At 39.7% G+C, this 576,716-nt stretch overlaps 4 protein-coding genes and 2 non-coding genes across 10 annotated transcripts; 3 read left to right on the top strand and 3 right to left on the bottom strand.

Annotated features, from left to right (window-relative positions):
* Positions 1–53,267: 53,267 nt before the first annotated feature.
* BMP15 (bone morphogenetic protein 15) lies at positions 53,268–62,892 on the bottom strand. 2 transcript variants are annotated; one of them, XM_055562914.1, is made up of 3 exons: positions 62,810–62,892; positions 61,316–61,505; positions 53,268–56,004 (listed from the first exon to the last, which is right to left on the bottom strand). In XM_055562914.1, the coding sequence occupies exons 2-3, from the start codon at positions 61,434–61,436 to the stop codon at positions 55,148–55,150; spliced, it is 978 nt and encodes a 325-aa protein (XP_055418889.1). In that variant the 5' UTR covers positions 61,437–61,505; positions 62,810–62,892; the 3' UTR covers positions 53,268–55,147. The 2 variants fall into 2 exon arrangements, with proteins under 2 accessions (XP_055418889.1, XP_055418888.1); XM_055562913.1 differs by lacking the exon at positions 62,810–62,892 and having other exon boundaries at positions 61,316–62,006.
* A 127,725-nt stretch (positions 62,893–190,617) lies between these two features.
* SHROOM4 (shroom family member 4) lies at positions 190,618–436,080 on the top strand. 4 transcript variants are annotated; one of them, XM_055565530.1, is made up of 11 exons: positions 190,618–190,896; positions 198,608–198,676; positions 308,872–309,023; positions 388,912–389,046; positions 391,355–393,842; positions 400,494–400,555; positions 424,023–424,835; positions 429,102–429,251; positions 430,130–430,310; positions 433,923–434,192; positions 435,079–436,080. In XM_055565530.1, the coding sequence occupies exons 1-11, from the start codon at positions 190,780–190,782 to the stop codon at positions 435,346–435,348; spliced, it is 4,707 nt and encodes a 1,568-aa protein (XP_055421505.1). In that variant the 5' UTR covers positions 190,618–190,779; the 3' UTR covers positions 435,349–436,080. The 4 variants fall into 4 exon arrangements, with proteins under 4 accessions (XP_055421505.1, XP_055421506.1, XP_055421507.1 ...); XM_055565532.1 differs by lacking the exons at positions 190,618–190,896; positions 198,608–198,676 and adding exons at positions 306,593–306,678; positions 307,662–307,712; XM_055565531.1 differs by lacking the exon at positions 198,608–198,676.
* TRNAG-UCC (transfer RNA glycine (anticodon UCC)) lies at positions 353,174–353,246 on the top strand. The gene has a single exon. It is a non-coding gene; the product is annotated as a tRNA-Gly (tRNA).
* On the bottom strand, positions 375,266–375,369 carry LOC129640465 (U6 spliceosomal RNA). Its single transcript, XR_008708834.1, has one exon. It is a non-coding gene; the product is annotated as a U6 spliceosomal RNA (small nuclear RNA).
* Positions 436,081–485,380: 49,300 nt separating the features above from the next.
* LOC129639148 (V-type proton ATPase subunit D-like) lies at positions 485,381–486,160 on the bottom strand. The gene is given in 2 exon segments (XM_055564089.1): positions 485,381–486,009; positions 486,012–486,160. Coding segments are annotated over 2 exon segments (741 nt in total). The 5' UTR covers positions 486,124–486,160.
* A 58,667-nt stretch (positions 486,161–544,827) lies between these two features.
* On the top strand, positions 544,828–545,208 carry LOC129640121 (histone H2B type 1-H-like). The gene has a single exon (XM_055565357.1). It carries the CDS (start codon positions 544,828–544,830, stop codon positions 545,206–545,208), a length of 381 nt encoding a protein of 126 aa, XP_055421332.1.
* The last annotated feature ends 31,508 nt before the right edge of the window (positions 545,209–576,716 follow it).

Raw genomic sequence — 576,716 nt, 5'->3', positions numbered from 1 at the left:
TACGTCATGCTTCAAGAAGGTGTGATGAGCAGGGAAGTCTAGAGGGAATCCCTGACAGGCACCAGTTGAGTTGATCACTGTGCAGAAATAAAATAGTGAGTGATCCATACCTGAATTTCAGTGATCTACTTTGGCCACTCTTAGGTTTCATAAAGGACCTTCATCAAAAGTTGATATATTTCTAATATGTGGCTCAGATATCCCCCTCATTGTCCTTTCTCTAGTTTTTCTTTTTGCTGGGCATCCTAGCCTTGTCCGAAAGTTCCAAACTCAAAGTCATGTTTCAGGTTGTTGAGCAGAACACTAACAACAACAACAAAGCCCCAAATTGAGATGATTTTGGAGGTACTTCCAATATATTTAATTGGGCTAAAGCCTACCATTGTTTCCCAAATATATACTAGCCTATTTGTAAAAGAAAATATACAAAAGCATACATATTACATGGACATGAAATTATTTTTATTGTAAGATATATATACACACATGTTTTTGTATATGTCAAGAAATAGAACATTAGAGTCTCCCAGATGTTTCCTGCATTTCTTTTCCACTCATGAAATATAAGTCTTCATTTTTAAGGATAGCACTAAATATGTATCAGTAAATTGCAGTATATGATATAAAATGTGTGCATTCAAAATAATAATTATAAAGCATACACTTGTGTAACGATAACCTAATTTAAAGACCACTTCATGTAATTTATAAACCGTTAGTGTGCCCCTTCTCAAATACATCCCCACTCAATGTACACCTTTCCTGACCTTTGTAAAAATCTTTACCTTGTATTTATTGATACTTCTACCATATTTGCATACACCCCTTCACACTATAGTTTCCTATTCTTAAACCCTTTAATATGCAGTCATACTCTGTTTACTCCTTTTGACTTATTAATTTTTCTCACTCTAATGAAAGTTGTTTATCTTGATACTAGTAACTATAGTTCCCTTATTTGTTATTGCTATATAAATACCATTCTATGAATTCTAAAATATATGCACCAGTTCTAATAATGAGGAGCATTTGTGTTATTTCCAGTTTGGGAGTATTAGGAATAACGATGCTATGAATAGCATAAAATAACTTTACAGTAAAGGAACCCTCAGAAATATTTGACAGTTTATTTCTCAGAATTTCTAATGTCTTAAATGACAGCCTTAGTATTAATATTTTTAAAAAATTCTTACACATGTATAACCAAAATTAGAGAGTTTTTAACTTTTGACAAAAATGTCTAACATTCACAGAACAATCATAATTTTTCCTATTGATTATTACAATTTCTTTGTTTGCTTTCAGCTTTTATGGTCCTCAACTACCACGCAAAGTAAAGACTGCCTGTACTATTGAACATTTTCCTACATTTTTCTACCTCTTTAGTATTCTTGACCAACTGTATTACTACATGATATTTAAAATTGCCTCACTGTAAAATTACAATTAAAATTGCCTCACTGTAAAATTACAATTGTAATCTAAAATTACGATCACTGTAATATTTAATACAGTGATTGTTGGTATTTTTGTTTGTAATTATATTGAATCTTTAAAATGATCCAGAGAGAACTAATGTCTTTACAATACTGAGTTTCTCAGTCAGTGAACACAGTACATTTCTCTATTTGTTGAATGACTATTATCTGTATTAGTTTTCAGTTTAGATTGCAGTAACAAGATATCACAGACGGAGTTGTTGAAATAGCAGGACTTTATTGTCTCATGATTCTGAAGGCTAGAAGTTCAAGATAAAGGTACCAGCAGGTGCTTCTTTTTGAGGGCTATGAGGGACAATCTGTCCCATGCCTTTCTCCTAGCCTCTGGTATTTCCATATCTTGTGGAAGCATAACTCCATTTTTTACATGGCATCCCCTCTGGGTATGAATTTCTCCATTTTGTAAGGACACCAGTCATATTAGATTAAGGGTCCACCTTACTCTGGTATTATATAATTCCAAAGCTATTCTCACATTTTTAGGCATTTGTTACATCAGCACCCTGCTTCCTGGTACCAAAATCTGTATTACATTAGTAGACTTCTATAACAAAATTGTTATTGCTGTTCAGTAGCTCAGTCGTGTCCTACTCTTTGTGACCCTGTGGAATAAAGCATGCCAGATTCCCCTGTCCTTCACTATCTCCCAGAGCTTGCTCAAACTCATGTCCATTGAGTCGTGATGCCATCCAACCATCTCATCCTCTGTTGCCCACTTCTCCTCCTGCCCTCAGTCTTTACCAGCATCAGGGTGTTTTCCAATGAGTCTGTGCTTCATATCAGGTGGCCAAAGTATTGGAGCTTCAGTCCTTCCAATGAATACTCAGGGTTGGTTTCCTTTAGGATTATCTGGTTTGATCTCTTTGCTGTCCAAAGGACTCTCAAGAGTCCTCTTCAGCACCACAGTTTGAAAGCATCAATTACTTGTCGTTCAGCCACCATTATGGTGCAACTCTCACATCCATACATGACTACTGGAAAAACCATAGCTTTGACTATACAGACCTTTGTTAGCAAAGTTATGTCCTGCTTTTTAATATGTTGTCTAGGTTTGTCGTAGCTTTCCTTCCAAGGAGCAAGTTTCGTTTAATTTCATGGCTCCAGTCACTGTTCACAGTGATTTCGGAGCACAAGAAAATAAAATCTCTCACTGTTTCCTCTTTTTTCCCCTTCTGTTTGCTGAGAAGTGATGGGAGCAGATGCCATGATCATTTTTTGAATGTTGAGTTTCAAGCCAGCTTTTTCACTCTCCTCTTTCACCTTCACCAAGAGGCTCTTTAATTCCTCTTTGCTTTCTGCCATATTATTATTATCTGCATATCTGAGGTTTTTCATATTTCTTCTGGCAATCTTTTTTTTAAGAAAATTTAATTTTTTATTTGAATAGTAGAAGAAATTTTACAATGCATTTCAGTTTATCATATTGCTGATGGTTTTGAATTTATGTTTATATATCTGTGCTAAAATTTTATTTTATTTTTAAAATTTATTTATTTTAATTGGAGGCTAATTACTTTAAAATATTGTAGTGGTTTTGCCATACATTGACATGAATCCGCCACAGGTGTACATGTGTTCCCCATCCTGAACCTCCCTCCCACCTCCCTTCCCATCCCATCCCTCTGGGTCATCCTAGTGCACCAGCCCTGAGCACCCTGTCTCATGCATCGAACCTGGACTAGCGATTCGTTTCTTATATGATATTATACATGTTTTAATGCCATTCTCCCATATCATCACCCCACTCCCTCTCCCACAGAGTCCAAAAGACTGTTCTATACATCTGTGTCTCTTTTGCTGTCTCGCATACAGGGTTATCATTACCATCTTTCTAAATTCCATATATATGCGTTAGTATACTGTATTGGTGTTTTTCTTTCTGGCTTACTTCACTCTGTATTATAGGCTCCAGTTTCATCCACCTCATTAGAACTGATTCAAATGTATTCTTTTTAATGGCTGAGTAATACTCCATTGTGTATATGTACCACAGCTTTCTTATCCATTCATCTGCTGACGGACATCTAGGTTGCTTCCATGTCCTGGCTATTATAAACAGTGCTGCGATGAACATTGGGGTACACGTGTCTCTTTCCCTTCTGGTTTCCTCGATGTGTATGCCCAGCAGTGGGATTGCTGGGTCATATGGCAGTTCTATTTCCAGTTTTTAAAGGAATCTCCACACTGTTCTCCATAGTGGCTGTACTTGTTTGCATTCCCACCAACAGTGTAAGAGGGTTCCCTTTTCTCCACACCCTGTCCAGCATTAATTGTTTGTAGACGTTGGATAGCAGCCATTCTGACTGGTGTGAGATGGTACCTTACTGTGATTTTGATTTGCATTTCTCTGATAATGAGTGATGTTGAGCATCTTTTCATGTGTTTGTTAGCCATCTGTATGTTTTCTTTGGAGAAATGTCTGTTTAGTTCTTTGGCCCATTTTATGATTGGGTCATTTATTTTTCTGGAATTGAGCTACAGGAGTTGCTTGCATATTTTTGAGATTAATTCTTTGTCAGTTGCTTGGTTTGCTATTATTTTTTCCCATTCTGAAGGCTGTCTTTTCACCTTGCTTATAGTTTCCTTTGTTGTGCAAAAGCTTTTAAGTTTAATTAGGTCCCATTTGTTTATTTTTGCTTTTACTTCTGTTACTCTGGAAGGTGGGTCATGGAGGATCCTGCTGTGATTTATGTCTGAGAGTGTTTTGCCTATGTTTTCCTCTAGGAGTTTTATAGTTTCTGGTCTTACATTTAGATCTTTAATCCATTTTGAGTTTATTTTTGTGTATGGTGTTAGAAAGTGTTCTAGTTTCATCCTTTTCCAAGTGGTTGACCAGTTTTCACAGCACCACTTGTTAAAGAGATTGTCTTTTCTCCATTGTATATATTTGCCTCCTTTGTCAAAGATAAGGTATCCATGGGTGTGTGGATTTATCTCTGGGCTTTCTATTTTGTTCCATTGATCTATATTTCTGTCTTTTTGCAAGTACCATACTGTCTTGATGACTGTGGCTTTGTAGTATAGCCTGAAGTCAGGCAGGTTGATTCCTCCAGTTCCATTCTTCTTTCTCAAGATTGCTTTGGCTATTTGAGGTTTTTTGTATCTCCATACAAATTGTGAAAATATTTGTTCTAGTTCTCTGAAAAATACCATTGGTAGCTTGATAGGGATTGCATTGAATCTATAGATTGCTTTGAGAAGTACATGCATTTTCACTACACTGATTCTTCAAGTCCATGAACATGGTATATTTCTCCATCTATTTGTATCCTCTTTGATTTCTTTCACCAGTGTTTTATAGTTTTCTATATATAGGTCTTTAGTTTCTTTAGGTAGATTTATTCCTAAGTATTTTATTCTTTTCGTTGCAATGGTGAATGGAATTACTTTCTTAATTTCTCTTTCTGTTTTCTCATTGTTAGTGTATAGGAATGCAAGGGATTTCTGTGTGTTAATTTTATATCCTGAAACTTTACTATATTCATTGATTGGCTCTAGTAATTTTCTGGTGGAGTCTTTAGGGTTTTCTATGTAGAGGATCATGTCATCTGCAAACAGTGATAGTTTTACTTCTTCTTTTCCAATCTGGATTCCTTTTATTTCTTTTTCTGCTCTGATTGCTATGGCCAAAATTTCCAAAACTATGTTGAATAGTAGTGGTGAGCATGGGTACCCTTGTTTTGTTCCTGACTTCAGGGGAAATGCTTTCAATTTTTCACCATTGAGGATAATGTTTGCTGTGGGTTTGTCATATATAGCTTTTATTATGTTGAGGTATGTTCCTTCTATTCCTGCTTTCTGGAGGGTTTTTATCATAAATGGATGTTGAATTTTGTCAAAGGCTTTCTCTGCGTCTATTGAGATAATCATATGGTTTTTATCTTTCAATTTGTTAATGTGGTGTATTATGTTGATTGATTTGCAGATATTGAAGAATCCTTGCATCCCTGGGATAAAGCCCACTTGGTCATGATGTATGATCTTTTTAATATGTTGTTGGATTCTTTTTGCATCTATGTTTATCAGTGATATTGGCCTGTAGTTTTCTTTCTTTGTGGCATCTTTGTCTGGTTTTTGTGTTAGGGTGATGGTGGCCACATAGAATTAGTTTGGAAGTTTACCTTCCTCTGCAATTTTCTGGAAGAGTTTGAGTAGGACAGGTGTTAGCTCTTCTCTAAATTTTTGGTAGAACTAAGCTGTGAAGCACTCTGGTCCTGGGCTTTTGTTTGATGGAAGATTTCTGATTACAGTTTGAATTTCTGTGCTTGTGATGGTTATGTTAAGATTTTCTATTTCTTCCTGGTTCAGTTTTGGAATGTTGTACTTTTCTAAGTATTTGTCCATTTCTTCCAAGTTGTCTATTTTATTAGCATATAATTGCTGATAGTAGTCTCTTATGATCCTTTGTATTTCCGTATTGTCTGTTGTGATTTCTCCATTTTCATTTCTAATTTTGTTGATTTGATTCTTCTCCCTTTGTTTCTTGATGAGTCTGGCTAAAGGTTTGTCAATTTTATTTATCTTCTCAAAGAACCAGCTTTTAGCTTTGTTGATTTTTGCTATGGTCTCTTTTGTTTCTTCTGCATTTATTTCTGCCCTGATTTTTAAGATTTCTTTCCTTCTACTAACCCTGGGATTCTTCATTTATTCCTTTCCTAGTTGCTTTAGGTGTAGAGTTAGGTTATGTATTTGACTTTTTTCTTGTTTCTTGAGGTATGCCTGTATTGCTATGAACCTTCCCCTTAGCTATGCTTTTAACATGTCCCATAGGTTTTGGGTTGTTGTGTTTTCATTTTCATTCATTTCTATGCATATTTTGATTCCTGTTTTGATTTCTTCTGTAATTTGTTGGTTATTCAGCAGCATGTTGTTCAGCCTCCATATGTTGGAAGTTTTAATAGTTTTTCTCCTGTAATTGACATCTAATCTTATTGCATTGTCATCAGAAAAAGATGCTTAGAATGATTTCAATTTTTTTTAATTTACCAAGGCTAGAATTATGGCCCCGAATGTGAACTACCCTGGAGAAAGTTCCGTGTGCACTTGAGAAAAAGGTGAAATTCATTGTTTTGGGGTGAAATGTCCTATAGATATCAATTAGGTCTAACTGGTCTATTGTATCATTTAAAGTTTGTGTTTCCTTGTTAATTTTCTGTTTAGCTGATTTATCCATAGGTGTGAATGGGTTATTATTAAAGTCTCCCACTATTATTGTGTTATTGTTAATTTCCCCTTTCATACCTGTTAGCATTTGTCTCACACATTGTGGTGCTCCTATGTTGGGTGCATATATATTTATAATTGTTATATCTTCTTCTTGGATTGATCCTTTGATCATTATGTAGTGTCCTTCTTTGTCTCTTTTCACAGCCTTTATTTTAAAGTCTATTGTATCTGATATGACTATTGTTACTCCTGCTTTCTTTTGGTCTCTATTTGCATGGAATACCTTTTTCCAGCCCTTCATTTTCAGTCTGTATGTGTTCCTTATTTTGAGGTGGGTCTCTTGTAGACAACATATGCTGGGGTCTTGTTTTTGTATCCATTCAGGCAGTCTTTGTCTTTTGGTTGGGGCATTCAACCCATTTACATTTAAGGTAATTATTGATATGTATGATCTCATTGCCATCTACTTTATTGTTTTGGATTCGAGTTTATACACGCTTTCTGTGTTTCCTGTCTAGAGAAGATCCTTTAGCATCTGTTGAAGAGCTGGTTTGGTGGTGCTGAATTCTCTGAGTTTTTGCTTGTCTGTAAAGCTTTTGATTTCTCCTTCACATTTGAATGAGTTCCTTGCTGGGTTCAGTAATCTGGCTTGTAGGATTTTCTCTTTCATCACTTTAAGTATGTCCTTCCATTCCCTTCTGGCCTGAAGAGTTTCCATTGAAAGATCAGCTGTTGTCCTTATGTGAATCCCCTTGTGTGTTATTTGTTGTTTTTCCCTTGCTGCTTTTAATATTTGTTCTTTATGTTTGATCTTTGCTAATTTGATTAATATGTGTCTTGGGGTGTTTTGCCTTGGGTTTATCCTGTTTGGGACTCTCTGGGTTTCTTGGACTTGGGTGGCTATTTCTTTCCCCATTTAAGGAAGTTTTCAACTATTATCTCCTCAAGTATCTTCTCATGGTCTTTCTTTTTGTCTTCTTCTTCTGGGCCTCCTATGATTTGAATGTTGGGGTGTTTAACCTTGTCCCAGGGGTCCCTGAGGTTGTCCTCATTTCTTTTCATTCTTTTTTCTTTTTTCCTCTCTGCTTCATTTATTTCTACCATTCTATCTTCTACCTCACTTATCCTATCTTCTGCCTCTGTTAGTCTACTGTTGGTTCCCTCCAGAGTGTTTTTTTATCTCATTTATTGCATTATTCATTATATATTGACTCTTTTATTTTTTCTATTGTTGTTAAACATTTCTTGCATCTAGTCAATCCTTGTGTCCAGGCTGTTTATCTGTAACTCCATTTTTTTTTCAAGATTTAGGATCATCTTCACTATCAATATTTGGAACTCTTTATCAGGTAAATTCCCTATCTCGTCCTCTTTTGTTTGGTTTGGTGGGCATTTATCCTGTTCCTTTACCTGCTGAGTATTTCTCTGACTTTTCGTCTTGTTTATATTGCTGTGTTTCGGGCGGCCTTTCCATATTCTGACAGTTTGTGGTTCCTCTTTATTGTGGAGGTTCTTCACTGTGGGTGGGGTTGGACAGGTGGCGTTTCAAGGTTTCCTTGTTAGGGAAGCTTGTGTCAGTGTTCTGGTGGATGGAGCTGGATTTCTTCTCTCTGGAGTGCAATGAAATGTCCAGTAGTGAGTTTTGAGATGCCAGTGGGTTTGGTGTGACTTTGGGCAGCCTGTATATTGAAGCTCAGGGCTGTGTTCCTGTGTTGGTGGAGAATTTGCATGGTATGTCTTGCTCTGGAACTTGTTGGCTCTTGGGTGGTACTTGGTTTCAGTATAGGTATGGAGGCTTTTGGATGAGCTCTTATCGATTAATGTTCCCTGGAGTCAGGAGTTCTCTGGTGTTCTCAGGTTTTGGGGTTAACCCTCCTGCCTCTGGTTTTCAGTCTTATTCTTTCAGTAGCCTCAAGACTTCTCCATCTATACAGCACCGATGATAAAACATTTAGGTTAATGATGAAAAGTTTCTCCACAGTGAGGGACACCTGGAGAGGTTCACAGAGTTACATGGAGAAGAGAAGAGGGAAGAGGGAGATAGAGGTGACCAGGAGGAGAAGAGGGAATCAAAAGGGGAGAGAGCAATCTAGCTAGTAATCACACTCCCAAGTAAAAAAATCACACTCCCAAGAAGATTGGGTTCTTAAAGGTACAAAATTGGTAACAAATACCAAAAAACAAAGATTAAAAATCTAGAGTAGAGGTTAGACTCGCAAAAATACAATATTAAAAAAACAAAACAAAGTCACAAAAATTATAAAATATATATATGAAGATTGCTTTAAAAATAGAGTCTTTTTTAAAGGTAATAGTAGGTTATAAAAATGAAAATTAAAGGAGTAATAGAAGACTTTAAAATTAAAAAAAATTAAAAATGATAATAGTGAAAATATATCTAGGAATTTCTCTGGAGCTGTTGCGGTCAGTGTGGGGTCAGTTCAGTTTCAGATAATTCCTTGATCTGGCTTATACTTCTCAAGATCTATAGGCCCCTTCCAATGTAGTCAGTGCTAACTACAGGGTTTTAATCTATTGCACCTGTCACTTCCAAAGTGGTTTCCTCTGTTTATTTTAGCTTCTTCTGTTTCCCGGTCTCTTCAGTGTCTAATTTCTGCCCTGATGCAAGGGGGTGATGGTGGTCGCTTATTTAGGCTCACTTGTTCAGTCGTGCTGTGGGGAGGGAGGAACACTGCAAACAAATATCACTGGCGTGTGTGGGGAGTGCTCACAGTGTTTCAAACGCACTGGGTTTGCCCCCGCTCATGGTGTGTGTGCTTTCAAGGTCTACACTTCTCAGGCTCTAGGTTGCTCTGACAGGAACTGTCTGAGGCGGGCTCTGGGTTGCGTGCACTTCCCAGGTCTAAGCAGCTCAGGTTCAGATTCTCGGTTACTTCACAAAGGTGCATACTCTGTTGGGCCTGTGTTTTGTGCCCTTCCCAGGTTCGAGCAGCTCAGGTGATCAGGTGCTTGGTGAGCACAGTCACCGGCAGGTGGGGGGTGCGTCTTATCGCCTCCTCCGTCCCAGCTGCTCGGTTTTCTGGGTGTACAATAGGTGTGCCTTCTCAGGTGTGCCGTGTGTCTCTTCTGGGGAGCTGATCTCTGGCTGCGACCCTCCTGGCGGATGTCAACTATCCAGAATCCCAAGAAGTCTTGGTTAGCAACGAAGCATGCTTGCAGTTTGGTAGAGGGTGCCTCTCTGGGGCCGTGGTTGCCACTTTCTGGCTCTGGCTGCACCCCGCCTGTTTGTCTCCAGCGGGGAATGGGCCGGTCCGCAGCCTGCTAGCTCTCCTCTGGTATTTGCTCAGTCCTTTGTTCTGTGAGTGGGCCTGGTAGTGTCTTAGGTTAGAGATTTTTGCAGAATAGTTCTCTCTCTCTCTCTCTTTTTTTTCCTTCTCTCTCTCTGGCTATCCCACAGTTTGGGTTGCTATCTCCTGTTAGTTTCCTCAGATTGCCCTCAGGGTATTTGGGCCTGGTCATTATTGTAACCAATGCATCCTGCGCCTCCCTGTTCAGCCCCTGCTTGCTGGTGGTGGCTGTGAGTGCTGGGAGTTGCTGTTAGGCACGTAATCTGTGGGTTTTAATTATTTATTTATTTATTTTTCCTCGCAGTTATGTTGCCCTCTGAGATTCCAAGACTCCCCACAGACCCACTGGTGAGAATATTTCCTGGTGTTTGGAAACTTCTCTTTTAAGACTCCCTTCCCGGGACTGATCTCTGTCCCTACCTCTTTTGTCTCTCTTTTTATCTTTTATATTTTGTCCTACCTCCTTTTGAAGACAATGGGCTGCCTTTCTGGGTGCCTGATGTCCTCCAGCAGCATTCAAAAGTTGTTTTGTGGAATTTGCTCAGCGTTCAACTGACCTTTTGGTGAATTTGTGGGGGAGAAAGTGGTCTCCCCATCCTATTCCTCTGTCATCTTAGGACTGCCTCCTTCTACTGGCAGTCTTGATTCCAGTTTTTGATTCATCTACCCCGGCATTTCACATAATGGACTCTGCGTATAAGTTAAATAAGCAAGTGACAATATACAGCACTGATGTTTTCCTTCTCCAATTTTGAATTAGTCAGTTGTTTCATGTCCGGTTGTAACTGTTGCTTCTTGACCTGCATACAAGTTTCTCAGGAGGCAGGTAAAGTGGTCTGGTATTTCATTCTATTTAAGAATGTCCCAGTTTTTTGGGATCCACACAGTCAAAGGCTTTAGTTTAGTCAATGAAGCAGAAGCAAGTGATTTTCTGGAATTCTCTTGCTTTTTCTATGATCCAACAGATGTTGGCAATTTGATCTCTGGTTCCTTTGCCTTTTCTAAATCCAGCTTGTATATGTGGAAGTTCTCAGTTCATGTACTGCTGAAGCCTACCTAAAGGATTTTGAGCATTAGCTTGCCAGCATGTGAAATGAGTGCAATTGTGTGGTAGATTGAACATTCTTTGAATTACCCTTCTTTGGGATTGAAGTGAAAACTGACCTTTTCTATTCCTGTGGCCATTGCTGAGTTCTCCAAATTTGCTGGCATATCGAGTACAGCACTTTGACAGCATCATCTTTCAGGATTTGTAATAGCTCACCTGGAATTCCATCACCTCCACTAGCTTTGTTCGTAGTAATGCTTCCTAAGGCTCACTTGACTTCACACTCCAATATATCTGGTTCTAGGTGACTGACCACACCATCATGTTTATCCATGTTCTTAAGACCTTTTTTGTACCGTTCTTTTGTGTATTGTTGCCACCTCTCCTTAATCTCATCTGCTTCTGTTAGGTCCTTACCATTTTTGTTCTTTATTGTGCCCATCTTTGCATGAAATACTGCCTTGGTATGTCTAGTTTTCTTGAAGAGATCTCTAGTCTTTCCCATTCTATTGTTTTCCTCTATTTCTTTGCATTGTTCACTTAAGAAGGACTTCTTACTCTTTTTGCTATTCTTTGGAACTCTGCATTCAGATGGGTATATCTTTTCCTTTCTCCTTTGCCTTCTGCTTCTCTTCTCAGCTATTTGTAAGCCTCCTCAGACAACCATTTTGCCTTCTTGCATTTCTATTTCTTTGGGATGGTTTTGGTCACCACCTCCTGTACAATGTTATGAACCTCTCTCCATAGTCCTTCAGTCACTCTGTCAGATCTAATCCCTTGAATCTATTTGTCACTTCTACTGTATATTCATAAGGGATTTGATTTAGGTCATACCTGAATGGCCTAGTGGTTTTCCCTAGTTTATTCAATTTAAGTCTGATATTTACAGTAAGGAGCTGATGATCTGAGCCACAGTCAACTCCAGGTCTTATTTTTTCTGACTTTATAGAGCTTCTCCATCTTCAGCTGCAAAGAATATAATCAATATGATTTCAGTATTGACCATCTGGTGATGTCCATGAATAGAGTCATCTCTTGTATTGTTGGAAGAAGGTGTTTGCTAAGAATAGCGTGTTCTCTTGGCAAAACTCTGTTAGCCTTTGCCCTCCTTCATTTTGTAGTCCATGGCCAAACTTGCCTGTTACTCCAAGTATCTCTTGACTTCCTACTTTTGCATTTCAGTCCGCTGTGATGAAAAGGACATTGGTTTAGTAGGGCTGCTATAAGAAAATACCACCAACTTAATGGCTTAAACAGCAAACACAGTATGTATGTGTGTATATATATATATATACACACATACATACATACACACACACACACACATACCACTGTCTAGAAGTTAGAAATCTGAAATGAGGGTATTGGCAAGGTTGACTCTTTCTGAGGGCTGTGAAAGAAAATCTGTCCCATACCTCTCTTTCACTCTTTTGGTTGTCTTCCCCCTATGTGTCTTCTTGTGGTCTTTCCTCCATTTATTTTTCTTTTCCCCAATTTCCCCTTTTTATAAGGACATCGGTCATATTGGGTTAGGGTCCGCTGTAATGACTTTAACTTAACTAATTACTGTTACTTTTACAATTAGTAATTACAATTACTAATTACTTAACTAATTACAACTGCAATGACTATTTACAAATAAGTTCACATTCTGAGGTACTAGGGCTTACAATTCCAACACATGAATTTGGGGTGGTGGTGGGGGACACAGTTTAACCTATAGCAGCATCTCTGAATAAAGTTTTATAGTTTTTCTACATAGGTCTTTACATTCTTTAATTTATTCTGTGGTATTTGTGTCAGTTACCGATTTATTACCTCTCGGCTTGGAATATATCCTTCAATATATGGTCTGAAAATGTACTTCCATTAAGCATGTCTGCTTTTAACTACGGATGATATTAAACTTTCTCAGTAGATGGCAGTAGAGGGACATTGAAAGAGAGGCTTTGCTTCAATTTCCAGCTGTGGCAGGGTGAGTTCATGGTGTAGGTGTGAGTCAGCTTAGTAGGCAGCTGCCTCAGCCACAGGCCTAGAACTCAGGGTCCCTCAATAACCTTGCAGCCCCTGTTTGGCAGTAATCTGTCCACGGAACCTCTCAACACAGAAACCGGAACCCCTAAGATTCTCTACCCCAGAATAATTATTACTAGCATGTTTACTCAAAGTCCTCCCTCCTGTGCCTGTTTCCCTGAAGGCTACTCACCCACACCAGTCCTCTGATTTTTCTGCAGAACCTATCATAAGCCTGTCTGTGGCCTGGAGGGGTCCCATCCTCTCTACTCACCCACTGTACATCCAAGTCACCAGTTTACTGATTACCTTCTCCCTGCCTATGCTCCAGAGGGTTGCATTGCCTTCTACTTGTCCAGAGACTGTAGACCAGAACCAGCCTGGCTAAATCAACCAATTTCTCTTCTGTATAGTGTACTGAACTCTCGGCCCTAGGGTGTCATACAGAGTTTCTTTATATCTTATAGTTATTCTTTTGTCATAGCTAATAAGAATTTGTATCAAATTTACACTCTTTTTCCTGCCATGTGTGATGCCTTTCCTGATTAGATCCATACTGGTACAGTACTTCATGCTTCTGGTGAAATTAATGTTCCTACATTTTAATTTTATTCATTTTCTATCACTCATTCACAGATATATAGGGCTGTAAATTATATATAGTGTGTGTGTGTGTGTGTATATATATATATATATATATATATATATATTCCAGGATCCACAGTTTAGTCTATAGATTATTTTGAGTTTTCTAGTTCATAATCATGTCACCTTTCAATAATGACAGATTTATCTCTTCATTCATAATGCTTATACTTTTTATTATTTTTGCCTTACTGAGAGAATTAAGGTCTCCAATAGCATTCTTAAGTGGAACTACTTCTTTATTTCACTCTTTTAGTAAGATCTTTATTGTAGGGATTTAAAGGTAAATTTTATTTGGTTAAGAAAGTTTCTTTATATTCTTAAATGTCTGAAAAAATACTATGAATGCAGCTTGACATTTGTCAGACACCTTCTACTGCATGTATATGATTTCCATGCTCTATTCTGTTAATATGGTGGATTACAATAATTTATTTCCAACCTTGATCTTGATGTATCACTTTGTTTATACTCGCTGAATTTATTTGATAATATTTTCTTAATAATTTTTCATCTATTTTCATGAATGTGATTCATCACTTATTCTTCTTTATTTATACCTTTGTAATTATTTATTGTAATAATTATATATTGTAATATTTACTATGAAAATCATTACCACATAATATGAATTAGGAAATGTTCCTTCTCACCTATGTTCCTTGGAAGGTTTTATAGAAGACTGGGGTTATTTTTTCCTTTAATATTTGGTAGGCCTAGAGTATTTTATTTTTGCTTTATTATGAAAAGTTTTTTTTAATACTCATTCATTTATTTTATGGTTATAGTCTATTCATGATTTCTGTATCTTCTTGAATCAAGCTTGTTAAGCTATATTTTTCAAATATATATTAATTGATTTAAATATTCACGGAGGTTGTCATAACATTTTGTATATTTTCTCATTATTTTTAAGTTATTGTTTTGATATCATATAGAAAAATGAGAATGAAATATAGATACACATATAAAAATGAATACTTGTGGATTATCACTAAGGTCAAGAAATAAAACATTGCCAACCTTCTTGAAGTCCCCATGTGTCTTTTTCTTGCTGCAGTATCACCCTCACTCCTTGAAGTAGCCACTATTCTTTTTTAGTAATTTCTTCATTGCTTTGTAATTTTTCCTACATATGCATATCTCTGAAACAGTACAGTTTCACTTTCCATGTTTCTTGCTGCTGCTGCTGCTAAGTCGCTTCAGTTGTGTCTGACTCTATGAGACCCCATAGATGGCAGCCCACCAGGCTCCCCCGTCCCTGGGATTCTCCAGGCAAGAATACTGGAGTGGGTTGCCATTTCCTTCTCCAAGTTACTTAGATCTATATAAAAAAATCAGAAGGTATGTGTAATTTGTGTTTGGCTCTACTTACCCAGCATTATATTTGTGAAAGCCATTCATGTTATTGTTGCATAATATTCCATTATATTAACACACCAAAGTGTATTTGTGTAACCCACTGCTAATGGATATTTGGGATTTTCCAATTTTTAGCTATCATGAAAAATGCTGCTATTAATATTTATGTCTATGTATCCATCTGCACAGATGCATACTTTTCTGTTAGGTACATATCTAGAAATGAAATTAGTGAGTCATAGAAGAGTGACAGTGAGTCATAACCTCAACTCTGCTAGAAAATGTTTTTCAAAGTGGTTGTATTCTTTTACACTCCACAATACATAAAAGTTCTTGGTTCTCTACACTGGTGACAATACTTAGTATTGTGAGATATTTTCATTTTAAGCAGATATATTTTTTAAATTGTGTTTTATATTTGCTTTTTCCAGTGGGGTCTGGATCAATATGGAGGAGTGGGAAGGGCTTGAGCTCACCTCCTCCCACAGGCACAACAGTATTATAACTACTTACAGAGCAACTATCTCTGAGAATAACCTGAAGACTAGCAGAGAAGATTCTTCACAATTAAAAATGCAAAGAAGTAACCACAACAAAATGGGTAGGATGGGCACAGATGTGTTCTAGTCAGGAGCCACACCCCCAGTGCAGCAACCCACAGGCAGGAGGAAAATCACAACCATGCAGGTCCTCCCCAAAGCAAGGAATCTGATTCCCACTTCTTGCTCCCAAACCCAAGGGACCCACACCAGGAAGATGAGCCCTCAAAATGTCTGACACTGAAAACCAGCAGGACATGTTCATGAGGGTCTTTGGGTTATAGGAAGCTAAGACTCCACTCCTAAATGGAGTGCACAAAAACTCACTCACTCTGAGTCACAGTGCAGAGATAGCAGTTTCAAAGGTGCCAAAATTAGATCTACTTGCTGATCTTGGAGAGCCTCTAAAAAGAGACAGGGGGCAGTTGGGATTTCCCTTGGGGACATAAATGCTGGCAGCAGCCATTTTTGTGATCTCCTTCTCTGTGCTGACACTGGTGCTGGTGAATTTTGGAATCCTCCTTCTAGCCTGTTAGTCCTGGGGGCATGCCATACACACCAGCATGTCTACAGCAGCTGCACACCATTGGGCCACACAGTCAGCTATGCCCACAGGAGTTGCATGCTGCTGGGCCATGAAGCCAGCTGCACTGGCGTCTGCCACACCAAATAGTGCACTCACAGCAGTTTCACAGTATAGAGTATCACAGCCAGCCACCCAGAGGCCTGCCCAGCATACCACCATGCCAGCAGTAGTAGCATGACACTGGCTTCACAGCCAGCCATGCTGGGGGCCTGCTCTACATACCAGTGTGCCTGGAGCAGTTGCCAAGATTCACAGCCAGTTGCATTGGGGGTCTATCCTGACCACCAGAAAGCTAGCAGCAGTTGCATGCTGGTGGATCTCATGGACAGCGATGCTGGAAGCCTGCCTTGCCCACCAGTGTGCACATAGCAAACAGCCTTGCCACAACAGAAAAGCACACACAACCCATGTAGGGAACAATCTTGAAGTGTTTGGCTCTGGTGGCCAGAGAGGAGCATGTTGCTGGGCCCCATAGGATATCTCCTACAAAAGGTCACTTATCCAAGAAGGAGATTAATGAAACGACCTAACAAAGAAATAAACACAGAAAATTAGGCAAAATGATACAAAATATCAGAAAAAGAACTAAATGAAATGGAGATAAGCAATATACCCAATATAGAGTTCTAGGGTATGATCATAAAGATGCTCACCAAACTTGGGAGAAGAATGGATGGGCATAGTGAGAACTTTAGCAAAGAGGTGGAATATACAAAAAAAAATAAACTAATCAGAGTTGAAGAATACAATAACTGAAATTTAAAATTCACTAGAAGAAATCAACAGTAGATTAGATGATATAGAGATCAATGATCTGGAAGACAAAGAGTATTGAAATTACACAAGCTGGAAAGAAAAAAATAAGAAAAAATGAACATAGTTTGAGGGACTTCTGGGACAACAATAAGAATACTAATATTTGCATTGTAGGGGTCCCAGAAGGAAAAGAGAGAGAAAAGGGCAGAAAACTTAGCTGAAGAACTGATAGCTGGAAATTTCACTAAGCTGCAGAAGGAAACAGATACCTAGGTCCAGGAAGCACAGAAAGTCCTAAACAAGATGAACCCAAAGAGGTCCATAACAAGAAAAATTATAATTAAATTATATAATTAATTTATAATTAAAATTTCAAAAAATTAAAAATGAAGAGAGACTTAAAAGCAGCAAGTGAAAAACAACTAGTTATATATAAGGGAACTCTGAGATCATAAGCTGACTTTTCAGTAAAAACTCTACAGGTCAGAAGGGCATGGCATGATATATTTAAAGTGTTAAAAGAAAAAATCCTACAACCAAGACTATTCTATTTGGCAAGGTTGTCGATCAGAACTGAAGGCAACAAAGAGATTTACAGACAAGCAAAAGCTAAAGGAGTTTATCAACACTAAACCTGTCTTACAAGAAATGTTAAAGGAGCTTGTTTAAGAGGAAGAGAAAAGGCCATAACAAGAAATATGAAAATTATGAAAGGAAAAATCTCATTGGTAAATGCAAATGTATAATAAAGGTAGTAGATCAATCACTTGATTAAAAGATGAAAGTAGGAACATTAAAAGACAAAAAGTAGTAAAAAATCATCTATGTCTACAATAAGTAGTTAAGGAATAAAAAATTGTAAAATATGACATAAAAACATAAAACATGAGGGAATTAAAAATGTAGAACTTTTAGACTGCATTGGACTTAAGAGATCATCAACTTAAAATGCTCAACTACATACGCAGGTTGTTATATATGAGTCTCATATTAACCACACAAAAGTAAAGAAAAAGAAATCCAAATGTAACACTAAAAATAGTCATCAAATTACAAGAAAGAAGAGCAAGAGACAGAGAAGAACTACAAAACAACCAGAAAACAATTAACAAAATGGCAGTAAGTATATACTTATCAATAATTTTTAAAAGTAAATGGATTAAATGTGCCAATCAAGGTACATAGGGTGGCTGAGGGATTAAAAAAATAAGACCTATTTATATGCTGGCTACAAGAGACTCACCTCAGATCTAAAGATATACACATGGACTGAAAATGGAGAGATGGAAAAAGATACTCCATGTAATGGAGTAGCAATTCTTGAACAAAATACACTTTTAAATGGTTATACAAAGATAGTAAGAATGATAAAGAGGTCAATTGAACAAGAGGATATAACATTTATAAATATCTATGCTCCCAGTATAGAAGCATATAAACACATAAAGCAAATATTAACACAGAGGAAGAAATAAACAGTAACAAACACAATAATAGTAAGACATTTTAACACTCCACTTGCACCAATGGTTAGATCATCCAGACAGAAAATCAATAAGGAAGCATTGGTTTTAAATGCTACTTTAGACTTATATCAATAGTTAGACCATCCAGACAGAAAATCAGTGAGGAAACATTGGTCTTAAATTATAATTTAGACCAGATTCACTTAATAGATATATACAGAACATTCCATCCAACAGCATTGTAATACACATTCTTTTTAAGTGCACATGAAACAGTCTCCAAAATACATCATATGCTAGGTCACAAGAAAGTCTCAATAACTTTAAAAAGATTGAAATCATATCAAGTATTCTTTCCAACCACAATTGTATGCAACTAGAAATCAATTACAATAATAAAACTGGAAAAAACACAACATATGGAAGCTAAACAACATGGTGCCAAACAACCAATTGGTCAACAAAGAAATAAAAAAGGAAATCAAAAAATACCTTGACCGTGGCGGATTCATGTTGATATATGGCAAAACCAATACAATATTGTAAAGTAAAAATAAATAAATAAATGAATAAAATAAACCCCTAAAAAATAAAAATTAAAAATAAAATACCTTGAGACAAATTAATGGAAACAAAGTTACTAAAATCTATAGGACACTGCAAGAGCAGTTGTAATAGGGAAATTTATAATGATACAAGCTCACCTCAGTAAAGAAGAAAAACCACAAATAAATAATCTAACATTATACCATTATATGCCATTATAACATTATAAAGTTATAATAATATAACATTATAAAGGAACTAGAAAATGAAGAAAAAATAAAGACCAATGTGACTAGAAGGAAGGAAATAATAAAGATCAGTGTGAAAATAAATGAGAGACTTTAAAATACCAATAGAAAAGATCACTGAAACTAAGAGTTGGTTCTCTGAAAACATAAACATAACTGATAGCTGTTAAGCCAGACACATCAAGAAAAAGAGAGCCAAAATAACTAAAATTGGAAACAAAAAAGAAGTTACAATCAACAAAACAGAAATGTAAAAGGATCACAAGATATTAAACAATTATATGAAAACACATTGGACAACCTAGAATAAATGTATAATTTTATAGAAAATGTACAAACTTATAGACTGAGTCAGGAAGAAATAGAAAATCTGAATAGACTTTATCAGTAGTGGGACTGAATCAATAATAATAATAATAATAAACTCACAACAAACACCCAGGAACAGACAGCTTCATAGGTGAATTCTGCACAACATTTAAAGAAGAGTTAATACCTATCCTCCTGAAACTATTCTAAAAAATTAGAGAGGAAAGCGGAGAAGGCAATGGCAACCCACTCCAGTACTCTTGCCTGGAAAATCCCATGGAAGGGGGAGCCTGGTAGGCTGCAGTCCATGGGGTCGTGAAGAGTCGGACACGACTGAACGACTTCACTTTCACTTTTCACTTTAATGCAGTGGAGAAGGAAATGGCAACCCACTCCAGTGTTCTTGCCTGGAGAATCCCAGGGACAGGGAGCCTGGTGGGCTGCCATCTATGGGGTCACACAGAGTCGGACACGACTGAAGCGACTTAGCAGCAGCAGCAGCAGCAGAGAGGAAAGATCACTCTCTATTTTTTTTATGAGACAAACATTACCCTGATACCAAAACTAGAAAAAGACACTACCACTAAAAAATTTTCAGACTAATATCCCTGATAAATATATATGCAAATCTTCAACAAAATACTAGCAAGCCAAATAAAAATAAAATGATCATACACCATGATCAAATGGGATTCATCCCAGGGATGCAGGAGTAGTTCAATCAATGTGATCCCCAAATCAGTCAACATGATTTTCCATGTTAACAAGACATATATAAAAAAGAAAAAAAATCTCATTATCATCTCAGTCAGTGCATAAAAAGCATTGGAAAAAATCCAACATCCATTTTTTATAAAAACTCAACAAAGTGGATGTGGAGGGAACATACCTCAACATAAAAAGGGCATATATGACAAATCCACACCTAACATATTCAACTGAGAAAAGCTGAAAGAGCAGCAATAATACAAGGATGCTCACTTTTATCACTTTTATCCAAAATAGTATTGGAAACCCTAGCCACAATAATCAAACAAGATGAAGATAGATAAGGAATCCAAACTAGAAGCAGTAGCAGACTTTATTTTCTTGGGCTCCAAAATCACTGTGGACAATGACTGCAGGCATAAAATTTTTAAATGTTTGGTCCTTGGAAGGAAAGCTATGGCAAACTTAGACAGCATATTAAAAAGCAGAGACATCTCTTTGCCAACAAAGTTCCATATAGTCAAAGCTATGGTTTTTCCAGTTATGTACAGCTGTGAGAGTTGGGCCATAAAGAAGTCTGAGCGCCTAAGAATTGATGCTTTCGAATTGTGGTGCTGGAGAAGACTCTTGAGAGTCCCTTGGACTGCAAGGAGATCAAACCAGAAGATAGACACACACACACACACACACGTATGTATACACTGAAGAATATTATTCAGCCATAGAAAAGAATGAAATCTTGCCATTTGTGGCAAAATCAAGGGACTTGCCGGGTATATTGCTAAGTGAAGTAAGTCAGAAGAAAACAAATACCACATGATTTCTCTAATATGTGGAATCTAAAAAACAAAACAAATGAACAAACAAAACAAAACAGACTCATAGATACAGAGACCAAATTGATGTTTGCAAGGGGGAGGGGAGAACAGATAAGAATTGAAGGGGATTAACAGGTGCAAGGAGAAGGCAATGGCACCCCACTCCAGTACTCTTGCCTGGAAAATCCCATGGACGGAGGAGCCTGGAAGGCTGCAGTCCATGGGGTTGCTAAGAGTCGGGCACGACAGAGCGACTTCACTTTCACTTTTCACTTTCATGCATTGGAGAAGGAAATGGCAACCCACTCCAGTGTTCTTGCCTGGAGAATCCCAGGGACAGGGGAGCCTGGTGGGCTGCCGTCTATGGGGTCACACAGAGTCAGACACGACTGAAGCGACTTAGCAGCAGCAGCAACAGGTGCAAACTTCCAGCTATGAGTCACAGTGATATATATAATATACACATAGGAATATTGTTAATAATATTGTAACAAATTTATATGGTGGCATATGATAATTGGATTTATTATAGTGATCATTTTATAATGTATAAAAATATTGAATCAATATATCATACATCTAATATAAAATTGTCAATTAAAACTATTTTTTTAAAGATTAAAAAACACCTTCCTCTTTCTTGATAAGTTTGGTCACCAGGATGTTGAGTTTGGTGTAGAAGTGAACCTCATAATCTGACCCTCTCAGATTGACCTGTCATTTACTGTCTGGGCTTGCCATATGAGGACTGTAATTTCCTTGTCTGGCACTGTCTCCACACACCAGGAGATGGCATGGAGCAGAAGCTTGGGGTGTGGTAGGGCGGATAGATCAAACATGTAAGGGGGGGCAATAATATCCTAAATAAAGGAGTTCTGAGAGAATATCCCGCCTCTCACACATCTTTTTGGAAAGTTATATGACTCAACGACATGGAAAGATTATTTCAGGAGATTATTGGTTATCCAAAATTTTAATAGTGATGTGATTGTCACCAGAAAATATTATTTGCCTTTTGCTCCCCAGGAATGACCAAAGAGCAAAACCCGATTAAACAAAACAAGATACTGTTATCTGAAGTCAACAACAATCTCCCAAATGGAGCTCTCCTAACCTAACCTATGGAGGTTTTACTTGGAAAAGCTTTTATTCTTGAAATTTTATATAAATTACATCTGTTCCTTTGGTTATGCATTCATTCAACATTTATTTAGCTCCTGCTATGTACTAGGCAATATTCTAAGTATATATGCTAAGAAAATTGACTAAAAAGTATTCTTGTCTTTTTTAACTCAGTCCCTTTTAACTCAAATATTTTAGGACTCTAGTTAAAAAACCCCACATTGATCTCTTTTGTATACCATAGCCTCTCTTACTTTATTTGAGAAATCTATATTTTTATATATTTTGCTTAATCATGGGCTACATGAATTCTTTTAGTAAAATTGAAAATATGTGTATACGTGTTTGTGTGGAGTTAGAATAAAATCTCAAGAGGTAGAAAGGACCTTAAAGGTCTTCTGTGCAATCCTACCGAATGAGTATTTTCTTTCAACAAGTCCTTTAGAGTAGGCATTTAACTTTTGCTTGAATATATCTGGTGATGAGAAGCTCATTACCTTGCAGAGCATTTTGTTGCAGAATACTCTTCTCTTTTAAATTATCCTTGCAATTTACAATTAGGATGAAACTACTGATGTGCTTGGTTTTGGTGTGGAAATGAGGAAAGTGAGTATAGCTTATGTGATCCAGAGATGAAAAGGGTACAAGAGAGCTTCAAGAAATGAAAGGGGTACTTGGGAGGAAGACCTTGAAAGTCATAAAAATAACTGGACCCATGGGAAAGCTGCTAGAGCCTAGAGGAGGTTCCCTGGGTTTCAGGAATTCAGTTGGCTGACAGGGATGTCAGTGTGGCTGCAGCAGAAAGAGAAGGGCAGCAGACAGAGGGAGATGACATCAGAAAGGGAGATGGTCAGGATCATACAGCCCTGTTTAGATTTTATTCTTTAAGTTTAGTGGGAAGCATTGGGTGTTTTTAAGCAGGGAAACTATTATTTTTGCCTTTTTTACACATTCCCATGGCATTTATTTTATAACTGGAAGTTTGTACCTTTTGATCCTCCCCCTTGTCTTGCTTTTAAAACACCACAATTCTATTTGTGCAATTCTCTCAGCATACCCCATGCTTTGTCACTTTATACCTCACTCCAGAAAACCTAAACTATTAATAATCCCCTGACTATACCAGATGGAGGAAGCATATCATGTTTCCCTACACTTATATGCATACCCACGTCTCTTTTCCTACAGTTCCTTCCTCTCTGCTCTTGTCCATCTGGCAAATGATTTTCAAACAATTATCTCATTCTTCTGTCTTAGTTTCCTCAAATTTAAAGTAGGTATCATAATAATACCTAGCTCACAGGATTTGTATAAGCCTTAAATAAGGTAATCCACTTAAGTGCTATCCAGGCTGTGGCTAGAGAGACACATAAACTGTCCTACAGAAGCTGAGAGGAGGGAGGAGCTGATTGCTGGGTTGGTTTGGGAAGGCTTTTTAGAGAGGAAACATCTGAGCTGGAGCATGAAATACAGGAATAATTCTGTTCAAGATAGCTTAATCCAAAACTTAGACATTTGTTTCTTCATTTCCAAGGTGGGGGAAAAGCCCATATTAAAAATGGCTTTTCCTGGGTAATCATTCTATTAATTAAATTCCTGGCTTCTCTTTTGTGCATTAGACGAGTGGCCACCAGGAGGCAGCACAAAGTGATAAAATCATGTATCCCAGAGACACTGCATCCCTTTGCTTAGAGTTCTCTCAAAAATCAGGATGTTCTCAAGTAACTTAATACAGAAACCAGGCTGAGCTGTCTAGAATAGTCTCAAAATCCTGCTCACCAAGATTAGGCAAGGTGTAACTACACCCAGGTCTGTAGAAGCCTATGATGGAACTCAAGGCACTGACATCTACCCTGAAGGGCCTGGTCTAGGAGACCCCTCAGAGCCTACTGGCTACAAGTGGTAGCTTGCAGCAGTTGGACTTTATTTTCTTAGGCTCAAAAAGCATTGCAGATAGTGACTGCAGCCATGAAATTAAAGACACTTGCTTCTTAGAAGGAAAGCTATGACAAACCTAGACAGTATATTAAAAAGCAGAGACATCACTTTGCTGACAAAGGTCCATATAGTCAAAGCGATGGTTTTTCCAGTTGTCATGTACGGATGTAAGAGTTTGACCATAAAGAAGACTGAGCATGCAAGAATTGATGCTTTGGTACTGTGATGCTGGTGAAGACTCTTGAGTGTCCCTTGGACCGCAAGATCAAACCAGTCAATCCTAAAGGAAATCAACCCTGAATATTCATTGTAAGGACTGTTGCTGAAGCTGAAGTTCTAATACTTTGGCCACCTGATTCAAAGAGCCAACTCATTGGAAAATACCTGTTGCTGGGAAAGATTGAGGGCAGAAGGAGAAGATAGTAGCAGAGGATGAGATGGTGAGATAACATCACTATGGCCATGAATCTGAGCAAACTCTGGGAGATGGTAAAGGACAGGGAAGCCTGGCATGCTGCAGTCCATGCAGTCCCAAAGAGTTGGGCACGACTTAGTGACTGCACAACAACAACAACAAAGGCATGAGGTCACAGACTGTAACTTCGGACAGGGACTCATATATTAGAGTCCATTTCTTCTGTAGTAGATGCTTTAATGCACTGTCCAAATCCCTTTCAGGACTCAAGTATTTTTAATCTCCTAGATTCTAGAAGCAGTGCCTGAAGATAGCTTTTTGGGAATTGTCATTCGACTCTACACATGGACATCACCAGATGGTCAACACCAAAATCAGATTGATTATATTCTTTGCAGCCAAACATGAAGAAGCTCTATACAGTCAGCAAAAACAAGACTGGGAGCTGACTGTGGCTCAGATCATGAACTCATTGATAAATTCAGACTTAAATTGTAGAAAGTGGGGAAAACCACTAGACCATTCAGGATTTGGAAATCAAATCCCTGATGACTATACACTGGAAGTGAGAAATAGATTTAAGGGACTAGATCTGATAGATTGTTGATGAACTATGGATGGAGGTTCATGACATTGTACAGGAGACAGGAATCAAGAACATCCCCAAGAAAAAGAAATGCAAAAAAGCAAAATGGCTGTCTGGAGAGGCCTCACAAATAGCTGTGAAAAGAAGAGAGGCAAAAAGCAAAGGAGAAAAGGAAAGATATAAGCATCTGAATGCAGAGTGCCAAAGAATAGCAAGGAGAGATAAGAAAGCCTTCCTCAGCAATCAATGCAAAGAAATAGAGGAAAACAATAGAATGGGAAAGACTAGAGATCTCTTCGAGAAAATTACAGAGACCAAGGGAACATTTCATTCAAAGATGGGCTCAATAAAGGACAGAAATAGTATGAACCTAACAGAAGAAGATATTAAGAAGAGGTGCAAGAATACATGGAAGAACTGTACAAAAAAGATCTTCACGACCCAGATAATCACAATGGTGTGATTACTCACATTCACCTAGAGCTAGACATTCTGGAATGTGAAGTCAAGTGGGCCTTAGGAAGCATCACTACGAACAAAGCTAGTGGAGGTGATGGAATTCCGGTTGGGCTATTTCAAATCCTGAAAGATGATGCTGTGAAAGTGCTGCACTCAATATACCAGCAAATTTGGAAAATCCAGCAGTGGCCACAGGACTGGAAAAGGTCAGTTTTCATTCCAATCCTAAAGAAAGGCAACACAAAGGATGCTCAAACTACCACACAATTGCACTCATCTCACACGCTAATAAAGTAATGCTCAAAATTCTCCAAGCCAGGCTTCAGCAATATGTGAACTGTGAACTTCCAGATGTTCAAGCTGGTTTTAGAAAAGGCAGAGGAACCAGAGATCAAATTGCCAACATCCGCTGGATCATGGAAAAAGCAAGAGAGTTCCAGAAAAGCATCTATTTCTGCTTTATTGAGTATGCCAAAGCCTTTGACTGTGTGGATCACAATAATCGGTGGAAAATTCTGAAAGAGATGGGGGTACCAGACCACCTGACCTGCCTCTTGAGAAATCTGTATGCAGGTCAGGAAGCAACAATTAAAACTGGATATGGAACAACAGACTGGTTCCAAATAGGAAAAGGAGTACATCAAGGCTGTATATTGTCACCCTGCTTATTTTTTGTTTTTGTTTAAATATAAATTTACTTATTTTAATTGGAGGCTAATTACTTTACAACATTATATTGGTTTTGCTTATGCAGAGTACATCATGAGAAACGCTGGGCTGGAGGAAGCACAAGCTGGAATCAAAATTGCCGGGAGAAATATCAGTAACCTCAGATATCCAGATGACACCACCCTTATGGCAGAAAGTGAAGAAGAACTAAAGAGCCTCTTGATGAAAGTGAAAGAGGAGAGTGAAAAAGTTGGCTTAAAACTCAACATTCAAAAAACTAAGATCATGGCATCTGGTCCCATCACTTCATGGCAAATAGATGGGGAGACAGTGGAAATAGTGGCAGACTTTATTTTTGGGGGCTCCAAAATCACTGCAGATGGTGATTGTAGCCATGAAATTAAAAGACACTTGCTCTTTGGAAGGAAAGTTATGACCAACCTAGACAGCATATTAAAAAGCAGAGACATTACTTTGCCAACAAAGATCCATCTAGTCAAGGCTATGGTTTTTCCAGTGGTCATGTATGGATGTGAGAGTTGGACTATAAAGAAAGCTGAGCACCGAAGAATTGATGCTTTTGAACTGTGGTGTTGGAGAAGACTCTTGAGAGTCCCTTGAACTGCAAGGAGATCCAACCAGTCCATCCTAAAGGAGTTCAGTCCTGAGTGTTCATTGGAAGGACTGATGTTGAAGCTGAAACTTTGGCTACCTGATGCGAAGAACTGACTCATTGGAAAAGACCCTGATGCTGGGAAAGATTGAAGGCAGGAGGAGAAGGGGACAACAGAGAATGAGATGGTTGGATGGCATCACTGATTCAATGGACATGGATTTGGGTGGACTCCGGGAATTGGTAATGGACAGGGAGGCCTGGCATGCTGCGGTTCATGGGGTCACAAAGAGTTGGGCATGACTGAGTGACTGAACTGAACTGAACTGAAGAAAGCTGTCTTGCCCAAAGCTGCATTCCCAAAGCTGCAAGTATTTATTGCTTTATATGGAGGTTAAAAAGAAAAACCCTGATGGCTGGCTCCATTTCAGGAGGGCCGTCCCAATTTCAGAATTCCTGTGGGATCACCTGGAGTCTTTGTTGAGGCTTTATCATAGTTTGGCATCTGTGTCTGCCTAATCCTGCTTCTTTCCTTCCCCCAACAGCAGTCAATTCTGAAAGCATCTCAATAAACTTTCTGCACACTTAGCTCTGAGTCAGTCAGGTTCCCTGGAGAACTCAGTCCCACCTTTGTTTTACATGTGGGGAGACTCAGGCAATTTTGAGTGTCATATTTTGAGAGATCACTCTCAAAATATGGATCACTCTCAGTGGCCAAAGACCTCAAATCTAAGGAGAGTAGTCCTCAAAGACATACTGAACATTGTGAACACGTCCTCAATAGCAAGGTTTGTCTGTCTTCTTCCCTATATCTCTAGTGCCTCCACATAGTAGGCATTCAATAAATGAATGTTTAATGATTGAATAAATGAACACCAGTTCTTACATTGCAGATATAAGTAGGAGTCCCTCAGACCCTTTTAGTAGGAAGCTATTGAGACTAGGTTATACTTCTTGATGTCTCTAGCCAGGTGTTTTCTTCTTGAAATCCCATAGCTGTCCTCAAAGGAAACATTCTTCTCAGTCCCCATCGAGAATGGCAAGAAGCTTTGGAGTGGCATGCCTAACTGTATGTCAGGCTTTGGCTGCATTGACTGCATGAGACTGTCAAACTGAGAATAGACACCTAAACCATCTTCATGCACCCTAGCTGGAAAATGTAAATATTAAGACAGAGAGTGCCTGTATTTTTGAGGCCCCAGGTCAAAATCAAGAGAAATTAGTTTTAATTATTAATATATTCTAGTCAGTACAGAGAGCATTCCTCTGACATTAACTGAGATTGACTTTACTAACCCACTCTTTACACTGCCTTTAAAAAAAAAAAATTCTGGTACATCTAAGATAATGGCCTAGAAAAAACAAAGCACTGTAGCCCATAGAAGATTAAGAGCATTGTTTATAAAATCAGAGATGCTTTTGTTCAAGTCTTGGTACTTTAGTGGCAGTGTGACCCTAGGTGAGTTACTTAATGTTTCTTTACTTCAGTTTCCTCATCTAAAAAATAGGGATAAAAATATTAATATCTCCTTGGAGGTTTTACTGTGAAAATTAATAATTGTTTTAAAATAAATAATTTTTGATTATTTATTTATTTCTGACTGCACTGGGTCTTTCTGATGCACCAGGGCTCTCTCTAGTTGAGGTGCATAGGCTTCTCACTGTGGTGGCTTCTCATTGGGAAGCTTGGGCTCTAGGTGTGCGGGCTGAGTAGTTGTGGTGCACAGGTTTAGTTGCCCCCTTGGCATGTGGAATCTTCCTAGGCCAGGGATTGAACCCATGTCTCCTGCATTGGCAGGCAGATTCTTAACCACTGGACCACCATGGAAGTCCTGTGAAAATTAAATGAATTAATATATATAACGTGTTCAGAACAGTTGCTCAGCATCTAGGAAGTGTTTTATAAGGCAGGTGGGATCCCATCTTTTCACATTTCTAAAGAGACTCTAGATACTGGAATACGTATTCTAAGGAGCCTGTAGAGTCCTGGATATCCTTTGCTTTAGGTTTGTCTGGCTCTGTGGCTATTGTTTGTTTAACTGTATAACTTATGAGAAGCTAAGGTTTCTGGTTGGAAGATAAAAAAGATGCCTAATTTTAGCCACCCTCAAGTAACTGGTAAGCTGTTTTTTCTTTTATTATTATTATAGCTCTTAAAGGTATAGGGTGTTTGTACTTAAAAACAGTTACCTCCATTCTATAAATACCACTGGAGAGATTTCCAACCCTGGCCCTAGTCAACTTATTCATATCTCTTGGGGCAAAGGGGTAAGGGTAGATGTTGTGGAAATTCCACACAAATTGAATTCCCCCCTTAAGTACTCTGTATGTGAGGAGATGTACAGGATCAAAAAAATAATAATAATAAAGTGACAGTGTAATTATGGGTGCCTTGCAAAGTGTACTCCCATGAAATCTTATTGGGATAGTTCAAGATCACTTGCCTAATAGTTAAGGTGACATCTGCTTTTATGTACTTCCCAAGTTTTTTATAATGATTATCTGATAATTCAGAAAAATGGGGTGTTCCATTGAAAGTCTCTCCTTGGAGAGGAATACTCATGCAATTCCTTCTGTTATTTTGGGATGGGAATTATGGCTTATGGAGTTATGTATTGGTTAAAATTCAGTGTTTCAAGGTCAAGGGTTTGGTGTTAGAGGGAGAAGGGCTTGCTACTGCTAAGGTCTGGCAATCAAAATTAAAGGTAACTGACCATCCCTCCCTTGGCTAAGAACATGAAGGGTGCTTTCCTCTGGACATCCATACAAGGGGTGTCTTATTACAAAGATAAAGATGGTTGAAAGCAAATAAGATTATGGCAAAATAAAAGTTAATAAATGTGACTTAGGAAACTACAGCATGCAAAAGGAGTTCAGTTCAGTTCAGTCGCTCAGTCGTGTCCGACTCTTTGTGACCCCATGAACCAAAGCACGCCAGGCCTCCCTGTCCATCACCAACTCCTGGAGTCCACCCAAACTCATGTCCATTGAGTCAGTGATGCCATCCAACCATCTCCTCCTCTGTCGTCCCCTTCTCCTCCTGCCTTCAATCTTTCCCAGAATCAGGGTCTTTTCTAATGAGTCAGCTCTTCACATCAGGTGACCAAAATATTGGAGTTTCAGCTTCAACATCAGTCCTTCCAATGAACACTCAGGACTGATCTCCTTTAGGATAGACTGGCTGGATCTTCTTGCAGTCCAAGGGACTCTGAAGAGTCTTCTCCAACACCACAGTTCAAAAGCATCAATTCTTTGGCACTCAGCTTTCTTTATAGTCCAACTCTCACATCCATACATGACTACTAGAAAAACCATAGCCTTGACTAGACAGACCTTTTTTGGCAAAGTAATGTCTCTGCTTTTTAATGTGCTATCTAGGTTGGTCATAGCTTTTCTTCCAAGGAGCAAGCGTCTTTTAATTTCATGTCTGCAATACCATCTGCTGTGATTTTGGAGCCCCCCAAAATAAAGTCTACCACTGTTTCCACTGTTTCCCCATCTATTTGCTGTGAAGCATGGGACCAGAAGCCATGAGCTTAGTTTTTTTTAATGTTTAGTTTTAAGCCAACTTTTTCACTCTCCTCCTTCACTTTCATCAAGAGGCTCTTTAGTTCTTCACTTTCTGCCATAAGGGTGGTGTTGTCTGCATATCTGAGGTTATTGATATTTCTCCCGGCAATCTTGATTCCAGCTTGTGCTTCATCCAGCCCAGTGCTTCTCATGATGTACTCTGCATATAAATTAAATAAGCAGGGTGACAATATACAGCCTTGATGTACTTCTTTCCCAATCTGGAACCAGTCTGTTGTTCCATGTCCAGTTCTAACTGTTGCTTCCTGACCTGCATATAAGTTTCTCAAGAGGCAGGTCAGGTGGTCTGGTATTCCCATCTCTTTCAGAATTTTCCACAGTTTATTGTGATCCACACAGTCAAAGGCTTTGGCATAGTCAATAAAGCAGAAATAGATGTTTTTCTGGAACTCTCTTGCTTTTGTGATGATCCAGCGGATGTTGGCAATTTGATCTCTGGTTCCTCTGCCTTTTCTAAAACCAGCTTGGAAGTTCACAGTTCACGTATTGTTGAAGCCTAGGTTGAAGAATTTTGAGCATTGCTTTACTAACATGTGAGATGAGTGCAATTGTGTGGTAGTTTGAGCATTCTTTAGCATTGCCTTTCTTTGGGATCGGAATGAAAACTGACCTTTTCCTGCAAAAGGAAGGTAAGAGTAAGTAAACATTAGCTAAGGTGCATACTCCAAAGATAATGAGATAAATGTGAATAAATTTACGAACCAGGGTAAAGTAAAAATGGATCAACTGAAAAAAAAAAAACAGTAGTTATAAAGTGCAAAGCTTAATTTTTCCCTCTCCTGCCCTCATCTCTGTTTCTGTCTAGGCACTTTATCTGAAGCACCACCGGATGCCCTTGGACTCATCAGAGGGGCTCTGGAGAATTTTCATGCCTAAATAGAGACAACACTAGTGACCCAGGCAGCTGCCCCAGGCAGCTGACATCTTTATTTTTGGATATAAAGTGCAAATACTTAAGTGCCAATAAGCTTGACTCCCCCTGCAGGGTGCCAAATTTGAAATAGAGGATCATAGGAAAAGAGGAAAGTCTTACAGACTGCCTCCAGCTCTGCTGCATGCAGGAAGCAACAGGTTGATAACCTGTTGGAGAAGAAAGAGAGCCAAGTTACTTTGTTAGACTATTCAACTTAAATTTTTGTAAGGTTTTGAAGGAGCCACATTTCAATACTGTATTAAGATTGAGTAGGAGGATATTTTATATGGGAAGACTGGAATGTCTACCTCAAACTGAATTTCCGAAGACGTAAAATCTTTTTTCTCAAAAGGAAGAGAACAGTGTCAGGCAATAACAAGGGCACTGCAGCCTGAAACAAACTCTCCATTTTCAAGCAGAAAATCATTCTTGATCTGCCAACAGAAGGAAAAAAGAACAGGGAAGGAGTAACTGCCTACAATTTGGGAACTCCCATTTGTTTGCCAGAAACTATGCTAGGCTTCTTATGTATGTTATCATCTACTAGATGAGTTGGGTATTATTTTAATCTCCATTTTACAGAGGCTCAGAAAGGTTTAGTTACTTGCCTGTGGTTACACAACAAGTGATTCAACTAGAATTTGGAGTTAGGTCTGATTTCAACACCTATGTATTTTTCCATTAGACCAAAGGAAAGCAGTACCATTATCTTTATTGAAGAGTGAAAGTCCATTGTGGTTATTCCTTAGGCTCTTGATAGGGCAGTAAAATGGCAGTATTTAGACTGTTATAAGGCTTTGACTTTACACTGCCTGGCTTCAATCATTGTACTTGTTACTTGGCTACATTACCATGGGAAAGTTACCCTACCTTGTTGCACCTTAATTTCCTCATTTGTCAAATGCCTCCTAAGGCTGTTGTGATGATTAGGAGGTATAATATCTGCAAGCATATAATAACTCGTACTTGTTATTATTGTTATCATCCTGCAAGGCCAATGAAATCAGAGAAACCAGGGTTACCTGGTTCTGCCATTGACTAGTTCTGTCATTCTGAATATATCTCTTAACCTTCTTGTTCTTCGGTTATTCATCTATAAAATGGAGAAAATAATAGTGTTTACTTTGTTAGGGAGTGTCTGAGGATCAAATGAGTTAATACTTTCAAAACTATTAGAATGGTGCCTGGCACATAGTAAGAATTCAATATTATGAGAATTGTTGTTCAGTCGCTAAGTTGAACATATGATTCTGGGGGCAGTACTTAGGTCTTTAATCTATGGCACTGTGGCCAATAATAGCACCCTAGTTGGGCAAAGTATTCGTATCTTGAAAAGATAAAATTAGAGGAGGGAACAATTATTTCTCTATTTAATATGAGAGTTTAAACTTAAGAGCAGTCTGAGAGCAGATCTAAAATATGTGTTTTGAAAGCCATCTTTGGAAAAGATAGAAATGGATCCAGTGCAAATAACAAGAACCATAAATATTGTTGTTCCAAATTTTTTGTACTGACAACTTCTGTAGATTACAGATTTTTTATGAAGAAGAGGCCCTTAGAACATACTTGGAAACCTCACCTCAGGTCCGTTCTATAGGAAGACAGTGATTAATCCATAGGAAAAAAAGGTACTTCCCCACTCCCGTGCTACCATCCCACTCTAACACTTGCCATGTTGTCTGTCACAAGCAAATACAGGGATTTCATGAGATCTGGAAACTGTCATGATGTGACAGTAAGATTAGAGAATGAGCACTGGATGAACAAAGAAAAAGCACTGACATTACTGAGCAATTACTGTCTGTCACATCTTTTACATCCATTTACTGTTCAGCACAATCCTATGAGATGGGTACTATTCTCCCACACATTTACTAATGAAGAAATTGAGGCATGTGGATGTGAAATAATTTGTCTAAGGTCAAAGGGTAAATGCAAGAATAGGGACTGACTTCAGGTTTGACTGACTTCAAAGTCATACATTTTCTATGGTAGCATTATGACATCATAATTCTACTCATAGGAGTGCCATCCTAATTCCAACTGAGTGGCTTAGAAACCATTAGACATATCTTTCTCTTGGGTCCTCGGGTTCTTCATCTATACAATGAAGAAGTTAGACATAGAGTTTGATTTCTAAGTGCTCTTTTTTTTCCCCCATTTGATTATCACATCATCCTATGAAAGAAACTGAGCAAATATTGTCTCCATTGTATAAATGAAAACTGGAAGTTCAGAGATGTTTTATGTCCTGCATACAGTCATGTAACTAGTTTCTTGGAGTCAGACTGAACCCCATGTTTCTGAATTTCAAGATTAAAGCATCACAGGCCACTGGTCAAAATCATGTGACACTATATTTCTTCTCATTATGGGAAAATTCCCCATTCCTATAGACCAGGGCTCCCATGAATAAAATGTTTGCATATTAAAGTATGATCTGAAATCCTTGCATATTTTCTCTGAATAAGTCATCAGTTAGAGGTTTGTTTTTGTTCTTCCAGAGATAGAATAACCCATTACTCATACCCTTTTCCAAAGGGTTTTGATGGGAACAAGTGATATTTAAAATGCAACAGTCTACCATATATACTAGATCCTGGACATTATTTCTGCAGTTACTAAGCTTGCTTGATAATCATAATCCCTAGAGAATTTGTTAAATACACAGATTCCTCCAAGCCACTGAGAGCTGCTGATTTGGAATAAGACTATGACTTTTTAATAAGCTCCCTCATACAATGGATCTTCACCATAAGCTAGGGCTGTTTTTTTTTTTTTTTTATCAATATGGCTGACTAGTTGGTTTTTGGGCAGTGTACTTTCTGATTGGTCAGAGCACATGCCATACCATTTATTAAATATTCTGAACACAATCAGCAAGGTAGGGGTCAATATGTTCATCTGAGGTACTAAGAGGAACTTAGAGTCCCAGGAGGCTCAGTAGCTTGCAGAGATATTAAGCAGGTTGGGGTGAGGAAGAGGTGAAGGTACAGCATGTTCATTTTTTTTTGACTGCAATAATTTTTTTTGGTCACTGTCAAAGACAGCAGACCATGGAGTATGTATCAGTCAGGGTTCTCCAGAGAAACAAGATCAATAGGAAATGTATAAAGAGATTTATTTTAAGGAATTGGCTCATGTGATTATGGGGGCTGGCAATTTCAAAATATGTAGGCTAATAGGCTAAAAACTCAGGCAGGATTTCTATGTTACCTCTTAGGCAGAATTCCTCCTTTCCTGGGAAACTTCAGTTTTTGCTTGTAGGGCTTGGATCAGCACACTATTAAGGGTAATTTTTAAGGGTAATTTATTTTATTTAAAGTCAACTGATTTACTTGAGAAAGAAGAAAAGGTTTAGACATCTTGCTCCCTGATTTCAAAGTTTATTACAAGTTATAGTAATCAAAACAGTATGGTATCAGCATAAAAATAAACACATAGATCAACTGAACAGAATAGAGGACTCAGAAATAAGCCTATGCATATATGGTCAATTAATTTATGACAAAGGATCCAAGAATATACAGTGGGGAAAGGACAGTCTTTTCAATAAATGGTGTTGGGAAAACTGGATAGCCACATGCAAAAGAATGGAACTATTCCCCTATTTTATATCACACACAAAAATTAACTCAAAGAAGTCTTTAGATTTGAATGTAAGATGTGAAACTACAAAACTCCTAGAAGAAAATAAATGTGGTAAGCTCGTTGACATTAGTCTTGGTGATTATTTGTTTTTTGGATATGACTATAAGAAAAGGCAACTGAAGCAAAAATAAACAAGCTAGTTTGCATCCAAAAGAAAAGCTTATCCACAGCAAAGGAAATCATCAACAAAATTAAGACAACCAACTAAAGGGAAGAAAATACCTGCAAATCATATATTTATATCTGACAAAGTGTTAATATCCAATATATATAAAGAACTCGTACAACTCAATGGCAAAAAAATAAAAACCCTCAATCCAATTAAAAAGTGAGCACAGGACCTGAATAAACATTTTTCCAAAGAAGACATACAGATGGCCAACAGGCACATAAAAAGATGCTCAACATCACTAACCATCAGGGAAATGCAAATCAAAACCACAATGAGATACCACCTCATACCTGTCAGAATTGCTATTATCAAAAAGACAAGAAATAAGTGTTGGCAAGGATGTGGAGAAAAGGGAACACTTGTGCATTGTTAGTGGAAAGATTAAAAAGGGGAGGGAGTTCTGTACTCCCTCTGAGCACTAGGAATTACCTTTCCTGACCTTCGAGACAGTACTAGAGGACTTCTGGAGTTCTTTGTCTATGCCATTGTGCCCACTTCTGTGTTTTAGGCTGTGTTAAGACTAGGGGATACAAAAGGCGGGAAAGGGTTAAAAAAAAGAGTAAACTCGCTGCTAACAGGGTAATTCTACTTTTGGTATTTTTTGTTTCTTTTTCTTGCTGCTGTTTACAGAGAACTTAAATTGCTGTGGTGTATTCTGTCCTGGTTTTATACTTGTTTTCAATGCAACAGACATGGTGAAGCATGCTCACTCCATCTTACTAGAACCAGAACTCCTGCAATAGATTCTTCACTACTCTCTCTGCTTTCACTCTAGCCCTTCTTACATACCATTCTCTACACATCAATTGGAGTGATCCTTAAAACCCTCAATAAGACTACATCACTCTTTTGTTTAAAAACCTGTACACTGTTAGTGGGAAGATTAAAAAGGGGAGACAGTTCTGTACTCCTTCTAAGCAGTAGAAATTACCTTTCCTGATCCTCAAGACAGTACTAGAGGACTTCTGGAGTTTTATGTCTATGCCATTGTGCCCACTTTTGTGTTAAAACTAAAGGGGAAAAACAATTTAAAAAGGTAAACTCACTGCTAAGAGAGTAATTCTACTTCTGGTATTCATTCTTAAAAAAATAAAAATAGAACTACCATATAATCCAGCAGACCCATTCCTGGGCATATACCTGGAGAAAACCATAATTCAAAAAGACACATGTACCCCAATGTTCATGCAGCACTGGTTACAATAGCCAGGACATGGAAGCAACCTAGATGTCCATCAAGAGAGAAATAAATAAAGAAGATGTGGTATATATATACAATGGAATATTCCTCAGCCATAAAAAGGAACAAAACAGTGCCATTTGCGGAGACGTGGATGGACCTAGAGACTGTCATACAAGTATTTATATTAATATATGAGACCTATACTTTTTGTATAAAGGAAAAAATCATTACTTTTTGCTCCTTTCTTCTGCCATTGTTTTCCCCCTTCACCTACCAAAGGTATTGTTATTCCCTAATTTAAAGAAAAAGTACAAAATGTGTGCACCTTATTGTACATAAATTTTATCTCATAAGAAACAAGGAACTACAAAATATTGACCTTTATTTAATTATATGCATTCAATAAAATATTCATATGTAAAATAATCTAATTCGTGTATTTGTAGACTATTTTATTTTCCTTTTTCCACACAAATTTCAGCTCTTAGAGGGCAGAAATTCACTTAGTCTTTCTTGTTCACTTCTGTATCCTCTGTGTATAGAGTAGCACTTTACACATAGTAAATTCTAAAAATTTGATCAGTTGAATGAACATCTTTTGTATTTTACTTTTAAGCATACATTTAAAAAACATAAAGCATTTTTGGTAAAGGCTCTGTTTAGTAGGGCTTAATATTCTGTTTCATTCACTTCAACAACATCACATCAAGAACTGCTTCATTGCACTGGGGGAGCTTTTGCATGAACTGTTGTGAGAGTCTGCATTCAGCAATTTGCCTGGTATCTACTTTGTTTTGTGCTGGAATTATAATCTTGTCTTTGTTCATCTTGTCATTTTCTCATCCTTTTGTTTAAGACTAGATGTCTTTTCATAAAGCATTTCTTCACTGTGATCATATTGTTTATTAGATTACTTGATTATTTTTATGTTTTGTTGTTGATGTTCAGTTGCTAAGTTGTGTCCGACTCTTTGCAACTGCCTGGATTGCAGCACACCAGGCTCCTCTGTCTCCCACTATCTCCCAGAGTTCACTCAAATTCATGTCCGTTGAGTCAGTGATACTATCTAACCATCTCATCCTCTGCTGCCTTCTTCTCCTTTTGCCTTCAATCTTTCCCAGCATCGGGGTCTTTTCCAGTGAGTGGGCTCTTCGCATCAAGTGGTCAACGTATTGGAACTTCAGCAATAGTCCTTCCAATGAATATTCAGGACTGATTTCCTTTAGGACTGACTGGTTTGTTCTCCTTGCAAGGGACTCTCAAGAGTCTTCTCTAGTACCATAATGTCTTTGGTGCTCAGCCTTCTTTATGCTTTATTTATTTTCATGCTTACCACTCAACAATATAAGCTTCAAAACTGCTCTTTTGTTTGATGCTTTATCCCTAATTTCCAGAACAGGCACTCTATTGCTGTTTGTTGAATGAATATATCATATTTAATTTCATCAATTGCCTCATTTGTAAACAGGGATAGTACTCCTATGTCACTGACTCTTAGGAAGAACAGTAGTGCTATATCACAACATGTATGCTAGAGGGCATGTTAGGTGCCATGACTAGCTAAGGGTCAGGATGTTGCATACCAACTTCCACAGCAAGGCTAATTCAGATCTATGCTTTAGCAAAATTGCAGACTTTAATCTGAAGTTGAACATTGGCATTGCACTTATACATAGTTAAAATCACAAGTGAAAATCCCAAAGTGTTAAGTTTCCTCTCCATAGGAAGACAGTGAGTCCTGTAAAGAATTTTATATACTGGGAAATAGGGGTGAAATTGATTATGAAACACTTCATTTCTAAAATCAGGGAATTTCATAACTTGGACTTGATGCAGTGGGCACTGGGAATGATTTTAAATTTCTGAGCTGGGGTGGGGGGCGGTGCAGGGGCAGTGTTATAAAAATGGTGTTTGCTTGAAGACTGCCACCATATCCTGCCTGTCCACCATACCCCACATGCATAGTGGGGTGTCTCTCCAGGACCTTGCTTTAGAAGTGTAAGTTTTCCCATCCACTAAACTGGTGTTTGTGTTTGCATGTGAGTGTGTTTTTCATTGCCAAAGGAGATCCAGTTGTTCCATACTGTTGATTTGGTGGTGCTGTTGGTCAGCAAATGGGAAGAATAGGTAAGTTCTTTGTGGGGCTTTCAATAATTGGCAAAAGCTTCCCAGCAGCTGTCTGTGGGGTGGGGTGGAAGAGAGTAACTATGAGGGACTTTTTTGTAGCTGTGTTTGTTTGCAAATTTAGAATATCTTGCTATGTTTCATGATATGTAAAATGCAAATAATATACAGGTGTATATGTCCTAAATCTCCTCCCTTTCACACATATTCCTTGAGGCTACATTGGCTTGGGTAGCTCTTGGCTTTTCACTCAGTAATTACCCTTCTCAGTATGTTACAGCGAGCTTGGAAAGTATGGATTCAGTGATTCATCCTATTTATTGTCTAATTTAGAAGGACAGTGAAAGCACTCGTAGTTACTTTGTGATTTTCCACACTGACAGCTTAGGTAAGATATGGCAAGTCCCAAAGTAATCCAAAGTTCTTTCAAGTTCTCTGCAGCCTGGCAGAGTGCATGCCTAGAAAGAGAGAACATTACAGGGCTCCGATTTTAACACTAGACTGTCCAACAGTCTCTGCTGTCATTCCTCTCCCAAACTAAGAGCCATAAGGAGACTTCCTTAATCTTCTGCCTCTACCTGAACTGACTTGTCAGGAATATGGCCACCTTAAGTCTAAGGTCTAGACTTTATGCAAAGGTATGCTTTGGTAGCATCTCTAAAAGACCTCCTGCCTCCAGATCTCTCCCCTACTGTCTTGCCACACTGCCTAAACGTTCCAATTGTATAAGTTGATTGCTGTATGACATTACCAAGAACATATGCTAAAATTATTTATAACAAGGATAAAGGTAACTGGTTAATTCTGGAAGGCATCCTTTTTTGTCTATTTAAAAAATCTATGTTCATCATGTTTCTTTCCATAGCACAAAGAAATTACAATTTAATTTTAAAATTCCTTCCTTTAGATTCATGCTTTTTGTGTCTACATGACTCCTGGTTTGGAATGCAAACTCTGTTTAAGCTAGGAGTTAAGCCATTTGAAACCATGGTTATCTTGGGATGCATTAGTGTGGTAGTGTGGACAAAGCCAGGCTTGAGTCCCACATATCTGCATTCAAATCCCTGCTCTACTGGTTAGTAACTGTGTGGTTTTGGGAAAGTCCCTTTAACTCTTTGGGCTTCAGTTTCTTGAGGGTGGTGTTACTTAATTCATAGGGTTTTGATTAAGAGAGGGAAAGAGAAGAGAGGGTCAGTTTATGTGGGTAATATAGAGCTATTGCATAACCAGCTTTAGAGTCTCAAGAATTTCTCTGTAAGAGGTTGATAATGGGGTGAAAAGAACAGAAGAGGTGGGCACAGGCTAGGGGACTTGTTTGTTCTGTTGTAATGTGGTATCAGACTTTTTTACTCATGTGATATATTTATTGGGGGTAGCTTATGGTGATGTGAAGGCTAAAGCCCTCTAAGCTTCCTATAGGTGCTGTCACTGGAGCTTAAGAACAGGCCGATATCAAAAGAGATCCTGAATTTTCTGACCGCACAGTATTACAGAGGGCTATACCTGTGCTGCGCTTAGTTGTTCAGTCATGCCTGACTCTTTGAGACCCCATGGACTGTAGCCCACCAGGCTCCTCTGTCCATGGGATTCTACAGGCAAGAGTACTGGAGTGAGTAGCCTTCCCCTTCTCCAGGGGGTCTTCCCAACCCAGGGATCGTACCCAGGTCTCCCATGTTGCAGGTGGATCTGAGCCACCAGGTAAGCCCAAGCAAGCCACTATGAGGCAGATGCTGCCTCTGCAAATAATAACAATAGCCACAAGCCAATAATAATTAATAGCTGGTTTACATAGTGATTATTAATGTGCAAGGTATTGGTTTAAGCACTTTAATTCAATTTCATCTTTCCAAAACCTCTTAAGAGGTAAACACAATTGTTATCTACATTCTATAGATGAAGAAACTATAGGATGACAGATATATGACAAAGGTAGGAAATCTCTTCTTTTTAAAGACCATTTGGAGGCAGGACTCTGAACTCTCTCTTCTCTTCTAACCTCAGTATTTGCCTTTCCAGGGACAGAGAGAGCGTGGTCCAATATAATAGGTTCTGTGTTTTAAATATGGCTGAGTCACTGAGTCAGGAGGTTCCAACCTTGATAAGCAATTTGATGAGGGGGTAGCAGATTTTGTCTTTGAGGATCAAACCAATGCTATCCCAAAGATGTCCAGTCCCCCAAACACCCTGTAATGGTTAATTTCCTGTGTTAATTTGGTTACACTATGGTGCCCAGTTGTTTTTCAAACACTAGTCTAAATATTGTAAAGGTATTTTGTAGATATTATTAATATTTAAAATTGGTTGACTTTTTCACAATTTAAAATTTATTTTTTTATTGAAATATAATTGACATATAGCACTGTATTAGTTTCAGGTATACAACATGATTCAATATTTGTCTACATTGCAAAATGCTGACCATAATGTCTTTAACACTCATCAGCATACATAGTTACAATTTTTTTTTATTGAGGACTTTTAAGACCTACTCTTAGCAACTTTCAAATATGCAATACAGTATTATTAACTATAGTCACTGTAGGGTAAGGGAGTTAGAGAAGACAAGGTTTGGAAAAAGAATGAGACCGGCACTTTACAGGAACAGATCACCTTTAATGAGGTGAAAAGGGGCAGCAGTCAGATTAGTGAGCTGCTGCACTAACCCAAGAAATGAGCAAGTTTATCTAGGCATATATGTGGAACTCTACTGTATTAAGGGGACCTGTTCTTCTCCAAGGTTGTTCGGAGTAGTTATCTCTCAAATGGCTGGGGCAAGGAACTCTGGAGATGGGCCAGAGGCTGGACCAGCTGGGAGTTGGGCTTAATCAACCTTAAGTGAAGTAAGGTGAAATCGCTCAGTCGTGTCCGACTTTTTGCGACCCCATGGACTGTAGCCTACCAGGCTCTTCCATCCATGGGATTTTCCAGGCAAGAGTACTGGAGTGGGGTGCCATTTCCTTCTCCAGAGGATCTTCCTGACCCAGGGATCAAACCCAGGTCTCCTGCATTGTAGGCAGACGCTTTACCGTATGAGCCACCAGGGAAGTCTAATCAACCTTAATGTCCATTTTTTTTTTCCTTTGGGTGAGAGAGTTCTTTGTCTTGCATAGAATGGTGGGGAGGACCTGGAGGGGTGTTTTAACTCCAGGCTATTTTGAGCCATGTAACTTTCTTTCAGTCACTATGATTTTGACCCTCCTGTTCATTTGTTTTGTGCCTCTCCCCTTGCCACCCAGCAATGACCAATCTGTTTTCTGTGTCTATAAGCTTAAGTTTTGTTGTTGGTTGGTTGGTTTTGTTTTTAGATTCCACACATAAATGAGATCATATGGTAGTTTTCTTTCTCTTTCTTACTTCACTTAGTATAATAATCTCTAGTTGCATCCATGTTGCTACAAATGGCATTATTTCATTCTTTTTTATGGCTGAGTAATGTTCCATTATGTATATGTACCACATCATTTTTATCCATTCATCTGTCATGGACACTTAGCTCTTGCTTGCAGTACTTGGTTTCACATGCTATGGTCTAGCACAGGCAATCCCAACATGTTTGCTATGAAAGATTCTATAGAATGTAGTCATCCTAGCCACTACCTGGAGATGATTGGTAGATACATGCCATTTAAGGGTTTTGCCACAGCCTCACTTTCAGCTTCAAAAACATTATCTTTAGTTGGGTGAGTAAGGGTCTGAAAAAAAAGGAAAAAGTAGAATCAATCGGGTGCTCATCTCCCAAGCCTTAGCACTATGAAGTTCTATTAGACTTATCAGTCGAGTTGCCAGCAGCAGAAGTAGTAGCAAAATATATTAGGATTCCAGTAAGGTATAATATGCATGTAGTGCCAGAAAATAATCCTGGCAGATTTTAGCTAAGGTTTTGTCATTTCTGTGAGAAATGGTACAGTTACACTAAGCTTCCTTATGATCTGTAGCCCATCCCTCCACACCCACTCTTGAGATTGCTCCTCCTACTTAATTGACATTGTACAAGTATCTGACACATTTCTGCTGTGTGAAAATCCCTTTGCTTCTGCCTCTCTGACCCAAACCGCCTCCCACCTTGCTTTCTGTGATATTTTTCTGTTGGCAGTCCCAGGGCAAGATTAAAGCACCAGGTTTAAGGTCTAGCACTAGGTTTAAGCTTGCTGACCATAAAAGCATTAAAATCTACAAAGAGGAGAAAGAGATAAAAGCATTTGATTTCCCTGTGTAGGGACATCATCTTCCTCCACATTACCTCTACTTGCAAATGAATTCTAGCAATGAACTATAGTCACAAATGAGATTGCATATGGAATAGATGGATGGATGGATTTAAATGTATGTATGTGAAGCGTGGGGTATATATGTAGATATGCAGAAAGGCATAAAAGTATATAACACTCTGGTTTCTAAGTCTATTTTTTTTCCTTTTTTAAAAAATTTTATTTTATTTTTTAACTTTACAATATTGTATTGTTTTGCCATATATCAACATGAATCTGCCACAGGTATACACGTGTTCCCCATCCTGAACCCTCCTCCCTCCTCCCTCCCCATACCATCCCTCTGGGTCATCCCAGTGCACCAGCCCCAAGCATCCAGTATCATGCATCGAACCTGGACTGGTGACTCGTTTCATATATAATATTATACATGTTTCAATGCCATCCTTCCAAATCATCCCACCCTCTCCCTCTCCCAGAGTCCATAAGACTGTTCTATATCAGTGTCTCTTTTGCTGTCTCGTATACAGGGTTATTGTTACCATCTTTCTAAATTCCATATATATGTGTTAGTATACTGTATTGGTGTTTTTCTTTCTGGCTTACTTCACTCTGTATAATAGACTCCAGTTTCATCCACCTCATTAGAACTGATTCAAATGTATTCTTTTTAATGGCTGAGTAATACTCCATTGTGTATATGTACCACAGCTTTCTTATCCATTCATCAGCTGATGGACATCTAGGTTGCTTCCATGTCCTGGCTATTATAAACAGTGCTGTGATGAACATTGGGGTACACGTGTCTCTTTCAATTCTGGTTTCCTCAGTGTGTATGCCCAGCAGTGGGATTGCTGGGTCATAAGGCAGTTCTATTTCCAGTTTTTTAAAGAATCTCCACACTGTTCTCCATAGTGGCTGTACTAGTTTGCATTCCCACCAACGTGTCTAAGTCTATTTAAAGCTTTATAGAATGATTAGAAATAGATTATCTGGGGAATTTCATACCTGTTGAACAAATGAATGAGTAGAGAAGATTTGGATCTATGGGGAAAATCACAGTGAAATAGGGCTAATAGAAGAGCACTTCAGCAATGGTTCAGCAAGGACCTTCAAAAATAAAATCAATAAGAACATTGGCAAAAAATTATTAAAAGTCAATTTTGGGGGAATTCCCTGGCAGTCCAGTGGTTAGGACTCCATGCTTTCAGTGCTGAGGGAATGGATTCCATTCCTGGTTGGGGAACTAAGATCCTGTGGCAAGATCCTCTAAAAACTCAACTTTTTCAGAATTCTAGAATTAGCCAAAGGCTTGAAACAATCCAAAGAGCAATTATTCAAGAAAAATGACTGAACCCCCATAAGAATAGTGAGCTGTGTGGCATTTTAACTTATTCTATTCTAATCCCTGTCTCATTGCCTCCACAGTAGTTTTGAAAAATAACAACCTGATAATACCAGTAATTGTGAAAATTTGTAGCCTAGAAGCCACTGGAGGGGGCAGGTTGGGTTTGAGGTCTTCAAAAAGCCCCATTCCCAGAGAAATGTTACAATTTGACCTATCTGAAAGTTCTTGGAAACACCCATGCATATGACTCATCATTATTTGCCCTGGCTCAGAGCTCACTGCACACAAAATCCTTTTTTGTTTGTTTAATAAACTTTCTTTTTTTAAGAGCAGTTTTGGGTTTAGAGAAAAACAGGAGGAAGTACAGACTTTCCATATACTACCCTTCCTTCCTCTCCTAATAATAGCTATTATTATTAATAGCTTATATTATTGTGGCACACTTGTTAACAGCCGACAAACCAATATTGACACATCATTATTAATGAAAGTCCATAGTTTACAGGAAGTTCACTTTTTCAGCTGTATATTACATGGGTATTTTGACAAACACATAGTGCCATGTATCTACCATTACATGCAGAAGCATGCCACTGTCCTAAAAGTCCCCTGTCCTCCATGTATTCATTCCCCACTCCCCTCCTTCTAAACTGGTAGCAAATGCTAAACTTTTTACTGTCTCTATAGTTTTGCCTTTTCCTGAATGTCGTATGAATAGAATCATAGAGTTTGTAGCCTTTTCAGACTGGCTTCCCTTGTGGCTCAGCTGGTAAAGAATCTGCCTGTAATGCAGGAAACCTGGGTTCGATCCCTGGGTTGGGCAGATCCCCTGGAGGAGGGAAAGGCTACCCACTCCAGTATTCTGGCCTGGAGAATTCCATGGACTGTATAGTACATGGGGTCGCAAAGAGTCTGACATGGCTGAGCAACTTTCACTTACTTTCTTTCACTTTACTTATCAATATGCATTTAAGATTCCTCCATGTCTTTTCATGGCTTCATAGCTCATTTATTTTCATTGCTAAATAATATTATATTGTATACATGTACTAATTTGTTTATCCTATTTACATATTAAAGGACATCTTGGTGGCTTCTGTGTTTTGGCAATTAGGAAGGAATAAAGCTGCTATAAAAAGTCACGTGCTTGTTTTTGTGTGGACATAACTTTTCAACTTAAAATCATACACACTAGGTTTCCGCATTATATGAACCAAAAACTTCCAGATGTCCAGGCTGGGTTTAGAAAAGGAAGAGGAATTAGAGTTCAAACTGCCAACATTCGCTGGATTATAGAGAAAGCAAGAGAATTGCAGAAAAACACTTTTTTCTGTTTCATTAACTACACTAAAGCCTTTGACTGTGTGGATCATGACAAACGGTGGAAAGCTCTTAGAGAGATGGGAATACCAGACCATCTTACCTATCCTGCGAGAAACCTGTATGCAGGTCAAGAAGCAACAGTTAGAACCCTGTATGGAACAATTGATTGCTTCAAGATTGAGAAAGGAGTATGACAGGGCAGTCTTCTGTCACCCTGTTTGTTTAACCCATATGCTGAGCACATCATGAGAAATGCTGGGCTGGATGAGTTAAAAGCTAGAATCGAAATACGTGGGAGAAACATCAAAATCCTCAGATATGTGGATAATACCACTTTAATGGCAGAAAGTGAAGAGGAAATAAAGAGCCACTTGAGGGTGAAGAAGGAGAGTGGAAGACTGGCTTAAGACTAAATATTAAAAAAACTAATATCATGGCATCCGACCCCATTACTACATGAAGAGGTGACATTCCTCTTCTTGGGCTCCAAAATCACTGCGGATGGTGACTGCAGCCATGAAATCAGAAGACGATTGTTTCTTGGCAGGAAAGTGATGACGAATCTAGACAGTATGTTGAAAAGCAGAGACATTACTCTGCCGACAAAGGTCTGTATTGTCAAGGCTATGGTCTTTCCAGTGGTCATATACTGTTGTGAGAGATGGAGTGCAAAGAAGGCAGAACGCCAAAGAATTGATGCCTTCGAACTGTATGGTGCTCGGGAAGACATTGGGGTACACGTGTCTCTTTCCCTTCTGGTTTCCTCAGTGTGTATGCCCAGCAGTGGGATTGCTGGATCATAAGGCAGTTCTATTTCCAGTTTTTTAAGGAATCTCCACACTGTTCTCCATAGTGGCTGTACTAGTTTGCATTCCCACCAACAGTGTAAGAGGGTTCCCTTTTCTCCACACCCTCTCCAGCATTTATTATTTGTAGACTTTTGGATCGCAGCCATTCTGACTGGCGTGAAATGGTACCTCATAGTGGTTTTGATTTGCATTTCTCTGATAATGAGTGATGTTGAGCATCTTTTCATGTGTTTGTTAGCCATCTGTATGTCTTCTTTGGAGAAATGTCTATTTAGTTCTTTGGCCCATTTTTTGATTGGGTCATTTATTTTTCTGGAGTTGAGCTGTAGGAGTTGCTTGTATATTCTTGGGATTAGTTGTTTGTCAGTTGCTTCATTTGCTATTATTTTCTCCCATTCTGAAGGCTGTCTTTTCACCTTGCTAATAGTTTCCTTTGATGTGCAGAAGCTTTTAAGGTTAATTAGGTCCCATTTGTTTATTTTTGCTTTTATTTCCAATATTCTGGGAGGTGGGTCATAATGAGAAAACAGAAAGAGAAATTAAGGAAACAATTCCATTCACCATTGCAACGGAAAGAATAAAATACTTAGGAATATATCTACCTAAAGAAACTAAAGACCTATATATAGAAAACTATAAAACACTGGTGAAAGGAATCAAAGAGGACACCAACAGATGGAGAAATATACCATGTTCATGGATTGGAAGAATCAATATAGTGAAAATGAGTATACTACCCAAAGCAATTTATAGATTCAATGCAATCCCTATCAAGCTACCAACAGTATTCTTCACAGAGCTAGAACAAATAATTTCACAATTTGTATGGAAATACAAAAAACCTCGAATAGCCAAAGCGATCTTGAGAAAGAAGAATGGAACTGGAGGAATCAACCTACCTGACTTCAGGCTCTATTACAAAGCCACAGTTATCAAGACAGTATGGTACTGGTACAAAGACAGAAATATAGATCAATGGAACAAAATAGAAAGCCCAGAGATAAATCCACACACATATGGACACCTTATCTTTGACAAAGGAGGCAAGAATATACAATGGATTAAAGACAATCTCTTTAACAAGTGGTGCTGGGAAATCTGGTCAACCACTTGTAAAAGAATGAAACTAGAACACTTTCTAACACCATACACAAAAATAAACTCAAAATGGATTAAAGATCTAAACGTAAGACCAGAAACTATAAAACTCCTAGAGGAGAACATAGGCAAAACACTCTCCGACATACATCACAGCTTTACAACTTTGTGTTAGTTTCCACTGATATTCCCTCTTCTTTAGATTTCTTTCCCATTTGGATCACCAAAGAGCACTGAGTAGAGTTCCCTGTGCCATGTAGTAGGTTCTCACTAGTTATTTTATACATAGTATCTATAGCGTATGTATGTCCCTTCCAGTCTCCCAATTCATCCCACCTCCCCTTTCCCACTTTGGTGTCCATATATTTGTTCTTTATGTCTCTGTCTCTATTTCTGTTTTGCAAATAAGATCATCTATACCATTTTTTTAGGCTCCACATATATGCATTAATATATGATATTTGTTTTTCTATTTTGGACTTACTTTACTCTGTAGAACAGTCTCTAGGTCTATCCATGTCTCTATAAGATGATCCAATTTCATTCCTATGGCTGAGAAATATTCCATTGTATATATATACCACATCTTCCCTATCCATTCCTCTGTTGATGGACATCTAGGTTGCCTCCATGTCCTGTCCACTGCAAACAGTGCCACAACGAACATTGGGGTGCATGGTGCATGTATCTTTTTGAATTATGGTTTTTTATGGGTATGTGCCTAGTAGTGAGATTGCTGAGTCATATGGTATTTTTATTCCTAGTTTTCAAGGAACCTCCATACCATTCTCCATAGTGGCTGTATCAATTTACATGTCCACCAACAGTGCAAAAGGGTTCCCTTTTCTCCACACCTTCTCCAACATTTATTGTTTGTAGAATTTTTAATGATGGATGTGAAGCGACACCTCATTGTAGTTTTGATTTGCATTTCTTTAATAATTAGTGATGTTGAACATCTTTTCCTGTGTTCATTGGCCATCTGTATGTCTTCTTTGGAGAAATGTCTGTTTAGGTCTTCTGCCCATTTTTTTGATTGGGTTGTTTGTTTTTCTGACATTGAGCTGCTATGAGCTGCTTATATATTTTGGAGGTTAATCCCTTGTCTGTTGTTTCGTTTGCAAATATTTGCTCCCATTCTTAGTGTTGTCCTTTCCTTTTGCTTATGGTTTCCTTTGCTGTGCAGAATATTTGAAGTTTAATTAGGTCCCATTTGTTAATTTTTATTGTTTATTTTCATTACTCTAGGATGTGGGTCAAAAAAGATCCTGCTATGACTTATATCAGAGTGTTCTATATGTTTTCCTCTAAGAGTTTTATAGTGTCTGACCTTACATTCAGGTCTTTAATCCATTTTGAGTTTGTTTTGTGTATGGTGTTAGGAAGTATTCTAATTTCATTCTTTTACATGTAGCTGTCCAGTTCTGCCACCACCACTTATTGAAGAGGTTGTCTTTTCTCCATTTTATATTCTCACCTCCTTTGTCATAGATTAGGTGATCAACTCATTATAATAACAAGGAGTGTGGTTGCTGGATTGTATGGTGAGACTCTGTTTAGTATGTAGACTATGTTTAGAACTCTAAGTCTGTGTTTCAAAGCAGCTGTACCATTTTGCATTCCTACCAGCAATCGATGCTGTCAGCGTTTTGGATTTGAACCATTCTAATAGGTGTGTGGTGGCATCTCATTGATTTAATGACCTATGAGGAGGAACATCTCTTTATATGTTTATTTGCCATGTATATGCTTTCCATGATGAGGTTTCTATTCATATATTTTGCCCATGTTATAATTCAGCTGTTTGTCTTCTTATTGTTGAATTTTAAAGGTTCTTTGCATGTTTTGAATGCAAGTCTTTTTTCTGTGTTTTGAAAATATTTCCTTCTAGTCTGTGGCTAACCTTTACATTCTCAGTAGTGTCTTTTGAAGAGCAGAATTTTTAATTTTAATGAAGTCCAACTTATCAGTTTTTTCCTTCTTCAGTTCATTTCAGTTCAGTCACTCATTCGTGTCTGACTCTTTGCGACTGTTATGTCTAAAAAGTTATCATCAGGCCATCAGATGGATTTGGGTTAGGATCCAACTACCCACTCATTTGCTATGCTTTATGACTATGGGCAAGTCTCCAGAAACCTTCATTTCTGTAAATTAAAATGAGATGATATTTATGAAATAAAATGATATAAAGCCCTAAAAGAGCAAAAAGCAAAATATAGGAAAGAAATAAAAGTCATTACTAAATCAAAGTTTACCTAGTTATCTTCTAGAAGTTTTATAGTTTGTGTTTGACATTTTTATCTGTGCTCCATTTCCAATTTTTTTTTCATGTGCAGCTTATTTGATTTTAGTATTCATTGTAAAATTTGTGCTATTTTGTATATGGATAGTGTTTTGTACATATTAGATTTTCTCCCCCATGCTCAATTCAAGTCATTTTTGTAAAAACAGCATTGCTCTTTAACACACTAGTCTTTGTGCTTAATTTGTATTTTATACCTTCTCTTTGTACAGATTCATTTCTTTTTTTTAATTTTATTTTATTTTTAAACTTTACAAAATTGTATTAGTTTTGCCAAATATCAAAATGAATCTGCCACAGATTCATTTCTTTTTGCACATGGTTGTCCAGTTATTCTAGCGCCATTTGTTGAAAAGATTATTCTTTATTCATCTAATTGCCTTTGCAGCTTTGTTAAAGATTAGTTGACTATATGTGTGTGGGTCTATTTTGGGGTTCTCTATTCTATTCCAATAATCTATTTGTTTATTCTTTCACAAATAGCACACTGTGTTGATCACTATAGCTTTAAAGTACTGAAGCTGAGGATCTATGAAAGCCACAACTAATGAACTTAATGGTAAAAGACTGAATGATTTCCCTCTAGGATCAGGAAAAAGAATATCTGTTTTCACTACTTCTATTCAACATTTTATTGAAGGTTCTAGATAGGGTAATTAGGCAGAAATAAAGAAGAAATTCAGATCGAAAGAAGTAAAACTATATATATTCACAGATGACCTTATATATAGAAAATTGTAAGAAATCCACACAAACTATTACAGCTAATAAATGAATTCAGCAAGGTTGCAGAGTACTAGTATAATATAAAAATAAATTATATTTCTATATACTAGCAATTAATGGCCTGAAAATTTAGAAAAAAATCCTTTAATAATAGCATCAACAAGAATAAAAAGCTAAGGAATGAATTTAAAGTGTAAGACATATACTGTAAAATGACAAAACTATAGAAAAAAATAAATAAGTCCTAAATAAATGGAAAGACATTTCATTTTTATATATCAGAAGACAATAATTTTAAGATGCCAATACTCCTCAAACTTATCTACAGATTCATTTCAGTCCATAATCAAAAAAAAAAAAAAAAACTCAGCTGGTATTTTTTTTTTCAGAAATTGAAAAGCTGATTGTAAAATTCATATGGAAATACAAGTGATCCAGAATACCCTAAACAATTTTGGTAAAGAAAACATTTGGAGGAATCACATTTCCTAATTTCAAAACTTACACAAAGCTACAGTTATCAAGACAGTGATGTCTTGGCATAATAGACATATGGATCAATGAAAGAAAATTTAGAGTCTAGAAAGAAACCCTTATGTTCAATTTTTGACAAGAGTGCCAAGATAATTCAATGGGGGAAATATTAGTCATTTCAACAAATGGTGCTGTGACTATTGGACATCAACTTGCAAATCAATGAAGCTAGACCTTTATCTCACATGCTATGTGAAAATTAACTGAAATGGATTAAACACGTAAATGTTACAGCAAGAACTATAAAAAACACTTAGAAAAAGACATTAGTGTAAATTCTCATGATCTTGAATTATTCAGTTTTTTAGATGGTACCACAAGCATAAGAACAAAAGATAAAAATAATTTGGACTTCTTCCAAATTAAAAACTTTTGTGTTCCAGAGGACACAGTCAAGTAAGTCAAAAGACAACTCACAGAATCAGAGGACATATTTGCAAATCATACATCTGATAAGAGACTAACATCCAGAACATATGAAGAACTTACACAGCTTAAAATTATGAGAAAATCCAATTAAAAATTGGGCAGACTTCAATGAACATTTAAGAAGATATGCAAGTTGCAAATAAACTTGTTCAACATAGTTAGTCATCAGGGAAATGTACTCAAAAACACAACAAAATAGCTCTTTACCAGTATGGCTAAAATAAGCAAGGCAGACAATAAGAAGTGTTGGTGAGCATGTAGGGAAATTGAAACCCTCAGACAGTTTTGGATTGTAAGATGGTACAGCTGCTTTGGAGAACAGTTTAACAGTTCCTCAAAATGTTAAACATAGACATACCATATGATTCAGCATTAATACTCCTAAATATTTATGCAAGAGGATTGAATATATATGTCCACACAAAAACTTCCACATGAACATTCAAGTCAGCATTATTCATAATAGCCAGAGTAGAAACAGCTCAAATGCCCATCAACTGATGAATGGATAAATAAAATGTGGCATATTCTAAAATGGAGTTTTATTCAGTAAAAAAAAAAAAAGAATGAATGATATAGATGAACCTAGAAAGTGCAATGCTAATGTGAAGATAGTCACAAAAAGCCAAATATTGCATGATTTGACTTATCTAAATATCCATAATCTACAGAAAAAGAAAATAAATGGATTAATAGTTGCCAGGGGCTGGGGTGAGGGAAATCGAGATTAACTGCTAACAGGCATGGGGTTTCTTTTTGTGGTCAAATCAATTGCAGTGTTTTCTGCACAACTCTGAATATACTAAAAACCACTGAATTGAACACTTAAAATTGTGGCTTCTTTAGTATGCAAATTATGTCTCAGCAAACCAATTTTTCTTTAATGGGGCTTATCCATCCTGCTTTATAGTTCTGTTGGGAGACTTAACTGAAGACATTTGAAAAGTTTTACAGAATTAGGCACCAAATATTTGGTGAAACTGAAGATAAATTTCACCTGCTCCCCAACTTTGTCCAGAATTGGACAAAATATACTACCAAGGTAAATGCAACAGAGCTCCAGGGTCAGAAACAAGCTCAAATACCTGCTCCTTAGGGACTGACACATTGAATAGAGTTCAAGCCTATTCAGTGGGGGAGCTGGGACAAGGTGGACTTTACTCTCTGCTTTCTATTTCTGGACCAAGTAAGTATTTCTCTCCACCCACTTTGGCAGACAGACTGCCATCCATACATCCTCCTTCACTAGCAAGCATATCTCCTTTCTCCCAAAGGTTTGAGGTCTAGATCTCTTACTTTGGACTTGAGAAAAAGTGCTGATTTGAAAGCAATGTTTCAAAAGAAAGGAATCTGTAACATCAATCACAACTGATTCCATCTTGCTAGTATTTTCCTTGTATATTCTGACAGCTCAGGGCTTAATGGATAATAGGGCCAATTAACCCTGCTGCTGCTGCTGCATCGCTTCAGTTGTGTCCAACTCTGAGCGACCCCATAGATGGCAGCCACCAGGCTCCCCCATCCCTGGGATTCTCCAGGCAAGAACACTGGAGTGGGTTGCCATTTCCTTCTCCAATGCATGAAAGTGAAAAGTGCAAGTTAAGTCGTATCTGACTCTTAGCGACCCCATGGATTGCAGCCCACCAGGCTCCTCCATCCATGGGATTTTCCAGGCAAGAGTACTGGAGTGGGGTGCTATTGCCTTCTCCGAATTAACCCTGAGCCCTCCATAAACAGATTAAGTTTCAGACATATTCAGAAATCAAGCTAGGAGATCATGATTTCCTGAAAATTCCAAAGAACACTGAGATGGTGAATTCAGAATCTGGTCCTGGGACCGAGGTCTGCATTCAGGCCTGTTAGGTATTTGTGCCTACCCCAGCTGGGTTGCAGAAATCACTGGCCTGGAAGCCAACATTTACTCTCCCATTTTAACTCACAGACTAACAATCCCAAGAACTGCCTTACTCAAGAACACAGCTGTCACATTCTAATTTGAATCATGATTTTGAAATAATGAGGCACAAAAATTCATCCTGCTTTATATACAAAGTTTATCTTTTATTGCATCTATTCCAGTGGAAAATGAGATATGTGAACATTGAAATATTCCATGTTAGGAAGAATGCATCCCTCACAAAAAAGTGTGACTGTCCGATGCTTGTATCCATCAAGGACCAGTCTCCAATAATAAGGAAATGGGTAAAACACAGTTGAAACTCTCAAAAGAAGCTTCATCTTTTGGCAACAATGACAGTTACACTCGAGTGTCTTCAAGGAAAGCAAACAACGCTGTGAGCACAGATAGTGAGATCCTACCTGAGTCACAGGTATCAGGAGGGGCTTTGAGATGAAGAGAAATACCTGAGCTGATTCCTAAAGATACAGTAAAGAAGGTAGATAGACAAAAGTATGTTAAGGAATAACCCGTCAGGCAGAATAAAATTTATGTATTTATAGACATGTAAGATATTTCATTTAATTGGAACCAATTATTGAGAATGGAGTGGTAAAAATAAGTTAATGTATGATAGGTAAAAAAGAGATAGGGATATATGTTTGGCAAATATTTCAATATATGAAACCACCCTAAATCTGTCCCATTTCATTGACAACAACCATAAGATTAGCCAAGGAACAATTGGGCAGGGGAAGTGCCTTACTGGGCTACCTCAATGGATTCCTTTGGTGAGAGCTGATTGTTAGCAGTGCTGCCTTCAGGGAGAACTCCAACTACACGCTGGGGGATTGGGGTTGAGTTCCTGGCCATAGCCTAGGGAATAAAGGAAATAAATTCCTTCCACCCACTGTCTCCCAAACATTCAAGACTCTCTATAACAACAAAAATGATTTATTTGCAACACAACCCAGTCCCCATCACTTCAATACAGCACAGGAATAGAAAAGAGTCACAGTGCAAGCATTATTTAGTCCAAGGCAGAACTCCATGCCTCCCAATACAGCAAGCCTGTCTCCCCCCGAGACCCATGCTCAGAGCCCAGCTGAACACACAAACAAGCAAGCCCAGTATGAAGTCAGCCCCAGGTCTCAGCACATTTCACCCTTCCCCCACTGCCCTATTAACTTTCCTAACTGCAGCCTTCTATGCCTTCCACTCCCAACCAGGCCAACTCTCAGGCTCTGAGCCACCAGCAAGCTTTCTCTGTAGGCTCATTAACAAGGGTTTAAGGATTACCTAAAATGAGAAAATACCCTGTGAAATCTATTGTTCCAGAGAAAATTTAAAATGACTCCCCCATACATAATTCTAATCAACAATGACAACTCTTCATTTTTTCACTATAGATATAAGAGGTTTTGAAATGATTGTCATCTCTGCTCCATTCACATTTCCCTACTGGCTTTATTAACGGCTGCTCTCTTCACAGCAGGATAATAAAGGGATCATCCCAGGCATTTCTGCCAGGTTCAGAGCCTGAGAGGAAAAACCCTGATGGCTTAGAAAAAGATTCCCTTCTGTTTCCTTCAAAAGATTTCTAGAGAGATTACTGCTTAAAATTTTCCTAGTCCATCTAAGAAACAGTTTTAGATTTAGAGGGAAATCCAAACACAGAAGCAAGCGGTCTCTTCAATTAGGTAATAGTTTCTAGGATTCAGGAGGCAAGGAAGAGGAGTATAAAATCTCAAGTTGCTGTCTTCACCCCAAACCTTCTAGATCCTCAGAAGACGGACTAGTGGCCAAAACATACTGATATTTGGCATCAGAACTGTTTTTATAAAGTGAGACACTCATAAATAGGGGAAGAAGACTTAAAGTACAATGCTGAAGGCAAGGAATAGAATCTACAGAATGGGTAGAGCACTTGGGTTGAGCGCTTTCAGATTTAACAATATTTGCTTATTATAAATCCTTTTCTAATTTCTTGGGCAAACCTGATCTATCTGTACCTTTGCTGTCACCTGCATGTGCAGGACTGGGCAATCATACCCTGATACTCCTTGTACAAGATACTCCCATTTGCCTCAATCAGAAGGATGCTAATGGGAACATACTTATAAGGGACACAGGAAGGCTGAGGGACACTCTGATCCACCAGCTCATTGACAAGGTTCTGGATGATGGCATGATTGGGAGAATTGAGACCATAGTGTAGTACCCGAGGACATACTCCCTTACAGTAGTTTGGGGTATAGAGATGGGGAGCGATGATCCAGTGATCCCAGCCCAGCTGCTGGAAGCTGACTTGAAAAGGGTGGAGGGAACACTGGTTACTTTCAGGCCCGTCATGCTCCCTGGAGGGGCCAGGAACTTCAGATGCAATACTGCCTGCTTGACGAGCCCTCCTCAAGAGAAGAGAAGGGTCTTTTTCTGTAAATTCTTTCAGGCCTTTAGGGAGAGGTTTGGTCTTCTGAACACTCTGAGTGTCATTGAAATACAGTAACAAGAAGACAGTGTCCAATGATGAAGTGTCATGCCACCAGAACTCACGAACCTCACTACCTCTTGGCTGCTGACACACGAAGCGGAGTCGTAGAACCCTGCGCCCCTTGTGATTCCAGAGCTTTTGCCCAACATGTTCCATGATATCCATCTCTGTCCAAGCTTTGGGCGACAGGGAAGGCTTTGTGGAGCCTCTTCCTGAAGAAGGAAAGTGATTGGTTGGGCTTTTCTGGACCCAGGGCTCCACATGGCAGGAGAGGTGGGAATGAGTTAGGTGAAGTTGATGGCGGTAAACCACAGTGGCTCTGACTAGTTGGTATGCTACCCGGTTTGGTCTCAGAGGAAAGTCCAGGGTCTGTATGTGCCAGGAGCCTGTATTAGTAAGAGGGAACAAGAGCAAAGCGTTAGCTTCTTACCTCCTAGCCTTAGTCTCCCTAACAGACCGGCTCAGTACAAACTGACAAGCAGCCCTGAAATGAATTTAAGATCATAATAGCAATCTATTGAGCACTTATATAATGTATTAGATGCTTTACATGCATTAGCTCTTGAATCCACAATAGCCTTATGAGATAGTTGTTATTCCCATTTTGCAGACAAGGAAACAAGCTCAGAGAAGCTATGCCAGAGGACACACAAGCCAGTGTTTGTTAGAATGAAGATTTGAGTCCAAGTCTTTTTCCCTTAAGATGACAAATTGTGGCTCATTTTTAGATCACTCATAGCCCTAGGTGGAGAAAAACACTTCAAATACAGAACTGTCTGTATATATTGTATTATTTAGTTGACTATTAAAAAGGTGACCAGTTAAGAGGGTCATTGAAACATATGAATTAATAATAAATCCTCATGCTGTTATCACTATATAGTGGCAGCTTTAGGGTGACAGTCCAATATTGGGGGGTATGGTCTGCTATCGCTTCAAATCTGGGTTGGAGATGCCACAAAATAATTTTTCTAGTTGGGACAGGTGTTTACTACTTTTGCTTTCTATTTGAATTTCTTCTTGAGCAGCTATTCCATTATTGGGTAGGTTCTCCCTTAATCCTCAATCTCCCCCTTTTCCATTTCTTACTGGAAATAATTCTTCGTTTACCCCATTCATTATAAATACCGTATTCAACAAGGCCCAGTCATATAAATGACCTCAGCTAAGAAGTCTACTTAAAAGCTGCATCTTTTGAAAGTGGAAGTAGCTCAGCCGTGTCCGACTCTTTGCGACCCCGTGGACTATACAGTCCATGGAATTCTCCAGGCCAGAATACTGGAGTGGGTAGCCTTTCCCTTCTCCAGGAATCGAACCCAGGTCTCTCGCATTGCAGGCAGATTCTTTACCAGCTGAACTACAAAGTGATTGTTTAAATCTAAACTGTGATGCTGACACCTAGTGGCCAAAGCGTTGAAAAGCGGGACCTGCAGTGCTCTGACCTTCTGCGCCCTCTCCTGGCAAAGGTCAAGAGCAACGATTACAAAAACCAGGCATAGCAAGAAAAACCCTTCTGTCATCTTCAACTATCACTAACCATCAGTTCAGTTCAGTCGCTCAGTTGTGTCTGACTCTTTGTGACCCCATGAACCAAAACACGCCAGGCCTCTCTGTCCATCACCAGCTCCCGGAGTTCACCCAAACCCATGTCCATTGAGTCGGTGATACTATCCAACCATCTCAGCCTTTGTTGTCCCCTTCTCCTCCTGCCTTCAACCTTTCCCAGCATCAGTGTCATCTCAGATGAGTCAGCTCTTCACATCAGGTGGCCAACGTATTCGAGTTTCAGCTTCAACATCAGTCCCTCCAATGAACACCCAGGACTGATCTCTCCCAGGATGGACTGGTTGGATCTCTCAAGAGTCTTCTCTAACACCACAGTCCAAAAGCATCAATTCTTCGGCGCTCAGCTTTCTTTATAGTCCAACTCTCACATCCATACATGACTACTGGAAAAACCATAGCCTTGACTAGACGGACCTTTGTTGGCAAAATAATGTCTCTGCTTTTTAATATGCTGTCTAGGTTGGTCGTAACTTTCCTTCCAAGGAGCAAGCGACTTTTTTTTTTTTTTTAATTTCATGGCTGCAATCACCATCTGCAGTGATTTTGGAGCCCAGAAAAATAAAGTCTGTCACTGTTTCCCCATCTATTTTCCATGAAGTGATGGGACCAGATGCCATGATCTTAGTTTTCTGAAGGTTGAGCTTTAAGCCAACTTTTTCACTCTCCTCTTTCACTTTCATCAAGAGGCTTTTTAGTTCTTCACTTTCTGCCATAAGGGTAGTGTCATCTGTATATCTGAGGTTATTGATATTTCTCCCAGCAATCTTGATTCCAGCTTGTGCTTCTTCCAGCCCAGCATTTCTCATGATGTAGTCTACACATAATTTAAAAAAGCAGGGTGACAATATACAGCCTTGATGTGCTCCTTTTCCTATTTGGAACCAGTCTGTTTTTCCATGTCCAGTCACTAACCATGGCCATGCTAATTTACATATTATCTACCTAATCTTCCTTCTCTACTGAATCCATTAGCCTGGAATTCAGTAAGCTTGGGATGTTCAACATAGAAGCTCTTGAATGTTTTGATGCATCAGGATTTTAGTTATGTATCCAAGTTTCAGGTGCAAAATTCGTAATCATAATTCATCATAATTCAACATCTGTGTACACTACAGAGTGATCACCACCACAAGCTTCGTTACCATCATCTGTTACCACACAATTAACTCCCTTCACCTATTTTGCTCACTCTACAACCCTTTTACCTGCTGGTAAACACTAATCTGATCTGTTTCTGAGTTTTTAATTTTTGTTTTTCATTTGTTTTGTTTTTATATTCCACATATGAGTGAAACCATACTTCAAGTTTTTTTAAAAGTTCAGGTTCCAACTCATGCTTAATACACCCTCAAGTTTGGGGCACTTGGATATCATTCAGACAAAGCTCAAGCCAGGCTTGTAATTGCTTTCTCAAGTTACTCCATACTCCCATCCTGTAATAATCTTTCCAAGACACCCACCCATACATCTGCCCCACCCTGCCTGAAAAGGAATCTAAACCGAATCTCTAGCAGGCAGTCTGGTGAGGAACTGCCCTTTCCTTTCAGACCCTGACATCACATATTTCCTGAAGCAGGGTGGGGTTGCTAAGGATCAGGGCCAGGAAGGGTCTGCTCAGAACTTTTCAGGGAAATGTCTGACTCACACATCCTGTGCGATTGAACCTGGAATAGCTCTCAAAGCAAGCTTGATTCAGCTGGATCATCTCCTGATGGAATGATCAGACCCAACTCTCTTGTCATCCATTTCTGGATCCTTTCCAGAGTCCCTAGATACCAGTATATCCCACAGTCAGACCAAGATACTGGCCTAATTCTAGACATTCTACTTTCTAGCCTCATATCATCTGTACAGAATTGATTTATGCAGCTTATGAATGAAATCCAGATCCCTTGTAATGACCACTGCATCCCTGAGTCTCATCAGTCTCATATCCCACCACTCTCTACAATCTCACTAGGCTCCAACAGTCCTGATCTTCCTTCTATTCTTCAAGTACTTGTTTCCACCTTAGGCCTTTGTACATGTTGTTCCCTTTGCCTAGATCAGACTTCTCTCTTCTCTTCTCATGCCAAGCTTCTTACCTTACAGACCTCAGCTCAAATGTCACCTCTTCAAACATGCCTTCACTGACAATCCCATGCAAAGGAAAGATTTCTTTGCTATTCTCTATCAGAACCACCTATTTCATTCTTTGGTAGCATTTACCACAATTTACAACTATCCATGTTTACTTACTTGTCTCACCCAGAGAACCATGCCTATCTTGATCACATCCCAACACCTAGAACAATGCCTAGCACTTAGCAGTTGCCAAATAAATACTTGGTGAGTGAATCTCCAACCACATCAAGTTATCTTTTTCCTCAATCAGAATGCACTTCCCTCCCTGTATCCATCGTCTCTTTATTCCTTCTGCAAAGTCTGGCTCAAATGCCACCTCTCCAATGAGGCCTTTCAACTATTTCAGCATTTCCCTCTCCTTGTCCTAAGCAGCAACCCATTTCTTCTTGGAGTCCCAGGAATCCTACTGCTTATCCTTTTCAAAGCATTTGCTGTGCTGTACCACCATTATGTTATTACTTATATATCCATTCTACTATAGTGGGGGCTCCTAGAGCAGTTATTTGCCTTTTCATACCCAACCCAAACACAGTGCTTGGTGCTCAATTAAAGTCTGTTAAGCAGTCAGCACAGCAGGATAATTAAAAGCACAGGCTCTGAAGCCTGAAAGCCTGGGTTAGAAACCCAGCTCTATTAATTACTAGCTGTGTTACACTGAGCTTCATTTTCTTCACCTATATAATGGGTATATTCATAGTATTCCATAGTGGAGCAGTAGTAAAGAATCCTCTTGCCAATGCAGGAAACACAGAAGATGTGGGTTTGATCCCTGGGTTGGGAAGATCCCCTGGAGGAGGAAATGGCAACCCACTCCAGTACTCTTGCCTGGAAAGTTCCATGCACAGAGGAGCCTGGCAGGTATAGTCCATGGGGTCGCAAAGAGTCAGACACAACTGAGCTCGCACACACACCTACTTCATACGATATTGGGGAGGATTAAGGAAGATAATGTTTGTAAAATTACTGTGCCTAATGCCTGGCATATGGTAAGCACACACTAAAGTTTAGCTTAGGGGAATGGTGGTTGTTTTACTTGGAGGAGGGAGGTAAATCATGTCTGTTGTCATCTCTGAGACTAGCAAAGGCTTAAGATTAATTTCACCAGGTTCCCAAGATTTCCTTGAAATTGATGGCTTTCTTCATTCCCTAGAGAACCCTGCACTGCATAAGCCCACTACTGTCCTAGATCAGTGTCTAATGAAGATGTTTAAAGCAGAAGGGAACCATGAGGGAAACAAAGAAAATTCCAAAATACATTTGGTAATTTGGTACCACAAACCCAAACTAACAACATAGTCTAAACAGAAAAACTGCTTCGTATACAAGGATATTGGGGTATGACATTCAAAACACTTAAGTAGTTATGGACAGACTATAAAACAAGACAGACTTGAAGCTCAACTCCTGCCTCTGCCACCCCATCCTTGTGACCTCTGCAAGTTATTTAACTTCGCTCTCTGCTTCCCTTTTCTTTAAAAATTAGGCTAAGCCTTTCAGGACAGCTAAGCAGAGTCCCTATCATTAAGGATTAAATACTATAACAGACTCTCAGGTGTGAGCCTGTTTCTGTCCTTTCTGAGGCCTTGTAAATTTCCCCAACTCAACATCCTGTACCTTTTGTCTTCTAAGAATAAAACAACACAAACAGCCCTCCACAGAACATGAGTATTTCTCAATTATAATTTTCAGTGATATAATAAGCATTAAGACTTTCTTTGAAAGCTAGGAGCTGAGACATCACTCAGTTGCCCTGGGGCCTGGGAGAAAGTCTCAGGTAGGCCCCAAGACAATCTGTTCTTAAATTGGAGCCCTAAAGGGAAGCAAATTTTGAGCCAGGTTCTCCCAAGGGTGCCATCTTTTTAAAATCAAGAAACCAAGCCCAAGAAAACCACCCACCCTGTAGGCAATGTGAAGCCTGACAGAAAACTGACAGATCCACTTTTTTCTACACTTTTCTTCCCCATTTTTCTCCCCCCCGCACCAGAACAATATAGTATGATAACTCACCTCTGAGAGGCCTTGCTACACTAGCCAGTGGCCTCACCAGCCTCACCATGGTGGCCCCAATGGTGCGGTTTTCCCTAGGGTGTCCACTTGCGTCAGCTGAACGGTGGTACAACTCCAGCATATACCGTAAGGGATGCCCTAAGACCCGCGGCTTCCTCTGCAGCTTGCCAGGGGCTTCTTCTAGCAGCTCCTGAATCAGGGGCAAGGTAGGGGCCTCAGGCAGGTGGGCAATAGAGGGCTGCCCTACCTGTGTCATTTGGACCCTATGTTCCATAAAAAGCACCAGTCCCCAAAGAAGAAGGATTCTAAGGATGCTCAGGAGGACCATCTTGAAAAGCTTGGTGTTCAGCAACATGTTCTGGTAAAAGCCCAGAGGATACCACTTTAAACCTTGCCTTTTACATGGGTAACAGCATCCAGGCTCCACTACCACAAAGGATAGGGCAAGGAAAAATGAAAGGCTGGCAGGCAGGTCCTATGTTTCTTCCTCTGGTAGGATCTCCTGAACCAAAAAGAAGTTTTCTAAATTGTCCTCTTTGCATCAAACAAACAGAAACAGCAGGTGGGACAAGGCAGCGTGCCCATCCTGTGCTCCAGGGCTGGGAACAAGATCGTATTTAAAAGGAGAGGCCCATTCCAGGACCTGCTCCCTTACTTTACCCACTAGGATGAAAAGAAGCAGCCCTAGCCTGCTCTGCTTCACAGCTTTAAAGGTAGTCTCTTAATCAGTCCTTAAAGGACCAGAGGCCTCCTGTTTCCACCCCACTTGCATTCAATACTTTTTCTAATGTGGCATTTCCTAAAATGTGGTCTGCTAAGGACTTGCAGTGGAACTATTTGAGGGGATTGTTAAGAATTTAGACTTCTGGGTCCAGACGAAAACATGGACTTTCTGAGCGTAAGTGCCAGAAATCTGAATCTTAAGTCCTCCAAGAAGTTCGTATGAATACTAAAATGTGGGAACCTCTCTGTGAGTATGGCTGCTGGAGCTTGAAGAAGATGCCCCAACAGTGGTTCTCAATCTTGACTCTATACTGGGATCACGTGGGGAGTTTTAACTATTATGGATGCCTGGGTACCATCCCTAGAGATTCTGATGGAGTCAGTCTGGGGTATTACCAGGGCATCAGGATTTCTTAAAGTTCTGCAGGTGATTTTAATGTGCAGCCAAGTTTGAGAACTCTGACTTAGAATTTTCTGGTTTTTCCATGGACGGTGTTGAGATTTTGTGTGGGTTTCATCAGAGAAGCATAGGGCAGTGGGAGCTGAATCTATGGAAGTTGGTTAGGAGCTAACCTAGCTTGACTGGTTACTGGAAGCATCAGGGCTGAACCAGTTAGTTAAGGCTACCCCAGACCAGGATTCTGCAGAAAAATGGTAGGTGTAGTCCTGGCCCTGTCCAAGAAGAAGCAGTTTCCTGGATCTCTAAGAAGGTGGGACATTAGGTCAAGACATGGCTCTGTGGAACAGGTACGGACTTTGTAAGCAACGGACCTGTGTTTGGATTGTTACTGATACTGTTTCTTATTAGCAGTCATTTAAGCTCTCCAAAGCAAATCTCTTCATTTCCCTGAGCCTCAGTCTCCTCACCTGTAAAATAGAGATAACATGTTTTAATCCCACAGCTTGTTGTGAAGATACAAGGAAATAATCTGTATTCATCTCAACAAAACCTAATTAGACATACATGGTTACATGCTGGAAATTATTTGTTCCCTTCTTCTGTTTTTTTCCAACTAGGCCTTGGTCTCTGGCATGTATTGTAAAACAAAAGATATGGGTCCCCTAGGTCTCAACTCAAATCCCAATTCAACAGCCTATTAGCTGGTGACCTCTAACAAGATTACTCCCAGTAATCTGTAATAAGTAATGAGTTTCTTCATTTGTACTGCCAGCTCCTACAGAGAGTTGTTGTGAGTGTTGTATTGTGTACATTTTTATTGTATACAATGATATACAAGTAAGGGATATAAGCAGATGATTCACAATAGGCAAAACCTGAATGGCCAAAACATGAAAAGATGTAACAGTCTTTTGGACTCTGTGGGAGAGGGAGAGGGTGGGATGATTTGGGAGAATGGCATTGAAACATGTATAATAGCATATATGGAACGAGTCGCCAGTCCAGGTTCGATGCACGATACTGGATGCTTGGGGCTGGTGCACTGGGATGACCCAGAGGGATGGTATGGGGAGGGAGGATGGAGGAGGGTTCAGGATGGGAAACACATGTATACCTGTGGTGGATTCATTTCGATATATGGCAAAACCAATACAATATTGTAAAGTTAAAAAATAATAATAAAAAAAGAAATCAGAAAAATGTAATTTAAAGCCACATAAGATACAACTTCACACCTAGGATTGGTAACATATCAGAAGTCTGATGTTATTAAATTCAGGTTAGGATGTAGAATGCAGGTAACTTTCTTACAGCGCTGATGGGAATGTGATTGGGTACAGTTGTTTTAGAGAGCAATCTGGCATTATCTCTAGTGAGTTTGAAAATGTGCAATTCAGGCATTGCTACTATTGCTAGAACAGTAGCTTTTAGACACTTGTCTGATTCACAGGAATAAATACACTTTACATCCAACCCACTATAAACACAAGCACACACGTGCATGCACACACACATATACCTGAAGTAAACATTTCCTTAAACAATTATTATCTTTACATGTTGGGAGGGATACTATATCATGATGAGTAAGAACATGGCTCTAGAGTCAAAATCCTAAATTCAGACTCCAGCTCTACCATTCATTAGCTTGACCTTGGGCAAGTTATTCAACTTCTCTGTGCCTCAGTTTCCTCATGTGTGAAATAGAAACTGTAGCCTCTCTCTGCTTCAGTTTTCTAATATGTATGTAAAATGAGGTTAATCAAAAGACAACTCACAGGACTGTTGTGTTAAATGAGTTAATACATGTAATGGACTTAAAAGAGTGACTGGCACGAAGTAAATACTAGACACAGGTTAATTATTATTACATTTAATGCAAGTTGTGCTCTCCAGAAAGCTGGGCTCACCTTGAAATGACCTGTTATGAGCTGTGGAGAGGCAGCCCAGAAGTTTCTCTGTCTTCCATGTCCACACCACTTCTCCCTTCTTTCTTACCCCTTCTCTGCCTCCTAACATTCTCTTTGGCCCCTGACCTCTGTCTGTTACCAATTAAACTTCCTGTTTTCTATCCAATATAACTCAATAAAAGCACAAGTTGTCAGAAAAACTAGTAAAGTGTTCCTAGCCAGTTTTCTTTGATGTGTCTCTGGTATTTGAGTGGAATTATATTCATCAAGAACATTTTTCTGCCATAATAGTGAGATTTTGATTCAGGATCAAAAGAAGTAAAGAGACAATATATTACCCTGGAGAGAACATGATTTGGGTTAGAATTCCTGGTTCTGCTATTTTTTTCTGTTGCTCAACCTCTCTCAATCTCAGCTTTCTTTTTTTAAAAAAAGATTTATTGATGTATTTATCAGCTGTGGTGGGTCTTCATTGCTGTACTTGAGCTTTCTCTAGTTGTGGCAAGTGGGGGCTACTCTTCATTGTGGTGCCCTGGCTTCTCATCATAGTCGCTTCCTTGTTGTGGAGCACAGGCTCTAGGCACACAGCCCTTGATAGTTGCAGTGCGTGGCCTCGGTAGTTGTGGCTATCGGGCTCAGTTGCTCTGTGGCATGTGGAATCTTGTAGGACCAGGGTTTGAACTGGTGTCCCTTGCATTGTAAGGCAGATTCTTAACCACTGGACCACCAGGGAAGCCCTATCTCAGCTTTCTTAACTGTAAATTGGGGATATTCTTTAGGAGTGTGGTGAGATTTAAATGAGATAATGTGTACAAAGTATTAACATATCAGACAGTCAGTTCAGTCGCTCAGTCGTGTCCGACTCCTTGCGACCCCATGAACTGCAGCACGCCAGGCCTCCCTGTCCATCACCAACTCCCGGAGTCCACCCAAACCCATGTCCATTGTGTTGGTGATGCCATTCAACCATCTCATCCTCTGTCGTCCCCTTCTCCTGCCCTCAATCTTTCCCAGCATCAGGGTCTTTTCAAATGAGTCAGCTCTCTGCATCAGGTGGCCAAAGTATTGGAGTTTCAGCTTCAACATCAGTCCTTCCAATGAACACCCAGGACTGATCTCCTTTAGGATGGACTGGTTGGATCTCCTTGCAGTCCAAGGGACTCTCAAGAGTCTTCTCCAATACCACAGTTCAAAAGCATCAATTCTTTGGCACTCAGCTTTCTTTATAGTCCAACTCTCACATCCATACATGACTACTGGAAAAACCATAGCCTTGACTAGACGGACCTCTGTTGGCAAAGTAATGTCTCTGCTTTTTAATATGCTGTCTAGGTTGGTCATAACTTTCCTTGCAAGGAGCGAGCATCTTTTAATTCCATGGCTGCAATCACCATCTGCAGTGATTTTGGAGCCCAGAAAAATAAAGTCTGTCATTGTTTCTCCATCTATTTCCCATGAAGTGATGGGACCAGATGCCGTGATCTTAGTTTTCTGAATGTTGAGCTTTAAGCCAACTTTTTCACCCTCCTCTTTCACTTTCATCAAGAGGCTCTTTAGTTCTTCTTCACTTTCTGCCATAAGGGTGGTGTTATCTGCATATCTGAGGTTATTGATATTTCTCCCGGCATATAGACACTCTTAAATAAATGGTAAAATTTACCATTAATAGCCTATGATTTTAAACTGTATTTAAAGTGTTCCTGACTGAAGGAAATATCCACTTAGCATCCTCCTAAAGTTCACCTTAATTTTTATTCCATCCCTCTACTCACCAGGGCTTCAGGAGACTTGCCCGATTGAAAGGTCAGCTTTCTTATTTTCAGAACTTCCTATTTCTCATTTCAGAAAAAGATCCCAAAACTAACTCCTTTCCTATGACCAGAATTGAAAGAAGTTGACATGATTATTTCCTGGAAATGTCGCCTGGTGGGCCTGATACATGCTATTGCCCTAATCCCCCAGAAGAGGGCAGGAACTGTCTTTCTAGCCTTTATGGTTGGAGTGTTGAGTTGTAGTGGAGGGACAGGTTATAGGCAACTAGAACAGGATCTACTAAAGGATATTTAGAAGGTCTTTCTGCTTTAGAAAAAGTAATATGTGAAAATATCAATTATGTAAATTGAACAGTTTAGAAGGTGATTATTGACATAACAAAAAGGGTTCTTTGAAACAACAAAATGGGTCACCTGAAGTTGCTCTGAGCAACAAGAAACATTAATGTACAGTATGGGTTAACTTTTCAAACTATAATGTGCTGGACTGGTAAGAGGTGTAAAATTTACAAAAAGTAGCTTTTCATCCTATTTGGGGAAGCATGAGTATTGTTTAAGGTTCACATGTATAATGGAGTCCTTCTTTTTATATGATTATAATTTATATTTTCTTACAATTGTGTTCATTCAACAAATATCTAATAAGTACCTCCTATGCAGTTGGTTTTTCCAGTGGTCATGTATGGATGTGAGAGTTGGACTGTGAAGAAAGCTGAGCACCAAAGAATTGATGCTTTTGAACTGTGGTATTGGAGAAGACTCTTGAGAGTCCCTTGGACTGCAAGGAGATGCAACCAGTCCATTCTAAAGGAGGTCAGCCCTGGGATTTCTTTGGAAGGAATGATGCTAAAGCTGAAACTCCAGTACTTTGGCCACCTCATGCGAAGAGTTGACTCATTGGAAAAGACTCTGATGCTGGGAGGGATTGGAGGCAGGAGGAGAAGGGGACGACAGAGGATGAGATGGCTGGATGGCATCACCGACTCGATGGACGTGAGTCTGAGTGGACTCCGGAAGTTGGTGATGGACAGGGAGGCCTGGCATGCTGCGATTCATGGGGTTGCAAAGAGTCGGACATGACTGAGCAACTGAACTGAACTGAACTGAACTGAACTGATGTGGTTGTATAAGGTTTAAGGGTGCAGGCCAATTGCTAGACTACCTAAGTTCAAATTCCAGCTCAACCATTTAACTAGCTTGCAAGTTTTGCAATTGACTTAACCTTTCTGTGCCTCAGTTTCCTCATCTAATAACAAGGATAATAATAGAAATATTTTAGAGGACTATTGTGAAGATTACACGAATTATGCATGTTACAGGCATATGTTCTAGACACTACTAGACCCCAGTAGTACAGAAATTAAGACAAGTCCTCTGTCTTTCACACTCCCAGTACTATGCTAGGCACTGAGATAGGTTGGGGTACACCAAGATAAAACAGGTAGTTTCTATCTCAAGAAGATAACAACCTTAATAGAGACATAAAAGATAGGATATATTTCCCATAACCATGATATTTCCTCTAAGTACTCTTCTGAGTTCTTAAAAAATTGACCTATTTTCTAGATGTTATGTTAAAAAAATCATTTTCCTTAAAACAAAGAGTATCATATATTTTATAGAAATCTTTATTAATTTGGCATTAGACTATATCCTTTTGCATATTATATCTTATTTTTATCTTCATATCAACTCTGTGAGTTAAGCATTATATTCCCATTTATAGGTAAGGAAGTTTATCAGACAAGAAAACTCGTCCAAGGTTGTACAGTTCTTAAATGGTGGAATACATTGGGATTTGGATCCAACTAAGAGGAGACTTCGGAGAAGGCAATAGCACCCCACTCCAGTACTCATGCCTGGAAAATCCCATGGATGGAGGAGCCTGGTGGGCTGCAGTCCATGGGGTCGCTAAGAGTCGGACACAACTGAGCGACGTCACCTTCACTTTTCACTTTGATGCATTGGAGAAGGAAATGGCAACCCACTCCAGTGTTCTTGCCTGGAGAATCCCAGGGATGGGGGAGCCTGGCCGGCTGCCGTCTATGGGGTCGCACAGAGTCGGACATGACTGAAGCAACTTAGCAGCAGCAGTAGCAGCAGCAGCAAGAGGAGACTTGAGTCCCTCTCTTTGTATCTTATAGGTTGCTATACAAGCTGTCAACTAGTATTTAGCACCTTAAGAAGACTCAGTTTCCCTGTAAGATAATCCCACATGGATTCCTGAGTATAGAATTTTGACTCTTATTGTTGCTTATGAACCATATGACTCCCAGACATCCAGAAGATGATGTTTTCTTTTAGCTAAGCATGACACATTCTGAATGTCTGTTTGGCATCAGAGATACCTGCTATTTTTGGAGTTTTTGGTCATTTTTGGATAATCAAGGCATCAGTAACCAATTGACCACATTCTTATTCTATCAGTTTAGTTCAATTGCTCAGTCATGTCCAGCTCTTTGCAACCACATGGACTGAAGCAGGCCAGGCTTCCCTGTTTATCACCAACTCCTGGAGTTTGCTCAAACTCATGTCCATTGAGTTGGTGATGCCATACAAACATCTCATCCTCTGTTATCCCCTTATCCTTCTGCCTTCAATCTTTCCCAGCATCTGGGTCTTTTCCAATGAGTCGGTTGTTTGCATCAGGTGGCCAAATGATTGGAGCTACAGCTTCAGCATCGGTCCTTCCAAAGAATATTCAGGACTGATTTCCTTTAGGATTGACTAATTTGATCTCTTTACACCCCAAGGGACTCTCAAGAGACTAACACTACAGTTCAAAAGCATCAATTCTTTGGCACTCAGCTCACATCCATACATGACTACTGAAAAAATCATAGCATTGACTAGATGGACCTTTGTTGACAAAGTACTGTCTCTGCCTTTTAATATGCTGTCTAGGTTTGTCATAGCTTTTCTTTGAAGGAGCAAGCATCTTTTAATTTCATGACTGCAGTCATCATCTGCAGTGATTTTGGAGCCCAAGAAAATAAAGTCTTTCACTGTTTCTATTCTTTCCCCATCTATTTGCCATGAAGTAAAGGGACCTGATGCCATGACCTTCATTTCTTGAATATTGAGTTTTAAGCCAGCTTTTTCACTCTCCTCTTTCACTTTCATCAAGAGGCTCTTTAGTTCCTCTTCACTTTCTGCCATAAGGGTAGTGTCATGTGCATATCTGAGGTTATTGATATTTCTCCTGGCAGTCTTGATTCCAGCTTGTGCTTCATCCAGCCTGGAATTTAACATGATGTACTCTGCATATAAATTAAATAAGCACAGTGACAATATACAGCCTTGATGAACTCCTTTCCCAAATTTTTTTACATTTTTTAATTTATTTTTTATTGAAGGATAATTACTTTACAGAATTTTTATTTGTTTTCTCTCATACCTCAACATGAATCAGCCATAGGTATACATATATCCCCTCCCTTTTGAACCTCCCTCCCATCTCCTTCCCAATCCTACCCCTTTAGGTTGATACAGAGCCCCTGTTTGAGTTTCCTGAGCCATATAGCAAATTCCTGTTGGCCATCTATTTCACATATGGTAATGTAAGTTTCCATGTTACTCTTTCCATACATCTCACCCTCTCCTCCCCTCTCTCCATGTCCATAAGTGTATTCTCTCTATGTCTGTTTCTCCATTGCTGCCCAGTAAATAAATTCTTCAGAACCATTTTTCTAGATTCCATACATGTGCATTAGAATATTATATTTATCTTTCATTTTCTGGCTCATTTCACTCTGTATAATAGGTTCTAGGTTCATCCACCTCATCAGAACAGACTCAAATGTGTTCCTTTTTATGGCTGAGTAATACTTTGCCAACAAAGGTCCGTCTAGCCAAGGCTATGGTTTTTCCAGTAGTCATGTATGAATGTGAGAGTTGGACTGTGAAGAAGGCTGAGCACCAAAGAATTGATGCTTTTGAACTGTAGTGTTGGAGAAGACTCATGAGAGTCCCTTGGACTGCAAGGAGATCCAACCAGTCCATCCTAAAGGAGATCAGTCCTGGGTGTTCTTTGGAAGGAATGATACTAAAGCTGAAACTCCAGTACTTTGGCCACCTCATGCGAAGAGTTGACTCATTGGAAAAGACTCTGATGCTGGGAGAGGTTGGGGGCAGGAGGAGAAGGGGACGACAGAGGATGAGATGGCTGGATGGCATCACCGACTCGATGGACATGAGTTTAAGTGAACTCCAGGAGTTGGTGATGGACAGGGAGGCCTGGCGTGCTGCAATTCATGGGGTTGCAAAGAGTCAGACACGACTGAATGACTGAACTGAACTGAACTGAACTGAATATTCCATGGTGTATATGCACCAATATTTCTTTATCCATTCATCTGTTGATGGGCATCTAGGTTGCTTCCATGTTCTACCTATCATAAATAGTGCTACGATGAACAATGGGATACATGTGTCTTTTTCAACCCTGGTTTCCTCAGGGTATATGCCTAGGAGTGGGATTGCTGGGTCATATGGTGGTGTTTTATTCCTAGTTTTTTAAGAATCTCCATACTGTCTTCCATAGTGGCTGTATCAATTTACATTCCCACCAAAAGTGCAAGGGTGTTCCCTTTCCTCCACACCCTCTCCAGCATTTATTGTTTGTAGACATTTTGATGAGGGCCGTTCTGACTGGTGTGAGGTGATATCTCATTGTGGCTTTGATTTGCATATCTCTAATAATAAGCGATGTTGAGCATCTTTTCATGTGTTTGTTAGCCATCTGTATGTCTTTGGACAAATGTCTAGGTCTTTTCTCCACTTTTTGATTGGGTTGTTTGTTTTCCTGGTATTGAATTGTATGAGCTGCTTGTATATTTTGGAAATTAATCCTTTGTCAGTTGTTTCATTTGCTATTATTTTCACCCATTCTTAGGGTTGTCTTTTCACCTTGCTTATAGTTTCCTTTGCTGTGCAAAAGCTTTTAAGTTTAATCAGGACCCACTTATTTACTTTTCTTTTTATTTCCATTACTCTAAGAGGTGGGTCATAGAGGATCTTGCTTTGATTTATGTCACTGAGTGTTTTGCCTGTGTTTTCCTCTAAGAGTTTTATAGTTTCTTGTCTTACATTTAGGTCTTTAATCCATTTTGAGTTTATCTTTGTATATGGTATTAGGAAGTATTCTAATTTCATTCTTTTACATGTAGCCAGTACCATACTGGAGGAGGCAATGGCACCCCACTCCAGTACTCTTGCCTGGAAAATCCCATGGATGGAGGAGCCTGGTAGGCTGCAGTCCATGGGGTCACTACGAATCGGACACGAATGAACAACTTCACTTTCACTTTCAGGCATTGGAGAAGGAAATGGCAATCCACTACAGTGTTCTTGCCTGGAGAATCCCAGGGAAGGGGAAGCCTGGTGGGCTACCGTCTATGGGGTCACACAGAGTTGGACACAACTGAAGTGACTTAGCAGCAGCAGCAACAGCAGTACCATACTGTCTTGATGACAGCAGCTTTGTAGTATAATCTGATGTCAGCAAGGTTGATTCCTCCCTCCCAATTCTTCTTTCTCAAGACTGCTTTGGCTATTTGGGGTCTTTTGTGTTTCCTTATGAATTGTGAAATTTTTTGTTCTAGTTCTGTGAAAAAATGCCATTGGTAATTTGATAGGGATCACATTGAATCTGTAGATTGTGTTTGGTAGTATAGTCCTTTTCACAATATAGATTCTTCCTATCCAGGAACATGGAATATCTCTCCATCTGTTTGTGTCATCTTTGATTTCTTTCATCAATGTCTTATAATTTTCTGTGTACAGTTCTTTTGTCTCCTTAGGTAAGTTTATTCCTAGATATTTAATTCTTTTTGTTGTAATGGTGAATGGGATTGATTCCTTAATTTCTCTTTCTGATATTTCATTTTTAGTATGTAGAAATGCAAATGATTTCTGTGTATTGATTTTGTATCCTGCAACTTTGCTAAATTCACTGATTAGTTCTAGTAATTTTCTGATAATATCTTTAGGGTTTTCTATGTACAGTATCATGTCATCTGCAAACAGTGAGAGCTTTACTTCTTCTTTTCTGATCTGGATTCCTTTTATTTCTTTTTATTCTCTGATTGCTGAAGCTAGGACTTCCAGAACTATGTTGAATAATATTGGTGAAGGTGCACACCCTTGTCTTATTCCTGATCTTATGGGGAATGCTTTCAGTTTCTCACCATTGAGAATAATGTTTGCTGTAAGCTTATCATATACAGCCTTTACTGTGTTGAGGTAGGTTCCTTCTATGTCCATTTTTTAAAGAGGTTTAATCATAAATGGGTACTGAACTTTGTCAAAGGCTTTTTCTGCATCTCTTGAGATTATCATATGGTTTTTATTTTTCAATTTGTTAATATGGTATATCATAGTGATTGATTTGCATATATTGAAGAATCCTTGAATTCCTGGAATAAACCCAACTTGAGCATGGTGTATGAGCTTTTTGATGTGTTGCTGAATTCTGTTTGCTAAAATTTTGTTGAGGATTTTTGCATCTATGTTCATCAGTGATATTGGCCTGAAGTTTTCTTTTTTGTGTGTTGTCTTTGTCTGGTTTTGGTATCAGGGTGATGGTGGCCTCATATAATGAGTTTGGAAGTGTTCCCTCCTCTGCAATTTTTTGAAAGAGTTTTAAGCTTCCCTTGTAGCTCAGTTGGTAAAAAATCTGCCTGCAGTGCGGGAGACCCAGGTTCGATCCCTGGGTTGGGAAGATCCCCTGGAAAAGAAAATGGCAACCCACTCCAGTATCCTTGCCTGGAAAATCTCATAGACAGAGTAGCCTGGTGGGCTGCAGTTCATGGGGTCCCAAAGAGTTGGGCATGACTGAGCAACTAAAACTTACTTAATTACTTACTTAGAAGGATAGGCATTCTCTAAATGTTTGATAGAATTTTCCTGTGAGGCCATCTGGTCCTGGGCTTTTGTTTTGGGGTAGATTTTTTTATCACAGCTTCAATTTCAGTGCTTATAATTGGGTTGTTCATAATTTCTATTTCTTCCTGGTTCAGTCTTGGAAGATTGAACTTTTTTAAGAATCTGTCCATTTCTTCCAGGTTATTCATTTTATTGCCATATAGTTGTTCATAATAGTCTCTTGTAATCCTTTGTATTTCTGCATTGTATGTTGTAACCTCTCCTTTTTCATTTCTAATTTTATTGATTTGATTCTTCTCTCTTTTTTTCTTGATGAGTCTGGCTAAAGGTTTGTCAATTTTATCTTCACAAAGAAACAGCTTTTAGCTTTGTTAATCTTTACTATTGTTTCTTTCATTTCTTTTTCATTTATTTCTGCTTGGATCTTTATGATTTCTTTCCTTCTACTAATTTCGCAGGTTTTCTGTTCTTCTTTTTCAAATTGTTTTGGGTGTAAAGTTAGGCCGTCTATTCAATATTTTTCTTGTTTCTTGAGGTAGGATTGTATTGCTATAAACTTCCCTCTTAGAACTGCTTTTGCTGCATCCCATAGATTTTGAGTTGTCATGTTTTCATTGTCATTTGTTTCTAGGAAATTTTTTATTTCCCTTTTGGTTTCTTCAGTTACCTGTTGGTTATTTAGAAACATGTTGTTTAATCTCCATGTGTTTGTATTTCTTACAGTTATTTTCTTGTAATTGATATTTAGTCTCATAGCGTTGTGGTCAGAGAAGATGCTTGATGTGATTTAAATTTTCTTAAATTTACTGAAGTTTCATTTGTGACCCAAGATGTGGTCTGTCCTGGAGAATGTTCTATGTGCGCTTGAGAAGAAGGTGTATTCTTCTGCATTTGGATGGAATGTCCTGAAGATATCAATGAGATCCATCGCATCTAATGTATCATTTAAAACTTGTGTTTCCTTATTAATTTTCTGTTTTGATGTTCTGTCCATTGGTGTGAGTGGGGTGTTTAAGTCTCCTACTATTATTGTGTTCCTGTCAATTTCTCCTTTTATGTCTGTTAGTGTTTGTCTTATGTATTGAGATTCTCCTATGTTGGGTGCATAGATATTTATAATTGTTGTGTCTTCCTCTTGGATTGATCCCTTGATCATTATGTAATGTCCTTCCTTATCTCTTGTAACCTTTATTTTAAGGTCTATTTTGTCTGATGTAAGGACTGCTACTCCAGGTTTCTTTTGCTTCCCATTTGCATGGAATATATTTTTCCTTTCTCTTACTTTCAGCCTATATGTGTCTTGAGGTCTAAAGTGGGTTTCTTGTAGGCAGCATATATATGGGTCTTCTTTTTGTATCCATGCAGCCAGTCTGTGTCGTTTGGTTGGATTGTTTAATCTATTACATTTAAAGTAATTATTTATATATATGTTCCTATTGCCATTTTCTTAATTGTTTGTGGTTGATTTTGTAGATCTTTTTTCTTCTGTCGTATTTCTTGACTAAGTTGCTTTAACATTTGTTGTAGAGCTGGTTTGGTGGTACTGTATTCTCTTAACTTTTGCTTGTCTGAAAAGCTTTTTATTTCTCCATAAATTTTGAATGAGATCCTTGCCAGGCACAGTAATCTTGGTTGTAGATTTTTCCCTTTCAGTACTTTAAATATATCCTGCCATTCCCTTCTGGCCTGCAGAGTTTCTGCTGAAAGATCAGCTGTAAGCGTGTGGGGTTTCCCTTGTATGTTACCTGTTGCTTCTCCCTTGCTGCTTTTAATATTCTTTCTTTGTGTTTAGTCTTTGTTAGTTTGATTAGTATGTGTCTTGCCATGTTCTCCTTGGCTTTATCCTATATGGGACTCTTTGTGCCTCTTGGATTTGATTAACTATTTCCTTTTCCATGTTGGGGAAATTTTTAACTATAATCTCTTCAAAAATTTTCTCATACCCTTTCTTTTTCTCTTCTTCTTCTGGGACCCCTATTATTCGAATATTGGTGCATTTGATATTGTCCCAGAGGTCTCTGAGACTATGCTCAGTTCTTCTCATTCTTTTTACTTTATTCTCCTCTTCAGAAGTTATTTCCACCATTTTATCTTCCAGCTCACTGATTCGTTCTTCTGCTTCAGATATTCTGCTATTGATTCCTGCTAGAGTTTTTGTTTGTTTGTTTGTTTTAATTTCAGTAGTTGTGTTGTTTATTCTTTATTTGTTTTTTATGTGTTGTCTATTCTTTAATTCTTCTAGGTCTTTGTTAATTGATTCTTTCATTTTCTCCATTTTGTTTTCAAGGTTTTTGATCATCTTTGCTATCATTATTCTGAATTCTTTTTCAGGTAGTTTGCCTATTTCCTCTTCATTTTTTGGACTTCTGTGTTTCTAGTTTGTTCCTTCATTTGTGTAGTATTTCTCTGCCTTTTCATTATTTTTTTTAACTTATTGGTTTGAGGTCTCCTTTTCCCAGGCTTCAAGGTTGAATTCTTTCTTCTTTTTGGTTTCTCCCTCTAAGGTTGGTCCAGTGGTTTGTGTAAGTTTCTTATATGGTGAGATGTGCTGAGTTTTTGTTTGTTTGTTTGTTTTTCTTCTGATAGGCAAGGCTGAGTGAGGTGGTAATCCTGTCTGCTGATGATTTGGTTTGTATTTTTGTTTTATTTGATGTTTAGATGAGGCATCCTGCACAGGGTGCTATTGGTGGTTGGGTAATGCCAGGTTTTGTATTCCAGTGGCTTCCTTTGTGTGAGTTCTCACTATTTGATACCCTCTAGCATTAGTTCTCTGGTAGTCAAGGGTCTTGGAGTCATTGCTCCCACTCCAAAGGCTCAGGGCTTGATCTCACATTTTGCAGGAGTCTATATATTCTTTTCTGCTGGACAGGTACTCCTGTCCACTCTCAGCTGGTGTTCTGCATGTACTTCTGTGTCTGATGGTGTATTCCTGATGTATCCATGGAGAGAGAGATATTCCATGTCCACGTACTCCTCCGCCATCTTGTTCCTCTCCATTCCTAATTTTTAACCAGTTCATTGTTCCATGTCTGGTTCTAACTGTTACTTCTTGACCTGCATACATATTTCTCAGGAGTCAGGTAAGGAGGTCTGGTATTCCTATCTCTTTAAGAATTGTCCATAGTTTGTTGTAATCCACAAAGTCAAAGGCTTTAACATAGTCAGTGAAGCAGAAATAGATGTTTTTCTGGAATTCTCTTGCATTTTCTATGATCCAGCAGATGTTGGCAATTTGATATATGGTTCCTCTGCCTTTTCTAAATCCAGTTTGAACATCTAGAAGTTCTTGGTTCAAGTACTGTTCAAGCCTAGCTTGGAGAATTTTGAGCATTACTTTGCTAGCATGAGAAATTAGTTCAATTGTGTGATAGTTTGAACATTCTTTAGCATTGCCTTCCTTTGGGATTAGAATGAAAACTGACTTTTTCCAGTCCTGTGGCCACTGCTGAGTTTTCCAAATTTGCTAGCATATTGAGTGTAGCACTCTAACAGCATGATCTTTTAGGATTTGAAATAGCTCAGCTGGAATTCCATCACCTCTACTAGCTTTGTTTGTAGTGATGCTTCCAAAGGCCCACTTGATTTTGCATTCCAGGATGTCAGGCTCTAGGTGAGTGATCACACCTTTGTGATCTGGATCATTAAGATCTTTTTTTGTATAGTTCTTCTGTGTATTCTTGCCACCTCTTCTTAATATCTTCTGCTTCTGTTAGGTCCATACCATTTCTGTCCTTTCTTGTTCCCATCTTTGCATGAAAGGTTCCCTTGGTCTCTCTAATTTTCTCGAAGAGATGTCTAGTCTTTCCCATTCTATTGTTTTCCTCTATTTCTTTGCATTGATCCCTTAGGAAGGCTTTGTTATCTCTCCTTGTTATTCTTTGGAACTCTGCATTCTGATGGATATAGCTTTCCTTTTTTCCTTTGCATTTCACTTCTCTTCTTTCCTCAGCTATTTGTAAGACCCCCTCAGACAACCATTTTGCCTTTTTGCATGTTTTTTCTTGGAATGGTTTTGATCACAGCCTCTGGACAATGTTATGAACCTCTGTCCATAGATCTAAGTCCATAGTTCTTCATGCACTCGACCAGATATAATCCCTTGAATCTATTTGTCACTTCCACTGTATAATCATAAGGGATTTGATTTAGGTCATACCTGAATGGTCTAGTGGTTTTCCCTACTTTCTTCAATTTAAGTCTGAATTTTGCAATAAGGAGTTCATGATCTGAGCCACAGTCAGCTCCCGGTCTTGTTTTTGCTGCCTGTATAGAGCTTCTCCATCTTCGGCTGAAAAAAATATAATCAATCTGATTTCAGTATTGACCATCTGATCATGTCCATGTGTAGAGTCATCTCTTGTGTTATGTTGGTGGAAGAGGGCATTTGCTATGACCAGCACATTTTCTTGGCAAAATTCTATTAGCCTGCTTCATTTTTTACACCATGGCCAAACTTGCCTGTTACTGCAGGTTTCTCTTGACTTCCTACTTTTGCATTCCAGTCCCCTATGATGAAAAGTACATCATTTATTTGGTGTTAGTTCTAGAAGGTCTTGTAGGTCTTCATAGAACCATTCATCTTGAGCTTTTTCGGAATTAGTGTTTGGGGCATAGGCTTGGATTACTGTGGTGTTGAATGGTTTGCCTTGGAAGTGAACTGAGATCATTCTGTCATTTTCGAGATTGCACTCAAGTACTGCATTTGAGGCTCTTTTTGACTATGAGCTTTACTCCGAACCATGCTGTGTAGGGCCACCTAAGACATATGGGTCATGGTGGAGAGTTCTGACAAAATGTGGTTCACTGGAGAAGAGAATGGCAAACCACTTTAGTATTCTTGCATCGAGAACCCCATGAACAGTATGAAAAAGCAAGAAGAAGAAGTTTGGCCTTAGAGTACAAAATGAAGCAAGTCAAATGCTCACAGAGTTTTGTCAAGAAGACACACTAGTCATAGCAAATACCATTCTCAAACAACACAAGACATGACTCTACACGTGGACATCACCAGATAGTCAACACTGAAATCAGATTGATTATATTATTTGCAGTCAAAGATGGAGAAGCTCTATACAGTCAGAAAAAAAAAAAGACCTAGAGCTGATGGTGATTCATCAGTTCCTTATTTCAAAATTCAGGCTTAAATTGAAGAAAGTAGGGGAAACCACTGGGATATTCAGGTATGACGTAAGTCAAATCCGTTATGATAATACAGTAGAAGTGATTAATAGATTCAGGGGATTAGATCTGATAGAGTGCCTGAAAAACTGTGGATGGAGGTTCATAACATTGTTCTTGAGGCAGTGACAAAAACCTTCCCAAAGAAAAAGGAATGCAAGAAGGCAAAGTGGTTATCTGAGGAGGCTTTACAAAGCTGAGGAAAGAAGAGAAGTGAAAGGAAAGGGAGAAAGGGAAAGATTTATACAACTGAATGTGGAGTTCCAGAGAATACCAAGGAGAGATAAGAAGGTCTTTAATGAACAATACAAAGAAGTAGAGGAAAACAATAGAATGGGAAAGACTAGAAATCCTTCAAGAAAATTTGAGATACCAAGGGAACATTTCACGCAAGTATGGGCATGATAAAGGACAGAAATGGTAAGGAACTATTAGAAGCAGAAGAGATGAAGAAGAGGTGGCAAGAATACACAAAGGATCTATAAAAGAAAGGTCTTAATGACCCAGATAACCACGATGGTGTGGTCACTCACATAGAGCCAGACATCCTGGAATGCAAAGTCAAGTGGGCCTTAGCAAACATTACTATGGACAAAGCTAGCAGAGGTGAAGGCACTTCCAGCTAAGCTATTTCAAATCCTAAAAGGTGATGCTGTTAAAGTGTTGCATTCAGTATGTCAACAAATTTGGAAATGTCAGCAGTGGCCACAGGACTGGAAAAGGTCAGTTTTCATTCCAAACTCAAGGAAGGGCAATGCCAAAGAATGTTCAAACTACCATACAATTGCACTCATTTCACATGCTAGCAACATTATGCTCAAAATCCTTCAAGCTAGGCTTCAACAGTATGTAAACCAAGAATTTCCAGAAGTACAAGCTGTATTTTGAAGAGGCAGAGGAACCAGAGATCAAATTGCCAACATTAATGGAATCATGGAGAAAGTAAGGGAGTTCCTGAAAAAAATCTACTTCTGCGTCATTGACTATGCTAAAGCCTTTGACTGTGTGGATCACAATAAACTGTGGACAGTTCTTAGAGAGATGGGAATATCAGACCATCTTACCTATCTCCTGAGAAACCTGTATGTGGCTCAAAAAAGCAACAGTTAGAACAGAACATGGAACTATGGACTGGTTCGAAATTGGAAAAGGAGTATAACAAGCCTTTATATCATCACCCTGCTCATTTAACTTATATGCAGAGTATGTCATGTGAAATGCCAGGCTGGATGAATCACAGGCTTGAATCAAGATTGCCAGGAGAAATATCAACAACCTCAGATATGCAGATCATACCAGTCTAATGGCAGAAAGCAAAGAGAACTAAAGAGCCTCTTGATGAGGTTGAAAGAGGAGAGTGAGTAAGCTGGCTTGAAACTCAACATTCAAATAAGATCATGGCATCTTGGTCCCATCACTTCATGGCAAATAGAAGGGAAAAATGTGAAAGCAATGACTGATTTTATTTTCTTGGGCTCAAAAATCACTGCAGATGATAAGTGCAGCCATGAAAATAAAGATGGTTGCTCCTCAGAAGAAAAGCTATGACAAACCTAGACAGCATATTAAAAAGCAGAGATATTACTTGTTAACAAAGTTCTATACAGTCAAAACTATGGTTTTTCCAGTAGTTATATATAGATGTGAAAGTTGGAACATAATGAAGGCTGAGCATCGAAGAGTTGATGTTTTCAAATTGTGGTGCTGGAGAAGACTCTTGAGAGTCTCTTGGATAGCAAGGAGATCAAACCAGTCAGTCCTAAAGGAAATCAACCCTGAATGAATTTGGAAGGACTGATGCTGAAACTGAAGCTTCAAAGTTTTGGTCACCCAATGTGAAGAGCTAACTCATTGGAAAAAACCCTGATGCTGGGAAAGATTGAAGGCAAAAGGAGAAGTGGGCAGCAGAGGATGAGATGGTTAGATAGCATTGCCAACTCAAAGGACATGAATTTGAGCAATCTCCAGGACATAGTGGAGGACAGAAGAGCATATCATTCTGCAATCCATGGGGTTGGACATGAGTTAGCAACTGGAGAACAGCAGCAACAGAAATTCTCCACCAACAAGTATGAGAGCTAATATATAGATTCAGTAAATTGCAGGATACAAGATTAATATACAGAAATCTGTTCCTTTTATATACAGAAATAATGAACCATCAGAAAGAGAAAACAAGAAAACAATCTTACATAAGATCACATCAGAAAGGGTAAAATACCTAGGGATAAATTTTACTATGGAGGTGAAATACCTATATTCTGAAAACTACTTTGATGAAGACATTTAACCATAAAGCTCCTAGAAGAAAACATAGGCAGAACACTATTTGACATAAATTTTAGCAATATTTTCTGGATCAATCTCCTAAGGCAAAATAAAAAAAAAGCAAAAATAGACAAATGGAATCTAATCAGACTTAGCATAGCACAGGAAACCATTGAGAAAATGAAAAGACAACCCATGGAATGGAAGAATATATTTTGCCAATGATATGACCAATAGGGAGTTAATGCCCAAAATATATAACCAGCTCATAAAAATATTAAAATACCAAAATGTCAAAAAAGCCAGAAGTGAAATTGAAAGTGAAAGTTGCTCAGTCGTGACCGACTCTTTGTGACCCCGTGGACTGTAGCCCGCCAGGTTCCTCTCTCCATGGAATCCTCCAGGCAAGAATACTGGAGTGGATAGCCATTCCCTTCTCCAGGGGATCTTCCCAACGCAAGGGAAAAAACCAAACAATGTTATTAAAAGATGGCAAAAGACCTGAAAATGCATTTTTGCAAAGAAAGCATACAAATGACCAGTAGGCACATGGAAAAATACTCAACATCACTAGTTATCAGAGAAATGCAAATCAATACCACTGTAAAATAATCACACCTGTCAAAATGGCTATCATCAAAAAGAACACAAATAATAAATGTTGATGAGGATATGGAGAAAAGGGAACACTGTGGGAATGTAAATTGGTTTAGCCACTGTAGCAAACAGTATGGAGTTTTCCTCAAGAAACTAAAAATAGAACTACAATATGACCCAGAAATTCCACTTCTGGGTATATATCAGAAGAAAACAAAAACACTAATTTAAAAATACATGCACTCCATGTATGTACAATGTTCATAGCAGAAGTATTCCCAATAGCCAGGACATGGAAGCAACCTGAATGTCTATCAGCAGGTGAATGGATAAAGAAGAGTTTATACACACACACACACACACACACACACACACACACACACACACAATGGGCTATTACTCAGCCATATAAAAAGAATGGAATTCTACTATTTCCAAAAATATGGAAGGACCTAGTAGCAGCAGCAGCAGAGAGTATTGCACTTGGTGTAATAAGTCAAAGAAAGACAAATAGCCTGTTATCACTTATGTGTGAAATCTAGAAAATAAAGCAAATGTATATAATAAAACAGAGCAGAGTCTCAGATATAGAGAACTAAGAAGTGGTTACCACTGGGGAAAGGGAAAGAGGGAGGGGCAATATAAGGGTGGCAGATTTAGAGATACAAACCTCTATGTATAAAATAAATAAGCGACAAGGGTATATTGTATGGCACAGGGAAATATAACCATTATTTTGTAAAAACTTTAATGGAATATAATATATAAAATTATTGTATATCTGAAACTAAAATAATATTGTAAATCAAGTATGCTTCAATTAAATAAAAGAAAAAGAAAAGCTGGTATAAATCCCTGGGGAGAGGCCTTGGGCCAAAAAAAAGAATAAAGGAGTATAATATCCAGCTCCAACTTGGGAAATGGTTGTAAAAGTGTTTAGGAACTTTGTTGAGAATTTCACGGAATTGTCAGAAACAGATGTCAATCTTTTAGACTATCCACTCATCAGATACTGAAACATGCCACCCAGTTTCAGATGGCCTTTCTTCTTCATTTTAAAAACATATTTATTTATTTGTTTTATTTGGCTGTGTTGGGTCTTAGTTGAGGTGCATGCGCTTAGCAGTTGCAGTGAATGTCTAGTTGCCCCACAGCATATGGGAGCTTAGTTCCCCCACCAGAGATCAAACACGTGTCCTCTGCATTGGAAGGCAGACTCTTAACCACTGGACCACCAGGGAAGTCCTGGCCTTTCTTCTTTAGTAGGAGAATATATGCTCTATGAGAAAAACCTGTACTTTCACTCATTCATATCTATATTCACTGAATGAATATTTATTAACTACATGCTAAGTCAGTTCTCAGTGTGGAGGACACAGATGAGAACAATACTTGTAGTGTCCCTGTACTCATGGAATTTACAGTCAAGTAGGGGAGATAGATAGTATGTAGACAACCTCAAAAGATAAATATTTCAAATTGTAATGGAGTGCTATGAGAAAAATTATGGACCCCCAGGAAACATAATTCAGGGAGAGAGAAAGGTGTGATTTGTTGTTGTTGTTCAATTGCTAAGTTGTGTCTGACTCTTTGTGACCTCATGGACTGCAGCATACCAAGTTTCCCTGTCCTTCATTATCTCCCAGAATCTGCTCAAATTCATGTCCATTCAGTCAGTGATCCCATCCAACCATCTCATTCTCTGCTGCCCCCTTTTCTTCCTGCCCTCAATCTTCCCCAGCATCAGGGTCTTTTCCAATAAGTCAGCTCTTCACATCAGGTAGCCAAAGTATTGGAGCTTTAGCTTTAGCATCAGTCCTTCCAATGAGTATTCAGGGTTGATTTCCTTTAGGACTGACTGGTTTGATTTCCTTGCTGTCCAAGGGACCCTCAAGAATCTTCTCCAGCACCACAGTTCAAAAGCATCATTTCTTCAACACTCAGCCTTCCTTATGGCCCAACACTCACATCTGTACATGACTACTGGAAAAACCGTAGCTTTGACTTTTTTGGCAAAGTGATGTCTCTGCTTTTTAACAGGCTGTCTAGGTTTGTTATAGCTTTCCTTCTGAGGAGCAAGCATTTTTTAATTTCATGGCTTCAGTCACCATCCACAGTGATTTTGGAGCCCAAGGAAATAAAGTCTCTCACTATTTCCATCGTTTCCCCTTCTATTTGCCATGAAGTAATGGGACAGGATGCCATGATTTCAGTTTTTTGAATGCTGAGTTTTAAGCTAGCTTTTTCACTCTCCTCTTTCACCCTCATCAGAGGTTCTTTAGTTCCTCTTCACTTTCTGCCATTAGGGTGGTGTTATCTGCATATCTAAGGTTGTTTTGTTATTTCTCCTAGCAATGTGATTCCAGCTTGTGAGTCATTCAGCCCAGCATTCCATATGATGTACTCTGCATCTAAGTTAAATAAGCAGGATGACAATATACAGCCTTGATATACTCCTTTCCCAATTTTGAACCAGTTTGTTGTTCCATATCCAATTCTAACTGTTGCTTCTTGACCCATATGCAGGTTTCTCAGGAGACAGGTGAGGTGGTTTTGTACTCTCATCTCTTTAGGAATATACAGTTTTTTGTGACCCACACAGTCAAAGGCTTTAGCATAGTCATTGAAGCAGAAGTGGATGTGATGTGTGTGATGGAAGAGCCAATTTAGTCAGATGGGTTCAGGAAGATTTATGCAAGGAAATGACATTCAAGTTGAGACATAAAGCTTAAGTAGGAATTCTTCAATGGCACCCCACTCCAGTACTCTTGCCTGGAAAATCCCATGGATGGAGGAGCCTGGAAGGCTGCAGTCCACGGGGTTGCTAAGGGTCAGACACGACTGAGCAACTTCACTTTCACTTTTCACTTTCATGCATTGGAGAAGGAAACGGCAACCCACTCCAGTGTTCTTGCCTGGAGAATCCCAGGGATGGCAGAGCCTGTTGGGCTGCTGTCTATGGTGTTGCACAGAGTCAGACACGACTAAAGTGACTTAGCAGCAGCAGCAGCAGGAGTTCATCAGGTAAAAATTCATGGAAAGGATGTTCCAGGAAAGAGGTTTCATAAATATAAAGAGTTTGAGGCAAAAACAAAATAAAACCCACCCAGGTGTCCTGAAAGAATGGAAAGAAGGCAAGTTTGGCATGAACACAGAACATAAAATGAGGCCAGAGAATTCAGCAGGGATCAAACCATACAGCCACCATTTAGACTATAACAATTATTTTGTATTTAGGAAAGGAAGCTCTCAAGAATAGTTGAATTCTGGTATGCATCACTGGAGGAATGGTGGTCTTTTTAGCAAGTTTGAAAAAGAGGGAAGATGAGTTTGGTTTTGGATGAGTTTGATTTCAGATGCACATCAAGTAAGTGATTGGATATATTATTTTGAAGTTTAAAAGTGAAGTCCAGAAATACTGGGAGTTGTTGGCATATACGTTATTACTGATGACATGGGAATGGTTGAGTTCATCTGGAGGAGAAAGCACAGTATGAGAAATGGCAAGGGTCTAGAGTGAAACTTAGATGATTCCAACATTGTGATATAGAGTAGAGGTTAAGAGGGTAAAACATGCAGGAAGAGAGCCAGGGGAAGGCTGGACTCAGAAGCTAAAGAAAAAGTTTCAAGAAGGAAGTGATGAACTATATTGAATTATGCACTGTATTGAATTAAGAAAAGAATATGAGAACAAACAAGTGACCATCAGATTTAGCATTAAAGTTATTGATAACCTTAGTGAGAGATGTATTTGGTCAAGTAATGGTAGCATTAACCTGATTGTATCAGGGTGGGGAGTGAGTAGGAGGTGAGACAATAAACAAGTGAGACTAGAAATACCTTTCAGAGGTGTGGTTGCAAAGGAGGAAAAAGAGATAAAGTGATAGCTAGAGGAATGTGTGGGATCCAGGAAGTTGGTTTTTTTTTTTTTTTTTTTTAATGAGTGATGCTAAGTTTTTTTTAATGGGAGAAACTCGTAACTGCTGATGGGAAAGTATCATGTACCAACTCTATTTTTCAGGCTCCAAGGACCATAAATTAGTCAAGGTCAGGTCATAGATAGAATGCTTGGGCCCACTGCCAACAAAAGCAGAATCCCTTGGGGTGTCCTGAGCAGACACAACTGTACTACTCTCAGCTGCTTTTAAGTAAGCTATAATTTAATTTTTTCTGATGACCCTTATAAAAGGAGAGGGATTTTCCGTTAACTTTTATAGGCTAAGGACCTGTTAATACATTTGGTTGATATCTTGAAGCTGTCTATAGTTTTTATCAACATTATCCACACTGTGACTACTTGGGTAACTTTTCTAAAACATACATCTGATCATCTCACTGTCCTGCTTGATGTCTTTCAACTGTTCTCCACTACCTTCAAGATAAAGTCCTAAACTCCTCAGAATGAAAAGCAAGGCACTTTCTGATCTGACCTGTAACTATTTCTCAAGTCTCATCTATATTCTCATGCACATTTGCATCCTGCATGTCTGCTAAGTCACTTCAGTTGTGTCTGACTCTTTGTGACTCCATGGACTGTAGACCACCAGGCTCCTCTGTCCATGGGATTCTCCAGGCAAGAATACTGGAGTGGGTTGCCATTCCCTCCTCCAGGGGATCTTCCCAGCCCAAGGATTAAACCTGTGTCTCCTGCATTGCAGACAGATTCCTTACTGCTGAGCCACCAGGGAAGACCCACATTTGCATCCTACACTTCATTTAAGTTCAAGAACTTACAGTTCTTAGAATCAGGCAAGCTCTTCCTTAAACCGCCCCCCCACCCCATATTTTCGCATGCTGTTCCCCTTGCCTAGAATGTCTTAAGCTGAGGTGTTTGACCAAAAAAAAAAAAAAAAAAAAGTTAAAGGAATAAGTAAGTGAATGAATGTGTTTGCCTGTTTCCTTGGCCATTTTTGAGAGTGGCTACATCGCTGTACATGGTCATAAGTAGGGTATTTATTAGGGGAAGTCAGAGTATATTTACATGGTAGGATTTCAAGATGTCACTGAGTTCCTCACTGTATTAAACCATCACTCCTGTTAGCTTCCCTAGTGGCTCAGACAGTAAAGAGACTGCCTGCAATGCAGGGGACCCGGGTTCATTCCCTGGGTGGGGAAGACCCCCTGGAGAAGGGAATGGCAACCTACTCCAGTATTCTTGCCTGGAAAATCCCATGGACAGAGGATCCTGGGGGGTCCCAGTCCATGGGGTCGCAAAGAATTGGACATGACCAAGCAACCAGCACTCACTCACTCACCTGTTAGCTTATCACTGGAACTTATCCCATGAGTTTTGTTTCCCTGAGCAAGGGTTTGGTATTACTCGAAGTCTCTGAGGAAAGGAGGAGTGCTAAAAAAGAAAAAGGGGGCCAGAAAGAGAAATTGAAAGTGGAAGGGAGCTGATGGGAAAAGTTAATAGTACCACTTTGCCCAGAACTGATATTGTGATGGCACTGGAGCAGAAACAAGCCAATCTGAAATATAACCAAGGGCAGGGGGAGAAAATGACTTAAAGCCTAAAAAAAACTGAGCAATTTTAATTATCCTGTTGTTGACCTAGAAAAGGCAGATTGAATCATGTATACTCCCAATTCCATATTCCCAGGGTAGAGAACTAAGTGGGATATAGCAGGGAGTTGGGGCCATTTCCAGAGATAGATCATTTTCAGTAGAGCCCTTGGGCTTGAGAAAGACAGACATGGGTGGATTAGGATCTCCTAGCATAAACCAAGTCCATAAGACAAACAGATTTTAAAAAAAAATCTCAGTTTTTTCATAGTACCCATGGAGGGACAAAAGTCTGGCTCACAGATATCATAAAACCTTGTGAAAGATGAAGATACCTCCTCCTCTGGCCATTTTCAGACCTACCCTAAAGGAAATCAAACTCACCCAGTCTACCAGGCTCTCCTTGGATGGCTAGGATTGATGTTTATGGGAGGCCAATATCCCAGGTCAAAAGATGTCTACCCTTTTCCAAGAACCTGGACTAGACTAGGAAGGGAGGAATAAGAAAATCAAATTAAGCTCCATTGTACTTTTCCCCTATACTCTAACTCCCTACCAATTAAGAATAATTTTCTTCCATGGGTGAATTTTGTTAGTTCTTTGAAGAAACAGGAAGTTGGAGAACTGGATAAGAGATAAAGCTTGGGAAACATAGGATACAAATGAGCCTGGTAAATAAAATTCCCATAGAGGTTGTCAAAGGGTAGTGGAAAGAATATGGACCTTGGACTCATTTTGTTCAAATTCCCCTTTGCCAGCTTATTAGGTACATAACCTTAGGAAAGTCCCTCAATGAGCCTCAGCTTCCCACCTGTAAAATGAAACTAATAGTACCAGCTTTGCCCATATGAAGATTGAAGCCCTGGTGTCTAGGTGATAGTCAATCAATGTTAGTTAAATTTCCCCTATTTGTGGAAAATGGTGGAGTGGTGAATCTTGACCTGAGGGACAAGAATTTTGAAATCCTGAGATCTGGGTTGAGCAGATCTTATAGACTGTGTATGTAGAGGAGAGGGTCATTGCATGGATGAAGTACACCTCTAGCTGGCAACTATTGTCTGGATACTTTTATGGATAAGCTGAGTTTGGGGGTAATATGTAAGTGGATGATGTAATAGGCCCTGTGATATCATAAAATCTGGGTTTCTCACTCTGTCTGGCTCAGCTTAGCTTTGTTGAGTTGTCTTGCATAAGCCACTATGTTTTCCCAATTCTAACCACTTTCTCTTCCCTTGTACCCTCACTTCCACCATCATATCAAGATGTTATACAGAGTAATTATTATTTACAAACTATGAATCTCTGAATACTCTGTGGGTAAGGAGAAAAGAGGGTAAAATTGAGAGAGAAAGGAAAAAGAGAAAGCGAGGCAGGGTGTCATCAGAGGAAGAAGGTGGTCTAGACAGGTGCTCTGGAAAGATGTTTTGCATAAGAAGGGATATGGTTTGGCATTTAACATATGAAACTGGAGACCAGAAGTCATAACTATTTCTTCATCGAGTGTAATTTTATTGATTGACTCATTAGGAGGATTTTGCTTTCAGCCATGTAAGATAGAAGTTGAGAATATGAGATTATATTGCTTGACATGGACATTTTTACAGGATTGGTAGGAGTTTGTGGTATGAGTATGAGTTTGTGGGAAGGACTGGAAAATACTATTTGCCATGCAATCAACCGAGTGATTTTTAAAAATTGATCAGTCGCTAATGTAAGGAACTCTATAGTAAATAGCCATATTAAACATGCTTTTCTCTCACCCCTTATACTCCCTAGAGATGTATTTCTGTCTTTCTCCTTCCTTTTGCCATCAAATTTCTGACTTCATAATACATAATTCTAAACTGTTTTCTTTTTAAATTAACTAATTAATTTATTTTTGGCTGTGTCATGTCTTAGTTGTGGCATGTGGGATCTTTTGTTCCAGCACACAGGCTTCTCTCTAGTTGTGGCATGGGGACTCAGTAGTTATGGTGCATGGGCTTAGTTGCTCCACAGCATGAGAGATCTTAGTTCCTGACCAGGGATTGAATCTGTGTCCCGTGCATTGGAAGGTGAATTCTCAATGACTGGGCCACCATGGAAGTCCCTCTATACTGACTTCTAATCCTGTGATTCAAACAATACTATTAATATTATCTCAGATGTTTCAACAACCTTCACATTGTGCAAATCTCTGTTCTCTTTTTTTGTGATCCTCTAATATTGCTGATTTCTTCCTCTTTGAAATTTCCTTTTCTTCCCCCTAGGCATCCATGAGCCAGCACATATCAGGTTCTCTTATTATCTTTCTGAAAGCTCTTTCTCTGCTTCTCAAGGCATCATTTTCACCCCCCCCTCCTTGGCCCACTCAGAGCAAATTTTCCTCATGACTCTCTTCCCAATTATCTTCTCTTTCTGCAGACTCTTTGCCATCACATTTTCACAGCATCAGCTATCTCCTCTAAGTGAGTTTGATCTCCTTATCTCAATCTCAAGCTCCAGTTAGTATTTTTGCCAGCTGGGCATCTCTGCCTGAATTTCCTGATGTCATCTGCTACTCTGGTCCTAACAATACATATCTACTTTCCTGAGCCAGTTCTCCATCATGTATTCCCTTCTTTTATTGCACCAACACTTTTCTCTGCCAAAAAACCCAATCAATTCAGTCATTCTTGACTCCTGTCTCTCCTTTAGCCTTCAAATTTGGTCTCCACATTTCTATTGATTCTATTTCTCAAAAGTATCTTTTTTTTTTCCATAGCACCGTTCTTTATTTTCTATTTCTTATTTTATTTTTAATTTCAGCTTTGTTGAGGGATTGACAAATGAAATCATGAGATAATTAAAGTATATGTGGTAGTGATTATATATATATATATATACATACATACATATATATATATATGTGTGTGTGTGTGTGTATATACACACACACACATTGTAAAAGGATTCCCCCATCTAGTGATGGCACATCCATCACTCTGCAAACTCACATATTTATCTTTTTTGGTGAGAATATTTAAGGTCTACTCTTTTAGTGAATTTTGATTATATAGTATGGTGTTGTCAACTTTTAGTCACCATGCTGTACATTAAATCATCAGACCTTCTTCATCTTGTAGATGAAAGTTTCTACCCTTTCACCAACTTTCCCTATTTCCCCCACCCTCCAGTGCCTAGAAACTACTTTTCTATTCTCTTTTTCTGAGTTTGACTTTTTATTTTAGATTCCATGTATTAACCTCTTTATTACTATATCACGATGTGCTTTTTCTCTTGTTACATTCTTTTTTTTTTTTAATCTGTTTATTTACTTGGCTGTGACAGGCCTTAGTTGCAGCATGTGGGATCTTCATTGAATCGTGTGGAATCTTTCCTTGAAGCACATGGACTCTCTAGTTGTGGCTGAAATAGTGCAAGGGCTCAGTAGTTGCGGTGTGTGGGCTTAGTTGCTTGGTGGCATGTGGGATCTTAGGTATCTTAAACCCATTCCTTCTTTGCCATTCCCATTGCCACAACTCTAAGTCTGAATCTCATACTTTTCCCCCAAATAATTAAAATAACCTCTTTACACATTTCATTACTGTTATATATACTCATTTCTTCGACAAACATATATTGAGTCAGTTAACAACGTGCTGGGTGCTGGGTATACATGTATCTGATCTCAAGAACATGCAGTTTAGTAGAGAAGACAGATATTCAAAAAGGAAATAAATACACAGAGATAAGTGTCAGACTAGATGTAAATACAGGAAACTGTGGGACACAGAAGGACAATTCCTAAACCAGACTACAGGGTTAAGGAAAGCTTCACAGAGAGTTTATCTAGCACAGGAGGATTAATGGGGTATTCTAAGCAGAGGGATAAACATGATCAGAATCATGGGAGTGAGAACACACTTTGGGGAAATTTATGTAACTTATTAGAGATTACTAGTTATGCACCAAGAGAGGTGGGTCAGGATGCTAGATTTATTGGCAGGGATCAGATCATGAAAGGTCTAGTATCCCTGCTGAGGAGTTTAGAGAGTTTGGGAATCTCAAAATATTTTAATCAAGAGAAGAACAGCATCTATTTGCACTTGAAGAAGTTTTCCCTGGCAGTAGCGTGCAGGCTGAATTAGATGAAGGAAATTTCAATGCAAATCCTAGTAATAATAATTAGAATCCAGAAAAATACACTTGGAAAAATAAACAGCAAATAATTAAGAAAGTTGTACAAAGGGCCAATTAATAAGTATCAAGGAGGGTGAGTGTTGGTAAAATAATTCCATGGTTAAACCACTGTGATGGTCAATTTTGTGTCAACTGAATTCCCATACATTTGGTCAAACATTATTCTGGGTGTGTTTGTGAGGGTGTTTATGGGTAAGAATTATGTTTGAATTGGTGAAAGTCATTCTGCTGCTGCTGCTGCTGCTAAGTCGCTTCAGTCATGTCTGACTCTGTGCGACCCCAGAGACGGCAGCCCACCAGGCTCCCCGTCCCTTGGGATTCTCCAGGCAAGCATACTGGAGTGGGTTGCCATTTCCTTCTCCAGTGCATGAAAGTGAAAAGTGAAAGTGAAGTCGCTCAGTCATGTCTGACTCCCTGCGACCCCATGGACTGCAGCCTACCAGGCTCCTCCATCCATGGGATTTTCCAGGCAAGAGTACTGGAGTGGGGTGCCATTGTAAGTCATTCAGTCATATGCAACTCTTTGTGACCCCATGGACTATAGCCTGCCAGGCTCCTCTGTTCATGGAATTCTCCAGGCCAGAATACTGGAGTGGCTAGCTATTCCCTTCTCCAGGGCATCTTCCCAACCCAAGGACTGAACCCAGGTCTCCTGCATTGCAGGCGGATTCTTTACCACTTGAGCCACCAGGGTTGAATTAGTAAGCCAGATTGTTTTCCCTGATATGGATTGGCCTATCTAATCTGTTGAAGGCCTGAATAGAACAAAAAAATGCTGATTCTTCTGTGAATAATAGGGAACTCTTCCTGCCTGAGTACTTGAGATAGGACATAGATATTTTCCTGACTTTGTACTCAAACTAAAAAATCAATATGTGGAGAGGGGGGTGGTGGTCTTGAGCCTGCTGGTTCACAAAGTGGAACTTACACCCTTGGTTATCCTGGTTCTCAGGTCTTTGGCCTAGGATTGAGTCTACATCATCAGCTCTCCTGGGTCTCCAGCTTGCCTATGACAGATCTTGGGATATCTCAGCCTCCATGAGCATTTAATATAATTCCTTACAATAAATTATATATATATATATATATATATATATATATATATATATCCTATTCTCTCTCTTTCTCTGGAGAACATTTTTAATACAGATTTTGGTAACTATAAGTAGAGTGCTGATATAATGAGTGCCTAAAAATGTGGATCAAGGTAAATTGGAAGTGGTCAAACAGGAGATGGAAAGAGTGAACACTGACATTTTAGGAATCAGTGAACTAAAATGAACCGGAAAGGGCAAATTTAATTCAGATGATTATATCTACTACTGTTGGCAAGAATCCATTAGAAGAAATGGAGTAGCCCTCATAGTCAACAAAAGAGTCCAAAAGGCAATACTTGGGTGCAATCTCAAAAATGACAGAATGATCTCAGTTTGCTTCCAAGGCAAACCATTTAATATCACAGTAATCCAAGTCTTTGCCCCAACCACTAATGCTGAAGAAGATGAAGTCGAATGGTGCTATGAAGACCTACAACACCTTCTAGAACTAGTACCAAAAAAAGATATCCTTTTCATCATGGGGACTGGAATGCAAAAGTAGAAAATCAAGAGATACCTGGAGTAACAGGCAATTTTGGCCTTGGAGTACAAAATGAAGCAGGGAAAAGGCTAACAATTTTGCCAAGAGAACACACCAGTCATAGCCAACACCCTCTTCCAACAACACAAGAGACAACTGTACACATTGACATCACCAGATGGTCAATACAAAAACCAGATTGATTGTATTCTTTGCACCTAAAGATGAAGAAGCTCTATACAGTCAGCAAAAACAAGGCTGATAGCTAACTGTGGCTCATAACATAAACTCCTTATTGCAAAATTCAGGCTTAAATTGAAGAAAGTATGGAAAACCACTAAGCCAATCAGCTATTTCAAATCCTAAAAGATGATGTTGTTAAAGTGCTGCACTCAATATGCCAGCAAATATGGAAAACTCAGCAGTGGCCACAGGACTGGAAAAGGTCAGTTTTCATTCCAATCCCAAAGAATGGTAATGCCAAAGAATGTTCAAACTACCACACAATTGCACTCATTTCACATGCCTGTAAAGAAACCCTCAAAATTCTCCAAGCTAAGCTTCAACAGTACATGAACTAAGAACTTCCAGATGTTCAAGCTGAACTTAGAAAAGGCAGAGGAACCAGAGATCTAATTGCCAACATCTGTTGGATCATAGAAAAAGCAAGAGAATTCCAGAAAAGCATCTACTTCTGCTTCATTGACTATGCTAAAGCCTTTGACTGTGTATATCACAACAAACTGTGGAAACAGAAACTTCTTAAAAAGATGGGAATACCAGGCCACCTTGCCTGCCTCCTGAGAAACCTGTATGCAGGTCAAGAAGCAACAGTTAGATCTGGACATGGAACAACAGACTGGTTCCAAATTGGGAAAGGAATACATCAAGACTGTATATTGTCACCCTGCTTATTTAACTTATATGCAGAGAACATCATGAGAATGTGGGGCTGTATGAATCACAAGCTGGAATCAAGATCACTGGGAGAAATATCAATAACCTCAGATATGCAGATGACACCACCGTTACGGCAGAAAGTGAAGAGGAACTAAAGAGCCTCTTGATGAAAGTGAAAGAGGAGAGTGAAAAAACTGGCTTAAAACTCAACATTCAAGAAATGAAGGTCATGGCATCTGGTCCCTTTACTTCATGGCAAATAGATGGGGAAAGAATGGAAACAGTGACAGACTTTATTTTCTTGGGCTCCAAAATCACTGCAGATGGTGATTGAAGCCATGAAATTAAAAGACGCTTGCTCATTGGAAGGAAAGTTATGACCAACCTAGACAGCAGATACATCACTTTGCCAACAAAGGTCTGTCTAGTCAAAGCTATGTTTTTCCCAGTAGTCATGTATGGATATGAAAGTTGGACCATAAAGAAGGCTGAGTACTGGAGAACTGATGCTTTTGAAATTTGGGTGTTGTTGAAGACTCTTCAGAGTCCTTTGGACTGCAAGGAGATCAAACCAGTCAATCCTAAAGGAAATCAATCCTGAATATTCATTGGTGGGACTGATGCTGAGGCTGAAACTCCAGTACTTTGGCCACCTGATGCGAAGGGCTGACTCACTGGAAAAGACTCTAACACTAGGAAAGATTGAAGGCAGGAGGAGAAGGGGATGACAGAGGATGAGATGATTGGATGGCTTCACCTACTCAATGGACATGCGTTTGATCAAGCTCCGGGAGATGGTGAACGACAGGGAATCCTGGCATGCTGCAGTCCATGGGATTGCAAAGAGTCAGACACGAATGAGCAACTGAACAACAACAAAAAGATGTGGAAGTGGCTTCAAAATTTGGTAATGGGCAGAGGCTGGAAGAGTGTTGAGGTACAAGCTGGAAATACAGATGTTAAAGGAGATTTTAATGAGATCTCAGGCAGAAATGAAAAGCAGGCTATTGGGAATTGGGGGAACAGTGATCTGGTTTTAATGTGGCAATGAACTTGGGTGAATTGTGTTCTAATGTTTTGTGGAAGGTAGAAATTGAAAGTGATAAAATCAAATATTTAGCAGAGGAGATTTCTGAGCAAAGTATTGAAGATACAGCTTGGATCCTCTTTTCTTTTTATAGTAAAACGTGAAAGGAGAAAGATGAATTTAAGAAGGAATTGTTAGTCAAAAAGGAAGCTGAACCTTGAGATTTTGAAAACATTTAGTATATGCATATTGCAGAAAATGAGAAAGCTTGTTTTGAAGAGAACAGTAAGGGTGTGGCTGAACAAACATTTGATAAGGAGATCATGGGCACACTCAGAAATGTGATCTGATCTGCTGAGCCATGTGGGCAGAAGCCAGGAAGAGAGATGGGATTACACCAATAGAAACACTGCCAGGTGGACCTAAAGAGGACAGAAAAAGTGAACTGAAGGAAGGCTGTCAGACTTCTTAAGTCCCGCAGGACCAGAACACAGGACTCTTTGGCTTCAAACATGCACTATTCTTCAAGAAAAGAGAAAAATGGCTCTGAATGTGATTCAGAGACCACCAGGGCTACCTCTTTGGTTTCAGAGTGATGTTGTACCCTCAGTGCAAACAAGCCATATGACCTTTGACTAGAGCCACAGGCACAGGGCTGCCTGGAGCCTTGGGGTGGGATTGCCACCTCTGTGCGTCCAGAAGGTGGGGCTTTGAGCCAAAGAGGATCATTTTCTAAACAACATTTAATGGAATTTGCCTTGCTAGGTATTGAACTCACTTGGAACCCTTTACTCCTTTCTTCTTTCCTACTTCTGTCTTTTGGAGTGAGAATGTGTATCCTTTGTTCTTTCCATCACTCTATTTCAGAAACATATAACTTGCCTGGTTTCACAGGTTCACAGCTGGAAAGGAATTTTGCCTCATGATCAATTGTACCTTGAGTCTTACCCATACCATATTTAGATGATTTTTAGATGAGACTTTAGACTTTAGAGTGATACTAGAATGTACTAAGTCTTTGGGGGCTTTCAGGATGGAATGAATATATTATGCATGCAATAAGGATAGGAATTTTGGGGGAAAGCAACAGAATGCTTTGAATTGATTTGTGTCTCCCCCAAATTCATATGTGGAAGCCCTAATCCTCTGTGAGACTTCATTGGAGATAGAATTTTTGTCGTTGTTTTTCACTTGTTCAGTCAAGTCTGATTCTTTGCAACACCATACATACCACAATTCACTGTCCCTTACTATCTCCTGGAGTTTGCTCAAACTCATGTCCACTGAGTTGGTGATGCCATCGAACCATCTTATCCTCTGTTGCCCCCTTCTCCTCCTGCCCTCAATTTTTTGTAGCATCAGGGTCTTTTCCAATGAGTCAGCTCTCTGCATCAGGTGGCCGAGTATTGGAGCTTCAGCATCAGTCTTTCAAATGAATATTCAGGATTGATTTCCTTTAGGATTGACTAGCTTAATCTCATTACAGTCCAAGGGGCTCTCAAGTCTTCTCTAGCACCACAGTTCAAAAGCATCAATTCTCTGGTGCTCAGCCTTCTTAATGGTCAAACTCTAACATCTGTGCATGACTACTGGAAAAACCATGGCTTTAATTATATGGACCATTGTCAGCAAAGTGATGTCTCTGCCTTTTAATATACTGTATAGGTTTGTCATAGCTTTTCTTACAAGGAGCAAGCATCTTTTAATTTCATGGCTGCAGTCACCATCTGCAGTGATTTTGGAGGCCATGAAAATAAAATCTGTCACTGTTTCAACTTTCCTCCTTCCATTTGCCATTGAGTGATGGGACCAGATGCCATGATCTTAGTTTTTTGAATGTTGAGTTTCAAGCCAGCTTTTTCATTCTCCTCTTTCACCCTCATCAGAAAATCTTTAGTTCCTCTTTGCCTTCTACCATTAGAGTGATATTATCTGCATATCTGAAGTTGCTTGTATTTCTCCTGGCAGTCTTGATTCCAGCTTGTGATTCATCCAGCCTGGGATTTCACATAATGTACTTTGCATATAAGTTATATAAGCAGGGTGACAGTATACAGCCTTGACATACTCCTTTCCCAATTCTGAACCAGTCCATTGTTTGCATACAGGTTTCTCAGGAGGCAGGTAAAGTGGTCTGGTATTCCCATCTCTTTAAGAATTTTCCAGTTTGTTGTGATCCACACAGTCAAAGGCTTTAGCATAGTCAATGAAGCAGAAGTAGATGTTGTTCTGTAATTCTATTGCTTTTCCAATGATCCAACAGATGTCAGCAGTTAGATCTCTGGTTCCTCTGCCTTTTCTAAAACCAGCTCGAACATCTGAAACTTCTCAGCTCATGTATTGTTGAAGCCTGTCTTGAAGGATTTTGAACATTACCTTGCTAGCATGTGAAATTAATTGTGTGGTAGTTTGAACATTCTTTGGCACTACCTTTCTTTGGGATTGGAATGAAAACTGACCTTTTCCAGTCCTGTGGCCACTGCTGAGTTTTCCAAATATGCTGGCATATTGAATGCAGCACTTTCACAGCATCATCTTTTAGGATTTGAAATAGCTCAGCTAGAATTCCATCACTTACACCAGTTTTGTTCATAGTAATGCTTCCTAAGGCCCACTTGACTTCACACTCTAGTATATCTGGTTCTAGGTAAGTGACCACACTGTCGTGGTTATCCAGGTCATTAAGACCTTCCTCGCATAGTTCTTCTGTGTATTCTTGCCACCTCTTCTTAATCTCTTGCTTCTGTTTGGTCCTTACCATTTCTGTCCTTTTGTCCTTTATTGTGCCCATATTTGCATGAAATGTTCCTTTGGTATCTCCAACTTTCTTGAAGAGATCTCTAGTCTTCCTCATTCTATTGTTTTCCTCTATTTCTTTTCATTGTTAAGAAGGACTTCTTATCTCTCCATACTGTCCTCTGAAACTCTGTTTTCAGTTTGGTATATCTTTATCTTTTTCCTTTACTTTTTGCTTCTCTTTTTTCACAGCTCTTTGTAAGGCTTCCTCAGACAACCACTTTGCCTTCTTGCATTTCCTTTTCTTTGGGATGGTTTTGGTTACCACCTCCTTAAGAATGTTGCAAACCTCAACGATAGTTCTTAGTTCTTCAGGCACTCTGTCTATCAGACCTAATCCATTGAATCTATTCATCACCTCCACTATATACTCATAAGGGATTTGATTTAGGTCATATCTGAATGGCCTAGTAGTTTTCCCTACTTTCGTCAATTTAAGTCTGAATATTGCCTTCAGGAGTTCATAATCTGAGCCATAGTCAGCTCCTGATCTTGTTTTTGCTGACTGTATAGAACTTCTCTATCTTCATCTCAAAGAATATAATCAATCTGCTTTCAGTATTAAAAAGATAGAATCTTTAAGTAGGTGAGTAAGGCTACATGAGGTTATAAGAGTGGGGCCCTGATCTGATAGAACTGGTGTCCTTAGAAAAGAAGCTGAATCACCAGAGATACAGCTCTCCACTATGTGAGGACACAGGGAGAAGGCTGCTGTCTGCAAATCAGGAGCAGAGCTCTCACTGAAAACTGAATTCTGCCACGACCTTGATCTTTGACTTTTCTATCTCCAGAACTGTGAGAAAATAAATTCCTTTTGTTTAGGCCACCTGTCTGATATATATATATATATATATATATTTTTTTTTATTGTAGAGTGACCAGACTGACCCTGATTGCTGCATTGCTTGACTTCAAGACCCTATTTTACCATTTACTGACTGGGTGAACTGGGAGAACTGACTTGGCTATCCTGGTCCTTTAGTTTCCTCACCTCTCACATACAGTTTCATGTTTCTACACAGGTTTTATAACTATAATTTTAAATTTGAAGAGCCCTTACCATGTTGTTGAGTTTCAGGTATTTTCTGTATTCTTACTATTATAAAGATATTCACACATTTAACTTTTTCTTTCTATTGAATTACCCCCTTAGGATTGACTCTCAGGAGTAAGATTACTAGGTCAAAAAATATAAGTATTTTTATTGATTATCCATATTGCTCAATTGCTTTCCAAAAGGACCAAACCATTATGGACTGATTTAATAGGTATCAAAAACTTCCTATTTATTATTTCACTTTACATTTCCTGTTATTACTGATCTTGAACTTGTCCCCACATGTTTATTCACTTTTTACATTTCTTCTTTTGTGAATTATTTTCATGTTCTTTGTCTACTTTTCTAGTACATTTTTGATACCGCTATACATATAGGTATTAAGCTTTTTCTGTTGTATTTTATGTACATATTTCCTTAACTATTTCCTTACTTTTTAGTTTTGTTCCTTTTCTCTATAAAGAAGATTTTAAATATATAGTAAATTCTATTGAGCTCTACTTCTGTAATTTTTAAAAACTGAATTAAAAAATTGAAATCATTCCAAAGGATATCTAAAAATTATTCCAATTCTTTTTTCAAAGTTTCTTATGATTGAATTTTTAAAAGTATACCTTGAATTTACTTCTGTGTACTTAAGATGTAAATCTAATATTTTCTTTCCTGATTGTTCAATTATTATCCTAATACCAATATTAAATATCCTTTCCACACACCATCAGTATGTATTTTTCACTTCATCATACAGGCAAATACTTTAATAATTATTAATATAATAATAACTAAATATATTTACGGTCTATTGATCTGTATTTGGATAAGCACCACTGCCTTTCCATTATTGTTACTTTATAAGAAGTTTTGAAATCTTGTGGGAAGCCTACCTTTCCCCATTATTGTCCTGCCTTTTCCAGTTTTCTTTGATATTATTTCCTATTTATTTTCTCAGTAATATTTTAGAAGTCATCCAGAGTAATAGATTGGAACGTGGTCCCAGTGCTTTCTTTTACATTCTTTTCCTCTAGGTGCTCAATAAACATTTGTGAAATTAAAAGATAGAATAAATTATATAGCGTGGTGTTTGCTGAAGGATTCCAAGATAAAAACAAGTCTCTATCTGCTTCTCCAAACCCCTTACACTTCGAAAAAGCACTTAGAATCTAGAATGTGTATTTGAGAAACCCTACTCTGCTGTTGGAGATTACTGTTTGCTCATGCACTCAACAAATACTTATGGAGTACCTATTTTATCCTAACATTGTTCTAGGTACAGGGGGTAAAGCAAATGACCACAAGAGACAAATAAATTAATATATTATGGAAGCCATTTATATATTGATCTTCCCTGATAGCTCAGCTGGAAAGAATCCACCTGCAATGCAGGAGTCTCCGGTACCCACTCCAGTATTCTGGCCTGGAGAACTCCATGGACTGCATAGTCCATGGGGTCGCAAAGAGTCAGACACAACTGAGAGACTTTCACTTTCATTTTCTTTCTTTTATTTATATACAGTACATGAATTGACCCAATGGCCAGGCTCCTCTGTCCATTGGATTTCCCAGGCAAGAATCCTGAAAATGAGTATACTACCCAAAGTAATTTATAGATTCAATGCAATCCCTATCAAGCTACCAACAGTATTCTTCACAGAGCTAGAACAAATAATTTCACAATTTGTATGGAAATACAAAAAACCTTGAATAGCCAAAGCGATCTTGAGAAAGAAGAATGGAACTGGAGGAATCAACCTACCTGACTTCAGGCTCTACTACAAAGCCACAGTTATCAAGACAGTATGGTACTGGCACAAAGACAGAAATATAGATCAATGGAACAAAATAGAAAGCCCAGAGATAAATCCACGCACATATGGACACTTTATCTTTGACAAAGGAGGCAAGAATATACAATGGATTAAAGACAATCTCTTTAACAAGTGGTGCTGGGAAATCTGGTCAGCCACTTGTAAAAGAATGAAACTAGAACACTTTCTAACACCATACACAAAAATAAACTCAAAATGGATTAAAGATCAAGACCAGAAACTATAAAACTCCTAGAGGAGAACATAGGCAAAACACTCTCTGACATACACCACAGCAGGATCCTCTATGACCCACCTCCCAGAATATTGGAAATAAAAGCAAAAATAAACAAATGGGACCTAATTAACCTTAAAAGCTTCTGCACATCAAAGGAAACTATTAGCAAGGTGAAAAGACAGCCTTCAGAATGGGAGAAAATAATAGCAAATGAAGCAACTGACAAACAACTAATCTCAAAAATATACAAGCAACTCCTACAGCTCAACTCCAGAAAAATAAATGACCCAATCAAAAAATGGGCCAAAGAACTAAATAGACATTTCTCCAAAGAAGACATACAGATGGCTAACAAACACATGAAAAGATGCTCAACATCACTCATTATCAGAGAAATGCAACTCAAAACCACTATGAGGTACCATTTCACACCAGTCAGAATGGCTGCAATCCAAAAGTCTACAAATAATAAATGCTGGAGAGGGTGTGGAGAAAAGGTCACCCTCTTACACTGTCGGTGGGAATGCAAACTAGTACAGCCACTATGGAGAACAGTGTGGAGATTCCTTAAAAAACTGAAAATAGAACTGCCTTATGATCCAGCAATCCCACTGCTGGGCATACACACTGAGGAAACCAGAAGGGAAAGAGACACGTGTACCCCAATGTTCATCGCAGCACTGTTTATAATAGCCAGGACATGGAAGCAACCTAGATGTCCATCAGCAGATGAATGGATAAGAAAGCTATGGTACATATTCACAATGGAGTATTACTCAGCCATTAAAAAGAATACATTTGAATCAGTTCTAATGAGATGGATGAAACTGGAGCCTATTATACAGAGTGAAGTAAGCCAGAAGGAAAAACACCAATACAGTATACTAACGCATATATATGGAATTTAGAAAGATGGTAACAATAACCCTGTGTACGAGACAGCAAAAGAGACACTGATGTATAGAACAGTCTTATGGACTCTGTGGGAGAGGGAGAGGGTGGGAAGATTTGGGAGAATGGCATTGAAACATGTAAAATATCATGTATGAAACGAGTTGCCAGTCCAGGTTCGATGCACAATACTGGATGCTTGGGGCTGGTGCACTGGGACGACCCAGAGGGATGGTATGGGGAGGGAGGAGGGAGGAGGGTTCAGGATGGGGAGCACATGTATACCTGTGGCGGATTCATTTTGATATTTGGAAAAACTAATACAATTATGTAAAGTTTAAAAATAAAATTTAAAAAAAAACAACATTGAATCACAATGTTGTACACCTGAAACTAAATAATGTTGTAAATCAACTGTACTATAATATAAAAAGTAAGTTATCTGGGAGAATCAATAATTTGGTTGCCCCCAAATTATTTCTATGAGCCTAGATAGAAAAAACAGTGAAACTAGTTGTAACTCTTTTGCTCAGAGTGACTAGTTATCAGCTACACATGGTCTTTGAGAAATCAACTTCAGATCTCAGAGTTGATTCTCTTCCTATGGCTGAGTGACTAAAGAAGAAGAAGAAGAAGAAATGAATAACACACTGTGTAGCATAGAAGTAGCTTGTTGATTTTTCTATCTAGCCTCATTTGTCTCTATCCATCTCCTTATCCTGCCACATTTGTTCTTCGCACCAGCACCCCTACACACACACTTGCTATTCCAGAAATACTACACTGTTTATAGACTCTGAATTCTCTCAGAATCCCCAGGCCTCCATCTTTGCACATCCTGATTTCTCTGCATCAGTTCAGTTCAGTTGCTCAGTTGTGTCCGACTCTTTGCAACCCCATGGACTGCAGCATGCCAGGCTTCCTGTCCATCACCAACTCCCAGAGCTTGCTCAAACTCATGTCCATCAAGTCAGTGATGCCATCCAACCATCTCATCCTCTGTCATCCCCTTTTCCTCCTGCCTTCAATCTTTCCTAGCATCAGAGTCTTTTCCAGTGAGTCGGCTCTTCACATCAGGTGGCCAGAATTTTGAAGTTTCAGCTTCAGCATCAGTCTTTCCAATGAACATTCAGGACCAATTTCCTTTAGGAAGGACTGGTTGGATTTCCCTGCAGTCCAAGGGACTCTCAAGAGTCTTCTCCAACACCACAGTTTAAAAGCATCAGTTCTTCAGTGCTCAGCTTTCTTTATAGTCCAGCTCTCACATCCATACATGGCTACTGGAAAAACCATAGCTTTGACTAGATGGACCTTTGTCAGCTAATTAATGTCTCTCCTTTTTAATGTACTATCTAGATTGGTCATAGCTTTTTTTCCAAGGAGCAAGCGTCTTTTAATTTCATGGCCACAGTCACCATCTGCAGTGATTTTGGAGCCCAAGAAAATAAAGTCTGCCACTGTTTCCATTGTTTCCCCATCTATTTGCTGTGAAGTGATGGCATCGGAAGCCACGAGCTTAGTTTTTTTAATGTTGAGCTTTAAGCCAACTTTTTCACTCTCCTCTTTCACTTTCATCAAGAGGCTTTTTAGTTCCTCTTCCCTTTCTGCCATAAGGGTGGTGTCATCTGCGTATCTGAGGTTACTGATATTTCTCCTGGCAATCTTGATTCCAGCTTGTGTTTCATCCAGCCCGGCATTTCACATGATATACTCTGCATATAAGTTAAATAAGCACAGTGACAATATACAGCCTTGACATACTCCTTTGCCAGTTTGGAACCAGTCTGTTGTTCCATGTCTGGTTCTAACTGTTGCTTCTTGGTCTGCATACATTTTTCTCAGGAGGCAGGTAAGGTGGTCTGGTATTCCCATCTCTTGTAGAATTTTCCACATTTGTTGCATTTCTCTGCATGGCATTCTCTATTGCCACCTTTCAAACCCTTAATAATCTTTTAGCAGAAGCTGAAGACATGGTAAGTTCTGAAACAAGGCTGCCTTAATTTTTCTTAATTAATTTATTTTTTATTGAAGCATAATTGATTTACAAAATTTACAGTTTTCTGTCAAACCTCAACATGATTCAGCCATAGGTATACATATGTCCTCTCCCTTTTGAAACTCTCTCCTGAATTTAAGTTCCAGTTCTGTTTATTAGCTGTGTGGCTTCAGGCAAATTATCTTACATATCTGAGTCTCTGTTCCTCCATCTGTAAAACAGGGCTAATAAAAGTACCTATCTAATAGGCTTTTTATCCAGATTAGATGAGTTAATACATTTAAATTGTTTACAAGCATATTTGGTACACAGTAACCTCTCATTGCCGGGAGAAACATCAATAACCTCAGATATGCAGATGACACCACCCTTATGGCAGAAAGTGAAGAGGAACTAAAAAGCCTCTTGATGAAAGTGAAAGAGGAGAGTGAAAAAGTTGGCTTAAAGCTTAACATTCAGAAAACGAAGATCATGGCATCTGGTCCCATCACTTCTTGGGAAATAGATGGGGAAACAGTGTCAAACTTTATTTTGGGGGGCTCCAAAATCACTGCAGATGGTAATTTCAGCCATGAAATTAACAGACGCTTACTCCTTGGAAGGAAATTTATGACCAATCTAGAAAGCATATTAAAAATCAGAGACATTACTTTGCCAACAAAGGTCCTTCTAGTCAAGGCTATGGTTTTTCCAGTAGTCATGTATGGATGTGAGAGTTGGACTGTGAAGAAAACTGAGCACCGAAGAATTGATGCTTTTGAACTGTGGTGCTGGAGAAGACTCTTGAGAGTCCCTTGGACTGCAAGGAGATCCAACCAGTCCATTCTGAAGGAGATCAGCCCTGGGATTTCTTTGGAAGGAATGATGCTAAAGCTGAAACTCCAGTACTTTGGCCACCTCATGCGAAGAGTTGATTCATTGGAAAAGACTCTGATGCTGGGAGGGATTGGGGGCAGGAGGAGAAGGGGACGACAGAGGATGAGATGGCTGGATGGCATCACTGACTCGATGGACATGAGTCTCAGTGAACTCCGGGAGTTGGTGATGGATAGGGAGGCCTGGCGTGCTGCGATTCATGGGGTCACAAAGAGTCGGACACGACTGAGCAACTGAACTAAACTGAACCTCTCAATGGAAGAGTTTGCTGTTATAATTTAAGTCTTAGCGTCAATACTACCTTATATATATGCTGGGGTCACAAATGGGCAGTTTGCAGGCTATATTTTACTAGGATCACATGGTGTTTACATTTTGTATTACAAAACCCTCTTTGTTGTTGTTTAGTCAATAAGTCATGTCTGATTCTTTTGTGACCCCATGGATTGTAGCCCATCAGGCTCCTCTGTCCATGGGATTTCCCAGGCAAGAAAACTGGAGTTGGTTGCCATTTCCTTCTCCAGAGGATCTTCATGACCCAGGGATCAAACCCCCGTCTCCTGATTTGGCAGCTTCCCTGGTGGCTTAGATGGCAAAGCGTCTGCCCACAATGCAGGAGATCTGGGTTCGATCCCAGGGTTGGAAAGATCCCCTGAAGAAGGAAATGGCAACCCACTCCAGTACTCTTGCCTGGAAAATCCCATGGACGGAGGAGCCTGGTGGGCTACAATCCATGGGGTCGCAGAGAGTCGGACACAACTGAGCAATTTCACTTTCACTTTCTTTACTACTGAGCCATCAGGGAAGCACACTATACCCTCTAGTTTAGTAGAAACTCCGCTACTCCCTGTATCCACCTGTTTTATTAATTTGCCTAGTCTTGGAAGCTTTGGGTTTGAAATCTTTTGTAAGCACACCTCTTTTCTGATGCCCTTGGACAGAATCCCATGGGTTCAGTGCATACCTCCTTTAAAGTAGTTCTACAAATAAGTTCATTTGTATCAATTTTTTTAGATTTCACATATAAGTAACGTCATATGATATTTGTCTTTCTCTGTTTGAGTTACTTCACTTAGTATGATAATCTATAGGCCCATCCATGTTGCTGCAAATGGCATTATTTCATTCTTTTTAATGACTGAGTTATATCACAGTGTATATGTATAGTACATATTCTTTATCCATTCATCTGTCAATGAACATTTAGGTTACATCTGTATCTTAGCCATTTACCAAAGGGGAACATGGGGTGGGGAGGGATAAATTAGGATTTAGGGATTAACATATACATATATAAAATAGATAATCAATAAGGACCTACTGTATAGCACAGGGAACTCAACTCAATATTCTGTAAAAACCTATCTAGGAAAAGAACCTGAAAAAGAATGGATATATGTATATGTATAACTGAATCATGGGCTTCCCAAGTGGCTCGGTGGTAAAGAATCCACCTACCAATGCAGGAAATGCAGGTTCAATCTCTGGGTAGGGAGATCCCCTGGAGAAGGAAATGGCAACCCACTTTAGTATTCTTGCCTAGAAAATCCCATGGACAGAGGAGACTGATGGGCTAGTCCATGGGGTTGCAAAACAGTTGGACATGATCTAGCAACTAAACAAAAACAACAGCAAATAACTGAATCACTTAGCTATACACCTGAAACTAACACATAGTAAGTCAACTATACTTCAATATAAAATAAAAATTAAACTTAAAAAATAAATAAATTACATGTGCTATAAATTAATGTCTGACTTAACCAAGATTATAATAGGGTATACTAATTTTGTGTGGTATGTCTGTATTTAATGATTCTTAATCACAGCAGTTAAGTACATGTATAGTGGGAAAGTTAGACAAGGCTGTGGTCCTAGTGTGATTAGATTGACTAGTTTTCTGTGAGTATGGTTTCAGTGTGTTTGCCCTCTGATGCCCTCTTGCAACACCTACTGTCTTACTTGGGTTTCTCTTACCTTGGGCGTGGGATATCTCTTCACGGCTGCTCCAGCAAAGCGCAGCCATTGCTCCTTACCTTGGATGAGGGGTAACTCCTCACTACCGCCCTTCCTGACCTTCAATGTGGGATAGCTCCTCTAGGCCCTCCTGCGCCCACACAGCCACGGCTCCTTGGACGTGGGGTTGGTCCTCCCGGCCACCGCCCCTGGCCTCGCATCCGGTCCCACCACTTCATGGGAAATAGATGGGGAAACAGTGTCAGACTTTATTTTTCTGGGCTCCAAAATCACTACAGATGGTGACTGCAGCCATGAAATTAAGAGACGCTTACTCCTTGGAAGGAAAGTTATGACCAACCTAGATAGCATATTCAAAAGCAGAGACATTACTTTGCCAACAAAGGTTCGTCTAGTCAAGGCTATGGTTTTTCCTGTGGTCATGTATGGATGTGAGAGTTGGACGGTGAAGAAGACTGAGCGCCGAAGAAATGATGCTTTTGAACTGTGGTGTTGGAGAAGACTCTTGAGAGTCCCTTGGACTGCAAGGAGATCCAATCAGTCCATTCTGAAGGAGATAAGCCCTGGGATTTCTTTGGAAGGAGTGATGCTGAAGCTGAAACTCCAGTACTTTGGCCACCTCATGCGAAGAGTTGACTCATTGGAAAAGACTCTGATGCTGGGAGGGATTGGGGGCAGGAGGAAATGGGGACGACAGAGGATGAGGTGGCTGGATGGCATCACTGACTCGATGGACGTGAGTCTGAGTGAACTCCGGGAGTTGGTGATGGACAGGGAGGCCTGGCATGCTGCGATTCATGGGGTCGCAAAGAGTCGGACACGACTGAGTGACTGATCTGATCTGATCTGATAGTGGGAAAATTGTGAAAGCACAGGTACTAGTCTTCAAATGACTCTGTAGCACTGATTTCCAATTATAAAAATTTATTTTAGATGATCAAATTAGTAGTAGAGGGAAATTTTGCAGTGCTAACCTGGGAATTTCCCCCTACACCTGAGTTTTAATCTCACAAGTTATTAATTACCTAGAATATAGTTTAGATGTGTTTTTCTGTAAGACTGTTTAAAAGAACTGCAGGGCTACTAATAGTATCTCACACAATCATCACTGTGCAATAAGCCAGGTAGTATAATAAACTTACCTTGTTATTCCAAGCAAACACAAAATCTGTTCTACAGCCTTTGATTTTTTTCTTGTTTGAGTCTTCACTGTGGACTTCTTGAGCAAAAGGATCTCAGTATTGCTAGTACCTACATGGCGCTGGTGGTAAAGAACCCGCCTGCCAGTGCAGGAGACATAAGAGATGTGGGTTCAATCCCTGCGTTGGGAAGATCCTCTGGAGAAGGGAATGGCAGGCCACTCCAGTATTCTTTCCTGGAGAATCCCATGGAGAGAAGAGCCTGACGGGCTACAGTCTGTGGGGTCACAAAGAGCTGGACATGACTGAAGTGACTTGGCATGCATGCATGCAAAATAGTGCCTTAAACAAAGAATTGCTCAATAAACATTTATTGTGTGGCTGACTGGGTGAATGAAATGAATAGTTGATGTAGACCCTATTGTCACTTAAGAACAGGCTTCTGGAGAGAGTTATGGGGTTTCTTTGCAGGCAAACCTAAACTTAAGAAGCCATTTACAGAGAGCTTTCTGATCCTGGCTGACTGATTTAAGTTCTCTTTAACTTCTTTCCTCCAAGGCCTCATCTTCTTTGACAGTCATTAATGAAATCAAATATTTACATGGCAAATAGAAGGGGAAACGGTGGAAGTAGTGACAGATTTCCTCTTCTTGGACTCCAGAATCACTGCGGATGGTGACTGCAGCCATGAAATCACAAGATGACTGCTTCTTGGCAGGAAAGCTATGACAAACCTAGACAGTATTGAAAAGCAGAGACATTACTCTGCCAACAAAGGTCTGTATAGTAAAGGCTGTGGTCTTCCCAGTGGTCACATACAGTGGTGAGAACTGGACTGTAAAGAAAGCAGAATGCCAAAGAATTGATGCCTTCAAACTCTGGTGCTGGAGAAGACTCCTGAAAGTCCCTTGGACAGCAAGGAAATTAAACCAGTCAGTCTTAACAGAGATCAACCCTGAACATTCACTGGAGGGCTGATGCTGAAGCTGAAGCTCCAGTATTTTTGGTCATCTGATGTGAACAGATGACTCATTGGAAAAGTCTCTGATGCTGGGAAAGATTGAGGGCAGAAGAAGAGGGCGTCAGAGGATGAGATGGTTGGACAGCATCACCAATGCAATGAACATGAACTTGGAAAAACTCCAGGAGATGGTGAGGGACAGGGAGGCCCGGCGTGCTGCAGTCCGTGGGGTTGCAAAGAGTCAGACACAACTGGGCAACTGAACAACAACAACAGTAATGGTATCAAACTAATGGGACTTAGCCACAAAGGCAAAAGAGGCAAAACACAGCACAACTCCCTATGCCTTTATAAATAACTTGGAATTTGTCAGAATAAGAGACGTCTTCTAAAATGAAAAGGCATGAATCCTTTATTGGAAGACCACAAGCTCAGGTTTTGCACAAAATTGTCCCAAAACAACATTCAATCTTTAAAAGTGATGAATTGTTTTTTCCAAGTAAATAAAGTAGGGATGTGTCCATCCATCAGTTGGTTAGGACCCTAGAACCTAGGTCTCTGTGCTTAGAAAATGGACCTTTAATAGTTGTACATACATTTGGGAGTAGTAGGACTGGATGCCATGCATCCCTAATTGTAACAGTGTGATTCAGTGGAAAGATCACTGGATTTCAGACAAAGCTAGGTTGGAGTCTATGGCAAACAGACATTAAGATGGCAACCATAATCTCAACTTCTGCCACTCACATACCTGTGTAATCATCTCTCTTTGAGTGGAGATGTAACCTATGATTTGCTCCTAACCAACAGAATATGGCAAAGGTGATGGAATATTTGTTCATGATTACATTGCATGATACAATTGTCCCTCAGTATCTATGGAAGAGTGATTCCAGGACTGCCTGCAGATATCAAAATCTGAGGATGCTCAAGTCCCTTACACAAAATGGTATAGTTTTGGTACAAAACCTGTATAATCCTCTTGTATATGTTAAATCATCTGTAGATTACTACTTATAATAAATAAGAAAATATAAATTCTATGTAAATAGTTGTGAATACAATGTCAACATTAATAATTGCCAAGCACAACAAATTCAAGTTTTGCTTTTTGGAAATTTCTGGAACTTTTTTCCTAATAATTTTTGATCCATGGATGTGGAGCCCACAGATACAGAGGGCCAACTGCATATGACACCACCCTGGTAGCTGACTTGTTCTCTTCTTCTTGACTTTGAAGAACAAGCTACCATGATTCCTACAGTCACAAGGAACTGAATGCTGCCAACAACCACACAGGTGGGGAAGCAGATTGTCCCTTAGTTGAGCCTCCAGATAAGAACTCAGCCCTGGCCAGCACTTTGATTGTGACCTTGCAAGACCCTAAGCAGAGAATTAATCTAAGCCCTTCTGAACAGACTTCCAACAAAATTAGTTATGAAATAATAAACATTTGGAATTTTAAGCTGCTAAGTTTGTAGTGTGTGCATGCTAAATTGCTTCAGTAGTGTCCAACTGTTTGGGACCCTATGGATCCAGGCTCCTCTGTCCATGGGATTCTCCAGGCAAGAATACTGGAGTGGATTGCCATGCCCTCCTCAGGGGATCTTCCTGACCCAGGAATCGAACCCACATCTCCTACATCTCCTGCATTGCTAGGCTTGTTTGTTAGCATAGCGCCATCTGGGAAGCCCTACATTTGTAGTGAAAGTGAAAGTATTAACATTCAGTTCTGTCCAACTCTTTGCAACCCCATGGACTATAGCCCATGCATGGAATTCTCCAGGCAAGAATACTTGAGTGGGTTGCCATTCCTTTATCCAGGGTATCTTCCTGACCCAGAGATGGAACCTGGGTCTCCTGTATTGCAGGCAGATTCTTCTTTTTTTTTAAATTTAAATTTATTTATTTTAATTAGAGGCTAATTACTTTACAATATTGTATTGGTTTTGCCATACATCAACATGAATCCGCCACGGGTGTACATGTGTTCCCAATCCTGAACCCCCCTCCCACCTCCCCATACCATCCCTCTGGGTCATCCCAGTGTACCAGCCCCAAGCATCCTGTATCCTGCATTGAACCTGGACTGGAGATTTGTTTCTTATATGATATTATACATGTTTCAATGCCATTCTCCCAAATCATCCCCCTCCTCTCCCACAGAGTCCAAAAGACTGTTCTATACATCTGTGTCTCTTTTGCTGTCTCGCATACAGGGTTATCATTACCATCTTTCTAAATTCCATATATATGCATTAGTATACTGTATTGGTGTTTTTCTTTCTGGCTTACTTCACTCTGTATAATAGGCTCCAGTTTCATCCACCTCATTAGAACTGATTCTTTACCATCTGAGGCACTAGGGAAGCCCAGTTTTGTGGTAACTTGTTACAAAGCATAGCAAACCAATAATGAGTCATAGTTCCACCATTAGCTGCGTAGCTCTGGGTGTGCACCTTCCTCTCTCTTTGCCTCGATTTGCTCATCTATAAAATAAGAAATGATAACCATGCAAATGCTTGCCCCATATCCTTTTGAGGGGGACTTTAGAATCCAATGAATGTGGGAGTTCTTTGTAAATCATAAAGCCCTATACAAATGTGAGGAATGCCTATTGTTTTTCTTCCCAGCCTCTCCAGAGCCTAGCAGCTCAAGTAGGTGACCTTGAAAAATTGGAAACAAATAACCAAAAAACTACAGTGGCCTTAACATTGACACTGGCTTGTCTGACCCATGTTGGAATATATGATTTAATGAAAAACAATCCCTGTGGGTAGATTGAAACATCCTAACTGTTTGGAAGACATCCTAGCTAGATCCTTAAGATGTCTGGCTCCTTTGTCTTCAGACTGTCCAGCAGCCAGGTGGACAGTCCTTTTTCCATCCTTTTTCTCTCTACCCCCTCCCATTCCCAGATTCTCACTTTACAGACATCAGTTCTAAAAGCCATTGTACAATAACCTTATTGCTTCTAGATCACTGCCTGAGGCTGTGGAGGTTATATAGGGATGTGATGACCTGCTGGGTGGAGCAGAAGGCTGCTGACAACTGAGGGAGGGTAGAGTTCCTTTCAAAACAGACCAGTAGTTCATATGTTTGTTTACAGCTATTCAGCCTTGTGAGCCCGAGCTAATGAAAAAGGTTTGCTGCTGAGGGCACTACACCACATGCACAGGTTGATCGCCCAGCCTGCTCTTCCTTGAAATAGCAGAAATGTAGGTGTTAATCAACCACCTCTTCAGATACCCTGCTCCAAATTCATTCTGCCACATAGCTTGCTTGGTATAATGCATGGCATTCAAGACCATGAATGATCTCATTCCTGCCTATTTTTTCTTGGTCCTCCTTCCAAAGCATCTTCTGGCTCTTTCTCAGATACTGGTTTAGAATCTTCTCTTAGCCATTAGGTCTCTACCATAGAACAGAGAAAGCACCACTAACAATAACAACAACAATATGAACATCTAACACAGTATGTGCTGGGAACCTTCCTAACTTTATTGTATATATTAATCCACTCATCACCATGACAAACCTAATAAGGAATGTACTGATATTTTTACCTGTTTTATGGATGAGGATATCAAGGTGCAGGTCCCCACTGCTAATGTGTAGTGGTGTGATTTGAATCCAGATACACTGAGCAAGAAAGCTATGGTCTTAATCACCATGCTATGGTTTGCTTTTTGTTTATTTGTTTGTTTCTCCCATCAGACTGCGTGTTCCTTATGAGCAGCAATCTTGTGCCTAGTGCTTAGTACAATGTCTGTCACATAGTCGTGCTTAAAAGATGTTTATTTGATGAGAGGATGAACAAATACACAGAGAAAAGAACACAGAATTTGGAGTCAGAAAGCCTAGTGTCCAGCTTAGTATCTATCATCTAACAGTTTTGTGGCTTTGAGCAAGTGAGTTAACCTTTCAAACTTCCGAAGTCCACATAGCATTGTGTCTACACATGTGGACTCTGAACCAGGATACCTCTGCTCAAAATGAGGCACTACCACTTACCAGGTTTATGATCTTAAGCAAATCCCTTAGCCTTTCTGGGCCTCAGTTTCCTAAACTTTAAAATTAGAAAATTGTAATAACAATGTCACAGGTTGTTGTGAGGGATATATGAGTTAATACATACAAAGTGCTTAGAACACTGCCTGGGACATAGCAAGTGCTTGATACATGTTGGTCATTAATGTTATCATGCTTTAATATTTTCCCTTATGAAGATGGAGATGAGAATATTTATCTCACAAGGTTGTTTTAAGGATCATATGAGGCAAAAGATGTGGAAATACCCGTCATCTTAATAGCGCAGTGTAGCTACTACAACTAAACTTAGAAGTTCAGGCCCTGAAGCTCAGTTTCTATGTAGCTTAATTTTACACTCACAGGCAAAGTGGCAATCCCCCAAAAGTTGGGTAAATACTCTAGTGTTGATTCTGCCAGTGGTAAGAGGCCTACAACTCCCAGATTATGTGTGAGCATGGTGTTATATAAATAGAGACCTTCCCTCGTGTAAGTTGTAGGCCACAAAGTCTTCCGAATATGTGACATTTACCCCTAAAAGAGGCCAGGAGGTGGTCAGAGTTTGGCAGAAAGAGTGATATGACAAGAATAAAGGACTGTTAAGTCTTAAGAAAAGTTTCCACCCTCTGCACTGTCTCCCCTGAGACAGGAGAGTGACTAAGGCACAGAGCAAATGAGGGGCTTGTGTTAGATGAATGTGTTACAGTCCAGGCTACACACTGTCAACTCTGGACACCATGAATGAGAGAGAAAAGTTGGGAAGAGGATGAGGAGTCAAGCAGTGGTCCAGCAACCCTGGTTCCCAAGAAGAAAGGGAATAGGGAGGAAAATAACCAAACACTGCTCTAAAATATCTTGGGCCCAAGAAGATGATTGCAGTTTACACATACTAAGGTTCCCAGAGACAAGGGTGGCTAGATTTTGCTCAAGCTGTGACCCTCTTTGGCTTGCCTAGGACAAGGGCCTCATCCACTTAGCCTTACTAAGAGAAAGAGGGATATAATAACTTCAAGTGAGAAAAATGCATTTTTTAACAGTGAGGGAAAAGTAGAGTGTCTGAAAAAATCTCCATTTGGGTTGTTGGAGCCCCTTAATGCTGGCAGCTGCTGACTGAGGTTTGAGTGGGAGGGTACAAAGGAAAGGGAAGGGAGGGAGAGATTTATGCCTGGACTGGACTGAGGGGCTGATCTAAGAAGGCTGGGTTAAGTATAAGTACAATGCCTGGACTGGAACCAGAGGGACAACAGTGAGTGCAGGTTGTAGACATTTTTCCCGTGTAGAACCTGGAGCAGATCTTTTAACATTTTCTTTTCACTTTGTAACGCCTACAGTGACTAGAATAGGGATGGCCACACAAACAGCTGACTGAATGTTTAATAGAGGAGGGGCTGCTGAGGGAGGCCTTTAGTAAGGTTTGGAAAGCATAGGAGACCTCAGACTGGATGTGAGGGCTCTGCTATACATATGCAATTTTTTTTTCCTTTTAAAATAAACTTTTATTTATTTTTTTAATATAAATTTATTTATTTTAATTGGACATTAATTACTTTACAGTATTGTATTGGTTTTGCCATACATCAACATGAATCCGCCACAGGTGTACACGTGTTCCCCATCCTGAACCCCCCCCCCCCACCTCCCTCCCCGTACCATCCCTCTGGGTCATCCCAGTGCACCAGTCCCAAGCATCCTGTATCCTGCATCGAACCTGGACTGGTGATTCATTTCATATATGATATTATACATGTTTCAATGTCATTCTCCCAAATCATCCCACCCTCTCCCTCTCTCACAGAGTCCAAAAGACTGTTCTATACATCTGTGTCTCTTTTGCTGTCTCGCATACAGGGTTATCATTACCATCTTTCTAAATTTCATACATATGTGTTAGTATACTGTATTGTGTTTTTCTTTCTGACTTACTTCACTCTGTATAATAGGCTCCAGTTTCATCCACCTCATTTAGAACTGATTCAAATATATTCTTTTTAATGGCAGAGTAATACTCCATTGTGTATATGTACCACAGCTTTCTTATCCACTCATCTGCTGATGGACATCTAGGTTGCTTCCATGTCCTGGCTATTATAAACAGTGCTGTGATGAACACAATGTTCATTGCAGACACGTGTACCCCAAGGGTACACGTGTCTCTTTCAATTCTGGTTTCCTCAGTGTGTATGCCCAGTAGCGGGATTGCTGGGTAATAAGGCAGTTCTATTTCCAGTTTTTTAAGGAATCTCCACACAATTTTAATGTGGTTTCTACAAAAATATACAGCTCCAGCTATGTGGCTAGCTGCTTGACTGCCTTGTACTGCATCCACTGCTCAGTACTGGATTTTAATCAGGATTTCCTAAGCACTTCATTGGGACCTAGTCTCAGGAGAAGGGGATTATAGTAGATAAAAAAGGCTAAGACAGTCTTTGTTCTCTAGCTGGAAAGATAAACTCATGTGTCCCATTATAAAACGTATCAAAGGGCCAAATGAGTGAGCTCAGAGACCCTGGAAGGTGAAAATGACTGAGCTGCTTGACCTTGAAGAATTATTAGATTAGTGAAAGGAGAAAAGGGAAAAGGCAAGAATGGAAGGGAAGAGAAACTCCAGGCAGGGGAGCAACTTGAGTAAAGGTTTGGGGGTAGGAATGAGCATAGTGTCTATTCCAGATACACAATCCTCATGTGATAGAACATATGACCTGTATTCAAGACATTTCTTCTACTCTTTAATCAAACACAGGTTTGGCTATGTAGATAGATGTACAGATGTTAGATAATAGATAGGTGACAGATAGATAATAGATAATAGATAGATAAGTAATCCTGGGCCAATAAACAGAACCATGTTTAATTATTCTAGGTTGGCCATTAATTCACTATATACTAAATCAGTAATCCATTATGACTTTGGACACATCATTTATTCTCTGTGGCCTCTGCTCTCTGCTCTACAACAGAATGGGGGCAGGCATCCAGACTCTTTAATGAAAGAGATTCACCCTCTTACTAGCCTCTCCCTCACCCACACACCCTTTATAATGCTGTATACTCCCAGGAACCCAGAGAATAACTGTGAAGTGAACAATGTTTCCCAGATATAATCAGAAGCAATGACACCAAGAGCCAAAGACCATGACAGCCTGAGTCATTTTTAATCTCCTGCTCCTGGGATTAAACTTTAGATTCAAGGCACTGGGCAGAGGAAGGGGCCCCAGTGTGGACATGGTGCCCTGGCTGTGGCAGAAGAAGCAGCCCTGTGTCTTTGGGAGGCAGAGGTTTCAGTCTCCCACCTTGAACCTCAAAGACTCCCCTTGGCCACCCAGGAAACAGGTGGGGCTGAAGCTGGGCAAGCAAGAAACAGCTGAACCAAGGCACCCATGTGTGAGGTACAGAAGGGTCCACCTATCCCACTTCATCTGTCCTCCTCCCTCCAGGCCCTCATCAGACTTAGGCTAGAACATTTTTTAGCTCACCTGCTCCCACCTCTACCTGGTGGAGGACTCACCTTCTCTGCCTTCCTGCCAAGCATCCTCACCCAGTTTCCAAGTGAACTGGGGCAGACCTGGAAGCTTCTTGTCTCAGCTGGTGCAGGATTCCACTTGACAGAAAGTTCTTCCTGCTGGTGAGCCAATCCTGCTCCCCTGTAACTTCCTTCCACACATCCATGTTCTGCCCTCAGGACAACCAACCAGACAGGACTGCTCCTTGTTCTCAGGAACTGTCCTTCACATATTTGAACACAGCTACAGCTGCCATTCTTGCTCCCTAGCCAGGCTTCTCTTTCCCTCTCTCTCTCACAGAGTTTTAGTGATATATAATTAACATACTTTATGATTTTTTTCATCCATTTAAAGCATACAGCTCAATTGTTTTCATTGTCTAGTTGCTCAGTCGTGTCCAACTCTTTGTGACCATGTGGACTGGAGCCCCCCAGGCCCCTCTGTCCATGGGATTTCCCAGGCAAGAATACTGGAGTGGGTTGCCATTCCCTTCTCCAGGGTATCTTCCTGACCCAGGGATTGAAAACACATCTCCTGTATTAACAGGAGGATTCTTTATCACTGAGCCACCACTCAGCCTGTAGAATGCAATACTTTTAGTTTATTCACAAGGCTGGGCAACCATCACCACAATCAAAAAGAAACCTTGCACCTACTATCAGCCCATTTCTCCCCAGCACCTGAAGCCTAGGCAGCCATTAATCCACTTCATGTCTCTATCAATTTGTCTATTCTGGAAATTTTTTATAAATGAAGTTGGAAACATGGGTTTGATTCATACTCTATGAAATTTTGGGTAACTCACTTGACCTCTCTATGACTCAATTTCTCCAGCATAAAAATAGTAATATTCATTTTAACTTCATAGATTAATAATGAGGCTTAAATGAGCTAATGAATATAAAACACCTAATAGAGAGTATGCTTTTATTACTGCTTTTTACCAAGTGATTTTCCTTATCATTGCTCTCACCTTCAACTGATATGTTCTCACTGGAATGGAGCAGAGCAGGACTTAGAGTGATAATGTAAATATTTAGGTGATATTCAATACATTTAGCAGCCCATTAAAGCATGACCCATCAGAGTGACCTCAGCACTAAAGCAGGTCCTATATATAGGCTTTCTGTTGAACTGTGCACTAACTCACTAATTTCTGAACTATGGAAAGGTCAAGGGTTCAGGGGATTATTAGGGTAACAGAAGAGACACTTGGTGGCTTCTGTGGTACTACAGTTTACCAATCAGGATGGAAGGATTTCAATATTTTAACAACTGCTATGGCTATCCATAGAGGCTTCCCAGGTGGTGCTAGTGGTAAAGAACCTACCTGCCAATGCAGGAGACAAGTGAGGGTTCAATCCCTGGGTCAGGCAGATCCCCTGGAGGAGGGTATGGCAACACACTCCAGTGTTCTCTCCTGGAGAATCCTATGGACAGAGAAGCCTGGCGAGCTATGGTCCATAGTGATACAAAGAACTGGACATGACTGAAGCAACTTAGCACATATGTATGGCTATCTCATTGTGTACTGGCTGGAGGTTGGGCCTGAGCAGGACCATCATCTTCCTTGCTGTGGACACTGTACTTCTCACTACTGTATCCTCACCACTTTTTAATAACCACCTCATGCTGCACTGAGAATTGAGATTGAAGCCCTTAAACCTTTTCTATTCAGGCTGCTGCTAAGCTCTCTCATCCCTTAACAACCTCTACTAGATCATGTTTTGAATCTAAGTTAAGAATCTTAGATTTACAAATGTGATTCACTTTGATCATTAAGCTCCTTGACTTCAACTTCATACCCAACCTTCTAGAGGGGCTTCAAGGCTGCCAGGCAGGCAGGGCTGGCAATGGCAACAATGACCCCTGGCCCCCACATTTTTTCCTTGGCTCCTCAGAAGTGGAAAGGGCTCTGTTAAGCTTTGCTCTTGACCACAAATTTAGAATATACTACACATTGTGAGTAGAGGCGATGGCTTGAAGAAGGAGGAAATGGAAAGACTATACAAAAAAAATAAAAACTCCAGTCTGAATAGAGATGTGGCAACACCAGACCAATTTCAGTCCCAAGCAGGTCTCCAGGTGGAGGATGATCTGGGAGCAGCACCCAGGAAGGAGTCTTCCAAAGTACAGAAAGAAAGAGCCTCAGGCCAAGTACAGACATTCCAGGAAATCTAACTGAGAAGAAGAGGAAGGTAAATAGAAAAATGACCCCCAAATGAGGACAGCAAATAGGCTTCTGGTCCAATGGTAGTGTGTGAAGTAATGAGTGTCAGGGGCAGATAAATGGGGTAGAAGTGGTATCTAGAACTTCTTTCCTGTAACCCAGACTAGCAAGATATTTCCAATTTCATTACTTGTAAGGTTGCTTTTTGCTATCTGTCTGACTGACCTCTTGGTGGTGGTGAAAGTGGGGAGAGAGAGGGCAGCTAGTATAAACAGCTGGGGCATAGCTCTATCTAGGTTGTGGACAGATAATCTAAGGGTCCGATGGGGTGATGAGTGCAGCCTGTCTAATGAGGAAGGCGGAATCTCTTTCCAGCTAGGCAGTCGGTGTGCTGAGAAGTTTAGTTGGCATCTGGGGACTGGAAAAAGAAAATGTATCTCCTCAGAAGTCAGTGTAGCAGCTTGGAAGAGAAGAGGGAGGGTAGAATTTCAGCTTCATTTCTTGCTCAGCTCTGGTGGCTGAGTGTTGCAGGGTTGGGAGCAATTGAAGGGACCATAAGATGCTCTGTATGGGCCTCCAAATGTATGCTCACTGATGCTGACACCTACTCATGAAATGTCTCTTGAATTATGCTAGGAAGACTTGCTAATGAAAACTCTGACCTGTTTAACAAGGCAAAGGTGTCTTTCCAGTGTGAAACCCCCAATTGTAGATTGGATATTTTTCTCCAGAAGACAGGGCTAGGAATCTCCACCCCCAAGGCTAGATCTCTCTTCTATTTTGTTTGCTTTCATAATGTTGTGATTAACAGCAGTCTCACCTGGGTTCAAATTCTAGCCCTGCCACTTACTGTTACCTTCACGTCTCTGTGACTCAGTTTCCTCATCTGTAGAATAGGTATAATGAGAAAATCTATCTCTTAGTGTTATTGAGAGGAATCACATTGTAGATCATACACAATTAGAGCAGAGCTTATCATGTATTAATAATTCAACATATGTTATGATTTGGATTCTGACTCATGATCTGACTTAGTCATAGCCCTTCTTGCTTTACATCTTCTGTAAATATCCCTAACTAAGCCACTTAAAAAACAATGTTGGCACAAAGAGGGATCTCCTTTTTCCTTCTTACCAGCTTCCCACTCAGTTCTCCAGCCAATCTGAATACATGGTATATACCTGTATATATCCTGCAGTTACTGTGGTCTCAACTCTCACCTCTACTGCGTTGTTCTAGGACCACTCCTCTCATCCTCTATTCCCCTATATTACCACAGACTTGTTCCCCTGAGAAGCTGCTCCTTCTATCTTTTCTCCTTTCCTGTCTGCCTTTTTCTTCCCCTACATCCATCCAATCCATCCAGTCATATAAGCCAGATATCTAAGAGAATAACCCTAGATTAAGAGTCAGAAAACTTTTCCTGTAAAGAGTCAGATGGTAAGTATTTTAGGCTGTGAGGGCTAGATATAGTCTCTGTCACAATTACTCAAGTCTGTCATTGTTGTACGAAAGCAGCCTTAGACAATGCATAAACCAATGGGTGTAACTGTATTCCAATAAAACTTTATTTATAAACACAGACAATGGGCCAGATCTGGCCTGTGGGCTATAGCTTGAGGATAAGAATTCTTGCAGCACATTATTTTATGAGTAAAATCCACTCTCTTTTCCAATTCATTAAAAAAATATCTCAAATCTGTTCACTTCTTGCAAACTACCTCCTCCCTGGACCAAGCCACTGTCATTTCTTCCCTAGACCATTCATTGTAGGAGCCTCCTGTTTGGTTTCTCTGATTCCAATCTTGTTCCCCTACAGTTCATTTTTCACTTGACAGCCAGAGTGTTCCCTTAAATTTAATCATGTTACCCTTCTAATTAAAATCATTCAATAATTTCACACTTTTCTTAGGCTGACCCTGCCTATCTTTGTAGATTTTTCACCTACCACCTTCTTCCTATTCACTATGCCTGAGTCACCTTGCCTTCTTTTAGTTCTTCAAACATGCCAAACTCTTTTATATCCTAGGGCCTTTACAAAAGCTGTTCCCTGTACTAAAATTCTGCTTCCTCCTCACCCCTCCACCTCTGTTAATCCACGCTTAATTAATGGCTATTTATCCATCAACCCTCAACCCAAAGGCCATTTTCTTTGGAAAGTCTTCCCTAGTCATTCCCAGACTAGAATAAGCTTGATATTAATACAATTTCATAACTCCCCATAATTTTCCTTCCTATAATACATCCCAGTTTCTAATTAAGCAGTGGTTTGTATGATTGTTTGAGTAAAAGCTATCTTCCTTACTAAGGTATAAGCTTCATGGCAGCAGAGATTGGGCCTGTCTTGTTGATTATACAGATGTAGCCTTTATATTAGCTTGATGAAAAAGTAATTGCAGTTTCGGGTCATGAATTTTATTTTTTTTTAATTTTATTTTATTTTTAAACTTTACATAATTGTATTAGTTTTGCCAAATATCAAAATGAATCATTATAACTAGGTTCAAATACATCTTTATTCATCAAAATAGGAACCATTACAATCAACACTTTTTGCCAACAAGAAATAAGTTTGTTTATTCCTGCAGTGCAAAACTCTGAGTTTCAGGATTCAACAAACTCTTAGAAAGCATTTTCTGCCTTCTGCTGGTTGTTGAAGCATTTTCCCTGTGAAAAGTTGTCGATCTGCTTCAGGAAGTGGTAGTATGTTGGTGAGAGGTCAGGTGAGTATGGCAGATGAGGCAAAACTTCATAGCCCGATTTGTTCAACTTTTGAAGCATTGGTTGTGTGATGTGCAGTCAGGTGTTGTCTGGCAGAAAAATTGGGCCCTTTCTGTTGACCAATGACAGCTGCAAGCACTGAAGTTTTAGTGCACCTCATTGATTTGCTGAGCATACTTCTCAGATGTGATGGTTCTGCTGGGATTCAGGAAGCTATAGTGGATCAGACTGGCAGCAGACCACCCAACAGTGACCATGACCTTTTTTTTTTTTTTTTTTTTTGGTGCCAGTTCAGCCTTGGGAAGTGCTTTGGAGCTTCTTCTCTGTCCAACCAATGAGCCGGTCATTGCTGGTTATTATATAAAGTCAACTTTTCTTCACACGTCACAATACAATCAAGAAATAGTTCGTTGTTGTTGCATAGAATAAGAAAAAACAACACTTCAAAACAATGATGTTTTTGATTTTTGGGTCAGCTCATGAGCGGAGAAGGCAATGGCACCCCACTCCAGTACTCTTGCCTGGAAAATACCATGGGCAGAGGAGCCTGGTAGGCTGCACTCCATGGAGTCGCTAAGAGTTGGACACAACTGAGTGACTTCACTTTCACTTTTCACTTTCATGCATTGGAGAAGGAAATGGCAATCCACTCCAGTGTTCTTGCCTGGAGAATCCCAGGGATGGGGGAGCCTGGTGGGCTGCCGTCTATGGGGTCGCAGAGTCAGACACGACTGAAGTGACTTAGCTGTAGCAGTAGCAGCTCATGAGGCACCCACTTACTGAGCTTTTTTATTTTCCAATTTGCTTCAAATGCCAAATGACCATACAATGGTCAACATTGAGTTCTTTGGCAACTTGTGTAGTTTTAAGAGGATTAGCTTCGATGATTGCTCTCAACTGGCCATTGTCAACTTCTGATGGCTCGCAACTGGACTCCTCATCTTTAAGGCTCTAGTCTTCTTTGCAAAACTTCTTGAACCACCACTGCACTGTTACATTTGTTAGCAGTTCCTGATCCAAATGCGTTGTTGACCTTTCAAGTTGTCTCTGCTGTTTTATGACACATTTTGAACTCAAATAAAATCATTTGAATTTGCTTTTTGTCTAACATCACTTCTATACTATAAAATAAATATAAAATAAACAGCAAGTAATAAGTCATTAGCAAAAAAATTGAGAAATGTGCATTAAAATGTATATAACATAACCACATTTATTTAAGAATGTATTTCAATATCCAACAACAAAGTTCAACAATGCAAAACCGCAATTATTTTTGCACCAATCTAATGAAACTGTTTCCATTTTTTAAAAAAAACTATGTTGTTGAGGTGTAATTGGCATATAATAAACTGCATGTCTTAAAATATACAATTTAATGAATTCTGATGTATGTATATATCATGAAACCATCCCTGCAATCAACATAATGCTTATAACCATCACCCCCCCCAAATTTCCTCTTACTCCTTTGTATCCTGTTCCTTCCCAGGTAATCATTAACCTGACACAATTATTTCTGACACAATAAGTTGGCTTGAATTTTTAAATTTTTATTTTTCGCAACTAGTATATTATTTTTACTGTTGTCATTTTTTTTTCTCATCCAATTCACCACCTCCTCTCCCCACCCTTTTATTGTGGTAAAATATATATAGCATAAAATTTTCCATTTTAACCATTTAAAAATGCACAATTCAGTGGCATTAATTACATTCACAATGTTATGCAACCATCACCAGTGTTGTTGTTGTTATTCAGTCACCCAGTCACTCTTTGCAACCCTGTGGACTGCAGCATTCCAGGCCTCCCTGTCCCTCACCATCTCCTGAAATTTGCCCAAGTTCATGTTCATTGCATTGGTGATGCCTTCCAACCATCTCATCCTCTCCTGCCCTAAATCTTTCCCAGCATCAGGGATTTTTCCAGTGAGTCAGCTGTTTGCATCAGGTGACCAAAATCCTGGATCTTCAGCTTCAACATCAGTCCTTCCAAAGAGTATTCAGGGTTGATTTCCTTTAGGATTGACAGGTTTGATCTTCTTGCTGCTCAAGGGATTCTCAGGACTCTTCTCCAGCACCACAGTTTGAAGGAATCAATTCTTTAGCACTCTGCCTTCTTTATGGTCCAGTTTTCACAACCATAGGTGACCACCAGGAGGACCATAGCCTTAACTATACAGACCTTTGTCAGCAGGCTGATGTCTCTGCTTTTCAACACACTATCTAGGGTTGTCATAGCTTTCCTGCCAAGAAGCAATCGTGTTTTGATTTCATGGCTGCAGTCACCATTCGCAGTGATTTTAGAGCCCAAAAAGAGGAAATCTGTCACTTCTTTCACCTTTTCCCTTTCTATTTTCCATGAAGTAATGGGGCCAGATGCCATGATCTTAGTTGTTTTAATATTTAGTTTTAAGCCGACTTTTTCATTCTTCTCCTTCACCCTCATCAAGAGGTTCTTTAGTTCCTCTTCACTTTGTGCCATTAGAGTGGTATCATCCACAAATCTGAGCTTGTTGATATTTCTCCTGCCTATCTTGACTCCAGCTTGTAACTCATCCAGCCCAGCATTTCTCATGATGTGCTCAATGTAGAGGTTAAATAAATAGGGTGACAACAGACAGCCCTGTCACACTCCTTTCTCAATCCTGAACCAATCAGTTGCTCCATACAGGGTTCTAACTGTTGATTTTGACCTGCATACAGGTTTCTCAGGAGACAGGTAAGATGGTCTGGTATTTCCATCTCTTTAAAGCATCACTACGAACAAAGCTAGTGGAGGTGATGGAATTCCAGTTGAGCTATTTCAAATACTGAAAGATGATGCTGTGAATGTGCTGCACTCAATATGCCAGCAAATTTGGAAAACTCAGCAGTGGCCACAGGACTGGAAAAGGTCAGTTTTCATTCCAATCCCAAAGAAAGGCAATGCCAAAGAATGCTCAAACTACTGCACAATAGCACTCATCTCACACACTAGTAAAGTAATGCTCAAAATTCTCCAAGCCAGGCTTCAGCAATATGTGAACTCTGAAATTCCAGATTTTCAAGCTGGTTTTAGAAAAGGCAGAGGAACCAGAGATCAAATTGCCAACATCCATTGGATCATCAAAAAAGCAAGAGAGTTCCAGAAAAACATCTATTTCTGCTTTATTGACTATGCCAAAGCCTTTGACTGTGTGGACCACAGTAAACTGTGGAAAATTCTGAAAGAGATGGGAATACCAGACCACCGGACCTGCCTCTTGAGAAATCTGTATGCAGGTCAGGAAGCAACGGTTAGAACTGGACATGGAACAACAGATTGGTTCCAAATAGGAAAAAAGTACATCAAGACTGTATATTATCACCCAGCTTATTTAACTTATATGCAGAGTACATCATGAGAAACGCTGGGCTGGAAGAAGCACAAGCTGGAATCAAGATTGCCAGGAGAAATATCAATAACCTCAGATATGCAGATGACACCACCCTTATGGCAGAAAGTGAAGAGGAACTAAAAAGCCTCTTGATGAAAGTGAAAGAGGAGAGTGAAAAAGTTGGCTTAAAGCTCAACATTCAGAAAATGAAGATCATGGCATCTGGTCCCATCACTTCATGGGAAATAGATGGGGAAACAGTGTCAGACTTTATTTTTTGGGGCTCCAAAATCAGTGCAGATGGTGACTGCAGCCATGAAATTAAAAGACGCTTACTCCTTGGAAGGAAAGTTATGACCAACCTAGATAGCATATTCAAAAGCAGAGACATTACTTTGCCAACAAAGGTCCATCTGGTCAAGGCTGTGGTTTTTCCAGTGGTCACATATGGATGTGAGAGTTGGACTGTCTTCACAGCTGAGCGCTGAAGAATTGATGCTTTTGAACTGTGGTGTTGGACTCTTGAGAGTCCCTTGGACTGCAAGGACATCCAACCAGTCCATTCTGAAGGAGATCAGTCCTGGGTGTTCATTGGGAGGACTGATGCTGAAGCTGAAACTCCAATACTTAGGCCACCTCATGGGAAGACTTGACTCGTTGGAAAAGACTCTGATGCTGGGAGGGATTGGGGGCAGGAGGAGAAGGGGATGACAGAGGATGAGATGGCTGGATGGCATCACCAACTCGATGGACGTGAGTCTGAGTGAACTCCGGGAGTTGGTGATGGACAGGGAGGCTTGGCGTGCTGCAATTCATGGGGTCACAAGGAATCGGACATGACTGAGCGACTGAACTGAACTGATGTTCCTATTGCCATTTTCTTATTTCTTTGTGATTGATTTTGTAGCTCTTCTTACTTCTCTTGTATTTCTTGACTGTATGTCCCTTTAACATTTGTTGTAAAGCTGGTTCAGTGGTACTGAATTCTCTTAGCTTTTGCTTTTCTGAAAAGCTTTTTATTTCTCCTTCAATTTTGAATGAGATCATTTCTAGGTACAGTAATCTTGGTTGTAGATTTTTCCCTTTCAGTACTTTAAATATATCCTGCCATTCCATTCTGGCCTGCGTAATTTCTGTTGAAAGATCAGCTGTTAAGCATATGGGCTTTCCTTGTATGTTATTTGTTGCTTCTCCCTTGCTGCTTTTAATATTCTTTCTTTGAGTTTAGTCTTTGTTAGTTTGATTAGTATGTGTCTTGGCCTGTTTCTCCTTGGGTTTATCCTGTATGGGACTCTTTCTGCCTCTTGGACTTGATTGACAATTTCCTTTTCAATGCTGGGGAAGTTTTCAACTATAATCTCTTCAAAAATTTTCTCATACTCTTTGATTTTCTATTCTCCTTCTGGGGCCCCAATAATTCAAATGCTGGTGCATTTGGTATTGTCCCAGATTGCTCTAAGACTATGCTTGGTTCTTTTCATTCTTTTTACTTTATTTTGCTCTACAGCAGTTATTTCCACCATTTTATCTTCCAGTTCACTGATTCAATCATCTGCTTCAGATATGCTGCTACTGATTCCTTCTAGAGTATTTTTAATTTCAGTTATTGTGTTGTTTGTCTCTGTACATTTATTCTTTAATTCTTCTAAGTTTTTTTTCTGTATTTATTTATAAATTTATTTATTTTAATTGGAGGCTAATTACTTTATAATATTGTAGTGGTTTTTGCCATACATTGACATGAATCAGCCATTGGTTTACATGTGTTCCCCATCCTGAACCCCCCTTGCACCTCCCTCCCCATCCCATCCCTCTGGGCCATCCCAGTGCAACAGCCCTGAGCACCCTGTCTCATACATCGAACCTAGACTAGAGATCTGTTTCACAAATGATAAAATACATGTTTCAATGCTATTCTCTCAGATCATCCCACCCTTGCCTTCTCCCACAAAGTCCAAAAGACTGTTCTATATATCTGCGTCTCTTTTGTTGTCTCGCATATAAAGTTATTGTTACCATTTTTCTAGATTCCATATATATGCATCAGTATACTGCATTAGTGTTTTTCTTTCTGGCTTACTTCACTCTGTATAATTGGCTCCAGCTTCATCCACCTCATTAGAACTGATTCAAATGTATTCTTTTTAATGGCTGAGTAATATTCCATTGTGTATATGTACCACAGCTTTCTTATCCATTCATCTTCTGATGGACATCTAGGTTGCTTCCATGTCCTGGCTATTATACACAGTGCTGCGATGAACACTGGGGTACACGTGTCTTTTCAATTCTAGTTTCCTTGGTGTGTATGCCCAGAAGTGGGATTACTGGGTCATATGGCAGTTCTATTTCCAGTTTTTGAAGGAATCTCCACACTGTTCTCCATAGTGGCTGTACTAGTTTGCATTCCCACCAACAGTGTCAGAGGGTTCCCTTTTCTCCAAACCCTCTCTAGCATTTATTGCTTGTAGACTTTTGGATAGTAGCCATTCTGACTGGCATGAGATGGTACCTCATTGTGGCTTTGATTTGCATTTCTCTGATAATGAGTGAGGTTGAGCATCTTTTTGTGTGTTTGTTAGCCAGCTGTATATCTTCTTTGGAGAAATGTCTGTTTAGTTCTTTGGCCCACTTTTTGATTGGGTCGTTTATTTTTCTGGAATTGAGCTGCAGGAGTTGCTTGTATATTTTTGAGATTAGTTCTTTGTTGGTTGCTTCGTTTGCTATTATTTTCTCCCATTCTGAAGGCTGTCTTTTCACCTTGCTTATAGTTTCCTTCGTTGTGCAAAAGCTTTTAATTTTAATTAGGTCCCATTTGTTTATTTTTGCTTTTATTTCCATTACTCTGGGAGGTGGGTCATAGAGGATCCTGCTGTGATTTATGTCGGGGAGTGTTTTGCCTATGTTTTCCTCTAATAGTTTAATAGTTTCTTGTCTTATGTTTATATCTTTAATCCATTTTGAGTTTATTTTTGTGTATTTGATTAGAAAGTGTTCTAGTTTCATTCTTTTACAAGTGGTTGACCAGTTTTCCCAGCACCACTTGTTAAAGAGATTGTATTTTCTCCATTGTATATTCTTGCCTCCTTTGTCAAAGATAAGGTGTCCATAGGTGCGTGGATTTATCTCTGGGCATTCTATTTTATACCATTGATCTATATTTCTGTCTTTGTGCCAGTACCATACTGTCTTGAGGACTGTAGCTTTGTAGTAGAGCCTGAAGTCAGGCAGGTTGATTCCTCCAGTTTCGTTTTTCTTTCTCAAGATTGCTTTGGCTATTTGAGGTTTTTTGTATTTCCATACAAACTGGGAAATTATTTTTTGTAGTTCTGTGAAAAATACCATTGATAGCTTGATAGGGATTGCACTGAATCTATTGATTGCTTTGGGTAGTATACTCAATTTCACTATATTGATTCTTCCAATCCATGAACATGGTATATTTCTCCATCTATATGTGTCATCTTTGATTTCTTTCATCAGTGTTTTATAGTTTTCTATATATCGGTCTTTTGTTTCTATAGGTAGATATATTCCTAAGTATTTTATTCTTTTCATTGCAATGGTGAATGGAATTGTTTCCTTAATTTCTCTTTCTGTTTTCTCATTGTTAGCGTATAGGAATGCAAGGGATTTCTGTGTGTTAATTTGATATCCTGCAATTTTGCTATATTCATTGATTAGCTCTAGTAATTTTCTGGTGGAGTCTTTAGGGTTTTCTATGTAGAGGATCATGTCATCTGCAAACAGTGAGAGTTTTCTTCTTTTCCAATCTGGATTCCTTTTATTTCTTTTTCTGCTCTGATTGCTGTGGCTAAAACTTCCAAAACTATGTTGAATAGTAGTGGTGAGAGTGGGATCCGTTGTGTTTTTCCTGACTTTAGGGGAAATGCTTTCAATTTTTCAACATTGAGAATAATGTTTGCTGTGGGCTTGTCACCTATAGCTTTTATTATGTTGAGGTATATTCCTTCTATTCCAGCTTTCTGGAGAGTTTTTATCACAAATGGATATTGAATGTTGTCAAAGGCTCTCTCCTCACCTATTGAGATAATCATAGGCTTTTCATCTTTCAATTTGTTAATATGGTGTATTACATTGATTGATTTGCAGATATTAAAGACTCCTTTAATATTCTTGGGATACTAAAGGCATTCCTGGGATAAAGCCCACTTGGTCATGATGTATGATCTTTTCAATATGTTGTTGGATTCTGTTTGCTAGAATTTTGTTAAGGATCTTTACATCTATGTTCATCAGTGATATTGGCCTGTAGTTTTCTTTTTTTGCGGCATCTTTGTCTGCTTTTGGTATTAGGGTGATGGTGGCCTCATAGAATGAGTTTGGAAGTTTACCTTCCTCTGCAATTTTCTGGAAGAGTTTGATTAATATAGGTGTTAGCTCTTCTCTATATCTTTGGTAGAATTCATCTGTGAAGCTGTCTGGCCCTGGGCTTTTGTTTGCTGGAAGATTTCTGATTACAGTTTTGATTTCCATGCTGGTGATGGGTCTGTTAAGATTTTCTATTTCTTCCTGGCTCAGTTTTGGAATGTTGTACTTTTCTAAGAATTTGTCCATTTCTTCCAAGTTGTCCATTTTAGTGGCATGTAGTTGCTGATAGTAGTCTCTTATGATCCTTTGTATTTTTGTGTTGTCTGTTGTGATTTCTCCATTTTCATTTCTAATTTTGTTGATTTGATTCTTCTCCCTTTGTTTCTTGATGAGTCTGTCTAATGGTTTGTCAATTTTATTTATCTTCTCAAGGAACCAGCTTATAGGTTTGTTGATATTTCCTACGGTCACTTTTGTTTCTTTTGCATTTATTTCTACCCTAATTTTTAAGATTTCTTTCCTTCTACTAACCCTGGGGTTCTTCATTTCTTCCTTTTCTAGTTGCTTTAGGTGTAGAGTTAGGTTATCTCATTGACTCTTTTCTTGTTTCTTGAAGTAAGCCTGTATTGCTATGAACCTTCCCCTTAGCATGTTTTTACAGTGTCCCATAGGTTTTGAGTTGTTGTGTTTTCATTTTCATCTGTTTCTATGCATATTTTAATTTCTTTTTTGATTTCTTCTGTGATTTGCTGGTTATTCAGCAGCGTGTTGTTTAGCCTCCATATGTTGGAATTTTTAATAGTTTTTCTCCTGTAATTGATATCTAATCTTACTTCATTGTGGTCAGAAAAGACGATTGGAATGATTTCATTTTTTTTTTAATTTACCAAGGCTAGATTTATGGCCCAGGATGTGAACTATCCTGGAGAAGGTTCCATGTGCACTTGAGAAAAAGGTGAAATTCATTGTTTTGGAGTGAAATATCCTATAGATATCAGTTAGGTCTTACTGTGTATTGTGTTATTTAAAGTTTGTGTTTCCTTATTCATTTTCTGTTTAGTTGATCTATCCATAGGTGTGAGTGGTATATTAAAGTCTCCCACTATTATTGTGTTATTGTTAATTTCCCCTTACATACTTGTTAGCATTTTCCTTACATATTGCAGTGCTCCTATGTTGGGTGCATATATATTTATAATTGTAATATCTTCTTGGATTGATCCTTTGATCATTATTTAGTGTCCTTCTTTGTCTCTTTTCATGGCCTTTATTTTAAAGTCTATTTTATCTGATGAGTATTGCTACTCCTGCTTTCTTTTGGTCTCCATTTGTGTGAAATATCTTTTTCCAGCCATTCAGTCTGTATGTGTCCCTTTTTTGAGGTGGGTCTCTTGTAGACAATTTATACAGGGGTCTTGTTTTTGTATCCATTCAGCCAGTCTTTGTCTTTTGGTTGGGACAGTCAACCCACTTACATTTAAGGTAATTATTAATAAGTATGGAGAAGGCAATGGCACCCCACTCCAGTACTCTTGCCTGGAAAATCCCATGGACGGAAGAGCCTGGTAGGCTGCAGTCCATGGGGTCACTGAGGGTCGGACACGACTGAGTGACTTCACTTTCACTTTTCACTTTCATGCACTAGAGAAGGAAATGGCAACCCACTCCAGTGTTCTTGCCTGGAGAATCCCAGGGACGGTGGAGCCTGGTGGGCTGCCATCTCTGCGGTCGCACAGAGTCGGACATGACTGAAGCGACTTAGCAGCAGTAGCAGCAGCATGGTCCCATTGCCATTTACTTTATTGTTTTGGGTTCAATTTTATACACCCTTCCTTTGTTTCATGTGTTTGGAAGATCCTTTAGCATTTGTGAAGAGCTGGTTCAATGGTGCTGAATTCTCTCAGCTTTTGCTTGTCTCTAAAGCTTTTGACTTCTCCTTCATATTTGAATGAGTTCCTTGCTGGGTACAGTAATCTGGGTTGTAGGTTTTTCTCTTTCATGGCTCTAAGTATGTCCTGCCATTCCCTTCTGGCCTGAAGAGTTTTTATTGAAAGATCAGCTGTTATCCTTATGGGAATCCCCTTGTGTGTTATTTGCTGTTTTTCCCTTGCTGCTTTTAATATTTGTTCTCTGTGTTTAATCTTTGTTAACTTGATTAATATGTGTCTTGGGGTGTTTCGCCTTGGGTTTATCCTGTTTTGGACTCTCTGGGTTTCTTGGACTTTGGTGACTATTTCCTTTTCCATTTTAGGGAAGTTTTCAACTATTATCTCCTTGAATAATTTTTTATGGCCTTTCTTTTTGTCTTCTTCTTCTGGGACTCCTATGATTCGAATGTTGGGGTGTTTCACATTGTCCCAGAGGTCCCTGAGGTTGTCCTCATTTCTTTTAATTCTTTTTTCTTTTTTCCTCTCTACCTCATTTATTTCTACCATTCTTCTACCTCACTTATCCTACCTTCTGCCTCCATTATTCTACTGTTGGTTCCCTTCAGAGTGTTTTTGATCTCATTTATTGCATTATTCATTATTGATTGACTCTTTATTTATTCTAGGTCCTTGTTACACATTTCTTGCATCTTCTCAATCCTTGTTTCCAGGATACTCCATTTTGTTTTCAAGATTTTTGATCATTTTTACTATCATTATTCTGAATTCTTATTCTGGTAGACTGCATATCTCTTCCTCTTTTCTTTGGTTTGGTGGGCATTTATCATGTTCCTTTACCTGCTGAGTATTTCTCTGCCTTTTCATCTTGTTTAGACTGCTGTGTTTGGGGTGGCCTTTCTGTACTCTGGCAGTTTGTGGTTCCTCTTTATTGTGGAGGTTCCTCCCTGTGGGTGGGGTTGGACGAGTGGCTTGTCAAGGTTACCTGGTTAGGGAAGCTTGCATCGGTGTTCTGGTGGGTGGAGCTGTATTTCTTCTCTCTGGAGTGCAATGAAGGGTCCAGTAGTGAGTTTTGAGATAGCTATGGGTTTGGTGTGACTTTGGGCAGCCTGTGTATTGAAGCTCAGGGCTATGTTCCCGCGTTGCAGGAGAATTTGCGTGCTATGTATTGCTCTGGAACTTGTTGGCTCTTGGGTGATCCTTGGTTTCAGTGTAGGTATGGAGGCTTTTGGATGATCTCTTATCAATTAATGTTCCCTGAAGTCAGGAGTTCTCTGGTGTTCTCAAGTTTTGGGCTTAATCCTCCTGCCTCTGGTTTTCAGTCTTATTCTTAGCGTAGCCCCAAGACGTCTCCATCCATACAGCACTGATGATAAAACATCTAGGTTAATGGTGAAAAGATTCTCCACAGTGAGGGACACCCAGAGAGGTTCAGAGTTACATGGAGAAAAGAAGAGGGAGGAGGGAGATAGAAGTGACCAGGAGGAGATGAGGGGGAAATCAAAAGGGGAGAGAACAATCTAGACACTAAATAATTCCCTATGTGCTCTCCATAGCTTGGAACCCTCAGAGAGGTTCATGGAGTTACATAGAGAAGAGAAGAGGGAGGAAGGAGATAGAGGTGAGCAGGAGGAGAAAAGGTGGAATCAAAAGGGGACAGATAGATCTAGGCTGTATTCTGTTCCCTAAGTGTTCTCCACAGCCCGGAACACACACAGAGATTCACAGAGTTGGGTTGAGAAGAGAAGGGGAGGGAGGAGATAGAGGTGACCTGAGGGAGAAATAGGAGAGTCAGTAGGGGGAGAGAGTAATCAAGCCAGTAATCACACTCCTAAGTAAAAATGGATACTGAAGATTGGATTCTTAAATGTACAAAATTGATAACAAATATGATAAATCAAAGATGAAAAATCTAGAGTAGATGTTAGACTCTCAAAAATACAATATTAAAAAAAGATCATAAAAAGTATAAGAAATATATGTGAAGTTTGCTTTAAAAATAGGGTCTTTTTTTGCAAGGTAATAATAGGTTATAAAAACGGAAATTAAAGGAGTAATAGAAGACTTACAAAAAGGAAAAAATTTAAAAAATTTTTAAAAATGATAATAAAAATATATATAGGAATCTCTCTGGCGCTGTTGCAGGCAGTGTGGGGTCAGTTCAGTTTCAGATAGTTCCTTGTTCCAGCTTATATTTCTCATGATTTATGCTGCTGCTGCTGCTGCTTCTGCTAAGTCACTTCAGTCGTGTCCAACTCTGTGCAACCCCATAAACGGCAGCCCACCAGCCTCCCCTGTCCCTGGGATTCTCAAGGCAAGAACACTGGAGTGGGTTGCCATTTCCTTCTCCAATGCATGAAAGTGAAAAGTGAAAGTGAAGTCGCTCAGTCGTGTCCAACTCTACACGACCCCATGGACTGCAGCCTACCAGACTCCTCCGTCCATGGGATTTTCCAGGCATTAGTAGTGGAGTAGGGAGCCATCGCCTTCTCTGCTCATGATCTATAGGCCCCTTCCAATGTAGTCAGTGTTAACTCCAGGGAATTTAATCTGTTGCACCTGTCACTTCCTAAGCGGTTCCCTCTGTTTATTTGTCTTCTGTTTGCAGGTCTCTTCAGTGGCTAATTTCTGCCCTGACACAAGGGGGCGAAGGTGGTCTCTTGTTTAGGATCACTTGTTCAGTCATGCTGTGGGGAGGGAGGAACACAGTAAACAAATATCACTGGCACGTGGGGAGTGCTCACAGTGTATGGACCACACTGGGTTTGCCCCTGCTCACGGAGTGTGTGCTTTCCCAGTCTACACTGTTTAGGCTCCAGGTTGCTCTGCAGGGAGCCGGCCCAGGTCTAATCCACTCAGGTTCAGGTTCTCAGGTACTCCACAAAGGCACAGACTCAGGTGGGCCTGTGTTTTTTGCCCTTCTCCAGTCCGAGCAGCTCAGGTGACCAGGTGCCTGGTGAGTGTACTCTCCCTAGGTGAGGCGCATCTTATTGCCTCCCCGGTCCCAGCCACTCAGTTTCCAGGGTGCACCCGTCTCAGGTGTGCTGTGTATCTCTTCTGGGAGCTGATCTCTGGCTGTGACCTTCCCGGTGGATGTCAACCATCCAGAATCTCAGAAAGTCTTGGTTAGAAACTGGAAGCCTGTTTGCAGTTTGGTAGGGGATGCCCTCTCAGGGCTGAGTTTGCCCCTTTCCAGCTCTGGCTGGCACCTGCCTGCCCCCTGCCTCCAGCGGGGGATGGGCCTGTCTGCAGCCTGCTAGCTCTCCTCCCATATTCGCTCAGTCCTTTGTTCTATGAGCGGGCTGGCAGTGCCTTCAGTTCAGTTCAGTTCAGTCGCTCGGTCATGTCCGACTCTGCGACCCAATGAATTGCAGCACGCCAGGCCTCCCCATCCATCACCAACTCCCGGGGTTCACGCAAACTCACGTCCATCGAGTTGGTGATGCCATCCAGCCATCTCATCCTCTGTCATTCCCTTTTCCTCCTGCCCCCAATCCCTCCCAGCATCAGAGGCTTTTCCAATGAGTCAACTCTTCGCATGAGGTGGCCAAAGGATTGGAGTTTCAGCTTTAGCATCAGTCCTTCCAATGAACACCCAGGACTGATCTCCTTTAGAATGGACTGGTTGGATGTCCTTGCAGTCCAAGGGACTCTCAAGAGTCTTCTCCAACACCACAGTTCAAAAGCATCAATTCTTTGGCGCTCAGCTTTCTTCACAGTCCAACTCTCACATCCATACATGACCAATGGAAAAGACATAGCCTTGACTAGACGGACCTTTGTTGGCAAAGTAACGTCTCTGCTTTTTATTGTTTTTATTTTATTTTATTTTTTTACTTTATAATATTGTATTGGTTCTGCCACACATCAACATGAATCCACCATGGGCGTACAGTATATTAATGCATATATATGGAATTTAGAAAGATGGTAATGATAACCCTGTATGCAGGACAGCAAAAGAGACCCAGATGTCTCTGGTTTTTAATATGCTATCTAGGTTGGTCATAACTTTCCTTCCAAGGAGTAAGCGTCTTTTAATTTCATGGCTGCAGTCACCATCTGCAGTGATTTTGGAGCCCCCCAAAATAAAGTCTGATACTGTTTCCACTGTTTCCCCATCACGGGATAGTTCTCTCTCTCTCTCTCTCTCTCTCTCTCTCTCTCTCTCTCTCTCTCTTTCTCTCTCTGACTATCCCAAAGTTTAGGTTGCTATCTCAGGTTAGAGCCCTCAGATTTTCCTTGGGACATTCAGGCCTGGTCCTTACCCTAAGTAATGCAGCCCGCTCCTCCCCATTCAGCCCCTGCTTGCTGGTGGTGGATGCAAGCATCTGGGGTACTTCTATGCTGGGAGTTGCCGTTAGGCACGTAATCTGTGGGTTTTATTTATTTATTTTTCCTCCCGGTTATGTTGCCCTCTGAGATTCCAAAACTCCCCACAGACCCGCTGGTGAGAGGGTTTCCTGGTGTTTGGAAACTTCTCTTTTAAGACTCCCTTCCCGGGATGGATCTCCATCCCTAACTCTTTTGTCTCTTTATCTTTTATATTTTGTCCTATGTCCTTTCGAAAACAATGGGCTGCTTTTCTGGGTGCCTGATGTCCTCTGCCAGTGTTCAGAAGTTGTTTTGTGGAGTTTGCTCAGCGTTCAAATGTTCTTTCAATAAATTTGTGGGGGAGAAAGTGGTCTCCCCTTCCTATTCCTCTGCCATCTTAGCCTCACCCCTCTTCTAGGTCTTTGTTAATTGATTCTTGCATTTTCTAATCTTGTTTCAAGGTTTTTGATCATTTTTACTATCATTATTCTGAATTCTTTTTCAGGTAGTTTGCCTATTTCCTCTTCATTTATTTGGGCTTCTGTGTTTCTAGTTTGTTCCTTCACTTGTGCAGTATTTCTCTGCATTTTTATTATTATTTTTAACTTATTGTGCTTGAGATCTCCTTTTCCCAGGCCTCAGGGCTGAATTTTTTCTATATTTTGGTTTCTGCCCTCCTAAGTTTGGTGCAATGGTTTGTGTAAGCTTGCTATATCAAGCTTTGTGCTAAGTTGTTTTTTTGTTTGTTTCTTTGTTTTTCCTCTGATAGGCAAGGCTGAGTGATGTGGTAATCCTGTCTGCTGATGATTGGGCTTGTGTTTTTTTGTTGGTTGTTTGGATGAGGTGTCCTGCACAGGGTGCAACCGGTGGTTGGGTAATGCCAGGTCTTGTATTCAAGTGGTTTCTTTTATGGGAGTTCTCACTATTTGATATTCCCTAGGGTTAGTTCTCTGGAGAAGGCGATGGCACCCCACTCCAGTACTCTTGCCTGGAAAATCCATGGATGGAGGAGCCTGGTAGGCTGCAGTCCTTGGGGTTGCTAAAAGTCAGACATGACTGAGCAACTTCACTTTCACTTTTCACTTTCATGCATTGGAGAAGGAAATGGCAACCCACTCCATTGTTCTTGCCTGGAGTATCCTAGGGACGGCAGAGCCTGGTGGGCTGCCGTCTATGGGGTCACACAGAGTCGGACATGACTGAAGCGACTTACCAGCAGCAGCAGCAGCAGGGTTAGTTCTTTGGTAGTCTAGGGTTTTGGAATCAGTGCAGCTACTCCAAAGGCTCAGGGTTTGATCTCTGGTCAGGAATGAAGATTCCACAAGAGCTTTGTTATGGCATTAAGTGAGGTTAAAACAAATATGAGACACCCAAGATGAACCCCAGACAAATGGCAGTTACAAAATCAGACAAACAATAAATAAAATAATTGAATATACATATACACCCATAAGCAAAGTCAAAACAGTACAATAGACTGACCCAGTGAGCCGAGGAAACAAAAAATTATATCTACCAGTTAAGAACAAAACTAACTAAAGCACGAACTGGAAAACAAAGCGAAAGCAAATTGTCAAGAGGGGAATAAAGCAATTAAAACAAAACTAACAAATATGTTGAGAGGAAAGGAAAGTAAGAAAAGAAAGAATAGATATGCAAAGTTAAATAGAGGTAGATAAAGAAGATTTATATACATTAAAGATTAACTGCAAGGGGAAAAGAACAGTAGGAAAAGTGAACAAAGGAATAAATATAGAAAAAAATAATAGGTTTTAAAAAGTTAAAAATTAAAATTGAAAAAAGAGAAAAGAAAAAAGGTAGATAAAAGAAAGAAAAAAAAAGAAAAAGAAAAACTCCACAGAACTATCAAAAGCCCAGAAGTTGATAACAATAAAAATATGATTAAAGAAAAGCTCTAAAGCTCAATTAGTTTTCATAGTACCAACAAAATTGGCAACTACAATGGGGGGTGTAGGGAAACAAGGGAAAAAACAAACAAAAAGAAAAAAAAATCCTAAAGAAACTGCAGAACAAGCCAAAACATAAGAATAATAAATGTTTCTCTTGAGTCACTGCTGTCAGGATCCTTTCCCTCGCTGGGAGTCACAGCCCACCTCACCTCCCTAGGATGCCCTCCAACACTGTGCTGGTCTCTGGACCTGCTGTGGGGGCAGCTCAGATTCTAATCTGGTCCTACTCCTGTATGTTCTTCCCTCCAACGTCCACAGCTATCAGAACTAGTGTGTTTTCTTTTGTGGGAGCTCTCAATGGCCTTTTATATATTCCATAGACACAGAGTCTGCCTAGTTGATCGTGCAGATTTAATCTGCAGCTTGTACTGCTGGTGGGAAGGTTTTGGGACTTCTTCCTTTGCCGCACTGCACCTAGGTTTCAATTGTGGTTTTAATTCCACCTCTGCATGTGGGTCGTCCACTGGGATTGCTCTTGAGGCTGCCCTGGAGGATTGGGTCTGCCCTGGTGAGGGCCAGGTGCAGAGGTGGTGCCGCTGCTTGGGTTCCAGAGGTTCTGACAGCACCAGGTACTCAGGGGAGTTGGTGGCTAGGGCAGCAGGAAATATTGTGCTCTAGAAGGGTATGGCAACCAGTATTTGCCAATACACTCCCTATTTTTGCCTGGAGAACTCCCCTGACAGAGAAGCCTGGCCAAACTCAGTCCACAGAGTTGCAAAGAGTTGGACACGATGGAAGCAGCCCTGCATGCATAGACACAAGACTTTTTTTGCCTGTGGCAGCTCTGCCCCAGTGAGGGTTGAGCATGAAGATGGCACAGCTGCTTCAGTCACAGGGACTCTGGCAGTGCCTAGTGTGCAGGGACGTGGACTGCCTCAGCCACAGGAGTTATGGCCCTATCAGAGTCTTTTTTCTAGCCTCTGTTACTTGGCGATCAGAAGTCCTCTTTGGCTAGTCTTTCTCTGTAGCTCTGCCCGTTCAGGCAGAGGTCCTTCTGGGGTCCTTCTTTGTTGTTTGGTGCATCAAGCACATAGAGGGGCCCCCTTGGCTGGAGTCCTACTCTGTATATCAACACATCAGGCACTTAAAGGGGGACCCTGGGTGGGATCCTACTCGGTAGCTCTGTGCATCAGTCACCTAAGGGAGCACCCTGAGTGGGTTCCTACTCTGTATCTTGGTGTGTCAGGTCATTGATGGGCCAGCTTCTCTATTGTTCAGCTGCCAATGTTGATGGGTGGGGAGAAAAAGGCTATGGTGATGGTTCCACCCCCTATATGTGACTCAACAGTATTGCCTTGCTTCCATAGCTGCCTGGCTTTCATCCACACATATTTCCCACCACAGTCTTATCCCTCACATTCCCTCAGTCCATCTCTCTGCAGTAAATAGCAGCCCTAGCCCTGGGATTGCTCCACAATCCCTAAACTCCAGCTCCCAGCTACTGTGCCTTCTAGGGAACCTGAATCCCTGTCCAGGGTACATATGGCTGCAGCAAGGACTATATAATTGTCATTCCATTTAGGCTGCCACAGATCAGCTGTTTCACTCTCAGCCTTAAATGTTTCTCCTCTAACTCAGACAATTGCCCTGATATGGGGATTGGACCCCTGCTTCAGTTCCCCCACCTGCCAAGGATAGGTTGAGTCCTAATAACACTCCTGTTTTTCCCCTTAGTTCCTTCATCCCACCGAGTTTTGTGTGGTTCTATATATTCTTTTCTGTTGGTCAGGGACTCCTCTCTGCTCTCAGCTGGTGTTCTGCCTTGACTCTTTTTGATTATAGGTATTTACAGCTATAAATTTCTCCTAAGCACTGTCTTTGATGAATCCCATAAATTTTGGTATATTGTGTGTGTGTTCACTGAAGTGTCTGTTCTTTAGCTTGTGTTCAGCTAGTATTTTGGCAGAGATTTCCTTGAATGACCACAGATTAAAACAAATACCTCTTTCAAACTTTGCAAACTGGTTCTTAGCTAAGCTTGCACAGAGCCTAGGTATCAGCCCAAGGGGAAAGTTTAGGGTTTTCTCAAGTCTTTTCTGAGCATATGTCTTGCCTTAGGCATGTACATGGCCTTTTAGATTCCCCTGCACGCATGGTGCTTTTGAATGTCTTAATTTCCCAAAGAAACTCTCCTCAGTATATGTTCCCACACTTTAGACCAATCTATTGTCTGTTTTGAAAGTTATCTTTTGCTCCAGGTATCTGTGGGTTCTTACTTGAGCTTGCTGTGTTTTCAAGAAGTTTCCAAGGCTTTTCCAGCCTGAGTTTCAAGTTAGATGAGATAGAGATGAGCATCTTGTGTCAGTCTTTCAGGTAACTCCAGGTTAAAACAGACATGCTCAATAATTTGTAAGCTCTTGTCTTCTTCTACCAGAGAACAGTATCCCACACTGGGAATATGGGCTAAAAATGCTGCTTCTATGGTGAGGAGTTGAGAGAAGGGCAAGTAAAAGTGCCACAAAGATCTCTTACTACTTTGAAGTTGTGTTTTTTTTGATTAAGCATTTGACTGGTTGTTGTAAACCCTTGACTGTTTGCCACAGTTCTCAGAAAGTTGGTTCTGTTTTACTTGCTTTTGGATGTTTCTAAGGGAGCACAGAACTCCTACAAAATCACTCCAGGTGATTCTGATGCAAGATGAATTTTGAGAACTTATGTGGCCCAAAAGATGTGGCTCAGATTCCTGGGGCATAGTAACTGGGGCTTTGGCATCTCTGTGTTAGGATTCTTTGTGAAATTCAGACCAGGAGTCAAGCAGTAAGTTGACTTCCACTCATATCACCCTTTTCTACTCCCAAACAGGACAGTCACAGCCGCTCAACCCTGGCTTTATAGCCCTGATACTAGTACACTTTTTACCTAGGTGAATCAAAGTCTGAGTAAAGCCAGACCATGTATGGATGGACACATGAAAACTAGGACTTGATCTTGGCCTAATCCCACTCTATAGAGTCTCTTCAAGAAAATTAGAGGTACCAAGGGAACTTTTCATGCAAAGATGGGTATAATAAAGGACAAAAGTGGTATGGACCTAACAGAAGCAGAAGATATTAAGAAGAGGTGGCAACAATACACAAAAGAACTCTACAAAAAAGATCTTCATGACCCAGATAATCACGATGGTGTGATCACTGACCTAGAGCCAGACATCCTGGAACGTGAAGTCAAGTGGGCCTCAGGAAGCATTACTACAAGCAAAGCTAGTGGAGACAATGAAATTCCAGTTGTGTTATTTCAAATCCTAAAAGATGATGCTGTGAAAGTGCTGCACTCAGTGTACCAGCAAATTTGGAAAACTCAGCAGTGGCCACAGGACTGGAAAAGGTCAGCTTTCATTCCAATCCCAAAGAAAGGTAATGCCAAAGAATGCTCAAACTACTGCACAATAGCACTCATCTCACACACTAGCAAAGTAATGCTCAAAATTCTCCAAGCCGGGCTTCAACAGTATGTGTACCATGAGCTTCCAGATGTTCAAGCTGGATTTAGAAAATGCAGAGGAATGAGAGATCAAATTGCCAACATCTGCTGGATTATCAAAAAAGCAAGAGAGTTCCAGAAAAATATCTATTTCTGCTTTATTGACTACGCCAAAGCCCTTGACTTGTGGATCACAACAAACTGTGGAAAATTCTGAAAGAGATGGGAATACCAGACCACCTCACCTGCCTCCTGAGAAATCTGTATACAGGTCAGGAAGCACCAGTTAGAACTGGACATGGAACAACAGACTGGTTCCAAATAGGGAAAGGAGTGTGTCAAGGCTGTATATTGTCACCCTGCTTATTTAACTTATATGCAGAGTACATCATGTGAAATGCCAGGCTGGATGAAGCACAAGCTAGAATCAAGATTGCCAGGAGAAATATCAATAACCTTAGATATGCAGATGACACCACCCTTATGGCAGAAAGTGAAGAGGAACTAAATAGCCTCTTGATGAAAGTGAAAGAGGAGAGTGAAAATGTTGGCTTAAAACTCAACATTAAAAAACTTAGCTTATGGCTTCTAGTCCCATCACTTCATGGCAAATAGATGGGGAAAGAATGGAAACAGTGGCTGACTTTATTTTTGGGGTCTCCAAAATCACTGCAGATGGTGACTGCAGCCATGAAATTAGAAGACGCTTGCTCCTTGGAAGAAAAGCTATGACCAACCTAGATAGCATATTAAAAGCAGAGACATTACTTTGCTGACAAAGGTCCATCTAGTCAAAGCTATGGTTTTTTCAGTACTCATGTATAGATGTGAGAGTTGGACTTTAAAGAAAGTTGAGTGCCAAAGAATTGATGTTTTTGAACTGTGGTATTGGAGAATACTCTTGAGAGTCCCTTGGACTGCAAGGAGATCCATCCAGTCCATCCCAAAGGAAATCAGTCCTGAATATTCACTGGAAGGACTGATGCTGAAGCTGAAACTCCAATACTTTGGCCACCTGATGCGAAGAACTGGCTCATTTGAAAAGACCCTGATGCTGGGAAAGATTGAAGGAGGGAGGAGAAGGGGATGACAGAGTGGCATCACCGACTCGATGGACATGAGTTTGAGCAAGCTCTGGGAGTTGGCGATGGACAGGGAAGCCTGGTGTGCTGCAGTCCATGGGGTTGCAAAGAGTCAGACATGATTGAGTGACTGAATTGAACTAAACTGAACAGAGTCAAGGTTACTACTGGGCTTAATAGCCATGCAAAAGGCCATAGACCCAAAATTTGGCTACTGAAGGAAATTCAAATGAATCTGCAATAAAAGATATTCTGGGGGCAGTGGAAGCTCCTGAATTTTCATGTGGGAAAAGCTTGAATAATTGTTCTATTTGTAAATGCTAAGGGTGAACAAAGAAATAGGAACTTTGTTCTGAAACTATGTTTGTGTAGTATAGAGTGTATTTTTTTCCTCTGGGAGCTTTAGGAGTGACTAGAGGAGATTTTGAGTTTAAAGCCAGCCTTACCTCTGTCCTGATGCCAAGCCAGGTGAAGTTTTCTTGGCCAGTAATGAGTAATCATTTGCAGAAATTGACTTGAGAATGTGGTGGAAAAGACCAGTCCTATGAGACAGCAGAAATTTCCAGGTTCACTGTCTAGGGTCAGTGTCCTCATCCTCCATGAGTATAGATTAATAGCCTAAACTGGAGTCACCAGACTCAAAGGCATGCACACCCAGTCCCCTGCACTCACGTGCTCCCCTTAGAGTCTGCATACCGCACCCTGCACACATGCTATGAGCCGAGACACTGCATGAGTCTACTCTAAAACAACAACAGCAAAGCATTTATTTCCAAAAAAGGGACAAGGTCACAAGAAAAAGCCTATAATAATTAACTAAGTCAATGGAAAACTCATTTTAAAAAAATACCCCCCATGGAGGCTTAGTACAAAACAACAGCCTAGTGAATGTTTGGTTACAGTGTATAGCTACTTATTTTGCCCTTGATACACTGCTGTGATTTTTCAGCTTCTTCTGCCAATCTTGCTCAATACAAGTGGTTCAAAGATTAAAGTCCAGGTATGTGAATAGCCCTACTTGTAGCTTTGATGTGTGGGCTCTTCTGAGCCCTGAGGTACCCTGTGTTGATTTTTGTCATTTTTACCCTGGCAAAAGAAATAAAAAGTACACCAGTTAGAATCTAGTCAGGAAAACAAAGCCTGTATCAAGTGTCTAGCAGATGACATTTAAAGAGGGAACAAAGTGGGAGGGCTGAGAGACCAGAGAGGAGAAAGCAAGGCAACCCAGAGGTTAGCCATAGTAGAAACCTGCCTATCATCCCAAGGACTGCAAAAGGACAGGGAGGAAGCAGTGTTACTATTGCCTGGGTGCCAAGTTCATTTTAGAGGCTGCCAATTGAGAGAAGGTTCCTCAGCAGAAACTAGAACTTAGGAAGAGATGTAGCTACAGTCAAGAGGCCACTTGAATTAGAAAACACTGTGCTTTTAAATCTTTTGTTGAACTTCCCTTCTCCCATTTGTTGCAGTTTTGGTGATACAGTCATACATAGTACTCTGCTCAAGTCTATACATGGCATGGATGGGTATGTGATAAATGGCATACCAAACAAATCCTCTCTCAGTAATTGTAATCTTGAGTTCAAGGACAGAAAACAGTTGGAACTGTTTCAGCCATATGGTGGTATCTTGAAAAGGTCACACATCCATTCCTGTCTACCTGGATGCCCAGAAACACTCTAATTTGTATTTTGTTTTATTTTCCCCCAAACCTCTGTCAAATCTTCCATTAAAATCCTTTATGTGTTCACATTTGCTTAAGTTGCTTCCCTGATAGCTCAGTTGGTAAAGAAAACAGACTTGCAATGCAGGAGACCCCAGTTCGATCCCTGAGTTAGGAAGATCTGCTGGAGAAGGGAAAGGCTACCCACTCCAGTATTCTGGCCTGGAGAATTCCATGGACTGTATAGTCCATGGGGTCACAAAGAGTCAGACACAACTGAGTGACTTTCACTTGCTTAAGTCTGGCAATTTTTAACTATGATGCTTGCCTATACATCAAGTCCTTGTTTCCAATATTCAGAATGCCCTTCCATGGTTCCTTAGTCTTAAGAGTGTCTCAGTTCAGTTCAGTAGTTCAGTCATGTCCAACTCTTTGTGACCTCATGGACTGTAGCACAGCAGGCTTCCCTGTCATCACCAACTCCCGGAGCTTGCTCAAACTCATGTCCATCAAGTCGATGATGCCATCCAACCATCTCATCCTCTGTACTCTTCTCCTCCTGTCTTCAAGAGCGTCTGCTGCTGCTGCTGCTGCTAAGTCACTTCAGTTGTGTCCAACTCTGTGTGACCCGATAGACGTCAGCCCACCAGGCTCTCCTGCCCCTGGGATTCTCCAGGCAAGAACACTAGAGTGGGTTTCCATTTCCTTCTCCAATACACAAAAGTGAAAAAGTGAAAGTGAAGTAGCTCAGTCGTGTCCGAATCTTAGTGACCCCATGGACTACAGCCTACCAGGCTCCTCCATCCATGGGATTTTCCAGGCAAGAGTACTGGTCAAGAGTGTCTACTCATCATTTAATACCAACTCACATGTTTTTGGAGAAAGCAATGGCACCCCACTCCAGTACTCTTGCCTGGAAAATCCCATGGATGGAGGAGCCTGGAAGGCTGCAGTCCATGGGGTCGCTGAGGGTCGGACACGACTGAGCGACTTCACTTTTACTTTTCACTTTCATGCATTGGAGAAGGAAATGGCAACCCACTCCAGTGTTCTTGCCTGGAGAATCCCAGGGATGGGGGAGCCTGGTGGGCTACCGTCTATGGGGTCTCACAGAGTCAGACACGACTGAAGTGACTTAGCAGCTTAGCAGCAAATGTTTTTTATTATGTGAAAATGTCCCCAGGCCTCACTCTTCTTAGAAAACTTTAGTTGCTTACCACTCTCATTTTCTGTAGCATTCTATGCTGCTGCTGCTGTGTCGCTTCAGTCGTGGCCGACTCTGTGTGACCCCATAGACAGCAGCTGACCAAGCTCCCCCGTCCCTGGGATTCTCCAGGCAAGAACACTGGAGTGGGTTGCATTCTATACATATTTCCATTTCAGCACTTATCATAGTATCTGATTATTCCATATTTACTTGTCTGTCTCCCTTTCAGACTGTGAAGTTCTTAAGAACAGTCTCAGGATTCTCAATACCTAGCTGCTTGGCCAGAGAAGGCAATGGCACCCTACTCCAGTACTCTTGCCTGGAAAATCCCATGGATGGAGGAGCTATGGGGTCACACAGAGTCAAACACAACTGAAGTGACTCAGCAGCAGCAGCTGCTGCTTGGCACATAGTAAATGCTTGACAAAAGCTTCTTGAATGCATGAATAAGTGAAGAGATAAAGTTGCCAGCCTATCTTCACTGATTACAGTGGAAACCAAGTTTTTTTCCTTCTTTGCTTTTAAAAGGGTATGGAACTCATGGCTTTAAGGGCTTTAAGGGGATAAATTAGTTCAATACATGTTCCTAAGAATAGATATAAAGAGATACTTTTGTGGCTCAGCTGGTAAAGAATCCGCCTGCAATGCGGGAGACCTGGGTTTGATCCCTGGGTTGGGAAGATCCCCTGGAGAAGGGAAAGGTACCCACTCCAGTAATCTGGCCTGGAGAATTCCATGGACTGTATAGTCATGGGGTTGCAAAGAGTCGGACATGACTGAGTGACTTGCACTTTATAAAGATGAGATAGAAGAGAGAAACAGAGCGAGAAAGGGAGGGAGGAAAAGTGAGAGGGAGGGAGAAGAATGAGAATGAGAAGAAAGCAGTGAGGAGTAACAACAAATTACATGGCTGTACAAGGAGATTCTGTTTGGGGTTCAGAGATATTGAGAGAGGTCTTAGTGTGCCACTTGAGATGACGGCCATCAGATTCCCTAGGGATTTAAGGGAGGTAAGTCCAGTGGTATGCTGGTAAATATTTAACAACTAGTTCTCAGGGGTGGGGGGATGGGAGAGGAATACCTTAATTTGTAGCATATGCTGAAGCTCCAATACTTTGGCCACCTGATGAGAAGAGCCAACTCATTAGAAAAGACCCTCATGCTGGGAAAGAATGAAGGCAGGAGGAGAAGGAACAACAGAGGATGAGATGGTTAGATGGCATCACTGACTCAATGCATGTGAATTTGAGCAAATTCTGGGATATGGTGAAGGATAGGGAAGACTGGCATGCTGCAGTCTGTGGGGCTGGAAATAGTCTGAGTAACTGAACTGAACTGAAGTACTCCCACCATGGCCAAATTGAAGCTACCAATGTGGCGTGACTGAATGCAGAGTTGAAAAGAGATGTTCTGTAGTATACCATGATATCGTATTTCCACCATATAGATATAACAGATATAAATAACTTTGAAATCACAGATCATAAAAAAATATAGTAAAATAATTAATGAATAATGAGAATTTATTACCCTTCTTTAAATGTACATGCTTGCTCAGTCACTCAGTCATGTCCAACTCTTTGTGACTCAACCCCATGGACTCTAGCCCGCCAGGCTCCTCTGTACATGGGATTCTCCAGGCAAGAATGCTGGAGTGGGTTGCCCTTTCCTACTCCAGGGGATCTTCCTGACCCAGGGATCAAACCCATGTCTCTTGCATCTCCTGCATTGGCAGGTGGATTCTTTACCACTGTGCCACTTGGGAAGCCCCTTCTCTAAATGTAAATTTATATAATTTTTTTAACTTGTTTAATTGATTGATATAATTTTTAATGATGACTGAGTTTAACCACTTCCTTGCAAAGTTCCTGAAAATTTAACTATGAGCTCTCATGAGCAGATGTGAGGCAGTAGCACAGTACTGTGGGTAACTCTATCCTTGGGCTACCTAGGACTCAGAGAAGCCCAAATAGGCAGAAATATACCAAAGTGAGATAATGGATGTTGGTCAACTGTCATTGTAGTGTGATGGATAGGATCAAGCCTGCTAGGTTGAAAAGTGCTGGATACTGAGGCAGCAAATCTATAAACACTGGTTTCCTGGTACCCAGAGGAAAACTATACTTAGTAGCTCCAAATACTACATAGTTTCAAAATGGAATACCTCCAATTCATTGTATAATCTGCCTTATTGCTGAAATTTATCTTTATCACTGAGATAGAGGCAGTGAGCAAAACAACGTGTTCTGTTGAGACCATCTACTGAATATCCTGGAACTGAGATGGTGCTTATAGAGCTATGTTGAGGGCTATGCTCTCTGAAATTTGTGCAACCAATAGTTTGGCCTTTCTCCTAAAGTATTCAGTTCATAAAGAATCCCCTTTTACTCAAATAAGAAAAATGTATTTGGAATGCCTAAATACTGGTTCAGATTTTATGCATGAAAATAAAAGGTGGTACCATTTAGAATCTGCCAAGAAAGTCTCAGCTTCACAAACTCAGATTGTATCTTTGCAGTGAATTGGGCATATTTGTGGTTCCTCACTTCAATACTGTATTTTCAGTCTTCCTTAAACCTTGGGTTCCACTTTCACAGGACATTTTCAATACCTTTGAAATGAACAAGGAGGAAATATATCTCAACATCTGGTACTGTAATTACAAAAACATCTACTATGATGGCTCAGCGGGTAAAGAATCTCCCTGCAATGCAGGAGACACAGGAAACACACGTTCAATCCTTGGGTTGGGAAGATCCCCTGGAGGAGGGCATGGCAACCTACTCCAGTGTACTTGCCTGGAGAATCCCCAATGACAGAGGAGCCTGGTGGGCTACAGTCCATGGGGTTGCAAAGAGTTAGACAGGACTGAGCAACTAAGCACAAACACATGTGCTTAACATACTATATATATATATATATATATATATATATATATATATATATACATCATCTCATGTAAGTTTCAAAAAAAAAAGCCTGACAAATGGGTATTATTATTTCTTTTTTTACAAATGAAGAAATTACAAATCAGTAAGGCAAAGTACCTTGCCCAAGGTCACATAGCTCATCAGAGCAGTCCTGGGGTCTGAAGCCAGGTGTGTCTCATGGGCTTTCCATTACACCATGCTGTCTGAAGCAGTGTTTCTCCACTAGAGAAGCTACTGGTGGGGTGGGGGGGGGGGAGGGTATGCACAGCGTCAAAGGTAAGTAGAATAGCATATGTCTTTCTGGACAGTCACATGGGGATTCTGAACTCTGGTCCAAAACGTGGAAGCAACCTAGATGTCCATCAGCAGATGAATGGATAAGAAAGCTGTGGTACATATACACAATGGAGTATTACTCAGCCATTAAAAAGAATACATTTGAATCAGTTCTAATGAGGTGGATGAAACTGGAGCCTATTATACAGAGTGAAGTAAGCCAGAAAGAAAAACACCAATACAGTATACTAATGCATATATATGGAATTTAGAAAGATGGTAATGATAACCCTGTATGCGAGATAGCAAAAGAGACACAGATGTATAGAACAGTCTTTTGGACTCTGTGGGAGAGGGAGAGGGTGGGAAGATTTGGGAGAATGGCATTGTAACATGTATAATATCATATAAGAAACGAATCGCCAGTCCAGGTTCGATGCAGCATACAGGAAGCTTGGGGCTGGTGCACTGGGATGAGCCAGAGGGATGGTACAGGGAGGGAGGTGGGAGGGGGGTTCAGGATTGGGAACACGTGTACACCGTGGCAGATTCATGTTGATGTATGGCAAAACCAATACAATATTGTAAAGTAGTTAGCCTCCAATTACAATAAATAAATTTAAAGATTAAAAAAAATAAAATAAAAGCAATTAATTGTCCCGCCTCCTTATATCAAACATATGGCTAATCTTAAAACAACTTAAAACCAATATTTCCTTTTAAAAGTTGGTACTTCAGGGAAGCTTTTAAATAAAGTTATTAAATAAAATAATACATCTTTGTTCTCTTTTTCTTGTTCTTATTTGTTTTCCTTGCCATACTTTGGAAAGCTTTTCCTGGCAGTTTAGCCTGCACCTCTTGTTCGGCATAAAAATCTCTTTAGTCTTCATCTCAGCTGTCAGACCAGCTTGCCTTCCTATTTTATCTCTCCCTCTTTCAGCCTGAAAGAACACCTTACATGAAGGCAAAGAGGTAGGAGAGAAAGACTAACAGTGATGTCCCTCCTCTAACATGTCTCCTTTCCTTCCATGAGTAACATCAAATGCCTCACTACATTTACCTCAGTCATACAGTTTTATAGCCATTTTGCCTGGGCAGTTTTTTCACATGTGTGTGTCTCCTCCTTCCCTATTAGCATTCACTCCACATTCCATCCTTCCCCAAGAGCGTCTCAGCAGAGAGTTGCTTACATACATTGTGGCTACCAACATTTAGCAGTTTAGGTTATTGCTAATTTCTTAGCTGGTTCCCTTTAGAAACCCCTTAATAGTGGGCATATTAACAAAGTGCTCCACAAAACTGACAGAGACCATATCTATTCCATCTTAACTAAAGAATTTGAATAATATTTGAACTGAAAATTAAACCAGTTTTATTACAAGGGCCCATCCTACCTTCCTTTTCATTCCCATTCTTTTCTTCCCAGCATCTCCCCTTTTGCAGCCCTGTCAGGAGCCCAGGATCCACTCCCTCCCCTTAACCACCAATAAAAGAAAACTGACTGGAAGCATGTGGACTAGTGGTTCTCAACCCTGGTTGAATAATGGAATCATCTGTGAACTTTTAGAACTATTATTATTTGATTGTCTAGGATGGAGGTTGGGCATCAGTATTGTTTCATAGCTTCCTAGATGATGATTCTAATCCTATTCTCTGGGCCTGTCTTCTTTGCCCCACCTTTTTCACTATTAAAATTCATTCTCATCTATCAATTGCTTGGGAAAAGGTTTAATAAATTCATCTGAAATAAGGCATTGATAACTTATAAAAGCTTAATGGGCTAGATGCCAGTGAGACTTTTCATTTTGTTTATGAAAAGATAAAAAGAAACAACTCTGGTGGCCTAAATTTAGGCATATGGGAGATATTTGGATTGAAAAAGTTTCCCAGCCCCCAATTCATATTATATAGGTTAGTGTCTTGCATGTTTTCCTCTCTCACACACAAAATATCCATTACAAACCTAACTAAAATGAGAGAACTGAATTTTAAAAATCAATGAATAATGGTAATTAATTTTCAATATTTCACAAAGACACATATCCAGATAAATAATGACTGGAGTTAAACATCCATCTATATCCCTTTGCTTTCTTTGCTTACCTATATTTTGATTAAAAAAAAATCACAAATTAAAGTTGCTAGGAATGGTAGTGAGTATTTGCTGGCTCTGGCAGATAGTTTTGGATATTCATGTTCAGACAGAACACTAACCTAGAAATTATGAAATGATTTCTCACTACAGGCTACATTCAGCACCCCATCAGACAGGGAGATGATAAGCATTTACACTGGAAAGCTGAAAAGGTGGATGTTTCAATTTGGAAGATAGTAGCAAGTTAATCTAATCCTTTATTTGATTGAATTAAGCTCTGAAAGATATTTTTTTCATATTTTATTACAGCATTTTTACATGCCGATTTTAATATACGCCGAATTTCTTTCTCCAATAAGTGAAGCTTATCCAAGTCAAACTCTTAGTGACTGAAACATTTGTATCACATTTAAGTCATCTAAAGAAATCCTGATACCATAAAATGGTAATATTTAAGCTCTGAAGTGAGAAGCTCAGGCTGTTCAAAATGCAAAATATCTTGCTGAGATATACCACTTGAACTATTCTATTGAAATACTACAGATTGTCTTTGGTATTATCACTGTTATGAAGAAATACTTTGTTTCATTCCTCAAAAATCTTGGGAGTTTATCTTTGTTGAAGATAGACTTCTACATACTGCCCATTTCTTCACTTAGCATCGTGAAAAAAGAACACTCAATGGGAGGTTGCTGTTCAGTCGCTCAGTCATGTCTGATTCTTTGCGACCCCATGGACTGCAGCACGCCAGGCTTCCCCATCCTTCACCGTCTCCCGGAGTTTGCTCAAACTCACATCTATTGAGTGGGTGATGCCATCCAACCATCTCATACTCTGTCATCTCCTTCTCCTCCTGCCTTCAATCTTTCCCAGCATCAGGGTCTTTTCTAATGAGTCAGCTCTTCATATCAGATGATTGAAGTATTGGAGCTTCAGTTCCAATGGGAGGTATCTTATCATAATTCCAATATTGACCCTCATTTTCAACACTGAATCAAAAAAAAATCAAGACATATATTATTGACCACTAATTTTATTTGAATACTTGTAAGTATGAATTGACATTCAGGTGCAACTTCTTTTATTCATATGGCTGCAGGATCCTTTCTTGTGGCATGCATACCTGCTGCTTTGTCAATATTGATTTTAGCCTTATTTTTTTTCAGCTATTATCACACATTACAAAATGATCTTTATGTAAATGAATATTAAGACTATACTTTCAGGGATCATTTCTATAGTTCAGATGAATATTATCTTCTCTTGAAGGCTGGTATTTCAGTGATTAATGGAACAAAAATTCAGCAGCCTTTCCTTAAATATGTATATCAAGAACTTGCACTGTGTCATCAAATAATATTATGCAACGTATGATAGTAACAAAAGGATTATGCCAAAAGTTTATTCTCAATGTTTATGAATATAATAGTTGCCACAGACTTTGTGGTTAGTGCTACAAGTATTTTAGAAAAGAATATTGAATGCAGTGCATATGTTCTAAGCAGAGCAATTTTTTTGATGCCATTGTAATTTGGGCCTCTTACCTTGTTAGTAATAATATTCATCAATCTAGTATTAGAAAGTATTATTTTATGCCATTTCTGGAAACATGACTGGTTACCAGAGTGGTCCCTGTGCTTTCAAAGAAACTGTTATGAAGGCTATGGTGGTGTCAGTGGATCAAGTTTAATAACACTATGATCTCCACACAACAAAAGCCAGTGTTCAAATAGCCATTGTTTTAAATTCCTCTTTCCTGATTTCTGCTGCTATATTAGCAGAAATGTTTTTTTTTAATCATAGAAAAGCCACATATTAATTCTATTAATCATGAAAAAGTAGCAATGTAAATTAAAAGCTTTTTTGACTGCTATATAAAATCATCATATTTTCACATTTACTTGTCCTAATGCATTGATTTTCACATTGTATATTTACACCAAAATCAAGTTCATTATTTATGTTTTTAATGTTACCTTGAGAGGTGGCACTAGTGGTAAAGAACCCACCTGCCAATGCAGGACACATAAGAGATGTGGGTTCAATTTCTGGGTCTGGAAGACCCTCTGCAGAAGGAAATGGTAACCCACTCCAGTATTCTTGCCTGGAAAATCCCATGGACAGAGAAGCCTGGCGGACTACAGTCCATGGGGTCGCAAAGAGTCGGACACAACTGAAGCAACTTAGCATGTTGAACTACTGTGGTTTTTCATCACTGATTTTGTACTAGAATGAACCACTTTTGAGCCATTAATAATTTGGAAGATTAGAGAGAAAATGCAAAAAGTGGTAATGTGGAAACATGCAAAATTAAGAATATAACCAATAACATGACAAATGACATGACACAAACATCTTGTTAGCTATATGTTAGCTGACATGAACCAATTACTGAATTCTTTGTAGTATATGGGCAGCTTCACCTATTAACACCACATTGAGATATCTAGGGAAAAAATATGGTTAGTCAGGTTTAACCCTGAATACTCATTGGAAAGACTGATGCTGAAGCTCCAAAACTTTGGCCACCTGATGTGAAGAACTGACTCATTGGAAAAGACCTGGATGCTGGGAAAGACTGAGGGCAAGAGGAGAAGGGGAAGACAGAGGATGAGATGGTTGGATGGATTCACCAACTCAACAGACATGAGCTTGAGCAAACTCTGGGAGATAGTGAAGGATAAGGAAGCCTGGTGTGCTACAGTCCATGGGGTCACAAAGAGTCAGATACACCTGAGTGACTGAACAACAACAACAACCTTGCCATTATGTCCCATGAGCTCTGGCACAGAATGTAAATACATTCCATTACCACGAAGAAAACCAACATACACATGGGGGAAATGAGTCTTAGAGAGGCAAAGTGACTTATTCAAAGTTTCACAAGTATGAATCAAACCCAAGTTGCACAAGTTGGGCAATTAGCTGCCTTATTTAGTCATCAAGATAAGCATCATCTCCTTTGGCATCGATAGGGAGTGGTTGAAAGAAATGGGGGTATTTAGTTTGGGAAGGAGAAGCCTGGCTAGGGAGCAAGAATGGCAGCTGTAGCTGTGTTCAAATATGCGAAGGACAGTTCCTGAGAACAAGGAGCAGTCCTGTCTGGTTGGTTATCCTGAGGGCAGAATATGGGTGTATGGAAGGAAGTTACAGGGGAGCAAGATTGGCTCACCAGCAGGAAGAACTTTCTGTCAAGTGGAATCCTATGACAGCTGAAGCAAGGAACTTCCAGGTCTGCCCCAGTTCACTTGGAAACTGGGTGATGATGCTTGGCAGGAAGGCAGAGAAGGTGAGTCCTCCACCAGGTAGAGGTGGGAGCAGGTGAGCTAAAAAATGTTCTAGCCCAAGTCTGATGAGGGCCTGGAGGGAGGAGGACAGGCGAAGTGGGATAGGTGGACCCTTCTGTACCTCACACATGGGTGCCTTGGTTCAGCTGTTTCTTGCTTGCCCAGCTTCAGCCCCACCTGTTTCCTGGGTGGCCAAGGGAAGTCTTTGAGGTTCAAGGCAGGAGACTGAAACCTCTGCCTCCCAAAGACACAGGGCTGCTTCTCCTGCCACAGCCAGGGCACCATGTCCACACTGGGGCCCCTTCCTCTGCCCAGTGCCTTGAATCTAAAGTTTAATCCCAGGAGCAGGAGATTAGAAGTGACTCAGGGCACTATCTACACTTGGCAGCCAACACTGGAGAAATGTGAACAGCTGAGAGGACTTATCTTAACCCTTGGCCATTCTCAAACTACAAGATACCTTCTACTTGAAAACCTTCTAGCTTACCTCTACCAAATCAGAAAGTTGCAATCCCCATATCCAGTGACTCCACATTAGCTTTAAGTATAAATGAAGCAGCAACAGAACAGCATGACTTAGGATGAGGTGAAGAAGACAGGTATTACTGGATTAAAATTTATTCAAAGCTTCCTTGGTGGCTCAGACAGTAAAGAATCAGCCTGCAATGTAGGAGAACCAGGTTTGATCCCTGGGTTGGGAATATCCCTTGGAGAAGGGAATAGCTACCCACTCCAGTATTCTTGCCTGGAGAATCCCCATTGACAGAGGAGTCTGGCGGGCCACAGGCCATGGGGTCTCAAAGAATCAGACAGGACTGAATGACTTTAGTAGTGCTATCAGCACACTTTTCAAAGGTCAATGGTAGAAGATTTTAGAGACTTATTTAAACCATCTTTTTGCAATACTATTGTACTATCTATGGCTTCCCTGGTGGCTCAGATGGTAAAGAAACCACCTGCAATGCAGGAGAACTGGGTTTGATCCCTAGGTGTGGAAGATCCCCATGGAGAAGGGAATAGCTACTCACTCTAGTATTCTTGCCTGGAGAATTGCCATTGACAGAGGAGCCTGGCAGGCTGCAGTCCATGTGGTCATAAAGAGTTGGACATGACTGAGCAACTAAGCACAGCATAGAGCACACATTGTACTATCTATAGGCAGAAGGAGAAGAGGGTTTCAGAGGATGAGGCTGGATGGCATCACTGATGCGATGGACATGAACTTGGGCAAACTCCGGGAGATGGTGAGGGACAGGGAGGCCTGACGTGCTGCAGTCCATGGGGTCGCAGAGTCAGACACGACTGTGCGACTGAACAACAACATAGTACTATCTGTATGCCTAATTATATTTGACAAGAGGATCTCAAGGAATTCAAGAATTCTCTATGTCAGTGCTAGGGGTGGACACAGAATAGATGGCTAAGAGTGTTCTCCTAGGCCCAGGACTGATATACAGCTGGCATGCACTGTGATTAAAATTCTCTGGGGTTAAAATATTAAAATACTTCTGTACTGGCTTGTAAATAGCACTGCCCCAAGCCTCCCAGATGGCACTAGTGGTAAAGAACCCACCTGCCAATGCAGGAGACATAAGAGATGCCGGTTTGATCCCTGCATTGGGAAGATTCCCCTGGAGAAAGAAATGGCAACTCACTCCAATATTCTTGCCTGGATAACTCCATGGACAGAGGAGCCTGGCAGGCTACAGTCCATAGAGTCACAAAGAGTCAGGCTTGACTGAAGCGGCTTAATACACACAAGCCTCTCAAGTACCCCTTTGGCCCTGGCCACTTGAGCCTCCCCCTCCCTAGGCTCCTGCCATACCTCCCTACAATCTAGGAACTATGGGGAAATGGCTCACATGCAGGGGGCCTTCCAGATTCAGCTCCTGCTGAGACCAAAGATAGTTAGATATTTTAAAATATTACCCCTGATTAAGTCTCAGGCCTTTTGTCTGGGAGAGGGGACATGAGACTTAGGGTCAAACACTCCAATGGTGAGAAGCCAAATTTGGAAAAATTTTAGTGTAATATATATATATATATATATATATATATATATATACATACACACACATACATACACATACACACACACACTATATAGAGAGCAATTTAGGTGCTAAGAAAAAGTCAGTGAAGGGCTGGGTTCTAATTCCCAACACCATGACCCTTAAGCTCTTTGTAATAAAATAGATTCAGTGTTATAAAGCTTAATAATATGTCCTAAGAGCTTCTGATGAAGGACAAGAAAGATTTTCTTTAAATCATAAGTTGGGATTTGTCAATTACTGTTATTGTTCTTCTGATAGTTCTGAGTACCAGTTTTTTTTCATAATGCAGTGATCATCCTTGAAATACCTGTCACATTAGTAATATCAGCTAACATTTACTAAGCACTTACTCACCCAGACACTATTCTACACACTTTATGTGTAGTGTCTAATTTAATACAACTATTCAGGTAGACTGGCTTCCCTGGTGGCTCAGATGATTAAGAATCTGCCTGTAATACAGCAGATTCAAGTTCTATCCCTGGGTCGAGAAGATCCCTTGGATAAGTGGATGGCTACTCACTCCAGTATTCTTGCCTGGAGAATCCCATGGAGAGAGGAGCCTGGTGGGCTACAGTCCATAGGGTCAAAAAGAGTTGGACATGAGTTGGCGACTAAGCACACACACACATTCAGGTAGATTCACTATAGTCACCATCTGATGTTGAAGAAACTGAAATCCAGGGATTATTTAACTTGTCCAGTGGGAGACCTGGGTTCAATCCCTGGGTTGGGAAGATCCCCTGAAGAACCGAAAGGCTACTCACTCCAGTATTCTGGCCTGGAGACTTCCATGAACTGTATAGTTCATGGTGTTGCAGAGTCAGACACAACTGAGTGACTTTCACTTTCACTTTCAAGTCATTCAGCTTGTAAGTGGCTGAGCAAGGTTTTCAACTGAGGGAGTCTGACTTCTGAGCCCACATGCCTACCCACTATGCTATATTGTGTATCAACTGAGCCCACTACACCTAATTTAATCCTGCAACATCTACCTTAAGATAGGCATTATCATCCTCATTCTACAGACAAGGAAACTGAAGCTCAGAGATAAAACCACCTGCCCATGTTCACCCTGTCAATTATCATCAGAACTGCAGCTCCAACTCAAGTCTTTTATGCCAAAGGCTGTGAATTCTTGCCTCATGTGCTTTCCCATCTCCCAAATAATTTCCTTTCCTCTAGCACATTTATTCTTCCCTAGCTTTATGTTCTCACGGTCATCTTCAACTTACTAGATTAGTAATTCCTTTCTTGGTAGCCCTGGTAACTTTCAGCCTTTAATATTGACCATATAACTAGTCTATAACCTGCTGCTGCCAAGTCACTTCAGTCGTGTCCGACTCTGTGCAACCCCATAGACGGCAGCCCATCAGGCTCCACTGTCCCTGGGATTCTCCAGGCAAGAACACTGGAGTGGGTTGCCATTTCCTTCTCCAATGCATGAAAGTGAAAAGTGAAAGTGAAGTCGTTCAGTCGTGTCCAACTCTTCACAACCCCATGGACTGCAGCCTACCAGGCTCCTCCGTCCATGGGATTTTTCCAGGCAAGAATACTGGAGTGTGATGCCATTGCCTTCTCCAAGTCTATAACCTACTCCTCATTAAAATGTCCCCTCAGATTTAATGTCCATTGACCTTCACAGGAAGCAATTTTTACTGTGATGGTTGCAAAATTATTTTCTGACTCTAGCACTCTCATTTTCCAAAACATGCACAGCTGAAATCACAAAGTTAACCCTATAATTACTTCCTGAGCCAGTCAAGCAAACTTTTTTTTTTAATGACCTCTGTTTCAGTGCTTTGGGCTGCAACTACAGATACCTGACTCATTCATACTTAGACAGTAAAGACATTTGATGATCTCACATAGCAAGAAGTATGGAACATAACCAAGTCAATTCCCAGATTGCTTAATTCAGCAATTCAGTGATGTCATCAAAGACCCAGGATCAGAGGTCAGCTGCCCAGAGGAGACACATGACACACCTGAGATTGCACTCTCATGGCGCACCCAGGAAACCAAGTGGCTGGGACCGGGGAGGTGATTAAGACGCATAGCCCACCTGGGACAGTGTGCTTACCAAGCACCTGGTCACCTGAGCTCCTCAGACCTGCTGCTACTGCTACTGCTATGGAGAAGGCAAAGGGCACAAAACACAAGCCCACCCAAGTCTGTGCCTTTGTGGAGTACCCAAGAACCTGAACCTGAGCAGCTTAGACCTGGGAAATGCACAAAACTCAGGGCCCACTTTGGACAGTTCCCCTGCAGAGCAACCTGAAGCCTGAGCAGTGTAGACCAGGAAAGCACACCGGGAAAGTGCCAGTGAGCTGGGGCAAACCCACTGTGGTCTTTACACTGCAAGCACTCCCAACACACACCAGTGATATTTGTTTGCAATGTTCCTCCCTCCCCATAGCACGACTGAACAAGGGAGCCTAAATAAGTGACCACCTTTGCCCCCTTGTGTCAGGGCAGAAATTAGACACTGAAGAGACTTGCAAACAGAGGAAGCCAAAATAAACAAAGAAGAGGGAACCGCTCTGGAAGTGACAGGTGCAATAGATTAAAACCCTGTAGTTAAATTGACTAAACGTTGGAAGGGGCCTATAGACCTTGAGAAGAAGTATAAGCTGGAGCAAGGAACTATCTGAAGCTGAAATGACCCCACACTGCCCTCAACAGCTCCAGAGAAATTCCTAGATGTATTTTTATTATTATCATTTTAAAATTTTTAAGTTCTCTATTATTCCTTTAATTTTCATTTTTATAACCTACTATTACCTTGCAAAAAAAGACCCTACTTTTAAAGCAAACTTCATATATATATATATTTTATAAATTTTGTGACTTTGTTTTGGTTTTTTTTTTTTTTTTTCTTTTTTTTTTTTTTAATTTTATTTTATTTTTAAACTTTACATAACTGTATTAGATTTGCCAAATATCAAAATGAATCCGCCACAGGTATACATGTGTTCCCCATCCTGAACCCCCCTCCCTCCTCCCTCCCCATTCCATCCCTCTGGGTCGTCCCAGTGCACCAGCCCCAAGCATCCAGTATCGTGCATCGAACCTGGACTGGCAACTCATTTCATACATGATATTTACATGTTTCAATGCCATTCTCCCAAATCTTCCCACCCTCTCCCTCTCCCACAGAGTCCATAAGACTGTTCTATACATCAGTGTCTCTTTTGCTGTCTCGTACACAGGGTTATTGTTACCATCTTTCTAAATTCCATATATATGCGTTAGTATACTGTATTGGTGTTTTTCTTTCTGGCTTACTTCACTCTGTATAATAGGCTCCAGTTTCATCCACCTCATTAGAACTGATTCAAATGTATTCTTTTTAATGGCTGAATAATACTCCATTGTGTATATGTACCACAGCTTTCTTATCCATTCATCTGCTGATGGACATCTAGGTTGCTTCCATGTCCTGGCTATTATAAACAGTGCTGCGATGAACATTGGGGTACTCGTGTCTCTTTCCCTTCTGGTTTTCTCAGTGTGTATGCCCAGCAGTGGGATTGCTGGATCATAAGGCATGTCTATTTCCAGTTTTTTAAGGAATCTCCACACTGTTCTCCATAGTGGCTGCACTAGTTTGCATTCCCACCAACAGTGGAAGAGGGTTCCCTTTTCTCCACATCCTCTCCAGCATTTAAGTCTAACCTCTACTCTAGATTTTTAATCTTTGCTTTTTGGTTATCAATTTTATACCTTTAAGAATCTAATCTTCAGTACCCATTTTTATTTAGGGGTGTGATTACTGGCTTGATTGCTCTCTTCCCTTTTGACTGTCCCTTTTCTCCCCAAGGTCACTTCTATCTCCTTCCTCCCCCTTATCTTCTCTACTTAACTCTATGAATCTCTCTGGGTGTTCCAGACTGTGGAGAGCACATAGGTAATTGATTACTGGCTACACAGCTCTTTTCCCTTTTGATTCCCCCTCTTCTCATCTTGGTCACCTCTATCTCCCTCCTCCCTCTTCTATTCTCCATGTAACTCTGTGAACCTCTCCAGGTGTCCCTCACTGTGGAGAATCTTTTCACCATTAACACAGATGTTTTATCATCTGTGCTGTATGGATTGAGAAGTCTTGAGGCTACTGTAAGAATAAGACTTAAAGCCAGAGGCAGGAGGCTTAAATCCAAAACTTGAGGACACCAGAAAACTCCTGATTCCAGGGAACATTGATCGACATGAGCTCATCCAAAAGCCTCCATACCTACACTGAAACCAAGCTCTACCCAAGAGCCAAGAAGTTCCAGAGCAGGACATACCATGCTAATTCTCCAGCAATGCAGAAACATAGCCCTGAGCATTAAAACACAGGCTGCTCAAAGTCACACCAAACCCACAGACACCTCAAAACTCACTACTGGACACTTCATTGCACTCCAGAGAGAAGAGATCCAGATCCACCCACCAGAACAACAATGCAAGCTTCCCTAACCAGGAGACCTTGACAAGACATTAGTCCAATCCCACCCACAGGGAGCAGGCTCCACAATAAAGGGGAACCACAAACTCCCAGTGAACATAAAGGGCACCCCAAATATAGCAATGTAAACAAAATGAAAAGGTAGAGAATGTAAGGAGCATGATAAATGCCCACCAAACCAAACAAAAGAGGAGGAGATAGGGAATCTATGTGAAAAATAATTCAGAATAATGATAGTAAAGATGATCCAAAATCTTGAAAACAAAATAGAGTTACAGATAAATAGACTAGAGACAAGGATTGAGAAGATGCAAGAAATGTTTAACAAGGACCTAGAAGAAATTTTAAAAAGTCAATAAATAATGAATAATGCAATAACTGAGATCAAAAGCACTCTGGAGGGAATCAACAGTAGAATAACTGAGGCAGAAGATAGGATAAGTGAGGTGGAAGATAGAATGGTAGAAATAAATGAAGCAGAGAGGAAAAAAATTAAAAGAAATGACGACAACCTCAGAGACCACTGGGACATGTTAAACAGCCCAACATTCGAATCATAGGAGTCCCATAAGAAGAAGACAAAAAGAAAGGCCTTGAGAAAATGCTTGAGGAGATAATAGTTGAAAACTTCCCTAAAATGGGGAAGGAAATAGCCACCCAAGTCCAAGAAACCCAGAGAGTCCAAAACAGGATAAACCCAAGGTGAAACACCCCAAGACACATATAAAACAAGTTAATGAAGATCAAACACAAAGGGAAAATATTAAAAGCAGCAAGGGAAAAACAACAAATAACACACAAGGGGATTCCCATAAGGACAACATCTGATCTTTCAATGGAAACTCTTCAGGCCAGAAGGGAATGGAAGGACATACTTAAAGTGATGAAAGAGAAAAACCTACAACCCAGATTACTGTACCCAGCAAGGATCTCATTCAAATATGAAGGAGAAATCAAAAGCTTTACAGACAAGCAAAAGCTCAGAGAATTCAGCACCACCAAACAAGTTCTTCAACAAATGCTAAAGGATCTTCTCTAGACAGGAAACACAGGAAAGGTGTATAAAGTCAAACCCAAAACAACAAAGTAAATGGCAACAGGATCATACTTACCAATAATTACCTTAAATGTAAATGGGTTGAATTTCCCAACCAAAAGACAAAGACTGGCTGAATGGATACAAAAACAAGACCCCTATATTCACTGTCTACAAGAGACCCACCGCAAACCAAGGGATACATACAGACTGAAAGTGAAGGGCTGGAAAAAGATATTTCACGCAAATGGAGACCAAAAGAAAGCAGGAGTAGCAAGACTCATATCAGATAAAATAGACTTTGAAATAAAGGCTGTGAAAAGAGACAAAGAAGGACACTACATAATGATCAAGGATCAATCCAAGAAGAAGATATAACAATTATAAATATATATGCACCCAACATAGGAGCACCACAATATGTAAGGCAAATGCTAACAAGTTTGAAAGGGGAAATTAACAATAACACAATAATAGTGGGAGACTTTAATACACCACTCACACCTATGGATAGAGCAACTAAACAGAAAACTAGCAAGGAAACACAAACTTTCAATGATGCAATGGACCAGTTAGATCTAGTTGATATCTATAGGACATTTCACCCCAAAACAATGAATTTCACCTTTTTCTCAAGTGCACAGGGAACATTCTCCAGGATAGATTACATCCTGAGCCATAAATCTAGCCTTGGTAAATTCAAAAAAATAATTATCATTTCAAGCATCTTTTCTGATTACAATGCAGTAAGATTAGATGTCAATACAGAAAAAAAAGATTAAAAATACAAACATATGGAAGCTAAACAACACGCTTCTATATAACCAACAAATCACAGAAGAAATTAAAAAATAAATCAAATTATGCATAGAAATGAATGACAATGAAAACATGACAACCCAAAACCTATGGGATTCAGTAAAAGCAGTGCTAAGGGGAAGGTTCATAGCAATACAAGCTTACCTCAAGAAACAAGAGAAAAATCAAATAAATAACCTAACTCTACACCTAAAGCAACTAGAAACAGAAGAAATGAAGAACCCCAGGGTTAGTAGAAAGAAAGAAATCTTAAAAATTAGGGTAGAAATAAATGCAAAAGAAACAAAAGACACCATAGGAAAAATCAACAAAGCTATAAGCTGGTTCTTTGAGAAGATAAATAAAATAGAGAAACCATTAGCCAGACTCATCAAAAATCAAAGGGAGAGAATCAAATCAACAAAATTAGAAATGAAAATGGAGAAATCACAACAGACAACACAGAAATACAAAGATCATAAGAGACTACTATCAGCAACTATATGCCAATAAAATGGACAACTTGGAAGAAATGGAAAAATTCTTAGAAAAGTATGAACCAGGAAGCAATAAAAAATCTTAACAGACACATCACCAGCATGGAAATCGAAACTGTAATCAGAAATCTTCCAACAAACAAAAGCCCAGGACCAGATGGCTTCACAGGTGAATTCTACCAAAAATTTAGAGAAGAGTTAACACCTATCCTACTCAAACTCTTCCAGAAAATTGCAGAAGAAGGTAAACTTCCAAACTCATTCTATGAGGCCACCATCACCCTAATACCAAAACCAAAGATGCCACAAAAAAATAAAACTACAGGCCAATACCACTAATGAACATAGATGCAAAAATCCTTAAAAAAATTCTAGCAAACAGAATCCAACAATCATTCTAATAAAAGATCATACATCGAGGCCAAGTGGGCTTTATCCCAGGGATGCAAGGATTCTTCAATATTCACAGATCAATCAATGTGATACACCACATTAAGAAATTGAAAGATAAAAACTATATGATTATCTCAATAGATGCAGAGAAAGCCTTTGACAAAATTCAACATCCATTTATGATAAAAAAAAAAAAAAACCCTTCAGAAAGCAAGCATAGAAGGAACATACCTCAACATAATAAAAGCCATTCTGAAGGAGATCGGCCCTGGGATTTCTTTGGAAGGAATGATGTTAAAGCTGAAACTCCAGTACTTTGGCCACCTCATGCGAAGAGTTGACTCATTGGAAAAGACTCTGATGCTGGGAGGGATTGGGGGCAGGAGGAGAAGGGTACAACAGAGGATGAGATGGCTGGATGGCATCACTGACTTGATGGACGTGAGTCTGAGTGAACTCCGGGAGTTGGTGATGGACAGGGAGGCCTGGCGTGCTGCAATTCATGGGCTCACAAAGATTCGGACACAACTGAGTGACTGATCTGATCTGATCTGATCCGATGATAAACCCACAGCAAACATTATCCTCAATGGTGAAAAATTGAAAGCATTTTCCCTAAAGTCAGGAACAAGACAAGGGTGCCCACTCTCACCACTACTATTCAACATAGTTTTTGAAGCTTTAGCCACAGCAATCAGAGAAGAAAAATAAATGAAGGAATCTATATTGGAAAAGAAGTAAAACTCTCACTGTTTGCAGATGACATGATCCTCTATATAGAAAACCCTAAAGACTCCACCAGAAAATTACTAGAGTTAATCAATGAATATAGTAAAGTTGCAGGATATAAAATTAACACACAGAAATCCCTTGCATTCCTATACATGAACAATAAGAAAACAGAAAGAGAAATTAAGGAAACAATTCCATTCACCATTGCAACAAAAAGAATAAAATACTTAGGAATAAATCTACCTAAAGAAAAAAAAGACCTATATATAGAAAACTATAAAACACTGATGAAAGAAATCAAAGATGACACAAATAGATCGAGAAATATACCATGTTCATGGATCAGAAGAATCAATGTAGTGAAAATGAGTATACTACCCAAAACAATCAATAGATTCAATGCAATCCCTATCAAGCTACCAATGGTATTTTTCAGAGAACTAGAACAAATAATTTCCCAATTTGTATGGAAATACAAAACACCTCGAATAGCCAAAGCAATCTTGAGAAAGAAGAATGGAACTGGAGGATCAACCTGCTTAACTTCAGACTATACTACAAAGCTACAGTCATCAAGACAGTATGGTACTGTCATCAGACAGTATGGTACTTGCAAAAAGACAGAAATATAGATCAATGGAACAAAATAGGGAGCCCAGAGATAAATCCACGCACCTATGGACACCTTATCTTTGACAAAGGAGGCAATAATATGCAATGGAGAAAAGACAATCTTTTTAACAAGTGGTGCTGGGAAAACTGGTCAACCACTTGTAAAAGAATGAAATTAGAACACTTTCTAACACCATACACAAAAAATAAACTCAAAAAGGATTAAAGATCTTAATTTAAGACCAGAAACTATAAAACTCCTAGAGGAAAACACAGGCAAAACCTCTCTTACATAGCAGGATCCTCTATGACCCACCCCCCAGAGCAATGGAAATAAAAGCAAAAATAAACAAATGGGACCCAATTAAACTTAAAAGCTTTTGCACAACGAAGGAAACCATAAGTAAGGTGAAAAGACAGCCTTCTGAATGGGAGAAAATAATAGCAAATGAAGCAACTGACAAAGAATTAATCTCAAAAATATACAAGCAGCTCCTACAGCTCAATTCCAGAAAAATAAATGACCCAATCAAAAAATGGGCCAAAGAACTAAACAGACATTTCTCCAAAGAAGACATACAGATGGCTAACAGAGACATGAAAAGATGCTCAACATCACTCATTATCAGAGAAATGCAAATCAAAACCACATTGAAGTACCATCTCGAGCCGGCAGAATGGCTGCTCTCCAAAAGTCTACAAATAAATGCTGGAGAGGGTGCAGAGAAAAAGGAACCCTCTTACACTGTTGGTGGGAATGCAAACTAGTACAGCCACTATGGAGAACAGTGTGGAGATTCCTTAAAAAGCTGGAAATAGAACTGCCATATGACCCAGCAATCCCACTGCTGGGCATACACACTGAGGAAACCAGAATTGAAAGAGACAAGTGTACTCCAATGTTCATTGCAGCACTGTTTACAATAGCTAGGACATGGAAGCAACCTAGATGTCCGTCAGCAGACGAATGGATAAAAAAATTTGGCAAATCTAATACAGTTATGTAAAGTTTAAAAATAAAATAAAATTAAAAAAAAAAAAAAAACTGTGGTACATATACACAATGGAATATTATTCAGCTTTTAAAAGAACACATTTGAATAAGTTCCAATGAAGTAGATGAAACTATTATACAGAGTGAAGTAAGCCAGAAAGAAAAACACCAATACAGTATATTAATGCATATATATGGAATTTAGAAAGATGGTAATTATGACCCTATATGCGAGACAGCAAAACAGACAGAGATGTAAAGAATAGACTTTTGGGCTCTGTGGGAGAAGGCCAGGGTGGGGTGATTTGAGAGAATAGCATTGAAACATGTATATTACCATATGTGAAATAGATCACCAGTCCAGGTTCGAAGCATGAGACAGAGTGCTCTGGGCCAGTGCACTGGGATGACCCTGAGGGATGGGATGGGGGGGGGGGGTTGGAGGGGGGTCCAGAATGGGGAACACATGTACACCCTTGGCTGATTCATGTCAATGTATGGCAAAAACCACTAAATATTGTAAAGTAATTAGACTCCAATTAAAATAAATAAATTTTTTTTAAAAAGACCCTGGCTCTTTCTATCTTTATGTTCTACCATCCTGGGAGTGTAGTAATGTCTCTCCTTTCTTCTACAGCACATATTGTATAAAATTGAAACAGTACAGGGATGACATGGCCCCGTATGAAGATCTTTGAATTCATGAAGCATGCTATTTTTTTTCAAATAACTCTCTTTTAATTGGGGTGTCCTCAATATCCTTTTTTTTTTTCTTTTCCAAGTTGTGTCTAATGGTAATTTGTCTTTTTTTTTAATTGGAGACTAATTACTTTACAATATTGTATTGGTTTTGCCATACATCAACAGGAGAAGGTAATGGCACCCCACTCCAGTACTCTTGCCTGGAAAATCCCATGGATGGAGAAGTCTGGTGGGTTGCAGTCCATGGGGTCGCTAATAGTCGGACACGGCTGAGCAACTTCCGTTTCACTTTTCACTTTCATGCATTGGAGAAGGAAATGGCAACCCACTCCAGTGTTCTTGCCTGGAGAATCCCAGGGATGGTGGAGCCTGGTGGGCTGCTGTCTACGGGGTCGCACAGAGTCAGACACGACTGAAGCGACTTAGCAGCAGCATACATCAACATGAAATATCCTTTTTAAAAATTACAACCCCATCTCTTTATTCCCTCTCTCCCTTCCCTGTTTCACTTTTTCCTTATCACTTATCATCATCCACCATGTAATATATTTTATTTGTTTCTTCTCCCCCACATTAAAATGTAAACACCAAGAAGGCAGAGTCTTTGGTCTGTTTTGCTCACTCTTCCATCCCCAGTAATGAGAACATTCCCAGCACATAGGATGCACTCAATAAGTATTAATTGAGTTAATAAGTGACCACAAGATGATTGCTACAGCATTAACATCATATCCTTAACAACATTCTAAGGGGAAAAAAAAGAGACATGAGACAAAGATGCTGTTTTCTTTCAAGGCTTGTAATTTTATCAGAGAAACCCCACAGCAGACTTTTCTTAAGTTCCCATTAACCAGAACTGGTCATATGCCCATCAGTAGGTCTCACTAGGCAAATAGGAATGGGATTCCCATGATTGGCTTAAACCAATAATGACACATTTCATAGGGCTGGGCAAAGAACAACTCTGGGTTCTTCCTTGAGCATATGAAGTGAGCATGTAAGGTTGTCATTTGAGCAACCTATAATGTTTGGCCTAGTAGCTGCACATACTCAAGAATGTCATCTAATCCCTGTTTTCCTATCTTTCCCCCATATCTAGGAAAGCCCTCTTCTATCAGGTCAGCTCCCATTGGACCTTTCTGTCATTCGATTCAGCACACATAGCATCCAGATCTTGATCTCTAATACCATTTCCCACTAAAAGAAGTCAGAGCTCTTTAGAGAAATGGATGATTCCAGACCTGGAACAGAGTAATTACAAGGTAAGCCTGAAACATCTCATTATGCCAGAAACTAAGGAAGTGCTCAAGAAAACAATTGGAGACATACCACAAGGATACAGGAACTGTATGTTGAAAGGGTTCCCACTGTCTAAACTTGGAACAATTTAGGCACCAAAATAATTAAGAACAGTAATGAATTATAAACCATTGATCAAAAATAGAAATCCATGAGTGGGTTCATGCTTACAGTTGAATACTGAGGATTGACTAGTAAATGTGGAGGGAGTGCTAGAGTTGGAAAAAATCATCATTTTGCAACCATCATGGTAAAGATTGGTTTAGGCAGGGATCAATGGATACAAAATATGGGGACATTTTAATGAGGAGCAGTTTATTTGCAGGTTATTATTGTGTCTTCCTTCAGATGCAAGAGAATAAATAGTAACTATACAATGAAATGATTGGGCAACATCTTAGTGTGGGTGCCTCCATGTACAATTCCCTAAGAAGGACAGAGCATCACCTATGTGATATTCTAGCCTGGAATATATAACCTGAACCTAACTGTGAGGAAACATCAGGCAACTACAATCAGCAATATTATACACTTATAAAAAAGCATAGGATGGAAAAGAGCATATTCTTCAAAAATACTAATATCATAAAATACATACAAAGAAGTGCTGTATAAATGTTCTAAGTCAAAAAAAGAGTAAAATGACTTGATAGCTAAATTCAGTACCTGGTCCTAGACTGGATCCGGTACTGGCAAAAATTTTAAAATAAAAGCTATACATAGTGACCAATTGACACAATTAGAATATGGAATATCTCATATATGAATATGGAAAGTAGATGATATTAAATATGTGATATCAAAATCATATTGATATTAATTATATTGATAACTGTGCTGTGGTTATGTAAGAGAATACTGAAGTGTTTATGAGGAAAAGGGTCATGATATATGCAACATGCTCTCAAATGGTTCAGGAAAAATCAGCTATGACATATAGATAGATAAAGAGCTGATAAATGATAGAGCAAGCAAATGATAAAGCAAATGGGCAAAAATGTAAGCAATAGGTTAATCTGAGTAAAGTATATTTGAGTCTTCTTGGTATAATTCTTATTCTTACAGTTCTTCTATAACTTTGAAAACATATCCAAATAAAACATTAAAAAATACAGTTCATGGTCCATCCCATCCTGTTTAGAAGCCTTTCCTACTTAGTTTTGTGAAGGCTCTCAGGGCTCCAGAATAGCAAAGTTTGTCGCCTGGGGATCTACATGTTTTGGCCAATGTGAACTCGTCACAATTATTCATGGCAGCTCTTCCAGGAGAATAATTACTCAACTAACCTTTACTGTCTTCCAGGCATTGTGTTATGTATACGCTGGGATAAAAGATGACTAAACCAACTTCTTGCCCTCGAGAAGTTCACGAATGGGCACATAATCTATGTGTCAAGTACTATAATTAGAGGAATGCAGAGGTTCTAGGAGACACTAGAAGAAAGAGAGCTTATTCAGCTGGGGGTGGGGATCAGAGGTAGCATAGGCATGTGGAAATGTCAGGGAATGTTTCCCAGAAAAAATTCTTGGGTTAAGCCTTAAAGAGGTTAGCCTGTAGATGATGAGAATGAAGGAAGGATGTTCTTGGCACACAGAAATGAATGAAAGAGGTAGAATAGTATTTAAGAACACAGACTCTAGAACTGGGCTACCTGGGCTGAGATCCTGAATCTGCCACTTATTAACTGCATGACCTTGGGTAAATGAGTTAGCCTTTCTCTGTCTCAGTTTCTTCATCTGTCCCATAAGGATAATGTCACTATCTACTACAAAGTATAGTTACGGATGATTAAATTTTAAGAAGTGATATGCCTGGGCCACAACCTGGCACATACATAGGTGCCAAATAAATATGAGCTCAGTTTATGTCCCTTTCAGACAGCAAGAATTTTCAGTCAGTAGACTGCAGAGTTCATGACAGGAAGGTGGAGAGAAAGGAGGGCGGAGGTAATGCCAAACTAAGAAATTCATACTTTAGCCTAAAGGCAATGGAAAGTTATTGGAAAGTTTTAATAATTTCATCTAACTTGTGATTTATAAAGGTCCTTCTGGCTTGGAGAATGAAGCAGGATAAGAATGGAGGCAAGAAAGCCAGTGAAGAGGTCATTGTATCAGTTCAGATGACAGGAGGTGAAAATCTTGGATAGGGTAGTGAGGCAATGTTATTGATGAGGGAACATTCGAGAGACTCCATGGGAGTAGAAGTCAAGGTTAACTCTCAGATGCCTGACTTGAGCACCAAGATGGATAAAGACTCTGTCCTCTGTGATAGAAAAGAGAGAAAGAACAAGGTTTGGGAGGTAGGGGACAAAGATAATGAGTTCAGTTTTCACCACAGTAGCCTGAAGGGCCAGTGGGACATCCAAGTGGGGAAATCTATTCAAAGATAAGATATAAAGGCTGGGATTTGCCATTGCTTAAAACTCACAAAGCAAATTCTACCCTTTTCTACTTATGTGGCCTTGAACTAAGTATATGTCTTTGCCAAGTCACCCTTTCCTCCATTAGAAAAGTATTGCAATGATTAAAATGCCATAGTATAAGTGAAAAGCACTCTTTATTGAATTACCAAGTATGATACAAATGCCAGATATTTTTCTGTTGGAGGGAGCTAACACAGAGAAAGGGGCTCCTCTGGTGGCTCAGACAGTAAAGAATCCGCCTGCAATGCAGGAGACCCGGGTTCGATCCTTGGGTTGGGAAGATCTCCTGGAGAAGAAAATGACAATCCACTCCAGTATTCTTGCTGGGAAATCCCATGAACAGAGGATCCTGGCAGACTATAGTCCATGGGGTCGCAAAGAGTCAGACACGACTGAAGCAACTGAGCACTTAACTAACACAGAGTAAAAGACTTACATTTTAGATTATCTTTTGGTGAAACTTTTCCTCTCTAGGGCAATAAAAAGTTTCAAGAATATATAGGAACAGACCTGTCCTAAGGATCTCTTAGGACCTCTGTCCTAAGCCTGGGTCTTTCTCCCCTCCTAGTTTATATAGAATAGAAATAGATCAGAAACTTGAAAATAAATCCTCAATGGACTGAAAGAAACCAAAATTGAAATAAGGGACTATAGAGGCCAAAACTTAAGATAGACTTCAAGCATTCTGGTGGCGCTTCATCTGTATTGAGATCTGGCCAGCTTCCAGGCACAATAGCAACAACTCAGACCCTGATTATAGACAGCCTTGCAAGGCCTTTTGCAAAGTGTTTTGTTCTTATCTACCCTAATGGGGAGATAGGTGTGGTTTAGAACTACAGGAGCCATACAACAGGTAATCTAATTCTCTGTACCACAAACTTTCTCTGCAAATCCTTAGGGACTTGTCTGCAAAAACAAACAAACAAACAAACAAAAAAAAAACGTACTCTTGGTCCAATGGCCTTGCTCATAATTTTCCTATGGAAGTCCTCACAAGCCCCCAGATTCTTTTAGAACAGCAGATATGGTATTAGCTATTCAAGCTATAAAACTGTCCTCATTTGTAGAATGTGGGAGTATACAGTCTCTCCCTGGAAAGAGAGTACACAGTCTTTCTATTAAGTTCAGCTTGTCAGAGATTTACTTATTAACAAGTGTTTTATTGGGCTGGCATTCATGTTGCATCCCCAGATCTTGTGGCCCTGATCTTTGAGTCAATCATCTTTGAATCTTAGGCCCAATAAATATACCAATTTCTCAAAATCTCTGTTATTCTCTGTGGGGGATAATGAGGAACTTTACTTTCCTCACTTGTAAAGTAGAAACATTAATACTTACCTTACAGGTTTATTGTGAGGACTAAATGAGATTATACATTGAAAATGCCAGCCCTCCATATTCATTCAAAAATATTTACTGAGAACCTACTATATGATGTGCTTAGTTGCTGAGTCATGTCCAACTCTTTGGAACCCAATGGACTGTAGCCCTGCAGGCTCCTCTGTCCATGGGGATTCTCCAGGCAAGAATACTGGAGTGGGTTGCCATGCCCTCCTCTAGGATCTTCCCAACCCAGGGATCAAACCCAGGTCTCCAGCATTGGGGATGGATTCTTTACTGTCTGAGCCACCAGGGAAGCCCATATGCTAGACACTGCTGTATGCATTGAGGATGAAGCAATGAACAAAGACACTTATTACTACCCTCACAGAGGTTATACTTTAGTGGAAGGAGTCTAATCACAAACAACTAAATAAATAAAATCTATAATATGACAGATGATGATTAAGAGCTATGAAGAAAAATAAAGTAGAATAGGGGGCTAGTGAGTGCCAGTCAGAGGTGAAGATCATCACGCACAGGAGGTCCTTTATAAATGGTAGCTATTTCTAAGTCTCTTTGGTCTTTACACCTCTAGCATTACTTGGATACACAACCTAAGTGCTTGTAACAGTTCAAAGACACATATGAAAACATAACTATGGACAGGGACTCACTAGATTTTAGGAGTGTAAAGAATAACAAGGCATGATCCATAGCCATGTGGATCATTTCAACATGCTATAAGTGACTAGACATGGGATGATGAGGACAGAGTGTAGAGGAGAGTCAATTAGCACAGGAAAGGGTCAGGAAAGGCTTTCTGGAGGTATTGATGTCTAGCTGAGACTTAAAGGTTGAGAGGCAAGAAATTTAAAAGGGTGAGCTTGGCAGAAGAAATGATACTAGCAAAGTCATGAGGACCATAGACTAGTGAGATGAGTAAGAAGGAGCTGTGTGAAGTTCAGGGGATAGAGAGTGAAAGGAGATGAAGCCAGAGAAGTAGGTACAAGTCAGGAGGACATGGAGAGTCAGGTTGTGGACATCACTTAGAAGAAAATTATGGAACAACTATAAGTTCTTTGGTAGAGAAATCATATGGTCAGATTTGCATGTTAGCAAGATTGTTTTATAGAAAAAAAAGTACAAGAAAAGGGATCATGCTGGCTGCAGTTTGTAGGCTAGATTACAAGAAAGTCAAAACTAAAGGCAGAGCATCCAGATAGGACTCTACTAGAATAGTCCACGTTGGAGAGAATGAGAGAATGAATGACAGGAGACAGAGAGGAGTGATAGATTTCAAAAGCATTTAGTAAGGCCTTAGTGGCTGGTTCAGTTAAGAATGAAAAATCAAGGTGACTCCCAAGTTTCTGGCTTGGGTTGATGCTAGTGCTCTGATGAGAAGTACACAATAAAGGATGGATTTCCAAGGGAAAGATGATGAATTCCGTTTTGGATCTTCCAAACCTTATTCAATAGCTTATTCTCAAAAGGTACTCTTTGGAGACTTGGTATAATTTAAGGTTTTGTCATCAGGCATAGCTGGGTCCTGACTATAATGTGGAAGTAATAATAAAAATTTACCTCACAGCATGATAATGAAGTCGTGTCTGACTCTTTGCGACCCCATGGACTGTAGCCCACCAGGCTCCTCCATCCATGGAATTTTCCAGGCAAGAGTACTGGAGTGGATTGCCATTTCCTTCTCCAAAATATTTCTTTGAGCCCCCTTTTTTTGGGGTGGGGTGCAAGAATACTGGAGTGGGTTGCCATTCCCTTCTCCAGGAGATCTTCCTGACCCAGGGATTGAACCTGGGTCTCCTGCACTGTAGGCAGATGCTTTACTGTCTGAGCCCCCGCATGATAAGGAAGACACAATGATATAATAACAAAAGAATTGCTTAGCACAATGCTGACACATAGTATGGATTCAGTACTAGCAATTATTATTAACATCTTTCTTTTGTGGGCTCAGATCCCACCTCCCACTTCTACTCAACTCCTAAGTTTGCTTTAAGGTTTTCTAGCTGACTTGTCTCTGACCTCTTAGCATATTCCTTTGGGGGCTGCCCCATGAATTTCTACAATCTGCATTAATCATCCTGTTTACTTTCTAGTTTCTTTATTGTTTTGAAAAGAGCTTCGTCTTTATTCTGCACATGTTCTCCCTGCTGAGTCACCATCTTGGGCTCCCCTTGACCTTCAGATCACTATGATTCATACTGCTTGCTTAGAAGGAATTTTTAGCAGGTATGCCTCTCCAGGCACCAATCTACTTGGTATCAGCATGAGCATTAAATACCCCCTTTATCATCTAATAATTTTGTTACTAGATGAGACTACCCAGTGCAGCAATTTTGATGACAGCTACCATATATTTAGCACCTATTATGCCAGGAACTTGAAATTTATTCTCCCATTTCATCTCTATGAACCTTATAAGGTAGGTACTAGTACTATCCCAATTTTGTAGCCAGAAATGAACATTTATTTAGCATTTACATGATACCCGGTACTACATTAAGCCCTTTGCATATGCATATTTAATTCTCACACCAAAATGTAAGTACCATTATTAGCCCCAGTATTCAAATGAACAAACCAAGCAAGTTAAAGTAACATGCTTAAAACCACACAGCTGATAGTGACAACTTGGGGATGGAAATATGAGTGTGTTTGCTCCTGTGTCCTGCTGCAAGCCATAATGGGACAAGAAAAGGAAAGGTTTGGGAGTGGGAACCAGACTGAGTATGCATATCTGATAGGATGAATAGGTATGGCTACTGTATATCTTTGTATTGAAAGATAAAATTGTGTGTTTCTCAGTTGGCTTTACTTGTAAGGTGATGATCAGGAAATTGAATTAAGGGGGCTGGCATTTGAAATACTTTCTCTGGCTCCTTTGCATTCCCCACCTTCTACTCAAATACACATTAAAACTTCTGAAGTCAATAATCAAAGACATATGTATACCTATGGCTGGTTCGTGTTGATGTATGGCAGAAACCAACACAATATTGTAAAGCAATTATTCTCCAATTGAGGTAGAGGGGAAGAGACTATTATTCAACCCATTATCCTAATGCAAGAACTTTCATTTTCTATAGTAGTTTCTTTTTTTTTTATATTTTATTTTATTTTTAAATTTTACATAACTGTATTAGTTTTGCCAAATATCAAAATGAGTAGTTTCTAAGTTGTGTCCATATAAAGACAGTTGGACCTGGTTGTATCTATTTTGTATTTTGCTTTATTCATTTAACATTATAGAGTTAATGTTTTATCTTTCCTATGTCATTTACTGATGAGTCCTAATGTACATCAAGTTGTTCAACATTAAGATCATTTCCAGTTTCTCATTAGTAAAAATTATACTGTATTGAAAATCTTTGTGCCTATAGATTTGTGTTTCCCTTTTGCTGAAGTCTGTCCTTAGGATAGAACCCCCAGAGGGACTGCAGTGTCAAAGGCCAGGAACATAATTATGGCTCTTAATGCAAATTACTGAATTGCTTTCTCAAAGAATCAGACCTATTTGCATTGAAGTTGTGAGAGTGCAAGCTCATCACTGGTATATGAGTCTTTTTTCTATTTTTCTTTCTGTGTTTTTAGTTGAGTCTTAACCTTTATTATTTCTTTGATTAGCTATATATTCAAAATAGTGAGAAGGTGGCAAGAAAATAAAAATTACCAATGAGGAATGAAACAATTGGCCACAATTTAAAATCCCTTTCAGGTGTATTTGTGTCCATGAGGATTTGCCAGCAGGCTGGTATTTCAGTCATTTTCAGATCCATTTTTCCATAATGAGATGACAGGTAGAAATATGGCCAACCTGGCAGGAGTCCCAGTTGGCAAGGTTAGATGGAGAGTGGGAGGGACATCAGCCAGTGTTGAGGGACCTGGTGAGTGGCACATGTAACCAGGACACAGAAGACAGAATCACAGTTTAAGGAAGAACTAAAATCATCATCGGCATAAAAATTTCTTCCATTGTGTAGTTAACCTGGTAGTGCCTCCCTTATACAGAAACTCATTTGTGGTCATACTAATTAGCATCAAGATGCCGTGCCGGCAACAAAGTAGGAAAGTCCAGATCTACTGCCCTTAGGAACAATATAGAGACAGAATGATAACAACTCTTAATCAGAGCTCCTGCCTCATGTTCAGTACTGTATGAAATGTTTCCTCCAGCTTATCTCTAATCCTTACAACAACCCTATGAATTGGGTGCAATTAAGCTGATTTTTACTGATGAGGAACCTAAGGCTTGGGGACGTTGAGTTGGCAGGCAGCATGAAAAGGTAGTTAATAGCATGAGTTCTAGGGCAAGAGGGTCTAGGTCAGAAACCTGCATTTCCCATTTACTAGTTACGTGATCTTAGACACATTAGTTCTCTGCCCTTCAGTTTCTTCTATATACTGGTAGAAGATGGTAATAAAAGAAGAGCCTTGTTTGCAAGGATTGAAGGAAACAATATATGAAAAGTGCTTTGAACAGTGATTGCCACAGAATAAGCATCCCCAAAAGTCTGACCTGTGATCATTGCTATTACCCAAGATGCCACAGTTAGTAAGAGGGACGCTTGGATTCTGGCCCAGATTTGCTGGCCTCCAAATCTCATGCTCCCTTCATTAAATCAAAGAACCCACTTAGCACTAGTGTATGATCCCTGGGTTGGGAAGATCCCCTGGAGAAGGGAAAGGCTACTGACTCCAATATTCTGGCCTAGAGAATTCCACGGACTGTATAGTCCATGGGGTTGCAAAGAGTTGGACATGACTGAGCAACTTTCACTTTCATGTTAGTAAACTCTGTTTAGTCACCCAAATTGTTTGCTTGTAGTCTGATTCTCCTAGGAGCCACCCGCAGTGGCAATGTAAAGATTTGAGTCATCTCCTAGCTCTTGTGGAACACCAACTCTTCCCAAAGGGAAAAGGCCACTAAGAGAGTGAAGATCATAGGTTCTATGTCCAAATATAACTCTTCCAGGGCTGAGACAAGCTTCTATTCTATACTTTTTTTTTTGAAAACCTAGAAGTTGTATTCACATTCAATTTTAAATTCCTAACCAAGTGCTTTGCATCAGGCCAAGTATAATGGTTAAAGTGATATTCAAGTAGAGAGGACCTTCTGTGAATGCTAATGATAATAGTTAACACTTATTAAAGACATTAAAGTGTTCTGGGTACTATTATCAGCTCCTCACCATTTCTACATTTAATTGGCACAACAACCCTCTGTGGTAGGTACTATTCTTGCTTAACAGAAGAGGAAAGTAGACACAGTGGTTAAGTAAACTGACAGGTCACTTAACTAGTAAATGTAAGTGCTTAGATTTTAATCCGGGCCCTAGAGCCCACAAATACAATCACTATACACTACCAGTCCCCAACATTTTGGCACCAGGGACCAGTTTTGTGGAAGACAATTTTTCCATAGACCTGGCCTGGGGGGGGCAGGGAGGGTTGGATGGTTTCAGGATGATTCAAGTACATTACATTCATTGTATTTATTTCTGTTATTATCATACCAGCTCCACCTCAGATCATCGGGCATTAGTTCCCCAAGACTGGGGACTGCTGCTATACACTACTCTCTCTCATTAATGGTAAAAGGCTAATAGGGGCTAACCTTAATCTCTAGCATAGTGCCTGACACATAGAAGGCATTTATTACATAATTTTGAATGAACCATTCATTGTTTATGTCCCCTTACCATGCAACCCAGTAATAATTGTGCAATTAATTAAATAAATTAGTCATATTATTAATTTGCCTAATTATCATATTGTGTGCCTGGATTAGCCTTCAGTAGGGCTTCATATAATTTAATCATCTGTTCAAAATGCACTGCAAAGTCATTGGTTCATCCTTCATTGGTTGAGAAAACCTACTAGAAGCAAAGTCCCGATACTATCTTCTGGGATACAGAGATAAATAGACATAGGAACTCACAGTCTAGTGCAGGAGACAGACATATATGCAAATACAAATGATACCATCTGATCAGAGCATTGAAATGGAGAGGAATATGAGAGGACAGAAGAGGAAAACTAAGGATGAACATATAGTGCTTCTGCTGCCCAACATGTTTTCTTCTGATAACAGAGCTCATTCCACCTAAATGAATACATTACCCAAGGCTGGTATGATGATTAATTTTAAATGTCAGCTTCACTGGGATGAGGGATACCAAGACAGGTGATAAAACATTATTTCTGGGAATGTTTATGAGGGTGTCTCCAGACACCTGAATCAGAAGACTGAATAAAGATCACCCTCATGTATGCCAGTGGGCATCATCCAACCTGTTGAGGACCTGAATAGAACAAAAAGAGAGGAAGGACAAATTTGTTCTTTGCTTCATCTGTCCTTGGACATTGGCACTCCTGGTTCTTAGACCATCAGAGTCAGACTGAATCACACTACCAGCTTTCCTGGTTCTCCAGCTTGCAAGTGGCAAATTAGGGAAATTCTCAGCCTCCCTAATTGTATTCCTATAGTAAACAAACAAACAAAAAAAAATGTTCTGTTTCTCTGGAGAGCCCTCACTAATACATCTGGCTGATCAGAGAATTCTGTTTCTCTGGCTGTTATTAGTTCAAGGATAGACTCAATTCAGGAGCTTTTGCTGGGACTATTGAGAAAGTGGGTCTGTGTTTCTACTGGGGTTACTAAATGGTAAGACGCAAATCTCTAGCTCTTGGTGGCTATCTTGGCCACCATGTAGAGAAGGCCTGTGTGAGAACTGAGTCGATATAGAAGAGATCAGAGCCAAGAAATAGAAACATAGCTGATGATGTCATTTGAGCACCTGGATCTAGCTATGCCTAAAATCATCCCTGTGCTTTTCTATTAGTATCAATAACCCTTTTCTTTTGTCTAAAGCTTATTTGTACTGTGTTTCTGTCACTTGCATGCAAAAGAGTTGCGACTGATACAAACATACATCTAGACTCTGTATATATGCCAGAGTATGCACACATATACAGTGGTGTGTTGGTTAGTTAGGAAAGGTTTACTGGAGGAAGTAAGGCCTGAGCTAAATCTTGTGTTGGTAGGAACTACCTAATGGAGAAGGAAATGGCAACTCACTCCTGTATTCTTGCCTGGAGAATCCCATGGACAGAGGAGCCTGGCAGGCCAAGGTCTATGAGAGTTGGACACGACTGAAGTGACTAAGTATGCTGCTGCTGCTGCTGCTAAGTCGCTTCAGTTGTGTCCGACTGTGCGCCCCCATAGACAGCAGCCTACCAGGCTCCTCTGCCCATGGGATTTTCCAGGCAAGAGTACTGGAGTGGGTTGCCATTGTCTTCTCTGACTAAGCATGCAGGAGCTACCTAAAGCTAAGGGAAATGTATTTTAGACAGAAAGAAAGCATGAGTAAAAATATGGAAGTAAGAAACACTGCAAAATGATGGAGGTAGGGATATTGTAAGCAGTTTGGCATGGTTGAATAATTGAGTGAGAGTCAGAAGAGGAAGTGACAAAGCTGGAGAGCAAGGCAGGGGCCAATTTGTGGAGCACCTGGAATACCATGTTAAGAAGATGGTAATCTGTGTTCCTTATATTCCTTTTCTGCAGCTCAGCAGAGTTTTTCATTGTTTCTCTTTGTTATCAGTTCTCCAGTAACATGTACCAACAAAGAGTATCAAAGTAGAAAGCTTTCTAGGCTTGGAGTCTAGTCAATCTCAGGATCCGCTTTGGATTCTGAATCACCAGAGGAGCCTCTTTGTGATGTCCTATTTGTTGAGTGTTCTATGGGAGGCAATCATTATCTTCCATTCCATGATTAAGAGATATATTAAGACACTAACCAGAATGTTCCTTCCTTATGATAAAAGTGCCTTTGGTCTTCCAAGCCCAGGGCTATAATTTCAGTGATGATTGAGCATCAACTATATTCATGCCCTGTGCAAGACACTGGGGAGCATATTGAAGAATCAGGCATGGTTCCTGCCCTCAAAGAATATCCAGCACAAGGGAGGAAACAATTACAATAAAATATCATCAGGGCCACAGTGGAGTAATATAAAGGGAGCAGTGGGAACATCAAGAAAGAATACCTTGATCAAGGAAGATATCTTCTGCCAGTGTGACCTTTGAACTGACTTGAAGTGGTAGTAGAGGTTTGCCAGATGCTCAAGGATAGAGTGGAGGGTATTCCAGGCAGGAAAAAAGTTTGTGAAAAGGCCTAGAGGTACAAGAGAACAGATTGTGCTTAAGATGACTGCCCATAATTTGGTACTTCTATAGGTCTAAGTGTGTGTTGTGCAGGGAGGTTGGCAGAGAGTTTTGGGTGGCAGAGGGGAGAGCAGTATGTAGTCAGGAGCCACAAAAGAAGGATCTTAGTCAAGGGACTTAGATTTTATTCTGTAAACAATGGAGAGTCATTGAAAAAAAATGAACAGAGGTGTTACATACAGTTTGTGTTTTAGAAAGAGTATCCTGGTTACAAAGTCCTGCAAAGCAGAGAATGAATTCAAGGCATCTGGCTAGAACTGCATCAGAGAGCCCAGTTAGGAATCTATTCTAATGGTCTAGGTATAAGATGATAATGGAATGCCAGTGGGCATGGAGAGAAGTAGATGGATATGATATCTATTTTAGGACTATAAATGACAGATCTTGATGGTTGAGTGGATGTCAGTGGTTGGGAAGAAAAAGGGAGAAGTATGCTATCCAGGTTTCTGAAGTTTAATTGAAACCAGTGAAAGAAAACACACTGAAAATTACCCCAGTATTAGAACATCAGGTAATTGTCAGGTTCCTGACAGTTGTTCCAGAATTTAGGAATTCCTTTCTTTATCAATTTGAGTTGCCAGACTCTGAGAGAAAGGAGCCAGGCATTCCCAAATTTGAACACGAGTCCTTATGTGTGGCTTTGTTCATATATCTATATAGGTGAAAGGGTGGATGTATATACATCTAGGCACACATACACATGCCTGGGACTACCTTTCCAAAGAAAATATTTGGATAAAGTCATTTTTTTTCTGAAGTCCATCTGACACTTGTGGACAAAGGCAACTGGTTATTCTTTCCTCTTTGTGCTAGGTCATTCTAGATTTAAGTTAAAGCAAAACAGTTTCCTTTTAGCCAATACTTAATAGATAGCATTCATTTCTACTTACTTTAGAGTAAAAATAATCTATCAAAGAAAAGAAGGATATCTATATCTATATTTTTACTGTTAACTGTATGTATACTTCCCCAGAACTTCATCAAGACCATAGTGGGGGTTTTGTTTTGCCCAAATGCCCATTGCATTGGTATAACTTCTCTGCTACTATAGGAGGGTAAAATGATGGAAACTATTAAAAAGTAAAAAGGCTGGAATTTGTGTATATGTGTATGTGTGACTTTTTTTTCTTTCCAATGGCTGAAGTAATTAAGATAAGAGCTTGATATGCACCAAAATTTTGTTTTATTGATGACTAAGGAGTAACGAATGGCTCACAGAAAACAGCATTTGATAACTAGAAACAAATGGTTAACAAACAGCTCAAAGCATGCCTTGGACCCTGTCCAAGCTGGGTACCAAAAGAGGCCATCTTCAAGCCCACGTTTTAGATCTGAGCATTCATCTGATTTTCATATCCTTGATATGGAGTCAACCCCTGGCTAAAACTTCTGTAGAGCAACAGTAAACATCTATCACAGCTCAGCTGAACCTCTACTAGATGACTGATTTCCCCAAGGGCAAATTGAAGGTTTCCAGTTGGGCTGACATTACTGTGATTTTAGAACACAAACAAACCAACTCCTGCTCCAACAAGCCTTCCCAGAAAACACCAACCACAGCAGATAGCAGCCTGGTATACATACACACACACACACACACACACACACACACACACACACACGCACGCACACAAACTGTCTAGATTTGTCAGCTCAAGAAGGAAGAAATTCTAAATCTATAGTCTCGAACGGAACACGAAGTCAAGATACTGAGATTCCATGACATAATTGGTATGTTTCTAAATGGGTAAAAGCATGGGTTGAACCAAATGGCAATAGAAGGATTTTTTTTTTTTTATAAAGTTACCCAAGGAGAAAGCGAAATATATTTCTCCAGAGGCATGTACTCACCAGCATTTATTTAACAAAAGTAGTGACTAATATTATAATAGCTTAAAACAGGCCTCTATCATGATGTTTTTTCCCTAGCCCTAGGCAAAATTCCCCAGGAATCAAACTCTTTTTGTCCTTTGTTGCAACACTCATGTCCCACTCCTCTCCCCCCGCCCCACATAACATATACACTATTCGATGTATACTGGAGGGAGGATCTTGCCATCATTTTCATGTAATCTGTATATGAATAATACCAGCCACATTAGACTTTTTCCCCTTCTCCAATAATAATTATCATTGCCATAGATCTCTTCTCTGTGTTGTTGTTCAGTTGCTAAGTCAAGTCCAACTCTTTGAAACTCCATAGACTATAGCACTCCAGGCTCCTCTGTCCTCTACCATCTCCCAGAGTTTGCTCAAATTCATGTCTATTGAGTCCATAATGCTATGGACTCATCTCATCCTCTGCAGCCTCTTCTCCTTCTGCCTTCAATCTTTCCCAGCATCAGGGTTTTTCCCAATGAGTCAGTTCTTCACATCAGGCCAAAGTATTGGAGCTTCAGCATCAGTCCTTCCAATGAATATGCAGGCTTGATTTCCTTTAGGATTGACTGGTTTGATCTCCTTGCTGTCCAGGGGACTCTCAAGAGTCTTCTTCAGCACCACAGTTGAAAACATCAATTCTTTGGCCCTCAGCCTTCTTTATGGACCAACTTTCACATCTATACATGACTACTGGGAAAACAATAGCTTTGACTATATAGTCCTTTGTCAGCAAAATGATGTTTTTGCTTTTCAATACACTGTCTAGGTTTGTCATAGCTTTCCTTCCAAGAAGAAAGCATATTTTAATTTCATAGCTGCAGTCACTCTGTCTGCAGTGATTTAGGAGCCCAAGAAAATAAAATTTGTCACTTTTTAAACTTTTTCCCCTTCTATTTGCCATGAAGTGATGGGACAAGATGCCATGATCTTAATTTTTTGAATGCTGAGTTTCAAGCCAACTTTTTCACTTTCCTCTTTAATTGTCAAGAGGCTCTCTAATTCCTCTTCACTTTCGGCCATAAGGGTGGTATCATCTGCATATCTGAGGTTTTTGATATTTCTCCTAGCAAACTTTAAAAAAAAAAAAAACAAAGATGAATGTTTTTAATGATAAAAGGTACAGTTCACAAAGATAGACATCATAAACCATTAGATACCTAACAACAAAAAAACAAAGATATATAAAACAAAAATCAAAAGAAATAAAAGGGAAAAGAAAAATACATAATCATAATGAGACATATTAACATTTCTCTGAGACTATTTTATCAAGTGCAGAAAAAAATAATAGGAGTATCTTGAATGATATGAATAATTTAAATATAATAGATTTCTATTATATTAATTTATATTAATCTTATATCCTACACAAATATATTTAAAATTTTGTATCCCACACATTGTTATTAGATGACCATAGGGCATTTAGAATAACCGGCAAATCTCCTGGCAATCTTGATTCCAGCTCGTGATTCATCCAGCTCAACATTTATATGATGTACTCTGCATATAAGGTAAATAAGCAGGGTGACATTATACAGCCTTACAGACTTCTTTCCCAATTTTGAACCAGTCTACTGTTCCATGTCCAGTTCTAACTGTTGCTTTTTGTCCCACATAGAGGTTTCTCAGGAGACAGGTAAGGTAATCTGGTATTCCAATTTCTTTAAGAATTTTCCATAGTTTGTCATGGTGAAGAGGCTTGTGTAATTCAATGAAGCTATGAACCATGTCATGCAGAGCCACCCAAGACAGACAGGTTATAGTAAAGAGTTCTGATAAAACGTGGTCCAGTAGAGAAGGAAATGGCAACCTACTCCAGTATTCTTGCCTGTAGAACCCCATGGGCAGTATGAAAAGGCAAAGATATGATGCTGGAAGATGAGCCACCACCCTTGTCCCCAGATTGGAAGGTGACCAATATGCTACTTGGGAAGAGCGGAGGGCAATTACTAATAGCTCCAGTAAGAAGGAAGCGACTGGGTCAAAGTGGGAACAATGCTCAGCTGTGGGTGTGTCTGGTGATGAAAGTAAAGTCTGATGCTGTAAAGAACAATATTGCCTAGGAACCTGGAGTGTTGGGTCCATGTGTGTGCTCAGTCACCCAGTCGTGTTTGACTCTAGCCCATCAGGCTCCTCTGCCCATGCAAGAATATTGGAGTGGGGTGCCATTTTCTACTCCAGGGTATCTTTCCAACCCAGGGATCAAACACACATCTCTGCCTTGGCAGGTGGATTCTTTACCACTGATGTCACTCATGAATCAAGGTAAAGTGGATGTGGTCAAAGCAGGAGATTAGAAAGATTGAACATCAACATCTTAGGAATTAGTGAACTAAAATGGACAAGAATGGGCAAATTTAATTTAGATGACCATTATTTCTACTATTGTGGGCAAGAATCCCTTAGAAGAAATGGAGTAGCCCTCATAGTAAACAAGAGTCTGAAATGCAGTGCTTGGGTGCGATCTCAAAAACAACAAAATGTTCTCGATTCGTTTCCAGGGCAAACCATTTAACATCACAGTAATCCAAGTCTATGCCCCAATCTCTGATACTGATGAAGCTGAAGTTGATTGGTTCTATGAAGACCTACAAAATCTTCTAGAATGAACACCAAAAAAAGATGTCTTTTTCTTCACAGGGAATTAGAATACAAAAGTAGGAAGTCAAGAGATACTCAGAATAACAGGCAAGCTTGGCTTTGGAGTACAAAATGAAGTAGGGCAAAGGCTAACAGAGTTTTGTCAAGAGAACACACTGCTCATAACAAACACCCTTTTCCAACAACACTCCTCTGTGAGAAACAGTTAAAAGAGCCAAGGTAATTGTTAGGCAGGGTGGGGATAAATGAAGAGAGGGCTTTATAAATCAAAGTAGAATAGTCCAATAGATACAACTGATGAGATTAAAAATGAACACATTTTGATATCATTTATGAAATAGTCTTGTTTCATTAAAAAATGTCCCAAGTCTCCCTTTGCCTATGAGTCAACTAGCCCAGGAATATTCTGGGCCCACAAATAATTTTTTGTCCAAGGAAGCATGGAGAGATGATTAGTAAAGAAGGAATCTATTCTGCCTTTGGTTTCACCTGTAAAAAAATGTGACTCTAATTTTGACTCTTACCTTATTTTTCCCAATGGAGTGATGAAATTAAAAAGATGATGATAAAATGTGCTGAGTATCTTAGAAATATGTGCCATAGTACACTAGATAACAATCACAAAACACAGGTTAGATTTCTCTAATAGGATCATTTGCCTAGGAGAAATGGGAGCTTTCCTGCTGCTGCTGCTGCTAAGTCGCATCAGTCGTGTCCAACTCTGTGTGACCCCATAGACGGCAGCCAACCAGGCTCCTTCATCCCTGGGATTCTGTAGGCAAGAACACCGGAGTGGGTTGCCATTTCCTTCTCCAATGCATGAAAGTGAAAAGTGAAAGTGAAGTCGCTCAGTCCTGTCTGACTCATCGCGATCCCATGGACTGCAGCCCACCAGGCTCCTCTGTCCATGGGATTTTCCAGGCAAGAGTACTGGAGTGGGGTGCCATGAGCTTCCCTAGTCTTTAAATAATCTTCCAACAGTCTGTGAGCCAGCACAGAAAGGGTTTCTGAAATAGTGACTGCTAGCACACAGATAGGAAGCAGGAAGTCTGTGACTCCAGAACAGAAGGAAATGAGAAAAAATGGAATTAAGTAGTCTTTTGAGGTAGAGCCTGCTTCTATGGGAGAAGGTAGAGCCTACTTCAAGGACCATTATGATCACCATAGGAAGGTGGCCCTCAAAGCCATGTTCAAGGAACTCATCTTCATTCTCTCTCCCTCTCTCTCTTCCCTGCACATACTCAGATATGATCTCCCTTGAGGACTACATGGAACTTGGGCCTAACACTCACATACCTTTCTTGATATATATATATGTGGAGAAGGCAATGGCACCTCACTCCAGTATTCTTCCCCGAGGCACCTAGGCAATCTGAGCTGCATTCAGAAACAGGTCCATATAGACATTCAGAAGAGAACATGGAATAGCTAGCTAACTGACCCAGGACACACAAATTGCATAAAATGAGTTGAGTAGGTATATTTGGGGGGTAGTGGTGAATATTAACATTCTCATCCACACTCAAGCTTAGACCCAATTGAGAGACACAGGAAGCAGAGAGGCAGAGATTTAAAATATCTGTTTACTACTGTTAAAAGCTGATTAGAGAACCTGGGAATATGTAGACATCCATAATAGACTTCTTCACACCCTCTTCACTTAGCTCAACAGAATAGACAACTCACCCAAAGGTGGGGAAAGAGGCCAAGAAAGTTATTCTAACAGAAGCACTTCCAAAGGGAAATATGAAGAGAGCAGAATGGAAGATTCCAAACCATTCCCTCACCTGCAGAAGAGGGGAATATGACAGAGACACTATTAATAAAGTTATTATAGGATACTTCTCCAGCCTCCCTGCCTTGAAATCCTGGTTTTATCACTTCCTGTCTTAGTTTCCTCACTTGGAAAGCAGTTATTAAAGCCTACTTTGCAGGGTCTTTGTAATCTTTGCCAAAAATATATGAAAAACTGTGTTGAATGGTATCTAGCAGTTAGCGATTGTTTTCTGAATGTAAGGTAAATTGGCGGGTAAAGAACCAGTCTGCCAATGTAGGAGATGTAAGAGACTTGGGTTTAATTCCTGGGTCGGGAAGATCCCCTGGAGGAAGGCAAGGCAACCCACATGAGTACTCTTGCCTGGAGAATCCCATGGACAGAGAAGCCTGATGAACTACAGTCTGTGGAGCCACAAAGAGTCGGGCATGACTGAAGAGACTTAGCATGAATGAATACCAAGTTTTCTGTTGAAACATTGTTTTAGTGAATATGTAAGCTCTTTAAAAGAACTGTTATGGTCAGATGACACTATAGACTTAATACAATCCCTACCAAAATTCCAATGGCATTTTTCAAAAAAATAGAAAAGAAAGCCTAAAATTGGTATGGAACCACAAAAGACCCCAGATAGTTAAAGCAATCTTGGGAAAGAAGAACAAATCTAGAAGCACTATAGTTCCTGATTTCAAAATATATTACAAAGCTAGGTGCTGTGTGCTGTACTAAGTCGCTTCAGTCATGTCCAACTCTTTACGACCTTATGGACTGTAGCCCACCAGGCTCCTCTGTACATGGGATTCTCCAGGAAAGAATACTGGAGTGGGTTACCCATGCCCTTCTCCAGGGGATCTTTCCAACCCAGGAATTGAACCTCCTGGAAAGTGCCACCTGGAAAGTCATAGTAATCAAAACAATAGGATACTAGCATAAAAAACAGACACATAAACCAGTGGAAGAAAATAGAGAGCCCATAAATAAACTCCTGCATAGACTTTCAACCAATATTTGACAAGGGAAATGAGAACATCCAATAGGCAAAGGATAATTTCTTCAACAAATGATATTGGGAAGACTGGATATCCACATGCAAAAGAATGAATCCGTACCCCTACCTTATGCCATTCACAAAAATTAACTCAAAATGGATTAAAGACTTAAATATAAGACCTGAAATTGTAAAACTAAGAGAAGAAAACATAGGGAAAATTTTCATGATGTTGGTCTTGGCAACAATTTCTTGGACATGACACCGAAAGCATAGGAAGCAGAAGCAAAAATAAATATATGGGACTACATCAAACTAAAAAACTTCTGTACAGAAAGCAAAACAAACAAACAAAAAAACAACAAAAACTGTAGACAAGGCAACCTATAGAATGGGAGAAAATATTTGAAAAGCATATATCTGATAAGGAGTTAATATTCAAAATCTATAAGGAAATTATACAACTCAGTAGCAAAGAAGAAAAAGAAAAAAGAAAAAGCAAATAACTAGATTAAAAATGGGCAAAGGATTTGAATTTTTCCAAAGAATATATACAAATGTCCAACAGGTTTATGAAAAGCACAGCTCACTAATCATCAGGGAAATGCAATGCCTTTCACATCACACCTGTTAAAATGGCCATTATTTTTTAAAAATCATATTAACCATTGTTGACAAGGGAGTTGAAAAATTGGAATCATTGTACATTGTTGGTGTGAATGTAAAACAGTGCAGCCAGCATGGAATACAGTATAGAAGTTTTTCAAAAACTTAAAAATAGAACAACCATGTGATCTAGAAGTCCTACAACTGGGTATTTATCCAGAAGAATTTAAATCAGGATCTTGAAGAGATGTTTGCACTCCCAAGTTCATTGCATCATTATTCACAAGAGCCAAGAGGTAGAAACACCTAAATGCCCATTGACCAATGAATGGATAAAGAAGATGTGAGATATATGAATATATAGATGAATACATGTGTGTATATGTATATATATATAATGGAATATTATTCAGTCTTTGAAAAGGAAATACTGTCATACTACAACATGAATAAACATTGAGAACTTTGCTAAGTGAAATAGGCTCATCACTAAAGGATAGCTACTTCATGACTCCACTTATATGAAAAATCTAAAACAGTCAAGTTCATAGAATCAGAGTGAAATAGTGGTTGCTGAGGAGAGGTGGGAATGGATGCTACTGTTCAATGGGTCCAAAGTTTCAGTCATGCAAAGTGAAAATATTCTAGAAATTTGCTGTACAACATTGTGCATGTAAATGATACTTTACTGTACACTTAAAATTTTGTTCAGAGGGTAGACTTCATATGTGCTTTTGACACAACAGAAAAAAATCTGATCTTTTACTAGAGCAAGATTTCTGAAGCTAAGGTTTATAAGCCTTGCTGCTGCTGCTAAGATGCTAAGTCACTTCAGTTGTGTCTGACTCTGTGCGACCCCATAGACTGCAGCCCACCAGGCTCCCCCGTCCCTGGGATTCTCCAGGCAAGAACACTGGAGTGGGTTGCCATTTCCTTCTCCAATGCATGAAAGTTAAAAGTGAAAGTGAAGTCGCTCAGCCGTGTCTGACTCTTAGCGACCCCGTGGACTGTAGCTCACCAGGCTCCTCCATCCATGGATTTTCCAGGCAAGAGTACTGGAGTGGGGTGCCATTGCCTTCTCTGCTATAAGCCTTAGCACAAACTATATACAACATGGGATGATCATGTATAGATTTCTAGGAATTTCTAGGGGAGATTGTGCATAGCTTTCCCTAGACTCTCAAAAGAATCTTAATTTAGAAAGGAACTAGAGGCACTGCTTTGAGGAAAATTGTGTTCAAATTGAGCTAAAAAGTAAAAAAGTTCAGAGAATAATTGCTATTTCAATCTCCTTCCTTCCAAAAAGGTAAACTGGTCAATAGATTTCTAAAGAAGAAAAGACTCTTGTGAGGATTTTTTTTAAACTTCTCTTTCTTGTTTCTGCTGAAGGAGTTTTGCCCACCTCCCCTGTCTGCTTCTTTTTAGATCCTTTGTGATCCTTCTTGCCTTTTAAATACTAGAATGATTTTTAAAATACCATAATCCAAGACTTCATCTTAATCTTCCTTTTCCTATCATTCTATCATTCCTACCATATATCCCTGCATGAGATTATCCACTCCAAATGGCTTCAACCATAATCCAAGTGTGTTTTATCAATCATTATTCCTCGCTTGATATGTGGTTTCCTATTTCTACCTGCCTACTGGACTTTCCAGGCTTCCCTGATGGCTCAGCAGTAAAGAATCTACCTACCAATGCAGGAGACATGGGTTCAATCCCTGGGTCGGGAAGATCCCCGAGAGAAGGAAATGGCAACTCACTCCAGTATTCTTGCCTGGGAAATCCCATGGACAAAGGAGCCTGGTTGGCCAGAGTCCATGGGGTCACAAAAGAGTTGGATATGACTTAGCGACTAAACAACCAAAAAAAACAAACTGGACTTTCTATGTTTTTACCCAAAGGCAATTTAATGTATTTTAGAGTGAATTTATTATCTGTCCATTGACCGCATCGCACACAGACACACACAGAGAAATACACCCCTGGTCTCTTCATTGCTTTATTTTCACATGGTTCATCTCCATCATTAAGGCTTCGTTTGCACATATACTATGTTTAACCGCTTGCCAGGAAGTAATCCCAGAATTTTTAAAACTGTAGAGGAACTTAAGAAATCAAGTAGCACAATCTTTTCCATTTATAGAGAGGGGCAGTCATCTGCTTAATATCATACAGCAATTTAATGGCAGAACCAGCTTAAAATCCAGGCATCTCACATTCTACCCAGTATCCTTTCCACTACATAATCATGCTCCCACAAACTGTGGAAAGAATGAGATCCCTGCTACTAGCAGGGATTTTTAAAATATACTCTATTTATTTATTTTTGGTTGCAACGGGTCTTTGTTGCTGTGCACGGGCTTCTCTAGTTGTGGTGAGCAGGGGCTGCTCTTCATTGCAGTGCATGGGCTTCTCATTGTGGTGGCTTCTCTTGTCATGGAGCACAGGCTCTTAGGTAGGTGCGTGGGCTTCAGTAGTTGCAGCATCTGGGCTCAGCAGTTGTGGCTCGAGGGCTTAATTGCTCTACAGCCTCATATGGAATCTTCCCAGACCAGTGATTGAACCAGTGTCTCCTGCATTGGCAGGCAGATTCTTATCCACTGTACCACCAGGGAAGTCCTAGCAGTGATTTTTATCAGTAAAGAAGATTATCTGTCCATCTGATGTTCAAAATGGCTACTTATGTGCTGTTTTTCACCAGGGATTAGATAATTTATGTTCTTTTGCTGTAATAATGGAAAGGATAAACTGAAGAGTGCTGCAAGACAGCGTGGAGTAAGCCTTGCAATGAAGATAGACTGGTTAAAGGCTCGCTCAGTGCTTGCTTTCATAATAATGTGAGGATTTTGACTTTTTCCTTGCCAAAGTGTTTTCATATGTATTATTTCATTTTAGTCTTCAGTAGACCTGGGAGGGATGGAGGTCAGGACTTATTAGTTGATGTTTACAGATGAATAAAATGAGACTGAAAACAGTTCAGTGATTTGCCCAAGATGACCCATTTAGTTAGTGACAAGGCCAGGGCTCAGATGTGTGTCTCCTGCTTCCTAATCTTCTTTCTTTTAGTCTAGACACATAATTCTAGTAGACCTTGAGTGATAACTACAGACCCTGTGAACTGAAATTTATGGATTTTAATATGCTGAAACTGAAACATGCTAAGTTCTAATCAAGTGACAATCATGGAGATAAAAGTCTTAAAAAGAAGGGAAAAAAGCTCAGTTGCAAGGTGGAACAGAGCAAATGAGTGTTCTGTCATAGGCTGACATGTGATCCAGAATCAACAAACCCAGCTGCCATTTTCTCAAATTTTCTGCTTTCTAGTGGGAGAAATGCAAACCAAAGAAAAAAAAATGAACATGATTGAAATGATTTTTGCAGGTCTAAAAATCTTAAAGATTGAAGGTGGTTCCCCATGTGAATCATCTTTAAGGAGTCTTTATTTTTTAAAAAAAATATTGGAGTATTGTTGATTTACAATGTTGTGTTAGTTTCTGCTGTACAGCAAAGTGAATCAGTTATACACATCTAAGGAATTTTCAAAAGCAGGTTATAAACATCAAAAACTGCAGTTTTATTAAAGAAAAGTCAGGTCAGCATCATATAGTGAAGACAGTCCAGGAGACAAAGAAGAAACGATTGGGGGAGGGAGGAGAGCCTGTGAGAGAAATTTCAGTGGCCTGAAGAGGCACACACAGGCTGAAGTGTGTTGAAGAGGGTGTGACAGGTGAGGAAATGCAAGCAAAGAGTGACAACCTTGTCTGCAGAAAGCTGACTGTGGAAGGAAGGGTGTCATGGTGTGTGTTCTTGACGATGAAGAAGAAAGTGCATAAGAAGGCATCAAGAGACTAAACAAGCAAGAACCTTGGAGGGTCCTATGGAGGAGCCACGACTGAGTTGTCAAAACTTTGCTTGCTACTGTGAAGCTCTTCAAAAACTCACTGCCTGAATGTAGCTCCAGAGAAAACGTCTCAGAGAGGGGTGGTAACTGTGTCCAGGCGAAGACTGAGAAATCAGCCCAAGATTTGATAATAAATTCAAATATTGTGGAGACTACTAGCGTGGGTATTTGTTTGGTCAGTTCTAAAAGCTCGGCTCAGACACTACAGCCTCAAGCTTGAACAGATGAGCAGAGATGTTCTGGCCGTTGTCTAAAAGCCAATTCTTCCAAAAGGAACAACATTGTTAATTGACCAGCTTATCAATGGATGCTCTTTCCTGTAGGTTTCTTTAGAAGTGAAAACAATACTGCTAGTCATAAAGTTTTCTGATTCCTGGCTTGGTCATCTCAGTGGGGCAAGTGCAAGGCCGTGCCAGAAACTCCAGATGACTGGAATATACACAAGCACAGTGCTACCCATAAACCATAAACGCCAGCGCTGAGCCAGGGTGCGGCTGAGCCTGGGCAGGGGGCATCCTCAAAGTGCTTCTTTATTTAAACTATGCTCCAGGGCAATGTTTCATAATGACCCCACACACCTAGCTCGCACACACAGAGCAGCCTACTCACACAGCCCCACTGTGTTCCCTGGCGTGCTTGCTTGACTTTCCATCCCTCTAGGCAAGATCCACAAATTAGCAGCTTTGTAACCCTCCCAGGACCCGGTTCTCGGGGCCTTCAGAAGAAAAAGGTAGTCAGAGAAATATGAACGCGCTAATCGGGAAACCAGCATTTCAGCCCACTCAGCCACGCGGGCCATCTACACTAACGACTTTCACCTCCCCTGGCCTTGGCTGGCTGGAGGGGCGGGGAACTCGGCAGTAAGGAGGAGGACCAAAGCGGGGGGGCGGGGGGGAAGCTGCTTGAATGAAACAATGTAACAATTGATGTGAAGCCTCGCCTCACTCCCACTCCCCAGCGCTCTTATAGGCGAGGTCCTACTGACTGACCCTCCCCATTGCTCCGTTTTCTTGTCCATTACGCACTATCCCTCCGCCTCTCCTTTTCTTTTCTTTTTTCCTCCTTCTCCTCCCCCCTCCCCCTCTCTCCAGCTCCGTGTCATTTCCTCCTTGCGCTCGCTCTCTGCCCGAGCGTCTCCAGCCAGGAGAGTAGGCGGAGCAGGGCGGTGAGGGGTGGCGTAGCGCTGGAGGGCGATGGTGGCGGAGCCGCTGGGGGCGGAGGCAACGTAGCCCCCGCAGAAAAGGAGTCCCGCCGCGACTGAGCCGAGCGGAGGATGGAGAACCGGCCTGGGTCCTTCCAGTACGTCCCTGTGCAGCTGCAAGGGGGGGCGCCCTGGGGCTTCACCCTTAAGGGGGGTCTGGAACATTGCGAACCGCTCACGGTGTCTAAGGTAAGAACTGGCTGCTCTGTCTGAGCAGTGCCCAACTTTGAATGGGCGAGCGGGTGTTCAGGCTGCCGCGGGACGCGGCCCTCAGACCAACTTTGAAACTTGGCCGGAGTTGGGGATGAAAGCCCGCTCCCCCCGTCTCCCCCCACCATGGAGCATTAGCTGCACTGGGGGTATGGCCACCAGCCCCAGCGCAGACACTCCTTCGGGGTGGCGGGAGCACGGGATGAGAGTGCGGCCGGTCCGGGGCTAGAGTCCTGCGCGCAGACACCCCCGAGAGGGCTCGGGGGCCGCTTCTGCTCCCCAACGTCTGGCGGCTTGCTCCCCTCCGTTGGAGCTGGAGGAAGTGGTAGCTGTTGGGAGTTGCTCCTTGGAAGTTCCCGCGCCCTTGTGGCACAGCGAGGGGCTGAAGGGACAGGCAAGGCGGCTTGGCAGCTTTCTTTGCGGTGTCTGCTCCTGGATCGACCGCCAGGCCATCCCGCCTGGGCAGATTACTGGGCGAGGGTCCGGTGTGGGAACAGAGATGAGGCGTCGGTGGCTTTCGTCAGCCTCACTTCCCACGGCCGGACGCGCGCACATCCATTCAGCCGGCGGGGCGTTGCGGCTTGGGCTCGGCCTTTCCCTCCCACCAGAGTCCTGCCCCAGCGCCGGCGAGATTTCCTGCACGTTGAGGAGCGTGGAGGAAACTTTTGCGCCATGGAGCGCAGCTGTGTTGGAGCTGCCGCCGCTGCCGCCAGAGTTTGTTTGTTTTAGGAGGCTGTGGTCTGCTGGAAGCCAAGTTGCAGCTGAGGACAGGGGAGAGGTGCTCTCCCGAGCCTTCCAGAACCCCCCTGAGCAAGCCACCCCCGAGTAGGGGTGAGGGTAAGGGGTGGGGGCCGCCGGGGCTGTAACTAGGAAGAGAGATTTGCAGGACGACTCACCTTGAGGCACCAGATGGCCAAGGGAGTGAACTTCACGAACTTTATTCTGATTTTTTTGTTTGTTTTAAGATTGTTTTTGTTTCTCTGAAAAGCCCTTCCCCTTCCAACCCGCTCAAATTGCAGTTGAGGTGGAAAACGTGAATTTGTGCTGGAGACATAAAGATGTGGTTTCTCTGCGGGTAACAAATGTCACTTTATTGTTTTAGCTTCTTAACGTAGGTCACATCTCAGGAGGGGGAGGCGAATGCCCCCTGCCACACCCCTGCAGAAACCTGTGCCCTTTTGCCAGGCACCAAATTGCTGGTTAACTTATTAGTGTAGGGGGTTCTTCAGGCCTTGAGGCCACACTCTTAGCAATCCTGGGCAGTTATCATGGGGTGTGCCTATCACCTTGAGCTGCCTGAGGTATGCTGAGGCAGAACTTTGAGGAGCTGTCAGGGAAAACTGAAATCTTTAGCTTCTCCAAACACCAATAACCAGCCTACATCCTCATCCGGCACCCCTTTTCCTCATACTAGTCATTTATTTCTAACCAGCCTAAGATGACTTTGTCACCTACTGGCATGTCACCCCCCACTCCAGTATTCTCTGGAGGGAGTAATAAGCCTTTTTTTTTTTTTTTTTAATTTGAACAGTCTCAAACAACCCCTTTGAGGAGGGGAATCCTGGCCTTCAGGACTTTCTTCTAATCAAACTCCTCCTCTTCCTCCATTCCACCAAGGTCAGAACAGTCTATGTAGCCCTCCATGGTCTGGCAGTTCCTCCCTTTCTTTTTATCCTGACACCACTTGCAGACTTCCCAGTCTGCCCAGACAACCTGCCTTGGAGAGGTCATTCTCCACCTCTGCCCAGGGCTCACCCATCCTAAGAGGCACCACAGAGAGTGGTTGCTGCTGTGCCCTGGGTTGTTTTGTGAGCCAGCACAAACATGGCAGGGGGTGTTACTAAGCACAGGGCAGCCAACAATTTGTGGTCTACCTGGGGGATTATTTGAGGGTAGATGAGGCTTTCTTTGGCCAAGCTGTTGAGGAAGTGACTCGTGTGTTGAGAGGCAGGGTGCCTTTTACTGATTCCTTTTCTGCTGAAGGTACGCTTGACCCCTGTTATATATGAAGGGTCATTATTACACATATTTGGTTATGCAGGGGGTAAAATCATTTCTCCCATATATTCCAAATGGCTTGAATCCTTACAGTAAAAGCCAGCTATATATATAACCTAGTTTGTTGTTGTTGTTTAGTGGCTAAGTTTTGTCTGACTCTTGCACACCCATGGACTGTGGCCCCCAGGCTCCTCTGTCCATGAGATTTCCCAGGCAAGAATACTGGAATGGGTTGCCATTTCCTTCTCCAGGAGATCTTCCTGACCCAGGGATCAAACCCATGTCTCCTACATTGGCAGGTAGATTCTTTTCACTGAGCCACCTGGGAAGCCCATATAACCTGGTTGTGTGTTAGTCACTCAGTCGTGTCTGATTCTCTGCGACCCTATGGACTGTAGCCTGCCAGGCTTCTCTGTCCATGGGATTCTCCAGGCAAGAATACCGGAGTGGTTTGCCATTTTCTTCTCCAGGGGATCTTCCCAATCCAGGGATCGCATTACAGGCAAATTATTTACCGTGTGAGCCACCAGGGAAGCCCATATAACCTGGTTAGCCCTATATTTAAAGGGGCCATGGCAGTTTTGTAAAGTTCAGTGGTTACCTGTATTTTTTTTTTCTTGCCTAGATAGTATGTGGCATAGTTCATTAATCCCCTTTTAATTTTCCTCCCTTTATGCTTCAGAATGATACAGCTTTCTTCTTGGAAATAGACTCAGTCAGCACACGTTGGTGGGGATGGGATGGAAGGGTATAGAAAGAGAATTGTATTGGCAGATTGAAAACTTGGGTTCTAATCCTTGCTCTGCCATTCACTAGCACCAGGATCCTGGGTACTTCACTTGCCCTCCCTGGGTTTAGATGTCTCCATGTCTACTGTGAGGTTCAAGTCTTTAAGTAAGACTGTGACAGTCTAGTAGCCAGTCTTTTCTGCTATGCTAGCTTTGACCCTTTTCGTCCTAGAAGGGTTTCTGACTGAGGAAGATGACACTTTGTTCTATTTGCACGCCGTGTTACTGTTTTATAGTGTATTTCCACATCTCTTTTTTTCATTAGCCTTCTACAGCCACCAGGTGAGGCAGTCAAGGAAGGTTGTGGAGAAACTGATGGAAAAACTGAGGCTGTGATGCATTGACTGGCATGCATAGGTATGTCATATGGTGAGTCAGTGGTAGGCTCCAAATCTATCATATGTTCTACTACTTGGAGAATTTCTTTGTTAAAAATTATTATTTTTCATTGAAGTACAGTTGATCTGGGGCTTCACAGGTGGTGCTAGTGGTAAAGAATCCTCCTGCAATGCAGGAGACACAACAGATGTGGGTTTGATCCTTGGGTCAGGAAGATTCCCTGGAGTAAGAAATGGCAACCCACTCCAGTATTCTTGCCTGAGAAATCCCATGGTCAGAGGAGCCTGGCAGGCTGCAGTCCATGGGGTCTCAAAGAGTCAGACACGACTGAACACTCTGCAATAGTATAGTATACTTGATTTACAATTTTGTGTTGGTTTCAGGTATACACCATAGTGATTCTTTTGTTTTAGGTTATATTCCATTATAGATTATTACAACATAATGAGCATAATTCCCTGTGCTATATAGTACATCCTTGTAGCTTATCTATTTTATGTATAGTAGCTTGTATCTGTTAATCTCGTACTCCTAATTTGCCCCCACCTCCATATCCACTTTGGTAACCATGAATTTGTTCTCTGTGTCTGTCAGTTTGTTTCTGTTTTGTATATAGATTCATTTATATTATTTTTTAGATTCCACATATATATGATATATAGTATTTGCTTTTGACTATTTCACTAAGCATAATAGTCTCTAGGTCCATGCATGTAGCTGCAAATGGCAATATATCATTCTTTTTTATGGCTGAATAGTATTGCGTGCGCGCGTGCACACACACCCCCCCCCCACATCTTTATCCATTTACCTGTTGATGGAAACTTGGGTTGCTTCCATATCTTGGCTATTGTAAATAGTGGTGCTATGAACACTGGTGTGTGTGTATCTTTTCGAATTAATTTTTGTTTTTTCCAGCTGTATACCCAGGATTGAAATTGCTGGGTTATATGGTAGTTCTATTTTTAGTTTTTAAAGGATCCTCTATGCTGTTTTCTATAGTGGCTACACAGATTTACATTCTCACCAACAGGGTACAAGGGTTCCCTTTTCTCCACACCCTCTACTTGGAGAGTTTCTTGATTTTTCTGGTGGTACTGCAGTTTGTGAAGAGACATGGGGCAATACCACTGAGGAGTGTATTCAGTCTTGGCAGCCTCCTACCCCATTGACCCTTTGCATGCCAGCCTGTGGTTCCACAGTAGGTGAGGACTGGGATGCAGACACTCCCTGGTGGAGTCTAGGCTCGGGAAATAGGAGAGGACTGTTTTGGTCACTCCAAACCACTTATGATGATCTCAGGTCAGGCAGATACAGAGGTAAGGTACCAGAACCATGGTGAGAAATATTGGAGAACCTCCTTTGGTGTCATGGGAAAAAACCCAAAAGAAATTTGGATCTGGTGTGGCATATATGCTTGGAGATGGCTTGTGGAACAGGTGGAGACATCTTGGGAGTGGAGGAGTTTGAGGAAATGTGATTAGTGGGAAAAGAGTGCATAGAGTGTGAAAGTGTATTTCATAATTGTTATGGGGGAACATTTGGATCAGTAAATGATCAAGTTGAGGAAGTCATCATTTCTATATGCTCCAGTGATATCCCTGAAGGAGGGAATCACCTGTAAAAGTTGTGGAGACTGATATAGTCTTAACTTCTCTTCACTTCTTTTAACAGTTAAGTAACAAAGAAGAAACGTTTAAAAAAAGACAAACAGCACCCCTCCCCCGAACAACTATTATCATTGATTATCCTGGACATTAAGGAATGGTTTGTGATTTCCTCATACATTGTGGTGTTTCTAAAGAAACATGACCCACTAGAGAATTGGGCCCATGCCTTTGGTTAGCATCTTATACCTTATTGACCCAGGGAGCCTGTCTGAAAGAAGTGGAGATTCTCTTCTAATCAGATTTGACTATTTGGGCTGTTTGCTACCTAGGGCTCTCCCTTTGCCCCCTCTACAGTGTAGACAGTCATCCATGAACTAGGCTCCCTGCGCTGGAAAAGATCCACTTTGGGGGATGGGTGACCTTTTCAAGGTTCTGGTGCCAGTGATTATGCATCAAATAGGGCTTCTCAGAGGTCTCAGAGATTCAAACAGTATCCTCCTGTGGTGTGTATATGTGAAAGAGAGAGAGAGAGAGAATTACTAAGCTGTATTGTAAGATTCCTATACTCATTTTGAGTTCTTGGAAATGTGCCCTGAGGTTGGCTGAGGGTGGAGACCAGTGGGGGATGTAGGAAAAGGAGGAGGAGAATTGGGGAGGAGGACAAGACATGGCAGAAACAGACTCATCCTATGTATTTGCCATCTTCCTGGTCCATTTTTGTGACAGTCTCTATCTGGCACAGTAATGGAAGTGGCCACTAGTTACTTACTGCTCTGAAACAAAGTAGGGTCAGGTGGGGCAGTAGCCTGGAGGAAAAAGAAGTTTCACCTCCTCCGCTGAGTGTGCACTGATGTATTATTTTATCCTCTTTGGACCCAAGATTTCTATATGCCACATGGGGGTAGCCATACCTGCGCCATCTTTATTAGCACAGATGATGTGAGAATAAATTGGGCAAACCTTAATACTGTGTGGCATCCTTAGCCTAGGAAGAGGGCAGGGCATGCTCTTTAAGTTTTTAGTCTCTCCTTCATCCCCACTGAAGCACACAACGTGGCAGCTGAGATTTCAAGAGGATGCGGATCAAGTCAGATTGAGGCCTGGCTGCGATTTGGCTGCAACTTTGAGTTCTTGTTGGGTGCACAGGTAGTGTTATGTGAGAAGTGATAGTTCTGTGAAACCTTCTTAGTTATGTTGCAGGCCAGGACCACCCCCAGACCAGGACTTGGCATTCACAAAGGGACCTTCACGAGGTCTGCTTCTTTGTGAGCTTAGTACACCCTGGTTACTTAGATGAATCCCTTCCTCATCTCTGCTTCTAGAATCAACAAAGATGTCTACTGCCTCAGCTACCCAACTGCTCCTCTCTCTCAGAAAGTAGGCTTTTGGGTACATGGGGTAGGAATCCATCCAAAGGAAAACAAATCAGGTTGGTGAGAAGTAGTAAAGCAAAGAAAGTGGGTGATATGTCTGCTGAGCTTTGGCTACACACTGCTTTGGGGCCTGCTGGGCTGTTATAATACAACTGGTAACCTATTGTGATCCACACGTGTGCTCCCTGAAGTGAAAAAAAGGCCAAGCCTGTTAGAGGCTTTTCCTTCTCTAAAACCTCAGACAGAGAAAATTCAGCTCCAGCTGGAAGACACTTGAACGTTGCCTTTAAACAGAATTCAAATGATTTTGCCTCATGCCCTCTCCTATCTCCTCCTAAGACTTGTTTTTAAGAGAAAAGAGAAACTCAGATTTGAGGTTGGTGTTTATGGAATGATTATCTAGAGGGAACATCACAGTTTTTATAGTTAGGCTCCTTCAGAACGAGAGGGCAAAAAGATGCTGACCTGTCTAAGAAAAGTTAATGAAGAACAGCAGAGATTAAGTCAAGGGCTACCCTCACTAGCCACACACTCTCCTGTACCCCCACCAAAGGGCAGACTAAACTGAGGCCTACTAACTGAATACTGTTCTTTGAGGTGGCTGGAATCACAGATTCTCAAAGTGAGGAGGGTTTTGTGGAAGTCACCTGGTCTCAATTGATCCATGAGTCTCCTATGCAGTATCCCTGAGCTTGTTCTCCTCTGGTCATGGGGGAGGTCATTTCCTTCTTAGCCAGTCCTGTTCAGTGTTAAAAAAAAAAACAAAAAAAACAAAGGTTTTGACTGTAGACAGCTTTTTCTCTTGTCGGGCTGCAATCATTCTCCATCTGCCTACTCTCTGTGGGTTCTAGTTTTGCCTTCTGAGACCACAAAGAGCAAGTTCTCTGACTTAGGACAACCTTTGGGAGGTCTGAAGACAAAGACTATGTCCCTTTGTCTCAGTTTTCTAGGCTAAAGAGCCTTAGCTCTTTTAGCTGTTCTCTATGGGATCTGAGATCCAGCCTCCTGCTCCCACTCTGGAAACACTCCAGCCTGGCCATATTCCTCTTGAGTGAGGGAGCCCACAGCTGAATGCAATGAGAAGCGTCTGACTGAAGTTGAGTAGGGCCATTCTTTAAAACAACTGAAGACTACTTTGGTTCTTTCTGGCATCCATGCCATATGAAGACTCTGTATCAAGCAAAGTGTTTTAGTGGAAGTATCTATGCTGCTGCTAAGCGACACCTGTCCAAGGCCTCTACATAGGCACCTACATGGGGACAACTACGTAAGAGATTTGGGAGGGGCATATCTCGCACTATGTATTTAGAATTGTCCCTAGCCCTGTCCCTAGCCCAGGTCAGCCTTGGAAAAAGTGTTCTAAGGGAGATGATAGAGAAGGCATAAGCCCTGACTTCCAGTAGCATATATGTTTCTACAAAGAGTTACAGCCAAGGAATTTGTATAATAGAAGAAGGAAGTGATATTTGGTCAAAAATCAGACCTCCAGAACATCAGATTGTTTGATCTTTAACCAGTTGCTGGCTTTGAATTTGTAGGAATAACCTCTATGAACTTAATTTTCCCCTTGTGGAACAAATAGGTGTGTTTGAGATTGAAGATGCTGACCGTACGTGACATACAAGAAGCCTCCAATTTACAGAAACCCTGGGTAAGAATTTAGACACGGCAGTCTCTAACCCTGTTAGGTTTTTATTTCTGTGCACATTGTCATTGGCACTGGTTGCAAATCTGCTATTGTTGCTGCTATTCCTCTGTTCTGAGGTCTTCTGTCTGTACCTGGAATACCCAAGGGAGTCACTCCTGCTGGAGGTCTTGCATCCACAGTCTCGTTGCCACCCCTTCTCCATGTCCTCACATCTACCAGATTGTCACCTGAGTTGAGCAAATGTCTTTTCTTGGTACTAAACTCCTGATGGGGGAGTGTATTGAAATGGAGCTTAATCCTCATTATCACTGAAGGATGAGAGGCTTGGAGAAGAGAGTTAAAGTCTAGGAAACATGTCCCTCTAACACAGTTATTGATAGTTGCCATGTTCAGAACAGTTCTGGAGAGGGCTCTTTGGTCCAGAGTATATCCTTGATGAAATCACAGAACCTAACCACCATTTTATAATATTCTATCTACAGGGAACTGCATTCAAATCTCCAAATAAGCTTGCTTATTTACAATTTTAGTTTGTCTACAGGGAACTGCATTCAGAATTTCAAATAAGCTTGCTTATTTACAAAGGTAATCTTGAAAAACAATGTGGAAGTCAGGGATAACAAGTGCTCTAGGTATTTCTGTTACACACATCTAAGTGGGTTTGGGGTTTCTACTACTCTCACTGCCCAGGTGCTCATAGCCTTGGTGCTGGGGCCAGGATTTGTGTGTACATACAGTGTTTGCATTGTTAAATCTCTCTGAAACTGAACTTCACAGGTTTACCTGAGTTATCTTGTAATCAGCAAGTGACCCTTTTTTATTAGTTATGTGGGTACTTAGATCACTTTCACTGTTTCTGTGGGGGCAGTTCTTTGTTTCCTGATGCTTCCCTGAAATACCTGCTTTAGACAGACTTCAACTAAGTCATTAATGAAAAAGTTGAGGTATTATATTTCCCTGCTAAAGAGTGTGCTCTAAGAACTGGGAATGGGATAGATGTTTGTCTCTTCACACCCCTTCACCCCATCTAGTATAAACAGGCCAAATGGAAAGATTGTCTTAGGCATTAGTTTTCCAAGGGATGATTTGTTCTTCCTCACATCACACTGGCATGTTTGCTTGGGCACATAGCCATCCTGGCTGGGCACCAAAATTGCAAAGATCAAGATGACTTGGTTTCTCAGAGACTAACTGCCCCCACCCCCGCAAGCCCCACTTTGACTTCATCTCTACTCCCTCCTCTTTCAGTGAAAGTCCATGACTGTGCCACGCCACAGAACGAACACTGCTTGGTAGCAACAGAGACACATTTTCCATGCATCTAGGCTACCCTTCTTTCATGTCTGGCCTTTGGTTTGCAGTCTCCACCCTCCAGCACCAAGTTGCTTGAGGCCTACATTTGGGACTGTCTCACTCAAGTGCCACTACTTCTTTGTTCATTCATTGGCTTCCCTGCTCACTGTCCGAAACCCAGCTTGTTTTTTTTTTTTTTTTTTTCTTTTCTTTTTTGGTCACAGTGGGCCCTTCTAGTTTGTTGTACCAGTTCTGTCCGTCTTGGCTCAGCCATGCATCTGGTGTGTGGGGGGGGAGGGGAGAGAAGTTCAGCATTAAGGCTGATAAAGTTTGACAACACTCAGCAAATTGGTAGCTGGGTCAGGGGGAACTTTTCTCACGCTGTGTCTCTATCCTGTTTCAGTGGAGGACCGGACCTCTGTTCCATTCCTGATACTCTCTTATCAACTCGCTGAGTAATCTTGGCATGTTACTTCACCTCTCTGTACTCTCCTGTTTCTTCTCAGCCTCTCTGTGGGGCAAGCTTCTGCCTTATTGAAGGGATGCTATGGGCTCCAGGATCTTCTCTCCGAGTTTAGGCTGTGGAGGTGTAAAGGCTGACTGACATTAGGCAGTTCATCCAGGGCTTTGCTTTCCTCTACGCTCCTACTTCCTATCTTTCCACAAATGGCTGTTTCCTGGTATGTTCTCAGGGACGACATGCCTCATGGTCTGTTAACTTTCACTCAAGTCTTTTAATGTTACATCTGTGAGGAATGCGGGAGGTGGGACTAATTTGACAGGATCAACGGTTAAGCCCAGTGATGGACAGACTCTCTGTGGTGTCTTCTGGCCTCCACTCTAATGCCACTCAGCAGATTCCCAGCTGTATGGTCTTCTCTCTTCCTGAGCCCCTGGCAGGGAAGTTTTGAGTGGTTCTCCTATACTGCCTTTCATGGTCCATCAGAAATTGATTTTTCTTTGGGGGGAGGAGGTTGGGGGTAAGATGAGGTAAAGCTGGGAGGAAAGCTGGTTCAACTAGTTATTCTGGAAAGGTGTTAGAGTCTCATGGCTTCTGCCCCATCTTTGCTTATGAGAGGATGACAAGCTAAAGCCTTGTCTTTGTTGGGCTGCCTTGTTGCTTTCCATTTGTGTGTGTATGTGTGTGTGTTTAATGTAAGTGAAAGCTCCTCCACAGACTTCTGTAGGTAGGCTGTTTTTGATGTCATCTTATCTGACTGAGAGGGTGACTGATGACATTTTGGAGCCTTGGAGGTGACTATCAGGTCTTGACTCACATGTTCTTTGAAGGACTTGACTGAGAGTTTGGAGCTCTGTGTTAATTAGAAATTGTAATCAGGGAGTAGCAAGGCAACAGGTGGAAAGTGGACCAGGCAAGAATCTGGATACACTACTTGTGTGCTTGTGCCCCATTGGATGGAGGTAATGCTATTTGGTTGTGTCTCAGCAACCTCTTGAAACAAAATGGGCAATCCAGGCCTAGATATGGTAGGATAGGAGACGTAGTGGACCTGCTGTGTGGTAAATACTGCTACTTTTAGGAGTTTTACATATATTCTTATCTAATTTTACAGTAACTCTTTGAGATAGATATTGATCTCCCCATTGTGCAGACGAGGGGACTGAGGCTCAGGAGAAATTAAGTGACAGACTCCACATGGAAAAACTGACCTTCAAATTGACTTCTGTCTGACTCCACATCCCAAGCTATTTACATAAGTGAAAGAAAGAGAAGAACTAGGTAAGAGTATGATGGGGGAAGCTGGGAAAAGAGAGAAAGAAAATTAAAGAAATGTAATCTGCTGCAAAAACTGGTAATGTTACCGATATATGCCCCTCAGGGGTCAGGGTCAAAGGAAAGGTATTGTTTTATTTTGTTCTAAATCTCAAATCAGGGTAAGAAGTATCAGCTTAGATTCAGAAGACCCGAAGTTCAGTCTTCTATTTGCCATTCAATATTTGTGCATCACTGGGCATGTCATTTTCCCTTCTGTGTCTCCATTTCTTCACCTGCAAAATAAAATAATAAAATTCACACTTTTTTCCAGTAGGGAGGGAGATTGAGTTTATCCTTTACCTCATATAAATACTAGATGTGTATGCAATTTAAGAAGAAAGGAAAAGCATTCCACAGATGTCCCTTATTAAACAGAAATTTTCTTAAGGGAATTCTGAACTTAAACAATGAAGTGTATGAAGTTACAAAATCTTTGGAAGTTGTATGAAGTGGCAGGACATCTTTAATGCGATGTTTGCTGCTGGCAGACATTGGAATACCAGACATGATTTCTGGCTAATGTTTGAAGAGACAGCAATTTGAAAGGTGATTCTAAGCCTTGTTTGGCTCCTACCTAAGGCTCTCAATTAAGCCTCCAATCAATCAATCAGTCCGCCAGTCAACACATTTGTTGAGTACTTTGTAAAGTGCTAGAGAATATAAGAAATAGTCACCATGGAAGACCTGTTCCATAGAAATGACTGTTTTGTTGAAGAGGGACATAACTGCAAGCCTAGGGAACAAAAACCTTACTTTAAGTGCTGAAACCACGGGCTAGGTTCTAAGAGCAACATTTTCAAAAACTTTATTGAAGTATAGTTGATTTACGATGTGTTAATTTCTACTGTACAGCAAAGTGATTCAGTTGTATGTATACATACATTCTTTTCATATTCTTTTCCATTATGGTTTATCACAGGATATTGATTATAGTTCCCTGTGCTATACAGTAGAAGCTTGTTGTTTATCCATTCTGTATATAATAGCTTGCATCTGTTCCCCACCCACCTCCCCCTTGGCAACCACAAGTCTGTTCTCTATGTCTGTAGGTAAGAGCAACATTTGTTCAGTGAGAAGAGATTTCATTGTAGGCTGATGTGGTTGGGAGCTTTGTGAAAAAAGGAAGAATTGAAGCTAGGTCTTGAGGGCTATATAGGATTTAGGTAGGCTGGGGAGGAAGAAAGGCATTCATTCTAGTTAGTACAAGTGCTGCATGTTCTAAGGACACAGACAAGTGACAGGCCAGTTGGTTCACCCTACAGTGAACTAACAGTATGAGCTCCTCAAGATCTGGGTATGTGTGGTTTGTTCATTTATTCACTTGTTAAAGCATCACTATGAACAAAGCTAGTGGAGGTGATGGAATTCCAGTGGAGCTATTTCAAATCAGGAAAGATGATGCTGTGAAAGTGCTGCACTCAATATGCCAGCAAATTTGGAAGACTCAGCAGTGGCCACAGGACTGCAAAAGGTCAGTTTTCATTCCAATCCCAAAGAAAGGCAATGCCAAAGAATGCTCAAACTACCACACAATTGCACTCATTTCACACGCTAGTAAAGTAATGCTCAAAATTCTCCAAGCCAGGCTTCAGCAGTACGTGAACCGTGAACTTCCAGATGTTCAAGCTGGTTTTAGAAAAGGCAGAGGAACCAGAGATCAAATTGCCAACATCTGCTGGATCATCAAAAAATCAAGAGAGTTCCAGAAAACCATCTATTTCTGCTTTATTGACTATGCCAAAGCCTTTGACTGTGTGGACCACAATAAACTGTGGAAAATCCTGAAAGAGATGGAAATACCAGACCACCTGACCTGCCTCTTGAGAAACCTGTATGCAGGTCAGGAAGCAACAGTTAGACCTGGACATGGAACAACAGACTGGTTCCAAATAGGAAAAGGAGTATGTCAAGGCTGTATATTGTCACCCTGCTTATTTAACTTATATGCAGAGTACATCGTGAGAAACGCTGGGCTGGAGGAAGCACAAGCTGGAATCAAGATTGCCAGGAGAAATATCAATAACCTCAGATATGCAGATGACACCACCCTTATGGCAGAAAGTGAAGAGGAACTAAAAAGCATGTTGATGAAAGTGAAAGAGGAGAGTGAAAAAGTTGGCTTAAAGCTCAACATTCAGAAAACTAAGATCATGGCATCTGGTCCCATCACTTCATGGGAGATAGATGGGGAAACAGTGGAAACAGTGTCAGACTTTATTTTTGGGGGCTCCAAAATCACTGCAGATGGTGACTGCAGCCATGAAATTAAAAGACGCTTGCTCCTTGGAAGGAAACTTATGACCAACCTAGATAGCATATTCAAAAGCAGAGATATTACTTTGCCAACAAAGGTCTGTCTAGTCAAGGCTATGGTTTTTCCAGTGGTCATGTATGGATGTGAGAGCTGGACTGTGAAGAAAGCTGAGCACTGAAAAATTGATGCTTTTGAACTATGGTGTTGGAGAAGACTCTTGAGAGTCCCTTGGACTGCAAGGAGATCCAACCAGTCCACCCGAAAGGAGATCAGTCCTGGGTGTTCATTGGTAGGACTGATGTTGAAGCTGAAACTCCAATACTTTGGCCACCTGATGCAAAGAGCTGACTCATTTGAAAAGACCCTGACGCTGGGAAAGATTGAGGGCAGGAGGAGAAGGGGACAACAGAGGCTGAGATGGTTGGATGGCATCACCGACTCGGTGGACGTGAGTTTGAGTGAACTCCGGGAGTTGGTGATGGACAGGGAGGCCTGGTGTGCTGCGATTCATGGGGTCGCAAAGAGTCGGACACGACTGAGTGAACTGAACTGAATTCATGCATTAAATTTATCGAGTGCCTGTTCTAGGAGCTGAGCTATTCTTCCTATGGCCTGTGAAACCAGCACAGAGCCCCATAAATGCCACTTTTATTTGTTTTCTATTAATATTTTCATAGTACATATCTTGAGCCAGGCACTGGTTTTCTATCTTAATACATATTAGCTCCTTTATCAACCCCGTTTTTACAAATGAGGAAATTGAGGCACAGAGAGGTTAAGTAACTTGCACACTGTCTTACTTCTTGTGTAGCTGGATAAGTGGATCAGTGGAGATATGCTTGATTGTTATCGAGTAATGAGATATAAAGGTGAATGGATTTGAGTCAGTTATTCTGAAGCACCCAGAACATCAGGCTGTGGAGTGGACTCAGGTTGGAAGTACATACCCATTTTGTTGTTTTTTTGGAAGACTACTGTTAATGTGTTAAAAATAAAGCACCTAACACTGTACCACAGCCATATATGTGCTTCCATGAGGAAAGACCTACACTGAACAACTGGAGGGGGCATTTTAAAGGATCAGTCATCTTGGCAACATGTTGGCTGTTGTTAATACATTAGCAAGTTGCCAGAGGTAGTGGTAATATATAACATTGGAATCTGAAGAAATGAGGGAGAGGCAGGAGTTGAGATGAATCCAATATTTCTAATCTAAAAGGCTCTTGGTGGTGATGGAGGTTGGGAGGGCTAACTGGGTGTAGTTCAGTTTTGGATCTTCTGAGACCTTAGGATTATCGAGGTAAGGTGTTCCATAGGCAGTTCAGGAAAAATAAAAGTTTATTTAAGGCCACTGGTCAGTTAAAACAACAAATTATTGTTTCAGGAACATAATGATTAACACAGATGATTTACTAATCTGCTGATTGTTGTGGAAATGAGTGAATTGCCAGACAATCTCATGCCCCAGCAGACATCGGAACAGGCCAGCATTGTTATTTAATGGGCTTTTCTGGTCATAGTTTGGTCTTGCTATCTCCTCCAATCTGCAGGCTGCCTAGTCACCTGAGGTATTACTGGCTGCAGTTCTTTCTGCCTAACCGAGTGTTTTCAAGTGATGGGGAAGTCCAACAATCGAACAAATAAAAAAGAGAAGAAACTCAAAATATGAAAATTCAGACATGAATTTGGAAATGTTAAAAGGTTTGAGGCTGTTAAAAAACATCAGTTGTCTTGCCAACTTGTTTAAGGATTGTTTTCTGTATATGAAAAGTAAAATGTGTGGGCTTGATAAGGCAAACTCCACTGGAGTTTCAAGTCTGGATTGCATTTTTGATGTCAGTAGTTTTATGCTGTCTACATAGTGGAGTATTATTAATCTGTGAATATCATTGTTCATATTTCTACAGTAGCAAGGGATCTTTGAAAAAACATTATTAAATTTGCAAGTATGATTTGTTTTCAGTGGTGTCTTCACTGTACTTTCATCCTGAGTTTTACATTAAAATAAAAAGGAGATAGGGATTTATTTCACAAATTCATTGCTGCAAATCTGGCTAGAAAACATCACTGTATTAAGAGACTTTTGCATATTTGGAATGATTATCTAACCCGATGCCCTGTATACTTACAGAAAATTCTCAGGAAAAGTTAACTTTATGTACAGGTGGGTGTGCCAGTCCCTTGCCTACCTCCATTCTTAGATTTGCTTTCTATAACTGTAATTTTTTTTTTTTTGCTTTTCTGTGTGCTGAAAAACTGAAATTCAGAATGTTGTAAAGATGCTTGTGCCATGGAACTTGGTCTCTTCACTCTCCTTTCCTCCCTCCTTGTACACAAAACTCATTTCATGGTAAAAATCTAATGGGCACATGGGTTCCTTTACCTAACTCTTCTCTCTGGCCAGGTGAAATAGCTTGTAATTTATATTTGAAACTGATTGGAATAGCTAACTGCTGGGGGTATTTTTGTGACTACCCAAGTGCTCTGGCTTTTATAAGAGCCAGCTTGCCAGTTTCTCTCTGCTGTATGAGATCTGGTGGGAGGATGATATTCTCCCTCTCTGGATGTAAAGGGTTAAATATGTAATTTTCATGTTTTCCCGTGCCTTTGGCTGGAGAAATGCACAGTGTTCTGAAACCTACCCAGGCCCTGCACATACTGTATCTGCTTAAAGAAGGCTTTGGCTCTTAGCCCTTCTCAGCTGCATTAGGGTTCAGGTTTCATCTTTCTCCCCTTCCAGCCACTAATAAAAGCCAAAAGAATTAAGGATCAGGGAGAGTTAATTCCCACTGCTAAGACCCAGGTGGGGCCCTTCCACCTCCCATCCCATCTTCTAGGTTAGAGCTCTAATTTAGGGCTGAGCTCTAGTCTAAGCCTGTATGTGACAGCGATCTGGAACAGGCCGCAGAAAAGCACTTGACGATCAGGTTTTGCCTTGTGCTGGCATATCTCTCTCTCCCTCTCTCCCCTCCCTCTCTCTTTCTCTCTCCCCATCTCCTCACTCCCTTTCTCCCTATCTCCCATCTCCCTCTTTCCCCATGCAGCAACTCTATTGGGATCTTAGAAGAGATGAGGGGTCAAGCCAACCAATGCTATTACAGAGATGGAAATGATGTATCATTGTTCTTTTCTTCTAAACTAGGAGTTTGGGATGAAGCTTCTACTTTTTTTTTTTTTTTAAAGTCCCTGACCCAACCTCAGTACAACATTAGGAATCTCATTCAGAATAAGAAATGTCATTGATATTTCACCCAACTTAAAAGAGATGCGTAGTAATGAGCTCTAAAATAGTGAGCTCAGTCAGAGAGGGCAACTTTGAAGGAGGATCTTGTAAGAACTGGGATAGGCAGGAAGAAGCTTCCTTCTGGAACAACTACACTATTGTAGTTGCCTCCTCAATGGTTTCCCTCCCTTTGATCACCCCCTCCCACTTAAAATTATTTACTGTTTCCCTATTACCTCCAAAATAGAGCCCAAACTACTTTAGCCTGATGTAGGGACTATTGTCCACTGGGCTCAAGTTTTACTTTCTAGCATTCCTTCCAGGACACAGATTTTCAGGCAGAGTGATTTCCTTTCCAACCCCCACCCCCAACACAGCCAGGAAGTTCTGGCCTCCAAATTTCCCATCCTGATGTTCCTTGAGTGACTTACTGGCCACTCAGAAGACCTACTCCCCTCCCCTTCCTTTCGGGCCTAACCTTCAAGCCCTACTCAAGGGCATCATTTCAGTCTGCTTTTGGTGAGGAAAGTCTCTCCCTTTTTGAAATCCCGGACCTCTGATTTTCTAGTAGAAATCTTTGACTGCCCTGTGTCCAGTTTGCTAGACCCAAATCTTCTAGAGGACAATGGCTATGTCCCGTGTATCTTTACTGTTCTCAGCACAGAGCAGAGTAGACTGTCCATAATGTTTGCTCAAAGAGTCAAGTAAAACTTTTGTACTAAATAACTGGTTATGTCCCCCTTTCTTCTCCTCATTCCAAATGAGAAAGAGGAAATGACTTGAAGAGCTGGATATACTAGCTGAGTTTTGCAGTCTCTCTGTGACACCTAGTAACTGGGGTGAGCCTTGGATCACACACACACACACATGAACTCAGGACAAAGGGAACAAATAGAAGGAAATAGTGGTACATGTGAACATGGAGAGGGATCCCAGACACAACCCTGGATGAGAAGGGAGAGGGCAGCAGTGGAGGCTAGGGCCATCTAACTGCTTGTCCAAGACCTGCCTGCAGTTGGGTTTGCTATGGTTGGGTTTCTTGCCACTGCAGCTCGTGTGCGTGAACTGTGTTCCTGAGGCTCGCCTGTGGGAGCGGCCTGCTGGCTGATGATTACAGCATTCCCTTGCTGTTGGGAAACGTTGCTGTGAGACTCTTAAAACAGCAGCCACCCCTCTTGTTGCTATGTGTTCAGGGAGGGTCGACTGTGAGTCTTCGGCCTGACTCAAGTGTTTCATTGCTTCAACTGAAAGGAGATAGCTTTATGTGAACCTACTCTGTGTGTGTTTGTGTGTGTGTGTGTGTGTATTTTCACTTTTGCTTAAGCAAGCCCTAACGCGTTCTGTCTGACTAGCCTTGGATATGAGTCACCGTCTGGTATTTATACCCAGTGCCTTTTCTCACTGTTTTATTCAAAGCTAAGAATGCTGAAAAGAGCCAAAAGGAACCTTCTCCATCCTCCTTCCTAATGGGGTCTCATCTCATTGGCAGCTGTTTCTGTGGAAGCCAAATAGGTTATGTTAAGGCACTAAAGGAAACACATTGAAGCTCACACTGGCACTACTGTGACAGTTTAAAATACACTGTGGGGGCTTCTCTTAATTTGGTCCTGCCCAGACTATAGCTGGAGAGTTTGGTCTCTGGAGCAAAGTTTAGGAACAGGCCTCCAAAGGGACCCGCCCCCCCAGGGAAATGTTTGTCCCTATCAGGATCACATAGTAAGTTTGCAAGGAGTACAAGAATCGGAGAAAGTCTTAGAGGAGGTAATTCAGTCTTTGCAGGCATTGGTGGGAGAAACAGAATGTTAGCATGCTCCTCACTGCTGTTCCCATTAAGGTTCTTCCAAAGTTGACAGTTTTGTCTTGGGACCATGCTCCTAGAGTGTGGGAATGGTAACCCCATCAGGGCCACTGTTGTTATCAAAAGGACAGGGCCTCAGAGAGGAAGGACATGACTTCTAGCATGGTTATTTGGAGGCCAGGCAGCCAGTAAATCATTTGAGAATGAATTAAAAGTTCAAAGGGCAGGCGGGAATGCTTTGGGTGACCTCATAGGTGCTTGAAAAATCAAAGGGATAGCTGGTGTGCTTTTATTTTTTGAGGACTGGTTGGAAGGAGCAAGGGAATAGAAGTACACAGTAGGAAATTGGCTTTCTGTTTTCACGTGCTTGGGAGCCTTAACTCTGGGCTAGGGATGATCAAAGCTACCATGATTAAATGCCAATTACGTTCTGGGAATTTTATGTGCACAATCTCTAATCTTCTCATCATTTCTCTAAATTAACTGATAGAACTCCTGTTTTACATATGAAAAAAAAATGAGGCTCAGAGAGGCCAAACAACATTCTCAAAGTAACAAGGCCAGAAAGTGGTAGAGCTGTGGTTTGAACCCAAATTGGCCTGACCACAAATTCTATGCTTATCCCACTGTAGTTTGGAATTTTGTTTCAAATCCTCTTTTTGTGCCTCATGTTCTCTAATACCAATATTAACTATTACTCCACCTATGTCCTGTGTACCATAGCACTGGAGAAGTGGGGGGTCATACAGACCAGTCATTCCCAAGCTTTCCTAGAAAGTTTTTAAATATGTGGATTACACTCCCAGGATTAAATAATACGGTGTATGAGATATACTTAATAGTGTCCCTATTCTGTGCTGTGCTTAGTCGCTCAGTCGTGTCTGACTCTTTGCAACCCCATGGAGTGTAGCCACCCCACCCCCCTAGGCTCCTCTGTCCATGGGAATTCTCCAGGCAAGAATACTGGAGTGGATTGCCATGCCCTCCTCCAGGGGATCTTCCCGACCCAAGGATCACCCAGGTTTCCCGCCTTGCAGGTGGTTTCTTTACTGTCTGAGCCACCAGGGAAGCCCAAGAACACTGGGGTGGGTAGCCTATCCCTTCTCCTGGGGATCTTCCCGACCCAAGAATTGAACCGGGGCCTCCTGCATTGCAGGCGGATTCTTTAGTAGCTGAGCTACCAGGGAAGCTCCCGTCCCTATTCTAAGAGACAGAAATTACAGTTTAGAGAGTTTCCATAATCCACTGGACCAGTAAGTAGCAGAGCTGGTATTCAAATTTCGGATTTTAGAGTGACTATTCTTCGTAATGTCCATGGTGCCTCTCACTCTGGGACAAGGTAAGTGATAAACAGAAAACTCTTCAACTGTCTGATAGTGTCTACTTGAACAATCTTTCTCTTTTTAAATCTCAAACCCCAATATATCTAAAGCGGAACTTGTTATCTTCCCCTTGCCAAACAGGCTCTGTCCTTGGCCTCCTGCCTCCCAGTCAGCTAGCATTGAAATCTTGGAGTCACTGCTTATTCACCCCCTATATCCAATCCATCACCACGTACTGTCAGTCCTTCTTCCTTCAAAATAGCCCTCTTATCTACTCCCTTCCTTTCAATTCCTGCGACTCCCACCCTCTTCCAAGCCCTTATTTATTTCTGGACTTCTGGATTCCTGGCTAGCTTTCCCACCTCTAGGCTCACCCATTTAAATTTTACCCTCTAAGACACTTCCTCTATCTGAGAATTTTAATTTCCCTATCTGTACAGAGAATAAGCTGAACTCACAGGTTGATCTCTGCAGTTCTTTCCAGCTCTGACATTCTAGACGAGCAAATTATCATTGACACTCCTGTACTGCCCTCTCACTTGAATAGTTGCTCTGGCTCCATTCTCCTAGCCTTGCATAAATCTTTCCTCCATATTGTTCCTAGAGTCTTTATGTGAAATCAACTTAGAGTTGAAAGAGGCATTTCAAGTTGGCCAACACTCACCCACTGCCTGACTACCATTTATGACGCCCTTGAATTTGGCTGACCAGGCTGTGCCTGAACCCTTCTGCTAATAGTAAAAACTTTCTCATGAGTCAGCCCTTTGCATTGTTGGGTAGCTACAGTTGTAAAATTCTCCTACCACAAATTGACAACAGTTAATTGGCCTTTGTGACACTCTATTATTCAAAAACTTTCTTCAGTTTTGTTTAAGTACCAACCCTTCAAATTTGGCAACCCAAGTTCTCTATAATATGATTCTACCTTCTCTCCTAGCCTTACATCCTCTATACTCCCTTTGTATTTCTTCCAAATAAAAAAATGGCTAATATTTATTGCACACTTACTGGATGCTAGACACTGTTCTCAGTCATTTTACATGTTTTATCTTATTTAGTCCATATAGCAACTATATAAATTCCTATTGTTCTCCCCCATTTTGCAGAGGAGGAAAATGAGGCATATAGAATTGTAAATGATTTACCCAGAGTCTCACAGCTAGGACTTCCCAGGTGGCACTAGTGGCAAAGAACCCACCTGCCAATGCAAGAGACATAAGAGACGTGGGTTCCATCCCTGGGTTGGGAAGATCCCCTGGAGAAGGGCGTGGCAACCCACTCCAGTATTCTTGCCTGGAGAATCCCATAGACAGAGGACCTTGGCGGGCTACAGTCCATTGGGTCGCAAGGAGTCGGACACACTGAGTGACTTAGCACACACACACGCACAGCTAGTAAATAGTAGAGCTAGGATGTTAATCCAGAAAGGCTGTCGAGAACACATGTCTGTAATCCCTGCCATACACAGTAAGCCCCAAATATGACAACTCACAATTTCCTACACATACTCATTGCTTTGTTCATCATCTTCTTTCAGTGTCTTCCTAGTCCTACCTACCTAAATCTTGCCTATTCTTTGAGGCCCAACAGAAATTATGCTTGCTTTTTGGTGCCATTCTACACTTACATCCCTCCATTTTTCTTCCCACAAAATCTTTACAGTTTTCTTTACCTCTCTGCTAGAGCTCACCATGTTCTTTCTAATTAGCAGTGTGAACCTGTTTTATATTACTCATGGAGATTTTTTTCATATTTTAAGTTTATATGAAGCTTTGCTTTCTGAATCTGATTTCTTTCTTAGGCTCAAAATTTAATTTCTCTCATTGCCCTGTGATTTGTACATTTGTTCCCAAGTACCATTAGTGACTGGGACAAGAAAGCCAAACAGTTCAAGCATTGCCATCTGTAGTAATATTGTATAGTATGTATTGCATAGTTATTTACATATGTATTATTTTATATATACATTTATAAAATGCAATATAAAATTTATATATTTACAATTTCATATTATAATATTAATTAAATATTGTGATATTAAATATTTATTTTAACTAAGAGCTGAATGAAGAACAACCTAAAAATGAAGGAGGAATTTTTTTAGAGCCTCTGTCCCCAAATATGACTGCCTTAATATTTATTACTTCTCATTTTCCCTCTTCCTAGCCCTTAATATTTATTGCTGTGGTATGTACAAACTAATATAAATTTTGCTTTTTTACATCAATGGATAGGTAGATAAAAGGATAGATACTTTACTGCTTGATCTAGAGATTATGAGTGTGTGTGTGTGTGTGTGTGTGTGTGAAATTTAGGGGGAGTAGGTGGTAGTAGTTGTTGGCTGGTTGGACATAGGTGGTTCTTTGGGAATAGAAAGGTTCTTTGCCTTCTGTGCTAAGAAAAAATCCTTAATTTTTCCCCACAGTTTTATTGAGATATGATTGACAAGCAAAGTTGCACATATTTGAAGTGTGCAATGTGATGATTTGATACACTTTGGTGAGAACCCTTAAGATCTACTCTCTCAGCAAATTGTATCTATACAATACAGTATTATTAACTATAGTCACAATGCTGTACATTAGATTCTTAGAACTCATTCATCTTATAACTGAAAGTTTGAACCGCTTGACCAACATCCCATTTCCTGCACCCCGTATCCCCTGTCAATGACCATTCTACTCTCTGTTTCTATGAGTTTGACTTTTATTTTTAGATTCTACATATAAATGATACGAGGCAGAATTTGTCTTTCTTTGTTTGGCTTGTTTCACTTGGTATAATGCCCTCCAAGTTCATCCATGTTCTCATGACACTTTGTTTATCCATTTATGTCAATGAACATTTAGGTTGTTTCCATATCTTAGGTATTGTGGTTAATGCTTCAGTGAACATGGAAGTGCAGATACGCTATGAAATATTGACCGTATTTCTTTCAGATATATTCCCAGAAGTGGAGGCCATCTGGTAGTTCTGTTTTTACTTTTTCTGAGGAACTTCCACAATGTTTCTGTAATGGCTGCACCAATTTGTATTCCCACTAATAGTACCCAAGGGTTCCCGTTTCTCCACATCATTGCCAACATTTGCTATTTCTTGTCATACATTTTCATGTAATCTGCTGGTCCTTTGTATTTCAGGTCCTTTGCCCATTTTTAACTGGGTTGTTTTTTGTTTTTCTATTGAGTTGTTTGAATTCCTTATAAATTTTAGATATTAACCCATTATCAGGTATATGGTTTGCAAATATTTTCTCCTTTGTAGATTGCTTTTTAACTTTGTTGATTATTCTCTTTGCTGTGCAGAAGCTTTTTAGTTTGATATAATCCCACTTGTTTAGTATTGCTTTTGCGGCATGCCTGTCCTTTTGGTGTCATTTCCATGAAATCATTGCCAAAACCAATGTCATGAAGCTTTTCCCCTGTGTTTTATTCCAGGAATTTTATGGTTTCAGGATTTACATTATGTCTTAATGCATTTGGAGTTTATTTTTGTGAGTGGTATAAGATAAGGATTCAGTTTCATTCTTTTGCATGTGAATATTAAGTTTTCCCAATGGCATTTATCAAAGAGTCTATCCATTCCCTGTGGTATGTTCTTGACACCCTGTCAAAGATCAGTTGACCGGATGTGCATGGATTTATTTCTGAGCTCTCTATTCTATTCTGTTGGTCTGTGTTTTTATGTCAGCATCGTACTGTTTGGACTACTGTAGTTCCATAATATAATTTGAAATCAGGAAGTACAATGCCTCTAGTTTTGTTTTTCTTTCTCAAGATTGCTTTTGTTATTTAGGGTCTTTTGTAGTTCCATATGAATTTTAGGAGTTGTTTTTTCTATTTCTGTGAAAAATTCCACTGGAATTTTGATAGAATTGCATTCAGTTTGTAGGTTGCTTTGGATAGTTTAAATGAGTTATCAGTATTAATTCTTATAGTCTAAAAACATGGTATATCTTTCCATTTGTGTTTTTAATTTCTTTTATTTTCTGTTCTTGATATTCAGCTTAGTTACTCCTTTTTTAAAAAATTGAAGCATATTTGATTTATACTATTTTGTTAGTTTGATGTATACAACAAAGTGATATACATATATATGTTTCAGATTATTTTTCATTATAGGTTATTACAAGATATTGAATATAGTTTCCTGTGCTATGTAGTAGGTCCTTGTTGTTTACCTATTTTATATATAGCTGGAGAAGGAAATGGCAACCCACTCTAGTGTTCTTGCCTGGAGAATCCCAGGGACGGCGGAGCCTGGTGGGCTGCTGTGTATAGGGTCGCACAGAGTTGGACATGACTTAAGCGACTTAGCAGCAGCATGTATCTGTTAAACCTGTAATCCTAATTTATCCCTCCCCCCGTTTCCCCTTTGGTAACCATAAGTTTGTTTTCTATGTCTGTGAGTTTCTGTTTTATAAATAAGTTCATCTGTATTATTTTTTAGATTCTGCATATAAGTAATATCACATATTTGTCATTCTCTGACTTATTTCACTTACTGTGATATTCTCTAGGTCCATCTGTGTTGCTGCAGATGGCAATATTTAATTCTTTTTATGGCTGAGTAATAGTTCATTATATATGTATACACACACACACACACACACACACACACACACACACATTTCTGTGTTGAGTAGAAGTCTTGAGAGTGAGGAACCTTGTCATGTTCCTGATCTTAGAGGATAAGCTTTTAGCTTAATATTTATTACTTCTCATCTTCCTTCTTGCTTACCCTTAACATTTATTGCTATGTTATCTTCAAACTAATATGAATTTTGATTTTTCACATCAATGTATGGATAGATACTTCAAGGCACTTGAACTTGTAAAATTTAGTGTGTATAGGAGTGTGTGTAAAAATGGACTTAGAGGGAAAGAAAGGTGGTGGTGGTGAGAGAGTCATTGAGGGGGTGATTCTTTTTGGATTAGAAAATTTCCTTGTCTTCTGTGCTAATAAAGCCCCTTTAAGGCGCTGCTTCCTATGGAACTTTTCCTCCCCCTCCCCTCCTGCTTTCTTTCTTCCCTATGCTCTTCTCTATTTCTGTCCTTCTTTTGCTAGTATTTGTGGTCTCCCATTTGTATTTTGTAAATGACTTCCATCTGAAGAAACTTTAAATTTATCTGCTTGAGTGAGATATGCCTATCTAGCATGTTATACAAGAACATGATTTACTATCCAGAAAGGGCTTCCCTTGTGGCTCAGCTGGTAAAGGATGCACCTGCAATGCGGGAGACCTGGGTTCAATCCCTGGGTTGGGAAGATCCCCTGGAGAAGGGAAAGGTACCTACTCCAGTATTCTGGCCTAAAGAATTCCATGGACTGTATAGTCCATGGGGTTGCAAAGAGTGGGACACAATTGGGTGACTTCACTTTTACTTTCTTTCAAGACAAATTCAGTGGGTGACACATTGTTCTCTAAAGGATCAGGATACTTTTGCTAATTCCCTGTGTGTACCAATTTAATTAGATTTCAGAAGTCAGAAAACTTTATGCAGTTCCAGTTGCAGTGTTCTAGTTCACCGAGCATTAACTAGAAATCACTAGTGGGCACTTTAAAAAAAATCTGTTGATGGATTGGCTGGTATTTTACATGAGTATAAGCAACCCAACCTAAGGGTCTTTTAGTGGGTTTTGCAAAGTAAAAGAATGGGCTCTTGATATCTCTCTCTGGCCACAGTATCTTTGTCAACCCCCACTATATTCCTATATACTTTGCATAAGGCCCCTTTTCTTCTCCCTTCATATATTCCATCAGACTCTTTAAGGGCATCATAGACTGGTTGTGATTATTACTGAACCATATGGGAAACACATGTCTTCTTTTATTCTTCTTCTACTTTCTTGAATTATGGTTATGTCTCCATAAATGAATTTTTAAAAACCCCTAAAACTAGTTTTTAACTATTGAAGAACTTATTAGTAAGTTCAGTTCAGTTCTGTCACTCAGTCATATCCAACTCTTTGCGACACCATGGACTGCAGCATGCCAGGCTTCCCTGTCCATCACCAACTCCTGGCGCTTACTCAAACTCATGTCCATCGGGTCGGTGATGCCATCCAACCATCTCATCCTCTGTCGTCCCCCTCTCCTCCTGCCTTCAATCTTTCCCAGCATCAGGGTCTTTTCAAATGAGTCAGTTCTTTGCATCAGGTGGCCAAATTATTGGAATTTCAGCTTCAGTATCCATCCTTCCAAAGTAGCCCAGTCTTAATTACATCTTTTGTTTCTGTAATATGTTCTGAAGGAGGATGATACTAGTTATTACAGTATGTATTAGTGTGCAGCCTTGATGACCTCTTATTGTTTTGACTAACAATCTTCTGGATTAGAAGAGTCTGGGAGTTATTATTTAGACTCATTTTCCATACTGCGTAAAGCTTGGCTATGAAATAAGTATACTTATTTTTATTTGTTTGGGAAATCAATTCCTATTATACAGGTGTTTTTTTTTTTTAATCTAGTAATTTATTTTTGGCTGTGCCAGGTCTTTTTGCTGTGCACAGCTTTCTGTAGTGGCAGCAAGCAGGGCTACTTTCTAGTTCCATTGTGATGCACAGGCTTCTCATTGCAGTGGCTTCTCTTGTTGCAGAGTATAGGCTCTAGGGAAAGGGCTCCAATAGTTCTGGCTCATGGACTTAGTTGCTCCACAGCATGTGGGATCTTAGTTGCTAGACCAGGGATCAAACCTGTGTCCCCTGCATTGAAAGGCAGATTCTCAACCATTGGGCCACAAGGGAAGTCCCTACAAGTGTTATAACTATTTTGTTGAGGCAATTTTGATTGATTTTATATTTTACATCTTTACTAGAGATACCAAGGGAACTTTTCATGTAAAGATGAGCACAATAAAGGACAAAAATGGTATGGACATAACAGAAGCAGAAGATATTAAGAAAAGGTGGCAACAATACACAGAAGAACTGTACAAAAAAGATCTTCATGAACCAGATAACCACGATGGTATGATCACTTATCTAGAGCCAGACATCGTGGAATGCAAAGTCAAGTGGGCCTTAGGAAGCATCACTATGAACAAAGCTAGTGGAGGTGATGGAATTCCAGTTGAGCTATTTCAAATTCTAAATGATGATGCTGTGAAAGTGCTGCACTCAATATGCCAGCAAATTTGGAAAACTCAGCAGTGGCCACAGGACTGGAAAAGGTCAGTTTTCATCCCAATCCCAAAGAAAGGCAATGCCAAAGAATGCTCAAACTACCGCACAATTGCACTCATCTCACACGCTAGCAAAGTAATGCTCAAAATTCCCCAAGCCAGGCTTCAGCAGTATGTGAACTGTGAACTTCCAGATGTTCAAGCTGGTTTTAGAAAAGGCAGAGGAACCAGAGATCAAATTGCCAACATCTGCTGGATCATCAAAAAAGCATGAGAGTTCCAGGAGAACATCTACTTTTGCTTTATTCACTTTGCTAAAGCCTTTGACTGTGTGGATCACAACAAACTATGGAAAATTCTGAAAGAGATGGGAATACCAGACCACCTGACCTGCCTCCTGAGAAATCTGTATGCAGGTCAAGAAGCAACAGTTAGAACCGTACAGGGAACAACAGGCTGGTTCCAAATTGGGAAAGGAGTATGCTGCTAAGTCACTTCAGTCGTGTCTGACTCTGTGCGACCCCATAGACGGCAGCCCACCAGGCTCCCCCGTCCCTGGGATTCTCTAGGCAAGAACACTGGAGTGAGTTGCCATGAAAATGAAAAGTGAAAGTGAAGTCGCTCAGTCATGTCTGACTCTTCACGACCCCATGGACTGCAGCCCACCAGGCTCCTCCGTCCATGGGATTTTCCAGGCAAGAGTGCTGGAGTGGGGTGCCATTTGGCTGTATATTGTCACCCTGCTTATTTAACTTATATGCAGAGTACATCATGCAAAATGCCAGGCTGGATGAAGCACAAGCTGGAATCAAGATTGCCAGGAGAAATATGAATACACAGATGACACTGTCCTTATGGCAGAAAGCAAAGAAGAAATAAAGAACCTCTTGATGAAAGTAAAAGAGGAGAGTGAAAAAGTTGGCTCAAAACTCAACATTCAGGAAACTAAGATCACGGCATCTGGTCCCATCACTTTATGGCAAATAGATGAGTAAACACTGAAAGCTGTGACAGACTTTATTTTTTTGGGCTCCAAAATCACTGCAGATGGTGATTGCAGCCATGAAATTAAAAGACACTTGCTCCTTGGAAGGAAAGTTACGACCAACCTAGACAGCATATTAAAAAGCAGAGACATTACTTTACCAACAAAGGTCTGTCTAGTCAAAGCTATGGGTTTTCCAGTAGTCATGTATGGATGTGAGAGTTGGACTATAAAGAAGGCTGAGCGCCAAATAATTGATGCTTTTGAACTGTGGTGTTGGAGAAGACTCTTGAGAGTCCCTTGGACTGCAAGGAGATCCAACCAGTCAATCCTAAAGGAAATCAGTCCTGAATATTCATTTGAAAGACTGATGCTGAAGTTGAAACTCCAATACTTTGGCCACGTGATACGAATAACTGACTCGTTTGAAAAGATCCTGATTCTGGAAAAGATTGAAGGCAGGAGGAGAAGGGGATGACAGAGGCTGAGATGGTTGGATGGCATCACTGACTCGATGGACACGAGTTTGAGTAAGCTCCAGGAGTTGATGTAGGACAGGGAAGCCTGGCGTGCTGCAGTCCATGGGGTCTCAAAGAGTTGGACACAACTGAATGACTAAACTGAACTGAAATTATACATGTGTAAATGCATATACCATTTGATGAGTTTTGACAATGCCCAAGAAACTATCACCATAATAATGTTAATAAACATATGCATCACCCCAGAATTTTCTTTGTGCCCCTTCAGTATCTACCCCAGAACTCCCAGGTAACTGCTTTCTATCACTATAGGTTAGTTGGCATTTTCTAGAATTTTATATCAACAGAATCATTTAGTATGTACTTTTTGTCTGTCTTTCTCTCAGCATAAATATTTCTATGTTTTTCCATATTCTTACATGGATCAACAGTTTCTTTTTATTGCTGAGCATTATTCTAATGCATGATTGTACTGCAGTTTGCTTATCCATTCAGTTGTTGAACATTTGGATTGTTTCTGGTTATTATGAATAGTTAGCTATTATGAAGAAAACTGCTATATGTATAAGTCTTTGTGTAAACATAAATTTTTATTTTTCTTGGTTAAATCTACAAGTGAAATGACTGTCATATGGTAGGTATATTTTTATTATTTTTAAAAGCTACCAAATTATTTTCTAAAGTGGTTGAAAATATCTTACACCAGCAGTGTAACCGAGTTCCATTCCATACCAACACTTACTATGGTCATTTAGAAAAATCTACCCATTCTAGTAAGTGTGTACTGGTATTTCTTTGTAGTCTTAGTCTGTGATTTTTGATAGTTAGTGGTGTTGAGCATCTTTTCGTGCACTTACTTGCCATATCTTCTTTAGTAAAAGTCACTCAGTCATGTCTGACTCTTTGCGACCCCATGGACTATACAGTCCATGGAATTCTCCAGGCCAGAATACTGAAGTGGGTAGCCTTTCCCTTCTCCAGGGAATCTTCCCAACCCAGGGATTGAACCGGGGTCTCCTGCATTGCAGGCAGATTCTTTACCAACTGAGCTATCAGGGAATTTTGCCCATTGTTACTGGTTTTTCTGTTCTGATACTGAGTTGTAAGAGTTCTTTATATATTCTAGATACAAGTCATTTGATGGGTATATGTGATCTGCAAATACTTTCTCCCAGTCTGTTATTTGTCTTTCCATTTGTAAAAGGGTTTTTTTAAAAAGATGTCTATATCTCTGTCTCCATCTCTTTCTAGATCTCTCTCTCCATACTAGTGGGTGTGAAGTTATATCTCATTCTGTTTCTAATTTGTGTTTCCTTTAATGACTAATGATACTGAGCAGCATTTTTTCATGTGCTTTTTGACCATTTGTATATCTTCTTTGAAGAAATGTCTATTAAATCATGTGAACATTTTTTTTATTTTTTTAAATAAATTTATTTTAATTGGAGGTTAATTACTTTACAATATTGTATTGGTTTTGCCATACATCAACATGAATCCACCACAGGTATAAAGGTTTTAATTTTGATAAAGTCCAGTTTAATTATTTTTAAAAACATTTATAGTTTCAGCTTTTTCTGCTCTGTTTAAGAAGTCTTTGCCTTGCGCAATGTAACTATGATTTCTCTGGTATATTTTCTTTTATAAGTTATATAGTTTAAGCTCTTGTACTTGGGTCTAGGATCCATTTTGGGTTAATTTTTGTTGTGTGAGGTAACAGCTGAGAGTTTTGGGTTTGCTCTTTGTTTTTATTTGTTTTGCATGTGAACATCCAATTGTTCCAGTAACATTTGTTCAAAGATTATCCTTCTATTTAATAGCTTCAGTACCTCTATCAAAAATCAATTGACTTTATAAACATGGACACTTTAATATGTTATCTTTGACCTATACGTTTATCTTTATGCCAAAGCCACATTGTTTTGATTAATATATATTTATAATGTCTTGTCGGAGAAGGCAATGGCACCCCACTCCAGTACTCTTGCCTGGAAAATCCCATGGACGGAGGAGCCTGGTAGGCTGCAGTCCATGGGGTCGCTAAGAGTCAGACATGACTGAGCAACTTCACTTTCACTTTTCACTTTCATGCATTGAAGAAGGAAATGGCAACCCACTCCAGTGTTCTTGCCTAGAGAATCTCAGGGACAGGGGAGCCTGGTTGGCTGCCGTCTGTGGGGTCACACAGAGTCGGACACGACTGAAGTGACTTAGCATAGCATAGCATAGCATAATGTCTTGTATTCAAGTAATATAATCAATCCCTCCAACTTTGTTCTTTTTCGGAAGTGTTTTGGCTATTTCCAGTTGTTTGAATTTTCATATAATGTTTAGAATCAACTTGTCAATTTCTTTTTTTTCTTTTTTTTTATTTTATTTATTTATTTATTTTTAATTTTATTTTATTTTTAAACCTCAAACACTGTATTAGTTTTGCCAAACATCAAAATGAATCCGCCACAGGTTTTTAAAAAGCCTGCAAGAATTTTGATTGGGATTACACTGTATCTGTAGATCATTTTGGGGAGAATTTAAATACTTACTTTAAAATACTTACTCTTTAAAATACTTAAAATACTTACTCTTAAAATATTGACTTAAATATACTTAAAATACTGACTCTTCCAGTGTAGAAACAGGGTACGTCTATTTAAATATTCTTTATCTCATCTATTTTTTGTAGTTTCAGTCTACAGCTCTCAGACGTTTTTTGTCAAATTTATCTCTATTTCATATTTTTGATGCAATTATAAATGGTTTGTTTTTTAAAAATTCACTTTCTGACCCTCAATTTCTAGTACATAGAAATGTGATTGATTATGTGTATCAGTTTGTGTCATGTAAACATGAGATGATTAGATAGCATCACCGACTCAATGGACATGAATCTCAGCAATCTCTGAGAGACAGTGAAGGACAGGGAATCCTGGTGTGCTGCAGTCCATAGGGTTGCCAAGACACGATTGGGCGACTGAACAACAATGACAGCAACCATGCTTATCTCACTTATTAGTTTTAGTTGCCTAGTTATAGAGTTCTTAGAATTTTCTACCTGGGGTTCCCAGGTGGCGCTAGTGGTAGAAAAACCTGCCTGCAATGTTAGAGACATGGGTTCGATTCCTGGGTTGGGAAGCCCCTCTGAAGGAGGGAATGGCTACCCACTCCAGTATTCTTGCCTGGAGAATCCCATGGACAGAGGAGCCTGGCGGGATACAGTACATAGAGTAGCACAGAGTCAGACACAAGTGAAGCGATTTAGCGCAAGTGAAGCGATTTAGAATTTTCTACCTAACTGATCATATCATCTATAAGTTAAGATGATTTCACTTCTCTTCCTAACAATAACTAGCAGTGTGCAAGTTATATATGTTATGTAACTTCTCTTAAAACTCAGTTTCCTCATCACTAATATGGAGATCATAGTAGTACCTACTCCTAGGGTTTTTGTGAGAATTAAATGAGATAATGTTACTAGTACAGGACTTGGCAGAATGTAACTCCTAAATGTTCATCTTTTGGGCCCTCCTTCTAGCCAACATCCTTAGTAAGTGATGTTCTCCAAATATTAATTTCCTTTTAAAATATTTGTTATCAATTACTTGATCCAAATCTAAAAAACTTGTCAGACCGTTCTAAACTTTGTACATAATAATAATTTCTATGTATTATATATATAATAATAGATATAACATTTATAGTATACATCTTCAGTTCAGTTTAGTCACTCAGTCGTGTCCGACTCTTTGTGACCCCATGAACTGCAGCATGCCAGGCCTCCCTGTCCATCACCAACTCCCGGATTAATATTTCTATGTATTGTACATAATATAAACTATGTAATATATTTTTTAAGTATACTAATTGATGAACTTGGACTTTGTTTATTGGCTATAAATTTACCATTTTAAGCCTTTTCCTGGACTCTCTTCAGCTTGATGCTGTTGTCCCTGAGATGTGATGACCAGACCTGTACACAGTTATCCCAGATGAGGGTAAATCTATAGGAAGGAACTGAGGGCAGAGTAAGGTGAGGGAATGAGGGAAGGGAACATCTAATTTTTTTTTTCTATTCCTGACATGCTTAGACCAATACTTATTTTGACTGAAAGAACAAATTAGGCTGGTGTCAGTCTACAGTAAACTGTCTACAGTGAATTCCGGATCTCTTTTCTTATTCAGAGCTGATAGTTTAGAGCCTGTATTCCTAGAGGCAAAACCCTATACTACCAAAAAAAATCATAAAAATCATTAATTACCTTATACTTTTCCCTTTTGAGACTGTATTTAGAGTAGTTGGGAGGCCTCTTGGTCTCTCAGCATACAAGTATAAGTATCCCAGGTCAGACAAAAGCCTCCTTAGGAGTGTCCAACCACCCTCGTCATTGCACTCCCATCCCTGTCCCTCTAATCAAGAGCACTCACTGGAAATATATGAATATTTATAGAGTTGCCTGCCTATGCTCCCTGCTGCTCTTTAACTTGCAGTGGACTTCATCTTTATTTACATGACCAGTGTGGAGCAAAATTAAGAATTTTTGTTTAGAAAAATGGAGATAAGATGTCTATATCAGATTGACCTTTCATGTTAATCTCCTATTATCATCCTAGTCTAAATTAGAACAGAAAGATGTAGAATGAAGGAAAATTTGCAGCTTAACTCAGTGTAGTTTGATGAGCCTTCTGCCAGAGAAGAGAATATATACCTGAGTGATTTCAAATTAATTCTAATAGTTGGAAGGATGGGAGGTGTAGGTGGTGATAAGGAGAGGAGAATTATGCCCAGGTGCAAGTTCAATTTGGGACTTTACTGTGGGGAGGATCGGAGGAATCCTAGTTGTCTGGCTATTTAAGTTCCCCAGTGATTCTGCACATACATAGGCAGGCCCCTATCTGTCTTCTAACTTATTTTACCCCAAACTGCTTATGCATTCAGCGAAGCAAAGTTTGGCATCTCTTATGTGTGAAAGGCTCCTTCTAAAACTTTGGTAATTTCTTTCTCTGCCAATCTGTTTTATTGTTTTTTGGGGGTGGGGCATTGTTTGTTTTTGGTTTAGCAAACTGACTATTTGAGATAATTATTCAATTCATCTCAAGTATAGAATTAGAAATGGAGAGCATGTATGGTCCCTGACTTCAGAGCACTTTATCCCATCCCACTCCACCTTCACCAGATTTTTAGTTTATGTAAAGCAAAATAACCCTACAGTCCACAGTTGAAATTATTACTTACATGATCTTACTTTGACTACTTACTTTGGGCAAGTTCCTAGTGTTCTTTAGGCCTCATTTCCTCCATCTGTTGTGAATAGGTAAAACTAAGTTTGCTAAGGACCCTGGCAGCCTCATTCTGATCCTAACTTTTGTTTTCCCTTCATGAATGTGATATGGGGCTTAATAAATTATTTAGAATGCTAGCAATTTAATTTTCAGATTAAAACAATTTTTAACTACCCATTTGACTCTTAACTCTGTTGGGAGTTTTAGCTTCAAAGACACTGATATCTTAGTATTATTATAAGATATGTGTTCTTGAAAAGAGATCAAGTGAGTTAGAGATTAAATAGCTGGATCTATTTGGGGTTGGCACTTTAATATTTGTCTCTGTAGCTGTGTGTGTGTGTGCGCGCACACGCTCAGTCAAGTCTCACTCTGCGATTCCATGGACTGTAGCCTGTCAGGCTCCTGTGTCTATGAAACCCTCTGAGGACAGTCTCCTGAGCTGCTACTAGCCTGTATGGTGCTTTTATGTCAATTACAAAATGATGCTCCTTTATTCATGGGACATTCAGCCCTGTGGAAAGGCACCAGGCTTGCCAAGTGGAACCCAGGTTTCAATTTATTCCCTTAGCTTGGGAACCTTATGCAGTGCTTGGATGCTATGCAGTTTCATTAATAGCACTTTTCATAATATCCTTTTCAGGTAGGACTCAATTTTTCTTGTTTTTCTAACTCTTTAAAATTGAGTTTTCCATATATCAAAATGAATCTGCCACAGGTATACATGTGTTCCCCATCCAAAACCAATACAATATTGTAAAGTTAAATAAAATAAAATTAAAAAAAATAAAATTGAGTTTTCCAATCAGATCTTATCACTGCAGACATGGACTCAATTTCAACTGCAGCATCCTTTGAGGCTGCCATGCAATCTTTGGTTCTTCTTACTTGCTTTCTTACCCTTTGCCTGGAATACCATATTGTTGATCCTAGGTCCCATGACCTCTGCCTACTTGTTGATTGGCTTTTAAAAATTATCTTATTCATTTAGGTGGCTAATGTTCACTCACCTGTATGCACAGAGAATTCTGTGTCTGTTTTCCTGCTCTTGTTTACACAGGGCTGATTCAGTACTCTTTTACATACTTCCTTACCCAAAGGATTTATTACTAAGCAGCCATGCAAAGAGGTCCTCACCCATGTGTCAAACACCATATTGGGAGCTTGCTATATCTTTGGCCTCTGGGCCTTTTCTCTTTACAAGATGCTGTCACTGCTATGAGTTTGGAATACCCTCCAAGGCCCTCACTTGCCCTGCCCCCTTGCAGTCTTTTCAACAGGAGGGGAGCAGTACACTACTTTCCTAGCTTTGGCCCTAATCTCAGGCATTATCTTCCTCTGACTTCTCTTAAGAACAGTGTGTGGTTTGCCTTAAGTACTGGTGGTGGTGATCATGGTCACCACGTGAATTCCTGGGTAGCAGTGTCCAGGACAGGAATGTTGCAGACACATTGTGGGCCTCTCTCATCTTTCTATGTGTTTCAAATTCTCTGATTCCCACATAGAAATAACTGTACCTAAATTCCTGTCAAGGGATAGTCAGGTAACTGGGTATACAGACAAGTTTTCATTACCCATTTCTTTGCCTGGAATACTGAGGGAGAAATCCCAGATGACTGCCTTTGGCTTAACCTCCGCAAAATATCTGCTTTGTGTTTAGGTCACTGAGTACAATGTCCATAATACTATTTTAATTATTCAATCAGTGAACCTGTGAACTCTTGCAAAGCTAGATTTTTTCCAAAGTCCAGGTACTCCGAACAGTCAAGCCATAAACTTTTACCTCATTCTTTATTATCTCTTAAACCCATCAACTCTTTTTTATTCTATTGCCTTCAAAGGCCCCTGCTTATACACATTAGAAAACATGGACTCTGAAATCCTTTAGGTCTGAATTCAAATTTAACTGTTTAAACTCTACCTTCTATAAAAGAAGACTACGATCAATCTCACTGAAGAGTTGTGAGAATTTAGAATGACTATCCATGCTAAATTCCCAGCACACACTCCATCAGGGAAATACTTCTGTAGTTACGATTGTCAATGGCCTAAATTATTCTAAGGCAATATTTGTAATACCCAAAACTTACATAATGGTAACTTGGACCTCCCTGGTGGTTCAGTGGTTAAGAATCCACCTGCAATATAGGGAACACAAGTTCAATCCCTGCTCTGGGAAGATTTCACATGTTGTGTGGCAACTAAGCCTGTGAGTCACAACTGCTCAGCCCATGCTTTAGAGCCCATGAGCCACAACTACTGACCCCGAGTGCCACAACCACTGAAGCCCACACACTTTAGAGCTGGCATGCTGGAACAAGAGAAGCCACCACGATGAGAAGCCCATGCACCACAACTAGAGGGTAGCCTCTGCTCACTGCAAGTAGAGAAATCCCACACGGCAGTGAACACCAGTGCAGCCAAGAATAAAAATTAAACAAACAAACAAACTTATATAGTGGTAACTGTGGTAGATGCTCTTTAAGCACTTCCTAATGTTTCACTCAGTTAATTCTCAAAATCTTTTGAATATTTATTCAGTTCAGTTCAGTCACTCAGTCGTGTCCGACTCTTTGCGACCCCATGAATCGCAGCACTCCAGGCCTCCCTGTCCATCACCAACTCCTGGAGTTCACTCAAACTCATGTCCATCAAGTTGGTGATGCCGTGCAGCCATCTCATTCTCTGTCATCCCCTTCTTCTCCTGGCCCCAATCCCTCCCAGCATCAGAGTCTGTTCCAATGAGTCAACTCTTCGCATGAGGTGGCCAAAGTACTGGAGTTTCAGCTTTAGCATCAGTCCTTCCAATGAACACCCAGGACTGGTCTCCCTTAGAATGGACTGGTTGGACCTCCTTGCAGTCCAAGGGACTCTTAAGAGTCTTCTCCAACACCACAGTTCAAAAGCATCAATTCTTCGACACTCAGCTTTCTTCACAGTCCAACTCTCACATCCATACCATACATGACCACTGGGAAAACCATAGCCTTGACTAGACGGACCTTTGTTGGCAAAGTAATGTCTCTGCTTTTGAATATACTATCTAGGTTGGTCATAACTTTCCTTTCAAGGAGTAAGCGTCTTTTAATTTCATGGCTGCAGTCACCATCTGCAGTGATTTTGGAGCCCAGAAAAATAAAGTCTGACACTGTTTCCACTGTTTCCCCAATCTATTTCCCATGAAGTGATGGGACCAGATGCCATGATCTTAGTTTTCTGAATGTTGAGCTTTAAGCCAACTTTTTCACTCTCCTCCTTCATTTTCATCAAGAGGCTCTTTAGTTCCTCTTCACTTTCTGCCATAAGGGTGGTGTCACCTGCATATCTGAGCTTATTGATATTTCTCCCGGCAATTTTGATTCCAGCTTGTGCTTCATCCACCCTGGCATTTCGCATGATGTACTCTGCATATAAGTTAAATAAGCAGGGTGACAATATACAGCCTTGGTATATTCCTTTCCCAATTTGGAACCAGCCTGTTGTTCCCTGTACGGTTCTAACTGTTGCTTCCTGACCTGCATACAGATTTCTCAGGAGGAAGGTAAGGTGGTCTGGTATTCCCATCTCTTTCAAAATTTTCCACAGTTTCTTGTGATCTACACAGTCAAAGGCTTTGGCATAGTCAAAAACACAGATATTTTTATGGAATTCTGTTGCTTTTTCTATGATTTAACGGATGTTGGCAATTTGATCTGGTTCCTCTGCCTTGTCTAAACCCAGCTTGAACACCTGGAAGTTCACGGTTCACGTAGTGTTGAAGCCTGGCTTGGAGAATTTTTAGCATTATTTTCTAGTGTGTGAGATGAGTGCAATTGTGCGATAGTTTGAACATTCTTTGGCATTGCCTTCTTTGGGATTGGAATGAAAATCGGCCTTTTCCAGTCCTGTGGACACTGTTGAGTTTCCCAAATTTGCTGGCATGTTGAATGCAGTTTAAAAGCATCATCTTTTAGGATTTGAAATAGCTCAATTGGAATTCCATCACCTCCACTAGCTTTTTTCATAGTGATGTTTCCTAAGGCCCATTTCATTTTGCATTCCAGGATGTCTGGCTCTAGGGGAATGATCACACCATTGTGGTTATCTGGTTCATGAAAATCTTTTTTTGTTTAGTTCTGTGTATTCTTGCCACCTCTTCTTAATATCTTCTGCTTCTGTTAGGTCCATACCATTTCTGTCCTTTATTGTGCCCATCTTTGCATGAAATGTTCCCTTGGTATCTCTTATTTTCTTGAAGAGATCTCTAGTCTTTCCTATTCTATTGTTCTCCTCTATTTGTTTGCACTGATCACTGAGGAAAGCTTTCTTATCTCTCCTTGCTATTCTTTGGAACTCTGCATTCAGATGGGTATATCTTTCCTTTTCTCCTTTGCATTTAGCTTCTCTTCTTTTCTCAGCTATTTGTAAGTCCTCCTCAGACAACCATTTTGCCTTTTTGCATTTCTTTTTCTTAGGGAGGGTTTTGATCACTGCCTCCTGTACAGTGTCACGAACCTCTGTCCATAGTTTTTCAGGCACTTTGTCTATCAGATCTAATCCCTTGAATCTATTTGCCACTTCCACTGTATAATTGTAAGGGATTTGATTTGGGTCATACTTGAATGGTCTAGTGGTTTTACCTAATTTCTTCAAGTTAAGTCTGAACTTGGCAATAAGGAGTTTATGATCTGAGTCACAGTCAGCTCCTGGTCTTGTTTTTGTTAACTATATAGAGCTTCTCCATCTTCGGCTGCAAAGAATATATCAGTCTGATTTCAGTATTGACCATCTGGTGATGTCCGTGTGTAGAGTCTTCTCTTGTGTTGTTGGAAGAGGGTGTTTGCTATGACCAGTGCATTCTCTTGGGAAAACTGTTAGCCTTTGCCCTGCTTCATTTTGTACTCCAAGGACAAATTTGCCTGTTACTCCAGGTTTCTCTTGACTTCCTACTTTTGCATTCCAGTCCCATATGATGAAAAGGACATCTTTTTTGGGTGTTAGTTCTAGAAGGTCTTGTAGGTCTTCATAGAACCATTCAACTTCAGCTTCTTCAGCATTACTGGTTCGGGCATAGACTTGGATTACTTTGTTATTAAATGGTTTGCCTTGCAAACGAAAAGCTGGAAAGTAGTGGAGCCAGATTTGTGGTCTCAGGCTGGCAACTTCATATCTCATGTTCTTAACTATTGTGCCGTATTAAATACATTTGATGACAGTAACTTTTAAATATGGTCTTTAAAGCTATTTTGAGTTGATTATCAGTTACTGAGGACCTCCTGGATTATAGGAGTTGAGACAAAGGAAAAATGTAACAACATTCTTTTTCTGATAAGTTTTTTCCTAAAATTTGTCTTCTGTCAAAATTAATTGAAGAAAATATTATGCTTCAATTCCACTTTATTTTCTAAACATTTTATTGGAGTATATTTGATTTACAATGTTATATTAGTTGCAGGTATACAGCAAAATGATTCATTTATACATATACATCCATTCATTCTTTTGCAGATAATTTTCCCTTATAGGTTATGTGAGTTAGTACTTTTTAAATAGTCTTACCATCCAAGAAAAGAGATGGACAAACACACATGAGAGAGGCATAAGCACAGCTTGGAAAGAGTAAATGATTCTTTCAGTTAATTATAGCTGTCAGCACTTCACTTTACTTTTACAGCTTTAGGGCCTCCTTGGCCAGTGCATCTCAGACATTACTCTGCATACAAATCACCTGGATACTCTTAGATGCAGACTTTGATTCAATAGGTCTGGCTGAAGCCAGAGATTCTGCCTGTCTAAAAACTCCTCGGTGAGGCTGATGATACTGGTCCAGAGACCACACTTTTAAGTAGAAGGCTATAACACATCAAGGGTCTACTGTGTAATAATACCATACTTTCTAGTTAAGGAAAGACCTGATGAAGACTTTTAAGCTGATTACATTGAGACTAGTATGATAGTTGGAGAATGTCATAGAAAAATTGATTTAAAAATTGGTGTGATATGCGAAGAGTGCCTGGGAACCTGTGGGAGTCTGAGCTAAGGATTAATAGTGTCTGGAAGGTGATTCTTGGTGCTTTGTGGGGGGTAGATAGTGGGGGCCAGAGTCTGGATGAGATCTAGCTCTGAGACTAGTGTGGTAATTCAGACAATGAGATGATAAAGGCCTGGAGTGTGATTATGGCAGTGGAAATGGGCAGGAAGAGACAGATTGGCTCCAAGAGAGATTGGCTCCAAGAGAGATTGATTTCTGCAAACCACCAAAAATTTAGCACCCTTAGAATCTCCTCAGTAATAGCTCAGAAGTGAAGAGTACTCTAATGTTTGAAAAATCACTTCCATGTCCATTATCTCATTTCATCAGCACAGCAGCTATTGGAGATTAGTAGCTACTTTCACCCCCATTTTAGAAAGAAAACTGAGATAATGTAGCAGCAACTTAAACTATGTCTGAGAAAAGGCAAAGCTAATTGCCAGAGAAAAGACCCTGTGAAAAGGGTCACAATTATTCATCTTGTTTTTATAAATTGATTTTTTCTCATTAAGAGTAATATATTTTGATTATAAAAGTAATATATATTTGAGGTCATACTACATGGCTATATTGTCTGTATTCTTACCTCAAATTCTTCCACTTAACTTATTATGGCTGTTTTTCCTTGTCATTAGGAACTTTTTAAAAACTTACTTTAGATTATTGTGTAGTAAAGCCCCATATGGATGTATTATAATTTAATTTACTACTTACTTGTAATCGACCTTTTAGATTTCCTTTTTTTTTTTTTTTTTGCTATTACAAATAACGTTGTGGAGACCATCTTTGCACATATATCTTGGTCCAAGCATCTGATAATTTACTTAAAGATGTATCAACTCTTTAAGAAGTCTTCTACTGAGTTACAACTGGCTGATTTAATGATTGATAAATGATTGGGTCAGCCTAGGGCTTGAGTTACCCAAGCATCTCTTATTGTCTCAGATGGCATAGTGAGTTCTTACTGGGCTACCGGATTCAGGAAATCATTCTGCTATCATCATTGAGCTTGGCTCTCCTCATGGTGGCCCATTCTGCGCTGGGGTTGAAGTGTGACAGTGGGGAGAAATGAAATAGAAGGCCTAACTCCTGCCTGCAAGGGGTTTATCAGCTTTTTGCGGACAGACACATGTGGGATACTTAAGGAACAGATCAAATCAAAACACCAGTGTGTGTAGCTTGAAAGTATGTAGAGAAAACCAGATACGTTTATGCCGTTATAGGTGATTTTGTTTTCTTCTTTTTGCTTATCTCTATTTTCTGCCATATCTATATGGAAGAGTTGGGAAGGAGTGTCATATGGATCTGGAGGCTGAGTTGAACTGAAATTCTGTCAGTTACTTCTTGTGTAACCTCAAACAGGTTATTGAACCTCTCCATGCCTAATTTTTCATCTGTGGATGTGGATAATAGTAAAATTTATATGCAGATTTTCTGATGTGAAGAAACAATCTAAACTAGTAAGTGCTTAGTCCTGTATTTGGTATACAGTAATGCTGATTGCCGGAGAAGGCAATGGCACCCCACTCCAGTACTCTTGCCTGGAAAATCCCATGGATGGAGGAGCCTGGTGGGCTGAAGTCCATGGGGTCGCTAGGAGTCGGACACGACTAAGCGACTTCACTTTCACTTTTCACTTTCCTGCATTGGAGAAGGAAATGGCAACCCACTCCAGTGTTCTTGCCTGGAGAATCCCAGGGACGGGGGAGCCTGGTGGGCTGCTGTCTATGGGGTCGCACAGAGTCGGACATGACTGAAGTGACTTAGCAGCAGCAGCAGCAGCAGCAATGCTGATTGCTACATAATAACTACTATATAATGTTATTATTAATAGTCGGGCACAACTGAGTGACTGAACTGATTAATATATTGGTATTATTTAAATAAAATTTAAAATATATAGGCAATTATATATGTATGTGTGTATGCATCTGTATATTGTTTTAAATATAACTATATACACACATCTATATTTATAGTTATATTTAGAAAGAATAAAATAGGAATATCAGGAAGCCTATAAATCCAGTTTTGATTGGCTCTAGTTCAGGAAAGAAGCTTTTCTTAGATCACCAAGGCAAAGTTGCTGTTGCCTCACCCTCCTGCCACCACCAGTATTGGGTCCTTGGCTTCTTAACTGTGCAGGACTGGCACTGTTCAGTAGGATGTGTTGAAAGACTACAAGTTGTGGAATCACAAGTTCAAAGCATAGAAGATATCTTTTCTAGCCATGTAATTGTTGTTTAGTCGCTAAGTTGTGTCCAACTCTTTTGGGACCCCAGGCTCCTCTGTCCATGACATTTCCCAGGCAAGAATACTGGAGTGGGTTGCCATTTCCTTTCCCAGGAAATCTTCCCAACCCAGGGATCGAACCCACATCTCCTGTGTTGGCAGGCAGATTCTTCACCACTGAACTGCCTGGGAAGCCCAGCCATGTAATTACCCCAAGTAATTTCTGTGAAGCAACTCCCTGTGTTTCAATTTCCTCGTCTGTTAGATGGCAATCATTCTTAGGTCACAGGATTGTTGTAGGGACAATTAAATTGAGTAATAATGGTTGTGTTTGGTCCATGGTTGAGTACCAATTCTTTCCTTTTCCTTTCTTTTCTCATTGGAATTTCTGCCTGGCTTTTGCAACACCATACCCTTCACCTCTTCTCCTGGCCTGGACTAGACACCACCTCCCTCACATCTTACACCTCAACAAGACTTTGGCTCCTAAATCAAGACTTTGGCTTGTTCTCCTTTTTTTTTGTCACCCATTGTCAGATGTTGGTCTCATAACTTAAGTAAGTTAAAAATGTCCTTTTTTACTAGCTATTCAGAATTTTGCTTCCCAGACTGTTTCTTCAACCTCCCTTGTACCTTCCCTTGTCAGCATGTCATTTATTTCTCTTTACTTGCCTCAGACTTACCCCACCTCCAGGTCAGTAGAGGTGGGGATTGGGGTTTTCCCATGATTAAAGCCAAACATTTTTCCAGGTTTGGAGTCCTTGCTCTGGCACTGTTCCTAAAAACTGAACTGTCTACTGGTTAACACCCACCTCCCCTGGCTGCATTCTCTGTATTCACACCTAGAGTTCTTTTCTCCTGAGTATGATCTTTAATCCAAACTGGGTCTGCCTCTGGTTTGGCCTGCTTGGTGTTGATTTTTTTCTTTTCTTTTCTTTTTTTTTTTTTTTTTTTTTTGGTGCTTCTGGACCAATAGGCACATTGCTGCAGTAGGAAAAAAAAAAAAAAAACAAACCTTAAATCCACCGACTTTCCTACTCAAAGCCCAGTATCAGCTATTCCTAAGGAACTAGGCTGCTAGTTACTGCAGTTAACCACTACATAGCCCTAAACATGTTCTAGGCCCAAATGGGTATTTTTCTCTGCTCTCTGGACCTAGCATTTTTGAGATGCCAACCAAGTATCCAAGAACTTGGAGCAGATCCAAAGCTGAAGTTTCAGGAGGGCATTGGCACTGCCTGTTTACAGGTGCCTCAGTAAGAGTACTGGGAAGCAAGAGAGGAAAAAGAAAAATATATCTACATAGGGAGGGTGATTTAAGATGTGAGGGATGGAATGGGAAGGGAGGAGGGAGGAGGGTTCAGGATGGGGAACACATGTATACCTGTGGCGGATTATGTAAAGTTTAAAAATAAAATAAAATTTAAAATCTTCAAAAAAAAAAAAAAAAGATGTGAGGGTCAATTTGCAAAATGATTATATGACAGGATTACATTTTGCCAAAATGATGTTGAAGAGATCAGCCTTTTGTGTGTTTATTTTCAATTGTCCTTTGTATAATTCATATGTAGAATCCAGGACCAACCAATAGTTTTCCTCCTGACATGTAAGCTTCTTTCCTTTTACCAGATCAAAGTTTTAGAACCGTTAGTGTTTGCCTTTATGCCTTGGCTGCTAGGAAAGTTGGAACAAATTTGAGTTTTCAATGAAGCATATATCAACAAAAGGTTTCCTTCTTTTTAAATATAATTATCTCCACCTCTGATTTTTTAAACCTCTTAATTTTATGGTCCTGTGATATAAGAATTTTTATTGTAAGGTACTTCAAATATTTTTGGATATATGTAGGGCTTCCCTGGGAGAAGGCAATGGCACCCCACTCCGGTACTCTTGCCTGGAAAATCCCATGGATGGAGGAGCCTGGTAGGCTGCAGTCCATGGGGTCGCAAAGAGTCGGACACGACTGAGCGACTTCACTTTCACTTTTTACTTTCATGCGCTGGAGAAGGAAATGGCAACCCACTCCAGTGTTCTTGCCTGGAGAATCCCAAGGACGGCGAAGCCTGATGGGCTGCTGTCTATGGGGTCGCACAGAGTCGGACACGACGAAAGTGACTTAGCAGCAGCAGCAGGGCTTCCCTGATGGCTTAATGGGTAAAAGAATCTACCTGCAATGCAGGAGACACAAGAGACTTGGGTTTGATCCCTGGGTCAGGAAGATCCCCTAGAGGAGGGCATGGCAACCCATTCCAGTATTCTTTCCTGCAGAAATCCATGAACAGAGGAGCCTAGAAGGCTACAGTCCATGGGGTTGAAAAGAGTCAGACACGACCTAGTGTCTAACACACAGAGGCACACACACATACACACACACACCTGGTTGGAAGGTCTTGTCATCGTTGGTTGTTTTTTTTTTTTTTTTTTTTTCAGTCCTAGAAAGTATGAAAAAGTATAAGGGAGATTCCTCAGTCTTCTTTGAGTGGGGCAATAGACCTTAACAGGAGAAACATCCCTGAAAGCTTAGCTTAAGTGGAGACAGGGAGCTGTGCATGGTCTTTGGCATTTTGCTTTTGAGGAGCTCTGTTCTCTACTCCCAAGTTGGTCTTTTATGAAATTAGATGCAGGTGGTTCAGGTGAAAAATAGCACATTTTGGACACTTTTAATGAGTGCTTTTGCTACCTGACACCATTCTAAAACACTGGGGAGGCTGAGTTCAGTCTTCTTCAGCATGAACTTTGTAATATGCAATGATAGGGAACTGGGGTCCTAGCTTCCTGTATCACCTCCAGAAATGCAGTCATGAGTCCTCAGTTTGGGAACTCAAGGAGACAAGTGACATTCAGTTAGAACCTTGTTGGCCTGCACCAGTACAAGGAGCTTGTTCTGTAGACTAGGCTTTCTTGTCTGTTCAGTTCAGTTTAGTCGCTCAGTCGTGTCTGACTCTTTGTGATGCCATGAACCGCAGCATACTAGGCCTCCCTGTCCATCGCCAATTCCCGGAGTCCACCCAGACCCATGTCCATTGTGTTGGTGATACCATCCAACCATCTCATCCCCTGTCATCACCTTCTCCTCCTGCCCTCAATCTTTCCCAGCATCAAGGTCTTTTCCAATGAGTCAGCTCTCTGCATCAGGTGGCCAAAGTATTGGAGTTTCAGCTTCAACATCAGTCCTTCCAATGAACACCCAGGACTGATCTCCTTTAGGATGGACTGGTTGGATCTCCTTGCAGTCCAAGGGACTCTCAAGAGTCTTCTCCAACACCACAATTCAAATGCATCAATTCTTCTGCACTCAGCTTTCTTTATAGTCCAACTCTCACATCCATACATGGCCACTGGAAAAAACATAGCCTTGACTAGATGGACCTTTGTTGGCAAAGTAATGTCTCTGTTTTTGAATATGCTGTCTACATTAGTCATAGCTTTCTTTCCAAGAAGTAAGCGTCTTTTAATTTCATGGCTGCAATCACCATCTGCAGTGATCTTGGAGCCCAGAAAAATAAAGTCTGTCACAGTTTCCACTGTTTCCCCATTTATTTGCCATGAAGTGATGGGACCAGATGCCATGATCTTAGTTTTCTGAATGTTGAGCTTTAAGCCAACTTTTTCACTCTCCTCCTTCACTTTCATCAAGAGGCTCTTTAGTTCTTCTTCACTTTCTGCCATAAGGGTGATGTCATCTGCATATCTGAGGTTATTGATATTTCTCCCGGCAATCTTGATTCCAGCTTGTGCTTCTTCCAGCCCAGCATTTCTCATGATGTACTCTGCATAGAAGTTACATAAGCAGGGTGACAATATACAGCCTTGATGTACTCCTTTTCCTATTTGGAACCAGTCTGTTGTTTCATATCCAGTTCCCACTGTTGCTTCCTGACCTGTATACAGGTATCTCAAGAGGCAGGTCAGGTGGTCTGGTATTCCCATCTCTTTCAGAATTTTCCACAGTTTATTGTGATCCACACAGTCAAAGGCTTTGGCATAGTCAATAAAGCAGAAATAGCTGTTTTTCTGGAACTCTCTTGCTTTTTTGATGATCCAGTGGATGTTGGCAATTTGATCTCTGGTTCCTCTGCCTTTTCTAAAACCAGCTTGAACATCTGGAAGTTCATGGTTCCCATATTGCTGAAGCCTGGCTTGGATAATTTTGAGCATTACTTTACTAGTGTGTGAGATGAGTGCCATTGTGTGGTAGTTTGAGCATTCTTTGGCATTGCCTTTCTTTGGGATTGGAATGAAAACTGACTTTTTCCAGTCCTGTGGCCACTGCTGAGTTTTTCAAATTTGCTGACATATTGAGTGTAGCACTTTTACACCATCATCTTTTAGGATTTGAAATAGCTCAATAGCTAGGTGTATCCTACCTCAAATGAGAGACAACATTGCCTCAGGGGACAGGTATCACCACTATCAGGTTAATTTTCCTAAAACCCCATTTTGATAGTTTCACTTTTCTTCTCACCACTCTTCCTTGGATCTGCCTCATGTGCCTCCCTTTTGATCCATCTTGCTCATTGTGCCCTGGTTATTCCTTTTAGCTAAAACCTAATTTATTTACCAGAAAGGAAGTACCTCTCACAAAGTTGTACAAGGAGATTTGGTGTCAGTCAGACCTGAGTTTAAACTTTGGTTTTGTCACACTGAAGCAGAAGGGGCTGACGCTTTCTGAACCTCATTTACTCATCTGTAAGATAAGGTCAAGTGTACTTCTGTGATAGGGAAGCTTCTTCTTGTGAAGCTTAGTATATTAAGTCAAGATCTAGCATTTACTGGGCATATATTAATAATCTTCATATCATCATTATTAACTCATGTGCCCTCTAAGACAGGTAGTAAAAATGCCACACGAGACAGAAAACATCATGTATTATTGGAGATTCCCCTGAAAACTCCTTGTATTGCAATAACACTACATCTGTGTATAGAATCCTAGACAGTAATTCTTTAAAGTGTGTGAGTCTCTGATCTGGACTAAAGAAAGGACTAGAATCTTATTCTCTTATTGGCTTTGAAGAAGCAAACTGCCATGAATATGACTTACCTATGAAGAAGGCCATATGACAAGCAAATGCAGGCAGTCTATAGCTGACAACCAGCAAGACTCCAAGAGCCTACAAGGAACTGAATCCTGTCACCAGTCACATGAGCTTGGAAGCAGATTCTTTTCTAGTTGAGCCTCAGATGAGACCTTAGCCCTGACCAACACCTTGATTAAAGCCTTACAAGCAACCCAGCTAAGCCATGCCTGGAAAGTGACCCACAGAAACGGAGAGATAATAAGTGTGTGTTGTGTCAAGCCAAAAGAAAAAAAAAAGAACAAATGGAAAGTGTTTATAGAGTTGTCTGCATATTCAAACCATTTTATCTCTGTGATGACCATTACATCTCTAGTGGTAAATAAGGGAATCTGTGGAAATTCTACAGATTTTGTTTGTTGGATTTATTTCATTTTTTTATATTAAACCTTTACCTTAATCCAAGTTAACAGAATTCTGATTGTGCACATATATGTTATATGTAAAGCACTTAGCTCAGTTTCCGCCACTACCAGTAAGGGCTTAACAAAATGTTAGCTGCTATTTTCCTTAGTAGTAACAGTAATAGTAATACTAGTAAGATATGTGACAGCACTCAACACAGAGCCTGGTACATAGTCATTGCTCATTAATGTCAACTGGTTTTGGGTGATTGAATTCATATATTACTATTCTTTTAAAGGACAGTAAAGGAGGATTTGGCACCTGCTTTTTGTCTTTCCAAGTTTCCTGTTATGGCCCCTTGGCCATTGGTCACATTTCATCCTGAAGTTTGTGCTGAAGTAATTCTGAAGGCCCAGAATCTGTCTTATTCATCTTTGTACCCCTACAGTTCCTGGCACATGATAGGTACTCAGTGAAGGAATAGGTGGATGGAGGAAGCCAGGGTTTGACTTAAGCAAGGACTCTCCTTGCCTTTGTGAGATTTTAGGGGCCAGACTTCAATTTGGGCTACTACTGCTTTTCCTGGACTTCTGGCACCAGGCCTTGCTGGTTCTGTATATTCTTGAAACCTCGCTCTGAGCTGGAAGCAGTTTTATACTCTTAATGGAGTCTCTCTGACATAAGTACTCAAAAATATAAAATCTGGCTTTGGTACATTGAGTACTTCAAGAGAGAAATGGCGCTTGAGAAGGAAGGTGATAGAACAGCGAATAAGACCATGAGGTTTAGTCAAGAGGAAACCTGAGTTCAAACCCTAGTTTTGTCACTTCTAGCTATGTGACCTTGGGAAGTCCTTTAAACTCTCTGAGCCTCAGACTCCTCATATGTAAGATGGGGGAGAGTATTACATACCTCCTGATATTATTACGAGGGTTAAAATGCAGTGTGTGTGTGTTTGAAGCTGTGGTGTATAATAACTGCTCAATAAATGGTAGCTGCTGTTGTTGCATACCATATTTTCTCTCCTGTTCAAAATGAACATAGCTTTTTTTTCCCATGTCATCAAGAATAATACTGTTTGTTGCTTTAATATTAATTTAAAAGATATACACACATTTAAAGAAGAAAATTAAAGTTATATTCTACCACTTAGAGATAACCAGATTGATAGGTGTATGTATATTTCACACTTAATTTTTCTGTTTATATGCACATATTAAAAATGAGGTCATAGAATATATAGTTTTGTAGCCCACTTTTTTATACCTGATAATACGTTACAGAAATATTTTCTAGTCTGTGTAATCATTTTAATGGCTTTACAATATCACACTTTATGACTTGATGAATATTATAAATGTTTTAACCAGAACCACATTAATGTAATTCACTTCTAATGCTTTGCTGTTATAAACTGTACTCTGGTGGCCATTTGTATACATATATTGTCACACACTTGTCTAATTATTTTATTAAGAGATATAGAAGAAGCAGAATTGCTAGGTCAGGCAGAATACACTTTAAATATCATCTCCTTCATTAACTACAGCACGTACTAGATTAATTTGTATTAAATGGAATAATGAATGGAAGGAAGCTTTTAGTGTTGGAGGTGTGGCAGACTGATGACTTTAGGGACTGGAGAGAGGAGAAGGCTCGATTTCTCTCAGATTCCTATGAAACACACCTATAGGAACATGCATGCATAAGTGGGTGGTTACTGTTTATCCTAGAGGATCTATACCTTACTCCCTCTCCCAAACTTTAAAGATGAAGAAAGCCTCTTGTAATCCTAAATTGGAACAATAGCTTTTAAATATGGCTCTTTTAACCAAATGTCCAGACCTATTTCTTTGCAATCTTTAATTCTAGGAAAGCACTAGAATAAAGAAGGTCTCCTAAACTAGCTCTGCTCTGAGTTCTGCTACACCCTTGAGAACCAAGCCTGAGGGCCTGGCGACTTTATTTGTGTGTCTGGGGGTGGGGTGGGGAGTGTGGGGGTTATTAGGGAGAAAAACTTGTTACTTTTTAAAAGGCAAGGCTGGCATAAAAATAGTGAAATAAATGCCATTTGCAGCAAGATTATCATACTAAGTGAAGTTAGTCAGAAAAAGAAAAATACCATATGATATCACTTATGTGTGGAATCTTAAAAAATGATACAAATGAATTTATTTACAAAACAGAAACTGACTCAGACTTTGAACACAAATTTATGGTTATCAAAGAGGAAAGTGGGGGAGGGATAAATTAGGAGGTTAGGATTAACATATACAGTCCCTTGGACTGCAAGGAGATCCAACCAGTCCATCCTAAAGGAGATCAGTCTGGGTGTTCATTGGAAGGACTGATGTTGAAGCTGAAACTCCAATACTTTGGCCACCTGATGTGAAGAGCTGACTCATTTGAAAAGACCCTAATGCTGGGAAGGATTGAGGGCAGAAGGAGAAGGGGACGACAGAGGATGAGATGGTTGGATGGCATCACTGACTGAATGGACATGGGTTTGGGTGGACTCCGGGAGTTGGTGATGGACAGGGAGGCCTGGTGTGCGGTTCATGGGGTCGCAAAGAGTGGACACGACTGAATGACTGAACTGAACTGAACTGAACTACTATGTATAAAATAGATAAATAACAAAGACCTGTATAGCACAGGGAACTATACTCAACATCTTATAATAACCTATAATGAAAAAGAATCTGAAGAAGGGTATGTGTGTGTGTGTGTGTGTATGAACTTCCCAGGTGGTGCTAGTGGAAAAGAACCTGCCTGCCAGTGCAGGCGAAAGAGATGTGGGTTTGATCCCTGGGTCCAGAAGATCCCCTGGAGGAAGTCATGGTAACCCACTCCAGTATTCGTGCCTGGAGAATCCCATGAACAGAGGAGCCTGGCAGACTACAGTCCATAGGGTCGCAAAGAGACATGACTGAAGCAATATATATATATATATATATATAATTATGTATGTATAATAATTACATATATTATATACATATATATCACTTTGCTGTACAACTGAAACTAGTGCAACATTGTAAATTAACTATACTTCAATTTAAATATGATTTAATAAAAAGGCAAGGCTGATTTGGTCAATGCCTAGCTTAAGGATCTCTTGGTCATACCTTCATTGGAGAGACTCAGCTTTCCAGCCAGCCTGACATTCCACAGAGCTCAGACAAACCTAGATATACTAACTCACCCAACCACTCCTGGCTCCCTGTTTTTCTAGCAGCCAGAGTGCCTCTTGAGTGTAACTTTATTATAAGAATTGTTGAGTAGGGGAAGTGTGTGTTGAGAAGTCTTGAATCTGGATCTCCTCATCTAAAAGCCTGAATTCTCTCTGACTTCAAAGGCTGGGCATTCATCCAGGAATGATGCTCTTGGCCTCTGCAAGAGGGTGGGGCCAGGTGTGAGAATACAAACAGACTGTGGGGGCCTGTACGAGGATAAAAGGCAGCAAGAGAATATGTGACCATGGTGGGGAGCAGACGCCTGTGTACTTGTCTAGCCTGTACCTTATAAAGAGTGCTTCTTGAAGGAATGTTTTCAATGATGCCTGTCAGAGATCTTGGGCTCTTTGAACCTCGAAATCTGAATTGGGTGATGTTTGCCATAAGCAATAATGAGCATGGAAATGATTTATTCTGGGACCTTGACTATATTACTATGAAATCACTGGGGCCTATTGATCCTCAACTGTTTCCTGAGTTCTTGCTACAAATCCATTCTCTCCAATTCCACCAAATCAGTTGTCACTACTGCCTCTGTGTGTGCTGCTTTCTCAAAAAGCAGTACTCTGTGGGTATTTTGAACTTACTCTTTTTCCTTTCTACCCAGGTCTCCAGCTCACTGAGCTGTGAACTTTCACCACCCCTCCCCAATCTGTTTACTGTCTCTTCTGACTGTAAGCAAGCCTGTGTACATACCTTTTCATGTGTTCACATGCATTTCTGGGTATGCATGCTTGGCTCCCTGAGGTTATTTGTAAGTCTGTTTGGATATGGATAAGCCTTCTTGTCATTAAAGGGATCTCATCTGTGTGTATCTCATCAGGAACCCTGACTGTGTGTGCAGTACAGGCAAGATGTTATTGGCCCCTCTTTCGGACAAGCAGGCCTGAGTGAGTCCTTAATTGAATTACAAACAGGGACCTTATCTCGTAGTGTTGGGGACGAGATGGAAGATTACACTGGCTCTGTAAGAGAATATCTTTATTTTTTTCTAGAGCTTGCGGGGGTAGAGTCAATGACTAATGCAGGGTCTAGGGGGAGGAAGGGAGATGGAGGGAGAGGGAGAAGGGGAGAAATACTACAATTAAGTTAAAACAAAGATTCTTTGTTCTGTTCAGGAAAAATGTGGGGTTTGAGATGTGCAGGTGGGCTTAAGAAAAGTGAAGTTTTGAATGGCTCATGTGTGTCCCATCCCCTCTAGACAGCCCTTTGAAGGTTCAGTCTTCCTTATTTTTGCATTTCCTTTCTGGGTCTTGTACAACACAGACATTTAATAGTGAATGGATTATTAAGGCAGAAGGATAGACTCCTAGGCTTCTGAGACTGTCGATGGCCCTACAGAGTCCCACATAACTCCCCAGGAAGGAAGGCTTGAGCCAGGGAGGTCTTATTTCCAGAACTGCCCCTAGACAAGTGTCCCGTCCTCCCCACTTATGAAGTAATTGGCAGAATGGCTAGAACAAGTGAATGATTGTGCCATAATTAGTTTATAACCTGAGGGCATGCCAGTTTGTAGCCCTGCCAGTCTGCTAGCTGCCACCAGTACAGATATGCCTCATAAAAGTGCAAGCAACAAAGCTATGGTACTATTCCCTGAGCTTGCTAAGCCAAATGACTCAGGCCTATGAACTGAGGGTAACTGAGCTAGTACGTTAACATTCCTTGAACGCTGCTGCTGCTGCTGCTAAGTCACTCCAGTTGTGTCCGACTCTGTGCGACCCCATAGACGGAAGCCCACCAGGCTCTCCCGTCCCTGGGATTCTCCAGGCAAGAACACAGGAGTGGGTTGCCATTTCCTTCTTCAATGCATGAAAGTGGAAAGTGAAAGTGAAGTTGCTCAGTCGTGTCCGACTCTTATCAACCCATGAACTGCAGCCTACCAGGCTTCTCCGTCCATGGGATTTTCCAGGCAAGAGTACTGGAGTGGGGTGCCACTGCCTTCTCTGCCCTGAACACTGACCTTTTATATTTTCATTTTATACAAAAGTAACCTTTATTTCTTACACTTGTTAATCTTTGTTTTAACCTAGTTGTAATATTTCTCCCCCTCTCCATCTCCCTTCCTCCCCCTTCCCTCCTCTACTTTCCTTCCTCCTCCTTTATTTTGGAAGGAGGAGCACAATGAGGCTAGGGCAGGACAGAGCATCTGGCCTATACTGTGACAAGAATTGAAATAATTTCCTTCTGATATGCTTAAGAAATGGCTCAGTCAGTATCTCCTGTGGGTGTCTCACCCTCCTGGCCTGCTGCTGGTATGATTGTTGTCTAAATATTCTCTTCCAGTGTCCTAAGAGTTTAAGAAACCCAACTTTGGTCATGAGAAATCTATCAACTTGGCAATAGAAGTCATATAAATGTGTACCAGAGTATCACTGCCAGATGTCAGCAGATCTGGATTCTGAAAGTGGGTTTTAATTCTGCAGTTCCATAAACTCTTCAGTCTTTTCCTGACTGTCAACCTGCATTGTATTTTTATTTCAGAGGCTCAACATATGGGAATCTTTGGATCCATTAAAGTTGAATTAAGAGTGTTCAGTTCAGTTCAGTCTCTCAGTCGTGTCTGACTTTTTGCGACCCCATGAACCACAGCACGCCAGGCCTCCCTTTCCATCACCAACTCCCGGAGTTCACCCAAATCCATGTCCATTGAATCGGTGATGCCATCCAACCATCTCATCCTCCGTCGTCCCCTTCTCCTCCTGCCCTCAATCTTTCCCAGCATCAGGCTCTTTTCAAATGAGTCAGCTGTTCGCATCAGGTGGCCAAAGTATTAAGAGTGTACAAAGTATTTGTTTCTGGCCAAAGCATTAAGCAGCTCATGTTCATAGGTAGTGGAAAAGATGTACAGATTCACTAATACGGCTTTCCATGGGTTTCTTTGGTGTCTCAGTGGTAAAGAATCCACTTGCAATACCGGAGACCATCTACAATGTGGGAGATGCAGATTCGATCCCTGAGTCAGGAAGATCCCCTGGAAAAGGAAATGGTAGCCCACTCCAGTATTCTTGCTTGGGAGATCCCATGGACAGAGGAGCCTGGTGGGCTACAGTCCATGGAGGTCACAAATGTGAGACACGACTTGGCAACTAAACCACCACCACTGATACTACTTCCACATGTAAGAAATAAAGCAATTTGCAGAATGACCAAAATTAAGGAATGGCTCCCATTCAGGGATTATTTTCAGAACTATTAGGATGTTTTTTTTTTCTATCACACAAGCAGAATTAACACCCCTGGCTCCATCCAGGGAACAGACCCAAGGTGGGTAATTCTTCATTTTTTTTTTTTTTAATCTTCATGTCATCACAGCCAAGTTTTCATGCCTTCAGTTTCTTCTAAGTGTTTTGTTTAGTTGGTTGTCATGGTCAAAATGAAGATGACATTCTCTTTTAACATTGTCAGCAATCACCTTTTTCACCGAAAACGTTCTTATTTCTATTTATTTTGAATTGCCTTTAATGTGTCTATTCACTTCTTTCATAGGCCTGGTCTAGATCTTTCACAGAAAGGCTCTAATATGTTTATGTTAGGGCTTGTATTTGGTTCTTGCACTGATTTCAGATTTGAAGGCTAATCATATGTGGCCTTAAAACCTATGACTCACAGAGAACTGATATTTGTTTTAACAAATTAGTTTGAGATTGGGTCTTTGAGAAATGTTTGAAATTGGGTCTTTGATGATAAATATGACTGTAATTTTCATATGTTTGTGAAATTCAAGCACATTATTATTTGAAAGCAGTAGTAAGCTGTAATAAAACCAAAGAAACCAAAAGTTTAAATAAATGTATTTTAGTTAATAATAGGCATATGAGCATGACTCTTAATAAATGATTTTGCTATTACTTGTCCCCAAGTTTCTCTTTAATCATAACATGGCCACATGTATTCTCAAGACTTATAATTCATAGAGTTTAAGGCTATCTTTCCTGATCAGAGGTATTTCCATATGAAAATATTTGTAGTATGAACTGAAAGAGTTCTGTTCAAAAACATAGTGTTCATGAAATGCAAACAGTTTTACTGAAGGCTCTGTAATTAAGGCAAAACCATTTGCAATAATGCCTCACTTCTCCTGAAGCCCAGAACATAGCCTGGACCTCAGTAATAAGTTAAGGAAAGAAGGCAGCTTTGAGATCTTGAAACAGCTGTTACAAAGCCCATGGTACAGGGAAAGAGGCCCTCATGCCTTGACTTCAGAGAGACTCACTGATCCTTAATTTAGTGGGAACCTCTCATTCTCTCAGTTATAGCAGAACACAAGCAGTAAATTAGTATTGGGGGTAGCAGCTACATAGGTTTCTGGAGGCAGTTTACCCTAGAAATAGGCACAATGACAGTTGAGTGAGTACCTAACAACCGAGATAGAAAGATTACGTAAAGAAAGATCTGGCAATATGGAATAGGTAGATAGCCTTCCACACAAAAATATAAGATTGTGGTATTCTGTTGTATTGATATGCCAGATTTTGTTTAGCCATTCTATTATAATTGGGGATTAAACTTATTTAAAATTTTCACTCTTATAAAAAGTGGTACAATAAATGGTTTCTGTACAAATTGCATTTCTTCTGTTCAGAGTTATTGCTTTCTGATATGTTACTAAACATATAATAACCAGGTCAAAGGTATGAGTTATTTTATAGCTGTTGCCTGTTGCCAGACTGTACTCCCAAAAGATTAAACTGTATGTCTATTTTCTCACAGCCCTGCAGTCCTGAATGCTATCATTTTTAATATTTTTGCTAGTTTAATAGGTGTATATGTATACTCTCCGGAGAAGGGAATGGCAACCCACTCCAGTACTCTTGCCTGGAAAATCCCATGGACGGAGGGGCCTGGTGGGCTGCAGTCCATGGGGTCACTAGGAGTTGGACACGACTGAGCGACTTCACTTTATTTTTTCACTTCCATGCATTGGAGAAGGAAATGGCGACCCACTCCAGTGTTCTTGCCTGGAGAATCCCAGGGACGGGGGAGCCTGGTGGGCTGCCATCTATGGGGTTGCACAGAGTCGGACACGACTGAAGCAACTTAGCTTTATGTATACTCTCCATTTGTTTTAATTTTTGTTTATTTAATGAAGCTTTCCATTTCTTAATGTCGTAATTTGCCATCTCTTTCCTTATTCATTTTCTTTGAGCGTTGATCAAGAAAAATCTATTGACCTACATTTTTATCCATTCCTTATATTTTGGATAGTTCAACTTTATCAGTTATATTTGTCACATATTTTTCCAATTTTGTTGCTTTCATTTTTATGTGTGCTTTATTATATTTCACTATGCAAAAGTGTTCTTTTTCACATTTATGTATTCAGATCCATTCATCCTGTCTCTGATGTTCCTTTCATTTTTCAATATTCAGAAATTTACCACTCCTCCACAGCTGGGACAAATATGTGAATCTGTCCTCCCACTCCCCCAGGGTGTTTTTTCTTTTTTGTGTTTAATTCTTGGACCCATCTGGAATTTATTGAAGTGTATGGTATGAGGTATGGATCTAAAGTAAAATCTCCATACTGATATCCAAATGTTTTAGCAATTCAATTTGGCAAATATTTCTTGAACTCCTCCTATGTGCTAAACATTGTGCTAAGTACCACAGGAAAGTTTTTAAAAAATGAGGCAAAGCCCATGCTTTCCAAGTGTGTTATCTTTTGTCTGTGTCTGTCTCGTGCTCTTCCTGTTTCTCTGATGAATGGAAGGGTGGCAGTGGCAGTAATAAGGTAGATGTTTAAATATATTATAACAAAGCACAAGGAAGATGGATATAGGTATTATTAGAGATGTTAAAAGCCAGAAGCTGTGGGAATATAAAGATCTGAGAGATTCCACCTGAGACAAGGAAAGGGCTCAGAGTAGAGGTGACATTTAAGAAGGGCTCACATGGAAGGATTTTATTTATTAAAAAAACACATACTGAATATCTGTTCTGCTATGCCTCATGCTGGTGCTAGGGCTAGAGTTGAGATGACCTAATCCCTGACCTCAAGAAGCTCTCATACTAGCAAGACATGGTGTGGATAAAGGAAACATACTAGGAGGAGGTAGTAGAAAGGGAAACTAATGTGGTTGGAGAAAATTATAAGTTGGGGAATAGTGGAGATTGAGACTGGAAAGTTAAGGTTGGGGCCTCAAATCTCAAGAAGAGGCATTGATTCTTCCTTTGTTGGGCATGGAAAAAGGTTTAGAGGTATGAAGGTGCCATGGTCAGAGTGAATTTCTGGGCCAGTCAATTTCATTGGGAAGGCTGTTATTTCTTTGAACTGTTCTCTGAAATATGAGTGAGGTAAACGTGTGCACCACTTTGATATTTGGACTCCCTGGCAGTATCACGTCTACCCTTTACAGTGTCTATCAATATGTGTGGTACCGTTATACAATTGACAGTTCGTGATAGCATTCTGATATATTGCAGGTGGTTCCTTTTTAGTAATCCTTTATTCTGTCTTTCAAGTAGTTAGGATCACCTGCTTCTTAAGTTATTTAGGACACATTTTAGAGTGAGTCCCTTATGATGGCTATAATGAAGTGTCTGGTGCTTGAAGGAATAAAGTTCAGATATCAGAAAGATTTGGTTATGGGAAAACAGCTCCTTCCCAACTTCTGCTGGAAAAACAAGGGGCTATGAAACACAAAATTAACTTAAATGTGACTGCTCACATGAACATATACCTAATTAATTTGAGAAATGTTTTATTTCTTGTTGTGGGCATGAAGACTACAGTGTTGAAATTAAACTATTGATAAGTTGATCCAACCCATCTACAAATTTAAAAATGGATTGTTTTCCAGAGGCTAAGAAAAATCTTAATCAGAGGCTTGAAAATTAATGGTTTGGAAGTAGAACTTCCAGAGAGGCTGTGAGGAGCTTAACGGATCTTCTTCCCAGTGAAAAACCACTTAATTGATGAAAATGATCAAAACCAACCATTTAAGTTCTCTGGAAGTTGACCTAGAGGAATTCAAAATATTGAGAAGCATTTATTGAAGGAAATCTAAATTTCACTAAGAACAATGGGAGCCTAGTTGTCACATCTCTCCCACCCAGCTCCATGCTATGGATGCTTTACTCTGGACAATTGTAAGCAAAATATGGGGCTACCTTTACTCTTCACTCCCAGTCACAGGGCAGTGGTTTCATCTCAGTGGGGACAGGCTGCCAACATCTCTTTTCCCACACAGTTTCAAGTTGTGGAAGCTCTGTTTTGGGCTGACATGGGCAAGGAGCCTGGGGTCTCCCACCCTAGTTCCCATGTATAGGGCAGAGGTTCCATGATAGAAGATGCAACCATAGAAGACCATAGGCGATCAGCCTCCCCCAGGTCCTGCTTGGAGGGTGGAGGTTGTTCCATAAAAGGAAGGGCATACCAAGAAGATGGGGGCTCCCACCTCTACCTTCCAGCTCTTGCTGGATATCACCCAGGGAAAATTGGGTTGTCACTACACCTTCACCCCAGGGAAACAGTATAGAAATTATGCACAGGGGTTTAGGCAAGACTGGAGGGTCAGCACCCCAGCTCTGTTAAGGGGTCTGGTTTTATTTGGAACAGAGTGTAGAGGCACACCATCCTGAAAGTGTTGTCAAAAATAATAGAGATCTTTGTGTTGAACAACTAGTAGAAGGCTAATCTTTCCATGAAAGTAGGAGCAACAGATGAGATGGCAGACCAGCCAAAAGTTTAATTGAACCAGAGAGAGAGAGAGCTAAAAAGAGCCCTGCTAAAGTCATACTTATCCCTGGGGGTTGGAGTGAAGGCTGAGTACGTATGCTACATTGCATTCCTTCAGAAGCAACCGGAGTGGGCACTTGAGAGCTACTAGACACTTCCTGAATGTGGAGCTGACTTAAAAGCATTTCCCAAGCAACACAGAGATCCATCAGCAAGTTCTGAAGCCTTAAGGTCTCAAGGGACAAAAGCATGACCTCTGATCAATCAATAGCTAAACACTGAACTCCTTGACCTGGGAGCAAGTCTGAGGTAGTGAAAAACAAGCAAACAAACAAAGAGGAAAAATTGAGCAGTAAGATCAGAGGTTACATAATGCAAAGGAGTTAGACTTTACAAACTTAATTCAGGCAAGCCATCGGACAACAAGGCCTGTGGTGGTAGCGATGGTGGTGAGACTAGTCAGAATCTAGAATTGATACACAATATTATTTAAAATGCTCAGTTTTCAACAAAAATTACAACAGATGAAAAGAAACAGTGTGACCATGTATGGGGGGAAAGCAGGCAATAGAGATTACCTTTTTGGGGGTGGAACACTTAACAGACAAACACAAACACTTCAAAATAGCTATTATAAATATTTTTGAAGAACTAAAGGAGTCAATTTAAAAAATGATGAAAGGAAGATATAACAATGAGTCATCAAAGAAAGAATATTAGTAAAGGGATATAAATTATATTTTAAAAAGCAATGACATGAAAATTCTGGAGTTGAAAAGTACAATAAGAGAAATTAAAAACTTGTCAGAAAGGGTCAGCACTAATATTAGGCTGGAAGAAGATAGAATTAGTGAACTTGAAGTTAAATCATTAGAGATTATACAATTTGAAGAACAGAAAAGAAACATGAAAGAAAATGAACAGAGCCTGAGAAATCCATGGGACATTATTAAGTACACCAACATACTCATCAGGGGAATACCAGAAGGAGAGGAGGGTGAATGGAGTAGGAAAAAATTGAAGATACAGGGGGTGAAAACTTGCAAAAATGTGAAAAACATTAGTCTGCACCTGTAAAAACAAGCAAGGTCTACACCTAGGCATATCATAGTTAAAATGTTGAAAGCCAAAGGGAAAATCGTGGGAAAAAAAAGAGAAAAAAATGACTCATCATGTATAAGTGAACCTCAATAAAATCAGTAGCTGACTTTTCATCAGATGAAATGAAGACTAGAGGCAGAGGGATGACATATTCAAAGTGCTTTGTTCAGTCACTCAGTCTTGTGTGACTCTTTGCAACTCCATGGACTGCAGCATACCAGGCTTCCCTGTCCTTCAGCATCTCCCAGAGTTTGCTCAAACTCATATCCATTGAGTTGGTGATGCCATCCAACCATGTCATCCTCTGTCATCCCCTTCTCCTCCTGCCTTCAATCTTTCCCAGCATCAGGGTCTTTTCCAATGAGTTGGCTCTTCACATTAGGTAGCCAAGGTATTGGAGCTTCAGCTTCTGCATCATTCCTTCCAATGAGTATTCAGGGTTGATTTTCTTTAGGATTGACTGGTTGATCTTAAAGTGCTTAAAGGGGGAAAAAGAAAATGAGTCCTATGTGCAGCAAAACTTCCAGAAATGTAGGCAAAATTAAGACATTACCTGATAAGCAGGAATGGAGAGAATTCATTGATAACAGACTGGCCTTACAAGAAATATTAAAGGAAGTTCTTTAGGCAGAAAGGAAGCAACATCACACAGTAATTCAAATCCACATGAAAAACAGAGTGCTGGTAAAGGTAATTGTGTAGTAACATAAAAACAGTATAACTGCATATTTCTTCTCATCTTTCCTTAATTCATTTAAAAAACAGTAGCATTCAAGAATCTGTATAATTGAATTTTGGGGCCTGTAGTATATGGAAATATACTTAACAATGACAGCACAAAGTAGCAGGGAGAAGTGATAGTAGAGCAAGAAGTAGTACCAGAGAGTACCTCAAATCCATAGGAAGAAACAAAGAGTATCAGTTCAGTTCAGTTCAGTTGCTCAGTTGTGTCCGACTATTTGCGACCCCATGAACCACAGCACACCAGGCTTCCCTGTCCATCACCGACTCCCAGAGTCCACCCAAACCCATGTCCATCAAGTCGGTGATGCCATCCAACCATCTCATCCTCTGTCGTCCCCTTCTCCTGCCCTCAGTCTTCCCCAGCATCAGGGTCTTTTCAAATGAGTCAGCTCTTCTCATCAGGTAGCCAAAGTATTGGAGTTTCAGCTTCAGCATCAGTCCCTCCAATGAACACCCAGGACTGATCTCCTTTAGGATGGACTGGTTGGATCTCCTTGCAGTCCAAGGGACTCTCAAGAGTCTTCTCCAACACCACAGTTCAAAAGCATCAATTCTTCTGCACTCAGCTTTCTTTATAGTCCAACTCTCACATCCATACATGACTACTGGAAACATCATTGCCTTGACTAGACAGACCTTTGTTGACACAGTAATGTCTCTGCTTTTCAATATTCTGTCTAGGTTGGTCATAACTAAAGTTCAATTAAAAAAAACTTTATATAGTTTTCCCTAGTTCATTCAAATGGAGAAGGCAATGGCATCCTACTCCAGTACTCTTGCCTGGAAAATCCCATGGACGGAGGAGCCTGGAAGGCTGCAGTCCATGGGGTCACTGAGGGTTGGACACGACTGAGCGACTTCACTTTATTTTTTCACTTTCATGCATTGAAGAAGGAAATGCCAACACTCCAGTGTTCTTTCCTGGAGAATCCCAGGGATGGGGGAGCCTGGTGGGCTGCTGTCTATGGGGTCACACAGAGTTGGACACTACTGAAGCGACTTAGCAGTTCATTCAAATAGCATGATTATTTAAAGAAACAATTATAACACTGATATTGGCTTGTAAAGTATATAATCATATATGGCATTAACAATACAAAGGAGGAGATAGGGGATAGAGCTACAGTGAAGCAATTTGTTAATATTTTATTGGAATTAAGTTAATATAAAACCTGAGTATGATAAGTTATGGTGTATATTGTAATCCCTAGAGCAACAAATAACATAAATTTAAGAAATAAAGTGAAAAAGTAATTTAGAAGATAAATTAGGAAATATCCATTTTCCAGTGGTGGCATAAATGAAAGAATTTATATCTCACATTCTGGGGACCAGAAGTTGAAGATTAAGGTGTCAACAGGTCAGGTTTCTCCTGAGGCTTCTCTCTTTGGATTTTAGATGGCCCTGTTTTTATTGTTCTCACATGGTCTTTCCTCTGTACACATGCATGCCTTTGTTGTCTCTGTGTACAGATTTCCTACTCTTATTTATTTTAATTGGAGGCTAATTACTTTACAATATTGTAGTGGTTTTCGCTATACATTGACATGAATCTTTCACGGGTGTACATGTGTTCCCCATCCTGAAACCCCCACCCACCTCCCACCCCATCCCATCCCTCAGGGTCATTCCAGTCTACCAGCCCTGAGCACCCTGCCTCATGCATCAAACCTGGACTGGCAATCTATTTCACATGATAATATACATGTTTCAATGCTATTCTCTCAAATCATCTCACCCTCACCTTCTCCCACAGAGTCCAAAAGTCTGTTCTTTACATCTGTGTCTCTTTTGCTGTCTCACATATAGGGTCATCATTTACACTGAATTAGGCCCCAACCCAATGGCATCATTTTAACCTAATTACCTCTTTTAAAGGCCTTACATCCAAATTCAGTCATATTCTGAGATACTGGGAGTTAGGCCTTCAATGTATGAATTTTGGGTTGACACAGTTCATCCCATAAAAATTGACAAACCTTTAAGTATGTTGATTGAGAAAAAGAAGAATGAAATTACTGATATCAAGAATGATAAGGATATTAACACATATATATGGAATTTAAAAGACAGTAATGACGACCCTATATGCAAGACAGCAAAAGAGACACAGATGTAAAGAACAGACTTTTGGACTATGTGAGAGAAGGCGAGGGTGGGACGATATGAGAGAATAGCATTGAAACATGTATATTACCATATGTAAAACAGATGACCAGTGAAAGTTCGATGCATGAAGCAGGGTACCCAAAGCTGGTGCTCTGGGACAACCCAGAGGGATGGGGTGGGGAGGGAGGTGGGAGGGGGCTTCAGGATGGGGGGACACATGTACTCCCAAGGCTGATTCATGTCAATGTATGGCAAAAACCACCACGATATTGTAAAGTAATTAGCCTCCAATTAAAAGAAATAATTTAAATATAAAATGAAAAAAAATATTAATAGTACAAAGCATCCTGTGTACCCTTACCTAGCATGTGAGGTGACTAAATGGTGAAATCTTATATAACTGTATATAATATGAGTATAATATTGTAATTATATTTATATTATCTTTATAATATAAATATATATAATATTTATAAATACTATTATTATATAATTATATATTATTATATTACATAATTATATATAATAATATTATATAATTATATTATAATGTAAGATTTCACTAACTGGTGAAATCTTATATAACTGTAATATAATAGTAAAGCCAGGAAACTGATATTGGCTCATTGCTGTTAACCAGCCTACAGACCTTAATTTGTTTTCATTTTTCAGTTAATAAAGGTTAAATTTTTTAACTAAAAAAAAAAAAAGAATGATGAGGGAGCATCACTATTGAACTTACAAAAAAATGAATAAAGATGATAAGAGAAAACTATGAAGAGCTGTGTGCTAAGATATTTGGTAACCTAGATGAAATGGAAAAATTTTTAGAAAAATTAAAATTGTCACAGTTACCCAAGAAGAAATAGAAAATCTGAATAGTCTTATAACAACTGAAGAGATTGGATTAGTATTCTAAAGTCTTCCCAAAAATGAAAGCCCAGGCCCACATAGCTTCACTGGTAAAGTCTACCAAATATTTAAAAAAGAGTTAATACCAACCCTTCACAAACTCTTCCAGAAAATAGAAGGAACAAATCCAATGCATTCTACAAGTATTGCCTTCATTCCAAAGCCAAAGAAATCACAAGAAAAGCAAACTAGAGACCAATATTCCTTATGTAAAAGCCCAGGAAAAAATACTTGCAAACTGAATCCAACAGCATACAAAAAGGATTATACATCATGACCAAGTGAGATTTATCCTAAGAATGCAAGGGTGGTTTAGCATCCAAAAATGAGTTGATGTAAACATTGCATTCATAGAATAAAGTAGAAAAAGAACATGATCAATTTAATAGATGCAGAAAAAGCATTTGATGAAAATCAACACCCATTTATGATAAAAACTCTCAACAAATTAGGAAGAGAAAGGAACTCAAGGTGATAAAGGGCTCAGTCATGTCCGACTCTTAGTGACCCCATGGACTGCAGCCTACCAGGCTCCTCCATCCATAGGATTTTCCAGGCAAGAGTACTGGAGTGGGTTGCCATTGCCTTCTCTGAGAAAACCCTACAAGTAACATGATATTTGATAGAGAAAGACTAAGTGTTTTCCTTTTAAGATGAGAAGAAGATGAGGATGTCTGCTCTCACCAGTTATATTTGGCATATTACTGGAGCTTCTAGTCAGGGCAACCAGAGAATAAAAGGTAAATCTGTCTTCATTTGTAGATAACATGAACTTATATATAGATAACTCCAAGGAATATGCTAAAAAAACTACTAGAAGTAATAAACAAATTCATTATGTTTGCAGAATACAACATCATTAAAAGATACTTGTATTTCTGTACAGTAACAATGGACAATCTGAAAATGAAATTTTGAAAAACTTCCATTTACAGTAGCACCAAAAAATAAAATAATTAGGAATATATTTGACAAAATACAAGACTTAGACACTGAAAACTATGAAATATTAGTGAAAGCAATGAAATAAGACCTAAATTAATAGGACGATATCCCATGTTCATGAATTAGAAGACAGTATTGTTAAGATGTCAGTACTCACAAAATGGGTCTACTGATTCAACAAAATCTCAGATGGCTTTTTTTTCTCTCTCTTTCTCTCTCTCTTTTTTTTTATTTTTGCAGAAAATGGCAAGCTGATCTTAAAATACACGTAAAAATACAAAAGACCCAGAATAGCCAGAATAATTTTGAAAAGATTGAATTTGGAGGGCCTATAATTACTCATTGCAAAACTTACTACAAAGCCATGGTAGTCAAGTCAGTATGGTACTGGCATAAGGACAGATATATAGATTAACGGAGATTGGTGGAGATCCCAGAAATAAGCCCTTATTACATTTTTTACCAATTGATTCTTGACAAAATTTCCAAGAAAGTTCAAAGGGAAGAAATGATGCTTAGCTAATAGAATTTAGCCAATAGGATTGATTAAAATTGGTATTTAGCCAGTAGGCTGTCTGCATGCAAAATAATGAATTTGGTCCTAGACCTCACACCATACACTCAAAATGTATAATAGGCTTAAGTATAAGACCTTAAACTATAAACTCTTTGAAGAAAACATTGAAGTAAATCTTCATGATCTTGAGTTCCACAAAGATTTTTAGATGTGATATAAAAGCAGAACTGATAGAAGAAAAAAATGATAAATTAGGCTTAATCAAAATTAAGCTTTTTTCATTTTAAAAGATGCCATCATGAAATTGAAATGTCACCCCAAAGTCTGGGAGAATATGCTCTAAATGGTATATTTATAAAGTATTTGGATTCAAACTATATAAAGGCCTCTTACAACTCAGTACTAAAAAGACAAGTTACCCATTAAAAATTAGGATAAGGATTTGAATACCTTTTTTTCCAAAGAAAATGTATGTATTTTCCAAAGGGGCCAGTAGAATGCAAATAGATACTCAGCATCCCATGTCTAGGGAAATGAAAATCAGAACCTCAATGAGATAGTATTTCTTGCTCTTAGAATGGCTATAATAATTGTTTAAAAAGACAATAACAACTGTTGGTAAGGATGTGGAGAAATCAGAACTCTCTCATACATTGTTATTGAGAATGCAAAATGATACAGTTCTTAGGAAAATAGTTTAGCAGTTCTGCAAAATGTTAAAACATGGAATTTCCATATGAATCAATAGTTTTATTCCTAGATACCTATTTTTTGTTGTTATTCAGTTGCTAAGCTGTGTCTGACTTTGTGACCCTATGAGAAATGAAAATCTGTTTACATCAAGACTTGTATGTGAATGTTCATAATATCATTATTCACACTGTCCCAAACACCCTAAATGTCCATCCAATGATGAATAGATAAATAAGATATGGTATATCCATACAATGGAATATTGTGCAGCAATGAAAAGAAATGAAGCACTATTATATGTCACTATATGAATAACCAAAGTATGATACTTAATGGAAGAAGTCAGACACATAAGGCTAAATTGTATGATTCTATTTATATGGAGTGTTTTTTAATTAATTAATTTAAATTGGAGGCTAATTATTTTATAATATTGTAGTGGGTTTTGCCATACATTGACATGAATCAGCCATGAGTGTACATGTGTTCCCTATCCTGACCCCTCTCCCACCTCCCTCCCCATCCCATCCCTCTGGGTCATCCCATTGCACAGCCCTGAGCGTCCTGTCTCATGCATCGAACCTGGACTGGTGATCTATTTCATATATAGTAATATACATGTTTCAATGCTATTCTCTCAAATCATCCCACCCTCGCCTTCTCCCACAGAGTCCAAAAGTCTGTTCTTTACATCTGTGTCTCTTTTGCTGTCTCGCATATAGCATCATCGTTACCATCTTTCTAAATTCCTACATGGAGTGTTTTTTCTTAAGCAAATCTATAAAGACAGAGTTAATTGGTGGTTGCCTAGGGTGGGAATGGGGACTGACTGACTGACTAAATGGCTCAAGGGTTTTTAGGATGATGGACATTCTAAAGTTACATTGAGGTGATAGTTGCACAACTCTGTAAATATGCTAAAATTCATTAAATTGTATATTTAAATGGGTGAGTTTTGTCATATGTAAGTTATATATCAACAAAGCTGTTAAAATGCAATGATGAGAAAATAATAATAAATGTGATGATTTTTATAAAGGATAAGTTCATGAAAACAAATTATAAAATATATTCCCAGATAAAAATATAACTCCCCAATTTTTATTCCTATTACCTTTTCAGGACCTTGTTCCATTTGTCAGTTTTCTCCATGTGCCCCTTCTGTACCTTTCCATGGATCTCTTTGGATTCTGTATCCCACTTTTTCACTTGCCTTGAGCCTATTTACCCTTCCAAAACTTCTTTCTCTACGAGCATTATGGTTTGTGCTCTCATCTGTCTCCTACATCTCTCATCTTCATCTTTTCTCTGAGGCTTTATTTCATTTCCAAATTGTGAGTATTTTTCTCAGACTGCTGGTTCTATTTCTTTGATGAAAAGTGGCAGATAATAGCTCCTGGGATTATGCATTTGACAGATGTTTTCTAAGCACCTGCTGTGTACTTGACCCTGTGATGATACTGGTGGTGGCTTATGTTGCTGATCTTTATACTTGGGGAACAATAAGAATTTTTAATATGGCACATAAAATATTCTGTGTAGAATTTCTAAAGAGATATATTTATGGCAGTATTTGTTCAACCTACTGAAAGGTCTCTGTTTCAAAATTTGAAGTGTGTAATTGCCTTCTCTTAGTCCCTGAGCTGTCCCTGTGTCTTGGGTTTAAGCCGGTGGTGTGCTGGTAAACAGGATCTCCAGGGACATTAAATAAATAAAACGTGATTTGTATAAATTGTGATTTCCATACTGGGTATACAGCCACCATGGTTAGTTTCAAGTTATTAACATGATATTGAATGCAGAGTTGGGAAGCTAGCCAGTCTGAGCCTTCTGGGAGGCAATTGCTTAATCCTAATCCCAAGAACAGCTTTCACGCTATCCCTGAAATACTGCTCAACTTAGTTGGAAGGACTTTGGGAAGAAGAGAATTAATGGTTCTGGAATACCAATTCTGTGCCCTTTATATACTCCTCATAACCCTGTGAGGGAGATACCCCTTTCATAGGTGAGTAGATAGAGACTCAGAGAGTTAAAATGGTCTTCCCAAAGCCTCACACAATACTGCAAAGCTAGAATTTGAATCCTGATTATTTTGATGACAAATCCCATGCTAATTTCATCATACCATGGTACCTCCTATGGCAAAACTACCACTGTTAAGGGGAGAGAATGAGACAATGTATTTTTCTAGTGGTAGTGCCACTAGAAACTAGATAATGTTCACCTTCTGAGGACTGGACATAAGCATATCTCCTGAAGTGCATTTTGCTTGCTAGAGGATGTTAGGATAATCTCTCTGTGGGCAGCAGGGAAAGTGGTGAAGACCTTGGTGTGGGACAACTTCTTATCCCTTTGACTCATTTGAACTAAGGAGGGACTGAATTGAATAGCCAGGAGTTCTTGACTTCCAGGGGAGTGGTACAGAGATGCTGAAGCAGCACACAATTCTTTTGAGCATCAGGTGAGACCTAGAACTGTCCATTTGAGAGGTCACTGCCTTCTCTGGGGAGAAGGCAATGGCACCCCATCCAGTACTCTTGCCTGGAAAATCCCATGGACGGAGGAGCTTGGAAGGCTTTAGTCCATGGGGTCGCTGAGGGTCAGACACGACTGAACGACTTCACTTTCACTTTTTACTTTCATGCATTAGAGAAGGAAATGGCAACCCTCTCCAGTGTTCTTGCCTGGAGAATCCCAGGGATGGCAGAGCCTGGTGGGCTGCTGTCTGTGGGGTTGCACAGAATCGGACATGACTGAAGCGACAGCAGCAGCAGCAGCAGCCATCCCTGGAGGTAGTGGTTTTCAAATCAAATCGGAATATAAATGATTGAATTAATTTTCTGAAAACAAATCTATGCCTAATTTTTTATTAGAAATAAAACTCCATAACAGCAGGGATATTTGTCTGTTTCGTATATTGTTAGATCCCTGTTATCTAGAACAGTGCTTGACACTCAATATGTTGGGTGGATAAATGGATGATTTGCCCCCAGGCCTTCAGCTCTTTTCCAGACCTGGCTACTGCTTGAAAGTAAGTTTTTCTTCCTCAGAGATTTCTAAGAGATCAACACTGGGGCTCCTCACATTTTTCCCAGCTAAAGATCTCATTAGTTATTATGTAAAGACAAATGATGTCATATGGTGATGAGATGCTTTAGGAAGTCCTCTTCACCGTCTTTGGGTGGAATAGCTACCAATCATTGAGTGTTTATTGGTATGTTCCCACCAGGGTTCCCTGGTGGCTCAGATGGTAAAGAATCTGCCTGCAATGCAGGATTCAACCCCTGGGTTGGGAAGATCCCTTGGAGAAGAACATGGCTACCCACTCCAGTATTCTTGCCTGGAGAATCCCATGGACAGAGGAGCCTGGCAGGCTACAGTCCATGGGGTCACAAAGAGTGACTGGGACACGAACAAACATAAGTTTGTTTTTTATGACTAACAAACATAAAAATGGTATGCTATGTAGAGAGATAAATGTTTTACATGCGTTAACACATTAAATCCTCATAATGACCTTGTGAAAGAGACACTTAATTAAGTCCACTTTATGAATGAGGAAATGAAGGCCTGGAGAGTTTACATAGATTGCACCACAAGGCTATACCGTTAGTATGAGGAAGAGCCAGTAGTCAACCCCAATTTTCAACAACAATTAATCCTATACTTGCTCTAATATACTACAATGCCTCTTTTTCTGTGTTACTAATCATTCATTGATTCAAGGAACGTTTATTAAGTCCCATGCTCTGTTGTATGCCAGACACTTAGACCTTCTGAAGGGAAAGGGAATCTTCCTCTGCTGAAATGTCATTAGAACACTTACATTTTCTAACACCATTTTCCCCTATTTCCCATAACTATGATCCCTAGTAATTTGGAGCTAACGAGAGACATCAAGTAACTTTACCTTTCCTCTTCCCAAATGCTTCAGGAAGTTCCCTTGGTTAAGAGTATCTTATTTAGCCCCAAAAGATGAATAGAATCTCAAACTGTGGTTTTAAAAACTCTTATCATAGCCAACTCCCAAAGATTTTCTTTTGGCTTTCGATACTTGAGATGCTCCCCCTAAAATGTTTACCTTATATCAAATGAGTTAGGGCCATATAAATACAGCCTTTCATTTTAAGACTGTTCTTTCAAAAATGCTAAATCTATTTAATGCTAGTTAAAGGGGCCAAAGGGGCTTTAAAGGGTCACGTAAGGGGTCCCAGCAATGCAAGTTCTGCCTCTTAGGATTGGAGACTCAGAAGGAGATTGAAAGGGATTGGATTAAACCCAGGGTTGAACCAACCATTTCTTGATACTTCTAGGCTAGAGCTGTCCAATATAAATATAATGAGAGCTGTGTATATGCCATTGTAAGTGTTCAAGTCACATTAAAAAAGTAAAAAGAAATAGGTGACAGAATTCCCTGGTTTCCCAGTGGTTAGAACTCTGTGCTTTCACTGCCAGGGCCCAAGTTCAATCCCTAGTAAGGTAGCTAAGATTCCACAAACTGTGCAGTATAGCCCCCCCACCAAAAAAAATAGGCAAGATAAATGTTAATAATAATATGGACCTAGAGGTTATCATACTAAGTGAAGTAAGTCAGACAAAGAAAAAAACATGATATCACTTATTTGTGGAATCTAAAAAAAGATACAAATGAACTTATTTACTGAACAAAACAGACGCACAGACATAGAAAATAAACTTACAGTTACCAAAGAGTAAAGAGGGGGAGGGATAAATTAGGATTTTGGAATTAACATATACATATTACTATATATAAAATAAACAACATGGACCTATTGTATAGCACAGGGAACTGTAATCAATATCTTCTAATAATCTATAATGGGAAAGAATATGAAAAAGATTGTCTATATTCTTTTTCACTAAATCACTTTGCTGTACACCTGAAACATTGTAAATCAACTATACTTCAATTTAAAAATTGGGAAAAATTTAATCACTGTTTAACCCAGTATATCCCAAATGTTTGCATTTCAACATGTAATCAATATAAAATGCTATTAATGATATGTATGGCAATCTTGTTTGCTTATTAAGATTTTGAAGTCTGGTGTGTGTATTATACTTACAAACACAGTTCAGACTAGTCATGTTTAAGTGCTCGATAGTCATGTCTGACTAGTGGGTAGTTGGTGGACAGGACAGATCAGTGTTAGGCCTTGCTGTCAGGAAAACTGGAATGTATTAGATACCTTTCTGCGAGGTGTTGAGGAAATGCACATCAGCGGGAATGAGCGTGATAATTTGTTCAGCAGAAAGCTATTCTTTCAATTATTACCTACATGGAATGCAAATCACGAGGTTAGAACCTTATGTATATATTTAACATTAACAGTTCTTTAAATTCCTTCTACATCTCCTCCACTACTTCTGGGAGAGTAACTCTCTTAAAGCACAACATCTTTTGATTCTGCAAACATTCTTCAAGGTAGGGAGGTCCCAGACCTCTGGAGAGTGGCCATGAATTTAGGCAGAAAGTGATTTAAGGTGGGAATTTCAGAGTCATCAAAGAAGAAGCCTCTGGTATTCAAGACCTTCAAGTGAGCCAGGGAAAGTACCAGCAAAGAACTACCTACTAGCCTGGGAATTCTCTCTCTTTTCTCTGTACTCTACCTTCCCCCATTACTCAGTTTCTTCTCCCAGGACAGTCCATCTCTCAGGGGCTCCCTGTCTGTCCTCTGTTCTCTGGAGTATGTATAACTGTTTGTGTGAGAGTGTGCAGTCATGTGTGTGGCTGTGTGTGGGAATGTGTCTGTGCTGTTATGATTCAGCTGTGAAAGGGATGGATGGGTGAGTTTACGGCCCCAGTAGTGTATCTAGGAATAATCAAGTAAAAAGAATCTTCCTAGATTTTGTCCTCTCAGAAGGAGACACAAATTAATGGAGCCTCTGAATTAGGCGCTGAGCTCACCTGACAGTTTGTAGCGACAGACTCTCCCTGTCGTTGCAGAGGCTATCTGGCACAAAGGAGGATTCAAAACTGGAACTGGGTTTTTCTCCTTTGGAAAACAGTATTTTTAATCTGTTTTCTCACATAAAGGGCTTTCGGAGTTATCTTAGCTTTTAGATAATCTTCCTTGATTGGTGACTTAGAAATGTGTTTTTAAAGCCCTTGGAGAAGGCAGGTTTCTTTTTTTTTTTTTTAACCTTTCAGGGTGGAAAGAAAAGAAGGGGTGAGAGGGTAGTACTTTTCAGGAGGAGCCGTTGCAGCAGGCCTTAAGCCACATCAGGGGTTCCCTTAGACTGCTTGTAAAGGCAATCAAGCTAATGGGGTTAATCATCTGAAAAGTAAGACAGGTGGCCATCTCCTGTTCTGAAATAGAACAGTCACAGATTAGCTGTTGTCTGCTTTCCCCAGGGAGAAGATGTGGCTCTAAGCCAGTGTATCAAAAGAGAAGAAAAAAGGCATATTCCTTAGGATTGAGCTGTGGGTCAGATTTACCCTGTCTGCTCTATCAGAATAGGAAGTGCTTGAGGGACCATATTTCCCAGAGGGCTTAGTCTGCTATTGAAGAACCATGTGCAGCCAGGAGTGACTAAACCTGGGTTTAAAGCTAGATGGTGATCAGAACAAGGAATCTTTGTAAATATTGGGCACAAAAAGTATGGAATAAAATGTTTATCCTCTCTTTTTAGTCAAGATTTACTGAATACCTTATCAGAGCACCCTGTATAATCTTTATCTTCCCAGATATAGGAATAGTATAGATTAAAGGGGAAAGTAACTTTTACTTAAAGAAATGTGCCAAGCACTTTACATATTATTAAGGCCATCCTATGGGGTAGATAGCATCTTCCCTACTTTATCAATGAGGGGACTAATACCTCTAAGACTTATGTGGCTTATAGCCAGTGAGGGGGAATTCAGACTTGGATATGGCTTATTTCACAGCTTATTCTTCCCACTGCCCTACACTGCTGTCTTAAACCTTACTGTTTAGCCAAGGAGACATGACATCTATTCTCAAAAAACAATCAGAGAAAAGAAAGTTCCATGGTAATGATAAGCAGTAATAATTTAAAGTAGAGACAGCATATCTTTAACATGATCAGGAACAGTTCTAAGGTCAGAACAGACTTTGTACTTCCCTAATGGTATTGCTTAGTTTCATGTTGGGTAGTAGGAAAAGTGAACAAAGAGTTGTCAACAATTCAGCCCAATGTTACTAAAGAAAATGACTATGGTCACCCTCCTCCAAACCACCTCAAAAACAAACTGATCCAAAATTTAACAATGAACCCCAGCTCTGCTTGGTATACAGAATATCATTGGCTCCTTAGCTAACATTATTTTACCATAGTGATAGAGAAACATCCTTTTTGGTAGGGCTGGGTCTGAGTTACCCCAGTGAGTGAAGAAATGCTAGTTCTCTATTGTTCCCCCAGGAGGTATAGCTGAGCATTCAATGCCTGATATTCTTGAAGATAAGAAGTTGTATTATTTTATTCTGTTATCATATCACTCCACATAACAACTTCACAGTTGATCAAAGCAGTAGTACCACATAAGTCCATCTATATTCTGAACTATGTTGGTTTTGTTAAAAGCCCATAATCATAGAGTCCATGATTTCAGTTAGAGTGATAGAATTCTCTCATTGCCTCATAAGTGTTAACAAAACCAGCTGTCTTGTTACAAATGAATAAAGAAAGAAGAGTTGAAATAACAGTGCTTCCAAAAATACATTCTTCTATATGTGTCTTTATGAAACCTTGGGTGAAGATAATGAAGGCAAGTTTTAAATTTCATCTCCTTTTTGTTGAGCAAGAAAGACTCTTACTGTTGTATATGGGTGGTATATTAAATGGCGTCTTAATGGCTTGACAAATCTAATGGCCAATCTCTTCTAGTAACCCATTTCAGAACAGTCTTAACCAAGCTGTGGTTAGAGAGCTTTTATTAAATGCCCAGGACATTACTACTACTGTCTACCATTTTCCAACCTGATCATTTGCTTGAGGGTGATGAGGGATGATGATGAACATTATAAGGTTTCTTCCCTTATAGTCCTTAAAATCAACTGAGGTCAGTGCAGTTAGAAATAATTCAGAGACTTGACTGCTTCAGAAGAGGTATAATCATAAAAACAGGAGCTCTTTGAACCACATTAAGAAGGAAGCTACTGACAAATTCAGAAATTCATCCCTTTAGGAAGGGCAATGAGGATTCCTGACTGAAACCCTTTGTACACTTTCCCCTAGAGAAGCATTGGCCTTTAGTAGCTGATGTTGGCCAGGCGAGCTGGCACATGTGGCACTCCTTTCTGATCTCTCAGTATTAGAGTCTCATTGCAGATAGATCAGGGCGTAGGCCTTCCCTTCCTGGAAGTGTTGCCTAGAAGAGGCCAAAATAATGAGGTGGCTTCCTGCTTTTCTTGGTGGCTTATGACCAGCTTGAAGTCCCCAAGAAATGTCTTTGTTGTCCAAGACCAGTTCACTATGGCTTTGATAATCCTCGAGAGATAGATGATGGAGGTCTTCTAAAACAAGATTTCTAGTGGTAGGGGCATAGCCGAGTCTGGAGTTAGCAATAGAAGGCAGTTCAGGATATCAACAATTGTAAGCTTGCTGAAAGTCTACTTTTATTTTTTTATTTAGTTTTTATTTTATATTGGGATATAGTTGATTTACAATGTTGTGTTAGTTTCAGGTGTACAGCAAAGTGATTATATCTATTCTTTTTCAGATTCTTTTCCCATCTAGGTTATTATAGAATATTGAATAGAGTTCCCTGTGCCATATAATAGGTCCTTGTTGATTATCTATTTTACATATAGTAGTGAGTACATGTTAATCCCCAAAAGTCTAGTTTTAGAGAGAATCTCCCTGTAGCAAGAATATGAAGAATAATGTTCCCCACACTTTCTATGCCCTAACTAATCCATATCTGACAATATTCTTCAAGTATACCAATATCTTTTCTACCACGTTGTCTTTGCACATGTTGTACCCTTCTTAGAATATCCCCATCTTCTTTTCATATAGTAAACTCTCAACCATTCTTCAAGGTCCAGCACAAATGATATATTCTCTGTATATCTTTCCCTTATTCTGACCTTACCAGTTCTGTGGTCCCAGAGCCTTTTGTATAGATCTCTATTCTAGTACTGCTCATACCAGGGAGTAAATCATCTATGAGATCTCTGATCTTTTCAAAGGTGAGAATTGTATCTTACTATCTGTTAATCTCCATTAGCCAGAACAGAGACTGGCATACAGCAGGCTGAACCAGGTAAATGCTGATTAAGTAACTGAATTATTTATCCAGATGTGGCTGGGGTTGCATATTTCTGAATACCATTGTCAGTAGGCTTTATTTGATATCATACTCTGTGTATGTATATTTCAGGGACTTCTTATTTAAATAAATTATTACACTTTTTGACCCTTTTTGTTTTTTCTTTGAGGGAAAGGTACATTTGTAGCCTTCAAGTGAATTCGTCCAATGCCCAGATTCCAGTGGAACACCACGGGCTCCCTCTTGTGAGCCAGTCTCAGAATTTCTCCTCTAATTAATTTTTTAGGAGGTCAGTGGACAAGTACCTCTTAGTAGAGTTGTTCTAATAGTTGGAATGCTTTGGCTTCTAAGTGTTGTGTACTTAGAAACATTAAGATCTTCACTTGACAAGGGTAAAGAGGCCATTCTAGGAATCTTTGCTGTTGTTTTTGTTCAGTCTGTGAGTCGAGTCTGATTCTTTGTGACCCCATGGACTGCAGCATGCCAGGCTTCCTGTCCATCACCAACTCCTGGAGCTTGTTCAAACTCATGTCCATTGAATCCATGATGCCATTCAACCATCTCATCCTCTGTTGTCCCCTTCTCCTGCCTTCAATCTTTCCCAGCATCAGGGTCTTTTCCAATGAGTCAGTTCTTCCATCAGATGGCTAAAGTATTGAAGTTTCAGCTTCAGCATAAGTCCTTTCAATGAGTATTCAGGACTGATTTCCTTTAGGATTGATTGGTTTGTTCTTCTTGCTGTCCAAGGACTCTCAAGAGTCTTCTCCAACACCACGGTTCAAAAGCATCAATTCTTTAGCACTCAGTCTTCTTTATGGTGCAGCCCTCATCACATCCATACATGACTACTGGAAAAACCATAGCTTTGACTATATGGACCTTTGTTGGCAGAGTGATGTCTCTGCTTTTTAATATGCTGTCTAGTTTTGTCATTTTTGAATCTTTACCAGCTCAAAAATCTGAGCACCCTGGAGTTACAAGGCTTCCTGGAGGTCATCTTTGTAACCTAATCTCACAAATCAGCTAGTGACAGTTTTGAGTTGCTCATCCTTCTGGAGGTTTCTCTGTCTTTTATAAGATTATTCCTCTTAAGGAACTAAAATATCCCTCCAACTGGTCCATACAAAATAGTCTGTACCTTCTCAATAACTAACTGCCTTTTGGGCAGTTAATGACAATGTTGGATTCCTCATGACATATTTTATATATTCAGTATTTTTCAACATTTTTGAGCACCTTCCTAGTGCTGGGCACCCTGGTCTAATCTTCTCTGGGTCTCTCAACTGTTTGCCATATGTCAAGTTCCTCTGAACTACTTCTATAGATAATTTCCACCTTGTCACGGGCTCAGAAGTTTGTATCTTGTTACATATTATTCTTGTTAAATGCTTTCCATTGTTCCACCAAGTCCAGATCTTTAAAATCCCATCATATGTGAGACCTACCATGTTCTAGGTGAGTCTGCTATTTTAGATTATCAGTATAAGTTCCTAGTTACTGGACTTTGAAATAGTACCTCTCTTGAAACAGTATGATGTAGTTAAATTGGAGGGCATCAGGTATTCAATTTATTTAACCTGAGACTATTGGAGTGCCAGGTCTCCTTCCTTCATAGGGTTATTGTCAGGGTTCATGATACTATCTCTTAAGCAAGCATTAAGCCCTGTGTCTGAACACTTAGTGGGTACACAATGGAAGTTAATGTCCCTCTCTTCCTTCCAGCCTTGTCCTGCCTACTACTGCCCTCTACTGAGGAGAGTTAGTAACTGCTTTGAACTTGAATTTCTGGTTTGAGCCAAGTAGCTCTGTTCCATTCCATCTCTTTTTAGCCCTGTAAAGAATAGGCAGTTTATATGAGATATAACACAAACTGGTGAACCAGATTCAATTTTTTGAATTAGTCCTTGTAAAAATATTGCAGTAGGTATCTTTGCCAATTTCTGACATAGCAAAACTGAATTAGAGTTTTATATTGCATGGATAGCTAACCATTGGTGAGATTTTTTTAAGTATTACAAGATCCAAAGGTACTAATCATGGACGTTTGGAATATATAATCCAATTTGTGTTGTTCATTGTCATGGAAATAGTTAAAGGCACAGCCTGAATCAATTTCATTCACAGTTTTTCTGGATAGTATGATTTCCATGTTCTTTTTGAAGGAGGAACATTTATATGAATTGGTACTTTTAATTCCCGACAGGATGATGTAGGTTTATGTAAGAACAATAAAAATACAGGACCCAAGAGGTTCTTAGTACCACACTGGTGAAAGGCCATATCATTAGATTTCTCTTCCATGAGAGAATTTTGGGGTGTGGAAGGAGATCCTTATGCCTGGCAATCGGACATTATAGTAAAAGGTAGTGAACAAAGGGCACTCTTGGTGTCAGATCTGAGTTTCAATTTCACCTCTGCGCCATTCACTAGTTATATGATCTAGACAAGTCTGTTGACCTCACCTTACCTCAGCTTTATCTTGTGTAAAATGGGGAACAATTATATCAACCTTGAGGACTTATTGTGAGTATCATAAATGAGATAAACAGTTCTGTACCACTTAGCACAGTGCTTGGCATACAGAAGGCAAGCAACAAATCATTGCTCTTAGGATCGATTCCAGTTAATAGCGGTTAAACACCTTGGAGTGCAGTATCATTTCCCTATTGGAGAGTGAAAGGAGCGATATCATGTACATGATACAGTTTAGTTCTTCTTCACTTTCTCCCATCAGGGTGGTGTCATCTGCGTATCTGAGGTTATTGATATTTTTCCCGACAGTCTTTATTCCAGCTTGTGCTTCATCCAGCCCAGCATTTCACATGATATACTCTGCATATAAGTTAAATAAGCAGGGTGACAATATACAGTCTTGACATACTCCTTTCCTAATTTGGAACCAACCTGTTATTCACTGTACGGTTCTAACTGTTACTTCCTGACCTGCATACAGATTTCTCAGGAGATAGGTAAGGTGGTCTGGTATTCCCATCTCTTTAAGAATTTTCCACAGTTTGTTGTGATCCACAACACAGTCAAAAGCTTTGGTGTACTCAATAAAGCAAAATTAGATGTTTTTTCTGGAATTCTCTTGCTTTTTCTATGATCCAACAAATGTTGACAATTTGATCTCTAGTTCATCTGCCTTTTCTAAATCAGCTTGAACATCTAGAAATTCACAGTTCATGTTCTATTGAAACCTGGCTTGGAGAATTTTGAGCATTACTTTGCTAGCATGTGAGACGAGGGCAATTGTGTGGTAGTTTGAACACACTATTCTTTGGGGTTGCCTTTCTTTGGGATTGGAATGAAAACAGACCTTTTCATAAAAGTCCATAAAAATTCATAAAATTCATAGCCCCAGTCTAATCACAAAGAAAATATCAGACAAATACCAGTGGAGGAACATTCTACAAAATACCTAACCAGCACTCCTCAAAAATGTCAAAGTTGTTAAATACAAGGGGAGTCTGAAAAACCATCAAGAAAAAGAATAGCCTAAAGAGATGTGCCAACTAAATGTAATGTTCTATGTAATGTAATGTTGACATCCTGGAACAAAAAAAAAGGATATTAGGTAAACAATAACAAAATCTTGAATGTTATGGACTTAAGGTACCAATAATGGTATCTGTATTGATTAGGTATCAATATTGATTAATTTTAGTTATTACAAGTGTGCCATATTAATGATACATATTAATAATAGGGGACATTGTGTGGAGGACATTGTGTAGAGGGAATCTTGTGCTATCTTTGCAGTTTATATATCTAAACTACTCTAAAGTAAAAGTTTAAAAGGAAATAGCACTATCATACTTAATGATGATAAGCTTTCTCATTAAGATCAGAAACAGGGCAAAGATGTCCTCTTTCACCACTCCTTTTCAACATTGTACTAGAAGTCCTAGATAATGCAGTAAAACAATGATGCTGCTGCTGCTGCTGCTAAGTCGCTTCAGTCGTGTCCGACTCTGTGCGACCCCATAGACGGCAGCCCACCAGGCTCCCCCGTCCCTGGGATTCTCCAGGCAAGAACACTGGAGTGGGTTGCCATTTCCTTCTCCAATGCATGAAAGTGAAAAGTGAAAGTGAAGTCGCTCAGTCATGTCCGACCCTTAGCGACCCCATGGACTGCTGCCTACCAGGCTCCTCTGTCCATGGGAGTTTCCAGGCAAGAGAACTGGAGTGGGGTGCCATTGCCTTCTCCAAGTAAAACAATGAAAAGCATACATTTGGGGATGGAAGAAATAAAACTATTTGTCAGTGACATGATGTTCTATGTCAAAAATATGAAAGAAGGGACAAAACAACTTGAAGTGAATAAGCAATAATAGCAAGGTTGCAGGACACAAGGTTAATATAGAAAAGTACATCACTTTCCTATATACAAGCAATGAACAAGTGAAACTTGAAATTAAAAACATAATATCATTTATATTTGAAATACTTAGCTATAAGTCAAACAAAATATATGCACAAACTATATGAGGAAAACCACAAAAAGTCCAATGAGTGAAATTTAAGAACTGAATAAATGGATAGATATTCCATGTTTGTGGACAGAAAGATGCAATATTGTTGAGTCATTTCTTTTCAAATTGATATATAGATTTAATGCAATCTCAGTTAAAATCCCAGCAGATTTCTTAGTGGCTATCAGCAAATTAATTCTAAAGTTTATTTGGAGAGGCAATAGACCCAGGATAATCAGCACAATATTGAAGGAGAAGAACAAAGTTGGAGGACTGATACTACTTGACATTAAGATTTACTACAAAAGTAATCAAGAAGGTATGGTATTTGCAAAAGAATAGAAAAATAAAGCAATGGAACAGAATGAAGAGCACAGAAATAGGCCCATATAAATATAGCCCACTGTTTCTTGACAAAGGAGCAAAGGTAATACAATGGAGCAAAGGTGGTCCTTTCAACAAATGGTGTTGGAATGACTGCACATCCACAAGCAAAAAATAACAATAATAATCAAGACAAAGACCTTATACCCTCCACAAAGATTAACTCAAAATAGATCATAGACTTAATGGGGAATATAAAAATATAAAAGTCTTAGGAGATAACAGAGGAGAAAACCTAAAAGACTCTGGGTAAGCACCAAAGGCATGATCCATGAAAGAAATAGTTTATAAGCTGGACTTGATCAAAATTAAAAAATTCTGCACTGCAAAGACACTCAGAATGAGAAAACAAGCCACCAGGCTGGGAGAAAATATTTTCAAAAAACATCTTTATCCATTCATCTGTCAATGGATACTTAGGTTGCTTCCATATCTTGTAAATAATGTAAATAATGCTGCAGTGAACTTGGGGCAGAGGGTTCATATATCTTTTCAAATTAATATCTCCAGTTTCTTTGAATAAATACCCACAAGTGGAATGGCTGGATCATATGATAGATCTAGTTTTAATATTCTAGGAAATGGCTGGATCATATGATAGATCTAGTTTTAATATTCTAGGAACCTCTATAGTGGCCAAACACATTTACATTTATGCCAACAGTGCACAAGAGTTCCCTTTTCTCCACATCTCCTCCAGCACTTGTTTCTTAGCTTTTTTAATAGTAGTGGGTTGCAAAGAATTGGACACTACTGAGTGACTATCACTCACTCACTCATTCTGATAGATATGAGATGATATCTCATGGTGGTTTTTATTTGCATTTTTATTTGATTGGTTACATTAAGCATCTTTTCATGTGCCTGCTGGCTGTATGCCATCCTTGGAAAAATGTTTCTGCAGATCCCCTACTCATTTTATAATCAGGTTTTTTTTTTTTAAATGAAGTTGTGTGATTTCTTTATATATTTTGAATATTAAACACTCATGGGATATTTTATTTATAAATATCTCCTCCCATTCAGTAGACTGCCTATTTGTTTTGCTGGTAATTTCCTTCACTGTGCAAAGGCTTTTTAGTTTAATAGAGTCCCATTTATTTATTTTTGCTTTGTTGCCTTTGGCCTGAAGAGACAGACTTTAAAAAAAAATTTCCAAGACTTATAACAAAGAGCATGGTCTATGATTTCTTTTTTTTTTTTTTTTTTTTTTTTTTTTAATTTTATTTTATTTTTAAACTTTACATAACTGTATTAGATTTGCCAAATATCAAAATGAATCCGCCACAGGTATACATGTGTTCCCCATCCTGAACCCTATTTCTTTAGCATCTTTTATAGTTTCAGATCTTAAATTTAAGTGTTTAATCCATTTTGAGTTTAGTTTTGAATTTTGTAAGAAAGTGCCCCTTTTTCATTATTTTGCATGTAGCTGTCCAGTTTCACAACACCATTTATTGAAGATACTGCCTTTTTCTTACTGTATATTCTTGCATCCTTTGTTTTAAATTAACTGCCCATATAAGTGTGGGTTCATTTCTGGGCTCTATTCAGGTCCATTGATCTGTCTCTCTGGTTTTGTGCCAGTACCATACTGTTTTGATTACTATGGTTCTGTAATATAGTTTGAAATCAGGAAGCATGATACCTCCTGTTTTATTATTCTTTCTTAAGATAGTTTTGGCTATTAGAGGTGTTTTGATTTTACATACAAAGTTTAGAATTACTTGTCTAATTCTGTGAGAAATGTCACTGGTATTTTGATAAGGAATGCATTAAATCTGTAGATTGCCTTAGGTAGTATGGTAATTTTAATAATATAAATTCTCCCAAGCCATGAACATGATATATCTTTCCAAGTATCTGTGTCATCTTAAATCACTTTAATCAGTGCTTTATCATTTTCTGAGTATAGGTCATTTACCTTCTTAGATTTATTCCCAGGTATTTAATTTTTTTATACAATTGTGAATAGGATTATTTTCTTAATTTTTATTTCTGCTAGTTTATTTTAGTGTATAGAAAAGCAGCAGGTTCCTGTATATTAATTTTGCACCCTACAACTTTACCAAATTTATTAATGAGTTCTAGTAGTTTTGGTGGTATCTTTATGATTTTCTATGTATAGTATCATGTCATCTGTAAACAGTGACAGTTCTTCATTTCCAGTTTGGATTCTTTTTATTACTTTTTCTTGTCTGATTGCTGTGACTATGACTTCCAATACTATATTGAATAAAAGAGGCAAGGGTGGGCATTCTTGTTCCTGATCTTAGAGGAAATGCTTTCAGTTTTTCACTATTGAGTATGATGTTAGCTGTGGGACCTTTATTATGTTGAGATATGTTCCTTCTACGGGATTCTCTAGGGGTTCAGTGATAAAGAATCCACCTGTAGTGCAGGAGATACGGGTTCCATCCCTGGGTCGGGAAGATCCCCTGGAAAGAGAAATGACAACCCACTCCAGTATTCTGGCATAGGAAATCCCATGGACAGAGAAGCCTGGCGAGCAATGATCCATAGGGTTGTAAAAAGTTGGACACGACTTAGCAACTGCAAAACAACAAAGTTCCTTCTATACCTACTTCCTTGAGAGTTGTTATCATAAATTTTGAATTTTTTCAAAAGAATTTTCTGCATCTATTGAGATGATCATATGATTTTTACTCTTCAGTTTGTTAGTGTGGTATATCATATTGGTTGACTTGTGGATATTACAGAAAAGGACTAGCTGAATATTCACTTCATTCATTCATATACATTTAATGTTAATTCTAAAATACATGTTGAATTGCATGTACTCTGTTTAGCCAAAATAATCTTGAAGAAGAAGAACAAAGTTGGAGGACTCACACCTCTTAAATACAAATTTAGTAATCAATTAGTATAATAAGACAATGTGGTACTGGCATAAGGAAAGACATATATAAATAAATAGACACTCTTAGATATCTGCCTAAAAGAAATGAAAACATTTATCTATGCAAAAACTTGCATGTTTTATATTCTTAGCAGCATCATTCCTAATAGTCAAAATTTAGAAAGGTTCCAAATGTCCATTAATGGTGACAGAATAAACAAAACATGATACATCCATAAAATGGCATCCTCTTTGGTAATAAGGCTTTCTTATCTCTTCTTGCTATTCTTTGGAACTCTGCATTCAGATGTTTATATCTTTCCTTTTCTCCTTTGCTTTTCGCTTCTCTTCTTTTCACAGCTATTTGTAAAGCCTCCCCAGACAGCCATTTTGCTTTTTTGCATTTCTTTTCCATGGGGATGGTCTTGATCCTGTCTGCTGTACAATGTCAGGAACCTCTGTCCATATTTCATCAGGCACTCTATCTATCAGATCTAGTTCCTTAAATTGATTTCTCACTTCCACTGTATAATCATAAGGGATTTGATTTAGGTCATACCTGAATGGTCTAGTGGTTTTCCCTACTTTCTTCAATTTAAGTCTGAATTTGGCAATAAGGAGTTCATGATCTGAGCTACAGTCAGCTCCTGGTCTTGTTTTTTGTTGCCTGTATAGAGCTTCTCCATCTTTGGCTGCAAAGAATATAATCAATCTGATTTCGGTGTGGACCATCTGGTGATGTCCATGTGTAGAGTCTTCTCTTGTGTTGTTGGAAGAGGGTGTTTGCTATGACCAGTGCATTTTCTTGGCAAAACTCTATTAGTCTTTGCCCTGCTTCATTCCATATTCCAAGGCCAAATTTGCCTGTTACTCCAGGTGTTTCTTGACTTCCTACTTTTGCATTCCAGTCCCGTATAATGAAAAGGACATCTTTTTTGGGTATTAGTTCTAAAAGGTCTTGTAGGTCTTTATAGAACAGTTCAACTTCAGCTTCTTCAGCATTAGTGGCTGGGGCATAGACTTGGATTACTATGATATTGAATGGTTAGCCTTGGAAATGAACAGAGAGCATTCTGTCATTTTTGAGATTGCATCCAAGTACTGCATTTTGGACTTTTTTGTTGACCATGATGGCTACTCCATTTCTTCTAAGGGATTCCTGCCCCAGTGGTAGATATAATGGTCATCTGAGTTAAATTCACCCATTCCAGTCCATTTCAGTTTGCTGATTCCTAGAATGTCAATGTTCACTCTTGCCATCTTCTGTTTGACCACTTCCAATTTGCCTTGATTCATGGACCTGACATTCCAGGTTCCTATGCAATATTGCTCTTTACAGCATTGGACCTTGCTTCTATCACCAAAGAAAGGCAATGCCAAAGAATGCTCAAACTACTGCACAATTGCACTCATCTCACACGCTAGTAAAGTAATGCTCAAAATCTCCAAGCCAGGCTTCAGCAATACATGAACCGTGAACATCCAGATGTCCAAGCTGGTTTCAGAAAAGGCAGAGGAACCAGAGATCAAATTGCCAACATCCGCTGGATCATCGAAAACGCAAGAGAGTTCCAGAAAAACATCTATTTCTGCTTTATTGACTATGCCAAAGCCTTTGACTGTGTGAATCACAATAAACTGTGGAAAATTCTGAAAGAGATGGGAATACCAGATCACCTGACCTGCCTCTTGAGAAATCTCTATGCAGGTCAGGAAGCAACAGTTAGAACTGGACATGGAACAACAGACTGGTTCCAAATAGGAAAAGGAGTACATCAAGGCTGTATATTATCACCCTGCTTATTTAACTTATATGCAGAGTACATCATGAGAAACGCTGGACTGGAAGAAACACAAGCTGGAATCAAGATTGCCAGGAGAAATATCAATAACCTCAGATATGCAGATGACACCACCCTTATGGCAGAAAGGGAAGAGGAACTCAAAAGCCTCTTGATGAAAGTGAAAGTGGAGAGTGAAAAAGTTGGCTTAAAGCTCAACCTTCAGAAAACGAAGATCATGGCATCCGGTCCCATCACTTCATGGGAAATAGATGGGGAAACAGTGGAAACAGTGTCAGGCTTTATTTTTTGGGGCTCCAAAATCACCGTAGATGGTGACTGTAGCCATGAAATTAAAAGATGCTTACTCCTTGGAAGGAAACTCATGACCAACCTAGACAGTATATTCAAAAGCAGAGACATTACTTTGCCAACAAAGGTCCGTCTAGTCAAGGCTATGGTTTTTCCTGTGTCCATGTATGGATGTGAGAGTTGGACTGTGAAGAAGGCTGAGCATCGAAGAATTGATGCTTTTGAACTGTGGTGTTGGAGAAGACTCTTGAGAGTCCCTTGGACTGGGAGGAGATCCAACCAGTCCATTCTGAAGGAGATCAGCCCTGGGATTTCTTTGGAGGCAATGATGCTGAAGCTGAAACTCCAGTACTTTGGCCACCTCATGCGAAGAGTTGACTCATTGGAAAAGACTCTGATATTGGGAAAGATTGAAGGTAGGAGGAGAAGGGGACGACAGAAGATGAGATGGTTGGATGGCATCACTGACTCAATGGACATGAGTATGAATAAGCTCTGGGAGTTGGTGATGGACAGGGAGGCCTGGCGTGCTGCGATTCATGGGGTTGCGAAGAGTCGGACACGACTGAGTGACTGAACTGAACTGACTTGGTAATAAAGAGTATTTAAGTACTGATAAATGCCACAACATGGATGAACCTTGAAAACATGCTAAGTGAAAGAAACCAGGCAGAAAAGACTGTATATTTTATGATTCTGCTTATAAGAAAGGCAAATCTAAAGAGACAAAAGTGATTAGTGGTTACCTAGGGTTGGGGGTAGGAACATGGACTGACTGAATATGAGCTCTAGTTTCTAATTAGATGTGGTAATGGTTGCACAACTCTATAAATGTGCTAAAAACCTTTGCAGTATACTTAAAATGGATGGATTTTATGGTCTGATAATTTTGTGGCATATAAATTGTATTTCAACAAAGCTTTTCATTAAAAATTATAAATAGTTATTCCCCTAAATGCTACACATTGTCAGAAGACTTCGGATAAGACTTGTCATTATATGTCAAGGAAAATGATATTAATAGAAAGGGAGTGAGATGAAAAATAAAACCTGTTTTCCTGGTATTTTTTATTGAAATCTAGTTGATTTACAATGTTGTATTGTTTCAGGTGTACAACAAAATGGTTCAGATATATATATGAATATATATATATATATATCTTTTTAAGATTCTTTTCCTTTATAGATCATTATGAAATATTGAGTATAGTTCTCAGTGCTGTACAGTAGGTCCTTGTTGGTTATCTATTTTCTCCTACTCTTTTTTATGCAATTGGAATTTCAAGAATGAAGTTGTCCATGAGCAGTAATCTACTGTTCTTAGACTGGGAGAGATGTACACATGACCCAGCTTCTTACCTAGGCTGTATTTCAGAATTGTACAGTTATATAGAGAGGGAAGCCTGGGAGGTTTTTGTAAGATTCTCCAGTTCTGCCTTTACCTATAAAGTGCTTTTGGTTCCTTTTAGTGATTTAATTTCCATTGTTAATAGGGAGAACCCACACCTTGTGGGTTGTGCTGGTGCTATAGCAGCTGCTGATGGATGACCAGAGCGAAATCAATCAGAGTGCTGATTGCAGAGGAGCCAAGGGTTGCATCTGGCTTGCATATTAGAGACCATATCCCTCATGTAGGCTTTTGCCTGACTTCTGTACATTTATCCTAGCTGAAACTCCACTGCCATCCCTCCACAGCCACATTCCCTGGCCTTCCCTGAACAGTGCTGTGGGCCCCCTCCCTCCTCTGGAATTTTAAAGAAAGATCTTTTCAGCATTGCTTTGAAATTTCATTTTCTCTCCCCCTCTGCTACTACTTAACTCAAGGACAGAGGAAATAGCTGCAGTCCAGAAACACACATAATAAAAAAAGAAGGCAAAGAAAGAAAGAGAAGAAGCCCCAAACCCGTCCCAAATCTTTAAGAAAACAATTCCCATAGGATTTGGTTTTGAATTGCCGTGCAGTGTGGGGAATGTGAAACATGTGCTCATCAGGGCCCTTTCTGCTTGGAGCCTACCTGACTTCTCTCCTCCCTCCCCAGCTGGCTGGGCTAGGCTAACCCAGGGGAGCTACAAAGCTGCCAGCTCAGAAGATGGAGACAAATGGCAAGGCCCCAAAGGACAAAATAAGACTTGTTACTAGTTTTGAGGCAAAAGCAAGAGATGCAGTGTTCAAGGGCTGTGGGGGTAGATGCTGCAAAGCCTGGAATCCACACTTTGAAGTTAGACTGTGGCTGACTTGCAGTGACTTTGCTGGAGGCAGCATTTTCTGATCGGGGCCTCCATTTGCTTTACCACCTGACTGTCACCTTGACTATTACCACGCTTTCCTGACTTGGTCTCCCTGCAGCCAGTCAGTGCCTCTTCTGAACTGTCTGCCTACATGGTTGCCTCACTGCTCAGAGATATGATCTCTACTCCCTTTCATCTAGTTTTTCTCATCTCCTCCAAGAGAAAAACACATTCCTTAACATGATAGATGAGATCCTTTATAAACTAACCTCAACTGCTCTAGCCTCGTGTTTCGTCATCTGTACTTATTCTCAAGTAACCCCACAAACTATTTACCTTTTTCCTGAAGGCATTTTTTTTTCTTTCCTTCATCAGCCCCTTCACATCTGCTAGTCCTTCAGCCAGGAATGAATACCCTTTTCCTCTTTTTCTCCATTACATGATCTCTCACCTATCATTTGAGACCATGTGCTTACTGGGAGTGGTTTTCAGCTTTTTTCTTGTTGCCAGAGCACACTGAATATACCACAGGAAGGCAGTGTGATGCAACGGAAAGAACCCAGACTATTAAGTCAGCCAGACTGTGTGATAATGGGTAAACGACTTAATTTCTTCTGAACTTCAGTTTCCTCACCTGTAAAATGGGAATGTACAAAGTAGCTGATGTTTATAAGTGCCAAGCACAGTACCTGGTATGTGGTAGTACCAGGTACTTGGGCAATGTCGCATGTTATAAAAGAGATGATAGAAAAATCATTCCTTCATCCTCAGTTAGGATTCTATGGAGGCATTTCCCTCTTGGCAAAATAGTGGGTGGTGTTCTCTGGGACTAGCTTTACCTAGTTGACTTCTTGAGGTTTTCCTGTCTTTGGCCACTCTAATGTCTAAACCGTGTTTTTCAAGTATCCTGCTTTCTTGGGAGCAGCTATCAGCCGCCTTCCCATTCATGTCCCTTGGAAATCTAAACGGGCAGGTATGAGAGGGGAGGGGTGACATTTTAGTATCTCTTTCTTCTCTTCCTCATGTCCTAGTCTTGTCCTCAAGCCTCAAAGAGATTGTCGAGCAGTCACTCCATGTTGGCTTCATTCTTTCCTGCAACATTCTCCCTGGGCTTTTTCCCGCAATTGGGATTTCAGAAATTAAATTGTCCATGAATAGGAATCTACTGTTCTCCAATTGAGATGGACATACATATGAGCCCGTTTCTCATCTGGACTCTATTTCAGAAATGTATACAAGATGTCAAAAATATACCACTTGGAATGAGAGCAATATTTATTTTTTTAAAAAAATAGAGGGAAAAAAGTTGCCTTGCTTCAATTCCTACTGGAATGTAAAATAACTATGTGCTGATGCTGCACTTTGACAGCATTGATTTAGTTCTCGTCAGGGTCACTGGATGAGCAGTGCATGGACACACACACATTCAGAGTGTTTTGTTGTGAACTGGGAATTTCAGGCATTCTGATGCCAGAGCAGGGCTTTACTGGATCCAGTCATTCATTAACAATGCTTTATTAAGTGTTCCCTTGTGTGCCAAGCCTAGTGCTACGCAGGGAGAAGAAAAGAAGCCAGGGAACCAGAAGTTACAGATGGAGAAATCTTCTAGAACACAGTAGGAGAGAATAAAGGAAGCATTAAGGCAATAATACAAAGTAAATTTTAAAGGAGAACAGGTTGAGGTTACTGAACTGGAGTCCCAGGACAGATTTCTTGGAGGGGATGGCGAGACTTGAGCAGGGCCCTGGAGGATAGGGTTGGAGACTCTGAGTCACTTGAAGTACTCTCTTAGCAATGCACATTAGAATTAGTATTTGTTTGCAGAACGTGGGAGCAAGAATGATCAGTAATTATTCTGAAGGAGGCTACATGGAAAGCTGAGAGGCAGAAGAACAGAACAGGAACAAGAGGCAGAAGGCATCTTAGTTCTAGTGGTACCACTGGGCAAGTCCTTTCTCTCTGAACCTCAGTTTCCCAATCTATACAATGGAACTAAATGATACTAGTCTTACCCACCTCCCAGGACGATTGTTAAGAAAGCAAATGAGATAATTGTGTGACTGTGCTTGGAAATGTAGAAAGGATAGTTGGTATTATGAAGGTAGATGTTTATAGTGCATTCATTCTCCTGTAGCTGGAACTAGGATGACCTCAGTATTTGAATGCATTTTTCTTGGCAGGCCTCTTACCTGTCACAATTATAGCCTGCCTGCCACTAGTTGAGTGTGTATACTTTAAACAGGGTCTTTCATACAAGTATATGTGTGTGTATGTATGTATTCATAAGCTTGCACTGGGCTAGGATATTCGGAGAAGGCAATGGCACCCCACTCCAGTACTCTTGCCTGGAAAATCCCATGGACGGAGGAGCCTGGTAGGCTGCAGTCCATGGGTCGCTAAGAGTCAGACACGACTGAGCGACTTCACTTTCACTTTTCACTTTCTTGCATTGGAGAAGGAAATGGCAACCCACTCCGGTGTTCTTGCCTGGAGAATCCCAGGGATGGGGGATCCTGGTGAGCTGCCGTCTATGGGGTCGCACAGAGTTGGACATGACTGAAGTGACCTAGCAGCAGCAGTAGCAGCAGCAGGGCTAGGATATTAGAGCCAAGACAGCATAAAGACTGGAGAACACTTAGGAACAAAAGTGATATATAGAGATGGGGATTTGTGCAAACATCTTTTAGCCTGCTTAAAGAAATGCATGCCTGTTTTCCATGGGCATGACAGGGCATGTAAGCCCTGTCATCTATTTTCCTTGGTGTATTGCAAAGCCTTTCTCTTTGTCTCCCTGATTGCAGGCTGCCTCAATATAGTTCATCCTTCATACTGCTGCTAAAGTGCTCTTTCCACCCACCATGGAATTCATGGGGTCCTTGGTGCCCACAAGGTAACATACATGTTCATTCACATGACATTGAAGCAGGGCACTGAAATAGCCACAATTCAGTTCAGTTCAGTTCAGTCGCTCAGTCATGTCCGACTCTGCAACTGTATGAACTGCAGCACGCCAGGCTTCCCTGTCCATCACCAACTCCCGAAGTATACTCAAACTCATGTCCCTAGAGTCTGTGATGCCATCCAACCATCTCATTCTCTGTCATCCCCTTCTCTTCCTGCCCTCAATCTTTCCCAGCATCAGGGTCTTTTCAAGTGAGTCAGCTCTTCGCATCAGGTGGCTAAAGTATTGGAGTTTCAGCTTCAACATCAGTCCTTCCAATGAATATTCAGGACTGATCTCCTTTAGGATGGGCTGGTTGTATCTCCTTGCAGTCCTAGGGACTCTCAAGAGTCTTCACCAACACCACAGTTCAAAAGCATCAATTCTTCAGTGTTCAGCTTTCTTTATAGTCCAACTCTCACATCCATACATGACTACTGGAAAAACCATAGCTTTGACTAGATGGACTTTTGTTGGCAAAGTAATGTCTCTGCTTTTTAATATACTATGTATATTGGTCATAGCTTTTCTTCCAAGGGACAAGCGTCTTTTAATTTCATGGCTGCAGTCAACATCTGCAGTGATTTTGGAGCTCCCAAAAATAAGGTCTGTCACTGTTTCCATTGTTTCCCCATCTATTTGCCATAAAGTGATGGTACTGGAATAGCCACACCTCTTGTTAATATTGTGGGATATTTTAATACCAGCTTTTCTTCTTTGTTCCCTCAAGACCTCTCCTTCTGCCCTTTTCCCCACTCCTGGGCCCTTTTTAACCTCCTCAAAGCCCAGCATCTAAAGAAATAGTACCCAGCATAGCAGGAAGCCTAGAGGACAGTGTTTTGTACATTGATCTACATCAGTTCTACTTGGTCAGTGCTCCTGCTGTTCTCATTTTTAAATATTTTGAGGATTATCTCTGCATTCATGGTTCATTTCATCCAAGCTCATTTTTTTCTGGCCTCTTCTCTCACAAGTTCTCCCCACAGATGGCAATAACACTGAAATTCTCATATTCTATATCTGATACAACTGTTTCTCTCAAATATACTAGAAACTTCTTGAGGGCAGAGACAGTGATTCCATCACATAATTTCAAAGCCCAGCTCAGGATCCAACACATAGTAGACACTCAGTACGTGCTTGTTTCTTAACATAGAGAATACTGGTAGATGGAACCATTCTGTTTGTAATCCTGTCAACTACTCCAGGGTCCAGACCTGAAGTTGGTGCAAGGCACTTTTCTGGTCTTACTACATCCTTCCTGAATAGTATTCACATTTTTAGTGTCCCTGAATTGGAGGGGAAGAGAAAATACTATTTCCATTCTCTTACTATGAAATGGAAATATTTCAAAGGTGTGTCTTAACCACACAAAGAATGCTTAATAGAATTGAGACATAAAGTCACATCTCTGGAACTTTCCCTTACACACAGCGCTATAAAGTCCTTTGCGATTTCGGGGTGAAAACTGCTGCCCAACTGTGAGTAATTGTAGATCACTGCCTTCTGGGTAGGTGTTGGCTTGAAACCTCTCTAAGGGGGCATGAGGCATATCTGTTAGAAGTGATGTAAATGTTCTTGCCCCTTATTCCTCCAGCACTACCAGGGAAGACACCAGTTTGTGGGGATGAAAGTAGAGAATACATTGCATCTCTCTTGATTTGGTTGCCAGCTTCTGTCTCATTAGCATGTTTTCAAAATTGGCGGTCCCTTGAGCAACAAGCTAACTTTTGTTTCAGGAATCTTTCTGACACTCTGAGTTCCATCTTCCCCACCCCAACAAGAATAGTCCACTGTAAAAAAAAAAAAAAAAAAAAAGAATAGTCCACTGTAGCCAGCTAAACTGTGAGGACTATAGGGAAGACCAAGCTGGGAAAATGGCTGGACCCCATCTTCAAAGAACTTAGTGTTCCTTTGGAAGCAGACCTCTTCCATCAGGTATGACTTAGGCTGCAAGTAACTGAAACTGACTCTAACTGGAAATTATCTCACATAACAGGAAGTCCAGGGAAACGGTAGGCATCAGGATGAGTTGATTCAGCTGCTCATAATGACTGTCAGCAGGTACTTGGTTTACTTTGTTCTTATCCAACAGGAAAGAGAAGAATATAATAGCTAGGAAGTCCAGGAAACCATGTTGGTGCCCAACATTCTCAATTCCATCTATATAGATAGTAAAGAACATGAACACTGGAGAACAGTAGAGTAGATTCAGAGTATACACTGAGTTCACATTAGCTGTGTGGTCTTGCACAAGCCCATTAACTGCTGTGTGAGCACGTTCCCTTATGTGTCAAATGGCAATTGTTATATCTGAGTTGCTTCCTAACAAGCTCATGATGGGGAGGGATCATGTGACATAAGATAAAGCATTTGGTAAGCCAAATACAGTACCATAAGACTGTTAAAAATTACTTTTATCAGAGAAGATGTACATGGAATACCTACTGTGCACAAGGTACTGTTAGATTACAAAGTTAAAATAAAATTCAGTTAATACCCTCAAGTTCCCCCAGAGTCCAACAAACATCTACTAAACACCTGTAGATGTAGGTGCTGAGGAAACAGATATGAGCAATACATAGTCTCTGCCCTCTGGGAGTTCCCAGTAGGGCAAAGGAGACAGACCCATGGACAGACAGCTTCAGTGCAATGTGGTAAGTGCGTGGGACAGTAGAGGTGTGTACAGAGAGCTCTGGGGAGTCATAGAATTATTCATCTATCCAGGCTATACAGGGAAGGGATAGGATTAGTGTCAGGAGCTTATAAAACAATAAGAAGATAAGAAAAGAATCATTTGGCACAAGCACGCGTGCACGTGTGCGCGCGCACACACACACACACACACACACACACATTTATTTATTTAACAAAGCCCCCAAATAGCTTTCTTACTTTATACTTGAGGAGCAAACTAAGGAGTAGAGTCTGTAGAAAACAATGAGTAAACAATGGGGTGATGAATTCCTTCCTCCTTCATCTCCATATGTTGTGGTTAACCCACATATGCTCCCTAGAGGTTCTAATCCACATCTGCAGTCTGAAACTTAAGCATCTCCATGGACCTCAAAATGTCATGGAACACTGACCCACACTGATAGAACAATATCCTCCTAAGTTGCTTCATGATAATAGCATATCCTCTGAGAGTTGCAGAAGGTTGGACCCCTAATCACTGGGTATGTGTATCAGCTTTTTCAGAAAAGATTATTTGTAGAGTCTCACATATGCTATCATTAAAAATTACAATTCTCTCTCCTGTGTTGCTGTCTTAATATACCTTAAAATAAAACTGTATTCAGAAATGGTTTATGTACATTTTAAAAACAATAAAATATTCTTTAAATATAAAGCGATCTTTGTTTTTTTTTTCACATGCTGTTTTCATCAACCTTAACAGTTCCTTGAACCTGCTAGTTGTGCTGCTAGGAGAGAGCATGCAAAGTCTTAGAATCTACTCCTTGTCTTTCTGTCTGACTTACTTCACTTAGTATGACAATCTCTACGTCCATCCATGTTGCGGAAAATGGCATTATTTCATTATTTTTAATGAGGAAGACAAATGTCATGATATTGCTTATATGTGGAATCTAAAAAAAATGATACAAAGAAAGTTATTTACAAAATAGAAACAGACCCACAGACAGAAAACAAATTATGGTTACCAAAGGGGAAAGTGGGGGAGGGATAAATTAGGAGTATGGGATTAACAGATATACACTACTATATATAAATTAAACAACAAAGACTTACTGTATATCTTTCCTCTAATGGAAAACAATCTGAAAAAGAAGTATATATATAACTGAATCGCTTTGCTGTACACCTGAAACTAACATTGTAAATTAACTATACTTCAATAAAAAGAAAAATTTTTAAAGTATCTAATCCTTCAGAGTTAGATGTTGAATCTCAGTGACAAAGTGTTACTTGTCACCACTTTCTTGTGTAGAGAGATTTGCTGCCCAAAGCTTTCTGCTTCCTAAAATGCCTTCATTAGAGCCTGATTGGATTTGACCACTAGAAAGTAGGCTGCAGTTCTGGTGCATGGTTTCCTGTGCTTCAGAGGCTCACAAAACACCCCCCTGGACAGCTTCTCGGGCCTGGGTTTCTGTTCTTTGGCTGACTCTGTGCTTTATTACCTCCTGAAGTACTTAGCCACTGCCTGTTCTTAAGTTACTCCCCCAAGTCCAAAGTTTGACAGTACTTTCCTGGGGGACACAGCCAGCCTCCCTGTTGCCCCATCCCAGCTGAAGGACTCAAAAAAGCCAGAAGCAACCACTTGCATGGGACTGGCCTTGAAAATGGAATGGCTCACCTTTCTTACACCAATGTATGAAGGAGAGGATCTATATTGAGGGGAAGAATGCTGAGTGAATCCTTCCAGAAAATGAACAGAAAAGCAAGAAGGGGTGGGCATGTTCTCCAAATGGTAGGGCTCTTTATTATGTTGGGAATCATCCCAGAGCTGGAAAAGATGCCAGAGCTCTGGTAGAGGGTGAGCCCATGGGCTAATAATCAACATTTTGACCTTGGGTTCAAATGGATGTGGCAGAGTGACCTTAGACCACATTGCAACATCTATCTTTTCTTTAAATTTTACTTTATACTCCTGTCCCCCCAAAATTGCTTTCTAGTTTTTGTTTATTCATTTGCAAAAGGGAGTTTGCAAACCCATAACATCTAGTCAAGGGAGTTGGTTAAAACATTTGAGTTTTGTACAAACACTATAATCTAAGGTCTTGGTCCAAGCTGCAAACAATTTCCAAGAAACAAAAAGTGCACAGCAATTGAATTGAAGCTAACATAAAAGGATTTCCAAGGATGAGACCTTGTGGATCCCACAGCGTAGAGCAATAACAGGCACTTCTTTGCGAGTTCCCTGCTCAATATAGCTCTAGTTAAATGCTCACCAATGTAATTCCACCAATAACCACTCTGTAAGGAAGGTGTTATTATTCTCCCCATTGAACAGATAAGAAGGCAAGTTTCAGAGAGGTGACTTGCCAAGGTCAAACTCTGCTGCTAAATGGTAGGGCCAGGATTTGAACTCATGCCTAACAGACAGTGAAGTCTCAGCTCATGCATATTGTTTGTGGAATGAGTAAATTAATGAAATCTTTTTGACAGTTATATTCAGGAGCAGTTTTGGGGCCTGTTAGTATGTTTCTGACATTTTATAACATAGTTTTTCAAACATACAGAAAGAATTGAAGGAATTTTACATTGCACATTCATTTACCTATCATTATCATATGTGCTTGTACTCGGTCACTCAGTCATGTCTGACTCTTTGCAACCCCATGGCCTGTAGGCCACCAGGCTCATTATCATATACCCATCTATTGTTAATATGTTACTATACTTATTTGATCACATATATGTTCATTTATTGATTTCATCTATCCATCCATCAACCCCTGTTATTTTCTGATGCACTTCAAAGTAAATTGAAGACATCAGTACAGGTCTCTATAAACATTTCAGCATACATATCATTTATCCTTGTTTATATTTCTTCTTTTGAGGTAATATTTACCTACAGTAAGATATACAAATCTTGAGCATACCATTGAGTGAGTTTTGACAGACCCCGCACCTGTGTATCCCAGACCCCATCAATATATAGAACGTTATCATCAACATAATTTTTCTCACGTATGCTGCTTTTAATTGTGCTATACAACTGCCTCAATTCCATTGAAAGCCAGACGTCAATGATTCTAACTGGGAGGCTGTGTTGAGATTGCTTTTCCTCACTGACTGTTGCTCTGGGGGTGAACCAGGTGGCACTTAACAGGATTTGGTCCTCAAGGCCCTTCACTTTGATAAATTTCACCTGGAAGCACTTCTCCTTAACTTTATCGGTTTAAACTGAAGTGAAACAATTAATTTGTTTTATTTTATTGTAATTTAATGTCAGTAATGTATAAGGGCCTACTCTTTTCAACAGGGACTCTTTCATCTGTGTTTGTTTAAAGTAAAAATAATGCTGCTAAAGATAAAATCTTCCTGGCTTGGACCTCAAAGTGAGCTCCAGTTAGTTCATTGAAACTCACACCAGGGCTGAGAGATGAAATATACACAGAACACCCAAAAGAGTGTGTGTGTGCCTGAGCAGGCTTTAAATGAGAAACCCAAAGGGCCTTTGCCCTATTTGAAAAGGGCCTATTGGAACAGATAAGCAGGGTTACCTCCTCAAAACCTTGGCTTAAAGTAATTTGGTTTGTAGTAAGAGTCAGGCTATTTTATGATCCGGGGATTGTGAAAAGGATTTATGCTGAATTAGCAGAGATACTGATGGGCCTCCCAAATATTGCCTGTGGTTTTGGTCCTTTTGGTTAATGGTACTGTTGCTGGTGGGCAATGGGATGATCACCACTAGGATTTCTGATTCAGGAATTTTCAGAGTTTAGAGTTTATCAGAATCACCCTGAGGGATTGAAACACAGATGATTGTGACCCACCTTCAGAATTTGATATTCAGCATACCTCAGGTGGGTTCTGAAAATTTGCACTTCTAACAGGCTCCCAGGAGACCCTGCTGCTGCTGGTTCGGGGACCACACTTTGAGGACCACTGCTTGAATGAATAAATGAGTAGGACCTCTTATATTGATACAAAACTACATTTTCTCCCTGTATAACCTTATGGTATTATTGATAGTTGAACACTATAAATAAGAACAGGCTCTCACTTCCTACACTACATTACCATGTATGGTATGCTTGTTCCTACTAAGTTTTAGAGTTGGAGGAGGGGATACTAGAGAAGATATACACACTACTTATTTCTCTGACCTGCACAGCAGGAATTTCACTTTGTACTGGGCTTATTATGATTCTGGCTTTTCCACAGTCCTAACTGATCTTGCTGCAGACAAGGAAAGAACCCAGGCCTCAAACCACATGGCACAGTTTTCACTCCCTCCTGTGTCAGGACCTTTAGAGATAATATGTGGCTGTGGGGACCATGTGTCCCAGATTTCCAAAGATAGCTCTGATTTCACATATTCTGTCCTCTTGTCCCCATAAATATAATTGTCAGACCATGTCCCGCTTTGGGCTCAGAAAATATTGTTCCCATATGCATGGCTTAGGGGCCCTGGGGAGCCAAAAGCAAGTCTTCCCTTTCTTTCTTGAGATTGTGAAGGTCAGGGCATAAAGAGGCTCGTAGAAAGGGCTAAAGGGTTGGGGTGAATCTAAACATCTGAGATCAGCAACAAGCTGCTTGTTGCTTTTTTTCCCTCCAAGCATCTCTCAGTGATCTCTGTTACAGATCCTTGAATGTTACGATATGAGATTTCGAGTGCCTAGAGGGACTGAACTGGGCCTCTGACTGCCTCTCTCTCCTCCCCACCCCCCAACCGGAAGGACCACACAGAAATAGCCCAGACAGAAGAGCCACTCCAAAAAAGGAAATTCCATATCCTTCATTGACTGACCACTCAGTCTAATATTTACCTACTTTCTCTGGAAGGAAGTTCTTCCTTCTTGCTAACATCAGTCCCCCTCATTGTGATTTCAGTTTCTTTTCTCTTGTTTTGCTTTCAGTCAAAATTGAGAACAGCTGGTCCTCACCCTCTACATTCTTTATGTGCTTAAAAGTCATATTAAACCGTCCTTCCTGGGCCCAGGTTTAACCATCCTTGGAGCTCCTTTATCCTCCTGCATGTATCTGACTTGCCAACCGTTTAATCATCTTTGCCATGGGGAAGTGGCTTAGGCAGTTTGGACCAACAGTGCAGCAAAGCCTAAAGCTTTATGGCTTGTGCTAATGGGCATGCTAAATGTTTAGTAGAGACTATTTTAGAGCATGCAGTTGTGAACAATTTAAAGTGGACTATACATGGAACCCATTTCCTCTCCCAGCTCCCCCAACAGGGCCTCCCTTTAGCAGCTGAAATGAGTTAGTGGCAATCAGCACAGAGTAGGAATCCTGTGGTTTCTGCCCTTCCCTCCTGCTGGTTCTATGACAGCTAGTCTCTAAAAATAAGCTTTCTCCTTAGTATGGCCAGTAAATGTGACTTTAGAATCAGCTGGGCAAAGGGTCTAGGAATCATGTTAGCCAAAGATCAGGGGGTGCTAGTGCTGAAGCTCCATGTGAGGTTTAGGAGAGGCTGGGGGTGAGGGCTGGGGTTAACAGGGATCTGTGAGAGACTAGATCCAGAATGTTTGCTGTCTACAGGATGATTGCACCTCAGGGTTGGACATGCCTTTTTTTGCAAGTTTGCAGAGGACTTGTCTTGGCCTTTTGTTTGTGTGCTTGGCCTCTGTCCACTGGACCAACTCTGAAAGTGATACCAGAAATCTTTGGCAGAATCCCAGCCTCATTCCTGTTTGGTTCCTAAAGTAGAGGAGAGTAACTTGCCACACAGTTCTCCGGGTTACCTACCTTCAGTGGGATGCATTACTGAGCTGTTCATGTGGTGTGGGAAGGCTGTTGTCTTAGGTCACGCTGCAGGATGGGTTCAGGGCCTCTGCTGATCAGAATGAAATACATCTAGCTGATGGTGCTGCAGAAGAAAAGCATAGGGCCAACTGATATTTGTCCTATTCTCATCTTCTTACTGTTGGCTCCTCCTTTTTAATAAAACCTTAAAGGCTCTCCTCTTCATAAACATTAGCCAGGCAGTTTGTCGCAGCAAAACTATAGGAGCAGTTAATGTACCCAGCCATAAAGAAGGAATAGAAAGAGACAGAGATGGAAAAAAAAGGTTTCATTTGTATGAGGGTGTCATTGAAGACTTCATCAGGTGGGGGTGGGGAGAACTGTTTGATTGAAGTATTAGCTACCTTGGCACTGAGCCAAGGCAAATTTCCAGAGAACCATTAAACTCTTTGTAATTCCATATAATTCACAGCAGCCACAGGTAATCTGAATCAGACTCGACAAAACTTCCCTATCACTTATTATCCATTAGTGATGAATGCATACTACGGATGTTTAAACTTTTTAAAAGTCATATCATGGTGGCCACATTTTCTAAAATCCAAATCAGGAAACCTAGCTTCACAAAATTTTTTTTCAGATTTATGAATATGTTTATATGGAAAACCTCACAAAGGTATAAACCCTAAATTCCACTTAAATACTGAACAAATGGCCTTTAAGGAAGGAACTATAGTCACTGTGAAATTGGGTCAGGGTTCTCATTCAAATATTGGTGAGGGTCTCCCACACACACCTTTTTAAGGATCTGAGGAATTGGTTAATTAAGCACTAAATCAAATTAGAATATGGTTTATGCCTATCATCTGAATTTGTTCTTAAAATTCTCAGGGATGGTAGACTGAAAGAGCCTGTTGTAATTTCTTTAACACAGGAAGGTGGAGTAGATGTTACTTTGAATTCCCAGATGTCGGGAGCAGTTAAATCTCTTTAGTGTTCATGGTCTCTTTGTGAGGGCTTGTGTGTGTTTTAAATTAACTTCCTAAGGCTGGGAGCATTGCAAACTAAAGAGAATCATATATATGGATACAAGGTATTGTTGCCATGCACCTAAGTTTACTTAAAAGCTTCATTCCTCCCACCAAATTAGCATTCACCTCTGAGCACTCATCACAAAGAGGAGATGTTTAACTCAAAGGACAATTATTCTGGAATATTCTGAGCCAATAATAATGTTTTTTAAAGGCTTGGGAAACTAAAGTACCTCTTTAGTCAGAACTCGTTGAGTTTCTAGTTAAGGATCATGAATAGCAATATACCCATGGAAAACATGGGCTTTGTCACAATCTTGAGGAAGAAAATATTTGAAGCCTAATCATGGGCTTTCCTGGTGGCTCAGATGGTAAAGAATCTGCCTGAAATGCAGGAGACCTGGGTTCAATCCCTGGGTCGGGAAGATCCCCTGGAGAAGGAAATGGCAACCCACTCCATTATTCTTGCCTGGAGAATCCCATGGACAGAGGAGCCTGGAGGGGTCCATGGGGTTGCAAAGAGTTGGGCACGACTGAGTGACTAACACTACTAGATTTTCTATCTTGGGCAAGTTATGTAACATCCCTGAACCTCAGTTATATGATAAGAAAAGTGAAAATAATGTTACTTGTCTGCTGTTGCTAAGTCGCTTCAGTCGTGTCCGACTCTGTGCGACCCCAAAGACAGCAGCCCACCAGTGAAAATAATGTTACTTGTCTGCTGTTGCTAAGTTGCTTCAGTCGTGTCCAACTCTGTGTGACCCCAAAGACAGCAGCCCACCAGGCTCCGCCATCCCTGGGATTCTCCAGGCAAGAACGCTGGAGTGGGTTGCCATTACCTTCTCCAATGCATGAAAGGGAAAAGTGAAAGTAAAGTCGCTCAGTTGTGTCCGACTCTTAGCGACCCCATGGACTGCAGCCTACCAGGCTCCTCCGTCCATGGGATTTTCCAGGCAAGAGTACTGGAGTGGGTTGCCATTGCCTTCTCCAGTTACTTGTCTAGAATCAGGCAAATGAATGGAATGATATTCTGCTGCTGTTGTTCAGTCACTCAGTTGTATCCAACTCTTTGCAACCCCATGGACTGTAGCATGCCAGGCTTCCCTGTCCTTTACCATCCCCCAGAGTTTGCTCAAACTCATGTTCATTGAGTCAGTGATGTTATCCAACCATCTCATCCTCTGTTGCCTCCTTTTCCTGCCCTCAATCTTTCCCAGCATCAGGGTATTTTTCCAGTGAATCAGCTCTTCACATCAGGTAGCCAAAGTATTGGATCTTCAGCATCAGTCTTTCCAATGAATATTTAGGGTTGATTTTCTTTAGGATTGACTGGTTTGATCTCCTTGCAATCCAAGGGATTCTCAAGCATCTTCTCCAGCACCACAATTCAAAAGCATCAATTCTTCAATGCTTAGCCTTCTTTTTTTTCCAATTAATTATTTTAATTGGAGGATAATTATTTCACAATACTGTGATGGTTTTTGCCATACATCAGCATGAATTGGCCACAGCTATACATGTGTCCCCCCAATCCTGAACCCTCCTTCCACCTGTCTCCCCACCCTGTTCTGGGTTGTCCCAGAGCACTGGCTTTGGGTGCCCTGCTTCATGCATCAAACTTGCACTGGTCATCTATTTTACATATGGTAGTATATATGTTTCAATGCTATTCTCTCAAATCATCCCACCCTCGCCTTCTCCCCCTGAGTCCAAAAGTCTGTTCTTCATATCTGTGTCTCTTTACTGGCCTGCATGTAGGATTGTCAGTACCATCTTTCTAAATTCCATGAGTGAGTGAGTGAGTGAGTGAATTCGCTCAGTCGTGTCTGACTCTTTGTGACCCCATGGACTGTAGCCTACTAGGCTCCTCCCTCCATGGGATTCTCCAGGCAAGAGTACTGGTGTGGGTTGCCATTTCCTTCTCCAGGGGATCTTCCCGACCCAGGGATCGAACCTGGGTCTCCTGCATTGCAGGCAGATGCTTTAACCTCTGAGCCACCAAATATGGGGCTTCCCTGGTGGCTCAGCAGTAAAGAATCTGCCTTCAATGCAGGAGACCCAGGTTCAATCCCTGGGTCAGGAAGATCCCCTGGAAAAGGAAATGGCAACTCACTTTAGAACTCATGACTAGAGAATCCCATGGATAGAGGAACCTTGCAGGCTGCAGTCCATAGGGTTGCACAGAGTTGGACATGACTGAAGTGAGTAAGTAGAAGCAGCATGCGTTAATATACAGTATTTGTCTTTCTCTTTCTGACTTACTTCACTCTGTATAATAGGCTCCAGGTTCATCCATCTCATTAGAACTGACTCAAATGCTTTCCTTTTTATAGCTGAGTAATATTCCACTGTGTATATGTACCACAACTTCCTTATCCATTCATCTGCCGATGGCCATCTACGTTTCTTCCATGTCCTAGCTATTGTAAATAGTGCTGCAGTGAACATTGGGGTACGTGTGTCTCTTTCAGTTCTTGTTTCCTTGGGATGTATGCCCAGCAGCAGGAGTGCTGGGTCATATGGCAGCTCTATTCCCAGTTTTTTATGGACCAGTTCTCACATGACTACTGGAAAAACCATAGCTTTCACTAAATGGACCTTTGTTGGCAAAATGATGTCTCTACTTTTTAATACATTGTTTAGGTTTGTCACAGCTTTCCTTCCATAGAGCAAGTGTCTTTTAGTTTCGTATCCTGAGGTCCTTTCTAATTTTAATTTCAACAAAAATTTATTGAACAAACACTATGATCAATACAGACTTTTATTTTCCTAGGTCCAGTAATAGGACTGTGAAAAGACATTGTCTGACTATCTCTCCCATTATAATGCAAGTATCCTGACAAATGTCAACATATATAGGAATAAATAAAATAATGCAAAATGATAAATTCTATGAAGAAAATAAAACAAGTAATGTGATGGAGGGGGCTTCCCAGGTGGCTCTAGTGGTAAAGAACATGCCTGCTAATGCAGGAGACTTAAGAGACCCAGTTTTGATCCCTGGGTTGGGAAGATCCCCTAGAGGAGAGCATGGCAACCCACTCCAGTATTCTTGCCTGGAGAATCCCATGGACAGAGGAGCCTGGCAAGCCTCAGTCCATTGGGTCGCAGAGTCAGACATGACTGAAGTGATTTAGCATGCACACATACAGTGTGATGGAAAATGATGGCAGTTGGGGTGGAGGAAACAGATGAGTCTACTTGATATTTGTGGTCAGGGAAGGCCTTTCTTAGGCCTTGTGGTATTTGAGCTGATACCTGAATGATGGGATGCTACATAAAGATCTTATGTGGTATATAAAAGACTATTGGTCTTTTCAGTCCCCAAGGCTCAGCCACTAGTTTTGCACTCCATGCTGTCTTAATGCTAAGGAGAGTCATCAAGGACTTTAAGTTTTAGACTATTAAAACCCTGTACAAGGGAACTTATATCATGGTTGTATATAGTGAACTCTTTTGCTGGCAACTGCTTCTAGAAATCAGGAACAAAATCTTTAACCTGCTGCCATATCCATTTGTTGAGCTTTTGATCTTTTTCCACCTCAGTCATCCCTGAACTCTCTCTACCACGTCAGCTTTGCAAGGTTCTTTCTCACTTGTACCACTGAAATTCATAGCTTATTAGACAGCTAAGAAGCATAGGTAATACAGTAGGAGGCAGTAATGTTATCTGAAGAAGAGATCCTTGCCAGTGTGACAATGGCCTGACCTAAAGTTCTGCTTCTCAGAGTGGGTAGCAGGAATCCTAGGGACCATGACAAAGAAACATACCTGAGATAGACAGGAGAAACAAAGGTGGATGGCTCCAAGATTAGATAAGGGATTGATTCTGGTTTTATGATATATCAACATAGAAATTGGTTGGTGATTTAAACTTTTCATCTTTACTAGTTGACAGGTAAAGAAAACAAAGTGCTTGTCTTCAACGTTATTTCCTACTGGAATCACCTACTTTATTGGAAGGGGGTGGGTGGGTGAGTGGGAGGTGGAGCAGATGAATACTATCTCAAAGCCCAGAGGAACAATGGGCAAATTCATAAGTTTCAGCCCTATCATAAAGGCTTACTCTTTAAGTGAAATACTTTTGCCTTGATTAAAGCTATGAGTATGTGAATATAGTGCCCAGTCCTTGGGCCCTACCTCAAAAAGTATAATCTGTATAGTGTAGAGTTCTTAAAAGTATCTCTTAAACTAAAGAATAAGTGTTTTTTTTATATTATATATATATATATTATATATATATAACTTATTTGAGGTTGGCAAATTTTGGGGGCAGGATACAAAAAGCAATGATCATAAAAATACAGTATTATATTGGAGTTCTTCAAAATAAAAAATATGTTCATTTTAGATGTCACTATATATATAAATTCACGTATCTCAGTGAATTTTAGATGTACATATATTTCCCATGTAATCAGTTCCCAGATTAACATGTAAAACATCTCCAGCACCTCCGAAAGTTATGCTCATGTGCTTTCACAGTCAGTACACCCTCTCAGAGGTAACTACTAAACTTTTTATCACCATAGATTAGTTTTGTCTGTTCTTGTTCTTTATTTTTTTTTCTTTTTTCTTTTTTTCTTTTTTTTAAATTTTATTTTATTTTTAAACTTTACAAAATTGTATTAGTTTTGCCAAATATCAAAATGAATCCGCCACAGGTATACATGTGTTCCCCATCCTGAACCCTCCTCCCTCCTCCCTCCCCATACCATCCCTCTGGGTCGTCCCAGTGCACCAGCCCCAAGCATCCAGTATCGTGCATCGAACCTGGACTGGCAACTCGTTTCATACATGATATTTTACATGTTTCAATGCCATTCTCCCAAATAAAATAGAATCATACAGTATTTGTTTTAATCTGGTTTGTTTTGCTCAATGTAATATTTTTGATAGGCATCCACTTCATTGCATGTATCAGTAGTTTGCTCTTTTTGTTGTTGCTAGGCAGTATGCTAATTTGTATATAGGTATGTCTTGATGGGTCATTCTTGCATGCATGCGTGCTAAGTCGCTCAGTCATATCCAACTCTTTGAAACCCCATGGACTATAGCCTGCCAGGCTCCTCTGTTCATGGAATTCTCCAGGCAAGATTACTGGAGTGGGTTGCCATTAACTCCTCCAGGAGAACTTCCTGACCCAGGGATCAAATCGGAGTCTCTTATGTCTCCTGCATTGGCACCACCTGGGAAGCCCCAGGGTCATTCTTATTTTTTGTCTATTGTAAATTAAGCCACTATGAACAATCAAGTCTTTTTTTGTGGACACATACACTGCTTTCTCTTAGGTACACTTGGATGTACAATTTCTTGGTCCTAGATTAGATATACAGATTTCCAAAGTGGTTGTACCATTTTACACTCCAACCGGCAATGTGGAGTTCATATTGCTGTACATATATTTTTAGTGAAGTTCCTGTTCAAGTATTTTGCCAGTTGTCAATTGGTTGTCTTTTTCTTATTGGTTTTCTGAATATAAATCCTTTGTTAGATATATGCATTATGAATATGTTTCCAGTCTGTGGCTTGTCTCTTCACATTTTTAGTGACATTTTAAGGAACATATTTTTATTTTGATGAACTCAATATAACACTGTATCTTTTATGACTATTGCTTTTTTGTATCCTGCCTAAAAAATTTTGCCCTCCTCGGGGTCATAAAAATATTCTGTGTTTTCCTTTAAAAGCTTTATAGTTTTAGCCCTCTCATTGAAGTCTGGCCAAATTTTTTTTAGTACAAATTTACATCAGTGAAAATGTTTTGAGCACATGTCTCCAATGTACATAATTTTATTTAGGATGATACAGTCTACCATCACCAATATTAAATACTGATAAGGCTTATTTTTTAATTAGATAAGCATAAATGTAATCAGAACTTCCATTATCACCCTTTCCAGTAGATCATTTGTGTATAGCCTGGGACATATAAATCCATCCTACAGACTACTGTCCTAAACCACCAAAAGCTAAATAACATTTTTGACAAACACTGATAACATTAAATGTCAGCAAAAGATTTCAGTATCAACAAATGGCTAGAGTTGACAAAGTGTGAACAGGATCCCAATAAGCATATTTGCTGATAATGTGAGAAACTCTGAGTTTGCTCTTGCACAGTGATTTTTTTTTTCTTCCTTACCTGACTTACGGAGACAGCAGGACTGATTGACTTAGGAGGAGGAGCAAAGACCAACTTGCTTTCGTTTGCTGTTGTAGGATACAGTGCGCTTAACTCCCTACCCCTTTCCTCATCATCAAGTTCTTAGAGCTGAGCTTGGCTCTGGATTGAGTTTTTGCAAAGATGTTTAGAATTTGACTTGGGATAATCCCTGGGGGAAATTTAATGATTTGGAGCATTGAGAGCTTTCCTTATGAGGATTAGTAAAAATAGATGGCAGTTAAGCAGCTTGGGAGGAACGAGTTGTCTGTAAAGATTGATCATAATCTAGGGCACAGTTCCCTTGGTCCAAGGTCAGGAGAGCCAGTGGTTCTGATCCACAGAACTTTACATTCTGGGGCAGCCCCTTGTAGGATTCTTAGTTGGTAAGGGAAAGAATATCTTTGGTGTCCACCTCCTCAATCTGGTTCCACATAGGAATTACTACTTAGAACCATGCCTATTTACATCTTTTTAGTTGGTTGATGTTTTTTAATTCTCATTTATTTAAGAGAGGGGCTTTTGTTTTCTGTTTTGCCTTTGGGGAAGCTGGGGTAAGGTAGGAAAGTTTAAATTAGAAGTGACAGTTCCTTGTTTTTCAAATTTAGATTACTTTGGAGTTTGGGAGGAATTTTGAAGGGAGAGAGTGACAACCTAGAGGGATGGGAGGTAAGAGGGAGGTTCAAGAGGGAGGGGATGTATGTATGCCTATGGCTGATTCACATTGATGTATAGCAGAAACTAACATAATATTATAAAATAATTATCCTCCAATTAAAAATTTTTAAAAAAGAAACAAGTTAGGGCAGGTAGTTTGTCTGCAGCCCAGACTGTTGAAAGCCATGGAAAATAGGCTGTGGAGGTTTCAAACCCTGCATCTCCCCTGTCCAGGTCACTCTGATTGATTCCTCCTAGCATGAGCGGATTCTAGGGGATACCAATGGGGTAAGAGAGGGAAGATCAGAAACATCCCCAACTTGTGGTCTGCTCAAGTCAAACTTAGTTTCAGAATAAGCACAGACTTTATCTATAATTTGATGATCCATTCCTGATAGTTAAACTTCTCAAAGCCAGATTATCTCCATCTCTACGTTTTCTCTCTATTGATTACACAGAAAAGGCCAAATTACTGAATTGATGTCTGGAGTGTTACTCAAATGGAGACGGCAATGGCACCCCACTCTGGTACTCTTGCCTGGAAAATCCCATGTACGGAGGAGCCTGGTAGGCTGCAGTCCATGGGGTCGCGAAGAGTCAGACACGACTGAGCGACTTCACTTTCACTTTTCACTTTCACGCATTGGAGAAGGAAATGGCAACCCACTCCAGTGTTCTTGCCTGGAGAATCCCAAGGACGGCGGAGCCTGGTGGGCTGCCGTCTGTGGGATCACACAGAGTCAGACACGACTGAAGTGACTTAGCAGCAGCAGCAGCAGTGTTACTCAAAACTTGAAAATCTTTACAAAAGTTATAAAAAGACATTCAGAGAATATACTTTTTTTTTTTTTTTGATGCATTGTGTCTTAGTTGTGGCATCTTTCAGCAGGGAATGCTGGCTCTTCTTGTGGCATGTGGCTCAGTAGTTGCAGCTCGTGGGCTTAGTTGTCCTGCAGCATGTGGAATCTTAGTTCCTTGACCAGGAATAGAACCCCATGTGCCCTGCACTGGAAGGCAGATTTTTAACCACTAGACTACCAGGGAAGTCCCAGAGGTTATACTTATTTTTTAAAGCAATATAGTTACTGTTGGGCTTCCCTGGTGGCTCAGGTGAGATAGAGTCTGCCTGCAGTATGGGAGACCTGGGTTTGATCCCTGGGTCAGGAAAATCTCCTGGAGAAGGAAATGGCAACCAACTTCAGTACTCTTGCCCGGAAAATCCCATGGATGGAGGAGCCTGGTAGACTACAGTCCATGGGTTTGCAAAGACTGACACAACTGAGTGACTTCACTTTCACTTTCATAGTTACTGTATTCTGAGTGGACCTTTTCCATTTATGTAGTTCAAAAAAGTTAATTCACACAATTAGCTATGTTGTTTGCCTTCTTAGACAGTAGACAAGCTGGTGGAGGTAGGAGAATGGCCAGGTACAGTGGTCCCTAACCCCTGTGGATACCAAAATCTATGGAAGCTCAAGAATCTTACAGTTCACCCTCCCTTTAATATATGATTTTGCATCCATGAATTCAACCAACCAGATGAACCTGGGAGTTCAGGACTGTGGTGTAATCTGGCTAGAAGCCCTAGAACTGGACAATGAAGTTTCAGTTAATTGCCTAGTTTTTCCAATAAATATTTCATAGCAAGCAGAGGTATTCACAATCATGCCATTGACTTTTTAAAAAACTTTTTATTTTGAATTGGGCTACAGCCAATTAACAATGTTGTGATAGTTTCAGGTGAGCAGTAAAGGGACTCATCCATACATATACATGTATCCATTCTACCTCAAACTCTCCTCCCATCCAGGCTGGCATATAACATTGAGTAGAGTTACATGTGCTACAGAGTTGGTTATCCATTTTAAATATAGAAGCGTGTACATGTCCATCCCAAGCTCCTTAACTATCCCTTACCCCTTTTATTCCCAACTGCAACTGTAAGTTTGCTCCCTAAGTTTGTGTGTCTTTTTCTATTTTGTAAATTCATTTGTATCATTTCTTTTTAGATTCCACATATAAGAGATGTTGCACAATATCTGTCCTTCTCTGTCTGACTTACTTCACTCAGTATGACACGTTGGAGTGTCATATTCGAGCAACCATCCATGTTGCTGAAAATTGAATTATTTCCTTTTTTTTACTGGCTGAGTAGTATTCCATTGTATATATGTACCACATCTTCTTTATTCATTCCTCTGTTGATGGACATTTAGGTTCATGTCTATCATGTCTTGGCTATTGTAAACTGTGTTATAATGCATATTAGGGTGCAAGAATCCTTTTGGATCATGTTTTTTCTCCAGGTATATGCCCAGGAGTGGAATTGCAAGGTCATATAGTAGCTCTATTTTTAGCTTTTTAAGGAACCTCCATACTGTTCTCCATAGTGGCTGTACCAATTTACATTCCCACCAACAATGTAGGAGGGTTCCCTTCTCTCCACATCCTCTCCAGCATTTATTATTTGTGGTGTGAGGTGATTTCTCATTGTAGTTTTGATTTGCATTTCTCTAATAGTTAGCTGTGTTAAACATCTTTTCGAGTGCCTTTTGGCCATCTGTATGTCCTCTTTGGAGAAATGCCTATTCAGGTCTTCTGCCCATTTTTTGATTGGGTTGTTTGCTTTGATGCTGTTAAGCATCATGAGCTGTTTGTAAATTTTGGATACTAATCCTTGTCAGTCACATCATTTGCAAATATTTTCTCCTCATCTGTAGGCTGTGTTTTTGCTTTGTTTATTGTTTTCTTTGTTGTACAAAAGCTCTTGAGTTTAAGTGGATCCCATTTGTTTATTTTTGTTTTTATTTCCATTATTCTGGGAAACAGATTGAAAAAGACATTGCTGTGATTTATGTCAATGTTCTACCATGTTTTCCTCTAGGAGTTTTATAGTGTCCAGTCTCACATTTAGGTCTTTAACCCATTTTGAACTTATTTTTGTGTATAGTGTTAAATAATGATCTAATTTCATTTTTTTTACAAGTAGCTGCCCAGTTTTCCTAGCACCATTCATTGAAGAGACAGTCTTTGCAAAATTGTGTGTCTTCCCTCCTTTGTCATAGATTGACCATAGGTACATGGGTTCATTTCTGGGTTTTCTATCCTGTTCTATTGATCTGTTTTTTGTGCCAGTACCATACTATTTTGATGGTTGTAGCTTTGTAGTATAGTCTGAAGTCAGGGAGCCTAATTCTTCCAGCTCCGTTTTTCTTTCTCAAGATTGCTTTGACTATTTGGGGTCTTTTGTGTCTCCATACAAATTTTAAGATTTTTTGTTCTAGTTCTGTGAAAAATGCCATTGGTAATTTGATAGAGATTGCATTGAATCTGTAGATTGTCTTGTGCAGTATAAGCATTTTGAGAATATTGATTCTTTCAATAAATGAACATGGTATATCTTTCCATCTATTTGTGTTGTCTTCAATTTCTTTCATCAACGTCTTATAGTTTTCAGAGTACACATATTTTGTCACCTCATTAGGTGGGTCTGTGCATGCTAAGTTACTTCAATTGTGTCTGGCTCTTTGCAACTCCATAGACTGTAACCTGCCAGGCTTCTCTGTCCATGGGATTCTCCATGCAAGAATACTGGAATGGGTTTCCATGCCCTCCTCCAGGGGATTTCCTTGACTTAGGGATCAAGCCCGTGTCTCTTACATCTGCTGCATTGGCAGATAGGTTCTTTACCACTTGCACCACATGGGAAGACTAAGATTTCACTTTTGGGCTTGCCTGGTGGCTCAGATGGTAAAGAATCTGCCTGCAATGCAGGAGACCTGGGTTCAATCCATGGGTTGGAAAGATCCCCTGGAAGATGGCATGGCAACCCACTCCAGTATTCTTGCCTGGAGAAGTCCATGGACAGACAAGCTTGGTGGCTTATAGTCCATGGGGTTGCAAAAGGTTGGACATGGCTGAGTGACTAACAGTTTCACTTTAGGTAGGTTTATTCCTAGGTATTTTATGCTTTTTGATGTGATGGTAAATGGAATTTTCTTAAATTTCTCTTTCTGATCTTTCATTGTTAGTGTATAGAAAAACAACAGATTTCTGTGTATTAATTTTATAACCTGCAACTTTACCAAATTCATGATGAGTTATAGTCGTTTTCTGGTAGCATGTTTGGGATCTTCTATGTATAGTATCATGTCATCTGCAAACAGTGACAGTTTAACTTCTTTTCCAATTTGGATTCCCTTTATTTTTTTTTTTCTTCTCTGATTGCTTTAGCTAGGACTACCAAAACTATGTTGAATAAAAGTGGGAAGAGTGGACATCTTTTTCTTGTTTCTGATCTTAGAGGTAATGCTTTCCACTTTTCATCATTGAGTGTGATGTTAGCTGTAGGTTTGTTGTATGTGGCCTTTATTATGTTGAAGTATGTTCCCTCTATGCCCACATTGTGGAGAATATTTTGTTTTTTTAATCACAAATGGCTGCTGAATTTTGTCAGAAGCTTTACTGTTTGTATTGAAATGATCATATAGTTTTTATTTTTCAATTTATTGATGTAGTGTATCACATTATTGATTTGTGGATATTGAAAAATCCTTGTATCAGTGAATAAATTCTAGCTGATTATGGTGATTGATATATTTAATGTATTGTTAGATTCAGATTGCTAGTATTTTGTTGAGGATTTTTGTGTCTATGTTCATCAGTGATATTGCCTTAATTTTATTTTTGTGTGTGGTATCTTTGGTTTTGGTATCAGGGTGAATGAGTTTGAAAGTTTTCCTTCCTCTGCAATTTTTTGGAACATTTTCAGAAGGATAGGTGTTAACTCTTCTCTAAATGTTTCAAAGAATTCACTTGTGAAGTCATCAGGTCCAGGACTTTTCGTTTGTCGGGAGTTTATAATCACAGTTTCAGTTTCAATGCTTGTGATTATTCTGTTCATATTTTCTAATTCTTCCTGGTTCAGTCTTGGGAGACAGTACCTTTCTAAGAATGTGTCCATTTCTTCCAGGTTGTCCATTTTATTTGCATACACTTTCTCATAGCAGTTTCTTATGATCCTTTGTATTTCTGTGGGGTCAGTTGTAACTTCTCCTTTTTCATTTCTAATGTTATTGATTTGAGTCTTCTCCCTTATTTTTTCTTGATGAGTGTGGCTAAAGGTTTGTTAATTTTGTTTATCTTTTCAAAGAACAAGCTTTTAGTTTCTTTGATATTTACAATTGTTTTCTTTGTCTTTATTTCATTTATTTCTACTCTGATTTTTATGATTTCTTTCTACTAACTTTAGGTTTTGTTTGTTCATCTTCCTCTAGTTTTTTAGGTGTAAGGTTAGGTTGTTTACTTGCGATTTTTCTTGTTTCCTGAGGTAAGATCATATTGCTACAAACTTCCCTCTTAGAACTGCTTTTGCTGCATCCCATAGGTTTTGAACTATTGTGCTTTCATTTTCATTTTTCTCTAGGTATTGTTTTATTTCCTCTATGATTTCTTCAGTGATCCATTGGTTGTTTAGTAACATATTGTTTAACTGCCACATGTTTGTATTTTTTTATAGTTTTATTTCTTGTAGTTTATTTCTAGTCTCATTGCATTGTGATCAGAAAAGATGCTTTATGTGATTTCAATGTTCTTAAATTTACCAAGGTTCACCTTGTGGCCCAGCATGTGGCCAATCCTGGAGAATGTTCCATGTGCAGTTGAGAAGAATGTGTAGTCTGCTGCTTTTGGATGGAATGCTCTATAAATATCAATTAACTCCACCCGGTTTAATGTGTCAGTTAAGGCCTGTGTTTCCTTATTAATTTTCTATCTGTATGATCTGTCCATTGATGAGAGTGGGGTGTTAAAGTTCCCCACTGTAATTGTATTACTTTCAATTTCTCCATTTATGGTTGTTAGTATTTACCTTACATATTGAGGTATTCCATGTAGGTGCATATTTATTTGTAACTGTTCTGTCTTCATCTTGGATTGAATCCTTGATTATTATGTAGTGTCCTTCTTTATCTCTTGTAACAGTCTTTGTTTGAAAGTCCATTTCGTCTGATAGGAGTATTGCTACTCCAGCTTTTTTTGATTTCCATTTGCATGGAATACCTTCTCCCATCCCCTTACTTTCAGTCTGTAAGTGTCCCCAGATCTGAAGTGGGTATATAGTAGATAGCATATATTCAAGTCTAGTTTTTGTATACACTCAGCCAGTCTATGTCGTTTGGTTGGCGCATTTAATCCACTTAGATTTAAGGCAATTACTGATACGATAATCATATTGCTGTTGTTATTGTTTAGTCTCTAAGTCATGTCCGACTCTTTTGCAACCCCATGGACTGAGCCCACCAGGCTCCTCTGCCAATGATCGTATTACTATTTTCTTAATTGTTTTGAATTTATTTCTCTGTTGCTCTTTTCATTTTCTTGTGTTTCCTGCCTAGAGATGTTCCTTTAGCATTTGTTGTAAAGCAGGTTTGGTGGTGCTATATTCTCTTAACTTTTGCTTGTCTGGAAAGCCTTTGATTTCTCCATGAAACCTGAACCAGACTCTTGTTGGGTAGAGTATTCATGGTTGTGGGTACTTCCTTTTCAGAACTATAAATATATCATGCCATTCCCTTCTGGCTTGTAGAGTTTCTGTTGATAAATCAACAGATTTATGGGAGTTCCCTTGTATGTTATTTGTCATTTCTTTCTGGTTGCTTTTAATATTTTATCTTTCTCTTTAATTTTTGTCAGTTTGATTACTATGTCTTGGTGTATTCCTCCTTGGGTTTATCCTACTTGAACCTCTCTGACTATTATTTCCTTTCCCATGTTATGGAAATTTTCAACTGCTAGCTCTTTGGGATCCCTGTAATATGAATGTTGGTGTGTTTAATGTTGTCCCAGACTTCTCTTAGGCTGTCTTCATTTCTTTTCATTATTTTTTCTATATTCTGTTTTGTGGCAGTAATTTCTACCATTCTGTCTTCCAGGTCACTTATCTGTTTTTCTGCCTCAGTTATTCTGCTATTGATTCCTTCTACTATATTGTTCATCTCTGTTTGCTTGTTCTTTGGTTCTTCTAGGTTTTTGGTAAACATTTCTTTCATCTTTTCCATTCTTTTTCCAAGTTCCTAGATCATCTTCACCATCATTATTCTGAATTCTTTTTCTAGAAGTTTGCCTATTTCCACTTCACTTAATTGTTTTTTCTAGGGTTTTATCTTGTTCCTTCATCTGAGATATAATCCTCTGCCTTTTCGTTTTAATTAACTTGCTGTAATTGTGGTTTTCATTCTGGAGGCTGCAGGATTGTAGTTCTTCTTGCTTCTTCTGATTGCCCTCTTATGGATGAGGCTATTTTAGAGGCTTGTGCAAGGTTCCTGATGGGGAGAGTGGTGGTAGGAAAAACTGAGTCTTGCTCTGGTGGGCAGGGCTGTGCTCACTAATACCTTAATCCAGTTGTCTGCTGATGAGTGGGACTCCATGCCCTCCCTGTCAGTGGTTTGGCCTGAGGTGACCCAGTCCTAGGGTCTACAGCCTGTATGTTAGGGCTAATGGTGACCTCCAAGAGGGCTCATGTCAAAGGGTACTTCCCAGAACTGCTGTTGGCAGTGCCCCATCCCTGCGGCAAGCCGCCACTGACTCATGCCTCACAGGAGACACTCCAACACCAGCAGGTATATCTGGTTCAGTCTATTATGAGGTCATGCTTTCTTACCTGTCAGTCCTGATACACACAAGATTTTGTTTATGCCCTCCAAGAGTGGAGCCTCTGTTTCCTCTAGTCTTGTGGAGGTCCTGCAATTGAATCCTGTTGGCCTTCAAAGTCAGATCCCCTGGCAATTTCTACTCCCTTTGCCAGATCCTCAGGTTGAAAACCCTGATATGGGGCTCAGAATCTTCATAATAGTGGTAGAACTTCTTTGGTATTACTGTTCTCTAGTTTATGGGTTGCCTACCCTACAGATATGGGATTTGATTTTATTGTTATTGTGCCCCTTCTACTGTCTCATTGTGTCTTCTCCTTTGTCTTTGGACATGGGTATCTTTTTTGGTCGGTTCCCGCATCCTTCTGTCACTGGTTGTTCAACGGCTAGTTGCAATCTCAGTGTTCTCACAGGAGGAGGTGAGCACATGTCCTTCTATTCCACCATCTTGAACCAATCATCATTGACTTTTAATACTGCTCTTACACTATTGTAATAAGGATTCAGTACCTGCTGGTTATTGTTACTGATGATGTTTTTCCTGCAGACACATTTTTTCCACAAGATAAATCTGGTTTAACTTTTCTTTCTTTCACTTTCTCATATTTCCTCATTTAGTCAAAAGACTTAACCAAGTATCTGCCGTGCGTGTGCTTAGTCATTCAGTCATGTCCAATACTTTGCAACCCCGTGGACTGTAGCCCACCAGGGTCTTCTGTCCATGGAGTTTCCAGGCAAGAATACTAGAGTGGGTTGCCATTTCCTACTTCAGGGGATCTTCCTGATTTAGGAATGGAACCCTCATCTCCTGCATTGGCAGGGAGATTCTTTACTACCCCCCGGGAAGCCCAAGTATCTGCTAATATCTTTTGTTTAGTATAAAAGCTACTAGAAAGCCAGTAAATACTGTTAAGTCCATTTTGTTTGTCTTTACTCTCAAGAAGCCAATTTGTCACTTTGTTGACAGATATTAGAGCACTTCATGCTTCATGGATTCATCAAAAATTTCCAGTTCACCAGCTCATTAGCACAAAATAGGGCTTCAGGAGTCTATTTCTCTCAGTGTCCCAGCTGTGCTTTTACAAATGTTCCAACCTTGATGGACCACTCTGAAACAATGGATAAAGACCACAGGAAAATGAGAGATGGATGTTGATTAGTCAGTTTCATAGGAGTGAAACATGAGTGAAGGCAAAACACAGTGGGATTATCTGTGTCAGCAGAATGATAATGCATGACTTTGCTAACTGTGCACAGGTCACTGAATGTCAGAGATCCACAGGTCCTCAGAGGTCATATAGTCAGACCCCCCACTTTTTAACCAATAACGGTAGAAGAGGCCAAAGGAGGGGAAAGAGACTTGTCCAAGGTCAACCAGGCTTCCCTGGTGGCTCAGTGGTTAAGAATCCAACTGTTGATGCAAGAGATGCGGGAGACACAGGTTCAATCCCTGGGTCAGGGAGATGGCCTGGGGGAGGAAATGGCAGCCCCACTTCAGAATTCTTGTCTGGGAGATCCTATGGACAGAGGAGCCTAGTAGGCTACAGTCCATAAGGTCGCAAAGAGTCAGCCACAACTGAGTGAACACACACACACACACACACACACACACACACACACACACACACACACACACAAAGTCTGTCATCCCTTCCCAACTTTCCAAACACCAGCTGGCTTTTGGCTATTTGACTGTGCAATCAGTTTTCAATTATTTGAGCCACTCACTGCTAGCCCAATGATCACTTAAATATTCCAAAGTGACACATAAATTAACCATTGTTTACATTGGGCTTTGTAAAGATGTGTGTTTATTACTGACATTCCAGTGTGTCTGGGTACAATCTGAGAATTCACCACACTTCAAATGAAAGAAGAAAGAAACCCTGAAGGGCTGATTCAGGAAGAGCTGGAAAGTTGACTAGCCATATTGAATGGATAGCATCAAATGATGCTATATAGCCCCTCAAGCAGAACATGTTATTCCAAACATGTTTGTTGATTCACACCTCTCCTGCACCCCAACCAGTTATAAGTTGCACCGTAGGAAGGGAAAAACAATATCTTTTATAGAAGAATATACATATTGTTTTTTCTCCCTTTCTTCTTTCCCTTCTCTTTCCTTCTCATTCCTTTTCCTTGCTAGAAAAAATGAACAGCTGCTTTATCTTTTATATAAACAAATATGTGGTTGAGCCATTGACCTGGAGAACTGGCTGTCAGGATGCCAAACAATAAATGGAAAACATGCTGGATCCCATGAATATAGAGGTGGAGGAAGGAGGAGGAAGACCAGTGAGCAATACTTTTTACTAGAATCCAAAAGTCAGGAGGAGTAAGAAGGAATCTGTTGTATAGCTCAGTGAATTCCCTGGGTCTGGGAAGGAGCTAGTTTGGAGTATAGTCCAAGGGCTCTTGAACCAAATCGAGTTTCATTTCCTGATCTGGCCCTGTCTGTACTTTGGGATTGTGCTGAATGCTCATAATTTTCTGGTGTGTTGTCTGCAAATCCTCACACTTGGGCTAAAATGGAATTATTATTATTCATGTTCTGAAGGTGATGCTGCTGATGACTGAGAAAGGGCATGGAACAGGAAAAGTGGCATGAACAATTGGCTTGAGGCTACATTCCAAGAAAGAGTCCCTGCAAGGATTCAGATGGTGGCAGGCAGAGTGGCAGTAGGGAATGAAAAATGCCTGAGCTTTTGATGCAGCCATAATTAAGCATTTTGGTTTAAGAGGTACCCCCCTTTCATTTTCTCATCTAGAATAAACAAATCTTGTTGATGTAACAAAGTGCTTAATAAACCCAAGGTGGTACTTAATATCAATACATATTGAAGGAAAGACTTGCTATGGTTAATGGTAATATGGATAATTGAGTTATATGAATTTAAAAATAGGTAGAGTAAATTAAGACTAATGTACATCAACAGGAAAAATCTATTAGTATTCATTAGTTAGGCTCCTGTTTATGGTTCTTTGTTAGCCTAAGGAAGCCCTTTCCGATAACTAATGCCTGTTGAAAATCCTGCCTGATAACTTTCCATGGATGCCAAAGGAATGAGTCATTCACATAGAACTTCTGACATTCAAGTATAGCATTTTGCTTCTTTTTCTTTTTTTGGCAGCAGTGACTGTGAAGTAATAACAATGATGACAATGGAAATAAGAGATCCTAATTAATTTGCTGAGAGTTGTTCCCCATTTACCAATATTGGCTTGTTTTGTCTTGAGTGGTGGCCCAGGTACTAGAACAAAGGTATATATATATTCAATGTCACTTGGCTAACCTATGATTTGTCAGACAAAGGTTAATTTAAAAAAAATGTTGGGTTAGCAGCAATAAATTTAATAACAGTCTGTGATTTAAGTCAGAACTTCAGTTTATTTGATGGGATTTTTTAAATCCTGAATTAACATTTTTCTCTGAGCTCAGGAGGTCTCATCTGCCAAACTGCACATGAGCTGGCCAACCAAAAGCTCATCAATATTCTAACTTACACAGTATGGGGATAGATTGGAGCGATGCTATAAAAGACTGAAAGAAAGATTGGAACAAGAAATGTAAAAATACCTGCAGCAAAAACCAGTCCTTAGTTGTCCAGTTTAGAACCTGACTTTCCCTAAGAATTATATGGTTTAATCATCTTCAACTTTTTCTTGCCCCTGAGAGAAACAAACTAACAAGCAAACAAACATCTCTTCTTGATTCCATTCATAGGTTGGACCTGTTTTCACCCGCCCATCTCCATGGACGTATGAACTTTAGATGGTAATCCACCCCTGAATCTGGGAGCTATGTGTGCCTCATTCATTTCTGTATCTTTAGCAGTTAGCATGTTGTCCCTTGCATACAAAAACTTTACCAAAAATTAACCAAAAACTTTAGAATAGATTAAAGGATGGATGAGATGACTCCTATCACCAGGATGGAATTAATGTTCCCATAGGTAGAACTCACCTCTGTGATAGAAAAAATGTTACATACAGAAGTAGATGTAAATAAGGATCCTTAGGGGACATTCTGCTTTGCTTTCACCTACTCCAGTGGCTGTTAGTTCTTCCTTTGGTTTCAATGCCCACCTCCCAGCCTCACTACATTCCTGCCAAGATTGCCCTTAACCAATGGAAATTCTGTAGGCTGTGGTGGAACAGTTAATACCTATATTCCCGTTTTGCCCAGTGCCCACTGTGTGACAGACACTGGAAGCACTGTGCTAGGCTGTAGTTGAAGAGGTATTGATAAATGACCTTTGTATATTTTGCAATTCCATTCACAGAAGGTTGAGCTGGAAGCCACCTTCAAAGTCTTCAGAGTCAACCCCCTTGCTGCAATAATCAGAGCTCACATTCATTGAGAACTTACTGCCCCCAGACATTTCATATACTAATGGCCCTGTGAGGTAGGGACGCTTATTTTCTGTATTTCTCATTTGGGGCCATTGAGACATGGAGGTATTAGGTAACTTCCTTGGGGTCACACAGCTAGGAAATACTAGAGCCAAGACTCATGCTCAAGTTTGTCAGACTTCAGAGCCTACTCAGAGAAAAAAACTTGCCAAAAGTCATTTTGAGCCTAGTTTCTTCTGGCCCTAATTTGTTTTCACGGATTGCTATTCTATGCTCACACACTGAGGTTTCTTAAAATATCATTTTGTTATTTGGAAGCACTTGTCTCCCCAAATGGACTGTGGATTCCTCCAGGGCAGATATTGCATTATATCTGTGGTGCCTTCTCCCTTAAGGGCATGCCCAGGCTTTGCTTTCAGTAAATAATGGACTGTGACCAGCTTCTTAGCTGTTCTTTCGAGCATCTTGGTGTCATCCCCCAGGACTTCTTGTGTCTCAGAGGTTGGGAGGAGCCAGGAAGTAGAATTTTGGGGAAGGAGTCACCTCACCACCTGCTTTCTGTTTTGTTCTCTACAATACAGATTGAAGATGGAGGCAAGGCAGCCTTGTCCCAGAAGATGAGGACTGGTGATGAGCTGGTGAATATCAATGGCACTCCATTGTATGGCTCCCGCCAAGAGGCTCTCATCCTCATCAAAGGCTCCTTCCGGACCCTCAAGCTGATTGTCAGGAGGTAAGGTACAGGGAGATTTGCTGTAAAGTATAGGGGTCACTGAAGCCGCTTGGTTGGTAATAAAGCCTCAATAGAGGTATGTCTATCAATATCAAGGAAAGAGGTGTTTCACATGAACAGAATTTTGCAGATAACTGAAGCAGAATGGCATAAGAGAAAGGGCCTTTGGTTCAAATCCTAGTACTGTCACATGCTACCCATGTTATCTTGGATAAATTTATTTTACCTCTGTAGGACTTAAGAATCCTTATTTGCCTTTGAGAGAACTAAATGACTCATTACACACCAAGGGCCTATCCAAACTACTGTTTTTCCATCTACTCCTTCACATGAGGCTGCCACTGCTGAAACACATATATTTAAAGAGACCCTATTCCCAGCATAGTAGGCCCTCTGGAGACTGTGGCAAAGTCTAAGATAAGAAGCCTGCCCTTGAGGAGTGTGCAGTCTAACAGGGTAGAAAAGACACACGTATGACAAATTAATTAGCAATACATTTTTTAAGAAAGCCATAAAGGAGATTCCAGAAGGTAAGGGTGATTGTCAAATGAATTGTTGACCGAAATTGCTGTTAGAGTTCAAGAGAAAGAAAAGGCACTTCAGAAGAGATGATTAGAGTAAGATTTCATTGAGAAGGTGGAATCTTAACTAAAAGATGGGTAGAATTTGATAAGAAACCATCAGGAGGGGAAAAGCTTTCCAGGTAAGTAGAGTGGCATACCAGGGGCTTCCCTGGTAGCTCAACTGGTAAAGAATCCGCCTGCAGTGCAGGAGACCCCATTTTGATTCCCAGGTCAGGAAGATCCCCTGGAGAAGGATATGGCAACCCACTCCAGTATTCTTGCCTGGAGAATCCCCATGGACAGAGGAGCCTGGTGGGCTACAGTCCATGGGGTCGCAAAGATTCGGACATGACAGAGTGACTAAGCACACACACACAGTGGCATAAGGAGGAGGAAAATAAGGACAGTCATTCTATTGTTGTCAAAGCATCTGCCTATTGGTGAGGTTTTCATTGGTCTCCCTTTCATTTTGCTGCTGTATATTTGTTTTGTACTACTGGAGTTCATGCTTCTCCCCTTATGTGAGTTTGTTTCCTTTATCTTATACATGTCCCCAAGCTTTTCCATCTTAATTATTTTTATTAGAAAAAAATGTAAGTGTCTTCCTGCAGTCATACTTCCTCTTCTGGCTTCTGCCCCATCTTCTTTTAATTCATATCCAGTCTCTTAATTCATATCCAGAAGGAGAGTCTATACTCACTGTTTCCTCTTACTTACCATTTAGCTTTCCACCTGCTGCAGTCTGAATTTGACCCCCAGAAGTCCACTGAAACTGCTCTCTTTCTCTCTCTCTCTTTATATACACACACATGCACACACACATACATGTGTATGTGTGTATGTATGTATGTATGTATATATGAAACCTCCTAGTTGTCAAAGTCAGAGGGTTATTTCCAGTCTTCATCGTATATGAGTCTATACTCACTGTTTCCTCTTACTTACCATTTAGCTTTCCACCCGCTGCAGTCTGAATTTGACCCCCAGAAGTCCACTGAAACTGCTCTCTTTCTCTCTCTCTCTTTATATACACACACATGCACACACACACATGTATGTGTATGTGTATATATATATATATGTATGTATGTATGTATGTATATATGAAACCTCCTAGTTGTCAAAGTCAGTGGGTTATTTCCAGTCTTCATCGTATATGACTTACATATGGAATGTGATGTTATTGCTCTGGATTATGCCCTTCTTTGTGAAACTTTTCTTTTTTACTTTCAAGATATTCTATTGCTTTCTATTTCTACCTCTCTGTTCATTTTCTAAATGAGGTTCCTCTACCACCTGCTCTTCCTCTGCCCATCCCTTTTAAATGCTGGTGTTTCCCCTAGTTCTACCCTTTCTATTTTCATTAATATACCATGGAAAAATCTCACCTGATCCCCGAGTTTCAACTATCATCTATATGTTGATGACTATATCTCTTATGCCCCAGACCCCTGTGGCCAACTTCCTACTGGACATTTGTACTTAGATTTCTCAGAAGCATTTCACACAAAACATGCTCAAAACCTAATACATCATCTTCTTCTCACAAGCTCCTGATCTCAGTGACTGGGACCACCAGACCCTTAGCAAACCAAGCCATTTTTTATTTCCTCCATTTTTCTCCTGCTCTATGTCCAAATGATCTCAGTTAGTAAGGATGAAAATATATAGGATCCCACTGATTTATTATATTATTAAAGCCTGCTGGTCCTTAAGATTAAGCCATGCCTGCCCATGTACCTGGTGGCACTAGTGGTAAAAACCTGCTGGCCAGTGCAGGAGACATAAGAGATGCAGGTTCGATCCTGGGTCGGGAAGATCCCTTGGAAGAGAGCATGGCAACCCACTCCACTGTTCTTGCCTGGAATTTCATGGACAGAGGAACATGATGGGCTACAGTCCATGAGGTCGCAAAGAGCTAGACAAAGTGCTAAAGCAACTTAGCATATATGCATGTCCATGTACCTAGGTAAAAAGTAATGTGTAAAATAATGTCTTAAACAGTAGACACACTGTCACTGTCTTGGATAGGTCATGATTTAGGTTTTAAATAAGGCTTCTTGAAGGAGCAGCTTGGTGAATTTGAAAGTTTTTTTTTAATTTTTAATTAGAGGATAATTACTTTACAATATTGTGTTGGTTTCTGCCATACAACAACATGAATCAGCTATAAGTATACATATGTTCCCTCCCTCTTGAACCTCCCCCCACCTCCCACCCCATCCCAGCCCTCTAGTTTGTCACAGAGCATCAGATTTGAGCTGCATGCATCATACAGCAAATTCCCACTGATTATCTATTTGACTATGGTAATGTATATCTTTCAATGCTGCTCTCTCAATTAGTCCCATCCTCTGCTCCCCTCTCTGTGTCATTTTGGAGTCAGACAGACACATGTATGCTGTTTCCTAGTTCTGTCACATGGGAAATAATAGTTCCTATGTAATAGCATTATTGTGATGATTAAATGAAGCAATATATGTAAAATGCCTTTATCATAATGGGTTCTCTGAACTTCAGTCCCACTCCTTTCCCTAGGATATAAAGGAAGCATAATTGGAGTAACCAACCACCATTATGAAATAAGGAGAGCAACAAACTGTATTGTGCTTTGCAAACTAACCTTCAGAGACAAGATTTGCTGGGAAACTATTAGGAATAAAAAGATCTGACAGGAAATAAAGACCCTTGTGAAATACTGGTTTTACAGAGATATCAGCACTTAGAAGGAGTATAGACATGATCTGCAGCAGTGGCTTCTGATCCAGTCATAAGAATGAGAGTTTTCAGGTGTGTCAATCACTTATCCTCCATTGATGAGTTTTACGTCCTCATTCTCCCTGCTGTGGTGACATCTGCCACTGCTAGTCACTTAGGAGTAGCTATAATTATGGCCTTGGAAATGGTGGGACCCTTTGGTTTTCATGGTGTGGCAGGTCCTATGGCTCCCTAAGCCTACATTTTCTTTTTTTTTTTTTTATTTTATTTTATTTTTAAACTTTACATAATTGTATTAGTTTTTCCAAATATCAAAATGAATCCGCCACAGGTATACATGTGTTCCCCATCCTGAACCCTCCTCCCTCCTCCCTCTCCATTCCATCCCTCTGGGTCGTCCCAGTGCACCAGCCCCGAGCATCCAGTATCGTGCATCGAACCTGGACTGGCAACTCGTTTCATACATGATATTTTACAAGTTTTAATGCCATTCTCCCAAATCTTCCCACCCTCTCCCTCTCTCACAGAGTCCATAAGACTGTTCTATACATCAGTGTCTCTTTTGCTGTCTCGTACACAGGGTTATTGTTACCATCTTTCTAAATTCCATATATATGCGTTAGTATACTGTATTGGTGTTTTTCTTTCTGGCTTACTTCACTCTGTATAATAGGCTCCAGTTTCATCCACCTCATTAGAACTGAGTCAAATGTATTCTTTTTAATGGCTGAGTAATACTCCATTGTGTATATGTACCACAGCTTTCTTATCCATTCATCTGCTGATGGACATCTAGGTTGCTTCCATGTCCTGGCTATTATAAACAGTGCTGCGATGAACATTGGGGTACACGTGTCTCTTTCCCTTCTGGTTTCCTCAGTGTGTATGCCCAGCAGTGGGATTGCTGGGTCATAAGGCAGTTCTATTTCCAGTTTTTTAAGGAATCTCCACACTGTTCTCCATAGTGGCTGTACTAGTTTGCATTCCCACCAACAGTGTACATTTTCTATCCTTTCAGCCTCCTTTCAACCCCTGTTGGAAGAAGCATTCAGTAACATAATTTATTAGGTGATGCTGCCCTCTTGTGGAAAACCTCACTTTCACCTATGTACTACCCTGGGGATGCTTTAGGACATTTATTCTTTCTTTTCCTTAGTCGAAGTTATTCTTCTAATTTATGAAAGAGCTCTTGGCACATAAATGAAATATCTCCTTGAAATTTAATATTTACCCTAGTATTTTATACTAAAGTGGAAAGTCTTTGTTTGAGTAAAACAATCAACTGACAAAGATTCAGCACTGGGGTTTAAGTCCAGACGTGAGTTTTGGGGATGAATATAAAGGAGGAACTTTAGTAAATGGCTTATTCTGAAAAGCCAGCCCAGCTCTTCCTCCTATATTGCATTTTAGATAATGGTTAACTAAGTCAGAAATCTAGGTGTTGCCCTCAGTGCTCCTCTCTTGCCTCAACGCACTTCAATTCAAGTTATACCAAGTCTTGAGTATTCTACTTGCTGGAAGCCTCTCTGTAGCTCTTAACTTAATCCAGTTGTTGATTATTTATTATCTGTGCTGGCTTAGTCACTCAGTCATGTCCGACTCTTTGTGACCCCATGGACTGTAGCCTGCCAGGCTCCTCTGTCCATGGGGATTCTCCAGGCAAGAATACTGGAGTGGGTTGCGATGCCCTTCTCCAGGGGATCTTCCCAACCCAGGAATTGGACCCAGGTCTCCTGCATTGCAGGCAGATTCTTTACCACCTGAGCCACGAGGGAAGCCCAAGGATACTGGAGTGGGTAGCCTATCCTTTCTCCAGGGGACCTTCCTGACCCACGAGTTGAACCAAGGTCTCCTGCATTGTGGGCAGATTCTTTACCAGCTGAGCTACCATGGAAGTCCCATTTCTTATCTGGACCATTGTAATAATCTTCTCACTGGCTTCTCATCCTTTAGTCTCACCTTCTTCCAATCATTCCATTCTCCAAATAGACATCTAATCATGTCACTTATATATTTATGGAAAAAACAAGACCAATAACTATATAATCATAATTGTCCCAACAGATTCATTTTACATTGGTAGAAAATACAAGCTATGTTAAGGATTTGTATTCATGAACCTTTTTTTTGAAAAAAGAAGTACCTAAATATATGAAGAAAATAACCTGCAAAACAAGAAGAACAATTATAAAAATGTCTATATGGGAGACTTTAACATAATTTAGCTATAACAGATAAAGTAGACCTAAAATATATATTTCAAGGACTTTAAAACCATAATTCATAAGGCCAAATTAATGTCAAAAATTATATTTTATGGACAGTGTTTTCAAATATTCTGATAACATTTAAAAACGATCATATGATATGCCACAAAGAAAACCTTTGCAAATTCTCACAAGTAGATATCACACTTTCTCTGTTCTCTGATGATACTGTAAAACTTTTATAAACTTGAAAACAGATTTAAACAGAAGTCTTGGAGGTGGTCCTGAGATGGCAGAAGAATAGGATGGGGAGACCACTTTCTCCTCCACAAATTCATCGAAAGAATATTTGAACGCTGAGCAAATTCCACAAAACAGCTTCTGAATGCTGGCAGAGGACATCAGGCACCCAGAAACGCAGCCTATTCTCTTTGAAAGGAGGTAGGACTAAATATAAAAGACAAAAAGAGAGGCAAAAGAGTTAGGGACAGAGACCCATCCCGGGAAGGGAGTCTTAAAAGAGGAGAAGTTTCCAAACACCAGGAAACCCTCTCACCGGCGAGTCTGTGGGGAGTTTTGGAATCTCAGAGGGTAACATAACCGTGAGGAAAAAATAAAGAAGTAAATAAATAAAACCCACAGATTACGTGCCTAATGGCAACTCCCAGCAGAGAAGTAGCCCAGATGCTTGCGTCAACTACCAGCAAGCGGGGGCTGGACAGGGAGGCGCAGGCTGCACTGTGTTGGGTACAGATGGGGCCTGAATACCCTGAGGGCAATCTGAGGGAGCTAATGTGAGATAGCAACCCAAAGTCTGGGCTAGCGAGAGAGAGAGAGAGAGAGAGAGAGAGAGAGAGAGAACCTAAGGCACTGCCAGCCAGCTCTCAGAACAAAGGACTGCTGGCTGCGGACTGGCCCATCCCCTGCCAGAGGCAGGGAGGCATGCGGGGGGCAGCCAGAGCTGGAAAGGGGCAATCTCGGCCCCAGAGACAGCATCCTCTACCAAACTGCTATCAGTGCGATCAGGCTCCCAGTTACTAACCAAGACCTGGGATTCTGGATGGTTGACATCTGCTGGGAGGGTCAACAGCCAGAGATCAGCTCCCCAGAAGAGACACACGGCACACCTGAGAAGGTGCACCTGCTGTACACCCAGAAAACTGAGCAGCTGGGACAGGGGAGGTGATAAGATGCAACCCTCCCCCCCGACCTGGAGGAGAGTGTACTTGCCAAGCACCTGGTCGCCTGAGCTGCTCGGACCTGGGAAGGGCACAAAACACAGGCCCAACCGAGTCTTCACCTTTGTGGAGTACCTGAGAACCTGAACCTGAGTGGCTTAGACCTGGGAAGTGCATGCAACCCAGGGCCTACCTCAGAAAGTTCCCCTGCAGAGCAACCTGGAGACTGAGCAGTGTAGTCTGGGAAAGCACACACGCCATGAGTGGGGGCAAACCCAGTGCAACCGAGACACTGTGAGCACTCCCCACACATGCCAGTGATATTTGTTTGCAGTGTTCCTCCCTCCCCACAGCACGACTGAACAAGTGACCTTCGCCCCCTCGTGTCAGGGCAGAAATTAGACACTGAAGAGACCTGCAAACAGAAGAAGCCAAAATAAACAGAGGGAACCACTTTGGAAGTGACAAGAGCAACAGATTAAAACCCTGTAGTTAGTTAGCACTGAATACATTGGAAGGGGCCTATAGATCTTGAGAAGTATAAGATGGAACAAGGAACTATCTGAAACTGAACTGACCCCACACTGCCCTCAACAGCTCCAGAGAAATTCCTAGATATATTTTTACTATTATAATTTTTTAATTAAAAAAATTATTTTTTACTTTTAAGTCCTCTATTAATCCTTTAATTTTCATTTTTATAACCTACTATTACCTTGCAAAAAAACCCCTATTTTTAAAGCAAACTTCATATATATTTCTTATAATTTTTGTGATTTTGCTTTGTTCTTCTAATAGTGTATCTTTGAGGCTAACCTCTATACTAGATTTTTAACCTGTGCATTTTGGTATTTGTTACCAATTTTGTACCTTTAAGAATTCAAACTTCAGTACCCATTTTTACTTATGAGTGTGATTACTGGATTGACTACTCTCTCCCCCTTTTGACTCTCCTTTTTCTCACCCAGGTCACCTCTATCTCCTCCTTCTCCCTTCTCTTCTCTACCCAACGATGTGAATCTCTTTGTGTGTTCCGGGCTGTGGAGAATACTTAGGGAACTGATTATTGGCTAGATCTGTCTCTCTCCTTTTGATTCCTACTTTTCTGCACCTGGTTGCCTCTATCTCCTTCCTCCCTCTTCTCTTCCCTATGTAACTCCGTGAACATCTCTGAGGGTTCCAGACTGTGGAGAGCACATAGGGAATTGATTACTGGCTAGATTGTTCTCCCCCCTTTTAATTCCCCCTTTTCTCCTACTGGTCACTGTTATCTCCCTCTTCCCTCTTCTCTTCTCCATGTAACTCTGTGAACTTCTCTGGGTGTCCCTCACTGTGGAGAATCTTTTCACCATTAACCTAGATGTTTTATCATCGGTGCTGTATAGATGGAGAAGTCTAGAGGCTACTGTAAGAATAAGACTGAAAACCAGAGGCAGGAGGCTTAATCCAAATCCTGAGAACACCAGAGAACTCCTGACTCCAGGGAACATTAACTGATAAGAGCTCATCCAAAAGCCACCATACCTACACTGAAACCAAGAGCCAACAAGTTCCAGAGCAAGACATACCATGCAAATTCTCCAGCAACACAGGAACATAGGCCTGAGCTTCAATATATAGGCTTCCCAAAGTCACACCAAACCCGTAGACATCTCAAAACTCACTTTGGGACACTTCATTGCACTCCAAAGAGAAGAGATCCAGTTCCACCCACCAGAACACCGATGCAAACTTCCCTAACCAGAAAACCTTGACAAGCTACTCATCCAATGCAACCCACAGGGAGGAACCTCCACAATACAGAGGAACAACAAACTGCCAGAATACAGAAAAGCCACCCCAAACACAGCAATCTAAACAAGATGAAAAGGCAGAGAAATACTCAGCAGGTAAAGGAATATGATAAATGCCCACCAAACCAAACAAAAGAGGAGGAGATAGGGAGTCTATCTGAAAAGAATTCAGAATAATGATAGTAAAGATGATCCAAAATCTTGAAAACAAAATAGAGTTACAGATGAATATCCTGGAGACAAGGATTGAAAAGATGCAAGAAATGTGTAACAAGGGCCTAGAAGAAATTAAAAAGAGTCAATCAATAATGAATAATGCAACAAATGAGATCAAAAACACTCTGGAGGGAATCAACAGTAGAAAAACACAGGCAGAAGATAGGATAAATGAGGTAGAAGATAGAATGGTAGAAATAAATGAACATAGAGGAAAAAAGAAAAAAGAATGAAAAGAAATGAGGACAACCTCAGGGACCTCTGGGGCAATGTGAAATGCCCCAACATTTGAATCATAAGAGTCCCAGAAGAAGAAGACAAAAAGAAAGGCCATGAGAAAATACTTGAGATAATAGCTGAAAACTTCCCTAAAATGGGGAAGGAAATAGTCACCCAAGTCCAAGAAACCTAGAGAGTCCCAAACAGGATAAACCCAAGGTGAAACACCCCAAGACACATATTAATCAAATTAACAAAGATCAAACACAAAGAACAAATATTAAAAGCAGCAAGGGAAAAACAACAAATAACACACAAGGGGATTCCCATAAGGATAACAGCTGATCTTTCAATAGAAACTCTTCAAGCCAGAAGGGAATGGCAGGACATACTTAAAGTGATGAAAGAGAAAAACATACAACCCAGATTACTATACCCAGCAAGGATCTCATTCAAATATGTAGGAGAAGTCAAAAGCTTTAAAGACAAGCAAAAGCTGAAAGAATTCAGGACCAACAAACCAGCTCTCCAACAAATGCTAAAGGATCTTCTCTAGACAGGAAACACAGAAAGTGTGTATAAACTCAAACCTAAAACAACAAAGTAAATGGCAACAGGATCATACTTATCAATAATTACCTTAAATGTAAATGGGTTGAATTCCCCAACCAAAAGACAAAGACTGGCTGAATGGATACAAAAACAAGACCCCTGTATATGCTGCCTACAAGAGACCCACCTCAAAAAAAAGAGACACATACAGACTGAAAGTGAAGGGCTGGAAAAAGATTTCATGCAAATGGACCAAAAGAAAGCAGGAGTAGCAATACTCATATCAGATAAAATAGAGTTTAAAATAAAGGCCGTGAAAAGAGACAAAGAAGGACACTACATAATGATAAAAGGATCAATCCAAGAAGAAGATATTACAATTATAAATATATAAGCACCCAACATAGGAGCACCACAATATGTAAGGCAAATGCTAACAAGTTTGAAAGGGGAAATTAACAATAACACAATAATAGTGGGAGACTTTAATACCCCTTTCACACCTATGGATAGGTCAACTAAATGGAAAATTAACAAGGAAACAAACTTTAAATGATACAATGGACCAGTTAGACCTAATTAATATCTATAGGACATTTCACCACAAAACAATAAATTGCATCTTTTTCTCAAGTGTACACGAAACCTTCTCCAGGTTTGATCACATTCAGGGCCATAAATCTAGCTTTGGTAAATTCAGAAAAAATTGAAATCAATCCAAGCATCTTTTCTGACAACAATGCAGTAAGATTAGATGTCAATTACAGGAAAAAAATCTATTAAAAATTCCAACATATGGAGGCTAAACAACACGCTTCTGAATAACCAACAAATCACAGAAGAAATCAAAAAAGAAATCGAAATATGCATAGAAATGAATGAAAATGAAAATGCAACAACCCAAAACCTATGGGACACTGTAAAAGCAGTGCTAAGGGGAAGGTTCATAGAGATACAGGATTACCTCAAGAAACAAGAAAAAATCAAATAAATAACCTAACTCTACACCTAAAGCAACTAGCAAAGGAAGAAATGAAGAACCCCAGGGTTAGTAGAAGGAAAGAAATCTTAAAGATTAGGGCAGAAATAAATGCAAAAGAAGCAAGAGACCATAGCAAAAATCAACAAAGCTAAAAGCTGGTTCTTTGAGAATATAAATAAAATTGACAAACCATAAGCCAGACTCATCAAGAAACAAAGGGAGAAGAATCAAATCAACAAAATTAGGAATGAAAATGGAGAAATCACAACAGACAATACAGAAATATAAAGGATCATAAGAGACTACTATCAGCAACTATATGCCAATAAATGGACAATGTGGAAGAAATGGACACATTCTTAGAAAAGTACAACTTTCCAAAACTGAACCAGGAAGAAATAGAAAATCTTAACAGACCCACCACAAGCACAGAAATTGAAACTGTAATCAGAACTCTTCCAGCAAACAAAAGCCCAGGACCAGACAGCTTCACAGCTGAATTCTACCAAAAATTTAGAGAAGACATAATACCTATCCTACTCAAACTCTTCCAGAAAATTGCATAGGAAGGTAAACTTCCAAACTCATTCTATGAGGCCACCATCACCCTAATACCAAAACCTGAAAAAGATGCCATAAAAAAGAAAACTACAGGCCAATATCACTGATGAACACAGATGCAAATATCCTTAACAAAATTCTAGCAAACAGAATCCAACAACATATTAAAAAGATCATACATCATGACCAAGTGGGATTTATCTCAGAGATGCAAGGATTCTTCAATATCTGCAAATCAATCAATGTAATACACCCCATTAACAAATTGAAAAATAAAAACCGTATGATTATCTCAATAGATGCAGAGAAAGCCTTTGACAAAATTCAACATCCATTTATGACAAAAACCCTCCAGAAAGCAGGCATAGAAGGAACATACCTCAACATAATAAAAGCTATATATGACAAACCCACAGCAAACAATATCCTCAATGGTGAAAAATTGAAAGCATTTCCCCTAAAGTCAGGAACAAGACAAGGGTGCCCACTCTCACCTCTACTATTCAACATAGTTTTGGCCACAGCAATCAGAGCAGAAAAAGAAATAAAAGGAATCCGAACTTGAAAAGAAGTAAAACTCTCACTGTTTGCAGATGACATGATCCTCTACATAGAAAACCCTAAAGACTCCACCAGAAAATTACTAGAGCTAATCAATGAATATAGTAAAATTGAAGGATATAAAATTAACACAGAGAAATCCCTTGCATTCCTATACACTAACAATGAGAAAACAGAAAGAGAAATTAAGGAAACAATTCTATTTACCATTGCAACGAAAATAATAAAATACTTAGGAAGATATCTACCTAAAGAAACTAAAGACCTATATATAGAAAACTATAAAACACTGATGAAAGAAATCAAAGAGGACACAGATAGATGGAGAAATATACCATGTTCCTGGATTGGAAGAATCATAGTGAAAATGTGTATACTACCCAAAGGAATCTATAGATTCAATGCAATCTCTATCAAGCTACCAATGGTATTTTTCAGAGAACTAGAACAAATAATTTCACAATTTGTATGGAAATACAAAAAACTTCGAATAGCCAAAGCAATCTTGAGAAAGAAGAATGGAACTGGAGGAATCAACCTGCCTGACTTCAGGCTATACTACAAAGCTACAGTCATCAAGACAGTATGGTACTGGCACAAAGACAGAAATATAGATCAATGGAACAAAATAGAAAGCCCAGGATAAATCCACGCACCCATGGACACCTTATCTTTGACAAAGGAGGCAAGAATATACAATGGAGAAAAGACAATCTCTTTAACAAGTGGTGCTGAGAAAACTGGTCAACCACTTGTAAAAGAATGAAACTAGAACACTTTCTAACACCATACACAAAAATAAACTCAAAATGGATTAAAGATCTACATGTAAGACCAGAAACTATAAAACTCCTAGAGGAAAACACAAGCAAAACACTCCCTGACATAAATCACAGCAGGATCTTCTATGACCCACCTCCCAGAGTAATGGAAATAAAAGCAAAAATAAACAAAATGGGACCTAATTAAATTTAAAACCTTTTGCACAACAAAGGAAACTATAAGGAACGTGAAAAGACAGCCTTCAGAATGGGAGAAAATAATAGCAAATGAAGCAACTGACAAAGAATTAATCTCAAAAATATACAAGCAACTCCTGCAGCTAATTCCAGAAAAATAAACGACCCAATCAAAAAATGGGCCAAAGAACTAAACAGACATTTCTCCAAAGAAGACATACAGATGGCTAACAAATACACAAAAAGATGTTCAACATCACTCATTATCAGGAAATGCAAATCAAAACCACAATGAGGTACCATCTCACGCCAGTCAGATGGCTGCTATCCAAAAGTCTACAAACAATAAATGCTGGAGAGGGTGTGGAGAAAAGGTAACCCTCTTACACTGTTGGTGGGGATAAAAACTAGTACAGCCACTATGGAGAACAGTGTGGAGATTCCTTAAAAAACTGGAAATAGAATTGCCATATGACCCAGCAATCCCACTGCTGGGCATATACACTGAGGAAACCAGAATTGAAAGAGACACGTGTACCCCAATGTTCATCGCAGCACTGTTTATAATAGCCAGGACATGGAAGCAACCTAGATGTCCATCCAGAGATGAATGGATAAGAAACCTGTGGTACATATATACAATGGAATATTACTCAGCCATTAAAAAGAATACATTTGAATCAGTTCTAATGTGGTGGATGAAACTGGAGCGTATTATACAGAGTGAAGTAAGTCATAAAGAAAAGCAGCAATACAGTATACTAATGCATATATATGGAATTTAAAAAGACGGTAATGATAATCCTATATGCAAGACAGCAAAAGAGGCACAGATGTATAGAACAGTCTTTTGGACTCTGTGGGAGAAGGCGAGGGTGGGATGATGTGAGAGAATATCATTGAAACATGAATGTTATCATATGTGAAACAGATCACCAGTCCAGGTTCGAGGGATGAGACAGGGTGCTCGGGGCTGGTGCACTGGGATGACCTGGAGGAATGGGATCAGAAGGGAGGTGGGAGGGCATTTAGGATGAGGAACACATGTATACCCATGGGTGATTCATGTCATTGTATGGCAAAACCACTATAATATTGTAAAGTATTTGGCCTCTAATTAAAATAAATTAATTAAAATTTAAAAATAAATAAACAGAAGTCTTCAACTACATGAATATTTCAGAACACATTTATATGCAAGTATTAACTCAAAGAAACCCTGACAGACTAATAAAAAATAACAAAAATGAAATCATGAGTTATTAAATCTTTCAGAGCCATGTTCAGAAGTAAATTCATAACCTTAAATATTTTATTATTAAAAATAAATGAAATCATGTTACTAAGAATCCAATATAATACAAAGTCAAGGAGTAAGCTTTTTTAATGGGGGATGAATTAAGTAGATAAGCCTCTAGCAAATTTAATCAAGAAAACAAAGATAAATTATAAATAAAAATTTAAATTATAAATGGAGTATAACAAGAAATACAAAGTATTTCTTAAATCATAGGACACTATTAAATTGAACCACTATAAATTTGAAAATCTCAGAGAAATTAAAAAGATCTAATAAAATGTTAAATTATAAGCATTACTGAAAAGTTGCAAACTAAATAGACCTGTAATTGTAGAAACATTGAAGACAATTATCAAAGAGAAACTTCTAAAAATACTTAAGGTCAGATGTATTTATCCATGAGTTCTTTCAAACTTTCTAGGAATAGCAAAATTCAATTCTATAGCAATGTTATACAATTGAAAATCTTGCAGTTATTCACATTGGTTTTGAAGGTAGCATCACTCTGATACTAATGCTTGATAAACTGCTCCAAAAAGAACATTCTATCCAGTTTGTGAATTCTGATGCAAAACCTATGAATGAAATTCTATCAAATCTAGTTCAGTAATGTTGGACAATAACGATACATTGCAATTGTTAAAAGATAATTTTTGAAAAGGTAAAATCTTAACTCTCATAGTGATAGATAAACATGTATTAAACATTTTTATTTAATATTAATGAGGAAATTGTAAGGTGTTATTCCCAGTTCAAAAGATAAGCCAAAGAAGCACAAATTTAATTTGAAACTAACACTAGATCTCAACAATAAGGAGCTATGAGGAGAAATATATTCCATTCACGATAGCAACCAAACAATATAATTCTTACGAATGACTTTAATAGGAAATACGTGTGAAAGAAAGAGGTTGTATATGCTGGAAATTACAAAATTGTACAGAAAGAGAAAATACATAGTTATCACATGGGCAAAGCTTCAGTGCACTGTTGTAATATTAACTTATAAGGTCTGGTCCCATTACTTCATGGGAAATAGATGGGGAAACAGTGTCAGACTTTATTTTTTGGGGCTCCAAAATCATTGCAGATGGTGACTGCAGCCATGAAATTAAAAGGCGCTTACTCCTTGGAAGGAAAGTTATGACCAACCTAGATAGCATATTCAAAAGCAGAGACATTACTTTGCCAACAAAGGTCCGTCTAGTCAAGGCTATGGTTTTCCAGTGGTCATGTGTGGATGTGAGAGCTGGACTGTGAAGAAAGCTGAGCACCGAAGAATTCATGCTTTTGAAGTGTGGTGTTGGAGAAGACTCTTGAGAGTCCCTTGGACTGCAAGGAGATCCAACCAGTCCATTCTAAAGGAGATCAGCCCTGGGAGTTCTTTGGAAGGAATGATGCTAAAGCTGAAACTCCAATACTTTGGCCACCTCATATAAAGAGTTGACTCATTGAAAAGACTCTGATGCTGGGAGGGATTGGGGGCAGGAGGAGAAGGGGACGACAGAGTATGAGATGGCTGGATGGCATCACTGACTCGATGGACATGAATCTGAGTGAACTCCAGGAGATGGTGATGGACAGGGAGGCCTGGCGTGCTGTGATTCATGGGGTCGCAGAGTCGGACACGACTGAGCGACTGAACTGAACTGAAGAGTGTTTTTTAACATGTATTTTTAAATGATTGGGGAAAAGAAACAAAAGACAAATAAGCTTTCATAACATGTGAAAATCATATGAAACTCGCATTTCTTTGTCCATAAAGCTTTATTGGAACAGAACCATGCCTATTCATTTACATATTGTCTATAACTGCTTTTATACTATGATGGCACAGCTCAGTAGTTGTGACAGAAACTCTATGACCTGAAAAGCCTAAAATATATTATTACTCTCTTTATAGAGAAAAATGTACTGACCCCTAGACTAGAATAACCATGAGAGGAGGGGCTGCTCCATATTCATTGTTGTGTCCCCAGCACCTGGTACACTTTATGGTACATAAGAAAGACTAAGAATTTTTTTTTACACATCCTGATGTAGGGGAGTAGAGAATGTATGTAATTGGTCCACTTGATAGTTTTCATGGTCACCTAAGTTGACATATGAGATTGTGTCCAGTCCTTTTTGAGTATAGTTATTTGTGATCTTGTTTTTAACTAATCAACTCTAAGTACATTGATCAGAAAAAAAAAATTCTAGTTTTTTTTTTCCCCTGCACACCTGATGTTCAGATCTTATACCAACATGGTTAATAAAATGACCTATCATATTTAGGGGCTTTATGCCACCTGCCAACCTCCCTAGTTGATCTTTCTCTGTTGTGATTATACCCCTGCCATCTAAAATGGAAGGGAATATATCCCTTCACTGTTCATCTGAAACTCTCACAACATTGCTAATTGGCAAAGTGAAAGTGTTAATTGCTCAGTCGTGTCTGACTCTTTGTGACCCCATGGACTGTAGTCCACCAGGTTCCTCTGTCCATGGGATTTCCTAGACAGATTTTTTACCATCTAAGCCACCACAGAAGCCCTCGATACAAAATGGTTTTGGTGTTAATAAAAATTAAATTAAAAAAATAAATGGACATCTAGGTTGCTTCCATGTCCTGGCTATTATAAACAGTGCTGCAATGAACATTGGGCTACACGTGTCTCTTTCAATTCTGGTTTCCTCAGTGTATATGCCCAGCAGTGGGATTTCTGGGTCGTATGGCAGTTCTATTTCCAGTTTTTTAAGGAATCTCCACACTGTTCTCCATAATGACTGTACTAGTTTGCATTCCCACCAACAGTGTAAGAGGGTTCCCTTTTCTCCACACCCTCTCCAGCATTTATTGCTTGTAGACTTTTGGATCGCAGCCATTCTGACTGGTGTGAAATGGTACCTCATTGTGGTTTTGATTTGCATTTCTCTGATAATGAGTGATGTTGAGCATCTTTTCATGTGTTTGTTAGCCATGTGTATGTCTTCTTTGGAGAAATGTCTATTTAGTTCCTTGGCCTATTTTGTCCATCAGCAGATGAATGGATAAGAAAGCTGTGGTACATATACACAATGGAGTATTACTCAGCCATTAAAAAGAATACATTTGAATCAGTTCTAAGGAGGTGGATGAAACTGGAGCCTATTATACAGAGTGAAGTAAGCCAGAAAGAAAAACACCAGTACAGTATACTAACACATATATATGGAATTTAGAAAGATGGTAACAACAACCCTGTATGCGAGACAGCAAAAGAGACACAGATGTATAGAACAGTCTTTTGGACTCTGTTGGGGGGGTGATTTGGGAGAATGGCATTAAAACATGTATAATATAATATAAGAAACAAATCACCAGTCCAGGTTCGATGCAGGATACAGGAAGCTTGGGGCTGGTGCACTGGGATGACCCAGAGGGATGGTATGGGGAGGGAGGTGGGAGGGGGGTTCAGGATGGGGAACACGTGTACACCCATGGCGGATGCATGTTGATGTATGGCAAAACCAATACAATATTGTAAAATAAAAAAATAAATGTAAAAAATGCAATCTGAAAAAAATTTTGAAAAAAATAAATGGAAGGGGTTAAACTGTTAAAACTCATTAAAATTGTGTTAGTCTTGTTATATAGTAATATATCAGGGATAGGAGAAGCCTCACAGTTGACACAGTGTTAGAGAAGTCCTGGAAAGGCAAGAGATGGCATAAGTATGAAAGTACTTTCATAGAGCAGGGATTGGTAAACTATAGTCTGTGGCAAAATCTGGTCTGCCACCTGTTTTTATAAAGTTTTATTGGAACACAGCCATGTTTATTGATCTACATGTTGCATTTAAACCACAATGGCAAAGTTGAGTATTTCCTTTGGAGAACATATGGCCCTCAAAGTTCAAAATATTTACTGCCTAGCTGTTTATAGAAAAAAGTTTGCTGACTCTTGGTATAAAGCATTCTCTAAAAAGAAGACCTTGAGATTCTATCTAAAGGTTAAAAGGACTGAAAGAAAACCATTAGTGTGTACAAGTGAGACTGAATTTTAAAAATTACAGAATGTTTAAGCCAACAATATGAGGCCAATTGATGAATTCTTGAGATTCAATTACTCTTTAGAGTTTTGGTGATGATGTGGCTGGTATAAGGCAAAATGAACAGCATTTATATGTGTCTGCTTGCTTGCTTCCTCTTATTCAAACGATGTATACAGTACTATATATAAAACAAACAACAAGGACCTACTATATAGCACAGGGACCTATATTCAATATCTTATAATAACCTATAATATAAAAGAATCTGAAAAAAATATATGCATATATATGTGTATATATATATGTGTGTGTGTGTGCACATTTGTGTGTGTCTGAACCACTTTGCTGTATGCCAGAAACTAACACAACATTGTAAATACTTCAATAAAAAATATATTTATTGAATGCTTCTGTAATCTAGATACTGGGCTAACTGATGGGGACAGCATAAAGAAGAAAACAGACACATTCCCTGCCCATATGGAGCTTATAATCTATTCTGTTTGACACTGGCATGACATTGAACAAATTTATGTAACTTATTTTAGCCATTCTTATTCCTCCTGTATAATGAGAATACTAATGCCTCTTGTAAGATTGTTTTAAGGATTAAATGAGATTATATATATATATATATATATATATATATATATATATTTTCCCAAATCATTCAAAGAATATTTATTGAGTACTAACTATGTGCTAGGCGTTACTCTAGGTATTGGTCATATAGCAGTTAATACAGCAGACTTAAAGAGAAAATTTTGCCCTCACGGAAATTGCATTTTAGTCAAATATATGAAAATACCTGAAACAAAGTAGGCATCTGATGACTGTTCTTTTCCTTTTCCTGAGTAAATAAAAGGAAGGCAGTGCTTATCCTTCAGTACTGATTTTAGCAGGGAGTACAATAGTGGTTAAAACTTCATTACATATATTTCCTTTTAATAGCTAGCACTTTTGACAGCATAGTCAATGTATTATTATCAATCATAATTGTCAAATCATCATTAGGTTAGATAGCACGATTTGTGAAAAACAACTAGTTCCAGATTGGTTTATTTCTCATTCCTTAAATTTGCCTTTTTGCCTTTTCTATGCTGTTCCTTGACCTAGAAAGTTTTTCACCCCTCCCTGCTGAACCAAAGCCTGGCCATACATTGAAGTCAAGCTGTAATCAAAAGAAAATGTACTGTCAGAGCTAAAAGGGGTCTCTCTAATCACGATATTCAGTGACCCCATTTTATAGGTAAAAAAAAAAAAAAAACTGATGCCTAGCACAGGAAAAGACTCTTAAGTTCACATAGCTTGGAAGTGACAGAGGTAGGACTAAACCAGCAGCTTCTGCTTACCAGTCAAGCATTCCTTCCACCATTTCTGAAATGTCTCACATTTGCTATCTCCTCTAGGAATCTTTCCTGCACTTGAGGGAAACATACTCTTCCTGCACCCAAAGTACATTCATGATCCTATCCTTTACCTTATCTTTTCTCTCTGCTAACTCTTTTATGAATTGATCTACATCCAAGTGTTTCACCTCTCTCTTAGATGCAGGAGACTGCCAGATCCCTCTGCCCAGCTTTACCTTCTTTTTGAGCTGCAGATTTCTATTCCAAAGTGTGTATTAACCTGTACCCAACTTCCCTGCCTAATATCTTTATTTCAGACCATGGCATATATCCCACCCCTGGAAGTCAGGCTCACAACTATAGAATTCTCTTCATTCCCTCTTTTATTCCTAATTGTCATCAAGTCTTTTCTGAGCTTCTTCTGCAGTGTTTCTAATATCCAACTCATCTAGCTCCTTTGCCTTCTTCCTGCTACTGCCAGATACTCATTACCTCTTGTCTGGATGCACTCCAACCCATTTTCTGCAGTTCTGCCAAATAAATCTCCCTAAAGCACATCTCTGTAATCATTTCAATCAGCAGTAATTGTGCTTTGGGTAAGCCTCATGAGTTATGAGATCTCCATTGTGTTTAGCCTGGGTCATGTCATTCCCTTTCTCAAAAAAAAAAAAAAAAAAAAAAAGGCCTCAATCACCTCCAAAATTAAGTCCAGCCACTTCATCCCGGTGTTGAAGACCTTGTATGCTATGCTATGCTAAGTCACTTCAGTCGTGTCCGACTCTGTGCGACCCCATAGACGGCAGCTCACCAGGCTCCCCCATCCCTGGGATTCTCCAGGCAAGAACACTGGAGTGGGTTGCCATTTCCATCTCCAATGCATGAAAGTGAAAAGTGAAAGTGAAGTCGCTCAGTCGTGTCCGACTCTTAGCGACCCCATGGATTGCAGCCTAACAGGCTCCTCCATCCATGGGATTTTCCAAGCAAGAGTACTGGAGTGGGGTGCCATTGCCTTAATGACTCTAAATGACTCTTTTTTTTCTATCCTTATCTCCCTGAAATTCAAGGGATATGCATTTTAAAAAGTTTATCTTCTTTGTTGTTCAGTTGTTGAGTTGTGTCCAACTCTTTGTGACCCCATGGATTGCAGCAGGCCAAGCTCCTCTGTCCTCCACTATCTCCCAGAGTTTGCTCAAATTCATGTCTAGTAAGTCAGTGATGCTATCCAACATCTCCCCCTCTGCTGCCCCCTTCTTCTTTTGCCTTAAATCTTTTCCAGCATCAGGGATTTTGCCAACGAGTTGGCTCTTCACATCAGGTGGCCAAACATTGGAGCTTCAGCAGCAGTCCTTCCAATGAATATTCAGGGTTGATTTTCTTTAGGATTGACTGGTTTGATCTCCTTGCAGTCCAAGGGACTCTCAAGAGTCTTCTCCAGCACCATAATTCAAAAGAATCAATTCTTTGGCACTAAGCCTTCTTTATGGTCCAAATTTCACATCCATACATGCCTACTGGAAAAACCATAGTTTGACTATGCCAACTTTTTTTAGTAAAATGATGTCTCTGCTTTTTAAAATGATGTGTAAGTTTGTCATAGCTTTCCTTCCAAGAAGCAAGCATCTTTTCACTTCATGGTAGCAGTCACTGTCCACAGTGAGTTTGGAGCCCAAGAAAATAAAATTTCTCACTTTTTCCACTTTTTCTCCTTCTAGTTGCCATGAAGTGATGGGACCAGATGCCATGATTTTAGTTTAGTTTTTTTTTTTTTTAATGTTGACTTGCAAGACAGCTTTTTCACTCTCCTCTTTCAGCCTCATCAAGAAGATCTTTAGTTCCTCTTCACTTTTTGCCATTAGAGTGATATCATCTGCATATCTGAAGTTGTTGATATTTCTCCCAGCAATCTTGATTCCAGCTTGTGATTCATGCGAGCACTTTGCATGATGTACTCTGCATATAAGTTAAATAAGCAGGGTGATGATATACAGCCTTGTTGTACTCCTTTCCCACTTTTTAACCAGTCGTTCCATGTCTGGTTCTAACTGTTGCTTCTTGACCTGTGTATAGGTTTCTCACCATACAGGTAAAATGGTCTGGTCTCTACGAATTTTCCACAATTTGTTGTGATGCACACAGTCAAAGGCTTTAGTGTGGTCAATGAAGCAGAAGTAGATGTTTTTCTGGAATTCCCTTGCTTTATTTATGATGTAATGAATGTTGGCAACTTGATCTCTGGTTCCTGTGCCTCTTTGAAACCCAGCTTGTACATCTGGCAGTTCTCAGTTCATGTACTGCTGAAGCCTAGCTTAAAATATTTTGAGTATAACCTTACTAGTATGTGAAATGAATGCCATTGTATGGTAGTTTGTACATTCTTTGGCATTTCCCTTCTTTGGGATTATAATGAAAACTGACCTTTTCCAGTCCTGTTTCCACTGCTGAGTTTTCCAAATTTGCTGACATATTGAGTGCAGCATTTCAACAGCATCATATTTTAGTACTTTAAATAGCTCAGCTATAATTCCATCACTTCCACTAGCTTTATTCATGGTAATGCTTGCTAAGGCCCACCTGACTTCACATTCTAGGATGTCTGGCTCTAGGTGAGTGACCACACCATTGTGGTTATCCAGGTCATTAAGACCTTTTTTTGTATAGTTCCTCTGAGTATTCTGGCCACCTCTTATTCATCTCTTCTTTTGTTAGGTCCTTACTGTTTCTGTCCTTTATTGTGCTCATCCTTGCATGAAATATTCCCTTAATATTTCCAATTTTATTGAAGAGATCTCTAGTTTTCCCCATTCTATTGTTTTCCTCTGTTTCTTTACATTGTTCATTTAAGACCTTCTTTTTTAATTTAATTTATTAAAAAAAATTTTTTTTAGGATTTATTTTCTTTACTTTACAATATTCTTATCTCTCCTTACTATTCTCTGGAACTCTGCATTCAGTTGGGTACATCTTTCCCTTTCTCCTTTGCCTTTTGCTTCTCTTCTTTCCTCAGATATTTGTAAAGCCTCCTCATACAACCACTTTGCCTTCTTGCATTTCCTTTTCTTTGGGATAGTTTTAGTCACTGCCTCCTGTACAATGTTGTGAACCTTTGTCCATATACCTTCCCGTACTCTTATCTACCAGATATAATCCCTTGTATCTATTTGTCACCTCCACTGTAAAATCATAAGGGGTTTGATTTAGGTCATACCTTAATTGGCTAGTGGTTTTCCCTACTTTCTTCAATTTAAGCCTTAATTTTGCAATAAGGAGCTCATGATCTGAGCCACAGTCAGCTTGTTTTTGCTGACTGTATAGAGCTTCTCCATCTTTGGCGGCAAAGAATATAATCTACCTGATTTTCCACGTGCAGTGTCATCTCTTGGGTTGTTGGAAAAGGTATTTTCTATTACCAGTGTGTTCTCTTGACAAAACTGTTAGCGTTTTCCCTGCTTCATTTTGTACTCTAAGGCCAAACTGGCCTGTAGTTCTGGGTATCTCTTGACTTCCTACTTTTGTGGTCCAGTCTCCTGTGATGAAAAAGACATCTTTTTGGTATTACTTCTAGAAGGTCTTGTAAGTCTTCATAGAACCATTCAATTTCAGCTTCTTTGGCACCAGTGGTTGGGGTATAGACTTGGATTACTGTGATGTTGAATGGTTTGCCTTGGCAATGACCAAAGGTCATTCTGTTGTTTTTGAGGTTGCACCCAAATACTGCATTTCAGATTCTTGTGTTGACTATGAAGGCTACTCCATTTTTTCTAAGGGATTCTTGCCCACAGTAGTAGATATAATGGTCATCTGAATTAAATTCGCCCATTCCTGTCCATTTTATTAATAGTTAACTGAGTCCTAAGATGTCAGTGTTCACTCTTGCCATTTCCTGCTTGACCACGTCTAATTTACCTTGATTCATGGACCTAACATTCCAGGTTCCTATTCAATATTGTTCTTTATAGCATCAGACCTTACTTTCACCACCAGACACATCCACAACTGAGCATGTTTCCACTTTGACCCAGCCACTTCATTCATTCTTTCTGGAGCTATTAGTAGTTGCCCTCTGCTCTTCCCCAGTAGCATATTGGACACCTTCTCACCTTGGGGGGCTCATTTTCTGCTATCATATCTTTTTGCCTTTCATACTGTTCATGGGGTTCTTGCAGCAATACTGGAATGGGTCACCTTTTCCTTCTCCAGTGGACCACATTTTGTTAGAACTCTTCACTGTGACCTATCCATCTTGGGTGGCCCTGTATGGCATAGCTCATAGTTTCATTTAGTTACACAAGCCTCTTTGCCACGACAAAGCTGTGATCCATGAAGTGGATCTTTTCACTTGGAGACACCTAGTTCTTGTGTTCTGGTCCTCATTCCCCTCTACTTCCTAGAGAATTTTTTTTCTTTAATTCCCACTTTCCTTTTTATACATACGGTCACCCTGTTATCCTTCTCTTTGCCTTGGGTCCATCCTCTGTGTCTGAAAACCAGTTCAGGTTTTTCCCATCTTGAAAATAACCTTTTTCAGACCTATTTTATCTTTAGATATTACTCTCTTCTCTTTCATGCTAAACTACCTTGAAAAGTTGTCTACACTCACTATTGCTACTCTGCCACCTTTCATTCACAAGCATAACTCCTAAGAATCTAGTTGTTCCCCACTACATATTCCTCTAGTGACTGTGGCTGATATTACCAGTGACCTGTTAGTTATGTAAAGCAATGGTCTTTTTTTCCATTCTTATCTTCCTCCACTTCTGCATTAGTGTGCTAGGGCTGCCATAATGAAGTACCACAAGCTGGGTTCCTTAAAAAAACAGAGATTCTTTCACAGTTACGGAGACCAGAAATCTGAAATCAAGGTGTTAACAGGGCCTTTCTCTTTCTGAATGCTCTAGTAAAGAATCCTTCCTTGCTTCTTCCTGGCTTCTGGTGGTTGCCAGCAACTCTTGGCGTTCCTTGGCTTTTAGACACATCACTCTAGTCTCTGCCTCCTTCTGTACATAGCATTTCCCCTTTGTGTCTGTGTCTGCATGGCCTTCTTATAAGGATACCATTTATTGGATTTACAGCTAACCTTAATCTTGTATAACCTTATCTTAACTAGTTATATCTGCAAAGGCCCTATTTCCAAATATGGTTGCACTTTAAGGTTCTGAGTGGACATACATTTGTGGGGGGAAGCAACCCATTACAGCCTCTCCTCAGTATCTAACACTGTTGAACACTGCTTCCTTCTCAAAATTTCCTCTTCCTTTGGCTCTGGCAACACTGTATTTCCCCTAGTTTTTCTTTGTTTTCTCTTTTCTGTTCCTCCACTTTCCCCTTAAGTATTGTATTCTCCAAAAGTCTATACAATGTTCTCTACTTTTCTCACACTATAAAATCTGAGTGATTTTTAATTCATTCTCATTCTATTCTATACTTCTCTCTTATGTATCCTATTGCTTTCTGGATATTTGTATGCCCCCACATACTTCTCTGGAGAAGGCAATGGCACCCCACTCCAGTACTGTTGCCTGGAAAATCCCACAGACGGAGGAGCCTGGTAGGCTGCAGTCCGTGGGGTCGCTAAGAGTCAGACACGACTGAGCGACTTCACTTTCACTTTTCACTTTCATGCATTGGAGAAGGAAATGGCAACCCACTCCAGTGTTCTTGCCTGGAGAATCCCAGGGACGGGGGAGCCTGGTGGGCTGCAGTCTATGGGGTTGCACAGAGTCGGACACGACTGAAGCGACTTAGCAGCAGCAGCAGCAGCAACATACTTCTCAAAAATTCCACATGTATGTATCAAACTTACCAACCTCCACCTCCAACACCTGATGAAATCTTCTTCTCCTCTTATGTACCTCTATATACAATGGGTAAACAGTTTCCAGTGAATTCATTTTTCTCAACTATTTGCTTCTGTATCTAATTGACCAAGGCTTGGCAATATTTACCTACTGTAAATTTATCACATTTCTCCTTACTTGTGTGTTCACTGCAATAGTCCCCCAGCTGGTTTATTTTATCTTCAGTTTTTCCATACTCTACCCCCTCCCCCACTGCCCCCGAATTGAATCTGTTCTCCATAGTACAATGAGTCTTCTTTTTAAATGTGAATCTGGTCATGAAAACCTAACTCACCATAACACTTCAAAGTTCCCTATTTGTTTAAGATAAAATTCAAAGTCCTTAATTTTATTGAACAAGGCCCTTTAGAACATAACCCTTTTAATCTCCATACAAGCTTCCACTCTATGGAATGCCCATGCTATGCCCAACTTCCCAACTATAACATCATCTCTCATATCTCGGTCTTTTCACATTCTGCTCCTTCTTCCTATCATGATGACTGCTCCCTTCACTTGTTTGCTTAGCTAACTCAAGATTTAGCCAAGGCTTTAACACTTGTAAGATGCTTTCCTTAGCTGTTTCATCCCTGAACCATATTAAGTTTTCCTCCCATAAACAATACTCTCTGATTTCTTCCATCTAGAACTGCTTATTCTATATTGTAGAAGCATATTTACTCATCCATTTCCCTCTGTAAATTTTGGGTGGTGTCCATGTGTTATTTATCCTTGTATCTTTAACACAGCCATCATAGTGCCTAGCAGGAATACAAGTTTGATACTCATTGAATAGCTAATTGAATCAAATGAGTTTATGCCAGGCAAGGTCAATCAGGGTTACTGGAGTGAGGATTAAAGGCTGAGAACCCCAGGGATGTTGGGTTGTCAGACCTCCAAATGTTAATATCTGAAAATTGAGATGGTGAGTTCAAGAAAATAAATATGAGTCAAAGATGAGTCTAAAGTTTCTTGCATAATAGGCTACATGGAGTTGTAAGAACTAGGATTTATTGAGTCCCTACTAGACACTAGGCATTTAATTCAGTATTTTATATACATGATATCAGAAGGAAGGAAAATAAAGAGCTTAGTTCTAGACCTGCAGAGAGTGAAGCATCTATAAGACCTCTTAATAGAAATGTTCAGCAGACAACTGTAACTGTAATTCTTGGGTATGGGAAAGAAAGAAAGACTCAGTAATTAGATTGAGAATTAGTTGGGTAGATGGTAATTGAAGTCATAGGTCAGGTGGGAGGGATCTTCCAAAAAAGGTAGCATAGAGGAGAAGGGAAGAGGACTGGACAAAATCCTGGGGAATGTATATCTAAGAGCTAAGCACAGGGAGAGGAACTCTTCCTTTGTCCTTCCCTCTCTCCTTCTCTTCCTTCCTTCCTTTAACAGACAAATATCTACTAGGGCCATCTTCTGGGCCAGGCACTCTTATAGGAACTGGGAATATAGCAAAGGGAAAAACAGTTCTTTCTTTCATGAAGCTGATATTCTAGTGGGGTAGAGAAAGTAGGCAATGATTACAAACAAGTAAATATATTATCTGATATCAGTTTTGGGCTTCCCTGATAGCTCAGTTGATAAAGAAGCTGCCTGCAATGCAGGAGACCCTGGTTTGATTCCTGGGTCGGGAAGATCCACTGGAGAAGGGATAGGCTACCCACTCCAGTATTATTGGACTTCCCTTGTGGCTCAGCTGGTAAAGAATCCTCCTGCAATGCGGGAGACCTGGGTTCAATCCCTGAGTTGGGAAGATCCCCCAGAGAAGGGAAAGGCTACCCTATCCAGTGTTCTTGCCTAGAGAATCCCATGGACTGTATAGTCCATGGGGTTGCAAAGAGTCGGACACAACTGAGCAACTTTCACTTCACTTAATATCAGTTTGTCATAAGTTCTATAAAGGAAAACAAAGAAGTATAAGAGCATATAAAATGACTGAGGGTGGGTATGACGGTGGCAGAGGAGGCTTTAGCTAGTTCAAGGAAGGCTTCTCTGAAGATATTTGAACTAAGAAGTAAATGATGAGAGAGAGGCAGCCATATGAATATCTTGGGAGAAGAGCATTCCCGGCAGAAGGATATCAAGTGTAAAGACCCTTAAATGGAAAAATGCATGGTGTATTCAGAGATCATAAAGAAAGCTATTGAAACTGGAGTGTAGTAAGCAAAAAGATGCATAAAAGGAGATGAAGTTGAAGAGGCAGTCAGGGACACAATCACATAGGGCTTTGTAAGCTTTGGTAAGGAGTTCAGATTTATTCTAATTGCAAAGTGAACCCGTTCTATGCAGAACAGCACTGTGATTTGTTTTGAACTTGGAGATAAACACCCTGGCTGCTGTATGGAAAACAGACTGTAGGGGGCAGAAAGGAAGCAGGGAAATTAGTTAGGAGTATAATTGATTCAGGCAAGAGGTGGTTATGTCTTAGCTCAAATTTTAGTAGTGGAGATAGTAAAAAGTAGTTTGGATGTGGAATTTGTTTTAGAGTTGCTAATTGATTAGGGGTATGTTGAGCAATGTTACGGTATGGAGAGAGTGAGTGAGTGAGTGTGTGTGTGTGTGTGTGTGTGTGTGTGTGTGTGTTCGCGCGTACGTGTGTGTGCATGCACATGTGTGCTCAGTCGTGTCCGACTCTGTGACCCCATAGAGGGTAAGCTCACCAGTCTCCTCTATCCATGAAATTTTCCAGGCAAGAATACTGGCGTGGGTTGCTAGGGCCTCCTCCAGGGGATCTCCCTGACCCAAGTATCAAACCCAGGTTTCCTGCATCTTTTGCATTGGCAGGCAGATTCTTTACCACTGTGCCACCTGGGAAGTCTATGGAGTGGGTAGGTAAGGAATAAAAGATTCCCTGGTTTTAGCCTGAAAATCAAGGTGGGAAGACTGAGGTGGGAATGACTGGAAAAGGAATGTTTGGTGAGTGGTAAGAAGAAATAGGAAATAAATAGCTTGGTTTTGTACATGTTAAGTTAAAGATTTCCATTGGTTAGCCACATGCTAATATTTACTAAGAAATTAGATGAATCAGGAAATGTCAATGTTAAATATTTAAATTATCACCCTCTGATAAAGCTTTGAGACTAGATGAAACCTCTAAGGGGTTAAGTGTAGACAGCAAAGAGTCCTTGGACTGAGCCTTGGGGTACTTCAATATTTAGAGGTAGGGCAGATGATCACTCCCCCAAAAGCTGAGACATGGCCAGTGTGGTAGGAGAAAACCAAAACAAGGTGGTGTCCGTAATCCAAGTGATGAAACTGATTAAAGAAAGAGGGAGTAGTCAGCTGTGTCAATTGTTAATGAGACATTGATTCTGAGAATTCTGAGAATTGACTTGATTCTGAGAATTGACTTGATTTTGGCAACATGGAAGTGATTGGTAACTTTAACAATGGAATGCTGGAGATAAAAGCCTGAATGGATTGTTTCATGAAAGAATGGGAAGTGATGATAACAAGTTTTCCTAGGAGTTAAGCTGTGAAGGGGTACAGAAAAGTGGAATATTAACTGGGAGGCAATTGGAATCAAGACTGGGAGGTTTAGTACTAAATATCTGACTGCTAATGGGATAATCCAGTAGTGAGGGGAAAATAAGTGGTGTAGAAAAGAAGGGATAATTTCAGCAGCAAAAGCCTTGGGAGGTCAGATTAGTAGGGGATTGAACTTTGATTAAAAAATTAAGGATCATGATCTATATTAAGAAGAGGTATGACTTCCCTGGTGGCTCAGACAGTAAAGAATCTTCCTGCAATGCTGGAGATCTGGATTCAATCTCCAGGAAGATGCCCTGGAGAAGGAAATGGCAACTCACTCCAGTGTTCTTGTATGATAAATCCCATGGACAGAGGAGCCTGGTGGGCTACAGTCCATGGGGTCGCAAAGAGTTGGACACAACTGAGTGACTAGTAGATGAAACATGAAACATGTCAAGATAGGTTGGTAATGATGAAAGATGGAAAGATGAGGATGTTCTCTTTTCAGTACTACTCTTTTTAAATCAAAATAAGAGGAAGATAGCAACTGAGTGTGAGAGGAGAAAGGGGATGTAAAAGAGAAAGGACAATCAGAGATGTAGGAGCAGGCATTATGGGAGAGTGGTATCATGGAAACTAAGGGCAGGGAGAGGATTTTAAGAATGAGCAGGCCATCAATCAATGGTGTTAAATGCTCTTGCATTCAAATTGTATAAATATTGAAAAGAGGCCATTTGGTTTACTAATTAGATGATTGGTTGACATTGACAGTAAAGACTTTGTTAAAATATTAGGGGCAGAAGCCCAATTTCAGTGAAGGGTAAATGGGATATAAATATATTTGTAAACAACATTCTTTAGAAAAGGAGGTAGGGGATAATACGTTGGAGAGAAAGACCTATTTATCTTTTTTATCAGACTGTGAATTCTTGAAAAGAAATATGTCAGATTTACATGGTATACCTAGTGCCTTGTACGGGATATGACACTGCTGGTTTTCAATAAAAATTGAGTATGTGAGGGAATGAATGAATTCTGCACCCAGATAGAGTCAACTAAATCCTCTACGATATTCTTCTGAGAAATTGGATCTGTTCTACTACCCTCAAAACAACTGGTTGGGAAAAAAAAAAATGACCAAAGAAGTGCTTCTACATCCTAGAGAAATAGAATAATCAGTTTAGTTCAGTTCAGTCATTCAGTCATGTCTGACTCTTTGCAACCCCATGGACTGCAGCACACCAGGCCTCCATGTCCATCACCAACTCCCAGAGTATACTCAAACTCATGTCCATTGAGTTGGTGATGCCATCCAACCATCTCAACCTCTGTCGTCCCCTTCTCCTCCCACCTTCAATCTTTCCCAGCATCAGGGTCTTTTCAAATGAGTCAGTTCTTTGCATCAGGTGGCCAAAGTATTGGAGTTTCAGCTTCAGCATCAGTCCTTCCAATGAATATTCAGGACTGATTTCCTTTAGGATGGACTGGTTGGATCTCCCTGCAGTCCAAGGGACTCTCAAGAGTCTTCTCCAACACCACAGTTCAAAAGCATCAATTCTTTGGCGCTCAGCTTTCTTTATAGTCCAGCTCTCACATCCATACATGACCACTGGAAAAACCATAGCCTTGACTAGATGGACCTTTGTTGGCAAAGTAATATCTCTGCTTTTTAATATACTGTCTAGTTTGGTTATAACGTTCCTTCCAAGGAGCAAGCGTCTTTTAATTTCATGGCTGCAGTCACCATCTGCAGTGATTTTGGAGCCCAAGAAAATAAAGTCTGACACTGTTTCCACTGTTTCCCATCTATTTGTAAATGAAGTGATGGGACCAGATGACATGATCTTAGTTTTCTGAATGTTGAGCTTTAAGCCAACTTTTTCACTCTCCTCTTTCACTTTCATCAAGAGGCTCTTTAGTTCTTCTTCGCTTTCTGCCATAAGGGTGGTGTCATCTACATATCTGAGGTTATTGATCTTTCTCCCGGCAATCTTAATTCCAGCTTGTGCTTCATCCAGCCCAGCGTTTCTCATGATGTACTCTGCATATAAGTTAAATAAGCAGGGTGACAATATACAGCCTTGGAGTACTCTGTTCCCAATTTGGAACCAGCCTGTTGTTCCCTGTATGGTTCTGTCGCTTCCTGACCTGTATACAGATTTCTCCGGAGGCAAGTCAAGTGGTCTGGTATTCCCATCTCTTTCAGAATTTTCCACAGTTTGTGGTGATCCACACAGTCAAAGGCTTTGGCATACTCAATAAAGCAGAAGTAGATGTTTTTTTGGAACTCTCTTGCTTTTTCGATGATCCAGTGGATGTTGGCAATTTGATCTCTGGTTCTTCTGCCCGTTCTAAAACCAGCTTGAACATCTGGAAGTTTATGGTTCACGTATTGTTGAAGCCTGGCTTGGAGAATTTTGAGTATTACGTTACTAGCGTGTGAGATGAGTGCAGTTGTGTGGTAGTTTGAGCATCCTTTGGCATTGCCTTTCTTTGGCACTGGAATGAAAACTGACCTTTTCCAGTCCTGTGCCCACTGCTGAGTTTTCCAAATTTGCTGGCATATTTAGTGCAACACTTTCACAGCATCATCTTTTAGGATTTGAAACAGAATAATGGTGATAACAAAGGAAGAAATCCAAATGCAATCTGTGATGCCTGGACACCCACACCACTGCCTAGTGTATAAGCAGAGACCTGGAGGGTGTAACCCCAAAACTGCAAGAAATTAGATGATGTCCTCTGCATAGAATAGGAAATACTGAAGTAGCCAGAAGCTGTGACAGGATAGTAAAGTTTTCTCTGCCAGTGTTAGCTTAAGAATCAGCCAGTTCAATCTTGGAGAGGAGAGGGAATAGGGTTTGATAGCCATATAGCTATATTTGAAGTGTATAAATATAGCAACAAATGAGGAATTGCAGAGATTGTGATAAGGGTTGATCAGAACATAATTAAATGAAGTCAAGACGGCTATTTTAGCTAAGTCTCAGAGAAACCATCTTGACACTGAAAATTACTGGATTGTGGGCTAACCTTTGAGAGGAAATAGTGGAAACCCTTCCACTGAGTCATTTAGAATTATTTACAATTAGGCAGGACAATGTAGTTGAGAAATACTGTAACATAATACAAGGAGTGGTTTTGCTCAGTTCCCAGAGGGATGGACTGGATGTGACCTAATAGCTTTTTCCTACACTAATTTGGTTGATTGTGTCAGAGAAAAAACTGGTTGATCATTTTGTTTTCCTGCTGTTGAGTGACTCATACTTGAGCTGACCACAGGGCTATAACAAAGAGAATGCTCATTGATTAGGCAGATAACAGAATATGGAATGGGGGGGGTGCAAAAGATAAACTTCTTCAAAACTTAAAGAGTTTGTTAGCAACAGGTGAAACTCCGTAAAGACCTTGTGTTGTTTACCATTGATTTCAGGACATGGATCCAGAGCTTGGAATTGGATGAAGAAGTATCTGATGAGTTAATGAATGGCACCTTGGACAGAACACTAAGGAACACCAGTATAATACAAGCAGTGGACTGATAGATTGAATATGTTCCTTAACATATTTGAATCAGCTTTCTCAGTTTCTTTTCAATAGATTCTTCTAAGGATGAGCATATAGATAAGATACTTGGCACTTAGCACCTTAAAAAGTATTAGCTTTCTTTCCTTTTTATTTTTCCAGACTCAGTCTCTCCAGATAAGTCAAATTTTCTGTTTATGTTTTACCCCATTGGGAAGAAAAAAAATTTTATGTTTTCTCTTAAAAATCATAGATATTGATGTTAAAACAGCTTAGCTTAACATTAACCAACACAGCAGGCAATTTAAGAGCAATTTTTAAAAACAATAAACAGCTAAGGCACTACCAGGTATGATACTCCTTCACTAGCTTTTATCAACCCAACCCCAAATCTTAATGCAAAAATAAAAAAGCTCTTTGGCAACATGTCCTCATCCTTGGGGCTTGCTCAGTATCCAAAACACCCAGGGCTGCCTCTCTCCGTGATTAACTGTAATTCACACTGTGTTGGTCATAGATAAGCTGTTCCGCTAGCCTTCGCTGTTGCAGCTAACCAGTGGAAGGAATTCCAAATTTACCTTTTCTACCTCCTTGCTTCTGGATTTTGTTATATCATTTTTTGGTCCTTCCACACCAGACAGAATTTATAAACAAAAAGAATAGTTTCATTAAAGAAGTAATAAAGGTATAAAAATCTCTTTCTTTCTTTCCCTTAAACAGAATATTGTTTTTCTCTTTTGTATTTCTTCTCTTCCTTCCACTTTGCTGCTTTTTGAGCTGGATTTAGGAGACATTGGCTTAATTTGGATACAATAACTGGGTTTGACTAATATCCCAGGGCAGCTCACTTCCTTTAGCAACACTGCCTGATACTTTTTTGTCTGAAATGCTCAGTCCAAGGGCTTATATGTCTTGCATAGAACAGAATGTTTTGGACAACATTTAAACCTAGTTTCGATCTGAGAGTTAAAGTGATCCTATCATAACAGCTAAAGATGGGTTCAGAAAATTTGTTGATCAAGGAAGTGTGATAAAATGATTAATGTATAGAAAAGTCATTCTCAGGTGAAGGCTTTGTAAAAGAATCAAGATTATTAAACCTAGAGAAGGTAAAGTTTTCAGACTGAGAAATAGCCACTTGCCATGGATGGTTTAAAAAATAAAAAGAAAAATGCCAGCTTAACTCATTCCACAAGCAATTTAATGTTCATGAATAATTTTTGCCTTGTAAATAAGCCATGTGTTGGATTCTTTATATATTTCTTTTGCAACTCAGGAAGACATGATGTAATAATTGTCTTTAAGTATTGAAAGATATTCTCTAGGAGAAAAATCTGCTTTTCTAGAATGCTAGGAATTGGGTTCTGTGGTCTCCTCTAACCACCCCCTTTTCCCTGTCAAGCCTAAGACTTCCCTTCAGCCGCTTTATATTTCTTAAAAAACAAACAAACAAACACCTACTTTCCCATGCTGTCCATACCAGAAAATACATTCTGTGACACACACAACAGGATGTCTAACTGTTTTCTTTTTCCATTAAGGACAACACAAAAGGAAATGGTATCATTTGTAATAGAAGGAATTTTAGCTAGGTCTTCTAGAGGACTTCCAAATAATTTTCTGTAATCAGTGATAATTTACCAAAGAAAGCTATGGAATTTCATTTACTGACCTCAGCAGATCTTTACCTCCCCAGAGATGCTGTGCTGAGACAGAATAGGAGAAGGGAGTTGGCAGCAATGGCTGAGAAATGGATGAACTACAGCCTTTTCATCTCTTTATTTTATTCAAGCCAGAGTTCTCTAAATGTTAATGCATTGAGGGGAATCTAAACTACTTTTGTGAAGACTGAATGGCAAGCAGTCAGAAAAGAACATTTGGACTTTGCCCCATTAGTTTCTTTTTGTCTTTCACACATATACACATATCTAGCTTCTCAGTCTGTCCTTTCAGTACATAACATAATTTATTACCATGGCTTCAGCTACCTGAATACTGATGACTCTTCCATTTACAACTCTAGCCCAAACTATTTTGTGAATACCAGACTCATATTTTCAGTTGTTGAAGGACATTTTTGTCTAAAAACAAGGGTACCTCAACCTCAACATGTTGATATCCCCCCTCCACAAACAAGAATCCCTCTTCCTTTCCTGTTCCTTATCTCATGTAATAGTCCTAGTCCCTTAAGATAAGACCTAGAGAAACATCTTGATCCCTCCTTTCTCTTAGCTACCCATTTCACTTTTGTCTAATCAGTTACCAAATCCTGTTGATTCTAATAGGTCTTCTTTCATATCTCATGCTTTCAGCCTCTTTAAACATAGTAAACATTTCCTGAACACACAATATCTTATTTTTTTAATTTAATTTTTATTTTATATTTGACTAGAGTTGATTTACCATATTGTATTAGTTTCAGGTGTACAGCAAAGTGATTCAGAATACATACATATATAATTTTTCAGATTCTGTTCTCATAGAGATTATTACAGAATATTGAGTAGATTTCCCTGTGCCATACAGTAGGTCCTTGTTTGTTATCTATTTTATATATAGCCTGAGCCCAACGGCTCCTGGACGGGCATGGTGGGCGAGCTCATCAACTGGATGCTTCCCTCTTGCCGCCTAGGCTTTGTCTTTGCTCAAAGCTCAGATGGGAAAGAATCTACCTGCGATGTGGGAGATCCCCTGGAGAAGGGAATGGCTATCCACTCCAATATTCTTGCCTGGAAAATCCCATGGACAGAGGCTACAGTCCATGGGGTTGCGAAGAGTCGGACATGATTGAGCGACTAACAAAGACTTGAGTGAATGAAGGAGACGAGGAATCGGAACTGGAGGGACTGGACAACTGGAGGAGGTGGAGAAAGCTTCCTGTGGGAGGCGGAGCTAGGTGGGGCAGCCGGGGACTGCACCTCAGGTGTGCTGTGCCCCGGCACTTGCCAGGAGGTGGACTTCGAGGTTTCCCATTGCTCTCGCAAGTCCACTCTTCCAGTAGATGTTATTGAATGTCTAGTGTGTGCCTGGAGAAGGCAATGGCACCCCACTCCAGTACTCTTGCCTGGAAAATCCCATGGATGGAGGAGCCTGGTAGGCTGCAGTCCATAGGGTCGCTAAGAGTCGGACACGACGAGCGACTTCCCTTTCACTTTTCATTTTCATGCACTGGAGAAGGAAATGGCAACCCACTCCAGTGTTCTTGCCTGGAGAATCCCAGGGGCGGGGGAGCCTGGTGGGCTGCTGTCTATGGGGTCGCACAGAGTCGGACACAACTGAAGCGACTTAGTAGCAGCAGTAGCAGCAGTGTGTATATGTTAATCCCGAACTCCTAATTTATCCCTCCCCTGACATTTCCCCAGTGTTATTACATAAATTTGTTTTCAAATCTGTGAGTCTGTTTCTGTTTTGGAAATAAGTTAATTTGTATCATTTTTAAAAAAGATTCCACATATAAGTGGTATAATAAGATATTTGTCTTTCTCTGGCTGATTCACTTCAGTATCTTCTGACAGCTCTTTGCCATTTACAGATATTACTCTTTCTGCTTGGAGTAGTCTCCCATCCCTTCTTTAACTGGTAAGCTCCTACTCATTGTAAAGGGCCCCACTATACATAAGCCATTCCTCATGAGATTTTAACAGGAACTGTATTAAATCTGTGTATGAATTTGGGAAAAAACTGACATCTTTACTATGTTGAGTCTTATAATCCATGAACACAGTCTGTCTGTTTACTTAGATCTTTGATTTCTTCTATCAGCATTGTTGTCATTCTCAGCATACAGGTCCTATACAGGTAACTGTTAGATTTACACCTAGTTTTTACAACTAGATTTACACCTTTTCCTTTGCAGCCAGTGTAAATAGATTTAAAAAAAAATTTGCTTCCTCATATCTATTGTTAATGTATAGAAATGCAATTGATTTCTGTGTTGATCTTGTAGGCTTCAAAACTGAACTTAGGAGTTCTAGGAATTTCCTTTGTTTTTCAGATTCCTTGAATTTTCTATGTATGTCATCTATAAATAGGGACAGTTGTATTTCCTCCTTTCCAATTTGAATGTCTTTTTATTGCTTTTACTTACCTTATTGTGCTGGCTATAAATTCCAGTGATATTTGAGTAAGAGTGGGGAGAGTGGATATCCTTCCCTTGTTTCTTATATTAGAGGAAAAACATTGTCTTCCATTATTAAGTATGATGTTAGCAGTATGATTTTTATAGATGCTGTTTATTGATTTGATGGAGCTCCCCTTTATTCCGTGTTTGCTCAAAGTTATCATAAATGGATATTAGATTTTGTAAAGTGCTTTTTCTGTATGAATATATGAGTTTTCTTCTTTAGCCTGTTGATATGGTATATGAAATTGACTGATTTTTGAAAACTGAACCAGCTTTACATCACTGGAATAAACCCTACTTGGTCACAATATATCATTCTTTTTATATATTGCCAAATTCTATTTTATGATATTTTGTTAAGGATTTTTTTTTTACAAGTGTCATGAGGTCTGTAGCTTTATAAATCTGTCATTGTCTGGTTTTTATATCATGGTACTACTAGTTTCATAAAATAAATTGAGAAGTATTACATCCTCTTTGATTTTCTAGAAGATACTATGTAGAATTGGCACTGATTCTTTTTTAAGCATTTGGTAGAATTCTCTAGGGAAACTATCTGGGTCTGAGGATTTCTTCAAGGAGAGTTTTTTATTTACAAGTTAAATTTCCTTAATAATTATAGGACTATTCAAATGATCTGTTTCACATTGGGTAAGGTTCCGTGATGCTGCTGCTGCTAAGTCGCTTCAGTCGTGTCCAACTCTGTGCAACCCGGTAGACGGCAGCCCACCAAAGGTGTGATAGTTTGTCGTATTCAAGAAATTTGTCCATTTCATCTAAATTGTCATTTTGATGTTTATAAAGTTGGTCATAGTAGTCCCTTGTTGTCTTTTTTTGTATCTGTGAAGTCTATAGTGAGAGCCCTTGTTTCAGCCCTGATATTGGTAATTTATATCTTCTCTCTTTTTCCTTTGTCAATCTTTCTAGAAGTTTGTCAATTGTATTATCCTTTTCAAAAAAATCAGCTTTTCCTCCATTGATTTTCTCCAATTTTAAAATATAAATTTCATTGACTTTTGCTCTTTATTATTTCCTGCTTTTTGCTTGCTTTGGATTTCTTTTTTAATGTATTTTTTAATTGAAGAAAAGTTGCTTTACAATGTTGTGTTGGTTTCTTCCATACAACAGTATAAGTCAGCCATAATTTATACCCCCTCTCTCTTGAGCCTCCCTCCTCTCATCCTATCCCACCCCTCTAGGTCATTAAAGAGCACCAGGCTGGGCTCTCTGTGTTGTATAGCAACTTGTCACCAACTATCTGTTTTATACATGATAGTGTAAAATATGTTGATACTACTTTCTCTATTTGTTCTACTCTCTCCTTACCCTACTGTGTCCACAAGTTCATTCTCTATGTCTGCGTCTCCATTCCCTGTAAATAGATTCATCAATACCATTTTTCTAAATTCCATATATATATATTTATATATATGTTAATATACAATGTTTTTCTTTTTCTGACTTAGTTCACTCTGTATAACAGGCTCTAGGTTCATCTACCTCACTAGAACTGACTCAAATTTGTTCTTTTTATGGCTGAATAATATTCCATTGTATATATGTACCATATCTTATTTATCCGTCCATCTGTTGATGAATATCTAGGTTGGTTCCATGTCCTAGCTATTGTAAGTAGTGCTGCAGTAAACATTGGGGTACATGTGTCTTTTAGAATTGTGACTTTCTCAGGGTTTATGCTCAGTAGTGGGATTGCTGTGTCATATGATAAGATTTATTCCTACTTTTTAAAGGAATCTCCATTCTGTTCTCCATAATGATTGTATCAGTTTACATCCCCACCAACAGCATGGGAGGTTTCAGCTTTTATTGTTTGTAGGTTTTTTGATGGTGGCAATTCTCCTTGGTGTGAGGTGATAACTCATTGTACATTTGAATTGCCTTTATCTAATAATAAGTGATGTTGAGCATTTTTCCGGAGAGGGCAATGGCACCCCACTCCAGTACTCTTGCCTGGAAAATCCCATGGACAGAGGAGCCTGGTAATCCATGGGGTTACCAGGCTGCAATCCATGGGGCCGCTAAGAGTCAGACATGACGGAGCGACTTCACTTTCACTTTTCACTTTCATGCATTGGAGAAGGAAATGGCAACCCACTCCAGTGTTCTTGCCTGGAGAATCCCAGGGATGGGGGAGCCTGTTGGGCTGCTGTCTATGGGGTCGCACAGAGTCGGACACGACTGAAGTGGCTTAGCAGCAGCAGCAGAGCATTTTTCATGTATGTGTTAGCCACCTTTATGTCTTCTTTGGGAAGTTCTTCTGCCCATTTTTTGATTGGGCTCTTTGTTTTTCTGACATTGAGCTTTGGGTTTCTTTTACTTTTCTTTTTCTAGCTTTTTGACCTGGGAGTGTAGATAATTTATTTGGCGCTTTTTTTTTTTTTTTTTTTACTTTTCAAATATAAGCATTTAATGCTATAAATTTTCCTCAACATGGCTTCATCTGTGTCACACAAATTTTGATATATTGTATTTTCATTTAACTAATGTAATTTGTATTTCTCTGGAGAGTTCCTCTTTGATCCGTAGATTACTTAGAAGTGCATTGTTTAGTTTCCATTTGTTTTCTAGTCATTCCTAGTTTAATTTCACTGTGGTCAAAGAATATACTGTATATGGCTTCAGTTCTTTTAAATTTGTTCAGGTTTGTTTTATAGCCCAGGATATAGTCTATCTTGGTATATGTTCAATGAGCACTTGAAAATAATGTGCATCCTACTGTTAGGAGAAGTAGTCTGTAAATGTAGATTGGATATTGTTGGTTGATGGTAATGTTGAATTTTTCAATATCCTTAATTATTTTCTGTCCAGTTGTTCTATTAATTACTCGGAGAGGAGTGCTGAAGTCTCCAAGCTTAACTGTGTATTTCTGTATTTTTCCTTCCAGTTCTATCAGTTTCTGCTCATGAATTTTACATTCTGTTGTTTGATGCACATAGATTTAGGATTATCAATTCATCATGGTAGTTTGTTGGCCCTTTTATCATTTGGCAATGTTGTTCTCTTTCTCTAGTAAATTTCTTTGCTCTGAAACCTGCTTTATCTGGTATTAATTAATATAGCCATTCCTTCTTTGTTTTGATTAGTATTTACATATATGTTCCTATCTTTTTACTTTCAACTTCTATTATTTGAAGTGAGTTTCTTTTGATTGTATGTAATTGGGTCATGTGTTTTTATGCAGTCTTCCAATCTCATCTTTCAATTGGTATATTTAGACTATTTAAATTTAGTGTAGTTATTGATGTGTTAGGGCTTAAGTTTAACATTTTATTTAATTTTCTCTTTGTACTCTTTTTTCTTAACTTACTGTGGGTTACTTAAACATTTATTAGAATCCCATTTTTATTTATATCTAGTTTTTAGGTATATCTCTTCATATAGACATTTTAGTGGTTGCTATAGGTATTACACTGTATATACATAAATTATCTCAGTCTATTGGTGTTGTCATTTTACCATTTTGGATGAAGTACAGAAAATTTATCACCTTTTACAACCCTCTATCCTCCCTGATTTATAATAAAATTGTCTTCAATATTTATGCTACATACATTTACAATCATATCAAGCATTGCTATAATTTTTGTTTCCACCATCAAACAAAATTTAGAAAACTCAAGAGGAAAAGGAAGTCTATTATTTTTACCCATTTTTCATGATGTTTTCTTCCTTCCTGATATTTCAGGATTTCGTCTCTTGTCATTTCCTTTCTTTTAGGGAGCTTCCTTTAGCCATTATTTTACAATAGGCCTGCCAGTGATAAATTCTCTCAGTTTTCCTTCATCTGAGAATGTCTTGATTTCCCCTTCATTACTCAAAGATATTTTCTCGGATATAGGGTTCTGGGTTGATAGCTCTTTTCTTCCAGCACTTGAAAAATATTGTGGCACTTCTTTCTGGCTGCATTGATTTATGATGAGAAATCATGTCTCTCAAGTAATTATTCCTAAACAGGTAAGATATTATTTATATCTCTCTGCTTTTAACATTTTCCTTTGTCTTTAGCTGAGACTTTTGGCTAAGATGTGTATTGGTATGAATTTCTTTGGGTTTATCCTGTTAGAGTTTGCTTAGCTTCTTGAATTTCCAGGTTTATGTCTTTTGCCAAATTTGGGGAGTTTTCAGGTACTATTTATTCAAGTAGTTTTTTAGTCCTGTTTTTTCTCTCTTCTCTCTTTCTGGGACTCCAGTGCCATTAATGTTAGATATTTCATTATAGTCCCACAAGATCCTAATATTCTCTTTATTTTTTCAGTCTGTATTCTTTCTGTTGTTTATATTGGATAATTTTTATTGTTCTGTCTTCAAGTTCACTGATTCTTTTGTTCCCTTCATTATGCTATTGAGACTATTCATCTAGATTTTTATTTTGAATATTGTAATTTTAAGTTCTAAAATTTCCATTTGGTTCTTCTTCATATTTTCTATTTCTTTGATAGGAATTTCTATTTTCTCATTTGTTTCATGCATGTCTATAGTTGCTCATTGAAGCATCTTTATTATGGTCACTTTCTCATTTGATTCTAAGATTTTTAGCATCGTGATATTGGTGTCTATTGATTATCTTTTTAAATTCAGTTTGAAATCTTTCTGTATTCTTTGTATGACAAATGATTTGCAGTTTAAATCTGGACATTTTGAGTATTATGTTATGAAATTTTGGGTCATATTTAAACTTCCCATTTTAGCTGGCTTCTTTTGACACCCCTCTGGCAGGGGGAAGGAGTTTCTGCCTCCATGATGGCACGTGGAAGTAAATGTCCAGATTCCCTGTTGGAATTTACTAATACTCGAGGAGGGAGGCACCTTTCTCCTGCTAAATCTGTCCTTGGTGTTCCCCATGTGGCCTCCTCTGACACCACAGAGAGCAGAGTGGCCTCCTTACTGCTGGGTGGTAGTGAAAATTCTAACTCTCCATTAGGCCCCCTCTGATACCACCTAGAAGGGAAAAAAGTAGAAGCAGTGACAGATTTTTTTCTTGGGCTCCAAAATCATTGCAGACAGTGACTGCAGCCATGAAATTAAAAGATACTTGCTCCTTGGAAGAAAAACTATGACAAACCTAGACAGCATGTTAAAAAGCAGAGACATCACTTTGCCAACAAAGGTCTGTATAGTCAAAGCTGTGGTTTTTCTTTAGTCATGTACGTATGTGAGAGTTGGACCATAAAGAAGGCTGAGCACCAGATAATTGATACTTTTGAACTGTGGTGTTGGAGAAGACTCTTGAGAGTCCCTTGGACAGCAATAAAATCAAACCAGTCAATCTTAAAGGAAATCAACCCTGAATATTCATTGGAAGGAATGATGCTGAAGCTAATACTGTGGCCACCTGATGCGAAGAGCTGACTCATTGGAAAAGACCCTGGTTCTGGGAAAGATTGAAGGCAAAAGGAGAAGAGGGAGGCAGAGGATGAGACGGTTAGATGGCATCACCCACTCAGTGGACATGAATTTGAGCAAACTCCAGGAGACAGTGGAGGACAGAGGAGCCTGGGGGTGCTACAGTCCATGGGGTTGCAAAGACTCAGACACAACTTAATAACTGAACAAGGATGACACACCTCAGTAGGGAGAGGGAGTGGCTTCTTGTTACCACAGGTTGGGATTACATTCTCTTGCTTCTTACATGATCCCCATTGACATTGTGAATAGAGGAGGGCTTGCTACCACTCAGCATGGATGAAAATCCTATCCTAGTATTCAGTCTTTTCTGCTACCACCTTGGCCATGGTGATGTCAGAAAAGATTTCAGTACAGCCTGGCCATAGCAAGCTCTGGGAGTTGGTGATGGATAGGAAAGCCTAGCATGCTGCAGTCCATGGGGTCACAAAAAGTTGGACATGACTGAGCAACTGAACTGAACTGATAGCCTGACCAGGGTAGAAGTCTTGGCTCTCCACTCAGCTTTTGTTGGTGTGAGTGGAGATGCTGGTCACAGTTTTTCTGTAGTGTTTGGTTGGAGTAGAGCGGTTATATCTAAAAGTTTTCTGTCTTGCTTGTCTACCCCTAACCTGGTTCTCTGCATAGGAAAAACAGACTTCTTTTGGGATTTATTTTGTCTGTGCCCATTTAGCATACCCATTGTTGCTTCTCATCTCCAAGCCTGGGTTATATAACTCAAAAAGAAAATCCAGGAAACTTATGACCATATTTTCCTTGGGATGGAAGGTCTCTTAGTCAGTCAGCTTTTTCAATATAATAAATGTCTATCAAGGATGTGGAGCAACAGGAACTCTCATTCATTGTTAGTGGGGATGCAAAATGGTATAGCCACTATGGAAGATTGTTTGACAGTTTCTTACTAAATATACTCTTACCATAAGATCCAGCTGTCACACTCCTTGGCATTTACCCAAATGAGATTGATACTTGTGTTCACTCAAAAACATGTACATGGATGTTTATATAAGCTTTATTCATACTTGCCAAAACTTGGAAGCAACCAAGATATCCTTCAGTAGGTGAATGAATAAATAAACCATGGTATATCTAGACAAGGTGATATTCCTCAGTGTTAAATATGTTGATACATGAGCTAACAAGCTGTGAAAAGACATGGGAAAATCTTAAATGTGTATTACTAAGTGAACAAAGCTGATCTGAAAAGGCTTACTGTATGATTCCAGCTATATGACTTCTTGAAAAGGCAAAACTATAGAGACAGTTAAAATACCTGTGGTTGTCTAGGGTTACAGGGGAGGAAGGAAGGGATGAAAAGTCATAACACAGAGGAATTTCAGGGCAGTGAAACTGTTCTGATGTTTCTCTAATGTTATAAACAGTGTAATTATGCATTTATCCAGACCCATAGAATGTACAACACCAAGAGTGAACCCTAATGTAAACTATAGACTTTGGGTGATTATATTGTATCAAGGTAGGTTTATCACTTGTAACAAATGTACCATTTTGGGGAAGAATGTAGATAATGAGGAAGATTACGTATGTGTAGGGGCAAGAGGTGTATGGGAAATCTCTGTACCTTCTTATTTTTGCTGTGACTCTATACTAAAAAACAACCTTTTGTATTTTCTTTCTTTTTAAAAAAATTTTATTGGATTTTAGTTGATTTACAATGTTTTGTTAGTTTCAGGTGTACAGCAAAGTGAATGTTATACATATAAAAGTCCAATGTCTTTTTAAAAATAGCTAAACTAAGCAAACCTTCAGCAACAAAGGTGTTTGTTTTAGCTGATGAAAGAAACATGAATCCTGAAGGCAGTCATTATTTTACACCAGCCCTTATTATTTAATAGCTTCTTCAAGCCTCAGTCTTAAACTTGGATCCTGATGAGTATGCCAGTCCTGGATCTTATTGCAAGTGTCAAGATCTCTTCTGGGGATTTGTCCCTGAACTGCCAGCTCTGGACTTCAGGCCAGTTTCTATTTTGAGTGAAAGCTCCAATCTAGCAAGAGTACATTGATTGCTTTCCAGCTAATCAAAGGGAAAGCATTGGTTTGCTGTTCTGGCATCCTTGTTCAGCTAAAAATGATTATGTCTCTGGCTCCTAATGCAAAGATATATTCTTCCTTCTTTTCCTGTGATGATGGTGCAGAATATCCTTCAATTTTGTTAAGTATAAAGTTAATGTATGCCTTTGAATAGTCTTTGAGGAGTTATACAGGGTATTTTTTTTCTCCCTAGGGGAAACAGCAGAATATTACCTGCCCTCCTCTTTCTCTCAGTCAAAAAATTTGTGTGATTTAAATTTACATACAGTGAAAGTTACTTACCTGAGGTTGTACGTCTTTGCACTTCGGAAATAGATTTCTTAAAGTATACCCGTGTCCCTTACAACAGAATGGAACCTTTGAAACAAAAATTTAAAACTAGTCTTGGTACATGAATTTTGTATGAAATTAGGAAATTTTTTCTTGTGATATACTTCCTTCTCTCTCTGTGTGTGTGTGTCTGTGATTCTTTGCTACTCTGTACTTCTTGAGAGAACCTTGAGGTTTAATAAATAAAAGTTTAAGTAGAGAGAATTCCCTGATGGTCCAGTGGTTAGGACTCTGTGCTTCCACAGCAGGGGGCCTGGGTTTGATCCCTGGTCAGGGAACTAAGAGGCCACAAAAAAAAAGGGTAAGTGGAAGAGGGCACTCATGAAGTGATGGAGAGTATAGTTGATCTCTTTTGTGATTCAGTATCACAATTTTGATGAATCTCTCAGAACTGGAAGAATTGCTAGAAGCCTCTTTCCATGCCACAGTAAAAAGAATTTATTCTTTCCTCCCTGATGCTCATCATGTTAAACACTTGCCATAGCCATTGGTTTGCCATAACTGAACAGGGAAAGTAGCTCTCTGTTGTCTGTGTATTACATCCCAGGATTTGAGTGACTTGCTTGGCTGAGACCTCATGTGATCATGAGAATTTAGTTAGTAATGGCACTGTAACATCTATTGAATTCTCACCAAAGTTATATGAAGTATATATTACTTGAGAAAACCAAGGCTCAAAATGGACATGTCAGTTGTCTAAAGCCATATAGCCAATAAGTGCCAGAGCCAGAACTTGAATCCAATCTCTGTGTGTGACTCCAGAATCCATCTCTTTTTCCTGTATTCACATTGCTGTGAATTCCAGTCATGGGGAATCTATCATAGTTCTACAACTCACTGAGATAGTGATGTATCCATTTTCTACCAAGTAGTTCATTTGACGGAGAAGGCAATGGCACCCCACTCCAGTACTCTTGCCTGGAATATCCCATGGATGGAGGAGCCTGGTAGGCTGCAGTCCATGGGGTCGCTAAGAGTCGGATACGACTGAGTGATTTCCCTTTCACTTTTCACTTTCATGCATTGGAGAAGGAAATGGCAACCCACTCCAGTATTCTTGCCTGGAGAATCCCAGGGACGGGGGAGCCTGGTGGGCTCCCATCTATGGGGCCACACAGAGTCGGACACGACTGAAATGACTTAGCAGCAGCAGCAGTTCATTTGAAAATGTTAAGACCAGTAAGGGATGAACTGAGTTCTCCACAGGAATTTGGATTCAGGCTGAAGGGTTTTTCCAAGGTGCTTTCCCACCTAAGTTTGAAGAGATACAATCAGAACTTTCAGATTTAATAGACATACTGTAAATATCAGTTCTGCCCTCCTATCCCAACACTTACTACAGATCAGATGCTTGTAGATCAGGTGCTTGGAGCTCTCAAATGCATCATGTTATTTAATCATCATAGCTCTATTATGGGAGAAGGCAATGGCACCCCACTCCAGTACTCTTGCCTGCAAAATCCCATGGATGGAGGAGCCTGGTGGGCTGCAGTCCATGGAGTCGCTAAGAGTCGGACATGACTGAGCGACTTCACTTTCACTTTTCACTTTCATGCATTGGAGGAGGAAATGGCAACCCACTCCAGTTTTCTTGCCTGGAGAATCCCAGGGACGGCGGGGCCTGGTGGGCTGCCGTCTATGGGGTCGCACAGAGTTGGACACGACTGAAGCAACTTAGCAGCAGCAGCAGCTCTATTATGAGGTATAGGGATGAACATATCCCCATATTACAGGTGAGGAGACAAAGGTACAAAGAAATGAAGTAACTGACATGTCCATTATCTCATAGTCAGGTCCATCTAACTCCATAGTATTGAAATAATAATTTGCTCTCTGTAATACCTCATTTGGTTCCTACCTACCTATCTATTTTACTTCTGTCTCTGTAACATTTTCAGAAGCTTTAAATTGAATATTTTAGTTGAGATCTTCAAGAAATCCTTGTATGACATTAAAAATCCATAGGCTGTGCGTGCTTTCTCACTTGCCTCACCTTGTTAGTATTATCTTCAGCAGTAAGCTTGCACCTCAGTAGAGCTCAGAGCAAAAGAAAGTGTAAGTTGCTCTGAGAGGACAGTCACCCAAGCCTTAGCTGTGCCTTGACCTGGAACGCTTGCTCATCTTGACAGAATAATCTGAGTTAATCAGCTCGTGGATAGGGTGAGAGTTAAGGTTCTAGGTGTGGGTCTGTTTGCAGCTGAACTGATGGGTTTTGGCATCTTAATTAAGGGATTCAATAGCCATCTGCTGGGTGAAGACATCTTCCTTTCTCAACTGAAGCTGGGTCAGTCTCAGTCAGTGGGAAAATGTTGTCATTTGTATTCTGTATTCCTCCTGTTTCTTTGGGTTGTGCTATGTTTAATAAAGCGTGCATTAGGAGATATTGAAAAAAGAGTTTTTAATTTAGTCTTTTTCTCCCAATATGTTTAAACTGTTTCCAAAGTGCCTATGTGTGTGTGTATGTGTGTGTTAGACAAATTTCTCTGAAGAAGTTGACACCTCATTATGTGTAGGTTATTGCATTTGTGGAACAAAAATCTCCCTTAATATATATTTCCCTTGATATATCTATGTGTCATAAAAAATTAATTCACTTGATATGAACATGTTTTCATTTTGGGACACGACTGAGCAACTGAACTGAACTGAATAGGGAAATATATTCTAGTAGATTAGTTTATAATGTTTCTAAATAATAAATCATAAACACAGTAAAAGAAAACAGCTAAAATGTACATATTTGAGAGTCAATTATATGTTGATTAACCTTATTGCTTTTGCCATAATTCTTACTATTGCCATTTTCCTTTGCTGTCAAACAATTCATTTTGGGAACATAAAATGCATAATTATGAATGTTAATATAGCACCCTGCTGCATCTCATCTCTCTTTGTGTTATGGCACAAGTTTACTTTGGGGACACACAGATACTTTCTGTCATTATTCATAGTAACTGTTATTAGACACTAAAGTTGAGATATTCATTATTTACCTGTCTTGTTAGAAGCTATTCTTACATCAAGACTATAGAAAAACCATGTTTATAATTCAACTAAGAAACATAGAAGCCTGTTTAAAAATTAAACAAATTAACCTGTGTTACAGACCACCTGACCTGCCTCTTGAGAAACCTATATACAGGTCAGGAAGCTACAGAACTGGACATGGAACAACAGACTGGTTCCAAATAGGAAAGGGAGTATGTCAAAGCTGTATATTGTCACTCTGCTTGCTTAACTTATATGCAGAGTACATCATGAGAAATGCTGAGCTGGAAGAAGCACAAGCTGGAATCAAGATTGCCAGGGGAAATATCAATAACCTCAGATATGCAGATGACACCACCCTTATGGCAGAAAGCGAAGAGGAACTAAAAAGCTTCTTTTTTTTTTTTTTTTTTAATTTTATTTTATTTTTAAACTTTACATAACTGTATTAGATTTGCCAAATATCAAAATGAATCCGCCACAGGTATACATGTGTTCCCCATCCTGAACCCTCCTCCCTCCTCCCTCCCCATTCCATCCCTCTGGGTCGTCCCAGTGCACCAGCCCCAAGCATCCAGTATCGTGCATCGAACCTGGACTGGCAATTCATTTCATACATGATATTTACATGTTTCAATGCCATTCTCCCAAATCTTCCCACCCTCTCCCTCTCCCACAGAGTCCATATACTAACGCATATATATGGAATTTAGAAAGATGGTAACAATAACCCTGTGTACGAGACAGCAAAAGAGACACTGATGTATAGAACAGTCTTATAGAAAAAGCTTCTTGATGAAAGTGAAAGTGGAGAGTGAAAAAGTTGGCTTAAAGCTCAACATTCAGAAAACGAAGATCATGGCATCTGGTTCCATCACTTCATGGCAAATAGATGGGGAAACAGTGGAAACAGTGTCAGACTTTATTTTTTTGGGCTCCAAAATCACTGCAGATGGTGACTGCAGCCATGAAATTAAAAGATGCTTACTCCTTGGAAGGAAACTTATGACCAACCTAGATAGTATATTCAAAAGCAGAGACATTACTTTGCCAACAAAGATCTGTCTAGTCAAGGCTATGGTTTTTCCAGCAGTCATGTATGGATGTGAGAGTTGGACTGTGAAGAAAGCTGAGCGCCAAAGAATTGATGCTTTTGAACTGTGGTGTTGGAGAAGACTCTTGAGAGTCCTTGGATGGCAAGGAGATCCAACCAGTCCATTCTGAAGGAGATCAGCCCTGGGATTTCTTTGGAAGGAATGATGCTAAAGCTGAAACTCCAGTACTTTGGCCACCTCATGCAAAGTGTTGACTCATTGGAAAAGACTCTGATGCTGGGAGGGATTGGGGGCAGGAGGAGAAGGGGACGACAGAGGATGAGATGGCTGGATGGCATCACTGACTCGATGGATGTGAGTCTGAGTGAACTCCGGGAGTTGGTGATGTACAGGGAGGCCTGGCGTGCTGTGATTCATGGGGTCACAAAGAGTCAGACACGACTGAGTGACTGAACTGAACTGATAGAAGATGGAGCAATGGACTTGGGGGTTCTCATTGCAGGCTCTGAGTACACAGTAGAAATACTGGACAAGTCTTTAACCATCTTATAGTCTTATATTTATGAATAATTCAGGGAAGTGATTCCTACCTGACAGGAATCCATAAGGATTATTAAACAATCGATTTACTTACACTAGTACTTGATACTGAGTACCTAACTAGTGAATGTATACTGTTTTTAATATGATTTTGAAAGTGAAAAAGAAAAACATTTTCTAAACATTTATTCACCATATATCTCTTTAATTACCAAGTTCTCATAATACAATTTCATCGATTTAGTAAGTGTTTTTGAGTCTGTGTGCTTAGCATATACAGACAGCAAGGAGATCAAACCAGTCAATCCTAAAGGAAATCAACCCTGAATATTCATTGGAAGGACTGATGCTGAAGCTCCAATACTTTGGCCTCCTGATGTGAAGAGCTGACTCTTTGGAAAAGACCCCGATGCTGGGAAAGATTGAGGGCAGGAGGAGAAGGGGGCAGCAGAGGATGAGATGGTTGGATGGCATCATTGACTCCATGGACATGAGTTTGAGCAAACTCTGGGTGTTAGTGAAGGACAGGGAACCTGATATGCTGCAGTCCATGGGGTCACAAAGAGTTGGACACAGCTTAGTGACTGAACAGCAATAAGCAATATGTTAAATAGTGTAGTGGGGCTCACAGCAGGAGTGTGTTCTAGCCATGAACTCTAGTGGAGGGAAAAACATATATAGGTAAAATGGTTGAGAAAGGAGGTAGGTGATTGTCAAAATGAGTGATACCAGCAGCAAGTGGTTGTAAAAATTGGAAGAAGAACATCACAAGGAACTTGAACAAAAGAAGGGGAGGTTGGCTCAATTCCTAAACAGAATGTGGTAAGGCATAAAGAGAGGATGGAGAGAAATGTGTATGTAGGTTTGAGAAATATTAAGTGAGCCCACCCAGATTAAGATTTATAAAGGGGATCAGTGAGAGGTGAATTTGAACCATCTAATAGAAGGCCCAGAAAAGCAAAGTTTATCTAGTAGGCCATGAGGAGTCATTGCAAGATTGTGAATAGGTGAATAAGGATTGGTATCTGTGGGAAACCAGTAGGGAGGCCATGTGACATGATTGCTTATATAAAGTAGTGACAGTAGGAATGGACAGGACGAGTTAATAGGGGATATATTTCAAAGCTAGGATGTGGAGACTAATTCAATATAAAAGCCAAAGAAGAGAAGGAAACAATTTACAAGGTTTGAGTTAGTCAGATCTTTAGGGATTTAAGACACAACAAAAAGATAAATTAGGAAGAGCTAGGCTTGATGTCAGTGTTTTTGTTTTGTCTTTAATTTGAGGGGATTGATGGGAGATGTAAACATTCAATTGGCAATTGTGGAGTATAGGTAGAGCTGCTGTGGTTTTGGGTTCCGATAAAGACCAGTGATTGTTCTAGACCCATAGAATGTTACTCGTAATCTAGACTAATCTCAGTTATACAGATATCTTCTGGTGGTCACTTCATCTTAAAAAACATCAGCTCTCCTTAATTTTTGTCCTCTTGCAATTACCAGTCTCTTTTCCATCACAGCCAAGCTTCTTAGGCAGTTGAAAAGTATCATTACACTCATTGTCTCCATCTTCTTCCCATTTTCTCACTGCAGTCTGGCTTCTTCCACTACGTGACAGTCTTCTCTATAGGACCAAGATGAATTAGTATCCTCCAGATTGAATAAAAACTCAAGGAGCATCTTTTCTTCTTTTCCAGTCAGCAATTTTTCTGTAGCAGAAGAAGTACAATGGAAGGCACATAGCCATTGCTATTTAATAGCATTGGTGTCAAATCACATATCTGCTGGCTGACCTTCTGTAAATTAGTTAACCAAAATTTTCTCATTTGTAAGATGAGAATAATGATATTTACCTTAAGCCCTTTAAAATAGTTGCTTAATAAATAATGGCCCTATTTAACTTTTTTCTGAAAATTTCTTCTCTTTGATTATGAAATATATCTTTCTCCTAGTTTTTTCCTACTACTTATTTTCAGCTCTCTTTCCTTAATTTGTCACTTGACTATAGGTGTATCCTATAAGAGTAGTCTTCAAACTTGAGTGTGCATTAGAATCCTCTGGAAGGTTTGTTAAGGAACATGTTGCTCCCCTCCCCCACCCAAGTTTCTGATCCAGTCAGGGTCTAAGAAATTTTCAGGTAGTGCTGGTCTGAGGACTGAACTTTGAGAACCACTAACCTAGAGTTCTGCCTCAGACCCTCTTTCTCATTCTGTGAACCTTTTTTGAGAGGCTTCAGATATCACTGATGACTCTCAGATTTCTGTATCCAGAGAAGATCATACTCCTAGACACCAGATTATCATTTTCAACAGCATGTTACTATTTGCCATCAAGATGTCTCCCAAAAACATCATAATCCAACATGCCCAGGTTTATTCTAAAGTATATGTGCTAAGTTGCTTCAGTCATGTCCAACTCTTTTGCTACCCTATGGACCACAACCTGCCAGGCTCCTCTGTCCATGAGAGTCTCCCAGCAGCAGTACTGGAGAGGGTTGTCATGCCCTCCTCCAGTGAATCTTCCCAACCCAGGGATTGAATCTGCATCTCTTACATCTCTTGCATTGGCAGGCAGGTTCTTTACCAATAGTGCCACCTGTGAAGCCCATTTAAAGTACATATTGAAATTTAAATATAATACATATATATGATCTATAAAAGTAGTCAAGAAAAGTCTGAAAAGGAAGAGTAATAAGGGAGGAAGGGACCAGTCCTGTTGAAACATATTATAAAACTACAGTAATTAAAACAGTTTGGTACTAGCACATGAATAGACAGATCAATGGACCATAATTGAGTCTAGTAATTGATCCAAAGGCACAGTTTAGTGTATGATTTTTAATATATGATTTTATTAGTAAATATTGAAGGTCTTTCTAAGCATGACACAAAGGAAACCATAAAGGAGAACATTGTTAAATTTGACTACATGAAAGTTAAAATTTACAGTACCACAAAAATACATAAACAGAATCCAAAGACAAAAATCTGCGAAGGATTTGTATCTGATATGAGAAATGGCTGGTTCCCTGTATATATAAAGAGCTCTTGAGACCGAGAATCACTTAGAAAAATATCAACAAACCATTATTTTAAAAATAGGAAAAAAAAAGAAACTAAACAACCAGTCCAGGGAAAAAGAAAAGTGGCTTATAAAATAGATACTCAACAACACTCATAATTAAAGAAATATAGGTTAATTTAATCAATAATTCTCACCTTAACACCAATACAACTTTCACTAATCAGAATGGCAAAAATCAGAACATGTAATACATATTTTTTGACAAGCATGTAGAGAAATGTGTACTCTTACACCTTAATACATACTTTGCTACTCAAAGTGTGATCCTTGGACCAACAGTATCTGCATAAACTGAGAGCTTGTTACAAATTCAGCCCTATCCCAGACCTACTAAATCAGAATCTGCATTTTAATGAGTTCCCCAAGTGATTTGTTTGCACATGAAAGTTTGAAAAGCACTGCTCTAAAACATTGTTGGTGGAAAAGCAAATTAGCATAACTTCTTTGGATTTCAGGAGACTTTATCACAATTAAACATTCATATGCTCTGAACCAGAGCTCCACTTACAGGAATTTATCTAACAGATATAATCATATATGTGTGTGTGAAGAGTTGTTCAAAAATATTCATTGCGACATTAAAATTTAGAAACAAACTTAATATTCATTAATTGAGTAAAGGTTAAATAAAGTATGAAAATTCACACAAGTACAATAGTAAGTGGTTATTAAAAATTTGTGAAAAACTACATGCAGATACAAAATTATCTCCTACATATATTGTTAAAGACAAACAGCAAGATCTTGAACAGTACTCTAGTATGCTTTTTTGTGTGTCCTGTTATTATAATAGCTATTTTACAGATAATGTAAGTGAGGCAGAGATGTTGAATAACTAGTCCAAGGGCACACAGTAGCAGTGGCAGATTCAAATCTAGACAGTCTCATTCCAGAGCTTATGTTCTTAAAACTATGTCATACTATGCCTAGGGATAAACAAGAAACTGTTAATGATGGTTTCCCCCAGAGTATGGGGAACTCATTTTTCATCGTATATGCCTTTGTACTGTTTGAGTGGTTTACCTTTCACAAATATTGCTTTTAGTTCAGTTCAGTCGCTCAATTGTGTCCGACTCTTTGTGACCCCATGGACTGCAGCACGCAAGGCTTCCCTGTCCAACACCAGTTCCCAGAGCTTGCTCAAACTCATGTCCATCTAGTCAGTGGTACATTCCAACCATCTCATCCTCTATCATCCCCTTCTCCTCCTAACTTCAATCTTTCCCAGCATCAGGGTCTATTCCAATGAGTCAGTTCTTCAAATCAGGTGGCCAAAGTATTGGAGCTTCAGCTTCAAATTTAATCCTTCCAATGAATATTCAGGACTGATTTCCTTTAGGATTGACTAGTTTGATCTCCTTGCTGTCCAAGGGATTCTGAAGAGTCTTCTCCAACACCACAGTTCAAAAGCATCCATTCTTCAGCGCTCAGCTTTCTTTTTTTTTTTTTTTTCTTCTCAGTTCATTTCTTTTTTTTTTTTAATTTTATTTTATTTTTAAATTTTACATAATTGTATTAGTTTTGCCAAATATCAAAATGAATCCACCACAGGTATACATGTGTTCCCCATCCTGAACCCTCCTCCCTCCTCCCTCCCCATTCCGTCCCTCTGGGTCGTCCCAGTGCACCAGCCCCAAGCATCCAGTATCGTGCATTGAACCTGGACTGGCAACTCGTTTCATGCATGATATTATACATGTTTCAATGCCATTCTCCCAAATCTTCCCACCCTCTCCCTCTCTCACAGAGTCCATAAGACTGTTCTATACATCAGTGTCTCTTTTGCTGTCTCGTACACAGGATTATTGTTACCATCTTTCTAAATTCCATATATATGCGTTAATATACTGTATTGGTGTTTTTCTTTCTGGCTTACTTCACTCTGTATAATAGGCTCCAGTTTCATCCACCTCATTAGAACTGAGTCAAATGTATTCTTTTTAATGGCTGAGTAATACTCCATTGTGTATATGTACCACAGCTTTCTTATCCATTCATCTGCTGATGGACATCTGGGTTGCTTCCATGTCCTGGCTATTATAAACAGTGCTGCGATGAACATTGGGGTACACGTGTCTCTTTCCCTTCTGGTTTCCTCAGTGTGTATGCCCAGCAGTGGGATTGCTGGATCATAAGGCAGTTCTATTTCCAGTTTTTTAAGGAATCAGCTTTCTTTATGGTTCAACTCTCACATCCATATATGGCTACTGAAAAACCATAGTTTTCACTGGATGTACTTTTGTCAGCAAAGTAATGTCTCTGCTTTTTAATATGCTGTATAGGTTTGTCAGAGCTTTTCTTCCAAGGAGCAAGCATCTTTTAATTTCATGGCTGCAGTCACCATCTGCAGTGCTTTTGGAGCCCAAGAAAATAAAGTCTGTCACTGTTTCCATTGTTTCCCCATCTATTTCCATGAAGTGAAGGGACTGGATGCCGTGATCTTGGTTTTTTGAATGTTGAGTTTTAAGCCAACTTTTTCACTCTCCTCTTTCACTTTCACCAAGAGACTTTTTAGTTCCTCTTCACTTTCTTCCATAAGGGTGGTGTCATCTGCATATTTGAGGTTATTGATATTTCTCCCAGTAATCTTGATTCCAGCTAGTGGTTCATCCAATCCAGCATTTCTCATGATGTACTCTGCATAAAAGTTAAATAAATAAGGTGACAATATACAGCCTTGACATACTCCTTTCCCTGTTTGGAACCAGTCTGTTGTTCTATGTCCAGTTCTAACTGTTGCTTCTTGACCTGCATACAGATTTCTCGGGAGGCAGGTAAGGTGGTCTGGTATTCCCATCTCTTGAAGAATTTTCTGCAGTTTGTTGTGATCTACACAGTCAAAGGCTTTAGCGTACTCAATGAAGCAGAAGTAGATGTTTTTCTGAAATTCTCTTGCATTTTCTCTGATCCAGCAGATGTTGGCAGTTTGATCTCTGGTTCCTCTGCCTTATCTAAATCCAGCTTGCACATCTGGAAGTTCTCAGTTCACGTACTGTTGAACCCTAGCTTGGAGAATTTTCAGCATTACTTTGCTAACACGTGAGATGAGTGCAGTTGTGTGGTAGTTTAAACATTCTTTGGCATTGCCTTTATTTGGGATTAGAATGAAAACTGAACTTTTCCACTCCTGTGGCTACTGCTGAGTTTTCCAAATTTGCTGGCATGTTGAGAGCAGCACTTTCACAGCATCATCTTTTAGGATTTTAAATAGCTCAGCTGGAATTCCATCACCTCCACTACCTTTGTTTGTGGTGATGCTTCCTAAGGCCCACTTGACTTCACACTCCAGGAAGTCTGGCTCTAGGTGAGTGATCACACCATCCTGGTTACCTGTGTCATGAAGATCTTTTTTTGTATAGCTCTTCTGTGTACTCTAGCCACCTCTTCTTAATATCTTCTGCTTCTGTTAGGTCCATACCATTTCTGTTCTATATTGAGCCCATCTTTGCATGAAATGTTCCCTTGGTATCTCTAATTTTCTTGAAGAGATGTATAGTCTTTCCCATTCTATTGTTCTCCTCTATTTCTTTGCATTGATCACTTAGGAAGACATTCTTATCTCTCTTTGCTATTCTTTGGAACTCTACATTCAGATGGATATATCTTTCGTTTTCTCCCTTAGCTTTCATTTCTCTTCTTTTCTCAGCTATTTGTAAGGCCTCCCCAGACAACCATTTTGCCCTTTTCCATTTCTTCTTCTTGGGGATGATTTTGATCCCTCCCTCCTGTACAATATTATGAACCTCCAACCATAGTTCCTCAGGTACTCTATCTTTAAAAATATAAAAACTTAAAACTCAACTTGTCCAAAACTGGACTAATTTCCCTCCCTACTCTTCTTGGTGACAGACTCAGTCATTTGCTGAAGTGAGATATCTGTACACACTCTGGACCCCTTCCTTTATCTCTCACATTTGTCCAACTGGGAACCAAGATTTATTGCTTTTACTTCCTATACCATTCTCAGACAAGACTCAAATCTGCCTTACCACTCTATCCCTGAATCATGGATCATGTTGGACTATAACATTCATTTCCTAACTAGTCCACCTGCTTCTTTCTCCCTAAAAAAAATGCTAGCAGATGCATCTTTCAAAAATACAAATATGACCCTGCCATTATCATGCTTAGAGTTTTTCACTGGCTTCCCAGTGCCTCTGGGGAAAGTCTAAATTCATTAGCATGGCAACCTGGATCTTCTATGTTTTGTTCAGCCTGCCTCTCTAGATTTACCTCCTACCACCCCTCCTCATACACTCTACCTTCAGAACACTATGTTTTTCTCAAATTTCCTTGATTTTTATGAGCTACTCTTATAGAAGTACTTTTCATCTTGGTCAATTCCTACCCTTTCTTCAGGACCAGACCTCATGCTTGACCTCCTTTATGTAGGCTCTTGTTGTTGTTGTTTAATCACTAAGTTATGTTCAACTCTTTGCAACTCTATAGACTGTAGCCCACCAGGTTTCTCTGTCCATGGGATTTCCCAGGCAAGAATACTGGAGTAGGTTGGCATTTCCTTCTCCAGGGGATCTTCCCAACTCAGGGATCCAACCTGTGTCTCCTGCATTGGCAGGTGGATTCTTTACCATTGAGCCACCAGGAAGACCCTGCAGGCTATTAGATATTATGTATTCTGTGCTAGGCAGGTCAGGATACCCAAAAGTCCCATGACCTCTCAGTTTCCCATAGGAAAGAGCTGCTTCTCTAGCTCTTCCCCTCACCTAGTTCAGTCTTCTCCCCATGTTTCCCATAGGCCCCAGAACTCTTCTGGTTCACCTAGGACATCTGGGAGACTTTCCCTTTTAGTCTCAATTTTAGATTCATCATGCCCTCCCCCCACCCCCGCTTCCAATCCTTCTGTCTTTAGGCAAGGGAGATTAGAATAGTGGTTAAGAATATGGACTCTGGAGCCAGGCTGTCTGAGTGAATACCATCTCTGTGACTTTGTAGATCTGTGATCTTGGGCAAGTTACTCTATCTCTCCAGGCCTCTGATTTTCCTCTCTGAATAATGGAGATGACAATAGTATCACCTGCTTCATAGGATAGTTATGAATATTAAGTGTTTTAATATTTGTAATACATGGTAAACACTGTAAGTGCTTTTGAGATAAAAAAGCCTAAAATGTGAGGTGAAAGAATCTCAAATTGACATAGAAGGCAAGCCTTTTTCTCTTCTGGAGCTGTTTTCTACTAAAGATAGCTCATTAGTATTAGGAACAAGTATATATGAGTCAGCAAGAACCCCCATCTCTTTTCAAGTCTCCTGTACTTCTGGCTTGTTTCCCCAAATGGATGACAGATTGAAAGCTTCTTGAGGGCAAGGATCATAGTGCAGACTTTTTAGATTCCTTGTGTGTGTGTGCTAAATTGCTTCAGTCATGTCTGACTTTTTGTGACACTATGGACTGTAGCCTGCCAGGCTTCTCTGTCCATGGGATTCTCCAGGCAAGACTACTGGAGTGGGTTGCAATGCCCTCCTTCAGGGGATCTTCCAAACCCAGGGATCGAACCCACATCTCTTATGTCTCCTGCATTGGCAGGTGGGTTCTTTACCACTAGTACCACCTGTGAAGCCCTTTAGACTCCTGAAGATCCCCTGGAGGAGGGCATAGCAACCCCCTCCAGTATTCTTGCCTGGAGAATCCCATGGACAGAGGAGCCTGGTGGGCTATGGTCCATAGAGTCACAAAGAGTCGGACACCACTGAAGTAACTTCGCATGCACACATGCACAAACACATAATAGACACAGGATTTATTTCCATCACTCTTACAATTAAACCCCAAATCCTTACAATAACCCATTCACCTGGCCCCTGGCTCCTTCCCAAACCTTATTTCCTACCTCTCTTTGTCTTGTTTATTCTGCTCCGACCACACAGGCTTTCATGCTGTTTTTGGACCATGACAAGCTGATCCTGTCTCAGGACCACTGCTCTGGCTGATGCCTCTGCCTAGAACATTTTCCCTCAGTATTTTCTTGGCTCCTTCTGTGACTTTGTTTATTAATACTTTTGTTGTTCAAGTATCACCTCCTAACAGAAGCCTTCCCTGACCACACGCTCTAAAATAGAATTGGCCTTCACATAGATAGACCTGCCAGTTTATCCCTTACCCTGCTTTCTCTATCTTCATAGCACTTAGCACTACCTGTCATATTCTATATTTATAGAGTTGAGTTCCATGGAGACTGTTTTGTGTGTTTTATTGATTGGTTTGTCCCCAGCATCTTGAATGGTGCTCTCTTGGCTCTCAATAACTAATGAATGAATCAATGAATAAATAAATGAATGAATTCAATGCAAGTGCCTTATAGAAGGGGAAATACAACCAATTCTGTTCACTCCTAGCGTCTTGAAAATTTTATAATTCTCAGTCCATGGTTTTGTCTTTCTGCTTCAGCATTTTCAAATTAAATCCATATCTATGTATGAGTTTTGTTTCAATTTGACGAAAATCACCTTGACAAAAGTTAAAATCCAATATATGTCAAGTCCAGTTTTCCAAAGAGTAACTGATTTGTTTGTTCTCCATCTCATGGCGGGGAGGAATGTACATGACTTTGTGTGTATGTGTGTGTATGTGAGAGAGAGAAAGAATGAACAGTTATCTGCAGTGAGGAAATTGGGTGTCCAGGTTCCCCAGAAGGAAAATAATTTTGTTTCAATTGCTGTATATTTTTTCTCAGTTGTTGCTTCCAAATACATTTAAAAAACCCAACCAAAATACAAAGAAATGAAAAGCCTGATGAACTAGAGGTTTGTAAACATAAATACATCAGATCAGGGAATTTCCCAGGGGCTCATGCAGAGCATTGTAAAACCATGTGAAAGCTTTATGAAGAGAAACTTCAGCAGAGAAGATAGATATATGGCAGCTGCTTGCCAGCTCATGTCTCCACTCAACAATGGAAGTTGCGATGTGGGAACTGCCCTTTTGGTTCTGGGATGTGCCTCACCATGAAGTAGAATATTCCTGCCCCTGGAGCCCGAATTCTGTTCAAGCAGATACCCTCTATTGTATACATAGCCACTGGCTATGTGTACAACTGCCACTGGCAGTTGAAGGGAGGTTCCCAGGCTGCCTTGGAAGACAAGACCCCCACATAAGTAAAAGCAGCAGCAGCCAGTATTTTGAAGAAGCCATTTGAAAATCTGTTTCAAATGTATGGTAGCATTTTTTTTTAGAGTGATGGGTCTCAAACTTGAGCACGAATGAGAATCACTTGGAGGGCTTGCTAAAATTCAAATGGCTGGGCTCCACTCCCAGAGTTTCTAACCCAAAAAGTTTGGAGTAGGGCCCCAGAATTTTATTTCCTTCAATTTCCCAGGTGATGCTGATGCTGCTATATGTGACAAACTTTGAAAACTATTGTTTAGGAAAAAACCGAAATTTTGAGGCAAATAATTTGGATTCAAGCCTTGTAGGATTTTACCTCTGAACCTGACATGGAGGTTCTTCTTTTCTAACATGGAGTTTATAAGGTTCTTGTAAGAATTAAATGGACTGGTGTCCATGAAAGTTCTTTGGGAACTATAAATGTTAGCAGTTATGGCTTCACAAATAGTACTTGCTGCCACCCCCATCGTCTTTTCCTGTGCTTTGTCACCTCTCTACCCGACTTTGTCCTATCAAGTTCATCAGGCATCTAGAAAGAAACCAAAGTCAAGAAGGTCCTAAGTAGTAAAATGATTTTAACCCATTGAGTATGGCCATGATGCTGACTTTGACTTGATCTCCTTTTCCTTCTAACTGGCCTCTTCTCAACTTGCTCCTGTTCTTCCAGTTCTGGCCACATCTCACAGCAGAGAACAACAACTGGTGCTGATATTGGGGTAAAAAAAATGTCAGGTAGAATTTTTTTCTTTTAGTTAGTAGAATAAGCAGAGGAATCTACTTCCAAACAGGAAAGTATTTGTTGGGGAAACCATCTTGCTAGGTTGGTGGGCTCTGAGCTGATTTCCCTAAGGGCAAAATCCAGATGTTTAAAAGAGTTAAGTGGGATCATAAGTATAATTGCAGATTCCTAACTTAAGAATGTGTCAGACAGCTGTATTAGACAGTTGCCAGGGTAAATGATATGTCTGTGTATGAGGGAGTCCTTTTTCTTTGGAAACCTTTTCTCATTTAAAAGTAATACACATGTTATGTACACAATTTTGAAATTTTCTAAAATTATAAAGAATGAAAATATCCCTTAATTCTGACACACAGAGATACTTAATGGTAAGATATTAGTAATTTTCATCTAGCCTTTTAAAAATTTTTATTTATTTGGCTGCGATGGATCTTCATTGTAGCATGTGGACTCCTGATGGTGGCATGAGGGATCTAGTTCCCCTACCAGGGATCAAACCCAGGCCCTGTGCATTGGGAGCTTGGAATCTTAGCACTGGACCACCAGGGACATGCCCATACAGGCTTTTAATATGTGTATGCTTGTACATGAATATATGCATATGGATATTTGTTTTTTGAGTTGGGCTGATACAACATACAGGTTTGCATACTGTTTTTCTCTTTTGTAATAGCAGACTATGGGCTTCCCTGGTGGCTTAGCAGTATGGAATCTGCCTGCCTTAATTTCTCTTTATGTTTTTCAATTGTTAGTGTATAGGAATGCAAGGGATATCTGTGTACTAATTTTATATCCAACAACCTTACTATATTCATTAAATCAGTTCAGTTACTCAGTTGTGTCTGACTCTTTGCAACCCCATGGACTGCAGCATGCCAGGCCTCACTGTCCATCACCAACTCCCAGAACTTGCTCAAACTCATGTCCGTTGAGTCGGTGATGCCATCCAACCATCTCATCCTCTGTTGTCCCCTTCTCCTTCTGCCTTCAGTCTTTCCCAGCATCAGGGTCTTTTCCAATCAGTCAGTGCTTCACATTAGGTGGCCAAAGTATTGGAGCTTCAGCGTCAATAAATATTCAGGACTGATTTCCTTTAGGATTGACTGCAGTCCAAGGGACTCTCAAGAGTCTTTTCCAACACCACAGTTCAAAAGCATCAATTTTTTGGTGCTCAGCTTTCTTTATGGTCCAACTTTCACATCCATATGTGATTACTGGAAAAACCATAGCTTTGACTAGACAGACCTTTGTCAGCAAAGTAATTTCTCTGCTTTTTAATATGCTGTCTAAGTTTATCAGAGCTTTTCTTCCAAGGAGCAAGCATCTTTTAATTTCAAGGCTGCAGTCACCATCTGCAGTGCTTTTGGAGACCCCCAAAATAAAGTCTGTCACTGTTTCCATTGTTTCCAAATCTATTTCCCATGAAGTGATGGGACCAGATGCCATGATCTTGGTTTTCTGAATGTTGAGTTTTAAGCTAGCTTTTTCATTCACCTCTTTCACTTTCATCAAGAGGCTCTTCAGTTCCTCTTCACTTTCTTCCATAAGGGTGGTATCATCTGCATATCTAAGGTTATTTATATTTCTCCCAGTAATCTTGATTCCAGCTTGTGCTTCATCCAATACAGCATTTGGCATGATGTACTCTACATATAAGTTAAATAAGCAAGGTGACAATATACAGCCTTGACATACTCCTTTCTTGATTTGGAACCAGTCTCTTGTTCCATGTCGGTTCTAACTGTTGCTTCTTGACCTGCATACAGATTTCTCAGGAAGCATATAAGGTGGTCTGGTATTCTCATCTCTTTAAGAATTTCCCAGTTTGTTGTGATCCACACAGTCAAAGGCTTTGGCGTGGTCAGTAAAGCAGAAATAGATGTTTTTCTGGAACTCTCTTGCTTTTTCAATGATCCAGCAGATGTTGGCAATTTGATCTCTGGTTCCTCTGCCTTTTCTAAATCCAGCCTGAGCATCTGGAAGTTCTTTGTTCACATACTGATGAAGCCTGGTTTGGAGAATTTTCAGCATTACTTTGCTAGTGTGTGAGATGAATACGATTGTGTAGTAGTTTGAACATTCTTTGGCATTGCCTTTCTTTGGGATTGGAATGAAAACTGACATTTTTTCAGTCCTGTGGCCACTGCTGAGTTTTCCAAATTTGCTGGCATATTGAGTGCAGCACTTTCACAGCATCATCTTTTAGGATTTGAAATATTTCAGCTGGAATTCTGTCACCCCCACTAGCTTTGTTCATAGTAATGCTTCCTAAGGCGCACTTGACTTCACACTCCGGGATGTCTGGCTCTAGGTGAATGATCACATCATCTTGGTTATCTAGGTCATTAAGATCTTCTTTGTATAATTCTTCTGTGTATTCTAGCAACCTTTTCTTAATTTCTTCTGCCTCTGTTAGAGCCGTACTGTTTCTGTCCTTTATTGTGCCCATCTTTGCATGAAATGTTCCCTTGGTATCTCTAATTTTCATGAAGAGATCTCTAATCTTTCCCATCCTATTGTTTTCCTCTATTTCTTTGCATTGATCATTGAGGAAGGCTTTCTCATCCCTCCTTGCTATTCTTTGGAACTCTACATTCATTGATTAGCTCTAGTAATTTTCTGGTGTTATCTTTAGGGTTTCCTATGTAGAGGACCATGTCATCTGCAAACAGTGAGAGTTTTACTTCTTCTTTTCCAATATAGATTCCCTTTATTTCTTTTTCTTCTCTGATTCCTGTGGCTAGGACTTCCAAAACTATGTTCAATAGTAGTGGTGAGAGTGGGCACACTTGTCTTGTTCCTGATTTTATAGGAAATGCTTTCAGTTTTTCACCACTGTGGATAACGTTTGCTGTGGGTTTGTCATTTATAGGTTTTATTATGTTGAAGTATGTTCCTTCTATGCCTGCTTCCTGGAGAGTTTTTATCATAAATGGGTATTGAATTTTGTCAAAGGCTTTGTCTGCATCTACTGAGAATATCATATGTTTTTAATATTTCAGTTTATTAATATGGTTATCACACTGATTGATTTGTGAATATTGAAGAATCCTTGCATCCCTGGAATAAAGCCCACTTGGTCATGATGTATAATCTTTTAAATATGTTGTTGTATTCTGTTTGCTATAATTTTGTTGAGGATTTTTGCATCCATGTTCATCAATGATATTGGCCTGTTTTTGTTTGTTTGTTTTTGTGCCATCTTTGTCTTGTTTTGGTATGAGGGTGATGGTGGCCTTATAGAATGAGTTTGGGAGTTTGCCTTCCTCTGTACTTTTCTGTAAGAGTTTGAGTAGGATAGGTGTGGCTCTTCTCTAAATTTTTGGAAGAATTCACCTCTGAAGCCATCTTGTCCTGGGGAAACAATCCCATTCACCATTGCAATGAAAAGAATAAAATACTTAGGAATAAATTTACCTAAAGAAACAAAGGAACCATAGATAGAAAACTATAAAACACTGATGAAAGAAATCAAAGATGACACAAATAGATGGAGAAATATACCATGTTCATGGATTGGAAAAATCAATATAGTGAAAATGAGTATACTACACAAAAATAAACTCAAAATGGATTAAAGATCTAAATTTAAGGCCAGAAACTATAAAACTCTTAGAGGAAAACATAGGCAGAACACTCTCTGACATAAATCACAGCAAGATCCTCTATGACTCATTTCCCAGAGTAACAGAAATAAAAATAAACAAATGGTACCTAATTAAACTTAAAAACTTTTGCACAATGAAGAAAGCTGTAAGCAAGGTGAAAAGGCAGCCTTCAGAATGGGAGAAAACAATAGCAAACAAAATAACTGACAAAGAATTAATCTCCAAAATGTACAAGCAACTCATGCAGCTCAATACCAGCAAAACAACCAACCCAATCAAAAAGTGAGCAAAAGAACTAAACAGACATTTCTCCTAAGAAGACATACAGATGGCTAATAAACACATGAAAAGATGCTCAACATCACTCATTATTAGAGAAATGTAAATCAAAACCACAATGAGGTATCATTTCACGCAGGTCAGAATGGCCACCATCAAAAAGTCTACAAACAATAAATGCTGGAGAAGGTTTGGAGAAAAGGGAACCTTCTTACACTGTTGGTGGGAATGCATACTGGTGCAGCCACTATGGAGAACCGTGTGGAGATTCCTTTAAAAAAAACTGGAAATAGAACTGCCTAGGACATGAAAGCAACCTAGATGTCCATCAGCAGATGAATGGATAAGGAAGTTGTGGTACATATACACAATGGAATGTTACTCAGCTATGAAAAGGAACACATCTGAGTCAGTTCTAATGATTTGGATGAAACTGGAACCTATTATACAGATTGAAGTAAGTCAGAAAGAGAAACACCAATACTGTATATTAACACATATATATAGAATTTAGAAAAACGGTAATGACAACCCTATATACAAGGCAGCAAAAGAGACACAGGTGTAAAGAACAGGCTTTTGGACTCTGTGGGAGAAGGTGTGGGTGTGATGATTTGAGAGAATAGCATTTTAACATGTATATAACCATATGTAAAATAGATGACCAGTGCAGGTTTGATGCGTGAAGCAGGGCACTCAGAGCTGGTGTTCTGGGACAACCCAGAGGGATGGAGTGGGGAGGGAGGTGGTGGTGGGGGCGATATTTCAGGATGGAGGGACACATGTGCACCTGTGGCTGATTCATGTTGATATATGGCAAAAACCATCCCAATATTGTAAAGTAATTATCCTCCAATTAAAATAAATTAACTTAAAAAAAGATATGCACCAATAGGAACAGACATGGAGACAGAGATAGAGATGGAGTTAGAGACACTGATATAGAGAAATAGAAACAGAGATATGCAATATACAGAAGTCCTCAAAATAACTTTTGTTTTGTACATGAATAAAGACATTCTAAAAGAATGGCTGGAATATGGTCGGCAGCCTATAAATATTTATTGAATGAATAAATAATGTCTTATTTATGTTAAAAAATTTAGGGAAACAGAAGCACATTTAAATATTTCACTTTCTATAGTTCTATACTGGGTAAGTGTTTGAAATAAAAAGTTCAATCATGTACTCAAAGGGCTATAAAAACATTTCTCAAATTAACAAAGAAGAAAAGAATCTGGCTGCAATGCAGGAGATGCAGGTTCTATTCCTGGGTTGGGAAGATCCCCTGGAGAAGGAAATGGCAACCCATTCCAATATTCTTGCCTGGAGAATCCCATGGACAGAGGAGCCTGGTGGGCTACAGTTGATGGGGTCACAAAGAGTCAGACACGACTGAGCAACTAAAGAACAACACAACTATGGTAGACTATTATTTCTTCATGTAGACACACAGTACTTCACCTAACTTCCAAAATTTTGAATAGTTCAGTTCAGTTCAGTCGCTCAGTCGTGTCCGACTCTTTGTGACCCCATGAATCGCAGCATGCCAGGCCTCCCTGTCCATCAACAACTCCCGGAGTTCACTCAAATTCATGTCTATCGAGTCGGTGATGCCATCCAGCCATCTCATCCTCTGTCGTTCCCTTCTCCTCCTGTCCCCAATCCCTCCCAGCATCAGGGTCTTTTCCAATGAGTCAACTTTTCACATGAGGTGGCCAAAGTATTGGAGTTTCAGCTTTAGCATCAATCCTTCCAATGAGCACCCAGGACTGATCTCATTTAGGATGGACTGGTTGGACCTCCTTGCAATCCAAGGGACTCTCGAGAGTCTTCTCCAACACCACAGTTCAAAAGTATTAATTCTTCGGCGCTCAGCTTTCTTCACAGTCCAACTCTCACATCTATACATGACTATTGGAAAAACCATAGCCTTGACTAGATGGACCTTTGTTGGAAAAATAACGTCTCTGCTTTTGAATATGCTGTCTAGGTTGGTCATAACTTTCCTTCCAAGGAGTAAGTGTCTTTTAATTTCATGGCTGCAATCACCATCTGCAGTGAGTTTGGAGCCCCCAAAAATAAAGTCTGACACTGTTTCCACTGTTTGCCCATCTATTTGCCATGAAGTGATGGGACCAGATGTCATGATCTTAGTTTTCTGAATGTTGAGCTTTAAGTCAACTTTTTCACTCTCCTCTTTCACTTCCATCAAGAGGCTTTTTAGTTCCTCTTCCCTTTCTGCCATAAGGGTGGTGTCATCTGCATATCTGAGGTTATTGCTATTTCTCCCGGCAATCTTGATTCCACCTTGTGATTCTTCCAGCCCAGTGTTTCTCATGATGTACTCTGCATAGAAGTTAAATAAGCAGGGTGACAATATACAGCCTTGATGTACTCCTTTTCCTGTTAGAACAGTTAGGATATTCCTAATTTTACATTATAAATAACCCTGCAGCTGTTGACACTTCATGTACATAAATCAATATGTTTATTTCTAATTGCTCTCTTAGGATAGAATCCTTGGAATGGAAAGATTAGATTAAAGGGTAGGAACATTTTTTAAAATTTTTTTATTTATTTTAATTGAAGGATAATTATTTTGCAGTATTGTGATGGTTTTTGCCATACATCAGTATGACTCAGCCATAGGCATACACATGTCCCCTCCTTCCTGAACCTCCTCACACCTCCCTCCCCACTCCATCCCTCTAGGCTGTCACAGAACTCCGGCTTTGGGTGCCCTGCCTCATACATGAAACATTTTTAAAAACAAATATAATCTACCAACCATAAAATTATTTACTTTCAAGTGTGGAATTAAGTGGGTTTTAGTATGTTCACAAGGTTGTATAGCCACCACCACTCTCTAATTCTAGAAAAAAATATGCAGTGCTTCACAAATTTGCATGTCATCCTTGTGGGACAGCCATGCTGATCTTCTCTATATTGTTCTGATTTTAGTATATGTCAGCTAAAGCAAACACAGTAGGAACATTTTTATGTCTCTTGATAACATATGGCAAGTTTCCTTGAGGCAAATGTATACCCAATCCATTCCCATCCAGCAGTTTATAAGAATACTTCTTTCCCTGCAACTTTGCTGATAGTTTTTAAAAATATATTGCCAATATCATTGAAAATTGCATTTTATTGTTCTGTCTTTTTGATTAGCTCTTCTTCCTCTTTAGCTGTTCTGAAGAGATATGTCATCCACTCTATTTCCTTTGCATGCATATACTGTGGGCAGTCACATGCACTCGGCTGCCCCCTCTCTGTGGATAATGACCACATGTCCATACCCTACCCTAACCTCTTTCTAGCACTACAGCCCAGATATCAGGCCACTTGTGGGGCATGACTATAACAAACATGCTCATGTCTAAAGTCAAACTCATGTCTCTGGTTCTCAACTTCCCAATCTAGATAGTGATACCACTAGCTGTTTCATGGCCATCTTAACTTCTCTTTCCTCCATATTTAATTAGTAATCCAAGTTTCTTGATTCTGTCCCTTGTCCTTTCTCACATCCTTTCATTCTGCTCCACTCTCACTGTCACCTCTCTAGTTCTACCTTTTATTAAGTCTATGGCACTAGCCTACTCACTTCACTATTCTTTCAGTATCCACATAATTCATCCTACATGTGGCTATGAGAATAACCTTCCTAACATACTGCTTTTACCATCTCTTTCCTCCTATTCTGGAACCTCCAAAGCCTCTGTCTTGCCTGTCGGTAAAGTAAATGTTAGGATAAACACTTAAGGCTCACCATGTTGTTGCATCATTCTAATTTTATTTCCTGTATGCCTTAGAAAAACTCTGTGTTCTTCCTTCAGTATATTCCTGCTCTTCCCACTCTTGTTTTTACAAAACACCTCACATGACCTCTTCCCCAGTCTCCTCCTGTTGAAATTATCCTGAGTTTTCAAAATTAGAGGCTCTGCAAAATCTTCCTTGATTCAACTATCTGTGCTTTCTCCTTTGTTTCCTCCTTGACTGTCTGGTTTTAGACACCACCAATTTTATAGCATTTTCAACAAAAAAATAAGAAAACTTGCTTAATAATGTTTTTATTACATGAATGGTTTTAAATTTTTATTGAAGTATAGTTGATTTACAATATATCATGTTAGTTTCAGGTGTACAGCAAAGTGATTTGGAGATATATAAAGATATATAATATTCTTTCTAAAAATTATTTTCCATTATAGGTTATATAACATATTGAATATAGTCCCCAGTAAAGTAAAGCCCTTGTTCTTTTTTTAAACTCTCATTTTGTTAGCATTTCCTTTATGACACGATATTCTACTCTGTTTAGTTACATCGATTTTTTTTAATTAATTTATTTTTTATTGAAGGATAATTGCTTTACAGATTTTTGCTGTTTTCTGTCAAACCTCAACATGAATCAGCCATAGGTATACATATATCCCCTCCCTTTTGAAATTCCCTCCCATCTCCCTCCCCATCCCACCCCTCTAGGTTGATAAATTCAAACAGAGCCCGTTTGAATTTCCTGAGCCATACAGCAAATTCCTGTTGGCTATCTATTTTACATATGGTAATGTAAGTTTCCATGTTACTCTTTACATACATCTCACCCTCTCCTCCCGTCTCCCCATGTCCATAAGTCTATTCTCTATGTCTGTTTCTCCATTGTTGCCCTATAAATAAATTCTTCAGTACCATTTTTCTAGAGTCCATATATATGTGTCAGAATATAGCATTTATCCTTCTCTTTCTGACTCACTTCACTCTGTATGATAGATTCTGGTTCATCCACCTCATTAGAACGGACTCAAATGTGTTCCTTTTTTTGGCTGAGTAATATTCCATTGTATATATGTACCACAACTTATTTATCCGTTCATATGTTGATGGACATCTAGGTTGCTTCCATGTTCTAGCTATTGTAAATAGTGCAGTAGTGAACAATGGGATACATGTGTCTCTTTCAATTTTTGTTTCCTTAGGGTATATGCATAGGAGTGGGATTGTTGAGTCATATGGTATTTTTATTCCTAGTTTTTTAAGGAATCTCCATACCTTTTTCCATAGTGGCCCTATCAATTTACATTCCCACCAATAGTGCAAGAGCATTCCCTTTTCTCCACACCCTCTCCAGAATTTATTGTTTGTAGACTTTTTGATGAGGGCCATTCTGACCTGTGTGAGGTGATATCTCACTGTAGTTTTGATTTGAATTTCTCTAATAATGAGTGATGTTGAACAGCTTTTCATGTGTTTGTTAGACATCTGATGTCTTCTTTGGAGAAATATCTGTTTAGGTCTTTTCCCCACTTTTTGATTGGGTTGTTTGTTTTTCTGATATTGAGTTGTATAAGCTGCTTGTATATTTTGGAAATTAATCCTTTGTCATTTGTTTCATTTGCTATTATTTTCTCCCATTCCAAGGGTTGTCTTTTCACTGTGCTTATAGTTTCCTTTGCTGTGCAAAAGCTTTTAAGTTGAATCAGGTCCCACTTGTTTACTTTTGTTTTTATTTCCATTACTCTAGGAGGTTTGTCATAGAGGATCTTGCTTTGATTTATGTCATCAACTGTTCTGCCTGTGTTTTCCTCTAAGAGTTTTATAGTTTCTGGTCTTACATTTAGGTCTTTAATCCATTTTGAGTTTATCTTTGTGTATGATGTTAGGAGGTGTTCTAATTTCATTCTTTTACATGCAGCTGTCCAGTTTTCCCAGCACCATTTATGGGAGAGGCTGTCTTTGCCCCATTGTATATTCTTGCCTCCTTTGTCAAAAATAAGGTACCCATAGGTGCATGGGTTTATTTCTGGGCTTTCTATCTTGTTCCATTGGTCTGTATTTCTGTTTTTGTGCCAGTCCATACTGTCTTGATGACTGTAGCTTTGTAGTATAATCTGAAGTCAGGAAGGTTGATTCCTCCAGCTCCATTCTTCTTTTTCAAGACTGCTCTGGCTATTCGGGGTCTTTTGTGTTTCCATATGAATTGTGAAATTTTTTGATCTACTTCTGTGAAAAATGCCGTTGGTAATTTGATAGGGATCACATTGAATCTGTAGATTGTGTTTGGTAGTATAGTCATTTTCACAATATTGATTCTTTCTACCCAGGAACATGGAATCTCTCTCCATCTGTTTTTGTCGTCTTTGATTTCTTTCATCAGTGTCTTATAATTTTCTGTGTACAGTTCTTTTGTCTCCTTAAGTAAGTTTATTCCTGGATATTTAATTCTTTTTCTTGCAATGGTGAACGGGATTGATTCCTTAATTTATCTTTCTGAGTGTTTTATTGTTAGTATATAGAATAGTTACATAGGTATTTTTATTCATCCCCTGGTGATGATGGTTTAGTTGTAAGTCACATCCAACTGTTGCAACCCCATGGACTATAGCCCACCAGGCTCCTCTGTCCATGGGATTCTCCAGGCAAGAATACTGGAGTGGGTTGGCATTTCCTTCTCCAGGGGATATTCCCAACCCAGGGATTGAACCCATGTCTCCTGCATTACAGGCAGGTTCTTTACTGTCTGAGCCACCAGGGAAGCCCCATATTGACCCCCCTACCACACTATAGATTTCTTAAGCACAGGAATCATATCTTCTTCATTTTGGCATGTTGCATAGTACCTCTCCAAGCACCTTAAATGTAGATAGGAGTTCCATAAATGCTTGAATAAAAGGATGATAAAGACTGCTAACTTTTTTTAAAGAACTACTAATGACTCAGTTTCGGGAATGAATTCTGTGCTAAGAAGTTACAGATGGCAGGCAACTCTGATGGCATGACTTCTTCTTTATCCCTCACTCTCCACACCCAATCAATCAATGAATATTGTCAACTCTACTTCCAAGATGTCTGTAATCAAACCTCTCTTCTCTACCCCTACTACTTCTTCCCTAGAACAAATCACTGTTATCTCTTACCTATAAAAGCCTTTTTAAACTGGTTCCCTCACTTCTACTCCTGCCCTGCCTAAATCTATCAGCCTAGTGAGATCTTTATAAAACTTAGATCATTGTCATCTACTTAACAATCTCCAGTAGCGTATTTCCCAGTACATTGGAAATAAAACCCAAACTTTCTACCTTGACCTTGAAAACTCTGTGATCTGGCCTTCGCACTTCCCCAGCCACATGTCCCTGTACTATCTACCTTGCTCACCATGTTCCAGCTCTGCTGAGCACTGATACTCATTGTCATGTTTGCTGAAAGCAGAATGAGTAGGTTCTCTTGGTTCTATTGAGGTTCTCACTGTTACTGGACATTGTCTTTGGGCTTCATGCATTTAGTAGTGGAGATGATTTAGGGAGTTGCCAGAAGCAATTCTAACGGGTTTTGAGACTTGACTTTGGGCAAAATCTTTGTGGAGTTCATCATTTTCCTGAAAATTGGTACTCCAATACTGAGTTGGAGATATTTGGCTTAAAATGAAAATAAAGGAAATCTTGTATTATTCCTGCATTCATTCCCAAGGGACGCTGTGGTATTACTGATAGAAACTAAGGCTGGAGGACAAACATTCTCCACCTTCTTTATCACTCTGGGTGTTGGTTTAGGAAATTGGGCATCATAGCAGAAGCTGACTCAACAGATGCTATTCTGTGAACCTGTCGTCATTTTCCCTGTGTGCTCATATGAAGTCGCCCGCAGCCCTCTAGTGTTACACCCTTAGCTTTTATATGTACAGGGAAGAGAAAAAAACTCTCTTTTATTATTCAGATTCTTGACTTGCTCCCCTTGCTCCTAGAAGCTGCGAAATATGCACCATCCACCTCCTTGCCTTTGGGATCATTGACAAGAAACAGTCTATAATGGGTATGTTTTATCTGCCTCTACATAGATTTGTAAACTAGAATATGTTTCACAGCCAAGTCTGAAAGAGAATTCTAAGTACTGTGTTTCTAAACTACTAAGCATTTTTCTAGCCCCTAATATTTGCAGAGCTCTCCCACTTCTTTCATATGGTTGGCCTCCCTCCAACCTCCTTTAGAAAAATAGGTGTCCCCATATTTTAAAGATTCTAATGTGAAAAAATGGAGAAATGAAAGCAGAAAGTCAAGTGTAAAGGCCCTAGCCAAATGAGGGTATTACTCTTTACTTTCATACTTGGAAAGCCAAAAGACACCCCTTGACACACATCACAGCATTTGAGGGAGTCTTTACTCCCAACCCAGCATTCCCTTCCTTTCTTATTCACTACCCTGGGCTTCTTTTTAGCCTTGAATGGATCCTGAGGTAGAGGGTAGAGAGGCGGGGGATTCAGCAGATTTCTGTGAAAGAACTTGACCTGGCTATTCCAAGAGGGGAGGGGAAGTAAAAGAAGTGGGGAAGGTGGAAAGGCAGAACTGGGTACCAAAAGTCCCATCTACATAAAGTACCTATATCTCAGATGACCAAAATTATAGCTTCCCAACTGACAAGAAAGGTCTTGTCTTAAAGTTCTCTTTAAACTCATACATATGTATATATACACACATATACATAGATACACACATACTTACCCATACATGCACATGCATACATGCATACTTACCCATACATACACTTTCACACATTTACATACATATACATGTTCCTCCTTGGTTGGGTCTGTATAAGGAAGGTCTCCAGATCAGCAGGGTCCTCCAGCTAACAGTGTGAGGGTGTGAGGAGGCCTTCAGAGATCTGTATCCCTTCATGGTGATCAAGTGGCTTTTGCCTCCTTCTGTCAGATAAACAAGCCATGCATTGTTTTGTCCACTGGCTGTGGACAAAACAGGCTTCCCTTCCTGCTGAGTAGGCCAGAATGAGTTTGAATTCCTTCATGTGGGATAGGTAGAATGTGCTGGTAGGGGCGGAGGAGGCTGGAAGAGCCATAGACAGTAAACAGAGCTAATCAAGGACACCATTTTGTGCTTCTCCTTATCTAAACACTTTCAGAAGAGGAAAGAACCTGCAGTAGGTTATGACCCAGACCTCAGGCTAAGCATAACCCCAAGCAACAGGGGCCATATTTCCTTCTTGCCCTGGGTTGGATCAGAGCCAGGGTTCTCTTTTTGCTTACCCCCTGCCTTCCTCCCTCCAAGTAGTTCTTGAGACGTCTGCTGAGAGCTAGGCTCGGAGACCAGTAGTTCTGTTGGAAGGTATTGGGGTAACAGCCCTCTAGAGCAGCTAGAGAGTGACTCCTTCTAAAACTGGTCCACTTCCCTCCCCTCACCTCTCACAACAGCCTTTACAAGGGAGCCTTTCTGACAGATCTGTCATTTCCACCTGCATGTGCCTACCCTCCTTGCTCCAGGCCAGGTTCTTATCCTCTGAGTACTTGGAAAAGATACAGTCATATTTACCTTCCCCTGAACAGAGGAGGTGATGCTTGCTCATGTTGTCTGGAACTTAGCTCTGCTAAGTGAGAAGTTACCCCCTTTATCCCAACCCCATCTCCCAGTCTCTCCTTTCTAAATCCCAAACTGGCCAAACTGCTCAAATTCCTCTCTTATTATCCTCTCCACAAGGATTTCTTGAGTATATACTGCCTGTGTCCATCTGTCCATCATATCACCTCTTCTGGTGACTTCCCAACTCTCATACTCCCATCCTGCCTCCCGACCTAAGGCAATCCCCAAAACTTGCTTGCACCTCTAGTCAAAACTTCCTCAACCCATCTGACCACTGACAGGGCCAGGCTGCTATCACATTTGTTATTCTTTATTTCGTTAGGAAATGGGGGTCAGGGAAGCATTTTTATGGACTGAGTTACAGAGTGGAAGGAGAAAGGCACATGGTGACCAGATTTGGGAAGGCTAGGTACCCAGGCCTGAGTAATGGGATTAGAAGCGACTGTTTATTCTGATGCTGTTTCAGAGCAGGGGTTATTCCCTTGGTGCTGTGCTATTGCTAAAGGTACTGTATTCCCTAGTGTATTGTCAGACTGTGTTTATTACACCACTAGCATCACCATCACTCTAAAGCTTCTTAGAAAGTCAGAATCTGGAGCCTACTCTAGATCTACTGAATCAAAATCTGATTCAAGATGGCCAGGTGATTAGTCTGGCCACTGAAGTTTGAGAAGTGCTACTCTAGAGAGTGAGGCTTGATTTTTGAACCTTCTCTTAATTAGTCCTCTTGCATTCCTCTTCATTTGGCTTGAAGAAATGCTTTTTCTTGCCACTAATAGTACCTTATCCATTATTATTTGGGGTCAAGGATGATATTAATAATGGATATCATTTACTGAATGCCTTTTGTGTGCCAGGCATACATTGAAGATGAGGAAACTGAGTCTCTGTGACATGCCCAAAGCCAAACAATTAGTGTGTAAAAGCTGAATCTCCAACCCAGATCTGCAGGCATACTAAATCCCCAAACTCCCACCTTACAGGACTTCTGATTACCAGAGAAGGGTCTGTGGGCTTACTTGGATGGCACCTGCCTTTTATAGGCACATGTAAACAAAATTCCTTTCAAACTTCCCCAGGAGGTCCAGAGGGCAGAGCGGGGAAGGGGCCACTTGGCATGGTTTCCCCAGAGAGGAAGGGCCCTGGGATATTTCTTGGTCTGAGGAAGCTCACATAAGCTCTCTCAGGGGCCAGAAATGGCTGAAATTGAGACCAGAGGCCAAAGGAAACTGGCCTGGAGATCCTGGAGTATTATGAAGGGAAAAATCCCAACTCTGAATCCCCAAGAAGAATTAAATTCTGATGCTTGAGCTTGGGCTTAGGGTATGTAATAAACTTCTGTGGGGCTTCTCTGGGTCCTGGCTGTTGCATAGGTCAGTGAGACATCATGTGGACCCCCAGCCTGGGGCTGGGGACTGTTGCCTCAGAGTGTGCCATATAGTTGGAGAGGTTGTTTGTGACAATGGGCTTTAATGTTTTATTTTGCAGAGAGGAAACAGAAGCCCAGACAGGGGGAGTAAATTGCCAGAGGTCAGAGTAAAGTCATGGCAGAGGCAGGGATGCTGACTCCAAGCAGCACTGTTTTGGAGTTAGAGTCTCTGGTGTGAAATGCAGTTTCCTCTGGGTCTGCTCAGATGCCCATAGGATGGGCAGACTCTGAAAATATGGTCCAGAATGGTTTGTGAATCTTTCTGTCTCAACAGGATATTCATTCTGGGAGATCTCTAGGTTCCTTGCCCCCAGCTATGTAAAACCAGCTGTAGTGCTACTTGCTTTGCTGGACCTGGAGGCTGCTGGGCCTGGCTGATCTGGGTTTTCCTTTTCTGGGGCTCAGAGGACCTGCGGAGATGGCTGGGTGGAGTCAACCCAGTCCAGGAAGCACAGGAATTCTTTTAAGTGTATGTGTCTGGGGTATTTTTCTCTCTCACTTGCGTGTATTTAAAAAAAAAATTTTAGACACCCACTTTATCTTTCCCAAACATCATTTCCTTGCTCCTTTCCTGAGTTCTAGCAGTGGCTGGGGGCCCAGCTTCCTTATTGGCCTCTGAGCTATGTAAGGGGGTGGGCCAGAGCTCAGAGGAGGCTGGAGTAGGGAACAGGAGGGCTGTTTGTGCTGCTGGAACTGCCTTTCATCCTTCCCTTTGCCACCAGGGTGCTGGCTACTTTCTGGAGCAGCGTCTTCACTCCTATCCAGCTCTTGACACTGGCCCTCATTCCCTAAGGTGGTGGCCTCCTCTAGGCCCAACCAGGCTGATGGCCATACCTTGCCTTCGGTGCTACTCCTTTCTGTTCTTGGAATTGGGACCTGACTGTGCCTGAGCCCCTTGGAGCACACTCAGGGACTTGGGCTGATAGCCCTTTCTCTCACGAGGTTTTAAAGGAAGGCAAATGAGTCTCAACTAAGGGAGGATCCAGCCTGCAGAAAGAAGCCCCAGGGGCTGGCTGGAGGGGTTGTTGAGGACCGTCTGAGCTGGCTGGATACCTAGCCCTCTCCTAAGCTATCTCCCCATCCTGGACAACTTCCATGGTAGGTACTACTGGTAGCCATGGCCATCATGGCTGTTACCCTTCTTCCCGCTTCTGCTTTCTTTCTTCAATATCCCTTTCTTTTTGCTTCCTAAAGGAATTTGGGGTAATGAATGATGTGTGTGTGTGTGCTCAGTCATGTCCTACTCTGCAATCCCATGGACTATAGCCTGCCAGGCTCCTCTGTCCATGGAATTTCCAGGCAAAAATACCGAAGTAGGTTGCCATTTCCTACTCCAGAGGATCTTCCTGACCCAGGGATCGAACCCACGTCTCCTGCATCTCCTGCACTGGCAGGCAAATTCTTTACCACTGTACCACCTAGGAAGCCCCAATGAATGATAGTGTGTTTAATAATAGTGCCTTGGGAGAAAGGGTAGGAGACTGTTGCCTCTATAGCTAGATTGGTGGTTGGCATTTTCTTTTACCTCTTTGCTTATTTCTTCTCATCCTCCTTCCCCACTGCCTAAGGAGGGAATGGTTTAAACTTTAGGACTACCGAGACTTTCCTTTTCTGACTGCTTCTTGAGGGAATGCCTAGGAGAAGGCTCAGGTATATAAGCTCTTTGAGATAGATCCCTCTTTGGGGAGGTAGGGGCGTGTGGTACCCTAACAAGTGTTGGAGGACCAGAGCCTCGTTCTCAACTCCTGGTTACTAGCTGTGTGTTCTTGGCAAAGCAGTTCAGCTCTCTGTGTCTCTCTTTCTGCATCCCATAAAGGGGGCATAATAATGGTGCTTACTGATAAGGTTGGAGTGAGGATTGAATCAGCTAATGCATGTAAAGTGCTCAGTGCCAGGTACATCTTAAGTGTCCAGTAAATGGTCCCTGTTATTTTTTTTTAAGTTAATACTATATTAGGCACTATGCGGAGTGATTTCACATGTGGGACTGCATTTAATCCAGACTTTAAATCATGAGTAAGATTTGTTGATTGTCTCCATTTTACCGGTAAAGAATTACAACTCAGAGAATGGCTGTGCCTCCAGTCACACAGCTAGGATTAGAATATGAGTGTGGACTCACTCCAAATCTAGGGCTCTTTAGGAATAATAATAGACCAAGTATTAGACCCTATAGATGGTGTCCTTTCCTTTCCCAATCTAGGATTAGAAGGCTCTGTTCTGACTGCAGTTCTTGCACTGGGGTTTTCCTCCCTGTAGCTTGTGCTTTTCTCTCAGTGTTCTCAAAGCCTCCACTTTCTTTCTTCTAACTCCTTTAAGGTTGTTTCCCACTCCTGGAGAAACCCTGGAGAGAGTAGGAGGCTTTGTAAGCTACCTTTCAAAGTATGGCAAGGGTGATGCTAGTGGAACCCTGACGTGGATGGGTAAATCTGGGTGGAAGGACTCTTGAACTATCAAGAAGGCTAAGTCTGAGCCAACAAATCTTATTACAGTACCCTCTCCTTATTGACCATATGCTATACATCAGTATGTGTCCCAGAAACTTTGACAATGTTCTGCCTCATCCCCATAGTAACATAACCAGGTAAGGATTATTATTCTTTTTTTTTTTTCTAATAATAAAACCGAAGCTCAGATGGGTTAAGTGACTTACACAGAATCACACATCCAAAGTGGTAGAGTTAGGCTATGAACCTAGTAGATCTGACTCATTTGTCTTTGTCTTATCACCTTTGGGCTTGATATAGTTCATAGGATGAGAGTAATGTACATGAAATGATGATGATCAATATCAAACATTATTTTTGATGGGCTAAATTGTGGGGACTAGATTACTAAGGACAAGCTCCATGGAGTAGACATTACTTGAGCAGTACCTTGAAGAACAGGTGGGACTTAGAGTACCAAAATGGGAGGGGGCATTCCAGGCAGAGGGAACAGTCACAGTCATAACTGAAACTCTGTTCTAGGCAGTTGACAAGCACTGTATCATCTGAACATTACAACCCTATTAATTAGGTACTATCATCACCATCTTACTGTCATGGCAGCTAGACCTCTGAGAAGTAAAGGCACCTGTCTAAACAACAGAGCTTATAAGTGGTAGAGCTGGGATTTTAATCAATGTCCAATTCCAGGGCTTGTGTTAGATTCTACTAGAAAACCAAAAGCAAAGGCACAAAGCTGGTTGCAGAGTGCGATTGGAGCAGAGACATGAGAGGTTAGGTTGGGTGGGTAAAGATAGCTTAGAAAGGGCTTTGAAAGTCAAGTCCGACCGGTGAAGATTCTTGAATAGGAGAGTACCCCAATCCAATTGGTATTTGACATATGATCTAAAAGCAGTGACTGGAGGTGAAACCAGGTGAGACTGGCTGCCAGACTAACACAGTATTTTGGTCGCAAAATGTTAAAGGCCTGGACTAGAACAGGAGCTGTGGGTGACAGGTTCTGTGGAGAAGTATGATTATGTAGAATGTCTCAGTCTCAGTGAGAATGGTATGGGTGTGGGGAGAGAGAGAAAGAGGCCAAGCCAAAGAGATATTGTAAAAGAAGATTCAGTAGAACTTTATAAGGGACTGGATGGTTGGAAAAAAGGTGGTATCAAGGCTGACTGCCCACATTTTAAACCCTGGACTCAGAACTTCAAAAATGCTGGATATGGAAGAAGAGCCCCAAATAAGAGAGGTGCCCAGATCTTCACTGTATCCTCAGTGCCTGGAACTGTGCTACATAGTTAGATACACATGGTACGTAGCATCTACTCGTACATAGTACTTCTATGAGATGCTTTATAAATAGTTGTTAATGGATGACTCCTGGGTAACAGCCACTGGAGAGATTTCTAGCAACATGGTTTTGTGTGTGAAACTCTGGAGCAGGCACCTTCCCCAAGGTCTTCTAGTGCCTTCAGCCTCCCTGCTGGCACTCTGAAATCCATAATAGAACAGTGGTTAAATATGTGGCCCTCACTTCCTCTCCTTCCCATAAATTTTCACTGCCACAGCTGATCTGTGGCTCTGGTTCCTGACCTTTGGCAGGCATCTTCCACTGCCCTTCCTTTTATATCTCCTTCTCTGTGTCTGGCCTGTTATACCACTCAACACATGTTTTCCCCAGCAAGACCATTTTCCTCAGGACTACTTTTTCAGGCCTTAGCCCTCTAGAGCTCTGCCCTGCTGGGATTTTCTGTATTTCTGCCAGGATAAGGGTCATTCCCCGCGAATATGGATTCCGCTCTAGTCTCTCTACTGCTGCTCCTGGGAGGTAGAGAGCTGATTTATCCCACTCTATAACAAGCATGTTGAAAACCAGGGGCCTTATCTTAGTCAACTCTGCTTCCTCACTGTCTAGTATGGAACCTGCCACAGTAATTGAATGAAAAAATTAGTAAATAAATATCATCTGTTTATCTCTCTGTCCTCTCCTTTATTTATCATCTGTTTCTCTTACTCTGTCATCTTGTTCTCTGTCATCCATTTCTCCCTGTATAGTTCCCTGTACTCTTTCTCAGACTTCTCCATTTCTGTCATTTGTTTATATCTGTACCATCTCTTCCCTCTTATCTGTTATTTACCTGACCCATCTGATATCTGTCTTTCTCTTCTTGTTTCTTCTCCTCTCCTCACCTCTCCTTCTCTGTCCTCTCCTCTCTTCTCCCTTCCCCTTCCCTCTCCTTCCTTCCCTCCCTCTCTCTTCTTCCCCCTGCCCTCTTCCTTTCCCCCCCTCTCTTACTCTTGTCCTCCCCACTTTCTCTCCCTCTCTCTCTCTCTCTCATATCAATCATCTCTTTATCCTCTGGCACTACCTGTGCCCCACACATGTTCTTCCCCACTTGTAAGGGTGGCTTCTATTCATGTGAAATATACCAGAGCACAGGGATGGGTCCTGAAGAAGCCTGTCAGTGCAAGAGCTGTGGCTGCAGCCTCCCGCACCGGACAGGTACTGTGGTTGCATCCAGGGCCTTGGCCTCAGACCTGTTTCTCTTTATTCACCCCTGCCCTGAAAGCCAGTCTTCCCTGTTAGCCTAGTACCATGCCATCTATCACATTGTCCTGTTCTCCCTGGCTGAAATGGGGGTTTCTTGCCAAACCTCTACCTACAGACTTAGCAGCCTCACCTCTGTGGCCATCTTGTCATTCCCTCTCTCAGTGCCTTTACCAGTAAGTTCTCAGGAACAAAGCCTATGCTTGATTGATCTCTGTATCCCAAGAGGTATGCACAGATGGTACACAGTACACAGACAACAAATGCTTATCAAATTGAATGAGCCCAAAACTGGAGAATTGGCAGTCAGTTGGTGTTGACTTGTTCAAGCTTCTCAATGATTTACCTATTCCTTTCTTAGAGAAAAATGGGAAGATTGGCTACATTTTTTTTTTTCCAGAGAAAACTTAGAGTGGGCACACTGTTCATTGAGCAATAGTACTCACATATTCCACAAATATTTATTGAGCATCTACTATGTGTCTGGCATTGCTGTACATGCTTGGGATATACCCATGACCAAAAGAGCCCTATGACTCTCAAATTCTGAATGTCCACGGATTGTCTTTGGGGTGAAGGAGATTTGAGTTCTGGGAGCTGAGGGGGTAGCTGCTAAGATTTCTACACCAGTTCCTTGCAAGATGTGCTACTTCATTTAAGGGAAAGGGGGGGTGGGGGCGGAAGCTGCCTGGGAAGTGATTTCAGCTCTGGTTCCCTAAGTTGACTTCCTGTCCTTTTTTGCTGTAGGAGAAACGCCCCTGTCAGTAGGCCGCACTCATGGCATGTGGCCAAGCTGCTGGAGGGATGCCCTGAAGCGGCCACCACCATGCATTTCCCTTCTGAAGCCTTCAGCTTGTCCTGGCATTCCGGCTGCAACACAAGGTGAGTCTGGAACCTTCCCTTCAAGACAGGCTGGAGGCTAGACCACCCGGCCACTCAGGAGTGCTCTAGTCCCCGTTGGAGGCTATAGAGCCCAGAGTGCTATCCGGGAAAATGAAGGGGGGGGTGGGGCAGTCCAGAGGGCCTGGCTTCCGGTCGTCATTTATTGCTAACTCTCTGTGACTTTGGGACAGTCCCTTTCCTTTTAGAAAATGTTTCCTTGAAATATTTCACATGGCTTGAAGACACCTCTCTTTCCTGTTCTTCACCTTATTTCCTTTGCAATCTCTTTCCCTGGCTCCCCCATCATCCTAGTCTCTGTTGTCGGTGACCCCGTGACTGGGTTCTGGTCCTCTTCTCTAGCTATAGTGACTCACAGTGATCTCATCTAGTGTTTCTCATCCAACTCTGTCACACAACCAAAGCCTTCAGAATGGGGACCTCCCTGAATAACAGGGTCCACCTGCAATAAGGATGTCTCAATTTAGGGAGCTACCCAGCAAATGCAGAGAACTTTTTAAACAAGCCCAGAGCCAGCAAAGCTGCTAGCTTAAGCTGCCTTTTCCCTTCCACAGCAAGATCTTACCTCCGAGAAGGAATTTCTGTTGATGAGGCTCAGGGAAGCTAAGGGCTGAGTTTAGCTTTGGTATCTTTATTTGATATCAGAAGCCAGGGGCTCAGGGCAGAGGCAGGGGCAGTTTTGTTCTGAAAGGATACACAGAAACACATTCTGAGCTTGGCTTCTGTTTAAGTGGGGGTGTGGCTGTTTTCAGCAGGAAGGGTGGTGGGGTGGATAGCAAATCTCCCTGCCAACAAGGAATTGATGGATTCTTAGCCCAGAGGTCAAGTAAGCGGAGTGGCTAAGGGGCAAGGCAGTGAGAAGGAATTAGAAGAGGCTAACCTGGAGGATCTTGTGGGTGCCTGCCACTGCTCAGCTCTGGGGTTCAGAACTGTGGCCTTTCTGAGCCGCCTGCAACCTCTGGGGTTCTAGTAACAGGGAGTTACTGGCATGACTTGGCTCAGTTTGGCTTTGTGTGTGGGAAATGGTACTTAAAAGTCAAGATTGTGTTTGATCCTAGTTCCGTCATTGGTCTCCCAAGTTTGGCTTTGCTGTGGGGGATGAGGGCAGCCTGGGTGGGCAGGGGCCACTATAATGTCAATAGTCATAGTAGAGGGGATGCTGATAACAATACTCATGAAAACAACAATCAAGAGAGGTGCTACTCCCTCAAGAGAGGTTCAACACCCTCACTAGGTGCCTAGAGCTTCACTTTTATTATCTGATTTCACCCGCAAAGCAACCCTCTGGTACAGATACCACTATCATTTCCATTTAACAGACAGTGTAGCAGAAGAGCCAGGACATTAGACTCACAGAGGCCCGGGTTCAAATTCCAGCTCTGCTTCTTTAGCAGCTATATGAGCTTGTCGTTTTACATTCCCTCTCCAAGCTTCGGTTTTCTCATTTGTCAAGTGGAGATAATAATCTCTCCCCTTCAGTTTGAAATGAGACATTAGAAAGTGTCTGGCATATCATAGGTCCTTAGTAAACAGTGAGGAATACTATTATCAAGAAAAGAACAGGGGAATGCTAAAACTGTGGCCCTGTGTGGGCTGTGAACTAGAGCTGGGTAATCTTGAGAAAATTACACCCTCACAATCACTTCCCTTTGTAGGGCTTGCTTGATTGACACCAGTGGTTCTCGAAAGTGTGGTCCCTGAACCAACAGCTGTAGCATCACCCAGAAAACTGTCAGAAGTAAAAATTCTCAGGATCCACCCAGACCTAAAACTCTGGGCATGAGGCCTAGTCACTTGTGTTTCCTTGAACCCTCTGGATGATTCTGATGCATGATCAAATTTGAGAACCACTGATTTACAAAACAGGCTGACTGAAATTAAATCAGCCCTTTAGGGCCCCTCTCAAATGCTAATAGTCAGTGCTTGTTTCTCCAAGCAGAGAACAGAGAGCTGGCTCCCAGGAGACAGCAACAGGCCAGAAGCAATTCTAGACTCACTTAAGGCAGAGAAACAGAGGACTACCCCTAGTGAGTTCTCGCACTGTTAGTCTTTGGATCTTGCCCTATTCTTCTTCCACGTATCGTCTTGCCTCCCATTTTACCACATTTCTGTGGCATCCCCAGCGTCCTTCTCTTCCCATTTCCCTTCCTTCCTCTTTTGCCGTATCTCCCTCTCCCTTGTGGCATGGGTGCCTCTGGGTTGTCTTGCCTTCTCCTGTGGCAGGGATGGCCAAGGTGGGGAAATAATCTGGTGACGTGGCTAACTAACCGGTGTGTCCTGTGTCTTGCAGTGACGTGTGTGTGCAGTGGTGTCCACTCTCCCGGCACTGCAGCACTGAGAAAAGCAGCTCCATTGGCAGTATGGAGAGCCTGGAGCAACCAGGCCAAGCCACCTATGAGGGCCATCTTTTGCCCATTGACCAGAGCACATACCCCAACCAGCGTGACTCAGCCTATAGCTCCTTCTCAGCCAGCTCAAATGCCTCTGACTGTGCCCTTTCCCTCAGGCCAGAGGAGCCAGCCTCTGTGGACTGTATCATGCAAGGCCCAGGGCCAACTAAAGCCCCTAATAGTCGCCCTAATGTGGTCGAGACCTCAGGAGGTGGCTGGCGCACCAGTGGGGGTCACCTGACTGCTAGCTCCCAGATGTCATCCTGTCCTCAGGAGGTCTCCCACTCAGAGCCTGCCAAGGCTGCCAGGGGTCCCCCTCAACCTCCAGTGAGACGAGACAGTCTTCAGGCCTCCAGAGCCCAACTCTTCAATGGAGAGCAGTGCAGGGCTTCTGAGCTTATAGATTCCTTGCAACAGAAGGAGAAACCTAGCTTGGACACCATGCTATCCCCAAGGAACCCTAATAGGTTCTGCTGCCTCAGCGGGCAAGACCAAGTGACAAATGAAGGCCATCAGAACTGTGAGCTCAGCCAACCTCCTGAATCTAACCAGAAGGGCTCTGAGAATCTACTGATGGAGGCCTCAGCCAAAGCTGTTGGAGTCCCAAAAGCATGTGACAAAACTTCCAGCACAGGTTCCAGCCCACTCAACCAGGCTTCAGCAGAGCTAGCTAAGACTTCTTCTTTTGGCAGCTCTCCACACCTCACAGGACCCACAGGACATCGCCATAGTGCCCCTGAACAGCTGCTGGTGTCCCACTTGCAGCGTGTGCACCTCGATACTAGGGACAGCAGGGGGACAGAGCTCCAAGCTGGGCAGGATGGGCAGGAGTGGACCGTATCCCCTTTGCACATGCACAGTAGCCACACAAGCAAGAAAAGCCCATGTGCCCCTGCAGCAGGAACCCAGGACCAGCCGAGCAAAGACAGAAAGACCCAGCCAGTGGATGACAGACCTCTGGGTTCAGGTCATCAGAGTCCAAGCAGTTCCCCACATGGAGAGGCTGACGGACATCATCCAGAAAGAGGCTTCCAGGATCCAAACAGAGCAAGCAGAGCTGATAGTGAACTGGTCAGCCAGCAGTCCTCTGGCTCCCTTGGTCAACAAACCAGGGACTGTTCTTCAACCTCTAAAGTAGCTGGCAGCACAGAGGCAACTGAGGAAGGGGACAGTGAGCCCAAGGAGTGTGGCCGGGGGAGCAATAAGCGAAATGGAGGGTTCCGGGGCCGCTCGATCCAAAACCGGCGGAAGAGCGAACGTTTTGCTACCAATCTACGTAATGAAATTCAGAGGAGGAAGGCCCAGCTCCAGAAAGGCAAGAGTCCCTTGTCACAGCTGTGTTACACCAAGGAGCCAGTGGAAGAGACCGAGGAGACCCTGGAAAGTCCTCCACTTCCTTCCTCTAATTCAGCCCTTCTATCTTCATATAAAAAACCACCAAGCCCCAGAGACAAGCTCTTCAACAAGAGCATGATACTCAGGGCTAGGTCTTCAGAGTGCCTCAGTCAAGCCCCTGAGGGTCAAGAATCTAGGATTGGCTTGGAGGGACGAGTGAGTCCTGGCCAGAGATCTGGCCAGTCCTCTTTGAGCCCAAACACCTGGTGGAAAGCATCTGACCCATCCTCGTCAGACTCTGAAAAAACAAACGTTCACCATGGAGTCTGTGGAGGCCACTGGAGATGGTCACCAGAGCACAACCTGCAGCCACATGTGGCACTAGCCATGGAAGGCCCTTCCAACCCAGGTGACAAGGAATTGAAAGCGTCTACTGTCCAAGCTGGGGAGGAAGCCATCCTCTTGCCCTTTGCAGACAGAAGAAAGTTCTTTGAAGAGAGTAGCAAATCCTTATCTACATCTCATTTGCCAGGTTTAACCACTCATAACAAGACTTTTACCCAGAGACCAAAACCTATTGACCAAAGCTTTCAGCCAATGAGCTCCAGCTATAGAGAATTGAGGCGCCATCCCATAGACCAATCATATCACTCCACAGACCAACCCTATCATGCCACAGACCAATCATATCATTCCATATCACCCCTTCAGTCAGAAACTCCCACTTACACAGAATGTTTTGCAAGCAAAGGTCTAGAACAATCCATGTGCTGTAAGCCACTACACTGTGGTGATTTTGATTACCACAGGACGTGCTCGTACTCCTGCAATGTCCAGGGAGCTGTAGTCCATGACCCTTGCATTTATTGTTCTGGGGAAATCTGCCCTGCTTTGCGAAAGAGAAATATGATCCCAAACTGCTACAATTGCCGGTGCCACCATCACCAGTGCATCCGGTGTTCAGCTTGCTGTCATAATCCCCAGCATGGTACCCTCGAGGACAGCAGCTTGAAACCTGGCAACACTTGGAAACCCAGGAAGCCGACAGTGCAGGTAAGGACTTGGTTCTTGGATGGATGAGCTTCATTATTCTCTTTGCAAGGAGAAAGCTAGGTAAATAATTTGAAATATAACAATTATAATGCCTTAAAATTATATAGTGCTGGGTCCACCAGCTGGTATCTTACTAACTTTGGGCAAGAAATCATCATTTTTAGAGGTAGAAGAAAATAACTTTGCTTCACAAAACCAACAGAAGTGGGCTTTATATCCTGACTGTATAATTGGTATCAGAGTGACCTTTTGCAAGTCATCCAACCACCAAGAGTTGCAGTTATGTGATTTTTTAAAGGGAAAAAGAATTTTTACCTCATCAAATGGCCAGTGCTAAATAAAGTCTTATTACCTCATCTTTAAATTGGAGGAAAAAAATGGCTGCCTTATGAATTAGTTGGGTGGATCAAATGAGTTTGTGTAACATAGAGTGCCAGGCCCAGTACCTGATACAAAACAGCATGTACAGTAAGTCCCCTACATACAAATGAATTCCACTCTGAGAGTGTGTTCATAAGTCCGCCCAAGTTAGCCTAGGTACTTAACTAACACAATCAGCTATATAGTATTGCACTGTAATAGGTTTATAATACTTTTCACACAAATAATACATAAAAAACAAATTAAAAAATAAAAAATAAACATTTTTAATCTTACAGCTCAGTACCTTGAAAAGTACAGGAGTGCAGTACAACAGCTGGCATACAGGGGCTGGCATCAAGTGAACAGGCAAGAGTTACTGACTGGAGGTAGCAGAGGAGGTGGGAGATGGTAGAGCTGAAGGATCGTCAGCAGTAGGAGATGGAGGGCAAGCTATAATTAATTTCACTCACGCCTGACGTTGATGGCACAGGTTCTGGTTCCTTGCTGGATTCAATTCTATCTACCATCTTGAAAAGAACAGTCTAGTGATGTCTAGGTAGTAGCTCTTTTATTTTCGTCATAGATGACCTGGTAGCCCTAGATTGCACTCTGAATGCCTGCTGCAACCTTTGTTTCATTCTACATTCTACATTCAGGTCCTGTGCTTCAAAAGCTAACAGTGCCTCCTCAAATAAAGAAAATCCCTCTGGCGTTTCCTACATCGTGTATCTCTTCAGTTATTCTTCCTCTTGTCACTCTGCTCTCTCAGTTACTTTCACTTTTGTTCCCATCGTTACTGCTTGGCACTTCTTAGCAGTACTGCTTTTATGCTTGCTTCTGGAAATCCTGGGCTTGAAATAAAGATACTGTACTACTGTACTCTACACAGTACTGTACCGTTAAGTACAGAAAAGCACAACCACTTGTAGAGGATGCGTGCACGTGACAGTGTACACCAGACATGTGAACTAACTTACATGATTGGACATGCGAACATGGTATTTGCATCTTTGAAACTTGAATGTCCGTATGTAGGGGACTTACTGTATTGCCTTTCATTTCCTGCTTTAAAACTATTTGGAGCTGTAAAATTTGCAAATGTCTCCCAGGTTTTGCTTCCAGAGGTCTGACTTTTCTGCTCTTCTGAAGGACAAATCCTTTCCCTTTGCTCCAGTCTGAAGAAGAGACCCAGGTCTAAATTGGCTGTAACTATATACCCTAGTTATGATCTACATCCCTAATACAAGCCACCACCATCCCCCATGGTATTTCTAGGACGTCCCATGCCACTGCCAGCTCACTGCCAGACTCCTTCCCATAGCTTTCCTAGTGCCACCTTTTGGCTGGTGCATTCAAACTAGAAGTTAATTCCTGTGTTGAACTGTTGATGCATAGACTGACACTTCTGAATGACTTAGCATATGTAATTGCTCAGTACATATTCTTTGTTGAAACAAAGGAATTCCCTGGTGGTTCTGTGGCTTGAACTTTGCACTTCCACTGCAGAGGGCAAAGGTTTGATTCATGGCCAGGGTACTAAGATCTTGTATGCTGCCTATGGCACAGCCAAATAAAAAAGGAAAAAGAAAGACACTTAGGGGTAAAAGAAGCCTTACACAAGAGAGTACGTACTCTACTATCCCTTCATATAAAGTTATAAAACAGCTAATCTATAGGAAAAAAATTTCAAAACAGTGGTTGCCTATGGGAGGTGCCACAGAGATTAACTGGGAAAGAGCATGGGGAAACTGTTGTGTGATGATCTATATCTTGAAAAGAGAGTTACACAGGTGTATACATTTTCCCAAACTCAGCAGATGTATACTTAATGTTTGTGCATTTACTGAAAGGAAATTTTGCCTAAAATATTGTAAACAAATATCGAACTTTATTTAATGGATATGTATGCTTGAGTTTTTGAAATGCATTGATCTATGCAGCTTATTTTCTAGTTTTCAGCATACAGATGTTACACATATTTGTTATATTTATCTCTTAAGATTGCATGTTTTAATGCCACTGTAAATAATATTGTTTTCTTAAGATCAAATTAAAATTCTTTACTACCATATAGAAATGCTATTTAATTTTGTATATTGGCCTTGTATCCTGCAACCTTGCCAAACTCACTTTTCTTGATAGATTTTAAAAGATTTTCTACAATCATGTCATCTGCAAGTGATTTTGTCTTCATTTCCATTGTGTATGGCTTTTCTAGGAGAAGGGGTCCTATTGCACTCCCTAAGACCTTCAATACAGTGTTTAGTAGAAGTGGTGAGAGCAGATACTGTTGCTTTGTTCCCAATTTTTTATTATTAAGTTTGATGTTAACTGTAGATTTTTTGTCAGGTGCCTTATAACAGGTTGAAAATATTCCCTTTTATTCCTAGTTTATTGTGATAGCTTTTATCAAGTGTGGATGTTGGGTTTTTTCAAATACTTTTTCTGTATCTATGGAGATGATCATATAGTTTTTCTCTTTTAATCAATTGATATAGTGAATTACAGTGATTGATTTTTAAAATATTTATTATTTATTTGGCTGCATTGGGTCCTAGTTGCAGCGTGCAAGGTCATCTGTTGTGGCACTTGGGCTTTTCCTTGTGGTTCTTGGGCTTCTCTCTAGTTGTGGTGCAGGCTCAGTAGCTGTGGCGTATGGGCTTAGTTGCCCCAAGGCATGTGATATCTTAGTGCCCTGACCAGGAACTGAACTCCCGTCCTCTGTATTGGAAGGCAGATTCTTAACCACTACCCCACCAGGGAAGTCCTACATTGATTGATTTTTGAAACAAGAACTAGCCTAGCATTGCCAGAATAAATCCCACTTGGTTATGACATCTTAGCCTTTTTATATGTTGCCAGATTTGATTTGCTAATAGTTTGTTAAGGTTTTTTTGTTTGTTTGTTTATTTATTGATGTTTCAGGGATTTTAGTCTATAGTTTTCTCATGATGTCCATGTCTGGTTTACATATCTAGATATTGACCTTACCAAATCAGTTGGGAAATGTTTTCTTCTCTCCTATTTTCAAGAAGAGTTTGTATAGAATTGGCTTTTTTTTTTTTCCCTTGCATGTTTGTTAGAATTCATCATTGAAGACGTGTGCCTAGAGTTTTCTTTGTGGAAAGATTTTTAATGACAACATCAATTTATTTAATAGATACAGAGTTATTTGTGCTCTCTATTTCTTCTTGAATGAGCTTTGGTAGTTTGCCTTTCAAGGAATTTGTTGATTTCATTTAAGTTTTCAAATGTATGGGGTAAAGTACTTTGAAATGCATAAAAAATTTAAGATGAATTTGTGGATGGATAACAGAACAAATAGATATGTGATAGGGTAAATATAGTAAAATACTAACTTAAAATCTATACAATGGTGGATATACAGATATTCATTGTAAACTTGTTCAACTTTTCTATATGTTGGAAAATATTCATAATAAAATGTGGGGGGGGGAGGAGAGGAAATATGAAATAGTGGTTTAAGGGCATGATGGTAGAACCAGACTACCTGGGTTTGAATTCTTAAGCATTCCCATCTAAAAAATGGGAATAATAATAGTACCTATTTCATACATTGGTTGAGAGGATTAAATGATGTAACATATACAAGGCACTTAGAACAGTGACTGCCAGATAGTAATTATCTTTTAAGGGTGAGTTATTATCTTTTAAAATAAAGGGAGATTTGGGCTTACCTTGAGAATTTTTTGCCAAAAGAAGGGTCTGCAAGTAGACAGTGGAGGAAAAGGGTTAATGTTGGGGGTGGGATAAGCAGAAGATGGTTGCAGAATTGTCAGCCAGTAACTCCATGAAGGAAAGCAGTGAAATTTGCACATTGTAGTAGCTGGCAGCAGCAATACAGGTGTGCCTGTGCCCATCCATACCTCTTCTTTTATATTCTGAGGGAAGGACATATTGACCTCCTAATGTCTGTTAGATGAACTAAGTAGGTCTGCTTAGACGCTAGGCTTTTAGACATGTGGACAGCCATACACGAGGCACTTTGTGCCCATTTCTACCCCTGCCAGCTGAACTCACCTTCCCCTCAGACATGGGAAAAACTTTTAGCATGGGTTAGGATTCCCCAGCTTAGCTGGCTAGGTAGTTGTGATGGTGGCTATCTGAAGTAGGGTTGAGATCCTGCTCGTTATGCCCCCTGGACGTGGTTGGGAAGCTAACTGGCTCCTATTTGGTGCTGTTAAGAAAACTGAAATCAGCACACATCTAAATCTTTCATGCTTCATGCCAGTTAGTTTTGCATATATATAAAATTATTTCATTTAGCAATGATATGAGATATGTTATAATAGGACCCCATTTTCCAGCTAAGAAATCTGAGGTCACACATCTTACAAGTGGTGAAGCCAGGATTTAAACAACATAATGATTACCAATATTTGAGTGTCTACTGTGTACCAGGTGCTGTTCTAGGTGCTTTACATGTATCAACTCACATGGTTGTCAAAGCAATCAAGAAATAGATACTGTTATTATTATGATCACTATTAAATAGCTTGAGAAAATGAGCTAAGATAAACTGCTGGGTAGTCTGCCTGAGGTCACACACAGTGTGGGATTTGAATCCATGTAGTGTAGCCTCCAAGGCCGGGCTCCAAGTTGTGCTACGCTGCCTCTCCATAAGCTGATTGCAAAGCCTATGCCCTCTCCAGTCTGGCAGGATGCCTTCTAGCAGTATAACTTCACTCAGGCACCAAGTTCCTACCATAATCAATCCTCATCCGCAATAAGTCGTGGAGATAACTGCCTCTTTGATTCAAAGAGTGCATACAATTTACAGCAACCTAAGTGGCTTGGCAGGGAAAATAATGTAAGGTGATACTGGGGACTTGGGGGATTGAGAGTTGGGACAGGACTTTGTTTGCTTTGGACACTGCTATTTTCTGAGCACTCCCCATAGGGCTAGACAGGGAATGGACAGGAAATCCTGGCTCCCACTGTGGCCGAATGAGTAATACTGTCTTTGAAAGCAGGGACATCTCACAAGGGCGTCAGGCACAATCTGAAGTTGAACAAGTGGTTTTTGCTGCTCTAACTTGACAGGTACAGGCAGAGAGACTGTTCTCGTTATGTGAAAGCTGTGAAACCTCATCTATTCTATGGCCACTAAGATCCCTAGCCTCCTACATGCCGAGTGCTGTACTAGGCATTCTCTGCACACATCCCATTTTATCCTCACTCCTGGGAACCCAGAAAGGCTAGATAGCACAGTCCTTATTTTCCAGATAGGAAGTTTGAGGTCCTGGGAGGTGACATAGCTGCTCTCAAATAAAAAATATCTTAACCAGAATGACTGACAACCACATCTTACCTACACAAGGTAGTAAAATTTTTTAACTGAGGCAAAGGTAATAAAAGCTTAAACAGGACCAATAATCGCATTGGGGAGAGAGACTTTGGAAGGTCAGTGAGGTTTAGGAAAAATTGCATTCCCAACGGACTAAGTTCTGAGTCTCTAGGTAGAAGGTATGGAATGCTGAAATCAGAGAGGATGTCAAAGGCAAATTTTCATTAGGCTTGGAGCTAGGATAGAAGGCAGGGACATTTCTACAAATGGCATATGCAGCTTGGGCTGCAGGGAAAGAATGCTTGGGCAAAGCCTTTATGGATAAAATGCTCAGGGTGAAAAGTCTGCTCCTGTAATATGGGGAATGTGGCACCCAGCACACATGTTCCCCAGAAATGAGCCTACCTCAGCCTCTTCAGCAGATCTGGGAGGAGGAGGAAGGGTCCCTACAGTACTGGGGTTGGCTGGCGTGCATGTTCTCTAGCTGCCTCCCCCAGGACAGGGTTGTGGCAGCAGGAGCTTTAGTTCTCAAAGTCATCTCAAGGGCTGCAACGTCCAAGAAGATGCTTTCTATGGTGGAAGAGGCTAGAGGAATGAGCAGGTCTACTGGGAAGAGCAAATAAAAAGATCTTTGCAAGAGCCAGAACAAACAGCAAACATGCTAAACTGGTTTTTAACATGGTTTGGGAGGGGAACAGAGAAAAAGGGTAACTCAGAGTTTCTAGACCACACTGCTGAGGTCCCTGAGTGCTATCTTAGACTCGGCATGGCCCCAGCAGTGCAGAAGGCCTCCTGACAGAAAGGCAGCCCTCTAGGTACATAGTTCTCTGCCCTGCATAGGAGAGTAAAAGGAATCAGCTGGTGGGGGGCAGCGGTGGCACCTGGCCTTGGACAGGCTCCTGACCGATTCACAGTTTTGAAGCCGTCTAGATTACCTGGCTGTTCAGAGCTCCCCAACTTATCAGAATTTTGCTTTGCAGGAATTTCCTGGGGACAAATGGAAACCAATAACAGGAAACAGGAAGACCAGCCAGTCAGGGAGGTAAGTTGACCACTCATGGAGTTGGGTAAGTTAGTACCTCTGAGGTTTCTGTGGAAATTGATAAGGTTTTCTATTTGCTCTGTTTCCTTTGAGGAACCTGGTCTGGTGTCAATACCAAGGGGTTGATGTATAGATGGAATCCAGCCTGCCCCCCAGGCAGCTGGGCTATAGACCAAACTGACTGGTAGCACATTTTGGAATACATCATAGTCAGGAGTGTTGCGGGACATTATGCTTATCAACTCGGAGGCCTGAGGCAAGTGCCCAGGCACAAGGACATGGGGACTAGACCATGCTGAAACATAGATGGGAAGGCATAAACTATGCTTACCTTCCCAGTGGCCGCTGGGTGATTGGAGGGGCCAGAGAGGAGGCAAGGCTGTCCAGCTACTGCTGTGCCTTTGCTTCAGAGTGTTTCTTGTGTTCTGCCACCTCTTTTTATAGGACTCATTGAGAGCTTCAGGTCTACTCATTAAAAATCCAAGGCAGAGCCTGCTAACGATAGGTTAGAATTCCTGAAGAAGGTAGAAGCATTTTTACAAATGGTGTATGTAGCTTGGGCTGGAGGGGAAAGAGTTGCTTGGGCAGAGCCCTTAATAATGCCTTTAATAATTTATACTAATTTAATAATTTAATAAAAGGCAGAGCCCTTAATAATGCCCAGAGTAGAGACTCTGCTCCTGTAATGTGGGGAACATGGCACCTGGCACTCATGCTCCAAAGAGATGAGCCCACCTATCATAGTGATCACGACAAGGAGACAATTACCTCCTCCAGGGTCCTCTCCATCAGCCTGGTTGGAACCCCTTTTTTGTGACGTTTCTCTTCTATCCAGTGATATACTTTTCAGCCAGTTCTTCTCCAGGACAGTATTAGATATTCAACACAACCCCTTTCCTCAAAGAGCTCACAGTCTAGTAAGGGTGCTCGGTCACATCTGACTCTTTGTGACCCTATGGACTGTAGCCCACCAGGCTCCTCTGTCCGAGGGATTCTCCAGGCAAGAATACTGGAGTGGGTTGCCATTTCCTTCTCCAAGGAATCTTCCCAACCCAAGGATCAAACCCACGTCTCCTATATCTCCTGCATTGCAGGCATATTCTTTACCCACTGAGCCATTGGGGAAGCCAAAATTATACTGATTCTTTTACTCAAACTCCACAAATGAAAGACAGGCAGGGAAGATGGCTTTTAGCTGTGCCTCTGTGGGGGCACCTAGGGAGAGGACTAGAATCTGGGTCTCTTGATCTCTGAAAATCCCAGGGTTCTTTCCAGGGCTCCACATTATCCCCTGTGACTTGGTAGTCAGGCAGAAATAATTTTGGTTTTCTTCTGACTCCAAAGTCTGGGAAACCTATCAGTTTTCCAGTTGGCAATGGAAAGAGAGGAAGTCAACATTTATTGATCATCTACTAAGTGTCATTCATTGGGTTGGATCTTCTTATACCCATAATCTCCACATAATCTCCAATTTCCACAACAGTTAATTGTACTACCTATTGTATAGATGAGTTCTAAAGAGGTTATATAACTTAGCTGAGGTCACACAGCTAGTTAAGTGATGGAGCCAGGACTCAGACCCAGGTTGGTCTGGTCCCAGAGTTCATGCTTTTTCCATTATAACTGCTTCAATCAAGATCCCAGAGGAAACCCTTCAAATGGACCCCTCATCATAATATCTCAGGAATCTGAGGCCTGGGTGGGAATACTATGGGATTCTGTGGCTGGTCTTGATTCCTCATTATAGGCTGGCTTGTACCACGTTCTTGGTGAACTTTCACCATGTTCTGCTGGGTCTGCTGAGTTTCCCATATTAGACTGAGACTGTCGAGAAAGGAGACCACCCCTTGGTCATGGATGCCTCCATGCCTAGCACAGTGCCTGACACAGAGAATCTGCTTGAGATATTTTTGTCATTTGCTTACCAAATGAAGAAACAGAGCCTCTTCCACCATTAAATGGGTGAAATGACACAAAAATAATAATGCTGACTTAACATTTCTTGAGCACAGTGCTCGATTCTAGGCGCCATTCAAAGCACTTTGGAAATATTAAATATACCATAACCTTAAGGGGTATATACTATTAATTGGAGAGCCAATTGACAGAAGAAACTGAAGCACACACAGATAAAATCATTTGCGTAATGTCCCACAGCTAGACCCCGGTTGTTGTTTTTCAGTCGCTAAGTCATGTCTGACTTTTTGTCACCCCATGGACTGCAGCACACCAGGCTTTCCTGTCTTTCACTCTCACCCAGAATTTGCTCAAACTCATGTCCATTGACTTGGTGATGCCATCCAACCATCTCATTCTCTGTCTCCCTATTCTCCTCCTGCCTTCAATCTTTCCCAGCTTGAGGGTGTTTTCCAATGTGTTGGCTCTTTGCATCAGGTGGCCAAAGTACTGGAGCTTCAGACCAGGTACTCTAACTTCAGAGACACTATACTATGCTATGGTGCTTCTCCAAAATGGCTCTCTTACTAATCAGCCAGTCAAATAAGAGGATTTTATTTAAAACCTAGTGTGTGTAATGCCTGTTTTGAAGCAAGCAGGGAAATATTAGAGAAAAGCATCAGGAAGCATAATGCCTGCTCATCCCTAGCTTGAGCAAGGAAGACTAATCTATACAAAGTTAAGTAGCAGTAATGATAAATTACCATTTGCAAGACAACCTAGGTGCCACCAGCTAAGTTATACATACTCTGTTTTATCTTCCCCAAAACTCTGTCAGATAGGCATTGTTATAGGGCATTGGTTCTCAAACTTGAGTGTGCATTAGAAACACCTGGAGGACTCGTTAAAAAAAAAAAAACTGGGATAGATGGTAGTTCCCACCCCACCCCCAGGGAGTGTGATTCAGTAGGTATGGAGCATGGCTCAAAATGTGCATTTCTAACAAGCTCCCCAGGTGATGCTGATGCAGCTGGTTCTGGGATCACATTTTGAGAACCATTGACTCAGATAAAGAATCTGAGGTTCAGTGGCGCTAAGTAACTTATTCAAGGTCTCACAGCTATTAAAGGAACAGGCCAGGTCTTCAACTCAAGCCAGTAGCTATAAGGTGAAAAGTGGTTTAAACAAACAAGAAAAGCCTGACACATTATAACAGGCCAATACATGTTAAGTATCACTGTGCCCTATTTAAGTTCATTGGGGGTTAAGAAAACTGAAGGCTGGAGTCTAAAGAAGGAAAGGACCAGACAGGACACTAAGCAGGCTGTATTGCAGGAATAAACCCTGCTGGTTGTTAAGCGTTCTGGCCTTGAAGTCAGTCTGTGTGCTAAGTTGCTTCAGTCTGACTGAAGTTGCCTCGTATCTGACCCTTTGGGACCCTCTGAACTGTAGCCCACCAGGCTCCTCTGTCCATGGGACTTCCCAGGCAAGAATACTGAAGTGGGTTGCCATTTCCTTCTCCAGGGGATCTTCCTGACCCAGGGATTGAACCTGTGTCTCTTATATCTCCTGCATTGGCAGACAGATTCTTTACCTGGGAAGCCCTTTGAAGTCAGTCTGCATGGGTTCAAATCCAGGCGTTCTGTTCTCTAGCTCTGTGAACTTCACACGTGGCTTTCTCTCCATGCCCCCCCCCCCCAACCTTTCACTCCATCCCATTGGTTTCCTTATTTCTGAAATGGGCTAAGAGTACTTACCTTCTATGACTGTTATGTGGATTAATTGAGTTAGTATATGTAAAGCATTTAGGACAAAATATGGCATCATAAACCTTCAGTAAATGTTAGTTGTAAAGAGGAGGAGGATGAGGAGCAGCAGCAGCAACAGTAACAGTAGAGAAGAAGGGTCAAGAGTGAAGTATTGTGCCCGGATAGTTAGGCCTTGAAAACTAGATAGGATGGCAAATATGGAGGCAACTGAAGTTTATTGGTCAGGTAAGTGACATGGTAAATATGGCACTTTAGATAATTTGGAAGCATTTGGAGCCTAGATAGGTTGGAAGGAGACCAGGTTGGGGCAGTGATCCAGACATGAAAGAGTGTGCCCCTGTATTGGGAAGGTAGGATACAATAGAAATAGAGAAGAAGGGACAGATAAATATGTGTGATATTTGGGGGGGGATGTTTATTGTGAAAGCAATATTACAGGAAATTAAAAACAGAATAAAAGGTATCCTAATTCTTACCACCCTAACACCCTGATTGTTTTCATTTCCCTGCCAGTCTTTATCTATAGGTATAGAGGATTGGCAGGGGTCTCATGATAATAATAACTGTGTAGATATAATTTTGTGTGTCCTGCTTCTCTTGTTTCACTAGGCATTTCTTGGTAAACAGTTTTTCCTGTTGCCATAAAGGCTTCCTCAGTAGTTATAAATTTTAATGGCTGCATAATATTTCACCAGCTTAATGTGCTCTAATTTGCTTAATCATTCCCAAATTGGTGGATAATTAGGTTTTTTCCAATTTCTTGCTATTATAAAGTAATGCTGCTGAAAAATTTTGAGCAGCTATAACCTTTTTCTAATTTTGAATTATCTCATTAAAAACAATTATACAGTGTTGCGATTACTAGTTAAAAGAAAATGAACATTCTTATTGTTCTTGATTTATTTCCCAAACTGCTTTCCCTGAAGGTGTTTTACTCTGCCATTAGCAGTATATGAGAATACCAGTTTCCTGTAAAATTTGCCATCATGGAAAATTTTCTAATGAAGTAGGTTTAAATGGTACCTATTTTAATTTTAATTTGCTTACATTTATTATTCTGTTTTGAAAATTTTTCATGTATTTAATATTTGCATTGCTTCCCATGTGAATTGTTAGTCCAGATTATTTGCTCACAAATACATGACAACTTTTGAGAAAAAAAAAAAAGTAGAAAGAACTTAGTGATTGGAACTTGGGAAGAAAGGAGTTAAGCTAAAAAATAATTCTGAGCCCCAGTGACTTGGATAAAATTAATGACATATTGGGGGCAGGTGAGAAGGGGACCTGATTTGGTAGAAATGACAAGTTTGAGTTGGGATATGTTGAATTTAAAGTTAGTGAGGAAGACAGGGAAATGCTTTTGAGCAGGCTTGTTGATCACCTGGCCAACGAAAGTAGGATGAAGAAGAACAGCCAGCAAAGGAGATTGAAGGAGCAGGCGTCTGGAGTGGTAAGAAAAAGAAGTATGCCAGGGCACCATCACAGAAGATAAGGAGAGGACTGCTATTGGCTTTGGCAGTTTGGACTCACAAGTGAGCTTCAAGAAAGCAAACTTAGTAAAATGGTGGGCATAGAAAGGAGAAGGCATGATGGTCTGTAAAGGGAATGCATAGAGAAGAAATGCACACAGCTTTACACATCCTAAATTCACCCGTTTTAAGTGTACAATTCAGTGAATTTTGGTTAATTTGAAAATGGAAGTGTTAGTCACTCAGTTGTGTCCAACTCTTGGGACCCCATGGCTCCTCTGTCCATGGAATTTTCCAAACAAGAATACTAGAGGGTGCAGCCATTCCCTTCTCCAGAAGATGTTCCTGACTCAGGGATCGAACACTATGTAACCATCACCACAATCCAAATTTAGAACATGCCCATCTCCCTAAAAAGATCCCTTTTGCTCATTTCTGAAGTAAAAGTGAAGTGTTAGTCACTCAGTTGTGTCCGACTCTTTGCAACCCCATGGACTGTAGTCCGCCAGGCTCCTCTGTCCATGGAATTCTACAGGCAACAATACTAGAGTGTGTAGCCATTCCCTTCTCCAGAGGATCTTCCTGACCCAGGGATTGAACCCAGGTCTTCTGCATTGCAGGCAGATTTCTTACCATCTGAGCCACCAGGAAAACTCCTTGCTCATTTCTAGTGACTCTCTATTCCCAACCTCAGCCTCAAGCAACCACTAATGATTCCATTTATATGAAATGTAGAGGATAGGCAAATTCATAGAGATACAAAGTAGATTAGTATGTTGGTTGAGCCTGGTTGCTTGACCCTGAGGTTAGAAATAGAGAGTGATTGCTCATTTCTAGTCACTGTCTATTCCCAATCTCAGCATCAAGCAACCACTAATCTACTTTCAGTCTCTATTAATTTGCCTATCTTGTATATTTCATATAAATGGAATCATATAATATATGGGCTTTTGTGTCTGGCTTCTTTCACCTAGCATGCATTAGAAGTTCATCTTTGGTAACAGTAACAGTATTTCCTACTCTATTTTTTTCCAAATATTTCATTGTATGGACATACCACATTTTATTTATCCATTCATTTATTAATGGACATTGGATTGTTTCCACTTTTTAGCTACTGTGAATAATGCTGCCATGACTGTTCACATACAAATTTCTATGTGGACAGCTGTTTTAAATTCTCTTGAGTATTTAGGAGTAGAATTTCTGGGCCATATGATAACTCTGTTACCTTTTTAAGGAACTGCCTGTTTTCCAAAGTAGCTGTACCATTTTACACTTTCAACAACAAAATAGGAGGGTTTCAGTTTCTTTTCATTAATTTTAATGAAATGATTATATGTTACTGTGTGATTTGGAAAATAGTTTAAAATAAGAGTGCTTGAAAAGATATATCTTCATGTGAGAAATATCAATAACTTCAGATAGGCAGATGACACCACCCTTATGGCAGAAAGCTGAGAGGAACTAAAGAGCCTCTTGATGAAGGGGAGAGGAGAGTGAAAAAGCTGGCTTAAAACTCAACATTCAGAAAACTAAGATCATGGCATCCGGTCCCATTACTTCATGGCAAATAGATGGGCAAACAATGGAAACAGTGACAGACTTTATTTTCTTGTGCTCCAACATCACTGCAGATGGTGACTGCAGCCATGAAATTAAAAGACACTTGCTCCTTGGAAGGAAAGTTATGACCAACCTAGAGAGCATATTAAAAAGCAGAGACATTACTTTGCCAACAAAGGTCCATCTAGTCAAACCTATGGTTTTTCCATTAGTCATGTATAGATGTGAGAGTTGGACCATAAAGAAAGCTGATCGCCGAAGAATTGATGCTTTTGAACTGTGGTGTTGGAGAAGACTCTTGAGAGTCCCTTGGACTGCAAGGAGATCAAATCAGTCAATCCTAAAGGAAATCAATCCTAAATATTCATTGGAAGGACTGATTCTGAAGTTGAATCTCCAATACTTTGGCAACCTGATGTGAAGAGCTGACTCATTAGAAAAGACCCTGATGCTGGGGAGGATTGAAGGTAGGAGGAGAAGTGGACAACAAAGGATGAGATGGCTGGATGGCATCACGAACTTAATGAACATGAGTTTGAACAAGCTCCGGGAGTTGGTGATGGACAGGAAGCCTGGCATGCTGCAGTCCATGGGGTCACAAAGAGTTGGACATAACTGAGCGACTGAACTGAACTGAAAAGACATTTATACATTTAAAACTGTCTAAAAAGAAGTTGGCTAAGAAAAGGAAGGTGAGAAATGGGGTGGTAGTTAGAGAGGGAAGAAAGGTTTAAATTAGTGGTTCTCAAAATGTAGTCCTAGGGCTTCCCTGGTGGTCTAGTGGTTAAGAATCTGCCTGCCAACGCAGGGGACATGGGTTCTATCCCTGATCCTGGAGGATCCCACATGCCACAGAGCAACTAAGCCCATGTGCCATAGCTACTGAGCCCATATTCCCTAGAGCCTGTGCCCTGCAACAAGAGAAGCCACTGCAATGAGAAGTCTGCCCAATGCAACTAGAGAGTAGCCCCCCTCACCATAAGTAGAGAAAGCCCTCAGGCAGCAACAAAGACCGAGTGCAGCCAAAAATAAATTAATTAATTAATTAACTAAAAAATGTAGTCCTAGGACCAACACCCTCAGTATCACCTAAGAACTGAAGTAGAAAGGAAAATTATTGGCCCCTACCCAGATCAACTGAATCAGAAACTGGGGCAACATGGCCCAGAGATGTGTGTTTTACAAGCCCTCCAGGCAATTCTGATATAAGCTAAATATGAGAACTTCTGGTTTAAGTGAACTTTTGATCAGGATTTGGGAAATTGGCTTAAGTTTAAAAACAGAAAGGGGAGGTCAATGGAAAGCTCATATTGATGCTGAATATGGAGCTGGCAGATCATAGTTTATGATCTCAAGGAAGATGAGAAGGCCTAGGAAAGGTCAAGGGCAAAGATGACATTTAAAGATAAATTCTGATGGAGCTTCCAATTACCTTCCCCAGACTACACACACATTTTTAACTTTTCTTATGTCACTTCTACCCCACTTCAGTACTCTTGCCTGGAAAATCCCATGGATGGAGGAGCCTGGTAGGCTGCAGTCCATGGGGTCACGAAGAGTTGCACACGACTGAGCGACTTCACTTTCACTTTTCACTTTCATGCATTGGAGAAGGAAATGGCAACCCACTCCAGTGTTCTTGCCTGGAGAATCCCAGGGACGGGGGAGCCTGGTGGGCTGCTGTCTATGGGGTTGCACAGAGTCAGATACAACTGAAGTGACTTAGCAGCAGCAGTAGCAGCATGTCACTTCTATCACAACTAGAATGATGAGTATAGGTGGGAAAATTAAATGTATATTCTTGAGCCACTCTGCCTGGAAGCCTGCAACAAAATTTAATTCCAGGTAGTTGTGCTCTTGGTTGTCTCCCTCCACTGTTATTTAGTTTGTGTGCAGAGAATGCAAATACATTTTAATATTAGCAGGAGGGGAAAAAATTGGTGAGTAGCTCTGCTGGGAGGAAAAGGTACATAAATGTGAAGTATTTAATAGCTCAAAGAAATTATTTTATGGATTCTCTCTCTTGGTTTTCTGTACTTACAATTGCCTCCTGTGGTCTTTTCCATTTTTCCACTTTGCACAAACCTTTCAAATGTGTAGGGTGTATATATACATATATAGCCACAGTTAATCCTCACAGCAACTCTGTGTGGTTAAGCCTTATTTTCCCGATTTGACTGATAAGGAAGCTAAGACTAAGAAAAGGTATTGCTATACTATTATTAATAACAACAACAAAAGGTATACTATCTAACATTTATTGTTTATTGTATATCAGGCACTGCTATAAGCATTTTCATGTGAATTATTTTATTTATTACTAACCATGACCCTATAAGATAGTTACCTTTTACTGACACAGTTTTAAAGGTGAAACTTATTCACAGATAGATTAAAGTCACTTGCCTAAGGTCAAACAAGCATCTGACTCCAGAGCCCATTACTTCTGGAATTATACAGCAAGTACATGACTAAATTGGAGCATTACCCAGGTTTTTCAGTTCTAGGCCTAGGGCTGTCTTCCTTCTTTTTATCATACCACATCATAAGCAGAGTGTGGACCATCCAGTACACATTTCCTGTTTGCCAATTGAATGAAAGAAAATGGGTAATTGAGAATTGAATCTCATTTCATTAGGTAGAGTACACTTTTCAGGAAGGCTTTACCAGCTAAGAAGAATGAAACCTTCAGAGGCAAGAAAGGATTTGTCAAAGAGCATGACAAAGTGAATTTAAATACTTGGGTATTAATTTAATCCTGGCCACACAAAACTTATTCAAGGAAAATCAAGAAACTCTAATGGGAGAAATAAAGACATGAATAAATGCATAGCTATTCTCTGCTTCAATTTGGGAAGACTAATACAGTAATGATTACAATACTCCCTAAGTTAATATATAGATTTAATACACTACCGATTAGAATCACTGTGGGATACTTTATAGAACTTGTCAAATTCATAGTGAAATTTATCTGAAAGAAAAAGTGGGCAGGAAGACCAAAGAATACATTTATTTGAAGAGGTAATGGTGGTAGACTTACCCTATCAGATTTTAAAGTTTGCCATAAAGTGACAGTTATTAAAACCATATGATAGTGGGTTGAAAAAATGTCAAACAGTGAAATTAAATAAAAAAGAGAGATTCTAGGAACAGATTCTAAGACTACAGAGCACATTGGAGGCAACTGTGAACTGCAGAAAGCAATCATCTTTCTTCAATAAATGTTGGGAACTGTAGGTATCAATATGGAGAATAATTAACTTAGAGCTGCAGCACATACAATACTCTATAGTATAAATTTCAGAAAGCAGACCAGTGGAATAGCATATTCATTCCAGTTATGGATGGAAGATAAATTTGTGCCTATTAAATGGAGGATATCATCAGAGACAAGATGGATGATTGTTATATAAAAGTTGGGGAAAGAAACTTTTGTACAACAAAATGTAATAAAAAGCTAAATAAGAGAATGAGAAAAATGTCTGGGGTCAGCATCACAGATAACAGTTGACTGTCCAAAAAATATAAAGAATGGATACAGATTATAGAAGGTCAGCTTTCAGATTCAGCTTCATAAAGGACAAAGAAAATAAACAGCCAATTTACACTTGAGGAAATAAAGACAGTAAAATCATTGCATGGAAAAGTACAACCTCTATACCAATTAAACAAGTACAAATAAAAACAACTTCAAGGTGTCACAATCAGCTTATTAAATTATTAACAGTTGATTGAAATTATAAATAGAAATTACAAAACCCTATCTTGACAAGACTTGAGGAAACAGTATGTGTTTCATGGAGCAGTATAAATTAGTTCAGTTTTCTTAAAAGACAATCTAGAAACATGTGACAAGAGTTATAAAACTGTAAATACTCCTTGATCTAGCATGCCCCCCAAGGAAGTAACCTAAAAAGAGAAAAGTAACTTGTTTAAAGATATTTGTAGTAGTGCTATTTATAATCATGGAAAAGATTTACCAATCTAATATATCATCATGTTGGTATAGAATATATCCGTTAACTATGATGGGTATACAAACATTGGGTCTTGCACAGATTTGACTATTTGTAATAATATTAACAACAAAAAAGGCTAAATTCTAAACCACATGTTGAATCTGATAGTAGCCATGTACAAAGAAGATTCAGAAAGGAATCTGGTAAAATGTAAACAGCTGGAGCTGAATGCGTGTGATGTTCTTTGGGTACTTGTCAACTTGCTGGAATTCATAACAAAAAAGAAAATCTGAAGAAGAGGCAACCCATATTGGTTTGATGTAGGCCTGCAAAGTTAAAGATCAAGGGCTTTGGAAAAATCCCTGTACCAATGACAGACAGTGTTACTTAGCAGCCATGCTTGATCTCTCTGTTAGCTAGAATTTGTTTTGCTAGAATTCTCCATCAGCTAGCATTTCTGCTTATCTGTCTTGACTTTTCTGAGGCGGTACATCACCAAGCCTCTGTGAATCTTCAAACTTGTCACCATCACTACAACATAGAACCTCTCCCTCCACTCCCACTAATGAACATTTTATTATCTGACTTAGAGCCATTACTTTCTCAAGACCTTTACATTGCTCTTCACTTCCATCATCAGCACTAGTTGGCAAGTAGTTTGCATTACAGAGAAGCATTTTTTCTCTCTACCAGGGTTACTGTGCACCTGTGTACCTTGACAGCAAATAGAGACCCATCAAGCCACATTGACATGCGAATGCCAAGTGGTTGACTAGCCTCCCTCCTTTGCTTGGTGACTTGCCCTGCAAACCAGTATTATAATACCTTGCAAGTCAAATTCATACCCTTTGCATAATGATAAGTTACTACACTTCATGGACCTTTAGGGTTACTCTTAAAGGGTTAAAACCTCAAATGGTATATACATGCATGCCAAAGAACTACTCTATAATAATAATTGCCGTTCATAATTCAGCACCCAGATTGCCTTTTAAACTATTTGAGATAAAATTATGTTCTTTGTAACTTTGGTATTAAATCTATTCCCCTGTCTTTGAAATTCAATACCTTAACACCTGGTATCAGAGAAGGCAATGGCACCCCACTCCAGTACTCTTGCCTGGGGAATCCCATGGACGGAGGAGCCTGGTAGGCTACAGTCCATGGGGTTGCGAAGAGTCAGACACGACTGAGCGACCTCACTTTCACTTTTCACTTTCATGCATTGGAGAAGGAAATGGCAACCCACTCCAGTGTTCTTGCCTGGAGAATCCCAGGGACGGCGGAGCCTGGTGGGCTGCCGTCTATGGGGTCGCACAGAGTCGGACACGACTGAAGCGACTTAGCAGCAGCAGCAGCAGCAACACCTGGTATACATGGGCATTCAAATATACAAAAATTGCTCTCTCCCTCTGGCACATCCATTGTTTAACAGTGGTGGGGTACTGAATTTCCTTAAATAGCATCAAGATTCCCAGAGCTTTGTGGACCTCCAGTATACTCATTTTATTTTGTACATCTTCATCCCACTTGTCACATGGGTGGTATGTATATAGTTAATTAAATTTCCTTTTTGTTTTAAGAGTTTTTTAAAATGGGTTTATACCTCTTAAGATACTCTAGTAAGTTGGGAACCTGGAAAATAATGACTGATTAAAGCAGTGTATCTCAAAGTATGATTTGGGACCAGCAGTACCATCATCATTCTGAATATTGTTAAAAATAAAATTTCTACATCTTGCCTCAGATTTACCAAATCAGAAATTCTGGGCATAGGACTGAGCCACCTGTGTTTTGATAAGCCTTCCAGGTGATTCTGATGCATGTTTAAATGTCAGAACCACTGGCTATTAGAGAATAGAGCCTCAATAACCTCAGGCAGCCTGATCCTCTGTTAAATTGTGCTGGTGGATATCAAACCCGCCTGACATCTCAACAATACATTATGTACACTTAAAATGTCTTTTATTAAATCTTTTGAGAAGGTTATGAGAATGCTGAAGAGTCAGCATGTTGTGCTGGCATAAACCATGGGCATTGGAGTCAGATGGACCTTGGCTGTAACTTCTCCCAGCTGCTTACGTTGTTTAACCTCCCTGAGTCTCATTTCTAACATGGGCAAGAGAATGCTCAAGCCACAAGATTGTCTCAAGGATGAAATGAGATCAAGTCTGTTAACTGTCCAGCCCTGTGCCTGACACATGATGGACTTTGAGTAAACAAGAGCGATCACTACCCTCCGTTAGCACCATGTTTGTGACACTACATAGAATTCAGAGGAATAATGGGAAAACCTTGAAAACTCCAAGCTGGGATCATTGGAGAGAAGGATCTAAGCTTCACCCAAGATAGCCACAATAAAGCAAGGACTTCTCAGATCTCTTCAAAGGACACTTTGCACCAGACTCCTGGGGGCTGTATCATGCCAGGGCAAATCATGCCACTTGTGTTTGCTGTTACCAGACTAATTGTTCCTTACTTGAAGTTCTGTGGCCCCAGAGGTGGAGAAGGGTGGCAACAATAAGCGTTTTGGGCCCTTCTCCCTCCCTGTGTAGCCTCCTTGTGTCTCACTTCCTGGATCTTACAAATATTTCCTTCAGCAATAAGCTGGGAGTGGCTATTTCTCTTGGAGCAGTCGTATCTTTTAGCTCCTGAGAAAGGGGGAAGGGGAGATGGAGCTGGAACTGTGCCATCTCGCGGCTGAGATCCTGGAATGCCAAGCTATTGTGGTGAGGCTAAAAATAAAAATTCCAAACAAGAAAGCTTCAAAAGGCCAAAGGAGGCAGGAGGAGATTTTTTCAGCCTCTGCAAATATTAGTTTTCATTTTCAATTACTATGAACCCCTCCCCAAAGAAGATTGTAACAAAAGGGGAAAATCTATTTATCAGAAGCACAGTCTACCTGTGCCAAGAGGAAAAGAGAATAACAGCCCAGGACTTGGCGCATGATTTGCTTTTGTTTTTGAGATGTAGTCTCCTTGGCTGGTGTCAGCAAAGCCCTTTCTCAGACTTAGCTTTCATGCTTCCTCCCCTCTCTTCAGCAAGGAGCCAAAGTCTTTGAGAACACCTTGTGATGAATGTAGTGTGAGTACCTTTTGCCTCACTCCAGGAGTCCTTGCTTCAGTGTGATTGTCCCTTGGAGCCAAATAAGGCAAGTTCCAGTCCAGACACTACTACTACTCAGTAGCTGGTAAAATTAATTACCCTTTCTAAGCTTCAGGATCCTCATTTTCAAACTGGCAGTAATGGCATAGTTACTTCAGTGAGCTTGTATGAAAAGTAATAGAAATACATAGGCAGAAGTGCCTACAACAGTGCCTGACACATAGCAAGCAATAAGTAAGTAACCATAGTTCTTTTTCCTTAATGAAGTTCCTTATCCTCCACTCTAGGGAAGAATCCTTACTTGCTTGCAAAGAAAACTAGATTTCTATGCATATAGGGCCTCTAGAGGACACTGTTCTTGGCTTGAGCCTGAAACACTTCAGTGGAAGCCTCCCATTCACCAGTCTAGGGCTTCCCGTGGCACTAGTGGTAAAGAACTCACTTGCCAATGCAGGAGATGTAAGAGACTCAGATCATGATCAAACCCATGTTTGATCCCTGGGTCAGGAAGATCTGCTGGAGAAGCGAATGGCAACCCACTCCTGTATTCTTGCCTGGAGCATCCTATGGACAGAGGAGCCTGGCGGGCTATGGGTCATGGGGTCGCAAAGAGTCGGGCAGGACTGATGTGACTTAGCATACATGCATTCACCAGTCTACTTCAGTTGTTAGTGCCTGGAAAGCAAGGACTATGGGTTTTGCTCCCCTTAGATCTGGTCATCTTGCACAGTGTAATACTGAATGACAGCTTGGAATGACGTATATACACATTGGCCCAGCTGATCTCTTTGAGGGCAGTCCTTACCCTTTTCTGGAGTCTTGCCTATTTCTGCTCCCCTCATGTAAGTGACTCTAAAAGGATTAGGCTGCCCTTACACAGGCCATGTTGGTGGGAGGGATGTGCTTTTCAAATTCAAATTTATGCAGAGAATAGCAATGTCCAGGTTGCCTTGCTGGAGCCCCATGCCACGGATAGTGTTATAGTGCCATGGATTGGGTCACTGAATGTTCCTACAAGAGTGTGCTCTTTTCTTCCAACTGGTTCTGGAGTTGGCTACTTAGAGGTTAATTCTGTAAGGCTGACATAACTGATTAATGCCTAAACAAAAAACAACTTAGAATATCTAGTCTTGTTGATCCTCACACCGCTTTTAAGCCTAAACTTGGCTTTTATTCTCTCTCCTTTTCAAGTAGTTGAAAAGAGTGCGTAAATGAACCTATGGTTAAAATCCTTGTTAATCTAGTGCCTCCTGGCTCAGCAACCATGTATCTGAGCTAAGACCCAAGTTCTCTTGGTTTCTTGGCTATTGAGTAGGGCTGAACATTAACCAGAGGATGGTGCAGTTCAACTCTCTTGATAAGAACAAGGAGTAGGGCTGAAGCATACAGAAGTGAAGGTTGTACACTGCACAGTTTGTATAATCATTTGCAGGGACCCTGAGTAAGTGACTTCACTCTAACAATAAGTATCCTAGTCATATCCGACTCTTTGTGACTCCATATACTGTTCCCTGCCAGGCTCCTCTGTTCATGGAATTCTCCAGGCAAGAATAGCATTCAGTTCAGTTCAGTCGCTCAGTCGTGGCCGACTCTTTGCGACCTCATGAATCACAGCATGCCAGGCCTCCCTGTCCATCACCAACTCCCGGAGTTCACTCAAAGTCACGTCCATCGAGTCGGTGATGCCATCCAGCCATCTCATCCTCTGTCGTCCCCTTCTCCTCCTGCCCCCAATCCCTCCCAGCATCAGAGTCTTTTCCAATGAGTCACCTCTTCACATGAGGTGGCCAAAGTACTGGAGTTTCAGCTTTAGCATCATTCCTTCCAAAGAACACCCAGGACTGATCTCTTTTAGAATGGACTGGTAGGATCTCCTTGCAGTCCAAGGGACTCTCAAGAGTCTTCTCCAACACTACAGTTCAAAAGCATCAATTCTTCGGCGCTCAGCTTTCTTCACAGTCCAACTCTCACATCCATACATGGCTACTAGAAAAACCATAGCCTTGACTAGATGGACCTTTGTTGGCAAAGTAATGTCTCTGCTTTTTAATATGCTCTCTAGGTTGGTCATAACTTTCCTTCCAAGGAGTAAGCATTTTTTAATTTCATGGCTGCAATCACCATCTGCAGTGATTTTGGAGCCCAAAAAAATAAAGTCTGACACTGTTTCCACTGTTTCCCCATCTATTTGCCATGAAGTGATGGGACCGGATGCCATGATCTTCATTTTCTGAATGTTGAGCTTTAAGCCAACATTTTCACTCTCCACTTTCACTTTCATCAAGAAGCTTTTTAGTTCCTCTTCACTTTCTGCCATAAGGGTGGTGTCATCTGCATATCTGAGGTTATTGATATATCTCCCGGCAACCTTGATTCCAGCTTGTGCTTCTTCCAGCCCAGCATTTCTCATGATGTACTCTGCATAGAAGTTAAATAAGCAGGGTGACAATATACAGCCTTGAGGTACTCCTTTTCCTATTTGGAACCAGTCTGTTGTTCCATGTCCAGTTCTAACTGTTGCTTCCTGACCTGCATATAGGTTTCTCAAGAGGCAGGTCAGGTGGTCTGGTATTCCCATCTCTTTCAGAATTTTCCACAGTTTATTGTGATCCACACAGTCAAAGGCTTTGGCATAGTCAATAAAGCAGAAATAGATGTTTTTCTGGAACTCTCTTGCTTTTTCCATGATCCAGCGGATGTTGGCAATTTGATCTCTGGTTCCTCTACCTTTACTAAATCCAGCTTGAACATCTGGAAGTTCGCAGTTCATGTATTGCTGAAGCCTGGCTTGGAGAATTTTGAGCATTACAAGTGTGTGAGATGAGTGCAATTGTGCAGTAGTTTGAGCATTCTTTGGCATTGCCTTTCTTTGGGATTGGAATGAAAACTGACCTTTTCCAGTCCTGTGACCACTGCTGAGTTTTCCAAATTTGCTGGCATACTGAGTGCAGCACTTTCACAGCATCATCTTTCAGGATTTGAAATAGCTCAACTGGAATTCCATCACCTCCACTAGCTTTGTTCATAGTGATGGTTTCTAAGGCCCACTTGACTTCACATTCCAGGATGTCTGGCTCTAGGTGAGTGATCACACCATTGTGATTATCTTGGTCGTGAAAATCTTTTTTGTACAGTTCTTCTGTGTATTCTTGCCACCTCTTAATATCTTCTGCTTCTGTTAGGTCCATACCATTTCTGTCCTTTATCGAGCCCATCTTTGCATGAAATGTTCGTGGTTCTGTCATTTATGAATCACCTTTGCATGTACCTAGCATCATTGCTAGATCCTTTTTATATGGTTAATCCTCACAGCAGCTTTGTAAGATAGATATTTTACTAAAACTGAGATAAATAAACTTTGCTCAAGGTCACAAAACTTTTGGGTTCTGGAGACAGATTTTTAAATTTTACTGGAAGTCAGACTCAAGTCTTTCTAAACACTGTGTTCTTTCCACTCTGCTTTGTTGTCTTCCCTGTGCCCTGGGAAGGAAAGAGTGGTAAATTTAATGACTATCACAGAGCAGGGTTATTTCTCACCAGAGCAGCAGGACATTGACCCCACCAGAACCTTTGGAGATGTTGCTTTCACTATCTGCATCTCGTAAGATCTAGATTGGAGATGAAGGTGGGGAAAAGTGGGAGAGGCAAAGACAGAAGGTAGGAATGTCTGTGCTGAGGGCTGGGGCACATACTATATAGATGGGAAGCCAACCTAACTGGAACAAGTAACTATCCCCAAACCTCTTCCCCCAAACCACAACACTCTCATCTTTTTCACCCTGGATCTTTGTAGAAACAAAGATACTATAGAAATAGTATGACCCCTGAAATATTGATATTAGAATCCCTTGGGGGCAGTTGTTTATAGATTCCTGAGGTATTAAATCTCAATTTTTAGAGGTGGAGCCGAGGAATTTGCGTGTTAAACAACATCTTCAGGTAATTCCAATTAAGAGCTACTTTCATTAGGAGCAACTGCCCCAGACCAATGGTTTCCAACTTTTTGGATCATGCACCCTTCTCAGAAAAGGTCTTTTGAACCTTTAATATGTGTTGGTAGTTTATTAATAAATTCCTTATATCTGCTAATGTTCTAATATTTCTGTTTTACATGCAAAATGGTGAGTTTTGCATTAGTATTCTTCGATGAAAATAATCTCTGGTTTTCCTTTATGTATGTTCTAGTCTCTGGGTTTTGGTGTTGATGTTATACAGGATTCTTTTCATCTCCCTTTATTCTCTAGATTCCAAAATCTAGAAAGGGTAAATAGCATATGGGTTGTCTGGTGCTTAAGGTTGGTAGAATTAACACTGGTGGCTCAGACAGTAAAGAATCTGCCTACAATGCAGGAGACCTGGGTTCGATTCCTGGGTCAAGAAGATCCCCTGGGGAAGGGAATGACTACCCACTCCAGTATTGTATTGTTGCCTGGAGAATTCCATGGACAGAGGAGCCTGGTGGGCTACAGTCCATGGGGTTGCAAAGAGCTGGGCATGACTGAGTGACTAGCACTTTTACTTTCTTTCAGAATTAACACAAGACCATGGGAGTATAGGGCTTCCCCTGTGGCTCAGCTGGTAAAGAATCCACCTGCAGTGTGGGAGACCTGGGCCCGATTCCTGCGGTGGGAAGATCCCCTAGAGAAGGGAAAGGCTACCCAGTCCAGTATTCTGGCCTAGAGGATTCCATGGAATGTACAGTCCATGGGGTCCCAAAGAGTCAGACATAACTGAGCGACTTTCACTTCACTCACATGGGAGTATGCTATCTTTTGGTCAAATTTATCAATTTTTTTTCCTATGGTAACTGGTGGTTTAGATATTTTCATTTTTCTGGAATCAGTTTTGGTAATTTTTGTTTTTCTAGAAAACTATTCTAAGTTTTCAAATTTGTTTTCATAAAGTAGATCAAAGTGTTCTCTTACTGTTTTCATTTAGTCTGTAGCTCTGGTTATTTGTCCATTTCTAATTTTGTGCATTTAGGGTTTTTAATTAGCAAGTGGATAATCTGTTTTATGGTTTTTTCTTTTAAAGAAAGTTGTTGGCTTTAATTATTAGTTCTAACATTTGTTTTCTAGTGTATTAATTTCTGCCACTAGATTTATTTGCTTAGTTCTATTTTTGTGTCTCTTAACCTTCTTTTGTTGAAAGCATAATTCATTTATTTTGTTTTTATGTATTAATGTATTTAAGACTATCATTTTCTTAACCATTGCTTTAATCATCCATATTCTCTCACTTCTGATATTTTCATTATTGTTATTTTCTAGGTAGTCTACAATTTTAGATTGTCTCCTTTTTTACTAGAGTGGAGGATATTTTCTCCCTTTCATTTTCTATGTGCTAGAAATATTTGTTTTTCATTAATTTTTAATGTTATTGTATTGTGACTAGATACAAGTCTGTGTGTATTAGTCGCTCAGTCATGTCTGACTCTTTGTGACCCCATGGACTGTAGCCCGCCAGGTTTATCTATCCATGGGATTCTCCAGGCAAGAGTACTGGAGTGGGTTGCCATTTCCTTCTCCAGGGGATCTTTCCTCCTCAGGGATAGAAACCAGGTCTCCTGTATTGCAGGTGAATTCTTTACTGCCTGAGCTACAGTAGTAGCTCTTCTACTTCTACTTTTTGGTTTTATATGTAGTCAATAAAAAAAATTTTAATGGGCCCTTAAAAAGAAAGTAGAGTCTGTTTTTGGTATATGAAGAAATTTAGATTTTTTTTTCATTACCTTTTGACTATCATATCTGTCATCAGCTGAAACAGTCTCATATTTTGTTTCTGCTTTTTTCTACCTATACATTTTCTATATTTTTGCTTTATGAATTTTGATGCTATATTACTTGGTACATAAAGATTCAGGATAATTAGATTTTGTCTTTTTTAATCATTAATATTATAGTGTCCTTCTTTGTCTTGTTTATTACTTTTTGCCTTTAATTCAACATTTTAAAAATTATATGAGTATCATGGCCCCTGGAATTTTTTTAATTACCTCATTTATTAAATATTTATGAATGCCTACTATGTGCCAGGCACTAGGTATCAGATGAATGACACACACAAGATCTCTGCCCTTGTGGGAATGTATGCTCTGAGAAAAACAAAACAGAAAAAGGATAATTAAGGATAAGTTGTCTCTATTTTAGATTAGGTGGTCAGAAAAGACCTGTCCACCTGATAGCATTTATCATCCTATTACTTCCCACTCACCGTCTTGTTTGTTTGCTTCCTGACCAGGGGAAATGGCAGGTGGAACAGTTTGTACACAAGGAATTTTTATAATCTTAAGAAGCTAGAGGTGGGCTAAGGTCCAAATGAGAATAGAATGGGGAATGTGTGGCTATGAATTTCTGATCCACATGAGGGATGAGCTAGCCAGGATGGGGACTGGAAATGAGGGGAGTGAAGGAGATTTTGCTTTCCATTCTGTCTCATTTTGGCCACCATTATGTGTATTATTATTTTTAAGGAAATATTTTCAGGCTCCAACATGACTACTGAATGGGTATTCTGTCTGATGGTTTAATTCAACTGCTGGAATTTCCTGTCAGGAGGCAGTACTTAGCATGATGCTGATTGCTCACAGGCTAAAGCAGGAAACCAGATCTTCTGGCTTAGAGAGTTTAACTCTTCAAACTCTGAGACTAAAGAGATGTCCTTTGCTTTGGTCATTCTTTATTATACCGAAGTTTGACTTTTTATACATATTTAAGTAAACCTAGACTTCTTTTCCTTGGATATACTTTTCTATTACAAGATGAGAATTTCTTATTTCACCTCACAAGTGACAGATTTTAAGTTTTCTGATAGTTTTTTTCTTATAAGTATATAATATATACATATATAACACATATATTAACATTTTATACACACCCCCCCTTAACTCTTGAATCTGGAATTTATTTTGATATATAATATATGGTACAGCTTCAAATAACACTGCTCCTCTGCTATTGTCTCAAAAATATATTAATACATCTTTATCTTCTTGTTATGGAAGGTGAATTATACATTTTTATAGTTTGATATTAAATATGTCTCTGGACTTTCAATTCCATTCTATTAATCAGTAAAACACTGTTTTAATTACAATTGCTTTATATTATGCTTAATGCCTTACTTAGCTCCCATTCTTCTGTAGCAAAGTATACATTTTATTATACAGTAGTCCTCCCTTATCTGTGGGGGATACATTCCAGGACCCTCAGTGGATACCTGAAAACACGGATAGTGCTGAGCCCTGTATATACTATGTTTTTTTCCTATACATATATACCTATGATAAAGTTTAATTGGGTGGTGTGTGTTAGTCACTCAGTTGTGTCCAACTCTTTGAGACTCCCACTATAGCCTGCCAGGCTCTTCCGTCCATGGAATTCTCCAGGCAAGAATACTGGAGTGGGTAGCCATTTCCTTCTCCAAGGGGAATTAGGCAGAGTAAGGGATTGACAATAATAATTAATAATACAATAGAACGTTATAGACATATTCTACAATAAAAGTTAGGTGAATTCTGTCTCTCTCCTTGATCAACTTCTCAACTCTGCCAGAAACATGGCAGTGGCTTCTTCATTGGCAGATGCAGCCTTTCCAGTAACTTTTATGTTTTTCAGTACAAACCTATTCCTGAGTCTTTATAACCATCCCTTACTTACAGTAGTCACTTATTTCAGGGAATCCCTTGCTGAAGTCTTCATATAGGTTTCATGTTTTCTGGTGTAACACGTTGCTGTCAGCCAGAACATGTTTTCCATTTATGTCTTGCATCCACAAATTTAATGCCCTTTCATCTTAACTGAACCCTTCTCACGCACTGTGGCCACAACTTTTGCACTTTGAGGTATGATAGCAGAATGAGCACATTTTTTTTTCCTTTTTCATAATTTGACAGATAGAAGATTCATTCTTACTATAGATCTTAGCAACCTCAGCGTATGATTTGTTCCCTTTCTTTATTAAGTCAAGAACTTTCACCTTTTCACTTAAAGGAAGATCTTTATGGTTTCTCTTGGCAGATCTAAATTGCCAGCATCACTACTCTTGGGCTTTAGGGCCATTATTAAGTAAAATAAGGGTTACTTCTACACAAGCACTGTGATACTGTGACAGTCCATCTGATAACCTAGATAGCTACCAAGTGGCTAATGGGTGGGATCCACTGGACAAAGGGATGATTTACATCCTGGACAGGATGGAGCAGGACAGATAGAGATTTTATCACACTACTCAGAATAGCACACAATTTAAAAGTTTTAGTTGTTTATTTTGGGAATTTTACATTTACTGTTTTTTGGACTGTGGTTGAATATAGGTAACTGAAACCATGGAAAGTGAAACAGTGGGTAAACGGGGATTGTTGTATCTTTCTTTATTTTGCAACTTAACAAAAAACATTCTACAGTTAAAAATTCCTGTTGAAAATTCTGTTTAGAATTGCATTAGAAGGGTATATTTAAAATCCAAAATAGCAGATACTTCTGGATGGCCTTCTTGATGTTTTTTGGCATGAGAACATGGACAGAAAGTATACATGCCAAATTCATGATATAGCTTGTGTGTAGAGAGGCAGCAGGGTTATAGAAGTAGGGGGTGAAACAAAGGGGTATTATTTATTTATTTTAAAAATTCATGGGGAATTCCCTGGTGGTCCAGTGGTTAAGACTCTGCCTTCCAATGCAAGGGACATGAGTTCAATCCCTGGTCAGGGAACTGAGATCCCACATGCTGCACTGTATGGTCAAAGCAATCAATGAATAAAATTTAAAAACTAAAAATCATGAAACATAGATGGCAACATATTAAAATATCTTAATTCTGGGAAGTAGGTGGGGATATTTATTATAGCAGTCTCTGTATATTTTAAAACATTTGAAATGTTTCACAGTTAAAACAAAAACAAATGTAGCAGGATAACCACACTTGCAAGCCCCAGAACACTGCACATTCAATCTGAGTGAGTGGGGTGGTGTGTATATCCAGACTTTGGAGCAAGACTCTCCATGTTTAAATCCTAGTTCTGCCACTTACTGCTAATAGCTCTGTGACCCAGAGCAACGACTAGGTTATAATTATAATAGCTACTTCCTAGGCTTGTTGTGAGGATTAAAGAAGTTAAGACATGGAAATCGCTTAAAACCATGTCTGGCACCTGGATGTTAGCTATCAATGTTATATATCATATATTAGTATTACTAATATTATTTTTTTAATCCCCCTCATTTTTTAAAATTTTATTTTATTTAACTTTACAATATTGTATTGGTTTTGCCATATATCAAAATGAATCTGCCACAGGTATACATGTGTTCCCCATCCTGAACCCTCCTCCCTCCTCCCTCCCCATACCATCCCTCTGGGTCGTCCCAGTGCACCAGCCCCAAGCATCCAGTATCGTGCATCGAACCTAGACTGGCGACTCGTTTCATATATGATATTATACATGTTTCAATGCCATTCTCCCAAATCATCCCACCCTCTCCCTTATATGGAATTTAGAAAGATGGTAACAATAACCCTGTATACGAGACAGCAAAAGAGACACTGATGTACAGAACAGTATTACTAATATTATTACATTTACTACCTATATTATATTGTTTTGTTGCCATTTTAAAATTTACATAAATGAGGTTATCTAAAGTGATGGGACCATCTGCAGTGTGCTTGTTTTATCCAGTCTTCATCTGCTGTTTTGCAGGGAAATGGCTCATTCCAAGGCTAGCTTTTCATGGGCAACCCCATTCCATCCTTGCCTTGAGAACCCAGCACTGGACTTGTCAAACTACCGAGCAGTCTCTTCTCTTGACCTCCTTGGAGACTTTAAGCACTCCTCCAAAAAAACAGAGGAAACCTCCGTTTATGAAGAGGAGAGCTCCCTAGCCTCCATGCCTCGCCCGCTGCGCAGCCGTGCCTTCTCAGAAAGCCACATCACCCTGGATCCTCAGAGTTCCCAGGTCTGGGAGCAGCATAGGAAGGAGCTCTTCAACAAAGTTGATGAGACCCAGCCAGATGCTCTGGGTGCCAGGAAGAAGGCCTTTCCTCCTCCTCGTCCTCCTCCTCCCAACTGGGAGAAGTACAGGCTCTTCCGTGCAGCCCAGCAACAGCAACAGCAGCAAAAGCAGCAGCAGCAAGAGGAGGAAGAAGAGGAGGAGGAGGAAGAGGAAGAAGAAGAGGAGGAAGGGGTAGAGGAGGAGGAAGAAGAGGAGGAAGCGGGGGAGGAGGAGGAGCTGCCACCCCAGTATTTCAGTTCAGAAACCACTGGTTCCGGTGCCCTCCATCCTGAGGAGGTTCTGGAGCAGCCCCAGCTTCCGGCCTTTGGCCACCTGGAGGCCCCAAGGCAGGGCTCACAAAGCCTCCCAGCAGAGCCAGAATCCTTTGCTCTGCGTTCCAGTGATTTCCTGCCTCCAGTAAGGGGCCACTTGGGCTCTCAAGCTGAAAAGGCTCAACCCCCTTGTTATTATGGCATTGGTGGGCTTTGGAGGACATCAGAGCAGGAGACCACTGATTCCAAGTAAGTGCTTATGAAAGACATTAGGTCCCTGAAGAGGGGGCAGCATGAGTTTGAATTCCATCTCCACCATTTGCCAGCTGTATGACCTTCGACTGGTCAATTAAACTATTCCCAGTCTCATTTTTTCTCACCTGGAAAATGGGCATGATTCTACCTATTTCACATGGTTCTTGTGAGAATGAGGATAATCCACGTAAAGGACATAACCCCATGCTTAGCACATAGTAGGTGCTCAGTAGGTGGCTCAGATGATAAAGAATCTGCCTGCAATGCAGGAGACCCAGGTTTGATCTCTGTGTCAGGAAGATCCCCTGAAGAAGGGCATGGCTACCCACTCCAGTATTCTTGTGTGGAGAATCCCATGGGGTCACAAAGAGTCGGAGTGACTAACTGAGCGACTAACCCTATCCCTAAATAGCACTACTGAGATACTGTATTTATCATTTCTAGTTTGTCTTTAAGGTACTCATCAGTTTCTGGCCCCTGAGGGAGAAGGCATTAAGCCTTTGTTGCCTATTCCAGAAGCCTGGTTCAAGTCCTCTTCTGCCTTTTCTTTTGCTTGCTCTCTAGAATAAATCGCCAGCTCACAACCTGACTGCCTGGGCTTCTAAACTCTTCCCCTGTGCCCAGTATCAAAGGTGTTCCTGGAGTTCACCATTCCTTACAACAGCCAAAGGCATTCTTTTCACCTTCCACTTTATTCATCACCCCACCCTTACTTCCTCTGCCTCTTTCCTCTGAAGCATTTGCTTCAGTGAGCAAATGGTACTACCAAAAGTGGTAGTTGACAGAGTTAGCTGTCTGGGAAGAGAGGCTGAAGCAGGAGTGTAGTCTGACTGGAGAACTGTTCCCTTCACCGTGCCCATGCTCAGCAGCATGCCCCACACTGTGTGGTTGTCCTCTGTGCTCCAAAACAAGAGCTTTGACATTCAGTTCTGCCAGTCCTCCTGCAGAGAGCTCCACCCACTCTCTGCAGGAGGTGGGGATAAGGGGCAGGTGTCTATCCTTTAAGTGCTTTCCTTAAATAACATTACAGAAGGAACTTGCCTGAGTTTTGTTGCTATTAGAAGTACCTTATTATTGTGTCTTTTACTGATGGACAAATCTGTTAATTGATTATCTGGAGCTGCTGCGGCTAAGTCGCTTCAGTCGTGTCAGACTCTGTGCAACCCCATAGACGGCAGCCCACCAGACTCCACTGTCCCTGGGATTCTCCAGGCAAGAACACTGGAGTGGGTGGCCATTTCCTTCTCCAACGCATGAAAGTGAAAAGTGAAAGTGACGTCGCTCAGTTGTGTCCGACTCCTAGCGACCCCATGGGCTGCAGCCTACTAGGCTCCTCCGTCCATGGGATTTTCCAGGCAAGAGTACTGGAGTGGGGTGCCATTGCCTTCTCCATATCTGGAGCTAGCTGAGAAGTTTTCCAGCCTCACATGCCACAAGCCCAGCACTTACAGGGCCTGGCTCCCAGACATGGAGATCTCTTATCAGATCTCTAATGGCTCTTTCTCAAGCTGCCCATCTATCTGAAAGCATTCTTATTGTAATTAGAGAGCATCATGGAGTTTCCATGATCTATAGTGAACTTTGTTATGAGTAAGAAATAAGGTTTTATCATTTTAACCCAATGAGATTTCTAGGTTGTTTATTTATTACAACAGTGATGTAGCCCAAAGTTAATAATACAACACAGATGGGGTTTTGATCCTGAACCCAAGTTCTAGTATTGACCACTTGATTCCCCATCTCACTGATTATGATAGAAATTGCAGCTCCTTGAATACCTAAGGCTACTTTTAAAATCCTGTGCTCTAGGTCTTCTAATAATTTTATAAGTACCTAATATTCTATTAAACCCCATTCTTTGAAAATACACAAAAGAAAGCTTTGTGGAAAGTGACTGTGGATTGTTATCTATCACAGCAGGGAAAAGGTAAGCCAACATAGGACATAATCGACACTTAATATTTTGGAAGAGGGAATGAATAAATGAATGAATAAATACGTATTAAGCATATGCTATATGCCAGACACTGCTTGTCATTTTAAATCTATTATTTCAGTGAATCCTCCCAATGACCCTATGAGCCCTTATCCTTATTTGACAAATAATGAAACTAAAGCTGAGTAAAATAAGGGACTACTTAACTCTGAATTACACAGAAAAGACTCAAAGCCAGATCTGACTCTAAAAATCTATGCTTCTTTTGCCATTCTGGGCAGCCCCTCTCAGGGAGCTCTGGTTCCTGCAGTAGCCAGGCCTTCACTTAGATCTCATGTCTCCTAGAAGGCAATGTGCACCAGAGGTAGTAAAGCCCCAGGCTTACCCCTTCCAGCCTCCTAGTCCTTCCTCTCTATGTACTTCCGTTCACTGTGGCACCTTGTCCAGAGAGAAGGAAATTGCTAGTACTAGGGATTTTATAACTTAGTCCACAGATTTGTTTTTGCTTAATGACTGCGGGATGTGAGGGGAAACATTTGCACAAAAACCTGGCTTGTGGTGGCAAAAAATCAATTATATATGCTTCTTTGAGTGATGGAGATTTAAGGAACATCATTTCCAACATAGCTAATATTTCATTGCCTGTTCTCTGTGTGCCAAGTATTGTTCTAAGCACTTTTGTGTATTGACTGACTTAATCTTCACAACAAACCTATGAAATAGATACCATTAGTCTCCTACATTTTTTTTTAGATGAGGAAAGTGAAGCACAGGGATATAAAGTAAGTTGCAGAAGATCATAAGTAGCCAGAACCCAGATTGTCTGGCTCACTGTGCCCACTGCATCACCCCAGGAACTCCTCAAGAAGATCCTATTCCAGGCCCTCAGAGAGCACAGAGTCCTACCCAGCAGGAAGTTTTTAAGGTTTTATAAGAGAAAGTAGTACTAAGGGCAAGTAGATGTGTAATATTTTGAATCTAAAATGTAAAAAAAAAAGAAAAGAAAGACATCCTAATTTCAGCCAAGTTAAACTAGAGTATCTCTATAACCCACATACTCTTTTGTTAAAAAATGTCAGGATACACATAGAAGCAGGTGAGTGGAATTATCGAGTGTTGGTTAAATCTAATAACTGATTCAAGTACAGGTATAGTTTGCTTTATGGACTCTGTGCATTTCTTCTCAGTAGTCTGGAGAAGGAATCTGCTTTTCGTATCAAATTTTGTTATCAAAGTCAGATTATGATCTTATAGATCTCCAATAACCTTTGCCCTATTAATGGGGTGAATGAGGAAAGGAGCCTAGAACATAGTGCCTGATATGATACACTATAATATAGTACAGGGCCATGTCTGCTAGGGAACTGAGTCACATCCACTTTCAAAATTTTTCTCCAGTTTTATTGACATATAATTGATGTATAGCTGCATCCTTTAAAAAAAATAAAACTTCTGTGCTTGCTTTCAGTATTTCATAACTCTCAACTCACACACATGCCCTAAATATTTTTCTTATATAATTCTTTTAGGAATTCCCTAAGTTCATACATTCATATTCCCTCTAGAATATTCTCTCTTCTCTGCTAACATATAATCCAGCCAGAAAATTCCTTACATGCAGGGTTTTATATGACGTCAAGTTGTCCCTTTGGCAGTATAATATAGTGGCTAAAAGCACAGATTCTGGAGTTAGGTCACCTGGGTCTAAATTTTGAATTTGCCATCTACTGTCTGATGACCCCGGGAAAGTCACTTTACTTCTCAGTGCCTCATGTTCCTTATCTGTAAAATGATTGTCCTGAACATTACATTTTATATCTATATTTACACACACACACACACACACGCACACACACACACATGTCTTAGGACAGCTCCTGGGCATAGTAAGCACTATGTGAATATTAGCTAGTAGCAGTCTTTTATCCATGCTATTAGCTTAAAAAACTACACATAAAATGAATACCTAGGATGAGGAATATTGGCATGCCTAAATTTCTTTTGTATGATGAATTAGGAGACAGCATAGTGTGAATCAGTAAATAGCTGTGGAGCCTTTTACCCATTATTTTTGACCTTTATCTAAGAGCTGCAAATAGCTGCAAAAATGACTAATGAGTTTCTCCTATTTTTCCTTTCAAACTGCTAGAGGTTAGTGAAGGGGCAGTGACACAGACAGGTGGAGGGTAGCGGTGGCTGGGAGGCAGCAAGAACATAGTGGGTATGGGTCTCCCCCTTACATAAACCATAGATGGAATTATTTGCCTCTCCATTACTGAACCCTAACATTGAAGCATTTCTTCTCATTTCTTTCCTCACATCAGACCAGAAGCTTTGATGGCAGAAGAGTCCAAACCCAAACCAGCATGGAGCCAGAGCTACTTCTTTCCTGAGGAGCAGTTCTCTTTCATGGGCTGGGGCTCAGATAAGCAGCACCTCAACCCTGCAGGCTTCAGTGAACCCAAGACAACAGGGTTTGCTATTACACTTGTCAAGTCCATGGGCACTGCTTGTTCTATTCCCATTTCATTCTGCAACCATGGAAGAGGCTGGGGCCATTGGGGATATACCAGAAGTGAAGAGATGTTATCTCTTCTCAGGCCAAAGACCTGCGCCACATCAGGCAATCTCAGAAGAGCTCACAAGAGATGTTGTACACCATGACAAGTCTCTGGCAGGGGTGCTAAACCCAGCCTCCAACATGGTGACAATTGCTGAGGTCCTGGGTGACCTCTTTGCTGTGGGAGAGCTGCGGTGTGTGGGGGGGTTATTTCCAGCAGGAGTGGCACCACCAAGAAAGAAGAAATGATGAGGGTGTCCAGGAAAGCCATGGGATGCCTTTGTAAGCCAGCAGACTAGATAGACCTGGGGGTGGGCTGGCATCCAGGATGGGTAGGAGGGAGGCCAACAGTCTTAAAGGATGAATAGCTAAGGTCTCAGACATGTTCTTACCATGTAGCCCCTTCCTAGGGATCCATATATTGAGACCATGAACCAAGGAGAATCATTGATGATCAGAAACCCAGAACTTTAGGAGACTATTTTTTTCTGCATTTTAATAGGGTATTAATGATGAAACCCATTGATCTCTAAAGAAGTCTCACTAGCTGTGGAAGTCAGGGATGTAGAAATAGCCTTCTCATTTCTTCAAGTTGGCCTTAACTTGGTTTCTGGAAAGAGCCTTCATATGGCCTGTTTATGTTTGAACAGGCCCTCCTAGTCCATTATTTCCTTATTTTACAACTCCTTGGTGAACCTGGGTCCCATTGTACAAATGGAGAAATAAAGAAGCAGAAAGGTCAGCAGATTCTCAACAGAGGTACTCAAATGTTCATTTTTTTTGTTTTCACAGACAAGATTTTCAACACTTCTCACCTCCTCAGGGGGCCCCAGGGATCCCTACCTCTTACTCAGCTTATTACAATATTTCTGTGGCCAAAGCAGAGCTGTTGAACAAGTTGAAAGACCAACCTGAGATGTTAGAGATTGGCCTAGGAGAGGAGGAAATTGACCACGAACTGGCTCAAAAAAAGGTGATGTTTTTGGCATGCCTTAGAGGTTTTCAGCATTTGTTTGAGTGTGGCTAGAGGTTGACCTGCCTTCTACCTTCTCCAGAATATCTTGGTGCATTCCTATATCTTCAGAATTGAAATCAAATAGCCTCTCTGGGTTTCTCACAAATGCAGCTCCAGTCTCTTTTTGATCTAGTCAATAGCAATAATAATAATACAGTAATCATCATCATCATCATCATCACCACAGTGTTGCTCGAATCCTAAAAACAACTCTACAAGGTAGGCATTACTGTGTTCTTTTTACCATTTGGGAGGCCCAGGCTACCCAGAGTTACAGACTAAGGGTAAATCCAGGACTCGGAGTCAGTGCTCTCTGACTTTCTACTCTGAAATAAGCAAGCCTTGTTAAATAACTTGTTATCCAAGGCACATCCGAAGTTTTGCTAGTGAGCTCTAACCGGTGGCAGCAATTGATTGTATTCTCTATAACTTTCTGGAGGAGAGAACAGACTGACCAAGAAAAAAAAGGAAAAAAATTATAGGCCAGTCAACTTTAATATTTATTTGCAAGTATAATCAATTATCTCTTAAAAATACTAGAGTAGATAAATGGAGATGATGTTGTTGTTCTGAAGCCTCCCCTTTCTTCCTCTAAGTACCCCTAGCGTGGGTTTCTAATCAAATTCCTGGAATCACTTTGCCCTCCCTGCACTTACCCCTTTTATTTCATAAGCAAATAGGGTTTCCATGGCAACCTCAAAGGCCCAATTTACTACTTGGTAGACATCTGAGCTCAATGTAAATTGCTCTTCTGCCCATATTTATTATGAAGGACACAACCTGTACAAAAGCTCAAGGCCATTTGCAAGAGACCCCCACCACTTTCCAATCTGAAGCAAAGGGTCAGGGAAAGAATAGGAGGCATGGTGGAATCAAAGTTTTATTGATTCAGATGCCTGCTTCTTGGATTCCATGTTTCCTGAGCATGACAAGGCTCCTCCTGGCTTAGCCAGGATCTTTTTATTAGGAGCAAACCTAATAAATGTCTGACGAGGAGAAGCGAGAAATGATCAGAAATGGCAAAGCACAGAACAGCAGATAGTGAATTGAAGTGATTGTGGGTGGGCTAGGACAGTGTTTGTCTCTGAAGAAAATAGGTGAGGAAGGTCACCAGTCTGCAATAATCAGAACAGTCACTCAGCTCTAGCTGGTCTGTGATGACTGCACAGCTCTATCCACTACACTTTCCCTAGAGTTGAAGTTCAGGTTGCAAATCCCAGGTGCTGAGAAACAAAGGGCTGTGTCCACTTTCATCCCTCCAGGTCTATGGAACCTAAGAGCTGGGGTTAGATAGGTGATTTTCCAAGTTGATCATTTGGCCCCCAGCCTTCCTTTGTCCTTGGCATTGAGTTTTGTTTGGGAAAACAGAGGGTGTGGATATAACTGAGAGCCTCTTGGCATCTAATTGTGTTGCCTGATTCATATCATTGATCCTTAATTCCCAGTGGGTTTTGGAATTTTCCCTAAATGTCTACCTGTTACTTTTTACATTAAGATAATGGTGATCTCCTTCCTGACTTTTGACCGCTTCTGAAATATGACAACTAGCCCAGACCCAGAGAAGGCTCTCTTGTCCTTTGTCACCTTGGACATCTCTAAATAAATGACTAGAAAGGAATATGCTCTAGATAACTACAGGCCTATGGTCTGAGAGTTCCTGGCCAGGAAGAGTACACTGAAGCATATTTCCTATATACAAGACAATATTCTAAGCATGTAGCATGTATTAATTATGTTATGTATTTCATTCACATAACAACACTATGAGTTAGTAATACTGTTACTCCATCTTTTCGATGGTAAAATTGAGGCACATAGAAGTTGAGTAATTTGCTCAAGTTCACACCACTATTTTGTGTCAGAGCTGGAGTTCAAACCCATGTGGTCTGGCATCAGAGTCCTTGCCATTAACTATAATGTGATACTGACTGCAAAGGCTGGGGGCGACCTGGGACAGGTCTATTCTTGTAAGGACCTTGCAGCTAGACAGGTTGCATTAGCTCAGAGTGCCTGGTGATTGCGGTGGCAGTTGCAGTAGCAGTAGCAGTAACAGCATCAATAAATATGTATCGAGCACTTAATGTACCAGGCACAATACTAAGTATTTTACTTCTATGATCTCATCTAACCCTTACAACAAGGGAGGGTTGGGGACAGGAGACATACTTCTCCAATTTATAGATGAGAAAACAGAAGTCGTAGTAGGATTGGGTATCTTGTCCAAGGTCACGCAGTTTGGAGGAGGTGGGATTGAAAACCAGATATCTATAACTCCAAAACACCACTCTACCACACTACCTTCCCATAAGTGCAGTTCCACAACTGGTTACACCTATAGGGGAGACAAATCAGAAGACACATATAGTGCTTCCCTTGAGAAACTTAGCCAGTAGTAGGAGAGGGATCAGATGCACACACAGGAAACAAAAAGTGAACAACTTCAAATTACACTCTCAAGGGTTCTCATTTCAAAAGACTGAAGAGTGTAGAAAAGAAAAAGATAATTGAGACAGGAGTTATGGGGACAGGAGCTTCCAGTAGGGAGAGTGGGTCAGAGCTGGGCTCTAAAGAAAGAATGGGAATAGCCAAAGTAAAGGAAGAGATAAAGAGCTGGCAGAACTTCATAAGCAAATCAGGAACATAAGAGTGATTGTTGTGAACACATGAGGAGCAAATCCTCAGAGGTTCTGAGGAGTGAGATTAGAATGCTAGGGTGAGGCCAGGCTGAATAATAGTAGCAGCTGCTTTTATTGAGTACTCAGTCTGTGCTAAACCTTTGGCATGCATTATGTCAGTGAACCCTTATTACAATTCAGTGAAATAGGTACTGCAGTTACCCCCATACTACAGATAAAATAAAACTCCATAAAGAAATTCACCTAAGGACTTCCCTGGCACCCCAGTGGTTAGGACTCCATGCTTCTATTTCAGGGGGCACGAGTTTGATTCTTGGTCAAGGAACTAAGATCCTGCATGCTGTGTGGTATAGCCAAAAGAGAGAGAGAGAGAGAGAAAGGAAGGAAGAAAGAAATGCACCTAAGGTCACATAGCTAGGAAGTGGCAGAGCTAGCAGTCAAACTTAGTCATTGTGACTCCAGAACTCCAGTCTTAACCAAAAGGCCTCAGAAGTCAAGCTGAGTGGGGGAAGATCTAGCACAGTGCCATCAACATCAGAGGTACTAAAACGGAGTGAAGGAGAATTAAGGAAGCACAGGGAAATACCTGATGGCAGTGCTTTTCCAACCTATGCTCTCACAGACATTGCTTTCTATATTTAACAAACAGCAAGTATTTAGTGAATTACATTTGGCAAATGAGAATTAGCCGGTGGGTACCACTCTTCTAACACCAAGAAGTTTGGTGGTGACACAGATTCCTAGCAGACCTGAAGGGATGGGGGAAAAGTCACCCATCCAGAAAACTGAAATTGCTCATGACTCTCAGGTTTCCTTTGTTTCCAATGACGAGGGTAGAGCCCACCATCTGTGACTTGAATCTCAAAACAGATGTTCCAGGCACAGATCTGTTTCTGTCGGTCCCCATTCTCATCCTTTGCTTTATTTCTCCTAGGTACAGCTTATTGAAAGCATTGGCAGAAAACTTTCTGTCCTGCGGGAGGCCCAGCGAGGACTGCTGGAAGACATCGCTGCCAATTCTGCCCTTGGGGAGGAGGTGGAGGCCAACCTAAAAGCCCTCTGCAAATCCAATGAGTTTGAAAAATACCGTTTATTTATCGGGGACCTGGACAAAGTAGTCAACCTGTTGCTGTCACTCTCTGGTCGGCTGGCACGGGTGGAGAATGCTCTCAACAGCATCGATTCAGAGGCCAACCAGGAGAAGGTAGGGTTGAGGTGTCCAGGGTCTGGATGAAAGGAAGTGCCATCTGCTTCTTCCCAGGACTTCTCCTTTCAGGTTTGGCTAGTCTGGGAGGCAGTAAACCATAGTGTGAAGAATATAGGCACTGGCTTTTAAGTGGAAATTCTGGCTTTAGCACTAATTAACTGTGTGATTGTGGGCAAAGTCACTAACCTCATCCTGTCCCCATCTCTTCAAAAGTGGGATGACCCTACTACCTATCTCATGAGGTTGTGAGACTTGAATTAGGTAATCTATGTTAATAATTTAAAACAGAGCCTAGAACATGGTAAATACTGAATCAGTGCTAGCTGCCAGTGATAGTAATAATAGTATCAAGTAGTTGAGATTAGGAGGCTGTCTGTTTCATAGGTTGGAGCATTCTATATACATTCTTAAACCCAAACTGCATTACCTCTTCCTGTCCAAGTGGTCTTTAGATACAAATTTGAATCCACAGTAAAAGGCACATATGCTTTTGCATACACACATGGATACATCCTCTCACACTCACAAACTATTTTGAAAACCATCATCACAGTGATGGTTTTTCACCAGATGGAACATGTGCCAGCTGGCTTTGTCAGAGCCTTCCTCCACCCCAACCCCAGTGGTGGTCCACAGAGTAAAAACAGTTTAGGGATGGAAAACAGTGATCACACATCCCCCTGTCCAGGATTGCTGTTGTGTTTATCCTCCCCTTGCTACAGAAAGGAAAGTCTTTTGCATGAAGGTGGCCTTCAGGGTAGGAAATCTAGACCTGATGACTGAGCAGAGGGGCTAGTGGGTTTGTGGGAGCATCCTTGGTAGAGTACTGCATTGATGAGATAACTGGATTGGGATGGCCCTTATTGGTCTTCTGCTTCCCCAGTTGGTGCTGATAGAGAAGAAGCAGCAGCTGACAGGGCAGTTGGCAGACGCCAAGGAGCTGAAGGAGCATGTGGACCGTCGGGAGAAGTTGGTGTTTGGCATGGTCTCCCGTTACCTGCCTCAGGACCAGCTCCAAGATTACCAGCACTTTGTGAAGATGAAATCTGCTCTCATCATTGAACAGCGAGAGCTGGAAGAGAAGATCAAGCTCGGGGAAGAACAGCTCAAATGTCTCAGGGAGAGCCTGCTCCTGGGGCCCAGTAATTTCTAATTTCTACCAGCAGACTGCCTACACCATCCCTGCCCCACCACAGTGGGAAGTGCTTTCAGTCCTTGTTAGCAGTTTATTAGCAAAGTAGATAGCAGTTAGTTAGCAGTTTGTTCCATATTCTCTCACTGTCCCTTAACCTAGTGGTGTTCCCAACCAGCTAAGAAGTCCTGGGGAGGCCCCAAGCTTCTACCTGAGAGAGAGCAGAAGCAAGAAGTAGGAGCTGAAGCAAAGTGTGATCATACAACCACACTCTCCTTCTCAGGTTGCACGGCCAAGTACTCACCCCACAACAGAACCAACAAAGTGCCTTCCTTCTTCTTTGTACTAGGATACCAGGAGCATCCTGCACTCACCACCAACCCAGACTTTGAAGTCTCAGAGAGCAGTTGCCCATGCAGCTCCACTCTGTCCCAAGGCTTGTGGCCCAGACATTTCCCAGGGAGATCTGACTGTCTTGAGGACTTTACCTACCACCAGCTTTAGAGTCTCACTGCAGCTTTGCAGCAGGAAGCACAGACGGATAGATGACATTTAACAGAACGTGAGCAAAAGTTGAGAATCCCCAGGTACCCTGCTAGAAGGAGCTATGCTTAAACAAGCTGGCTCTACTCCCACCTTCCACAGCATCTAACTGAGGGGCAGGAGGCCTATTTTTAGCCCCGGCTAGTGTGGCCCTCCCCTTGTACTAAGGCTTTGACTTACCACTTGAGGTTTCATCTTGCCTTTACATTACTAGGGGTTCCAAGTGCCTATCCTAAAGGCATCACACTATGGGGAATAGCTCTACTAAAGCTGACTTCTCGATACATGTTTTATTATTGGGGGAGAGGGGATTGTTATATTTTAAATGGCCTTTGGATTTTATTTATTTTTATGTCTTTATTATTTTTTTCTTTTTTAAACTAATAAGGTAAGAGGGGAGTTGGAGAGGGGGAAGTTAGCTGAGAAAGAAAGTATTTTCTGCAGATCAGCCTTAATCCACCATCGCTAGGTAAGTGCACACCAAGGCCTTGAATTCTTCCCACCATAGCTGACAAGAGTCTGAGGGAGGAGTTCTCACTTCCAACTCAGAGCTATGGCCTGGCCCTATATTTCCCTTGAAGTCTGGATGACCATGAGCTTAGAGTTCCCCAATAGGCTTCAATTTTTTCTTGCTTACTTTTTCTTGAAACCAAAGAAAGGGACAAAGGTCCACTCATTTCTCTGCCATTTCCAAGCTGAGGAAGGCATAGAGGTGAGCTCAGGAAGAGCTCCTCTATCTATTGTTTTCTTAGTCTGTGGCCTGGCTCAAGGAAGCGAAATTCATTGATAGCTGGAAGCTCCAGCCAGGGCCAGCCCCTCAGAACAAGTTATAATCCAGGATCTTAGGCACACAAATAATGAATGCTGCTCCTATGGTGAAGGTCCTATCACCAGTAGCCAGTTTCTATCCTGGAAAAGCCCCCAGGTGAGTGATGGCAGGAAAGGAATTGTGGCCAAACTCTGCCCTGTTACCCAGCTCAGTTACCTGTTCCTTGTTAACTGGGGCCCATGCTTGATATTGTACAATGCTGCTCAGACAGCCCAGGCGTCACTTCTAGTCACTGCTGAGTTCCTCCGGGTCCTTGGAGGTTAACTGTAGCAGCAGAGGTGCCTCATTCAACCAAAGAATTTGCCAAGGAACTCTGCTGCTGCTACAAATACTGGTTGCTAGCTTCTGTTTCCTCTTCATTGTATTTGGAAACAATGGAAGAATCCTTGCCAGCAGGGTGTCCTGGGGGAGCCGGGGACCTGAAGTACACTGTTGCTGTCAGAACCACTGTTAAAATATCAACCTGCCATTCTCCCATCAAGTGGAGGATTATACTTTATTCAGGATGGCTGATGGCTTATGAAAAGGCTAGGTTTATCTAAGCCAAGGTTGAGGAATATGGAGGAGTACTTTGAGTAGAAGCTGTGATTGCCATCTTTTTTCTTTTTAACAGGCTCTTAGACAAAGAGTGAGCAGGCTGAGACATCCTGCAACTGGGGCAATGAGGCCATTGTATCCCATCTTTCTAAGATTTTTTTTTTTTTTTTTTTTAGCCAGAACAACTTTTTGGGAATAGAGCCCAGGGAAGAGAGTGGCCACTTACATGGACACCATGACATGGTCTGGGCTTTTGTAGTCAGCATTAGAATGCTGTGTGCTGTGCCTAGTTGTGTCTGACTCTTTGTGACCCCATGGACTGTAGCCCACCACGCTCCTCTGTCCCTGGGATTTCCCAGGCAAGAATACTGGAGTAGGTTGCCATTTCCTTCTCCACAGCATTAGAATGATTGTACCTTAAATGGACCTTAAGCATATCAGACTAAAGTGGAGTTGGAGAAGACTCTTGAGAGTCCCTTGGACTTCAAGGAGATACAACCAGTCCATCCTAAAGGAAATCAGTCCCGAATATTCATTGGAAGGGCTGATGCTGAAGCTGAAACTCCAACACTTTGGCCACCTGATGTGAAGAACTAACTCATTGGAAAAGACCCTGATGCTGGGAAAGATTGAAGGCAGGAGGAGAAGGGGACGACAGAGGATGAGATGGTTGGATGGCATCACTGACTCAATGGACATGAGTTTGAGTAAACTCTGGGAGTTGGTGATAGACAGGGAGGCCTGGCATGCTGCAGTCCATGGGTTGCAGAGTCAGACACAACTGAGCGACTGAACTGAACTGAAAAAATACCATTGACTCTGGTTGTTTGTGTCCCTTATCCCACCTCCAGTTATTCTAAAATTGGAATCAGAGCACAAGAATGCTTTCTTCACACAGAGAATCAATTTCCAAAGCACTTAATAAAAGAATCCCCAAACTGTATTGAGCAGTGAAGCTTGGCAGACAAAGGTGAACTATCAGACAGGCACAGATGCCCCACACTGCTGATGTGGCAGGCTCATTGTGGTGATAGCACTATAAAGTTGCCAGTATTTCTTGAGATGCAGTGTCTCTTGCCTGTTCTCATTTCTTGGACTCAGGCCTCCACCTGCCAGGAAGTAGCAGTTTGGAAGGCAGGCTGAGGAACTTCTCTAAAGACAGAGTTATTGGTCTTGACTTCTGCCTTCTCCTTTCAAATACCCATACGGGCCACAGTGGATAATGGGTAAGTACAGTGGTTGAAATGTAGAGAGAAATCAATGTAAAGGGCTCTGGGTAATTGAGTCTCCTTGAGTCCTACCAGCTGCAAACTCAGCCAGGGAAGAGCAGTAAATACTCAAGGGGAACCCAAGAGAAAGGACAGAGACACTGAAAATAAAACCCCAGAAAGGGAGAGAAAGAGACTGGAAGCCGAGGAACAGAGAGAGCGAAAAGATGAAAAGCCACTTTCAAGGGCCAGATTCAGGTTCTGTTCTCCATTTCACCTGATGTGTCCCAAAGCTGCCAAGGGGCACCAGAGCCTCAGCCTTAACCCCACTCTCCCTAAAGGTGCTCTTCTGCCAGTAGCAGGCCCCAAATGGAGGAAGCTAGGCGCATTTTTGGACTACTTCCTCCTGTCTGGGGTTTGGTGTCTCCCACCATTTTTGCCAAAGGAGTTGTCTATGCCGGTAATATTTCTGTAACAGCATATTATATTCTTTGCAGATTAGTAGGTCTTTAGAGGGGGGTGGGGCAGGGGCAATTTCTGTAGAAAAAGAGCAAGTGTTTGTTGTACAACTGTTGGGGGGGGCATCTATCCCATGTGAAGCTATTATTTTTCTGAATCTTATTGTTTCTGCATTTGTGTCCTCCACCAGTCCCTTCTTGGCTGACATTGATAATGCCTGCCAGATTGTCATCAAGGGTCATGCTTCAATAAAAGGTGCTAAGGACAAAAAAAAAATAATTCTCATGTGTTTTGACTAAGGTGATGGAAATTCCCTAGTATTCTGCTGAAAAGTGTTGGAAAGGAATTTGGTCACCTATCCATAGTCCTTCATAGATAACCATATGATCAGAGCCTTACCCAGAGTCCTAAACCCTTACCCTGGCCCCTCAGGGATAGCACTGATACTTCACCATCTGTTATCCCCAGTACAATAATTGAAAATTCATAAAGAGTCAACAATAGGCATGATCTCAAGTGTAGACTGCAGCAGTATACAGAGTCCAGTTCTGGAGTCAATCCTGATCAGAGGTGAACCAATTTGTAGACCTCCTCCAATCCTGAATTCTGTCTACTAGTATCATCTGACTTCTACCTGATAATTTGGTCTCATACCTTTACTCTTAGTTGCTGATCAGTTCTCCAAGATAACCTCAAAATTCAGACCCAAATGCACTCCAGGCAGGTCCTGTGACCCTGAAAAGCTTACTTGCACCCCCTCCCATCCGTATATTATTCATATCCCAACTGATCTCAGCAGTGGAGTGGAAAGAGCCCGGTTTGGGCATTAGAATGAACTGTGTTCTATTCCTGATTTTGCCACTTCTATGAATCTGGCTTATTTGCTCAGCTTCTGAGTTCATTTTCTTATCTATAAAATGGAAACTGTAATATGTATCTTACAGGACTGCTGTGACTTAAAAATAAGAAATGATAGCCACCAGCTTTCTATTGAGAGGTTGTTAGAAAGGCAGGATCCCAGTTTGCATTCAAAACCCACTGACAATAGTCTACATTTTAACTAGACTCCCAGGAGATTCATGTGCATATTAAAAGATGAGAAGCACTGACTTATCACAAACAGGCTCAGTAAATAGTAACTATCATTCTAGTCATTATTTATTCAACGCATTATTTTCTAATCCAGACATATCCTTGCTTTTCTCATACTTCTCACAACTACCTGCCTATATGAATTGAGCAAGGTTGCAGCATACAAGATTGATATATAAAATCACTTCTGTTTCTGTACACTAGCAATGAACAATCTGAAAACAATTCTATTAATAGTTGCATCAAAAAGAATAAAATACTTAATACATTTAACAAAAGTATAAGAATTTTATACTGAAAGCTAAGAACATTGTTGACAGACATTTTAAAAATCTAAATAAATATAAATATAAAAATATAAACCCTATGTTTATGGATTGGAAGACAATATTATTTATATCACAGTACCACTCATATTGACCTAGAGATTTAGTGCAAGCATTGTATTGAATGCTTTTGAGAATCCTTTTGAGAATCCTAGCTGGCTTCTTTGCATAAATGGAAAAGTCAAACCTAAAATTCATTCAGAATTGCAAGAGACCCAGAATAGTCAAGACAGTCTTTAAAAATAACAAAGCTGGAGGACTCACGCTTCTCAATTTCAAAATCAAATCTCACCACAGAGCTACAGTAATCAAGATAGTATGATATATGCACAAAGATAGACATATAAAGAAATAGAATAATATTGAGAGTATAGAAATAAATCCTCATATAGATGATCAGTTAATTTTCAATAGTGGTGCCAAGACAATAGAATGGAGAAAGAATAGTCAAGAATAGTCAACAGATGATGCAGGGACAACTAGATATCCACATGGACAAGAATGAAGTTGAATCTCTTCCTTACACCATACAGCAAAATTAACTTGAAATGGATTATAAAACTCAATGTATTAAAACTAAAAAATTCTTAGAAGAAAACATAGAAGTAAATCTTCCTGGCTTTGGGTTAGGCAATGATTACTTAGGTAAAACCCCAAAAGCACAAGTGACAAAAATATCAATAAGTTGGAGTATATAAAAATTTAAAACATTTTTGCTGCAAACAATACCATCAAGAAAGTGTGAAGACAGTCCACATAACTGAAAAAGTATATAATATTGGGCTTTTATTCAGAACATGTAAAGAACTCTTATGACTCAAAAATAACCAATTAAAAATGGGCAGACTTGTTTTTTTATCAAAATAGACATTCCTCCGAAGAATATATGTAAATGATCAGTAAGCACATAGGAAAATTCTCAAAACTAAGGAACTATAAATCGAAACCACAATGATATACCAATTCATACCTAGTATGATGACTATAATAAAGTCTAACAAGTATTAGTGAGGATATGAAGAAATTGAAACCCATACATTGCTTTTGGGTAAAATGTAAAGTGCTGTGGCCATGCTGGAAAGTAATTTGCCAGTTTCTTTTAATGTTAAACATAGAGTTTCCATATGACATAGCAATACCACTCTTCGGCATACACCCAAGAGAATTGAAAACAGGCATTCAAACAAAAATATGTACATAGATCTTCAAAGCAGCATTATTCATAACAGCCAAAATGTAGAAACAACCTAAATATCTATCAACTGACAAAGGGGTAAACATTGGTGGGTTATTATTCAGCCATAAAAAGGAATGAGGTACTGACATCTGCCACAACATGGATGAACTTTGAAAATGTTATGCTAAGTGAAGGAAGCCAGTCACAAAAGGTCACATATTGTGTGATTCCATTTATATGAAATGTCTAGAATAAGCAAATCTACAGAGGCAGAAAACAGATTAGTGGTGACCAAGGGCTGGTGGGATGGTAGAAATGAGTGCATGGAGTTTCTTTTGAGGGTGATGAAAATATCCTAAAATTAGATTGCCATCAAGGTTACCCAACTCTGTGAATATGCCATAAACCATTTAATTGTACACTTTAAATGAGTGAACTGTATGGTATATGAATTATATCTCAAAAGTGTTCTTTTTATAATTTTTGACTATTTCTATCAGTCTCATTCCTATTGACAAAAATCTGAATTGATGGTAAGCATGTAGTTTATGTCTGAGCCTGAAAGATACAATTTTCATACCATTTTTATTTTAAGAGGGAACTTATTACACCCTTTCCCTTGCAGACTTGGCAGACCCAGCAACACAAGGAGTAAGAGTAGTCTCAGCTCTGTCTCGTGACTTCAGTATGAATAATAGGTATGGGACCTATAGAAGAGGGCAGTCTTTCTAGATAAGGAGTATAGCAGAATGGATAAGGACTTCAGCTCTTTAGGCAAATAAATCAGGTTTTAGATCCCAACTCCACCAACTTACTATGTTACCTATACAACTTACTTGACCCCTCTCAAGCTTCATCTCTAAAAGGGGGCTAATAAAAAGTACCACCTCAAAGTGTTATGAAGATTAAATGAGAGAATCCATATGAAGCACCCAAAATAATGCCTTCTATACAGTAAGTATTCAATAAACATTAGCTGCTAGATTTATTATTTTTATTGAGGTGAGTTTGAAGCAAAACAATATAAAGAAAAGTAAGGGCTTCCCTGTAGCTCAGATGGTAAAGAATCTGCCTGCAAGGCAGGAGACCCAGGTTCAATCCCTGGATTGGGAAGATCCCCTGGAAAATGGAATGGCTACCCTCTCCAGTATTCTTGCCTGGAGAATTCCATGGGCAGAGGAGCCTGGCTACAATCCGTGGGGTTGCAAAGAGTCGAACATGACTGAGCAACTAACACAATTCAAGGCACCCTCAGCCTTGGAATCAGACTGCTCTGTTAATGTGACCTGGGGAAGTCACTTCATTTATGGAGATTTAGCTCCTCCTCTGTAATAAAGATAATAATTCTTCTCTAGGGAGGCAGTTTAAAGCCTTGGCATGGGACCCCACACCACCTTGTTTTGAATACTGTCTCCACCACTTACAAGTTGTGTGACCTTGAGCATATTTAACTTTTCTGTGTCTGGGTATCCTCTTCTGTCCACTGGAGGCAACAAAAATACTTGTACTTCCTTGGGTTGATGTGAAGAAATACTGAATTAATCCATGTAAAGTGCCTTTTACTTCTCTGGTGGCTTAGGCGGTAAAGTGTCTGCCTACAATGTGGGAGACCCAGGTTCAATCCCTGGGTCGGGAAGATCTACTACAGAAGGAAATGGCAACCCACTCCAGTATTCTGGCCTGGAAAATCCCACGGACGGAGGAGCCTGGTAGGCTACAGTCCATGGGGTCGCAAAGAGTTGGACAAGACTGAGCAACTTCACTTTCTTTCTTTCTTTCCTTAAAGTGCCCAGAACAGTATCTAGCATGGAGTAAGTACTCCAATGTTAATGGTGTTATAAAGCTAAAGTAGAAAACATATGAGATCCTTGGTAAAGCTAGGCATGTAGTAGGTCCTCAGTAAAAGGTGGTTCCCTTCCTCACCCATCCTGCTCTGTGCACCAGGTCAAGATTTCCTTGGACTAGCAGAGAAAATGTTTCAGACTAAGAAGATCTTCATAGTAAGTGAGAATTTTCTGGCTGGCTCAATATTACCATCTACTGGGAACAATGTCATCTCTAAGCTGCCTGCAAGATGACCACCTGTATTCCTCAGAACATACCCCATTCAGAGCAGCAAGGAAAGAATTATTTTGCCTGTGGACTACTTGGGCTCCAATTTGAGGATGGCTTAGGGATATCTACTTCTCCTCAAAATTTCTCTAGATTTGGCATAAATGTAAATCTAATTGAGTTCCCTATCCTAGGCTAGGCACTTTTACATATCTGCCACTATTTTTTCCTATCTAGATATACAATTTTTAAACAAAAATTCTCATTTAATCTTTACAACATGTCTGTGGTTTTAAATACTTGATTTTTATTCAGAAGTGAACAAAATAGGTAAATTGTCCATCTTCATGAGGCTTCCATACTAATGAGACAATTCCATAATACTTTATATATAGAAATACATACACATAGTCATTTCTTTTTACCATGATGTTGTTGTTCAATCGATCAGTCATGTCTGACTCTTTGTGACCCCATGGACTGCAGCATGCCAGGCTTCCCTGTCCTTCATCATCTCCTGGAGCTTGCTCAAATTCATGTCCATTGAGTCAGTGATGGCATCTGACCATCTTATCCCGTTTTCCCCTTCTTCTCCTGCTTTCAATCTTTCCTAGCATCAGGGTCTTTTCCAGTGAGTCATCTCTTCACATCAGGTGGCCAAAATATTGGAGCTTCAGCTTCAGCATCAGTCCTTCCAAATGAATATCCAGGATTGATTTCCTTTAGGATTGACTAGTTTGGTCTCCTTGCAGTCCAAGGGACTCTCAAGAGTCTTCTCTAACACCACAGTTCAAAAGCATCAATTCTCTGGTGATCAGCTTTCTTTATGGTCCAACTCTCACAGCTATACATGACCACTGGAAAAACCATAGCTTTGACTATATGGACCTTTGTTGGAAAAGTAATGTCTCTGGTTTTTAACATGCTATCTAGGTTTGTCAGAGCTTTTCTTCCAAGGAGCAAGCGTCTTTTAATTTCATGACTGCAGTCACCATCTGCAGTGATTTTGAAGCCCAAGAAAATAAAGTTTGTCACTGTTTCCATTGTTCCCCATCCATTTGCCATGCCATGAAGTGATGGGACCAGATGCCATGATCTTCATTTTTTGAATGTTGAGTTTTAAGCCAGCTTTTTCACTCTTCTCTTTTACCTTCGTCAAGGCCTTTAGTTCTTCTTTGCTTTCTGCCATAAGGGTGGTACCATCTGCATATCTGAAGTTATCAATATTTCTCCCTGCAATCTTGATTCCAGTTTGTGCTTCATCCAGCCCAGAATTTCTCATGATGAACTCTGCACATAAATTTAAATGATCAGGGTGACAATATACAGCCTTGATATACTCCTTTCCCAATTTGGAACCAGTCTGTTGTTCCATGTCTGGTTCTAACTGTTGCTTCTTGACCTGCATACAGGTTTCTCAGGAGGCAGGTCAGGTGGTCTGGTATTCCCATCTCTTTAAGAATTTTCCACAGTTTGTTGTGATCCACAGAGTAAGGCAAAACAACTTTTTTTCCTGGATTCCATGGCTATTAACAATAGGCTAATAAATTCATGACTTTTTGCTACTGAAATAACTAAAATATTTTTATGTTACTTTTTGGCAGCAATACTCTTATTTTCTCACTGAATGGAATTTGTAATGGGATTTTTATTTTTTAATATTTATTTATTTTTGGCTGCTGTGGGTCTTTGTTGCTGCATGTGGGCTTTGTCTGGCTGTGGCAAGCCAGGGCTTCTCTCTAGTTGTGGTGCTTGGGCTTTTCACTAAGATGGCTTCTCTTGCTGCAGAGCACAGTCTCTAGAGCACAGGCTCAGTAGTTGTTACACACGGGTTTAGTTGCCCCGAGGCATATGGAATCTTCCTGGACCAGGGATCAAACCCATGTCCCTTGCATTGGCAGATGGATTCTTAACCACTGGACCACTTGGGAAGTCCTATAATGGGTTTTTTTAAAAATGCCTAGCAAAAGGATAGCAAACCACTATCCCTGAAGAAGTTGATTTAGGGATGGTTCAGACAAAAAGGCTAAATTCCACTATTAATAAAGATAACTAACATATCACATAGAAAGTGAAAGTGAAGTCGCTCAGTTGTGTCTGACTCTTTGCGACCCCATGGCCTGTACCCTACCAGACTTCTTGGTCCAGGGGATTTTCCAGGCAAGAATACTGGAGTGGGTTACCATTTACTTCTCCAAACATATCATATGGAACTAGTGCCTATTTTGTGCATGGTTCAAACATAGCCACTGACTAAAGGTTTCTTGACAAAAGCTTCTCTCCTACTGGGCAATGTAAAAATCTTAAAAGATCTGTTTGTAAACTAAGTTTCTTAAATATGTCCCTTCATCCTGGATTTTCTCACCGCTGCTAACTGAATAAAATAACAAGGTTTGAATTCCCATTTTCCTCCCAGCTACTGATTTTCCATCTAAAAAGGATAATTAATGGAACTCACTTCCTTAGGTACTGAGTTGTTCATATTTTTTGCAGAGGAAATAATTTGGGAAAAGGCCATGAGTGATAAATCTTTCCAACTTGAAAATGCATTAGGTTAAATGTGAATAAGTCAAAGTGCTGGAAAAAATAATCTGATTTGTCCACATTTTTTAGTTTAAGAAAAGTAAAATAGCAGAACAAACCATTAGATACAACAAATGATACATTATAATTGAATGAAATCTCTTATTTGGGCTAAGCTTAAAGAGCTACTGTTTAGAAGTCTCATACATGACTATATACTTAAACACCTTTTACAAATAGGAAAACTTCATTTTTCTTTCAAAAGGAGGCCATGGTAAGAGTGAGGAGAGGCAAATAGAGAAGAGTAATGAAACTGTAGATAAATTAGATAATGCAATGCATTTAGGGCATAACTTTGGTCACTTTTGCACAGTCTCATATTAAGTAAGTCTGTTGTAAGAATCAGACAAATTCAATTTTGACAAAGCATAGTCTAAACCATGTCTGTTACAGAACAATTTGAAAATGAGAAAAATCACATGTTTTCTGGACCTTGCTGTAATGGCAATCAGACCCTTAGACCTGGAGCCATCTCTGCCCTCCCTCTGAGACCAAGTGTTCCTTTGTCGGGTCTGTGGAGGGGATACTTTTGTGGTTATTAAAGAAGTAATATCCTTCTTGGCTCCAGACTCTGAGTATAAGGTGCATGTAACACCATTCTCCACACCAGGCTCCCAAATGGCATACATGGCCAGGTCCCTCTAACTGATCTCACTGCCCACAGGATAAAGTCCTGACTCACTGCATGCATGACTATTTGTGATTTATCTCCTGTGAATCTATCTCTTCTCCAGCTAGGACTCCTGACACCTCCTCATATTCGTTGTCAGCTCTATCCAATTCTCCAAACAGGTCATGCAGTCTCATCCCTCTGTGTTTTCAGAGAGACATGTTCCTCTCCCTGAAAATCTCTCCCCTGACTTCCCCCAAGTAACTAATTTCAGCTTGTCCTTTGATGTCAACTCAGATTTCACCTTTTTCAAAAGTATCCCTTTATTATACTAGTAAGAGTGTATGATATTTGAATAAGAAAATTTTTATGCTTTCTGTCTTTTACTTTAGGCTGTGGGCTTCTTGAGAGCAAGAAGTAACTTATACCACTAATATTTATGACAGTCGCTCTGCTGCTGCTGCTGCTAAGTCGCCTCAGTCGTGTCCGACTCTGTGCGACCCCATAGACGGCAGCCCACCAGGCTTCCCCGTCCCTGGGATTCTCCAGGCAAGAACACTGGAGTGGGTTGCCATTTCCTTCTCCAATGCATGAAAGTGAAAAGTGAAAGTGAAGATGCTCAGTCGTGTCTGACTCTTAGTGACCCCATGGACCACAGCCTACCAGGCTCCTCTGTCCATGGGATTGTCCAGGCAAGAGTACTGGAGTGGGGTGCCATTGCCTTCTCTGACAGTGGCCCTAGCTCATTGTAAACACTTCAGAAATACAGGGTAGTAATGTTTTATGAGAGTGAGGCATTCCTGAAGACTTTACTGTGAGCCTCATATTCTGGAAATATACTGGCTTCTCCACCTCAACACAATTATTAAATATTGGAGTGTCTTAAAACCTGATGCCAGCCTCTCTTGTTTTCTCACTACATTCTCTCATCCCTCTTGTGTTCTCACTTCCCCTCTCTTCCATCAGAAGATTCATCCATCCCATGATTACAATTTACCTCCCATATAAAGCTGCCTAAATTTGTACCTCTAGCTTAGATCTTCTCTTAGTTCCAAAGTTTTATATCTATCTGGATGGCTCAATGACATTTTAAACCCCATGTATGAAACTGAATGTAACCTTTCCCTCACCAGACTGATTCCCTCAAGTGTTCTCTATATTTCAGTGAATGATACCCCTATCCAACCAATCAGGAAAGCCAGTCCTCTTAGATCATCTTGGACATCCTACCTGCTCTCACTCCTTCCACATGGAATCCATCACAATGTGCTATCAGTTTTGTCTCCTAATTATGTATCAAATCTATTCACTTCTTTTTTAAATTAATTTATTTTTTAACTGAAGGATAATTGCTTTACAGAATTTTGCTGTTTTCTGTCAAACCTCAACATGAATCAGCCATAGGTATACATATACCCGTCCCTTTTGAACCTCCCTCCCATCTCCCTCCCCATCTCACCCCTTTAGGATGTTACAGAGCTCTGTTTGAGTTTACTGAGACATACAGAAAATTCCCATTGGTATCTATTTTACATATGGTAATGTAAGTTTCCATGTTACTCTCAACATATATCTCACTCTCTGCTCCCTTCTCCCCATGTCCTTAAGTCTATTCTCTGTGTCTGTTTCTCCACTGATACCCTGCAAATAAATTCTTCAGTACCATTTTTCTAGATTCTGTATATATGCATTCACTTTAGTTCAGTTCAGTCACTCAGTCATGTCCAAATCTTTGCAACTCCATGAACCAAAGCGTGCCAGGCCTCCCTGTCCATCACCAACTCCCGGAGTCCACCCAAACCCATGTCCATTGAGTCAGTGATGCCATCCAACCAGCTCATCCTCTGTTGTCCCCTTCTTCTCCTGCCCTCAATCTTTCCCAGCATCAGGGTCTTTTCCAGTGAGTCAGCTCTTCACATATGGTGGCCAAAGTATTGGAGTTTCAGTTTCAACATTAGTCCTACCAATGAACACCCAGGACTGGTCTCCTATAGGATGGACCAGTTGGATCTCCTTGCAGTCCAAGGGATTCTCAAGAGTCTTCTACAACACCACAGTTCAAAAGCATCAATTCTTCAGTGCTCAGCTTTCTTTATAGTTCAACACTCACATCCATACATGACTACTGGAAAAACCATAGCCCTGACTAGATGGACCTTTGGTGAAAAAGTAATGTCTCTGCTTTTTAATATGCTCTCTAGGTTGGTCATAACTTTACTTCCAAGGAGTAAGCATCTTTTAATTTCATGGCTGCAATCACCATCCACAGTGATTTTGGAGCCCAAAAAAATAAAGTCAGCCACTGTTTCCACTGTTTCCCCATCTATTTGCCATGAAGTGATGGGACCGGATGCCATGATCTTAGTTTTCTGGATGTTGAGCTTTAAGCCAACTTTTTAACTTTCCTCTTTCACTTTCATCAAGAAGCTCTTTAGTTCTTCTTCACTTTCTGCCATATGGTTGGTGTCATCTGTGTGTCTGAAGTTATTGATATTTCTCCTGGCAATCTTGATTCCAGCTTGTGCTTCTTCCAGCCCAGCATTTCTCATGATGTACTCTGCATTTAAGTTAAATAAGCAGGGTGACAATATACAGCCTTGACATACTCCTTTTCCTATTTGGAACAAGTCTGTTGTTCCATGTCCAGTTCTAACTGTTGCTTCCTGACCTGCATATAGGTTTCTCAAGAGGCAGGTAGGTGGTCTGGTATTCCCATCTCTTTCAGAATTTTCCACAGTTTATTGTGATCCACACAGTCAAAGGCTTTGGCGTAGTCAATAAAGCAGAAATAGATGTTTTTCTGGAACTCTTGCTTTTCTGATGATCCAGCGGATGTTGGCAATTTGATCTCTGGTTCCTCTGCCTTTCCTAAAACCAGCTTGAACATCTGGAAGTTCACAATTCACATGTTGTTGAAGCCTGGCTTGAAGAATTTTAAGCATGACTTTACTAGCGTGTGAGATGAGTGCAATTGTGCAGTAGCTTGAGCATTCTTTGGCATTGCCTTTCTTTGGGATTGGAATGAAAACTGACCTTTTCCAGTCCTGTGGCCACTGCTGAGTTTTCCAAATTTGCTGGCATATTGAGTGCAGCACTTTCACAGCATCATCTTTCAGGATTTGAAAGAGCTCAACTGGAATTCCATCACCTCCACTAGCTTTGTTCGTGGTGATGCTTCCTAGGGCCCACTTGACTACACATTCCAGGATGTCTGGCTCTAGGTGAGTGATCACACCATCGTGATTATCTGGGTCATGAAGATCTTTTTTGTACAGTTCTGTGTATTCCTGCCACCTCTTCTTAATATCTTCTGCTTCTGTTAGGTCCCTACCATTTCTGTCCTTTATCGAGCCCATCTTAGCATGAAATGTTCCCTTGGTATCTCTAATTTTCTTGAAGAGATCTCTAGTCTTTCCCATTCTGTTGTTTTCCTCTATTTCTTTGCATTGATCGCTGAGGAAGGCTTTCTTATCTCTCCTTGCTATTCTTTGGAACTTTGCATACAAATGAGTATATCTTTCCTTTTCTCCTTTGCTTTTTGCTTCCCTTCTTTTCACAGCTATTTATAAGGCCTCCTCAGACAGCCATTTTGCTCTTTTCCATTTCTTTTTCTTGGGGATGGTCTTGATCCCTGTCTCCTGTACAATGTCACAAACCTCCGTCCATAGTTCATCAGGCACTCTGTCTATCAGATCTAGTCCCTTAAATCTATTTGTCACTTCCACTGTATAGTCATCAGGGATTTGATTTAGGTCATACCTGAATGGTCTAGTGGTTTTCCCCATATTCTTCAATTTAAGTCTGAATTTGGCAATAAGGAGTTCATGATCTGAGCCACAGTCAGCTCCTTGTCTTGTTTTTTGCTGACTGTATAGAGCTTCTCCATCTTTGGCTGCAAAGAATATAATCAATCTGATTTCAGTGTCAACCATCGTGTGATGTCCATGTGTAGAGTCTTCTCTTGTGTTGCTGGAAGAGGGCGTTTGCTTTGACCAGTGTGTTCTCTTGGCAGAACTCTATTAGTCTTTGCCCTGCTTCATTCTGTGCTCCAAGGTCAAATTTGCCTGTTACTCCAGGTGTTTCTTAACTTCCTACTTTTGCATTCCAGTCCCCTATAATGAAGAGGACATCTTTTTTGGATGTTAGTTCTAGAAGGTCTTGTAGATCTTCATAGAACCATTCAACTTCAGCTACTTCAGTGTTACTGGTAGGGGCATAGACTTGGATTACCGTGATATTGAATGGTTTGCCTTGGAAACGAACAGAGATCATTCTGTCGTTTTTGAGATTGCATCCAAGTACTGCATTTCGGACTCTTTTGTTGACCATGATGGCTACTTCATTTCTTCTAAGGGATTCCTGCCCACAGAAGTAGATATAATGGTTATCTGAGTTAAATTCACCCATTCCAGTCCATCTTAGTTTGCTGATTCCTAGAATGTTGATGTTCACTCTTGTCATCTCCTGTTTGACCACTTCCAATTTGCCTTGATTCATGGACCTAACATTCCAGGTTCCTATGCAATATTGCTCTTACAGCATCAGACCTTGCTTCTATCACCAGTCACATCCACAACTGGGTGTTGTTTTTGCTTTGGCTCCATCCCTTCATTCTTTCTGGAGTTATTTCTCTACTGGTCTCCAGTAGCATATTGGGCACCTACCAACCTGAGGAGTTCATCTTTCAATGTCTTATCTTTTTACCTTTTCATACTGTTCATATATGCATTTGTATATGACATTTATCTTTCTCTTTCTGACTTACTTCACTCTGACTAATAGGCTCTAGGTTCATCTACCTCATTAGAACTGACTCAAATGCACTCCTTTTATGGCTGAGTAGTATTCCATTGTGTATGTGTACCACAATTTCTTTATCCATTCATCTGTCAATGAACATCTAGTTTGCTTCCATGTTCTAGGTATTATAAATAGTGCTGCAATGAACAATGGGATACATGTGTCTTTTTCAATTTGGTTTCCTCAGGGTATATGCCTAGGAGAGGGATTGCTGGGTGATATGGTGGCTTTATTCCTAGCTTTTGAAGTATCTCCATACCATCTTCCATAGTGGCTGTATCAATTTACATTCCCACAAACAGTGTGAGAGTGTTCCCTTTACCCCACACACTCTCCAGCATTTATTGTTTGTAGACTTTTTGATGGTGGCCATTCTTAACAGTATGAGGTGATATCTCATTGTAGTTTTGATTTGCATTTCTCAGTAATGAGCAATGTTGAGCATCTTTTCATGTGCTTGTTAGCCATCTGTATGTCTTCTTTGGCAAGATGTCTGTTCAGTGGTGAGATGTCTGTTTAGGTCTTTTCCCCACTTTTTGACTGGGTTGTTTGTTTTTCTGGTATTGAGTTGTATGCGCTGCTTGTATATTTTGGAAATTAATCCTTTGTCAGTTGTTTCATTTGCTATTATTTTCTCCCATTCCAAGGGTTGTCTTTTCACCTTTCTTATAGTTTCCTTTGCTGTGCAAAAGCTTTTAAGTTGAATCAGGTCCCACTTGTTTACTTTTGTTTTTATTTCCATTACTTTAGGAGGTTGGTCATAGAGGATCTTGCTTTGATTTACGTCATCAACTATTCTGCCTATGATTTCCTCTAAGAGTTTTATAGTTTCTGGTCTTACATTTAGCTATTTAATTGATTTTGAGTTTAACTTTGTGTATGGTGTTAGGAGGTGTTCTAATTTCATTCTTTTACATGTAGCTGTCCAGTTTTCCCAGCACCTCTTATGGAAGATGCAGTCTTTGCCCCCATTGTATATTCTTGCCTCCTTTGTCAAAAATAAGGTACCCATAGGTGCATGGGTTTATTTCTGGGCTTTCTATCTTGTTCCATTGGTCTATATTTCTGTTTTTGTGCCAGTACCATACTGTCTTGATGACTGTAGCTTTGTAGTATAATCTGAAGTCAGGAAGGTTGATTCCTCCAGCTCCATTCTTCTTTCTCAAGACTGCTTTAGCTGTTTGGGGTCTTTTGTGTTTCCATATGAATTGTGCAATTTTTTGTTCTACCTCTGTGAAAAATACTGTTGGTAATTTGATAGGGATCACATTGAATTTGTAGATTGTGTTTGGTAGTATAGTCATTTTCACAATATTGATTCTTTCTACCCAGGAACACGGAATATCTCTCCATCTGTTTATGTTGTTTTTTATTTCTTTCATCAGTGTCATAATTTTCTGTATACATTTCTTTTGTCTCCTTAAGTAAGTTTATTCCTAGATATTTTATTCTTTTTGTTGCAATGGTGAATGGGATTGATTCCTTAATTTCTCTTGCTGATTTTTCATTGTTAGTATATAGAAATGCAAGTGATTTCTGTGTATTGATTTTGTATCCTGCAACTTTGCTAAATTCACTGATTAGCTCTAGTAATTTTCTGATACTATATTTAGGGTTTTCTATGTACAGTACCATGTCATCTGCAAACAGTGAGAGCTTTACTTCTTCTTTTCCAATCTGGATTCCTTTATTTCTTTTTCTTCTTTGATTGCTGTAGCTAGGACTTCCAAAACTATATTGAATAAGAGTGGTGAGATTGGACACCCTTGTCTTGTTCCTGATCTTAGGGGGAATGCTTTCAGTTTTTCACCATTGAGAATAATATTTGCTGTAGGCTTATCATATATGGCTTTTACTATGTTGAGGTAGGTTCCTTCAATGCCCATTTTTTGAAGAGCTTTAATCATAAATGGATGCTGAATTTTGTCAAAGGCTTTTTCTGCATCGATTGATATTATCATATGATTTTTATCTTTCAATTTGTTAATGTGGTGTATCACATTGATTGATTTGTGTATACTGAAGAATGCTTGCATCCTTGGAATAAACCCAACTTGATCATGGTGTGTGAGCTTTTTAATGTGTTGCTGTATTCTGATTGCTAAAATTCTGTTGAGGATTTTTGCATCTATGTTCATCAGTGATATTGGCCTGTAGTGTGTGTGTGTGTGTGTGTGTGTGTGTTGTCTTTGTCTGGTTTTGGTATCAAGGTGATGGCAGCCTCGTAGAATGAGTTTGGAAGTGTCCCTTCCTCTGTAATTTTTTGAAAGAGTTTTAGAAAGATAGACATTATCTCTTCTCTAAATGTTTGATAGAATTCTCCTTTGAGTCCATCTGGTCCTGGGCTTTTGTTTTTTGGGAGATTTTTTTATCACATCTTCAATTTCAGTGATTGTAATTGGGTTGTTCATAATTTCTATTTCTTCCTGGTTCGTTCTTGGAAGACTGAACTTTTCTAAGAATCTGTCCATTTCTTCCAGGTTATCCATTTTATTGCCATTTAGTTGTTCAACATTCACAAAACTAAGATCATGGCATCTGATCCCATCACTTCATGGGAAATAGATGGGGAAACAGTGAAAACAGTGTCAGACTTAATTTTGGGGGGCTCCAAAATCACTGCAGATGGTGACTGCAGCCATGAAATTAAAAGATGCTTACTCTTTGGAAGGAGTGTTATGACCAACCTAGATAGCATATTAAAAAGCAGAGACCTTACTTTGCCAACAAAGGTCCATCTAGTCAAGACTATGGTTTTTCCAGTGGTCATGTATGGATGTGAGAGTTGGACGGTGAAGAAAGCTGAGCACCGAAGAATTGATGCTTTTGAACTGTGGTGTTGGAGAAGACTCTTGAGAGTCCCTTGGACTGCAAGGAGGTCCAACAAGTCCATCCTAAAGGAAACCAGTCCTGGGTGTTCATTGGAAGAACTGATTCTGAGGCTGAAACTCCAATACTTTGGCCACCTCATGCGAAGAGCATCAGGAAAGAGCATCAGGAAAAGACCCTGATGCTGGGAGGGATTGGGGCCTGGAGGAGAAGGGGATGACAGAGGATGAGATGGCTGGATGGCATCACTGACTCGAAGCACATGAGTTTGGGTGAACTTCGGGAGTTGGTGATGGACAGGGAGGCCTGGGGTGCTGCAATTCATTGGGTCGCAAAGAGTCGGACACGACTGAGCGACTGAACTGAACTGAACTGAATAGTCTCTTATAATCCTTTGTATTTCTGCATTTTCTGCTGTAACCTCTCCTTTTTCATTTCTAATTTTGTTGATTTGATTCTTCTTTTTTCCTTTTTGAGTCTGGCTAAAAGTTTGTCAATTTTGTTTATCTTCTAAGAGAACCAGCTTTTAGTTTTATTAATCTTTACTATTGTTTCTTTCATTTCTTTTTTCATTTATTTGTGCTCAGATATTTATGATTTCTTTCCTTCTAATAATTTTGGGGTTTTTTTTGTTCTTCTTTTTCCAGTTGTTTTAGGTGTAAAGTTAGGTTGTCTGTTCAATGTTTTCCCTTTTTCTTGAGGTAGGATTGTATTGCTATAAACTTCCTTCTTAGAACGTCTTTTGCTGTATCCCATAGGTTTTGTCATGTTTTCACTGTCATTTGTTTCTAGAAATTTTTTTATTTCCCTTTTGATTTTTAAGTAACCTATTGGTTATTCAGAAACATATTGTGTAATCTCCATGTGTTTGTGTTTTTTACAGTTTTTTTTCTTGTAATTGATATTTAGTCTCATAGCATTGTGGTTGGAAAAGATGCTTGATACAATTTCAATTTACTGAGGTTTTATTTGTGATGCAAGATGTGGTCTATCCTGGAGAATGTTCCATGTGCACTTGAGAAGAAGGTGTATTCTTCTGCATTTGGATGAAATGTCCTGCAGATATCAATGAGATCCATCTCATCTAATGTATCATTTAAGACCTGTGTTTCCTTATTAATTTTCTGTTTTGATGATCTGTCCATTGGTGTGAGTGGGGTGTTAAAGTCTCCTACTATTATTGTGTTACTGTCAATTTCTCCTTTTATGTCTGTTAGTGTTTGTCTTATGTATTGAGGTGCTCCTATGTTGGGTGCATAGATAGTTACAATTGTTATGTCTTCCTCTTGGATTGATCCTTTGATCATTATGTAGTTGTTCTTCCTCATCTCTTGTAATCTTTATTTTAAGGTCTATTTTGTCTGATATGTGGATTGCTACTCCAGCTTTCTTTTGCTTCCCATTTGCATGGAATATATTTTTCCATCTTCTCACTTTCAGTCTATCTATATGTGTCTTTAGGTCTGAAGTAGGTTTCTTGTAGAAAGCATATATATGGGTCTTGGTTTTTTTTTTTTTAATCCATTCATCCAGTCTGTGTTTTTTGATTGGAGCATTTAATCCATTTACTTTTAAAGTAATTGTTCATATATATGTTCCTGTTGCCATTTTCTTAACTGTTTGGGGGTTAATTTTGTAGATAATATTCTTGTCTTGTATTTCTTGACTATATACGTCCCTTTAACATTTGTTGTAAAGCTGGTTTGGTGGTACTGAATTCTCTTAACTTTTGCTTGTCTGAAAAACTTTTCATTTCTCCATCAATTTTGAATGAGATCCTTCCCAGGTAGAGTAATCTTGGTTGTTTTTCCCTTCCAGTACTTTAAATATATCCTGCCATTCCCTTCTGACCTGCAGAGTTTCTGCTGAAAGAACAGCTGGCAAACCTATAGAGTTTCCTTTGTATGTTACTTGTTGCTTTTCCCTTGCTGCTTTTAATATTCTTTCTTTGTGTTTAATCTTTGTTAGTTTGATTAGTATGTGTCTTGACGTGTTTCTCCTTGGGTTTATCCTATACGGGACACTGCACCTCTTGGACTTGATTGACTATTTCCTTTTCCATGTTGGGGAAATTTCCAAAAATAATCTCTTCAAAATTTTCTCATATCCCTTCTTTTTCTCTTCTTCCCTATAATTCAAATGTTGGTGCGTTTGATATTGTCCCAGAGGTCTCTGAGACTATCCTCAGTTCTTTTCATTCTTTTTGCTTTATTCTGCTCTTCAGAAGTTATTTCCACCATTTTGTCTTCCAGCTGACTGCTTTGTTCTGCTTCAGATATTCTGCTACTGATCCCTTCTAGAGTATTTTTAATTTAAGTAATTGTGTTGTTTGTCTGTGTGGTTATTCTTTAATTCTTCTACATCTTTGTTAATTGATTCTTGCATTTTTTCCATTCTGTTTTCGAGGTTTTTGATCATCTTTACTCTCATTATTCTGAATTCTTTTTTCTTTTTCACGTAGTTTGCCTATTTCCTCTTCATTTATTTGGACTTATGTGATTGTAGTTTGTTCCTTCATTTGTATAGCATTTCTCTGCCTTTTCATTATTATTTTTTTTTAACTTATTGTGTTTGAAGTCTCCTTTTCCCATGCTTCAAGGTTGAATTCTTTCTTCCTTTTTATTTTTGCCCTCCTAAGTTTGGTCCAGTGGTTTGTATAAGCTTCATATAGGGTGAGATTTGTGCTGAGTTTGTTTTTTTGTTTTTCCTCTGGGGGGCAAGGCTGAGTAAGGTTGTAATCCTGTCTGTGGATGATTTTGTTAGTATTTTTGGTTTGTTTGTTGTTTAGATGAGGCGTCCTGCACAGTGTGCTACTGGTGGTTGGGTGATGCCAGGTCTTGTATTCAGGTGGTTCCCTTTGAGGGAAATCTCCCTATTTGATACTCCCTAGAGTTAGTTCTCTAGTAGTCTAGGGTGTTGGAATCCGTGTTCCCACTCCAAAGACTCAGGGCTTGATCTCTGGTCAGGAACAAAGATTCCACAAGTGGTTTATTATGGCATTAAGTGAAATTAAATACCCAAAAATGAGAAACCCAAGATGAACCCCAGACAAATGGCAGTATGGCAGCCTGATTTACAAAATCAGGCAAATAATAATTAAAATAATGGAATATACGGCTACGGCTAAGTCACTTCAGTCGTGTCTGACTCTGTGTGACCCCATAGACAGCAGCCCACCAGGCTCCCCCGTCCCTGGGATTCTCCAGGCAAGAACACTGGAGTACATATATACATATACCCCCATAAGCAAAATCAAAACAGTTCAACAAAATTAAAGTGCAATAGATTGACCTGGTGAACAAAGGAAACCAAAAATTACATCTACCAGTTAACAACAAAACTAAGCACAAACTGGAAAACAAAACTAAATCAAGGTGCCAAGTGGGGAATAAAGCAATGAAAACAAAACTAACAAATATGTTGAGAGGAAAGGACAGAAAGAAAAGAAAGAATAGATATGCAAAGTTAAATAGAGGTAGATAAATAAGATTTATATATGTTAAGGATTAACTGAAAGGGAAAAAGAAGAGTAGGAAACAAAGGAATAAATGTAGAAAAATAATAATAGTTTTTAAAAATTAAAAAAAGAGAAAAAGAAGAAAGAAAGAAAAAGAAAACTCCACAGAACTGCAAAAGCCCAATGTAGAGGCAGAGGTTTATAACAACAATAAAAAATGTGACTGTGGGAAAAAAAAGCTCAAAAGCTTAGAGTCTTTTCTTGAGCCTCTGGTAGCTTGTAATCAGAAGACCTCTTTGGCCAGTCTTTCTCCATTGTTCTGCCCATTCAGGCACTTAGAGGGCTCCCTTGCCTGGGGTCCTTTTCTGTCCTACTGGCTTGGGTCTTACTCTGTAGATCAGCACGTCAGGCACTTAAAGGGACACCCTGGGTGGGGTCCTACTCTGTAGTTCAGTGCCTCAGCTACTTGATGGGCCAACCTCTCTATTGTTCAGCTGCTGAGGCAAGTTTTGCGTGGTTCTGTACATTCTTTTCTGCTGGTCAGGTACTCCTGTCCACTCTCAGCTGGTGTTCTGCATGTACTTCTGTGTCTGCAGTTGTATTCCTGATGTATCCATGGAGAGATATGTACTCCATGTCCACCTACTCCTCCACCATCTTGTTCTCCTCCCATTCACTTCTATTTCCATAACTATTGCCTTCTAACCTACAGTATTAGCCTGCTGGCTGTTCTCCATATATCATGTCTTGCCCGCTATAGTCTATTCTTCATGCTGTACATAGGGAAATTTTGCCAAAATTGAAATATGACTCTTTGACCTCTTCTCTTGCTTAAGTCATTTAAACAGATTCCAAATCCAGACCCATCACCAATGAGACTGCATGCTCCAGTGTCTAAGGACACATCACTTTGGCATCAGCCTCATTATCTGGCCAAATCTGATTTATTTATGGCTTTGGCTTTTTTTCCTCCAGGATATTGAGATATAGTTGACATAAAACATTGTGTAAGTTTAGGGTGAACAATGTGATTATTTGATTTGGTGTTGTTCAGCTGCCAACCTGTTCTTCACAATCCCTTGGACTGCAGCACGCCAGGCTTTCCTGTCCCTCACCATCTCCTGGAGCTTGCCCAAACTCATATCCATTGAATCAGTGATGCCATCCCACCATCTCATCCGCTATCACCTTCTTCTCCTTCTGCCTTCAGTCTTTCCCAGCATCAGGGTCTTTTCCAATAAGTGAACTACTAGAGGTTCAAAAAAAGACTCTGATAGGGCCATGACTCCTGCAGTGGAAGCAGTCTGTGTCCCTGCACATTTGATGCCACCAGAGTCCTGGCAACCCAAGCAGCTGCACCGCCTTCATGCTCAACCCTCACTGGGGCAGAGCTGCCACAGGCCAAACAAACAAACAAACAAACAAAGTCTTGCATCTATGCACTCAGGGTTGCTTTGGTCCTGTTCAACTCTTTGCGACCCTGTGGACTGTGGCCTGTCAGGCTTCTCTGTTAGGGGAGTTCGCCAGGCAAGAATACTGGAATGTATTGGCCAACACTGGTTGCCATACCCTTCTAGAACACTATATTTGCTGCTGCTCTAGTTCCCAACTCCCATGAGTACCTGGTGCCGCCAGAACCCCTGTGACCCAGACAGCTGCACCACCTCCACACCTGGCCCTCCCTGGGGCAGACGCAAGTCCTCCTGGGCAGCCTCAGGAGCAAACCCCAGTGGACGATTCACATGCAGAGGTGGACGTAGAACCACAATTGAAACCTGGGGGCAGTGTGTCTAAGGAAGAAGACCCAAAACCTCCCCACCAGCTATACAGCTGCAGATTAAATCCACATGATCAACTAGGCAGACTCTGTGTCTATGGAATATATAAAAGGACATTGAGAGCTCCCACAAAAGAAAACACACTAGTTCTGATAGCTGTGGACATTGGAGGCAAAAACACACAGAAGTCGGACCAGATTAGAACCTGAGCTGCCCCCACAGCAGGTCCAGAGACCAGCACAGTGTTGGAGGACATCTTAGAGAGGTGAGGTGAACTATGACTCCCAGCGAGGGAAAGGACTCTGATAGCAGTGACTCAAGAAAAATATATATTATTCTTATGTTTTGACGTGTTCTAAATATTCTTTTGGATTTTTTAAACTTTTTTCTTTTTTTCCCCCTCTGCTGTAGTTGTCTATTTATTGGCACTATGAAATCTAATGCATCAAGTGGTCAAAGTATTTGAGCTTCAGCATCAGTCCTTCTAGTGAATATCCAGGGTTGATTTCTTTTGAGATTGGCTGGTTTGATCTCCTTGCTGTCCAAGGGACTCTCAACAGTTCTCCAGCACCACAGTTCGAAAGCATCAATTATTTGGCATTCAGCCTTCTATATGGTCCAACTCTTACATCCATACATGACTACTGGAAAAACCATAGCCATGACTATATGGACCTCTGTCGGCAAATTGATGGTTTTGCTTTTTAATACACTGTCTAGGTGTGTTATAGCTTTCCTTCCAAGGAGCAAGTGTCTTTTAATTTCATGGCTGCAGTCACCATCTGGAGTGATTTTAGAGCCCAAGAAGAGGAAATCTGTCACTGCTTCCACCTTTTCCCCTTGAATTTGGATGAAGTGTTAGGACCCAATGCCATGATCGTAGTTTTGTGTTTTTTTTTTTTTTTAATATTTAATTTAAGCCAGCTTTTTCACTCTACTCCTCAACAAGAGGATGTTTGGTTCCTCTTCACTTTCTGCCATTAGTCATATCATCTGCATATCTGAGGTTGTTGTTATTTCTCCCAGCAATCTTGATTCCAGCTTGTAACTCATCCAGCCTAGTATTTCACATGATGTGCTCTGTGTATAAGTTAAATAAACAGGGTGACAATAAACAACCTTGTCATACTCCTTTCTCAATCCTGACCAAGTCAGTTGTGCCATACAAGGTTCTAACTGTTGCTTCTTGACCCGCATACAAGTTCTTTAAGAGTTTTCCACAGTTTGTTATTATCCACACAGTCAAAGGCTTTAGCATAGTCAATGAAACAGAAGTGGATGTTTTTCTGTAATTCCCTTGCTTTCTGTATGATCCAGCGAATGTTGGCAATTTGATCTCTGATTATTTGATACACATACATATTGTGAAATATTTACCACAATAAGGTTAGTTAAAACAATGTTGATCTCATATGATTACCATTTTGTTCTTGTTGTTACGGTGAAAACATAGCTTCGTAGCAACTTTCAAGTATATGATCCAGTCTTGTTAACTGTAGTCACTGTGCTGTGCCTTAGATTCCCAGAACTTATTCATCTTATAACTGAAAGTTTATACCCTTTGACCAACATCTTCTCACTTCTCCAACTCCCCACCCCTGGAAGCCACCATTTTACTCTTTATTTCTGTTAGTTTGATGTTTTTAGATTTTATATATGTGAGACCATACAGCATTTGTCTTTCTGTGACTGATTTTTTTCATGTAGTGTAATGCCCTCAAGATCTACTCACTCTGTGGCAAATGAAAGGTTTCCTTCTTTTTTGGCTGAATAATATTTCATTATAAATTATATATGTGTATGTGTGTGTGTGTGTGTTATTGTCTGTGCAATATCCAGAGCAATTAGGCAAAAAAAGAAAAAGAAATAAAAAGCATTCAATTTGGAAAGGAAGGAGTAAAATTGTCTCTACATGCAGATGACATAATGTTGTATATAGAAAATGCTATATATATATATGTGTGTGTGTGTGTGTGTGTGTGTGTAATTTTGTTTATCCATCCAGCAATGAACACAAGTTTTTTTCCATGTCTTGACTATTATAAATGATGCTGCAGTAAACATGGGAGTGCAGCTGTCTCTACAGGATAGTATTTCATTTCTTTTGAAAATATACTTAGAAGCGGGGTTGCTGGATCATATGGTAGTTCAATTTTTAATTTTTCAAGAAGTCTTCATACTGTTTTTCATAGTGACTGTACCAACTCACATTCCTACCAACAGTGCACTAAGGTTCTCTTTTCTCCATGTCTTTACCAGCATTTGTCATCTCTTGTGTTTTTGGTAATAAGTCATCCTAACAGACTTAAGTTGATATTTCATTATGCTTTTGATTTTTATTTCCCTCATGGTTAGTGATGCTGAGCCACTTTAAATGCACTTGTTGACTGTATATCTTTTTTTAAGAAATGTCTATTCAAGTCCCCACTCCAGTACTCTTGCCTGGAAAATCCCAAGGATGGAGGGGCCTGGTGGGCTGCAGTCCATGGGGTCGCTAAGAGTCGGACACGACTGAGCGACTTCACTTTCACTTTTCACTTTCATGCATTGGAGAAGGAAATGGCAACCCACTCCAGTGTTCTTGCCTGGAGAATCCCAGGGACGGGGGAGCCTGCTAGGCTGAGGTCTATGGGGTCGCACAGAGTCGGACATGACTGAAGCGACTTAGCAGCAGCATTCAAGTCCCCAGCCTGTTTTTTAACTGGACTGCTTGGTTTTTGGCTATTGAGTTATATGAGTTTCTTATATATTTTGGCTATTAATCCATCATCAGATATATGGCTTGCAAATATTTTCTCCCACTGCTTTTCATTTTGTTAAGTGTTTCTTTTGCTGTGCAGAAGCCTTTTAGTTTGATGTAGTCCCGCTTCTTTATTTTTGCTTTTGTTGCCTTTGCTTTTGGTGTCAAATTAAAAAAAAATCATTGTCATGACTGATGTCAAGGAAATTACCACCTGTGTTTTCCTCTAGAATTTTTATGGTTTCAAGTCATGCATTCAAGTCCTTAATACCCTTTGAGTTATTTTTGTGAGTAGTGTAAGATAGAGGTATCCAATTTCATAGTTCTGCATGTGAATATCCAGTTTTCCAGCAATATTTATTGAAGAGGCTATTCTTTCCCCATTGATTATTCTTGGCTTTCTTGTCAAATATTAGTTGACCATATATGCATGGATTTATTTCTGGGCTCTTGATTCTGTTTCATTGGTTTACATGTCTGTTTTTATGCCAATACCATACAGTATTATTACTACTACAGTTTTGTATTACAAAACTACTATAGTTTTGCATAAAGGAAATCAGTCCTGAATATTCCTTGGAAGGACTGATGCTGAAGCTGAAACTCCAATACTTTGGCCACCTGATGAGAAGAACTGACTAATTGGAAAAGAATCTGATGCTGGGAAAGATTGAAGGCAGGTGGAAAAGGGGATGACAGTGGATGAGATGGTTAGATGGCATCACCAACTCGATGGACATGAGCTGGAGCAAGCTCCAGGAGTTGGTGATGGACAGGGAAGCCTGGCATGCTGCAGTCCATGGGTCACAAATAGTCAGACATGACTGAGTGACAGAACTGACTGACAGTTTTGTGATATAGTTGAAAATCAGGATGTGTGATGTCTCTAGCTTTGTTCCTTTTCAAAATTGCTTCGGATTCTGGGGACCTTTCATGGTTCCATATTGCAGCCCAGTCTGCCTGTGATGCAGGAGACCTGAGTTCAATTTCTAGGTCGGGAAGGTCCTCTGGAGAAGGAAATAGCAACCTACTCCAGTATTCTTGCCTGGAGAATCCCATGGACAGAGGAGCCTGGCAAGCTACAGTCCATGGGGTCGCAAAAGTCAGACACAACTTAGCAAATAAACCGCCACATGGTTCGTATTAGGATTGCTTTTTCTATTTCTGTGAAAAAATTCCACTTGGAATTTTGATAGGGATTGTGTTGAATTTGTAGAGGGTTTGGGGCAGTATATCAATAACCTCAGATATGCAGATGACACCACCCTTATGGCAGAAAGTGAAGAGGAACTAAAACGCCTCTTGATGAAAGTGAAAGAGGAGAGTGAAAAAGTTGGCTTAAAGCTCAACATTCAGAAAACGAAGATCATGGCATCTGGTCCCATCACTTCATGGCAAATAGACGGGGAAACAGTGGAAACAGTGTCAGACTTTATTTTTGGGGGCTCCAATCCCTGCAGATGGCAACTGCAGCCATGAAATTAAAAGACACTTACTCCTTGGAAGGAAAGTTATGACCAACCTAGATAGCATATTGAAAAGCAGAGACATTCCTTTTCCAACAAAGGTCCGTCTTGTCAAGGCTATGGTTTTTCCTGTGGTCATGTATGGATGTGAGAGTTGGACTGTGAAGAAGGCTGAGTGCCGAAGAATTGATGCTTTTGAACTGTGGTGTTGGAGAAGACTCTTGAGAGTCCCTTGGACTGCAAGGAGATCCAACCAGTCCATTCTGAAGGAGATCAGCCCTGGGACTTCTTTGGAAGGAATGATGCTAAAACTGAAACTCCAGTACTTTGGCCACCTCATGCAAACAGTTGACTCATTGGAAAAGACTCTGATGCTGGGAGGGATTGGGGGCAGGAGGAGAAGGGGACGACAGAGGATGAGATGGCTGGATGGCATCACTGACTCGATGCACGTGAGTCTGAGTGAACTCCAGGAGTTGGTGATGGACAGGGAGGCCTGGCGTGCTGCGATTCATGGGGTCGCAAAGAGTCGGACACGACTGAGCAACTGAACTGAACTGAACTGGGGTAGTATGGACATATTTACAATATTAATTCTTCTGATATGAACATGGGACATCATTTCATTTGTTTGTGTCTTTTTCAATTGAGAAATTGAATGTCTTACAGATTTTGGTATATACATATTTCACCTCCTTGGTTAAGTTTATTCCTAAATATTTTATTGTTTTTGATGCTACTGTAAATGGGATTATTTTATTTCTTTTTTTATTTATTTTTTTTTTAATTTTATTTTATTTTTAAACTTTACATAACTGTATTAGATTTGCCAAATATCAAAATGAATCCGCCACAGGTATACATGTGTTCCCCATCCTGAACCCTCCTCCCTCCTCCCTCCCCATTATTATATTGAAGCACAACTGATTTTACATGTTGATTTTATATCCTGAAATTTTACTGAATTTGTTTTATTAGTTCAAACAGCTTTTAGTGGGGTCTTTATGATTTTCTATGTACAACATTACATCATCTGCAAACAGAGAGAGTTTTGCTCTTTCCTTTCCAAATTGAATGCCTTTTATTACTTTTTTTGCCTAATTGCTCTGGCTAGGGCTTCCTGTATTTTGTTGAATAGAAGTGGTGAGAGTGGGCACCCTTGTTCCTAACTTTAAAGGGAAAAGCTTTCCACTTTTTCACCAATGAGTAATAATGTTAGCTGTGAGTTTTTAATATATGGCTTTTACTGTGTTAAGGTATGTCCCTTCTATACCCAATTTGTTGAGAGCTCTTTTATCATGAAAGGATGTTTAACTTTTTCAAATTCTTGTTTTGCCTCTGTTGAGATAATCATATGATTTTTGCATTTTATTCTATTAATGTGGTGTGTCACATTTATTAATTTGTATATGTTGAGCTATCCTTACATCTCAAGGCTAAATCTCACCTGATCATGGTGTATAATCCTCTCAATATGCTGTTGGATTCGATTTGATAGTATTTTGTTGAAAATTTTTACACCTATATTCATTAGGGATATTAGTTTGTAGTTGCTTTCTTTGTAGTATCCTTATCTGGCTTATCATGATGCAGAGTACATCATGAGAAATGCTTGGCTGGAGGAAGCACAAGCTGGAATCAAGATTGCCAAGAGAAATATCAATAACCTCAGATATGCCGATGACACCACCCTTATGGCAGAAAGTGAAGAAGAACTAAAGAGCCTCTTGATGAAAGTGAAAGAGGAGAGTGAAAAAGTGGGCTTAAAGCTCAACATTCAGAAAACTAACATCATGGCATCCGGTTCCATCACTTCATGGCAAATAGACGGGGAAACAGTGGAAACAGTGGCTGACTTTATTTTTGTGGGCTCCAAAAGCACTGCGGATGGTGATTGCAGCCATGAAATTAAAAGACGCTTACTCCTTGGAAGGAAAGTTATGACCAACCTAGACAGCATATTAAAAAGCAGACATATTACTTTGCCAACAAAGGTCCATCTAGTCAAGGCTATGGTTTTTCCAGTGGTCATGTATGGATGTGAGAGTTGGACTATAAAGAAAGCTGAGCACTGAAGAATTGATGCTTTTGAACTGTGGTGTTGTAGAAGACTCTTGAGAGTCCCTTGGACTGTAAGGTCTCATTTTAAGATCCAACAAGTCCATCCTAAAGGAGATCAGTCCTGAGTGTTCATTGGAAGGACTGATGTTGAAGCTGAAACTCCAATACTTTGGCCATGAGATGTGAAGAGCTGACTCATTTGAAAAGACCCTGATGCTGGGAAAGATTGAGGGCAGGAGGAGAAGGGGATGACAGAGGATGAGATGGTTGGATGGCATCACCGATTCAATGGACATGGGTTTGGGTGGACTCTGGGAGCTGATGATGGACAGGGAGGCCTGGTGTGCTGCAGTGCATGGAGTTGCAAAGAGTCAGACACAACTGAGTGATTGAAATGAACTGAACTATCTGGCTTTGGTATCAGTGTAATGCTGGCCTCAAAATGAGTTTGAGAGTGTTTCCGCTTCTCAATTATTTGGAAGAGTTTGAGAAGAGTCAGCATTAATTCTTTTTTAAATGTTTGGTCGATTTCACCCACACGAGGCCACCTGGTGCTGGGTTTTTCTTTATCGGAAGGTTTTTGATTACTGATTCAATCTCCTTACTTGTTATTGTTCTGTTCAGATTTTCTATTTCTTTATGATTCAGATTTGGTAGGCTGTATCTTTCGGAATTTATCCTTTTTTTTCTAGGTAATCCAATTTGTTAGCATATAGTTAGTTATTCATAGTAGTCTCTTTTTACCCTTTTTAATGTTTGTCCTTTCATTTATAATTTTATTTATTTAAGTCATCTTTCACTTTTTATTAGTAAGTTTAGCTAAAAGTTTATCAGTTTTGTTTATCTTTTTAAAAGCCCAACTCTTGATTTTGTTATTTTTTCTATTGTTTTTCTCATTCTCTACTTATTTTTGCTATGATCTTTGTTATCTACTTACTTCTGCTAAATTTGGCCTTAATTTGTTTTTGTTTTTGTAGTTCCATGAGGTTATTTATTTGATATCTTTCTTTTTTCTTAATGTAGGCATTATAACCATCAACTTTCCTTTTACTACTGCTCTTGCTTCAACCTAAGTTCTGGTGGTTGTGTTTCCATTTTCATTTATTTCAAGATATTTTTGATTCCTCCTTTGATTTCATCTTTGACTTGTTGATTGTCTAGGAGTGTGTTTTTAATTTCCACATGTTTGTGAATTTTCCAGTTTTCCTTCTTTTATTGATTTCTAATTTATCATGTGGTCAGAAAAGATACTTCATATGCTTTCAGTCTTTTTAAATTTCTTGAGACTTGTTTTGTGACATATGATATATCCTGGAGAATGCGCTGTGTACATTTTAGAAGAATGTGTGTTATGCAGGTGTTGGAATGTTTTGTGTATGTCTGTTAGGTTCATTTGGTCTAAAGCATGGTTCAAGTCTAATGTTTCCAGGTTGATTTTCTATCTGGGTGATCTAGATCCATTGTTGAAACTGGGATATTGAAGTTCCTATTGTCACATTATTTTCTGTTACTTCCTTCAAAAATGCTTAATATGTTTAGGTGCTCTGATGTTGGGTGCATATATATTTATAACTGTCATCCTCTTCATGAATTGAGCCTTTCATCATGGCCATCTTTGTTTCATTACAATTTTTGACTTAAAGTCTGTTTTGTCTAGTGAATGAAATTTTTCCATTTGCACCAACATGGATGGACTTGGGGGGCATCATGCTAGGCGAGATAAGTAATACAGAGAAAGACAAATACTGTATGATATCACTTATAGGTGGAACCTAAAAGATACAAGGTCATGTACACACTGCTATATTTAAAATGGATAACCAATAAAAACCTACTGTATAGCACACGGAACTCTGTTCAATGATATGTGCAGCCTTGATGGGAGGGAAGTTTGGAGGAGAATGGGTACATGGATATGTATTGCTGAGTCCCTTCACTGTTCACCTGAAACTACCACAACATTGTTAATTGGCTAAGCTCTAATACAAAATTTTTTGGTGTTAACAAAATTTTTAAAATACAACAAACTATCAAATAAAACAAACAAACAAAAAGCAGACTCACAAATATAGAGAAAAAATAAGTGGTTACCAGTGGGGAGAGGAAAGGAAAGGGGGACAATAGAGGGGTAGAGGGAAAAAAGGATTATGGGATTATATGAAATCATGTGTGTGAAATATACAAATTGTAAAGAATTTTAGAATTTTACAAATCTTTCATTCAATAAAAAAATAAAGTCTGTTTTGTCTGATATAAGTATAGTACCCCTGCTCTCTTTTGGTTTTCATTTCTGTGGAATATCTTTTTCATCCCTTCACTTTAAGTCAATGTGTGTCCTTGAAGCTGAAGTAAGTCTCCTATAGGCAACATATAGATGAGCCTTATTTTTATTTAATCATTAAGTCACCTTCTGCCTTTTGATTGAAGAATTTAATCTATTTATATTCAAAGTAATTATTAATAGGTAATAACTTACTATCAAATTTTTATTTTTTTATTTTATTTTTTTACTTTACAATATTGTATTGGTTTTGCCATACATCAACATGCATCTGCCACGGGTGTACACATGTATTGTTTTCTGACTGTTTTAAAGTTCCTTTGCTCCTTTTTTTTTCCCTTACTGTATTCCTTTGTGAACTGATGATTTTCCACAATAGTGTACTTTGACTTCCTTCTTTTTATCTTGTGTTCATCTATTATTCATAGAATTTTATTTTGCAGTTACCTCAATGCTTACTGGAAATACTTTTTTTTGTATAACAGTATATTTAAATTAATAACAACTTAATATTGATTGTATACAAAAACTACCCTTTTGCACCCCATTTTGTTGTTGATGTCCAAATTTACATGTTCTTATACTATGTAGCGGAGAAGGCAATGGCACCCCACTCCAGTACTCTTGCCTGGAAAATCCCATGGATGGAGGAGCCTGGTGGGCTGCAGTCCATGGGGTCGCTAAGAGTTGGACACAACTGAGTGACTTCACTTTCACTTTTCACTTTCATGCATTGGAGAAGGAAATGGCAACCCACTCCAGTGTTCTTGCCTGGAGAATCCCAGGGACGGGGGAGCCTGGTGGGCTGCCATCTGTGGGGTCGCACAGAGTCGAACACGACTGAAGTGACTTAGCAGCAGCAGCATACTATGTAGTCATTAAAAGATTTTTGTAGCTATTTATAATACTTTTGTCCTTTAATTTTTATACTAAATTTATGTGGTCAACATAGCACCATATTACAGTATTGTTGTTGTTATTCAGTCTCTAAGTTGTGTCCAACTTTTTCTGACCCCATGGACTACAGCATGCCAGGCTTCCCTGTCCTTCACTATCTCCCAGTTTGCTCAAACTCATGTCCATTGAATTGATGATACCATCCAACCATCTCACCCTCTGTTGCCCCCTTCTCCTCCTGCCTTCAATCTTTCCCAGTATCAGAGTCTTTTCCAGTAAGTCATCTCTGTATCAGGTGGCCAAAGTATTGGAGCTTCAGCTTCAGCATTTGTCTTTCCAATGAATATTCAAGGTTGATTTCCTTTAAGATCGACTGGTTTGATCTCCTAGCTATCCAAGGGACTCTCAAGAGTCTTCTCCAGCACCACCATTCGAAAGCATCGGTTCTTCAGCACTCAGTCTCATTTATGGTTCAACTCTCACATCCATATAAGACCACTGGAAAAACCATAGCTTTGACTATATGGATTTTATCTGCAAAGTGATGTCTCTGCTTTTGAATACTCTAAGTTTAGCATAACTTTTCTTCCAAGGAGCAAGTGTCTTTTTAATTTCATGGCTGTAGTCACTGTCCATAATGATTTTGGAGCCCAATAAAATTAAGTATGTCACTATTTCCATTTCCCCCCCATCTGTTTGCCATGAAGTAATGGGACCAGATGCCATGATCTTAGTTTTTTGAATGTTGAGTTTTAAGCCTGCTTTTTCACTCTCCATTTTTACCTTCATCAAGAGCCTCTTTAGTTCCTCTTTGTTTTCTGCCATTAGGGTGATATCATCTGCATATCTGAGGTTATTGATATTTCTCCTAGCAATCTTGATTCCAGCTTGTGATTCATCCAGCCTGGCATTTCACATGATGTACTCTGCATATAAGTTAAATAAGCAGGGTGGCAATATACAGCCTTGACGTACTCCTTTCCCAATTTTGAACCCAGTCTATTGTTCCATATCCAGTTCTAACTGTTGCTTCTTGACCTGCATACAGTTTTTCACAAGGCAGGCAAAGTGGTCTTGTATTCCCATCTTTTTAAGAATTTTCCAGTTTGATGTGATCCACACAAAGTCTTTAGTGTAGTCAATGAAGCAGAAATAGATGTTTTCTGGAATTTCTCTTGCAAAACTATGATCCAATGTTGGCAATTTGATATTTGGTTCCTCTGCCTTTTCTAAATCCAGCTTGTACATCTGGAAGTTCTCAGTTCACATACTGTTGAAGCCTAGCTTGAAGGATTTTTGAGCATCACATTGCTAGCATGTGAAATAAGCACAATTGTGTGGTAGTTTGAACATTTTTTTGGAATTGCCTTTTTTAAAGATTTAAATGAAAACTGACCTTTTCCAGTCCTGTAGCCACTGCTGAGTTTTCCAAATTTGCTGACATATTGAGTGCAGCATTTTAATAGCATCATCTTTTAGGATTTGAAATAGTTCAGCTGGAATTCCATCACCTCCACTAGCTTTTCTGTTTTAATGCTTCCTAAGGCACACTTGACTTCACACTCCAGGATATCTGGCTCTAAGTGAGTGACCACACCATCATATTACAGTAGTAGAGTATTCTAAATCAGACTACATACTTAATATACCAGTTTGTTATATATTTTCTTATGTTCTCATATTACTCATTATCATCCTTTCATTTCAGTTTGAAGAACTCCTTTTAGCATTTCCTGTAAGGCAATTTCTGGTGGTTATGAGCTCCCTCACCTTTTGATTTTTGTGGAAGTCTTTATCTCGTCTTCATTTCTGAAAGCAACATTGCTAGGTAAAGTCATCCTGGTTGGCAGATTTTGCTTTCAGCACTTTGAGTATATAATCTCATTATCTCCTGATCTGCAGTGTTTCTGCTGGATTCCCTTGTACGAGATTTTTTTTCTATTGCTCTTTTTAAAATTTCTTCTGTATTTGATTTTAGACAATTTTATTATAATGTTTCTTAGAAAAGATTGTTTTGGAATGATATTATTGAGTGGCCTCCTAGCTTTATGAATTTGAATATCCAAATCTGTCCAGATTTGGGAACTTCTCAGCCATTATTTATTTAAACTTTCTCCTTCTCTTCTCCTGCTGAGATTCCAATGATGCCATAGATTGTTTCTTTTAATGATGTCCCATAAACCCTGTACACATTTTTCATTCTTTTTTTCCTTTTGTCTCAATAATTTCAAATGATCTGTCTTTAAGCTCATTGATCTGTTTGGTCCAATCTGATGATGATGCTCTCTATTGAATTCTTCAGTTCAGTCATTTTATCCTCAGCTCCAAAATTTTTGTTGTTCTTCTTTATAATTTCTGTCTCTTTGTTGGACTATATATATATTTTTTGTATTTTTTCCTGATTTTGTTAAATTGTTTATCTGTGTTCCCTCAGCATCTTTAGAAAAATTATTTTGAATTCTTTGTCTGGCAATTCACATAGCTCCATTTCTTTGAGGTCGGTTACTGGAAGTCTAGTATGTTCCTTTGGTGGTATCACATTTCTCTGATTCTTTGTGATCCCTGTAGTCTTGCATAGGTTCCTGTACATTTGAAGACACAGTCACCCTTTCCAGGCTTTATGGACTGATTTTGGTAAGGAACGGCCTTCACTCACAAGTGGGGCATGATGGAACATGATATGACCCTGGATCTAGTGGTGTAGGGCCCAAGTGCAGGGGCATGTGTGGCTCCAGGTCTGAGGGTAGTCATGATGTCAGCTCAATATTCTGGGGTCCACAGCATCAATAAATGTGTGGTGAGAACTTGGTGGGTTGCAGCGGCTACAAGGGTTGGTGGGGTCCTCAGCTCTACCTCCAGATCTAGCAGCTAGGGACCAGGAGAGGCAGTTGTGGTAGCTGGAGCTGGTGGCATGCCCATGCTTGGCTATGGGGGCCAGCTTCAGGTTCCTGTATAGTGGGAGGGGCTGCTTACAGACATACACAGTGGTGGGGGCCAGGACCAACAAAGGGCCTGGGCCAACTGTTTGTTTACTGGCAACCATGGAATACCTGGTGATCAGCATGCACTCCTGTTGCTATAGAGTCTCCTCATGAGTGCATACATAGCAGTGGAGGCTGGGGAAGGGAATCAGGTAGAGTTATACAGGTGCAAAAATGGAGAAGCTAGCAGTAGCTGAGATCAGTGTTTCAGGCTAAAAACAGGAGACAGCCAGGTCCACAGCAGTTTCAGGGGCCTTGTTTATTGGCACACACTATAGCAGCTACAGGATCTCCACATGGTTATGTGCATGACAGTGGATTCAGGTGATGAGAGTCAGACCAGGAACATGCAGATGTATAGCTAGGGGACAAGGGGAAGCTAGCTGCAGGTGAGCCCATTGGTGCTAGCTAGTGACCAAAGCTAAACCTATAAGCAGCCATAAGGACCTTGACTACAGGATCCTGCATTGGGCACAGGCATCACAGTAGAGACCAGTGATGAGAGGCAGGATGGTGGTGTGCAAGTACACAGCTAGAGGGACTAGCCCCAAGCACTCACATAGCAGTTAGGGACAGTCACAGGGATCTAGGCTGGTGTCACATGGCTAAAGAGGCCTGGGCTTGCTACTAGTGTAGATCTCAGGCTCCAGTAGGAGCAGGGTGCAGAAGGAGCTAAGAGGGTCTTGTGTAGCTGGCATCTGTGATTGCAAATATCCGTGGGTCAAAAAATGGTGAAATCTGCATGAGATCCACACGGATTGTGCTGACCATTGGTTTCTTTAGTGCAAAAGCTGCTGGGTCCTCTACAGAGCAGGCCACTGGGAAACATGAACCCTCCTGCTTCATAGCTCATACTGGTAGCCCTGCTTCCTTCCTTGTTCCTTACCACTTCTATATGCTTCAGCTTTGCTAGTCTCTGGGTGAGAAAAACCTGAAAAGGGTCCTCCATTTGGTGCCTTGAAAGGCAGGGGAAGCTGGTCAGTCAGCCCTACTCTCCCTTTCCTGGCAATGGAACTCTTTCTAGCTGGGGAGTTACTTCTTGGCACTGAGTAATGTCAGCTTGGGGGATAGGATGATGAAGGCAAAATGAAGCTGTTCTTCCTTCTCTTTGTGTGGTTATTCTTAGTTTTCTTGTTCTGTTGTGTTGCTAAAGTTTCTTAAGTGGACTCTTGTGGTCTCCCAGAGCTGTTTCTATTTATGAATAGCTGTGTAATTGTTAACATTTGTGGGAATACAGAGGCTTGGTCTCCTACTTCACCATCTTGATATCACTCCTTAGCTTTGGCTTTGATATCTGAAGACCAAGTAGCCAATATATTCTTCAATTTTGAATTAATTAGCTTTTGTAGCAGCAACAAACAATTTCTAAATTTCAGTGGCTTACAACAACAAACATTCCCTATGATTCTTAGTGAGGGCTAATGGTTAATTACAGCTTTGCTGTTTGGCTAGGTTCAGGTGGCCTCATTAATCTTCTCATTTAGTGACCCAAACTAAAGGAACTACCACACCCCTTTGGCCCACTCTTCTCTTGTTGAAAGTCTTAAGCTTGAAAGAGACAGAGCCAAACCATGAAAGGATGTTTAAACCTTTTCTGATATGAAGTATACCATATCCACTGTATTATCTATTGTTATATGATAAATTATAAAAAAACTTAGTGGCTTACAACAACACATTTATTGTCTCACATTTCCTGTGGGTCAGGAGTCTGGACATTGCTTAGCTGGTTTAAAGGTTTCACCAGCTACTGCTGACTGTCAGCAGAAGGCTACCTTCATCTCCTAAAGGTTGCCCTCAATTCCTAGAGGCTACCTACGGTTCCAGTGCTTTTGCAGTTCCTAGAGGACTCTCCATAGTTCCTTGCAGTGTGACAACAGAGCTAACAACTTCACGAAGCTAGCAAGAAGAGTCTCTAAAGTAATTCTCCTAGCAAGACTAGATCTTATATCATGTCATATAATCACAGAAGTGACATTTCACCACTTTTGACATATTTTATCAGTTGAGGCATGTTACAAGTCCAATCTGCACTCAAGGGGTAGGGATTGCAAAAGGGCATGAACACCAGGATGTGAGGATCATGGAGACCATTCTAGAGTCTATACACCACATTTACTTACATTCTGTTGACTGAAGTTAGTCACATGTCTGGCCAATCCCCAAAACAATAGGGTAGTAAGGTGTAATCTTCCTAGAGGGTGGGGAAGGAATAAAAAATTTTGAATATATAATACAATCTTCCAAAAACTTCTGGCATTCTTAAGCTGTATATAATCAATAACACTGTGATCAGCTGTCATATTCATTAGCATAATAATGATAGTAATATGAACAAGGGAAGTCAGTAGGACTTATTGTTAATATCTTAACATTCACTTTAAAACATAGACAAGCATTTTAGATGGAACTTGAAGATAAAATATTGTTATATATTCTTTATGTTTCAATTCTTTCCATCAGTTGAAGAATAAATGTATATTATGGCAAAAGCAAAATATAACAAAAATGGTTGCTGATTGTAACACCTGTTAGTTTTACCTTTATAAAGATTAACTTTCAAATAGTTAAACAGAGAAGTATATTGGTAATTAATAAAAATTTTGAGGTTATCACTAGACAACCTTAAGAAGAACAATATTTCAGTTTTGAGCTAAAATTCTTTTAAAATGTTAAGTAACAGAGATCTAAATTATAATCTGTAATATATATTATAGATTATATCTATAGATTATAATATATATCTATAGATATCTATTATATCTATATATATTTATATATATCTATAGATCGATCTATAGATCTATAGATTATAATATCTATATTATATTATAGATTGCTGCTGCTGCTAAGTTGCTTCAGTCATGTCCGACTCTGTGCGACCCCATAGACGGCAGCCCACCAGGCTCCCCCATCCCTGGTGAAGTCGCTCAGTCATGTCCGACTCTTAGCGACCCCATGGACTGCAGCCTACCAGGCTCCTCCGTCCATGGGATTTTCCAGGCAAAAGTACTGGAGTGGGGTGCCACTGCCTTCTCTGATATTATAGATTATATCTATATAATCTATAATATATAATCTATATTGTAATTCTAAACTGTAGACTTGTTTGAGGTATTAGCATTCATAATAATAAACAAAATACCTCTAAGTACATACTTAATTTTTAGTTATTAATTTCATCCTTCTTTCAAGAAAAAAAAATCTTGCATGGGAATTGTTTACATCTTATAAGGATGGCTTAAAACCAGTATGTCAACTTTGCCACCTCTCATTTTTCGAGGAAGGTAAATCTCAAAAGTGGAGTTTAAAGAAATCGTTCCAAAGGAAATGATAATTAAACTAAAGCCCAAAAGAGTTAACCAGGCGAAAGTTGAATGAAGAAGGTGGAGGAAAATTCCAAGTAGAACAGGTGGCATATAAAAGAATGAGATGGTTGAGTACATGTTACAGGGGCTGAAGTGCTGTGGATAAGATATATTAATTTATGATGCCACTACAACTTCATGACTTAAAACAGCATGCATTTATTATCTCAAAGTTTCTATGTGTCAAGAATCCAGGCAAACTTTATCTGGGTTCTCAGTAAGACTACAATAAAAGCCTTAGCCAAGACTGGTCTCTAGAGGATCAACTAGAGAAGGTGCCACTTCCAAGCTTAGTCCAGTTATTAGCAGAATTCTTTTTCTTATTGCTTTAGGAATCATGGCAGGTTGCTTCTTGCAATTCAGCAATGGGGACCGAGTGACTGCAGATTTAGCTAGTAGTATTCCCTGGTGGCTCAGACGGTAAAGTATCTGTCTACAATACGGGAGACCCGGGTTCCATCCCTGGGTCAGGAAGATCCACTGGAGAAAGAAATGGCAATCCACTCCAGTACTATTTCCTGGAAAATCCCATGGACAGAGGAGCCTGGTAGCCTACACAGTCCATGGGGTCGCAAAGAGTCAGACACGACTGAGCGACTTCACTTTCCTTTTCCTATGGCCAAGATGGCAGGGTGGGAAGAAGCTGAGCTCACCTCCTTCCAAGGACACACCAAAATTACAACTATTTATGGAGCAACTATCTGTGATAACTAAAGACTAGCATAAAATATTTTCCACAACTAAATATATGAAGAAGGAACCACAGTGAGAATGGTGGAAGAAAGAATATAATCAGGACCCACACCCAGGTAGACAACCCCAAAATGGGAGGATAATGACAATTACAGAGGTTCTTCCCAAGGAGTGAGAAGTCTGAGCCCCACATTAGGCTATTCAGCCTGGGGGATCCTGCCTTGGAAGATAAGCCCCTAAACTTCTGGCTTTGAAGGCCAGTGGGGCTTGCATATGGGAGAGCTGGAGAGCTATAAGAAACAGAGACTCTCTTATTAAAAGGCATATGAAAATTCTAACATGCTCAAAGTGCCAGCACAGAGGAAGTAATTTGAAAGTAACCAAGGTCAGAAACATTTGTCAATCTTGGAGAACCTGGAAAGACAGGCGGCAACTGGGACTCCCTCTGCAAACATAGATACTGGGAAACTCATTCTACCATGAGGACACCGGTGCTGGCAAGCATAATTTTAGAATTCTCTCTAATCTAAGAGCACCAGGAACATATTCACCCACTAGCAGGTTGCCACACAACCCATGACAAACAGACCCCACAGCCAGCCACCCTGTGTCCCAAGCCCTGCCTACTAGCAATCCTGGCACGAACACCAGGACCCACTGGGCCAGAGAGCAAGCCATCCTGGGACCTAGCCCTGCCCACTAGTGGGTTGGCAGCCCCCATTTAAGGCAGGGCCTGGCAGCCAAATAGGCCAGGGGTCAGTCCCACCTACCAGTACACACACAGTAATCAGGCCCACCATAACAGAGCTCCCCACTCAACTCACCTGGGGAGACATGTGAACACATAGAACACAGAGCTCTGCTCACCAAAGGGGAATGCACAGCTAGGCCACATAGGATGTCTCCTACATAAGGCCAGTTCTTCAAGATCAGGGAATGTAACTGACAAACCTAATATATAGAAATAAACACAAAGGATTAGGCAAAATGAGGAGACAAAGAAATATGTTCCAAACTAAGCAATCTGAATTCAACAATACATTAAAAAGATCATACACTATGATCAAGTGGGATTTGTTCCAGGGATGTAAAGATGGCTCAATATCCACAAATCAATCAATGTGATATACCACATTAACAAATTGAAGAGAAAAAATAATATAATAATCTCTATAGGTGCAGAAAACATTTGACATAATTCAATATCCATTTATGATAAAAATTCTCCACAAAGTGGGTATAGAGGGAACATACCTCAACATAATAAATCTACAGCTAACATCAGCTTCAGTGGTGAAAAGCTGAAAGCATTTCCTCTAAGATTGGGAATGTTTCAAGGATACACTCTCTCACTACAGTTTTCCACATAGTATTGGAAATCCTAGCCACAGTAATCAAACAAGAAAAAGAAACAAAAGGAGTACCAAACTGGAAATAAAGTCATACTGTCACTATTTGCAGATGACAATGATGCTACATGTAGAAAACCCCAAACATTCTGCCAAAAAACTATTAGACTAATAAGTGAATTTAGTAAAGTTGCAAGACACAAAATTAACATACAGAAATCTGTTGTGTTTCTTTAGACTAATAAAAAAACTATCAGAAATAAAAACTAAGAAAACCAATACCATTTACAATTTCATCAAAAATAATAAAATACTTAAGAATAAATCCAACAAGTGAGGCAAAAGACCTGTACTCAGAAAAAATAAGACATTGATAAAAGAAATTAAAGATGACATAAATGAAAAGATATAGTGTGCTCATGGATTGGAAGACTCAGTATTGCTAAAATGACCATACTTACCAAGGCAATCTATAGATTCAATGCAATCCCTATCAAAAAACAATGTCATTTTTCATGGAACTAGAATAAATCTACAGCTAGCTAGCATCAGCCTCTAAAATTTGTATGGAAACACAGTAGACCCCACATGGCCAAAATAATTTTGAGAAAGAAGAGTAAAGCTGGAAGAAACATGCTTCCTGATTTCAAACTATATTTCAAAGCTACAGCAATCAAAACAGTATGGTACTGACATAAAAACAGACACATAGATCAATGTAAAAGAACAGAGAGCCCAGAAATGAACCCACATGTATATGGCCAATTAATCTATGACAGATGAGGTAGGAATATACAATGGGGAAAGACTGCCTCTTCAAAAAATTGTGTTTGGAAAATTGGACAGCTACATGCAAAAGATTCAAACTGGACTTCTTTCTCATACCATATATAAAGGTAAACTAAATGAATTAAAGACTTATATGTAGGATCTGAAACCATAAAATGGTTTTATGAAAACCTGAAAACCATAAAATGCCTAAAAGAAAACATAGGCAGTATGCACTTTGACATCAATCTTAGCAATATATTTTTTGATTTCTCTCCTCAGGCAAGGGGCAAAAGCAAAAATGAACAAAAGGGACTACAACAAACTGAAACTCTTTTGCAAAATGAAGGAAACTATCAACAAAATGAAATGGCAGCCTAATGAATGGGACAAGATATTTGCAAATGATATATTTAATAAGGGGTAGTGCCTAAAATATACAAAGAACTCATATAACACAGTATCAACATTATAAACAACCCAATTAAAAAGTTGGCAGAGGACTTGAATAGTCCTTTTCCCAAATAGGATATACAGATGACTAAAAGACATAAAATATGCAATATCACCAATCATCATGGAAATGCAAATCAAAACTGCAAGGCTGTATCACCTCATATCTGTCAGAATCATCATCATCAACAACTATCATCAAAGAGACAAGAGATAATAAGTTTAGGTGAAGATGTGGATAAAAGGGTACTCTCATGCATTCTTGGTGGGAATGTAAAGTGGTGTAACCACTATGGAGAACAGTGTGGAGGTTTGTCGATAATTAAAAGTAGATCTATCATACAATCCAGCAATTCTACTTCTGGGTATTTACCCAAAGAAAACAAAATCCACTTACTCAAAAAGATACTGTACACATACTCCAGTGTCGGTGCAGCATTATTTACAATATGGAAGATATGGAAGCAAACTAAGAGCCCATCAATAGATAAAATGGAATATTACCTAGCCATTAAAAAGAACAAAATCTTGCCATCTGCCACAACACTGATGGGCCTAGAGGGAATTTTACTAAATGAAATAATTCATACAGAGAAAGACAAATACCACATTATTTCACTTATATGAGAAATAAAAAAAGTAAAACAAATGAACAAACAGAACAGAAACAGAGATACAGAAAGTACACTGGCGGCTGCCAGAGGGGAGGAAAGTGGAGAGATGAGTGAAATAGGTGAGAGATACTAAGTACAAACCTCCACTTATAAAATAAATGTCATGGGGATATAATGTACAGTGTAGGGAATATAGTAAATCATAGTGTAATAACTTTGCATGCTGACAGATGATAACTATACCTATCATGGTGATCATTTTGTAATGTATAAAAAATCAAAACATTATGTTGTACACCTGAAGCTAATGCAATATCATGTCAATTATCTATCAATTCAAAAAAATAAAAATAAATAAAACAAGCCAACTAGCAAGACAGAGTCTTACATAATGCCGTATATTCACAGGATCGACATCTCATCACCTTTGCCATCTTCTGTTGGTTAAAAGCAAGGCACCTGTTCTGCCCACATTCATGGGGGAGGAGATTACACAGAAATATGAATACTAGGTGATAGGACTCTTAAGGGGTTACCTCAAAACCTGTTCACCCCAGAGAGACTTGGTGGTTCCAAGTAGGTGGTAGAGGCTCACTTAATTCACAGTCTGGACAAATGCTGCTTGGCCAGGTATCAAAAACATTTAGCCAAAGCTGAGGCCAAACCCCTAAATCCTCATATATTGAAATTCTTGTATACAAGAGTAAATTTGAAATTATATCAAAGAATTAACCATAAATTTATTGTTAAGGTTTTAGTAATCAATTTTTTTAAAGTTTATCATTATAGTCTGGGAACAACATTTCTAAGCACTATCACACTGCCTACCATACTGTTGAAACTCTCCTTCATAATATTTTTTGGCCACAATGTTACATTTATTTGTATGACTAGTTGATTAATATTTGAGTATTATGCTGAATTCTAATCTCCAGAAGAATAGGAGCCAGTGTCCAGTTTTGCTTATAGCAGTACTTTTGGTGTAATAGGGTTCTCCCCCATGTGTCCCTTACTCCTACTACCTATCCTCACCCCTCATGGCAAGGGAGATTGTTAGCATCATAAAAGTGCATTAAAATTATTCCATCTGAAGTGATCATTAAATAGCAAGAGAGGCGTTTATGAATAAGGAAGTTCACTTTAAGCTTTTAATAATTGTGAAAATTTTGGAAGCAATCTAAATGCCCAACAATAGAGGAATTATTATAACATGGTTCATTTAATCCATGCAGAAAGAATATAAGCTATTCTTTCCTTTATTAGGTGGTTACCCTTTCCAGATATACAGAATATGAACGAGATTGCTGCCCAAGCAGCACCATCTGCACTTTCTAGTAACGGTGTAGTGAAATGTTCATGTACTTTGGAGTTGAACATACCTGAGTTTAAACTCCAATTTTACCAATCTTGGATGGCCAAATGGAGGTCTATGTATCCTGAATGAGGTTTGTCTAAAGCAGCGGTTTTCAAACTGTGGTTCTTGAAGGAGCAACAGTAGTGTCACCTGGGAACATACTAGAAATGCAAGTTTTCTACTCTCAACACAGACATACTGAATCAGAACCTATAGGGGTGGGGCCCAGCACACGTTTTAACAAGCCTTCCAAGTGATTCTGAGTCATCTCAAGTGTGAGACCCAAAATTCAAGTCACATTTGTTTTACTGGTCCCTTCTTGGTTATATTGGTCTTCAACCACAAGGTGGCAACCTCTGTCTAAAATCCAATGGGTTGACCAATGGTTACAGCATGGTTGACATTGGTCTAGCCACCTTACTGTCCAAAATGTAGTAAGTATTAATAGTAATGTGATATAGGGATGTATGAGAGAAGTGGGAGATCAGAGGAAAAGCAAAGAGATGGAATGAAGAATAGGGCTGGAGGGGGCTTTATCTTTGCTCTTAATATTGCAAGTTAACTAGGATGAGGAAGTGGTGGCAATGGAGTCAGGGTTGCTGGTATCAGGTTATTTTCCATCTAACAATTCAGCTCTTTCTGGGTCCAAAACTATGCGCATGAATGTTGGAGAGTTTGTGGACAGCAAATTTCATCCACACTTTTCATCCTTTAATACATAGACACTACTCAAAGGCAAGTACCTTGCCACACCATCACCTACACTCTTCCTATATTTATACTCTAATCATGAATTCCTTATCCGCTTCTTATTACTGATTTCTCACTTTTAAAATTTTTCTATAGTTCTCCCTGGAATTCCATTGCACAGAATAGCAAGCTCAGACTGTGAAAATGTTCTTTGTTGCCCTTATTTATTTATCTCTCCTTAACTGTGACTTAGTACTCCCCTGAAGATTGTACTTTCCATGTATCCCTCTCTGGTAAAATCTGTTAATTTATGATTCCCCAGAAATTATATGGTTTGATCAAGAGGATAGAGAATGATAAATTCCAACAACAGAAGTCTCAAAGAAGGATAAAGTTTCTCATTTCTGGCAATGGGATCCATGCAGGCATGTCACCCAGCACCTTAGATTCTCAGTTCTGTTAACTGCCTCATTCCATTTCACTTGAGCCACTGTCACCCATGACCACACAGTGGATTTTTCAACATCTATACAAAATCCACATTGGAAATCCTTTTTCACTCAGTTATCTTTTTCTTCTTTCCTGCTTTCTATAGGATAGATGGAATTTTCATTTCCCAGTTTAGAAGTTATGCATCCTACCTTTGTTCTTATTGTGGTTTCCCTTAACACCTGGGTTTATTTACTCCTATTAATTTATCAATATATTTTCCTCTTAACAATACAAGTATTTGAAAATGTTCTTATGTCTTTTGGTTCTATCACACCTACTCCATCATTCTGATAATGTTTAAAACTTTAGTTCTGGGTTACTAGGGATATACTTTTTCTTTCTGCTCAGTATTTTTAATTTTTCACATCAGCAATAAACTATATCATGATATTTAATCATCCCTACTTTTCATATTTCTTGAAGCATCTCTTTTTTTTTTCTTATTTGAAGACTTCCTCCAAAATTGTCTTCAACAAGGATCTTTGTGTGGCAAGACTTCTGAGACATTGTATGCCCCCCAATATATTTATTATTATACTATATCTAAATGAAAAATGACTGGATATAAAATTATAGGTTAAAACATGATAGGTCCAGTCTCTTAAAAGTATTACTTGATTGTAATATTTAACTTTGCTAATAATAAGTCTGTTATAAATTTACTTCTTTCCTTTGTAGAGAATTTTATTTTTTGTATATGGTAGCCTTGAGAAGTCTTTGATATTAAGTTCAATTTTTATGCGTGTGTATGTGTACATACATATACATATACAGGTTTTACCTTATCTCTCTTAGTCTGTGTCAGCCACAATGTGTTTGAGGAGTCGGGGAAAGAGAACCAGATACTATAGAACCTGTTGATCATTCCCATTTGCTGCTATGATCAAGGCTTCATCTTGATACTCTTTGAAATAAGCAGCACTATTGAGGATCCAGTGTTCCCAGGTAGTAATCTACCAGCTTTGGGGATTTGAAAGGATGGAAGATAGTGATACCAATACCCACACCTATTTTCAAGTACTCAAGCAACCAAGCAGGGCTTTTTTTTTTTTTTTTTTTGCTGCCTGATATACTCTAATATGTCCACAAATACTGTTAACTGTGGTTTGGGATGTTTCTGTTGATTCCTATTATGAAGGTAGATAATGTAGGTACCATGGCAATTAGAGGAAATAGAAGAGTGAAACATAAAAAGCTTTTATTAAACATCCTCTCAGTATTGTCTCCAACTATCCTCTATTCTAGGTTGCAAAAACCACAGCCATGCAGATTGAAGTCACCATAAACAAATGGCTTTTATTCTTAGCTGGGCTATCTCAGCTATCTCTTTGTCAGCTTCCTCTCCCATTTGTTCAGTGCCTATTCAAATCTGCACCACACTCATCAAGCCCCTCCAATCCCTCTTCTTTTCAGCAATGGACTGAGAAACCACACCTTACACAAGACCAGAGGTACTCTCTCATACGTGAATGCCAGTCCTGGAGCACAATATTGAACACAGTGAAAATTATACTTCCAGTTGTGTTAGACAGGCCCTGGAAGGACTTTGAATCCTATGTCAAAGGAAAAGGAAGACAGTAAAATGACAAGAATGGAAAATCAGGCCACTCTCTGTATGCTGTGAGTATATCACTCAGGAGTGAAGCGGAAATCAAGACATTCTTAGACAAAGGAAAACTAACAGAATTTTTCATCTGTAGGCCTAGGCTGTGCCTAAAGGAAGTTCTTGATGCATAAAAGAAATATTTTTAAAAGGAATCTTGGCACATCAGAAAGGAAGAAAGAACAATGGAAGAACAAAATTATAGGTAAATGTAATAAATTTTCATTCTCTTCTTGACTTTTCTGAATCATGTTTGATAGTTGAAATAAAAATTATAATATTGTCTGATATGAGTCTCAAGGTATATAGAGGAAATAGTTGATAAAATTATATTATGAATGGGAGAAGATTATTAAATTTAAAGGGAAATGCTTCCCAGGTGGTGCTAGTGGTAAAGAATCCACCTGCCAATGCAGGAAACATGGGTTCGACCCCTGGGTTGGGAAGATCCCTTGGAATAGGAAATGGCAATCCACTCCAGTACTCTTGCCTGGAAAATTCCATGGACAGAGGAGCCTGGCGGGCTCCAGTCCATGAGGCTGCAAAGAACTGGACATGACTGAGCACTGAGCACACACACACACACACACCTCACTGGAACTAATAAAATGTCTACACAACCTATAGACTTTGGTAAGTTATATAATATGTAATACGTATAGTATTATGTAATATCTACAGCAATCACTTTAAAAATTTATATGAAGAAATGCATTTAAAAAGGACACTAGCTAATTCAAAATGAAATTCTAAAAAATCTTGAAGTAACCCATAGGAAAGCATCAAAAAGAAAACAAAGAGTGGAGAGAATAAAAAGAACATGAACCACTCCCACCAAGCACACACAATGAAGGACTTAAGCCCTAACATATCAATAGTTAAATTAATTGTAAACTATCTAGGGACTTTGATCAGACAAGATGGCAGAGACTCCTCCCTGCCTCTGTCTGGTAACAACTATAATATGACACAAGAAGCAAACACAGGAGGACTCTGAACGATAGAGGAAAGTAGACTGGCTAAAGACCCCAGTACTGGAGAAAAGATATGGCAGATGGGCATCTTACAACTCCTCACTCAGCAATAGAAGGCAACCAAGCCTGGCATCTCCTGACCCGAACATATTGGATGAAGGTGGCTCAGGTAGGTTCATGTTTTATCCAGATTAAATGGGTATTTTATGCTGACAACTCCAGTCAGACCCAGTGGCAATGGTAAGGGTTATCAAGTGGGAACTTAAAAAACAAAACGTGGCCAGGGAAAATAATCTTTACTTCTGTGGGTCAGAAAGTTTCTTCTCTAACCTAGAGATGACCAGTGGCACCAGCAGGGGTGATACCACCACCACAAGTGACCCAGTTTGGAAAGCATTCTCTTTTTTTTTTTTCATTTTTAAATCATTTTACTGTTTATACCATAGTCACATTTGAATTGGCAGAACTGTTCCCATGACAGACCAGACAGAAACCTGTTATTCAAGGAAAAAAATAAGTGAAGGCTTTCCTAAAGCTTAAGGAGAGACGTCCCATAGTTACTAACACAAGAATGGCTGTAGCAATCTCAGACAATGGTGCCAAGGTATGTGAGCAGGTAGAAACAAAGGGTGCTCCAGAGTACCTGGCCTGTGAATGTGTGTTGGCCTGAGACCACTGCTGCTTCCTAAAGAGATTTTCTTCTGTTCGGCAAGCAGATGACTTGTAACAGATGTATAACTGAAGTAGGGTGACACTTCTGCAGCAATAATTCTACAGGTTTGGGGACAGGGTCTACAAATTTCATTGGTGATTAATTGTTGCATAATTATGATTCTGAAAAGGTAGATCCCATAAACCCCATCCAGGGAAATTTTACAACTGGTAAAATTCTTAAGCCAAAAAATAAATAGCCACACATAACAAACCTACACACCATGAATTAAAATGGTGACATGCTAGGCCTTCTGAAAGAACCAGAGCAGGAAAGCTTATTCAAACAGAAAATCTTCATCCTTCTTTTCAACCAGGAGATTAGCAGGCTCTATCACCTCTTTGGCTGCCCTCCGTTGCTCCAAGTCCTTATCAGACTTTTCCTTGAGGATCTTTTTCTTCTCCTGAATTTTCCTTAACCTGTAGAACTCCTCTTGCTCTCTCTCATCCAGCTCTGTGATAATATAAGCAAGGGTATGTTCAATCCGGGGAATGATGATATGTTCTATAGCATTTACATGCCTGTCAGTTATCTTAAGAGCTTCATTCAAAGTAACAAAGGAAGTCTGCAGTGCAGCCAGTTCCACCAGTAGTTCCACTGCTTTGGCATAATTCCTCTTCAGTTTAGCCAACTGTTCCCCACCTCCGGCTAAACCAGTCAGTTCATAATTGTCAGTTCCTTCATGATAATGTTCAAATACTGGCAATGTAACACCTGCTACATTATCTTTCTTTGCTCTAATCTTCATTTGGGCCTTATTTACATTTTGGATAACTGTGGTGCTGAAGTCCCCTGCTGTGAACTTGGCCTCAGCAAGTGAAAAGGCAGCTTCTCTCATCACTTCACCCATCAACATTTTAGTCTCTATTATCTTCTTAAGGATATGTCGAAATCAAAGAGTTAAGGATCAGATTTTTTCTTCAGGAGGTTTCGACCCGTCTGTGCTCCTTTTAACTGAGCCTTCATGATGGTCTGTGCCGTTCGTGAGGGAAAGATTTCAATTCGGTCTTTGCCCGACATTCTGACGATGACTGTTCGGCTTGGGTCCCTGGCCGGGCAACCGTGGCTGCAACAACTCAGCCACTAAGTCTTTCTCTACCTGGAAAGCATTATTTGTATTTTGTAGTTGAAGACTCCCTTTGCTCACCTAGGAACACTGATAGATCTGACAGCACTGGAAGTGGGGAAACCCACTACCACAAGAAGCAAAATTCAAGAAATATAAGTAGTGTGCTCCTTATAGAAAATATCCTGAAAAAGACAAATTGTTAGAGAATAAAGCAGTTTTGTCTGGGATTGGAGATGGGAGCAGGGCCTGACTACAAACGGATTCAAGAAATTAGGACTGGGGGATGGTGGTAAACAGGATTTGGTGGTGGCCGCATAACACTATGAATGTACTAAAAACACTGAAAGGTATACTTACAATAGCTGAATTTTATGGTATGTAAATTATACTTCAAAAACACTTTTTAAAAATTCACAGGTAACTAAAACTAGAAAGAACTTCTTTAACCTAATGACAAGCATCTATAGATATAATCATACTTAATATAAGAGACTGAATACTTTTCCCTTAAGACCATGGAAAAGACAAGCATCCTTATTTTCACCACTCATATTTAATACCATATTGGAAGTCCTAACTGGTGTAATAATGCAGGAAAAAATAAAAGGTATATGGAATATAAAGGAAGAAACAAAATTATCTCTATTCAAAGATAACATGATTTTCTATGTAGAAAATTTCATGGAATTTACAAAAAAGCTAGTAGAACTAATATATGAGTTTAACAAGGTCTCTGGGAGCTCAGCTGGTGAATCTGCCCACAATGCAGGAGACCCTGATTCAATTCCTGAGTCGGGAAGATCCCCTGGAAAAGGGATAGGCTACCTACTCCAGTATTCTTGGGCTTCCCTGGTGGCTCAGATGGTAAAGAATCCACCTGCAATGTAGGAGACCTGGGTTCGATCCCTGGGTTGGGAATTCCCAATACCCTGGAGGAGGGCATGGCAACCCACTCCAGTATTCTTGCCTGGAGAATCCCATGGACAGAGGAGCCTGGCAGGCTATAGTCCATGGGGTTGCAAAGAGTCGGACACGACTGACGAATAAGCACAGCACAGCACAGCAATGAACAACCAGACATCAAATGTTTTTTAAAAAACAGTATAATTTACAATTGTACCAGAAAAAATGAAATAGGTAAAAAAAGAAACTAACAAAATATGTTTAGGATATGTACACTGAAAGCTACAAAACATTTAAGAAAAATATCAAATAAAAGCTAAATAAATGGATATATGAACCATATCCATGGATTGGAAAACTCAATATTGTTAAGAGGTCAATTCTCCCCCAAACTTGTTCTATGGATTCATTGCAAACCCAATTAAAATCCCAATGGGATTTTTTCTAGATATTAATAATATGATTCTTAAATTCATATCGAAAAGTAAGGAAACATAAATAGCTGAAACAATTTTGAAAAAGAACAAAGTTGAAGAACTCACAATATCTTGTTTCAAGTATTAACTATTAAGCTATGGTAATGAAAACAGTGTGGTATTTGGAGGAATCAGTCTATCCAATGTTAAGGCTAACTGTATACCCATAAAAATCAAGGTAATTATTGTATTGGCACATATATAGATCAATGGAACAAAATACACGAACTAGAAATAGTTCAATACAAATAGAGTCAACTTATGTTTCACAAAGATGCAAAGGCAATTTAATGGAAAAAGATAGTCTTTCTGACAAATGGTGCTGGAACATTTGGATATCCACATATTTAAAAAAAGAACCTTGATCTGTACCTCACACTTTATATAAACATGAACTCAAATGGATCATAAACCTAAAATTTTAATGTAAAATTATGACCCTTAAAAGAAAAAAATTAGAGAAAACTTTTGTGACATTTGATTAGACCAAGGGGTTCTTATATACCACACCAAAAACACATGCTATTAAAGAAAAAATTGGTGAGCTGGAACTCATCAAAATTAAAAACTTCTGCTCTGTAAAGAACACTGTTAAGAGAATAAAAAGACAAGCCACAGAAAATATTTGTAAAACTGATATCTGGGAAAAGACTTTTGTCCAAAATATATTAGGAATTCTTAAAACTCATTAATAAGAAAACAACACAATTTAAAAATGGACAAAACAGCAAATACCTCACCAAAGAAGATATTCGGATGGCTAATAAGCATATGAAAAGATGTTCAAATGATATGTTTGTCAAGAAATTGCAAATTAAAACAACAATGAGATATAACTACATGCCTATTAGAATAGATATAATCCCTGATAATACCAATTGCTAGTGAGGACAAGGAGCAACATGTGCTCTCATTAATTGCTGGTGGGAATGTAAAATGGTACTCAGCCACTTTGGATAACAGTTTGGCAGTTTCTTACAATGTTAAACTTAGTCTGATCACACAGTTCAGCAATCTTGTTCCTAAATATTTACCCAACTGATTTGATAATTTATGTCCACACAAAATCCTGCATGCAAATGTTTATAGCAGTTTTATACGTAATTTCAAAAATTGTTAACAACTAAGATGTCCTTCAAGGTAAATGGATAAACAAACTGCAGTACATCCATACTATAGAACACTATTCAGCAATTAAAAGGATTAAGCTATTAACTTATACAATGGCATGGATAAATCTTAAATGCATATTGCTAAGTGAAAAACCCAGAGAAAGCTATTAGTCTATTTATATGACATTCTGAAAATGTGAAGACTATAGAGACTGAAAACAGATGAGTGTGCCAGGGGTTTAGGGAGGAGCAAAATTGACTAGGTGAATCACAAAGGATATATTAGGGCCATGAAACTATGCTATATAATACTGTACTGGTAGATACACTGCCCATTTGACAAAATCTATATGTTACAAAATAAAAAGTAAACCTGAATGTATGCAAATTAAAAAATCAACTAGGACTCTCAGGATGGAATGTAGACTGTGACAAAATTATTTAACTGTGTTACTAAAGTATGACACAACCTCACTGAAGGGGATGGGGAAAGGATGTTCTAACCTAAGACACTGAAAATTACTAGACTACACACTGTAGGAATAATAATAAAAGTAACTTTACATAAGCACTTAACCACAGGTTGTTCTTCACAAGGGTACAGGCTAACAATTCTAAAACCGCATGTATACCAGAATTTCAACAAATAAACAGACAGCAGACAATGTAAGCCAGGTTTCTTACTGTTGGAATAGGAGGTTATAGATAAATAAGAGAAAAAGGCTAAAATGAACCATGTAGTACTCTGTTAATATCAGAGACATCAGTATAAACTAATGTTTAACTTAATATAGACACTGACATAGAAATCACTGTTGTTGTTCACTCAGTCATGTCCAACTCTGCGATCCCATGGACTGCAGCACGCCAGGCTTCCCTGTCCATCATGATCTCCCGGAGTTTGCTCAAACTCATGTCCGTTGAGTTGGTGATGCCATCCAACCTTCTCATCCTCTATCATCTCCTTCTCCTCGCGCCTTCAATCTTTCCCAGCATCAGGGTCTTTTCCAATGAGTCAGCTCTTTGCATCAAATGGCCAAAGTATTGGAGTTTCAGCTTCAACATCAGGCCTTCCAATGAATATTCAGGGTTGATTTCCTTTAGGATTGACTGATTTGATCTCCTTGCATTCCAAGGCACTCCAAAGAGTCTTCACCAACACCAGTTTGAATGCGTTAATTCTTTGGCATTCAGCCTTTTTTAGGCTCCAACTCTCATATCCATACATGACTACTGGAAAAAACCATAGCTTTGATTGTACAGACCTTTGTCAGCAAAGTAGTCTCTGCTTTTTAATACGCTGTCTAGGTTTATCATAGCTTTTCTTCTAAAGAGCAAGCATCTTTTGCTTGCTCCTTGGAAGAAAAATCATTGTAGAAATATGTGTGTACATAGGTTAGTCTACATACATATATTCCCCAGCTCTGTCCACTGAAAAGGTCTAGAAACAATGATACCCTAGTAGCAACAAGTAAACTCAGCACCCAGATCTTGGTTTTTAATGCCATTTTCCAGTAAAAGAAACAAAGGATACTTGCAGAAATGGATGATTCTAGGACAGGCATCTTGGAGCACCAGAAAGTAAGTCCTCAAAAAAGCCACAATGATGGAGGTATATCAAAGGGACATAAGCACCAAATGAAAGAGCTCCCAAAGGCCAAAGCTGGAACAATTTGAGCAACAAAATAAAATAGATTATCTTTCTACATAATAATTATATATATATTTATATAATGTTATAGATAAAATAGATTATATATATTTTGGATTATAACCCAAAGTACAAAATCAATATCCATAAATCCATACTGATATAAGTGATTGAATAAACAAATAAATGGAAGAAGACAAATGTTCCATGCATAAGAATTCAAAATAATTTCTGTAGCTACTCTGCCCCCAAGGAAGAGGTACATAACTCCCCTCTCTAAGTATGGGCTATGTATCATGACTTCCAAAGACTATGATACAGAATAGAGGAAAAAATTAACTTTACAGTGGAGAAACCTGACAAACACTACCTTAGTCAAGTAATCAAGGTTGACATCAAATGCTATATGTCATGTTCACACTATTTACCCTTGGTAAGATGTTATGAGAAAGACACTTTATCTCTGTGGTCTCCCTCCAAAAACCAATAATTCCTGTGAAATTATAAGAAAAACATCAGACAAATCCCAGGTGAGAAAGATCTTCTGAAATATCTGACCAGTACTCTTTAAAGCTCTCAAGATCATAAAAAAAAGGAAAATCTGAGAAACTGTCACAACTAAGAGGAACCTATAGGGAAATGACATCTAAATGAAATGTGGTATCCTAAATGTCATCATGGAACAAAAAAGGATATTAGGTAAAAACTAAGGAAATCTGAATAAAGTAATAACTTTATTTAATAATTCTGTGTCACCACCGGATCATTAATTGTAACAAATGTTCGTTACTAATAATATGTTAATACTAGGGGAAACTGGGTATGGGATATATGAGAACTATGTACTATCTTGGCAAATTTTCTATGAAGGTGCTTGGCAAAGTGAAAAAAAGTCTCAATATAAATAGTTACTAGGGAAATGAAAATTAAAACCACATTGAGATACCTCTATACATCTATCAGAAAGGCTAATTTTTAAAAAATCTAACATTATCAAGTGCTGTCAAGGACCAAAGCAACTGGAAGTATTATATGTTGTTAGTGGGAATGAAAAATGGTACAGTAACTTTGAAAAACAATTTGGCAATTTCTTTTAAACACACACTTACCACAAAACCCACAAACACCACTTCTGGACAATTGCTTAAGTGAAATGAAAACTTAACTTCACACAAAAATCTGTATATAAATATTTGTTGTAAATTTATTCTTAATTGCCAAAACTAGAAACAACTCAACTATTTCTCAAACAATAAATGGATTAACAGTAGCACATCAATATGATGGAATATCATTCATTAATAAAAAGGGAACTATTGATACACAAAAGAAACCAGACTTAAACGGCTACATAGGATTCCACATATACATAATGTTCTGGAAAAGGCACAACTATAAGACTGGAGAATGTATCCATTAGTGACAGAGGTTAAGGGTTGGGGAGGAAGTTTTAATTACAAAAGAGAAGTTTAAAGATATTTTAATGGAATTGCTCTGTGTGTTCACTGTGGTGATGGTTAGACAATATTATGCATTTGTCTAAATTCATAACTGAACACCAAAAAGAGAAACATTAACATATCTACATTTGAAATAAAACCTAAAACTCAATTAGAGTTGGCCCTCTGTATCCACAGCTCCCCATCCACAGATTCATCCAATCATGGATTGTGTACTATTGTTATTTTTGTGTGCTTGTTTGTTCCTTTTTATTAAAGTATAGTTTATTTACCATATTAGTCTCATCTATAGCATAATAATTTATTATTTTGCAGATTCTACTCCATTATGGGTTATTACAAGATAATATCTATAATTATTTGTGCTATACAGTATATCATTGTTGCTTCTCTATTTTATACACAGTAGTTTTACCTGTTAATACCTTACACCTAATTTGTCCTTCCTCCTTTCCCTCTCCCCTTTGGTACAAGTTTATTTTCTGTTATCTGTGAGCCTTTTTCTGTTTTGTATATACATTCATTTATATTATTTTTTAGATTCCACATAAAAGTAATATCATACAGTATTTGTCTGACATTTCATTGAGTATAGTATCCTCTAGGTACATTTATATTGCTACAAGTGTTACAATTTCATTCTTTTTATTGCTGAGTAATATTCCATTGTATATATATGGCGCATCTCTTAAGCCAATTGGCTGTTGATGGGCACTTGGATTGCTTCCATATCTGGGCTATTTTAAATAGTGCTGCTATGAACATTGGAGTGCATTTATCTTTTTAAGTTAATGTTTTTGGCTTTTCTGGATATATACCCAGGAGTGGAATTGTTGGATCATATGGTAGTTCTATTTTTAGTTTTTAGAGGAAACTCCAACTTTCTTTCATAGTGGTAGCACCAATTTACATTCCCACCAATACTTTTCAAGAGTTCCCTTTTTTTCCCCACATTCTTTATAACACTTGTTATTTGTGGACTTCTTTTTTTTTTTTTTTTTCATTTTAAAAAATTAATTTATTTTTTACTGAAGGAAAATTGCTTTACAGAATTTTTCTGTTTTCTGTCAAACCTCAACATGAATCAGCCATAGGTATACATATGTCCTATCCCTTTTGAAACTCCCTCCCATCTCTCTCCCCATCCCACCCCTCTAGGTTGATACAGAGCCACCCTGTTTGAGTTTCCTGAGCCATACAGCAAATTCCCATTGGCTATCTATTTTACATATGGTAATGTAAGTTTCCATGTTACTCTCTCCATACATCTCACCCTCCTGTCCCCTCTCCCCATGTTCATAAGTCTATTCTCTATGTCTGTTTCTCCATTGTTGTCCTGTACATAAATTCTTCAGTACCATTTTTTTAGTCCATATATATGTGTTAGAATATGGTATTTATCTTTCTCTTTCTGACTCACTTCACTCTGTATAATAGGTTCTAGATTCATCCACCTCATTAGAATGGACTCAAAGGCATTCGTTTTTATAGCTGAGTAATATTCCATTGTGTTTATATACCACAACTTCTTTATCCATTCATCTGTTGATGGACATCTAGGTTGCTTCCATGTTCTAGCTATTGTAAATAGTGCTGCAATGAACAATGGGATACGTGTGTCTCTTTCAATTTTGGTTTTCCTCAGGGCATATGCCTAGGAGTGGGATTGCTGAGTCATATGATGGTTTTATTCCTAGTTTTTAAAGGAATCTCCATACTGTCTTCCATAGCGGCTGTATCAATTTACATTCCCACCAACATTGCAAGAGTGTTTCCTTTTCTCCACACCCTTTCCAGCATTTATTGTTTGTAGACTTTTGATGATGGCCATTCTGATCAGTGTGAGGTGATATCTCATTGTAGTTTTGACTTGCATTCCATTCTCACAGATGTGGGTTGGTACCTCATTGTTTTGATTTGCTTTTCTTTAGTGATTTCTTTTTAACATTGAGTTTTATGAGCTGTGTGTATATTCTGAATATTAACCCATTGTTAGTCAAGGTACTTGCAAATATTTTCCCCCATTTCTGTAGGTTGTTGTTTTATTTTGTTGATGGTTTCCTTTGCTGTGCAAAAGCTTTTAAGTTAATTAGGTTCCGTTTGCTTATTTTTTCTTTTACCTATTTTGCCTTAGGAGGCCAATCCAAAAAAAATCACTATGATTTATGTCAAACAGTGGTCTACCCAGGTTCTCTTCTAGGGGTTTTATGCATTTTGTTATATTTAGTTCCTTAAACCATTTTGAGTTTGTTTTTATATATGGTATGAGATAACATCCTAATCTCATTGTTTTACATATGAGTGTCCAGTTTTCCCAGTACCACTTGTTAAAGAGTCAGTCTTTTCATATATATGCTCAATTCAGTTCAGTCGCTCAGTCATGTCTGACTCTATGCGACCCCATGAATTGCAGCATGCCAGGCCTCCCTGTCCATCACCAACTCCCGGAGTTTACCCAAACTCATGTCCATCGAGTCGGTGATGCCATCCAGCCATCTCATCCTCTGTCATCCCATTCTCCTCCTGCCCCCAATCCCTCCCAGCATCAGGGTCTTTTCCAATGAGTCAACTCTTTGCATGAGGTGGCCAAAGTACTGGAGTTTCAGCTTTAGCATCAGTCCTTCCAATGAACACCCAGGACTGGTCTCCTTTAGGATGGACAGGTTGGATCTCCTTGTAGTCCAAGGGACTCTCAAGAGTCTTCTCCAACACCACAGTTCAAAAGCATCAATTCTTCAACTCTCAGCCTTCTTCACAGTCCAACTCTCACATCCATACCTGACCACTGGAAAAACCATAGCCTTGACTAGACAGACTTCTGTTGGCAAAGTAATGTCTCTGCTTGTTAATATGCTATCTAGGGTGGTCATAACTTTCCTTCCAAGGAGTAAGCGTCTTTTAATTTCATGGCTGCACTCACCATCTGCAGTGATTTTGGAGCCCCCCAAAATAAAGTCTGATACTGTTTCCACTGTTTCCCCATCTATTTGCCATGAAGTAATGGGACCAGATGCCATGATCTTCGTTTTCTGAATGTTGAGCTTTAAGCCAACTTTTTCACTCTCCTCTTTCACTTTCATCAAGAGGTGTTTTAGTTCCTCTTCACTTTCTGCCATAAGGGTGGTGTCACTACTATGTATAAAATATATAACTAAAGAGAACCTACTGTATAAGCACAGGGAACTTTACTCAGTGCTCTGCAGTGATTTAAATGGAATGGAAATCTGAAAAAGAGTGGATATACATATACATATGACTAATTCACATTGTTCTACAGCAAGAAATTAATACAACATTGTAAATCAACAACACTCCAATTAAAATTAATAAATAAAAAATGTACTGCATTTTTCCCATTGTATATGCTAACTTTTCTATCATCAATTAATTGACCATAGGTGTGTAGGTTTATTTCTGGGCTGTCTATTCAGTTCCATTGATCTATGTGTCTGTTTTTGTGTCAGTAACATGCTGTCTTGATTACTATAGTCTAAAGTCTGGGATAATTATACCTCAAGCTTTGTTCTTTCTCAAGAGGGCTCAGGGTCTTTTGTGGTTCCATATGATATTTAAGATTATTTATTCTAGTTCTGTGAAAAATGTCATGGGTATTTTGATAGGGATGGCATTAAATCTGTAACTTGTTTTGGGTAGTATGTCCATTTTAACAATATTAATTCTTCTAATCCAATAGCATGGGTGGGATATCTATTCATTTCTTTGTATCATCTTCAATTTCCTTCATCACTGTTTTATAGTTTATAAAACTATATTTATAGAGTATAAATCTTTCATTCACAATTAAGCTTGTGTGTTAGTCAGTCAGTCTGACTCTATGTGTTCCCATGGACTGTAGCCTGCCAGCCTCCTCTGCCTATGGAATTCTCCAGGCAAGAATGCTGGAGTGAGTAGCCATTCCCTTCTCCAGGGGATCTTCCCAACCCAGGGATCAAACCCAGGTCTCCTGCATTGCAGTAGCCACCAGGGAAGCTTATCCCTAGGTATTTGGTTAGCCAAAAAGTTAATTTTGGTTAGCCAAAAAGTTCATTCAGTTTTTTTTTTGTAATGTCTTATGGAAAAACCAAATGAACTTTTGGGCAACCCAGTATTTTATTCTTTTTCATGCAATTTTAAATGAGACTGAATTTTTTTTTTTTGGTTTCTTTTTCTGATATTTCATTATAGTGTGTAGAAATACAATAGATTTATTTACATTAATCTTGTATCCTGAAACTTCACTGAGTTCTAATAATTTAGGGGTGGAGATTTTAAGGTTCTCTATATAGAGTATCATGTCATCTGAAAATAGTGACAGTTTTAACTCTTCCCTTCCCATGTGGAAAGTTTTTTCTGTCTTTCTTCTCTGATTACTGTAGTTAGGACTTCCAGTACTATGTTAAAAGTGGCAGGAGTGGGCATTTTTGTCTTGAATTTACAGGAAAAGTTGTCAGCTTTTCACTGTTGAGTGTGATGTTGGCTGTGGGTTTGAATACATGCCCTTTAATAGGTTGTGATAGGTTCCTTCTATATGCTCTTTGATGAGGGTTTTTATCAAGAATGGATGTTAAATTTTGTCAAATGTTTTTTATGCATCTATTGAGATGGTCATGTGATTTTTATCCTTCCTTTATCCTATCCTTTTTATCCTAATGTGGTTTATGACATTAATTGATTTCAGGATACTGAACCATCCTTATGATCCTTGAATAAATCCAGCTTGAAAATGGTGTATGATCCTTTTTATATATTATTAGGTTCAGCTTGCTAATATTCTGTTGATTGTTTTTGTATATATATTCATCCAAGATATTGACCTGTAATTTTCTTTTTGTAGTGTCTTTATCTGGTTTGGTATCATGGTAATGGTGTCCTCATAGAATGAATTTGGGAATGTTCCCTCCTCTTTAATTTTTTGGAATAGTTTGAGAAGGATAGGTATTATTTCTTCTTTGTATGTTTGGTAGAATTCCTCTATGAAGCCATCTGGCCCTGAAATTTTGTTTGCTAGGAGTTTTATTATTATGATTATTATTACAAATTCAATTTCACTTCTAGTGATCAGTTTGTTCAAATTATCTGTTGCTTCTTTATTCTGTTGTGGCAGACTGTATGTTTCTAGAAATTTGTCTCTTATTTCTAGGTTGTCCAATTTGTTGGCATACAACTGTTCATAGTGTACTCATGATTTTTTTTTTTTTTGTATCTCTATGGTATTGGTGTTACTTTTCCTTTTTAATTTCTAATTTTGCTTATTTTTGTCTTCTGCTTGGTGAGACTGGGTAAAGGTTTATCAATTTTGGTTATCTTTTCAAAAATCAGCTCTTTGTTTCATTTTTCTATTTAAAAAATGTTCTATTTTATTTCTTTCCACTCTGATCTTTACTATATTCCTCCTGTTCACTTTGGGCTTTGTTCTTTATTTTGTGATTCTTTTAGGTGGTATGTTAGGTTGTATATTTAAAATTTTTATTGTTTCTTGAGGAAAGCCTGTATTGCTATAAACTTCCCTCTTAGAACTCCTCGTGTAGCATTTCCCCAACTTTTTGGAAAGTTATGTTTCCATTTTTATTTGTCTCAAGGTATTTTCTGAGTTTCTCTTTGATTTATTGACACATTTTTTTTTAGTAATACATTGTTTACGCTCTGCTTTGTTATTTTCCTATTTGTCTGTTGTTGATTTCTAGTTTCATATCATTGTGTCAGAAAATATGCTTGATAAAAGTGCTATCCTCTTGAATTTGTTGAGGCTTGTTTTGTGACCCAGTATGCAATCTATCCTGGATACAATTTCAGGTGCACTTGAAAAGAACGTGTATTCTATTGTTGTTGGATGTAATGTTCTATAGTGAAAGTGAAAGTCACTCAGTCATGTCCAACTCTTTGTGACCCCATGGACTATACAGTCCATGGCATTCTCCAGGCCAGAATACTGGAGTGGGTAGCCTTTCCCTTCTCCAGGGGATCTTCCCAACCCAGGGATTGAACCCAGGTCTCCTGCATTACAGGCAGATTCTTTACCAACTGAGCCACAAGGGAAGCCCAAGAATACTGGAGTTGGAATATCCAGGAATCAAACCAGGGTCTCCTGCATTGCAGGCAGGTAATGTTCTATAGATGTCTAGTAAGTCCAAATAGTCTATTTTGTCATTTAAGACCACTGTTGCCTTATTGATGTTCAGTCTGAATGATCTGTCCAGTCATGTAAGAGGGGTATTAAATCCCCCTACTATTATTGTCAGATTCTCCCTTTATGTCTGTTAGTATTTGCTTTTTATAATTACATATTCCTGTATTTTGGTACATATATATTAACAAATGCAACATCCTCCTTTTGTTTTGATCCCTTTATCATTATATAGTACCTTTCTTTGTCTTTTGTTACAGACTTTGTTCTAAAGTATATTTTGTCTGATATGAGTATTGCTATGCTTATTTTCTTATCATTTATATTTGCGTGAAATATCTTTTTCCACACCCTCACTTTCAGTCTGGGCATGTCTTTAGTTCTAAAGTGAATCTCCTTTGTATTTCTGTGTTGTCTGTTGTGATCTCTCATCAACAATTATATGCCAATAAAATGGACAACGTGGAAGAAATGGACAAATTCTTAGAAAAGTACAACTTTCCAAAACTCAACCAGGAAGAAATAGAAAATCTTAACAGACCCATCACAAGCACGGAAATTGAAACTGTAATCAAAAATCTTCCAGCAAACAAAAGCCCAGGTCTAGACGGCTTCACAGCTGAATTCTACCAAAAATTTAGAGGAGAGCTAACACCTATCCTGCTCAAACTCTTCCAGAAAATTGCAGAGGAAGGTAAACTTCCAAACTCATTCTATGAGGCCACCATCACCCTAATATCAAAACCTGACAAAGATCCCACAAAAAAAGAAAACTACAGGCCAATATCACTGATGAACATAGATGCAAAAATCCTTAACAAAATTCTAGCAATCAGAATCCAACAACACATTAAAAAGATCATACACCAGGACCAAGTGGGCTTTATCCCAGGGATGCAAGGATTCTTCAATATCCGCAAATCAATCAATGTAATACACACCCCATTAACAAATTGAAAAATAAAAACCATATGATTATCTCAATAGATGCAGAGAAAGCCTTTGACAAAATTCAACATCCATTTATGATAAAAACTCTCCAGAAAGCAGGAATAGAAGGAACATACCTCAACATAATAAAAGCTATATATAACAAACCCACAGCAAACATTATCCTCAACGGTGAAAAATTGAAAGCATTTCCTCTAAAGTCAGGAACAAGACAAGGGTGCCCACTTTCACCATTACTATTCAACATAGTTTTGGAAGTTTTGGCCACAGCAATCAGAGCAGAAAAAGAAATAAAAAGAGTCCAAATTGGAAAAGAAAAAGTAAAGCTCTCACTATTTGCAGATGACATGATCCTCTACATAGAAAACCCTAAAGACTCCACCAGAAAATTACTAGAACTAATCAATGACTATAGTAAAGTTGCAGGATATAAAATCAACACACAGAAATCCCTTGCATTCCTATACACTAATAATGAGAAAACAGAAAGAGAAATTAAGGAAACAATTCCATTCACCATTGCAACGGAAAGAATAAAATACTTAGGAATATATCTACCTAAAGAAACTAAAGACCTATATATAGAAAACTATAAAACACTGGTGAAAAAAATCAAAGAGGACACTAATAGTTGGAGAAATATACCATGTTCATGGATTGGAAGGATCAATATAGTGAAAATGAGTATACTACCCAAAGCAATTTATAGATTCAATGCAATCCCTATCAAGCTACCAACAGTATTCTTCACAGAGCTAGAACAAATAATTTCACAATTTGTATGGAAATACAAAAAACCTCAAATAGCCAAAGCGATCTTGAGAAAGAAGAATGGAACTGGAGGAATCAACCTGCCTGACTTCAGGCTCTACTACAAAGCCACAGTTATCAAGACAGTATGGTACTGGCACAAAGACAGAAATATAGATCAATGGAACAAAATAGAAATCCCAGAGATAAATCCACACACATATGGACACCTTATCTTTGACAAAGGAGGCAAGAATATACAATGGATTAAAGACAATCTCTTTAACAAGTGGTGCTGGGAAATCTGGTCAACCACTTGTAAAAGAATGAAACTAGAACACTTTCTAACACCATACACAAAAATAAACTCAAAATGGATTAAAGATCTAAACGTAAGACCAGAAACTATAAAACTCCTAGAGGAGAACATAGGCAAAACATTCTCCGACATACATCACAGCAGGATCCTCTATGACCCACATCCCAGAATATTGGAAATAAAAGCAAAAATAAACAAATGGGACCTAATTAACCTTAAAAGCTTCTGCACATCAAAGGAAACTATTAGCAAGGTGAAAAGACAGCCTTCAGAATGGGAGAAAATAATAGCAAATGAAGCAACTGACAAACAACTAATCTCGAGAATATATAAGCAACTCCTACAGCTCAACTCCAGAAAAATAAATGACCCAATCAAAAAATGGGCCAAAGAACTAAATAGACATTTCTCCAAAGAAGACATACAGATGGCTAACAAACACATGAAAAGATGCTCAACATCACTCATTATCAGAGAAATGCAAATCAAAACCACTATGAGGTACAATTTCACACCAGTCAGAATGGCTGCGATCCAAAAGTCTACAAGTAATAAATGCTGGAGAGGGTGTGGAGAAAAGGGAACCCTCTTACACTGTTGGTGGGAATGCAGACTAGTACAGCCACTATGGAGAACAGTGTGGAGATTCCTTAAAAAACTGGAAATAGAACTGCCTTATGATCCAGCAATCCCACTGCTGGGCATACACACTGAGGAAACCAGAAGGGAAAGAGACAGGTGTACCTCAATGTTCATCGCAGCACTGTTTATAATAGCCAGGACATGGAAGCAACCTAGATGTCCATCAGCAGATGAATGGATAAGAAAGCTGAGGTACATATACACGATGGAGTATTACTCAGCCATTAAAAAGAATACATTTGAATCAGTTCTAATGAGGTGGATGAAACTGGAGCCTATTATACAGAGTGAAGTAAGCCAGAAGGAAAAACACCAATACAGTATACTAACGCATATATATGGAATTTAGAAAGATGGTAACAATAACCCTGTGTACGAGACAGCAAAAGAGACACTGATGTATAGAACATTCTTATGGACTCTGTGGGAGAGGGAGAGGGTAGGAAGATTCGGGAGAATGGCATTGAAACATGTAAAATATCATGTATGAAACGAGTTGCCAGTCCAGGTTCGATGCACGATACTGGATGCTTGGGGCTAGTGCACTGGGACAACCCAGAGGGATGGTATGGGGAGGGAGGAGGGAGGAGGGTTCAGGATGGGGAACACATGTATACCTGTGGCGGATTCATTTTGATATTTGGCAAAACTAATACAATTATGTAAAGTTTAAAATAAAATTAAAAAAAATATATATATATATATAAAATAAAGTCAATCTCTTTTAGGTAGTATATTGAAGGTCTTGTTTTTTCTATCCAATCGCTCACCATAGTTGGAGCATTTGGCTCACTGATATCTAAAATAATAATTGATAGGTATGTCCTTATTGCCACTTTATTGTTTTTCCAATTGTTTCTGTATTGTTTTTCCAGTCTTTTCTGTTCATTCTTTCTTTTCGTTTCTTCCATTGTGGTTTGATTATTTTCTTTAGTAGTATGCTTGCATTCCTTTCTTTTTGGTTTTGTGTATCTATTGCAGGTTTTTGATTTATGGTTGCCATTGGGGTTCATATAAGTTGACCCATAATTTTATTTACTTGATTTAAACTATATCATTTAGCTTCAAATATATTCTAAAAGATTATTTTCATTCCCTTCCCCCATATTTTGTGTTTGTGATGTGATAGTTTACATCTTCATGCTTATTATTCCTTTACTGTTTATTTTAGTTACAGTTGCTTTTTACTATTTTTTGTCTTTTAATTTATATAGTGGGTTATTTAGGTGATCTTTAATCCTTACTGTACATTTGCCTTTCCTATTGGGATTTTCTATTTCCTATAGATTATTGTTTCTTTTCCATTTAGGAAAGACTCTTCAACATTTCTTTTATGGAAGGTTTAATATGGGTGAATTATTTTAGGTTTTGCTTGTCTGAGAAGTTCTTTATCTCTCCTTCTATTCTAAATGATCATCTTGTGGGTAGAGTATCCTAGGTTTCAGGGTTTTGTTTGTTTTTATTTTTTCCTTTCAGTCCTTTGAATATATCATGCCACTTCTTTCTGGCCTACAAAGTGTCTGCATAGAAATCAGCTAATATCCTTATTGGTGTTCTTTTGTATATGACTCTGTTTTCCTCTCACTGCCTTTAGTATTCTCTCTTTAACTTTTGCTCTTTTAATAATTATACAACTTGGCGTGTGTCTGTTTGGGTTCATCTTGTTTGAGACCCTCTGTTGATTCCTGTACCTGGATATCTATTTCCTTCTTTAGTTTTGGGAAATTTTCAGCCATAATTTTCAAGTACATTTTCAATACCCTTCTCTCTCTCTTTCCTTCTGGAACCCCTATAATGCAAATGTAAACATGTTTAATGTTATCCCAGGGATCTCATATATTGCTTTCATTTGTTCTCATTTGTCTGTCTGCTATTCTGGTTGGGTGATTTCCATTATTCTATCTTCCAGGTCACTTACACATTCTTCTGTCTGCTTTTATAGTGTTATTTTGATTTTGTCTTTTTTTTTTTTTGGTATTTTATATTTACTTGTTAAAATGACCTCTGTTTAGACCTCTTCCCAATTCAGTAAGCATTTTTTATTACCAATGTTTTGAATTCTTTATCTGGTAAGTTGTTTTCCATTTTATTATTTATTTTTCAGGGGTTTTCTCTTGCACTTTCAAATGAAAGTTGTTTCTCTGCCTTTTCATTGTACTTATCTTTCTCTGTCTCTGTGAATTTAGGTGAAACAGTTACCTATTGTGGTCTTGAATGGGTGTTCTTATGTGGGCGTGTCCTTATGCAGACTTCAAGTGCCCAATGCCTTTCTTGGGAGGGACGGATTTGTTGTGGATGTCAGTCATGTCTTTCTTCAGGGTATTCTGGCAGATATCACCTTGGTAGGGAGTGGAGTTGGTGATGGAGGAGCTAGAGCCTACCAAAGGTGTGTAGAAGGACTTCCTCTCTTCTCAGTGGCTATCACCACCCTTTCAGGGTGGAATCTGCTCCCAAGTCACTGGAGCAAAAGTCCTGAGGGTCAGGGTCAAGCTGGCACTGTTCCCTTTAAGTTTTTCTTTCTCCTCATACTGGGACCTTTGCCCAAAGGAGGGGCGTACTAAAGCAAGTGGGATTGTATGCTTACAGAGGTGTGATGCTCTCCCTCTGTAGGTGAATATGACTGTGTTCAGATGCAGCACACAGACACGTCTTTTCCCTAGTTGTGGCCAATCTAATGCTGCTCTGTGGCTTGGAGTGAGTTTGGCTTGTGCTGGAGTGCACTGAGATGCTTGTGGGAAATCCAGCCACTGCACTGCCATCAGAAGTCAGGGCTCCTTCTGGGGTACCATTTGAGTAAGTACCAACAATGGCTGCTGTGTCCCACCTGAGTTATATCCTGGGCCCCCAGGCCACCTCTGCATCCCTAGATATAGTATTTTCAGGTCCTGGACACCCTGGATCCAGTGCCAAGCTGTGATGTGGAGTGAGTGGGACTATAGCATTCACTCAGCTCAAGGTAGGGAGTGTGGCAAGGTGGCAGTTGCTAGAGCAGAACTCTCTCCACCCTGCTCTTGGCACACCAGCACTTGCACACTCCTCACAAGTAAAGCCTAGGTATCTCTAGCCTTTCTATCTATCCCAGAAGTTTTCCAAGCAGCCAAGGGAGCTTGTCTCCTATATGTAGGACCACGGTATTGGGACAGGTAGTCTGTGGCTGAACCTGCTCATTCCCCAGGGAGAGTGTTAGGCTGAGCAATATCCCTTTTCCTCTGAGTTCCCTCTCAGGGGCACAGGTCCCAAATCAATGCTTTTCTTCTCATCCTACCCAATTGCCTGTGTATTTTTCTTAAAATCTTGGTTGTACAGGAATCCTTCTAATTTCTGGTTAGTTTTCTGTGAGATTTGTTCCACACATCAACATATTTTTGATGTGCTTGTTGCAGGGAGGTGAATTCCACATCCTAGTCTGCCATTTTGATTTCCCTCTGGATTGTGAGCTTCCCTCATAGCTCAGTCAGTAAAGAATCTGCCTGCAATACAGGAGACCCAGGTTCAATTCCTGGGTTGGGAAGATTCCCTGGTGAAGGAAATGGCAATCCACTCCAGTATTTTTGCCTGAAAAATCCCATGGACAGAGGAACCTGGCAGGCAAGAATTGGACACGACTTAGTAACTAAACCACCACCACCTGGATTGTGTACTTTTTGTAATCTAAGGTTGAATTCATGGATTATAAATGTGAAACACATGTATATAGAGGGCTGACTATGGGACTTGAGTATCTGTGGCTTTTAATATCCACAGTGGGTCCTGGAGCCAATGAGCCCCCAGATACTGAGGGAGGACTGTATATTTCCACATTCCATTAACAAAGAGTTAGAAAACAAAATTCTTATAAGATATCTCTATAATAGAATCAAAAACTTTTCTGGACACAGTAGCATAGCTAGCAAATTATGTGCAATAACACTTTAGGAAAAATGATGAAAATTAATTGGGATACATTGCTTTGACTTAATACATATATATAATACATATATATATATATATATATATATATGTGTGTGTGTGTGTATAAAATTCCCAATACGATGATGTTAAGAGGTGAGGGCCTTTGGGAGGCAATTAGGTAATGAGAGTATAGCTATAATGAATGGGATTAGGGCTTATTAAAGAGGTCACAGAGATCCCATTTACCATTGCATCAGAAAGAATAAAATACCTAAGAATAAAACCACCTAGGAAGGCAAAACAACCATACCCTGAAACTATAAGATGTTGATGAAAAAAATTGAAAATGAAACAAACAAAAGGGAAGATATACTGTGTTCTTGTATTGGAAGAATCAATATTTTAAAAATGTCTATATTACCCAAGACAATCTACAGATTCAAGCAATTCCTATAAAATTACCAATGGCATATTTGAAAGAATTGAAATAAAAAATTTAAATTTGTATGGAAACACAAAAGACCCTGAGCAGCCAAAACAATCTTGAAAAAGAAAAATGGAGCTGTAAGAATCAGGCTCCTTGACTTCGGATTATACCACAAAGCTATAGTTACCAAAAGAGCATGGTACTTGTACAAAAACAGAAATATAGATTGATGGAACAGAATATAAAACTCAGAAATAAAGCCATGTAATATGGTCTATTTATCTTCGACAAAAGAGACAAAGATATATAATAGAGAGAAGACAGTCTCTCTCTAATAAGTGGTATGGAAAAACTGAACCTGTAAAAAATCAAGTTAGAACATTCTCTAACACCATACATAAAAATAAACTCAAAATGGATTAAAGACCTAAATGTAGGACCAGATACTATAAAACTTCGAGAAAAACAGAACATTCTTTGACATAAACTGCAGCAATAGCTTTTTGGACCTGTCTCCTAGAGTAATGGAAACAGAAGCAAAAATAAATAAGTGGGACCTAATTAAACTTAAAAGCTTTTGTACAGCAAAGAAAATCATAAACAAAACAAAAAAACAACCTGCAGATTTGGAGAAAAATATTTTCAAATAATGTAGCTGTCAAGAGATTAATCTCCAAAATATATTAACAGCTCATACAGTTCAAGATCCAAAAAACCAAACAGCCCAATCAGAAATGGGCAGAAGATCTAAAAAGACATTTCCCCAAAGAATACATTGAGATGACCAAAAGGTATATGAAATGAGTTCAACATCACTAGATTAATAGAGAATTGCAATTACTAGAATTATTAGAGAAATGCAAATTGAAACTAGAGTGAAATATCACTTTACACCAGTCAGAAGGGCCAACATCAAAGAGTCTACAAATATTAATAATAAATGCTATAAAGGGTGTGGAGAAAAAAGGACTCTCGTACACTGTTGGTAGAAATATAACTTGGTACAGCCAATATGGAGAACAGTATGGAGGTTCCTTTAAAAACTAGAAATAGAGCTTCCATATAGTCCTGCAATCCTGCTCCTGGGCCTATATCCAGAGAAAAAAATAATTCAAAAAGATACATGCACTGCAATGTTCATAGCAGTACTATTTACAATAGCCAAGACATGGAAGCAACCTAAGTGTCCATCAACAGATGAGTGGATAAAGAAGATGTGGTACATATATACAATGGAATATTTCTCAGCCATAAAAAAGAATGAAATTATGCCATTTGCAGCAACATGGATGGATCTAGAAATTATCATACTAAGTGAAGTAAGCCAGATAGAGAAAGACAAATATCTTATGATGTCACTTATATGTGAAATCTTAAAAAAAAAAATGATACAAATGAGCTTATTTACAAAACAGAAATAGACACACACACACACGAAACAAATTTATGCTTACCAATGGATTAGGGGAGGAAAAATTAGAAATTTGAGATTAATGGATACACATTACTATATGTAAAATAGGTAACCAACAAGGGCAGGAAACTATACTCAAAATTTTGTAATAATCTACAATGGAAGAGAATGTTAAAAAAAAAAATATACCAAGATACCAAGATTTGTTATAGATCTATTGTCATAAGGAAGTGCAGTATTGGCACAAGTACAGACAAGTAAACCAATGAGACACACTAGAACATACCAAAGCACTCTCATGTATGTGGATACTTGTTTTTATAACAAAATGGTACTAGAAAGGAATGGATAAAAGAAGATTTTTTGATAAATGGTGCTGAGACAATGGGACATCTATATGGTAGACAAAACTAAATGGAACCCTATTTCAAACCAATACCAGGCATTGGTATATAATCGAACCTATAGATTATAGAACTAAAAAGCAAGTGGCAAAACTACAAAACTTTGAAAATTATGTATGAAAATATCTTCATACCCTTGGAATAGGGAGAAAATATTTACAAAACATGGAATCCATAAGGACTTATAGCTAACATTTTTTTTTAATTTCATGTACATTGATAAGAGACAGACAGCCCCTAGAAAAATTAGGAAAAGGCTTGAAAAGTCACTTAACAAAGAAGGAAATCCAAATGATCAATAATCATAAAATATACCCATTTGTAGATATAAAATTTTAAATATGACAAATGCCAATTATAGAAAAGGGTATGAATCAATAGTAACTTTTATACACTATTGGTGGGAATGTAAACTGATACAAGCACTTTGTAAAACAGTTTGGTATCATCAATTAAAATACTATGACCCAATGGGTATATCCTCAGTAACGAACAGAACAGAAATGTGTGAATATATACACAAATGATACAGCCTAAAACTAGACACAATCTAAATTCTTGATGGCCAATACACACATGAAAAAATGTTCAACATCACTCATTATTAGAGAAATGCAAATCAAAACTACAATGAGTTATTACCTCACATCAATCAGAATAGCCATTATCAAAAAATCTACAAACAATAAATGCTGGAGAGGATGTGTAGAAAAGAGGAACTGTCCTGCACTCTTGGTGGTAATGTAAATTGATATAGCTACTAGGGAGAACAGTATGGAGATTCTGTTAAAAATGAGGAATAAAACTACCATATGACCCAGCAATCCCACTACTGGGCCATAAAACCTGAGAAAACCACAAATCAAAAAGACACATGTACCCCAATGTCCATTGCAGTGCTATTTACAATAGCCAGGGCATGGAAACAATCTAGATATCCATCAACAAATGAATGAATAAAGAAAATGTGGTACATATATACAATGGAATATTACTCAGCCATAAAAGGAATGAATTTAGTCAATTGTAGTGAGGTGGATGAACCTAGAGCCTGTTATACAGAATGAAGTAAATCAGAAAGAGAAATACAGACACTATATATCAACACATATATATGTAATCTAGAAAACTAGTACTGATGAATCTGTATACAGGTAAGGAATAGAGACATAGACATAGAGAATGGACTTGAGGACACAGTGAGAGAAGGAGAGAATAGGAGGAATGGACAAAGTAGCACTGACATATATATACACTACCATGTGTAAAATAGGTAGCTAGTGGGAAGCTGCTATATAACACACGGAGCCCAGCCTGGTTCTCAGTGATGACCTAGAGGGGTGGGATGGGAATGGAGAAGGAGACTCAAGAGGGAAGGCATGTATGTATAATCATAGCTGATTCATTGTTGTATGGCAGACACCAACACAACATTGTAAAGCAATTATCCTCCAATTTAAAATAAATAAATTCCTTTCAACGTGGAGTGATATTTTTTTTCTGATTTATACAATAAACTACCATGCCTCTGCAAAGACAAAAATATTATAGTACGTGAAACAACATAGATAAATCTCACAAATATAATCCAGTCATAAATTTCAAGACAAACAAAGTTTAACCACAGTGTTTAAGGATACATACCTAGGTGGTGAAGGTATAAACAGATGGTAAAAAGTCACATCATATTTAACTTTTAGCAGGGTGGAGGGGTGTGTGATAGGAAGGAACCCAGGTAGGATGCCCTTTCTGGGTGCTGACAGTTTTTTTCTTATCTCAAGTGATGGTTATATTAATACATGTGTATTCATTTTGTCATAATTCATTGAGTAATATACTCATGATTAATGTATGATACTTACATTTCAATATTTAAAAAATCTTTAAAAACAAAGAATGGAGGCTATCTGACAAACTTTCTCAGCTTGCCACCCCCTCCCCCCACTTGCTGGTCAATGCATCTGTGTGTATGTTCATCCTTGCCTTTTTCCCTCTAGCCTCAAAGATATGGCATCTCTTCTGCCTCCTCTAAGCCACTTCGCAACTAAATTATCCTCTTTCTCCAACATCTTTGACTTATCATTCCACTGTTACATCCTATCACCCCACTCCAGTACTCTTGCCTGGAAAATTCCATGGATGGAGGAGCCTGGAAGGCTGCAGTCCATGGGGTCGCTGAGGGTTGGACACGACTGAGCGACTTCCCTTTCACTTTTCACTTTCATGCATTGGAGAAGGAAATGGCAACCCACTCCAGTGTTCTTGCCTGGAGAATCCCAGGGACGGGGGAGCCTGGTGGGCTGCCGTCTATGGGGTCGCACAGAGTCGGACACGACTGAAGTGACTTAGCAGTTACATCCTATAAATATGCTAAAGCAATCTAGTATGCCCCCACATTTTTCTTTCCTTCTTCTTTTTCCCCTTCCACCTCCCTTTCTCTTTTCAAGTGTTAATTTACACATGCACACACTCTCTCTTTCTCTCCATTTCGTTCTTCAATCAATTGAAATCTGGTTTCCACACTTTGTCTCACTGCCCCCTCTCTAAGTTCAGCAATGACCTTCCTTACAATCATCATTGGCTGTTTCAGGTGTCATCTTTTTGGCCCTTTCTATTGTATTTTATATTAGTAATCAAATTCATTGAAATCCTCTCCTCCTCTGGCTTCCAGGACATTGCTGTTTCCCAGATTTCCTTTTGCTTATGTTACTATTACTAAGAAGAAGCATATTTTATAGTTAACAATCATGTATCTTTTTTTTTCCTGTGTCCTCAGCAACTTTCTAAGCATTTACATATATTAACTTATTCCTCATACAACCCTATAAAATAGATAATGTTGCTATCATCTTTTTACAAGTAAAGGAATGGAGGCACCTAAGGTCATCAATATAAGTGGCAGGGGGAGAATTTGAACCTAGGTAGTCTGGATCCAAAATTTGTTCTCTCACTTTTACCTCTCCTGCATACACAGTTGCAATTGAGGGCTTTCTTTCTTCTTTTATTTAACTGTTGATGTTCCCTGGAATTAATCCTCAACCCTCTGCTCCTCTTACTCTAAAACTTCTCTTTAGCTAATCTTGTCCACTCTCAGGATTCAAAAAACCATCTATACGCCAATGAACCCCAAATCTTACCAACAACCCTGACTTCTCTGCTAAGTTCGGGACTGGCCTCGTGTATCCTGTGGGAGATCATATACACTTAGAAGGGTCCTGTTCAGTTGCAAAGTTGTGTTCAACTTTTTATGACCCCATGGACTGAAGCATGTCAGGCCTCCCTGTCCCTCACTATCTCCTGGAGGGTACTGCACTTGGATTAATACTCTGTTGTCACTACCTTGAATTCTTAATTCTTGAAAGAGTGGATCTACATTTTCATTTTGGAGTGGAACTTGCAAACTATGTTGCTAAGCTTATGATATATATTGAATTACCTAATGGACAGCTCCACCTTTCTCTCCAGATCTACACACATGTCCTTCAAATCCCAACCTTACTAATATTTTATCTGATACCCTAACTTCAGTTGATGGTAACAGCCAGTCACCCAACCCTGAGAACCATCCTTAATTTCTCCTTGTAACTTCATCCAAACCTGCCAAGACCTGCCACCATAACTTGCTACCTTTTCTTTGAATCATCTTTTCCTTTTCATCACTGTTGCCCTAGTTCAGACTCTCATTTTCTTTTGTCTAGAATATTGCAATGGTTCTCTTTAAACCCATCTTTCCTGATGCTGCCAAGCAGGGCTGCCACACTGTACAACTCCAGGTAACATTATTCACACTGTGCAATGTAGTAGCCCTAATAACAAGACTGAATTTTCTTAAATGCAAATCAGTCAGTTCAGTTCAGTTCAGTTCAGTCGCTCAGTCGTGTCCAACTCTTTGCAACCCCATGAACTACAGCATGCCAGGCCTCCCTGTCCATCACCAACACCCGGAGTCCACCCAAACCCATGTCCATTGTGGCAGTGATGCCATCCAACCATCTCATCCTCTGTCGTCCCCTTCTCCTCCTGCCCTCAATCTTTTCCAGCATCAGGGTCTTTTCAAATGAGTCAGCTTTCCGCATCAGGTGGCCAAAGTACTGGAGTTTCAGCTTCAACATCAGTCTCTCCAATGAACACCCAGGACTAATCTCCTTTAGGATGGACTAGTTGGATCTCCTTGCAGTCCAAGGGACCCTCAAGAGTCTTCTCCAACACCACAGTTCAAAAGCATCAATTCTTCAGTGCTCAGTTTTCTTTATAGTCCAACACTCACATCCATACATGACTACTGGAAAAACCATAACTTCGACTAGATGGACCTTTTTTGGCAAAGTAATGCCTCTGCTTTTGAATATGCTGTCTAGGTTGGTCATAACTTTCCTTCCAAGGAGCAAACGTCTTTAATTTCATGGCTACAATCACCATCCACAGTGATTTTGGAGCCCAGAAAAATAAATTCAACCACTGTTTCCACTGTTTCCCCATCTATTTGCCATGAAGTGATGGGACTGGATGCCATGATCTTAATTTTCTGAATGTTGAGCTTTAAGCCAACTTTTTCACTCTCCACTTTCACTTTCATCAAGAAGCTCTTTAGTTCTTCAATTTCTGCCATAAGGGTGGTGTCATCTGCATATCTGAGGTTATTGATATTTCTCCCGGCAATCTAGATTCCAGCTCGTGCTTCATCCAGCCCAGCATTTCTCATGATGTGCTCTGCATATAAGTTAAATAAGCAGGGTGACAATATACAGCCTTGCTGTATTCCTTTTCCTATTTGGAACCAGTCTGTTGGTCCATGTCCAGTTCTAACTGTTGCTTCCTGACCTGCATACAGGTTTCTCAAGAGGCCAGTCAGGTGGTCTGGTATTCCCATCTCTTTCAGAATTTTCCACAGTTTATTGTGATCCACACAGTCAAAGGCTTTGGCATAGTCAATAAAGCAGAAATAGATGTTTTTCTGGAACTCTCTTGCTTTATCGATGATCCAGTGGATGTTGGCAATTTGATCTCTGGTTCCTCTGCCTTTTCTAAAACCAGCTTGAATATCTGGAAGTTCACAGTTCACATATTGCTGAAGCCTGGCCTGGAGAATTTTGAGCATTACTTTACTAGCATGTGAGATGAGTGCAATTGTGCAGTAGTTTGAGCATTCTTTGGCATTGCCTTTCTTTGGGATTGGAATGAAAACTGACCTTTTCCAGTCCTGTGGCCACTGCTGAGTTTTCCAAATTTGCTGGCATATTGAGTGCAGCACTTTCACAGCATCATCTTTCAGGATTTGAAAGAGCTCAACTGGAATTCCATCACCTCCACTAGCTTTGTTTGTAGTGATGCTTCCTAAGGCCCACCTGACTTCACATTCCAGGATATCCAGCTCTAGGTGAGTGTGAGTGATCACACCTTCCTGGTTATCTGGGTCATGAGGATCTTTTTTGTACAGTTCTTCTGTGTATTCTTTGTTAATACCCTACTTAAAACTCTTCAATGGCACCCCAGTAACTACAGGATAAATTCCAAACTCCTTAGCATTCCAATCAAGCATGATCCAGGCCTCAAAAATCTCTCCTGTCTTTCATTTCACGTTCTATCAATCAAGGTAAACTGGAAATGATCAAACAAGAGATGGCAAGAGTGAACATCGACATTTTAGGAATCAGTGACCTAAAGTGGACAGGAACAGACGAATTTAATTCAGATGACCATTATATCTACTACTGTGGGCAAGAATCCCTTAGAAGAAATGGAGTAGCCCTCATAGTCAACAAAAAAGTCCAAATGCAGAACTTGAGTGCAGTCTCAAAAATGACAGAATGATCTCGGTTCATTTCCAAGGCAAACCATTCAATATCACAGTAATCCAAGTCTATGCTCCAACCACTAATGATGAAGTTGAATGGTTCTTTGAAGACCTAAAAATTTTCTAGAACTAACATCAAAAATGTTAGAAGATAACACCAAAAACGCCAAAGAATTGATGCTTTTGAACTGTGGTGTTGGAGAAGACTCTTGAGAGTCCCTTGGACTGCAAGGAGATCCAACCAGTCCATTCTGAAGGAGATCAGCCCTGGAATTTCTTTGGAAGGAATGATGCTAAAGCTGAAACTCCAGTACTTTGGACACCTCATGTGAAAAGTTGACTCATTGGAAAAGACTCTGATGCTGCGAGGGGTTGGGGGCAGGAGGAGAAGGGGACGACAGAGGATGAGATGGCTGGATGGAATCACTGACTTGATGGACGTGAGTCTGAGTGAATTCCAGGAGTTGGTGATGGACAGGGAGGCCTTGCGTGCTGCGATTCATGGGGTCGCAAAGAGTCAGACACGACTGAGCGACTGAACTGAACTGAACTGAACTGAACATCAAAAAAGATGTCCTTTCATCATAGGGGACTGGAATGCAAAAGTAGGAAGTTAAGAGATACATGGAGTAACAGGCAAGTTTGGCCTTGAAGTACAAAATGAAGCAGGAAAAATGCTAAAAGACTTTTGTCAAGAGAATGCACTGGTCATACCAAACACCCTCTGCCAACAACACAAGAGATGACTCTACATATGGACATCACCAGATGGTCAATACCCAAAATCAAATTGATTATATTCTTTGTAGCCAAAGATGATGAAGCTCTATACAGTCAGCAAAAACAAAACCAAGAGCAGACTGTGGCTCAGATCATAAACTTATTGCAAGGTTCAAACTTAAATTGAAGAATGTATGGAAAACCACTAGGCCATTCAGGTATGACCTAAATCAAATCCCTTATGATTATACAGTGGAAGTGACAGATTCAAGGGATTGGATCTGATAGACAGAGTGCCTGAAGAACTATGGAAGGATGTTCTTAAGATTCTACAGCAGACAGTGATCAAAAACGCATAAAAGCAAAATGGTTGTCTGAGGAGATCTTACAAATAGCTGAGAAAAGAAGAGAAGCAAAAGGTAAATGAGAAAAGGAAATATATACCCATCTGAATGCAGATCTCCAAAGAATAGCAAGGAGAGATAAGAAAGCCTTCCTAAGCAAAAAATGCAAAGAAATAGAGGAGAACAATAGAATAGGTAAGATTAGATCTCTCTTCAAGAAAATTAGAGATACCAAGGAAACATTTCATACAAAAATGGGCACAATAAAGGACATAAATGATATGGACCTAACAGAAGCAGAAGATAATAAGGAGAGGTGGCAAGAATATATGGAAGAACTATACAAAAAAGATATTAATGACTAGGATATCCATGATGATATGATCACTCACCTAGAACCAGACATCCTTGAGTGTGAAGTCAAGTGGGCCTTAGGAAGCATCACTACGAACAAAGCTAGTGGATGTGATAGAATTCCAGCTGAGCCATTTCAAATCCTAAAAGATGGTACTGTTAAAGTGCTGCACACAATATGCCAGCAAATTTGGAAAACTCAGCAGTGGCCACAGGACTGGAAAGGGTCAGTTTTCGTTCCAATCCCAAAGAAGAGCAACACCAAAGAATGTTCAAACTACAGCACAATTGCACTTATTTTACATGCTAGCAAAGTGATGACCAAAATCCTTCAAGCTAGGCTTCTACGGTATGTGAACTGAGAACTTCCAGATGTACAAGCTGGATTTAGAAAAGGCATGGGAACCAAATTGTGAACATCCATTGGATCACAGAAAAAGTTAGAGAATTCCAAAAAAACATCTATTTCTGCTTCATTGACTATGCCAAAGCCTTTGACTGTGTAGACCACAGCAAACTGGAAAATTTGTAGAGATGGGAATACCAGACCACCTTACCTGCCTAATGAGGAACCTGTAGGCAGGTCAAGAAGCAACAGTTAGAACTGGCCGTGGAACAATGGACTGGTTCCAAATTGAGAAAGGAGTATGTCAAGGCTATATATTGTCACCATGCTTATTTAACTTATATACAGAATACATTATGAGAAATGCCAGGCTGGATGAAGTACAAACTGGAATCAAGATGCCGGGAGAAATATCAATAACCTCAGATATGCAGATGACACCATCCTTATGGCATAAAGCTAAGAGGAGTTAAAGAGCCTCTTCATGAAGGTGAAAGAGGAGAGTGAAAAAGCTGGCTTAAAACTCAATATTCAAAAAACGAAGGTCATGGTATCCAGTCCCATCACTTCATGGCAAATAGATGGGGAAACAGTGTAAACAGTGACAGACTTTATTTTCTTGGGCTCCAAAATCACTCTGGATGGTGACTGTAGCCATGAAATTAAAAGACACTTGCTTCTTGGAAGAAAGGCTATGATAAACCCAGAGAGCATATTAAAAAGCAGAGATGTTACTTTGCCTACAAAGGGCCATCTTGTCAAAGCTATGGTTTTTCCAGTAGTCATGTATGAATATGAGAGTTGGACCATAAAGAAGGCTAAGCACTGAAGCACTGATGCCTTTGAACTGTGGTCCTGGAGAAGACTCTTGAGAGTCCCTTGGACAGCAAGCAGATCAAACCAGTCAATCCTAAAGGAAATCAACCCTGAATATTCATTGGAAGGACTGATGATGAAGCTGAAGCTCCAATACTTTGGCCATCTGATTCCAAGAGTTGACTCATTGGAAAAGACCCTGATGCTGGAAAAGATTGAAGGCAGGAGGAGAAGGGGACGACAAAGGATGAGATGGTTGGATGGCATTGTGGACTCAATGGATATTAGTTTGAGCAAACTCCAGTAGATGGTGAAGGACAGGGAAGCCTGGTGTGCAGCAGTCCATGGAGTCACAAAGAGCCGGACATTACTGAGTGACTGAACAATAATAACAAATACTTGGTATTTCCTGTTCACACCATGCTTTTTTCTCTTCCTGGAATGTCTTCTCCTCAGCTTTCAATTTCTTGATCCTTTTCATCTGGGTAATTTTTCAGTATTACTGCTTCAGAGCTCAGTCAATTCAAACAATATCATTTAGGAAGCTTAGTCTGAAACTCAACCCTCAACCACAGGCTGCTCCAGGTATCCCTCCCTCTATCATAGCACTTGTAACACTCTATGATCATTGCTTGTTTATAGTCCCCTCCTCTGAGTATAGGTGATGTAGTGGTAAAGAATCCACCTGCCAATTCAGGAGATGCAGGTGACACAAGAGACACGAGTTTCATCCCTGGGTCGGGATAATCCTCTGGAGTAGGAAATGGCAACTTACTACAGTATTCTTGCCTGGAAAATTCAATGGACAGAGGAGCCTGGTGGGCTACAGTCCATGGGATTGCAAAGAGTTGGTTGTGACTGAGCGCACGTGTGCACGTGCACACACACACACACCTTTCAGTATAAGCTCCTTCAGAGCCAACACTCAGTGTCCTCAGCACCTAGCAAAGTGCCAAGCCAGACAGAATTGACCCAAGCAAAAGACAAACTCTACACTAACCTCAGGGTAGGAAAATTTTTTTCAGAAATCCTATTAAACTATTTAAAATGGCAAAGAGTATGCATGTAACCCTGTTAAAGACAATGAAAATGATAAATATACCCAGGTCCTATATGAAGCTAGTATGCAGGATTTCAGTCATACTGATTGTGAAAATATTGAAATATTTTCATACTAGCCAGTAAATAGCTATTTAATACTGAGGCTGTCTAACTCCTTCCGCTACTCTTCCAGGCCTTCCCCTAAGATTCTGCCAGACTTATCCATGATCCAGCACTAATGTCTCTTTTGATTGATTATTGTCCATGCTAAAAAATATTTTGAATAGTATATCTAAATTTACTCTTCCTCAATTGTGCAGCATTTCCTCCAACAGCATTTTTGGCTTTCCTTTTTATTTCAGGATCCTTGGGACCCTGGCATAGACTCTAAGCCAAACAATCATCCACTGGAAAGAGTAAACTACAATCTAAAGAGATATTTAGCATTATCAGGACTGACGTTTATCAAGCTTTTCCTGCAATTGGATCTCCCTCTTTTTTTGCAAATTAAATTTTTATGTGTATGGCAGGGCAATATACTACTAAGTTAATTTCCAAATAGCTTTCTCTTTTTCTTTTCAGTGGAATAGATTAATAAACAAACCATGGAACCAGGAGGTTTGGAGCAAATCCAAGGTTGTAGCATATCTAACAAGCTCCCAGGTGATACACATACACACTGAACTCTCATCTAAATTCATCGTGGAGATGAGATTAGTTGCCAAGATGGAGAGGGGACATACTATCCTGAAAGAGGAACAATGAGATCTTTGTTGCTAGAGCCTGATTACCAGGTCCTTCCTGGACTGTCTAAACCCAAGATTCTGATATAATTGAAAGGAGGCGAAAGGATCCCACAAAGCAATTGATATTGGACTTCTGGCCAATACCGCTGAGTGAGAATTCAAATAGGACACATTAATTTTTCTAACTTAATCTGCATAGATTTTATTTTACTTTTAAAAATGGATATTGCACTTTAATTTAAAAAGAGTATGAGATGGTTGAATGGCATCTCTGATTCAATGGACATGAACTCGGGCAAACTCCAGGAGATGATGAGGGACAGGGATGCCTGGCGTGCTGCAGTCTATGGGGTAGCAAAGAGTTGGACACAACTTGGCAACTGAACAATGAAAAATGGATATATATGACATTTCATCTAATAAGCCTAATACATAAGTTAAAAACCAATATTGTTTTAGCTGCTAAACATAATACTAACTCTGAAGTTACAGTTAAATTCTGCAATAAATCTTCAGGTCTGTATACCTCAAAGTTGCTCAAAAATGAAACTTTCAAAATTGTACTTATACTAGAAAGCATCTGTATTCAAAGTTTATCCCAACAGCAAGAGTAACATAAGATGAAGCAAGAACACAGTTACAATAAAATTCTATTTTTTTAATTTCACAAATCAGAGCATTGATTTTATTTTAATTAAGCATTTAAAACATGAGTTGTGTTATTTTTCATTAGACTTGTAATTTGAGATAATTATAGTCCCATGGAGTTGTGAGAAATAAACCAGAGAGATCCTGTGGACCCTTCATTCAGTTTCCTCCAATGGTAACTATATTACAGTACCACAACCATGATATTGACATTGATACAATCCACTCATTCAAATTTATCCAGCATTACTTGTACTCATTTAAGTGTGTACTTAGTTCTACACAATTTATCACTTTTTGTGTGTCCACATCATAGTCAAGATACAGAACAGTTCCATCACTGCAAGAATCTCTTGTTTTGCCCTTTTATAACCATACGCACTTCCCTCTGACAACCCTCCCCAGAACCAAAACTCTTAAGTCCTGACAACTGTAAACTGTTGACAATTTCTATGATTTTGTCATTTAAAATTTCTTCCATAAATGGAATCATATTGTACATAACTTTTGGGGATTGGCTTTTTTATTTAGCATGATTACCTGGAGATATCTTTTTTCTATTAATATATTTTTCAGTTTGCATTTTGTTCTTTTTTATAACTTCTATTTCCTTGCTGAGATTTTCTATTTTTTCATTTGTTTCTAGCATGTTCATAATTGCTCATTGAAACATCTTTATAATGGCTTCTTTAACATCTTTGTCAGATAATTCCAACATATGATTCATCTCCGTGTTGGCGTCATTTGATTGTCTTTTCCTTTTAAAGTTATTTTCCTGGTTCTTTGTATGACAGGTGATTTTTAAATGTATTCTAGAAATTTTGGCTATTGTGTTAGGTAAGTCTGCTGCTGCTGCTGCTGCTGCTGCTGCTAAGTCGCTTCAGTCGTGTCCAACTCTGTGCGACCCCATAGACAGCAGCCCGTTAGGCTCCTCTGTCCCTGGGATTGTCCAGGCAAGAATACTGGAGTGGGTTGCCATTTCCTTCTCCAATGCATGAAAGTGAAAAGTGAAAGTGAAGTCATTTAGTCATGTCCAACTCTCAGCGACCCCATGGACTGCAGCCCACCAGGCTCCTCTGTCCATGGGACTCTCCAGGCAAGAGTACTGGCGTGGGGTGCCATTCTAGTCCTATGCAAATCCTCCATTTTATCAAGCAGTCTACTTGTTTAGATTTAGCACATAGGTCCTGGCCAATTTTTGTTTGCCATGATTCCAATAACAGTTTAATCTTCAGAGCCTTTGCTGTGCTTTGACTGGCTTGGATTAACTGATACCTGATGCGCTCCAAGTGGTCTGTGCTGGTTTAGCTAGTAGAGGCAAAATTTTCTTCTCTAGGCTAGATTGTGTGGTGCCTTTAAGTGGAGAAAGGAAGTCTCCATGACGAAGAACACTTTCTGCACTTGGGCCACTTGTGACTGCATTTCTCCACCCAGGGCAGCCTGGCCAGTCTATGTAGGGGAGGGGATTCTTAGGACCATGAATGAAAAGAACTTTCTAAGCTGGGTCACTTGCTCTAGAGGGGTCCCACTTGCATAAGACTCCCTGGCCTCCCAGTACCCCTCAGTAGGGAAGGGCGTCTCAAGGACTACAGAACAAAGGGGTGTATTTCCAGGATTTATAGTTGTACCTAGTAGGGAGGAGCAGAGAGCAATGTTTCTATGCCATCTTATCTGGACCAGAAGTCCTCTTGTTTCTCTTTTATGCTACTTAAGATGTCTTAGTATTGAACTAATCTTTCTTTTCCTAAATTGTATAGAGCATTTTTAAAAATATTGTTCTTGCTCTACATTTAAGAAACTTAACATCATCTCTCACCTCTACAGCCAACTGGGTTATTCACCAATAAATTAACTGAGATAGTCACTGGTGTTTTATTTAATATTATCACTTAGGAAAACATTTTCTTGTTGTGTAACATAAATACAGAAAAATAAACAAATCTTAAGTTTACACACCAGCAAATTACCACAAAATGCTCATATTAATATAGTGTTTCTTTTGACTAAAAATAATCTGGATATCTATTTCATAAAAATGTGAACATACTTAACACTACAAAACTGCACACTTAAAATGATTAAGATGGTAAATTTTATGTGTTTTTTTTTTTACCAGATTTTTAAAAAGGAATCTGGAAGAATAAAACACCTAAATTCTGAATAATGCCAAAAATGCCTCCAAACTCACAGCCTAGCAGGGGTTTAGCAGGAGCAAATTCCTAGTATATAGACCCTATGTCTTCAGCTCCTTTTCCTCCTACATATTCAGGAAAACAATTATTGATGATTTTCACCTATGAAAGAAAATAAAGAAATGTGGCATCTGTTTGTTATACCTTAAGTGTTGTGGGAAAAGCAAAGCACAGTTGTTCTAGCTGAAGTCAGTTTGGTATAGTAGCCCCGCACTTTTCACTACACAGTCATCCTGTCATCAGTGTATGTATGTATACGAAAGTTACTCAGCTGTGTCTGACTCTTTTCAACCCCATGGACTGTATGTAGCCTGCCAGGCTCCTCTGTCCAAGAATTCTCCAGGCAAGAATACTGGAATGGGTTGTCATTCCCTTCTCCAGGGGGTCTTCTCAACCCAGGGATTGAACCCAGGTCTCCTGCATTGCAGCCAGATTCTTTACCATCTGAGCCATCAGTACTGTTGTGCAAATTAAGTGAAATAAAATAGGTGAATGGTTTTCTACATGGTGTGCATACTCAGTTGCTCAGTCATGTCTGAATCTTTGCAACTGTGTGGACTGTAGCCTGTCAGGATTCTCTGTCCATGGAATTTTCCAGGCAAGAATACTGGAGTGGGTTGCCATTTTCCTACTCCAGGCAGGTGTTGAATATGGAGACAAATGAGAGGGCAATATAGACCCATAAACAAATGCTGATAACATCCCTAAAAAGGAAAACCAAGGAAGAATAGTCAAGGGGTAGGACTTACTCTGTGTGCCAAGCATCATGAATAGTGATTTATAAATGATATTCCATTTAACCTTCTACAATTAATGCTAAGGAACATCTAATTTTCCCACTTGACAAATGAAAAATCTTAATCTCAGAAAGATTAAGACAACTAGGCCCATGGACACACAGCTAAAAAAAAAAAAAGTAACAGAACCAGGATTTGAATATCTTTTCTCCAGCTTACAAAGCCAAGCTTGTCCAAAGAATAAGGCTCAAACCCATTTTCATGGAGTGCAATAATCCAGCTCCAGCAGATCCTCCCAGTTCTCTCTCTCCACATTTCCCTGTGTATTTCATGCTCTCAACTGAATAATCCATCTCTTATCCTTTCCCCCTTAACCAACCATTACACATTTACATGCTATTGTTTCTCACTTCTATTATTTGTTCATAATGCCCTCAACTTGGCATCCTCTCCCTCTCATATTTGCATGGCTAAATCACCTCTTCTTGGAAATCTTCTCAAGTCTCTATTGTCCCTGTCTCCTTAGTCTGCCCATCCTCATATGTTTCCACTATGCTTTTTGCTTATTTATATTGAATTGCCATTGTACATTTACTTTTTTCTCATTATCTAGGGATACATTTATTACAAAGGCATTTGACAAAAGTTTTTCTTGTATATTTATATTTATATGAGCTCTTGAAGGCAAGAACCACTTCTTATTCATCTGTATTATGTCTAACATGTTTCTTGGCACATACTTGTTATCCAATAAATATTTGTTCAGTGATTAATTGATTGAGTGAACAGATAAATGCCTCTAAACAGTGTTCTTCCTCTTCAGCCATTCATCTATCTTGTTCTGAATTTTGGAACCATATTCTTGTGCCAACCACCTTTATGTTTATTATTTACTGAATTTTTTCTTTAACTCAAGTCACTTTTCAATATTTTAAATCAACCTAGCTTTATTCTAAGCAATCATGGGCTAAATATATATACATATAATATGTTGTTGGTATTCAGTCACCAAGTCATGTCCAACTCTTCACGACCCCATGGACCACAGCACACCAGGCTTCCCTGTCCCTCACCATATACATATATATATATATATATACACACACATAATTACCAGGTGAGCCACAAGGGAAGTCCAGTCTCCAATACATATTTCAATTACATTAAAATGACTACTGAAAAATTTTTGGTGCTTATCCATTTACCTCCCAGATCATCTTGTAACCCTCCAGAGGTACACATACCATGCTAAGGAAATAATTACCTAATGTCACTGCTGTTGTTGCATGCAGCCTGGATCTGATCGGCAAAGGAAGCTGAAGAGGTAAATGGCAGTGGGATACCTTTGTGTTATATCACGAGGGCAGGTGACTGAGTCAATACTGAGACTATCTTGGTTAAGGCAGGAAATCCCCAACTGCAGCAGATGCCTATGATACTGCTTGACTAGTCTTTGGAGTATGGCATTCTAGACCCCAGGATGCATATGTGGTTCAAGGGGTTCAGCCCAGCTATATCTGGCCCCATTATGATGCACCTGGCTCTGTTAAAATTGAGTTCTGTGTTCTATGTTCTATGTTCAAGCCTTCCCTGGGTGGTACACAGTGTATATAGTACTATATGTGAGACAGTATAGCCTATTGCTGATTCCTCACTGGATGACCTGGAACAAATTTTCTGAACTTATTAAAAATTTTCTCACCTATAAAATGTATATGTTATATATATGCTTCAATTGTTCTCAGTCCTGACTATACATTATAATTACCTGTGGATATTTTTTTTAATAGTTTTTGACAAAAATTTTTATTTAATTGGTGCAATGAAGCTTGGACCCTGATACAGTTTTTCAAGTTCTCCAATGTGCAACTAAGGTTTAAAATCACTGAGTTCACTGGATAAATAAAGAATTTAAAAAGCACCTGGAACACAATAAATATGCTAGAAATGTAAGATATTATTAGTGTTATAATTATTACTAATAGGCTTATTCATTGGTTATCCTTTCTAGTTTTCATCTGGTAGCCTATAACCTGCCTTACTCTGAAAAGCCTACACATCCACCACCCCAAAGAACAGGCCAGCTGTTTGAATCATGATTTCTCATGATGACTTTGAATGTCATCATCTGCCCTCCTAGCACAACTTCTGTGACTGGGACCATATGTGTTCCACACACCCCGGTTGAAGCCACTCATGACTAAGTTTGTGGGTAATTATAACTACACCCCCATGGCTTGCTTCTCTGTAGAATGAGATAGAGTGGGTGGCCATGGCAATCACCATAGTCAGTTTCTTCTCTAGCCCTCCCTCTTATCCAGGGACATCAGGATACAAGAGAATGAGCTGTTCTTCTAGCTTAGTAATGGGACGGGAAAAGGGGATGAGGCCAGCTGTATGCATGTGAGTCGCATATAAGCTGCATGTGAAACCCAGGTGAGTTTTTTGTTATGGAGTGTTTTTTTCCCCTCTTTTCTCCCATACCATCAGTGACTGAAGCTGGTTTTGAACCTAAGGAAGGCTGCTAATGCGGCTACTTGTTAATGATCACCCTAAAAGCAATAGTTAGTGTTTATTGAATGCCATGCACTGTGGCAAAGTGCTTATATAATCATCCTATTTAGTCTCCAGGGCAACTCTTGGAGGAAGGGTCTATTTTTATTATCTTCATTTTCAAATAAGAAAACTAAGAGGCCCAGAGAGATGAAGTAACTTGCCCCAAGGTAGAAGGTGAAAAGTAGCCCAAGAAATCTGGCTGTGGAGACTGGGCTTTTACCCAGATTTCTGAATATAGTCCTAGAGGTGCAAAAGACCTGAGAGATCTCCCAATCCAACCCTCTTGTATTATCAATGGGGAAACTAAGAACTAACTAGGGAAAGGGACTTTTTCCTGAACAATGGATATCTTTTAAGAAAATTCATTTAATGAATACTTATTGGACTCTAATGCCAGGCCCTGTGTTGGGTGCTGGAGATAACACAGTTTTTTTTTTTTTTTAAAGCAAAAGTCCTGCCCTAATGAAGCTGATATTGTAGGGGAGAAACAGTCTTTAAACAAACTAGTGAAAAGTAGTATATTAGAAGTTGACAAGTACTACATGCTTCTCTGGTGGCTCAGACAGTAAAGAGTCCACCTGCAATGCAGGAGACCCAGGGTTAGTCCCTGGGTTGGGAAGATCCCCTGGAGAAGGGAATGGCTACCCACTCCAGCATTCTTGCCTGGGAAATCCCATGGACCAACGATCCTGGCAGGCTACAGTCCATGGGGTTGCAAAGGGTTGGATATGATTGAGCAACTTAAGCATACACAAATGCCCATGCACATGAAAAATAAAACATAGAAGAGGCAAAAGGAGTATGGGGTGATTGCAAATTTAAATAGAGCAGTCAGGGAAGAGCTCACTGAAAAGGGGAATTATTTTAATTATGATCTGAAGAAGGTGAGGGAGTGAATTATTTGAATATTTGAGAGAAGATTTTTCCAGGCAGAGAAAACAGCTAGTGCAAAGTCCCTGTGGTAGGGGCATGCTTGTTTATGTCCAAGGACCAGCAAGGAAGCAAGTGTGGCTGGAGCAGAGTGACTATGAGGCAAAGTAGTGGGACCTGATACTGTAGAGATGAAGAGGGGACAAATCAGGCAGGGATGTATAAGCCATTACAAGACCTTTGACTTTTATTCTAAATGAGATAAAAAGTCATTGCAGAATTTGAAACAGAGGAGTGATGTGATCTGGCTTGATAATTGAAAGTCTCCCTCTGGCTTCTGTAAGGAAAATGGAGAGGCAAATACGGAGACTAAAGGGAGTGAATGGTGGCTTAAAACAAGGTGATAGTGGTGAAAAGGATAAAAACATGGTCAATTTTTGAGAAAATTTGATGGTAAACCCAGTTGTAAAGGAAGCATAGCTGTGAAGTGTGAGAGAAAGAGAAAAATCAAGAATGTCTGGCTCAGACTCCCCCATAACACTCCCTGTTGGGCCCAAGAATTTCTTTGGCCAAGCAGCTGCCATTACTTCTCATTCTTTCTCCCTGTCTCAGTTTTTTATTTTTTTTTTACTTTTTACATTAAGGTTTTTTTTTTTAATTTTATTTTATTTTTAAACTTTACATAATTGTATTAGTTTTGCCAAATATCAAAATGAATCCACCGCAGGTATACATGTGTTCCCCATCCTGAACCCTCCTCCCTCCTCCCTCCCCATTCCATCCCTCTGGGTCGTCCCAGTGCACCAGCCCCAAGCATCCAGTATCGTGCATCGAACCTGGACTGGCAACTCGTTTCATACATGCTATTTTACATGTTTCAATGCCATTCTCCCAGTTTTAATACAACTTCTAGAATACTCTGGAGAGTCTACTGGCCTCTTAGAGAATTACAGGAAAGAGGTGAAACCACAGAATTATTGAGTCACTGTAGTGAAGGTGCCCTATCCTGATTCAAATTACCTGCCCCAAAACCACTGCAAGAAAACAGAATATACTGAAATTTGAGACCATTTGCAGTCTTCTGCCTGCTGGATAAGGCAGTCATTATGGCCTGAAAAGGAAATGGTGTGATTTCCCTGACCCTTCGTGCAGAAGGTCAGCAAAGGCCTACGTGACAGCCTGCAGGCAGAACGTCAGGGAGAGGAACACTCTACACCAGTTAGAGGTCATCTTTAAGAAGTGCCTCAAGTCCCATGGCAGATATTTGGAATCCAGAAGGGGGAAAATTCTTTAGTTTTCTATTTTAGGTAACAGCTCTACATTCAGATATTTTCAGACACATGAAAAGTAAGAGGCTTTGCTTCTTCTCCCCTCCCTGATCTTTTGAGTCCTGACTATCAGGATTTACAGTTTCAAGATTCTTGAGAATAGCAGCTAATTCTAGTCATGCTTTCAATTATGCACCTCTAACAACTGCATTTCCAGGAAGATATTAGGCAAGTCAAGAGTTTCCTTAGGAGATCCACAAAATAAAATAATACTTCATTAGAGAGGAAAGAGAGTGTATGAAGAAATAAGGAGAAGTTGAGTCCCACCTGGATCTCTGGACTATGTGTTTCCACAGTTATTCACTGCTATCTTCCCAGAACTGGACTAGGGTAGATAAAAGGGGCAGGGCAATCTCCAGAGTCTAACAGTGACATATAGATCAATATCAAGAAGAGAAGTTGAGCTATAGCTTCCTTATTTCTAGTTGTCCTCAACCCATTGGTAACTCCCCAGAGAGATCACTACTCCCTAGGAATGGTGGGTACACATGTGGGGCAGTTTCCCTAGCCCAAGCCTGTCTTTGGTCATACTTGCCAACTGGAAGGCATCAGCAACCCAAGGCTATAGGTTTCTCAGTAGTCTGAGGGACAAGCTACCAGGAAAAGAAATTATTATTTTAAGTGAATATTTTCACTAGAAATTCTACATTGATGGCCTTTGAGGAATCACTAACTAAAATAACTTTAAAATATTTATTACAAAACCTCTGCTGTACACTGTACCAGTCATAAAGTAATAGATAGCCTCCATTGATGGTGACCTACTCTGTGCTGGACACATTATAAATTGTTATTCATTAATCTTCACAGCAACCTAACAGAATTAGCATGGACATACCAATCTGAAAGGTGAGGAAATGGAGGCCACTGACTTTGTCCTATGCCACACAGCTTATCAATGGCAGATTCAGGGTTCAAAGCTGGGTCAGCCATGCTTATTCTATAATTGTTGCAATGTCTCTAGAATATAAAATCCTTTGAGGTTGGCTCCCTATTTACCTATCAAATTCTCCTATCCCACGGCTATCCCATTTGGGCCTCTATCAGCACACACCCTCATGAAAATATCTTGCACAATCCGGGAGGTAAGTAGGGTATTATTTAACACTGTAAGCTCTAGAACCAGGTTGTCTGGATTCATAATGCCATTTTGGCCACTTTCCTGTCGTGTGGACTCAGTTTCCTAATCTGTAAAATTGGAATAATAATAGTCTCTACTTCATAGGCTTGTTTCAAGGATTAAATGAGATAGTGCACATAAAGCTCTTAGAATGGTGTTTGGCATAGAGTAAAAATTCTCTAAGTATTAAGTAGTATTATTCTTGGCTCTGGGCCTTTATTTCTGTTACATTTTCTTTGAAGAGTTCCCATCCTCTTCTTTCCAGGTACTTCTCAACTAACCTTCAAAGCCCAGCTCAAACCCCACATCCTCCAAGATTTCTTTGACCATCACAACTTTCCAGTACTTAATGTCTGGACATATCACCCACTCTCTGTTCACAGTCCCTAGCCTATGCTTTGAACCTAGAAGGTACTCAGTAAGTCCCTTTGGAGATGCATAAATGTGTGAATAAAGCAGTCATGTGCTAGCTGTTTTCCTTTTTGGTGAAAACTCTTCCCAGCTGCCTTCCCCACTCCTGCCCAATTAAGCAATGCAGGCATTCCTGTTCTTTTATAGCTTAGCTTAACAAGACTTGGATTTCAGGGTAGGATTTTTTGCCCAGGCAACTTGTTCACTTCTCACTCTCTGCCTGGTCTCTAGGAGACAGATTAACCTAACTTGATAACATTTTGTCTTCCTGACTAGGTGCCTTAGCTATATAGTGAGAAAAGTGTATCTTTCCTCCTTTTTTTTTTTAAACTGGCCTGAGGATTTGAGGGGATTATGGGGGATTCTGATTTGAGGTTTTGAAGTTTCTCTTCCAAATCCAATTCATGCCACTCTGTACTTACTCTACCAGGGTGACCGCATCAATTCACATAATTTTAATTTCCACCTCTCTGTTAATGGCTGCCATGAAGTGTTGTGCTGGTAAATATTTAACCATGGGTTCTCTGAGGGAAAAGAAAAACTTCCTGATTTATAGTGTTTGCTAATTTCCATTGCGTAAATACCTCCAGAATGTTGGGTTTCAAGTTGCCAGCAGAACATCACTGAACAGAGAGGTGGAAAGAGATACAAGATAGCATACCATCATATAACATTTCCACCATACAAACACAAAAATGTAAATAATCTCAAGAGCATAGAAAAAAAGAAGAAGTGTTGAGTTTTGAGTTTTTACTTTTTTAATAAATTTAATAAGTTTATATAATTTAAATTTCAATAACTATTATATTTAACATCCAGCTCACTAAATCTCTGAAGATTTAGCAGTCTCTTATGATCCATTACAAGCCAGCTCCAGCCCACCACTGATCCCATGTGATGGTCTCCCAAGCATGTCTGCAGCCTAGATCACTTTCCTCAATTCCACACCTGTGTACACAACCTACATTTCACCTCTACATGGATGTTCAACAGATCTCTAACACATCTCAACAACTGTAGAAAGTGAAAATGAAGTCACTCAGTCATGCCTGACTCTTTTCAACCCCATGGACTGTAGCCTACCAGGCTCCTTCATCCATGGGATTTTCCAGGCAAGAATACTGGAGTGGGTTGCCATTTCCTTCTCTAATCAACAACTGTATTCTCCATCAATTCTCACTGTCCAAAGTCTACTTCACATTTTGTCTTCCCTGTCTCAGAAAATGGTACCACTAGTCACCAATCACCCAAGTCAGAAACCTGGGAATCATCTTTGACTTCTCTCTCTTTCCCACTCCAGTACTCTTGCCTGGGAAATCCCATGGATGGAGGAACATGGTAGGCTACAGTCCATGGGGTCGCAAAGAGTCAGACACGATTGAGTGACTTCACTTTATCACTTTAAGTTACTCAATATCCCTGGGCCTTGTCAATCCTAACTTTTTGGCCCTTCCCCCTGCTATTGCCTTAGTTTAGGCTTCTTCATCTCATGCCTAGAACATGACAACAATCTCCCAACTGGTCTACCTGAATTTCCACCTTATCTCCCTAGTAATCTATCCTACACAAAATGACTAGAATGAAATTCAAAACTCACCATGTCAATAACAAGCTTAAAACTCCTCAGTGGAGATTGACTTCCAGCAATGGCAATGTGAGGAGCTCCACTCACCACTCCTCAGTGAAACTGGTGAAAAGTATCTTGAAAACAATAAATCTCTGGAAATGGTCCTAAGAGCAAACAGCAAATGAAGAAACATCTGTTCAAGAAAAGCTGCAAAAAATCAGTTAAAATGGTAAGAATCTGTGGTGTTTGAACCAAGACCACATCCTCCATCCCCATTTTAGTGCAAGTTGGGTAACTGCACTCCAGACTTCTGCAGCTGAGAACACAGGGTTCCTTCTCCCCAGCTCCCAATCAGAGGGTTTTCTTCCCATGAGAAGCAAGACTTCAGCGTTTCTCATCCTGTCCTCAGCTACACATTGCTAAGCCTAAGTCCTGGGTGACTGTGGTCAAGAGGTGGTGTCTCACTTCTTCCACTCAGCCTCCACTCATGGCATGGAGACTCAGCCTTAATGAGCCATGCTGAGAATACTGGGGCCCTCATTGTCCTTTCCCTGCCTCTGCTGCTGCTGCTGCTAAGTCACTTTAGTCATGTCTGACTCTGTGCGACCCCATGGATGGCAGCCCACCAGGCTCCCCTGTCCCTCCATGGCAGGAGAGGAAAGCCAAGAGGACTTCAGGTTACGAAGTGCCGCCTCCCCCGCCCCCACCACCAGAAGATTAGCTCCTGCCCCCACCACCAGAAGATTAGCTCCTGGAGTGGGAATATTGCTCAGAGAGAGGACTGCCATTTTCTCATCCAGCTCCAGAGCATTGGCTCTGGGATTTTGCCTGGGGGACAGGGGAGAGAAGCAACCATAAAACAGATAGATCCTAGTCTCTTACCAAAGGAACTGATTCTATTTGCAACAGATCTTGAAGATGTACAAACCTAAGGAAACTCTCAAGAGCGGTGGAGGTTGCAGTGAAAAGCAATTGAGAGGATTGGGAGGAGGTTCAAGGATTTTAATAAAGATACAGTCTAGGCTGTGGGCAGGCTAGTTTACAAGAGAGAACTTGGGAATAACTCAGCTTGAGGAGCCCTCTTAGGGTCAGAACGAATATCAAACACTGAACTCAGAAACTATTGCTTCTTAGAAAATGAAAATCCCAGAGTTTAAAAATATAATAATTGAACTTCTTACTTCTGTTCCTCATAAGGAGCTAGGAACGTTGCCACTCCATCCTAACAACAAGTAAAAAGCTGAACAGATCAAAGCATCAACAAATCTTCTTGAATCCATGAGAGAAAAGAAGACACAAGGCAAACTGCTACTGTTAAGATTAGAGACAGACAGCCAAATAAGGATTATCATAGATTACTTCAGAAGAAACTTACCAGCAGACACCACCACGGGAACCAGTGCCAGGGGTTTGGAATTGTAATTGACAGTTTTCTGGAGTCTAAATGCAGAAAACTCTGAAAAACTCTTAAAAACTCCATAGCAACCCAGCTGTGGTAGAGTCCCAGAGTACTTTGGGATTTACCTCCAGGAGCTCAATCAGTTTCCATAGTAAGTACTAGAGAAAAATCCCCTTAGGCTTCCAGCAGAGGAAGGGAAAAAGAACCATTTTGAGGTACTCCAGAGAACTGCTCTTAACAAGGGCTGCCCTCAGGGAAACCTTACTAATCAGAGTAACCTGCTAGAGTATTATCAGAAAGTTCCAATGGAAGAGAAATATCCAAATCTAGCTGTCTCTAGTCATGCTCTCCCACTGAGGGGGAGAAAAAAAGACTGAGAAACACTCATGAAGTTCAAAATCCAGAGGTATATGCATACTAAAATACTAGAACCTACTAATAGAACTATAGAATGTTTCCCATACCCACACTTCACCTCTACATTAGTAAAGGCCCATTTGCAATGTATTTTAACCTTGTATATTTTGTCCAGCTATCAAGAAAAAAATTATAAGGCAAGTCAAAAATTAAAAACACAATTTGAAGAAACACATCAAGCAACAGAACCAGATATAGCAAGGGTGTTGGAATTACCAGACAGAGAATTTAAAGCAACTGCAATTAATATGCTAAGGGCTTTAATTGATGAAGTAGACAGCATGCAAGAACACATGATCAATGCAAACAGAGGGATAGAAATCCCAGAAAAAGAATAAAAATTAAATTCTAAAGATAAGAAAACACTATAACAAAAACAAAGAATTCCTTTGATAGGCCTCTTAGTAGATTAGATATGGGTAAAAAGGGGATGTCTATGCTAGAAGATATACCAATCAGATCAGATCAGATCAGTCGCTCAGTCGTGTCCGACTCTTTGTGACCCCATGAATCGCAGCACGCCAGGCCTCCCTGTCCATCACCAACTCCCGGAGTTCACTCAGACTCACGTCCATCGAGTCAGTGATGCCATCCAGCCATCTCATCCTCTGTCGTCCCCTTCTCCTCTTGCCCCCAATCCCTCCCAGCATCAGAGTCTTTTCCAATGAGTCAACTCTTCACATGAGGTGGCCAAAGTACTGGAGTTTCAGCTTTAGCATCATTCCTTCCAAAGAAATCCCAGGGCTGATCTCCGTCAGAATGGACTGGTTGGATCTCCTTGCAGTCCAAGGGACTCTGTCTTCTCCAACACCACAGTTCAAAAGCATCAATTCTTCGGTGCCAGGCTTCTTCACAGTCCAACTCTCACATCTATGCATGACTACAGGAAAAACCATAGCCTTGACTAGATGGACCTTTGTTGGCAAAGTAATGTCTCTGCTTTTGAATATGCCATCTAGGTTGGACATAACTTTCCTTCCAAGGAGTAAGTGTCTTTTAATTTCATGGCTGCAGTCACCATCTGCAGTGTTTTGGAGCCCAGAAAAATAAAGTCTGATACTGTTTCCACTGTTTCCCCATCTATTTCCCATGAAGTGATGGGACTGGATGCCATGATCTTCGTTTTCTTGAATGTTGAGCTTTAAGCCAACTTTTTCACTCTCCACTTTCACTTTCATCAAGAGACTTTTTAGTTCCTCTTTGCTTTCTGCCATAAGGGTGGTGTCATCTGCAAATCCTCAAAAATCTAAAAGAAAAAAGATTAAAAAAAAAAAAAAAGATATCCAAGGACTAAGAAAACCTTCCAAACTAGAATCATATGGAGAAGGAAGACAGGAATTAAGGAAATATTTGAAACAATAATGACTGAGAATTTATGCAAATTAATGTCAGACACCAAACCGTAGATGCAGGAAGCTCAAAGAATACCCAGCAGGTTAAATATCCAAAAAGCAATACCTAAGTATATCATTTTCAAGTAACAAAAAGTAAAACATAAAGAAAAATCCTAAAAGAGCCAAAGGGGGAGAAAACACCTTATCTATAGAGGAATAAAGATAAGAATTATATACAGTTTCTCTTCAGAACCATACAAGTAAGATGAGAGTGGAATGTAATATTTAAAGTATTGAGAGAAAGTAACTACTAACCTAAAATTCTGTACCCAACAAAATTATTCTTCAAAAGTGAAGGAGAAATAAAGACTTTCTCAGACAAAAAAAATTGAGGGAATTTGTTACTAGTAGACCTGCTGCTGCTGCTGAGTCACTTCAGTCGTGTCCAATTCTGTGCGACCCCATAGACGGCAGCCTACCAGGCTCCCCCGTCCCCAGGATTCTCCAGGCAAGAACACTGGAGTGGGTTGCCATTTCCTTCTCCAGTGCATGAAAGTGAAAAGTGAAAGTGAAGTCGCTCAGTCGTGTCCAACCCTCAGCAACCCCATGGACTGCAGCCTACCAGGCTCCTCCATCCATGGGATTTTCCAGGCAAGAGTACTGGAGTGGGGTGCCATTGCCTTCTCCGACTAGTAGACCTACTTTTCAAGAAATGTTAAAAGATGTTCTATGGAGAGAAAGTAAATAATATAGGTCAAAATCTTGAATCTGCAGGAAGAAAGAAAAAGTATCAAAGAAGGAATAAAGATAAAATTAAAAGTTTTATTTTTCTTAGTTGAGCTAACAGGTAATAGTTTATTCAAAATAAAAATAGATACAGTGTATAAATAATATATGCTCATAGATATTTTATATATATTTAAGTATACTTATATAAAATGAATAACAAGAATGATACAAGAGATAAGAAGAAGGAGCAAGGATTGTTTTGTTATTATAAGATACACTACCTTTGAAGAGGTACAACGTTATTTGAAAATACACTTGGATTAGTTACAAATGAATGTTGAAAATTAAAAGTGTTAATCACTCAGTTATGTCCAACTCTTTGCAATCCCATGAACTGCTCCTCTGTCCATGGAATTCTTCAGGCAAGCATACTGGAATGGTTAGCCATTCCCTTCTCCTGGGGATTTTCCCAACCCAGGGATCAAACCCAGGTCTCCTGCATTGCAGGCAGATTTTTTACCATTTGAACCACTAAGAAGCCCTGCAAATTCTAGGACAACCACTAAAAATGTATAACTGAGTGCTCAATTAAAACAACAAAAGGCAAAAAAGAGTGAAAGACAATATGAACAAAGAGCATACTGATTCTATATCTTGGCTATTGTAAATAATGCTGAAAAGAACATTGAAGAGCATATAACTTTAGGAATTAGTGGTTTTGTTTTTGGTTTTTGTTTTTGTTTTTTTTTTGGAAATACCAAAGAAGTAAGTTTGCTTGTATTCTTAACTGAGACACTCCAAACTATTTTCCATGTAGCTGCACCAATTTACAATCCCAAAAGTGCATGAGGGTTCCCTTTTCTCCATATACAAATCCTTGTATTTGTTGTCTTTTTGATGATAGCAATTCTGACAAATGTGAGGTGATATCTCATTGTGGTTTTAATTTGCATTTCCATGTTGATTATTAATGTTGAGCATTTTTCCTGTGTCTGTTGTACATCTGTATGTCTTTTTTTCAATAATGTCTATTCAGTTTCTCTATTTTTTACTAGTTTTTTTTTTATGTTGAGTTGTGTGGATTCTTTGTATACTTTGGATATTAAGCCTTAATCAGATATGCCTTTTTCAAACATCTTCTCCTATTAAGTAGGTTGCATTTTCATTTTGTTGACAGTTTCCTTCACAGTGTGAAAGGTTTTTAGTTTGATTAGGTCCCATTTTTAAAATATTTGCTCTTGTTTCCCTTATCTGAGGAGACATAGGCAAAAAAAAATATTGCTAAGACAGATGCCAAAGAGCATACTGTCTATGTTTTCTTCTAGGATTTTTATAGTTTCACGTCTTACATGTTTTACATTTAAGTCTTTAATCCATTTTGAGTTCATTTTTATGTATGGTGTTATAAAGCAAACTGATTCTTTCATGGGCTTCTCTGGTGGCTCAGCTGGTAAAGAATCCACCTGCAATGTGGGAGACCTTCCCTGGGTTGGGAAGATCCTCTGGAAAAGGGAATGGCTACTCACTCCAGTATTCTGGCCTGGAAAATTCCATGGACTATATAGTCCAAGGGGTCACAAAAAGTTGGATATGATATATGTAGCTGTCCGGTTTTTCCAGCACCACTTGTGTTTTCTCTATTATTTATTCCTGCCTCATTTGTCATAGATTAATTGATCATAGGTATATGGGGTTATTTCTGGGCTTTCTATTTGGTTCCATTTATCTATGTATCTGTTTTTGTGCCAATACTGTACTGTTTTGATTACTATAACTTTGTAGTATATTTTGAAATCATGGAGTGTGAGACCTTCAGCTTTGTTCTTCTTTCTCAAGAATTTTTGGTTATCAAGGGTCTCTAATGTTGTATTATTTGTGGCCATTCTGTGAAAAAAAAAAATGCCTTTGGTATTTTGATAGAGATTACATTGAATCTATAGATTGCCTTGAGTAGTGTGGTCATTTTAACAATATCAATACTTTCAATCCATGAGCACAGTGTATCTATCCATTTGTTTGTATGACCTTCAACTTCTTTCACCAGTGTCTTATAAAGTTTTCTGAGTACAAATCCTCTTTGCATAGATTTATTCCTAGGTATTTTATTCTTTTGGTGCAATTATAAATGAGATCATTTTCTTAATTTCTCTTAAATTATCTTTCTGATAATTTACTGTTAGTCTAAAGAAACACAAAAAATTTATATTGTGTCCTACAGTATTACTTAAATTATTAGTTCTAATAATGCTTTGGTGGCATCTTTAAGATTTTATATAGTAAGTTTAGTGTCATGTCAGCTGTAAACAGTGACAGTTTTGCTTTTTCCATTAGTATTTAGATTCCTTTTATTTTTTTTCCCTGTCTGATTGATGTTGTGAGGACTTCAAATACTATGTTGAGAAAAAATAGCTAGAGTGGGCAACCTTGTTTTGTTTCCAATCATAGAGAAAATGCTGTCAGCTTTTCACCACTGGGTATGATGTCTGTTAGCTTGTCATATGCGGCATTAATTATGTTGGGGTATGCTTCCCCTCTGGCTCAGCTGGTAAAGAATCCTTCTGCAATGAGGGAGACCTGGGTTCAATTCCTGGGCTGGGAAGATCCCCTGGAGAAGGGAATGGCTACCCACTCCAGTATTCTGGCCTGGAGAATTCCATGAACGGTATAGTCCATGGGATCACAAAAAATCAGACGCAACTGAGTGACTTTCACTTTTACTTTCATGTTACCTCTATAACCACTTTGTTAATAGTTATTATCATAAATGGGTGTTGAATTTTGTCAAAAGTTTATCTATTGAGATTATTATATAATTTTTCTTCTATTTGTAAATGTTGTGTATCACACCGATTGTTTTGCAGATATTCAACCAGATTTGAAACATTGGGATAAATCCCACTTGATCATGGTGTATGATCCTTTTCATGTACTGTTGAATTTGGATTGCTAATACTGTACATTCCCTACACATGGAAGAGTTTCATTCTGAGAGTGCAATTTGTTTGAAAGTGCAGCAAAGTTAGCCTAGATACTCAGCTAACACAATCAGCTATATAGTATTGGATTGTAACAGGTTTATAATACTTTTCACACAAATGATACATTAAAAACAAACAAAAAATAAAGAAAACACTTTTAATCTTACAGTATAGTGCCTTGAAAAGTACAGGAGTACCGTACAACAGCTGGCATACAGAGGCCAGCATCAAGTGAACAAACAAGAAGAGTTACTGACTGGAGGAGGGAGAGGAGGTAGGAGATGGTAGAGCTTAAGGACTGTCAAGAATAAGAGACAGAAGGCAAGCTGTAATTTCACTCATAACTGATGTTGATGACACAGGTTCTGGTTCCCTGCTCGTTTCAATTCTATCTACCTTCTTGAAAAAATGATCCAGTGATTTCTGGGTAGTAGCCCTTTTTTTCTTATCATAGATGACACGGTAGCACTGGATTGCATTCTGAACAGCTGTCCTGTGCCTCAAAAACTAACAATGCATCCCCAAACAAAAAAATCCCCTGCTATTTCCTGAATTGTGACTCTCTTTGGTTCCTCAGTTACTACTTCTTCCTGATTTTCTTTGTCCTTTCTCTGGGCCTTCAGTTACATCACATCTTTATTAGCAAGCTCCTCATGTTGCACAGCAAAGAGTTCAATGTTATAAGGAACGAGTAACATCTACCATCTTTTCACCTCACTCCACTCTCTCAATTATTTTCACTTCTGTTTCTATCATTATCACTTGATGCTTCTTAGCAGTACTGACTATTACTACATCACCACTGCTTTTACGCTTGCTTCTGGATATCCTGGGTCTGAAATAAAGATACTATACTACTGTATTCTACACAATACTTTACAGTAAAGTGCATAAAGGCACAACCACTTGGGAGGATGCATGCACATGACAATGTATGCCAGACATGTGAACTAACTTACATGATTGGACATGTGAATGTACATTCACATCTTTGAAAGTTCACAACTTGAAGGTTTATATGTAGGGGACTTTTTTCTGACTTGTCTTTTTCTGAGGATTTTTGCATCTGTATTCATCAGAGAAAAGTTACAATCAATATTGACCTGTAATTTTCTTTCCTTGTGGTATCTTTACCTGGTTTTGACATCAGTGTGACATGGCCCATGTAGAATGAGGTCAGAAATATTCCTTCCTCTTACATTTTTTGAAATAATTTCAGAAGGGTTTATGTTAACTCTTCTTTAAATGTATGGAAGAATTCAATCATGAAATGGTCTGGTTCAGGACTTTTATTTATTGGGAATACTGTTTTATTCCAGATTCAATTTCATTACATATAATTGTTGATAGTTTCTATTTTTTCCTCAGTCTGAGGGAGGTTATACATTTGTAGAAAGTGTCCCCTTTTATTTGATTGTCCATTTTATTGGCATATAATTGTTCTTAAGAATCTCTTACAATCTTTGCATTTCTGTGATACCAGTTGTAACTTCTCTCTCTGATTTTATTTATTTGTGTCTTCTCTCTTTTTCCTTGATAAGTCTGGCTAAAGGTTTATCAATTTTGTCTATCTTTACAGAGAACCAGATTTCAGTTTCACTGATCTTTTCTACGTATTTCTTTAGTTCTATTTCATTTATTTCTGCTCTGATCCTTATTATTTTTTTTCCTACTAAGTTTGGGTTTTGTTTGTTGCTCTTCTTAGAGTTCCTCAATGTGTAAGGTTAGATGATTTATTTCAGATTTTTCTTATTTCCTGAGGTAGGCTTGTGTCACTGCAATTTCCTTTTAAAGATTCTTCCTTTGCATTCCATAGGTTTTTGAATTATTGTGTTTCTCTTTTAATTTGTTGCCAGATATTTTTTTATTTCCTCTTTGACTTCCTCAGTGGTGCATTGGTTGTTTAGTAGCATATTGTTTAGCCTTCACATGTCTTCAGTCAGTTCAGTCACTCAGTTGTGTTCGAATCTTTAACACCCCTTGGATTACAGGCTTCTCTGTCCATCACCAACTCCCAGAGCTTGTTCAAACTCACGTCCACCAAATCGGTGATGTCATCCAACCATCTCATCCTCTGTTGTCCCCTTCTCCTCCTGCCTTCAATCTTTCCCAGCATCAGGATCCTTATCAATGAGTCAGTTCTTCATATCAGGTGGCCAAAGTATAGGAGCTGCAGCTTCAGCATTATTCCTTCCAATGAATATGCAGGGTTGATTTCCTTTAGGATTGATTGATTTGATCTCCTTGCAGTCCAAGGGACTGTCAAGAGTCTTCCCAAATGCCACAGTCAAAAGCATCAATTTTTTTGGTGCTCAGCAGTATTTATGGCCCAACTCTCACATCCATACATGACTACTGGAAAAACCATAGCTGTGACTATATGGACCTCTGTCGGCAAAGTAATGTCTGTGTTTTTTAATGTGCTGTCTAGGTTGGTCATAGCTTTTCTTCCAAGGATCAAAAGTCTTTTAAATTCATGGCTTCAGTCACCATCTGCAGTATTTTGGAGCCCAAGAAACTAAAGTCTGTCACTGTTTCCATTGTTTCCCCATCTATTTGCCATGAAGTGATGGGACCGGATGCCATGATCTTCGTTTTTTGAATTTTGAGTTCTAAGCCAGCTTTTTCACTCTCCTCTTTCACTTTCATCAGGAGGATCTTTAGTTCTTCTTTGCTTTATGCCATAAGTGTGGTGTCATCTGCATATCTGAGGTTATTGATATTTCTCCTGGCAATCTTGATTCCAGCTTGTGTATCATCCATTTTGACATTTCGTATAATGTACTCTGCATATAAGTTAAATAAGCAAGATGACAATATACAGCTGTGATGTACTCCTTTCCCAATTTGGAACCAGTCTGTTGTTCCATGTCCAGTTCTGTTTCTTCTTCATCTGCACACAGATTTCTCAGGAGGCAGGTAAGGTGGTCTGGTATTCCCATCTCTTTAGGAATGTTCCACAGTTTGTTGTGATCCACAGAGCCAAAGGCTTTAGTATAGTCAATGAAGCAGAAATAGATGTTTTTCTGAATTTTTCTTTTTCTATGATACAACAAATGTTGGCAATTTGATCTCTGGTTCCTCTGCCTTTTCTAACTCCAACTTGAAATCTGGAAGTTCTCCATTCACATATTATTGAAGCCTAGCTTGGAGAATTTTGAGCATTACTTTGCTAGTGTGTGAGATAAGTACAACTGTGTAGTAGTTTGAACATTCTTTGAGATTGCCTTTCTCTGGAATTGGAATGAAAACTGACCTTTTCCAATCCTGTGGCCACGGCTGAGTTTTCCAAATTTGCTGGTATATTGAGTGCAGCACTTTCACAGCATCATATTTAGGACTTAAAATAGCTCAACTGGAATTCCATCACCTCCACTAGCTTTGTTCATAGTGATGCTTTCTAAGGCCCACTTGACTTTGCACTCCAGGATGTCTGGCTCTAGGTGAGTGATAACACCATTGTGGTTATCTGAGTCATTAAGATCTTTTTTAAAATAATTCTTCTGTATATTCTTGCCACCTCTTCTTAATATCTTCTGCTTCTCTTAGGTCCATACTATTTCTTTCCTTTATTGTGCCATCTTTGCTTGAAATGTTCCCTTGGTATCTCTAATTTTCTTGAAGAGATCTCTAGTCTTTCCCATTCTATAGTTTACCTCTATTTGCTTGCATTGATCATTTGGGAAAACTTTCTTATCTCTCCTTGCTATTCTTTGGAACTCTACATTCATTTGGCTATATCTTTCCTTTTCTTCTTTGCCTCTTACATCTCTCCTTTTCTCAGCTATTTGTAAGGCCTCCTCAAACAACCATTTTGCCTTTTTTGCATTTCTTCTTCTTGGGGAAGGTTTTGATCACCACCTCCTGTACAATATTATGAATATCTGCCCATAGTTCTTCAAGCCCTCTATCTATCAGATCTAATCTCTTGAATTGATTTGCCACTTCCACTGTATAATCATAAGGGATTTGTTTTAGGTCATACCTGAATGGTCTAGTGGTTTTTCCTACTTTCTCTAAGTCTGAATTTGCAATAAGGAGTTCATGATCTGAGCCACAGTCAGCTCCCAGTCTTGTTTTTGCCAAATATATAGAGCTTCTCCATCTTCAGCTACAAAGAATATAATCAATCTGATTTTGGTATTGACCATCTGGTGATATCCATGTGTAGAGTCATCTCTTGCATTGTTGGAAGAGGGTGTTTGGTATGACCAGTGTGTTCTCTTGGCAAAAGTCTTTTAGCCTTTGCCCTGCTTATTTTGTACTCCAAGGCCAAACTTGCCTGTTACTCCAGGTATTTCTTGACTTCCTACATTCCAGTCCCCTATGATGAAAAGGACATCTTTTTTTTGGTGTTAGTTCTAGAAGGTCTTTAAGTCACATGTCTTAGTCATGTGCAATTTTTTTCTTGTGGTTGATTTCCACTTGCATACTGTTGTTGTTGGAAAAATTCTTGAATGGTTTCAATTTTATTAGATTTGAGGCTTGTTTTGAGCCTAGTATGTGATCTATCCTAGACAGTGTTCCTTGTGCACTTGAAAAGAATGTATATTCTTCTGCTTGGGGATGGAATGTCCTATATGTATATTAAATGCATCAGTCTAACATCATTTAAGGCATTTCCATATTGATTTTCTATCTGGATGATCTATTCAGGATGTAAATGAGATGTTAATGTCTCCTGCTAATATTGTGTTAATGTCAACTTCTCCCATAAGTCTGTTAATATTTGGTCTATATATTTAGTTTTTCCTATTTTGGTTACATACATATTTATAAATGTTATATCTTCTTATTGGATTGAACTCTTTATCATTATTTAATGTCTTTCTTTGTCTCTTGTTACAACTTTTGTTGTAAATCTATTTTATCTTATATAAGTATTGCTACTTCATCTTTCATTTTGTTTCCATTTGCATGAAATACCTTTTTCTATCTCCTCACTTTCAGTGTATGTACGTACTTAGATCTGAAATGAGTCTCTTGTAGACAGCATTTATATGTCTTGTTTTTAATCCATTCAGCCATTACCTGTCTTCAATTGAAGTATTTTGTCCATTTACATTTAAATTAATTCTTGATAGGTATATAAATGCTGTCATTTTGTTAACTATTTTCTGGTTTTTTGGTAGTGTTTTTGTTATTCTCTTCTCTATGACTTGATAACTAACGTTGGTATATGTTTGGATTCCTTTCTCCTCTTTGTGCATAGGTTTTTGGTTTGCAGGAGCCCTGAGGTTTATACATGTTGTTGCTGTTCTGTTGCTCAATCATGTCAGAATCTTTGCCACCCCATGGACTGCAGTGTGCCAGGCTTCCCTGTCCTTCACTATCTCCCAGAGATTGTTCAAACTCATGTCTATTGAATCAATGGTGCCATCCAACCATCTCATCCTCTGTTGTCCCCTTCTCCTCCTGCCTTCAATCTTTCCCAGCATCAGGGTCTTTTCCAATGAGTCAGCTCTTCACATCAGGTGGCCAAAGTATTGGAGCTTCAGATTCAGCATCAATCCTTCCGATGAATATTCAGGGTTTATTTCCTTTAGGATTGACTGGTTTGGTCTCCTTGAAGTTCATTTAAGTTTATGTACTGTTGAAGCCTAGCTTGAAGGATTTTTGAGAATTACCTTGTTAGTATGTGAAATAAGCACAATTGTACAGTAGTTTGAACATTCTTTTACATTGCTCTTCTTTGGGATTGGAATGAAAACTGACTTTTTCCAGTCCTGTGGTCACTGCTGAGGTTTCCAAATTTGCTAACATATTGAGTGTGGTACTGTAACAGCATCATCTTTTAAGATTTGAAATAGCTCAACTGGAATTCCGTCACCTCCACTAAATCAACTAACAGGAAGGGATCACAGCCTCATGCATCAGCAGAAAATTGGATTAGAGATTTATTGAGCATGTCTCTGCCCACCAGAGTAAGACCCAGGTTTGCCCACGGCCAGTCCCTCCCATTAGGAAGCTTGCACAAGCCTCTTATCCATCAGAAGACGGATGGAAGAAGCAAGAGCTATAATCCCACAGCCTCCAGAATGAAAACCACAATCACAGAAAGCTAACCAAATTGATCACATGGATCACAGCCTTGTGTGACTTAATGAAGATATGAGCCATGCCATGCAGAGCCACCAAATACAGATGGGTCGTGGTGGAGAGTTCTGTTGTCCTCTGGAGAAGGAAATGGCAAAACACTTCACTATTCTTGCTTCAAGAGTGCCATGAACAGTATGATTCCTTCTGTTGTATTTTTAATTTCGGTTATTGTATTCTTGAGCTCTGTTTGGTTCTTCTTTATATTTTTTAGTCTTTGTTAAATTTCTATGTTCATTCATTCTTTTCCTGAATTCATTGATCATCTTTACAATCATTAACTTGAACTCTTTATTGTGTTGATTGCTTATCTCCACTTGGCTTTATTCTTCTGGGATTTTGTCTTGTTCCTTTGTTCTGAACCTATTTTTCTGTCATCTCATATTGCCTAAGCTCCTGTGTTTATTTCTATGTGTTATGCAGGTTTGGTTACATTTACTGATCTTAGAGAAATGGACTTATGTAGGATATGTTCTACTGCACTCAGAAGCATACTCCCTTCTGGTCACCAAAGCTGTATGCTCTAAGGGTACCATCTATGTGGGCCCTTATGTGTTAGTGGAGCCATCTACTGTGGGTACACAGATGAGTGTGGCTGGTCCCTGGCCCAGTTGGCTTTCAGGCCTGCCTCATGCTGGGCTGCCTGCTTGATGGTGGGCACGGCCAAGTCCTGGTGCATCTGGTTGTGTAGACAAGTAGAACTGGAGCTAGGTGGCTCCCAGGCCAAGGGCACCCAGGGCTGGTACAAGCCCCTAGTGCTAATAGACTAGAGAAAGGACTCCAGAGCTATCATTGTCAGCATCAGTGTCTTTCTGGTAGAATGAGCTCCCCAAAATGGCTTCCAAGTATCTGTGTCTCCAAGGTAAGTCCCAGTAGCCTCCTGCCCTTCAGGAGACACCAAGATCAGCAAGTGTGTATAACTCATATTCCTTTCAAATTATTGCTGCTGTACTAGGACTTGGAATGTGTAAGAGTTTGCATGTGCCATTGAAGAGCAGAGTATCAGTTTCCTACAGCCCTTCAGCTCTCCTGTACAGAAACCGATTGGCCTTCAAAGCCAGACATTCTGAGGACTATCTTCCTAGTGTAGGATCCTGAGTCTGGGGAGCATGATGTGGGGTTTGGACCACTTGCTCCTTGGATAGAATTTCTGCAATTGTAATTATCCTCCCTTTTTTGTGGGTCATTGACCCAGAGGTGTAGGTCTTGACTATACTCCATCTATACCTCTTCCTCCTGTCTTGTTATGGATTAAAGCTTTACCGAGCAAGGCCAGCCCACCAGAGCAAGACCCAGTTTTTCCCATTGCCAGTCCCTCCTATCAAAAGGCTTATGCAAGCCTCTTAGCCTCATCCATCAGAGGGCAAACAGAAGAAGCAAGAAGAAGCACAGTCTCACAGTGGCTAAAATAAAAACCATATTACAGAAAGTTAATCATGATGAAAAAGCAGAAATTTATGCCCCAGATGAATGGACAAGATAAAATCCCAGAAAAACAAATAAATGAAGTAGAGATAAGCAACCTTCCAGAAAAAGAATTCAGAATAATGATAGTGAAGATGATCCAGTATCTCAGGAAAAGAATGGAGGTAAAGACTGAGAAGATAAAATAAATGTTTACCAAAGGCCTAGAAGAACTAAAGAACAAACAAAGAGAGATACACTAGATACAAATTAGACACAAGCAGATATACTAGAAGGAATCAATAGCAGAATAACTGAGGCAGAAGAATAGATAAAAGACCTGGAGGACAGAATAGTGTAAATCACTGCCACAGAACAGAATGTAGAAAAAAAAAGAATGGAAAGAAACAAAGAGAGCCTAAGAGACCCGTGGGACAGCATTAAACACACCAACATTTCACATTATAGAGGTCCCAGAAGGAGAAGAGAGAAAGGACCTGAGGAAATATTTGTAGAGATAATAGCTGAAAACTTCCCTAACATGGGAAAGGAAATAGTCAGCCAAGTCCAGGAAGCACAGAGAGTCCCAGGAAGAATAAACCCAAGGAGGAACACACTGAGACACATAGTAATCAAACAGACAAAAATTAAAGACTGATAAAATATTAAAAGAAACAAGGGAAAAACAACAAATAACATACTAGGGAACTCCCATCAGGCTATCAGCTGATTTCTCAACAGAAACTCTACAAGCCAGAAGAGAATGGTTTTAAATGATATATTTAAAATGATGAAAGGGAAGAACCTACAACCAAGAATACTCTACCCAGCAAAATTCTCTTACAGATTTGATAGAGAAATCAGAAGCTTTCCAGACAAGCAAAAATTAAGAGAATTAAGCACCACCAAACCAGCTTTATGACAAATACTAAAGGAACTTCTCTAGGCAGGAAACACAAGAGAAGGGAAAGACCTACAGAAAATAAACCCAAAACAATTAACAAAATGGTAATAGGATCATACATATTGATGCTACCTTAAATGTAAATGGATTAAATACACCAACCAAAAGACATAGACTGACTGGGTGGATGAAAACATGTGCATGTATGCACTTTCACTTACCACATCACTCTGCTTGACTCCCCAAATTGTATGTAATTGTTTTATGTTGTTAAGTTAACCATGTTCCCATTATGACTTGCAATTGTAATTCTCTTTTATTTTTTGTCTGGCTACTGATTGTGAAAACTGATAAATATCTTTTATTATTATGATTATATAACTATTACTCACTTAATACCATCATGATTGATCAACAGAAAAATAATAGAAATGTATATTGCCAAAAATAGAAAAACCTGCAATCACTTTTTAAAATCCAGATGCGTATCAGAATTATCTTGAAATTTTTTTAAAAATACAAATGCTTGGGTGTTGCTTTTTTCCTCCAAAGCTCCAAATGTTTCTAATGAAATGTTTCTAATGAAAACAACTAGGCTATATGATGAGCTTTTACTTTTATCTAGTTTGTTTCACTTTTTCTAGTTCATATTCAGTGCTCCCATTTCATTTAGTTTACATTCTCTAATTTCTCCATCTCTTCTTTTTTTGATGTTCTTTCTCAAGTTTCTATCAAGTGTAGTGGAAAAGCTTTTGTATACATATATATAAATATGTGGGCTTCCTTGGTGGCTCAGAGGTTAAAGCATATAATATATACTTTAGAGAACATGAATTTTTGTCTATCTAAAAAATTATGACATTTTGATTTCACTTGTTTGACTAAGTATGAATAGAATGCTAGATTTTTAATTGAAAAATAAATATGCAACAAGCAACAAAGATAGACTGTATAGCATAGGGAACTATAATCAATATCTTGTGATAATCTATGATGGAAAATAATTTCAAACATAATCTATGTGTATTTGTATAATTGAATCACCTTGCTGTGCACCTGAATCATTGTAAGTCAACTATACTTCAATAAAACATATATTTTAAAAAATAGAAAAAGTAAGTGGATGGAAAAAATTATACCATGCTAACACTAACTAGCACTTCTGCACAGCGGAAGAAATGATCAACAAAATGAAACAACAACCTATGGAATGGGAAAAATTATTTGCAAGCCATATATTTGAAGATCTTTCTGTGTTGTTTGGTGTTGTCATTATAGACATGCCTGAACCGGCTAAGTCTGCTCCTGCCCCTAAAAAGGGCTCTAAAAAAGCTATGACCAAGGCCCAGAAGAAGGACGGCAAGAAGTGCAAGTGCAGACGCAAGGAGAGCTACTCTGTGTACATGTACAAGGTGCTGAAGCAAGTCCATCCGGACACCGGCATCTCGTCCAAGGCCATGGGAATCATGAACTCCTTCGTCAACGACATTTTCGAGTGCATCGCTGGCGAGACATCATGCCTGGCACATTACAACAAGTGCTCGACTATCACATCCAGGGAGATCCAGACTGCCATGCTCTTGCTGCTACCTGAGGAGCTGGCCAAGCACGCCATGTCCAAGGGCACTAAGGCTGTCACCAAGTATACCAGCTCCAAGTAAATATGCCTAGCCGCTGTTAATGGAGAAGGCAATGGCACTCCACTCCAGTACTCTTGCCTGGAAAAATCCCATGGATGGAGGGCCTGCTGGGCTGTAGTCCATGGGATCGCTAAGAGTCAGACACGACTTCACTTTTCACTTTTTTTTTCACTTAATATCCAAAATATATAAAGAACTCAAACAACTCAACAGCAAAAACCCTAACAATCCAATTAAAAATGGGCAAAGGACATGAAAAGACATTTTTCCAAGGAGACATGCAAATGGCCAACAAGTACATGAATAGATATTCAATATCACTAATCACTGGGAAGTGCAAATCAAAAGTACAATGAGGTATCACTTCATGCCTGTTAGAATGGCTTGCATCAAAAAACAGAGTTATTAAACCTGGTGAGGATGTGGAGAAAAGGAAGCCCTATAGCACTCTGTGATTGTAAAGTGTTATAGACATTTTGGGGAAAAAAATATAGAGCTTTCTCAAAAAATTAAAAATAGAACACCACATGACCCAATAATTCCACTTCTTCATATACATCCAAAGAAAATGAAAACTATATCAGAGATATATGCACGCTTATGTTCACAGCAGCATTATTTATAATAGCCAAAACATGGAAACAGCCTTAGTGTCCATCAACAGATAAATGGATAAAGAAGTTGCTATACACACACACACACACACGATGGATTATTCATCCACAGAAAGAAGGAAATCCTGCCATATGTGACAACATGGATGGACTTTGAGAGCATTATGCTAAGTCAGACAAAGAAGGACAGATACTATATAATCTTACTTATATGCGGAACCAAAAGAAAAAACACTCATAGGAAAAGAGGTCAGATTTGTAGTTACCATAGGCAGGAGGCAGAAGAGGTGGAATTGGAGGAAGATGGTCAAGGGTACAAATTTCCAGTTATAAGAGAAATAAGTACTAAGGATGTAATTTGCAATATGGTGTACAGTGTAGAACACTGCTGTATGGTATGTATGAAAGTTGTCAAGAGTGTAAATCCTAAAAGTTGTCATCCTAAAAAAATGTGTTTTTTTCATTTTGTTCTTTTTATGTATCTATATGGGATGATGTATGTTAACTAAACTTACTGTGCCAATTATTTCACAATACAGTAGCCCCATCCTTATCCATGGGGTATACTATTCCAATATCCCCAATGAATGTTTAAAACCATGGATAGTACTGAAACCTATATATACCATGAATTTTCCTATACTTACATATGATAAAACTCCAGGAGATAGTGAGGGGCATGGAGGCCTGGAATGCTACATTCCATGGGTTTGCAAAAAGTCGGACACAACTTAATGACTGAACAACAAAACCATATGCTAAAGCTGAATTTATAAATTAGGCACAATAAAAGATAAACAAAAATAACTACTTATGAAATAGAACAATTATAACAACTTTCATGGCAAATAAAAGGAGAAAAGGTGGAATCAGTGACAGACTGGGCTCTAAAATCACTGTGGACGGTGACTACAGCCATGAAATTAGAAGATGATTGCTTCTTGGCAGAAAATCTATGACAAACCTAGACAGTGTGTTAAAAAGCAAAAACATCACTTTGCGAACAAAGGTCCATATAGTCAAGGCTATGGCATTTCCTGTAGTCACATTAGGGTCATGAGAGCTGGACTGTGAAGAAGGCAGAGCACCAAAGAATTGATGCTTTCAAACTGTGGTGCTGGAGAAGACTCCTGAGAGTCCCTTGGACAGCAAGGAGATCAACCAGTCCATCCTAAAGGAAATCAGTCCTGAATATTCATTGGAAGGACTGTTGTTGAACCTGAAGCTCCAGTACCTGGTCACCAGTTGTGAGCAGCTGACTCATTGGAAGAGACACTGATGCTGGGAAAGATTGAAGGCAGAAGGAGAATAGGGTGTCAGAGAATGAGATGGCTGGATGACATTATTGATGTAATGGACATGAACTTGGGCAAACTCTGGAAGATGGTGAAGGACAGAGAGGTCTGACATGCTACAGTTCATGGAGTCACAAACAGTTGGTCATTACTGGGTGACTGAACAACTGCAACAACAATACAGTAAAAGTTATGTGACTGGTCTCACTCTCTTTTTCCTCTCTGAAAATATCTTGATGTATAAATTTAATGTCTTTTCCATCTTAACTGCACATTTATGCACTATCGCCATAAATTTTGCAGTTCAATGTATGACAGCAAAACTATCATGAATTTCCTTTTTCTTCACAATTTCATGAATAGAAGAATCGTTCTTACCATAGATCTTAGCAACTTCAGCATACGATTTTTTTCTTTCCTTATAAAGCCAAGAACTTTTACCTTTTCACTTAAAGGAAGCACTTTATAACTTGTCTTTGGCATATCCAAATTGCTAGCATCACTATTCTTGTCCTTTGGGGCCATTATTAAATAAAATAAGGCTTACTTTGGGGCTCCAAAATCACTGCAGATGGCGGATACAGCCATGAAATTAAAAGACGCTTTCTCCTTGGAAGAAAAGCTTTGACAAACATAGACAGCATATTAAAAAGCAGAGACATTACTTTGCCAACAAAGGTCCGTCTAGTCAAAGCTATGGTTTTTCCAGTAGTCATGTATGGGTTTGAGAGTTGAACCATAAAGAAAGTTGAGCTCAAGAGAACTGATGCTTTTGTTGTGGTGTTGAAAAGACTCTTGGAGATATCCTTGGACTGCAAGGATATCCAGCCAGTCCATCCTAAAGGAAATCAGTCCTGAATATTCATTGGAAGGACTGATGCTGAAGCTGAAACTCCAATACTTTGGCCACGAGATGTGAAGAACTGACTCATTGGAAAAGACCCTGATGGTGGGAAAGATTGAAGGTGGGAGGAGAAGGGGACGACAGAGGATGAGATGGTTGGATGGCATCACCAACTCAATGGACATGAGTTTGAGTATATTCCTGGAGTTGGTGATGGACAGGGAGGCCTGGCATGCTGCAGTCCATGGTGTCGCAAAGAGTCAGACATGACTGAGCGACTGAACTGAACTGAATTGAATGCAAGCACTGTGATTACCTCAACAGTGGACTGGATAATTGAGATGGTGACTAAATGACCAACAGACAGAATACACTGGACAAAGGGATGATTCATGTCCCAGGCATGAGGAAGCTGTATGGTGCTTCAGACAAATGGATTATATGTGTGTGTGTGTGTGTGTGTGTGTGTGTGTGTGTGTATATAATGGAATATTACTCAGCCATAAAAAATGAAATTCTGCCACTTGCAGCAGTGAGGATGTACTTAAAGTAATTGGTGAAATTAGTCATACAGAGAAAGACATACTTTATGTTATCACCTATTGTGGAATTTAAAATATAAAACAAATATATATAGCAAAACAGAAATAGATTCAAAGAGAAGACAAACTAGTGGTTACCACTGGAGAGAGGGAAGGGTGGGGGGGGTAAGACAAAGGTATGAAAATAAGAGATATAAACTACTATATATAAGATAGATAAGCAACAATATATATAGTATACTGTATAATACAATATATATTGTATAATATAATATAGTATATTGTATAATATAATATAGTATATTGTATAATACAATATAGTATATTTTATAATATAATAATATTATATATGTATATACAATATATAATATTGTATAATACAGCCATTATCTTGTAATAACTTTTAATGGAGTATAATCTATGAAAATACTGAATCACTATGCTGTACACATGAAACTAATATAATATTGCAAGGCAACTATGGTGGTTTAGTCACTAAGTTGTGTCCAACTCTTATGACTGCACGGACTGCAGCCTACCAGACTACTCTGTCCATGGGATTCTCCAAGCAATAATACTGGAGTAGGTTGCCATTTACTTCTCCAGGGGATCTTCCCAACCCAGGGATTGAACCTAGGACTCCTACATTGTAGACAGATTCTTACTGATTTGAACTATGAGGGAAGCCCTAAAGCAACCATACTTGAATTTTAAAAATTTATCATGCTACTTAGAATTTAAAACTTAAAAATTTTAACTTCGTGAATTATATATTTCTGGAATTTTCTACTTAATATTTTCTGTATACAATTGACTACAGGTAACTGAAACCATAGAAAACAAATCTGCAGGAGGGGGCCCTAAGATGGCAGAGGAATAGGACGGGGAGACCACTTTCTCCCCCACAAATTCATCAAAAGAACATTTGAACTCTGAGCAAATTCCACAAAACAACTTCTGAATGCTGGCACAGGACATCAGGCACCCATAAAGGTAGCCCATTGTCTTCAAAAGGAGGTAGGACAAAATATAAAAGATAAAAAGAGAGGCAAAAGAGGTAGGGACAGAGATCCATCCAGGGAAGGGAATCTTAAAAAAGAGAGAAGTTTCCAAACACCAGGCAACACTCTCACTGGCAGGTCTGTGGTGAGTCTTAGAATCTCAGAGGGCAACATAACCAGTAGGAAAAATAAATAAATAAATAAAACCCACAGATCCAACAGAGAAGCAGCCCAGATGCTCGTATCCGCCACTAGTAAGCAGGGGCTGGACAGGGAGGCGCAGGCTACACTGCTTAGGCTAAGGACCGGGCCTAAATGCCCCAAGGGCAATCTGAGGGAATAACGTGAGATAGCAGTCCAGACTGTGGGATAGCCAGAGAGAGAGAGGGGAAAAAAAAAAAAGAGAGAGAGAGAGAACTATTCAGTGAAAAGCCCTAAGCTAAGACACTTCCAGGCCCGCTCACAGAACAAAGGACTGAGCAGAGCTAGCTGGCTTCTGACCAGCTCACCCCCCTGCCAGAGACAGGCAGGTAGGGGCAGCCAGAGCCAGAATGGGGCAATCACGGCCCCAGAGAGGCATCCTCTACCAAACTACAAGCAGGCTTCATCGCAAACCGAGACTTCTTGGGATTCTGGATGGTGGACATCTGCCGGGAAGGTCGCAGCCAGAGATCAGCTCCCCAGCAGAGACACAGGGCACACCTGAGAAGGCGCGTCCATTGTACACCCAGAAAACCGAGTGGCTGGGATGGGGGAGGTGATACGACACACCCCACTCGCCAAACACCTGGTCACCTGAGCTGCTCGGAGCCGGGAAAGGCACAAAACGCAGGCCCAACCAAGTCTGCACCTTTGTGGAGTACCCAAGAACCTGAACCTGAGCAACTTAGACCTGGGAAGTGCACGCAACCCAGGGCTCGCCTCAGACAGTTCCTGGCAGAGCAACCTAAAGCCTGAGAAGTGTAGACCATGAAAGCACACACGCCGTGAGTGGAGGCAAATCCAGTGCACCTGAAACATTGCAGAACACTCCCCACACACACCAGTGATATTTGTTTGCAGTGTTCCTCCCTCCCCACTTCACGACTGAACAACTGAGCCTAAAAAAGTGACCACCATCGCCCCCTTGTGTCAGGGCGGAAATTAGACACTGAAGAGACCAGCAAACAGAAGAAGCTAAAATAAACAGAGGGAACCACTTTAGAAGTGACAGGTGCAACAGATTAAAACCCTGTAGTTAGCACTGACTACATAGGAAGGGGCCAATAGATCTTGAGAAGTATAAGCCAGATCAAGGAACTATCTGAAAATGAACAACCCCACACTATCCACAACAGCTCCAGAGAAATTCAAAGATATATTCTTACTATTATCATTTTTTTAAATAAAAAAATTATTTTTAAGTCCTCTATTGCTCCTTTAATTTTCATTTTTATAACCTACTATTACCTTGAAAAAAAAGGACCTGATTTTTAAAGCAAACTTCATATATATATTTTATAATTCTTGTGACTTTGTTTTGTTTTTTTTAATATTATATTTTTGAGAATATAACCTCTATACTAGATTTTTAATCTTTGCTTTTTGGTATTTGTTATCAATTTTGTACCTTTAAAAGCCCAGTCTTCAGTACTGATTTTTACTTGGGGGTGAGATTACTGGCTTGATTGCTCTCTCTCCCTTTTGACTCTCCTTTTTCTCCACCAGGTCACCTCTATTTCCTCCCTCCCCTTGCTCTTCTCTACCCAACTCTGTGAATCTCTTTGTGTGTTCCAGGCTGTGGAGAACACTTAGGGAACTGATTAATGGCTGGATCTGTCTCTCTCCTTTTGATTCCCCCTTTTCTCCTCTTGGCCATCTCTGTCTCCTTCCTCCCTCTTCTCTTCTCTGTGTAACTCCATGAACATTTCTGAGGGGTCGAGAGCACATAGGGAAGTGATTACTGGCTAGCTTGCTCTCTCCCCTTTTGATTCCTCCTCTTCTCCTCCTGGTCACCTCTATCTCCCTCCTCCCTCTTCTCTTCTCCATGTAACTCTGTGTACCCCTCCAGGTGTCCCTCACTGTGGAGAAACTTTTCATCATTAACCTAGATGTTTTATCATCAGTGCTGTATAGATGGAGAAGTATTGAGGCTAATGTAAGAAGAAGACTGAAAGACAGAGGCAGGAGGCTTAAGTCCAAAACCTGAGAACACCAGAGAACTCCTGACTCCAGGGAACATTAATTGATAAGAGCTCATAAAAAGCCTCTATGCTGCTGCTAAGTCGCTTCAGTTGTGTCCGACCCCATGTGACCCCATAGATGGCAGCCCATACCTACACTGAAACCAAGCACCACCCAAGAGCCAACAAGTTCCAGAGCAAGACATACCACGCAAATTCTCCAGCAACACAGGAACATAGCCCTGAGCTTCAATATACAGGCTGCCTGAAGTCACACCAAATCCACTGACATATCAAAACTCACTACTAGACACTTCATTGCACTCCAGAGAGAAGAAATCCAGCTCCACCCACCAGAACACCGACACAAGCTTCCCTAACCAGGAAACCTTGACAAGCCACCAGTCCAACCCCACCCACAGCTAGGAACCTCCACAATAAAGAGAAACCACAAACTTCCAGAATACAGAAAGCCCACCCCAAACACAGCAATATAAACAAGATGAAAAGGCAGAGAAATACTCAACAGGTAAAGGAATGGGATAAATGTCCACGAAACCAAACAAAAGAGGAAGAGATAGGGAATCTACCTGATAAAGAATTCAGAATGATAGTGAAAATGATCTAAAATTTTCAAAACAAAATGGAGTTACAGATAAATAGCCTAGAGACAAGGATTGAGAAGATGCAAGAAATGTTTAACAAGGACCTAGAAGAGATTAAAAAAAGAGTCAAAATATAATGAATAATGCAATAAATGAGATCAAAAACACTCTGGAGGGAAACAACATTAGATAACAGAGGCAGAAGATAGGATAAGTGAGGTAGAAGACAGAATGGTAGAAATAAATGAAGCAGAGAGGGAAAAAGAAAAAAGAATTAAAAGAAACAAGGACAATCTCAGAGACCTCTGGGACAATGTTAAATGTTGGAATATTCGAGTCATAGGAGTCCCAGAAGAAGACAAAAAGAAAGACCATGAGAAAATACTTGAGGAGATAATAGTTGAAAACTTCTCTAAAACAGGGAAGGAAATAATCACCCAGGTACAAGAAACCCAGAGAGTCCCAAACAGGATAAACCCAAGGCGAAACACCCAAGACACATATTAATCAAATTAACAAAGATCAAACACAAAGAACAAATATTAAAAGCAGCAAGGGAAAAACAACAAATAACACACAAGGGGATTCCCATAAGGATAACAGCTGATCTTTCAATAGAAACTCTTCAAGCCAGAAGGGAATGGCAAGACATACTTAAAGTGATGACAGAGAAAAACCTATAACCCAGATTACTGTACCCAGTAAGGATCTCATTCAAATATGAAGGAGAAATCAAAAGCTTTACAGACAAGCAAAAGCTGAGAGAATTCAGCACCACCAAACCAGCTCTCCAACAAATGCTAAAGGATCTTCTCTAGACAGGAAACACAGAAAGGGTGTATAAACTCAAACCCAAAACAACAAAGTAAATGGCAACAGGATCATACTTATCAATAATTACCTTAAATGTAAATGGGTCGAACGGCCCAACCAAAAGACAAAGACTGGCTGATTGGGTACAAAAACAAGACCCCTATATATGTTACCTACAAGAAAGTGAAAGTGAAAGTAAAGTCACTCAGTCCTGTCCAACTCTTTGTGACCCCATGGACTGTAGCCTACCAGCTCCTACCTCCATGGGATTCTCCAGGCAAGAGTACTAGAGTGGGTTGCCATTTCCTTCTCCAGGGGATCTTCCTGACCCAGGGATCGAACTCGGATCTCCCACATTCCAGGCATACGCTTGAACCTCTGAGCCACCAGGGAAGCCCATCTCTATCTACAAGAGACCCACCTCTATCTACTAGAGACCCACCTCAAACCAAGGGACACATACATACTGAAAGTGAAGGGCTGGAAAAAGGTATTCCACGGAAATAGAAACCAAAAAAAGCAGAAGTAGCAATACTCAGAAAAAATAGACTTTAAAATAAAGGCTATGAAAAGAGACAAAGAAGGACACTACATAATGATCAAAGGATCAATCCAAGAAGAAGATATAACAATTATAAGTATAAATGCACCCAACATAGGAGCACCACAATATGTAAGACAAATACTAACAAGTCTGAAGGGGGAAATTAACAATAACACAATAATAGTGGGAGACTTTAATACCCCAGTCACACCTATGGATAGATCAACTAAACAGAAAATTAACAAGGAAACACAAACTTTAAACAATGCAATAGACCAGGTATACCTAATTGATATCTATAGGACATTTCACCCCAAAACAATGAATTTCACCTTTTCCTCAAGCGCACATGGAACCTTCTCCAGGATAGATCACATCCTGGGCCATAAATCTAGCCTTAGTAAATTTTTTTTAAAAAAATGAAGTCACTCCAAGCATCTTTTCTGACCATAATGCAGTAAGATTAGATGTCAATTACAGGAGAAAAACTATTAAAAACTCCAACATATGGAGGCTGAACAACACGCTGCTGAATAACCAACAAATCAAAAAAGAAATCAAAATATGCATAGAAATGAATGAAAATGAAAACACAACAACCCAAAACCTATGGGACACTGTAAAAGCAATGCTAAGGGGAAGGTTCATAGCAACACAGGCTTACCTCAAGAAACAAGTTCAGTTCAGTCACTCAGTCATGTCCAACCTTTTGCAACCCCATAAACTGCAGCACAGCAGTCCTCCCTATCCATCACCAGCTCCTGGAGTCCACCCAAACCCATGTCCATTGAGTCGGTGATGCCATCCAACCATCTCATCCTCTGTCATTCCCTTCTCCCTCTGTCCTCAATCTTTCCCAGCATCAGGGTCTTTTCCAATGAGTCAGCTCTTCACATCAGTTGGCCAAAGTATTGGAGTTTCAGCTTCAGCATCAGTCCTTCCAATGAACATCCAGGACTGATCTCCTTTAGGATGGACTGGTTGGATCTCCTTGCAGTCCAAGGGACTCTCAAGAGTCTTCTCCGCAGTTCAAAAACCATAGCCTTGACTAGATGGACCTTTGTTGGCAAAGTAATATCTCTGCTTTTTAATGTGTTGTCCAGGTTGGTCATAACTTTCCTTCCAAGGAGTAAGTGTCTTTTAATTTCATGGCTGCAATCACCATCTGCAAGAAATAAGAAAAAAGTCAAATAAGTAACCTAACTCTACACCTAAAGCAACTAGAAAAAGAAGAAATGAAGAACCCCAGGGTTAGTAGAAGGAACAAAATCTTAAAAATTGAGGCAGAAATAAATGCAAAAGAAACAAAAGAGGCCATAGCAAAAATCAAAAAAGCTAAAAGCTGGTTCTTTGAGAAGATAAATAAAATTGACAAACCATTAGCCAGACTCATCAAGAAACAAAGGGAGAAGAATCAAATCAACAAAATTAGAAATGAAAATGGAGAAATCACAACAGACAACACAGAAATACAAAGGATCATAAGAGACTTCTATCAGCAACTATATGCCAATAAAATGGACAACTTGAAGGAAATGGACAAATTCTTAGAAAAGTACAACTTTCCAAAACTGAACCAGGAAGAAATAGAAAATCTTAACAGACCCATCACAAGCACAGAAATTGAAACTGTAATCAGAAATCTTCCAGCAATTAAAAGCCCAAGACCAGACGGATTCACAGCTGAATTCTACCAAAAATTTAAAGAGCTAATGCCTGTCACACTCAAACTCTTCCAGAAAATCGCAGAGGAAGGTAAACTTCCAAACTCATTCTATGAGGCCACCATCACCCTAATATCAAAACCTGACAAAGATGCCACAAAAAAAGAAAACTACAGGCCAATACCACTGATGAACATAGATGCAAAAATCCTTAGCAAAATTCTAGCAAACAGAATCCAACAACATATTAAAAAGATCATACATCATGACCAAGTGGGCTTTATCCCAGGGATGCAAGGATTCTTCAATATCCACAAATCAATCAATGTAATACACCACATTAACAAATTGAAAGATAAAAACCACATGATTATCTCAATAGATGCAGAGAAAGCCTTTGACAAAAGTCAACATCCATTTATGATAAAAACCCTCCAGAAAGCAGGCATAGAAGGAACATACCTCAACATAATAAAAGCTATATATGACAAACCCGCAGCAAACATTATCCTCAATGGTGAAAAATTGAAAGCATTTCCCCCTAAAGGCAGTAACAAGACAAAGGTGCCCACTTTCACCACTAATATTCAACATAGTTTTGGAAGTTTTGGCCAAAGCAATCAGAGCAGAAAAAAAATAAAAGGACTCCAGATTGGAAAAGAAGAAGTAAAACTCTCACTGTTTGCAGATGACATGATCCTCTACATAGAAAACCCTACAGACTACCAGAAAATTTCTAGAGCTTATCAATGAATATAGTAAAGTTGCAGGATATAAAATTAACACACAGAAATCCATTGAATTCCTATGCACTAACAATGAGAAAACAGAGAAATTAAGGAAACAATTCCATTCACCATTGCAACTAAAAGAATAAAATACTTAGGAATATATCTACCCAAAGAAACAAAAGACCTATATATCAGTTCAGTTCAGTTCAGTCGCTCAGTCGTGTCTGACTCTTTGTGACCCCATGAATCGCAGCACGCCAGGCCTCCCTGTCCATCACCATCTCCTGGAGGTCACTGAGACTCACGTCCATCGAGTCAGTGATGCCATCCAGCCATCTCATCCTCTGTTGTCCCCTTCTCTTCCTGTCCCCAATCCCTCCCAGCATCAGAGTCTTTTCCAATGAGTCAACTCTTCGCATGAGGTGGCCAAAGTACTGGAGTTTCAGCTTTCGCATATATAGAAAACTATAAAACACTAGTGAAAGAAATTAAAGCAGACACAAATAGATGGAGAAATATACCGTGTTCATGGATCAGAAGAATCAATATAATGAAAATGAATATACTATCCAAAGCAATCTATAGATTCAGTGCAATCCCTATCAAGCTACCAAAGGTATTTTTCAGAAAACTAGAACAAATAAGTTCACAATTTGTATGGAACTACAAAGAAACTTTGAACAGCCAAAGCAATCTTGAGAAAAAGAATGGAACTGGAGGAATCAACCTGCCTGACTTCAGTCTCTACTACAAAGCCACAGTCATCAAGACAGTATGATACTGGCACAAAGACAGAAATATAGATCAATGGAACAAAATAGAAAGCCCAGAGATAAATCCATGTACCTATGGACACCTTATCTTTGACAAAGGAGACAAGAATATACAATGGAGAAAAGACAATCTCTTTAACAAGTGGTGCTGGGAAAACTGGTCAGTCACTCGTAAAACAATGAAACTAGAACACTTTCTAACACCATACACAAAAATAAACTCAAAATGGATTAAAGATCTAAATGTAAGACCAGAAACTATAAAACTCCTAGAGGAAGACATAGGCAAAACACTCTCTGACATAAATCACAGCAGGATCCTCTATGACCCACCTCCCAGAATATTGGAAATAAAAGCAAAAATAAACATATGGGACCTAATTAAACTTAAAAACTTTTGCATAACGAAGGAAACTAAGCAAGGTGAAAAGACAGCCTTCAGAATGGGAGAAAATAATAGGAAACAAAGCAATGGACAAAGAATTAATCTCAAAAATATACAGGCAACTCCTGCAGCTCAATTCCAGAAAAATAAATGACCCAATCAAAAAGTGGGCCAAAGAACTGAACAGACAGTTCTCCAAAGAAGACAGAGAGATGGCTAACAAACATATGAAAAGATGTTCAACATCACTCATTATCAGAGAAATGCAAATCAAAACCACAATGAGGTACCACTTCATGCTGGTCAGAATGGCTGCTATCCAAAAGTCTACAAGCAATAAATGCTGGAGTGGGTGTGGAGAAAAGGGAATCCTTTTACACTGTTGGTGGGAATGCAAACTAGTACAGCCACTATGGAGAACAGTGTGGAGATTCCTTAAAAAGCTGGAAATAGAACTGCCTTATAACCCAGCAATCCCACTGCTGGGCATACACACTGAGGAAACCAGAATTAAAAGAGACACGTGTACCCCAATGTTCATCGCAGCAATGTTTATAATAGCCAGGACTTGGAATCAACCTAGATGTCCATCAGCAGATGAATGGATAATAAAGCTGAGGTACATATACACAATGGAGTATTACTCAGCCATTAAAAAGAACACATTTGAATCAGTTCTAATGAGGTGGATGAAACTGGAGCCTATTATACAGAGTGAAGTAAGCCAGAAAGAAAAACACCAATACAGTATACTAATGCATAGATATGTAATATAGAAAGATGGTAACGATAACCGCATATGCGAGACAGCAGTAGAGACACAGATGTATAGAACAGTCTTATGGACTCTGTGCGAGAGGGCGAGGGTGGAATGATTTGGGAGAATGGCATTGAAACATGTGTATTATCATATGTGAAATGGATTGCCAGTCCAGGTTCAAGGGATGAGACAGGGTGCTAGGGGCTAGTGCACTGGGATGACCCAGAGGGATGGGATGGGGAGGGAGGTGGGAGGGGGGGTTCAGGATGGGGAACACATGTGCACCTGTGGCAAATCCATGTCAATGTATGGCAAAACCACTACAATATTGTAAAGTAATTAGCCTCCAATTAAAACAATAAATTTTTTTCTTTTTTTTTTTAATTTTATTTTATTTTATTTATTTATTTTTTTCTTTGTGGAAAGGTTTTTTTTTTTTCACTTTATTTTAGTTTTGCCAAATATCAAAATGAATCAATAAAGAAAGCAAATCTGCAGATAATTGGGGCTACTATGTATGCAAATCAAATTATTTTGTTGTACATCTTAAACTTATATAATGGTATATGTCAATTATATCTCAATAATACTGAAACAAATGTAAACCCCCTCTGCCAATGAGCATTGTCACCAAATTTCTTTCCTCTTTAAATAATAAAATTTTTTCTCATATTTGACTTTTTTGTCTATTTTATTCCCTAGCACCAACTGATCTCTATATCTAAGCAATTTTATTTCTTTCTGTTCTATTCCTTTCTCTCCAGTCCCATCATTATTGTATCTTTCTTTACCTTTAGCAGCTTAGGCTTGACCTTTTGCAGTAGTCTTCCAACTGCTCTATCTCCATCCTTCTCTGCCCTGTTACCAGTTCCGACTACCCAATGAAGATTACTCAAACAAAAATGTAGTTACATTTACCAGATGACATGCACAAGAATGTTTATAGCAGTACATTTGTGATAGCTCTAAACTCTGTACAACATACCAATAATAGAATGAATACATATATATTCTTCTATAGGCATACAATGCACTGCTTATGAAAATGAATAATCTAAACCTGCAAACAACAAACAGATGGACAGAGAAAAAATTTGATCAAAAGCTACAGCAAAAAACATAAAATGGTATGCTATATAATTCCATTTATATAAAGTTCAGTAACAGGCAAAATTAATATATAATGATCAAAGTAGTATAGTGGTTTTCACTGGTCAGTAATAGTGACTGGATAGGGAACAGAAGGTCTTTGAGAGCTGGGGAAGGGAAAGAGAATGTTCTGCTTCTTTATGAGTTTCAGTTGCACGGGTAGTTTCAGTATGTGATTATTTATTACCTTATTATCCAAGTGCTTTTCTGTATGCACATTATAATTTAATAAAAATGTTTAGAAAATAATAAAATTATGGAGCCAATAAATCTTTAAATGAATCTGATTCACTCTTTTTCCGAACTTGGTACAATAGAATGAGCACAAGCTTTTGGCATCTGACAGGCCTAAATTAGAATATGAACTCTTCCAGATAATTGTATACAACCTTGGACATATCAGTTCATCAATCCTCAGTTTTCTCATCTGTAAATTGGGAGTAATAACATCTTCCTTGACTAATATTCCACTGTCTGGATGTACCACAGTTCATTCATTAATTCACCTACTGAAAGACATCTAGGTTGCTTCCAAGTTTTTGGAAGTTATGAATAAAACTGCTATAAACATCTCCATGCAGGTTTTGGTGGGAAATAGAATTTCAACTCCTTTGAATAAATAGCAAGGGGTAAGATTGATATATTAAGAGTATATTGAGATTTGTAAGAAATCACCAAGCTGTCTTCCAAACTGGCTATACAATTTTGCTTTCCCACCAGCAATGGATGAGAATTCCTGATGCTACACATCTCCAGCATTTGGCATTTTCAGTGTTCTGGATTTTGGACATTGCAATAGGTGTATAGTGGTTTCTCCTTGTTTTAATTTGTATTTTGCTGGTGGCATATGATGTGAAGTATACTTTTATATGCTTATTTGCCATCTGTTTATATTATTTGAAGAGGTATCTGTTAAGATCTTCATCCCATATTTTAATCAAATTGTTTTATTGATGAGTTTTAAGAGTTCTTTGTACATTTTAGATATTTCTCAGGAGCTTTTAACTCTCAAGATAGTCCACACTGAAACTCTAGAAATTCACTGAAATGATCATTTAGGTCTTCCTCCCATTTCCTTGCTCCAGCAGTTTCTGCTCCTTGTAAGCTGTGTTCCTCTGTAAGTCTCTATCTCTCCAGATTTGAGGACAGCAGTTTGTTCTATTACCTCACTCTCTGATAAATCTAAGACAAATAATTGATTTTAAGTTTGTTTAATTCTTACTGTGAAGGTCAGAGGGACCATTCCTAAGTTATTTGCATGTTGGAACTGAAACCAGAAGTTCTCTGTTCAAGCATTTTTATAATACACACTTTGTTGTTTGCTGTTGTTTAGTCACTAAGTCATGTCCAACTCTTTGTGACCCCATGGACTGTAGCCTGCCAGGCTCCTCTGTCCATGGGATTCCCTAGGTAAGAATACTGGAGTGGGTTGCCATTTCCTTCTGCAGGGGGTCTTCCTGACCCAGGGATCAAACCAGGTCTCCTGCACTGCAGGTGAATTCTTTTTACCAGCGAGCCACCAGGGAAGCCAATGTTTGTGCCATCTTGTTTGCTTCTTTTCCTACATGAGTTGAGATTTTCATCATTCTTTTTATGTTAGTAATTTGGGATTACATTTTGGACATTTTAACTACTCTGTTGTGGGACCTTAGAACTTGTTTAAATCCTCTAGAAAAATTAATATTTTGTTTCAGCAGACACTTGACCTTGTTTAGTTCAAGCCACAATTTCCAACCTACTTTTTGTAGGCTGTGGTTCCAATGTCAGTTTAGTTTTCAAAGTTTTTGCAGTGCTATTTGGATCTGTCCTGTATGTGCACCACCCAGTGGTCAATCTAGAACCTGGACTGCAGTCTGTCCATTATCTCAGTTCTCAAAATCTGTGTGATGCTAATGGAGATAAAACCCATGCATGATCAAGTCAGGATTTTTGTCCAAGAATTCAAAAACCTTTTTATGGGATCATTTTCACATATTCCTTCTCTGCTATCTCCCTAGTGCTTTCTGGTTTCCTGGGTCTCCCCTTTTCTGTCCTTCATCCCCAAACTGCCCACTTCTGTGATTGTGCTGCACCCGGAGTCAAATCAACAGGAGAACTGAGGGCATGTAGAATAATCAATGGAATTTGGCCTGGCTTTCTTAGCATCACAGCTCCACTGAACAGAGTAGAAATTTTCTTTTTTTCCTAGATTTGGATCCTTTGGTTTCATGTTGCCATTCACATTCACTGCTACTTTATCTGCTACTGAGGAGTCACTTGTACGCTGGGGCATGAGAAAATGGAGAAAAAGGAAAAAAAAAGAACCAAGGGATTTCTTCTTCTCTCTGAGTTCTAAGAGTTCCTATTTTCTTTCATTGATCCAAGAGTAGAATGTTTTTTTCCCTATTATTTTTCTCTGTCTTTACTATAGTGCTCACTTTTAGGTTTTGAGTTGCACTGACTTTAGGTCAGAATATTCCAGAAGAGGAAAAATAGTAAATTTGAAATTAGTTCAGTGTTACTTTGATTTCTGTCAGTCTTCCTCTGTTGATATTTACTTTTCACAGTTCTCAAATAACTGCATATGAATTCTTTCCAGGTTTTATAGTTACACTCAACTGGAGAGAATGGCTGGGCATATATTTCTTCAATCTACCTGGAATCAGAACTCCTTCAGGAAAATTTTTGAAGCATAAATCAGATTATGCCACTCCCCTATTCTCAATCCATCACACTTACAATAAACTTGAAACACATACTTCCATCTAGTTTTCAAGAAAGCAATGTAGGAACAAAGAGCAACTTCATTTTACTTATATCAATATCAACCCCTGTCAATGAAGAGATTATTAACAAATATGAATTCTTGCTGTTATATAATACACCCTCTGATTTCAAGAAAGGGGAAGAGAGAAAGAAATAATAGTAAAACCAAATGAAAATAACAGAAATGAGACAAGAACTTTCCCAAGGAGAAACAGCTATCTGCTGAATATGTGAGCTCAAATGTAAATCTATGAAATTTCAACAGAAAAAGAGCCTTGTGACTTAAAGTGCTCTTATAAAGCCTAATGGAGGTGATAACACTTGCAAGAACCTCATTCATTCAACAAATATTTATTGAGAAATTTTTGTGTGCTAGCGCTCACTCTGACATTTCTTTTTTATATCATTCCCCCCTTTGGCTTTTGGATGTCTTGACTTATTTAATCATAATGTTTTAAGCACTCAGAGGCTGTTTATGAAATAAAACAGTAGAATTAGTGTTTGAGAACATAGGCTAAATATTATATAAGGCATCCCAAGTATTAAGCATAGTGTTTGGCATGAGAAAAACTCTTAATACATAATAGCTGCTGTTATTGAGACCTAGTATAAATAAATATACATTAAATATATCCTAGGCAATGCCTTTAAGGTTAATTATTATTCAAATACATGGAAAAATGAGATGGTATATTGTATATGTTGCAGTGAAAGGGAGACTGTAGAGGGAACATGAAAGAGGGCATGGGTGCAGAAAAATTGAATTCATAGCAAGAGACTGGTAAAATATGCCACTCTGTTTTAAATGAAAACTTTGCAAAAGATAATAATGGGGTCAGAAGATTAAGGGCCTTGGGTATTGGGCCTGGGATTCTTAACTCTATCCCATGGTGAGCAAAATGACAATGAAGAAACACCTTGACTTCAAAAAAAAAAAAAAAAGGAACAAGTGCAACAAACATCAATGCAAAAGAGTTACAAGTATCAGATCGGATCAGATCAGTCGCTCAGTCGTGTCCGACTCTTTGGGACCCCATGAATGGCAGCATGTCAGGCCTTCCTGTCCATCACCACTCCTGGAGTTCACTCAGACTCACGTCCATTGAGTCGGTGATGCCAACCAGCCATCTCATCCTCTGTCATCCCCTTCTCCTCCTGCCCCCAATCCCTCCCAGCATCAGAGTCTTTTCCAATGAGTCAACTCTTCGCATGAAGTGGCCAAAGTACTGGAGTTTCAGCTTTAGCATCATTCCTTCCAAAGAACACCCAGGGCTGACCTCATTCAGAATGGACTGGTTGGATCTCCTTGAAGTCCAAGGGACTCTCAAGAGTCTTCTCCAACACCACAGTTCAAAAGCATCAATTCTTCAGTGGACAGCTTTCTTCACAGTCCAACTCTCACATCCACACATGACCACTGGAAAAACCATAGCTTTGACTAGATGGACCTTTGTTGGCAAAGTAATGTCTCTGCTTTTGAATATGCTATCTAGGTTGGTCATAACTTTCCTTCCAAGGAGTAAGCGTCTTTTCATTTCATAGCTGCATCACCATCTGCAGTGATTTTGGAGCCCAAAAACATAAAGTCTGACACTGTTTCCACTGTTTCCCCATCTGTTTCCCATGAAGCGATGGGACCAGATGCCATAATCTTAGTTTTCTGAATGTTGATCTTTAAGCCAACTTTTTAACTCTCCACCTTCACTCTCATCAAGAGGCTTTTTAGTTCCTCTTCACTTTCTGCCATAAGGATGGTGTCATCTGCATATCTGAGGTTATTGACATTTCTCCCAGCAATCTTGATTCCAGCTTGTGCTTTGTCCAGCATTTAAGTTATATGTGCTTCTCATATAAGTTAAATAAGCAGGGTGGCAATATACAGCCTTGATTTTCTCCTTTTCCTATTTGGAACCAGTCTGTTGTTCCATGTCCAGTTCTAACTGTTGCTTCCTGACCTGCATAGAGATTTCTCAAGAAGCAGGTCAGGTGGTCTGGTATTCCCATCGCTTTCAGAATTTTCCACAGTTTATTGTGATCCACATAGTCAAAGGCTTTGGCATAGCCAATAAAGCAGAAATAGATGTTTTTCTGGAACTCTCTTGCTTTTTTGATGATCCAGCAGATGTTGGCAATTTGATCTCTGGTTCCTCTGCCTTTTCTAAAACCAGCTTGAACATCTGGAAGTTCATGGTTCACGTATTGCTGAAGCCTGGCTTGGAGAATTTTGAGCATTACTTTACTAGCGTGTGAGATGAGTGCAATTGTGCAGTAGTTTGAGCATTCTTTGGCGTTGTCTCTCTTTGTGATTGGAATGAAAACTGACCTTTTTCAGTCCTGTGGCAACTGCTGAGTTTTCCAAATTTGCTGGCAGTATGACCTAATAGATTTAAGGGACTAGATCTGATAGATAGAGTGCCTGATGAACTATGGACAGAAGTTCATGATATTGCACAGGAGACAGGGATCAAGACCATCCCCATGGAAAAGAAATGCAAAAATGCAAAATGGCTGTCTGGGGAGGCCTTACAAATAGCTGTGAAAATAAGAGAAGCGAAAAGCAAAGGAGAAAAGGAAAGATATAAGCATCTGAATGCAAAGGTCCAAAGAATAGCAAGAAGAGATAAGAAAGCTTTCCTCAGTGATCGATGCAAAGAAATAGAGGAAAACAACAGAATGGGAACGACTAGAGATCTCTTCAAGAAACGTAGAGATACAAAGGGAACATTTCATGCAAAGATGAGCTCAATAAAGGACAGAAATGGTATGGACCTAACAGAGGCAGAAGATATTAAGAAGAGATGGCAAGATTACACAGAAGAACTGTACAAAAAAGATCTTCACGACCCAGATAATCATGATGGTGTGATCACTGACCTAGAGCCAGACATCCTGGAATGTGAAGTCAAGTGGGCCTTAGAAAGTATCACTACGAACAAAGCTAGTGGAGGTGATGGAATTCCAGTTGAGCTATTTCAAATCCTGAAAGATGATGCTGTGAAAGTGCTGCACTCTTTTAGCTGTAATTGACTGTTATTATAAAGGAACACTCTTGATGTTGTAGTGAGGTATGAGAGGAAGGGAAATATTCTGTAACCCTATGATTGGATGCCATTTTTTAGTGGGCTTGTGTTTTTACACAATTTGGTGATCTCTCATTATTTTATTGAATTTTCAAATCCATTAACATTGAATATTATTATTGAGAGATTGGATTTGTGTCTCTTGTTTTACTTTTGGTTTCCTGTATGCCTCATGTCTTTTCTGTCCTCTTTTAATGCCTTTTTTTTTGCACTGAGTGAGTATTCTTGGTGAAACATTTTAGTATCATTAATGATTTTTTCACTATGTATTCTTAGTCATATTCTTACTGTTTTCTCTAGGAATGGCCACATACCTCTTAACTCATCAGAATCTACTTTAGAATTATACTAACTTAATTCCAGTATGTGGAGTAGAAAATGGCAACCCAGTCCAGTATTCTTGCCTGGGAAATCCTGTGGAAAGAGGAGCCTGGTGGGCTGCAGTCCATGGGATTGGAAAGAGTCGGGCACAACTGACCAACTAAACAACAAATTCCAGTATGATGTAGAAACTTTATTCCTATAAACCTACATCTTCCCCTCTTTTGTGCTATTCTGGGCTTCCCAGGTGGCTCAGTGGTAAAGAATCTGTCTGCCAATGTAGGAGATGTGGATTCAATCCCTGGGTTGGGAAGATTCCCTGGAGGAGGAAATGGCAACCCATTCCAGTATTCTTGCCTGGAAAATCCCATAGACAGAGGAGGATGGCAGGCTATGGTCCACAGGGTCACAAAGAGTCAGACATGACTTAATGACTGAATACACACATACATATCTATATATGATAAAACCAATATATATTGTTTTAATTATCATATTGTATAAATGTATATACTTGAAAGAAACTCAGAGAAGAAAGAAAAGCTAGTATATTTTATACAGTTTATTATAGTAGCCTTTTTAATTAACTATTTTCAGTTGTCTTTATTTCTTTCTGTGCATTCAAGTTACCATCTGGTGTCCTTTTCTTACTCCAAATCAGCTTTTTCCTGCCTGCATCCTTTGCCCTTTTATTATCAAATGGATCACATTCTATATGTCATAGGCTCAAAATATGATTGCTTTTTAAAATATCAACTAACCAACATATAAGCTTTATTGGGCAATTCCTGTGTACTAGAACATATTGGGATAAGAAAAATTCCTCTAAGATCTTATGTCTTATACCGAAAAGGCAGCAGATCTACAATGAGAGGGATTTGGGGTAAGATGCTAGGGCTATCTGTACATAGATATAAGACGGCAAGGAGGATTAATGAGGAACAATATCCACAAGCAGCAAAATATTACTGTCCACTTTGCTACAAAAGACTGTTCAAAAAGAAAGATCTTTGTGGTGAGAAAAGTACAAAGTTAAGCAAAGCGATAGTCTCAAGGATCCTATACTGAGCATGGGCTCAGAAATTTGTTGATCCTGAGCTTATTTGGCCTCCTTGTCCATGTAGTTCTTCCAGAATTCAATTAAAAAAAAAAAACCTACATTCAACCTGTCATAATGCCATAGAGTTACTACTTTCTTTAAGGTAAAGATGGAGAATATCTGTTTATTCTTATCAGTGTAAGTGACACTTGTGTTTGCAGAGGACTCAAACTCCCCTGTTTGGGAGGTAACTTTGATGGGGTTGTGACTTGCTGTCCTCAGGTGTCTCCTGCACACGTGGGACTGACTTACTGTGAGGAGCATGTACTTCAAGGGCATTTCAGCACACCTTACTGACTGTAGGAGGTACAGGAAGAGTTGTTAGCACCAGGCTTCATTGCTGCAAGGCAGTTCTCCCTCTGGATTTGCTTTAGATAACATTTGTTTCCCAGGTAAAACAGAAGTATTGGAATAGTGCCTTACCTTGGTCTGGTAGTCTTGACTCCTGCTGAAATAAGCTTAGGACAGAAGGAGAGTCCTTGACATTCAAGTATATTCAATGGTGTAAGAAAATCACTGGAGTATTACCTGGAAATATCATGGGCCCATAACAATTTCATACATGCAAGTGTCCCATAGCTCATTTGATACAGTCTGTATGTTTCTCGTGTCATTGAATGGCTTTAGGTCACTTTAGGCTTCCTCGTTGTAATTTATTTAGTCCTTGATCTGCTACTAGGTTTGTGTATGATCTTGCCAGCATGTTGGGGTGGGATATGTAGTTGCAAGCTGATGTTTAAGACTTTGCATATCTGTTGAAAAATTTGCTTTTATTTTTTTTTTTTTTGAGAGTATGCAGCATTTATTACAAAGCCATTTTTAAGGGGTCTTGTGGAATTCTCTCTGCTCTTTTTGGGGGTGCCTAGAGGTGGAATTGGAGGGGCCACTTGAGGCCCAGTATCACTCTGCCCCATCCTCCTCCTGTCCCAAGACATATGGGGTGCTGAGGGGCCCCCACCAACCCCCAAAGCTTTAGGCACAACTCTAATTGGCTGTGTATGGGGCCCACTCTGTTTCTTTTCCCCTCTTGGCTGCTGTCCTACCCTTACCCTGACCAGTGCCCTCCCCCCACCATTGTTGAATGTTCAGAGAATAGCAAAGACAGTGCCTTTTACAAATGCAGCCTATCCCCTGGTTTTGAGGAGCAAGTGGACAGTGGAGAGGGCATCTCCCTTACCTCCTCCTCGTGCAGTAGAAACTTTGTATAAAAAATAGATAGTTTTGCCTCCCCACTCCCCTCGCCCCCAACGCCATGTGTGTGGCCTTTGCATCATTTATCTCGTGGAAAAGAAGATTCAGGCCACAGGAGGCCTCAGCCCTTGAACTTCCCCTGTGGGGTTAACATCGTGAACCGCCTCCCTCCTACCCCTCTGCCACCCAGAAGCCTGCACTAGCAAGGCTGCTGGGGCAGTCTCTTTGGGGGCTAGAGTGGACAGGTGGAAGCGGGGTGACCTCAGATAAGCACAGACCCCAGATGTGGCCAAAGGCAAGCAGTCCTCCAGTCCCCTCCCCACCCGCAGCTGCGGCCAAGTCAGGAAAGAGCGACAGAGACATCTAAAAGCACAAGACAGGCCAGTAAGGTCTGAGCTCTGCTCCATCCTGGAGTCAAGTGGTCCACCCCCAAGGGGTAGATCCCCTGCCCACCTGTCTTTCCTCCAGTGTACATAGATCCGATCGGGGAGGGGAAGAGGCAGCACTCCATCACAGCTACGTGTCTGGGGCCGGGCATCCCCCGTGGGTTTGTCTGTGTTCGCACCTTGTCCTGTGTCTGAGGTGCTGTGGCTGTACCCTTCTCCCCTGGGGTGTTTGTATCTCCTGGCTTTGTAAGAAAAATTTGCTTTTAAATTGACTATACTGTTATAATTTTTTACATAATTACCTTTATAAGTGTTCATTTCTTTCTTATGGATTTTAATTACTATCTGGTGTGTCACTTGCTTTCAGCCTGAAGAAGTTTCTTTAGTATTTCTTGCAAATCATGTCTGCTAACAACAAGTTCTCTCAGGTTTTGCTGATCTGAGAATGTCTTTATTTTTTCTTCCTTTCTGAAAGATACTTTTACTATTTACAGTTGATCCTTGAACAATGCAGGAGTTAGGGGTGCCAACCTTCCTTGTAGTAAAAAATCTTTATATAACTTAAAGTCAGTTTTCTTGATATGTGATTCTTTTATATCTGTAGATACAGAGGAACCTTGGATACAGAGGAACCACGTATTTGCACCCTTGGGTTCAATCAACTGTAGACTGTGTAGTATGACAGTATTGACTACTGAAAAAAATTATGTAAAAGTGCACTGACACAGTTCAAACTCTTTCTGTTGAAAGGTCAACTGTATCAGACACTTGCTCGGCAGACTTTTTACCTTTTTTAAGATGTCATGTCACTGCTTCCTGGCCTCTATTGTTTCTGATGAGAAGCCCTTTATCCATCTTATTGTGTCATCCTTGAACATAATGAATCAATTTTTTCTCACTGATTTCAAGATTTTCTCTTTGTTGTCTTTCAGCATTTTGACTATTGATATGTTTGTATGTGGATCTTCTTAAATTTATTCTTCTTGGACTTTATTGATCTTCTTGCATATGTAGATTAATATTTTCAATCAATTTGGGAAAATGTCAACCAATATTTTTATGTACTTTCCTGTTCATTTCTCTCTCTCTTCTCCTTCTGGTATTCCCACCACGCATATATTGGTACACTGAATGAGGTCCCATATTTATCTGAATCCCTGTTCAATTGTTTTTTGCTCTTTTTCCTCTATGTTCAGATTGCCTAATATTTTAAATCTATCTTCAAGTTCACTGATTTTTTTCTTTCTTTTGCCCACTCAGATAGATCTATTGTTGAGCCCTGTTACTGACTTTTTTCATTTTGGTTACTGTACTTTTCAAATCTAGAAATTTGTTTTGATTTTTTTTATAATTTCTCTGTTTTGTAAGATATGTCATCATACTTCTACCTAGTTGAACATCTTTATAATGAGTCTGTGCCTACTTAGTCAATATCCAGGTCCCTTCAAAGGCAGTTTCCATTGCATGCTTTTTTCCTGTATATGGATCATACTTTTCTGTTTCTTTGTATGTCCCAATTTTTTGTTAAAATGGAAATTTTCGATAATATATTAAAACAGTTCTGGATATAGATTCCTTCTCTTCCATTTAGGTTTTTATTGCTTGATTGTTTATTTGTTTGTTTGTTTTGTGATTTAGTCGAACTATTTCAGTGAAGTCTATTTCTCCCTTGATACAGAGCTTCTGTTGCTCGTCAGAGGGTACAGCCTTAGACATGCACAGTTTTCCTGCCCACCAGGAATGACTGTAGTTTTAATCTGTCTCTCTTTGACTATCTCTCTCCCTGGTGTTCTTATTAAACTTGTGGCTAATCTGCTCCTATTAGTATTATACCCAGCTGTTGGCCTCTGTTCATTGTTAATGATTGCTCTATAGTTTTCAAGAATGCTCTGCAGCATAAATTGCTCCACGGTCTGATCTAATTGTAGTTGCATTCCTTGGCAGAGATACAGTGTTGCCAGTCTTTTAGGCTTGCTCAGATCTGCTTCTGGGAAGAAATTTTGCATTATAGATCAGGAGCTGGTGGGTGGAGTGGGAATAAGAAATGGGAAACCTGTTAGGCACTAGATACTCCACCTAGATCCTCCCTCTAGTCAGTGGTGTATGTGTGTGTGTGCCTGAGTATGCAGGAGGCACTGGTGTCACCCCCAATTGCTGACACAATGTAGTATGCATTTTTGCAGTCAAGAACTGGAGAAGATAGCATCTGCAATATTCACTGGTCACTGATTCTACCTGGAATAGGTCTTCTACCCTGGAAATCTTGGCATTGTGGGAGCTATGACTCAATACCAAGTGCTTTGGAACAGCTCTCTCATAAGACAGAGCTCTGCTGGAAAGAGGGACTATTTTCTTCATCAGCTGCCCTGCCCTGCCTGGATTCTCCATATATCGAGGGAGTTGGGGTGGGGAACAGGTGCATCCTGGCTACTGCCACCTATTGTATATAGATCTTCCATGTAACAGAGCTATGGGAAATGAATTGCTGAAGTTTACCAACTTCCAAAAGCACACAAAATAGCTTATCCATCCCAGGGGTCTGGGGAGATGAGAATTGTCACATGGCAGCAGAGACTGTTGAAATAGTTCTGCATGTCAGAGCTGCCAGGGATGCCTGCAATATCTGCCTCAAAAGCCCTGACTTCTTTCCACTATTCTTGTTTTTATATATTTTAAAAATAAAACCAATACAATATTGTAAAGTTAAAAAATAAAATAAAATAAACATTTCTCAACTTTGTTAAGACCTTTGATCAATCTCCAGAGGCTTTGATAATTTTGCCAGCTTACTAAATGTTTTTCTGAGGGAGAAATTTCCTTCGGCTCCATAGCCATTCTGGAAGTTGGAAGATCGTCCTTTTCCCTTTTATAACCACTCGTGTAGAGTAAGTTGTTTACACTTAGTCTCTCCACTTCCTCATTACTTTCCCTCCTCAACCTATTGAAGTCGGGCTCCTGCCCCTACTATTCCCATGTGGTAAGTTTCCTGGTAATCTCCTTTCGGTCAAATCAATGGACACTTTTCAGTTCTAATTACACCTGCAACTCTTAGCAGAATCTGACTTATTGGACCAATCCCCTTTTGAAACTCTCTCCAATGTTGGTTTTTGTAATGTCTTTCACTCCTGAGTCTCCTCCTACTTTTCCAACTATGCTTTGATATTCTTTTAGACTCTTCTTCATTTACCGTCTTCTCAAATGAAGAGTTTTCCCAGACTCTCCTTCTTGTTATTGCTTCTTCCTCTATAAACTCTCCCTTGGAAAGTAAATTCACCCTCTTTGTTTCAAGTACTTCTGATAATAAAGTGCCTCCCAAATCTACATCTATATTATCTTGCCTGGAACTTAATACTTGTGTATCCAAAAGCCTGCTGAAAATCTTCACACTGATGTTTCCTGGGCTCTTCAAATTCAACATCTACGAAACAAGCCTTATCGTCTATCTCTCCTGAAACCTGTTCCTTCTTCTATATTTTAATTTTCAATAAATTGCTCCATATCCACAAACTCCTCAGTACAGAAACCAGTAAGTCATCCTTAATTGCTTCCCTTTGCTCCCCAGCAATCCAATCAAGTAACCAAGTCCCATTAATTTTATCCTTTTTAAAATATGTACACATGTACACCCATGGCTGATTAATGTCAATGTATGGCAAAAATCACCACAATATTGTAAAGTAATTAGCCTTCAATTAAAATAAATAAATTAATTTTTAAAACTCTCAGATTTCATCATTTAAACTCTCAGATTTATTCTTTTGTCTCTAGTCTTTCTGCCCCTGCCTTAATTTAGCAACCATCATGTATAGCCTTTACCTAACGGTCTCCATGTTCTAGTCCAACCCCAGTACCTCCCCATTCTTGATACAGCAGCCAGAATGAGGTATCTATAATATATATAAATGATGTTATTCTTATTGTTGTTCAGTCACTAAGTTGTGTCCGACCCCATGGACTGCAGCTTCCCAGTCCTTCACTATCTCCCAAGGTTTGCTCAAACTCATGTCCATTGAATTGGTGATGCTATCCAATCATCTCATTCTCTGTTGTCCCCTTCTCCTCCAGTTCTCAATCTTTCCCAGCATCAGGGTCTTTTCCAATGAGTCATCTCTTTGCATCAGGTGGTGAAAATATTCGAGTTTCAGTATCAGCATCAGTCCTTCCAATGAATATTCAGGGTTGATTTCCTTTAGGGTTGACTTCTTTGATCTCCTTGCAGTCCAAAGGACTCTCAAGAGTCTTCTCCACACCACAATTCAAAAGCATAAATTCTTCAGAGCCCAGCCTTCTTTATGGTCCAACTCTCACATCCATTCATGACTACTGGAAAAACCATGGCTTTAAATATATGGACCTTTGTCAGCAAAGCGATGTCTCTGCTTTTAAATATGCTGTCTAGGTTTTCATAGCTTTCCTTCCAAGGAACAAGTGTCTTAACTTCATGGCTGCAGTCAACATTCACAGTGATTTTGGAGCCCAAGAAAATAAAATCTGTCACTGCTTCCACTTTTCCCACTTCTATTTGCCATGAAGTGATGGGACCAGATGCCATGATCTTAGTTTTTTGAATGTTGAGTTTTTGTTTTTTTTTTTTTTTTTTTTTTAATTTTATTTTATTTTTAAACTTTACATAACTGTATTAGATTTGCCAAATATCAAAATGAATCCGCCACAGGTATACATGTGTTCCCCATCCTGAAACCTCCTCCCTCCTCCCTCCCCATTCCATCCCTCTGGGTCGTCCCAGTGCACCAGCCCCAAGCATCCAGTATCGTGCATCGAACCTGGACTGGCAACTCATTTCATACATGATATTTACATGTTTCAATGCCATTCTCCCAAATCTTCCCACCCTCTCCCTCTCCCACAGAGTCCATAAGACTGTTCTATACATCAGTGTCTCTTTTGCTGTCTCGTACACAGGGTTATTGTTACCATCTTTCTAAATTCCATATATATGCGTTAGTATACTGTATTGGTGTTTTTCTTTCTGGCTTACTTCACTCTGTATAATAGGCTCCAGTTTCATCCACCTCATTAGAACTGATTCAAATGTATTCTTTTTAATGGCTGAATAATACTCCATTGTGTATATGTACCACAGCTTTCTTATCCATTCATCTGCTGATGGACATCTAGGTTGCTTCCATGTCCTGGCTATTATAAACAGTGCTGCGATGAACATTGGGGTACTCGTGTCTCTTTCCCTTCTGGTTTTCTCAGTGTGTATGCCCAGCAGTGGGATTGCTGGATCATAAGGCATGTCTATTTCCAGTTTTTTAAGGAATCTCCACACTGTTCTCCATAGTGGCTGCACTAGTTTGCATTCCCACCAACAGTGTAAGAGGGTTCCCTTTTCTCCACACCCTCTCCAGCATTTATTACTTGTAGACTTTTGGATTGCAGCCATTCTGACTAGTGTGAAATGGTACCTCATAGTGGTTTTGATTTGCATTTCTCTGATAATGAGTGATGTTGAGCATCTTTTCATGTGTTTGTTAGCCATCTTTATGTCTTCTTTGGAGAAATGTCTATTTAGTTCTTTGGCCCATTTTTTGATTGGGTCATTTATTTTTCTGGAGTTGAGCTGTAGGAGTTGCTTGTATATTCTCGAGATTAGTTGTTTGTCAGTTGCTTCATTTGCTATTATCTTCTCCCATTCTGAAGGCTGTCTTTTCACCTTGCTAATAGTTTCCTTTGATGTGCAGAAGCTTTTAAGGTTAATTAGGTCCCATTTGTTTATTTTTGCTTTTATTTCCAATATTCTGGGAGGTGGGTCATAGAGGATCCTGCTGTGATGTATGTCAGAGAGTGTTTTGCCTATGTTCTCCTCTAGGAGTTTTATAGTTTCTGGTCTTACGTTTAGATCTTTAATCCATTTTGAGTTTATTTTTGTGTATGGTGTTAGAAAGTGTTCTAGTTTCATTCTTTTACAAGTGGTTGACCAGAGTTCCCAGCACCACTTGTTAAAGAGATTGTCTTTAATCCATTGTATATTCTTGCCTCCTTTGTCGAAGATAAGGTGTCCATATGTGCGTGGATTTATCTCTGGGCTTTCTATTTTGTTCCATTGATCTATATTTCTGTCTTTGTGCCAGTACCATACTGTCTTGATAACTGTGGCTTTGTAGTAGAGCCTGAAGTCAGGTAGGTTGATTCCTCCAGTTCCATTCTTCTTTCTCAAGATCGCTTTGGCTATTCGAGGTTTTTTGTTTTTCCATACAAATTGTGAAATTATTTGTTCTAGCTCTGTGAAGAATGCTGTTGGTAGCTTGATAGGGATTGCATTGAATCTATAGATTGCTTTGGGTAGTATACTCATTTTCACTACATTGATTCTTCCAATCCATGAACATGGTATATTTCTCCATCTGTTAGTGTCCTCTTTGATTTCTTTCACCAGTGTTTTATAGTTTTCTATATATAGGTCTTTAGATTCTTTAGGTAGATATATTCCTAAGTATTTTATTCTTTCCGTTGCAATGGTGAATGGAATTGTTTCCTTAATTTCTCTTTCTGTTTTCTCATTATTAGTGTATAGGAATGCAAGGGATTTCTGTGTGTTGATTTTATATCCTGCAACTTTACTATAGTCATTGATTAGTTCTAGTAATTTTCTGGTGGAGTCTTTAGGGTTTTCTATGTAGAGGATCATGTCATCTGCAAACAGTGAGAGCTTTACTTCTTCTTTTCCAATTTGGATTCCTTTTATTTCTTTTTCTGCTCTGATTGCTGTGGCCAAAACTTCCAAAACTATGTTGAATAGTAATGGTGAAAGTGGGCACCCTTGTCTTGTTCCTGACTTTAGAGGAAATGCTTTCAATTTTTCACCATTGAGGATAATGTTTGCTGTGGGTTTGTCATATATAGCTTTGATTATGTTGAGGTAGGTTCCTTCTATTCCTGCTTTCTGGAGAGTTTTGATCATAAATGGATGTTGAATTTTGTCAAAGGCTTTCTCTGCATCTATTGAGATAATCATATGGTTTTTATTTTTCAATTTGTTAATGTGGTGTATTACATTGATTGATTTGCGGATATTGAAGAATCCTTGCATCCCTGGGATAAAGCCCACTTGGTCATGGTGTATGATCTTTTTAGTGTGTTGTTGGATTCTGATTGCTAGAATTTTGTTAAGGATTTTTGCATCTATGTTCATCAGTGATATTGGCCTGTAGTTTTCTTTTTTTGTGGGATCTTTGTCAGGTTTTGGTATTAGGGTGATGGTGGCCTCATAGAATGAGTTTGGAAGTTTACCATCCTCTGCAATTTTCTGGAAGAGTTTGAGCAGGATAGGTGTTAGCTCTTCTCTAAATTTTTGGTAGAATTCAGCTGTGAAGCCGTCTGGACCTGGGCTTTTGTTTGCTGGAAGATTTTTGATTACAGTTTCAATTTCCGTGCTTGTGATGGGTCTGTTAAGATTTTCTATTTCTTCCTGATCGAGTTTTGGAAAGTTGTACTTTTCTAAGAATTTGTCCATTTCTTCCACGTTGTCCATTTTATTGGCATATAATTGTTGATAGTAGTCTCTTATGATCCTTTGTATTTCTGTGTTGTCTGTTGTGATCTCTCCATTTTCATTTCTAATTTTATTGATTTGATTTTTCTCCCTTTGTTTCTTGATGAGTCTGGCTAATGGTTTGTCAATTTTATTTATCCTTTCAAAGAACCAGCTTTTGGTTTTGTTGATTTTTGCTATGGTCTCTTTTGTTTCTTTTGCATTTATTTCTGCTCTAATTTTTAAGATTTCTTTCCTTCTACTAACCCTGGGGTTCTTCATTTCTTCCTTTTCTAGTTGCTTTAGGTGTAGAGTTAGGTTATTTATTTGACTTTTTTCTTGTTTCTTGAGGTGTGCCTGTATTGCTATGAACTTTCCCCTTAGGACTGCTTTTACCGTGTCCCACAGGTTTTGGGTTGTTGTGTTTTCATTTTCATTCGTTTCTATGCAAATTTTGATTTCTTTTTTGATTTCTTCTGTGATTTGTTGGTTATTGAGCAGCGTGTTGTTCAGCCTCCATATGTTGGAATTTTTAATAGTTTTTCTCCTGTAATTGAGATCTAATCTTACTGCATTGTGGTCAGAAAAGATGCTTGGAATGATTTCTATTTTTTTGAATTTACCAAGGCTAGCTTTATGGCCCAGGATGTGATCTATCCTGGAGAAGGTTCCATGTGCGCTTGAGAAGAAGGTGAAATTCATTGTTTTGGGATGAAATGTCCTATAGATATCAATTAGGTCTAACTGGTCTATTGTATCGTTTAAAGTTTGTGTTTCCTTGTTAATTTTCTGTTTAGTTGATCTATCCATAGGTGTGAGTGGGGTATTAAAGTCTCCCACTATTATTGTGTTATTGTTAATTTCTTCTTTCATACTTGTTAGCATTTGTCTTACATACTGCGGTGCTCCCGTGTTGGGTGCATATATATTTATAATTGTTATATCTTCTTCTTGGATTGATCCTTTGATCATTATGTAGTGACCATCTTTGTCTCTTTTCACAGTCTTTGTTTTAAAGTCTATTTTATCTGATATGAGTATTGCTACTCCTGCTTTCTTTTGGTCCCTATTCGCATGGAAAATCTTTTTCCAGCCCTTCACTTTCAGTCTGTATGTGTCCCCTGTTCTGAGGTGGGTCTCTTGTAGACAACATATGCAGGGGTCTTGTTTTTGTATCCATTCAGCCAGTCTTTGTCTTTTGGTTGGGGCATTCAACCCATTTACGTTTAAGGTAATTACTGATAAGTATGACCCCGTTGCCATTTACTTTATTGTTTTGGGTTCGAATTTATACACAATTTTTGTGTTTCCTGTCTAGAGAATATCC

Source organism: Bubalus kerabau, chromosome X (assembly GCF_029407905.1).
Source record: "Bubalus kerabau isolate K-KA32 ecotype Philippines breed swamp buffalo chromosome X, PCC_UOA_SB_1v2, whole genome shotgun sequence".
NCBI lineage: Eukaryota > Metazoa > Chordata > Mammalia > Artiodactyla > Bovidae > Bubalus > Bubalus kerabau.
Note: the sequence above shows the minus strand (reverse complement) of the source record. Positions and strands in the feature narration are given on the sequence as shown.

Excerpts from the sequence above, each read along its gene's own strand:
- BMP15 (XM_055562913.1), bottom strand. The coding sequence starts at position 61,670 with ATGTTGCTGAACACCAAGCTTTTCAAGATGGTCCTCCTGAGCATCCTT. Across the intron at positions 56,005-61,315 it reads TGTAGCAAGGCCTCTCAGAG|GCTCCTGGCACATACAGACC; the intron begins GTGAGTTATCAT and ends TTACTAATACAG.
- SHROOM4 (XM_055565530.1), top strand. The coding sequence starts at position 190,780 with ATGGAGAACCGGCCTGGGTCCTTCCAGTACGTCCCTGTGCAGCTGCAA. Across the intron at positions 393,843-400,493 it reads CCAGGAAGCCGACAGTGCAG|GAATTTCCTGGGGACAAATG; the intron begins GTAAGGACTTGG and ends TTTGCTTTGCAG. Across the intron at positions 429,252-430,129 it reads AGTGAACCCAAGACAACAGG|ACAAGATTTTCAACACTTCT; the intron begins GTTTGCTATTAC and ends TTGTTTTCACAG.
- LOC129640121 (XM_055565357.1), top strand. The coding sequence starts at position 544,828 with ATGCCTGAACCGGCTAAGTCTGCTCCTGCCCCTAAAAAGGGCTCTAAA.